The sequence below is a fragment of the Drosophila pseudoobscura genome, chromosome X, assembly GCF_009870125.1.
Source record: "Drosophila pseudoobscura strain MV-25-SWS-2005 chromosome X, UCI_Dpse_MV25, whole genome shotgun sequence".
Lineage (NCBI taxonomy): Eukaryota > Metazoa > Arthropoda > Insecta > Diptera > Drosophilidae > Drosophila > Drosophila pseudoobscura.
The window spans coordinates 24,508,139-25,084,854 of record NC_046683.1 but is presented as its reverse complement, the minus strand read 5'-3'; the positions used below and the strand labels follow the sequence as shown (position 1 = coordinate 25,084,854).

At 44.1% G+C, this 576,716-nt stretch overlaps 2 protein-coding genes and 9 long non-coding RNA genes across 17 annotated transcripts; 4 read left to right on the top strand and 7 right to left on the bottom strand.

Moving 5' to 3' along the window:
• The first annotated feature begins 168,231 nt into the window (after positions 1 to 168,231).
• Positions 168,232 to 169,391, top strand: LOC117184700 (uncharacterized). 2 transcript variants are annotated; one of them, XR_004470125.1, is made up of 3 exons: positions 168,232 to 168,808; positions 168,885 to 168,933; positions 168,995 to 169,391. It is a non-coding gene; the product is annotated as an uncharacterized lncRNA (long non-coding RNA). The 2 variants fall into 2 exon arrangements; XR_004470124.1 differs by lacking the exon at positions 168,232 to 168,808 and having other exon boundaries at positions 168,815 to 168,933.
• Positions 169,392 to 171,846: 2,455 nt separating this feature from the next.
• On the top strand, positions 171,847 to 428,440 carry Graf (GTPase regulator associated with FAK). Of its 5 annotated transcripts, none has more exons than XM_033383660.1 (13): positions 171,847 to 172,597; positions 181,171 to 181,508; positions 224,952 to 225,109; positions 225,167 to 225,340; positions 242,454 to 242,669; positions 263,803 to 263,874; positions 263,932 to 263,983; positions 330,852 to 331,165; positions 331,228 to 331,558; positions 331,617 to 331,722; positions 373,892 to 375,190; positions 427,444 to 427,523; positions 427,579 to 427,679. In XM_033383660.1, exons 2-13 carry the CDS (start codon positions 181,331 to 181,333, stop codon positions 427,677 to 427,679), a joined length of 3,081 nt encoding a protein of 1,026 aa, XP_033239551.1. In that variant the 5' UTR covers positions 171,847 to 172,597; positions 181,171 to 181,330. The 5 variants fall into 5 exon arrangements, with proteins under 5 accessions (XP_033239551.1, XP_033239552.1, XP_033239553.1 ...); XM_033383661.1 differs by having other exon boundaries at positions 171,848 to 172,597; positions 330,879 to 331,165; positions 427,579 to 428,440; XM_033383662.1 differs by lacking the exon at positions 181,171 to 181,508 and having other exon boundaries at positions 171,848 to 172,597; positions 427,579 to 428,440.
• LOC117184783 (uncharacterized) lies at positions 174,352 to 179,628 on the bottom strand. Its single transcript, XR_004470233.1, has 2 exons — positions 179,319 to 179,628; positions 174,352 to 174,592 (listed from the first exon to the last, which is right to left on the bottom strand). It is a non-coding gene; the product is annotated as an uncharacterized lncRNA (long non-coding RNA).
• Positions 242,781 to 243,809, bottom strand: LOC117184784 (uncharacterized). Its single transcript, XR_004470234.1, has 2 exons — positions 243,596 to 243,809; positions 242,781 to 243,528 (listed from the first exon to the last, which is right to left on the bottom strand). It is a non-coding gene; the product is annotated as an uncharacterized lncRNA (long non-coding RNA).
• Positions 246,156 to 247,010, bottom strand: LOC117184782 (uncharacterized). The gene is made up of 2 exons (XR_004470232.1): positions 246,845 to 247,010; positions 246,156 to 246,635 (listed from the first exon to the last, which is right to left on the bottom strand). It is a non-coding gene; the product is annotated as an uncharacterized lncRNA (long non-coding RNA).
• On the top strand, positions 249,208 to 250,128 carry LOC117184785 (uncharacterized). Its single transcript, XR_004470235.1, has 2 exons — positions 249,208 to 249,754; positions 249,808 to 250,128. It is a non-coding gene; the product is annotated as an uncharacterized lncRNA (long non-coding RNA).
• On the bottom strand, positions 381,366 to 381,968 carry LOC26532173 (uncharacterized). The gene is made up of 2 exons (XR_001453477.2): positions 381,859 to 381,968; positions 381,366 to 381,798 (listed from the first exon to the last, which is right to left on the bottom strand). It is a non-coding gene; the product is annotated as an uncharacterized lncRNA (long non-coding RNA).
• On the bottom strand, positions 413,931 to 416,919 carry LOC117184781 (uncharacterized). Its single transcript, XR_004470231.1, has 2 exons — positions 416,801 to 416,919; positions 413,931 to 416,413 (listed from the first exon to the last, which is right to left on the bottom strand). It is a non-coding gene; the product is annotated as an uncharacterized lncRNA (long non-coding RNA).
• Positions 428,441 to 436,054: 7,614 nt separating the features above from the next.
• Positions 436,055 to 436,891, bottom strand: LOC26533978 (uncharacterized). Of its 2 annotated transcripts, none has more exons than XR_004470229.1 (2): positions 436,678 to 436,891; positions 436,055 to 436,479 (listed from the first exon to the last, which is right to left on the bottom strand). It is a non-coding gene; the product is annotated as an uncharacterized lncRNA (long non-coding RNA). The 2 variants fall into 2 exon arrangements; XR_004470230.1 differs by having other exon boundaries at positions 436,055 to 436,173.
• A 4,559-nt stretch (positions 436,892 to 441,450) lies between these two features.
• LOC6901918 (uncharacterized) lies at positions 441,451 to 442,377 on the bottom strand. The gene is made up of 3 exons (XM_002133416.3): positions 441,886 to 442,377; positions 441,663 to 441,819; positions 441,451 to 441,597 (listed from the first exon to the last, which is right to left on the bottom strand). The coding sequence occupies exons 1-3, from the start codon at positions 441,937 to 441,939 to the stop codon at positions 441,467 to 441,469; spliced, it is 342 nt and encodes a 113-aa protein (XP_002133452.3). The 5' UTR covers positions 441,940 to 442,377; the 3' UTR covers positions 441,451 to 441,466.
• Positions 442,378 to 449,546: 7,169 nt separating this feature from the next.
• LOC117184658 (uncharacterized) lies at positions 449,547 to 450,308 on the top strand. Its single transcript, XR_004470070.1, has 2 exons — positions 449,547 to 449,682; positions 449,738 to 450,308. It is a non-coding gene; the product is annotated as an uncharacterized lncRNA (long non-coding RNA).
• Positions 450,309 to 576,716: the final 126,408 nt, after the last annotated feature.

The following is a 576,716-nucleotide window of genomic DNA, read 5'->3' as shown; positions in this document are numbered from 1 at the left end:
CTGAAGGGGCAGAACCGCTATTTTTCCAACGGCCCTCCTGAAGATGCTTGCTTGGGCGCAGCTGGCGGCTACGCTGGGATGATCGTCGAATGCAGCAATCGGCGCTTCTTAGAAAGGCGCCTTGTATCATTACATCTTGATCATCGGGAACCTCTGTAATTGCATACAATGGTAGGAAATTTGGCAGTGTAGAAATTGTTGAAAGTTGAATTTCATTTAGCGTGGATATGTAGGTTTTTAATATACCGAAAAGTTCGCGCTGCAGTTCCTGATTCTCCGATCGCAGTTTTTCCACTTGCACCTGGCACTCGAGCAGCTGCTTCCTGCATTGCTGCTCTAAGTTTTGGTACTCCAGCGTTGTGGGCCGAAACCCGTCATTAGAGATGCAAGAGGAATTTTCAAAAGCGGCTAAAACTGCACGCTTATTCTCCGAGCTATCAATGCTTCCTGACACTATCCAACCAAGTTTTGTCTCCTGAAATGTTGGCAATTGGTCTGATAGTCGAATCTGTCCGACGCACATTAAATCGAAGAACAAACCACAACCTATCAACAGATCGATACGTTGGGGCTTGGAGAAATTAGTATCAGCTAGTTTTAGATTATTCGGCATGGGCCAATCCTTTGCGTCTAAGCCGAAGTTATGCTGCATTTCCGTAATTGAGTTGGTGACAATTACAGCGAAGGAAGCTCGATAGCTTGCGTCCTGGGATTGTAAAACTATATGTACAGACTTGCTCGAAGGTAGAATGGAATCTCCGATACCGGAGATGTTAACATAAGACGAGCGGTGATCCAACTGCAACTGATTAGCAAGTCTAGATGTTACAAAGTTTGCCTGTGATGCAGAATCCAAAATGGCACGACATGGGATAAGTGCTCCATAACGATCTGTTACATGGACGAGGGCAGCAGGTAGCAACGTTCTGGCTAGGCTGAGATTTCTGACTCGAGGGGGGAGGGCTAGTATATTTGCTCGCTACTAGGGCACTCGCAGGATCATGCAGGGTCGATTCGGTGCTCGGCGACGGCAACTCAGCGCCAGCGCCCGACTGTATGTGGAGCAGTGTGTGATGTTTGGCTTGGCAATGCCTGCAAAGTCCTGATCTGCACCTCTACAATTCATGGCCTTTGTTGAGGCAGCTCAAACATAAGCGGCTCTTCTTTGCTTTTTTGTATCTTTCAAACGCAGAGAGATTCAGGAATGCCCGACATCTAGATATGTAATGCTCGGAGGAATTGCAATGGTTACATGTGGGGTTAGGATGGTTGTTACTGGAGGTGATAAGGGCGACAGGTTTGTCTTCTCCCACCTGTTGACTAGGACTTATTTCCATGGCTGATCCCAAATTCTCCAGCATCCGACATCTTGCTTCCAAGAATGAGGCCATGCTTGACCACCGAGGCAATCCTGATGTCGGCAAGTTCTCTTCCCATTTCTCCTTGGTCTTGTGGTCCAATTTCGTGCCTATGATGAAGATCAGCAACCCATCGGAAATCTCCTGCGGGGTCGCCAAGGTCTGAAGTGCACGCAAGTGCGAATTGATTTTGTCGCTGAGCGCGCGCAAGCCGATAGCCGAGCCCTTCTCCACCTCTTGCAGCCCGAAAATAGCCTTGACGTGTGCCTGAAAATGTAACAGTTTATTATCGAATCGCAACATTAGTAAATTCAACGCCTTGTCGTAATTCTCCTCAGAAAGCTCCAAGGAACGAATCGTATCCAGCGCAGCACCATCTAGACATCCACGAAGATATTGGAATTTTTCGATGATTGGTATACGATGGTCTTTGTGCACCATTGTCGAGAACATCGAGTGGAATTCTGGCCAATCCATGTAGTTCCCACCGAACCGCGGAAGCTGCAACTCGGGCATTTGAGAACGGCCTATACTATTATAGGCGAACAACGACGAATTCCCCTCGAGAGTATGCCGAGCCGTTGAATTGGCAACATTTACCGTGCGAGCAGCCATCAACTCCCGCGACAGCCTGGACCTAACCTTGACATAAACATTCGAATAGTCCCGTCGGGCATCATGGGCTAACTGCAGGAAATCCAGCCTTTCAAGGCTCGTTTGAGCGGCATCGAAATCCGCATTCATTCGCTCGATTTGCTCTAAGCGAGCTTGAAGTTCTGCCTCATCTAACTCGGCAAGCTCTTCCTTGGTGAGAAAGCGATCCATGGCCTTTAGGTGGAGCGCGATGGACTCGGCCTTGTGCTTGTAGAAATCTACATCACTCGGCATTGCTGCGTTCGCGACATTGGTAGGCTCAGGTGCTGCCATGTTGAGGTTTTAAAAGAGTCTAAACGTGGGAACCGAAAGCAAAGGGATTACAGCTAATGCCTTTAGCTGTGCGGCTGTGCGAGCTGTCCGACTCCGCTTTGTACTCCGATTGTGTGTATTAGTGAGTTCGCTGCACTGCACTGACCGAATTGTCGCGACAGAGAAATTAATAGCCAGCAATGCGTGTATGTAGGTGTATGTAAGTATGTTTTAGCACCGAATTGTGCTTAAACGCCGAAAATTTGCTAAGGCTAACGAATGTCGATCGCGAACGTTTATTAATTGACACTGCAACTCAGAGATCACGTCGGGGTCACCAAATTTTATGTGGAGATAATGTTTTTTATCCCCAATCGGCCGACTAATTATTTACAATTAAATAAAACTCGGTGCAGAAATAAAATTACGATATGTTCTTTAATGCGTGACATCCAAATTGCAAGTGTGGCTTGCCTGTCCTTTACATTGCCGCTCCGATCGCTGAGCGCAGCTTCGCTCGGCCGACGTCGGTAGGCAGACGCAAAGCGGAGATAGCGAAGAGCGAGCTGGCAGGGAGAGCTTAGCTGGGCAAGCACGCGCAAAGCTTTAACAAACAAATGAGTGACATAGACATAACAAACAAAATAAGCAGCTGAGGGCCAAAAATTAGGTGCTATTTGGCAAGCAACTAATCGGCTGGGTTCTGCTCATGTATGCAAAAAAGTGATCTCTAAAAAAAATCACATAAAGTATATAAGTAATGACAGTTCGGGGTAAACAAAGATCTGTAGCCTATTAAAAGATACCACAACAAAACACAAGTGGGGAAAACACTTAACCAATGCATTCTTAAAATAACACTAATGTAAGCATGCACTCAAATAGATACCCGCAGTAAAATGCATCCTTTGCGTAGGTCTAACGATAATTATAGACTACAAAATTGTACCTCCTCATTGACAAATCATATATAAGGCTCTGATTTTAAGAATAAAATTTATTTTGAATTTACTACTCAACTCGCAAATGTTTAGACTTTTCTTTTAAGGTCTTAACACTTATGTCATCTGCATAGGCTGTTATCTTTGGGGCCTTCCTTTCAATCTCTTGATGAGGTCATCGACCACCATATTCCACAGTAGTGGCGACAGGACTCCACCCTGAGGTGTGCCTCTGTGTGCCCTCTTAACCATGGAAGCGGTGCCCCACTCAGATTGCACCCGTCTACAACTTAGGAGGTTTTTGATCTAAACGTTGATTGTTGGGTGTATGTTATTCGCTTCTAGGCGACTTGTTATTGCGGTTGTGGCCACGTTGTTGAATGCTCCGGAGATGTCAACAAATGCAATCCCATTGCATACTTTTTACTGTGAAGGGCGCTCTCGATGGTGGAAACTAGCGAGTGTAGTGCCGTCTGGCAACACGTGTAGGCGTGTTGGTTTATTGACATCAGTCCCCCTACCTCATTCCCGATGTGTAAATCCAACAGCTTTTCTAGTGTTTTTAGTATAAAGGAGGTAAGGCTTATCGGTCTGTAATCCTTGGGACTCACGTGGCTGCACTTTCCTGCCTTTGGGAGGAAGACAACTCTCGAGGTTCTCCATTGGACAGGGATATAACCCGTACTTAGGCATGCTGAGTATTACCCAGTTTGTGATTCGGGGGTTTCTATAGACTGTTATCTTCGAAGAGTGTTCGAATTCGCACTTGAACTGAATGTACTTATTGTCTGAGAAGGATGGTCTTTCTCAGGACTCTCTAGTCAGATACCAAAGTCCGCTTTCCCGTGACAAGAGTTAGGTTTAACACGTTTGACGAGGTGGGACCTACGAAGGTGTATTCCTCCCCCACGTTTGCTGCGTCTAAGTTATTGGATAAGATAAAGTCTAGGAGTGACTAACCTCTATCATTGATGTTGGGGCTTCCCCACACATTGTGACGGACGTCGGCGTCTGCGCCAATGAGGAGTTGGACATTTTTGGAGCCGGCTTCCGTCACCAGACTCCTAAGTTCTTTCGGTGGAGCGGGCCTGTCGTGTGCCATGTAGCAGTAAGCTGCCATAAAGTGCTTTTCCCCGCTCTCCAGCATCACTACCGTCAGGTCGTCCGTGCTGTAATGAGACATAAGATGAGCATGGATTCCCTTCCGTACGAGTACGGCGGTTCTGTTCCTGCTTACCGATGATGAGTGGAGAAGGTTGTAATTTAAGGACTTTAGCCCGGCCACAGAGTTGTCTGACGCAATCCACGGCTCCTGGAATAAAGCTATGTCGGCGGGCCCTTGCTCCATGGTAATGAGGAGCTCCGCAGACGCTATTGTGCTCTTATGGAGGTTGAGTTGCAGAACCTTTAGCGTCATGGGTGGCTAACTCAACCTCACACGACGGGTTGACTATGATCGTCAGGTCACCGTCCTCCTCTCTCTCCGAGTCGTCCAGCGCAAGCCCCTGGGCGGCCTCCACTATGGTCTCGAGATCTAGGTCTTTTTCGACCTCGCCTGCCTGGAGGGTGTGCGCATCTTTGTCCTCGGGGTGGCGCTTTTTGAACCGTAGGTATACGCTACCTACTCCCCACGCCATCATCCCGAACTTGGGATACAAGATATCCTCTTCCTCCTTGCTGATCTGGAGGATAACATGCTGGCCCCCTCGTTGGGTAGTGGGCTAATCGCATACCACACCTTCCAGTCGGCCGTTGGCACGTCCGTTTTTTGCCTCTGCAGCAGCTTCAGTGCTCGCTCCCCCTGGACAGAAATGGGGAGGAGCACCTTCGCCTTTGGTGTGGACGGGATCAGATCCCTGTCTACCAGCTCCAGCTTGTCCCCTTCCCACAGAACTTCCAGTAGGGGCACCTTCTGCACCAGCGACTGCCGCGTTGGGTCGTCGTTACATTTGAGGATCTTGACCCCGTTCAGCCATCCCGCTCCATCGAACGTGGGCATGGGAGCGCTGCGGTCCTCCTCCACTCGCGTGAACAATGATTCAACGAGCTGCGCGTGGACTAACTTCCACTGCGCCGCCATCATCTTCGCATTCTCGTCGCTGCGGTCGATCAAGGCCACAATGAGATGTCTCTTGGACACTTGGACACGGCCTTCTGTGTCGGCTTCCTTGCCTTCGGCTGGGGGGTGGCCACCTTGGTCACGCATCTCCGCTTAATCGCCGGAGTGTCTTTGACAGCGCTCTAAATCGAGGGTTGCCTCTTAGTGGCCAACATCTCCTCCACCTTGTTAGCGAATCCACCAGTCGCTGCCTGCATCTTGTGCAGCTCCGCGTAGTGTTTGCGGCCCTCCTGTACCAGTTGCTCAGTGCATGCTAGATTGGAATTCTTTTGGGAGATATCCGCCTTGCCCTGGAGCCGGCTCAGTAACTTGAGGGCCGCCTTATACTGAGCTTTGGCCGTCAGCCATCGGGTGCTATAGGGGGATAAACGGATGTCGGGTCGGCTCGTCACAACTGTAGACTCGGAAAGGGGCACGGGCGCCTCGGGTTCATGGCTTGCCCTGGATCCAAGGTGACTGTGCTCCGCGTCATAGGATACAGGTGGGCATGAGCGAACCGGCACCCGCCGTAACTGTACACACCGGCGGAAGTGCGACTATACTCTCCCCGTGAGGGCGGCTGGAAACAGGTCCTGGTACGGTCATGTCTCTGCCAGGATGCTGGCTAATTGTAGTCGGGCGGAGAGAAGAAAACTCTCAGTGAAATAACCCCAATCCAAGGTGACACTGTCATATGCCGAGGGATGCATGGCCGAGGGGGTGCTCGGTCGCTTATATGCGGACTCTGGATACCTGCCGACCTCCAGTTTTAATAAGGCTTCCCGGGGCACGCGGGCTATGCCTCGGGCGACTAACCCCTTCCCGTCTACTCGTGGGACCAAATATGCCAAATTTAAACATAAACACAAAAAACACCGCAAAGGAGCACGGCACTCCTCCTAAAGTGCCGGAGGGAAAAGACCATCCCTCTACAAACGCATCTGGGAAACCAGTGCCCAAAAAGACGGGGAAGGAGACTAAGTCGGTCCACCGTCTCGAGGCAGCAGGCGCTGTGAGGAGAGGACCGAAAAGCCAATCGGGCCAATCCACGTCGGGGGCCCCAAGGGCGACCCGGTTACCGGGGGGGCGACCATGCAGAGCGATATCGCGGCTGGCGGAACCCTTGGGACCGGGAACCCCTTGACAACCCCGGCAGGCGGCGCCTCTGCCTCGAAAGATAGGCCCAAGTTTCAGGACAAAAGACGTGCGGCCTTCATCCTGGGCAACGACGACCCGGTGTTCCTGGCGTCTGCCCAGGGAATCGAATCGCGGCGATGGGCCAAGACAGTCCCGACTACCAGCCAGCCAAAGCTGGCAAGGCCACAGCCAAGGCCCCAAGCAAGCGGCAACGCTCGGCGGAGGACACCGCCACACAAGTCCAACAGGCCAAGAGGACGAAGACACTGAGCAACCGCTCGTTTTCCGTGGTGGCGAGGGGAAAAACCCTGATTGGAGTCCTAGACAGGGGCCCAGCTGGAGGTCGTGAAGTGGGAGGACACCCCCAGCAAGCCGAGGGCCAGAGCGTGGGTCTTGGCGAAGCCTGCAGAGCCGGATAAGATTCTGCAGGTCTGCAACCCCCACCTTCCCACAGCCGATTGGAAGGTGGCCAAGGTAGAGGAGAGCAACGGCCAGAGGCGCCAAGTCATTCTCGTCCTGAACGAGGAGTCGGTCAGACTTCTCCACGACACGGAGGGCGCTGTGGACTACGGCTACAAGAAAGTAGTCGTAGTACCGTACAAGTCCGACTCCAAAGGCATGCAGCCGACGGTCGAGCCAGACCTGGAGCCCCCGGAGATCCCTAGTATGGAGATCAAGCCTGCGGTGTCAGACGTGGCATCAGTGGTGTCGGATGACATCTTAGATGGTTACGTCTCAGACGTGAGCGATCTCACTAGGGATCTCAAACACATCCGGGTCGCGGAGGAGTTGGACTCTTCGGAGAGCGACCACGACAGGACAATGGTGGAGGCGGACCTCAGGAATGTCACTGATACTCCTGCAGATAAACCTCCACCATTGTAAGGCAGCATGCGCTGCTCTCCTGCTCCACCTAGCCAAGGGTGGAGCCGACATAGTCCTCATTCAGGAGCCCTGGATCCTCGGAAACAGGGTCTCCGGTCTGAGGACTCCTGACTATAAGCTATACGTAGCTGACTCCGCAGGTAAAACTCGCACCTGCATCCTTGCAAAAAGAGATTTGCACTTATTTTTGCTCCCAAATTTCAGTAATGAAGACCAAACAGCAGTGAGCCTCGAAGGCCAGGGGTGCTCACTGAGAATCTGCTCTACGTACATGGGTCACGACCAACCAGACCCCCCTCCACAGGCGCTCAGGGCGCTAATCACAGACTGCGAGGCCAAGGACACCGGCCTAATCGTAGGGTGCGACGCCAATGCACACCACTGCCAGTGGGGAAGCACTGACACCAACGAAAGGGGTGAGTACCTTTTCAACTATTTACTGACCACTCAGATGGTCCTTTTAAATAGGGGGAGTGATCCCACCTTCATTATTAAAAACCGCAAGGAGGTCCTGGACCTCACACTTGCCTCTCATGAGCTACACGGGAACATCGTATCCTGGAGGGTCCTGGAAGAGCACTCCTTCTCGGACCACAGGTACGTGGAAACCGTATTCTCTTTTTCACTACCGAGACCAGCTCAATTTCGGAACCTTAGGCGGACAAACTGGGCTCGGTACTCAGACCATCTCTGTCGTGTTCTCCCTGAGACTCCACCTGAGGAGGAGATCTCCAGGGAAGCCACGACTCATCTTGTTAAACTATTTACCGACGCCTGCAATGAGGCACTCGATAAATCCTGCCCCTCTAGCAAGAGCAGAGGCCGGAAGAAACCTGAATGGTGGAATCCGAAACTGAGGGAACTCCGGAAAGCCTCCCGAAGACTCTTCAATAAAGCTAAGGCCGAAAACGCTGAGCAGAACTGGGCCGATTACAAGGCCAGTCTGTCAGTTTACAATAAAGAACTGAGGAAAGCCAAACTCGCCTCATGGCGTAAGTTCTGTAGCGATATTGAGAATAACTCGGAAGCCTCGCGCTTGCGCAAAGTTCTCTCGAAGACTACACCCACTCTGGGCTACCTGAAGAACGCCGACCAATCATGGACAACGTCCAGTAATGAGTCGCTAAATCTTCACCTTAACACCCACTTTCCCGGCTGCGATGAAAACAGACCACACTACATCGCGGCTCCCTCCGTTGCCTCAAGTGGTATCAGGAACCTGCTAAGCCAGGAGAACATTTCCTGGGCAATAAAAAGCTTCAAACCATACAAATCCGCGGGACCAGATGGCATCATCCCTGCCCAACTGATTCACGCTGGACAAAAAGGCACTAATTGGCTCAAAAGGATATATGAGGGAATCTTCTCCCATGGATATATCCCGGAAACCTGGCTTCATACCAAAGTCGTCTTCATCCCCAAGGCAGGCAAGCCCTCGCACACTACCCCCAAAGATTTCAGACCCATAAGTCTATCGTCCTTCCTTCTGAAGACGATGGAACGGCTTTTGGGGATGCATCTCACGGTAAATATTCCGCCTAGTCTATTCTCAGACTCCCAGCATGCCTATCGGAAAGGAAGATCCACCGAAACGGCCCTACACACGATCACATCGATCATAGAAGCGTCCCTCAACTGTAAGGAATACACCTTGGTAGCCTTCCTGGACATAGAAGGCGCCTAAAAGGGGTGTTAGGCGTCAACCCGTCTGAAACGGAACTGGTGCTCTTCACTAGGAAGTACAAAGTCCCGGCACTGATTCCCCCAAGACTATGTGGGGAAGCGCTAATCTTCAGCAACAACGCCAAGTATCTTGGTCTAATCCTCGATAGAAAGCTCGATTGGAAATTGAGCATAGAGGATAGAGTAAAGAAGGCCACAGTAGCCCTCTATACTTGCAGGAAAGCAACCGGACTAAAATGGGGAATGAACCCCTATATAGTCCGGTGGCTCTACCCCGCCGTCATAGGACCGATCATGCTCTATGGAGTCGTGGTATGGTGGCCAGCCTTAGACAGAAGGACATGCCTCAATAAACTCAGCAACTCACGCATGGCAGAGCTATGCATCACTGGCGGGCTACGCACTACTCCAGGGGAAGCCCTGGATACTGTGCTGGACCTCCTTCCTGTAGATCTCATGGGAAAGAAGGTGGCAACACTTTCCGCCCTCAGAATGAGAGAGGCCAGACTGTGGAAAGCGTCCGCGGTCGGGCACTCGGGAATCCTGACGAGACTCCCGCAATTACCAGAGAGGACAGATTATTGTGTCCCTAGTGATCACCTTTGGACGCCTTTCCAGGTATCAATCCCACTTAGGGAGGACTGGGAGATGGGCGAACCAGGACCCGCAAATGCGGTTCACTTCTACACTGATGGCTCAAAGTTAGACGGCCGCGTGGGAGGCGGAGTCTACTGCAGCGAGCTGAACATCAGTCATTGCTTCAGGCTCCCGGACCACTGCAGTGTGTTCCAAGCGGAGGTTGAAGCCATCAAGGAGGCCATTTCCATCGTCTCCAAACTATTTCTAGACACGCACTTAGTGTGCGTTTTCTCGGACAGCCAAGCAGCTATTAAAGCTCTAGGCTCAATATCGTCGAACTCAGCGACTGTAAATGACTGCCGCAGGTCTCTGCACGAGATCGCAGATCAGTTAGACCTCTTTCTTATATGGGTCCCAGGCCATAGGGACATCGAGGGGAACGACGCCGCCGACGAGCTAGCAAGGCAGGGTACTACAATTCCTCTCCTTATGGAGAGGGAGCAGGTAGCGATGCCTCTGGCTACGTGCAGGCTCCTCACGCACGAATTGTTTGAGCAAAATGCCAATAGGAGATCGCAGCAAACAGCTTCCTGTAAAATCTCAAGATTGATATGGCCATATCGATCGAAGAAGCGCTCAGCCGAGCTGTATAGGCTCAGCAGAGCACAGTGCTCTGCAGTTACTCGAGCCATTACAGGACACTGGCAGATTGGCACTCATGCCTCTAGACTGTCAATCCCTCATAACGACTTCTGCAGGAGTTGTCGCGACGAGGAAGAAGAGGAATCGGTCCCCCACTTCTTCTGCCACTTCCCAGCCCTTGGAAATCGTCGTCTTCGTTTTCTCGGGGCTGCTTTCCTAACAGACATTTCGGACCTGTCCGAAATCAAACCTGGGACCTTGTCCAGATTCATCCAAGCCTCCGGATGGGACTGCCCTTAATTTGCAACAGCCTGTTTCTCCACGGTTTCTAGGCACTGGGAAGGGGCACACGCCCATGCGGCACCACAACGGACCTTCTATAGGTCCAAGTGAGCTTGGGAGGGTTTCATCACTCTCCCAGGCTACCGCCTGAACCTAACCTAACCTATACTGAGCTTTTGCCTTCATCCCCTTCCTGGAACGCTTCGGCCCTTCCCTACGCAGGGAGCTGGTACCTGGTTCCGGCGAGCGGAGAAGGCTTTCTTCTTCTGTCTTGCTAATGGATAGAAGCTCTCCGGGTCAATCTGCAACGCGTCGTTTTTGTGGCAGTAGTATTACAGCAGATATGGCCTGCTCTCGCCATGCTCGAGGTGTGACCGCTGGCGACACTCAGAGAGGATTGATCTTCCCCGTTCCCGCCGGTGGTAGCACTCACGCTTTCCACCGACGTTTAAGCTGACATCCCAACCCGTGTTTGCTCCTTTCCAGCCTCCATATTTGGCCAGAAGGTCCATACTGGTTAATATTTTTCGGGGGGACCACCCTGTAGCGTTTTATGCCGCCAGGCACCCATAGCCATGGCCCTGGTTCAGTTTCCCCAACTTTAGATCGGGAAGACGATGGACCATTGCCTTAGCTAGACACTGCATTATACCGGACAGGGCAAGCGACAGTGCATTACCGTGCATTTGCGGGTAGTAATTGCGTTTTCAATTTTATTTTGAATGAATGCTTAGTACTTTTAGTAAGTTTAGTTATAATTTTCCTCGAATATTATTCTAACAGCTAGTTTTCCTGCATATTCCTGTTTGGTTCGGTTAACGCGTCGCACGTCATGCAGCAATGTTCGGTTGGGCGGAAGGAGAGCTGCGTTTTTGCCTGACACGCGCGCGTTACAACCTTCTGCTGTGTCAGGAAAACATCAATGTCTGCTGTGTACTCCCAAACATCGATGTTTCTCCACCTCTAAAATGAAGACAAACTTAATAGTTAGCGCAGAAACAGTTTCATCAAGTGAAATAGAAAAAGTTGAGGGCCGCGAAATAGCAATAAGGTGAGCTTAAGTGAAGATGTGTGGTTTTTTAAGTATAGGCTAACGCGAGCGTGTTCTGCAGACCTAGTTCGGGTATTAAAAACCAATAATTTGGACGCGATGGACTCGAACTCGATGGAGTTCAAGGAAAATCGAAAATTTGCAAACTATATAAGACAATATTTTACGCTGAGTTTATCAACAGTATAGAATCTTGTTAATTTAACGATAAAGAGAATTTTACTTGTTAAAGAAAGCATTGAAAGGTAGATCGAAGGAAGCAGTCGCTTCTGTTTTTGACACAAAGTGTAAATTATGTATTATAGATAGAGATTACTATGTATTATGTCTAGAGATTTTAAGAGAGCGATTTGGCGTGGAAAATCATATTGTACGACAGTTAATTGATAAAATAAGAAATATTTTTGCGTTAAAAGATGACAAATTTGAAAGACTTATAAACTTAAATCATTATGTATTGCATTCTTATGTAAGAATCAAAATAGCGCAAAAATATTTATAACGTCAATAATTATACGTACGTCCATAATACATCATTACATAAAGACAATACATAAAACTTGGCAGGTAAAAACCTAATTTCACCAGAAAGTCAAAATCAAACGAGGGGGAACGTATTTGAGTTGCTGCGGAGGCCTCAACTCTACATTTATACCCGATACTTAGTCAGTATGGCTACATTAAACGACAAAGAGTGCGTGCGAGAGGGACAGAAAATCAGTCAGAACGTGTCGACGGGCGGTGCGTAGCCACTGCAAATTGATTTGTTACTTTTGGCTATAATAATAATCCGATCTGATTCGGATGCGGCAAGATTCGGCAATCTGGTAGATATGGCCATTCTCTATGATTGTGCGTTTTTATTTTTCTCCTATCTTTAAAATTGTTGCTGCAACAGATTTTCGTCTTTTGTGTGGGCGGAAGGGGGTGTGGCAAAATTTTGAAACAAACTCGTCAAGGATCGATATCTTAGGAGTGTGGATACCAAATTTGGTTGCTCTAGCTTGTATAGTCTCTGAGATCTAGGCGCTAATGTTTTACTCTAAGCAAAGCCGGCTATGCTACGTCTGTGTTAGAGAGAGACAGGGCGAGAAAAAATTAAATTGTTTTCTTGATGCTGGCTATAATAATAATACGATCCAGTTCAGATTCTGCAGTCTAGATATGGTCATTCTCTACGATTCTGCGTTTTTGGTTTTCTCGTATCGTCGAAATTGTGGATGACACAGATTTTCGCCCTTTATGGGGGCGGAAGTGGGCGGGGCAAAGTTTTGAAATTTACTTGTAACAGTGACATATCACAGAAGCCCGGATATAAAACGTCGTTGCTCTAGCTCTTATAATCTTTGAGCTCTAGGCGCTGATAGGGACGGACAGACAGATAGGGCGCAATCGACTCGGCTATTGATGCTGATCAAGAATATATATGGCTTAAGGGGTCGGAAACGATTCCTTTGGGACGTTACGCACATCCATTTTCACCACAAATCTAATTTTGAGTATCGGGTATAAAAATTGATACTCAAAGAAATTGTAATAATTCATTTAAATCTGAGTAACGCTTGCTTCAGATAATTTCTGTTAGACTCATGGGTCCCAAAAAACGATTTAGAATATATGAACTCTTGACGAAACCTCGACAGTTACTTTGATTGATCAGCAGTTAGCCAACGATTTAGAATTAGAAAACCCACATTCCCCTTTAAAATGCAATGGACTAATAATGAGACTTGTGAGGAGGAAGATTCTCGAATTGTAAGTATGCGCATAAAAGGAAAGGGCAATAATTCCAAAACATTTACTTTACATAAAGTCAAAACTATATGTAACTATAATTTTCCAATGCAAACTGTATACTGATAGACGACATAAAAGGAAAACACAAGTTTCCCTATCGAAACTAACACAAGTATCTAATGTTGACCAGTAGGCAAATCAATGAGAGAACAAAAATTAATTAAATTGGAACAAAATTTAACTTAATCACTATATAGTGACATATCCATAATTCCCCACATCCCATACACATTATGTTTATGTACAATTCATCCACCCCATCCACACAAGTAACAGGACCCCACTCAAGAATCAATAACTGTTTCTTCCCATACTCCAAGCTAGGGCCCCCCATAATATAAACAATGGACCACATTGTTTCAGCAACATTAGAATCACGCCACTCTCGAGAAATCGATTCTTTAGAATCACGCCACTCATGAGGACCAATCAAAGCTAGACATAAAACCAAGGAGTATCACATTCCTAGCTCCGTCATGTAATGCAACACCGATCGCCAGCAGTGGATGCCTTTCATCAAAGCCGACGCATCCCCAAATATCGATCCAGGCACGTACGCCACCGACACGAAGATGCAGCCGAGGAAAGCAACGCCCGAAGCCAGAGTCGGGAGTTCCAAGAGAAGGGCTCATGGAAACTAGCCAGCAGCAGAGAGATCAGTTCCGTTTGAGACAAGCAGACCCAAAGTCAAGTCGGGGAATTCATTTAAATCTTGTGACATAAAGATATTTAAGTTTGTAAAATAAAAGTATTTTTTAAAAAACTTAAAATCGAGTTGCTGATATTTAACTGGCGCAGCCGGTAGGATTTCGTTTAAAATTAACACCTATATTTCGGTAATGGTCAGCTTGTGTAATTTATAATTACTGTGATCACGTAATCCCGGAATTGTTAATAAAATTGTGAAATCCGCCAAAGAACCTATGTGCTGCAAGCACATACGATTTGCAAAACTAATTTAAGTGAACTGAAGTAAGCGGAGATAGTGAATCACCAAGGACAGTGAAACACTTAATACAAAATCAAAAAAACTTACAAGTGAACCAAAATAAAGTTAAAAACTACAACAAAACAAAACCCAATCAACACCAACAACATGGCGTTACCACCATTATCATTGAGCGAAATCCACTTGAACCAGGCACTGCTGTCGATCCGACAAATACCTGCCTATGACGGTTCATCTGGACAGCTAAGCTCATTTATCAAACGAATCGAATATGTATGCGGATTATATCCAACTGAAGATCTTCGCCAACAAAGGATCCTATTTGGAGCGACCGAGATCCAACTGTCAGGAGAGGCACAACGCATATCGCAAATGACACAACCCAACACGTGGCTCGAACTGAAGACGGCGCTGATCAACGAGTTCAAAAATCACACACCATATGAAGAACTCTTACGACAACTATACACCACCAGATTCAACGGCAGTCTTCGTAAGTTTATAGAAGAATTAGAGATAAAAGCATTATTAATAAACAATAAGCTAAACTTAGAAAACATACCAGAAAATAATGTCATTTATAAAAACGCTTTGAACAACACAATTAAAGATGTCATTACTCGAAAACTTCCTGACAGAATGTTCATGACCTTAGCAAGAAAAGATATTACCACATTGTCTAATCTTAAGAAGGCAGCACAAGAAGAAGGATTGTACGAATCTAGTACAACAGATGCAGGTACAAATAAAGATCAATCGAAATCGTCTCAATCAAATCGAAAGAATGTTGGAAACTATTATCCAAATTATAATACTACTAACTATCACAATCAAACTCAGAGTTCATCTGGAACAGGTCAGACGAATCGAACAAATCAAAATCAAAATTCCCAAAATCCTGGATTATACAATGAGTTCAAAAATTCCTTGAATCAAGGTAGGGCTCAGAATCCATTCAATCAGCAAATATTTCAAAACCAAGCTAGTGGGAGTGGACCCAACCAACCTACTAAAAGAGGGAGGGAGAGCCAGAGTGGCCAAACGAAGATGGACGTAAATTTTCATCAAGCCGCCTCGGAAGAAACCGAGGAGGACCCTATATAAACATTACCATTAATAAAAGAATATTAAGGTGTATCGCTGACTCGGGATCATCGATCAACATCATGAAAGAAAATTACACAGATTCCGAGATAAAAGACGATAACCTTACGGTCCATACCATCAATGGACCTGTCCGTTTAACTAAGAGTATAATGAGGAATGCGAACAAAACATGTCCGTCCGAACAAAAGTTCTACATACATAACTTTTCCGAAAATTATGATATTTTATTAGGAAGAGAATACTTGATGGCAAGTAAAGCCGTCATCGATTACAGAAATGACACTGTAACACTAGGAGCTAGGTCGTACCCAATCATTCAGAGTGGAGAAGCTATTGAAGCCGGCAAGACCGCACAGAAGTGCACTGATCCCTCTACAAAAGAAGAGAAGATCGCACCTAAGTGCCTTGACCCATCTCCAGAGGGAGATCAATACTTCGCTTCCGCTCTAGACAGTGAATTAAGGGAATGTAATCAATTAAGATTGGAACACTTAAACGACGAAGAGAGGGAAGAGTTAAAGAAGGTCTTATATGAGTTTAAGGATGTGCAGTACAGAGAAGGTGACAATTTGACTTTCACAAGTACAATCAAGCACGAGATCAAAACTCAACATGAAGACCCGGTCTACAGACGACCATACAAATATGCCCAGATACATGATCAGGAGGTAAACCAGCAAATCAAAGATATGATCAGGCAGGGAATAATTCGAAAGTCGAATTCTCCTTACTGCTCGCCCATATCTATGATTCCGAAGAAGATAGATGCTTCAGGAAAGCAAAAATATCGAATGGTAGTAGACTATAGAAGTCTAAATGAAATAACAGTTAAGGACAAATTCCCAACTCCAAGAATGGATGAAATCCTAGACAAACTAGGTAAATGTCAGTATTTTACGACAATCGATTTAGCAAAAGGTTTCCATCAAATACCCATGGAACCTAGCTCAATCCCCAAAACTGCGTTCTCCACTAAGCATGGACATTACGAGTTCACTCGTATGCCCTTCGGGCTAACCACTGCCCCAGCTACCTTCCAAAGATGTATGAACAATCTGCTAGAAGAGTTAATCTTCAAAGATTGCTTTGTATACTTAGATGACATCATTATATTTTCCACTTCATTGGAAGAACACTTGTTGTCACTAAGGAGAGTATTTGGAAAGTTGAGAGACGCCAACTTGAAGCTACAAATGGATAAATGTGAATTCATGAAAAAGGAAACTGAATTCCTAGGTCATGTAGTCACTACTGAAGGAATAGTACCAAATCCAGGCAAAATCTCTGCCATTGTCAAATTTCCAATACCAGAAACGACTAAACAAATAAAGTCATTCTTAGGTCTGTGCGGGTTCTACAGGAAATTCATTCCTAATTTTGCAAACATAGCAAAACCCATGACACTCAAACTAAAGAAAGGAGCTGTCATAGACCCCAAGGAAGAAAAGTACGTCGAGGCATTTGAGAGACTAAAAGTACTCATCACCTCAGACCCTATCCTTGCGTTCCCAGACTTTGACAAAATGTTCACGGTAACAACCGACGCTAGTAACATAGCATTGGGAGCGGTTTTGTCACAAGAACACAAACCGATCTGCTACGCTAGCAGAACCCTAAATGAACATGAAATAAACTATTCAGCCATCGAAAAGGAATTATTAGCGATCGTATGGGCAACCAAGTATTTCCGTTCATACCTGTTCGGTAGAACATTCGAGATACAAAGCGATCATAAACCCTTGATTTGGTTGAACAACCTCAAGGAGCCAAATATGAAATTACAAAGGTGGAAAATAAAACTGAATGAGTTTGATTTTAAAATGAAATATCTACCAGGCAAAGAAAATCATGTAGCTGATGCCTTATCAAGGGTAAGGATTAATGAAAATCTCCTGGGAGAAGCTTCCAATAGCGTTGGTGCAACTGTACATAGCGCACAGGAAGACAATCTAAATCACATTGCTATCACGGAAAGACCAATTAACTATTACAATCGGCAAATTGAGCTAATAAAAGGCAATGAAGATAAGGTAGAAACAATTCGTTATTTTCACAAGCTAATCATCAAGATCACGTATAAGGAAATGACTAACACCTTAGCGAAGGATATAATAAAGGAATATCTATGCACCAAAAAGAGCGCATTATATTTCCATAACGAAACAGATTTTCCTCCATTCCAAAAAGCCTATTTAGAAATCATTAATTCTAACAATATAACCAAAGCTATTAAATCAAGCACGAAACTCCTAGATATTCAGAATTACGCTGAATTTAAAGAAACCATATTAAAGAATCATAAAGGCTTACTCCATCCAGGGATAGAGAAAACCGTCAATTGGTTTAGGGGAAAATACTATTACCCGGATTATCAAAAACTAATCCAAAACATCATAAACGAATGTCCTACTTGTAATATTGCCAAAACAGAGCATAGAAATACGAAGTTGGCATTCGAAACTACACCGGAAATACTGAACATCAGAGAGAAATACGTCATGGATTTCTATATGGTTGGTAACCAACAGTTCCTATCATGTATTGACGTATACTCGAAGTTTGCAACTCTTGTAGAAGTAAAAAGTCGTGACTGGTTAGAAGCAAAAAGAGCCATCATGAAAGTTTTTAACGAGATGGGCAAACCAATTGAAATCAAAGCCGATAAAGATTCAGCTTTTATGTGCACAGCATTGCAAGCATGGCTGAATGCGGAAAACGTCAAAATAGAGATCACTTCCAGCAAAAATGGAATATCTGACGTAGAAAGATTTCATAAAACAGTAAATGAAAAATTAAGAATAATATCTAGCGAGGATAACACAGAAGATAGATTCACGAAGTTTGAATTAATTCTTTATACTTATAATCATAAAACCAAACATAATACCACAAATAGGACACCAGCTGATATATTCATTTATGCAGGCTCACCTGATTATGACACACAACTAAATAAAGTGAATAAAATCACTCAATTAAATAAAAACCGCATAGAGTATGAAGTAGATACCCGCTATAAACTATCACCTCTAGTTAAGTCTAAGGTAACAAATCCTTTCAAAAGGACGGGTGAAATTAGACAGGTAGATGAAAAACATTATGAAGAAAAGAATAGGGGTAGGAAAATAACTCATTATAAATCAAAATTCAAGAAAAAGAAGAAATCTAATAGAAGCAAATATAATAATTCCAGAGAAACCGAGGAAGTTAATGGAATCAGCAAATAGAAATTTTGATATTCAATCTACAACATTTCACAGAATATATCGAAGATATAGAACTAGGTATGCAATTAACTAGGCTCGGTATATTTAATCCAAAATTATTAAAACAAGACTACCTGGAACAAATAAATTCTGAGAAAATACTAAATATAAAAACCTCCACATGGCTAAAATCCGATACCAACGAAATTCTAATAATTTCCAACATTCCCAAAGACATTACAAAAGTACCAATCTATAAAATCGTTCCGTATCCAGACGAATTAAATAACATGTTAACAGATATGACATACGACAAGTACTACATAAAAAATGAAGAAGTATTTGTTAAAGAAACTAGATTGAAAACCAATGACAATTGTATAAAAGGAATTTTAATGCAAACTCCCACTAAATGTCCATATTCCAAAACATTTCAAAACTTTCAAATAAACTTTATTGAACCCAATATACTAATCACGTGGAATCTTCCAAAAACAACGCTAAATCAGAATTGTGTAAACCAAGAAATCATAGCGGAAGGAAATACCATTATAAAAATCTACAACTGTTCAATCCAATTAAATGAATTTACAATATCAAACACAATGTTAGATTTTGCCCAGAATGTTTATGTCAACAACAACATAACTAAAATAAAACCACTGTCGTATGTCCAAACTAATGAAATAATTATGCAATACACCACATATAGTAACCTATTACAAATAAGTCTACTAATTTCATTTGTCATAATTATATTAGTACTACTAAGTTATGTAGCTGTTAAATTTACGAAAACTTCTAAAAGAGTCACGGTTAAATGTATAAACCCTATAATAGAAGCAGAAGAGGAACCAACCTCAGCCACCGCACTTGACACCCCGTCACTATACCCGAGGGTAATCGCCTAGGGACAGGCTAATAACAAACGTTGGGGGAGTGACATATCCATAATTCCCCACATCCCATACACATTATGTTTATGTACAATTCATCCACCCCATCCACACAAGTAACAGGACCCCACTCAAGAATCAATAACTGTTTCTTCCCATACTCCAAGCTAGGGCCCCCCATAATATAAACAATGGACCACATTGTTTCAGCAACATTAGAATCACGCCACTCTCGAGAAATCGATTCTTTAGAATCACGCCACTCATGAGGACCAATCAAAGCTAGACATAAAACCAAGGAGTATCACATTCCTAGCTCCGTCATGTAATGCAACACCGATCGCCAGCAGTGGATGCCTTTCATCAAAGCCGACGCATCCCCAAATATCGATCCAGGCACGTACGCCACCGACACGAAGATGCAGCCGAGGAAAGCAACGCCCGAAGCCAGAGTCGGGAGTTCCAAGAGAAGGGCTCATGGAAACTAGCCAGCAGCAGAGAGATCAGTTCCGTTTGAGACAAGCAGACCCAAAGTCAAGTCGGGGAATTCATTTAAATCTTGTGACATAAAGATATTTAAGTTTGTAAAATAAAAGTATTTTTTAAAAAACTTAAAATCGAGTTGCTGATATTTAACTATATGAATATGATATAAGATATAAGAAATAAGGAAATTAATACATAAATGAATTAATTACACAAACACAACGCGTTGGTGAATTAAGTTCTTTATTGATTACGTTAGTTACAATCCCTTAGATGCGTTAGCTAGCTAAGAATATTGGTTATAATTGATTGGGTTCTAATTGATATCAAATTTGGAATCGGTAGCTGGCCGATATGATGAATGAGAATTATTTATCTACTGCGAGCGATATGCTGCGCTTTTATTAGATTCAAACTTAACAAACTTTACTTCAAACTGCCGCGGCGCTGCCGTCGCCGCACAACCGTCGCCGCCGTTCCAGGAACTCCACCGTCGCTGGGAACTGCTGACTTGCACCTTGTGGGTGGTGTCGGATTGCTGTAGCGGGTGCCAACATTGTTGCGACACATCCGCCGCGCCTGTGACTCTGATCGTGGACCTCTCTTATATGATAGGTCTGCTCACGTCCAGTGTCGGTGGTTAACTACTCCCCCTTTCAAGATCGACCGCCCTCGGTCGCGTCATAGTTCTGGATTATTTCGGTGACTTGTAGAGCGTTGCGAAGTAGTATATTCCCGAGCAGAGGGCGCATACCATTATTACTATGCTGAGTGCTACTCCCTCTAACTTCATTGATGAAGTTTAGATTCTCTTCGCTCAGCCGGTGGATATAGGATAGGCTACGTGTCGTGGCCGCTGATGTTTAGGCCCGATTCCGAATGCTGTTTCGGTTAAGGAATCGAGCGTTGTCGGCAGTGGCATATGAACGGAACGTGATGAGGGTTGTTCCATGGACCCTTATTGCGGCGCAGTCGTCATAGCTGATGATACCGCTACGATCGTTTACGTTGACAGGGTCGAGGTTGCTTGGTTGCGTCTGGCAGTGAGCGATGTCCCCTGAATGAATACCTTTCTCACAGGTAACGTTCTCTGACCCTTTGCAAAATGTGGCTGTCGCTGTTTGGGTACAATTTTTCGCGGCCATGATCTTCCCGTTGCATTCGGCTACCAGGCTGTGCTGTAGCTGGAGTACCAGCAAGTTGTACGTGACTGGTTAGATGGTGATCTTCCTCCATAGCTTGCTTACAATGGGGGATTGGATTATAAAATTGCTGATGTTTTCCTTACGATCTATCTTAATATTGCACACTTTCATTAAATCTGTAATGTAAGTGACTGTGACTTGATCAGTGATTCGATATCTGAGTGGTCTATGATTTCTGGATTAATTACGTTAGCTTTTTCAAGGGTCAAGGTGAGCATGAGAGCTCCCAATTCGGTTATTAGCATTCTATTACGTGTAATGAGGGTCTCGAACAGGTGACCCGTGTCCACCTGCTGGTCCTTTGTGGTTTTCCGAATTTTATTGCCTGTGTCCGTGAGTTGATTGATTTTTTCTTGCGTTCTGGTGTTAATGTCGATTTGTCTATTGTTTGCAATGACTAGCTGCGTCTGTACTCGTTCTATTTTCTTAAGGTCGTTTGAGTCTGGCATACCCGCTACAGCCTTAAGAGCTGGCCCCAGGAAGTCAAGGCTTCTTACCTTTCTGTGGTGAATGTCGAGGGCAGTCCGCATAACTCGTACGCGTCCCGTGTCTATCTTCAACAACTTCCTCATGTGGGATTGTGGAAACAAGTCTGTCAACTTCATTGTCTCGTCGGTCATAGTTCTGTAGTCGGTGAGGTTGGTTGAGTGTCGTACTGGTCCCAAAGCAGTATGTCGCCGTCCATGATAGGACGATGTTTACGTCATAATTGTTCAAAAGAAGAGACCTTATGGTCTCGGACTCAAAACTTAAGAGCAGGTTCATTATCGTAATAAACTTGCTTTGCCTTGGTAAAGACCTTCATCAGTATCAGTAGAAGGGGTCGTAGGTCCTCTATTGTCCTGGATGCAATGGGTTGCACCATTGCCAACTTGGATAGTTTGTCTACGCAGATGAGCAAGAATCGGCGTATGGCCGAGCTCTTGATTTTTTGGTCGGCTCGCACAACTGTGAGCTCGGAACTGAGGCGCGGCCGCTCCGGTTAGTAATACCCGGTGTGGCCTGTGTCCCACACCCCCTAGGACACAGAGGGCTGCCAGCGAATCGTCACCCGCCGTAACTGTACACACCGTAAGGGAGGCTGGAAACAAGTCCTGGGACGATCATGTCTCTGCCAGGATTCTGGCGAATGGTAGTCTGGCGGAGAGAAGAAAACTCTCAGTGAAATTACCCCAATCCAAGGTGATACTGTTATATGCCGAGTGATGCATGGCCGGGGGGTGCCCGGTCACTAACATGCGGACTCTGGATACCTGCCGACCTCCAGTTTAAATGAGGCTTCCCGGGGCAAGCGGGCTATGCCTCGGGTGACCAACCCCTTCCCGCCTACTCGTCGGAACAAAAATGCCAAATAAATCAAATATAAAAAAAACAAAAACACCGCAAAGGAGCTTGGTACTCCTCTTAAAGTACCGGAGGGACAAGCCAATCCCTCTGTACCAGCGCCTGGGAAACCAGGCCGAAAGAAGACGGGGAAGGAGACTGAGTCGGTCCACCGTCTTCAGGCAACAGCCGCAGCGAGGGGGGGGCCGAAAAGCCAATCGGGTCATTCCAAGTCGGGTGTCTCCAAGGGCGAATCGGATACCGGGGTGGCTGCCAAGCCCCGACAGCGATCTAGAAGGAACAATGGTGGAGGTGAGCCTCAGAAATGTCACTGACGATCCTGCAGGTAAACCTCCACCATTGTAAGGCAGCATGCGCTGCTCTACTGCTCCACCTGGCCAAGTGTGGAGCCGACATAGTCCTCATTCAGGAGCCCTGGATCCTCGGAAACAGGGCCTCCGGTCTGAGGACTTCTGACTACAAGCTATACGTAGCTGAAACCGCAGGTATTCGTACCTGCATTCTTGGACAAAGAGAGTTGCACTTATTTTTGCACCCAAATTTCAGCAATGAAGACCACACCGCAATGAGCCTCGAAGGCCAGGATCGCTCACTGAGGATCTGCTCCGCATACATGGGGCATGCCCCTCTGGCAAGATCAGAGGGAGGAGGAAACCTGAATGGTGGATTCCGAATCTGGGTGAACTCCGGAAAGCCTCCCGGAGACTCTTCAATAAAGCTAAGGCTGAGAACGTTGAGCAAAACTGGGTCGAATACAAGGCCAGTCTGTCAACCTACAACAAAGAACTTAGAAAAGCCAAACGCGCCTCCTGGCGTAAGTTCTGCAGCGAAATCGAGAGTAACTCAGAAGCCTCGCGCTTGTGCAGAGTTCTCTCGAAGACAACAGCCACCCTGGGCTACTTGAATAACGCTAACCAGTCGTGGACTACGTCCAGCGATGAATCGCTAAACCTTCTCCTAAATACTCACTTCTCTGGCTGCGATGAAAACAGACCCAACTACTTCGCGCCTCCTTCTGTCGTCTCAAATGCCATCCTGAGCCTGCTAAGCCAGGAGAACATTTCCTGGGCGATCAGAAGTTTTAAACCTTACAAGTCAGCGGGGCCAGACGGCATTTTCCCTGCCCAACTGATTCACGCGGGACTTAAAGCCATTAACTGGCTCAAAATAATTTACGAGAGACTTTTCGCCCACGGATGCATTCCTGACACCTGGCTTCAGACCAAAGTCGTATTCATACCCAAGGCAGGCAAGCGCTCGCACACTGCCCCAAAAGATTTCAGGCCCATTAGTCATCGTCTTTTCTTCTAAAGGCGATGGAACGGCTCCTGGGGCTGCATCTCATGGCGAGCATTCCGCCCAGTCTGATCTCACACTCCCAGCATGCCTATTGGAAGGGAAGATCCACCGAAACGGCCCTAAACTCGATCACATCCATCATCGAAGCTTCCCTAAACTTTAAGGAGTACACTCTGGTTGCCTTTCTCAACAAAGAAGGCGCCTTTAATAGCATGCTTCCGACCGCCATCACGGGCGCACTGACGGATCTGGGGGTTGACTCCAGGACGGTGAGCCTGATCGATCAGATGCTGCAATGCAGGACGGTTGAGGCATCACTGGGGACGTCCACATGCACCAGATTCGTCTGCAGAGGCACACCGCAGGGCGGAGTCCTCACGCCCCTCCTATGGAACGTGGCAGTGAGATAGACGGGGGTGGCTGCCGTGTGGTGGCGTGTGCGGACGTATAGCACTCTCGGGAAAATTTCCGCAGACGTTGTGTGAGTGCATGACAAGTACTGTCACGAAAATGTCGAAATGGGCAGACAAATGCGGGTTAGGCGTCAACCCGTCTAAAACGGAACTGGTGCTTTTCACTAGGAAGTACAAAGTTCTGGTACTGATTCCCCCTAGACTATGTGGGGAAGCGCTAGTTTTCAGCAACAACGCCAAGTATCTTGGCCTAATCCTCGATAGAAAGCTCAACTGGAAATTGAGCATAGAGGATAGAGTAAAGAAAGTCACAGTGGCCCTCTATACTTGCAGGAAAGCAACCGGACTAAAATGGGGAATGAACCCCTATATAGTCCGGTGGCTCTACCCCGCCGTCATAGGACCGATCATGCTCTATGGAGTCGTGGTATGGTGGCCAGCCTTAGACAGAAGGACATGCCTCAATAAACTCAGCAGAGTTCAACGCATGGCAGAGCTATGCATCACTGGCGGGCTACGCACTACTCCAGGGGAAGCCCTGGATACTGTGCTGGACCTCCTTCCTGTAGATCTCATGGGAAAGAAGGTGGCAACACTTTCCGCCCTCAGAATGAGAGAAGCCAGACTGTGGAAGGCGTCCGCGGTTGGGCACTCGGGAATCCTGATGAGACTCCCGCAATTACCAGAGAGGATAGATTACTGTATTCCAAGTGATCACCTCTCGACGCCCTTCCAGGTATCAATCCCACCTAGGGAGGACTGGGAGATGGGCGAACCAGGACCTGCAAATGCGGTTCACTTCTACACTGATGGCTCAAAGTTAGACGGCCGCGTGGGAGGCGGAGTCTACTGAAGCGAGCTGAACATCAGTCATTGCTTCAGTCCCTCGGATCACTGAAGTGTGTTCCAAGCGGAGATTGAAGCCATCAAGGAGGCCATTTCGATCGTCTTCAAAATACGTCTAGACACGCACTTAGTGTGCGTCTTCTCGGACAGCCAAGCAGCTATTAAAGCTCTATGCTCAATATCGTCGAACTCAGCGACTGTAAATGACTGCCGCAGGTCTCTGCACGAGATCGCAGAGCAGTTAGATCTCTTCCTAATATGGGTCCCCGGCCACAGGGACATCGAGGGGAACGACGCCGCCGACGAGCTAGCCAGGCAGGGTACTACGATCCCTCTTCTATCGGAGAGGGAGCAGGTAGCGATGCCCTTGGCTACGTGCAGGCTCCTAACGCACGAATTGTTCGAATTGCCAATAGGAGATGGCAGCAAACCGTCTCCTGTAAAGTCTCAAGATTGATATGGCCATATCGATTGAAGAAGCGCTCAGCCGAGCTGTATAGACTCAGCAGAGCACAGTGCTTTGCAGTTACTCGAGCCATTACGGGACACTGGCAGATCGGCACTCATGCCTCTAGACTGTCAATCCCTCATAACGACTTCTGCAGGAGCTGTCGCGGCGAGGAGGTGGAGGAATTGGTCCCCCACTTCTTCTGCCACTGCCCAGCCCTTGGAAATCGTGGTCTTCGTATTCTCGGGGCCACTTTCCACACGGACATTTCGGACCTGTCCGAAATCAAACCAGGGACCTTGTCCAAATACATCCAAGCCACCGGATGGGACTGCCTTTAATCCTGCAGTAGTCTGCTCGCACGGTTCAGTCAACGAGAAGGGGCACATGCCCATGCGGCAACACAACGGTCCTTTTATAGGTCCAAGTGAGCTCGGGGCTCACATCCCCCCCTCCCGGCTACCGCCTTAACCTAACATAACCTATCGTAATTTTCCCCTGCGCAAACTTTACAATTTAGGACTACCTCGTTGGCTAATTTAGACATTTTGGGGAAATAATATTCTGTTATTATTTGTTTGGCATTTTCCTGCGCGGTCCTGTGGGCTCGGTTATGCTCTTTGGTGATTATTTCTCTTCTGTCACTAACGATGAACACGTCAGCCACGAAATTCTTTCAGTGCCAGAGTTTTGTGGCTGGGAAGGCTTTTATCACCTCCTGTTGGATTTTGGCCAGTGTTGGCAGGCTGCAGTGAATCGCATTCACTACGCCTCGGTTGATGACAGATTTGACTATCTCCATTAAGGTTTCTTAGTCGGTGAAGTTATCAAGTTGCGAGTTTTTCCGCCGAATAAGATAAAGTTATTTTTTAGCGGATACCGGGCCTCTTCCAACACTATTTGGTTACGGAAGCAATTCAAGGGTTTGTTAGTCATTGGTTGTTTATATTTTGAGGATGAGCGGTCTACGTCCATAGGTTCTGGGGCTTTTTCGCCACCGGCCTGATATTTATTGGCGTTATGGTAGCCGTTTTGCTTTTTATAATGGGGATTCTTTCTCTGGGGGTTTTGGTTGGACTGATTCGTTGCTTGGGATTGCTAATGCTGATGCCCTTGTTGCCGTTGGTCAGAGAGCCCCTTTTTCTCCACAGCCCTAGCATAGCTAGTTGCGAAAGCTTACCTTTCGTGGTTTGCTTCCTCCTCCTGTGCCAAAACTAGAGCTGTTGGAAAATCGGCAGGGGTGAGCGGAGAACAGTACGTCCGTCAAGCTACGCTTGAGATTAATATACGAAGTGCGCCGCCTCTGAACTTTCCGCACATGCCGTTTGCCAAGCTACTGTCATTTTTCTTTTTATTTTCTACGTCATCATAATACTGCAGAATTGACATTCCGCCCATTTCTGGTTCAATGGCATGTATGGGTCTATTATCGCTGTATGTGAAGTCTAGCCTTGCGATGATGGCCTCGAAGTTCAAAGGTTGAATGATGCCAAGACCGCATCTGCTGGGCCCCTAATCTTACTCCGGATTATGAGTATGGCCTGGTAATGACGAGAGCTTCCGTCATACCTTTTGAAAATTTTGTATTCGGCATGGGCCGCCTGTCTCCATGCTACGTATGTCTCCTGAGTTCCGTGGGACTCTGGGACGCACTTCACTGCGTCGAGAGGCTCATCGGAAAAGACCCCGTCGGTTATTTCTACATCCTCATAGACTTTCACCTCGGGTACCGCGAGAGGTGAGTTTTGTATTTTAGAGTTTACTAATGCTATCTGTTGCTGAAACTCCTGTTTGAGGGCGTCCTCCCTCCTAGTGTTCTCTCGCGCCTGCACTGTGAGTGCGCTTTGCACGGCCGTGTCAATTAAAGCTCTGATATGTTCAGCGTCCATGTGTTTTTTTGGCTTGGCTGCACGCAGCGGGTTGGTCATCTTGGTCAGGTACTTGTAGGTCAATGAGCCCCCCAAGCAAACTTGCTAACGTTCTGGCATCAAGTTCGTGTCGTTTCTGTTTTTTGTTTAGTCTATTTCTGTCCATTCGGTGTTAAACAGATTTATTGTAAGACTACGGCATGAATGGTCACCGAAATGAAAATTCTCTAACTCACTCGTTTTAGTTTTATTTTTATTTTATTTGAAATTTACTTTATTATTGGAATTCTCACTTTTCAAATCACTAACACGTTTTCTAACTTAGATATATCCAGCGCAGCAGACGTGTTTATATTCGAGCGTGTAGTTATCCTTCGCAGCGGTCGTCGCGTTGGAGGTGCATGGGACAGTGGAGAGTATATTTGTCTCTCGCCGCAGTCTTTGTGGTTTTTTTTTATGCAAGATTCTCTTTCTTTCGTCTCCTTTTTTATTGTGTTCTTTGTTGTTTTACACACACACACAAAAAGAAAAATTATTATTTCTTGTTTTCTCATTTTCTGTTTGAGTTTTCAGAAAAAAAATTGTACACCTTGTTTGGTTCTTTTTACGTTGGGCGCCAATTATTAAATTACACCAGAACACAACGCGTATAGTGTTATTAGGTATTTTTATTGGTTATGTTAAGTTAACAATTCCTCAGAAGCGTTAGCTAGCAGAGTGATATCAAACGTTAGAGTTATGATAGTTATTGAACTCGGTGGCGGTAGCTGACCGAATATTATGAATGAGAATTAATTAATCAAGGCGAGCGATACGCTGCGCTTTATTTGAATTCAAACTTAAGACTAATTATTAATGAATTAAATTAAATTAAAAGCTATGATTGCAGCCGGCTTCGCGGACAGTGCTGCCGCGGCGCTGCCGAACCGCCGCCGTCGTCCCAAGAACTTCAACGTCGCTGGCAGCTGTTCGGCACCAGTGGGAACTGCTGACTTTCGCCTTGTGGGTGGTGTTGAATTACTGCAGCTGCATCCGCCAAACCTGTGACTCTGGTCGTGGACCTCGCTGATATGCTAGGTCAGAACACTTGTAGAGCTCAAGGCGAATACCACTATCACTAGGCCGAGTGATATCGTTGAGGTGGTATTGATGGCAACGCTGCCCCTGATTTCATTGATAAAGTTCAGATTCTCTGCGCTCAGCCGGTGAATGTAGGGCAGGCTAAGCGTTGTGTCGTGGCCGCTAATGTTTAGGCGAGCGGGCGCCGCTCCGGCATGGGCTCGATTCCGAATGCTGTTTAGGAATCGAGCGTTGTCGACGGTGGCATATGAACGGAACGTGATGAGGGTTGTTCCATGGACCCTTATTGCGGCGCAGTCGTCATAGCTGATGATACCGCTACGATCGTTTACGTTGACAGGGTCGAGGTTGCTTGGTTGCGTCTGGCAGTGAGCGATGTCCCCTGAATGAATACCTTTCTCACAGGTAACGTTCTCTGACCCTTTGCAAAATGTGGCTGTCGCTGTTTGGGTAAAATTTTTCGCGGCCATGATCTTCCCGTTGCATTCGGCTACCAGGCTGTGCTGTAGCTGGAGTACCAGCAAGTTGTACGTGACTGGTTAGATGGTGATCTTCCTCCATAGCTTGCTTACAATGGGGGATTGGATTATAAAATTGCTGATGTTTTCCTTACGATCTATCTTAATATTGCACACTTTCATTAAATCTGTAATGTAAGTGACTGTGACTTGATCAGTGATTCGATATCTGAGTGGTCTATGATTTCTGGATTAATTACGTTAGCTTTTTCAAGGGTCAAGGTGAGCATGAGAGCTCCCAATTCGGTTATTAGCATTCTATTACGTGTAATGAGGGTCTCGAACAGGTGACCCGTGTCCACCTGCTGGTCCTTTGTGGTTTTCCGAATTTTATTGCCTGTGTCCGTGAGTTGATTGATTTTTTCTTGCGTTCTGGTGTTAATGTCGATTTGTCTATTGTTTGCAATGACTAGCTGCGTCTGTACTCGTTCTATTTTCTTAAGGTCGTTTGAGTCTGGCATACCCGCTACAGCCTTAAGAGCTGGCCCCAGGAAGTCAAGGCTTCTTACCTTTCTGTGGTGAATGTCGAGGGCAGTCCGCATAACTCGTACGCGTCCCGTGTCTATCTTCAACAACTTCCTCATGTGGGATTGTGGAAACAAGTCTGTCAACTTCATTGTCTCGTCGGTCATAGTTCTGTAGTCGGTGAGGTTGGTTGAGTGTCGTACTGGTCCCAAAGCTGTATGTCCCCGTCCATGATAGGACGATGTTTACGTCATAATTGTTCAAAAGAAGAGACCTTATGGTCTCGGACTCAAAACTTAAGAGCAGGTTCATTATCGTAATAAACTTGCTTTGCCTTGGTAAAGACCTTCATCAGTATCAGTAGAAGGGGTCGTAGGTCCTCTATTGTCCTGGATGCAATGGGTTGCACCATTGCCAACTTGGATAGTTTGTCTACGCAGATGAGCAAGAATCGGCGTATGGCCGAGCTCTTGATTTTTTGGTCGGCTCGCACAACTGTGAGCTCGGAACTGAGGCGCGGCCGCTCCGGTTAGTAATACCCGGTGTGGCCTGTGTCCCACACCCCCTAGGACACAGAGGGCTGCCAGCGAATCGTCACCCGCCGTAACTGTACACACCGTAAGGGAGGCTGGAAACAAGTCCTGGGACGGTCATGTCTCTGCCAGGATGCTGGCGAATGGTAGTCTGGCGGAGAGAAGAAAACTCTCAGTGAAATTACCCCAATCCAAGGTGATACTGTTATATGCCGAGTGATGCATGGCCGGGGGGTGCCCGGTCACTAACATGCGGACTCTGGATACCTGCCGACCTCTGGTTAGTCGAGTGTCGTAAGTATCCGTATTGGTCCCAAAGTCAACTGCCGTCCATGATGGGAATATAGTTCGCGTGCATGTAGTCCGTTACCCGTGCAGTCGTAGTGGTCAAGATTGAAAGTGTCAGTATTATGAGCCTAAAATGGAAACTGGAAATAGAACGAATTAAAACTATAAATTACCGACGGAGGTTGTCCTTGTGGACCACCCTCCCCTTGATGAGGACCGTTGTCCCCAAGTCCGCTTCAACCGTTCTTTCATCGCAGAGGGACGAAAGTTTGTTTCCTAGCCTGTGGTTGGTTTTTACTAGGACTCCTTCGCATACTTCGAAGACCCTGTTTTGTCGGTTTTTATTTAGTCTAGCATTCTGCATTCTAGCAGTGCCAGAATTTTGTGGCTGGGAAGGCCTTTATCACTTCGTGTTGGATTTTGGCCAGTGTTGGCAGGCTGCAGTGAATCGCGTTCACTACGCCTCGGTTGATGACAGACTTGACTGTCTCCACTAAGGTCTCCCTGTCGGTGAAGTTTATTAAGTGGCGAGTTTTTTCGCCGAATAAGATAAACTTCTTTTTTAGCGGATACCGCCCGGTATCTTCCAACACTATTTGGTTGCGGAAGCAATTCAACGGTTTGTTAGTCATGTCGATTGTATAAGTCAGGGACAACTCACTGTGGTTCGTGGCCTCATCGGACTCCGGCTCCTCGTGGTTGTTTTGTAGGGCGTTAACGTTTTGGCGCGATAGAGCATCGGCCACGTGGTTTACTTTGCCTGGTTTGTAAAAGAGCTCGGCCCCTGTTTCGTCTATACGCGCTTTCCAGCGTTTTATTTTGGCATTTGGGTTGCTCTCGGATACCGAGAACGTGAGTGGCTGATGGTCGGTAAATATAAGCCGAGGCGTCTGTGGTCAGATCGAATGGCTTTTGGTAGTCAGGGTACATGAGGGTAACATCCTCCGAGGCTAGAATGTTTCTTAACTTTTCAAACGCGTTGCGTTGGGCCCCATTAAACTGTGCCTGGATCTTTTTTGACCTGTAATTGCTGACGGATCCGTTTTCTCCTTTCAGAACGTCGGAGATTGGTTTCGCGATTGCTGCGAAATCCGTAATGAAAAAACGGTAATAGCTGGCTAGACCCATGAATGATCTGACGCTAAATACAGTTTTGGGCTCAACGTAGTGCTCTCATGGCTCTCACCTTTTCAGGGTCCGTTTTTGCGCCGTGTTTGCGCACGATAAAGCTGAGGTACTCGACGCTCTCTTTAAAAAATTGTGACTTTTCGCGGGCCACCCTCATGTTTGCACTATGAAGGTTCTTTAATACCCATCCAACGTGTTTGACGTGATCCGCCTCGTTTTCAGAGAAGACGATGACATCGTCAACGTACACGTAGCACGAATTACCGATTTGTTCCCGTAGAACATCATCGATCGTGCGCTAAAAAATACCTCCGGCATTTTTTAAGCCAAAGGGGAGTCGACCAAATTCGTACTTCCCCCCGTTAACTGAGAATGCCGTTGGTATCCTGATTTGAGATCGAGAGTGGTGAAGTACTTTGCTTTACCTAAGTTTGCCAGTATCATGGTGATGCTCGGCATGGGGTATGTGTCGGAGATGGTTTTTAGATTCAGTTTCCTGAAATCGATTACAAGGCCTTTCTTCCTATTGCCCTTCTCGTCCGTCCCTTTTTTGTCCACTACCCATACCGGATTGTTGAATGGGGATCTGGACTTCCTAATGATGCCATTTCGTAAGAGATCGTTGACCTCTGAAGTTACGAAGTCTTCGACACCTTTGGGATATGGGTACAGCTTTGAGTAGACCGCGTTTTCGTCGGTCGTACGGATTGTAGCCACTACGGCTGTGTTATAAGGCAGCGACTCGTTAGAGTCTGCGAAAGCCTTTTGGTAGTGGTCAAGCATTTTTAGGAAATCCGCTTTTACCGCAGGTGGTGCTTGTATATCTTCGTTTTTAGTGTGGTTGACGTTAGTACATTTGAGGTACTGCAGCGCCTCCGAAGTTGCACCTATTTTTATTGTGCCTTCATCAAGACATAATACTGCCCCTACTTGTTTTAGTAAGTCAAGTCCTATGATCCCATCGAATGTAGTCATGGAATCTAATAGGAAGAAGAAGGTGTCGTGTCCAAACATGGGTACCTTGCATTTCTGCGTGATGTTGTTTGAGCCATGAATGGAGTGAACGGCGAAAGGGGATTCGAAAGGGGGGTTACGTTCTTTAACCGTTCGTTTTGTCTGATATAATTTTTGGCCGAACCCGTGTCGATTAGAAAAGACATGTCTATCCCTGCTATTCTGCGCCGAATGAACGGCAGCAGGGACCTTCCCCTAAAAAATTGGCGTTGTCGCTATCTATGTCAGAGTCGTTGCCGTCGTCTATTTAAGCTACCGCTTCCTGTGCTACTTGTGCGTAGTTCGCCTCTTGTTCAGCAACTAACTTTAGGAGGTTTATCTTTTGCCGCCTTTGGCCAGTTGCACGATCGGAACCGGCGGGACGAGTGCTACCTTGGCCTTGACCCTGTAACGGACCTACTTTTTGGGCCGCTTGAGTTTGCTGGGCTCGCTCAGCGGTCGGCAGATTCGTTGCAACGTATTTTTATTGTTGCCCCCAACGACAAATAATAAAACCTTGCTCTTCTTTACTCTAATTTCGCTTTATTCGTATTTATATTAGGACATAGGGCTAGATATGAAAATTTTACTTAGCTACGGATCTCCACCACGCGCGGGCTCTCGTCGGGTGTGGCAGCGTTGAGGCCAATGATTGGGCAATTTGACCTCAGCTATTGCTTTGGCCCGCCACTCAAATCCGCACTCCACGTCTCGCACTCCCCTCTTAGCTTCCGCCGGTAAATGTGGATCACCTCTTAACTTAGACTCACTCTGGGGGCAGGCGGGGCCTGTCTTCCTGTTGCTGTATTCACTTCACTGCACTTCTTCGAATCGTACCGGGTATCACTCTTACGTTTCGACCGGGTTTCAATGTGCGCGCGATCACTCATCTACGAAAGATCTCTCTTCGTCGCCGCAGCCTCCTTTTATCACCCCGCCTTAACGGGACCCCGGCTCGGCGTCGGTAACTTTCCATCACCGTCTCCTGGTTTCCACGGCCTTCGTAACGAGACCTAGCCGGTGGCGTGATCCCATGCCCTTATTTGGTCATGCGTCGGACCACTGCCGGCCCTATCCCGCCGTCTCCTCTGCCTCTCGCGTGTCTTTCTCTCCGAGAGCGGGACACTTCTCCTCTCGGGGGCCCTTGGCCTCTTCGCCGCATCCGAATATCCGCGGGTATCCGGACTGACCTTCCTTATCCGGCTGTGCTTTGGTCGAATTCGGCCTGTGGGAACCGCAGTTCCTCACACCCCCCTCTTTCTTCCCGCAGCGGAGTACTACCCTTTTCCGCGACCTTGCGACGGAGTGTGCCTTCCCAATTCAATCGGCCCTATTTCAGCCCAATCAGCCCTTGCAGTTTTCTGGCTCGGGCTGACTCCCTGCCTATCGATAAGGTCTAGGGACGTTTATGCGATCCACTCGATATTCCCCCAAGTAAGTATTCCGCTTCTTTTCTTTTTCGCCCTTCTCTTTATTCATTTTCTTTCCTTCAAGTTTTCTGTGTGTTTTTATACCCGATACTCAAAATGAGTATTTTGGTATATTAGATTTGTGGTGAAAATGGATGTGTGTAACGTCCAGAAGAAATCGTTTCCGACCCCATAAAGTATATATATTCTTGATCAGCATCAATAGCCGAGTCGATTGAGCCATGTCTGTCTGTCCGTCTGTCCGTCCGTCCGTCTGTCCGTCTGTCCGTCCCCTTCAGCGCCTAATGCTCAAAGACTAAAAGAGCTAGAGCAACGATGTTTTGGATCCAGACTTCTGTGATATGTCACTGCTACAAAAATATTTCAAAACTTTGCCCCGCCCACTTCCGCTCCCACAAAGGGCGAAAATCTGTGGCATCCACAATTTTAAAGATACGAGAAAACCAAAAACGCAGAATCGTAGAAAATGACGATATCTTTTTGACTGCGGAATCTGAATTGGATCGTATTATTATTATAGCCAGCATCAAGAAAACAATTTCATTTTTTCTCGCCCTGTCTCTCTCTAACACACACGTAGCATAGGCGGCTTTGCTTAGAGTAAAACATTTTTTTTGGACGTTGACATGCAATGACTGCATCTAACAAGAGGCGATGCAATTACTGCACCGTCAAGTGGCCCGTGTGACACCAGCAGAAGGCTGTTACGCGCGGATCCCAGGCAAAACGCAGCCCTCCTCCCGCCCAACCGACCGAGGGGCGCTGCCGCATGACGCGCGGTGCGTAGCCGAACCAAACGCGAGCATGCAAGAAAGATAGATATTAGACTAACCTTCGAGGAAAATTAGCACTAAACTTATTAAGAAATTAAGCATTAAAATACAAAATACAAATACCACTACAATTACTAATTACTAGAAAGATGTGTAAGGATTAGTAATTTAATAAGAGGAAGAGTATTAGTGGAGGATATAATATGGTAGAGGGAATTATAATCCGAGCATAAGACCCTAAACGGTTCATGCAAGGAATAATTCGATCTACAAAGTGGAAGGAACAACGGTATAAAGTTTCTAGTCAGTCTAATAGGAATCGTGAAGTTTATGCGGCTCAACAGATCAGGGCTGTCTATGTCACCCCTGATCAAGTTGTGCATAAAAGTGCATAGCGCCTAGATCTCAGAGACTATAAAAGCTAGAGCAACCAAATTTGGTATCCACACTCCTAATATATCGGACCGAGACGAGTTTGTTTCAAAATTTCGCCACACCCCCTTCCGCCCCCGCAAAGGATGCAAATCTGGGGATATTCACAAATCTCAGATACTATTAAAGCTAGAGTAACCAAATTTAGTATCCGCACTCCTGTTAGATCTCACTATAAAACGTATATCTCAAAATTTCGCCCCACCCCCATCCGCCCCCACAAAGGACGAAAATCTGTTGCATCCACAATATTGCAGATTTGAGAAAACTAAAAACGCAGAATCATAGATAATGACCATATCTATCAGATTGCTGAATCTGGATCAGATCAGATCATTTTCATAGCCAAAAGGAACAAATCAATTTGCAGTGGCTACGCAGCGCCCGACGTCACGCTCAAACTGATTTTCTGTCTCTCTCGCACACACTGTTTGTCGTGTCGTTTAATATTAGCGGCCTCTGCCGGAGGAGAGCCATAGTGATTTAGTATCGGGTATAACCGTAGAGTTGCGGTGTCCGCAGCAACTCACAACGTTCCACCTCGTTTTTTGTTGTTTCTTCTGTTTTTTTTGTTTCCTCTTGCACAAGCTCACGGAACACCTCCGTGCGCATGGCCGTCATTGCGATTCGGTACCGGGTGCCTCGCTCGCTCACTAGCTTCTTTACCTTCCTCCCCACGAGACGGATTTGGGTCTATGCGCGGATCACCGCCGCTGGCCATTCCTCCCGCGGGATCGCTATCCAGTGGACAGTGGCTGCCGGTGACGAGCTCTGCCGCTGCAGGGCCGGCCGCTTCGGTCCTGCACGGGGCTCTGGGCACGAGGCCTGCCGCTTCAGAGCCGGGCGCTCGGCCGCCGTTGACCTCTCCGGTGCAGGCCACACCCACGGTCCGCGCTCCCACGCCTCGATTTCCGCGGGTTCCACCGCCGTTGTCGCTGTGGTCGCCGTCGCCGCTGCTTCGGCCGTCGCCGTCTTCGTTGCCGCTGTCTGGGCCGCCGTCGCCGTTTCTGCGGTCCGCGTCTCTGCCACCGCCGTACCGCTGGGGTCTGCCGTCTCCGCCTCCGCCGCTGTTTCGACCGCCATCTCCGCCTCCGCGGCCCGCGTCTTGGTCGCTGCCGTCCTGCTGAACTCTGCCGTCACCGCTTCTGCCGCTGCGGTCGTGGGGGCGGGTCCGGGGTCCCTCCTCCGCGGGTCCCTGCTGTTGCTGCCGCGTGCAGTCTCCTCCCACACCCGGGCGCCTGCCTCTGGCTGGGCTTCGCCCGGGGCGGGCCCCGAGGCCCACGTGATGTGCAGGGTCTGGTGGTGCCACACCATCCCCTGGCGCACGGCGGTCCGCACCTCCTGAGACACATACGGGCCCATCACTGCCGCCTAGGGTCCCCTCCACTGTTGTTGCTGCTGCCACTGCCCCTGCTGCTGATGTTGCTGCCACTGCCCCTGCTGCTGATTATACTGCTGCTGGTGCTGGTGCTGCTCTGGTGCCCTCCGCTGCCAGTGCTCTTCTTCTTCGGCCTGCTGTTGCCGCCGCTCTGGGCCCTCGTCGTCCTCGGCCGGTGGCGTAGGCTGCCAAAAAAGTTCGTCTTCCTCCTCCTCGGCCTGCTGCAGCCGCCGCTGCCACTCGGCCTCGGGGTCTGTGCGGTCTGTGGCCTGGGACTGCGCCCCCTCGGTCTCCGCCTCGTCGGTCCGGGGCTGCATCGGCGGCAGCACCACCCGGAATGGTGGGGGTGGCGGCGCCTCGTCGCTCTCTTCGCCGGGCTCCTTCGTACTGGAGGCTCTTTCCGCCTGTCGCCGCCGCGCCTCCAACCGCTCATCCCTCCGACGCCTGATCGCCAGCGCCGCCCCCAGCACCCGGTGGATCCGGCGCTTTTCATCCGGCGTCGCCACCCGGAACTTCCGCTTCACCGCCTCGACTCTGTCATGCAGGGTCAGCGGCTTTTTATTCCTTGTTCCCGGCTCCGCCCTTTGCTGCCGCCTCCACCTGGCCTTTTCTTCAGCGGTTGGCACGCGCGGGCCGTCGGTAATTTTGACTTCGTCGTCGCTATCCTCGGCGCTCTCATCCGACGACACCGTCGGCGACACCGAATCGTGTCCCGATGGTGCCGGTGACACCAACGGCGATATGATAGAATATGTTAATAGTTTTCTTAAAAATTTATATTTTTACACTTAAACTTAATACTAAGAGGGGGATGAATGTTGAAGTTTTTCAAAGTACAACGAATTTATTATTAATCTTCTTCTACATCTATTTCTATTGAAAATTAATTTTCATTATCGGAATCCGATTCGTCACTTTCACACATTCCAGAATAAGTATCAGTTTCTAGGGAAGCATTATTGTTATAAAAAATATTTTCAAAACATGGTGTTTCTAAAAGTTCAATAACAGCTTTCGGCAATGAATCCTTTTTATTTCCACCCAATCTTTTTGCCAGATAGATGCTCGATACAAGAGAATCAGAGGAATCCATTGCTCTTTGGAAAACACCTGTCATATTGTTGCGTCGTGAATCCTTTCGAGCATGTAATCGTCTGTCACTCTAATCTTTCTTGGACGTTGACATGCAATGACTGCATCTTTCAAGGGGCGATGCAGTTACTGCACCGTCAAGTGGCCCGTGTGACACCAGCAGAAGGCTGTTACGTGCGGATCCCAGGCAAAACGCAGCCCTCCTCCCGCCCAACCGACCGAGGGGCGCTGCCGCATGACGCGCGGTGCGTAGCCGAACCAAACGCGAACATGCAAGAAAGACAGATATTAGACTAACATTCGAGGAAAATTAGCACTAAACTCACTAAGAAACTAAGCATGCAATCAAAATACAAATACCACTACAGTTACTAATTAATAGAAAGGTGTGTAAGGATTAATAATTTAATAAGAGGAAGAGAATTAGTATTGGATAAAATATGGTAGAGGGAATTATAATCCGAGCATAAGACCCTAAACGGTTCATGCAAGGAATAATTCGATCTACAAAGTGGAAGGAACAACGGTATAAAATTTCTAGTCAGTCTAATAGGAATCGTGAAGTTTATGCGGCTCAACAGATCAGGGCTGTCTATGTCACCCCTGATCAAGTTGTGCATAAATATCACACCAAGCATTTTTCTACGGTTAACTAAGGATGGGAGGTTTACTAATAATAGTCTACTAGAGTAAGATGGGAGTCTTACACCCGCATCCCAGTTAAGGCCCCGCAGAGCAAAGAATAAAAAGTTTTTCTGTACTGATTCTATACGGTCCTGGTGTACTTTGTACTGAGGGCACCATACACAGGAGCCGTATTCTAAGATCGGACGAACAAGCGAGGTATAGAGAGTCTTTGTTATATAGGGGTCGTCAAATTCCTCTGACCACCTCTTTATAAACCCAAGCACGCCCATGGCCTTATTTACCATGGTAGAAATGTGTTCGGAAAACTTTAACTTGGGGTCTAACATAACACCCAGATCATCCACCAGGGTAATTCTCTCAAGAGAACCCCCAAATAGGGTGTATGGAGCCAACAAAGGGCTAGAACGATGAAATGTCATAACTTTGCATTTCGAGGCATTAAGGTGTAACAAGTTTGCACAACACCATGACTGAAAGCTATTGAGATCGGATTGCAAGCGAGAATGAAATGAAATGTCCTTGTACTGGACACAGAGTTTAACATCATCCGCATACATAAGTACTCGAGAGTATGTTAATACTGAAGGCAAGTCATTAATAAACAGTGTGAAGAGTAAGGGGCCTAGATGGCTGCCCTGTGGTACTCCCGAAGAAACCTTTACTGGTAAAGAGAGGGAGTTTTTGAAGAGGACTCTTTGAGATCTAGAACAAAGATAGCTCGAAATCCATCTCAGGAGGTTGGGCGGAAACCCTAAAAGGTCAAGTTTATGTGCTAAATGGGAATGGTTTACAGAGTCGAATGCTTTACTAAAGTCGGTGTAAATAACATCCGTCTGTAAGTTACCTTGAAAGCCTTTAATAATGAAAGAGGTTAACTCTAACAAGTTCGTGGTGGTTGATCGCCGCCTTATAAATCCATGCTGAGTTGGAGATATAAGTGACTTGCAGAGATGTTGCAAGTGCGGAGTTAAAACCTTCTCAAACAATTTGGGAATAGCGGATAACTTTGCTATACCTCTATAATTTTTTGCATCAGACTTGCTACCTTTTTTATGGAGAGGAATTATAAACGATTCCTTCCAGATTGGGGGGAAGCAAGAGGAATCAATGGACAGCGTGAATACTTTAAGCAAAGGTCCACACAGGGCCTCGGCGCAGTACCTGAGTACACAACCTGGAACCCCGTCTGGACCCGGTGAAAACACCGGCTTAACTAGTCGAAGATCATGAAGTAGGGAATATTCATTTAACAAGGGACTGAAAATGCCGTTCGACCTCGGTAATCCGTATGGGTACGGTTGACCAGAGTAGCGTTCCTCAGAATAGGTGGCTTGGAAAAACTGGGCAAAAAGATCGGCAATTGCCTGATCATTATTTGCCGACGTATTACAAAATGATAGCGAGGATGGGTGTGCGGACGTTCTACGCTTACTGTTTACGAAGCAGTAAAACTGTTTAGGGTCCTGAGAAAAACGTATCCTGCAACGAGATAGGTAGTTCTTATAGCATTGAGCATTAAGAACTGAAAAGTTTGACCGAGCTATTACATAACGAGAGTGAGAAGTAGGAGAACCCACTTCTTGAAATTTTTTATAAAGTCTTGATTTTAAGTTTTTTAGACTGGATAACTCTTTGGTAAACCAAGGGGGTTTTCCAGATCTAATCGGACAAGAAAGCGGGACACAAGAATCAAAAAAAGGGCCAAGAGCATTGTAAAAAATGTTTGTGCCTTTTGTGACATCAGTGCACAAGTACAAAGCGGACCAATCAAAATCCCTAATGAGGTTATTAAGCTTCGCAAACTCGGCTTTACGAAAGCAACGGACACGTTCAGGTAGTCTACTCGACCGATCCAATACAGTTGGTCCTATGTCTAGCGACACCTCGAAAGTGGGGTGGTAGGCGTCTTCAGGTATAGTGAGCGGAAGGGCTCGGGTTAACAACACTATGGTCGGATCCGATACAAAGCATAGATCAAGCAAACGACCCAAGGAATTTTTCACATGGTTGACTTGAGACAAGGACAGGTCAAGCAAGCCGTCAACAAAGTCATGTCGTGACATGGGCACTAGGATACTAGACTCGTTTACCGAAGACCAAACAGTTCCTGGCAAGTTGAAGTCACGAAGAGATATCATACGATCTTTATCAGATAGCGAGGAAGAAACAGTGGTTAAAGCGGACAAGTGCTGCTCATAAATTGAAATATCCGAAGAAGGTGGGATATACGAGCAAGTAATGAATATAGCGAAAGCGGGAAGAATCAGTTTTACACACAGGAATTCCAGTTCCTGTTGATCTTGGACTGTGAAGTGTTCTGACGTGAAGTAGGAGTCCACTGCAATTAGAACCCCTCCTGCACGTCGAGACGTACGGTCCTTTCTAAAAGTTGTGTACCGACCTGCCAAAACCTCGGAACTAAGAATGTCCGGCTTTAACCAGGTTTCAGTAAACACAATAACGTGGGAAGCAAATGCAACACTATCCCGGAAAAGAATGCTGAGCTTACTACGCAAGCCTCTTACATTCTGATAGGTTACTAAAAGAGAAGTTAGTTTTTTTGGAAAGGTGGAAGCAAGACGGGAAGTTGAGGAAGAGGAAGTTGAGGTTGAGGGTGGCACACTGAAAAGATTTGGAAGGGATATGGGGGGCCTATTCTTCTTCTTAGCCTTAAACTCCTTCACCACCAATTGCTCCTGCCAAAATTTGGCGGAGCAAGTGGTGTCAAATTGAGTTGGGGAGATGCTTATCTTAAACGAGGCTATCTCCCTGGCATAAGAGAAGTTAAATTTCTCCACCTTTAAACTCACGGCTTTTATTTTGCTTTGAATAAAAGCAATTACATCATTAGATGTGAGGTCAGGGGCCAGCCGTGAAACAAAAACTTGTCGTTTTGGTGGGACTCCCACCAGTGGCTTAGTCACCACAGGCCTAGTACCTGTGGTGGCAATATCCGGAGGTCCGGAAGGTCTATTTACTGGTGGGATCGGGATAGACGGGACAACTAGCGAACTTGCGGACTCCACGGACACGGACGCTATAGACGTGCTTGGCTGGACATTCTCCGAGGCGATGAATTCGGCTACCGAATCTGCATCGCCAGCAGCTGTCGTTGCACTTGGAGTGGCAAACGAGATCAACTGCTGCACACTTGGAGTGGTCGGAGTCAATTTTTCGGCGGCGCACGGCTGAGACGGGTGGCACTTGCAGATCCCGCGGAGTGACCTTTTTGCGCCTCGGAGACTCATTCAGCAGTTTTAAACAGCTAAACTGAGTGTTCGGAGCAGAACCCAGCCGATTAGCTGCTTGCCAAATAGTACCTAATTCTTGGCCCTCAGCCGCTTATTTTGTTTGTTACTTATGTCTATGTCACTCATTTGTTTGTTAAAGCTTTGCGCTTGCTTGCCCTGCTAAACGCTCTCTGCCAGCTCGCTCTTCGCTATCTCCGCTTTGCGTCTGCCTACCGACGTCGGCCGAGCGAAGCTGCGCTTAGCGATCGGAGCAGCAATGTAAAGGGCAGGCAAGCCACACTTGCAATTTGGATGTCACGCATTAAAGAACATATCGCAATTTTATTTCTGCGCCGAGTTTTATTTAATTGAAATAATTAGTGGGCCGATTGGGGATAAAAAACATTATCTCCACATAAAATTTGGTGACCCCGACGTGATCTCTGAGTTGCAGTGTCAATTAATTATCATTCGCGATCGACATTCGTTAGCCTTAACAAATTTTCGGCGGTTAAGCACAATTCGGTGCTAAAACATAATAACATACACCTACATACACGCATTGCTGGCTATTAATTTCTCTGTCGCGACAATTCGGTCAGTGCAGTGCAGCGAACTCACTAATACACACAAGCTGAGTACAAAGCGGAATCGGACAGCTCGCACAGCCGCACAGCTAAAGGCATTAGCTGTAATCCCTTTGCTTTCGGTTCGCACGTTTATACGTATACAGGGTGTTTTTTTCGGTCGTGCTGAGTGACTCTTTTAAAACCTCAACATGGCAGCACCTGAGCCTACCAATGTCGCGAACGCAGCAATGCCGAGTGATGTAGATTTCTACAAGCACATGGCCGAGTCCATCGCGCTCCACCTAAAGGCCATGGATCGCTTTCTCACCAAGGAAGAGCTTGCCGAGTTAGATGAGGCAGAACTTCAAGCTCGCTTAGAGCAAATCGAGCGAATGAATGCCGATTTCGATGCCGCTCAAACGAGCCTTGAAAGGCTGGATTTCCTGCAGTTAGCCCATGATGCCCGACGGGACTATTCGAATGTTTATGTCAAGGTTAGGTCCAGGCTGTCGCGGGAGTTGATGGCTGCTCGCACGGTAAATGTTGCCAATTCAACGGCTCGGCATACTCTCGAGGGGAATTCGTCGTTGTTCGCCTATAATAGTATAGGCCGTTCTCGAATGCCCGAGTTGCAGCTTCCGCGGTTCGGTGGGAACTCCATGGATTGGCCAGAACTCCACTCGATGTTCTCGACAATGGTGCACAAAGACCATCGTATACCAATCATCGAAAAATTCCAATATCTTCGTGGATGTCTAGATGGTGCTGCGCTGGATACGATTCGTTCCTTGGAACTTTCTGAGGAGAATTACGACAAGGCGTTGAATTTACTAATGTTGCGATTCGATAATAAACTGCTACATTTTCAGGCACACGTCAAGGCTATTTTCGGGCTGCAAGGGGTGGAGAAGGGCTCAGCTATCGGCTTGCGCGCGCTCAGCGACAAAATCAATTCGCACTTGCGTGCACTTCAGACCTTGGCGACCCCGCAGGAGATTTCGGATGGGTTGCTGATCTTCATCATAGGCACGAAACTGGACCACAAAACAAAGGAGAAATGGGAAGAGAACTTGCCGACGTCAGGATTGCCTCGGTGGTCAAGCATGGCCTCATTTTTGGAAGCGAGATGTCGGATGCTGGAGAATTTGGGATCAGCCATGGCAACAAGTCCTAGTCAACAGGTGGGAGAAGACAAACCTGTCACCCTTATCACCTCCAGTAACGACCATCCTAACCCCATATGTAACCATTGCAATTCCTCCGAGCATTACATATCTAGATGTCAGGCATTCCTGAATCTCTCTGCGTTTGAAAGATACAAAAAAGCAAAGAAGAGCCGCTTATGTTTGAGCTGCCTCAACAAAGGCCATGAATTGTAGAGGTGCAGATCAGGACTTTGCAGGCATTGCCAAGCCAAACATCACACACTGCTCCACATACAGTCGGGCGCTGGCGCTGAGTTGCCGTCGCCGAGCACCGAATCGACCCTGCATGATCCTGCGAGTGCCCTAGTAGCGAGCAAATATACTAGCCCTCCCCCCTCGAGTCAGAAATCTCAGCCTAGCCAGAACGTTGCTACCTGCTGCCCTCGTCCATGTAACAGATCGTTATGGAGCACTTATCCCATGTCGTGCCATTTTGGATTCTGCATCACAGGCAAACTTTGTAACATCTAGACTTGCTAATCAGTTGCAGTTGGATCACCGCTCGTCTTATGTTAACATCTCCGGTATCGGAGATTCCATTCTACCTTCGAGCAAGTCTGTACATATAGTTGTACAATCCCAGGACGCAAGCTATCGAGCTTCCTTCGCTGTAATTGTCACCAACTCAATTACGGAAATGCAGCATAACTTCGCTGATAACTAACTAGCTGATCCTAATTTCTCCAAGCCCCAACGTATCGATCTGTTGAGAGGTTGTGGTTTGTTCTTCGATTTAATGAGCGTCGGACAGATTCGACTATCAGACCAATTGCCAACATTTCAGGAGACAAAACTTGGTTGGATAGTGTCAGGAAGCATTGATAGCTCGGAGAATAAGCGTGCAGTTTTAGCCGCTTTTGAAAATTCCTCTTGCATCTCTAATGACGGGTTTCGGCCCACAACGCTGAAGTACCAAAACTTAAAGCAGCAATGCAGGAAGCAGCTGCTCGAGTGCCAGGTGCAAGTGGAAAAACTGCGATCGGAGAATCAGGAACTGCAGCGCGAACTTTTCGGTATATTAAAAACCTACATATCCACGCTAAATGAAATTCAACTTTCAACAATTTCTACACTGCCAAATTTCCTACCATTGTATGCCATTACAGAGGTTCCCGATGATCAAGATGTAATTAGACAAGGCGCCTTTCTAAGAAGCGCCGATTGCTGCATTCGACGATCATCCCAGCGTAGCCGCCAGCTGCGCCCAAGCAAGCATCTTCAAGAGGGCCGTTGGAAAAATAGCGGTTCTGGCCCTTCAGGATGGATCTGTTTTAAAGCCTTTGCCTTCCAACGGGGGGTGAATGTTCGGAGCAGAACCCAGCCGATTAGCTGCTTGCCAAATATCACCTAATTCTTGGCCCTCAGCCGCTTATTTTGTTTGTTACTTATGTCTATGTCACTCATTTGTTTGTTAAAGCTTTGCGCTTGCTTGCCCTGCTAAACGCTCTCTGCCAGCTCGCTCTTCGCTATCTCCGCTTTGCGTCTGCCTACCGACGTCGGCCGAGCGAAGCTGCGCTTAGCGATCGGAGCAGCAATGTAAAGGGCAGGCAAGCCACACTTGCAATTTGGATGTCACGCATTAAAGAACATATCGCAATTTTATTTCTGCGCCGATTTTTATTTAATTGAAATAATTAGTCGGCCGATTGGGGATAAAAAACATTATCTCCACACTGAGCTTCCATGGCTAGGAGCCGATCGTATTGGTTTTTAAAACCAACGGTCAGCTCCTTAAAGCCACTCCGCGTCTGCCTCATAAAAGCTACCATGTCTACCAAATTGGTATCAGACCAATGTGCCAGACAACGCTCAAAGCGGAATTGGTAAAAAAAAGAGAGCAGAGTGGAGAGCGGTTATAACGAGAGCTACTACCGACGCCGAAAAATAAAAAGTCAAATAATGTTTTAACACAAATCAAAAGGCATGCACTCGCGTAATAGAATAGGTTTCCAGATTGTTGTCTGGTTAGGAAGTATAATTAGAATTTAGTTAGGAAAACACCGGCTGTTTATTCAAAACAAAAGGAAAAAATGCGGAGCGCAAAACAAAAACACGTCTGATCACTACGAAAGAGAACGATATATAGATCATCCGCATACATTAGTACTCGAGAGTATGTTAATACTGAAGGCAAGTCATTAATAAAGAGTGTGAAGAGTAAGGGGCCTAGATGGCTGCCCTGTGGTACTCCCGAAGAAACCTTTACTGGTAAAGAGAGGGAGTTTTTGAAGAGGACTCTTTGAGACCTAGAACAAAGATAGCTCGAAATCCATCTCAGGAGGTTGGGCGGAAACCCTAAAAGGTCAAGTGTATGTGCTAAAAGGGAATGGTTTACAGAGTCGAATGCTTTACTAAAGTCGGTGTAAATAACATCCGTCTGTAAGTTACCTTGAAAGCCTTTAATAATGAAAGAGGTAAACTCTAACAAGTTCGTGGTGGTTGATCGCCACCTTATAAATCCATGCTGAGTTGGAGATATAAGTGACTTGCAGAGATGTTGCAAGTGCGGAGTTAAAACCTTCTCAAACAATTTGGGAATAGCGGATAACTTTCCTATACCTCTATAATTTTTTGCATCAGACTTGCTACCTTTTTTATGGAGAGGAATTATAAACGATTCCTTCCAGATTGGGGGGAAGCAAGAGGAATCAATGGACAGGGGGAATAGTTTAAGCAATGGTCCACACAGAGCCTCGGCGCAGTACCTGAGTACACAACCTGGAACCCCGTCTGGACCCGGTGAAAACACCGGCTTAACTAGTCGAAGATCTTGAAGTAGGGAATATTCATTTAACAAGGGACTGAAAATGCCGTTCGACCTCGGTAATCCGTATGGGTACGGTTGACCAGAGTAGCGTTCCTCAGAATAGGTGGCTTGGAAAAACTGGGCAAAAAGATCGGCAATTGCCTGATCATTATTTGCCGACGTATTACAAAATGATAGCGAGGATGGGTGTGCGGACGTTCTACGCTTACTGTTTACGAAGCAGTAAAACTGTTTAGGGTCCTGAGAAAAACGTATCCTGCAACGAGATAGGTAGTTCTTATAGCATTGAGCATTAAGAACTGAAAAGTTTGACCGAGCTATTACATAACGAGAGTGAGAAGTAGGAGAACCCACTTCTTGAAATTTTTTATAAAGTCTTGATTTTAAGTTTTTTTGACTGGATAACTCTTTGGTAAACCAAGGGGGTTTTCCAGATCTAATCGGACAAGAAAGCGGGACACAAGAATCAAAAAATGTGCCTAGAGCATTGTAAAAAATGTTTGTGCCTTTTGTGACATCAGTGCACAAGTACAAAGCGGACCATTCAAAATCCCTAATTAGGTTATTAAGCTTCGCAAACTCGGCTTTACGAAAGCAACGGACACGTTCAGGTAGTCTACTCGACCGATCCAATACAGTTGGTCCTATGTCTGGCGACACCTCGAAAGTGGGGTGGTAGGCGTCTTCAGGTATAGTGAGCGGAAGGGCTCGGGTTAACAACACTATGGTCGGATCCGATACAAAGCATAGATCAAGCAATCGACCCAAGGAATTTTTCACATGATTGACTTGAGACTGGGACAGGTCAAGCAAGCCGTCAACAAAGTCATGTCGTGACATGGGCACTAGGATACTAGACTCGTTTACCGAAGACCAAACAGTTCCTGGCAAGTTGAAGTCACCAAGAACTAGCATACGATCTTTATCAGATAGCGAGGAAGCAACAGCGGCTAAAGCGGACAAGTGCTGCTCATAAATTGAAATATCCGAAGAAGGTGGGATATACGAGCAAGTAATGAATATAGCGAAAGCGGGAAGAATCAGTTTTACACACAGGAATAGTAATATTGCGTATAGTATTTATTGCGTGCTTCCGAAGCGTTTTCTCCAAGAACACCTACTGGCAGTACTGATGCTCTATAATTGGTAACCGTGAATTAAAACTTTAGGAACTGTTGCCGACATTGGAAACCATGAGTACAAGGACATATATAGTGTAACTATTTCTTGACAATATTTTTTAAATAGTTTTTCATCAATTGACAGCTGGCAGGAAATCGCAATTAAAATATTTTGAAAATATGTGATGAGATACTCATCAAGACCTAAGATTTGAGCGAATAGCTTAGGTTTTGAAAAGGCTTTTCTTGCTGTGTTGCCGTCGTTGGTGTTTCCACTTCCATTTTGTTTAGGCTTGTCGACATGTAGAGCCATATTCCTCCACATCTTCTCCTGTATGAGCTTTTTCTTTTTCGTCATTTCTTTTTTTCCATTTTCATCTCTAACTTGCCATTTTTCGAGTCCAGTTCTATAAGCAATTTTAAGAACAAACTCAAAAAATCGAATCCATGCGTGAAGTGGACTCATGCCATATTGTAATGTTCCACGTCTAGGCTTAAATTTCGGTGAATCTATATTTCCACTTTCTATGAAATCTTTTGGACTTGCTCCACAGATGGGACATAATTGGCAAGATTTAGTTTCAGTCAAAATGTTATATTGGCTTTTAGTTAATGAATTTTCAAGCAGATATGCTAAAGCCTCATCCGCCGTTAGTGATACCGACTCATTTTTTACGGTAAAAAGATTTTTCTTTACCGTATTGGGGTTTCTCGGAGTAAGAAATGTGTCTTTCAACAATTGAGCGGTGTCTTTTTCGTTGGATTTTTAAGCCGAAAGAGCAGCAGCATGCACAAGAAGAGATGTGTTGTGACCTTGATCGCCAGCTAAATCTTATGCTAATTTTATCTTCAAACGGGGTCCCGCATTTATATATTCAATTGGTGGGCGTCCAACTGATCTTGATGTTGAAATCATGGAATTCGATGACGACGTTCTTTTAACTTTGATAACCATCTTGGACAAAAGCCATGAGTTATGCTTTTTCTTAAATTTAGACATGCTTCTCCCGCATTTTGCCAAATACTTTTGGACGTGTAGATAAAAGCTCCTTACTTTATTATTTATTTCATTCTTTTTCTCCGTGCTTATTTTGTATGCCTTCAGTTCTTCGAAAATCCAACTCGAAAAAGCTGCGGTGCTTCGATTATTCTCAATGTAAATACTGAGCATCTTTTCATAAGTGAACTCCACCTTACCTACAAATAAATTAAAATGCGCACACCGGCGCAAAATGGCGCAAAAACGAGTTTTAGGATTATTTTATACACAGTTTGCACTACAATATTACATAATTCATTTCTCGCACAATTGCGCACAAAATTAGTTATTGACCATAAGAGACGGGCACATTGGTTAAGTATTCTCTACCTTTGGACGACACAAATTAATACACACAAAAACATATTCAAAAACATGAGCACAAATCTGTTTAATATAATAACTCTACATACCCTGGCCTTTCTTTTCCATTACTTTGATTTGGTAAGCTATCAAAGTAAACAAACAGTTTCCCGCGTTTTTATACCCGATACTCAAAATGAGTATTGGGGTATATTAGATTTGTGGTAAAAGTGGATGTGTGTAACGTCCAGAAGGAATCGTTTCCGACTCTATGAAGTATATATATTCTTGATCAGCATCAATAGCCGAGTCGATTGAGCCCTGTCTGTCTGTCCGTCCGTCCGTCCGTCTGTCCGTCTGTCCGTCCCCTTCAGCGCGTAATGCTCAAAGACTATAAGAGCTAGAGCAACGATGTTTTGGATCCAGACTTCTGTGATATGTCACTGCTACAAAAATATTTCAAAACTTTGCCCCGCCCACTTCCTCCCCCACAAAGGGCGAAAATCTGTGGCATCCACAATTTTGAAGATACGAGAAAACAAAAAACGCAGAATCGTAGAGAATGACCATATCTTTTAGACTGCGGAATCTGAATTGGATCGTATTATTATTATAGCCAGCATCAAGAAAACAATTAAATTTTTTCTCGCCCTGTCTCTCTCTAACACACAGGTAGCATAGGCGGCTTTGCTTAGAGTAAAACATTAGCGCCTAGATCTCAGAGACTATAAAAGCTAGAGCAACCAAATTTGGTATTCACACTCCTAATATATCGGACCGAGACGAGTTTGTTTCAAAATTTCGCCACACCCCCTTCCCCCCGGAAAGAATGCAAATCTGGGGATATTCACAAATCTCAGAGACTATTAAGGCTAGAGAAACCAAATTTAGTATCCGCACTTCTGTTTGATCTCACTATAAAACGTATATCTCAAAATTTCGCCCCACCCCCTTTCGCCCACACAAAGGACGAAAATCTGTTGCATCCACAATATTGCAGATTCGAGAAAATTAAAAACGCAGAATCATAGATAAAGATCATATCTATCAGATTGCTGAATCTGGATCAGATCAGATCATTTTTATAGCCAAAGGAAACAAATCAATTTGCAGTGGCTAATGAGCGTGACGTCACGCTCAGACTGATTTTCTGTCTCTCTCGCACGCACTCTTTGTCGTGTCGTTTAATATTAGCGGCGTCTGCCGGAGGAGAGCCATACTGACTTAGTATCGGGTATAACTGTAGAGTTGCGGTGTCCGCAGCAACTCACAACGTTCTCCCTCGTTCTTTTTTTTTTTTTTTGGTTTGGATCTTTTCATAATTTTATTTTTATTTTTCCTTATATATAAGTTAGCTACCGACACTGGACGTGTGCTGACCTATAATATTAGCGAGGTCCACGACCAGAGTCACAGACGCGGCGGATGTGTCGCAACAATGTTGACAGCCGCTGCAGCAATCCAACACGGCAGCACCGGTCGCAAAGCCGGCTGTAATCAAAACTTTTCATTTCATTTATGATTCGTGTTAAGATTTAATCTAATAAAAGCGCAGCGTATCGCTCGCAGTAGATAACTAATTCTCATTCTTCATATATCCCATATACCATATACCGCTACCGAATTTGATATCAATTACAACTCAATCAATTATATCCACTGTTCTTAGCTAGCTAACGCATCTAAGGGATTGTAACTAACGCAATCAATAAATAACTTAATTCACCAACGCGTTTTGTTTATGTAATAAATTCATTGGCGCCCAACATAAAAAGAACCCAAACAAAAATGCACAACATTTTTTTTGTGAAAACTTAAACAAAAAGTGAAAAAATACTGCGGCGAGAGACAATTATACTCTCCACTATCCACTGTCCAACGCGACGACCGCGGCGAGGGATAACTACACGCTCGAATATAACACGACTGCTGCGCTGGATATATCTAAGTTAGAAAACATGTTAGTGATTTGAAAAGTGAGAATTCCAATAATAAAGTAAATTTCAAATAAAATAAAAATAAAACTAAAACGAGTGAGTTAGAGAATTTTCATTTCGGTGACCATTCATGCCGTAGTCTTACAATAAATCTGTTTAACACCGAATGGACAGAAATAGACTAAACAAAAAACAGAAACGACACGAACTTGATGCCAGAACGTTAGCAAGTTTGCTTGGGGGGCTCATTGACCTACAAGTACCTGACCAAGATGACCAACCCGCTGCGTGCAGCCAAGCCAAAAAAACACATGGACGCTGAACATATCAGAGCTTTAATTGACACGGCCGTGCAAAGCGCACTCACAGTGCAGGCGCGAGAGAACACTAGGAGGGAGGACGCCCTCAAACAGGAGTTTCAGCAACAGATAGCATTAGTAAACTCTAAAATACAAAACTCACCTCTCGCGGTACCCGAGGTGAAAGTCTATGAGGATGTAGAAATAACCGACGGGGTCTTTTCCGATGAGCCTCTCGACGCAGTGAAGTGCGTCCCAGAGTCCCACGGAACTCAGGAGACATACGTAGCATGGAGACAGGCGGCCCATGCCGAATACAAAATTTTCAAAAGGTATGACGGAAGCTCCCGTCATTACCAGGCCATACTCATAATCCGGAGTAAGATTAGGGGCCCAGCAGATGCGGTCTTGGCATCATTCAACATACCGCTGAACTTCGAGGACGTCATCGCAAGATTAGACCTCACATACAGCGATAAGAGACCCATACATGTCATTGAAAAGAAATGGGCACGCTGAGGCAAGGCAGAATGTCGATTCTGCAGTACTATGATGAGGTAGAAAAGAAACATACCTTGTTGACCAACAAGGTCCACATGACCTACGACATTAGCTTGGCAAAGGGCATGTGCGAAAAGTTCAGAGGCGACGCACTCCGTGTATTCATCTCTGGGCTGAAGCGTAGATTGACGGACGTACTGTTCTCCGCTCACCCCCCCGATTTGCCAACGGCCCTCGCATTGGCACAGGAGGTGGAAGCAAACCACGAAAGATACGCTTTCGCAACAAGCTATGCTAGGGGTGTGGAAGAAAAGGGACGCTCTGACCAACGGCAACAAGGCCGTCAGAATCAGCAATCCCAAGCCACGAATCAGTCCAACCAGAACCACCAGGGTAAAAATCCCCATTATAAAAAGCAAAAAGCAAAAAACGGCAACTATAACGCCGATAGAGCTCAGGCCGGTGGCGAAAAAGCCCCAGAACCTATGGACGTAGAACCCTCGTCCTTGAAATACAGGCAACCAACGAACTGGCAGAAAGTTCAAAATCAGGGTTGTGAGGAACCGCGGTTCCCACAGTCCGGATTCGACCGAAGCACAGCCGGATAAGGCTGTGGAACGGCCGGATAAAGGCTAATGGCTGATGGCTGGCCGTATAAGGTGAAGGTCAGTCCGGATACCCGCGGATATCCGGATGCGGCGAAGAGGCCAAGGGCCCCCGAGAGGAGAAGTGTCCCGCTCTCGGAGAGAAAGACACGCGAGAGGCAGAGGAGACGGCGGGATCGGGCCGGCAGTGGTCCGACGCATGACCAAATAAGGGCATGGGATCACGCCACCGGCTAGGTCTCGTTACGAAGGCCGTGGAAACCAGGAGACGGTGATGGAAAGTTACCGACGCCGAGCCGGGGTCCCGTTAAGGCGGGGTGATAAAAGGAGGCTGCGGCGACGAAGAGAGATCTTTCGTAGATGAGTGATCGCGCGCGCACATTGAAACCCGGTCGAAACGTAAGAGTGATACCCGGTACGATTCGAAGAAGTGCAGTGAAGTGAATACAGCAACAGGAAGACAGGCCCCGCCTGCCCCCAGAGTGAGTCTAAGTTAAGAGGTGATCCACATTTACCGGCGGAAGCTAAGAGGGGAGTGCGAGACGTGGAGTGCGGATTTGAGTGGCGGGCCAAAGCAATAGCGGAGGTCAAATTGCCCAATCAGTAGCCTCTACGCTGCCACACCCGACGAGAGCCCACGCGTGGTGGAGACCCGTAGATAAGTGAAATTGTAACACCTAGCCCTAAGTCATAATAGAATTGCGAATAAAGCGGAATTCAAGTAAAGAAAAGGAAGGTCTTATCATTTGTCGTTGGGGGCAACAATAAAAATACGTTGCAGCGAATCTGCCGACCGCTGAGCGAGCCCAGCAAACTCAAGCGGCCCAAAAAGTAAGTCCGTTACAACTTGCGCCCAACGTGGGGCCTACAACGACGAATAGTAGGACAAAGAGAGGAGAGATATAGACGAGAGAATGGGGAAGGGACAATGGATCCACCGGTTGAGAAAGGAGGAGCTTGTCCAATGCGGCCACGCCTTCGGCGTGCGGCTGGAGGGCACAGTGGACGAGTTGAGAAGAACATTCAAGGAGTGGATGAGGGAACACGAGGATGAGTCAGAGTGGGCTGACCTGATTGAGGTATCGGAGTGTCGGGCGGACAGGTCCTCGCCGACACCCCGGGCGGACGACAAACAGGCCGCGTACGAGCACCTGGCACCCCCACCCGGCGCAGCCGCGGCGGCGCTGTGGAGTTCCCCTGTCGAAATACAACGAGAATTGATCGCGAGTCTCTAGCAGGTCCCGCCACCAAGGAAGGGATCGAAGCCGAGAGGCTGAAATGTGGAGAACCGAACCAGCCACCATACGGCCGGCACACCTGGACTACGCTAGAGTGGCAAAACAGGTGAGAGAGTGGTCGTTCCGTTGCGACGGGACGTCGAAGCCTCTCGAGTTCTTGGAGCAGGTCTAATCCCAAGGGCGATGCCAGAGCTGCTAAAGGGGCAGGCGCTGATGTGGTTCGTGGCGAACAACCGACAGTGGAAAACGTGGAAAGAGTTCTCGTCCAGCTTCCAGGCTTACTTTCTGCCGCGGGGATATTTTGAGAAGTTGCTGCAGGAAGTGAGGATCCGGAAACAGAAATGGGGCGAGCCATTCAAAGAGTATATGGTAGAGATGCAGACACTTATGCGACCCCTGAAATGTCCCCAAGAGGAGTAAACGGAGCTGATTTGTGAGAATAGCATGCCCGATCTGAGAGCGTATATGAGGCCACACCAGTGCAGGGATTTCGACACCATGATGGAATTGGCAGACGAGTTCGAGGCGTTGGAGAGGGACCGCCTAGAGTTCCAACGGGAGAATCCAACCGTGAAAGCCCGGGCAGCGAATCCCTTCAACAAGCCGGCCGAGACGACGGCATGTCGACGGTGCAAAGACGGCCCGCTGGAAGGAGCAGCACGGGAGGAAAGGGGAGCGCGTGTCCTTATGCCGACACCGACCAACGGCAATATCGAGAATGGATATATCCAGAATCCGGCCCAGGCGTGGGCAAAAGTGGGCATCTCGGCATGGCAGTGCTGCAGGAAGACGGGAAACGCCCCGCGACCCACGCCGCGGAGGGCCGTGCCAGGGTCGCAAGAAACGGTCCCTCAAGCCTAGTCGACAGGCTGACCAGCGAGGAGGAGCAGTTATCCGCAGTAGTGGAGGTCGCGGGCTGCAAGCCACGGTGGATACAGGAGCTACCAGCAGTTTCATGAGCCGCGAGCTGGCGGACCGACTAAAGGGTGAAGGCCGGGAGGCGGCGGCAAGGAAAAGGGTGAGGTTGGCGGATGGCCATAGCCAGGAGGTCACGTGACAGATTGAAACGAAGGTATGCCTTGGGAACAAGGAGATCCCAATGGTGTTACTCGTATTGCTGGGTGTGATTGATGAGTTGGTTTTGGGATTGGATTTTCTCCGTGCGATCGGGGCAGTGGTGACCTGTGCAGGGCACAGGGTGGTGATCCCTGCCCAAGATCGGGAACGAGGAGACCAGGAAGAAAGACTGTCCGTGGCGAAGGCCGAAGCGGGGGACACGGCTCCGGAGTCCGACAACAAAACGGACACGACCCTAAGAGTGGCCGCCAGAGAGGTGTCCGCGGGCATGAGGCAGAATGAGGGGGGGAGGAAAGAGCCAGTGGAGGAATTCTTAGACCGAGAGTTGGAGGCGCTTTCCAAAATCGAGGGGGTGTCTAATGTGGCGGTGCACACAATCACCATGAGTGACCCGCAACCGACTAAGCAAAGATATTACCCAAATAAACTCCAAAATGCAGGCCGAGATTAACCAGAAAGTGGACGAACTACGAGAAATGGGATGCATAGAACCGTTAAAGAGCCCCTACAGTTCGCCTATAGTGATGGTAAAGAAGAAAAATGGCAAGTGGAGATTGTGCGGGAACTTTCGTCAAGTAAACGCGAGATCAATAAAGGTCGAGTACCCAATGCCCAGGATCGACTACATACTCGATCAACAGCGGGATGCGAGATTCATCAGTAGCCTGGATCTGAAGGATGGATATTGGCAGATCCCCCTGGCAGAGAGCAGCCGGCCGATCACGGCGTTCACGGTGCCCGGAAAGGGGTTTTACCAATGGAAGGTAATGCCGTTTGGGTTACACTCCGCGTCGGCCACCTTTCAACGGGCGTTGGACCAAGTGATTGGGCCAGAAATGATGCCGCACGCCTTCGCGTACCAGGATGACATAGTGGTCATCGGGCGAACGGAGGAAGAACACAGAAGAAACCTGAAAGAGGTGTTTCGACGGCTGCGCATGGCTAACCTGCGGCTGAACGCAGACAAGTGCGAGTTCTTTAGAAAAGAGCTGCGGTATCTGGGCCACTAGGAGACCGGCGAGGGGATATGTACAGACCCCGAGAAAACCGACCATGAAACCTGTGTGTTAGAGAGAGACAGAGCGTTTTGAAATATTCTTGTAGCAGTGACATATCACAGAAGTCTGGATCCAAAACATCGTTGCTCTAGCTCTTATAGTCTTTGAGCATTAGGCGCTGAAGAGGACGGACAGACGGACGGACGGACAGACGGACAGACAGACATACAGGGCTCAATCGACTCGGCTATTGATGCTGATCAAGAATATGTACTTTACGGGGTCGGAAACGATTCTTTCTGGACGTTACACACATCTAATATACCCCAATACTCATTTTGAACAGGAAGACCGTGGTTGGAGAAATCTGGAAAATTATTCAGAATAAAAATAAAAGGAGAAAAAGAAAAGCACAGCCAACCTGAACAGGAAACTCGTCACCCAAACCTGGGAAGCGGATCCTAGGTCGGGGAGGGTAATCTCAGTCAGCGGATGACCAAGAAAAACCAGGGGCCAGGCTCACGCCGCAACGCGGACTCACAGGGCAACTACGAGCGTCGGGCCGGAACGACGGTTGCCGCTTATGCGTGGACTACCGGGCGAGGAGTCGGATGATCCTCGGTTCCGAGCCACTGTGTGAGGGAGACACCTGTCAAATAAGTCCGGCCGATGGCGCATAGGAGTTGCCCTGGGATGTGAGCCAAAGATTCCAGCCCGGGCGGAGGGTCGGCGGACCCATTGTTCACGACCGGAATCGCGGCAAACGGCCCGCATTGAGGGCAGAGGGCGAGCTGGAATGGGAAGAAGGTTTGAATAAAGTCATCCGGGGCTGGAGAACTCACCCAGGCCAAGGAGGGTCCAATCAGCACGGGACGACGAAGACGGGTCAACGTTAGCAGGTGTGAAGTAAATACCAATTAAAATAAACAGAAATAAAGGGTTAAATGAAAATTAGAATAAGCAAAAATAAAGGGTTCGAATAAAAATCAAAATAATCATAAACGGAAAGGGGGTGGTTCCATTAAAGATGGAAAAGTGTTATCCAATAACCAACAAAGAAACGCGGCGAGAACACAACAATATCAAAAAAACAAAAACGAGGAAGGGATAAGACCGGCCAGACGCTCCAACGGACGGTAGAGGACGGCGAAATCGGATAGGGAGCGGAGATCGCGAAGGCACTCACACAGCAAGGGGAAGGATACCGTTAGAGATCGCGGCCGGCAGAGAGACGAGGCTGAGGGTCACGAGTATAAACGCAACAAATGTATAACCAGGCAAGACAGACCGAGACACGAAGCACTGGCACTGTTAGAGGCAACGATTGGCAATGCAACGCGTGTATATAGGCGGGTGGAAAACGAACCAAAGAACACTTGAAGGTAATTATCACCAGCGTACTGTGGGCCAGCGACCCCAAATTTCGACGTTAATTCGAAAAAATGCATGTCAATGAAACTTAATTTTAATTTAACATTTAATTAGTACATATATACATTAATTAAAAAAAGATCAAAAATCTTTTTTGTTTTAATGCATCCCTGGCCTTTTTGCAACGTTGTCAGCTGTTTGATAAGCTGCAATCGATAGTAAACGAGGGGGAACGTTGTGAGTTGCTGCGTACAACGCAACTCTACATTTATACCCGATACTAAGTCAGTATGGCTCTCCTCCGGCAGACGCCGCTAATATTAAGCGACACGACAAAGAGTGCGTGCGAGAGAGACAGAAAATCAGTCTGAGCGTGACGTCGGGCGCTGCTTAGCCAGTGCAAATTGATTTGTTCCTTTTGGCTATAAAAATGATCTGATCTGATCCAGATTCAGTAATCTGATAGTTATGGTCATTATCTATGATTCTGCGTTTTTAGTTTTCTCAAATCTGCAATATTGTGGATGCAACAGATTTTCGTCTTTTGTGGGGGCGGAAGGGGGTGGGGCGAAATTTTGAGATATACGTTTTATAGTGAGATCTAACAGGAGTGCGGATACTAAATTTGGTTACTCTAGCTTTAATAGTCTCTGAGATTTGTGAATATCCCCAGATTTGCATCCTTTGCGGGGGCGGAAGGGGGTGTGGCGAAATTTTGAAACAAACTCGTCTCGGTCCGATATATTAGGAGTGTGGATACCAAATTTGGTTGCACTAGCTTTTATAGTCTCTGAGATCTAGGCGCTAATGTTTTACTCTAAGCAAAGCCGTTTTCTTGATGCTGGCTATAATAATAATACGATCCAATTCAGATTCCGCAGTCTAAAAGATATGGTCATTCTCTACGATTCTGCGTTTTTTGTTTTCTCGTATCTTCAAAATTGTGGATGCCACAGATTTTCGCCCTTTGTGGGGGAGGAAGTGGGCGGGGCAAAGTTTTGAAATATTTTTGTAGCAGTGACATATCACAGAAGTCTGGATCCAAAACATCGTTGCTCTAGCTCTTATAGTCTTTGAGCATTAGGCGCTGAAGGGGACGGACAGACGGACAGACGGACGGACGGACGGACGGACGGACAGACAGACAGGGCTCAATCGACTCGGCTATTGATGCTGATCAAGAATATATATACTTCATAGAGTCGGAAACGATTCCTTCTGGACGTTACACACATCCACTTTTACCACAAATCTAATATACCCCAATACTCATTTTGAGTATCGGGTATAAAAACGCGGGAAACTGTTTGTTTACTTTGATAGCTTACCAAATCAAAGTAATGGAAAAGAAAGGCCAGGGTATGTAGAGTTATTATATTAAACAGATTTGTGCTCATGTTTTTGAATATGTTTTTGTGTGTATTAATTTGTGTCGTCCAAAGGTAGAGAATACTTAACCAATGTGCCCGTCTCTTATGGTCAATAACTAATTTTGTGCGCAATTGTGCGAGAAATGAATTATGTAATATTGTAGTGCAAACTGTGTATAAAATAATCCTAAAACTCGTTTTTGCGCCATTTTGCGCCGGTGTGCGCATTTTAATTTATTTGTAGGTAAGGTGGAGTTCACTTATGAAAAGATGCTCAGTATTTACATTGAGAATAATCGAAGCACCGCAGCTTTTTCGAGTTGGATTTTCGAAGAACTGAAGGCATACAAAATAAGCACGGAGAAAAAGAATGAAATAAATAATAAAGTAAGGAGCTTTTATCTACACGTCCAAAAGTATTTGGCAAAATGCGGGAGAAGCATGTCTAAATTTAAGAAAAAGCATAACTCATGGCTTTTGTCCAAGATGGTTATCAAAGTTAAAAGAACGTCGTCATCGAATTCCATGATTTCAACATCAAGATCAGTTGGACGCCCACCAATTGAATATATAAATGCGGGACCCCGTTTGAAGATAAAATTAGCATAAGATTTAGCTGGCGATCAAGGTCACAACACATCTCTTCTTGTGCATGCTGCTGCTCTTTCGGCTTAAAAATCCAACGAAAAAGACACCGCTCAATTGTTGAAAGACACATTTCTTACTCCGAGAAACCCCAATACGGTAAAGAAAAATCTTTTTACCGTAAAAAATGAGTCGGTATCACTAACGGCGGATGAGGCTTTAGCATATCTGCTTGAAAATTCATTAACTAAAAGCCAATATAACATTTTGACTGAAACTAAATCTTGCCAATTATGTCCCATCTGTGGAGCAAGTCCAAAAGATTTCATAGAAAGTGGAAATATAGATTCACCGAAATTTAAGCCTAGACGTGGAACATTACAATATGGCATGAGTCCACTTCACGCATGGATTCGATTTTTTGAGTTTGTTCTTAAAATTGCTTATAGAACTGGACTCGAAAAATGGCAAGTTAGAGATGAAAATGGAAAAAAAGAAATGACGAAAAAGAAAAAGCTCATACAGGAGAAGATGTGGAGGAATATGGCTCTACATGTCGACAAGCCTAAACAAAATGGAAGTGGAAACACCAACGACGGCAACACAGCAAGAAAAGCCTTTTCAAAACCTAAGCTATTCGCTCAAATCTTAGGTCTTGATGAGTCTCTCATCACATATTTTCAAAATATTTTAATTGCGATTTCCTGCCAGCTGTCAATTGATGAAAAACTATTTAAAAAATATTGTCAAGAAATAGTTACACTATATATGTCCTTGTACTCATGGTTTCCAATGTCGGCAACAGTTCCTAAAGTTTTAATTCACGGTTACCAATTATAGAGCATCAGTACTGCCAGTAGGTGTTCTTGGAGAAAACGCTTCGGAAGCACGCAATAAATACTATACGCAATATTACTATTCCTGTGTGTAAATCTGATTCTTCCCGCTTTCGCTATATTCATTACTTGCTCGTATATCCCACCTTCTTCGGATATTTCAATTTATGAGCAGCACTTGTCCGCTTTAGCCGCTGTTGCTTCCTCGCTATCTGATAAAGATCGTATGCTAGTTCTTGGTGACTTCAACTTGCCAGGAACTGTTTGGTCTTCGGTAAACGAGTCTAGTATCCTAGTGCCCATGTCACGACATGACTTTGTTGACGGCTTGCTTGACCTGTCCCAGCCTCAAGTCAATCATGTGAAAAATTCCTTGGGTCGATTGCTTGATCTATGCTTTGTATCGGATCCGACCATAGTGTTGTTAACCCGAGCCCTTCCGCTCACTATACCTGAAGACGCCTACCACCCCACTTTCGAGGTGTCGCTAGACATAGGACCAACTGTATTGGATCGGTCGAGTAGACTACCTGAACGTGTCCGTTGCTTTCGTAAAGCCGAGTTTGCGAAGCTTAATAACCTAATTAGGGATTTTGATTGGTCCGCTTTGTACTTGTGCACTGATGTCACAAAAGGCACAAACATTTTTTACAATGCTCTAGGCACATTTTTTGATTCTTGTGTCCCGCTTTCTTGTCCGATTAGATCTGGAAAACCCCCTTGGTTTACCAAAGAATTATCCAGTCTTAAAAGCTTAAAATCAAGACTTTGTACAAAACTTCAAGAAGTTGGTTCTCCTACTTCTCACTCTCTCTATGTGATAGCTCGGTTAAACATTTCAGTTCTTAATGCTCAATGCTATAAGAACTACCTATCTCGTTGCAGGATACGTTTTTCTCAGGACCCTAAACAGTTTTACTGCTTCGTAAACAGTAAGCGTAGAACGTCCGCACACCCATCCTCGCTATCATTTTGTAATACGTCGGCAAATAATGATCAGGCAATTGCCGATCTTTTTGCCCAGTTTTTCCAAGCCACCTATTCTGAGGAACGCTACTCTGGTCAACCGTACCCATACGGATTACCGAGGTCGAACGGCATTTTCAGTCCCCTGTTAAATGAATATTCCCTACTTCAAGATCTTCGACTAGTTAAGCCGGTGATTTCACCGGGTCCAGACGGGGTTCCAGGTTGTGTACTCAGGTACTGCGCCGAGGCTCTGTGTGGACCATTGCTTAAACTATTCACCCTGTCCATTGATTCCTCTTGCTTCCCCCCAATCTGGAAGGAATCGTTTATAATTCCTCTCCATAAAAAAGGTAGCAAGTCTGATGCAAAAAATTATAGAGGTATAGCAAAGTTATCCGCTATTCCCAAATTGTTTGAGAAGGTTTTAACTCCGCGATTGCAACATCTCTGCAAGTCACTTATATCTCCAACTCAGCATGGATTTATAAGGCGGCGATCAACCACCACGAACTTGTTAGAGTTTACCACTTTCATTATTAAAGGCTTTCAAGGTAACTTACAGACGGATGTTATTTACACCGACTTTAGTAAAGCATTCGACTCTGTAAACCATTCCCTTTTAGCACATAAACTTGACCTTTTAGGGTTTCCGCCCAACCTCCTGAGATGGATTTCTAGCTATCTTTGTTCTAGGTCTCAAAGAGTCCTCTTCAAAAACTCCCTCTCTTTACCAGTAAAGGTTTCTTCGGGAGTACCACAGGGCAGCCATCTAGGCCCCTTACTCTTCACACTCTTTATTAATGACTTGCCTTCAGTAATAACATACTCTCGAGTACTTATGTATGCGGATGATGTTAAACTCTGTGTCCAGTACAAGGACATTTCATTTCATTCTCGCTTGCAATCCGATCTCAATAGCTTTCAGTCATGGTGTTGTGCAAACTTGTTACACCTTAATGCCTCGAAATGCAAAGTTATGACATTTCATCGCTCTAACCCTTTGTTGGCTCCCTACACCCTATTTGGGGTGGTCAAAGGAATTTGACGACCCCTATATAACAAAGACTCTCTATACCTCGCTTGTTCGTCCGATCTTAGAATACGGCTCCTGTGTATGGTGCCCTCAGTACAAAGTACACCAGGACCGTATAGAATCAGTACAGAAAAACTTTTTACTCTTTGCTCTGCGGGGCCTTAACTGGGATGCGGGTGTAAGACTCCCATCTTACTCTAGTAGACTATTATTAGTAAACCTCCCATCCTTAGTTAACCGTAGAAAAATGCTTGGTGTGATATTTATGCACAAATTGATCAGGGGTGACATAGACAGCCCTGATCTGTTGAGCCGCATAAACTTCACGATTCCTATTAGACGACTAGAAACTTTATACCGTTGTTCCTTCCACTTTGTAGATCGAATTATTCCTTGCATGAACCGTTTAGGGTCTTATGCTCGGATTATAATTCCCTCTACCATATTATATCCTCCACTAATTCTCTTCCTCTTATTAAATTACTAATCCTTACACACCTTTCTAGTAATTAGTTATTGTAGTGGTATTTGTATTTTGTATTTTATTGCATGCTTAATTTCTTAATAAGTTTAGTGCTAATTTTCCTCGAAGGTTAGTCTAATATCTATCTTTCTTGCATTCTCGCGTTTGGTTCGGCTACGCACCGCGCGTCATGCGGCAGCGCCCCTCGGTCGGTTGGGCGGGAGGAGGGCTGCGTTTTGCCTGGGATCCGCGCGTAACAGCCTTCTGCTGGTTGCACACGGGCCACTTGACGGTGAAGTAACTGCATCGCCTCTTGAAAGATGCAGTCAGTGCATGTCAACGTCCAAATTAACCGCCTTAATATTTTTCTTTAGTTTCCTTTACGGTAGGCATGGGCCTGACGATTTGAACGGGTTGAAACTGTTTATTGCCCTGCTTATGTTCCGTTTTGTGAGGATGTGATCCATTGATGTTACCGGTCCCTCTCTTGTGAGGTGTGACGACTCGATGGTTGTGAACCGCCTGAAATGCGTGAAAAAGTCGGCTGATATATTTTCCCCAGTTGGCTTTCCTGGGATTAATGTAGTCATTAGGTCATGTAGAATAGTCATCTAGGACTTGTCAACTTTTCACTATATCTAACAGTTTGTGAGATACTAAGGTGAGGTCAATAACCTCCTTTCGATTTTTAATTATACAAATAAATAGACTAGAGTTAAGGATGAAGCTGAAAAGTGACTCACCCCTTACATTTGTGTCAGTGCTCCCCCATTGGGTGTGGTGAGCGTTGGCATCGCAATCTATTAGCAGGTCTCTGTCCGACCTTTCGCTGTCACTGTCTAGTTTGCGAACAAGGTCGTTGGGAGGATCGTTTTCCTCATGGGCCATAATGGCTGGATATTTGGGCTTCCAGGCTGCTTTTCCAGCAGCTCGAAGCAGCGGTCGGCCAGTGCCGCTTCCACCCACTTCCACTGCTTCCTTGGAATTCGCGAGTCCGCGCTGCCTTTGTCCAGGACGCCAATCAGCGTCCTTTCTCTAGCACTCTACGCGAACGAAGTATTTAGCAGTACTCTGGAGCGCTTCAGTGCTGGTCCAAGAGTCTCCTGCGAACTCTGCCTTGTTGGCTGACGGGCTTCCTTCTTCGGGGCTTTTTTGCCAGAGTTCGGCAGCACCTTCGAGGCCCACTCAGCCTTCTTTAGCCATTTGTCCGTTGGGTTGGACATCTGGCTTGTGTTCTTCCGACGGTGTATGTGGCCAGCACTCCTTCTGTCGGCATATGTGTATGTTTTGGCTTGGACGCTTGTAAATGGTAGCTCGTCTCCCACCACTTCACCAACAGGCAGAGCAGCCGTCACTCTGCCAAGGTATCGGTTTTGGGAGCCGATTCACCACCAATCCCGTATCCGGGATGGGACCCCTTTGGGTTCATCCCTAACGTTTTCCGCCGCGCAGCTCTTCTCTGCTATGTTGCGGGTTGGGCCAGGCCTTTGGGCCGCTGCCTTTCCCACTTTGCGATTCATTTTTGTTTTTATTTTGATTTTATTCTTCCATTCTTTCTTACGAGCCTGTAGAGAAGTGGTATCCGGAAGTATCCGGATAAGACATACTTATACCAAGGGTCTGCCAAGTCCCTGAGCTCTCCGTTAACGACTGGGCTAGTTCTATATACCGGGTCCCCAGCCAGGCTGACTCTCGGCACAAGTCGAATAACACATTTGGTCCGGCCCGGTGTGAGGTGAGTGTGGGGGTTGGGATGTGGGTAGGTAGTAGGGATAGAGGTGTGTGAGCTACTTAAGAATTTAAGGCACTTCATACCCTCTAAATGATCCCCTGCCGATGGACCCGACAGAGAGCGGTGGTCCGCAGGAGCAGCGTAGGAGCCCGACAGACCTGGTCCGGTTTCTGCCCGGTGTTGTACTGCTGGCGATCTTCCTTTTCATGCATTGTGGGACTTTGTGTTAACAGATATCGCAGCCGGATGCTCATAGAAATTGCTATACAAATCTTTGTGGGGCACAGTGTAGACATCTTTGAAATGTCAGTTAGGAAGAGCGTGCCCAAATATTGAAGCATTCTTCTACTGAGAGCTCGACAGGAGTCGAACAGGTGTTCCACCGTCTTTTCCTCTTCCTTTTGATCTCTGCAGCTCCGGCAAAAGTCACATGAGGCTCCCAATCTCTTTGTTAGGGTGCCTATTAGTTAATGTCCTGTGAGGAAACATTTGAATGCGGTGCACCTCTTTTTGCCAAGTTTGCAGAACTAAGAGGTGCGCTTTTTGTCTATGATCGGCCATGTTTGCGAGTTATACGACAACGTGGCGCTGATCACCACCTATCGTATATTATTCGCTTGTATTGTTATTTTCTTACTTACTTACAGGTGGCCTCTTTAACTTGGAGAAGGGGGATTGTAGTGCCAGATCTGGCCAGCTCGTCCACTATATCAGATTAATAGCAAATTGCTGAGCCATCTCGTGAAGAGATTCGCGGCATTTAGTGATTTGATCGCAGCCTGGCTGTCGCTATAAATGTTTAGCTGGGTTGAGGTAACGGCAATCGCTTGAAGGCAGCTCATAGCCTCCCTGATTGCTATGACTTCCGCTTGGAAGACACGACAGTGATCTGGAATGCCCTATGTTTAGCTGCTTAGAGTAGATTCCTGCTCCGAATCTGTCGTCCAGCTTCGATCCGCCTATAAAGATGTTTATGGCCCCCTCTGGGCCTGGGGGCCCCTCGAGCCAATTGTCTCTGTGAGGGATGATTGTATTGAAGGGAGTATCTGTGTACTCTTTTGGAACTTGATAGTCCGTTTTTGCTGTTTTTTAGTATGGATGAGTGACCCATACTGTGCCATATTTGCCCGCTCTTTTCCTGAAAGGTCACGGCTTTGTAGGCATAAAATGGCATTAAGCGAATTATTTTGAGTGGTGCGAGAAGCTCCACTGATGCATAGGACAGCAGTTCGTTGAACTTTGCCCAGTATGTGTCTGACTATTGCTTTTACCCCTTGGTTTGCTTGGGGCATGCTGCCGTGAACGCTTTTTGCATGCTTCCATGAACCTGTTCCGTCTTGTTCTTGTCTGGGCATATTGTGGCTGTAGAGGGGAGTAGTTTCTCCAGAACTTTACTACATTTTTTTCCAGTTGGCTTTCCTGAGGTTGATAGGCAGTTAGTTTTGGGCTCTCGATTGATAGTATTGTCTCGATGCACCTGTTGTCAGAGAACTACGACTTCTAGGACCTTAAAACTCACATTGTTAGACACAATGGTGAGCTCAATTGTGTGTGTGCGAGTGGTGGGCATTGGCGGTTCAGCCTATTACTACCTTACTTGAAGGATTTCTTTCCCCGTGAGGACGACATTAGGTTAGGTTAACCCGGACGGCCCTTAGCGGGGCCACGCATAGGCCAATCTGGCCCTTAGTTATCCGGATAGGGGGGGGGTGTATGAACCCTCGCGGGAGTGTTTATCTGGTTTTAAAGTCCCCGAGAATCGAGGTGTTTTTAGCATTGGCCAGTAGTTGCTGTGGCGTCCTCTTGGAGGCATCTTCCAGTGATGCCAGCACTGGGGCGCCCAGGTATCTCCTCCTTGCCCTTGAGAGAGCCGGACAGTAGCAGATGAGATGTTTCAGGGTTTCGATAGCCCCAGGTTCATCACATTTCCTACAACTGTCTCTGTTGGTGATGCCTAGCTTAGCTGCATGTGCAGCAGCCAGACAGCGACCTGTAAGTATTCCCACTAGCAATCTACAGTCCTTCCGTGGTAGGTGCAGCAGGAAGTGGCTGAGTTTGTCATTGCGGTCCTTGCACATGATTTTTGAGGTTCTGCAGGCGGTGGTATTCCTCCACCTACTTTCGGTTTGTGACCCGGCCTGCTTTTCTAGATCGCTTTGCAGCGTTCAGAGGGAGACAGGCACGTTCTCGGTTCTCGTATTCGCCAGCCCGACGCCTTCCTTAGCTAGTACGTCCGCCGTCTCGTTTCCTTCGATGCCCTGGTGACTGGGAATCGAGTAGATCCGCACTGACTTTGTCGTGCTTAGGGTATCTAGTGCCTCCCCGCTCGCCAAGACACTTCTGGAACTGACTGCGGACGACTGCATGGATCTTATCGCCGCTTTTCTGTCTACGAATAGGTTGACCGCATCGTGTGCTCTTTCAGTGAAAAGAGCGACCTCTGCTGCTTTCCTGATGGCAAAAACCTCTGCCTGGAATATGCTGCAATAGTCCGGTAGCTTATATGACAGCCTTATCTCAGGGTCTGTACAGTATAGGCCCGCTCCTACTCCTCCGTCCATCTTGGAGCCGTCCGTATATATATTGAGGTGCTCCGTTTGGTCGCTTCCGATTTTCCAGTCTTCAGGTCCCAAAGATGCAGTTTTTTTTACGTCGAGGCATGTTTGGGGGGTCATGTAATCAGTTGATCTGTTCATTTCCCTTCCAATTGAACTATGCCCGTATTCTTGTGGCGACATATTTCCTGAAGCGATGAGGCGTTGTGCTGCCTTTCCTGCAGTCAGACGGGCGTGGATGTCTAGGGGTTCGATTCCAAGTAGGGTTTCGAGTGCTTTTCTTGGGGTTGACCTCAGCGCCCCTGTAATACAGAGCAAAGCTTGTCGCTGAGTCCTTTCCATAAGCTTATGATACGTTTTCTTTCCAGTAGCTTGCCACCACACTAAGACTCCATACAGCAGAGTTGGTCGCACCACCGAGATGTAAATCCAATGCATCAGAGCCGGAGACAGGCCCCATGTGCTGCTGAGCATCTTCTTGGATGCATAAAGCGCAATGGTGGCCTTCTTAACCCTTTCCAATACATTGGGTTTCCATGCCAGTTTACTATCCAGTACTGTGCCCAGGTATTTGACTTGTGTTTTTGGGGTTAGCCTAGCTTATTTATCTTCGGGGGGGTCGATATCGGTACCTTGTACCTCTTGGTAAACAGGATGAGGTCCGTCTTGTCCGCGTTGATACTGAGTCATACTCTTTCCGCCCACTCCCGTATCTCCCTGAGTATTCGTTCCATTAGTGAGCTGAGGGTCGATGGGCAAATACATGTAATAAGTATGCTTATGTCGTCCGCATAAGTTGTTATCATCTTGGACGTTATCATGCAATGAGTGCATCTTTCAAGAGGCCATGCAATTACTGCACCGTCAAGTGGCCCGTGTGACACCAGCAGAAGGCTGTTACGCGCGGATCCCAGGCAAAACGCAGCCCTCCTCCCGCCCAACCGACCGAGGGGCGCTGCCGCATGACGCGGTGCGTAGCCGAACCAAACGCGAACATGCAAGAAAGATAGATATTAGACTAACATTCGAAGAAAATTAGCACTAAACTTTACTAAGAAACTAAGCATGCAATCAAAATACAAATACCACTACAGTTACTAATTAATAGAAAGATGTGTAAGGATTCATAATTTAATAAGAGGAAGAGAATTAGTGTTGGATATAATATGGTAGAGGGAATTATAATCCGAGCACAAGACCCTAAACGGTTCATGCAAGGAATAATTCGATCTACAAAGTGGAAGGAACAACGGTATAAAATTTCTAGTCAGTCTAATAGGAATCGTGAAGTTTATGCGGCTCAACAGATCAGGGCTGTCTATGTCACCCCTGATCAATTTGTGCATAAATATCACACCAAGCATTTTTCTACGGTTAACTAAGGATGGGAGGTTTACTAATAATAGTCTACTAGAGTAAGATGGGACTCTTACACCCGCATCCCAGTTAAGGCCCCGCAGAGCATAGAGTAAAAAGTTTTTCTGTATTGATTCTATACGGTCCTGGTGTACTTTGTACTGAGGGCACCATACACAGGAGCCGTATTCTAAGATCGGACGAACAAGCGAGGTATAGAGAGTCTTTGTTATATAGGGCTCGTCAAATTCCTTTGAACACCTCTTTATAAACCCAAGCACGCCCATGGCCTTATTTACCATGGTAGAAATGTGTTCGGAAAACTTTAACTTGGGGTCTAACATAACACCCAGATCATCCACCCGGGTAATTCTCTCAAGAGAACCCCCAAATAGGGTGTAAGGAGCCAACAAAGGGCTAGAACGATGAAATGTCATAACTTTGCATTTCGAGGCATTAAGGTGTAACAAGTTTGCACAACACCATGACTGAAAGCTATTGAGATCGGATTGCAAGCGAGAATGAAATGAAATGTCCTTGTACTGGACACAGAGTTTAACATCATCCGCATACATAAGTACTCGAGAGTATGTTAATACTGAAGGCAAGTCATTAATAAAGAGTGTGAAGAGTAAGGGGCCTAGATGGCTGCCCTGTGGTACTCCCGAAGAAACCTTTACTGGTAAAGAGAGGGAGTTTTTGAAGAGGACTCTTTGAGACCTGGAACAAAGATAGCTAGAAATCCATCTCAGGAGGTTGGGCGGAAACCCTAAAAGGTCAAGTTTATATGCTAGAAGGGAATAGTTTACAGAGTCGAATGCTTTACTGAAGTCGGTGTAAATTACATCCGTCTGTAAGTTACCTAGAAATCCTTTAACAATGAAAGAGGTAAACTCTAACAAGTTCGTGGTGGTTGATCGCCGCCTTATAAATCCATGCTGAGTTGGAGATATAAGTGACTTGCAGAGATGTTGCAAGTGCGGAGTTAAAACCTTCTCGAACATTTTAGGAATAGCGGATAACTTTGCTATACCTCTATAATTTTTTGCATCAGACTTGCTACCTTTTTTATGGAGAGGAATTATAAAATATATAATAAAATAAAAATAAATATTTATATAAAATATATATAATAAAAATTATAAAATTCCTTCCAGATCGGCGGGAAGCAAGAGGAATCAATGGACAGGGTGAATAGTTTAGGCAAGGGTCCACACAGTGCCTCGGCGCAGTACCTGAGTACACAACCTGGAGCCCCGTCTGGACCCAATGAAAACACCGGCTTAACTAGTCGAAGATCATGAAGTAAAGAATATTCATTTAACAAGGGACTGAAAATGCCGTTCGACCCAGGTCAACCGTATGGGTACGGATGACCAGAGTAGCTTTCCTCAGTAAAGGTGGTTTTGAAAAATTGAGCAAAAAGATCGGCGATTGCCTCATCAATCTTTGCCGGCGTATTACGAAATAATAGCGAGGATGGGTGTGCGGATGTTCTACGCTTACTGTTTACGAAGCAGTAAAATGTTTAGGGTCCTGAGAAAAACGTATCCTGAATCGAGATAGGTAATTCTTATAGCATTGAGCATTAAGAACTGAAATGTTTAACCGAGCTATCACATAGAGAGAGTGAGAAGTAGGAGAACCAACTTCTTGAAGTTTTGTACAAAGTCTTGATTTTAAGCTTTTAAGACTGGATAATTCTTTGGTAAACCAAGGGGGTTTTCCAGATCTAATCGGACATGAAAGTGGGACACAAGAATCAAAAAATGTGCTAAGAGCATTGTAAGAAATGTTTGTGCCTTTTATGACATCAGAGCACAAGTAAAAAGCGGACCGATCAAAATCCCTAATGAGGTTATTTAGTTTGACATCAAAAATCCTACCGTTCCCCGGGATGTGCTCAGTGTGCAGAGCCTATTACCCTGAACACTATCTAAAAACTCCGTCGAAGGGTACTCACAAGTGCTCGTAGGCCGTCATGAAAAGTGGATTGGTGCATATGACGATTATAGCTCCGAACAAAATGCTAACGCTTAGTCACAAGCAAAGGAAACTTGGCGTCGTAAGATATAGAAGCTTTAACAATGAAAAGTTATACCAGGTACCTGTGTCTTCATGAATGAAAAGCCATTCGGATTCAACCACTGAAGACTAGGACATCTTGCCACTCGTGATGTTGTATAATCTGAACAATTTTATGAAATAATATATATTATATATTCGGTCGGGGAGACAGTTTTTTCCAACGTTGTACTTGGGTCTTTGAATTTTCTTAGAAAGCGGAACATATAGAGCGTGAGTTGTGACGAAAATCCCTCGGTGACATCTACCAAATCCGATCTTCGCACAACAGCAGTCAGCCCGACCGCAGTCTTTCTCTTTTCCAGCTGAAGATATTCAGAAAACTCTAAATTCTTCATCCTTCCGAAATAATAGTCCTTCGAACCAGATTGACTAGGCGATTTCGACATCACAACCTCTTGGGACAATATCTGGGTTCTGTTTCGTAGGTACACGCCGCGACGCAGCTTCATCCGACCACTCTTGAATCTCAGTCACTCTATTCGAAACGATATCTTTAAACCTTCTATAGCTCCGCTGGTGACATCCGATCGGAATACACAAGCCGATGTATGGAAATATCTTCCTATTGAGACAGTGTATTTTTTAACATATTCTAAACATGTTTCTAAATACAGCGGGATCGACTCATCCCAATCTAATTTGTTAATCCAAAGTTCCTGTAATATTATAATGCCTTTTATGACGATAGGACATAACAAACCTAGGGGGTCACACAATTTAGATGTTACCGGCTTTGCTCTCAGATGCGGCGACTCAAACTCTGGGGTCTGCAGAACCTGAGACACTTTGGACTTATTTGCCCTTAGCTCCTTTACGCATGCAGCACCAGTCAAACATATTATCGACGTAAAAGACGGAGACAATAATATCAGCAGCGTTGGGGAAAGAGAGCTTGACAGACTCACTCAGACTTTACAAAGCCAAAGCCGCAAAGCCAAAAATGGGGCTGCTCCAGTCCGATAAGTTACTGCGTTAAGCTTGTATCATCTCAGGGATTCTAAAGGGTCTTTTCTCCACACTAGGAGTTGAAACTGCCTATCTTCATTCGCCATCACTTGGAGACGAAAGCGGAGCAGTGTCAAGCATTGGACGAAGCATAATATTGTCAGTAGAAGACATATTACCTAAGTAGTGTGTGGGAGCGTACGCTCCACTCATATTTTTTTTACCCATCATTCTCTTTCGTTTTCTTTCCTACTGCAGGGACCCCGACCTTTCGTATTTCCTAGATTTAAGCGTTGACCTTTCGGCTTTAGGTTAAGAGGAGATTGGGAAGAGCCACGAAGACCCAACTTCTTTAATTTCCGTATTATACGGCCTAAGGGGCCTCTAAGCACCCACGTAGTCTTTTATCTTTCTAAATGGGGGAAAGCCATGATCACGGCAGACGCCACTGGATTTTCGTGGCTGGTTATCCCAGCAAAAGCAGCCAGCCCCGCAACAACAACGAAGCAGCGACAATTGAAAAAGAGGAAGCTGAAGCCCCGCAACAACAACGAAGCAGTGACAATCGAAAGAGAGGAAGACGAAGTCCAGCCACAGCGAAGCATCGAGCACCGTAAGTGATAAGCCAAGCCAACAGCAACGACGTGCCAGCAGCAGAAAAGAGAGACGAAAGCTACCGGCGAGGCAGCAGACGCCGAAAGAGCGTAAGATCGAGAGCGCCAGGCCTCTGCCGCAGCAACAACAACGACGCTAGCTGCCCGTGCTTACCCTGGATCAACAGAGCCAGCAGAATGACGGTTTTGAGCTGGGGACAAAACAGAGAACGAAAAACTGGAAGTCGGACAGCAATTAGCGCGGGAATTCAGGGGTAAGCGCGTCTCCCGTCGTGTTTAAACGGGCTTCTGCGCGGTGCGATAGGCAGGGAAATTATGAAATAAACAAGAAAAGAATATAATGAACATATAAACTCGTCACCAACGGTCCGTATCCATTCACTTGGGGTGTCAGGGAACTCCTCTTCTCTCCCCACCCTTGCGACGCTATACTTTTTGCCCCGTCCCCGTGGTGATCCGTATTCCTTATAGATGCCTGTCGGCGCTCTCGTATGATTCCGCCCCGTAGTTCGTAGTCCAACAGGATCCCAAGGCTGCTATCCGGCGATTGCCTAAGCGCTATCGGTGATGCCTGTCAGCGCTCTCGTAGTAATTCATAGTCCGATAGGATTCCGAAAGTGCTATCCGGCGATTGCCTAGGCAATCTCGGTGATACTTGAAGCAAAGACCTCCATAGAAATTCATAGACCGATAGGATCCCGAAAGTGCTATCCGGCGATTGCCTAAGCACTCTCGGTGATGCCTGTCGGTATCCCTGCGTAACAACCCGTAGCCCATAGTCCGAAAGGATCCCGGAAGTGCAATCCGGTGATTGCGTAAGTACTCTCGGCGATACCTATCGGTTTCCAATGTGGCAGCGACCCCCGTAGTAACCTATAGTCTGATAGGACCCCGAAAGCGAGGTCTGGCGATTGCATCGGTGCCTTCGGGTGCGTCTGTCGACCTTCCCGTCCGGATTCCCTTCCTTTGATGAAGCTGGCGAACGAGCAGATTCCCCCAGGAGGGCCGTCCGGCGATTGCCTAAGTGCCCTCGGCGAGAATCGTCTGCACGCTCCGTGCGGTTCCCTCCAGGCCTTGAAATTGGCGACCCCACTCTCGAAAGGGCCACCTGGTTGTCTCCTTCAGCCTAATCAGGGCGCCCTTCGGGACCTTCCACACGCGTTACAACGTCGTTGTGCTTTTACTTGCTTAAACATTTTGTTAGTAGATTTGCAACATTGCCGGTTGTAGCTATGTTTTCTAGTATAATTTCGTTGCATTCTACTTTTTCGCGTACAAAATGATACTATCAATGAGATTCTTGCGTTTGTGATGTATCGGATTTTGGGCAATATCAATTTGTTGCATATCAGATATATTATGTATATAGTTTACTAAATATGAGTCTGTTTGTTTTTTCCAAATTAGTCTTATAGCTCCTAGACCGTCACAAAAAATTACAGCTTTGATAGCGCCATTTGGCATCTAATCATTTTATTATTATTGTTGTTAGTTTATCGAATCTTATGAAGTCTAGTGTAAGTTAGGCTAGGGCAAAGCGGAAGCGCAATAAAAGCTCGCTCTTGGTGAATTCGCCCCGCTTTGCCACCGTGGGTAAGCTAGGCTTAGAAGAAATTGTTTGAATACTTTATATATTTTGGAGCCGAGTTGGAGTGGAGTTTCGTCGTTAAAATAGAATTATTTAAAGCCACCCAAGGTCTTTGGTATTTCTATTTAAAAAAACTATTTAAAAAACTCTATTTCTAAAAACTATGCATTCTAAAATTTCAGATGCATTTGTTTTTTAGACAGATTTCACAAGCCTTTTTGATTCCTACCGGATCAGTCCCTACAGAGCCGAGCCGTATCTATTCAGCCACTAGTCAGCTTTACTAATCCCATGCCACCTTTTTCTGAAATGATTGAAGCGTTTGTGGAAATTATGTTTCACTCTTCAGTCAAGTATTTATCCAAAATTTCAAAATATTTAGCTCTGATTTCTTCGTCTGACTCATTATTACTATTACTAATCAATTTTCATTTCCATTTTGTTGTCTTACACTTTTAAAGTTACCACAGCGGCGCGTATTACACTAGGCAACAAAATTGAACTTTTTGTTTAGGCTCGAACCAAACCAACTTTTTGGAGCTTTAAAAATGTTAAATGAATTTTACTAATTTTTTTGTATGATGTGGTTTCTTTTTAAAAAGTTACTAAAAACAGTTATTGTTAATGTTTTTTTCAGAGGATGTGCTTATTTTTTTCATAACTTTAGTATCTTACATCTGGTTGTATTAAACTTTGCAGTCTGAAAAATATTAAGATTTCAAACTCAAAATTGATAATTTCTTGCGATGTTTTTTCATTTTATTTTCTAAATTTGTACTTTGAAAACTTAGAAAAATAAGAAATGATATCTTGTGCTTTTTTTTCATTAACAGGTACATTAATTAGGCGTCGTTTAAGGTATCGTTAATAAAAACGTCCAAGGTGCAGCCGTTTGACCAAATCTTCCAATGTCTCATTCTACCGTTAAATTCCGTTACTAGAAATACGACCGTTTTGTAGCTGATTTTAATTAAATTTTAACGGAATTTAACGGTAAAATGAGACACTAGAAGATTTGTATTTACATATTAATTCAAATATTCAAATTGTCAACCTTTATAAAGTAAATTAATCCTATATTTTATTAGACAGCACAAGGGCGTACCCGAAAGTATTAGGGGCTTTCCATGATTTCCAGTTGTGTGAAGGTTTTGGAAATCTCTATAATTCTCACCCTAACCTACGTCACCATGTCACCACTAGGAAATTATAAGCCTATTCCATATTCATTGCTAACGTAACTTCAATATATATTTTCCGGTACTTAAAACTAGGCATTCTACCACGTAATCAGGAAAAAACTAGCAAACACAAGTTCTTTCTACCAAATATAAAAAAAGTATTTAATTTCGACCAGTAGGCAAATCAATGAGAGGAAACAAAATGAATCAATAAAGGATAGAGATAAAAATAAGAGATAAATTTCTATACAAACGATAGGGTATTTGAATGGGATATAGGATATGAGAAATAATGAAATGTTTATGTTGATCAGTGTACTTGTCGATTAAGCTCCAATGCATTAGCGAAATGCATGGAATTCGAGCAATGCAAGCTTAGAGCGGAATTGGTATGAACGCAATTGTTGCGCTCTATTAGCAGAAGCGGCCGGCCGTTGCGCATGCCATTTAGAACTATGCGAATACCGGCGCAAAGGAGAAAATGGAAATTGGGTCTCTTACAGCTTCATTACAGTGGTCCCTCGCTGAACGGCGCCTTTCGTTGTGAAGCTGTGGAATCAATATTAGTGTGTGCCCATGTCTAAGAGGGATTGGTCAAAAAGGGGGGGGGGGCAGTTTTAATTTAATTTTTTTTTTCTTTTGTCTACCGACAAAATTAATTAAGTTTTGGGAACTTTCACTTGTAGCGGTGCTATCGAGGCAGGACTGTGATGCGGAGATTAATGAAATTTACATCTGAATAGCAGGGTTCGGATGGAACCAAAAAGAACTGAAAATTAACGCTACACTATGCTAAAAAATCTTAGTCCGGATCCGTAAGATCTTCTTCTAGGCCGTCGCAGAGAGTAAGTTAGCGGACCGCACGGGGGGTGATCCATATAACTTGTATTTACCGAAACTACAAACTTCATAGGTTATGGATAGCGCATGGGTTATGGCCGGAAGGGGTTATGTAACCGGGCAGGTGCATTTTTCCATCGAGTTCCCAAAGGAGAAAAACTCGGCCTCACATCAAGGTCCCACTCCCGTCAAGGGTGGGAGTGGGAGTGTGGGAGTTCTGCAACTTTGGAGGAGCTGGGTGGGCTGCCGATCGTGGCCAGGGCCCAATGGGCGAAACAGAAACAAAACCACGAGGGCTAGAAAAGAACGAATTTTTTCCTACAGTGCACTTGAACATACCGTTTTTCCGACTTTTCCACGGGGACACGAGTTTCGTTCTTTTCTGGCAGAGATGTGGGACGCACGGTTTTGCAAAAGATTTGGTGAAAAAATACACACAGTGGTGAAGTCGCGAATAAATCAATTTCAGGTTATCACCCTAACCAGTCAGTGTGTGGAGATAATGGTTTTTATCCCCAATCGGACGACTAATTATTTCAATTAAATAAAACTCGGCGCAGAAATAAAATTGCGATATGTTCTTTAATGCGTGACATCCAAATTGCAAGTGTGGCTTGCCTGCCCTTTACATTGCCGCTCCGATCGCTAAGCGCAGCTTCGCTCGGCCGACGTCGGTAGGCAGACGCAAAGCGGAGATAGCGAAGAGCGAGCTGGCAGAGAGCGTTTATCAGGGCAAGCAAGCGCAAAGCTTTAACAAACAAATGAGTGACATAGACATAAGTAACAAACAAAATAAGCGGCTGAGGGCCAAGAATTAGGTGCTATTTGGTAAGCAGCTAATCGGCTGGGTTCTGCTCCGAACATTCACCCCCCGTTGGAAGGCAAAGGCTTTCAACAGATCCATCCTGAAGGGGCAGAACCGCTATTTTTCCAACGGCCCTCTTGAAGATGCTTGCTTGGGCGCAGCTGGCGGCTACGCTGGGATGCTCGTCGAACGCAGCAATCGGCGCTTCTTTACGAAGGCGGCTTGTCGTGATTACGTCTTGATCATCGGGAACCTCTGTAATTGCATAGAATGGCAGGAAATTTGGCAATGTAGAAATTGTTGAAAGTTGAATTTCATTTAGCGTGGATATGTAGGTTTTTAATATATTGAAAAGTTCGCGCTGCAGTTCCTGATTCTCCGATCGCAGTTTTTCCACTTGCACCTGGCACTCGAGCAGCTGCTTCCTGCATTGCTGCTCTAAGTTTTGGTACTCCAGCGTTGTGGCCCGAAAATCGTCATTAGAGATGGAGGAGGAATTTTCAAAAGCGGCTAAAACTGCACGCTTATTCTCCGAGCTATCAATGCTTCCTGACACTATCCAACCAAGTTTTGTCTCCTGCAATGTTGGCAATTGGTCTGATAGTCGAATCTGTCCGACGCACATTAAATCGAAGAACAAACCACCACCTATCAACAGATCGATACGTTGGGGCTTGGAGAAATTAGGATCAGCTAGTTTTAGATTATTCGGCATGGGCCAATCCTTTGCGTCTAGGCCGAAGTTAGGCTGCATTTCCGTAATTGAGTTGGTGACAATTGCAGCGAAGGAAGCTCGATAGCTTGCGTCCTGGGATTGTACAACTATATGTACAGACTTGCTCGAAGGTAGAATGGAATCTCCGATTCCAGAGATGTGAACATAAGACGAGCGATGATCCAACTGCAACTGATCAGCAAGTCTAGATGTTACGAAGTTTGCCTGTGATGCAGAATCCAAAATGGCACGACATGGGATAAGTGCTCCATAACGATCTGTTACATGGACGAGGGCAGTAGGTAGCAACACGTTCTGGCTAGGCTGAGATTTCTGGCTCGAGGGTGGAGGGCTGGTATATTTGCTTGCAAATAGGGCACTTGCAGGATCATGCTGGGTCGGTTCCGTGCTCGGCGACGGCAACTCAGCGTCAGCGCCCGACTGCATGTGGAGCAGAGTGTGATGCTTGGCTTGGCAATTTCTACATGCCCCTGACTTGCAGCGTTGCAATGAATGGCCTTTGTTGAGGCAGTTTAGACACAAATGGCGCTTCTTCACCTCCTTGTATCGAGAAAAGACAGGAAGATCTAGAAATGCCTGGCATCGGGATATGTAGTGATCAGAAGATTTGCAATACTTGCATGTTGAGCTAGTATGATCGTTAATGGAGGTGATTAGGGTGCTAGGTTTACTTTCTCCCACCTGCTGGCTAGGAATTGTTACCATAGCCGATCCCAAATTTTCCAGCATCCGACATCTTGCTTCCAAGAATGAGGCCATGCTTGACCACCTGGGCAATCCTGACGTCGGCAAGCTCTCCTCCCATTTCTCCTTGGTCTTGTGGTCCAATTTCGTGCCTATGATGAAGATCAGCAACCCATCGGAAATCTCCTGCGGGGTCGCCAAGGTCTGCAGTGCACGCAAGTGCGAATTGATTTTATCGCTGAGCGCGCGCAAGCCGATAGCCGAGCCCTTCTCCACCCCTTGCAGCCCGAAAATAGCCTTGACGTGTGCCTGAAAATGCAACAGTTTATTATCGAATCGCAATATTAGTAAATTCAACGCCTTGTCGTAATTCTCCTCAGAAAGTTCCAAGGAACGAATCGTATCCAGCGCAGCACCATCTAGACATCCACGCAGATATTGGAATTTTTCGATGATTGGGATACGATGGTCTTTGTGCACCATTGTCGAGAACATTGAGTGGAATTCTGGCCAATCCATGTAGCTCCCACCGAATCGCGGAAGCTGCAACTCGGGCATTCGAGAACGGCCTATACTACTATAGCCGAACAACGACGAATTCCCCTCGAGAGTATGCCGAGCTGTTGAATTGGCAACATTTACCGTGCGCGCAGCCATCAACTCCCGCGAAAGCCTGGACCTAACCTTGACGTAAACATTCGAAAAGTCCAGCCGGGCATCATGGGCTAACTGCAGGAAATCCAACCTTTCAAGGCTCGTTTGAGCGGCATCGAAATCCGCATTCATTCGCTCAATTTGCTCTAAGCGAGCTTGAAGTTCTGCCTCATCTAACTCGGCAAGCTCTTCCTTGGTGAGAAAGCGATCCATGGCCTTTAGTTGGCGCGCGACGGACTCGGCCTTGTGCTTGTAGAAATCAACATCACTCGGCATTGCTGCGTTCGCGACATTGGTAGGATCAGGTGCTGCCATGTTGAGGTTTTAAAAGAGTCACTCAGCACGACCGAAAAAAAACACCCTGTATACGTATAAACGTGCGAACCGAAAGCAAAGGGATTACAGCTAATGCCTTTAGCTGTGCGGCTGTGCGAGCTGTCCGATTCCGCTTTGTACTCCGCTTGTGTGTATTAGTGAGTTCGCTGCACTGCACTGACCGAATTGTCGCGACAGAGAAATTAATAGCCAGCAATGCGTGTATGTAGGTGTATGTAAGTATGTTTTAGCACCGAATTGTGCTTAACCGCCGAAAATTTGTTAATGCTAACGAATGTCGATCGCGAATGATAATTAATTGACACTGCAACTCAGAGATCACGTCGGGGTCACCAAATTTTATGTGGAGATAATGGTTTTTATCCCCAATCGGCCGACTAATTATTTCAATTAAATAAAACTCGGCGCAGAAATAAAATTGCGATATGTTCTTTAATGCGTGACATCCAAATTGCAAGTGTGGCTTGCCTGCCCTTTACATTGCCGCTCCGATCGCTAAGCGCAGCTTCGCTCGGCCGACGTCGGTAGGCAGACGCAAAGCGGAGATAGCGAAGAGCGAGCTGGCAGAGAGCGTTTAGCAGGGCAAGCAAGCGCAAAGCTTTAACAAACAAATGAGTGACATAGACATAAGTAACAAACAAAATAAGCGGCTGAGGGCCCAGAATTAGGTGCTATTTGGTAAGCAGCTAATCGGCTGGGTTCTGCTCCGAACACAGTGAATGGGACTGACTGGCGCATCCCAGAGAACCTACCACTGGCAGACCCTTATTTCTACAAGCCACAAAGAATATATATGCTAATTGGAGCAGAATCGTTCTTTGAATTATGAACTGATGGTCAAATTAAACAAGGTCCTAACTTTCCAACTCTTCAGAAAACCCTTCTTGGTTGGGTTGTGTCGAGAAAATATGTTTCCAGGAGTTCTGCTCCTCAAATTACAAACAGTTTGAGTTGCAGTGAAGAGTTGCTAGTATCCATCGATAGGACCTTGAAAAAGTTTCGGTCGCTGGAAGAAATGCTATCTACCAAGAAAATTGCCACACCTGAGCCAAAGCTATGTGAAGAACACTATCGTAAGACGACTCAGGTACTTTCATCAGATGGGTTCGAAGTAAGGCTCCCGTTTAAATCAGATCCAAATTGTTTAGGCAACTCCTTTGAGGTTGCTAAACGGCGGTTTTTGTCGCTTGAAAGACGATTGCATCGTGACCCTGATTTGAAGAAAATGTACTTGGAACTTATGGCAGAGTACCTCTCCTTAGGTTATGTCTCCTACTGACAATACGATTCCTTCTACTCCACACTACGTAATCCCTCATCAGTGTGTTCTGAGGACCCAAAGTACGTCTATCAAGCTACCATGCTTCATCCAAGACGTCCTCAAAGGTGGCCTTGAATGATATTCTGATGGTGGGACCTACCATTCAGGAGGAATTATACTCGACACTGCTCCGTTTCCGTCTGCACAGGTTTGCCCTGAATGCCGATGTTAAATAAATGTATCGCCAAGTGATGGTGAACGAAGCGGATCGGCAGTTTCAGCTCATAGTGTGAAGAAGAGACCCTACTGAATCCTTAAGATTATACAAGCTCAACACTGTAACCTTTTGGACTGCACCAGCCCCATTCTTAGCTATCCGTGTTTGAAAAGGTTGAGTAAGTCTGCGAAGCTCTCATTTCCTAGAGCTGCTAACGTTATTGGGTCCGATTTTTACGTCGATGACTTGTTGACTGGTGCTGCATGCGTAGAGGAGCTAAGGGCAATTAAGTCCGAAGTATCTCAGGTTCTTCAGACCGCAGGGTTTAAGTTGACTAAGTGGTTTTCAAACTCACCTGAGATCACCGCATCTGAGAGCACAGCAAAACCTATAACAATTTCGGATTCAGAGTCGACAAAGGCGTTAGGAACCTCATGGTTACATACTGACGATGCCTTTAAGTTCAAAATTGACAATTCAGTTATAGGTCTCCGAGCGACAAAACGGAACATACTATCGGTGACATCAAAGTTGTTTGACCCCCTTGGTTTATTAAGTCCTATCGTTATAACGTACAAGAACCTATTGCAGGAGCTTTGGCTTAACAAACTAGATTGGGATGAGTCGATCCCACTGCATTTAGAAACAGCGTGGAATAAGTTGAAAAATACACTATCTTAATTGAAACACATATCCATATCTCGGTTAGTCCGGTACCGATGTCACCGGTTCAAATATATGCCTTTGCTGACGCCTCCATGAGAGCCTATGGAGCGTGCGTCTATATCCGTAGCAGAACTGCAGAAGGTTCAAAAATATCATTGTTGACTTCGAAATCGAAAGTAGCGCCGCTTAAGACCAAAACGTGCCCAAGGCTTGAGTTATGTGCCGCTCACCTTCTCGCAGATCTCTGTCACAGAATCAAGCCCCTATTAAACGTGCCCATTGAACGAGTTGTTTATTGGTCGGATTCAGAGGTAACTCTTCATTGGATCCGGTCTCATCCATCGTCGTTGTCGACTGCGGAAGACTGCGGTCGGGCTCACCGCTGCTGTGTGAAGTTCGGAGCTGTTAGATGTCATCGAGGGATTCTCGTGACACCTCAAATAAGAAAATGTAAAGACCCACGCCTAAATTTCGAAAAAACTATCTCAACGACCGAATACAATGAAGCCTTTTATAAAATTGTCGAAATCGTCCAGCATCACGAGTATCAAGGAGAAATCGAAAAGGTTGGGAAAGGATCTACAATTGGTCCTAGTCTTCGGTGGTTGAACCCATTCTTTAATGAAGACACAGGGACTTGGTGTAACTTTTCGTTGTTGCGAGTGGGGGGCGACTAGCCAAAGCTCCAATATCATAGGATGCCAAGTTTCCTCTGCTTTTGACTAAGCGCTCGCAATTCGTGCGAAGTTATATTCGTCATCTGCACCATTCGAATTTTCATGTCGGCCCACGAGCACTTCTGAGCATCCTTCGACAGAGCGTCGACGCTCAGGAGGTCTGCCGTCAGACAGTTCGATCGTGTATGCGCTGTTTTAAATGCAAGCTTCGATTGCTGACGCAACTCATGGGGAATTTACCCGCAGAACGATTCCGCCCGACATTGAAAATTCGCGGAAGGCCCCCATACAAATCATAAATTGCGCTTTTTGTTTGTTTTGCGTCCAAGGCGGTTCACCTAGAAATAGTTTCCGATCTAACCACTGACTGTTTTTTGTTGGCTTTCCAAAGGTTCGTCGGGCGCCGAGGATATCCCCAAGTTGCTCATTGCGACAACGGGACGAACTTCGTCGGAGCGAGCCACCATCTCAGCGCTCTGCGCATCAGGCTCAAGGAACAGGGAGACGCAATGCGCGACTTTGCGTCAAAAAACGGATGCGAATTTGCGTTCATACCGCCGCGAGCTCCTCACATGGGAGGGCTATGAGAGGCAGGTGTAAAAACTGCCAAGAGCCTACTCCTACGGGCGGTAGGCAGCGCGCTCGTAACCGCCGAAGAGCTCGCCATAGTCCTCGTCGGCATCGAGGCCATAATGAACTCGAGGCCGCTGCGAGCCATCAGCCAAGATCCAAGCGACGGCGAGGCCCTAACACACGGGCACCTGCTGACAGGCGCGTCGCTCATAGCACCCCCAGCACTGCCGACTCCGGACCAGGAGAGTCTCAGTTGCTTGCGGGGAATATGTCCTAGGGGTGCAAATTCGGGACAAATGGCACCACCGGCAACCGAACCTCGAGGAAGGAGACCTCATCATCGTGGCCGAGGACAATCTGCCGCCTCAGGAGTGGCTAGTGGGGAGGGTCATCCCCACGCACGCAGGAGAGGACGGCATGGTCAGGGTCGTCGAAATAAGGACTAGCACTGGAGCGGTTTTTCGGCGGGCCATACACAAATTGGCGCCGCTCCCAATATGTTGAAGCCGATGCAGGCGTTCAACGGGGCCGGTGTTGCGTGACCTTCCATCATGGCGGCGATTATTAGTTATTGATTTAAATTATGAAGTCTAGTACAAGTTAGGCTAGGGCAAAGCGGGAGCACAATAAAAGCTCGCTCTCTCGCTCTTGGCGAATTCGCCGCGCTTTGCCACCGTAGGTTAGCTAGAGTAAGAGATTTGAATCGAGCGTATCCATTTTCGCCCCGCCGAATAAATAACTAAATTACAGCCACCCAAAGTTTTCGGTTAATTTCAGATAGAAAAACTCTTATAATTTTTCACAAAGGCCATTAACAGAAACTGCTGACAATACTCAAGCTTGCCTGAATAAGCGGACCATATTATTACTTATTACTTACGATCAAATAGGACATTTATAAGTACAAACTGGCTTTATGTAGGCAAGTCATTTGGCGTCAACTTTCTGATAGTACGCTTATTGATTGTTTCAATTTAAAAGCTCGCAAAAATATTCAGTTAAGTTTTAACGATTTTTTTAAAAACTAATTTTTAATGTATGCTAATCTTAATCAATAAATTCATAACCAATAAGCAATTAACGACTTCTTCACAGTGTAGGGTACGATATACGATACTTACTACCTTTGTTTTTTTCACATACAATTTGCAATTATTTCCATGTAACGGGTAAAAGCTTTTTGCCGCAGGTCACAGGGAAATATATAACAAAGTACATCAGTATATCTAGAAGTGGTATTTTGGTTAAACTCCTGCAGAAGTGTTTGCAACTCCTATTTACGACCCATAGGATTGCAATTCGAATAATAATTTAAGATATGTCTAGGTCCTGATTAATTTATATTAGTGTTTATAGGCTCTGCACACTGAGTACATCCCGGGGCAACGGTGTGATTTATTGACAGATGTGAAACCTCGATTCCAACAAAAACAGCTGATGCCAAAAACAAGTTTATTATACATTTATCTCAATATGAATGATGAAGATTTGGCAATTATTTTGGCTGTGGTTCAAAAGCAAAGTATTTTCTTGCCGAGCTGCAATTCCTGTGGAAAAGCGCATCGCCATTGCGCTATGCAATTTGTGCTCGTCATCTTAGTACTCAACAGTTGGCAGGCTTTTCGATGTGGCTCCAAACAGTGTGTCGAATATCGTGCACGAGTTTTGCAGAGAACTTGTCCACGAAGTTTTGGAGGAGTACATGTCGCCCAATTACCTAATTTCTGACCAAATTGATGAATTCGTAAAGGGATTCGATTCAATTGTGTTTCCTCAGTGCCTATATCCAGTTGATAAGAAATCAATAAGAACTTCCGTAATATATTTACATAAAAATTGGGTTTTAAACATCCCTTTTTATATTCTAGATGGATGCCAAATCGAAATAAAACCACCAGCAGCTGAGGCAGTAGACCACCATAACTACCTTAGTAAAATGGCTATATGTGCACTGCTTTGAATGACGTTTTTTTAACACGTATTTTCTTGATTTATTTTATATATTTTTATTTGGGTAGCTGTTAATGGGTACAAAACAAAAAAGCATAAAGAAATTCAATGTCAATTTTTTTAATAACAAAAAAAATAATTGTAAATTTTTCACATAGAAAATGGGTATTACAGCAAAAAATATTTTGTATGAAAAAAATGTCCAAGGAACAAGTTTAATCTTTTAATTAAAGTTTAATTAATGGAGTTAAACTTATTCTCCTAAAGCTTTTACAGCCTACTGGGCATTGAATTTGCAAAGTTTTGTAGTGTTGTTATTTCTATCCTGTTCCATTCTGCAACTATCGCTTGTTTTAATTGCTTCAATGTATGTATGGGCATTTCCGCGGTCACTCACACGACTTTCGGAAGCAAAATAAAACTTTAAATGTTAAATAAATCAAACTGGTTATGAACTAGTGGACTGTATAATCTTTTAATATATTGAGCTTATTTATTTACATATATATGAAGTATTTAAGATTGGCGGTTATGTTACAACGTGTATATAAAACGTGTCTGGCCATGCGTGTGAGAACATTACAGCTATGTTCTGGACCCGCGCAATAACAACACAGCTATGCGCGTAAAACTAGCTACTTAAGCGGTGCAATACACTCATTAGCGTGTGAATATGTCAATCGCAATATACATGAACATTGAACCAAAAACTACGAGGCTCATTTCTCAACATACCGGCCCCCCTAAACGACTGTTCAGAACAAGGGAAGCACAGCAAGTTTGGTAATAGGTCTCTTATAAACTCCTCGGGCTGTTTTGATGAACTTCGGTGATTCGCCCAAGCAGTCACTTGCTGGGTGGTAGATTCGGCTCCTTCAGTACCAGAAGAGTGTCCACGGTTATGTCGTTGGACTCCTGCTGCCATTTCGTGCGAGGTTGCAGGGAAGTAAGGTATTCCAGACTCCAGCGTTTCCAGAATCCTTGAAACTTGGCTTGCAACGCTGCAGTCTGTTAATGTTGAAGTCTAACAAGGACGGTTCCGGCACCGACATGTGAGGTTGACCTGTAAGAAAATGAGGGGGGGTGAGGTGATCCAAGCTGTGATCGCTGGGCGCGCACAGTGGGCGAGAGTTGAGTAACCCTTCAATCTGAGTTAAAATTGTTGAATATTCCTCGAAAGTCAACGCACTGCTACCAACTACTCGGCGAAGGTGGAGTTTGATAGATCGTACGCCTGTTTCCCAAAGACCTCCAAAGTGCGGGGCAGATGGCGGAATGAAGTGCCAGTTGATGTCCTGACTCGTCAGAAAATTAGCAATTTCCTCGTCTTGACTTTGAGATACAGCTATCCGTTGCATCTCCGTTAGTTCCTTTCTGGCTCCATGGAATGTTGTACCATTGTCTGAGTACAAGTCGGATATGGGGCCACGTCGAAACCAAAACCGTTTGAAAGCGGCGATAAATGCAGGAGTCGTCAAATCACTGACGAGCTCGATATGAATTGCTTTGGTGGACAGACAAACAAAGATGGAAAACCAAGCTTTGCCAAACTTCGGTGGCCGACCTGCTGATGTCTTGATGGTAACTGGTCCAGCGTAGTCCAATCCAGAATGTAGAAAGCAGCGGGTGGGCTGAACGCGAAAGGCGGGAAGAACCTAACCTAACCTGTGTGCCCGTTCCTTTGTGCAGAAGGAAACATATCTTGCAGTTGAATACAATTTTGCGGACTATGTTACGGGCTCCAAGGATCCAGTACTTCTGGTTCCACGTGAGGAACATAAAATCGACTCCAGCGTGTAACGATGTGATGTGCTGGTGTCTAGCTAATAAAACAGCGACTGGTGATTCCTTTGGAAGAAGTATGGGATGTTTTGCATCATAGGTTTCCATCGAATCAACAACAAATGGAGTGTAGTGAATCAACTTGTATTTTTGAGAAAGGGCTTGTCCAGTGCTCAGCTGCTTGTGCTCCACTTGGAAGAACTACATCTGGACATGTTTGATTACCCTAGAGCGGGCATATTCAAGCTCCCATGACGATAAAAACGATGACAGGCGGTCCTTGCAACGAAGTCGATGCACAAAACGAAAGCAATAGCTAATTGTTCGCAAGAGATGTGACCAGGAGGAAGCCTTGTTGATCATACAATTGAGATCATTTCCTTCATCGGAAATGTGTAGATTAACTTGGGCCTTGACCTTTACTTCCATCCGTTTAGCGTCCTCAGTCGACAGTGCGAACTTTGTCTTAGCAGGTGGCCATGTGCGATGTGATTGGGAAAGCCACGGTGGTCCATTCCACCACAGTTGATGTTCTACACGATCCTTTGGTAGAAATCCGCGTGATGCGCAGTCCGCGGGATCGTCCTCAATGCGAATGTGTTGCCAGCAGCTACGTGGGCAAGCTTCCAGGATCTCAGCAGTGCGATTACAAACATAAGTGTTCCAAGTCCGTGGGGGTGATGAGAGCCAATGTAGTACAATTTCTGAGTCAGTCCAACACGAAATACTGGAAATAGCAAGAGTTAGAGCTTGCGGCAATGTGGACCCCATCGGCGGAGCAGAATCCTTGCTCTGATGTTGGACGATGTACACGCCATCGTTTCTGCGGGTGTGTGTAAGAACGAAGTGTTTCTCAGCATCACTACTGAGATGGTAGCTGCCTGCAATGACCCAACCAAAATTAGTATGAAGTGCAATAAGATATTCTAAGCCAAACACTTTGAGTTCTCCAGTGCAAATGTTCCAAAGCTGATCAGCTCCTAAAATCACGTCGATTTCACCTGGTTTACCAAATGTAGGGTCCGCTACGGGTAGATCACGAATCTCTTCCCACATCGGAGTGTTCGACTCGATCCGCTGGGCTGGAATCGAGGAGGTAAAAGTGTTCATATTCAGACCTGTGACCACCACTGAGGCTGAGCTTGTGCGGGACAGCAACGTGAATGTGGTGCGACCTCTAGTAACCCCAGCAGGGTTTGCGCCTAGACCAACCACTGGTATATGAGCATGCGTGCACGGCAATTCGATTCGCTGAATATTCGCTGATTCGGCGACCATCGTTATAGTTGAACCAGTATCCAGCAATATCCTGCAGGTTGTCTCGTTGCCCCAGGAGTCGACTATAGTGACCAAAATCATTGGCAATATAGCGTAACCATTGCCACCAAATTCCCTCTCCAATGTATGGTGGCTGACCACGGCAGGATCAGCATCCGCAGCGAACTTGGACGAGCGGGAGGTTGAGTCAGCGGATGTATTGACAGCAGCGGAAACCGGGACAGAGCGTATATCCTCTGGATGGACAAGAGTATGGTGCCTCAGCTTACACAGACGGCACGTGTTTGTGGAATTAAACTCCTTGACTTGATGAGATCGGCTTAGACAATTGAAGCACAAATTACCATCCCTTGCGAACTTACGGCGGTCCACAACATCCAGAGCATTGAATTGAGTGCACGCCTAAAGACTGTGTTGCTCGTGACAATATACACAATCACGAGCAGACGTATTTGGCACGTCCACATGATGAGAAATTGCACGACGTTTATTCAGCACCGTGTGTGTATTCTGGATTAGCTTTGGATCTTGACAAGACTCAAGTGCATCGCAACGGGCGAAGACAAAGCCGAACAGGTCATTTATGGTCACATTTTCCTTGCACGATTCACTGGAGGTGGCCCAAGCTTCCTTGCATTCCGGGTCTAGCTTTGAGAGCAAGATATGGATCAGCCAGACATCGCTGCTGTCGCAGCTCAGCGCATGTAGACCACGTATACTTTCGTCGGCGGTGTCGACTATTTTACGCAACTCGGCGATGTTTGAACCCTTTGCGGTTGGCAACGAAAGCAAGTTTTGAATGAACGAACGAGCAATCAGTGACTTCTTGTTATAGCGATTTTCGAGCCTCTCCCATGCGTCCTGGTAATCCGATACGGAAATATGTTTTATCAGAGACAACGCTTCACCATCCAGATAGGATTTCAAATAATGAGACTTTTGGCACTTTGACCGACTACTCTTCTTGTCGACTGAGCCTAAGAACAAGTCACTAAACTGACACCAATCCTCGTATCTGCCCGAAAACGTCGGAATGCGTATTTTCTCGAACTGCAGCTCTGTGGTTCCCAATGAGTCCCGAATCCTCTCTAGAAGTTGAGTTTGTCCCTCAAATAAGCGTTCCACAGTGTTCGATAGCAGTAGATTTGAGTTGTCGTGCTCATCGTCGTGACTGCTCCGGTCACGTATGGCTTCAGTGAAAATACTGTGCGCACTAAAAACCTTTTCTCATATTCGGGGATATCCAAATCTGGATCCACGTATTCATCTTCATCATTATATTGGACCAGCTCTTCAGAGAGCTCCATAAAGCGGTTGAAAGTTGCAACCAGTCGGTCCAACTTGTGCTCTAATGTTTGCACAGAAGTACATGACTGTACAAACTCTTGAGCCTCCGCAGCCACGCGAGTTAGTTGGGATTTGCAGGCCCCACGTTGCTGAATTAGACGATGCACTAGGGCCTTCATGGCAAACAGCGGTTAACGATATCACTCAATATGTATATAAATAAACTCAAACGCGGTGATCCGGCTCGAAGGACCAAAATTTGCTATGGTTATGAATTAGTGGGCTGTATAATCTTTTAATATATTGAGCTTATTTATTTACATATATTAAGTATTTAAGATTGGCGGCTATGTTACAACGTGTATATTAATAGCGGGGGTTGCCTATGATGCGGCGGTACAAATTATGCTTGCGGTTGGTTTCATCTAGAGATTTCGACTAACTCAACTCCGCGAAAAGAAGTCGAGCAAAAGGGAATTGGAAGATCACGCGATACGACTCGACGCGACGGTCTCAATGCAAAAACGGAACGCATCGCTGTGTGCGTGTGCAGCTGCGGGTCTGGCCATGCGTGTGAGAACATTACAGCTATGTGCTGGACCCGCGCAATAACAACACAGCTATGCGCGTAAAACTAGCTACTTAAGCGGTGCAATACACTCATGAGCGTGTGAATATGTCAATCGCAATATACATGAACATTGAACCAAAAACTACGAGGCTCATTTCTAAACACAAAAAAAATTTAATTTTTTACAGTTCACCAATAATCATTTTTTGTAGTATTTTGAGAGTACTATCCATGTTAAAAAGAATTGAGAAGCTCCGGTTCTTATCTTTTGAGGTAAAAGCCCCAAAAGAGCGGTCACTCACGCGACTTCATAAAGACATGGCTTTAGACATCAATGCTAATAATCGGAAAACTCTGCGAATTGTGTACAAATTTGGAACTTGAATTATTTTGGACATAAATAAGAAATATGAAGCTTTATTAGTATACTTATGATTTTTCAAAATTTGGCCTGTCCTTTTTTTGCGAAGGATTCTACTGGGTCACTCACGCGACGTCACTATCTCGACATTTTTTCCAATGCAGTTTTGTGCGCAATTATATTTCTAATAATAATCATTACATTAATATTTAAGCTAAGAAGAAGAAGAAAAAATAAAAAAGCGATATCCATGAGCTGAAAACGATTAAAAAATACTCGATGTTACAGAAGAAAAGAAATTAATTTATTTTAAATTCGTTTTTGCTTAACATATGTATACATAATTAATTAATATAACATTTTTGAGAACAAGCGGTCCACGCTATTTATACCCGATACTCAAAATAAGTATTGGGGTATATTAGATTTGTGGTGAAAGTGGATGTGTGTAACGTCCAGAAGGAATCGTTTCCGACCCCATAAAGTATATATATTCTTGATCAGCATTAATAGCCGAGTCGATTGAGCCATGTCTGTCTGTCCGTCTGTCCGTCCCCTTCAGCGCCTAGTGCTCAAAGACTATAAGAGCTAGAGCAACGATGTTTTGGATCCAGACTTCTGTGATATGTCACTGCTACAAAAATATTTCAAAACTTCTCCCCGCCCACTTCCGCCCCCACAAAGGACGAGCCAGCCGCTGAGGAATAACCGTAACTTTAACATTATTATTGTATGAGCAGAGAGAGCCGCCTATGTTGTAAGACGTTGACGTTCTGCAGAGCTGCTGCGCTCTCCCGCTAAAGGGGCTATCTGCCGCCGCCACTTCGGCAATTACTTTGATCTGCTGCCGCCACTTCGGCAGTCACTTTGATCTAACGCCGTCGTCTATAGTTTAGTTCTATGCTAACCCCTCTGCGCATTGGTTGCATATCGATCTCGCATAAAGTTTATCTGGCAATGGCAAGCAATCGGCGTCCGCTAAGCCACCAAGATTAAATACGAATTATAAAAACAAAAAAACTTCGTTCTCTTTCGTAGTGATCAGACGTGTTTTTGTTTTGCGCTCCGCATTTTTCCTTTTGTTTCGAATAAACAGCCGGAGTTTTCCTAATTAAATTCTAAATATACTTTCTAACCAGACAACAATCTGGAAACCTATTCTTTTACGCGAGTGCATGCCTTTTGATTTGTGTTAAAATATTATTTAACTTTTTATTTTTCGGCGTCGGCTTGTGTTGTGTTGTTGCAGTGAGTGAGTATTGCATTGCAGTCCGCTCTCGTCTGGTAGCTTTTGTTGTCTTATCACTCTCTCGCTATCACCTCAACCTCAATAACTGTTCTTTCTCTCTCGCTCTTTCAACTTTCTGAGCAATAGCGCTCTCTATCTAGTAGCTCTCGCTATAACCGCTCTCCACTCTGCTCTCTTTTTTTCTTACCAATTCCGCTTTGAGCGTTGTCTGGCACATTGGTCTGATACCAATTTGTTTTGGAAATTTTTAATTTTTTTGATTTTAATAAAATATTTGAATAATAAAAAAAAAATGGAATTCGCTGTGGTCTGCGCTAAAAAAACCTGCCAGAAGCAGATCACTCACGATCAGCCAAATGTCCCCTGCTGGCTCTGCGACAGCGTAGTCCACGCAAAATGCGCGGGATTTTCTGGCCTCGTGAGCGATGCCATAGCCAAACGTAATGGCTTGCATTACAGTTGCGAGGCATGCCGTGCGGTGGAGAAAGACATGGTGGCTTTCATGAGGCAGACGCGGAGTGGCTTTAAGGAGCTGACCGTTGGTTTTAAAAACCAGTACGATCGGCTCCTAGCCATGGAGGCTCAGTTTAGCGGTTTAAAGCTGCTGAATGAGTCTCCGAGGCGCAAAAAGGTCACTCCGCGGGACCTGCAAGTGCCAACCGTCACTCAGCCGTCCGCCGCCGAAAAATTGACTCCGACCACTCCAAGTGTACAGCAGTTGATCTCGTTTGCCACTCCAAAGGCAACGAAAGCTGCTGGCGATGCAGATTCGGTAGCCGAATTCATCGCCTCGGAGAATGTGCAGCCAAGTACGTCTGCTGCGTCCGTGTCCGTGGTGTCCGCAAGTTCACTAGTTGTCCCGTCTATCCCGATCCCACCAGTAAATAGACGTTCCGGACCTCCGGATATTGCCACCACAGGTACTAGACCTGCGGTGACTAAACCACTGGTGGGAGTCCCACCAAAACGACAAGTTTTTGTTTCACGGCTGGCCCCTGACCTCACATCTAATGATGTAACTGCTTTCATTCAAAGCAAAATAAAAGCCGTGGGTTTAAAGGTGGAGAAATTTAACTTCTCTTATGCCAGGGAGATAGCGTCGTTTAAGATAAGCATCTCCCCAACTCAATTTGACACCATTTGCTCCACCAAATTTTGGCCGGAGCATTTGGTGGTGAAGGAGTTTAAGGCTAAGAAGAAGAATAGGCCCCCCATATCGCTTCCAAATCTTTCCAGCGTGCCACCCTCAACCTCAACTTCCTCTTCCTCAACTTCCCGTCTTGCTCCAACCTTTGCAAAAAACTAACTTCTCTTTTAGTAACCTATCAGAATGTAAGAGGCTTGCGTAGTAAGCTCAGCATTCTTTTCCGGGATAGTGTTGCATTTGCTTCCCACGTTATTGTGTTTACTGAAACCTGGTTAAAGCCGGACATTCTTAGTTCCGAGGTTTTGGCAGGTCGGTACACAACTTTTAGAAAGGACCGTTCGTCTCGACGTGCAGGAGGGGTTCTAATTGCAGTGGACTCTTACTTCACGTCAGAACACTTCACAGTCCAAGTTCAACAGGAACTGGAATTCCTGTGTGTAAAACTGATTCTTCCCGCTTTCGCTATATTCATTACTTGCTCGTATATCCCACCTTCTTCGGATATTTCAATTTATGAGCAGCACTTGTCCGCTTTAACCGCTGTTGCTTCCTCGCTATCTGATAAAGATCGTATGATAGTTCTTGGTGACTTCAACTTGCCAGGAACTGTTTGGTCTTCGGTAAACGAGTCTAGTATCCTAGTGCCCATGTCACGACATGACTTTGTTGACGGCTTGCTTGACCTGTCCTTGTCTCAAGTCAATCATGTGAAAAATTCCTTGGGTCGATTGCTTGATCTATGCTTTGTATCGGATCCGACCATAGTGTTGTTAACCCGAGCCCTTCCGCTCACTATACCTGAAGACGCCTACCACCCTACTTTCGAGGTGTCGCTAGACATAGGACCAACTGTATTGGATCGGTCGAGTAGACTACCTGAACGTGTCCGCTGCTTTCGTAAAGCCGAGTTTGCGAAGCTTAATAACCTAATTAGGGATTTTGATTGGTCCGCTTTGTACTTGTGCACTGATGTCACAAAAGCCACAAACATTTTTTACAATGCTCTTGGCACATTTTTTGATTCTTGTGTCCCGCTTTCTTGTCCGATTAGATCTGGAAAACCCCCTTGGTTTACCAAAGAGTTATCCAGTCTAAAAAACTTAAAATCAAGACTTTATAAAAAATTTCAAGAAGTGGGTTCTCCTACTTCTCACTCTCGTTATGTAATAGCTCGGTCAAACTTTTCAGTTCTTAATGCTCAATGCTATAAGAACTACCTATCTCGTTGCAGGATACGTTTTTCTCAGGACCCTACACAGTTTTACTGCTTCGTAAACAGTAAGCGTAGAACGTCCGCACACCCATCCTCGCTATCATTTTGTAATACGTCGGCAAATAATGATCAGGCAATTGCCGATCTTTTTGCCCAGTTTTTCCAAACTACCTATTCTGAGGAACGCTACTCTGGTCAACCGTACCCATACGGATTACCGAGGTCGAACGGTATTTTCAGTCCCTTGTTAAATGAGTATTCCCTACTTCAAGATCTTCGACTAGTTAAGCCGGTGTTTTCACCGGGTCCAGACGGGGTTCCAGGTTGTGTACTCAGGTACTGCGCCGAGGCTCTGTGTGGACCATTGCTTAAACTATTCACCATGTCCATTGATTCATCTTGCTTCCCCCCAATCTGGAAGGAATCGTTTATAATTCCTCTCCATAAAAAAGGTAGTAAGTCTGATGTAAAAAATTATAGAGGTATAGCAAAGTTATCCGCTATTCCCAAATTGTTTGAGAAGGTTTTAACTCCGCACTTGCAACATCTCTGCAAGTCACTTATATCTCCAACTCAGCATGGATTTATAAGGCGGCGATCAACCACCACGAACTTGTTAGAGTTTACCTCTTTCATTATTAAAGGCTTTCAAGGTAACTTACAGACGGATGTTATTTACACCGACTTTAGTAAAGCATTCGACTCTGTAAACCATTCCCTTTTAGCACATAAACTTGACCTTTTAGGGTTTCCGCCCAACCTCCTGAGATGGATTTCTAGCTATCTTTGTTCTAGGTCTCAAAGAGTCCTCTTCAAAAACTCCCTCTCATTACCAGTAAAGGTTTCTTCGGGAGTACCACAGGGCAGCCATCTAGGCCCCTTACTCTTCACACTCTTTATTAATGACTTGCCTTCAGTAATAACATACTCTCGAGTACTTATGTATGCGGATGATGTTAAACTCTGTGTCCAGTACAAGGACATTTCATTTCATTCTCGCTTGCAATCCGATCTCAATAGCTTTCAGTCATGATGTTGTGCAAACTTGTTACACCATAATGCCTCGAAATTTAAAGTAATGACATTTCAGCGTTTTAGCCATCGTTGGCTCCCTATACCCTATGTTATGTTAGGCCATCGGCGTGCTTGGGTTTATAAAGAGGTGGTCAAAGGAATTTGACGACTCCTATATAACAAAGGCTCTCTATACCTCGGTTGTTCGTCCGATCTTAGAATGCGACTCCTGTGTATGGTGCCCTAAGTACAAAGTACACCAGGACCGTATAGAATCAGTATAGAAAAAATTTGTACTCTCTGCTCTGCGGTGCCTTATCTGGGATGAGAGCTTGAGACTCCCATCTTACTCCAGTAGACTGCTACTACTACTAATAAGCGTGCCATCCTTAGTTTACCGTAGAAAAAAGCTTGGTGTGATTTTTAAGCACAACTTGATCAGGGTGACATAGATATCCCTGATCTGTTGAGCCGCATAAACTTCAGGATTCCTATTCGACTGACTAGAAACTTTATACCGTTGTTCCTTCCACTTTGTAGATCGAATTATTCCTTGCATGAACCGTTTAGGGTCTTATGCTCGGACTATAATTCCCTCTACCATATTATATCCTCCACTAATTCTCTTCCTCTTATTAAATTACTAATCCTTACACACCTTTCTAGTAATTAGTAATTGTAGTGGTATTTGTATTTTGTATTTTATTGCATGCTTAATTTCTTAATAAGTTTAGTGCTAATTTTCCTCGAAGGTTAGTCTAATATCTATCTTTCTTGCATGCTCGCGTTTGGTTCGGCTACGCACCGCGCGTCATGCGGCAGCGCCCCTCGGTCGGTTGGGCGGGAGGAGGGCTGCGTTTTGCCTGGGATCCGCGCGTAACAGCCTTCTGCTGGTGTCACACGGGCCACTTGACGGTGCAGTAATTGCATCGCCTCTTGTTAGATGCAGTCATTGCATGTCAACGTCCAATATAAGGTTTAACCCAAAATTGCTTTTTATTTTGAAATACATAGGTGCCAAAAAAGCTTGGCATCTCAAACATTGGTGACCCCCGACGTGATATAAAACCATTTCTTAATCGCGTTCCGTTAAAACGCTTATTAATTATACAATATTGTGTTGTTGGGTAGTTTAACTACCAACAAATACATTTGTGTGCACATTAAAAACAGTTTAAAGTGCAAATTCAGTGAGAGTGCGGCTGGAATATTTATAGACAAATTCCGGTACTTTAAGCGTCGAATCTCTCATTCTCTGCGCAGCTGCAGCCGCGGTTCTTGACTTTTCGTGTCTTGCATTCTCGCTCTCGCGTCTATACATCGTCGCTTAAGCGGTATTTCATTTTCCGTTGTTGTGTCGATTGCACAACGGTTGACATGGACAACGATCCAAATACAGGCGCGGGCGGAAATATTGTGGTGGCTGATTCCAGACTGAGTCTGTATAAGCGTAAAAGTCAGTCATTATATGATCGATTGCACAGGCTTGGCGAATCCTTCGCGGGGAATAAAATCGACAAGCTGACCGCCGCGGAAGTCGAGGTGCGCCTTGATATGTTGGCAGAAATTCGAGCGGAATTTAATAAGGCCCATAATGAGTTGGAGGCTCTCGATCAAAACGAGATTGGGAGTGAGCTGCGCGAAATCTTCGATACTCTTTTCATATCGTTGAAAGCTGAGTTGCTGGCTGCTGTTGAAGTAAGCCAGTCACACGCCGCTGCCCATTCTACGACTCTGCCAAGCCATTCCGGACATAGTACCATCATCATGGCTCACAAGCAGCGACTTCCTGAGCTGAAGGTGCCGAAGTTTTCTGGTGGATACGTCGAGCTCTCGGATTTTATGGCAATGTTCAAATCGGTGATTGAAGCGGATGCGGATCTCAGTGACATCGAGAAATTCCAGCACCTTCGCTCTTGCCTCGCTGATGCGGCTTTGGATTCGGTTCGATCGTTGGAGCTCTCCAGTGCCAATTATCGTGCGGCTCTGGATATACTTAATAAACGCTTTAATAACAAAAGACTTGTTTTCCAGGCACACATCAAGAAGATTCTTGGGCTAAAGAGGGTAGACTCGCCTTCTGCTAAAAGGCTTCGGGAGTTTTCGGATGCAGTCAATTTACACATGCGAGCGTTGCAGACATTGGGAACTGCTGAGGAGATTTCAGGATTCATGGTCATCAACATGCTGCTGCAGAAGTTGGATTCGAAGACGCAAACCAAATGGGAGGAGCACACATCGTCGGATGCTATACCTACCGCAGAGGAATTCTTCGAATTCTTCGACCCGTCTGTATGCGTCTTTTGCCACTCAGCGGGCCATGGAATATACTCGTGCAAGATATTCGGAAATCTCTCACCGTTGCTGCGCCACAAAGAAGTGAAGAAACTTTCCCTATGCTTCAATTGCCTAAAACCGGGGCACCGGACCCGCGCATGCAATAGTGGAAAATGTCGAGTATGCGGCGATAGGCATCATAGTTTGTTGCACTTCGATAGTATACAGCCCACAACACAAAGCTGCCCAGGTATTACTCCTCCCGATCTGGCCGTTCAACCGGACACTCTTTCCGTTGCTCGAAATTCTGCTAGCAGCTCGTCTCTACCTTCGTCTACGTCTCTTGCTGCCCAAGGTCTTCACTCTGATGTCGTGCTTCTGGCTACAGCCGTGGTTCTCGTGAAGAATCGGTCTGGCGTTTTAGTTCCTTGTCGTGCCATCTTAGATTCAGGATCGCAGCTGCATCTCGTCACATCCAGGTTCGCCCAGCAGCTTCAGCTTAGGAGAACTCAATCGTCTGCACTTGTGTCTGGGCTGGGCGATACCAGCGTTTCTACTGAGGGATCCACCATAAGCATTTGTATGCATTCTCGCACCTCTGCTTACACAACTACACTTACTGCTCTCATCGCCCCCACGATTACCGATTCTCAACCAAGTATGACAGTAAATGTATCCGATTGGCGTATTCCATCTAACATTCAGCTCGCTGATCCTGCATTTTTCAATCCTCAACGGGTTGATCTTCTCATTGGTGCGAGCGTTTTTTATGATCTCCTCTGCGTAGGGCAAATCAAACTCACCGATGGACTGCCTCTTCTGCAGAAGACCCGGCTTGGGTGGATCGTATCTGGCGGTGGACAGAAGGTATCAAGCTCGGCGCTTTTGGCCACGCACAATTTTCCAGATTCGATAGCTGAGATGGAAGCAAGGTTGGATAAAACTCTTCGTATGTTTTGGGAAGTCGAGAATTGTGTGGAGGCTGGGTTGAATACCAAAGAAGAAGACGATTGTGAAGCACATTTCGTAATCCACCTTTCACGGTTGCAATCCGGTTAGTATGCAGTTCGTCTGCCGCTAAATAAAAATACTGATCGTGTAGGAGAATCTTATGCTCAGGCTTATCGACGGTTCATCAGTCTGGAGCGAAAACTGGAGCGTAATCCTACACTCAAGGAGCGGTATTCCGCTTTTATGAGGGAGTACATTGATTTGTATCATATGCACCAAGTCAACCCTGATTCCCGTAGCCTCTGCAAATATTTCTTGCCTCATCACTGTGTCCTAAAGGAGGACAGTACGACGACAAAACTCCGTGTCGTTTTCGATGGATCCGCAGCTTCATCAACTGGATATTCTCTAAATGATGTGATGATGACAGGCCCTGTTATTCAGCCTGCATTGTTTAACATATTGATTCGCTTTCGAACATATCCAGTCGCTCTCACTGGGGACATTTGTAAAATGTACCGCTGCGTACGAGTGTCTCCACCCGACAATTTGTATCAATGCATCCTATGGCGAGATTCCATCGAGTCCGAGGTTCAAGTCTACACATTAGACACCGTCACATACGGGACGAGGGCTGCATCATTTTTAGCGGTCCGCGCAATGCACCAGCTGGCCATCGACGAGGGTGAATCCTACCCTCTTGGCTCAGCTGCTCTGCGGCAGGAGTTTTACGTGGATGACCTTATTTCGGGCGGTAATTCGGTCGCACAGGTCATGGAAAAGATGCACCAAACATCAGCTTTACTGTCCCGTGGTAACTTTAGACTTAGGAAATGGTGCTCCAGTCACCAAGAAGTACTTGAGGGAACCCCTGAAGATGACATAGAGAAGTTCCTAAAGTTTAATGATGGAAGCGACATAGCCAAAACTCTTGGCTTAGCGTGAGACCCTGTTTCGGATCAGCTGCTTTTTGCCTTGTCCGCACTGGACACAAACTCAAAGCCATCAAAGCGGTCGGTTTTATCTACGATTGCGCGGTTCTACGACCCTCTTGGATTGATAAATCCAGTCATTGTCAGGTGCAAAATCTTCCTTCAGCAGCTTTGGAGAGAAAATTTGGATTGGGATGAAAGCCTACCCTCAGCGTTGCATTCAACTTGGATGGACTTGAGAAATAGTTTGGCAAGCATTTCTCGGATCTCATTTCCTCGCTTGGTTCTTCGTTCTAGTGTGGCTACAGAAGTTCACGGATTCTGTGATGCCAGCTTAGAAGCATATGGCGCTTGCGTGTATGTCGTGTCCAGGGAAGCCCAGTCTTCGAGCCACGTTTTGTGCTCAAAGTCGCGAGTGGCGCCTCTAAAGACTATATCGATTCCTAAGCTGGAATTAAGTGGAGCCCATTTGCTTGCGAAAATCATGCAGAATGTAAAGGACATGGGAATCTTTACAGGTCGTTTCTATTGCTGGTCGGATTCGTCAACAGCATTATCTTGGATTAGGGACGAGCCAGCTAAATTTCAAGTTTTCGTGGCAAATCGAGTGGCATCAATTCAGGAGTTGACGGCAGCCATGGATTGGTGCTATGTTCCCACATCTTTAAATCCTGCTGATATTCTCTCAAGAGGCTCGCTTACCAACCATCTTATCCAGTCAGAGCTATGGTTTCACGACCCATCCTTTTTGCTAGGCTCCAAGGATAAGTGGCCTGTATCTCCATCTAACAACACAGCAACTTTGGAGCTTCGCAAGAGAAGATTGCTAATCACGTCTCCACATGCCGATCTCACGTCCGGATGCAAATTTGCGAACTCATTCTTTCGCATGCAGCGCACATTCGCCTACATGCATAAATTTATACATCGTCTTAGGCATCCAGGACTCACCGTTTCTGATATTCGGCAAGGAACGCATCTTCTAATTCGACACATTCAGCTGGCAAATTTGTGGATGGACATAAAGGAGATTCGGCGCAATGGTCAAGTCATGAAATCCAGTTCTATTAGTTCGCTCAACCCGTTCATCGATCATTCTGGACTACTTAGAGTTGGAGGTCGTCTTGGCAACTCATCACTAGGATTTGACGCTCAGCCCCCGCTCATTCTGCCAAAGGGACATTCCATTACCTTTGCGCTGATAAGATATTACCATGAAAGAAACCTCCATGCCGGACCTCGCGCCTTGCTATCCAAAATTCGGCTGGAATATTGGCCCATTGGAGGTGTTAAGGCAGTGTCAAGGGTCGTCAGCAGATGTGTGAGATGCTTCAGGACTAGGCCGCGCATGGTCGAACACATCATGGGAGACCTACCTAAGGAACGTTTGGAAGGATCTCGAGCTTTTGAAGTCACTGGAGTAGATTACTGTGGACCTTTTTTCTACCGATCAGAAATCCGCACAAGGCCTCCGATCAAGTGCTACATTAGCGTATTCATCTGCTTCACTTCCAAGACTATACACATGGAGCTCGTAAAGGATTTGACCACTGCATCGTTTCTAGGCGCACTAAAGCGTTTTACTTCCACTCGAGGAAGGCCAAGTCAAATTTGGTCGGACAATGCGACAAACTTCGTTGGGGCCAAGAACGAGCTTCTGGGGCTAAAGAAGCTCTGTCTGAGCGAACCGCATATGAAGAAGGTCCACGAATCCTGCTTGGCTGACTCGATCGACTGGCGTTTCATTCCACCTCGCTCTCCGCATTTTGGCGGGTTGTGGGAAGCGGCCGTGAAGACCGCAAAATATCACCTGTACCGCTCAGTTGGACCATCTGTGCTTAGCTTCGACGAGCTGCGCACTCTGATCTGTCAGATCACTGCAATTGTTAACTCTCTCCCTTTGCTCTCGCTTTCAGAAAATCCTGATGATTTAGACGTTTTGACTCCTGCTCATCTGCTTTTAGGCGGCCCCCATGAGCAAATCCTCGAGCCTGACCTAACGAAGCTGAACTACAATCGTCTGGATGGCTGGCAGCGGGTCACCCAACTACAACAAATATTTTGGAGCCGTTGGCGCGAAGAGTATCTCACTCTTTTGCAAGAGCGCGCGAAGTGGCGCACCCCCGCGCAAAAAATCTGCAAGAACGACCTCGTTCTGGTGAAGAACGAAAATCTTCCTCCAATGCGTTGGCCACTGGCTAGAGTGGTCGATGTCGTTTTGGGCAATGACGGAGTGTGTCGCGTCGCTGACCTGAAGACATCCTCAGGAAACATCAGGAGGGCCGTCACTCGGCTATGTTTGCTGCCCCTTAAGGAATCTGTTGAGAGACTAGCTCCCAACGGGGGGAGTATGTTCGGGACAGCCGCTGAATAATAACCGTAACTTTAACATTATTATTATATGAGCAGATAGAGCCGCCTATGTTGTAAGACGTTGACGTTCTGCAGAGCTGCTGCGCTCTCCCGCTAAAGGGGCTCTCTGCCGCCGCCACTTCGGCAATTACTTTGATCTGCTGCCGCCACTTCGGCAGTCACTTTGATCTAACGCCGTCGTCTATAGTTTAGTTCTATGCTAACCCCTCTGCGCATTGGTTGCATATCGATCTCGCATAAAGTTTATCTGGCAATGGCAAGCAATCGGCTTCCGCTAAGCCACCAAGATTAAATACGAATTATAAGGTTTAACCCAAAATCTCTTTTTATTTTGAAATACATAGGTGCAAAAAAAGCTTGGCATCTCAAACACTGTGGCATCCACATTTTTAAAGATACGATAAAACCAAAAACGCAGAATCGTAGAGAATGCCCATATCTTTTAGACTGAAGAATCTGAATTGGATCGTTTTATAATTATAGCCAGCATCAAGAAAACAATTTCATTTTTTCTCGCCCTGTCTCTCTCTAACACACACGTAGCATAGGCGGCTTTGCTTTGAGTAAAACCAAAGACTATACAATACCAAGATGTTGCATGAGCGACCAAAGAGCTGTTCTATGGCGGGTCCTAACATTAGAACCCAAAAGGCACGAGGGAGCGCGCGGGGTTTCAATTCCCTTTTCGCCTGTACTTCGTCTCTACCGGGACCCCGCTGCCCATCGGTTTCGTCTGTTCGGCAATTCTGGACTTTCGAGCCTCAGCACCGTCGAAGCGGTGGTCGCGGATCGCCGATGTCTTTGGAGCGGCACAGTGGGACCTTTGGACGTCTCAGCTTGCTAAATTAGTTAGTGAATATGAGTTCAATAAATATTTGGACACTGAAAAAATGTTAAACTTTGAGTGCTTATATCTCCTAAACTAAAACTATCTTGAAAATTCGATTGGAAAATTCTCTATTAGATGCGTACATTAAATTTATCTAAAGCACTCATACAATTTTTTTAGCGACCACGCTGCCCTACGATTTCGGCAAGCAGACGATTCATATTTTGTTTTTGTATTCTTTCTCTCGAGACCGACACCGACTCGACGCTGACCGAGCCATTGACGAAGCCGAGTAGCGTTTCGGAGACGAAGCTAGCGTAAAAGAGAATTGAAGTAATAGCCCCGCGCGCCCGTACCATGAAGCGTCAAACGAAAATTGAAAAAGAATTTGTTCCTCATGCAACATCTTGGCCGTCAGCCGTCGGGTGCTACAGGGGGATAAACGGATGTCGGGTCGGCTCGTCACAACTGTAGACTCGGAACGGGGCACAGGCGCCTCGGGTTCATGGCTTGCCCTGGATCCAAGGTGACTGTGCTCCGCGTCATAGGATACAGGTGGGCATGAGCGAACCGGCACCCGCCGTAACTGTACACACCGGCGGAAGTGCGACTATACTCTCCCCGTGAGGGCGGCTGGAAACAGGTCCTGGTACGGTCATGTCTCTGCCAGGATTCTGGCTAATTGTAGTCGGGCGGAGAGAAGAAAACTCTCAGTGAAATAACCCCAATCCAAGGTGACACTGTCATATGCCGAGGGATGCATGGCCGAGGGGATGCTCGGTCGCTTATATGCGGACTCTGGATACCTGCCGACCTCCAGTTTTAATAAGGCTTCCCGGGGCACGCGGGCTATGTCCCGGGCGACTAACCCCTTCCCGCCTACTCGTGGGATCAAATATGCCAAATTTAAATATTTCAACAATAAACACCGCAAAGGAGCACGGCACTCCTCCCAAAGTGCCGGAGGGAAAAGACCATCCCTCTACAAACGCATCTGGGAAACCAGTGCCCAAAAAGACGGGGAAGGAGACTAAGTCGGTCCACCGTCTCGAGGCAGCAGGCGCTGTGAGGAGAGGACCGAAAAGCCAATCGGGCCAATCCACGTCGGGGGGCCCCAAGGGCGACCCGGTTACCGGGGGGGCGACCATGCAGAGCGATATCGCGGCTGGCGGACCCCTTGGGACCGGGAACCCCTTGACAACCCCGGCAGGCGGCGCCTCTGCCTCGAAAGATAGGCCCAAGTTCCAGGACAAAAGACGTGCGGCCTTCATCCTGGGCAACGACGACCCGGTGTTCCTGGCGTCTGCCCAGGGAATCGAATCGCGGCGATGGGCCAAGACAGTCCCGACTACCAGCCAGCCAAAGCTGGCAAGGCCACAGCCAAGGCCCCAAGCAAGCGGCAACGCTCGGCGGAGGACACCGCCACACAAGTCCAACAGGCCAAGAGGACGAAGACACTGAGCAACCGCTCGTTTTCCGTGGTGGCGAGGGGAAAAACCCTGATTGGAGTCCTAGACAGGGGCCCAGCTGGAGGTCGTGAAGTGGGAGGACATCCCCAGCAAGCCGAGGGCCAGAGCGTGGGTCTTGGCGAAGCCTGCAGAGCCGGATAAGATTCTGCAGGTCTGCAACCCCCACCTTCCCACAGCCGATTGGAAGGTGGCCAAGGTAGAGGAGAGCAACGGCTAGAGGCGCCAAGTCATTCTCGTCCTGAACGAGGAGTCGGTCAGACTTCTCCACGACACGGAGGGCGCTGTGGACTACGGCTACAAGAAGGTAGTCGTAGTACCGTACAAGTCCGACTCCAAAGGCATGCAACCGACGGTCGAGCCAGACCTGGAGCCCCCGGAGATCCCTAGTATGAAGATCAAGCCTGCGATGTCAGACGTGGCATCAGTGGTGTCGGATGACATCCGAGATGGTTACGTGTCAGACGTGAGCGATCTCACTAGGGATCTCAAGCACATCGGGGTCGCGGAGGAGTTGGACTCCTCGAAGAGCGACCACGACAGGACAATGGTGGAGGTTCCTGAGGAACCTCAGGAATGTCACTGATACTCCTGCAGATAAACCTCCACCATTGTAAGGCAGCATGCGCTGCCCTCCTGCTCCACCTAGCCAATTGTGGAGACGACATAGTCCTCATTCAGGAGCCCTGGATCCTCGGAAACAGGGTCTCTGGTCTGAGGACTCCTGATTATAAGCTATACGTAGCTGACTCCGCAGGTAAAAGTCGCACCTGCATCCTTGCAAAAAGAGATGTGCACTTATTTTTGCTCCCAAATTTCAGCAATGAAGACCAAACAGCAGTGAGCCTCGAAAGCCAGGGGTGCTCACTGAGAATCTGCTCCACGTACATGGGTCACGACCAACCAGACCCCCCTCCACAGGCGCTCAGGGCGCTAATCACAGACTGCGAGGCCAAGGACACCGGCCTAATCGTAGGGTGCGACGCCAATGCACACCACTGCCAGTGGGCAAGCACTGACACCAACGAAATGGGTGAGTACCTTTTCAACTATTTACTGACCACTCAGATGGTCCTTTTAAATAGGAGGACTGATCCCACCTTTATTATTAAAAACCGCAAGGAGGTCCTGGACCTCACACTTGCCTCTCATGAGTTACACGGGAACATCGTATCCTGGAGGGTCCTGGAAGAGCACTCCTTCTCGGACCACAGGTACGTGGAAACCGTATTCTCTTTTTCACTACCAAGACCAGCTCAATTTCGGAACCTTAGGCGGACAAACTGGGCTCGGTACTCAGACCACCTCTGTCGTGTTCTCCCTGAGACTCCACCTGAGGAAGAGATCTCCAGGGAAGCCACGACTCATCTTGTTAAACTATTTACCGACGCCTGCAATGAGGCGCTCGATAAATCATGCCCCTCTAGCAAGAGCAGAGGCCGGAAGAAACCTGAATGATGGAATCCGAAACTGAGGGAACTCCGGAAAGCCTCCCGAAGACTCTTCAATAAAGCTAAGGCTGAAAACGCTGAGCAGAACTGGGCCGATTACAAGGCCAGTCTGTCAGTTTACAAAAAAGAAGAACTGAGGAAAGCCAAACGCGCCTCATGGCGTAAGTTCTGTAGCGACATTGAGAATAACTCGGAAGCCTCGCGCTTGCGCAAAGTTCTCTCGAAGACTACACCCACTCTGGGCTACCTGAAGAACGCCGACCAATCATGGACAACGTCCAGCAATGAGTCACTAAATCTTCTCCTTAACACCCACTTCCCGGCTGCGTTGAAAACAGACCACACTACATCGCGGCTCCCTCCGTTGCCTCAAGTGTTATCATGAACCTGCTAAGCCAGGAGAACATTTCCTGGGCAATAAAAAGCTTCAAACCATACAAATCCGCGGGACCAGATGGCATTTTCCCTGCCCAACTGATTCACGCTGGACAAAAAGCCACTAATTGGCTCAAAAGGATATACGAGGGAATCTTCTCCCATGGATATATCCCGGAAACCTGGCTTCATACCAAAGCCGTCTTCATCCCCAAGGCAGGCAAGCCCTCGCACACTGCCCCCAAAGATTTCAGACCCATAAGTCTATCGTCCTTCCTTCTGAAGACGATGGAACGGCTTTTGGGGATGCATCTCACGGTAAATATTCCGCCTAGTCTATTCTCAGACTCCCAGCATGCCTATCGGAAAGGAAGATCCACCGAAACGGCCCTACACACGATCACATCGATCATAGAAGCGTCCCTCAACTGTAAGGAGTACACCCTGGTAGCCTTCCTCGACATAGAAGGCGCCTTTAATAACATCCTCCCGACCGCCATCACGGGTGCACTGACGGACCTGGGGGTTGACTCCCGAACGGTGAGCCTGATCGATCAGATGCTACAATGCAGGACGGTTGAGGCATCACTGGGGACGTCAACGTCCACCAGATTTGTCAGTAGAGGCACCCCGCAGGGCGGAGTCCTCTCGCCCCTCCTATGGAACGTGGCAGTGAACGAACTGCTGCGGGAGATAGAGGGGGGTGGCTGCCGCGTGGTGGCGTATGCGGACGACGTTGCCATAGCATTCTCGGGTAAATTCCCGCAGACGCTGTGTGAGTGCCTGACAAGCACTCTCATGAAGATGTCAAAATAGGCAGACAAATGCGGTCTAGGCGTCAACCCGTCTAAAACGGAACTGGTGCTCTTCACTAGGAAGTACAAAGTCTTCCGGAACTGATTCCCCCAAGACTATGTGGGGAAACGCTAGTCTTCAGCAACAACGCCAAGTATCTTGGCCTAATCCTCGATAGAAAACTCGATTGGAAATTGAGCATAGAGGATAGAGTAAAGAAGGCCACAGTGGCCCTCTATACTTGCAGGAAAGCCATCGGACTAAAATGGGGAATGACCCCCTATATAGTTCGGTGGCTCTACACCGCCATCATAAGACCAATCATGCTCTATGGAGTGGTGGTATGGTGGCCAGCCTTGGACAAAAGGACAGGCCTCAATAAACTCAGCAGAGTTCAACGCATGGCAGAGCTATGCATAACTGGCGGGCTACGCACTACTCCAGGGGAAGCCCTGGATACTGTGCTGGACCTCCTCCCTGTTGATCTCATGGGAAAGAAGGTGGCAACACTTTCCGCCCTCCGAATGAGAGGGACAGATTACCAGAGAGGACAGATTACTGTATCCCCAGTGATCACCTCTCGACGCCCTTCCAGGTATCAATCCCATCTAGGGAGGACTGGGAGATGGGCGAACCAGGATCTGCAAATGCGGTCCACTTCTACACTGATGGCTCAAAGCTAGACGGCCGCGTGGGAGGCGGAGTCTACTGCAGCGAGCTGAACATCAGTCATTGCTTCAGGCTCGCGGATCACTGTAGTGTGTTCCAAGCGGAGGTTGAAGCCATCAAGGAGGCCATTTCGATCGTCTCCAAACTACTCCTAGATACGCACTTAGTGTGCGTTTTCTCGGACAGCCAAGCAGCTATTAAAGCTCTAGGCTCAATATCGTCGAACTCAGCGACTGTAAATGACTGCCGCAGGTCTCTGCACGAGATTGCAGATCAGTTAGACCTCTTCCTTATATGGGTCCCAGGCCACAGGGACATCGAGGGGAACGACGCCGCCGACGAGCTAGCAAGGCAGGGTACTACAATTCCTCTCCTTATGGAGAGGGAGCAGGTAGCGATGCCTCTAGCTACGTGCAGGCTCCTCACGCACGAATTGTTCGAGCAAAATGCCAATAGGAGATGGCAGCAAACAGTTTCCTGTAAAATCTCAAGATTGATATATATGGCCATATCGATCGAAGAAGCGCTCAGCCGAGCTGTATAGGCTCAGCAGAGCACAGTGCTCTGCAGTTACTCGAGCCATTACGGGACACTGGCAGATTGGCACTCATGCCTCTAGACTGTCAATCCCTCATAACGACTTCTGCAGGAGTTGTCGCGACGAGGAGGAGGAGGAATCGGTCCCCCACTTCTTCTGCCACTCCCCGGCCCTTGGAAATCGTCGTCTTCGTTTTCTCGGGGCTGCTTTCCTCACAGACATTTCGGACCTGGCCGAAATCAAACCGGGGACCTTGTCCAGATTCATCCAAGCCTCCGGATGGGACTGCCCTTAATTTGCAACAGCCTGTTTCTCCACGGTTTTTAGGCACTTGGAACGCACTCATGCGGCACCACAACGGACCTTCTACAGGTCCAAGTGAGCTTGGGAGGGTTTCATCACTCCCCCAAGCTACCGCCTGAACCTAACCTAACCTAACATCTTGGTATTGTATAGTCTTTGGTAAAACATTAGCGCCTAGATCTCAGAGACTATAAAAGCTAGATCAACCAAATTTGGTATCCACACTCCTAATATATCGGACCGAGACGAGTTTTTTTCAAAATTGCGCCACACCCCCTTCCGCCCCCGCAAAAGATGCAAATCTGGGGATATTCACAAATCTCAGAGACTATTAAGGCTAGAGAAACCAAATTTAGTATCCGCATTCCTGTTAGATCTCACTATAAAACGTATATCTCAAAATTTCGAGAGATACGAGAAAACTAAAAACGCAGAATCATAGATAATGATCACATCTATCAGATTGCTGAATCTGGATCAGATCGGATCATTTTTATAACCAAAAGGAACAAATCTATTTGCAGTGGCTAAGCAGCGCCCGACGTCACGCTCAGACTGATTTTCTGTCTCTCTCGCACGCACTCTTTGTCGTGTCGTTCAATATTAGCGGCGTCTGCCGGAGGAGAGCCATACTGACTATGTATCGGGTATAACTGTAGAGTTGCGGTGTCCGCAGCAACTCACAACGTTCCCCATCGTTTTATTTTCATTTCAGTATTGCATGAAGTGAAATGCTTTCATTTAATTCCACTGATATTTTTGGCTATTTCCCATTTTGCGTTCATTTTTCCAGAGACTTCTGCTATGTCATCTGTTGAAATGCAACATAGGCTAACGCCACTAATATTGTGTCGTGCACATTCATAAAACGAGAAGGCATTTTGGAGAGCATCCTTTTTAGTTTTTTGAATTTGCCACACTTTCCTTTTTACAACTGCACCTACTTCATCAACTGCACCCTTGCCACGAGAGGTTGCGAAATAATTCCATTCTAATTCTTCGCATCCAAAATTCACCTGAAAGACTGGTAGGCTCCACGTTATAAACCTGTTTTTAAATTAACTGCCACTGCCATCAGAAAATATATAAACTTTTTAAAAAGCTCGTATTCCATTTTCATTATGTCCGTCATTTTGGAGATAAAAGTGAAGACCGAATTTTTGTCGTGATTTAAATTGTCGCTTATTACAGAATATGACTTCGTACTACCGTGCAACTAAAATGGGCACTTTGAATTTCATTTTGGCATTGCAGGCGGTAGTTTTCCGCGAAATCTATTTGCAATACAATTTCACCTGGTTTTAATTTGGCTTTGACGTATTCAAAATATTTCTGCTGGCAACGTTTAACAAATAAGTGTTCTTTAAAGATATGTAACTTTGCCTGCAGTTCAGTTATAAGAATATGTAGGGGAGCTAAAGCCTTGGTTTAGACCATTTGTCCGTTAACCTTACGCCAATTCTGCCAATTTACACATTCTTCCAAGTATTTCCAATATATTAAGGGAACAAATTAATGTTTAATGTCATGAACACAATTTTGACAATTGCCTGTCACTGTTCTTAGAAAGCTTTCAAAATTGCTTTAAAAACATTTAAAAACAGTAGCGCAACTTTCTAGCAGAAAAGCAAAATTAGCATGATACATGCATACGCACATATTATAAGGCATCTTACTTGAGAGCTCGATATGGCTTGGAAGCTGTTGGTAGATTAGGGTTTTGCGTATGGCACTTGTATATATAATTCAATTTTATATAATTCAAAAGCTTCTGCTATTGTCATAAGCATGTATCGTTTGGAAACTAATTGGCCATCGACAATAATTGTTTTTTTCCTCTCAGCAGCTTGGCAATATCCAATTGCTTTTGATTGCATCTTGTCTCTTGTGCAGCAATGTTATTTTTGTCTTCGTTGCATTTTTTATTTAATACATCAAAAACATTTTTTCGCTTTTCTGCATTTTTTGGCAGTGCCCTTTCTGCCTTCTTTACGGCCTTTCCAAGAGATTGCTTGCTCCAATACCATTCACTTTTCTTGTTCTCCACTTGCAGATTAATCCGAATCATTTTAACTCTCGATCTATCATATTCTCTTTCTTTTTAACTTGCTCTCAACTTCTATTGGATTGTCTCGCAATTTTAATCTGTACTTTCGGGACAATTCTCTTTGTTTTTCTCTATAATCCATCAGTTATTTTTTATTTTGTCCATGTACCGCATTTGCTTTTCATTTTTTTTATTAATATATTGTTGGTCCATCTAAATTTTAATTGAAAGAAGCTAACAATAACTAGGCAAAAATATATTTTTTTTAAGGGATTGCACTTAAGGTCACTCACACGACAAACGTTCTCAATGAATAAAAAAAACCACTATTGGAAAAAAACATTATTTAATTTTATTTTACTGACTGTTGAACCAATCTCACGTAAACTACAAATTTGCGTCCACCCTTATCAATAAATGCAAAAGTTTTGACAACTTATGCTGTTTTTCGGTCACTCATGCGACAAAAGAAGATCAGATTAAAGATTAGCACAAATACGGTTACTTCGTGCTCTGTTGTCTCTCTTTGTTATTTTTACCGTAACTTCACTTATCTAAGTACAATTCAAGAAGAGAAGCTCTACGGTAAAAGAACTCTAAATGTAGTAAATATTTTAACGAAATAAGCCTATAAAACGTACCCATTGCAAGATACATACAAACTCAACTTCGCTTACAATTATTTCTTACATATGAGCTTTTATTCAGTATTTTAACCCAAAAATATGAGATTTCAATACTTCTAAATAATATAGGATCAAAAATAGCAAGATCTTCGGTACTTTTTTTTACTCTTTTTTTCTTGGACGTTGACATGCAATGACTGCATCTTTCAAGAGGCGATGCAGCTACTGCACCGTCAAGTGGCCCGTGTGAAACCAGCAGAAGGCTGTTACGCGCGGATCCCAGGCAAAACGCAGCCCCCCTCCCGCCCAACCGACCGAGGGGTGCTGCCGCATGACGCACGGTGCCCAGCCGAACATTCGAGAAAAATTAGCGCTAAACTTACTAAGAAACTAAGCATGCAATCAAAATACAAATACCACAACAATTACTAATTACTAGAAAGGTGTGTAAGGATTAGTTATTTAATAAGAGAGTAGAGGGAATTATAATCCGAGCATAAGACCCTAAACGTTTCATGCAAGGAATAATTCGATCTACAAAATGGAATGACAACGGTATAAAATTTCTAGTAAGTTTAATAGGAATCGTGAAGTTTATGCGGCTCAACAGATCAGGGCTGTCTATGTCCCCCCTGATCAAGTTGTGCATAAAAATCACACCAAGCATTTTTCTACGGTTAACTAAGGATGGGAGGTGTACTAATAGTAGTCTACTAGAGTAAGATGGGAGTCTTACACCCGCATCCCAGTTAAGGCCCCGCAGAGCAAAGAGTAAAAAGTTTTTCTGTACTGATTCTATACGGTTCTGGTGTACTTTGTACTGAGGGCACCATACACAGGAGCCGTATTCTAAGATCAGACGAACAAGCGAGGTATAGAGAATCTTTGTTATATAGGGGTCGTCAAATTCCTTTGACCACATCTTTATAAACCCAAGCACGCCCATGGCCTTATTTACCATGGTAGAAATGTGTTAGAAAAACTTTAACTTGGGGTCTAACATAACACCCAGATCATCCACCCGGGTAATTCTCTCAAGAGAACCACCAAATAGGGTATAGGGAGCCAAGAAAAAATCTTGGTTGACCTTTTCGCGGAAATGCCCATGTGCCTGAGCATTCATCCGGCCGGATAAGAAACACATTGGCGACTTCCCTTTAGCACTAAAGGCAGCCGATATCATAACCGATCCATCACCATGGTTTGGCTTGTTGCAAGTTGCCCGTGGATGACGCGGGTCTCTGCGATATTTATGATGACATCTGAACCGTCTAAATTAAAATTTTTTCTTCATCACTAAAAATTACATTTTCTAATTCGTGGTCCCAGAACTTGTGTTTTTCAAAAAGGACATGCGCGCATCATTATTTGGCTCACACGAGATTGTTAGCCCGAGTTCTGCTTTGAATTTGTTGCAGCTCATTAAGTCTTCAGTTGCAAACTGCCCCAAGTGCCATTTTGTCAATTTTATTATGGTTGATACTGAGCCAAGTCGACGATTTATGCGGTAACCGTCTGGATCTATAAAAAATTTTGAAGTAGTATTTCGACGTCGATCAATTAGCGAGGCTATTCGACCAGTTTTTATGCCGGCTAATTTCATTCTCTTGATCCTTCCCTGTTCTTTCTCAGAAAATGATTTACCATGTGGCATTTTTAACTAAAATGCAATATTTTTTTAATTTGTATTGCTTTGAAGCAATAATGAGTGCTTACGTACAGAAGCAATCAGCTTGTCACTTTTACTGAAAACATCCTAACACTGCGACTCTCAAAACATAAATAGACATGATTGCACGTATATGTATATATTTTCTACGTAGAGCGCGAGCTTGATCTCTTATCTAAGCTAATGGTACCACAAATGGAGTTCAAAGAAGACGAAAATTTGTCATAACTGAGCACAACAATAAGAGATAAGAGCTGCATAGTCAAACCAAACAAGCATCTATTACTTTTTAAGAAAAATTGAAAATAAATTTTGCACATATAGCCATTTTACTAGGCCGTCAGCCATCAGCCATCGGGTGCTACAGGGGGACTAACGGATGACGGGTCGGCTCGCACAACTGTGAACTCGGAACTGAGGCGCAGCCGCTCCGGTTAGTAATACCCGGTGCGGTCTGCGTCTCACACCCCCCCTAGGACACAGAGGGTTGCGAGCGAGCCGTCACCCGCCGTAACTGTGCACACCGGTGGAAGTGCGACTATACTCTCCCCGTGAGGGCGGCTGGAAACAGGTCCTAGCACGGTCATGTCTCTGCTAGGATGCTGGCAAATGGTAGTCGGGCGGAGAGAAGAAAACTCTCAGTGAAATTACCCCAATCCAAGGTGACACTGTTATATGCCGAGGGATGCATGGCCGGGGGGGTGCCCGGTCGCTAATATGCGGACTCTGGATACCTGCCGACCTCCAGCTTAAATCAGGCTTCCCGGGGCAAGCGGGCTATGCCTCGGGTGACCAACCCCTTCCCGCCTACTCGTGGGAACAAAAATGCCAAACAAATCATATATAACAAATAAAAACACCGCAAAGGAGCTCGGTACTCCTCTTAAAGTACCGGAGGGACAAGCCAATCCCTCTGCACCAGCGCCTGGGAAACCGGGTCCAAAGAAGACGGGGAAGGAGACTGAGTCGGTCCACCGTCTTCAGGCAGCAGCCGCAGCGAGGGGGGGCCCGAAAAGCCAATCGGGTCCTTCCAAGTCGGGTGGCTCCAAGGGCGAAGCGGATACCGGTGTGGCTGCCAAGCAGAGCGTAATCGCGGCTGGTAAGCGCACCGGGACCGAAGAACCCTTGGAAGCCCCGGCGGGCAGCGTCTCTGCACCACGGGGAGGAAAGCCGTCGTACCAGGACAGGAGACGAGCGGCTTTCATCCTGTCCAACGAAGACCCGAATTTCAAGGCGTCAGCCGAAGGAAAGGAGCAGAGGCTGTGGGCCTGCTCAATCCTTCCTCTGTTCCAGCCAGCCAAAGTCGGAAAGGGCCCCCAACAAGCGGCAACGCTCAGCGGAGAACCCCGCAAATCAGCCAGGCCAAGCCCAGCAAGCCAAGCGGGTGAAGACCCACCTCACGAACCGGTCGTTCGCTGAGGTGGCGAGGGGCAAGACCCTGATCGGTGTCCTGGACAGGGGCGCCGAGGACGGCCATGTCCCTCGCGATAAGTGGCACCTGGTGGAGAACGAGCTCCAAGACCGGTTCCTACTGGAACTGGAGGAGAACGGCGGACCACCGCCAAAGTGTGAGGACGCAGGGTGGCATCAAGGCAAGGTGAAAGCCATCGCCTGCCAAGACGCTCGCTCTGCGGCCCTCTACATGAAGGCGGTGGCGGCCCTAAAAGAGGTCTATCCAGGGGCGAAACTGGAGGCCGTGAAGTGGGAAGATGTGCCTAGTCGCCCGAGAGCCAGAGCGTGGGTCTCGGCTAAGCGTGCAGAGCCTGAGAAGATCCTCAGGTTATTGCAGGTTTGCAACCCCCACCTTCCTACAGCCGATTGGAAGGTGGCAAAGGTGGAGGATATCCAAGGGCAGAGGCGCCAGATTATCCTCGTCCTAAATGAGGAATCCATAGATCTCCTCGCAAAGTCGGACGGTGTAGTGGATTATGGCTATAAGAAGGTCACCATATCCACTTACAAGTCCGATCGCAAGGGCAGGCAAGCGGAGGTCGAGCCAGACCCGGAGCTGCCGGAGATCCCGAAAGAGGGGGCCTCGTGCGAGACGTGCGATGTCGGACGACATCTTGGACGACTACGCGTTCGACGAGAGCGACCTAGCCAGAGGTCTCAGCCATATCGTTGTCGGGGAGGAGCCGGAGTCCCCTGACAGCGATCTAGAAGTAACAATGGTGGAGGCGAGCCTCAGGAATGTCGTTGACGCTCCTGCAGATAAACCTCCACCATTGTAAGGCAGCATGCGCTGCTCTACTGCTCCACCTGGCCAAGGGTGGAGCCGACATAGTACTCATTCAGGAGCCCTGGATCCTCGGAAACAGGGTCTCCGGTCTGAGGACTTCTGACTACAAGCTATATGTAGCTGAAACCGCAGGTAAAATTCGTACCTGCATTCTTGCAAAAAGAGAGTTGCACTTATTTTTGCTCCCAAATTTCAGCAATGAAGACCACACCGCAGTGAGCCTCGAAGGCCAGGAGCGCTCACTGAGGATCTGCTCCGCATACATGGGGCATGAACAACCAGACCCCCCTCCACACGCGCCTCTCCGGGCTCTAATCGCAGACTGCTCGGCCAAGGACATCGGTCTAATTGTGGGGTGTGATGCCAATGCACATCACTGTCAGTGGGGAAGCACTGACACAAACGAAAGGGGTGAGTACCTTTTCAGTTACTTACTGACCACTCAGATGGTCTTATTAAACCGGGGTAGTGATCCCACCTTTATCATTAAAAACCGCAAGGAGGTCCTGGACCTCACGCTTGCCTCTCATGAGATACAGCGTAACATTGTATCCTGGAGGGTCCTGGAAGAGCACTCCTTCTCGGACCACAGGTACGTGGAAACTGTCTTCTCCTTCTCAGTGCCGAAGCCAGTCCGATTCCGGAACATCAGGCGGACAAACTGGACTCGGTATTCTGATTACCTCTGTTGTGTTCTCCCTGAGCCCCCATCTGAGGAGGAGTTCTCCACGGAGGCCACGATTCGTCTTCTTAAGATCTTTACCGACGCATGCAATAAGGCGCTCGACAAAGCATGCCCCTCTGGCAAGAACAGAGGCCGGAAGAAACCTGAATGGTGGAATCCGAAACTGGGTGAACTCCGGAAAGCCTCCCGGAGACTCTTCAATAAAGCTAAGGCTGAAAACGTTGAGCAAAACTGGGCCGAGTACAAAGCCAGTCTGTCAACCTACAACAAAGAACTTAGAAAAGCCAAACGCGCCTCCTGGCGTAAGTTCTGCAGCGAAATCGAGAGTAACTCAGAAGCCTCACGCTTGCGCAGAGTTCTCTCGAAGACAACACCCACCCTGGGCTACTTGAAGAACACCGACCAGTCGTGGACTACGTCCAGCGAGGAGTCGCTAAATCTTCTCCTAAATACCCACTTCCCTGGCTGCGATGAAAACAGACCCAACTACCTCGCGCCTCCTTCTGTCGCCTCAAATGCCATCCTGAGACTGCTAAGCCAGGAGAACATTTCCTGGGCGATCAGAAGTTTTAAACCCTACAAGTCCGCGGGGCCAGACGGCATTTTCCCTGCCCAACTGATTCACGCGGGACATAAAGCCATTAACTGGCTCAAAATAATTTACGAGGGAATCTTCTCCCACGGGTGCATTCCTGACACCTGGCTTTAGACCAAAGTCGTATTCATACCCAAGGCACGCAAGCCCTCGCACACTGCCCCCAAAGATTTCAGACCCATAAGTCTATCGTCCTTCCTTCTGAAGACGATTGAACGGCTTTTGGGGATGCATCTCACGGTAAATATTCCGCCTAGTCTATTCTCAGACTCCCAGCATGCCTATCGGAAAGGAAGATCCACCGAAACGGCCCTACACACGATCACATCGATCATCGAAGCGTCCCTTAATTTTAAGGAGTACACCCTAGTAGCCTTCCTCGACATAGAAGGCGCCTTTAACAACATCCTTCCGACCGCCATCACGGGCGCACTGACGGATCTGGGCGTTGACTCCAGGACGGTGAGCCTGATCGATCAGATGCTACAATGCAGGACGGTTGAGGCATCACTGGGGACGTCAACGTGTACCAGATTTGTCAGCAGAGGCACACCGCAGGGCGGAGTCCTCTCGCCCCTCCTATGGAACGTGGCAGTGAACACACTGCTACGGGAGATAGAGGGGGGTGGCTGCCGTGTGGTGGCGTACGCGGACGACGTTGCCATAGCATTCTCCGGAAAATTTCCGCAGACGTTGTGTGAGTGCATGACAAGTACTCTCACGAAAATGTCGAAATGGGCAGACAAATGCGGGTTAGGCGTCAACCCGTCTAAAACGGAACTGGTGCTTTTCACTAGGAAGTACAAAGTTCCGGCACTGATTCCCCTAAGACTATGTGGGGAAACGCTAGTCTTCAGCAACAACGCCAAGTATCTTGGCCTAATCCTCGATAGAAAGCTCGATTGGAAATTGAGCATAGAGGATAGAGTAAAGAAGGCCACAGTGGCCCTCTATACTTGCAGGAAAGCCATCGGACTAAAATGGGGAATGACCCCCTATATAGTTCGGTGGCTCTACACCGCCATCATACGACCAATCATGCTCTATGGAGTGGTGGTATGGTGGCCAGCCTTGGACAAAAGGACAGGCCTCAATAAACTCAGCAGAGTTCAACGCATGGCAGAGGGGAAGCCCTGGATACTGTGCTGGACCTCCTCCCTGTTGATCTCATGGGAAAGAAGGTGGCAACACTTTCCGCCCTCCGAATGAGAGAAGCCAGACTGTGGAAAGCATCCGCGGTTGGGCACTCGGGAATCCTGATGAGACTCCCGCAATTACCAGAGAGGACAGATTACTGTATCCCCAGTGATCACCTCTCGACGCCCTTCCAGGTATCAATCCCATCTAGGGAGGACTGGGAGATGGGCGAACCAGGATCTGCAAATGCGGTCCACTTCTACACTGATGGCTCAAAGCTAGACGGCCGCGTGGGAGGCGGAGTCTACTGCAGCGAGCTGAACATCAGTCATTGCTTCAGGCTCGCGGATCACTGTAGTGTGTTTCAAGCGGAGGTTGAAGCCATCAAGGAGGCCATTTCGATCGTCTCCAAACTACTCCTAGATACGCACTTAGTGTGCGTCTTCTCGGACAGCCAAGCAGCTATCAAAGCTCTAGGCTCAATATCGTCGAACTCAGCGACTGTAAATGACTGCCGCAGGTCTCTGCACGAGATCGCAGAACAGTTAGATCTCTTCCTTATATGGGTCCCCGGCAACAGGGACATCGAGGGGAATGACGCCGCGGACGAGCTAGCCAGGCAGGGTACTACGATTCCTCTCCTATCGGAGAGGGAGCAAGTAGCGATGCCCTTGGCTACGTGCAGGCTCCTAACGCACGAATTGTTCGAGAAAAATGCCAATAGGAGATGGCAGCAAACCGTTTCCTGTAAAGTCTCAAGATTGATATGGCCATATCGATCGAAGAAGCGCTCAGCAGAGCTGTATAAACTCAGCAGAGCACAGTGCTCTGCAGTTACTAGAGCCATTACGGGACACTGGCAGATCGGCACTCACGCCTCTAGACTGTCAATCCCTCATAACGACTTCTGCAGGAGTTGTCGCGACGAGGAGGAGGAGGAATCGGTCCTCCACTTCTTCTGCCACTGCCCAGCCCTTGGAAATCGTCTTCTTCGTATTCTCGGGGCCGCTTTCCTCACGGACATTTCGGACCTGTCCGTAATCAAACCAGGGACCTTGTCCAAATACATCCAAGCCACCGGATGGGACTGCCCTTAACCTGCAGTAGTATGCTCTCACGGTTCGGGCAACGCGAAGGGGCACAAACCCATGCGGCAACACAACGGACCTGTTTATAGGTCCAAGTGAGCTAGGGGGCGGGAGGCTCTTATCCCCCCCCCTCCCGGCTACCGCCTTAACCTAACCAAACCTAGCCATTTTACTAATGCTTAGAGGCTGGTATTCCACTGTCTTGTTTGCCCTAGTAGATTATAGGAAAGATATTTGCACGAAAATATGTATTTATTTCCTGTCAAATGTCTATTAGCAGGTTCTCCAGCTCGGCAGTACAGGACAGGAAAAAATTGAAAATTTGCGTGGAGCACGAAAAAACTCACATGTGTACATGGAGATGGAGATATTGACATATGTGTGTATGTACATAAATCTATATCTAACGAGAATCGAAATTAAATAATGCAAGAATACCTTAAACCACTTGATACATATTTTCGTGCAAATATCTTTCCTATAATCCACTAAATATTAATATTATAATATATTATTATATTATAATATTAATATTATTTTTATAATTAAAATATATCTATTAAACTTACCACTGGCATTTTCTGCTTCTTCTTCTTCTTTTATTTTAAAACTTTCAGCTTTTTTGAACTTTTTTGTGCTGTGATTCCTACCTACTTCATCAACTGCACCCTTGCCACGAGAGGTTGCGAAATAATTCCATTCTAATTCTTCGCATCCAAAATTCACCTAAAAGACTGGTAGGCTCCACGTTATAAACCTGTTTTTAAATTAACTGCCACTGCCATCAGAAAATATATAAACTTTTTAAAAAGCTCGTATTCCATTTTCATTATGTCCGTCATTTTGGAGATAAAAGTGAAGACCGAATTTTTGTCGTGATTTAAATTGTCGCTTATTACAGAATATGACTTCGTACTACCGTGCAACTAAAATGGGCACTTTGAATTTCATTTTGGCATTGCAGGCGGTAGTTTTCCGCGAAATCTATTTGCAATTTGCAAAGATAGGTAACTTTGCCTGCAGTTCATTTATAAGAATATGTAGGGGAGCTAAAGCCTTGGTTAAGACCATTTGTCCGTTAACCTTACGCCAATTCTGCCAATTTACACATTCTTCCAAGTATTTCCAATATATTAAGGGAACAAATTCATGTTTAATGTCATGAACACAGTTTTGACAATTGCCTGTCACTGTTCTTAGAAAGCTTTCAAAATTGCTTTAAAAACATTTAAAAACAGTAGCGCAACTTTCTAGCAGAAAAGCAAAATTAGCATGATACATGCATACGCACATATTATAAGGCATCTTACTTGAGAGCTCGATATGGCTTGGAAGCTGTTGGTAGATTAGGGTTTTGCCTATGGCACTTGTATATATAATTCAATTTTATATAATTCAAAAGCTTCTGCTATTGTCATAAGCATGTATCGTTTGGAAACTAATTGGCCATCGACAATAATTGTTTTTTTCCTCTCAGCAGCTTGGCAATATCCAATTGCTTTTGATTGCATCTTGTCTCTTGTGCAGCAATGTTATTTTTGTCTTCGTTGCATTTTTTATTTAATACATCAAGAAAATTTTTTCGCTTTTCTGCATTTTTTGGCAGTGCCCTTTCTGCCTTCTTTACGGCCTTTCCAAGAGATTGCTTGCTCCAATACCATTCACTTTTCTTGTTCTCCACTTGCAGATTAATCCGAATCATTTTAACTCTCGATCTATCATATTCTCTTTCTTTTTAACTTGCTCTCAACTTCTATTGGATTGTCTTGCAATTTTAATCTGTACTTTCGGGACAATTCTCTTTGTTTTTCTCTATAATCCATCAGTTATTTTTTATTTTGTCCATGTACCGCATTTGCTTTTCATTTTTTTTATTAATATTTTGTTGGTCCATCTAAATTTTAATTGAAAGAAGCTAACAATAACTAGGCAAAAATATATATTTTTTAAGGGATTGCACTTAAGGTCACTCACACGACAAACGTTCTCAATGAATAAAAAAAACCACTATTGGAAAAAAAACATTATTTAATTTTATTTTACTGACTGTTGAACCAATCTCACGTAAACTACAAATTTGCGTCCACCCTTATCAATAAATGCAAAAGTTTGCATGTAGTAAATGTTTTAACGAAATAAGCCTATAAAACGTACCCATTGCAAGATACATACAAACTCAACTTCGCTTACAATTATTTCTTACATATGAGCTTTTATTCAGTATTTTAACCCAAAAATATGAGATTTCAATACTTCTAAATAATATAGGATCAAAAATAGCAAGATCTTCGGTACTTTTTTTTACTCTTTTTTTCTTGGACGTTGACATGCAATGACTGCATCTTTCAAGAGGCGATGCAGCTACTGCACCGTCAAGTGGCCCGTGTGAAACCAGCAGAAGGCTGTTACGCGCGGATCCCAGGCAAAACGCAGCCCCCCTCCCGCCCAACCGACCGAGGGGCGCTGCCGCATGACGCACGGTGCCCAGCCGAACATTCGAGGAAAATTAGCGCTAAACTTACTAAGAAACTAAGCATGCAATCAAAATACAAATACCACAACAATTACTAATTACTAGAAAGGTGTGTAAGGATTAGTTATTTAATAAGAGAGTAGAGGGAATTATAATCCGAGCATAAGACCCTAAACGTTTCATGCAAGGAATAATTCGATCTACAAAATGGAATGACAACGGTATAAAATTTCTAGTAAGTTTAATAGGAATCGTGAAGTTTATGCGGCTCAACAGATCAGGGCTGTCTATGTCCCCCCTGATCAAGTTGTGCATAAAAATCACACCAAGCATTTTTCTACGGTTAACTAAGGATGGGAGGTGTACTAATAGTAGTCTACTAGAGTAAGATGGGAGTCTTACACCCGCATCCCAGTTAAGGCCCCGCAGAGCAAAGAGTAAAAAGTTTTTCTGTACTGATTCTATACGGTTCTGGTGTACTTTGTACTGAGGGCACCATACACAGGAGCCGTATTCTAAGATCAGACGAACAAGCGAGGTATAGAGAATCTTTGTTATATAGGGGTCGTCAAATTCCTTTGACCACCTCTTTATAAACCCAAGCACGCCCATGGCCTTATTTACCATGGTAGAAATGTGTTAGAAAAACTTTAACTTGGGGTCTAACATAACACCCAGATCATCCACCCGGGTAATTCTCTCAAGAGAACCACCAAATAGGGTATAGGGAGCCAAGAAAAAATCTTGGTTGACCTTTTCGCGGAAATGCCCATGTGCCTGAGCATTCATCCGGACGGATAAGAAACACATTGGCGACTTCCCTTTAGCACTAAAGGCAGCCGATATCATAACCGATCCATCACCATGGTTTGGCTTGTTGCAAGTTGCCCGTGGATGACGCGGGTCTCTGCGATATTTATGATGACATCTGAACCGTCTAAATTAAAATTTTTTCTTCATCACTGGTTATGAATTAGTGGACTGTATAATCGTTTATATCTTGAGCTTATTTATTATTTATTGATTATTTAATATTGATGGTTATAGTACAGTTATATTACAAGAATAGCGGGGGGTTCGATTCTGCGGCGGTACAAACTATGCGTGCGGGCGGCTTCGTCTCGAAGTTTCTACTGCCTCAACTCCGCGAAAAGAAGTCGAGCAAAAGGGAATTGAAAGATCACGCGATAAGACTCGACGCGACGGTTTCAATGCAAAACAACGGAACGCATCGCTGTGTGCGTGTGCAGCTGCGGGTCTGGCCATGCGTGTGAGAACATTACAGCTATGTTCTGGACCCGAGTAAACAACAACACAGCTATGCGCGTAAAAATAGTTACTTAGGCGGTGTACTACAATCATGAGCGTGTAAATAGGTCAATCGCAATATACATGTAAAAACTACGAGGCTCATTTCTCACCAATCACTAAAAATTACATTTTCTAATTCGTGGTCCCAGAACTTGTGTTTTTCAAAAAGGACATGCGCGCATCATTATTTGGCTCACACGAGATTGTTAGCCCGAGTTCTGCTTTGAATTTGTTGCAGCTCATTAAGTCTTCAGTTGCAAACTGCCCCAAGTGCCATTTTGTCAATTTTATTATGGTTGATACTGAGCCAAGTCGACGATTTATGCGGTAACCGTCTGGATCTATAAAAAATTTTGAAGTAGTATTTCGACGTCGATCAATTAGCGAGGCTATTCGACCAGTTTTTATGCCGGCTAATTGCATTCTCTTGATCCTTCCCTGTTCTTTCTCAGAAAATGATTTACCATGTGGCATTTTTAACTAAAATGCAATATTTTTTTAATTTGTATTGCTTTGAAGCAATAATGAGTGCTTACGTACAGAAGCAATCAGCTTGTCACTTTTACTGAAAACATCCTAACACTGCGACTCTCAAAACATAAATAGACATGATTGCACGTATATGTATATATTTTCTACGTAGAGCGCGAGCTTGATCTCTTATCTAAGCTAATGGTACCACAAATGGAGTTCAAAGAAGACGAAAATTTGTCATAACTGAGCACAACAATAAGAGATAAGAGCTGCATAGTCAAACCAAACAAGCATCTACTACTTTTTAAGAAAAATTGAAAATAAATTTTGCACATATAGCCATTTTACTAGGCCGTCAGCCATCAGCCATCGGGTGCTACAGGGGGACTAACGGATGACGGGTCGGCTCGCACAACTGTGAACTCGGAACTGAGGCGCAGCCGCTCCGGTTAGTAATACCCGGTGCGGTCTGCGTCTCACACCCCCCCTAGGACACAGAGGGTTGCGAGCGAGCCGTCACCCGCCGTAACTGTGCACACCGGTGGAAGTGCGACTATACTCTCCCCGTGAGAGCGGCTGGAAACAGGTCCTAGCACGGTCATGTCTCTGCTAGGATGCTGGCAAATGGTAGTCGGGCGGAGAGAAGAAAACTCTCAGTGAAATACCCCAATCCAAGGTGACACTGTTATATGCCGAGGGATGCATGGCCGGGGGGGTGCCCGGTCGCTAATATGCGGACTCTGGATACCTGCCGACCTCCAGTTTAAATCAGGCTTCCCGGGGCAAGCGGGCTATGCCTCGGGTGACCAACCCCTTCCCGCCTACTCGTGGGAACAAAAATGCCAAACAAATCATATATAACAAATAAAAACACCGCAAAGGAGCTCGGTACTCCTCTTAAAGTACCGGAGGGACAAGCCAATCCCTCTGCACCAGCGCCTGGGAAACCGGGTCCAAAGAAGACGGGGAAGGAGACTGAGTCGGTCCACCGTCTTCAGGCAGCAGCCGCAGCGAGGGGGGCCCGAAAAGCCAATCGGGTCCTTCCAAGTCGGGTGGCTCCAAGGGCGAAGCGGATACCGGTGTGGCTGCCAAGCAGAGCGTAATCGCGGCTGGTAAGCGCACCGGGACCGAAGAACCCTTGGAAGCCCCGGCGGGCAGCGTCTCTGCACCACGGGGAGGAAAGCCGTCGTACCAGAGGAAGGAAAGTCGGAAAGGGCCCCCAACAAGCGGCAACGCTCAGCGGAGAACCCCGCAAATCAGCCAGGCCAAGCCCAGCAAGCCAAGCGGGTGAAGACCCACCTCACGAACCGGTCGTTCGCTGAGGTGGCGAGGGGCAAGACCCTGATCGGTGTCCTGGACAGGGGCGCCGAGGACGGCCATGTCCCTCGCGATAAGTGGCACCTGGTGGAGAACGAGCTCCAAGACCGGTTCCTACTGGAACTGGAGGAGAACGGCGGACCACCGCCAAAGTGTGAGGACGCAGGGTGGCATCAAGGCAAGGTGAAAGCCATCGCCTGCCAAGACGCTCGCTCTGCGGCCCTCTACATGAAGGCGGTGGCGGCCCTAAAAGAGGTCTATCCAGGGGCGAAACTGGAGGCCGTGAAGTGGGAAGATGTCCCTAGTCGCCCGAGAGCCAGAGCGTGGGTCTCGGCTAAGCGTGCAGAGCCTGAGAAGATCCTCAGGTTATTGCAGGTTTGCAACCCCCACCTTCCTACAGCCGATTGGAAGGTGGCAAAGGTGGAGGATATCCAAGGGCAGAGGCGCCAGATTATCCTCGTCCTAAATGAGGAATCCATAGATCTCCTCGCAAAGTCGGACGGTGTAGTGGATTATGGCTATAAGAAGGTCACCATATCCACTTACAAGTCCGATCGCAAAGGCAGGCAAGCGGAGGTCGAGCCAGACCCGGAGCTGCCGGAGATCCCGAAAGAGGGGGCCTCGTGCGAGACGTGCGATGTCGGACGACATCTTGGACGACTACGCGTTCGACGAGAGCGACCTAGCCAGAGGTCTCAGCCATATCGTTGTCGGGGAGGAGCCGGAGTCCCCAGACAGCGATCTAGAAGTAACAATGGTGGAGGCGAGCCTCAGGAATGTCGTTGACGCTCCTGCAGATAAACCTCCACCATTGTAAGGCAGCATGCGCTGCTCTACTGCTCCACCTGGCCAAGGGTGGAGCCGACATAGTACTCATTCAGGAGCCCTGGATCCTCGGAAACAGGGTCTCCGGTCTGAGGACTTCTGACTACAAGCTATATGTAGCTGAAACCGCAGGTAAAATTCGTACCTGCATTCTTGCAAAAAGAGAGTTGCACTTATTTTTGCTCCCAAATTTCAGCAATGAAGACCACACCGCAGTGAGCCTCGAAGGCCAGGAGCGCTCACTGAGGATCTGCTCCGCATACATGGGGCATGAACAACCAGACCCCCCTCCACACGCGCCTCTCCGGGCTCTAATCGCAGACTGCTCGGCCAAGGACATCGGCCTAATTGTGGGGTGTGATGCCAATGCACATCACTGTCAGTGGGGAAGCACTGACACAAACGAAAGGGGTGAGTACCTTTTCAGTTACTTACTGACCACTCAGATGGTCTTATTAAACCGGGGTAGTGATCCCACCTTTATCATTAAAAACCGCAAGGAGGTCCTGGACCTCACGCTTGCCTCTCATGAGATACAGCGTAACATTGTATCCTGGAGGGTCCTGGAAGAGCACTCCTTCTCGGACCACAGGTACGTGGAAACTGTCTTCTCCTTCTCAGTGCCGAAGCCAGTCCGATTCCGGAACATCAGGCGGACAAACTGGACTCGGTATTCTGATTACCTCTGTCGTGTTCTCCCTGAGCCCCCATCTGAGGAGGAGTTCTCCACGGAGGCCACGATTCGTCTTCTTAAGATCTTTACCGACGCATGCAATAAGGCGCTCGACAAAGCATGTCCCTCTGGCAAGAACAGAGGCCGGAAGAAACCTGAATGGTGGAATCCGAAACTGGGTGAACTCCGGAAAGCCTCCCGGAGACTCTTCAATAAAGCTAAGGCTGAAAACGTTGAGCAAAACTGGGCCGAGTACAAAGCCAGTCTGTCAACCTACAACAAAGAACTTAGAAAAGCCAAACGCGCCTCCTGGCGTAAGTTCTGCAGCGAAATCGAGAGTAACTCAGAAGCCTCACGCTTGCGCAGAGTTCTCTCGAAGACAACACCCACCCTGGGCTACTTGAAGAACACCGACCAGTCGTGGACTACGTCCAGCGAGGAGTCGCTAAATCTTCTCCTAAATACCCACTTCCCTGGCTGCGATGAAAACAGACCCAACTACCTCGCGCCTCCTTCTGTCGCCTCAAATGCCATCCTGAGACTGCTAAGCCAGGAGAACATTTCCTGGGCGATCAGAAGTTTTAAACCCTACAAGTCCGCGGGGCCAGACGGCATTTTCCCTGCCCAACTGATTCACGCGGGACATAAAGCCATTAACTGGCTCAAAATAATTTACGAGGGAATCTTCTCCCACGGGTGCATTCCTGACACCTGGCTTTAGACCAAAGTCGTATTCATACCCAAGGCACGCAAACCCTCGCACACTGCCCCCAAAGATTTCAGACCCATAAGTCTATCGTCCTTCCTTCTGAAGACGATTGAACGGCTTTTGGGGATGCATCTCACGGTAAATATTCCGCCTAGTCTATTCTCAGACTCCCAGCATGCCTATCGGAAAGGAAGATCCACCGAAACGGCCCTACACACGATCACATCGATCATCGAAGCGTCCCTTAATTTTAAGGAGTACACCCTAGTAGCCTTCCTCGACATAGAAGGCGCTTTTAACAACATCCTTCCGACCGCCATCACGGGCGCACTGACGGATCTGGGCGTTGACTCCAGGACGGTGAGCCTGATCGATCAGATGCTACAATGCAGGACGGTTGAGGCATCACTGGGGACGTCAACGTGTACCAGATTTGTCAGCAGAGGCACACCGCAGGGCGGAGTCCTCTCGCCCCTCCTATGGAACGTGGCAGTGAACACACTGCTACGGGAGATAGAGGGGGGTGGCTGCCGTGTGGTGGCGTACGCGGACGACGTTGCCATAGCATTCTCCGGAAAATTTCCGCAGACGTTGTGTGAGTGCATGACAAGTACTCTCACGAAAATGTCGAAATGGGCAGACAAATGCGGGTTAGGCGTCAACCCGTCTAAAACGGAACTGGTGCTTTTCACTAGGAAGTACAAAGTTCCGGCACTGATTCCCCTAAGACTATGTGGGGAAACGCTAGTCTTCAGCAACAACGCCAAGTATCTTGGCCTAATCCTCGATAGAAAGCTCGATTGGAAATTGAGCATAGAGGATAGAGTAAAGAAGGCCACAGTGGCCCTCTATACTTGCAGGAAAGCCATCGGACTAAAATGGGGAATGACCCCCTATATAGTTCGGTGGCTCTACACCGCCATCATACGACCAATCATGCTCTATGGAGTGGTGGTATGGTGGCCAGCCTTGGACAAAAGGACAGGCCTCAATAAACTCAGCAGAGTTCAACGCATGGCAGAGGGGAAGCCCTGGATACTGTGCTGGACCTCCTCCCTGTTGATCTCATGGGAAAGAAGGTGGCAACACTTTCCGCCCTCCGAATGAGAGAAGCCAGACTGTGGAAAGCATCCGCGGTTGGGCACTCGGGAATCCTGATGAGACTCCCGCAATTACCAGAGAGGACAGATTACTGTATCCCCAGTGATCACCTCTCGACGCCCTTCCAGGTATCAATCCCATCTAGGGAGGACTGGGAGATGGGCGAACCAGGATCTGCAAATGCGGTCCACTTCTACACTGATGGCTCAAAGCTAGACGGCCGCGTGGGAGGCGGAGTCTACTGCAGCGAGCTGAACATCAGTCATTGCTTCAGGCTCGCGGATCACTGTAGTGTGTTCCAAGCGGAGGTTGAAGCCATCAAGGAGGCCATTTCGATCGTCTCCAAACTACTCCTAAATACGCACTTAGTGTGCGTCTTCTCGGACAGCCAAGCAGCTATCAAAGCTCTAGGCTCAATATCGTCGAACTCAGCGACTGTAAATGACTGCCGCAGGTCTCTGCACAAGATCGCAGAACAGTTAGATCTCTTCCTTATATGGGTCCCCGGCAACAGGGACATCGAGGGGAATGACGCCGCCGACGAGCTAGCCAGGCAGGGTACTACGATTCCTCTCCTATCGGAGAGGGAGCAAGTAGCGATGCCCTTGGCTACGTGCAGGCTCCTAACGCACGAATTGTTCGAGAAAAATGCCAATAGGAGATGGCAGCAAACCGTTTCCTGTAAAGTCTCAAGATTGATATGGCCATATCGATCGAAGAAGCGCTCAGCAGAGCTGTATAAACTCAGCAGAGCACAGTGCTCTGCAGTTACTAGAGCCATTACGGGACACTGGCAGATCGGCACTCACGCCTCTAGACTGTCAATCCCTCATAACGACTTCTGCAGGAGTTGTCGCGACGAGGAGGAGGAGGAATCGGTCCTCCACTTCTTCTGCCACTGCCCAGCCCTTGGAAATCGTCGTCTTCGTATTCTCGGGGCCGCTTTCCTCACGGACATTTCGGACCTGTCCGTAATCAAACCAGGGACCTTGTCCAAATACATCCAAGCCACCGGATGGGACTGCCCTTAACCTGCAGTAGTATGCTCTCACGGTTCGGGCAACGCGAAGGGGCACAAACCCATGCGGCAACACAACGGACCTGTTTATAGGTCCAAGTGAGCTAGGGGGCGGGAGGCTCTTATCCCCCCCCCTCCCGGCTACCGCCTTAACCTAACCAAACCTAGCCATTTTACTAATGCTTAGAGGCTGGTATTCCACTGTCTTGTTTGCCCTAGTAGATTATAGGAAAGATATTTGCACGAAAATATGTATTTATTTCCTGTCAAATGTCTATTAGCAGGTTCTCCAGCTCGGCAGTACAGGACAGGAAAAAATTGAAAATTTGCGTGGAGCACGAAAAAACTCACATGTGTACATGGAGATGGAGATATTGACATATGTGTGTATGTACATAAATCTATATCTAACGAGAATCGAAATTAAATAATGCAAGAATACCTTAAACCACTTGATACATATTTTCGTGCAAATATCTTTCCTATAATCCACTAAATATTAATATTATAATATATTATTATATTATAATATTAATATTATTTTTATAATTAAAATATATCTATTAAACTTACCACTGGCATTTTCTGCTTCTTCTTCTTCTTTTATTTTAAAACTTTCAGCTTTTTTGAACTGTTTTGTGCTGTGATTCCTACCTACTTCATCAACTGCACCCTTGCCACGAGAGGTTGCGAAATAATTCCATTCTAATTCTTCGCATCCAAAATTCACCTAAAAGACTGGTAGGCTCCACGTTATAAACCTGTTTTTAAATTAACTGCCACTGCCATCAGAAAATATATAAACTTTTTAAAAAGCTCGTATTCCATTTTCATTATGTCCGTCATTTTGGAGATAAAAGTGAAGACCGAATTTTTGTCGTGATTTAAATTGTCGCTTATTACAGAATATGACTTCGTACTACCGTGCAACTAAAATGGGCACTTTGAATTTCATTTTGGCATTGCAGGCGGTAGTTTTCCGCGAAATCTATTTGCAATTTGCAAAGATAGGTAACTTTGCCTGCAGTTCATTTATAAGAATATGTAGGGGAGCTAAAGCCTTGGTTAAGACCATTTGTCCGTTAACCTTACGCCAATTCTGCCAATTTACACATTCTTCCAAGTATTTCCAATATATTAAGAGAAAAAATTCATGTTTAATGTCATGAACACAGTTTTGACAATTGCCTGTCACTGTTCTTAGAAAGCTTTCAAAATTGCTTTAAAAACATTTAAAAACAGTAGCGCAACTTTCTAGCAGAAAAGCAAAATTAGCATGATACATGCATACGCACATATTATAAGGCATCTTACTTGAGAGCTCGATATGGCTTGGAAGCTGTTGGTAGATTAGGGTTTTGCCTATGGCACTTGTATATATAATTCAATTTTATATAATTCAAAAGCTTCTGCTATTGTCATAAGCATGTATCGTTTGGAAACTAATTGGCCATCGACAATAATTGTTTTTTTCCTCTCAGCAGCTTGGCAATATCCAATTGCTTTTGATTGCATCTTGTCTCTTGTGCAGCAATGTTATTTTTGTCTTCGTTGCATTTTTTATTTAATACATCAAGAAAATTTTTTCGCTTTTCTGCATTTTTTGGCAGTGCCCTTTCTGCCTTCTTTACGGCCTTTCCAAGAGATTGCTTGCTCCAATACCATTCACTTTTCTTGTTCTCCACTTGCAGATTAATCCGAATCATTTTAACTCTCGATCTATCATATTCTCTTTCTTTTTAACTTGCTCTCAACTTCTATTGGATTGTCTCGCAATTTTAATCTGTACTTTCGGGACAATTCTCTTTGTTTTTCTCTATAATCCATCAGTTATTTTTTATTTTGTCCATGTACCGCATTTGCTTTTCATTTTTTTTATTAATATTTTGTTGGTCCATCTAAATTTTAATTGAAAGAAGCTAACAATAACTAGGCAAAAATATATTTTTTTTAAGGGATTGCACTTAAGGTCACTCACACGACAAACGTTCTCAATGAATAAAAAAAACCACTATTGGAAAAAAACATTATTTAATTTTATTTTACTGACTGTTGAACCAATCTCACGTAAACTACAAATTTGCGTCCACCCTTATCAATAAATGCAAAAGTTTTGACAACTTATGCTGTTTTTCGGTCACTCATGCGACAAAAGATCAGATTAAAGATTAGCACAAATACGGTTACTTCGTGCTCTGTTGTCTCTCTTTGTTATTTTTACCGTAACTTCACTTATCTAAGTACAATTCAAGAAGAGAAGTTCTACGGTAAAAGAACTCTAAATGTAGTAAATATTTTAACGAAATAAGCCTATAAAACGTACCCATTGCAAGATACATACAAACTCAACTTCGCTTACAATTATTTCTTACATATGAGCTTTTATTAAGTATTTTAACCCAAAAATATGAGATTTCAATACTTCTAAATAATATAGGATCAAAAATAGCAAGATCTTCGGTACTTTTTTTTACTCTTTTTTTCTTGGACGTTGACATGCAATGACTGCATCTTTCAAGAGGCGATGCAGCTACTGCACCGTCAAGTGGCCCGTGTGAAACCAGCAGAAGGCTGTTACGCGCGGATCCCAGGCAAAACGCAGCCCCCCTCCCGCCCAACCGACCGAGGGGCGCTGCCGCATGACGCACGGTGCCCAGCCGAACATTCGAGGAAAATTAGCGCTAAACTTACTAAGAAACTAAGCATGCAATCAAAATACAAATACCACAACAATTACTAATTACTAGAAAGGTGTGTAAGGATTAGTTATTTAATAAGAGAGTAGAGGGAATTATAATCCGAGCATAAGACCCTAAACGTTTCATGCAAGGAATAATTCGATCTACAAAATGGAATGACAACGGTATAAAATTTCTAGTAAGTCTAATAGGAATCGTGAAGTTTATGCGGCTCAACAGATCAGGGCTGTCTATGTCACCCCTGATCAAGTTGTGCATAAAAATCACACCAAGCATTTTTCTACGGTTAACTAAGGATGGGAGGTGTACTAATAGTAGTCTACTAGAGTAAGATGGGAGTCTTACACCCGCATCCCAGTTAAGGCCCCGCAGAGCAAAGAGTAAAAAGTTTTTCTGTACTGATTCTATACGGTTCTGGTGTACTTTGTACTGAGGGCACCATACACAGGAGCCGTATTCTAAGATCAGACGAACAAGCGAGGTATAGAGAATCTTTGTTATATAGGGGTCGTCAAATTCCTTTGACCACCTCTTTATAAACCCAAGCACGCCCATGGCTTTATTTACCATGGTAGAAATGTGTTAGAAAAACTTTAACTTGGGGTCTAACATAACACCCAGATCATCCACCCGGGTAATTCTCTCAAGAGAACCACCATAGGGGTATAGGGTATAGGGAGCCAAGAAAAAATCTTGGTTGACCTTTTCGCGGAAATGCCCATGTGCCTGAGCATTTATCCGGACGGATAAGAAACACATTGGCGACTTCCCTTTAGCACTAAAGGCAGCCGATATCATAACCGATCCATCACCATGGTTTGGCTTGTTGCAAGTTGCCCGTGGATGACGCGGGTCTCTGCAATATTTATGATGACATCTGAACCGTCTAAATTAAAATTTTTTCTTCATCACTAAAACTTACATTTTCTAATTCGTGGTCCCAGAACTTGTGTTTTTCAAAAAGGACATGCGCGCATCATTATGACGTTTAGTTAAGCGGAGTTTGCCAACTTTCTTTTGATATGTGAGGTTCAAATTTTCGTTCAATATTTGGCTCACACGAGATTGTTAGCCCGAGTTCTGCTTTGAATTTGTTGCAGCTCATTAAGTCTTCAGTTGCAAACTGCCCCAAGTGCCATTTTGTCAATTTTATTATGGTTGATACTGAGCCAAGTCGACGATTTATGCGGTAACCGTCTGGATCTATACAAAATTTTGAAATAGTATTTCGACGTCGACCAATTAGCGAAGCTATTCGACCAGTTTTTATGCCGGCTAATTTCATTCTCTTGATCCTTCCCTGTTCTTTCTCAGAAAATGATTTACCATGTGGCATTTTTAACTAAAATGCAATATTTTTTTTAATTTGTATTGCTTTGAAGCAATAATGAGTGCTTACGTACAGAAGCAATCAGCTTGTCACTTTTACTGAAAAGATCCTAACACTGCGACTCTCAAAACATAAATAGACATGATTGCACGTATATGTATATATTTTCTACGTAGAGCGCGAGCTTGATCTCTTATCTAAGCTAATGGTACCACAAATGGAGTTCAAAGAAGACGAAAATGTGTCATAACTGAGCACAACAATAAGAGATAAGAGCTGCATAGTCAAACCAAACAAGCATCTATTACTTTTTAAGAAAAATTGAAAATAAATTTTGCACATATAGCCATTTTACTAATGTATAGAGGCTGGTATTCCACTGTCTTGTTTGCCCTAGTAGATTATAGGAAAGATATTTCCACGAAAATATGTATTTATCAAGTGGTTTAAGGTATTCTTGCATTATTTAATTTCTATTCTCTTTAGATACAGATTTACATACACACATATGTCAATATGTCCATCTCCATGTACACATGTGAGTTTTTTCCTGTCAAATGTCTATTAGCAGGTTCTCCAGCTCGGCAGTACAGGACAGGAAAAAATTGAAAATTTGCGTGGAGCACGAAAAAACTCACATGTGTACATGGAGATGGAGATATTGACATATGTGTGTATGTACATAAATCTATATCTAACGAGAATCGAAATTAAATAATGCAAGAAAACCTTAAACCACTTGATACATATTTTCGTGCAAATATCTTTCCTATAATCCACTAGGGCAAACAAGATAAATATTAATATTATAATATATTATTATATTAAAATATTAATATTATTTTTATAATTAAAATATATCTATTAAACTTACCACTGGCATTTTCTGCTTCTTCTTCTTCTTTTATTTTAAAACTTTCAGCTTTTTTGAACTGTTTTGTGCTGTGATTCCTACCTACTTCATCAACTACACCCTTGCCACGAGAGGCTGCGAAATAATTCCATTCTAATTCTTCGCATCCAAAATTCACCTAAAAGACTGGTAGGCTCCACGTTATAAACCTGTTTTTAAATTAACTGCCACTGCCATCAGAAAATATATAAACTTTTTAAAAAGCTCGTATTCCATTTTCATTATGTCCGTCATTTTGGAGATAAAAGTGAAGACCGAATTTTTGTCGTGATTTAAATTGTCGCTTATTACAGAATATGACTTCGTACTACCGTGCAACTAAAATGGGCACTTTGAATTTCATTTTGGCATTGCAGGCGGTAGTTTTCCGCGAAATCTATTTGCAGTACAATTTCACCTGGTTTTAATTTGGCTTTGACGTCTTCAAAATATTTCTGCTTGCAACGTTTAACAAAAAAGTGTTCTTTAAAGATAGGTAACTTTGCCTGCAGTTCATTTATAAGAATATGTAGGGGAGCTAAAGCCTTGGTTAAGACCATTTGTCCGTTAACCTTACGCCAATTCTGCCAATTTACACATTCTTCCAAGTATTTCCAATATATTAAGGGAACAAATTTATGTTTAATGTCATGAACACAGTTTTGACAATGGCCTGTCACTGTTCTTAGAAAGCTTTCAAAATTGCTTTAAAAACATTTAAAAACAGTAGCGCAACTTTCTAGCAGAAAAGCAAAATTAGCATGATACATGCATACGCACATATTATAAGGCATCTTACTTGAGAGCTCGATATGGCTTGGAAGCTGTTGGTAGATTAGGGTTTTGCCTATGGCACTTGTATATATAATTCAATTTTATATAATTCAAAAGCTTCTGCTATTGTCATAAGCATGTATCGTTTGGAAACTAATTGGCCATCGACAATAATTGTTTTTTTCCTCTCAGCAGCTTGTACGGATATTTCATTTTTTAAATACAACTTTTTGGCAATATCCAATTGCTTTTGATTGCATCTTGTCTCTTGTGCAGCAATGTTATTTTTGTCTTCGTTGCATTTTTTATTTAATACATCAAGAACATTTTTTCGCTTTTCTGCATTTTTTGGCAGTGCCCTTTCTGCCTTCTTTACGGCCTTTCCAAGAGATTGCTTGCTCCAATACCATTCACTTTTCTTGTTCTCCACTTGCCGATTAATCCGAATCATTTTAACTCTCGATCTATCATATTCTCTTTCTTTTTAACTTGCTCTCAACTTCTATTGGATTGTCTCGCAATTTTAATCTGTACTTTCGGGACAATTCTCTTTGTTTTTCTCTATAATCCATCAGTTATTTTTTATTTTGTCCATGTACCGCATTTGCTTTTCATTTTTTTTATTAATATATTGTTGGTCCATCTAAATTTTAATTGAAAGAAGCTAACAATAACTAGGCAAAAATATATTTTTTTTAAGGGATTGCACTTAAGGTCACTCACACGACAAACGTTCTCAATGAATAAAAAAAACCACTATTGGAAAAAAAAACATTATTTAATTTTATTTTACTGACTGTTGAACCAATCTCACGTAAACTACAAATTTGCGTCCACCCTTATCAATAAATGCAAAAGTTTTGACAACTTATGCTGTTTTTCGGTCACTCATGCGACAAAAGAAGATCAGATTAAAGATTAGCACAAATACGGTTACTTCGTGCTCTGTTGTCTCTCTTTGTTATTTTTACCGTAACTTCACTTATCTAAGTACAATTCAAGAAGAGAAGCTCTACGGTAAAAGAACTCTAAATGTAGTAAATATTTAAACGAAATAAGCCTATAAAACGTACCCATTGCAAGATACATACAAACTCAACTTCGCTTACAATTATTTCTTACATATGAGCTTTTATTCAGTATTTTAACCCAAAAATATGAGATTTCAATACTTCTAAATAATATAGGATCAAAAATAGCAAGATCTTCGGTACTTTTTTTTACTCTTTTTTTCTTGGACGTTGACATGCAATGACTGCATCTTTCAAGAGGCGATGCAGCTACTGCACCGTCAAGTGGCCCGTGTGAAACCAGCAGAAGGCTGTTACGCGCGGATCCCAGGCAAAACGCAGCCCCCCTCCCGCCCAACCGACCGAGGGGCGCTGCCGCATGACGCACGGTGCCCAGCCGAACATTCGAGGAAAATTAGCGCTAAACTTACTAAGAAACTAAGCATGCAATCAAAATACAAATACCACAACAATTACTAATTACTAGAAAGGTGTGTAAGGATTAGTTATTTAATAAGAGAGTAGAGGGAATTATAATCCGAGCATAAGACCCTAAACGTTTCATGCAAGGAATAATTCGATCTACAAAATGGAATGACAACGGTATAAAATTTCTAGTAAGTTTAATAGGAATCGTGAAGTTTATGCGGCTCAACAGATCAGGGCTGTCTATGTCCCCCCTGATCAAGTTGTGCATAAAAATCACACCAAGCATTTTTCTACGGTTAACTAAGGATGGGAGGTGTACTAATAGTAGTCTACTAGAGTAAGATGGGAGTCTTACACCCGCATCCCAGTTAAGGCCCCGCAGAGCAAAGAGTAAAAAGTTTTTCTGTACTGATTCTATACGGTCCTGGTGTACTTTGTACTGAGGGCACCATACACAGGAGCCGTATTCTAAGATCAGACGAACAAGCGAGGTATAGAGAATCTTTGTTATATAGGGGTCGTCAAATTCCTTTGACCACCTCTTTATAAACCCAAGCACGCCCATGGCCTTATTTACCATGGTAGAAATGTGTTAGAAAAACTTTAACTTGGGGTCTAACATAACACCCAGATCATCCACCCGGGTAATTCTCTCAAGAGAACCACCAAATAGGGTATAGGGAGCCAAGAAAAAATCTTGGTTGACCTTTTCGCGGAAATGCCCATGTGCCTGAGCATTCATCCGGACGGATAAGAAACACATTGGCGACTTCCCTTTAGCACTAAAGGCAGCCGATATCATAACCGATCCATCACCATGGTTTGGCTTGTTGCAAGTTGCCCGTGGATGACGCGGGTCTCTGCGATATTTATGATGACATCTGAACCGTCTAAATTAAAATTTTTTCTTCATCACTGGTTATGAATTAGTGGACTGTATAATCGTTTATATCTTGAGCTTATTTATTATTTATTGATTATTTAATATTGATGGTTATAGTACAGTTATATTACAAGAATAGCGGGGGGTTCGATTCTGCGGCGGTACAAACTATGCGTGCGGGCGGCTTCGTCTCGAAGTTTCTACTGCCTCAACTCCGCGAAAAGAAGTCGAGCAAAAGGGAATTGAAAGATCACGCGATAAGACTCGACGCGACGGTTTCAATGCAAAACAACGGAACGCATCGCTGTGTGCGTGTGCAGCTGCGGGTCTGGCCATGCGTGTGAGAACATTACAGCTATGTTCTGGACCCGAGTAAACAACAACACAGCTATGCGCGTAAAAATAGTTACTTAGGCGGTGTACTACAATCATGAGCGTGTAAATAGGTCAATCGCAATATACATGTAAAAACTACGAGGCTCATTTCTCACCAATCACTAAAAATTACATTTTCTAATTCGTGGTCCCAGAACTTGTGTTTTTCAAAAAGGACATGCGCGCATCATTATTTGGCTCACACGAGATTGTTAGCCCGAGTTCTGCTTTGAATTTGTTGCAGCTCATTAAGTCTTCAGTTGCAAACTGCCCCAAGTGCCATTTTGTCAATTTTATTATGGTTGATACTGAGCCAAGTCGACGATTTATGCGGTAACCGTCTGGATCTATAAAAAATTTTGAAGTAGTATTTCGACGTCGATCAATTAGCGAGGCTATTCGACCAGTTTTTATGCCGGCTAATTGCATTCTCTTGATCCTTCCCTGTTCTTTCTCAGAAAATGATTTATCATGTGGCATTTTTAACTAAAATGCAATATTTTTTTTAATTTGTATTGCTTTGAAGCAATAATGAGTGCTTACGTACAGAAGCAATCAGCTTGTCACTTTTACTGAAAAGATCCTAACACTGCGACTCTCAAAACATAAATAGACATGATTGCACGTATATGTATATATTTTCTACGTAGAGCGCGAGCTTGATCTCTTATCTAAGCTAATGGTACCACAAATGGAGTTCAAAGAAGACGAAAATGTGTCATAACTGAGCACAACAATAAGAGATAAGAGCTGCATAGTCAAACCAAACAATCATCTATTACTTTTTAAGAAAAATTGAAAATAAATTTTGCACATATAGCCATTTTACTAATGTATAGAGGCTGGTATTCCACTGTCTTGTTTGCCCTAGTAGATTATAGGAAAGATATTTCCACGAAAATATGTATTTATCAAGTGGTTTAAGGTATTCTTGCATTATTTAATTTCTATTCTCTTTAGATACAAATTTACATACACACATATGTCAATATCTCCATCTCCATGTACATGTGAGTTTTTTCCTGTCAAATGTCTATTAGCAGGTTCTCCAGCTCGGCAGTACAGGACAGGAAAAAATTGAAAATTTGCGTGGAGCACGAAAAAACTCACATGTATACATGGAGATGGAGATATTGACATATGTGTGTATGTACATAAATCTATATCTAACGAGAATCGAAATTAAATAATGCAAGAAAACCTTAAACCACTTGATACATATTTTCGTGCAAATATCTTTCCTATAATCCACTAGGGCAAACAAGATAAATATTAATATTATAATATATTAATATTAAAATATTAATATTATTTTTATAATTAAAATATATCTATTAAACTTACCACTGGCATTTTCTGCTTCTTCTTCTTCTTTTATTTTAAAACTTTCAGCTTTTTTGAACTGTTTTGTGCTGTGATTCCTACCTACTTCATCAACTACACCCTTGCCACGAGAGGCTGCGAAATAATTCCATTCTAATTCTTCGCATCCAAAATTCACCTAAAAGACTGGTAGGCTCCACGTTATAAACCTGTTTTTAAATTAACTGCCACTGCCATCAGAAAATATATAAACTTTTTAAAAAGCTCGTATTCCATTTTCATTATGTCCGTCATTTTGGAGATAAAAGTGAAGACCGAATTTTTGTCGTGATTTAAATTGTCGCTTATTACAGAATATGACTTCGTACTACCGTGCAACTAAAATGGGCACTTTGAATTTCATTTTGGCATTGCAGGCGGTAGTTTTCCGCGAAATCTATTTGCAGTACAATTTCACCTGGTTTTAATTTGGCTTTGACGTCTTCAAAATATTTCTGCTTGCAACGTTTAACAAAAAAGTGTTCTTTAAAGATAGGTAACTTTGCCTGCAGTTCATTTATAAGAATATGTAGGGGAGCTAAAGCCTTGGTTAAGACCATTTGTCCGTTAACCTTACGCCAATTCTGCCAATTTACACATTCTTCCAAGTATTTCCAATATATTAAGGGAACAAATTTATGTTTAATGTCATGAACACAGTTTTGACAATGGCCTGTCACTGTTCTTAGAAAGCTTTCAAAATTGCTTTAAAAACATTTAAAAACAGTAGCGCAACTTTCTAGCAGAAAAGCAAAATTAGCATGATACATGCATACGCACATATTATAAGGCATCTTACTTGAGAGCTCGATATGGCTTGGAAGCTGTTGGTAGATTAGGGTTTTGCCTATGGCACTTGTATATATAATTCAATTTTATATAATTCAAAAGCTTCTGCTATTGTCATAAGCATGTATCGTTTGGAAACTAATTGGCCATCGACAATAATTGTTTTTTTCCTCTCAGCAGCTTGTACGGATATTTCATTTTTTAAATACAACTTTTTGGCAATATCCAATTGCTTTTGATTGCATCTTGTCTCTTGTGCAGCAATGTTATTTTTGTCTTCGTTGCATTTTTTATTTAATACATCAAGAACATTTTTTCGCTTTTCTGCATTTTTTGGCAGTGCCCTTTCTGCCTTCTTTACGGCCTTTCCAAGAGATTGCTTGCTCCAATACCATTCACTTTTCTTGTTCTCCACTTGCAGATTAATCCGAATCATTTTAACTCTCGATCTATCATATTCTCTTTCTTTTTAACTTGCTCTCAACTTCTATTGGATTGTCTCGCAATTTTAATCTGTACTTTCGGGACAATTCTCTTTGTTTTTCTCTATAATCCATCAGTTATTTTTTATTTTGTCCATGTACCGCATTTGCTTTTCATTTTTTTTATTAATATTTTGTTGGTCCATCTAAATTTTAATTGAAAGAAGCTAACAATAACTAGGCAAAAATATATTTTTTTTAAGGGATTGCACTTAAGGTCACTCACACGACAAACGTTCTCAATGAATAAAAAAAACCACTATTGGAAAAAAACATTATTTAATTTTATTTTACTGACTGTTGAACCAATCTCACGTAAACTACAAATTTGCGTCCACCCTTATCAATAAATGCAAAAGTTTGCATGTAGTAAATGTTTTAACGAAATAAGCCTATAAAACGTACCCATTGCAAGATACATACAAACTCAACTTCGCTTACAATTATTTCTTACATATGAGCTTTTATTCAGTATTTTAACCCAAAAATATGAGATTTCAATACTTCTAAATAATATAGGATCAAAAATAGCAAGATCTTCGGTACTTTTTTTTACTCTTTTTTTCTTGGACGTTGACATGCAATGACTGCATCTTTCAAGAGGCGATGCAGCTACTGCACCGTCAAGTGGCCCGTGTGAAACCAGCAGAAGGCTGTTACGCGCGGATCCCAGGCAAAACGCAGCCCCCCTCCCGCCCAACCGACCGAGGGGCGCTGCCGCATGACGCACGGTGCCCAGCCGAACATTCGAGGAAAATTAGCGCTAAACTTACTAAGAAACTAAGCATGCAATCAAAATACAAATACCACAACAATTACTAATTACTAGAAAGGTGTGTAAGGATTAGTTATTTAATAAGAGAGTAGAGGGAATTATAATCCGAGCATAAGACCCTAAACGTTTCATGCAAGGAATAATTCGATCTACAAAATGGAATGACAACGGTATAAAATTTCTAGTAAGTTTAATAGGAATCGTGAAGTTTATGCGGCTCAACAGATCAGGGCTGTCTATGTCCCCCCTGATCAAGTTGTGCATAAAAATCACACCAAGCATTTTTCTACGGTTAACTAAGGATGGGAGGTGTACTAATAGTAGTCTACTAGAGTAAGATGGGAGTCTTACACCCGCATCCCAGTTAAGGCCCCGCAGAGCAAAGAGTAAAAAGTTTTTCTGTACTGATTCTATACGGTTCTGGTGTACTTTGTACTGAGGGCACCATACACAGGAGCCGTATTCTAAGATCAGACGAACAAGCGAGGTATAGAGAATCTTTGTTATATAGGGGTCGTCAAATTCCTTTGACCACCTCTTTATAAACCCAAGCACGCCCATGGCCTTATTTACCATGGTAGAAATGTGTTAGAAAAACTTTAACTTGGGGTCTAACATAACACCCAGATCATCCACCCGGGTAATTCTCTCAAGAGAACCACCAAATAGGGTATAGGGAGCCAAGAAAAAATCTTGGTTGACCTTTTCGCGGAAATGCCCATGTGCCTGAGCATTCATTGGGACGGATAAGAAACACATTGGCGACTTCCCTTTAGCACTAAAGGCAGCCGATATCATAACCGATCCATCACCATGGTTTGGCTTGTTGCAAGTTGCCCGTGGATGACGCGGGTCTCTGCGATATTTATGATGACATCTGAACCGTCTAAATTAAAATTTTTTCTTCATCACTGGTTATGAATTAGTGGACTGTATAATCGTTTATATCTTGAGCTTATTTATTATTTATTGATTATTTAATATTGATGGTTATAGTACAGTTATATTACAAGAATAGCGGGGGGTTCGATTCTGCGGCGGTACAAACTATGCGTGCGGGCGGCTTCGTCTCGAAGTTTCTACTGCCTCAACTCCGCGAAAAGAAGTCGAGCAAAAGGGAATTGAAAGATCACGCGATAAGACTCGACGCGACGGTTTCAATGCAAAACAACGGAACGCATCGCTGTGTGCGTGTGCAGCTGCGGGTCTGGCCATGCGTGTGAGAACATTACAGCTATGTTCTGGACCCGAGTAAACAACAACACAGCTATGCGCGTAAAAATAGTTACTTAGGCGGTGTACTACAATCATGAGCGTGTAAATAGGTCAATCGCAATATACATGTAAAAACTACGAGGCTCATTTCTCACCAATCACTAAAAATTACATTTTCTAATTCGTGGTCCCAGAACTTGTGTTTTTCAAAAAGGACATGCGCGCATCATTATTTGGCTCACACGAGATTGTTAGCCCGAGTTCTGCTTTGAATTTGTTGCAGCTCATTAAGTCTTCAGTTGCAAACTGCCCCAAGTGCCATTTTGTCAATTTTATTATGGTTGATACTGAGCCAAGTCGACGATTTATGCGGTAACCGTCTGGATCTATACAAAATTTTGAAATAGTATTTCGACGTCGACCAATTAGCGAAGCTATTCGACCAGTTTTTATGCCGGCTAATTTCATTCTCTTGATCCTTCCCTGTTCTTTCTCAGAAAATGATTTACCATGTGGCATTTTTAACTAAAATGCAATATTTTTTTTAATTTGTATTGCTTTGAAGCAATAATGAGTGCTTACGTACAGAAGCAATCAGCTTGTCACTTTTACTGAAAAGATCCTAACACTGCGACTCTCAAAACATAAATAGACATGATTGCACGTATATGTATATATTTTCTACGTAGAGCGCGAGCTTGATCTCTTATCTAAGCTAATGGTACCACAAATGGAGTTCAAAGAAGACGAAAATGTGTCATAACTGAGCACAACAATAAGAGATAAGAGCTGCATAGTCAAACCAAACAAGCATCTATTACTTTTTAAGAAAAATTGAAAATAAATTTTGCACATATAGCCATTTTACTAATGTATAGAGGCTGGTATTCCACTGTCTTGTTTGCCCTAGTAGATTATAGGAAAGATATTTCCACGAAAATATGTATTTATCAAGTGGTTTAAGGTATTCTTGCATTATTTAATTTCTATTCTCTTTAGATACAGATTTACATACACACATATGTCAATATGTCCATCTCCATGTACACATGTGAGTTTTTTCCTGTCAAATGTCTATTAGCAGGTTCTCCAGCTCGGCAGTACAGGACAGGAAAAAATTGAAAATTTGCGTGGAGCACGAAAAAACTCACATGTGTACATGGAGATGGAGATATTGACATATGTGTGTATGTACATAAATCTATATCTAACGAGAATCGAAATTAAATAATGCAAGAAAACCTTAAACCACTTGATACATATTTTCGTGCAAATATCTTTCCTATAATCCACTAGGGCAAACAAGATAAATATTAATATTATAATATATTATTATATTAAAATATTAATATTATTTTTATAATTAAAATATATCTATTAAACTTACCACTGGCATTTTCTGCTTCTTCTTCTTCTTTTATTTTAAAACTTTCAGCTTTTTTGAACTGTTTTGTGCTGTGATTCCTACCTACTTCATCAACTACACCCTTGCCACGAGAGGCTGCGAAATAATTCCATTCTAATTCTTCGCATCCAAAATTCACCTAAAAGACTGGTAGGCTCCACGTTATAAACCTGTTTTTAAATTAACTGCCACTGCCATCAGAAAATATATAAACTTTTTAAAAAGCTCGTATTCCATTTTCATTATGTCCGTCATTTTGGAGATAAAAGTGAAGACCGAATTTTTGTCGTGATTTAAATTGTCGCTTATTACAGAATATGACTTCGTACTACCGTGCAACTAAAATGGGCACTTTGAATTTCATTTTGGCATTGCAGGCGGTAGTTTTCCGCGAAATCTATTTGCAGTACAATTTCACCTGGTTTTAATTTGGCTTTGACGTCTTCAAAATATTTCTGCTTGCAACGTTTAACAAAAAAGTGTTCTTTAAAGATAGGTAACTTTGCCTGCAGTTCATTTATAAGAATATGTAGGGGAGCTAAAGCCTTGGTTAAGACCATTTGTCCGTTAACCTTACGCCAATTCTGCCAATTTACACATTCTTCCAAGTATTTCCAATATATTAAGGGAACAAATTTATGTTTAATGTCATGAACACAGTTTTGACAATGGCCTGTCACTGTTCTTAGAAAGCTTTCAAAATTGCTTTAAAAACATTTAAAAACAGTAGCGCAACTTTCTAGCAGAAAAGCAAAATTAGCATGATACATGCATACGCACATATTATAAGGCATCTTACTTGAGAGCTCGATATGGCTTGGAAGCTGTTGGTAGATTAGGGTTTTGCCTATGGCACTTGTATATATAATTCAATTTTATATAATTCAAAAGCTTCTGCTGTTGTCATAAGCATGTATCGTTTGGAAACTAATTGGCCATCGACAATAATTGTTTTTTTCCTCTCAGCAGCTTGTACGGATATTTCATTTTTTAAATACAACTTTTTGGCAATATCCAATTGCTTTTGATTGCATCTTGTCTCTTGTGCAGCAATGTTATTTTTGTCTTCGTTGCATTTTTTATTTAATACATCAAGAACATTTTTTCGCTTTTCTGCATTTTTTGGCAGTGCCCTTTCTGCCTTCTTTACGGCCTTTCCAAGAGATTGCTTGCTCCAATACCATTCACTTTTCTTGTTCTCCACTTGCAGATTAATCCGAATCATTTTAACTCTCGATCTATCATATTCTCTTTCTTTTTAACTTGCTCTCAACTTCTATTGGATTGTCTCGCAATTTTAATCTGTACTTTCGGGACAATTCTCTTTGTTTTTCTCTATAATCCATCAGTTATTTTTTATTTTGTCCATGTACCGCATTTGCTTTTCATTTTTTTTATTAATATTTTGTTGGTCCATCTAAATTTTAATTGAAAGAAGCTAACAATAACTAGGCAAAAATATATTTTTTTTAAGGGATTGCACTTAAGGTCACTCACACGACAAACGTTCTCAATGAATAAAAAAAACCACTATTGGAAAAAAAACATTATTTAATTTTATTTTACTGACTGTTGAACCAATCTCACGTAAACTACAAATTTGCGTCCACCCTTATCAATAAATGCAAAAGTTTGCATGTAGTAAATGTTTTAACGAAATAAGCCTATAAAACGTACCCATTGCAAGATACATACAAACTCAACTTCGCTTACAATTATTTCTTACATATGAGCTTTTATTCAGTATTTTAACCCAAAAATATGAGATTTCAATACTTCTAAATAATATAGGATCAAAAATAGCAAGATCTTCGGTACTTTTTTTTACTCTTTTTTTCTTGGACGTTGACATGCAATGACTGCATCTTTCAAGAGGCGATGCAGCTACTGCACCGTCAAGTGGCCCGTGTGAAACCAGCAGAAGGCTGTTACGCGCGGATCCCAGGCAAAACGCAGCCCCCCTCCCGCCCAACCGACCGAGGGGCGCTGCCGCATGACGCACGGTGCCCAGCCGAACATTCGAGGAAAATTAGCGCTAAACTTACTAAGAAACTAAGCATGCAATCAAAATACAAATACCACAACAATTACTAATTACTAGAAAGGTGTGTAAGGATTAGTTATTTAATAAGAGAGTAGAGGGAATTATAATCCGAGCATAAGACCCTAAACGTTTCATGCAAGGAATAATTCGATCTACAAAATGGAATGACAACGGTATAAAATTTCTAGTAAGTTTAATAGGAATCGTGAAGTTTATGCGGCTCAACAGATCAGGGCTGTCTATGTCCCCCCTGATCAAGTTGTGCATAAAAATCACACCAAGCATTTTTCTACGGTTAACTAAGGATGGGAGGTGTACTAATAGTAGTCTACTAGAGTAAGATGGGAGTCTTACACCCGCATCCCAGTTAAGGCCCCGCAGAGCAAAGAGTAAAAAGTTTTTCTGTACTGATTCTATACGGTTCTGGTGTACTTTGTACTGAGGGCACCATACACAGGAGCCGTATTCTAAGATCAGACGAACAAGCGAGGTATAGAGAATCTTTGTTATATAGGGGTCGTCAAATTCCTTTGACCACCTCTTTATAAACCCAAGCACGCCCATGGCCTTATTTACCATGGTAGAAATGTGTTAGAAAAACTTTAACTTGGGGTCTAACATAACACCCAGATCATCCACCCGGGTAATTCTCTCAAGAGAACCACCAAATAGGGTATAGGGAGCCAAGAAAAAATCTTGGTTGACCTTTTCGCGGAAATGTCCATGTGCCTGAGCATTCATCCGGACGGATAAGAAACACATTGGCGACTTCCCTTTAGCACTAAAGGCAGCCGATATCATAACCGATCCATCACCATGGTTTGGCTTGTTGCAAGTTGCCCGTGGATGACGCGGGTCTCTGCGATATTTATGATGACATCTGAACCGTCTAAATTAAAATTTTTTCTTCATCACTGGTTATGAATTAGTGGACTGTATAATCGTTTATATCTTGAGCTTATTTATTATTTATTGATTATTTAATATTGATGGTTATAGTACAGTTATATTACAAGAATAGCGGGGGGTTCGATTCTGCGGCGGTACAAACTATGCGTGCGGGCGGCTTCGTCTCGAAGTTTCTACTGCCTCAACTCCGCGAAAAGAAGTCGAGCAAAAGGGAATTGAAAGATCACGCGATAAGACTCGACGCGACGGTTTCAATGCAAAACAACGGAACGCATCGCTGTGTGCGTGTGCAGCTGCGGGTCTGGCCATGCGTGTGAGAACATTACAGCTATGTTCTGGACCCGAGTAAACAACAACACAGCTATGCGCGTAAAAATAGTTACTTAGGCGGTGTACTACAATCATGAGCGTGTAAATAGGTCAATCGCAATATACATGTAAAAACTACGAGGCTCATTTCTCACCAATCACTAAAAATTACATTTTCTAATTCGTGGTCCCAGAACTTGTGTTTTTCAAAAAGGACATGCGCGCATCATTATTTGGCTCACACGAGATTGTTAGCCCGAGTTCTGCTTTGAATTTGTTGCAGCTCATTAAGTCTTCAGTTGCAAACTGCCCCAAGTGCCATTTTGTCAATTTTATTATGGTTGATACTGAGCCAAGTCGACGATTTATGCGGTAACCGTCTGGATCTATAAAAAATTTTGAAGTAGTATTTCGACGTCGATCAATTAGCGAGGCTATTCGACCAGTTTTTATGCCGGCTAATTGCATTCTCTTGATCCTTCCCTGTTCTTTCTCAGAAAATGATTTACCATGTGGCATTTTTAACTAAAATGCAATATTTTTTTAATTTGTATTGCTTTGAAGCAATAATGAGTGCTTACGTACAGAAGCAATCAGCTTGTCACTTTTACTGAAAACATCCTAACACTGCGACTCTCAAAACATAAATAGACATGATTGCACGTATATGTATATATTTTCTACGTAGAGCGCGAGCTTGATCTCTTATCTAAGCTAATGGTACCACAAATGGAGTTCAAAGAAGACGAAAATTTGTCATAACTGAGCACAACAATAAGAGATAAGAGCTGCATAGTCAAACCAAACAAGCATCTATTACTTTTTAAGAAAAATTGAAAATAAATTTTGCACATATAGCCATTTTACTAGGCCGTCAGCCATCAGCCATCGGGTGCTACAGGGGGACTAACGGATGACGGGTCGGCTCGCACAACTGTGAACTCGGAACTGAGGCGCAGCCGCTCCGGTTAGTAATACCCGGTGCGGTCTGCGTCTCACACCCCCCCTAGGACACAGAGGGTTGCGAGCGAGCCGTCACCCGCCGTAACTGTGCACACCGGTGGAAGTGCGACTATACTCTCCCCGTGAGGGCGGCTGGAAACAGGTCCTAGCACGGTCATGTCTCTGCTAGGATGCTGGCAAATGGTAGTCGGGCGGAGAGAAGAAAACTCTCAGTGAAATTACCCCAATCCAAGGTGACACTGTTATATGCCGAGGGATGCATGGCCGGGGGGGTGCCCGGTCGCTAATATGCGGACTCTGGATACCTGCCGACCTCCAGTTTAAATCAGGCTTCCCGGGGCAAGCGGGCTATGCCTCGGGTGACCAACCCCTTCCCGCCTACTCGTGGGAACAAAAATGCCAAACAAATCATATATAACAAATAAAAACACCGCAAAGGAGCTCGGTACTCCTCTTAAAGTACCGGAGGGACAAGCCAATCCCTCTGCACCAGCGCCTGGGAAACCGGGTCCAAAGAAGACGGGGAAGGAGACTGAGTCGGTCCACCGTCTTCAGGCAGCAGCCGCAGCGAGGGGGGGCCCGAAAAGCCAATCGGGTCCTTCCAAGTCGGGTGGCTCCAAGGGCGAAGCGGATACCGGTGTGGCTGCCAAGCAGAGCGTAATCGCGGCTGGTAAGCGCACCGGGACCGAAGAACCCTTGGAAGCCCCGGCGGGCAGCGTCTCTGCACCACGGGGAGGAAAGCCGTCGTACCAGAGGAAGGAAAGTCGGAAAGGGCCCCCAACAAGCGGCAACGCTCAGCGGAGAACCCCGCAAATCAGCCAGGCCAAGCCCAGCAAGCCAAGCGGGTGAAGACCCACCTCACGAACCGGTCGTTCGCTGAGGTGGCGAGGGGCAAGACCCTGATCGGTGTCCTGGACAGGGGCGCCGAGGACGGCCATGTCCCTCGCGATAAGTGGCACCTGGTGGAGAACGAGCTCCAAGACCGGTTCCTACTGGAACTGGAGGAGAACGGCGGACCACCGCCAAAGTGTGAGGACGCAGGGTGGCATCAAGGCAAGGTGAAAGCCATCGCCTGCCAAGACGCTCGCTCTGCGGCCCTCTACATGAAGGCGGTGGCGGCCCTAAAAGAGGTCTATCCAGGGGCGAAACTGGAGGCCGTGAAGTGGGAAGATGTCCCTAGTCGCCCGAGAGCCAGAGCGTGGGTCTCGGCTAAGCGTGCAGAGCCTGAGAAGATCCTCAGGTTATTGCAGGTTTGCAACCCCCACCTTCCTACAGCCGATTGGAAGGTGGCAAAGGTGGAGGATATCCAAGGGCAGAGGCGCCAGATTATCCTCGTCCTAAATGAGGAATCCATAGATCTCCTCGCAAAGTCGGACGGTGTAGTGGATTATGGCTATAAGAAGGTCACCATATCCACTTACAAGTCCGATCGCAAGGGCAGGCAAGCGGAGGTCGAGCCAGACCCGGAGCTGCCGGAGATCCCGAAAGAGGGGGCCTCGTGCGAGACGTGCGATGTCGGACGACATCTTGGACGACTACGCGTTCGACGAGAGCGACCTAGCCAGAGGTCTCAGCCATATCGTTGTCGGGGAGGAGCCGGAGTCCCCTGACAGCGATCTAGAAGTAACAATGGTGGAGGCGAGCCTCAGGAATGTCGTTGACGCTCCTGCAGATAAACCTCCACCATTGTAAGGCAGCATGCGCTGCTCTACTGCTCCACCTGGCCAAGGGTGGAGCCGACATAGTACTCATTCAGGAGCCCTGGATCCTCGGAAACAGGGTCTCCGGTCTGAGGACTTCTGACTACAAGCTATATGTAGCTGAAACCGCAGGTAAAATTCGTACCTGCATTCTTGCAAAAAGAGAGTTGCACTTATTTTTGCTCCCAAATTTCAGCAATGAAGACCACACCGCAGTGAGCCTCGAAGGCCAGGAGCGCTCACTGAGGATCTGCTCCGCATACATGGGGCATGAACAACCAGACCCCCCTCCACACGCGCCTCTCCGGGCTCTAATCGCAGACTGCTCGGCCAAGGACATCGGCCTAATTGTGGGGTGTGATGCCAATGCACATCACTGTCAGTGGGGAAGCACTGACACAAACGAAAGGGGTGAGTACCTTTTCAGTTACTTACTGACCACTCAGATGGTCTTATTAAACCGGGGTAGTGATCCCACCTTTATCATTAAAAACCGCAAGGAGGTCCTGGACCTCACGCTTGCCTCTCATGAGATACAGCGTAACATTGTATCCTGGAGGGTCCTGGAAGAGCACTCCTTCTCGGACCACAGGTACGTGGAAACTGTCTTCTCCTTCTCAGTGCCGAAGCCAGTCCGATTCCGGAACATCAGGCGGACAAACTGGACTCGGTATTCTGATTACCTCTGTTGTGTTCTCCCTGAGCCCCCATCTGAGGAGGAGTTCTCCACGGAGGCCACGATTCGTCTTCTTAAGATCTTTACCGACGCATGCAATAAGGCGCTCGACAAAGCATGTCCCTCTGGCAAGAACAGAGGCCGGAAGAAACCTGAATGGTGGAATCCGAAACTGGGTGAACTCCGGAAAGCCTCCCGGAGACTCTTCAATAAAGCTAAGGCTGAAAACGTTGAGCAAAACTGGGCCGAGTACAAAGCCAGTCTGTCAACCTACAACAAAGAACTTAGAAAAGCCAAACGCGCCTCCTGGCGTAAGTTCTGCAGCGAAATCGAGAGTAACTCAGAAGCCTCACGCTTGCGCAGAGTTCTCTCGAAGACAACACCCACCCTGGGCTACTTGAAGAACACCGACCAGTCGTGGACTACGTCCAGCGAGGAGTCGCTAAATCTTCTCCTAAATACCCACTTCCCTGGCTGCGATGAAAACAGACCCAACTACCTCGCGCCTCCTTCTGTCGCCTCAAATGCCATCCTGAGACTGCTAAGCCAGGAGAACATTTCCTGGGCGATCAGAAGTTTTAAACCCTACAAGTCCGCGGGGCCAGACGGCATTTTCCCTGCCCAACTGATTCACGCGGGACATAAAGCCATTAACTGGCTCAAAATAATTTACGAGGGAATCTTCTCCCACGGGTGCATTCCTGACACCTGGCTTTAGACCAAAGTCGTATTCATACCCAAGGCACGCAAGCCCTCGCACACTGCCCCCAAAGATTTCAGACCCATAAGTCTATCGTCCTTCCTTCTGAAGACGATTGAACGGCTTTTGGGGATGCATCTCACGGTAAATATTCCGCCTAGTCTATTCTCAGACTCCCAGCATGCCTATCGGAAAGGAAGATCCACCGAAACGGCCCTACACACGATCACATCGATCATCGAAGCGTCCCTTAATTTTAAGGAGTACACCCTAGTAGCCTTCCTCGACATAGAAGGCGCCTTTAACAACATCCTTCCGACCGCCATCACGGGCGCACTGACGGATCTGGGCGTTGACTCCAGGACGGTGAGCCTGATCGATCAGATGCTACAATGCAGGACGGTTGAGGCATCACTGGGGACGTCAACGTGTACCAGATTTGTCAGCAGAGGCACACCGCAGGGCGGAGTCCTCTCGCCCCTCCTATGGAACGTGGCAGTGAACACACTGCTACGGGAGATAGAGGGGGGTGGCTGCCGTGTGGTGGCGTACGCGGACGACGTTGCCATAGCATTCTCCGGAAAATTTCCGCAGACGTTGTGTGAGTGCATGACAAGTACTCTCACGAAAATGTCGAAATGGGCAGACAAATGCGGGTTAGGCGTCAACCCGTCTAAAACGGAACTGGTGCTTTTCACTAGGAAGTACAAAGTTCCGGCACTGATTCCCCTAAGACTATGTGGGGAAACGCTAGTCTTCAGCAACAACGCCAAGTATCTTGGCCTAATCCTCGATAGAAAGCTCGATTGGAAATTGAGCATAGAGGATAGAGTAAAGAAGGCCACAGTGGCCCTCTATACTTGCAGGAAAGCCATCGGACTAAAATGGGGAATGACCCCCTATATAGTTCGGTGGCTCTACACCGCCATCATACGACCAATCATGCTCTATGGAGTGGTGGTATGGTGGCCAGCCTTGGACAAAAGGACAGGCCTCAATAAACTCAGCAGAGTTCAACGCATGGCAGAGGGGAAGCCCTGGATACTGTGCTGGACCTCCTCCCTGTTGATCTCATGGGAAAGAAGGTGGCAACACTTTCCGCCCTCCGAATGAGAGAAGCCAGACTGTGGAAAGCATCCGCGGTTGGGCACTCGGGAATCCTGATGAGACTCCCGCAATTACCAGAGAGGACAGATTACTGTATCCCCAGTGATCACCTCTCGACGCCCTTCCAGGTATCAATCCCATCTAGGGAGGACTGGGAGATGGGCGAACCAGGATCTGCAAATGCGGTCCACTTCTACACTGATGGCTCAAAGCTAGACGGCCGCGTGGGAGGCGGAGTCTACTGCAGCGAGCTGAACATCAGTCATTGCTTCAGGCTCGCGGATCACTGTAGTGTGTTCCAAGCGGAGGTTGAAGCCATCAAGGAGGCCATTTCGATCGTCTCCAAACTACTCCTAGATACGCACTTAGTGTGCGTCTTCTCGGACAGCCAAGCAGCTATCAAAGCTCTAGGCTCAATATCGTCGAACTCAGCGACTGTAAATGACTGCCGCAGGTCTCTGCACGAGATCGCAGAACAGTTAGATCTCTTCCTTATATGGGTCCCCGGCAACAGGGACATCGAGGGGAATGACGCCGCCGACGAGCTAGCCAGGCAGGGTACTACGATTCCTCTCCTATCGGAGAGGGAGCAAGTAGCGATGCCCTTGGCTACGTGCAGGCTCCTAACGCACGAATTGTTCGAGAAAAATGCCAATAGGAGATGGCAGCAAACCGTTTCCTGTAAAGTCTCAAGATTGATATGGCCATATCGATCGAAGAAGCGCTCAGCAGAGCTGTATAAACTCAGCAGAGCACAGTGCTCTGCAGTTACTAGAGCCATTACGGGACACTGGCAGATCGGCACTCACGCCTCTAGACTGTCAATCCCTCATAACGACTTCTGCAGGAGTTGTCGCGACGAGGAGGAGGAGGAATCGGTCCTCCACTTCTTCTGCCACTGCCCAGCCCTTGGAAATCGTCGTCTTCGTATTCTCGGGGCCGCTTTCCTCACGGACATTTCGGACCTGTCCGTAATCAAACCAGGGACCTTGTCCAAATACATCCAAGCCACCGGATGGGACTGCCCTTAACCTGCAGTAGTATGCTCTCACGGTTCGGGCAACGCGAAGGGGCACAAACCCATGCGGCAACACAACGGACCTGTTTATAGGTCCAAGTGAGCTAGGGGGCGGGAGGCTCTTATCCCCCCCCCTCCCGGCTACCGCCTTAACCTAACCAAACCTAGCCATTTTACTAATGCTTAGAGGCTGGTATTCCACTGTCTTGTTTGCCCTAGTAGATTATAGGAAAGATATTTGCACGAAAATATGTATTTATTTCCTGTCAAATGTCTATTAGCAGGTTCTCCAGCTCGGCAGAACAGGACAGGAAAAAATTGAAAATTTGCGTGGAGCACGAAAAAACTCACATGTGTACATGGAGATGGAGATATTGACATATGTGTGTATGTACATAAATCTATATCTAACGAGAATCGAAATTAAATAATGCAAGAATACCTTAAACCACTTGATACATATTTTCGTGCAAATATCTTTCCTATAATCCACTAAATATTAATATTATAATATATTATTATATTATAATATTAATATTATTTTTATAATTAAAATATATCTATTAAACTTACCACTGGCATTTTCTGCTTCTTCTTCTTCTTTTATTTTAAAACTTTCAGCTTTTTTGAACTGTTTTGTGCTGTGATTCCTACCTACTTCATCAACTGCACCCTTGCCACGAGAGGTTGCGAAATAATTCCATTCTAATTCTTCGCATCCAAAATTCACCTAAAAGACTGGTAGGCTCCACGTTATAAACCTGTTTTTAAATTAACTGCCACTGCCATCAGAAAATATATAAACTTTTTAAAAAGCTCGTATTCCATTTTCATTATGTCCGTCATTTTGGAGATAAAAGTGAAGACCGAATTTTTGTCGTGATTTAAATTGTCGCTTATTACAGAATATGACTTCGTACTACCGTGCAACTAAAATGGGCACTTTGAATTTCATTTTGGCATTGCAGGCGGTAGTTTTCCGCGAAATCTATTTGCAATTTGCAAAGATAGGTAACTTTGCCTGCAGTTCATTTATAAGAATATGTAGGGGAGCTAAAGCCTTGGTTAAGACCATTTGTCCGTTAACCTTACGCCAATTCTGCCAATTTACACATTCTTCCAAGTATTTCCAATATATTAAGGGAACAAATTCATGTTTAATGTCATGAACACAGTTTTGACAATTGCCTGTCACTGTTCTTAGAAAGCTTTCAAAATTGCTTTAAAAACATTTAAAAACAGTAGCGCAACTTTCTAGCAGAAAAGCAAAATTAGCATGATACATGCATACGCACATATTATAAGGCATCTTACTTGAGAGCTCGATATGGCTTGGAAGCTGTTGGTAGATTAGGGTTTTGCCTATGGCACTTGTATATATAATTCAATTTTATATAATTCAAAAGCTTCTGCTATTGTCATAAGCATGTATCGTTTGGAAACTAATTGGCCATCGACAATAATTGTTTTTTTCCTCTCAGCAGCTTGGCAATATCCAATTGCTTTTGATTGCATCTTGTCTCTTGTGCAGCAATGTTATTTTTGTCTTCGTTGCATTTTTTATTTAATACATCAAGAACATTTTTTCGCTTTTCTGCATTTTTTGGCAGTGCCCTTTCTGCCTTCTTTACGGCCTTTCCAAGAGATTGCTTGCTCCAATACCATTCACTTTTCTTGTTCTCCACTTGCAGATTAATCCGAATCATTTTAACTCTCGATCTATCATATTCTCTTTCTTTTTAACTTGCTCTCAACTTCTATTGGATTGTCTCGCAATTTTAATCTGTACTTTCGGGACAATTCTCTTTGTTTTTCTCTATAATCCATCAGTTATTTTTTATTTTGTCCATGTACCGCATTTGCTTTTCATTTTTTTTATTAATATTTTGTTGGTCCATCTAAATTTTAATTGAAAGAAGCTAACAATAACTAGGCAAAAATATATTTTTTTTAAGGGATTGCACTTAAGGTCACTCACACGACAAACGTTCTCAATGAATAAAAAAAACCACTATTGGAAAAAAAACATTATTTAATTTTATTTTACTGACTGTTGAACCAATCTCACGTAAACTACAAATTTGCGTCCACCCTTATCAATAAATGCAAAAGTTTTGACAACTTATGCTGTTTTTCGGTCACTCATGCGACAAAAGAAGATCAGATTAAAGATTAGCACAAATACGGTTACTTCGTGCTCTGTTGTCTCTCTTTGTTATTTTTACCGTAACTTCACTTATCTAAGTACAATTCAAGAAGAGAAGCTCTACGGTAAAAGAACTCTAAATGTAGTAAATATTTTAACGAAATAAGCCTATAAAACGTACCCATTGCAAGATACATACAAACTCAACTTCGCTTACAATTATTTCTTACATATGAGCTTTTATTCAGTATTTTAACCCAAAAATATGAGATTTCAATACTTCTAAATAATATAGGATCAAAAATAGCAAGATCTTCTTTTTTACTCTTTTTTTTTGGACGTTGACATGCAATGACTGCATCTTTCAAGAGGCGATGCAGCTACTGCACCGTCAAGTGGCCCGTGTGAAACCAGCAGAAGGCTGTTACGCGCGGATCCCAGGCAAAACGCAGCCCCCCTCCCGCCCAACCGACCGAGGGGCGCTGCCGCATGACGCACGGTGCCCAGCCGAACATTCGAGGAAAATTAGCGCTAAACTTACTAAGAAACTAAGCATGCAATCAAAATACAAATACCACAACAATTACTAATTACTAGAAAGGTGTGTAAGGATTAGTTATTTAATAAGAGAGTAGAGGGAATTATAATCCGAGCATAAGACCCTAAACGTTTCATGCAAGGAATAATTCGATCTACAAAATGGAATGACAACGGTATAAAATTTCTAGTAAGTCTAATAGGAATCGTGAAGTTTATGCGGCTCAACAGATCAGGGCTGTCTATGTCACCCCTGATCAAGTTGTGCATAAAAATCACACCAAGCATTTTTCTACGGTTAACTAAGGATGGGAGGTGTACTAATAGTAGTCTACTAGAGTAAGATGGGAGTCTTACACCCGCATCCCAGTTAAGGCCCCGCAGAGCAAAGAGTAAAAAGTTTTTCTGTACTGATTCTATACGGTTCTGGTGTACTTTGTACTGAGGGCACCATACACAGGAGCCGTATTCTAAGATCAGACGAACAAGCGAGGTATAGAGAATCTTTATTATATAGGGGTCGTCAAATTCCTTTGACCACCTCTTTATAAACCCAAGCACGCCCATGGCCTTATTTACCATGGTAGAAATGTGTTAGAAAAACTTTAACTTGGGGTCTAACATAACACCCAGATCATCCACCCGGGTAATTCTCTCAAGAGAACCACCAAATAGGGTATAGGGAGCCAAGAAAAAATCTTGGTTGACCTTTTCGCGGAAATGCCCATGTGCCTGAGCATTTATCCGGACGGATAAGAAACACATTGGCGACTTCCCTTTAGCACTAAAGGCAGCCGATATCATAACCGATCCATCACCATGGTTTGGCTTGTTGCAAGTTGCCCGTGGATGACGCGGGTCTCTGCAATATTTATGATGACATCTGAACCGTCTAAATTAAAATTTGTTCTTCATCACTAAAACTTACATTTTCTAATTCGTGGTCCCAGAACTTGTGTTTTTCAAAAAGGACATGCGCGCATCATTATGACGTTTAGTTAAGCGGAGTTTGCCAACTTTCTTTTGATATGTGAGGTTCAAATTTTCGTTCAATATTTGGCTCACACGAGATTGTTAGCCCGAGTTCTGCTTTGAATTTGTTGCAGCTCATTAAGTCTTCAGTTGCAAACTGCCCCAAGTGCCATTTTGTCAATTTTATTATGGTTGATAATGAGCCAAGTCGACGATTTATGCGGTAACCATCTGGATCTATACAAAATTTTGAAATAGTATTTCGACGTCGACCAATTAGCGAAGCTATTCGACCAGTTTTTATGCCGGCTAATTTCATTCTCTTGATCCTTCCCTGTTCTTTCTCAGAAAATGATTTACCATGGGGCATTTTTAACTAAAATGCAATATTTTTTTTAATTTGTATTGCTTTGAAGCAATAATGAGTCACTTTTACTGAAAAGATCCTAACACTGCGACTCTCAAAACATAAATAGACATGATTGCACGTATATGTATATATTTTCTACGTAGAGCGCGAGCTTGATCTCTTATCTAAGCTAATGGTACCACAAATGGAGTTCAAAGAAGACGAAAATGTGTCATAACTGAGCACAACAATAAGAGATAAGAGCTGCATAGTCAAACCAAACAAGCATCTATTACTTTTTAAGAAAAATTGAAAATAAATTTTGCACATATAGCCATTTTACTAATGTATAGAGGCTGGTATTCCACTGTCTTGTTTGCCCTAGTAGATTATAGGAAAGATATTTGCACGAAAATATGTATTTATCAAGTGGTTTAAGGTATTCTTGCATTATTTAATTTCTATTCTCTTTAGATACAGATTTACATACACACATATGTCAATATCTCCATCTCCATGTACACATGTGAGTTTTTTCCTGTCAAATGTCTATTAGCAGGTTCTCCAGCTCGGCAGTACAGGACAGGAAAAAATTGAAAATTTGCGTGGAGCACGAAAAAACTCACATGTATACATGGAGATGGAGATATTGACATATGTGTGTATGTACATAAATCTATATCTAACGAGAATCGAAATTAAATAATGCAAGAAAACCTTAAACCACTTGATACATATTTTCGTGCAAATATCTTTCCTATAATCCACTAGGGCAAACAAGATAAATATTAATATTATAATATATTATTATATTAAAATATTAATATTATTTTTATAATTAAAATATATCTATTAAACTTACCACTGGCATTTTCTGCTTCTTCTTCTTCTTTTATTTTAAAACTTTCAGCTTTTTTGAACTGTTTTGTGCTGTGATTCCTACCTACTTCATCAACTACACCCTTGCCACGAGAGGCTGCGAAATAATTCCATTCTAATTCTTCGCATCCAAAATTCACCTAAAAGACTGGTAGGCTCCACGTTATAAACCTGTTTTTAAATTAACTGCCACTGCCATCAGAAAATATATAATCTTTTTAAAAAGCTCGTATTCCATTTTCATTATGTCCGTCATTTTGGAGATAAAAGTGAAGACCGAATTTTTGTCGTGATTTAAATTGTCGCTTATTACAGAATATGACTTCGTACTACCGTGCAACTAAAATGGGCACTTTGAATTTCATTTTGGCATTGCAGGCGGTAGTTTTCCGCGAAATCTATTTGCAGTACAATTTCACCTGGTTTTAATTTGGCTTTGACGTCTTCAAAATATTTCTGCTTGCAACGTTTAACAAAAAAGTGTTCTTTAAAGATAGGTAACTTTGCCTGCAGTTCATTTATAAGAATATGTAGGGGAGCTAAAGCCTTGGTTAAGACCATTTGTCCGTTAACCTTACGCCAATTCTGCCAATTTACACATTCTTCCAAGTATTTCCAATATATTAAGGGAACAAATTTATGTTTAATGTCATGAACACAGTTTTGACAATGGCCTGTCACTGTTCTTAGAAAGCTTTCAAAATTGCTTTAAAAACATTTAAAAACAGTAGCGCAACTTTCTAGCAGAAAAGCAAAATTAGCATGATACATGCATACGCACATATTATAAGGCATCTTACTTGAGAGCTCGATATGGCTTGGAAGCTGTTGGTAGATTAGGGTTTTGCCTATGGCACTTGTATATATAATTCAATTTTATATAATTCAAAAGCTTCTGCTATTGTCATAAGCATGTATCGTTTGGAAACTAATTGGCCATCGACAATAATTGTTTTTTTCCTCTCAGCAGCTTGTACGGATATTTCATTTTTTAAATACAACTTTTTGGCAATATCCAATTGCTTTTGATTGCATCTTGTCTCTTGTGCAGCAATGTTATTTTTGTCTTCGTTGCATTTTTTATTTAATACATCAAGAACATTTTTTCGCTTTTCTGCATTTTTTGGCAGTGCCCTTTCTGCCTTCTTTACGGCCTTTCCAAGAGATTGCTTGCTCCAATACCATTCACTTTTCTTGTTCTCCACTTGCCGATTAATCCGAATCATTTTAACTCTCGATCTATCATATTCTCTTTCTTTTTAACTTGCTCTCAACTTCTATTGGATTGTCTCGCAATTTTAATCTGTACTTTCGGGACAATTCTCTTTGTTTTTCTCTATAATCCATCAGTTATTTTTTATTTTGTCCATGTACCGCATTTGCTTTTCATTTTTTGTATTAATATATTGTTGGTCCATCTAAATTTTAATTGAAAGAAGCTAACAATAACTAGGCAGAAATATATTTTTTTTAAGGGATTGCACTTAAGGTCACTCACACGACAAACGTTCTCAATGAATAAAAAAAACCACTATTGGAAAAAAACATTATTTAATTTTATTTTACTGACTGTTGAACCAATCTCACGTAAACTACAAATTTGCGTCCACCCTTATCAATAAATGCAAAAGTTTGCATGTAGTAAATGTTTTAACGAAATAAGCCTATAAAACGTACCCATTGCAAGATACATACAAACTCAACTTCGCTTACAATTATTTCTTACATATGAGCTTTTATTCAGTATTTTAACCCAAAAATATGAGATTTCAATACTTCTAAATAATATAGGATCAAAAATAGCAAGATCTTCGGTACTTTTTTTTACTCTTTTTTTCTTGGACGTTGACATGCAATGACTGCATCTTTCAAGAGGCGATGCAGCTACTGCACCGTCAAGTGGCCCGTGTGAAACCAGCAGAAGGCTGTTACGCGCGGATCCCAGGCAAAACGCAGCCCCCCTCCCGCCCAACCGACCGAGGGGCGCTGCCGCATGACGCACGGTGCCCAGCCGAACATTCGAGGAAAATTAGCGCTAAACTTACTAAGAAACTAAGCATGCAATCAAAATACAAATACCACAACAATTACTAATTACTAGAAAGGTGTGTAAGGATTAGTTATTTAATAAGAGAGTAGAGGGAATTATAATCCGAGCATAAGACCCTAAACGTTTCATGCAAGGAATAATTCGATCTACAAAATGGAATGACAACGGTATAAAATTTCTAGTAAGTTTAATAGGAATCGTGAAGTTTATGCGGCTCAACAGATCAGGGCTGTCTATGTCCCCCCTGATCAAGTTGTGCATAAAAATCACACCAAGCATTTTTCTACGGTTAACTAAGGATGGGAGGTGTACTAATAGTAGTCTACTAGAGTAAGATGGGAGTCTTACACCCGCATCCCAGTTAAGGCCCCGCAGAGCAAAGAGTAAAAAGTTTTTCTGTACTGATTCTATACGGTTCTGGTGTACTTTGTACTGAGGGCACCATACACAGGAGCCGTATTCTAAGATCAGACGAACAAGCGAGGTATAGAGAATCTTTGTTATATAGGGGTCGTCAAATTCCTTTGACCACCTCTTTATAAACCCAAGCACGCCCATGGCCTTATTTACCATGGTAGAAATGTGTTAGAAAAACTTTAACTTGGGGTCTAACATAACACCCAGATCATCCACCCGGGTAATTCTCTCAAGAGAACCACCAAATAGGGTATAGGGAGCCAAGAAAAAATCTTGGTTGACCTTTTCGCGGAAATGCCCATGTGCCTGAGCATTCATCCGGACGGATAAGAAACACATTGGCGACTTCCCTTTAGCACTAAAGGCAGCCGATATCATAACCGATCCATCACCATGGTTTGGCTTGTTGCAAGTTGCCCGTGGATGACGCGGGTCTCTGCGATATTTATGATGACATCTGAACCGTCTAAATTAAAATTTTTTCTTCATCACTGGTTATGAATTAGTGGACTGTATAATCGTTTATATCTTGAGCTTATTTATTATTTATTGATTATTTAATATTGATGGTTATAGTACAGTTATATTACAAGAATAGCGGGGGGTTCGATTCTGCGGCGGTACAAACTATGCGTGCGGGCGGCTTCGTCTCGAAGTTTCTACTGCCTCAACTCCGCGAAAAGAAGTCGAGCAAAAGGGAATTGAAAGATCACGCGATAAGACTCGACGCGACGGTTTCAATGCAAAACAACGGAACGCATCGCTGTGTGCGTGTGCAGCTGCGGGTCTGGCCATGCGTGTGAGAACATTACAGCTATGTTCTGGACCCGAGTAAACAACAACACAGCTATGCGCGTAAAAATAGTTACTTAGGCGGTGTACTACAATCATGAGCGTGTAAATAGGTCAATCGCAATATACATGTAAAAACTACGAGGCTCATTTCTCACCAATCACTAAAAATTACATTTTCTAATTCGTGGTCCCAGAACTTGTGTTTTTCAAAAAGGACATGCGCGCATCATTATTTGGCTCACACGAGATTGTTAGCCCGAGTTCTGCTTTGAATTTGTTGCAGCTCATTAAGTCTTCAGTTGCAAACTGCCCCAAGTGCCATTTTGTCAATTTTATTATGGTTGATACTGAGCCAAGTCGACGATTTATGCGGTAACCGTCTGGATCTATAAAAAATTTTGAAGTAGTATTTCGACGTCGATCAATTAGCGAGGCTATTCGACCAGTTTTTATGCCGGCTAATTGCATTCTCTTGATCCTTCCCTGTTCTTTCTCAGAAAATGATTTACCATGTGGCATTTTTAACTAAAATGCAATATTTTTTTAATTTGTATTGCTTTGAAGCAATAATGAGTGCTTACGTACAGAAGCAATCAGCTTGTCACTTTTACTGAAAAGATCCTAACACTGCGACTCTCAAAACATAAATAGACATGATTGCACGTATATGTATATATTTTCTACGTAGAGCGCGAGCTTGATCTCTTATCTAAGCTAATGGTACCACAAATGGAGTTCAAAGAAGACGAAAATGTGTCATAACTGAGCACAACAATAAGAGATAAGAGCTGCATAGTCAAACCAAACAAGCATCTATTACTTTTTAAGAAAAATTGAAAATAAATTTTGCACATATAGCCATTTTACTAATGTATAGAGGCTGGTATTCCACTGTCTTGTTTGCCCTAGTAGATTATAGGAAAGATATTTGCACGAAAATATGTATTTATCAAGTGGTTTAAGGTATTCTTGCATTATTTAATTTCTATTCTCTTTAGATACAGATTTACATACACACATATGTCAATATCTCCATCTCCATGTACACATGTGAGTTTTTTCCTGTCAAATGTCTATTAGCAGGTTCTCCAGCTCGGCAGTACAGGACAGGAAAAAATTGAAAATTTGCGTGGAGCACGAAAAAACTCACATGTATACATGGAGATGGAGATATTGACATATGTGTGTATGTACATAAATCTATATCTAACGAGAATCGAAATTAAATAATGCAAGAAAACCTTAAACCACTTGATACATATTTTCGTGCAAATATCTTTCCTATAATCCACTAGGGCAAACAAGATAAATATTAATATTATAATATATTATTATATTAAAATATTAATATTATTTTTATAATTAAAATATATCTATTAAACTTACCACTGGCATTTTCTGCTTCTTCTTCTTCTTTTATTTTAAAACTTTCAGCTTTTTTGAACTGTTTTGTGCTGTGATTCCTACCTACTTCATCAACTACACCCTTGCCACAAGAGGCTGCGAAATAATTCCATTCTAATTCTTCGCATCCAAAATTCACCTAAAAGACTGGTAGGCTCCACGTTATAAACCTGTTTTTAAATTAACTGCCACTGCCATCAGAAAATATATAATCTTTTTAAAAAGCTCGTATTCCATTTTCATTATGTCCGTCATTTTGGAGATAAAAGTGAAGACCGAATTTTTGTCGTGATTTAAATTGTCGCTTATTACAGAATATGACTTCGTACTACCGTGCAACTAAAATGGGCACTTTGAATTTCATTTTGGCATTGCAGGCGGTAGTTTTCCGCGAAATCTATTTGCAGTACAATTTCACCTGGTTTTAATTTGGCTTTGACGTCTTCAAAATATTTCTGCTTGCAACGTTTAACAAAAAAGTGTTCTTTAAAGATAGGTAACTTTGCCTGCAGTTCATTTATAAGAATATGTAGGGGAGCTAAAGCCTTGGTTAAGACCATTTGTCCGTTAACCTTACGCCAATTCTGCCAATTTACACATTCTTCCAAGTATTTCCAATATATTAAGGGAACAAATTTATGTTTAATGTCATGAACACAGTTTTGACAATGGCCTGTCACTGTTCTTAGAAAGCTTTCAAAATTGCTTTAAAAACATTTAAAAACAGTAGCGCAACTTTCTAGCAGAAAAGCAAAATTAGCATGATACATGCATACGCACATATTATAAGGCATCTTACTTGAGAGCTCGATATGGCTTGGAAGCTGTTGGTAGATTAGGGTTTTGCCTATGGCACTTGTATATATAATTCAATTTTATATAATTCAAAAGCTTCTGCTATTGTCATAAGCATGTATCGTTTGGAAACTAATTGGCCATCGACAATAATTGTTTTTTTCCTCTCAGCAGCTTGTACGGATATTTCATTTTTTAAATACAACTTTTTGGCAATATCCAATTGCTTTTGATTGCATCTTGTCTCTTGTGCAGCAATGTTATTTTTGTCTTCGTTGCATTTTTTATTTAATACATCAAGAACATTTTTTCGCTTTTCTGCATTTTTTGGCAGTGCCCTTTCTGCCTTCTTTACGGCCTTTCCAAGAGATTGCTTGCTCCAATACCATTCACTTTTCTTGTTCTCCACTTGCCGATTAATCCGAATCATTTTAACTCTCGATCTATCATATTCTCTTTCTTTTTAACTTGCTCTCAACTTCTATTGGATTGTCTCGCAATTTTAATCTGTACTTTCGGGACAATTCTCTTTGTTTTTCTCTATAATCCATCAGTTATTTTTTATTTTGTCCATGTACCGCATTTGCTTTTCATTTTTTTTATTAATATATTGTTGGTCCATCTAAATTTTAATTGAAAGAAGCTAACAATAACTAGGCAAAAATATATTTTTTTTAAGGGATTGCACTTAAGGTCACTCACACGACAAACGTTCTCAATGAATAAAAAAAACCACTATTGGAAAAAAAAACATTATTTAATTTTATTTTACTGACTGTTGAACCAATCTCACGTAAACTACAAATTTGCGTCCACCCTTATCAATAAATGCAAAAGTTTTGACAACTTATGCTGTTTTTCGGTCACTCATGCGACAAAAGAAGATCAGATTAAAGATTAGCACAAATACGGTTACTTCGTGCTCTGTTGTCTCTCTTTGTTATTTTTACCGTAACTTCACTTATCTAAGTACAATTCAAGAAGAGAAGCTCTACGGTAAAAGAACTCTAAATGTAGTAAATATTTTAACGAAATAAGCCTATAAAACGTACCCATTGCAAGATACATACAAACTCAACTTCGCTTACAATTATTTCTTACATATGAGCTTTTATTCAGTATTTTAACCCAAAAATATGAGATTTCAATACTTCTAAATAATATAGGATCAAAAATAGCAAGATCTTCGGTACTTTTTTTTACTCTTTTTTTCTTGGACGTTGACATGCAATGACTGCATCTTTCAAGAGGCGATGCAGCTACTGCACCGTCAAGTGGCCCGTGTGAAACCAGCAGAAGGCTGTTACGCGCGGATCCCAGGCAAAACGCAGCCCCCCTCCCGCCCAACCGACCGAGGGGCGCTGCCGCATGACGCACGGTGCCCAGCCGAACATTCGAGGAAAATTAGCGCTAAACTTACTAAGAAACTAAGCATGCAATCAAAATACAAATACCACAACAATTACTAATTACTAGAAAGGTGTGTAAGGATTAGTTATTTAATAAGAGAGTAGAGGGAATTATAATCCGAGCATAAGACCCTAAACGTTTCATGCAAGGAATAATTCGATCTACAAAATGGAATGACAACGGTATAAAATTTCTAGTAAGTTTAATAGGAATCGTGAAGTTTATGCGGCTCAACAGATCAGGGCTGTCTATGTCCCCCCTGATCAAGTTGTGCATAAAAATCACACCAAGCATTTTTCTACGGTTAACTAAGGATGGGAGGTGTACTAATAGTAGTCTACTAGAGTAAGATGGGAGTCTTACACCCGCATCCCAGTTAAGGCCCCGCAGAGCAAAGAGTAAAAAGTTTTTCTGTACTGATTCTATACGGTTCTGGTGTACTTTGTACTGAGGGCACCATACACAGGAGCCGTATTCTAAGATCAGACGAACAAGCGAGGTATAGAGAATCTTTGTTATATAGGGGTCGTCAAATTCCTTTGACCACCTCTTTATAAACCCAAGCACGCCCATGGCCTTATTTACCATGGTAAAAATGTGTTAGAAAAACTTTAACTTGGGGTCTAACATAACACCCAGATCATCCACCCGGGTAATTCTCTCAAGAGAACCACCAAATAGGGTATAGGGAGCCAAGAAAAAATCTTGGTTGACCTTTTCGCGGAAATGCCCATGTGCCTGAGCATTCATCCGGACGGATAAGAAACACATTGGCGACTTCCCTTTAGCACTAAAGGCAGCCGATATCATAACCGATCCATCACCATGGTTTGGCTTGTTGCAAGTTGCCCGTGGATGACGCGGGTCTCTGCGATATTTATGATGACATCTGAACCGTCTAAATTAAATTTTTTCTTCATCACTAAAAATTAAATTTTCTAATTCGTGGTCCCAGAACTTGTGTTTTTCAAAAAGGACATGCGCGCATCATTATTTGGCTCACACGAGATTGTTAGCCCGAGTTCTGCTTTGAATTTGTTGCAGCTCATTAAGTCTTCAGTTGCAAACTGCCCCAAGTACCATTTTGTCAATTTTATTATGGTTGATACTGAGCCAAGTCGACGATTTATGCGGTAACCGTCTGGATCTATAAAAAATTTTGAAATAGTATTTCGACGTCGATCAATTAGCGAAGCTATTCGACCAGTTTTTATGCCGGCTAATTTCATTCTCTTGATCCTTCCCTGTTCTTTCTCAGAAAATGATTTACCATGTGGCATTTTTAACTAAAATGCAATATTTTTTTAATTTGTATTGCTTTGAAGCAATAATGAGTGCTTACGTACAGAAGCAATCAGCTTGTCACTTTTACTGAAAACATCCTAACACTGCGACTCTCAAAACATAAATAGACATGATTGCACGTATATGTATATATTTTCTACGTAGAGCGCGAGCTTGATCTCTTATCTAAGCTAATGGTACCACAAATGGAGTTCAAAGAAGACGAAAATTTGTCATAACTGAGCACAACAATAAGAGATAAGAGCTGCATAGTCAAACCAAACAAGCATCTATTACTTTTTAAGAAAAATTGAAAATAAATTTTGCACATATAGCCATTTTACTAATGTATAGAGGCTGGTATTCCACTGTCTTGTTTGCCCTAGTAGATTATAGGAAAGATATTTTGTTGCATGCGAAGATATCGATAGGCGAGACCCTAGAAGTGCTGAGAGGAAGGTATTTTTTTGAACAGAGTGGCAGGGCCAAAATTTAAGGGGAAAGGTTAGCGAAGAGTGGCCACCTGGTCCTGGAGAGTTAGAGTTCCGCGCGCTCTCCGGAGCCGTTGTGAGAGGATTTCCGATCTCATCCCATAACGGAGTCCCGAAGCAACTCACCCACACTCAAAAGAAAAGAGAGCCGCCAGCAGCCCGAATCAGGCCATGCCCTTGAACCTAGTTCAAGGGCGATAGAAGAGAGAGCGATGGGGATCGGCAGCCGGGAGCATTAAACAGAACATCCAAGAGGGGGTTCAGAAAGAAAAATTCCCGCAACGGAGGAGCATGCGCGCCGGGCACAGTGACTTAGCGATTTTTTTTTGTTCTGAAAGAAAAAGTGAGTGGGATGAGGATGGAGTAGTGGCCATCACCCTGCAAAAAAATGAATAAAAGATAAATAAATGTGATTCCAGGGGATCCAGATCAGGGAAAGACCAGGAACCAGGACCAGGAAGCATAAGAGTGAGTCCGCTCCAAAGGGGGAGTAAAGAAACCCCAAATTTATTTTTTTTGTTGGCCGTAGGGAATAGGTCACAGCTCCGCCACCCTGGCTTGTTTTTCCTGCTGGTCTCGAAGGATCAGACCTGGCCACGTAGTGCGGGACCCTCGCCCACTTAGGGAGAAGAAAAAAAGCACATCAACTTATTTACTCCCATTAATTATTTTTGTTAGACGTCTCTAGTTATAAGTATATGTAATTTAAGTCCGTCCCTATTTATTATATATATGTAACCTATTTATTTATATTTATTATATTATTTATTCCTATTAATCTAATTATTTATTAACCGCCAGTAGTACTAAGATGAGGGGGGGATGAATAGGCAGGCCTAGTTTAGAAATGATATCGTGTGAAAATAGGAAATGAAGTGAAGATTATAACGAAGAAATGAATTGTTAAGCGTTTCGTATGGGGGGAAGAGGAGCCACAACAACGAGAGGGTAAGGCTTTTGCCAATGGCAGGGAGATCCGGAAAGTGTGATTCAGATCTCAGGTAGGGTGGGTGCGCCGGGGGTAAAACATCGACACCTCGTCCTGGTCCAAGTCTGTGTTGAGGGAAGACTGTAATGGTGTTTGTCGAGTAGAGTCCGTTTTTTTTCAGTTTTTTTTTCTTGTCGGTTATTTTTGGTGTTACATTTTGTTCGAGATGTCCAATCAGTTGGTTGTTGTGCGACCTGAGGGCTTGGGAAGTATCCAGCCCTGGGATGACTGGCTAGCCGGCCTTGCCCCAAAGAAAAACAAAGGTTCGTAACAATAATGGCGCCCAATCTGAGACAGGGAAGTGGACTCGCAGTCCTGGCTCGACCATCAAAGAGGGAGAGTACGGATGCGAATCATACGGACGTCGAAGAAAGTATAAATATCCAGCAGAGAAGATAGATCTCCAGTGGTATTCTGCAATCTGGGGTCCATCGGTGTTCCGGTGGCCTGTGAGGGACTCGACGAGTTGGCTCACAGAAGCACGGCGCGGAGGGACCTGAGGATGCAAGAAAAAAATCCACAAAGTAAATAGTTTTTTTTGATGTTTGATGTTTCGGCACTTATCTGACAACGGGGAGCAGGCAATCTCAAGAGGGGATTTGGTTTGGCACTGGCAGAGGAGAGTCCAAAAGCCAGTTAGCAACCGGCCCGGTGCCTGGTGTGCAAAAGGAGAACCTGAAGAAAAAGAAATACCCGAAGTTAGGAATGGTCAGAAAGATTTCTGTTTTTCGCTTCCCCTGCTTACCGCTGGATGGAGTCGGGAGAGTAGATTCTCAAGGAGATTTTTTGTTCTGAGTGGCCCGTGGGGACAGATGTCGGCCACGCGTTGCACTCGGAGCAGCTACAACATCCCGCAACGAACATTCAGTAGGGAAGTAGGCGGAAACAGCGACTGTAGGGAAGTGAGCGCCCTTGACTCTTAATCTTTCAAGGAAGATAAGATCAGTCAACAGCGCTCGCCAAATTCTAGACGTTGGACAGGAAAAGACGTAGAACACCATGTGCAGAGTTGGCCCTAGTAGTAGTTGTGGTTCCTATCCCCCTTATTAGTGTTTTTGCCGTATTAAACGTTTTGTGCTGAAGATCAGTGAGTTGGCGTTATAGGTAGTGTTCATGCGATTGTTCTGAAAGAAGAGTAGATAATTAATTGTATTGAATAAAAAGATAAGTAGGATAGTTCGAGGTAGGGAAATACAGGGCTAGGTTGATGAGCGCGTACAACTTGCGGTCTAAGCAGAAAATGACTCGCAGGACTCCTCCACCAGGTAACCTCCAAGGACAGATGCAAGCCGGGGACACACAGGGCGCTGAGGGGCGTGAAGACGACAGCTGGAATTTGCCAGGCCAATCGAACGCACTGCCCTCCGAGATTCTCTCAGGAGTAAATGTCGCCATAGCGCAAGCACAGGAGACGTGGAGAGGCAGCATGGCAGATACTCTGAGTAGGACGTTGCAGGAGGAGATCCGTCGCGGCTTTATGGAGCTGATGGGGGCCATAACAGAGGTGATGGCGCCTCTGCGCCAGAACGTGGAATTGATCCAAGATCTGAGATTGGAAAGAGACCAGGGTGAAAACAACGATAATAATAATGGCGATCAGCAGCCTCTAGCTCACCTCAGGCAGAAGCCGAACACAGGGACCATGCCCAAAAGACCCAAGGACGATGACGCATGGAATTCACAGTCGCCTCCAAGGAAGCCGGCGAGGTTGAGCCAGAACTGGCGCCGAGGAATAGCCGATGCGGACCTGGATCCAGGTGCTGGAAGGCAGAGACGGGAGACATCAGGAGACGGCGGAGGTCCAACAGATCTGCCACCATATGAAAGGAGAGATGATTGGAGAGGAGCGAGATGGGGGCGCGTCGACAAATGGGAAATCCACTTCGACGGAGATGGAGATCCAAATAAGATGACGGTGCAGGACTTCGTGTTCAGGGTCGAGTTCCTCCGTAGGCAGAACCGACGGTCGTGGGACGAGGTCCTTGACAACTTTCACCATCTCGTCAAAGGACAAGCGGCGGAGTGGTATTGGCAATTTGTCCGAGAACGGCCTCCGGAAGGATGGGAGGATTTGAAGGACGAGTTGGTGTCCCGGTTCCGAGCAGTGGGTGGCGAGTTCGAGCGGCTACGCACCTTGCATGAGCGAAGACAACAATCTGGCGAATCTGTGGAAGAGTATTTTAGAGCGATGCGCAGACTGGCAGCTAGACTCACCACACCTTTGGTTGAGTCCGAAATGGTGCGAGTCTTGAAGAAGGGGCTCGATGATGAGATCGCCCGCTACGTTTACGCGATCCGAGTCCGGAACGTGGAGCAGCTGAGGGAAGAGTGCCTGGAAGTGGAGTACCACTTTCGCGGACGCGAGCAGAAGTCGACGTTCCGTCCTGTGCCGAAATTCCAATCAGCCGGGAAGCGAGTGGAGGAGCTAGAGCCGGAAACGGAGTTTCTGGATGAAGACGAAGCAAGGATGGTGGAAGAAACGCACCTGGCGAACAAACCCAGGCTGTGTTGCTGGAATTGCGGCCAGTTCGACCACGGATTCCGAGACTGCGTGGCGAAGGAACGCAAAATATTCTGTTACCGCTGCGGGAAACCAGAAATGTTTACTCCAACGTGTCCCAATTGCTCGGGAAACGCACGAGCGGGCATGATGAAAGCGGGAGATCAGCGCTCGGGACAGAAGCCCGCGAAGAAATGAACGATGGTCCACTACTTGATATAGAATTTAAGAATAATAGCACGAATAAATTAAATAAAAATAGTTTGAAGTTTATACCGGCCGAAGAAAGGATGAGGAGATACATACAAATTCGAAACCAGATCTTTGATGACAGGCAGCTGGAGGGGATGCGCGGTGTCAGTCGTAGACTCCAAAAGGCCCGTTCCAGATTTAAGGAAAGGCGACAGACTCGCAAAGAGGTGGCCGAGGCAGTCAGACGAGGAGCAGGACGCGATCCCAGAGTGTTTGCCGAAGTGCAGATAAGAGGACATCGGATTGCTGGACTCCTAGATACTGGGGCATCCGTTAGTGTCTTAGGAAAGGGCAGCCGTGAACTCCTTGCCGACCTTGAGGTGGAAATGGACAATTATGTCTCGATCATCAAGACAGCCTCTGGAGAAGACAGGTCCATAATCGGCAAAACCAAACTCTGCGTAAGATATAACGGAATGAACAAAGAGATCGTGTTTTACGTATGCCCGTACCTAGAGCAAGCCATGTACTTGGGCATTGATTTCTGGAGATCCTTCGCGCTGGCTCCCACAGTCCTCGGAGAAGGGTCCAGTAGATCCAGCGAGGTCCAAGTAGGCGAGATCCAAATGTCACAAATCAGCCAGTACGCCGAACATCGCCCGGAGGACGTGGAAGTGGAAGCTTGGGCCCTGGAAGACACGGAAACCGAGGAGCTGGAGAAGGTAAAGAAGGAGTTTCTGACCTATGAGGATGCCGGAATGGGAACTGCTATAAGCTGGCGAGGAAGCTGCAGTCTTTGACGGAACACGAAGTGCACGCGTTAGATCCCGCGGATAAGCGACACCTCATTCGCGAGCAAATTAAACACAGCCTACACCAAGCGTATGAGCGGAGCAGCCAGCGTTATAACAAACGGGCCCGAGTCTTTTTCGCCAGACCTGGCCAAGAAGTCTACAGGCGCAACTTCACCCTCAGCGACTTTGGCAAAAGCTACAACGCCAAGTTCGCCCGGAAATTTCTAAAATGCAGAGTCGTACGTCCAGTAGGGAATAACGCCTACGAGCTGGAGGATCTGTCGGGGAGGCCGGTGGGGATTTTTCACGCCAAAGACCTAAAATTGTAGCGAAAATTGCAGACTGGGGACTTCAGAGTTAAAAACACTCACTTAAGAATTATCAGATACGTGGGTGTAAGCCTACGTTGGGCGCTGCAAGATCCTCCTAGGCACTGTAATGTCCGAGAATGCCAGCATTTTTGGTGAAGCTCTTCGATGTTTGCGAATAATTCTCCGCGGCCATGGTCGCTCGAATTTTCGCTAGGTGTTGCATGCGAAGATATCGATAGGCGAGACCCTAGAAGCGCTGAGAGGAAGGTATTTTTTTGAACAGAGTGGCAGGGCCAAAATTTAAGGGGAAAGGTTAGCGAAGAGTGGCCACCTGGTCCTGGAGAGTTAGAGTTCCGCGCGCTCTCCGGAGCCGTTGTGAGAGGATTTCCGATCTCATCCCATAACGGAGTCCCGAAGCAACTCACCCACACCCAAAAGAAAAGAGAGCCGCCAGCAGCCCGAATCAGGCCATGCCCTTGAACCTAGTTCAAGGGCGATAGAAGAGAGAGCGATGGGGATCGGCAGCCGGGAGCATTAAACAGAACATCCAAGAGGGGGTTCAGAAAGAAAAATTCCCGCAACGGAGGAGCATGCGCGCCGGGCACAGTGACTTAGCGATTTTTTTTTGTTCTGAAAGAAAAAGTGAGTGGGATGAGGATGGAGTAGTGGCCATCACCCTGCAAAAAAATGAATAAAAGATAAATAAATGTGATTCCAGGGGATCCAGATCAGGGAAAGACCAGGAACCAGGACCAGGAAGCATAAGAGTGAGTCCGCTCCAAAGGGGGAGTAAAGAAACCCCAAATTTATTTTTTTTGTTGGCCGTAGGGAATAGGTCACAGCTCCGCCACCCTGGCTTGTTTTTCCTGCTGGTCTCGAAGGATCAGACCTGGCCACGTAGTGCGGGACCCTCGCCCACTTAGGGAGAAGAAAAAAAGCACATCAACTTATTTACTCCCATTAATTATTTTTGTTAGACGTCTCTAGTTATAAGTATATGTAATTTAAGTCCGTCCCTATTTATTATATATATGTAACCTATTTATTTATATTTATTATATTATTTATTCCTATTAATCTAATTATTTATTAACCGCCAGTAGTACTAAGATGAGGGGGGGATGAATAGGCAGGCCTAGTTTAGAAATGATATCGTGTGAAAATAGGAAATGAAGTGAAGATTATAACGAAGAAATGAATTGTTAAGCGTTTCGTATGGGGGGAAGAGGAGCCACAACAACGAGAGGGTAAGGCTTTTGCCAATGGCAGGGAGATCCGGAAAGTGTGATTCAGATCTCAGGTAGGGTGGGTGCGCCGGGGGTAAAACATCGACACCTCGTCCTGGTCCAAGTCTGTGTTGAGGGAAGACTGTAATGGTGTTTGTCGAGTAGAGTCCGTTTTTTTTCAGTTTTTTTTTCTTGTCGGTTATTTTTGGTGTTACATTTTGTTCGAGATGTCCAATCAGTTGGTTGTTGTGCGACCTGAGGGCTTGGGAAGTATCCAGCCCTGGGATGACTGGCTAGCCGGCCTTGCCCCAAAGAAAAACAAAGGTTCGTAACAATTTCCACGAAAATATGTATTTATCAAGTGGTTTATTTAATTTCTATTCTCTTTAGATATAGATTTACATACACACATATGTCAATATCTCCATCTCCATGTATACATGTGAGTTTTTTCGTGCTCCACGCAAATTTTCAATTTTTCCTGTCAAATGTCTATTAGCAGGTTCTCCAGCTCGGCAGTACAGGACAGAACCAAAATGGATGGTGACATAACTGGGAAATTTTCGGAACGGCAAATCTAAGAATTATCCCCGAAATGGATGGTGGATGGTCGTCAGTGTGAATAGCCTATAAACTATATGGTGGATCGTTTTCCGTTGGACTGTTACACTTCAGGAATTCTTTTGTCGAAAAAAAATTTGTACTGTCAAACCATTAATATGAATGCAGATATTTACAACAAGAAGGGTATACATTTTTTATATTTATTTGCATATCGATACAACATAACGAATTTTAGTTGCAGAAGGAAACATATACATAGATGACTTAATTTTTTGTCATAAGGCCTGCGGGCATTATGACACTTTTAAAAGTGTTTATGTCACTTTTTGTGGACATTAGAACACCATAAGACCCTAAACAATTTATTTTTTTCGGATAAGCAACTGCATGTGCAGTTTCTGCTTGTCTTTTAATATTTTATTTTTTTTTTTACATTGGACATTTACATTATTAATTAATTATAGTTTTGTTGTATTAATTTTGGGGAGAAGTATTGTGGTTGCACTCGTGACTCATTTGAGTGCTCACGCTAGTACTGGACAGGGCCACGGATACGCTACAGTCTTTTATCACTAACCATACATTATATAAATGTGCCAGTTCATCCAACGAACATGACCCGGATCAGAACCGAAGCCCATGGGACGCAATATTCTGTGTTGCGACATGTTCAGTGTATGAACTGGCACATCTATATACTGTATGGTTAGTGCTTTTATGTAGCAAATATAACGCGAACTATTGGTTAACGCCTTCTTAATCTTCAACAATTGTTGCTGGGTTGTTAGTAGTAACTACTTCGAATTTTTTCGAGATCTACCAACAATCTTATATTCAGAGCAAGCTTCTATTTCGAGCGCACGTTGTTTGAAGATCGATAAAAAACTAATTAGAAGATCATTGTGACTAAAACATGTAAAATGCGATACTAAAGGTACTTTTATTGATTATTGATGCACTTTGGAAGTTTTTAGAAATTTAGAACCTTATGACGCTTTTAAATTATGTCGTAGCGCCCGAGGGCGTTATGACATGTACCCAAAATTGACACCAAGGCAATTCAGCTAGTGCATTCTTTATGAAAAATATTTTCTTAGCCAAACTTCAAATTTGGTTCGAAAATAATGGTTCAGGGCAACGAAACTTTTCGCTTTCGAGCAAACAGCTGACGCAGCCCAATTTGCAACAAATTAACTTTTTTTTACCGTTAAAAATTTCTTTTCGATTTGCATGCTGTTAAACAGTTTGTAAACATGTTCAATGCAGAGATTTTGCATCTAAAATATTTTGATCTTCTTAATTCGCGCACTTTCTACCTTCGTTTTGATTCAAAACAAGCAATAGAAAATGTAAAGGCATTTTTATCTTGCTGCTTATTTACGAAGCAATCAGGTCATATGATATTGTTTGCTAGAATTGGTGAGAATATGAAACATATAGATAACCAAAAGTTGCGAAAACTGGAACACCTTTAACGTAAACGGAATGCTTGTGATGAAAGCGTAAAACGAAAAAGTAAGTGCAAACGAAGGCATGCAGTTACAGATATATATTAATTGTAGATATAGTCCGACGTGGTACGATTTTCATATCAGCAATTACAAATTTGATTACATTTATTACAAATTTCAACGCAGACTAAGCTACCACCGCGTGTTTATCTATTGCAAATGAATGCACATTTTTTGTTATAAAATAAATGGATTGAATTTGAATATCATTGTGGCGCCAATCACCTATTCTGCGCATAACAGCACAGTCTTGCTTGTTTCCTCTATCTTTCGATTTCACTTTTTTTTTGGGCGGTTAAATTATTGATATAACCGATAGACATTGCTCCTCGGATTAATATTGTGGTAATAAAGCTGCCTGCGATAAACACTAAAATCTATTCCACAGCTGACGAAACTCACCACGTGGTGAAAGCGCCCGGTAGATCCAGAGCAGTGCAGTGGTTATATTCTTTGTTGTGTGCGTATAGAAAACAACATACTCTTTTTTTATTTTGAACCGTATTATCGCGCTTAAAATAATAATAATAATCGCGCATAATAAAACTGGAAAAAGCATCTGCCTTATTCGGTGAAATTTATCCATAGTGTGTTTATTTGATGAAAAATACCTTGTGTATACAAAATAAAAATAAAGAATATAAATGCACACATCCATGTGTTCCGTGTGTGTGTAGCCCTTTGTGAATAATAGCTTATGAGATACCATATTCAGTAAATTCAAATAAAACCAAATACATTTGTACGTATGCACATGTAGCGTAGCAGCTTGTTTTCTGCCGAACGTCTACATATACAAGCCGAACACAGTTTTGTATAGTTTTAGTACCGCGCAACCAGTTTTTAGCTTAATATGCTTGTATACCTCGCTTGTACATACATACATACATACATACATATGTACATATTCAACAAGTTTCTGCTAAAACTGCAGGGGGCATAAAGGACTTAAAAAAAAAATACGTACATACATATGTACATATGTTTAAGTGCAGTGCGTTTTATTTTAAGTGGTCCAAATTTTTATTTGTGACAGATTGCCTTGTGTAAGAAAACTATACACAAATGTACAAGAAGCGAAAGCAAACCATACATGTTGATTGTGTTAATAAATTGATGGTACACTAAAGGTAATTAAAAGCAAAACATTCTACCAGTGCACATATAAATATACCTGTACATATATCAACAATATTAATATGCACACAAATGTATGCATGGAAGGTATGAGTGAGCGATCACGCCAGGCGGAATTGCTTGCACCTTTTTACGTAAAACTGTACAGCCTTCAACTTATCTTAGTTGAATGTATCGTGTTTGCATTTTGTTTATGTGGCTATGCCACTTCTAAGTACAGCCATGAATGTTTGTACAACAAAATGCATATATTTTTAATATATTTAGCTATGTTAATGGCTGCGAGGTGCTGTTAAGCGCAACAAAGCAAAAAATTCAACTATTCCGATCTTTACTCTTTCACTTACATACATATGTATGTATGTAGGTTAATATGTGCTTACCGACATTTATGAGTTCGATTTTCTAAAGTCTATATAGTCTTTTGAAAAAAAATTAAAATTAATTGAATTTCTTACTGTTGAAAATTTTGGTTTTTTGAACAATACAGTATAGAACATGAGTAAAAAACGTATTATATGAGCTGATTTGTGTCGCTTCGTTGCAGAATTAACAATTGATCGTTTAAGTATAAGTATGAAAGCGAAATCTTTGTAAGGTTAATTATGGGTCTCCCATTTTTACAATACTTTTGGAAACTGGAATTTCTTTTGTAATAAGAATTGGGTGCAGTGACAGGTCTACTTTGGCTCCTATTCAGGAAATCCACTTAACACATTTTCTATTAGTGGTACATATGTTGTAGAGGTCTGCAGGAATAGCAAAAAACCGGCATTCGAATTAACCATGCGCAAAATGCTACGCCTTCAGAGTTTGGGTAAATGATTTCGATGACGTATAACTCATCCCACACATTCAAACGTCTTGGCACGACTTTTGCCTCTACATTTGGGCAGCAGTCAGTGTGGTCAACTTTTAAGAAGAAAAATAGCTGTTTTTGTGATAAAATAATATAATAATATGTTGTTTTATGGTGCAGGTTTTGCAGTTTCAGAAAAAAAATATACATTGCAAAACATATGTAACTAAATATTTTAGATGTTGAGATTTCCGGCTAATATCAATTTTTAAATTTGTATAGAAATGGAATATACAAAATAGCTAAAACTAGCTATATGCACAATAGCTGATTTGGTAACAGTGTTAGGAATAGCCTTCCAAGCAACGAACGCATGGAAAAATTCGAATATTTGAGTCTATTTTGTCACATTTATTTCGTTTTGCGCACCCATTTGTTTTAACTTAAACAACTTAATGCTGGTAACGCGACCGGACAATAATGAGCCAACACAGACTCGCATTCAACTCAATTTTAATTCATTCTACTGGTCTTATGTAGAGCTCTGAATAGACAGGCAAGCGATTCGATTTGGTGGGATTCGGTTCGTTTGATCACTTGAGATCAGCGTCTCAAAACGACTCAAACACGGACTGAACGAATATCGGTATCGTCATATTTAGATCCGAAAGTGTCGGTTTTATTCTCGCTCACTCTGCATTTGATTTTCTGGTAAATAGAGCGAGAAAACAATAAAATAATTCTCTGGTTACCCTGAATTTCGCTCCAGTTTAGGGGTGCCGGGGTATTTCATTGCAGTATCAGTCCCCCATGAAATATAGAATGAATCGTCGACGACAGTCTTGGCTGGGGCAGACTTTTCGCATGAAATGCTATATAAACCGCTACGGAATATAGTTAATCCTACTGAATCCTTGGTAACTAGTCCTGTATGAATTCATGGGTGATTTTTTTTGGGTTCATCATTTATCAGTTTATTTAAAATTGATTAGTATTATTTTACTTGTGTACATATACACATGCACATTTAAGTATAACAAAATTTGTATCCATATTAATTGCAACAATTACCATGACCAGCTCCAGCGGGTAACTCCACAGTAAAAAGCAGCTCAGTACGAGCGGACTTCAAGCAAACAGGCAGCGTTAGCTTGCTGATACGTGGCTTTGGTGGCATCCTCATAAAAATCTAGAAGATGAAATGAAGATTAGAATTTTTTTTTTTTAACTTGATGTCCTACCGTGAAGAAGATGTCGAGAAATTTCTCTAGCAAGTATAGATAGTACTGGTATAGGAAGTGAACCTGGTTGATGTTGTCCTACAGACAGAGAGCGTCAAATACTAATGCGACCATGGTTGTCATATAATAATCAGAATTAGACATAAACAATATTTACAAAGGTCGCCAAATTTATTAAAAAAATCGCAAAAATGATTTCATGGCTTATACAGTAGCGAACAGTGAAATGTGGACACTCATGTTGTCTAACTTTAAACCGATGGCGCGTATTCAAAAACTCAAAAGTCAGTCGGGAAACATTCTTATTGTGTAGATTCATTTATTAGCTGTTAATTAACGTCTCTTTTGTATAAAAAAAGATAGAAGTTAAAACAAAATAAATATAAATGTAAAAAATGCCAAAAATTACTGAAGCCGATAGGGCATATAGCTGCCCTATGGAATTATTATTAGCTAGAATTGGGGTAAGAAAACATTAGTTTTGGCCCTATTTTCCCAAAACTTGGGATGAGCAAGTCTTTTTTAAACAAATTTAAAAGTAGGAGGAGAACCACCCCAAAGGACTATCAAGGTTGGATCGTATTCTTAAACATTGCAGCATCTAAAATCGGTCCGAAATGGCATAAGATATTAGAAGGCAGATTGTTCAGTCAAAAATACGACTTTTGACACTAACAATGCTCCAGAAAACGCGCCAATGGTCCAAACTCAACAAAACTTTGACTGTAAACTATTGGAAAAACTTTGTTTATAATTGATCTAAAATAACCAAGGTTTATTGGGAAAGTAGGGCGAATGATCGTCGCAGAACGCTATAAAAGTTAATGCCTGAAACGAACGGTAATGCAAGGAGACAGCAGGATTTTCTGGGGATGCTTTTTTAATATGAAACCAGAGACCCAAACTGTATCTAAATTGAAAAGAAAACGAGGGGGAACGTTGTGAGTTGCTGCGGACACCGCAACTCTACAGTTATACCCGATACTAAGTCAGTATGGCTCTCCTCCGGCAGACGCCGCTAATATTAAACGACACGACAAAGAGTGCGTGCGAGAGAGACAGAAAATCAGTCTGAGCGTGACGTCGGGCGCTGCGTAGCCACTGCAAATTGATTTGTTCCTTTTGGCTATAAAAATGATCCGATCTTATCCAGATTCAGCAACCAGATAGATATGGTCATTATCTATGATTCTGCGTTTTTAGTTTTCTCGAATCTGCAATATTGTGGATGCAACAGATTCTCGTCCTTTGTGTGGGCGGAAGGGGGTGGGGCGAAATTTTGAGATATAAGTTTTATAGTGAGATCTAACAGAAGTGCGGACACCAAATTTGGTTACTCTAGCCTTAATAGTCTCTGAGATTTATGAATATCCTCAGATCTGCATCCTTTGCGGGGGCGGAAGGGGGTGTGGCGAAATTTTGAAACAAACTCGTCTCGGTCTGATATATTAGGAGTGTGGATACCAAATTTGGTTGCTCTAGCTTTTATAGTCTCTGAGATCTAGGCGCTAATGTTTTACTCTAAGGAAAGCCGCCTATGCTACGTGTGTGTTAGAGAGAGACAGGGCGAGAAAAAATGAAATTGTTTTCTTGATGCTGGCTATAATAATAATACGATCCAATTCAGAATCTGCAGTCTAAAAAAAAATGGTCATTCTCTACGATTCTGCGTTTTTGGTTTTATCGTATCTTGAAAATTGTGGATGCCACAGATTTTCGCCCTTTGTGGGGGCAAAGTTTTGAAATATTTTTGTAGCAGTGACATATCACAGAAGTCTGGATCCAAAACATCGTTGCTCTAGCTCTTATAGTCTTTGAGCATTAGGCGCTGAAGGGGACGGACAGACGGACGGACGGACAGACGGACAGACAGACATGGCTCAATCGACTCGGCTATTGATGCTGATCAAGAATATATATACTTTATGGGGTCGGAAACGATTCCTTCTGGACGTTACACACATCCACTTTTACCACAAATCTAATATACCCCAATACTCATTTTGAGTATCGGGTATAAAAATATTTAACAAATTCATGACATACTCTTGCATATTCATAGAATTAAACGTAATAGCAGAACAATTTTATTTCCGGACTAAAAACATAGAATGCATTTTTTTTGTACAATTATAAAAGTGGTATTCACTAGTGAATGGTATTCAAGTGTATTCTTTTTGATTTAAGGATTCTTTTGAAAGCAAGGACGTTTGGACTCAAACTTTTAATGAGTATGTGTAAAAATTTAATGTAATATGCATATGAGTATGCATATAGTAGATGTGTGGGAGCAACATTCGCGAGAAAAAACAATCTTACAAAACTGGTACAGGGAACGATTTAAAAGAAAGAAAGTTTGTCTTTATTCAATTGGAAATTTATTTTTGTATAACACACATTCAATTGTACTGTACCCTACTATTTCCTGATGACCGACTAAATTATGTTCGACATCATTAGGTTTTCATGGGATGCGCTTAATTCAGGAATCTTTCGTTTTCTTTTGGTGGTCCGATCTCTGTCTTTGTCATCACAATGCTGCTCAATAACGCGATTGTGAACAAATTGATGATGAAAAAGATGATGACTGATAGCGAAGATGAATCCGTATCCAACAAACCCCGAGCATACCTGATAGCAAAAACTATACAATTATTGTATAAGAAACAAATACCACCTAAATTTTCGATCGACGCTTCGCGGTGCGGTCGTGCGGGGTACTGGTACTTAAATTCCCTTTCACGCTATCCTTCGCCCCTGACCGCTACTCGGTTGTCTATTCGGGTTCGTCAATGCCTTGGGCAGCTTTATCGTCTCAGAATTTTTATGTACCTATCCATATCCTAAATCTAAAAAGTTAAGGTAATACAATATCTTATAATACCAGAATTCAAAAATGTTTAAAAAAAGTGTTTTCTGGGATTCACTTAAAAAAGGACCAAAGACATGCCGAAGAAAGAGAGCAACGTTGGGGCAGTTTTACAACCCTCTTGTTCGAAAAACCTTTCACTCATGGGAATATCTAAAAATCTAAAAAATCTTATCTATCTAACGTATCCAATCTGTCACTAAGCGCTAACCAAATTGTGGTGGTATTTTGTTTATTTTTGTTGTGCTGATTATTTGATCATGTATTTGATCAACCGTATTATTTTTAATGTACAAGTACATTTTAAAATGCCCTGAACCCAATGGTCCCATGGCCAAATTGGGGGGGTTCGTTTGACCGAGTCTCGACTCCTACTACAAAACTTAAAAAATAGAATCCCGTGACTCTACAGGGAGCTAACTCCGAAAACCACAATGTGCATATTCCGAGCATACACGAAAAATAAACAGCACAAGGGCGTACCCGAAAGTATTAGGGGCTTTCGTCTGTCTGTTCCAAAAAGATCGCCAACGTGAGGTCTTGAGATGGTAGTCGCCCCACAAAATTCTTTACCCACCCTTCCATGATTTCCAGTTGTGTGAAGGTTCTGGAAATCTCTATAATTCTCACCCTAACCTACGTCACCATGTCACTAGGAAATTATAAGCCTATTCCATATTCATTGCTAACGTAACTTCAATATATTTTCCGGTACTTAAAACTATGCATTCTACCACGTAATCAGGAAAAAACTAGCAAACACAAGTTCTTTCCACCAAATATAAAAAATTATTTAATTTCGACCAGTAGGCAAATCAATGAGAGGAAACAAAATGAATCAATAAAGGATAGAGATAAAAATAAGAGATAAATTTCTATACAAACGATAGGGTATTTGAATGGGATATAGGATATGAGAAATAATGAAATGTTTATGTTGATCAGTGTACTTGTCGATTAAGCTCCAATGCATTAGCGAAATGCATGGAATTCGAGCAATGCAAGCTTAGAGCGGAATTGGTATGAACGCAATTGTTGCGCTCTATTAGCAGAAGCGGCCGGCCGTTGCGCATGCCATTTAGAACTATGCGAATACCGGCGCAAAGGAGAAAATGGAAATTGGGTCTCTTACAGCTTCATTACAGTGGTCCCTAGCTGAAAGGCGCCTTTCGTTGTGAAGCTGTGGAATCAATATTAGTGTGCGCCCATGTTGGAGAGGGATTGGTCAAAAAGGGGGGGCAGTTTTCATTTATTTTTTTTCCTTTTGTCTACCGACAAAATTAATTAAGTTTTGGGAACCTTCACTTGTAGCGGTTCTATCGAGGCAGGACGGTGATGCGGAGATTAATGAAATTTACATCCGAATAGCAGGGTTCGGAAGGAACCAAAAAGAACTGAAAATTAACGCTACACCATGCTAAAAAATCTTAGTCCGGATCCGTAAGATCTTCTTCTAGGCCGTCGCAGAGAGTGAGTTAGCGGACCACACGGGGGGGTGATCTATATAACCTGTATTCACCGAAACTACAAACTTCATAGGTTATGGATAGCGCATGGGTTATGGCCGGTAGGGGTTATGTAACCGGGCAGGTGAATTTTTCCATCGAGTTCCCAAAGGAGAAAAACTCGGCCTCACATCAAGGTCCCACTCCCGTCAAGGGTGGGAGTGGGAGTGTGGGAGTTCTGCAACTTTGGAGGAGCTGGGTGGGCTGCCGATCGTGGCCAGGGCCCAATGGGCGAAACAGAAACAAAACCACGAGGGCTAGAAAAGAACGAATTTTTTCCTACAGTGCACTTGAACATACCGTTTTTCCGACTTTTCCACGGGGACACGAGTTTCGTTATTTTCTGGCAGAGATGTGGGACGCACGGTTTTGCAAAATAATTGGTGACGAGGCATGGCAAATAGGCACTTCAAGCCAGGGTAGTTGCCTTTCCAGTTTTCTCGGCGCACGGCTATTAAGTTCACACGATTTTCGAGAAACACACACAGCATTGGATTTTCGAAGTTTTTTAAAATTTTGCTGTTTAAAAATATATATTTGTTACCGTAGCGGAGACAATCACCGGCTGAAGCGATTCGAATTTTCAAAAGAGAACGAACTTGTGCTTTTGGACTGCTTAAATAAGAGCTAAAAGATGTAAACGTAACGCTTCGAAAGCTTCTCTGCGATGCGCTGCACAGCACTTGGGAAAAGCTTAGCTCAGCTATTTCCTAAGTCGAGCTTGCATACACCCACCCCAACTATGCTGCGGCCTGCATCTCTAATTGGCCCAAGGTTATTGCATGCGATATGCCCGAGCACCATAGCAATAACCTTCCACGGATCTTGACTATCCAATCGCAACCGTTACAACTACACTATGGTCCAGAAGTAGTTTTTTTGTTGGCATAAAGTGTAGCAGTAGTTTCCATTACTGTTAAACCCACGGGCCGGCACTGTAATTCAGCTTATATTACTTGATTGGATATACATATGTATGTACCTATGCCGCTGTGATGACTTTTATACTAGTTTTATATACTGCTGTTTATTAAGTGCATTTTCCAAGAGGTAAGCTAAGGCTTCAAAACGTGTAAGTGAAGTGGAATTTTGTATTTGAAGTTGCTTTCTCGTTTCAGTTGGGTATTTCAGGTGTTGTTATCGTTTTCAATGGACAAAGGCCATTAACAGAAACTGCTGACAATACTCAAGCTTGCCTGAATAAACGGACCATAGTTATTACTTACGATCAAATAGGACATTTATAAGTACAAACTGGCTTTATGTAGGCAAGTCATTTGGCGTCAACTTTCTGATAGTACGCTTATTAATTGTTTCAATTTAAAAGCTGGCCAAAAATATTCAGTTAAGTTTTAACGATTTTTTTAAAAATTAATTAAATTAAATTATTTCCATGTATTTTGGTTAAACTCCTGCAGAAGTGTTTGCAAAGCACATTTACGACCCACACGTTATATATTTATTCTTAATCGGCAAAAAGTTCTCTTTTTTTTGGTTTTCTTGGTCAAAATCAATCTTATAGCTACCATAGTAACACAGTAAACATACGTTTGTATATGTTCTTGCTTTGTGACGTGGGGAGGGGCATGTTTGGAGCCTAACAAAAAGACAGAATGAAATTCGAAATAATATAAAAATAAAAAATTTTGGGGAAACAAACTATTTGTATTGATTCTTGACTTTTTGAACATTTTACAATATATACACCTAATTCTGTTTTTACACGGTAGATTGGTTCCTAAAAAAACCGTGTAAAAAAGACATTGATCGTATTCAGAAATAGGTGACTGGTTCCTTATCTCTAAAACTTATTCAAATTACGAAACGTTGGAAAAACAAATTTGCATAAAAAAAATGTCTTTAATTTGTATTGATAGTTAAAATACTAACACATTTGTATTGCAAAAATGTAATCCCCTTAAAAAGGGAATTCTCCTACATTTTTGCTATCTAAAATTGCTCTGACCAGTAAATTTGCTTGTATGTATATACATATGTATGTATACACAAAAAAACACTTTCTTGTTTTTATTTGGTTTCTATATGTGTTTTGTTATTTTAAACCATTCTAAATGGAATAAAATTGTGTAAAAATTTAAAATTTAAAATTTTTGATTTTCAAACCGTGTTATTTCAAAACCGTGTAAAAAAGGACCGTGTAAAATAACAATTAGGTGTATACAAAAATGTACATAAACGAAAAGAGCAGCAAATCATTCAACGGTATAAAAAAATATTAAATAAAGAAAAGAAAAATATTAAAAAGCATCTAAACCAGAGAAAACAGATACAAAATACGAAAACCACTGAAAATGGGTGGAGGAAAGGATATACGTCGCGGCTTGGAGCCTTTGGAATTTGAAGAATGCATTGTCGATAGTCCAGAGTTTCGTGACAATTTAAATAAACATGAAAAGGAGCTGGATCATACTAGTCACCAGATAAAGCGAATCATCAAAGAGGTCAAAGATCTTATGAGTGCGGCAAAAGGTGAGTAAAAGGCAACTCATATATACATTTTTACCAATTATTGCATACATACAAGTTAAGATTCTCAGCTACACTAATGTATGACATTAAAATCTGTCCCTCTCAAATTGGCACTCGTAAACCCTCCTTCAACTCGATCTTACTGAGTTAAAGATGTGGTATATACAGTGGGCTGCAAAAGTGAGTACATACTCATAATCACTGACTTTCGCCTCCCATAACAGGCAAACGAATAAAGCCAAACAAACCAAATTTGTTCCCCATATAAATACTTGTATTCTTAACAAATAAGCAATAATTACAAGAACGAGTAAAAATTTGTCATAGAATGAAAAGTAAAAAACCAAAAGAACTCGCATGTACTCGGTTTTGCACTTTTTCATAAAAATTAAAGTAAATCATAATAAACGTGCTACCATGTAAAGCAACTTCAGACCATAGTAATAAGGAATAATATGAAATATTGAAATATTATGGTCTGAAGTTGCTTTACATGGTAGCACGTTGGACCTCTACAAAAAATTTATGTTATTCAGTTCAGAAAGGAATATTTACAACTTCTACAAGCCTAGCTTCTTAATTTTCCGGAGAAATATATTTATCCCGAATTTAACTAACTTTTTTACAAGAGAGGAATCCGAAGCAAATTGCGAAAATTTTTCGAGAATGACTGGTTAATCAAAATTTTAAATTGCTGGAGTGGTTATCTCAAAGAACCGAACTTAATCCGATGGAAAACCTACGGTCAATCGTGAAACGACGGCTTGCGCACTACGAATCAGCGCCATCTAACCAAGGCGATCTCTGGGGATGTATAGATGCGAAATGCAATCGTATTCCAAAAGATATTTTTGGGAATTTGATAGAGAACATTCCAAACCGTATTAAAAAAGTAATATCTAATATGGGTCTATGCACGACGACAAGTTCGGGCACGTTTTCTCTCTCACCCGCACGCACTATTTGTCGCTCAATGTAGCCATACTGAGTTGCGGTCGCAGCGGCAATTCTCAATTTTCCCCCTCGTTTACCATTTATAACCATGTATACCTATCACTTTTTACCGCCGTTCTCCATACTTTTTTCATAATCACTAGGTAATCACGTCCTTCAAGGAGTTTCGACATTATATAACCAGGAGTGTTTTAACGTTTATCAATCGTTGGTCTGAAGAATTTGATTGCCCATATATTACTAAAACACTCAAAATCTCATAAGTATGTCTGACACCCTAATTACACTGACATGAGCTACCTATCGATAGTTGAGTTAACTCAATAACTCAGGATGGGTGTTTACACCTGCATGAAATTGAGTTATTGAGTATAGAGTCTGACTACTGACACGTGTGTTACCAACAATATTTTATAAATCAACCAAACTACGGAAATTGAAATTAAACTGGACGCAAAAGACTTGACTATGTTTTCTGTGGAAAAACAATATGGAAAAGAGAAGAGAATAGCAATAGCCTTATATTCCATATGATCCTCGTCGGAATATCGCACGATACGGAGTCTCTTCGTTGTGTCCAAATCCATTTTTGTGCGCTATTGCTCAGTTTTTGACAAACGGCATCGCGAAACAGGGATCATAAAGAATCAAGAACATCCCGTGCAGGAACTTGGGATGGGGAACAGGGAAATATTCGGAAAAAAGAGCAAACGGCACTAAAACGCTAGCATAACTCAACTTTTAAACACCTCTAAGCCTCTATAATTATAACTATAATAAGATCAAAACTCTAGCTCTATTATTCTTGTCTGTGGAGCCCATAATACAAAGAACGAAAAGGTATTATTGAATCTATGCAAAAACAATTTGCAATTTTTGCCTTTCGCAATCTGAACTAAGACTCTTGGAGACTCTTGCTACCATACCGATCCAAGTAAAAATATACTGAGCTTCTTTCACTATCGCAGAATAGTCAGTTCCTTCTTGGACAGATTTATTTTTCTGTTCGCTTGTACATATTTCTGTTTTATGTCTTATGTAAATTTTTAATAACTTTTTTTTTTATGGCAATGAATATTTTTTCAGAGGTGAAATTGTTTTTTTTTTATATAAGTCACAACTAGTTTTGAACAACTTTTGAAATTAAGAAAAGACGATGAATGCAGCCATCAATCGGTCTAAAAAACTTTTCAGCTTAAGCTTACTGTCTGGACAATATTAGACATTCAAATAAGAGTGTAATTATTTTTTGCATCCTTTTTTTTTAATCAAAATTTGTAATTAAAAAACTGTTTTTATATTGGCACGTTAATATGGCGTCGTTATATTTTTTAATATAATTGATATATACCACACGGTATGTAACGGAATGTGTTGAAACGGCCATACATTTCAATAAACAAAACCTTCAGCAAAGCTCACAAATAAAAAAAAAAATTCATTAAATTTTGGAACTTCAAATTTATCAGAAAAAGTAGGTCTGATGTTGATGAAGAGTGATATCAAAAATTAATGGATAAATATACAACATGATGAAGTCGTTACATCAAAATCTTCTCTGTAAACAGCTCGTATAAACTTACTTATAAGCTACAAATTGAAGGAATGATTTATATGTATACTATTATACACTAGTCGGCATAATTATTTTGACGAATTAAAAATCGGGTATTTTTTGGCATAGCTTTTTTGTGACTTTATTAAGAATTTTTGATTTATTTTTCTTTAAAATATATAACTTATAGAAGCTTAAAAATAAGGAAACAAATATATTTGTATTCAAACTTAAATAGATTTTAATTAATAAGTAGTTTCACAGTATGGAATAAGTATTTTGACAAGATTGTTTAATTTAAATAACAAAGTTTAAACTTTACAAAAGGGAATGAATTCAGCAAAATTTTATAAAATATATATCCTCCTTTATCTTCAATAACTTTTTATAGTCGCCGTGTTACCGAATCCACTAAATTTTGAAGGATCTCCGGAGATACCGCTTGCCAAAGGGAAGTGAGCTCAGAAATTGTCTTTTCTCTCTTTCTTTCTTTCTCTCGTATTGTTGAACGAAACTGTTCTTTTGCGTTTTAAAACAAACCAGACGTTTTCAATAATATTCAAATCTGGACTTTGAGGAGGCCAGTTCAAGGTGGTAACACCAACATCCCTCAAAAATGTGGTAATCATACGGGCTTTGTGGCCTGGGGCATTATCCTGTTGCAGGATTAAACACTCTCCAATCAGCCTATTACCGGAGGGGAATGCGTGTTCATGTAGGGTAAATAAATAATTGTCCTGGTTCATTGAGCCCGTGATAGGAATAAAGTCTCCTAGCCCACTGTATGCAACACATCCCCAAAACATGACAGAGCCTCCGCCACGGCTCACTTTTTTAAAAACCGTTTACTTTTTCTTTGCTTTGTTGGCATTCTTATAAAAAATTTAGTTTTTTATGAGTTATACTCAAATGAGATTTTATCAGTCCACAAAACGCTTCTCCAAAACTTCTTTGGCTTATGCGCATACTCCTTTGCAAAGGCCAGTCTTTTTAGTTTGTTTGCCTTTGTCATAAACAGCACGTCCTTGGACTTAGAGGTATTAAAATTTCATTTCTTTAAACGTCGTCAGGCTGCATCAACTGATTGGGTTCTCTGCGGTCAAGTTGAAGAAGTCTGCAGCAATTTAAGGCTTCAGAAACACATTTTTTGTAAATGCTCGTAGGACTCGGACTTCAGTTGGAGTTGTTTTACGCTTGGCGCATGATCTGGTTAAATTTCTGAAACCATTATTTTTTTAAACTTATTACATTTATAGTGAACAGTTTCGTTCAACAAGACGAGAGAAAAGATAATTTCTGAGCTCACTTCCCTTTGGCAAGCGGTATCTCCGGAGATCCTTCAAAATTTAGTGGATTCGGTAACACGGCGAGTATAAAAAGTTATTGAAGATAAAGGAGGATATATATTTTATTAAATTTTGCTGAATTCATTCACTTTTGTAAAGTTTAAACTTTGTTATTTAAATTAAACAATCTTGTCAAAATACTTATGCCATACTGTGAAACTACTTATTAATTAAAATCTATTTAAGTTTGAATGCAAATATATTTGTTTCCTTATTTTTAAGTTTCTATTAGTTATATATTTTAAAGAAAAATAAATCAAAAATTCTTAATAAAGTCACAAAAAAGTTATGCTAAAAAATACCCGATTTTTACTTCGTCAAAATAATTATGCCGACTAGTGTATGTGTAATTCGATATAATTTTATTTTAATTTCGCTTTTATCTGAACTTTGCTTGCTTTTATCAAAAGGAACATTATCCTAAGCAGAAATAAGAAAATATTCCGAAATTCTTAAAAGGTATTATTGCTTTGTGCAGATAGCTATAACGCTGATAATGACACTGATAACGCTGATATCCCATAAAGTATACAAATCCGCTACATACATACATACAAAACTGAAATCCTTCTGTCTGTTTCTATACAAACTAGTCGCTTAGCTTGAAAGCTATCTACCTATAACTAAGCTAAAACACATGCTTTTTGATGTACGCACCCTAAAAGTTATCAAGTCAATACGTAATATTTCTACTATAGGAACAAAGGAGCGGGAACGTTAAAAGCCTGGTCCGACCCGCGGCTCTACTTTTATACCTGGTACTTAGTCAGTGTACGTATACAGGGGTGGTCAAAAGTATTTACACAGCGAGTTTTTTTTTTGCATGTTCAAGTTTAGGAGTTGTTTTTGTTGTTGTTGAAATCAAAATACAAAAAAAAAATTTACGGGCAAAAAGCTTGATCTACTAGGAATTGGTTGAAAGAAGAACTGGAAAAGTAACTGTTAATAGACTAAAAATAGAAGCATGTGAACTGTTGTCAAAAGTATTTACACAAATTTGCATTGCTTCAGAAGTATTTACACAATGCAAATTAGAGCTTATTCTTAGACTTGGTTTGACTTAGTGCAGTCGTTTTTTCGTTTATTGCAGTTTCAATAAGTAAATTTAATTTAAAATTAACTTAGTAAAATGGTGAAGACAATGGAGTTGTCTGTTGAAACTCGATCCGAGATCGTTACAAAATTTAAAAGCGAGATTTCAGCGTCGGAACTGGCCGAAACTTACAAAATTTGTAGAAAAACCGTTTATAATCTGGAAAAGAAAAAGGACAGGAATGGAAATTTACAGAATTTAAAAAGAAGTGGAAGGAAACAAGCGATGGATGAACAGGAATGTAGACGTTTAATTGGCATAGTCGATAAAAATCCGTCCATAAGCCCAGTTAAATTGTCTGCAGATTCGCAACAATTGATTGGCAAAAAAGTCTGTGACGCTTCAATACGTCGGGGATTGAAGGAGATCGACATACGAACGTATACAGTGCGAAAAATAATAATAATAATAATAATTTCCGAGGCAAATAAAGCAAAACGCCTCTCATTCGCATTGGAATACGTTAAAAAACCAACCAACAGTTATCTTTTCCAATTCTGCTCTCATTTAATTGCTAGTAGATCAATCTTTTTGGCCAAAAAGTTTTTTTATACCCGATACTCAAAATGAGTATTGGGGCATATTAGATTTGTGGTAAAAGTGGATGTGTGTAACGTCCAGAAGGAATCGTTTCCGACCCCATAAAGTATATACATTCTTGATCAGCATCAATAGCCGAGTCGATTGAGCCATGTCTGACTGTCCGTCCCCTTCAGCACCTAGTGCTCAAAGACTATAAGAGCTAGAACAATGATGTTTTGGATCCAGACTTCTGTGATATGTCACTGCTACAAGAATATTTCAAAACTTTGCCCCGCCCACTACCGCCCCCACAAAGGGCGAAAATCTGTGGCATCCACAATTTGGACCATACGAGAAAACTAAAAATGCAGAATCGTAGAAGATGACTGTATCTTCTAGAGTGCAAAATCTGAACCAGATCGTATAATTATTATAGCCAGAATCAAGAAAACAATTTCATTCTTTCTTGCTCTGTCTCTCTCTAACACACAGGTTTTATGGTCGGTTTTGCCAATTGCAAAATATGAGTTCAAGGATCTCAGAACCTATAAGAGCCAGAGCAACCAAATTTGGTATCCACACTCCTGTGATATCGGACCTTAACCATTTTGTGTCAAAATTTCGCCACACCACCTTCCGCCGCCGCAAAGGACGAAAAACTGTTGCATCCACAATATTGAGGATACGAGAAAACTAAAAACGCAGAATCATAGATAATGATCATATCTATCAGATTGCTGAATCTGGATCAGATCAGATCATTTTTATAGCCAAAGGGAACAAATCAATTTGCAGTGGCTACGCAGCACCCGACGTCACGCTCAGACTGATTTTCTGTCTCTCTCGCACGCACTCTTTGTCGTTTCGTTTAATATTAGCGGCGTCTGCCGGAGGAGAGCCATACTGACTTAGTATCGCGTATAACTGTAGAGTTGCGTTGTCCGCAGCAACTCACAACGTTCCCCCTCGTTTTATTTAGCTTTCAACAACCACAGGAAAAGCTCCTGAAATTGAACATGCAGAAAAAAACTCGTTGTGTAAATACTTTTGACCACCCCTGTATGTGAGCTAATGATGCATGTAACTTTTAGCCTGTTTACACTGGGGTTGCGTTATACGTTATAGCGTGTTGCCGGAGACGCAGTTGTTCTTACATACGATAAGCATTGGATGCAGTGGTGTCACAAAATTGTGTCCTTTTTGAACGCAGGAGTGTCTATTCGGAATATACAAATATTTTTGCCCTTAACAGAACATTTTTGTGCTATCACCACTAAGAACAAAAAAAAGATAGCAGAATTCATCAGCTAAGTCAGATATTTCAAATTTTTTTTAAGTTTAATTAAGTAAATAACTAAAGTAGGTTAGGTAGAGGTTAGGTAGAGGTTAGGTAGAGGTTAGGTAGAGGTTAGGTAGAGGTTAGGTAGAGGTTAGGTAGAGGCGGCTGCCAGGCTCGCTCGGAGCCCGTCACACTTAGGCCGGTTTCGGCCCGTTGTGATACCGCTTGGGATCATTCCCTCCCTGCAGTGAGATTTCCTGTCAACAGTTGTCCCATCCAGATGCTCTTATAAAGTTTGGGATCTTTCTGGGACACAGCGTGGACATCTCCGAGATGTCGTTCAGAAAGGCGGAGCCCAAGTGATGCAGCCTCCTTCTGCTGAGAGCTGGACAGGAACAGAACAGGTGTTCCACTGTCTCCTCCTCGTCCTCATCTCTGCAGCTGCGGCAGAAAAGGCATACAAATATCCTCCTTATCTTGGAGAAGGGGGGTCGTAGTACCAGATCTCGCCATCTGGTCCGCTATGCAGTTGCCCTCGATGTCCCGTTGGCCCGGGACCCATATAAGGCTGATAGCAAGTTGCTGAGCCATCTCGTGAAGAGATTTGGGGCACTTCGCCACACACTTCGTCTCTATGAGGGATAATTGTGCTGAATGGAGTCTCCGTGTGCTCCCTTGGAACTTGATAGTCCATTCTTGCTGGGACCATGGTGTTTTTATTTAGTATAGATGAGTGACCTATGTGTTGAGGTACCCATTGTTCAGAGTCCCTAAGACGTATTGCTGCCATTTCTGCCCGCTCCTTTCCTGCAAGGTAAAGGCTCTGGAGGCATAACATGGCGTTTAGCTTGTATTTTTTTTTTGTAAAAACACGAGATCCGTTTTCGAGGGATTTAGTCCCAATCCGCGCGATTCTGTCCATCCGGACAATCGAGCAAGCTTTGCGATTATTAGGTCGCATAGTGTTTGGGGATATTTCCCCGCAAAGATAATTTCAACGTCATCCGCGTATGCCACTACTTTACACCCCCTCTTCCAGGTCGAGGAGACAGAACTCCCCCTTGCGGGGTTCCTCTGTTGACATACCTTGACTGGGTGGACGATCCCATCGATGATGTCATCGTCCTGCGTATGAGCAATTGATCAATGAGCATCACCAAGTGACGGTCCACCCCCAGGTCAGTCAGGGCTTCTGTAATGGCTCCCGCACATCATGAAGTGCCGTTTCCGTGGATTTTCCTTTCCGGTAGGCATGCTGCGCACTTGAGTACAGCTGGGGACTTATGGTAGTCCGTAATTGTAACCCGATAAGTCTCTCAAAGGTTTTGAGTAGGAAAGACGATAAACTGATTGGTCTAAAGTCTTTCGGGGTTGAGTGTGAGGCTTTGCCTGCTTTAGGGATGAAAACTATCCTAGCCTTAAGGCATGCTTGCGGTATTGTGCATTGTAGCCAGTTGACGGCCGTATCCCCGGCCTTCTGAAGTTAGGCCGGGATTACCTGGTCCGGGGCTGGCGATTTATACGGGTTGAAGCTTTACTGCCCAACTTATGTTCCGTTTTGTAAGGATATGGTCCATCGATTCTACCGATCCCTCTCCTTGGAGGTGTGTCGGCTCGGTGGTTGTGCATCCGGGGAAATGCGTGTCGAGCAGAATGTGTAGGGACTCCTCACTAGAGTTGGTCCACGTGCCATCATTCTTTTTGAGGTAACCTACCGAGGGGGTAGTTTTTGAGAGAACTTTCCGGAGTCTTGCGGCCTCCGAAGTTTCCTCGATTTTTGCCAGGAGGCTCTTTTTGCCTTCCTCGCTTCCTTTTTGTATAGTGCTAGACTGGTTTTAGCTTAGCTCTTGTGGCTCTATTGAATAGAGTCCTACAAGTTCTACGAAGGGTGTCTAGTTGCTTAAATCACCAGGGCGGTTTCTTTTTCCCCCCTTGGTCTGGTAGAAGGGCATGCTGCCTTGTAGGCTTTGTTGCACGCATCCGTAAACCTGTTCACAAGAAGGTTTAGGCTGTCTTCCGTGTTCGGGCAATTAGGGGCGTTAGGAGGGAGTAGTTTCTCCAGGGTTGTGCTATATTTTTTTCCCAGTTGGCTACTCTGGGGTTGATATAGTCGGTGGGTTTGGGGATCTTGAAGGATAATATCGATATACCTGTGGTCTGGGAAGGATTGGTCTCCTAGGACTTTCCAACTTTTGATTGTGTCTAGCGGTTTGTTTGACACTAGCGTGAGGTCAATGACCCCCTGCCGATTTTTAATTATAAACGTGGGGTCGTTGCCCCAATTGCAAATGAATAAATTTGAGTTTAGGATGAAGCTGAACAGTGACTCACCCCTTACATTCGTGTCCTTGCTCGCCCATTGGGTGTGTTGGGCGTTGGCATCACAATCTATAAGTAGGTCTTTGCCCGTCCTTTCGATGTCGCTGGCTATTTTGCGAACAAGGTCGTTGGTGGATCATCCTCCTCGTGGGCCATATAGGACGCCACCAGCCTGAGATGATTCCCGTTTAGCTCTAGGCTTGCCGCCGTGTTATCGCCATCGCTATAATTATGGAGCAGAAAGATATTTAAATGCTTTCTCGCAAGTATGCAGGTACGGATTTTACCTTCATTGTGGGATACAATGATCTTGTATTCCTTCGTCTCCAATCCACAGACCTTGCTTCCTACCACCCAAGGCTCCTGGATCAGGACTACGTCGGCTCCACTTGCGTCTAAGCAGGGTATGAGAGAGAGAGACTCTCCACCACCGTAATGTCTGCGTCCGAGTCGTCTGAGATTCTCTCTCGGCACATTGACTCAAAGTCGAGAATCAGCTTCGTCTCCGAAGAGAAGCCTTCCTGGTCTGGCTCCAGCTCGTCGTCAGGCGCTTCGAGCTCCGCAGCGACATCATGCACGTCTGCGTTGACGACAGCAAGCGGTGATGGTGACCGAGCTGAAGCCGAAGTTAAGCTCTCCTTTTGCTGCCTCTATCAGGGCCAGCGACTCTTTATTGAGAACGAGCACTGCCTGGTTAGTCGGCCTTTGTGTCGTCCCAACCTTGGCTACCTTCCAATCCGAGGTCGGTAGTCCTGGGTTGCATCCTTGCAACATCTTGAGGATGCGTTCTGGCTCCTTGAAGGTAGCCGGCACCCAAAATTCTGGCCCTCGGTCTGCTGGGCACCTCGCTCCAGTCGACTGCGACGAGTTTCGCCCCAGACCTCGCCGACCTGCGCTACCGCCGCTTTATTAAGCTATACAGAGCGCTCGTCTTCGCAGGCAATTATCTTGACGTTGCCCTGGAACCACCCCATGACCTTGCAAACTGGCGGTGGTCCTGGGTCTTCGTCGAGGAGGTCGAAGCAGTGGTCGGCCAGTGCCACTTCCACCCACTTCCACTGACTCCTTGTGATTCTTCCCTCTGCGCTGCCTTTGTCGAGGACGCCGATTAGCGTCCTCTCCTTGGCAATCTGCGCAAAAGAGACATTTGGCAGCACTCTGGAGCGCTTTGCTGCCGGTCCCAGTGTCTCCTGTGAGCGCTGCCTCTTGGCTTGGCGATCCACCTTTTTCTGTTCCGAGGTGAACTCCGGGAGCACGGCCGATGCCCATTCCACCTTCTTCAGCCAGTCGGCTGATGGGCTGGCTTCACTGCTGGCGTGTTGCTGACGGAGTATGTGCCCGCTTTACCAGAAGGTCGGGCAGCCGCAATATTGCTTAGCTTTCCTTCCAAGGTGTCAGCTTCGGGAGTTACCTTGCCACCCACTCCGGATTCGGGATGGGACCCCCTCGGGTTCGCACAGGCACCTTCCACCTTACAGGTAATCCCTGATGTAGAGCCGGTTGGGCCAGGCCTTTGTGCCGCTGCCTTTCCGTGCTTGGGATTGCTCCCGGTTGACATTTGGGGAGCGCCGCACTCATTTGTTTTTTTTGGTGTTTTTTGGTTTTTATTTTTGTTGCTATACATCTTGTTCCCACGAGATGCAGAGAAATGGAAAGGTCAGCCCGGCAGAGATCCACGTTGCCCGGGTAAGGCATCATTAGAACAGGGGGCTGCCAAGTCCCTGAGCCCTCCGTTAGCGACTGGGCTAGTTTTTATACCGGCCCCCAGCCAGGCTGACTCTCGGCACGGGTCGAGAAACACACTTAGTCCGGCCCGGTGGGTGTGGGGGTTTGGGATGTGGGTAGGTATCGTGTATGGATGGGAGTGTGTGAGCTACTTATTGAGGCGGCACCACAATAATAATAATAAGAATAGGTCGGTTACTCATTTCCCTGTCGCGACAATTCTATCAGTGCAGTGCAGTAGGCAGTGTAATGAACTATATAATACACACAAGCGGAATCGGACAGCTGACACAGCTAAACGCATTATCTGTTATCCCTTTGCTCGCGGTTCCCACCTTTATACATATACAGGGTGTCGTGCTGTGTGACTCTTTAAAAACTTCAATATGGCAGAACCTGAGCCTACTAATGTCGCGAACGGAGAAATGCCGATTGATGTAGATTTTTACAAGGCAGAGTCCAGAGCAATTAAATGCCATAGATCGATTTTTCATCAAGGAAGAGCTGACCGAGTGAGATGAGGCAGAACTTCAAGCTCGCTTAGAGCAAATCGAGCGAATGAATGCCGATTTCGATGCCGCTCAAACGAGCCTTGAAAGGCTGGATTTCCTGCAGTTAGCCCATGATGCCCAGCTGGACTTTTCGAATGTTTATGTGAAGGTTATGTCCAGGCTGTCGCGGGAGTTGATGGCTGCTCGCACGGTAAATGTTGCCAATTCAACAGCTCGGCATACTCTCGAGGGGAATTCGTGGTTGTTCGCCTATAATAGTATAGGCCGTTCTTGAATGCGCGAGTTGCAGCTTCCGCGATTCGGTGTGAACTACATGGATTGGCCAGAATTCCACTCGATGTTCTCGACAATGGTGCACAAAGACCATCGTATCCCAATCATCGAAAAATTCCAATATCTTCGTGGATGTCTAGATGGTGCTGCGCTGGATACGATTCGTTCCTTGGAACTTTCTGAAGAGAATTACGACAAGGCGTTGAATTTGCTAATGTTGCGATTCGATAATAAACTGTTACATTTTCAGGCACACGTCAAGGCTATTTTCAGGCTGCAAGGGGTGGAGAAGGGCTCGGCAATCGGCTTGCGCGGTCAGACCCAAGATCAATGCGCACTTGCGTGCTCTTCAGACCTTGGCAATCCATTAGGAGATTTCGGATGGGCTGCTGATCTACATCGTAGGCAAGAAATTGGCCCACAAGACCAAGGAGGAATGGGAGGAGAACCTGCCGACCTCAAGATTGCAGGTGGGAGAAGACAAACCTATCACCCTTATCACCTCCAGTAACGACCATCCTAACCCCCATTGTAACCATTACAATTCCTCCGAGCATTCCATATCAAGATATCAGGCATTCCTAAATGTCTCTGCGTTTGAACAATATAATGAAGTAAAGAAGAGCCGCTTATGTTTGAACTGCCTCAACAAAGGCCATGAATTGCAGAGGTGCAGGTCTGGATTTTCAGGCATTGCCAGGCCAAACATCACACGCTGTTCTTCATTTCATCGGGAACTGGAGCTTCATCTTCCCCTTCACCGACCGAGGAATCGAACCTGCAATGGCCGCGACTGTGCTTCTAGCGAGCGAATGTTTTAGCCCTCCCCCTTCGTTCCAGACAGCTCAGCATATCCAAAACATGCAAAAGTCGATACATGAAGTTTTTTTGTTCTTTCTCACTAAAGTGAAGAATCTATGAAATAAAAATCACAGGAATTTATGCAGTTTTAAAGATTTTACAGGCGTTTAAACTGAAGAGTGATGTACATGTATTTGTACAATACCAGGATGCAAGCTATCACGATTCTTTCGCTGTAATTGTCACCAACTCAATTACGGAAATGCACCCCAACTTTCACCGGGATGCAAAGAATTGGCCAATTCTGAAAAGAGTGGAGTTAGCTAACCCCGAATTCTTCAGGCCCCAACGAGTTGATCTGCTGATAGGAGCTGGCTTATTCTTCGATCCATTGATCTATAGATGCGGCTTTCGGCACAGCCGCCAATTTACAAGAGACAAAACATGTTTGGATAGTGTCAGGAAGCATTAATAACTCGGAAAAGAGGCGTGCATCGTTAGCAGCTTTTAAAAATTCCTCCCGCACCTCTAATGACAATTTTCGACCCTCAACGCTGCACGAGTGCCAGGAGAAAGGGGAAAAACTGCTATCAGAGAATCAGGACGTGCAGAGCAAACTGTCCGATACAACAAAAACCTACATATCCTTGCTAAATTTCCTGCCATTCTATGCAATTACAGAGTTTGGCGACAATCAAGATGTACTCACGACAAGACACCTTCGTGAAGACGCGCCGATTGCTGCATTCGACGATCATCCCAGTGTAGCCGTCATCCGCGCCCAAACAAGCATCTTCAAGAGGGCCGCCGGGGAAATAGTGGTTCTGCTCCTTCAGGATGGATCTGTTGAAAACCTTTGCCTTCCAACGGCGGGTGAATGATCGGAGCAGAACACCGCAGACTAGCTGCTTGCTTATTGGCCTTCAGCCGCTTATTCTGTTTGCCACTACTTTGTCTGTCACTCGAATTTTGTTAAATCTGTGCGCTTGCTTGCCCTGCTAAGCGTTTTCTCGAATCTCGCTGTTATCGCTCGTAATCTCCGCTTTGTGTCTGCAAACCACATCTGACGAGCGAAGCTGCGCTAAGCTATCGGATCGGCAATGTAAAGAGCAGGCAAGCTACATTTGCAATTTGGATGTCGCGCAATAAAGAACATTTCAATGTTTGTATCTGTGCTGGGTTTTATTTAATCAAAGCAATTAGTCGGCCGATCGGGGATAAAAACCATTATGTCTACAGACATAGATAGTAAACGGGCAATGATAAAAAAAAAGATGAGGATTTTCTGATCTTCCGAAAATAACAGTACCCAAATTCTCTGGCGAAGAAAAAAAGTGGGACGGGCTTTCACAAATATTCTGTGAATTAGTCTGAGTACATCTCTAAAATTTAATTATTTGAAAATTGCTATAAAGCGTGAAGCACAGAGTGTGGTAACTCACCTATTAAATGGGCCGCTGGAGAATTATAATGCCGCTTAGGAATTGTTGACCAAGCGGTATGGAAATAAATTAAACATTTTCTCGGATCAGCTGAATGGTTTACTAGACTTACCAATGCTAGATCACAATTCAGCGAAACATATGAAATGGTTTTCTGATTCTATAAATGAGTCAATAAATTTAAACAAATCAAAGTCACAATTAACCATAGCTCGCAAACAACGGTCAACACTTTTTCCATTTGCTGTCTCGTCACTGACGAAACAGAAAAAGACCACGCAGACACGGTCTCACAATAACAATTTAGAGAGACACTTTGGTCAAGCTCTCACAGAAAAAGTGTCTTTAGATGAGCAGAACCAAAAAAGTGTCTGAGTAAACTGTTTTTAGTTTTTTTCGTGTTTATGTTTATTTTTGCATCTTTTGGGCTATTGTGTTTTAATATGTATATTTAGCCGCAAAATTGGCAAACGAACATTTTTGCTCTTCACGATTCATTTTAAGCTCCAATAGTCAAACCGCATACAATTCACAAAGGCAACAAAGGATCGTTGCCATATTCACCACACGTACAAGCACGCATACACTTTTTTCGTTCGCTCGCGACAAGATGCTCAGTTAAAAAGATGAACAGAAGAGAAGTGAAAAAATCGGTCTTTGCTTGAGCGAAGAGCGAGTTGAGCAAAAACAGACTTGCTCGGGTCAATGTAATTGGCCTTGGAGCAATGCCAGTGATAATGCTTGCGAGATAGCTAATTTCAAACCAAGAGGTAATTTAAATTGCGTTTATAAGAAGATAGCAGAGACAACGTCATTTTGGGTCAAATAAGAAAGGCAGTTTAGTTGGCTCTTCAAACTTCCTGTAAAAAGACAGAATTCAATGTAGTAACTCCAATGTTTACAATTTTAGTAATAATACATGGTTGTACTGTGCGAACCGATGATAAAATACTCATCACAATATTCAAACAGAAAGCTACGAACCAATTTCATCCATTTATATGAGTAATATAGGAAAAATATTAAAAATTGTTTGGTATCTGAAATTTTAGAATAGTTTTTCTAAATATGAAATACCGAAAACTTTGGGTGGCTGCAAATTTATGTATTTTACGACGAAAAAAAAATAAGAGCGTGCGTTCGTTTTCAATAGATTTTGTCGACTCCTATATTCAAACAATTTCTTTTAAGCCTATCGTGTACATACGGTGGCAAAGCGGGGCGCTCCCGCTTTGCCCTAGCCTAACTTACTAGACTTCATCAAATTCGATCCTAATCTTATTCTAATACAAATTATAAACCAAATGGCGCTACCCGGCCCCGTTGAAGGCCTGGATGGCTTCAAGCCAGTGGCAGAAGCGCCAACAACCTCCTGAACATTTGCCTGGCTAACGAGACAAGCCACCATCGCTTTAAGCAGCTCAGACCCTCCTGGTCCGTGGTCCTGGGTGCTGGGGGTGCGATGAGCGGCCCGCCTGTCAGCAGGTGCCCGGGAGTCAGCGCGTCTCCGTCGCTTGGGTCTGGGCTTAGGGGTCCTAGCGGGCGCGAGTTGAGTACCGCCTCGATCCCGACCAGCATGGTCTCCAGCTCCTCTGCGGTGAGAAGAGCGCTTCCGACTGCCCGTAGGAGTAGGCCTTTGGCAGACTTCACACCGGCTTCCCAAAGTCCGCCCATATGCGGTGCTCGGGGCGGTATTAAGGCAAACTCGCACCCGCTTCTTGACGCGAATTCGCGTATCGTGTCCGCTTCCGCCTCTATCTTCCTCCGCAGATCGCTGAAGTGGCGACTTGCTCCGACGAAATTTGTCGCGTTGTCGCAGTTCACGCGTTGCGGACATCCTCGACGACCGACGAACCTTTGGAATGCCAACAAGAAGGAATTAGTCGTCAAATCGGAGACAATTTCTAAATGAACCGACTTGGACGTAAAACAGACAAATAACGCGAATGTTGACAACGACAAAGGGTGGGATCGGATCCAATGAATAGTAACTTCCGTATTTGACCAGAATATTATTTTTTGAATTGGAATTTTGAAAAGCGATTTGATTCGGTGACAAAGGTCTGCGAGAACGTGAGCGGCACATAACTCAAGCTTTGGGAGCGTTTTCGTCTTGAGCAGCGCTACTTTCGACTTTGCAGTCAACAAGCAGACCTCGAAACCTTCTGCAGTGTTTCTACGGATATAGACGCAGGCTCCATAAGCTCTCATGGATGCGTCGGCAAAGGCATGTGCTTAAATCTGTGACATGGGATCAGTAATAAGTTCCAAGCTGTTTCGAAGTTCATTGGAGTTGACTCATCCCAATCTAGCTTGTTAAGCCAAAGCTCCTGCAGTAGGATCTTTCCCTTAATTACTAAAGGACTTAACAAGCCAAGGGGGTCAAACAACTTTGATGTCACCAATAATATGTTGCGTTTTGTCGCTCGGAGACCCATAACTGACGTGTCAACTTGGAACTTAAAGACATCTTCGTGTGGTAGCCACGATATTCCTAACGCCTTAGCTGACTCTGAGTCTGAGATCGTTATCGGTTTAATTGTGCTCTCGGATGCGGTGACCTCAGGTGAGCTCGAAAACCATTTAGTCAATTTAAACCCAGCAGTTAGAAGAACCTGAGCCACATCAGACTTAATTGTCTTTAGCTCCTCTACGCAACCAGCACCAGTCAAAATGCCATCGACATAGAAGTCGGAGTCAATAACTTCAGCAGCTTTAGGGAATGAGAGTTTTGCAGACTCACTCAACCTCTTCAAACAACGAATAGCCAAAAAAGGGGCTGGTCCAGTCCCATATGTCACGGTGTTGAGCAGGTATATTCTCAAGGACTCAGATGGGTCTCTTCTCCACACTATGAGCTGGAATTGTCTATCCGCATCAGCGACCCAGACTTGGCGATACATCTTCTTGAAATCAGCTGTCAAGGCGTACCTGTGTAGTCTGAATCGGAGCAATGTCATCCTGTATCTTAAGACCGACCATCAAGATGTCGGTTAAGGCCACCTGAGAGGACGTTTTACAAGACGCATCGAAAACGACACGGAGCTTGGGGCCTCAACACACACTGATGTGGAATGAAATAATATGGAGTTTTAGGGATTGTCTGTGGTAGACGTGTGACCCAAGGAGAGGTACTCTTCCATGAACTCCAAGTACATTTTCTTTAGCTCGGGGTCACGAGACAATCTTTTTTCAAGCGATAAAAACCGCCGTTTAGCCACTTCAAAGGAGTTGCCTAAGATACTGGGATCTGATTTGAACGGCAGTTTTACTTCAAACCGACCTGAAGGCACGACCTGATTAGTCCTTATATAATGCTCTTCACATAACTTTTGTTCAGGGGATAAAGACTTTTTAGAAGACGGCAATTCTTCCAGTGACCAAAACTTTTGTAATGTGTTGTCGATGTGTATCACTGACTCTTCTCGACAACTCAAACAATTCCTCGCTTCTTGGGTGGCAGTCACCTTTAGAGTGTATCTGCCCGACACAATCCAGCCGAGAAGCGTTTTCTGTAGGGTTGGATAGTCAGGACCTTGTCTAATTTGACCAACAGGTAAAAGTTCGAAAAAAGTTTCTGCACCTATCAACATATCTATCTTCTGTGGCTTGAAGAAATATGGGTCTGCAAGTGGTAAGTTCTTTGGGATTTTCCAGTCACTCACGTTAAGTGTCTGATCAGGGTGATACCCCGAAATGGACCTTAGAATCCAGAAATCAACCGAAAACTCACTACCAGTAATTCGCGACTTCACCACCGTGTGTATCTTTTTCTTGACTTGTGAATTGGATTCACCAATACCAAGCAAGTTGATACACGACTCCTCCCTACGGATCTGTAAGCGCTGTGCTAAGTCCTCAGTTATAAAATTGGTTTGAGACCCCGAGTCAAGCAGAGCTCGGGCCAAAACATGTTCACCATTATTTGTTCGGACGCTTACGATCGACGTAGCCAGAATAACTCTATCCATAGCTGTCGCATGGAGAGAATTCTCTGGGGGTGATGGTAACGCTAGACTTTTATTCGCCACTGTGTACCTATGCAATAAGGTATGGTGTGAGCAGCCACACACTCGACACTTCTTAGCTTTGCATCGTACTACAGAGTGGCCTGGCTGCAGACAATTGATGCACAAGGATGCAGTTTTTGCGAATTCGAACCTTTGCATTACTGCTAGCCGACCAAATGGACTGCACTCTGTCAACAAATGGCCTTTCGCATTGCAGTAGCTGCATTGTTGATTTTTAGTATTCGCGGTGGAACACGCGATTATGCTGCTTGCTTGGCGCAGCTTTCTGCTCCTGCTTTGGTTTGTCCGAATTTTCGGCCGAAAGATGCTGATGTCTGCGATTAAGCAACTTTTCACAGTCCGTCCAAAGTGGCAGTTTGTCATAATCGAGCTGTTCTTCCCATTTCTCTTTGGTCACCGGATCGACTCTGCTCAAGACGAGATGAATAATCATCACATTCGAGATCTTTTTATCATCGCCTATCGACAACAGCGAACCATATATGGATGAGGCGGTATCGATAAGGTTCCTTAAGGACGATGCTGATTGCTGGGTCATTTTGGGAAGATTAAATAGGTCATCAATGTGATTTTTAAAGATCAGACAATCATTATCGTAGACCCGTTTTAAGCTAGCCATTGCTTTCTCGTAGTTGGTCTCGGTTACTTGGAAAGCCCTAACTGTTCCCAACGCTTCACCGGAGAGACACGAAAGCAAATGGTTGAACTTTTCGATAATTGGAATGCTTTGGTCATTATGAACTAGAGTCTCAAATAAACCTATGAAGTTTTTAAAGTCCGAAAAGTTGCCGCTGAACTGCGGCAGAGCTAACTTCGGAAGGCGAGCACGAGTTGGGCCACCATAAGCTGGTACTGCCGGTATTGTCTCATCAGCTGTCTTTAATGCGCAAATGAGAGACATTAATTTTGCCTTTGTGACAATTGAGAGTTCTTCCAACTCGACTCCAAATTCATTGTCAATGTCTATATCTTCAATCTTCTCTTGAAGTTCGCGTCCCGTGTCAATGCTACGCATTAGCGTTTCGAGTCTGCACTCGAGCTCCGTCAATACCAACGGAATATCCCCCGCTTCTAAACGGTCCGCTAATAAACGAATGCCTTTGACACGGCAACTGCGCTTTTTCTTCAGCTCTTCAAGGACGATATTGTTGGCTTTTGAGGTCAATGCAAGCAACTGAAGGCGAAAGATCGTTTCTAATAATCGTATTTAATGCCGAGGCACTCAATGAAATAATGGGTAATTGTACCCAAACGAGGTGAAAAACCAATATACCCGACAAATTTAGGGTAGAGCGTCGCTTGGCTGGCGCGTACACGAAAACCACACAAGAATACCAACGAACTGCACTGGTGACAAGCGAAAACGAAAAATTTCACCGCTGCAGTTCTGAAGAATTAATGTTGTGTATACGTATGCACCGACAACGATCGACGCTAAATTGATTTGCGAAGCACGACTTTGTCTTAATTGATAGTTGGATCCTACTGACACCAAACGAATATACCCGACGAAAACATGGTAGCGCGTCACTTGGTGTTTGGTTTGGATCAAGCGCGCCAAACAAAAGAACAACGATAAGCAACGGTGAAGAGCGAAAGCGAGACGAAAAAATTCACCGCTGCAGCTGCGTATTGGTATGCGTGCTTGGCCAACGACCCAACTATACATATATTTGACACAACGAAAACGAGAAAGGGGCGACAGCGATTGCAGTTAAAATGAGTTATGAATATGTGTTGCGTCCAAGATGGTTAGGTGTATGTATACGAGTATGTATTAATATATTTATATGTATGCTCAACTCTAACTACAGCATGGAAATCTAGCTCTACTATGTCTTACGTAAGTGCCAAGAATTGAAAGCGAGGTGCAATTGTTTCAGCACAAGACAATAATTGCGAGTTTTTTAATCTTTGCGTCTTCACTCGAGCTTTCAATTTTTGCACAGATACCTCTTTATCAGATCGGAAAATCCAGGTGCTGTACTCTCCTCTTCTGGTGCTGGATGCTCCCACTTGGCTCTCCTTTGGTATATGTATTTATGTAGCTGCAGACAGGGTATTGCACGACCGACACGGTTATTTTGAGTTTGTTTGCTGTTTTCTTGCACACACGTCGCGGTTAATTTGGCAATTTAGATTTGGGCATATGTACATATGTACATACATAATTCCTAGTGAAAAGCACAAGTTCCGTCTTAGACGCATTTGTTTGCCTATTTTAACGTCTGATGAAATTTGACAGTGAATGGTAAGCAACATCGTCCGCATACGCCACCACGCGGCAACCACCCCCTCTATCTCCCGCAGCAGTTCGTTCAATGCCGCATTTCATAGGAGGGGCGAGAGAACTCCGTCTGAGATTAGATTGAGCGGAGTACTCGCCATGAGATGCAGATCTAGAAGCCTTTCCATCGTCGTTCCATCGAAATCTTTGGGGCAGTGAGGAAGGGCGTGCCTGCCTTGGGAATGAAAACGACTTTGGTCTGAAGCCAGGTGTTAGGGATGAGCCAATTAATGGCTTTTTGTCCGGCGTGGATCAGTTGAGCAGGGAAGACGCCATCTGGTCCCGCAGACTTCTAGGGTCTTAGACATTTGATCGCCCAGGAAATTTTGTACTGGATTAGCAGGTTCAGGATAGCACTTAAGGCAACAGAAGGAGGCACGAAGTAGTTAGGTCTCTTTTCATCGCAGCCAGGGAAGTAGGTGTTCAGGAGAAGATGTAGCGAGTCATTGCTGGATGTTGTCCAAGACTGGTCGGCGTTCTTCAGGTAGCCCTGGGTGGGTGTTGTCTTCGAGAGAACTCTGCGCAAGCGCAAAGCTTCTGAGTTAATCTCGATTTCTCTGCAGAACTTACGGCAGGAAGCGCGTTTGGATTTTCTGAGTTTTTTTTTGGCCCTATATTCGGCCCTGTTCTGCTCAACATTCACAGCCATTGTGGAAGAGTCTCCGGGAGACTTTCCGGAGTTCCCATAGTTTTGGAATACACCATTCTGGTTTCTTCCGGCCCTTGGTTTTGACAGAGGGGCAGGATTTATCGATCGCCTCACTGCAGGCGTCGGTAAATATTTTAACGAGGCGGGTCGTGGCCTCTCTGGAAATCTCCTCCTTAGGTGGAGACTCCGGGAGAACATGGCAAAGGTGATCAGAAAACCGAGTTCAGCTTGTCCGCATGAGGTTCCAGAGTTGAATTGGTTCCGGTAGTTAAAAAGAAGTAAAGTTTCCCCGTACCTGTGGTCCGATAAGGAGTGTTCATCCAGGACCCTCAAGGATACAATTTTCCTCTGTATCTCATGAGAGTCAAGATTGAGGCTCAGGACCTCCTTATGACTTGTAATAATAAAGTTGGGATAATTTCCCTGGCTAAAAATTACCATCTGAGTTGTTAGAAGATAACTAAAAAGGTACTTACCTTTTCGTGTGTGTCAGTACTTTCCAAATGACAAATGAAATCGCAACGCACTATAAGTCCGACTTCCTTTGACACGCAGTCTGCGATGACGCCGCTGCCTTGTTACATCCTCCACCCTAGCCACCTTCCGATCGGCTGTAGGAAGGTGGGGATTGCATACCTGCAGTAGCCTCCTGATCTCCGGCTATGCAGGCTTCGCCGAGATCCACTCTCTGGCCCTCGGTCTGATGGGACATCTTCCCATTTTACGGCTCCCAGCTTGGCCCCTGGAAACTTCATCTCAGAACATTTCACACTCCAGTTTCAAGAAGAACTAGAATTCCTAAAAAATCAGCCAGGCTCCGTTTTTCACATTCCGTTTTCCGATTTACTTTTGAATACACATAAATTGGGGCTTCCGTTTTCACATTCCGCAAGATTTATTCGTTTTCAAAACGAAAACATTTTCGTTGACGAAATGAAAACTGAACGGCATTTTATACAACGAAACGAAAAAAGTAAAAAAATAGATGAGTTATTGATGCATTAACATAAACTTGACACCTATATCAGGGTAATTAACTTTTGCTTTATTTATAAATAATTTTATTTTAACCCACCCTCAAAATTTGGCTCGGAAATTGGCTAGTGCAAACGGCAAAATATGTGAAAACTGGAGAGCCTTAAAACGAAAACGAAATGTTTTGGCTGAAACCGTAATACGCAAAAGTAAATGAAAAACGGAGCATGCCTAAATAATTTATTAATTTTTTTTTTATAAAAAAATTACTTATAATGGGCCTAGAAAAACATTTTGTACACCAAACTTAACTTATCTCGTATGTACATATGGGGATGCTTGGGCGAACGATTGATGCGAGGATGTTAATCTAATAGCTGCGACGATTAGCTCAAGACTGACTATGCAAGGGCTGACGGGCCAAATTGCCGGGCCCTATGCAGCAAGCTTAGAAGCGGGCGAGAGAGTACGAGAGATTGCGATATAAAGAGACAAAAGAATTCCACTGCATGTGCATATGCGGTAGCAAATGGGCTTTACAGTGGGGGCATTGGAAATGACAACAACAAAATGCATTTCCTTTGGGCCGCACCACTGGCAATAATTTACAATATTTAAGCTGCTTGACCCAATATACTCCCCCCCGTTGGAAGCCGGACTTTTAACAGCATCTTTAAGGGTCAGCAGGCACAGCTTGTTGACCGCACGCTTGGTGATTCCAGATGACGTCTTCAGCACAGCAACTTGGGAAACGCCATCTCGTCCAGGCAAAAGCTCGTCCACTCTCGCCAGTGGCCACTTCATGGGAGGAAGATTCTCATCCTTGACAAGAACCAAATCTGCGACTGCTAAACTGAGATTCGCAGTGCGCCACTTTGAGCGCTACTGCAGTGACGTGATGTACTCCTCCTTCCACCGGGACCAAAAGAGCTGCTGCAGGTATGAAACGCGCTGCCAGCCGTCAAGGCGATCGAAGTATAGCTGAGTGACGTCAGGCTCAGCGAACGAAGCAGGAGAGCCACCATTCAAGAAATGCGCTGGAGTTAGAACATCTAGATCGGCAGGGCTCTCTGAAATTGAAACTAAATGTCTTGAATTAATCACTGCCGTGATATGGCACAACAGCGTCCGCAGCTCGTCAAATTCAAGAACCGAGTTGCCTATCGCACGGTAGAAGTGGTACTTGGTGGTACTTCACTGCAGCCTCACATAGACCACCAAAATGAGGGGAGCGCGGAGGAATGAAATGCCAGTCCATAGCCTCGACCAAGCAAAAATCCAGCAGCTCCTTCTGATGGTCATCGCTGAGGACCAGGCGCTTTAACTCCATCAGGTCATTCTTGGCGCCGACAAAATTGGTTGCGTTGTCTGACCAAATTTGCCGCGGCTTTCGTCTGGTACATATGAAGCGCTTTAGTCCTTGAAGAAAAGCAACTGTGGATAAGTCTTTTATAAGCTCCAGATGAACAGCCTTGGTAGCGAAACAAATGATGACGCAGACGTAGCACTTAATTGTAGCCTTGTTGCGTGCCTCCGGTTTGTAGAAAAACGGCCCACAAAAGTCCACGCCTGTGATCTCAAAGGCATGAGAACCATCAAGCCGCTCCTTTGAAAGATCCGCCATAATATGCTGCAATACCCTGGGCTTCAGTCGATAGCATCTTACGCACTTGTTTACTGCCTTGTTTACCGTTTTCCTCCCCCCAATAGGCCAATATTGGAATCGAATTTCCAAGCAACGCTCGAGGACCAGCGTGCAGATTTCGCTCATGAAAATGGGAGATTATTGCAAGAGTCAGTCGATGGCTGCTGGGCAAGATGATTGGATGACGGCCATCAAAATCCAACGAAGAGTTCTTCAGTCGATCCATGAATGGCGATAACGATGCGATTGAGCTCGATGAGGAGACTGCTCCCTTTGCCCGCAGTGACTTCATGTCCTCCCATAGCTGAGTACGCTGGACTAGTCGTAGCAATACCTGGGTTCCATGTTCAATGTCTGAGACAGTGAGTCCGGGGCGCCGAATTCGGTTGCAAAACTTGTGAATGTATCCGAAAACACGTTGCAAAGAAGCAAATGAATTCGCATACTTGGAATCAGCAATAATGTCCATGTAGGGCGATTTGACCAGAAGAGCCTTCCGACGAAGTTTAAGGGCTGGCTTATCAGTTAGCACAGTTAGTGGCCAGTCATCTGAGGAGCCGCAAAGAAATGGAGGACCATGAGCCCAAAGAGGTGACTCATTCAGCTCAGTCGGATGAGCCCCTCGAGACAGAATGTCGGCTGGGTTTAAAGCTAAGGGAACATAGCGCCTTTCCATTTTTTCGGTCATTTCCTGAATCGTTGTCACTCTGCAACAAAAATATTAAATCTTGACGGCTCGTCCCGAATCCAAGAGAGCGCAACGGCAGAATCACACCAACAGTAACACCTTCCCTTGAATACATTCATTCCAGCTATCTCAGATATGAGCCTAGCCAGAAACTCCGCTCCACAAAGCTCCAACTTTGGTACTGTAAGTGTCTTCAAAGGAGCCACACGAGATTTGGCACAAAGTAAGTGACTGCTGGGATGCTGACCCTTGGACACGACATAAATGCATGCACCACTCGCTAAGCCTCGATGCCGGCATCGCAAAAGGAGCACAAGCCGAGGAAATTCAAGTCGACGAATCTGACCAAAACTGGCAGAAACCGGATACCAAGCAAGTCCTAAAGTTTTAGTCACATGGCTGCCATCGTCGAACTTCAAAAATGTTTCCTCGTCCTCTTCCGGAACTCCATCCAGCACAGCAGGAACGTTCGAACACCATTTCCTCAATCTGAACTGACCTCTAGACAAAATTCCAGTAGTTTGCTCCCGAATTCGGATAGCCTCTTCCTAAGAGCTGGCTCCAGATATCAAGTCATCCACGTAGAAGTCACGGCGAAGGATTTCAGCTCCAACTGAACACGCCATCTGCTCGTCCATTGCCAACTGATGCATCGCTCGCACAGATAAATAGGAGGCAGACTTCGTCCCATAAGTACCGGTGTCCAATTGAAACACACGCAAGTCTTCTTCCCTGGAGTTTCTCCACAGAATACACTGCAAGTTGCTATCCTCGGTCGAGACTCTTACACAACGATACATCTTACAGACATCTCCCGTAATCGCAACGGAGTATGACCGAAATCGAGCAAGAATATGAAACAGTTTGGGATGGATTACGGGACCAGCCATTAAAACGTCGTTCAGGGAATATCCAGATGAGGTTGAAGCGGATCCATCAAAAACGACGCGAAGCTTGGTCGTAGAACTATCTTCCTTCATGACACAATGATGAGGCAAAAAATATCGTCAGTTGGTGATTGACTGGGCAGGAACCTCAGACATATGGCCCAAATCAAGGTACTCCTTTATAAATGCTGCATACTGAGATTTAACATCAGGGCGACGATCTAACTTTCTCTCAAGGGTCAGGAATCTGCGAAGCGCTTGATTGTAAGATTCTCCAAGGAGATCCAAATTATATTTTGCTGGCAGCCGAACACAATAATCGCCTTTATGTAGTCGACGGAAATGCTGCACAAAGTGTGCTTCACAATCTAGCTCTTCTTTGGTAGACTTTACTATTGGTTCGATGCAATTTTCTACATCCCAAAACCTCCGAAGAAGCACCTCAAGCCGGTCCTCTGGACTATTATCCTTAGCAGCTACGACCCGAGCGCAAGAGACCATTAACGAGGAACCTTTTAAACGCGAACAACCTCCAGACACGACCCATCCCAAGCGCGTTTTCTGAATTAAAGGCAATCCTGGCAGTAGCTTGACCTGACCAACACACAGGATTTCGAAAAACAGACTTGCGCCAATTAGCAAATCGACGCGCTGCGGCTTATAAAACTCCGGATCAGCTAGTGGTATGTTCCATTGAATGTTCCAGTTTTGAGTGTCAATTCCAAAGCTTGGCTGTCGATCGGTTATGCTAGAGGCTACAATGGCAGCGATGAGAGTTGAGTAATCCAATGAGCGAGAGTGCAGGCTAACGTTGACCGAAAATCCATCCGTGACGAAGCTAGAGTCGCCTATTCCCGAGACTGCAGTCGATGATTTCATTTTTCGAAGCTGAAGCTGATTCGCGAAACGAGAAGTTATTAGATGCAACTGGGAGCCGGAATCCAGCAACGCTCGGCAGGGAACTAAAACTTCGAACGATACATATGAACTTTTATTCAGTATTTTAACCCAAAAATATGAGATTTCAATACTTCTAAATAATATAGGATCAAAAATAGCAAGATCTTCGGTACTTTTTTTTTTACTCTTTTTTTCTTGGACTCCCGCCCAACCGACCGAGGGGCGCTGCCGCATGACGCACGGTGCCCAGCCGAACATTCGAGGAAAATTAGCGCTAAACTTACTAAGAAACTAAGCATGCAATCAAAATACAAATACCACAATTACTAATTACTAGAAGGGTGTGTAAGGATTAGTAATTTAATAAGAGGAAGAGAATTAGTGGTGGATATAATATGGTAGAGGGAATTATAATCCGACCATAAGACCCTACACGGTTCATGCAAGGAATAATTCGATCTACAAAGTGGAAGGAACAACTGTATAAAATATCTAGTAAGTCTAATAGGAATCATGAAGTTTATGCGGCTCAACAGATCAGGACTGTCTATGTCACCCCCGATCAAGTTGTGCATAAAAATCACACCAAGCATTTTTCTACGGTTAACTAAGGATGGGAGGTTTACTGAAAACAGTCTACTAGAGTAAAATGGAAGTCTCACATCCGCATCCCAGTTGAGGCTCCGCAGAGCAAAGAGTAACAAGTTTTTCTGTACTGATTCTATACGGTCCTGTTGTACTTTTTATTGAGGGCACCATACACAGGAGCCGTATTCTAAAATCGGACGAACTAGCGATGTATACAGAGTCTTTTTTGTATAGGGGTCGTCAAATTCCTTTGACCACCTCTTTATATACCCAAGCACGCCCGTGGCCTTATTTACCATGGTCGAAATTTGTTTAGAAAACTTCAGCTTGGCGTCTAGTATAACAGCAAGATCATCCAGGTAACTTATCTCAAGAGAACCATCACATAGGGTATATGGGCTAGAACGATGAAATGTCATAACTTTACATTTCGAGGCATTAAGGTGTAACAACTTTGCACAGCACCATGACTGAAAGTTATTGAGATCGTATTGCAAGCGAAAATGAAATGTCCTTATACTGGATACAGAGCTTAACATCATCCGCATACATAAGTACTCGAGAGTATGGTAATACCGAAGGAAAGTCATTAATAAAGAGTACGAAGAGTAAGGGGACTAGGTGACTGCCCTGTGGTACTCCCGAAGAAACCTTTACTGGTGAGGAGAGGGAGTCAACGGTCAAGTTTATGTTCTAAAAGGGAATGGTTTACAGAGTCCAATGCTTTGAAAGCCTTTAATAATGAAAGAGGTAAACTCCGCCTTATAAATCCATGCTGAGTTCGAGATATAAGTGACTTGCAGAGATGTGGCAAGTGAGGTGTTAAAACCTTCCATCCAGATCGTGGGGTAGCAAGAAGAATCAATGGACAGGGTGAATAGTTTAAGCAAGGTTCCTCGGCTCCTCCACAGTGCCTCGGCGCAGTACCTGAGTACACAACCTGGAGCCCCGTCTGGACCCGATGAAAACACCGGCTTAACTAGTCGAAGATCATGAAGTAAAGAATATTCATTTAACAAGGGACTGAAAATGCCGTTCGACCCAGGTCAACCGTATGGGTACGGATGACCAGAGTAGCTTTCCTCAGTAAAGGTGGTTTGGAAAAATTGAGCAAAAAGATCGGCGATTGCCTCATCAATCTTTCCCGACGTATTACGAAATAATAGCGAGGATGGGTGTGCGGACGCTCTACGCTTACTGTTTACGAAGCAGTAAAACTGTTTAGGGTCCTGAGAAAAACGTATCCTGAATCGAGATAGGTAATTCTTATAGCATTGAGACTTAAGAACTGAAAAGTTTAACCGAGCTATTACATAGAGAGAGTGAGAAGTAGGAGAACCAACTTCTTGAAATTTTGTACAAAGTCTTGATTTTAAGTTTTTTAGACTGGATAATTTTTTGGTAATGGGATAATCGGGGATAATCGGACAAGAAAGCGGGACAAAAGAATCAAAAAAAAGGGCCAAGAGCATTGTAAAAAATGTTTGTGCCTTTTATGACATCAGTGCACAAGTACAAAGCGAACCAATCAAAATCCCTAATGAGGTTATTAAGCGTCGCAAACTCGGCTTTACGAAAGCAACGGACACGTTCAGGTAGCCTACTCTGTTTATTTTATTTGTGAATGACCTTCCTCAAGTTATAACATACTCTACTACACTAATGTATGCTGATGATGTCAAAATCTGTCTTTCTTACTCTGATTGGTATTTGCACACACGCCTTCAACTTGATCTAAGTGAACTACTATTGTGGTGTTCAACTAATCTTCTTTTTCTGAACCTTTCCAAATGCAAACTTATGACATTTTACCGTTGCGCTCCTCATTTTGTCCCATATGTTCTAGGAAATCATGTCCTTGAGCGAATTTCGAGTTCAAATGACCTCGGAGTCCTTTTTGATCATAAGATGTGTTTTAACACCCATATAGCTGCAACTGTAAATAAAGCGAAGGGTGTTTTAGCGTTCATCAAGCGTTGGTCCAAGGAGTTTGACGACCCGTACGTTACGAAACAACTGTACATCTCGTTAGTACGTCCTATATTGGAGTATTGTTCTTGTGTGTGGAGCCCGCAGTATAAAGAACAGCAGGCTGTTATTTAATCCGTGCAAAAGCAATTTTTAATTTTTGCCCTTCGGAACTTTAACTGGGACTCAGGTAGAATCTTGCCACCCTACCGGTCTAGGCTAAATCTTATTGACCTGCCGTCGTTGCACCAAAAACTTCGAACGATACATATGAACTTTTATTCAGTATTTTAACCCAAAAATATGAGATTTCAATACTTCTAAATAATATAGGATCAAAAATAGCAAGATCTTCGGTACTTTTTTTTTTACTCTTTTTTTCTTGGACTCCCGCCCAACCGACCGAGGGGCGCTGCCGCATGACGCACGGTGCCCAGCCGAACATTCGAGGAAAATTAGCGCTAAACTTACTAAGAAACTAAGCATGCAATCAAAATACAAATACCACAATTACTAATTACTAGAAGGGTGTGTAAGGATTAGTAATTTAATAAGAGGAAGAGAATTAGTGGTGGATATAATATGGTAGAGGGAATTATAATCCGACCATAAGACCCTACACGGTTCATGCAAGGAATAATTCGATCTACAAAGTGGAAGGAACAACTGTATAAAATATCTAGTAAGTCTAATAGGAATCATGAAGTTTATGCGGCTCAACAGATCAGGACTGTCTATGTCACCCCCGATCAAGTTGTGCATAAAAATCACACCAAGCATTTTTCTACGGTTAACTAAGGATGGGAGGTTTACTAAAAACAGTCTACTAGAGTAAAATGGAAGTCTCACATCCGCATCCCAGTTGAGGCTCCGCAGAGCAAAGAGTAACAAGTTTTTCTGTACTGATTCTATACGGTCCTGTTGTACTTTTTATTGAGGGCACCATACACAGGAGCCGTATTCTAAAATCGGACGAACTAGCGATGTATACAGAGTCTTTTTTGTATAGGGGTCGTCAAATTCCTTTGACCACCTCTTTATATACCCAAGCACGCCCGTGGCCTTATTTACCATGGTCGAAATTTGTTTAGAAAACTTCAGCTTGGCGTCTAGTATAACAGCAAGATCATCCAGGTAACTTATCTCAAGAGAACCATCACATAGGGTATATGGGCTAGAACGATGAAATGTCATAACTTTACATTTCGAGGCATTAAGGTGTAACAACTTTGCACAGCACCATGACTGAAAGTTATTGAGATCGTATTGCAAGCGAAAATGAAATGTCCTTATACTGGATACAGAGCTTAACATCATCCGCATACATAAGTACTCGAGAGTATGGTAATACCGAAGGAAAGTCATTAATAAAGAGTACGAAGAGTAAGGGGACTAGGTGACTGCCCTGTGGTACTCCCGAAGAAACCTTTACTGGTGAGGAGAGGGAGTCAACGGTCAAGTTTATGTTCTAAAAGGGAATGGTTTACAGAGTCCAATGCTTTGAAAGCCTTTAATAATGAAAGAGGTAAACTCCGCCTTATAAATCCATGCTGAGTTCGAGATATAAGTGACTTGCAGAGATGTGGCAAGTGAGGTGTTAAAACCTTCCATCCAGATCGTGGGGTAGCAAGAAGAATCAATGGACAGGGTGAATAGTTTAAGCAAGGTTCCTCGGCTCCTCCACAGTGCCTCGGCGCAGTACCTGAGTACACAACCTGGAGCCCCGTCTGGACCCGATGAAAACACCGGCTTAACTAGTCGAAGATCATGAAGTAAAGAATATTCATTTAACAAGGGACTGAAAATGCCGTTCGACCCAGGTCAACCGTATGGGTACGGATGACCAGAGTAGCTTTCCTCAGTAAAGGTGGTTTGGAAAAATTGAGCAAAAAGATCGGCGATTGCCTCATCAATCTTTCCCGACGTATTACGAAATAATAGCGAGGATGGGTGTGCGGACGCTCTACGCTTACTGTTTACGAAGCAGTAAAACTGTTTAGGGTCCTGAGAAAAACGTATCCTGAATCGAGATAGGTAATTCTTATAGCATTGAGACTTAAGAACTGAAAAGTTTAACCGAGCTATTACATAGAGAGAGTGAGAAGTAGGAGAACCAACTTCTTGAAATTTTGTACAAAGTCTTGATTTTAAGTTTTTTAGACTGGATAATTTTTTGGTAATGGGATAATCGGGGATAATCGGACAAGAAAGCGGGACAAAAGAATCAAAAAAAAGGGCCAAGAGCATTGTAAAAAATGTTTGTGCCTTTTATGACATCAGTGCACAAGTACAAAGCGAACCAATCAAAATCCCTAATGAGGTTATTAAGCGTCGCAAACTCGGCTTTACGAAAGCAACGGACACGTTCAGGTAGCCTACTCTGTTTATTTTATTTGTGAATGACCTTCCTCAAGTTATAACATACTCTACTACACTAATGTATGCTGATGATGTCAAAATCTGTCTTTCTTACTCTGATTGGTATTTGCACACACGCCTTCAACTTGATCTAAGTGAACTACTATTGTGGTGTTCAACTAATCTTCTTTTTCTGAACCTTTCCAAATGCAAACTTATGACATTTTACCGTTGCGCTCCTCATTTTGTCCCATATGTTCTAGGAAATCATGTCCTTGAGCGAATTTCGAGTTCAAATGACCTCGGAGTCCTTTTTGATCATAAGATTTGTTTTAACACCCATATAGCTGCAACTGTAAATAAAGCGAAGGGTGTTTTAGCGTTCATCAAGCGTTGGTCCAAGGAGTTTGACGACCCGTACGTTACGAAACAACTGTACATCTCGTTAGTACGTCCTATATTGGAGTATTGTTCTTGTGTGTGGAGCCCGCAGTATAAAGAACAGCAGGCTGTTATTTAATCCGTGCAAAAGCAATTTTTAATTTTTGCCCTTCGGAACTTTTACTGGGACTCAGGTAGAATCTTGCCACCCTACCGGTCTAGGCTAAATCTTATTGACCTGCCGTCGTTGCACCATCGCAGAATATGCAATGGCGTAATGTTCGTGCACAAGCTCCTTCTTGGGACTGTTGACTCCCAAACTCTCTTGGGTCGGATTGACTTGGCCGTTCCATCTAGACCTACCCGTACTTTTAGGCCTATCCGTCTACCCATATGTAGGTCTAATTATGCTGATCATGAACCTTTTAGGGTTTTATGCCATAATTATAACTCCCTCTGTCAAACCCTATCCCCTGAACTGTCTCTTAAACTAATTGCATGCAATATTTATAATCATTTAAATTTAGCTAACTTTTAACTTATCTTTTTCCGCCTTTAGTAACTAAGTACCATTATTAACAGATACTTGACAGATGAACAGACTTGAGACAGGGACAGGTCAAGCAAGCCGTCAACAAAGTCATGTCGTGACATGGGCACTAGGTTACTAGTCTACTCTTTTACCGAAGACCAGACAGTTCCTGGCAAGTTGAAGTCACCAAGAACTATCATATGATCTTTATCTGATATCGAGGAAGATACAGCGGTTAATGCGGACAAGTGTTGCGCATAAATCGAAGTTTCCGAAGAAGGTGGAATATACGAGCAAGTAATGAATATATCAAAAGCGAGAATAATCACGTTTACACACAGGATTTTCCAGTTCCTGTTGAACTTGGACTGTGGACTCTTGGACCTGGCATAAGAGAAGTTGAATTTCTCCACCTTTAACCCCACGGCGTTTATTTTTCTTTGAATAAAAGCAATTACATCATTAGATGTGAGGTCAGGGGCCAGCCGTGAAACAAAAACTTGTCTTTTTGGTGGAACTCCCACCAGTGGTTCAGTCACCACAGGCCTAGTACCTGTGGTGGCAATATCCGGAGGTCCGGAACGTCTATTTAGTGGTGGGATCGGGATAGACGAGACAACTAGCGAACTTGTGGACACCACGGACACGGACGCTGCAGACGTACTTGGCTGCATATTCTCCGAGGCGATGAATTCGGCTACCAAATCTCCATCGCCAGCAGCTGTCGTTGCCCTTGGAGTGGCAAATGAGATCAACTGCTGCACACTTGGAGTGGTCGGAGTCAGTTTTTCGGCGGCGCACGGCTGAGTGACGGTTGGCACTTGCAGATCCCGCGGAGTGACCTTTTTACGCCTCGGAGACTCATTCAGCAGTTGCAGACTGCCAAATTGAGACTCCATGGCTAGGAGCCGATCGTATTGCTTTTTAAAGCCAACGGTCTGCTCCTTAAAGCCCTTCCGCGTCTGCCTCATAAAAGCCACCAAGTCATTCTCCACCGCACGGCATGCCTCGCAACTGTAATGCAACCTATTACGTTTGGCTATATTACGTGAGCATCACTCACGAGGCCAGAAAATCCAGCGGAATTTTCGTACACTACGCTGTCGCAGAGCCAGCAGGGGACATTCGGCTGATCGTGGGTGATCTGCTACCCATTCTACATTAGAATGAGTAATATTAAATGAGTCGGACTTTTTTCCAAAATTTTAAATGAACACTTAGCGCATCTTCATTGGTTGGGTTGGTTTCGTCACTCAATATCGTCTCTCGAAGTGAAACGGCTTTGTTGTATATTGAGAGTGCCTTTCGTTTGTAAAAAGATACCCTGTTTTCCGTCAAGTCATTGGACTCATCCATTTTCGCCAGGCAGCAGCGAGCAAAGCACAAAAAAGAATAGAAGAACCAACCGTTTGATTTGTTGGTATGCAAGCGCAAGTGCAGCGAACCCGAAGCCGCTAATGCACGTAGCTGTATTAGTGCTTGTGAGCAAGCGCGCGACGAAATGGAAAATAACCGCTTCGCTTTGGAACAGTTATGTTTAGTGAATAATTTTCACAGATCATAATTGTTTTTTGGAATTTTTGGAAACGTTATAATTTTTATTTGTTGGTAATTGGTAATTTGAGGGTGGCCGAAGATGGCAGAGTCCTTTACAAAAGTAGAGATGATACACACTCGGATGAGGTAAGCGAGCCGATTTCGAGCCAAATTAATAACTTGAAGACAAAAAAGGTCTGTTCTCCAACAATATCAAGTGGTAACTGCCAGAGCAGGCGCAGCTGCTGACGGCTTAGCGACGGCATAGGAAAGAAAAGATAAAGAAGATAAAGAATAGATGATAAAATGAGAGCATGATGCGGAAATAGGAAATAGAAAGACGAATAAAGTATTTACACTCGGGCTTCGCCCGAACACATCTATTACTTTTTAAGAAAAATTGAAAATATTTTTTGCACATATAGCCATTTTACATTTAAATTTGACAGTTGTCAAGTGTGTATTATCACTACTCATTGTTTTTGTGTCAAGTGTGCATTATCACTACTGCTTGTTTCTTCGAAAAAATATTTGTTTCATATGTGTAAATTGACGGTAAATTTCTGTGGCTCATTTTTAGAAGTACTTTAAATAGAAAAGGTAAGTGCTATGCATATTTAGACAGTAAATTTGTTATATTTTTTGGTTAAATACCGACAGCCATCTCAATGTATGTAACCTCCATATTTTCGTAAAGTTTTAAAATCACTTCCAAATTTGGATGTGGGCACTCAATTTGGTTCGGCTAGCTGCCAGCGAGAATCAGGTCGAAGAGCGATGCCGCATGGTCCTATTGCCTGAAAAAAAAGCTCTGGAGAAGTCACGGCCATCTACTTCTTCAGTTTCCTTCAGTCCCTTACAAAGGGGCACCCCAAAAAAAACCATCTACTCGCGGACGTAAGCGCTTTCAGAGCGCACGTGCTGACTGAGGCTACGAAAAAAGAATACAAGGCGGCAATACCAGCCAAGTCATCGACTAGTCCCGCAAAAGCAACTTCTTCAGCCGAACTGCCGGCTAAGCTATCCAAGATCCAACTACAGTGAAAACTCTCGTAAGGCTCGCTCGTCTCGGACGGAGACGAATACAAATAAAAACGAATGAATAATGTTTATAAATAAATTAATTTTAATTTTGAATCTCGTTTTTTCCCATTTTTAGAATATTTTTCAAGGGTAACCACACCCGAACAAAAATTTTTTGTTGGCTTTAAATAGCCACTTTACCTAATACTTAATAACATTTTTATAGTTGACCGAATCAATTTAGTTTTTTCGCCAGTTGTTAGCTAAGGTCTGTAGCTTAACATAGCTTAACATAATATGTTCGTATAATATCAAATTGGTCACAAGCTATGAGTACAAAAACAAAGCGGTGGCCTCACCCGAACCACACAGTTTTAAAAGAATTTATATATTTTTAATGCGCTTCATGGGGTTCTACGCATACGAGCTTTTTCAGAATTAAGCAGTATCGAGTACAACAAGAGAGCGAGAAAGCGATTCTTCATTTATGCCCGCATCTTTCACTACTTTTTTTTAAGGTAGGTATTTTAACATCATTAAAATTCAAGTTAATCCATTATTACTAAAGTTACAGATATAGCGAAGTGAAGACACATCCAGACTTCAAGTCAGTTTATAGCATAGCTCGCAGATAACTGTTTACCGATTCGTGCGGTTGCAAAAGAAGTGCTCTTCACTCATACTTTGAGAAAAAAGTCCGAGAGCACCCGATTGAATTGTCCGTATAAAAGTGTTGCTCACGCTCAGACGATGAGCAGTTTTTTCCGTTATTTTTTGCTTAGCTCATTTTCGGACCGTTTGCTCGTGAACGACGATTCAAAAAGTCTTCTGCGCATGTATGTATGTGTGTATATGATGTTACGTGCGTTCTAAGCGTCACTTGGCTGTGTGAATTTCGCTTGTAAAAATTGATCTAATTTATTTGCAAAATGGGCCGTGAAAGTAATAATGGTTATGAATTAGTGGACTGTATAATCGTTTATATCTTGAGCTTATTTATTATTTATTGATTATTTAATATTGGTGGTTATAGTACAATTATATTACAAGAATAGCGGGGGGTTCGATTCTGCGGCGGTACAAACTATGCGTGCGGGCGGCTTCGTCTCGAAGTTTCTACTGCATCAACTCCGCGAAAAGAAGCCGAGCAAAAGGGAATTGAAAGATCACGCGATAAGACTCGACGCGACGGTTTCAATGCAAAACAACGGAACGCGCCATGCGTGTGAGAACATTACAGCTATGTTCTGGACCCGAGTAAACAACAACACAGCTATGCGCGTAAAAATAGTTACTTAGGCGGTGTACTACAATCATGAGCGTGTAAATAGGTTAATCGCAATATACATGTAAAAACTACGAGGCTCATTTCTCACCATACCGGCCCCCCTGAACGACTGTTCAGAACAAGGGAAGCACAGCAAGTTTGGTAATAGGCCTCTTGTACACTCCTCGGGCGGTTTTGACGGTGACCACTCGAACTCTCTCGTCTTGGCCAGGATGAACTTCGGTGATTCGCCCAAGCAGCCACTTGCTAGGCGGTTGATTTGGAGTGTCCACGGTTATGTCGTTGGACTCCTGCTGCCATTTCGTGCGAGGTTGCAAGGAAGTAAGGTATTCCAGATTCCAACGTTTCCAGAATCCTTGAACCTTGGCTTGCAGTTGTCTCCAACGCTGCAGTCTGTTAATGTTGACGTCTAACAAGGACGGCTCCGGCACCGACATGTGAGGTTGACCTGTAAGAAAATGAGCGGGGGTAAGGGGATCCAAGCTGTGATCGCTGGGCGCGCACAGTGGGCGAGAGTTGAGTAACCCTTCAATCTGAGTTAAAATTGTTGAATATTCCTCGAAGGTTAACGCACTGCTACCAATTACTCGGCGAAGGTGGAGTTTGATAGATCGTACGCCTGTTTCCCAAAGACCTCCAAAGTGCCGGGCAGATGGCGGAATGAAGTGCCAGTTGATGTCCTGACTCGTCAGAAAATTAGCAATTTCCTCGTCTTGACTTTGAGATGCAGCTATCCGTTGAATCTACGTTAGCTCCTTTCTGGCTCCATGGAATGTTGTGCCATTGTCCGAGTACAAGTCGGATATAGGGCCACGTCGAGACCAAAAACGTTTGAAAGCGGCGATAAATGCAGGAGTCGTCAAATCACTGACGAGCTCGATATGAATTGCTTTGGTGGACAGATAAACAAAGATGGCAAACCAAGCTTTGCCAAACTTCGGTGTCCGACCTGCTGATGTCTTGATGGTAGCTGGTCCAGCGTAATCCAATCCAGAATGTAGAAAGCAGCGGGTGGGCTGAACGCGAACGGCGGGAAGATCAGCCATGAGCTGTGTACTCGTTCCTTTGCGCTGGAGGAAGCATATCTTGCAGTTGAATACAATTTTGCGGACTATGTTACGGGCTCCCAGGATCCAATACTTCTGTCTCAACGTGTGAAACATAAACTCGACTCCAGCGTGTAACGATGTGACGTGCTGGTGTCTAGCTATTAAAACAGCGACTGGTGATTCCTTTGGAAGAAGTATGGGATGTTTTGCGTCATAGGTTGTCATCGAGTTTCCAATGCGTCCTCCTACGCGCAGAATTCCTTGGTCGTCAACAAATGGAGTGTAGTGAATCAACTTGGATTTTTGAGAAAGGGCTTGTCCAGTGCTCAGCTGTCTGTACTCCACTTGGAAGAACTCCATCTGGACATGTTTGATTACCCTAGAGCGGACATATTGAAGCTCCCATGACGATAAAAATGATGACAAGCGGTCCTTGCAACGAAGACGATGTACGAACCGAAAGCAATAGCTAAGTGTCCGCAAGAGATGTGACCAGGAGGAAGCTTTGTTGATCATACAGTTAAGATCATTTCCTTCATTGGAAATGTGTAGATTAACTTGGGGCTTGACCGTTACTTCCATCCGCTCAGCGTCCTCAGTCGACAGTGCGAACTTGGCCTTAGCAGGTGGCCAATTGCGATGTGATTGGGAAAGCCACGGTGGTCCATTCCACCACAGTTGATGTTCCACCAGATCCTTTGGTAGAAGTCCGCGTGATGCACAGTCCGCGGGATTGTCCTCAGTGCGAATGTGGGCAGCTACGTGGCAGCAGCTACGTGGGCAAGCTTCTAGAATCTCAGCCGTGCGATTACAAACATAAGTGTTCCAAGTCCGTGGGGGTGATGAGAGCCAATGTAGTACAATTTCGGAGTCTGACCAACACGAAGTATCGAGCCGTGGGATGGAGATAGGTTTGATGGGTGCCACCCGGGTTTTTGCGGCGATCAGTGTTACAGCGTAATCATTATTGACTCTCACGCGACTGTAGATAACAGCGGCGTATGCATGAGATGACGCATCGGCGAATCCATGCAGCTCCGTTGCTTGAAGTGGCGAGGATAGGTAGCGGGGTATGCGACAGCTTTCCAGTAAATGAACTTCGGCTGCAAACTGTTGCCACCGTGCGCATAGCTGCGCGAGTAGTGGTTCGTTCCAGTCGACCGAGCTCAGCCAACTATAAATGTCCTGTGGCAGTGTGGACCCCATCGGAGGGGCAGATTCCTTGAACGGGTATTGGACGATGTACACGCCATCGTTTCTGCGGGCGTGCGTATGAACGAAGTGTTGCTCAGCGGGATCACTAGCATCAATGGTAGCGTCACTTGGGTGAACTCGTTCCATGTCCATGAACGATCGAACCAAAGTGTCCAGATCCTCGTGCGCGTGATGTGCTAGTGCGTGGTTGTGAGCATCACTACTGAGATGGTAGCTGCCTGTAATGACCCAACCAAAATTAGTATGAAGTGCAATAGGATATTCAGAACCAAACTCTTTGCGTTGTCCAGTGTACAAGTTCCAAAGCTGATCAGCTCCTAAGATCACGTCGATTTCGCCTGGTTTACCAAATGTAGGGTCCGCTAAGGGTAGATCACGAATCCTTTTCCACATCGGTGTGTTAGACTCGATCCTCTGGGCTGGAATCGAGGAGGTTAAAGTGTTCATAATCAGACCTGTTACCACCACTGAGGCCGAGCTTGTGCGGGAGAGCAGCGTGAATGTGGCGCGACCTCTAGTAACCCCAGCAGGATTTGCGCCTAGACCAACCACTGGTATACGAGCGTGGGTGTGCGGCAAACCAATTCGTTGAATAAATGATTCGGCGACCATCGTTATAGTCGAACCAGTATCCAACAGTATCCTGCAGGTGGTCTCGTTGCCCCAGGAGTCGACTATAGTGGCCAAAATCGTTGGCAATATGGCCTGACTCTTGGCCACGAATTTCCTCTCTAATGTATGATGGCTGACCACGGCAGGATCAGCGTCAGCAGGGAAACTGGACGAGCGGAAGGGTGAGTCAGCGGAGTTGTTGACATCAGCGGAAGCCGTGACAGAGCGTATGTCCTCTGGATGAACAAGAGTGTGGTGCCTCAGCTTACACAGACGGCACGTGTTTGTGGAATTACACTTCTTGACTTGATGAGATCGGCTTAGACAATTGAAGCACAAATGACCATCCCTTGCGAACTTGCGGCGGTCCACAACATCCAGAGCCTTGAATTGAGTGCACGCATAAAGACTGTGTTGCTCGTGACAATATACACAATCACGAGCAGACGTATTTGGCACGTCCACATGATGAGAAATTGCACGACGTTTATTCAGCACCGTGTGTGTATCCTGGATTAGCTTTGGATCTTGACAAGACTCAAGTGCATCGCAACGGGCGAAGACAAAGCCGAACAGGTCATTTATGGTCACATTTTCCTTGCACGATTCACTGGAGGTGGCCCACGCTTCCTTGCATTCCGGGTCTAACTTTGAGAGCAAGATATGGATTAGCCACACATCGCGGCTGTCGCAGCTCAGCGCATGTAGACCACGTATACTTTCGTCAGCGGTGTCGACTATCTTACGCAACTCGGCGATGTTTGAACCCTTTGCGGTTGGCAACGAAAGAAAGTTTTGAATGAACGAACGAGCAATCAGTGACTTCTTGTTGTAGCGATTTTCGAGCCTCTCCCATGCGTCCTGGTAATTGGCATCCGATACGGGAATATGTTTTATCAGAGACAACGCTTCACCATCCAGATAGGATTTCAAATAATGAAACTTTTGGCACTTGGACAGACTACTCTTCTTGTCGACTGAGCCTAAGAACAAGTCACTAAACTGACACCAATCCTCGTATCTGCCCGAAAACGTCGGAATGCGTATTTTCTCGAACTGCAGCTCTGTGGTTCCCGATGAGTCCCGAATCCTCTCCAGAAGTTGAGTTTGTCCCTCAAATAAGCGTTCCACAGTGGTCGATAGCAGTAGATTTGAGTTGTCGTGCTCATTCTCGTGACTGCTCCGGTCACGTATGGCTTCAGTGAAGATACTATGCGCACTAAAGAACCTTTTCTCATATTCGGGGATGTCCAAATCCGGATCCACGTATTCCTCTTCATCATTATATTGGACCAGCTCTTCAGACAGCTCCATAAAGCGGTTGAAAGTTGCAACAAGTCGGTCCAACTTGTGCTGTAATGTTTGCACAGAAGTACATGACTGTACAAACTCTTGAGCCTCCGCAGCCACGCGAGTTAATTGGGATTTGCAGGCCCCACGTTGCTGAATTAGACGATGCACTAGGGCCTTCATGGCAAACAGCGGGTAACGGTATCACTCAATATGTATACATATGTATAAATAAACTCAAACGCGGAGATCCGGCTCGAAGGACCAAAATTTGTTATGGTTATGAATTAGTGGACTGTATAATCGTTTATATCTTGAGCTTATTTATTATTTATTGATTATTTAATATTGGTGGTTATAGTACAATTATATTACAAGAATAGCGGGGGGTTCGATTCTGCGGCGGTACAAACTATGCGTGCGGGCGGCTTCGTCTCGAAGTTTCTACTGCATCAACTCCGCGAAAAGAAGTCGAGCAAAAGGGAATTGAAAGATCACGCGATAAGACTCGACGCGACGGTTTCAATGCAAAACAACGGAACGCGCCATGCGTGTGAGAACATTACAGCTATGTTCTGGACCCGAGTAAACAACAACACAGCTATGCGCGTAAAAATAGTTACTTAGGCGGTGTACTACAATCATGAGCGTGTAAATAGGTTAATCGCAATATACATGTAAAAACTACGAGGCTCATTTCTCACCAAATAAAAAAGTGAATACATTTTTTACATTTAATTCATTTGACAATAGATCAGTGTGTAAAGTATGCGGGTAAAAATTAGCAGGCAATCATTATACAAATTTGAAACACAATTTGACAAATGAACATGGTGAAATATTTAGAGTGCGACTTAAATTTACAAAACTTAAATTCTTTTTTAGTTTAAAGCTTAATTTAAAATAAATTATATAAAAAGAAAACTGCACCTAATTCGGTTTTTACACGGTATTTTTTACACGGTTTTTAAATAACACGGTTTGAAAATACAAATTTTTAATTGTTTTACACGGTTTTATTCCATTTAACACGGTTCGAAATAACACAACACAAATATATAAAAACACACAGCTCAGAAACAGCTGGAAACCAAACGAAAAAAAGAAGGAGCATAATGAGAATATGTACATATTTGTTTCTCTTTCGTTTTGTTGCGTATACATACAGTCAGCACAACATTTATTCGGACACTCGTCTATATCAACTTTCTTTATAAATAACTTGAAAAGTATTTAACTTTGACTTAGTTTTGCTCGTGGTTTTGCTTAGCGTGGACAAAATGGGTCGGGGCGAAGATTTGTCAGTAGATTTGCGCAAAACCATATTAAAATTGTATTTAGAAAATCGCAGTGTTCGTGAAATCGGAAGACTTATTGGCAAAGTGCATTCTACCGTACACAGCGTAACTAAAAATTACATAAACGCAGGAGATTTGGCTCCAAAGCACAAGTTCGCTGGAAATTTTAACACCTCGGGAAGAGCGAGAAGTCGTGTCGATAGTTCTAAAAAATCTACGAATTTCGTCAACAGCACTTTGCCAATCCATTGAAGAAAGCAACAAAAAAAAGTTTCTGCTCAACTTGTTCGTAACTGCCTACATAGGGCTGGATTACATGGCAGAGTTGCTCGCCGAAAACCATTCATGTCAGATGTGAACAAAAAAAAAAATATTGGAGTTCGCCAAACTTCACTTATATAAACCAGATTCTTTTTGGGAGAATGTTATATTTAGTGATGAGTCTAAATATAATATATTCGGATATAATGGACCATCCAAAGTATGGAGAAAGGAGAATCAAGCCATGAAAGAGAAAAACCTCATCCCAACAGTGAAACATGGCGGTGGAAATGTAGTGGTTTGGGGGTGTATACCAGCAGCTGGACCTGGGCATATGGTGTTTATTGAGACCAAGATGGACAAACACATCTATAAGACAATTTTGAGTGACAATTTAATGCCGAGTGTCGAAAAATTGGGTCTTGAAGCGAAGAATTTCTTGTTTCAACAAGACAATGACCCCAAACATACCTCGTATTTGTTTCAAGAATGGCTGTTGTATCAGTGCAAGCAGTTAAAAACGCCTCCGCAGTCACCAGATCTGAACCCCATAGAGCATGTTTGGGATTTGCTGGAAAAAAAAATATGGAAACATAAAATTTCCTCCAAGGAAACCCTTGGGATGTGAGAAAATGAATCCAAATGAAACCAATCATTTGGTAGTGGGAGTTAGCTGCTTTACAGGAAATTTTTCCAGTAACAGCTCTGCAGTCTTCGAGGCATATTTACCTTCCGGGTATTTGTTGTTTTTTTCTTTGCAGTTTGAAATATTCAAAATGACACCCAATCTTTTGATAATCTTTTGATAATTTCAATATCCACCTCAGTTATTTCTGCAGTTCTTTCGTTGTTCTCAAAGAATGTCCGTGATAAGCTTCCATCGTTTGTGTTTCGAAATCCTTGTTTGAGGCAGTCCACTGTTAGTGATAGTTTGTCTAAGAATTGTTTTTAAATAATTTTTTTCTTAGTCTTTTGTATCTTCTTAGCTGGCGTGCTGTTGTCAAAAGATTCTCCCTCTCGCGGAATGGTATATGCAAGTTTTAAAATGTACTCCATAAATCTAATTCTTGCAGGCACAACCCGGTCAAAAAGACAGGTAAAGGTAGAAATACTAGCCTTCATTAGTACCTAACTTTTGAGCAGTTTTTCAACTTTGACTGGACCTTACAAAAAAATATTCCTTCATTTTATTTATTACCTAAGTCTAAAAGCAGTTTCTGCTCTTCGGAGCCGTTTAGCTTCAATACCGATTTACCTGCCACAACCTCACACGAAAAACGGTCAAAATATGATTTTGTATGGGATTTAAGAGCTGTGAGAGCCTTTTTTGGCCGTTTTTGTGCATAAGCCGATTGTTTCTTTGGAAAATACTCTATTGGATGCGTGTACTTATTGTATCCAAAGCGTTTAAAGAAAATCTTTGACTTTTGCCACATCTTTTTGTCTAAATTGCCACTATGCGTCGTCTGGGCCCCAAGCGTGCCAGCAAGATCCATAAGCTGTACAACTTGAGCAAGGGGAATGATGTGCGTCGTTTCGTTGCGCACCGTCCGCTGCCCGCCAAGGACAACAAGAAAGCCACTTTCAGGGCCCCCAATTTCAAGAATAATAACCTTAGTTCATTACAAATTTTTAAAGCCTATCAGAAAAGATTATCTAATGCCAGAGATTTTGTTTAGTCAATCACTGGCGTAATGGGATTAATATGGTGGTAACATTCGTTTTTCCATACAATTTGAATATGCAACACGGTGTAGCAGGAACTTTTCAGTTCTAAAAAACTAATGAATGTGCTATCAATTGGCTTAAATTCGAAGCTTAACCTTACTGTCTGGGAAATATAAAACTTTCAAATACAGAATTGATCACTTGTGTTTTTTTGTTAAAAAAAAAAACCGGTGGTATTCCGAGGAAAGTACACTTGGTAGAGGTACAACGGTATGCAACGGTTTCCTATTAAATACAAAAAAAAAAATACATAATTTACTAAAAAATTGTAGTGATCTTTTGTTCTGGGTCTGGGTCTTTTATTACTAAACTTGGGATCTTCATCTTCAGATTAGCTTTGTATATGTCTATGGCGCGCCGTACTTACTTCTTTTTTTAAAATTATAAATAAACCTGTAGTTAAAGCTTTACTTGATGTCATATATACTTTCAGTACTTTCTACACGAATGAAACAATTAGCAATTTTACTTAACGACTTTAACTTTGAGTGCATTGGCACCGCACAGACGGATGATGAGAATGTAATTTGCGAAAGCCTTAAACGTTTTGGTGCAATTATTGGTAATATTGAAGATGAGCGCGAGAAAATGGTAAGCCTACAGAACGTGTGGAAATCATAAACTTTAGATTCACATTATCTTACACAGCTTACTTTAGCCGATAAGCATATTATCGAGTCGCTGGAGGACTTCCGAAAAAAACAAATCGGTGGCGTCAAAGAGAACAAGAAGAAGTTCGACAAGAAAACAGAGAAGTTTTGTCAATCACAGGAACGTTTTCTTAACATGTCAACCAAAAAGCCCGAAAACACAATACAGGAGGTAAGTAATATTACATATTCCAATCAAGCCTAGTACTCACTCGAGTTGAGAAGAGACCACTAAAACCCGGTAGGAGTCATATAATCTAAATATGGGCCTTTCCATTCTAACGTACGGACGAAAAAAAAAAACGGGGGGGAACGTTGTGAGTTGCTGCGGACACCGCAACTTTACAGTTATACCCGATACTAAGTCAGTATGGCTCTCCTCCGGCAGACGCCGCTAATATTAAACGACACGACAAAGAGTGCGAGAGACAGAAAATCAGTCTGAGAGTGACGTCGGGCTTTCTTGCTTTTGATTTCTTGCTTTTGGATCCGATCTGATCCAGATTCAGCAATCTGATAGATATGGTTGTTATCTATGATTCTGCGTTTTTAGTTTTCTCGAATCTTCAATATTGTGGATGCAACAGTTTTTCGTCCTTTGTGGGGGCGGAAGGGGGTGGGGCGAAATTTTGAGATAAACGTTTTATAGTGAGATCTAACAGAAGTGCGGATACCAAATTTGGTTATTCTAGCCTTAATAGTCTCTGAGATTTATGAATATCCCCAGATTTTCATCCTTTGCGGGGGCGGAAAGGGGTGTGGCGAAATTTTGAAACAAACTCGTCTCGGTCCGATATATTAGGATTGTGGATACCAAATTTGGTTGCTCTAACTTTTATAGTCTGAGATCTAGGCGATAATGTTTTCCTCTAAGCAAAGCCGCCTATGCTACGTGTGTGTTAGAGAGAGACAGGGCGAGAAAAAATTAAATTGTTTTCTTGATGCTGGCTATAATAATTATACGATCTGGTTGAGATTTCACACTTTAGGACATATAGTCATCTCCCACGATTCTGCGTTTTTGGTTTTATCGTATCTTTAAAAATGTGGATGCCACAGATTTTTGTCCTTTGTGGGGGCGGAAAAGGGGCGGGGCGAAGTTTTGAAATATTTTTGTAGCAGTGGCATATCACAGAAGTCTGGATCCAAAACATCGTTGCTCTAGCTCTTATAGTCTTTGAGCATTAGGCGCTGAAGGGGACGGACAGACGGACAGACAGACATGGCTCAATCGACTCGGCTATTGATGCTGATCAAGAATATATATACTTTATGTGGTCGGAAACGATTCCTTCTGGACGTTACACACATCCACTTTTACCACAAATCTAATATACCCCAATACTCATTTTGAGTGTCGGGTATAAAAAGTACACGTCAAATTTTTTTAAAGTTATATTCCTATTCCTTATTAAATAAGTATTCGTTTTAATGATGGCAATGGAGGATAAATCCCCCCTCAAACTCACTTGATTTCGGACAGTTCCGAAATTACCGTGAGGAAAGAGGCTCCGAGAAACCGGAGACGACGATTTTCAAGGGCCGGGCAATGACAAAGGAGTGGGAGACTGATTCTTCCTCGACGCGACAACTCCTGCAGAAGTCATTGCGAGGGATGGCAGTCTAGAGGCGTGAGTGCCGATCTGCCACTATCCCGTGATGGATCGAGTAACTGCAGAGCCATATCGATCTTGCCATCTCCTGTTTGCACTTTGCTCGAATATTTCGTGCGTGAGAAGCCTGCACGTAGCCAAAGGCATCGCTTCTTGCTCACTCTCTGATAAGAGAGGAACTGTAGTGCCCTGCCTGGCTAACTCGTCGGCGGCGTCGTTCCCCTCAATGTCCCTGTGGCCGGGAACCCATATAAGGAAGATATCTAACTTCTCTGCGATCTCGTGCAGACCCATGCGTCAGTCGTTTACAGTCGCTGAGTGTGACGATATTCAGCCCAAAGCTTTAATAGCTGCTTGGCTTTCCGAAAAGGCAAACACTAAGTACCTGTCTAGGGGTAGTTTGGAGACAACGGAAATTGCCTCTTTAATTGCTTCAACCTTCGTTTGGAACAAACTACAGTGATCCGAGAGCCTGAAGCAGTATGTGATGTTCAGCTCGGTACAGTAGACTCCTCCTACAGTGTAGAAGTGGACCGCATCACTGAGGACTTAGCACAGCGCTTACAGATTCGTAGGGAGGAGTCGTGTATCACCTTTTTTGGTATTGATGAGACCAATTCACAATACAAGAAAAATATAAATTCTGGTCCGGTAATTACTGGTCCATTTGGGGGTATCCCCCTGATTAAACACTTAACGTGAGTGACTGGAAAATCCCGAAGGATTTACCACTGGCAGACCCATATTTCTTCAAGCCACAGAAGATAAAATATTTTGATAGGTGCAGAAACATTTTTCGAACTTTTATCTGGTGGTTAAACTAGACGAGGTCCTGACCATCCAACTCTGCAGAAAACGCTTCTCGACTGGATTGTATCGGGCAGATACACTCCAAAGGTGACTGTGGCCCAAGAAGCGAGGAATTGTTTGAGTTGTCCAGAAGAGTCAGTAATATATATGGAGAACACACTACAAAAGTTTTGGTCACTGGCAGAATTGCCGTCTTCTAAAAAGTCTTCATCTCCTGAAAACAAGTTATGTGAAGAGCATTATCGAAAGACCACTCAGGTCGTGCCTTCAGGTCAGTTTGAAGTAAAACGTAAAGTAAAAAAGTTCAAATCAGATCCCAATATCTTGGGCAACTCCTTTGAAGTGGCTAAACGGCGGTTTTTTTTATTGCAAAAGGATTGTCTCGTGACAGTTGCAGAAAATGTACTTGGAGTTCATGAGTACCGCTCCTTAGATCATATGTATCCCACAGACAACACAATCCATAAAACTCCACATTATTTTATTCCACATAAGTGTTTGTTTGGTGTGTCGATGCGTCTTGTAAAACGTCCTCTCAGGTGGCCTTGAACGACATATTGATGGTCGATCCCACGATACAGGATGAGCTATACTCGACATTAAACGGATTCAGACTACACAAGTACGCCTGATGCTTGGCCAAGTCTTGGTCGCTGATGCGGAAATTTCAGCTCATAGTGGGGAGAATGGGCCAAGGAAAATGGGCATTGGCAACACGTTCAAGTTGAATCAGGACAACGACCCGAAGCATTAGACCTATAAGTAAGGTCTTGGCTGCTATATAACTGCCCAATATTAGTGGAAGCGAAACCCCAATCGCCTGATCTCAGCGCTATTGAAAATTTAGCAGTACCGCCGTATACGCAAAAGGCCAATATCGGTCATATCCGCGTTAAAGAAACGGCTTCAGGAAGAGTTGGTCAAAATCGGCCATGAATATACAAAAAATACAAACGCCTGAGCGACACATTAACAAATAATGGGTATCATAATAAAATATAAAATTACGTTTTTTTTTCGAGATTAAGAAGGGTTTTTTAGTCATATAAGAAAATATCGAATATTAAAGTAACGCAAATTTTGAGTTTTTTTGTTTAATTATATTTTCTCTATTCATTTAAAATAAAATCATTATTATATATACCTCTCTGAAAAGGTAAAACTTCAAGCTTTATTCCCTCATTAAACTTTTTTTATAGTTTTATGCATTTTATTCGCGTTTGAAGTTGAACTGTATGTCCAATTTTAAAGCAAGAGCACCCAAATTTTGCACAAAAATGAGAAATATTAATATAGAATTTTTTTTTTTTTTTTATTTTTCAATCAAACTACACTTTCAAAACCTCCTCCCACACACATGTATTAATTCAAAATTGTATTAACAGATATGTTTATTGTTCTTCATCGTCTAACTCAAATTCTAGATTTCCATCAGAATCGTCAGCGGAGTTCGAATCTTCATTTTCTGTATCTAAAGTGATTGTTTCATTGTTCCGGGGAGGTGGGCATTTTAAAAGATTTATTATGTCTGCCGGCAAGTGTTTTTTCTTTAATTGATGTTGCCTTTCATTTAAACATATTTTGGATATAAGTGGATCAGCTGTCGTTGCCCTTGTAGTGGCAAACAAAATCAGCTGCTGCACACGTGGAGTGGTCGGAGTCAGTTTTTCGGCAACGAGCGGCTGGTGACTGCATTTACAGATCGCGCGGAGTGACCCTTTTGCGCCACGGAGGCTTCAGCAGTTTAAAACAAACAAGATCCTATTGACCTCACCTTAGTATCGCACAAACTGTCAGACAAAGTCAAGAGTTTAAAAATCCTAGAGGACCACTCCTCTGACCACAGGTATATCGAGACGATACTATCCCTCGAGAGCTTACAACCTACTGACTAAATTAACCCCAGAAAATACTACTGGTACATCCATACAAGCACAGGGCAGACTACAAGACCAGTCTCCATTCGAATATTTCCCCCACTGTGCCATGCCCACACATACTTGCTCGTAGAAGAAAAAAGCCCGCTGAAGCTAGCTAATTTATCACTGGCATTCTTCATGCCACAGATACATACATATGTATATGAATTTCCCTATACACTCCCCGCCCCATGCTCCCCATTCCCGTGACAGTGCGAGTGACATTATTACTGTCACACTGTGACGCCCGATATGTTGCTCCTCTGCCTTTTATAATGCATTTATGCTGCAATTTGTTTGAATTAGCGGCTCGTGGAGGCTCTCCGGCCATAGATCGTGGAACGGAGAGGGGCATGGTGCATGTTGCATAGAGCATGCCGCGATAGAGATGGAGGTGCAGCGAATGTACGCACTTGAATGGGAATGGGGAAATCTTAAGATTAAATATTGAAAAACCCTCTAAATTACACAGATCCCCAGCTGTATCTACCGCCCGCACCCTGTCGTACATTCGTTTCTCTGTGTTTTATCTAAGCAAATATGATATTGTTACAACGATTTACAATGATGCTTTACAACGCTAGCGGTCGAGTAGAAGCAGCCACTACAATCGGCTGGGACTCCCTTCGCATTCCACATTGAGTGATAGAGAGAGAAAGAGATGGGAAATATACAGGGAAAATATAGCGAATTCTGCAATCTATAGATGCTCTCTGGAACTATCATCATCCTCGTCGCTGGACCTTTGGAATGCACATGCCACACGCTTGTCATTGCATAGTGGATTTCCCGAATGGCAGTGGTGATTCTCCTACAAGTAATTCCTCGGTTCATTGACTTATAGGGGCTTATAGAATATGAAACTTACGGGCCTTCCTCCGCCGTTAACAACAGAGAGAGAGAGAAAGAGATATTAATTCTCATTTCGTTTGGGGCTCACTTTGGGTCCGGACCCGGGGCACGCCTCTCGTTAGTGGCCCAATGGCCCTGTTGAGAAATGAGCCTCGTAGTTTTTATACCAGATACTCAAAATGAGTATTGGGGTATATTAGATTTGTGGTAAAAGTAGATGTGTGTAACGTTTAGAAGGAATCGTTTCCGACCCCATAAAGTATATATATTCTGGATCAGCATCAATAGCCGAGTCGATTGAGCCCTGTCTGTCTGTCCGTCTGTCCGTCCGTCCGTCTGTCCGTCCGTCCGTCCGTCTGTCCATCCGTCTGTCCGTCCGTCCGTCTGTCCGTCCGTCCGTCCGCCCAAACTTCTGTGATATGTCACTGCTACAAAAATATATCAAAACTTCGCCCCGCTCACTTCCGCCCCCACAAAGAACGAAAATCTGTGGCATCCACAATTTCGACGATACGAGAAAACTAAAAACGCAGAATCGTAGAAGATGGCCATATCTTCTAGAGTGCAAAATCTGAACCAGATCGTATAATTATTATAGCCAGAATCAAGAAAACAATTTCATTCTTTCTCGCTCTGTCTCTCTACAACACACAGGTTTCATGGTCGGATTTGCCAATTGAAAAATATGAGTTGAAGGATCTCAGAACCTATAAGAGCCAGAGCAACCAAATTTGGTATCCACACTCCTGTGATATCGGACCTTGACCGTTTTGTGTCAAAATTTCGCCATTACCCCCCCGCAAAGTACGAAAATCTGGGGCATCCACAAATCTCAGAGACTATTAAGGTAGTGTAACCAAATTTAGTATCCGCACTCATGTTAGATCTCACTATAAAACGTATATCTCAAAATTTCACCCCACCCCCTTCCACCCCCACAAAAGACGAAAATCTGTGGCATCCACAATTTTGAAGATTCGAGAAAACTAAAAACGCAGAATCATAGATAATGACCATATCTATCAGATTGCTGAATCTGGATCAGATCGGATCATTTTTGTAGTCAAAAGCAAGAAATCAATTTGCACTGGCTACGCAGTGCCCGACGTCACGCTCAGACTGATTTTCTATCTCTCTCGCACACACTCTTTGTCGTGTCGTTTAATATTAGCGGCGTCTGCCGGAGGAGAGCCATACTGACTATGTATCGGGTATAAATGTAGAGTTGCGGTGTCCGCAGCAACTCACAACTTTTGGCTATAAAAATTGTCTGATGTGATCCAGACTCAGCAATCTTATAGATATGGTCGTTATCTATGATTCTGCGTTTTTAGTTTTCTCGAATCTGCAATATTGTGGATGCAACAGATTTTCGTCCTTTGTGGGGGCGGAAGTGGGCGGAGCGAAGTTTTGAAATATTTGTGTAGCAGTGACATATCACAGAAGTCTGGATCCAAAACATCGTTGCTCTTATAGTTTTTGAGCACTAGGCGCTGAAGGGGACGGACAGACGGACCGACGGACGGACAGACGGACAGACAGACAGAGCTCAATCGACTCGGCTATTGATGCTGATCAAGAATATATATACATTGTGGGGTCGGAAACGATTCCTTCTGGACCTTACACACATCCACTTTATCACAAATCTAATATACCCCAATACTCATTTTGAGTATCTGGTATAACCAGTCTGGATTCAGACGAAATAGAAGTTATACAACCGACTTAATAAAAATTGTAGAGGATATCCGCGAAAGAATGGACGACGGATCTAAGCTGCTCTTGACTACTCTAAATCTTTTGACTCAGTTGACCATGGTAGGTTAGGTTAGGTTAGGTTGAGGCGGCTGCCAGGCTCGCTCGGAGCCCGTCACACTTAGGCCGGTTTCGGCCCGTTGTGATACCGCATAGGATCATTTCCTTCCTGCGTTGTGAGACTTCCTGTCAGCAATTATCCCATCCAGATGCTCTCACAAAGTTCGCTATCCTTCTGGGACATAGTTTGGACATCTCTGAGATGTCGTGTAGAAAGGCTGAGCCCAGGTGTTGTAGCCTTCTTCTGCTGAGAGCCGGGCAGGAGCAGAACAGATGTTCCACTGTCTCCTCCTCTTCCTCGTCTCTACAGCTGCGACAAAAATCGTTATGTGGGGCCCCCAGCCTGTTAGCGTGGGTGCCTATTAGCCAGTGTCCCGTGAGGGAACGAGTGACTACGCTGCACCTTTTCCTGCTTAACTTGAGGAGCTCGGAGGTGCGCTTCATGTCCATGGTCGGCCATGTTTGCCGAGTTGTGCGACATCGTGGCACTGTTTGCCACATATCGTTTTTTAGTCGCTTGTATTGCTCCCTTATGATGAGCTTACAGGTGGCCATTGGCATACAGATATCCTCCTTGTCTTGGAGAAGGGGGATTGTAGTGCCAGATCTGGCCAGCTCGTCCGCTATACAGTTGCCCTCGATGTCCCGGTGGCCCGGGACCCAAATTAGGCTAATAGCAAATTGCTGAGCCATCTCGTGTAGAGATTTGCGGCAGTCTGCCACGGTGGCCGAGTTCGAGGAAATCGCGCTTAGCGATTTGATCGCAGCTTGGCTGTCGCTATAAATGTTTAGCTTGGTTGCCGTGACGGCAGCCGCTTGTAGGCAGTCTAGTGCCTCCCTGATTGCTATGACTTCCGCTTGAAAGACACTGCAATGATCTGGGAGTCTGAAGGAATGCCTTATGTTTAGCTGTTCAGAGTAGATTCCCCCTCCGACTCTGTCGTCCAGCTTTGATCCATCTGTGAAGATGCTTATGGCCCCTTCAGGGCCTGGGAGTCCCTCGAGCCATTCGTCTCTATGAGGGATGATTGTGTCGAAGGGAGTGTCTGTATACTCTCTTGGAACTTGGTAGTCTGTTTTTGAGGGGACAGTACTGCTATTTAATATGGCTGAGTGACCTATGCACTGTGTCACCCATTGATCTGAGTCTCTTAGACGTATTGCTGCTGCTTCTGCCCGTTCCTTTCCTGCGAGTTCAAGGCTCTGTAGGCATAGGATGGCATTTAGCGCATCATTTGGGGTGGTGCGGAGAGCTCCGCTGATGCATAGGGCGGCAGTCCGCTGGACTTTGCCCAGTTGCTTGGTGATCGCCCTTTTTGATAGGGCTGGCCACCACACCGTAACTCCGTAGAGTAGTATTGGTCTAACTATAGCTTGATATATCCATTGGACTATGCTTGGGATCATACCCCATCTTAGCCCAATAGCTTTTTTGCATGTATAGAGTGCAGTCATTGCCTTTTTCACTCTGTCTTTGACATTCAGGTTCCAGTTAAGCTTCTTGTCAATTACCAACCCTAAGTAACTGGCACTGTCGCTAAAGGAGAGCCTGCATCCTTGTAGTATTGGAGGGTTGAGGGGCGGGACCTTGTATTTATTTGTGAATAACACGAGTTCCGTTTTTGAGGGATTTACTCCCAGACCGCGCGATTTCGTCCAGTCCGACAGTTGCGCTAGCTTTGTGGACATTAAGTCGCACAGTGTTTGGGGGTATTTCCCCGAGAAAATAATCGCAACGTCATCCGCATAGGCCACGACTTTGCAGCCCCCCCCCTCCAGGTCCCATAGAATCTTGTTGACTGCTATGTTCCACAGAAGAGGAGACAGGACACCACCTTGCGGGGTGCCTCTGTTGACATACCTTGACTGGGCGGACGATCCCATCGATGATGTCACCGTCCTGCATGTGAGCAATTGATCAATGAGCATCACCAAGTGACGGTCCACCCCCAGGTCAGTCAGGGCTTCTGTAATGGCACCCGGTACAACGTTGTTGAAAGCTCCCTCAATGTCGAGAAATGCTATGAGTGAGTACTCTTTGTGATGCAGAGATTTCTCTACCGCAGAGATCACTTCATGAAGAGCCGTTTCCGTGGATTTTCCTTTCCGGTAGGCATGCTGTGCGTCTGACAGCAACTGAGGGTGTATAGTTGTCCTCAGTTGCAGCCCGACGAGTCTCTCAAAGGTTTTGAGGAGGAAGGACGATAGGCTGATTGGTCTAAAGTCTTTTGCAGCTGAGTGCGAGGCTTTCCCAGCTTTGGGAATGAAGACTATCTTTGCCTTAAGCCATGTTCGCGGCATTGTACCCACAGCCAGTATCTTCCTGAAGATACCTTGTAGCCAGTTTATGGCCGTATCCCCGGCCTTCTGAAGTTGGGCCGGGATTACCTGGTCTGGGCCTGGCGATTTGAACGGGTTGAAGCTGTTTATTGCCCAGCTTATGTTACGTTTAGTGAGGATGTGATCCATCGAGGTTACCGGTCCCTCTCCTGGAAGATGTGCCGTCTCGATGGTTGTGCACCCTGGAATATGTGTGTCTAGTAGAATGTGCAGGGACTCCTCACTGGAGTTAGTCCACGTGCCGTCATTCCTTTTAAGATACCCCACCGAGGGGTTAGTTTTTGAGAGAATCTTGCGAAGCCTTGCGGCCTCTGATGTTTCCTCAATTTCCGAGCAAAATTTTTGCCAAGAGGCCCTTTTTGCTTTCCTTGTTTCCTTTTTATATAGTGACAGACTGATTTTATAGTCTGCCCAGTGGCTCTCCTCGTTCGCGCTTTTGGCCCTGTTGAAAAGGGTCCTGCAGCTTTTACGTAGGATGTCTATTTGCTTTGACCACCAGGGGGTTTCTTTTTCCCCCTAGGTTTGCTAGAGGGGCATGCTGCCGCGAAGGCTTTGTTGCATGCCTCTGTGAACCTGTTCACTAGGCGATCTAGGTCGTCTTTTGTGTCAGGGCATGATGGTGCTTTGGAGGGGAGTAAGTCCTCCAGGGCTGAGGTATATTTTTCCCAGTTGGCTTTCCTGGGATTAATATAGTCCTTAGGTTTCGGACACTCGAGGGATAGTGTGGTCTCGATGTATCTGTGGTCAGAGAAGGAGTGGTCATCAAGGACTTGCCAACTCTTGACTATGTCTAACAGGTTGGAAGACACTAGGGTGATGTCAATAACCTCCTGTCGATTTTTAATTATAAAAGTGGGGTCGTTGCCCCGATTACAAATAAATAGATTTGAGTTAAGGATGAAGCTGAAAAGTGACTCACCCCTTGCATTTGTGTTCGAGCTACCCCATTGAGTGTGGTGAGCGTTGGCATCGCAACCTATTAATAGGTCTATGTTCGACCTCTCGCTGTCGCTGGCTAGTTTGCGAACAAGGTCGTTGGGGGGATCGTTTCCCTCATGGGCCATGTAGGACGACATCAGCCTTAGATGTGTCCCTTCCAGCTCTAGGCTTACCGCCGTGTTGTCGCTATCGCTATAATTATGGAGCAGAAAGATATTAAGGTGCTTTCTGGCGAGAATGCAGGTGCGAGTTTTACCTTCATGTTGAGCTACAATTATCTTGTACTCCTTCGACCCTAATCCACAAACCTTGTCTCCCACTATCCAAGGTTCCTGGATCAGGGCTACGTCTGCTCCGCTCTCTTCGAGGCGGAGTATAAGAGCAGCGGATGCTGCTTTACAGTGGTGGAGATTGATCTGAAGGAGCCTCAGGGACATCCCTAGTGTTCTCCACCACTGTAATGTCGGCATCTGGATCGTCCTCGACTTCCTCGTGGCAACACATCGCCTCGAAGTCGCATCTCAGCGTGCCATCTGTGGAGTAGCCCTCTGGGTCTATCTCTGTGTGATCGTCGGGTGCTTCGATCTCCGAGGCAGCGTCCTGCTCGACTGGCTTGTCGACAGGACGTGCCTCGGCCGCCGCATCCGACTTGTAGACCTTTATGGTCACAGAGCTGAACCCAAAATTGAGCTCGCCTTTGGCAGCCTCAATCGGGGCCAGCGACTCTTTGTTGAGGACGACCACCGCCTGGTTTGTGGGGCCCTGTGTCGCCTCAACTTTGACCACCTTCCAATCCGCTGTTGGGAGGTGGGGGTTGCATCTTTGCAGCATTTTTAGGATGCGCTCCGGCTCCTTCATGGAGGCGGGCACCCAGACTCTCGCCCTTGGTCTACTGGGCACTTCGCTCCAGTCTACAGCGACGAGCTTCGCCCCTGGGTAGACTTCCCCGACTTGCGCTACCGCTGCTTTGTACAGCTGTACGGAGCGCTCATCTTCACAGGCTACGATTTTTATGCAGCCCTGGTACCAGCCCATGTCTCTGCAGACGGGGGGGGGTCCAGGCTGCTTTTCCAGCAGCTCGAAGCAGCGGTCGGCCAGTGCCGCTTCCACCCACTTCCACTGGTTCCGAGGGGTCCGGGAGTCCACGCTGCCTTTGTCCAGGACGCCAATCAGCGTCCTTGCTCTGGCAATCTGCGCGAACGATGCGTTAGGCAGCACTCTGGAGCGCTTCGGTGTCGGCCCCGGAGTCTCCTGCGAGCGCTGCCTTTTTTGCTGAGGGGCTTCCTTCTTCGGTGCTTCCTTGCCAAAGTTCGGCAGCACCTTCGAGGCCCACTCGACCTTCTTAATCCATTTGTCCGTCGGGCTGGACATCTGGCTTGCGTTCTGCCGACGGAGTATGTTGCCAGCACTCCTTCTGTCGGCATATGTAAAGGATTTGGCTTTGACACTAGTAGATGGTGACTCATCCCCCTCCACTTTACCAGCAGGCAGAGCAGCCGCAGGATTGCATAGCCACTCTGCCAAGGTATCGGTTTTGGGAGCCAATTCACCACCCACCCCGACACCGGGATGGGACCCCTTTGGGCTCTCCCTAGCATCTTCCGCCGCGCAGGTTTTCCCTGCTGATTTGCGGGTCGGGCCAGGCCTTTGGGCCGCTGCCTTCCCCTGTTTGGGATTGCTCCCTGTTGGCATTTGGGGAGTGCCAGACTCATTTTGTTTGTTTTTCAATTCTTCCATTCTTATTCCCACGAGCTGCAGAGAAGGGGTACGGTCCGTCCGGGCAGAGATCCACGTTGCCCGGATAAGGCATACTTAGAACAGGGGGCTGCCAAGTCCCTGAGCTCTCCGTTAACGACTGGGCTAGTTTTATATACCGGGCCCCCAGCCAGGCTGACTCTCGGCACGGGTCGAATAACACTCTTAGTCCGGCCCGGTGTGAGCTGAATGTGGGGGGTTGGGATGTGGGTAGGTAGTGTGTAGGGATAGGGGAGTGTGTGAGCTACTTATAAGAGGCGGCACCACAAGCGCATCGTCAGTGTTGCTACTTCGCGAACACCCGCTGGCTGTCCGGGGCTGCTTATTTTCGGTACTCTCCCTAGGGATGTCCGATTATTCGCAGCTGACCTACCTATATGACCTGTATATAGGTAGGTCGTTCGCTATCCGCAACCTGCGACCCGTCCGGTGGCCTCAGCTAGGCCCCCTTTGAGCCACCTCACGAGCTCATCAGACCAGATTGACCATGGTATCCTCACTGCAAAGTTTTGTAAATCCTAAATGGTCTGTTATTGCTCTCCATTTATATAAATTACCTGATAATAGTATTGTCCGACTGTGATGTGCACATGTACAACGATGACCTCCAATTATATCTTAATCGACCGTTAAGTAGAATAGATGAGTGTATCAATGTTAGCAATATAGAACTAGAGAAGATTAGTGCATGTGCAACCCACAACCAAGTCAAAATGTTTGATTATCTGCAAAAATAAGAGAAAGATAAACTCAACACTATTAAGTCGCGTAGAAATTACATAACTTTGGCTTTAATTTAAAAAATACGCTCTCATGGGATAATCACGTGAGCAAAGCCGTATGAAAATCCTATGGGATCTTAAGATCACTGATATTACCAAACGACTTATACCGCTAAACATTCGGATGCAAATAGCAAAACCTTGTACCTGTACTCACCTATGGGATAGAGATTAACTGTGGTTACGCAGACGTAAAACTTTAAATTCCGAGAGGCATTTCTTCGTCAATGTCATTCGCATTTGGAAACAGCTTCCGCATCACATGAAAAAGATAAATAACTATTCGCAGTACAAAATACAGTTAACAGCCCACCTTATAGTATATTAAGAATCTGAACATCTAAAACCTAATAGAAATAAAATAAAATAATAGCCAACATTACCTTTAATGAATAATAACGAATGTGACATACATATGTAACCCTTGTGAGGATCCACTAGGAGCCTCACATTATAATTAGGATAAATTTATTTTAAGATAAGTCAAACGGAGCGAATTATAGCCCTTGTGTTAGCAAATCAGCTAGTTTATTTTTGGCATAGCCGAACCCGCCAGACGGCCAGCTCACATGAAAGAGAAGGAAGAGAGATTGAGAGAACCGCGATTCGCCGGCCACAAAACAGCTCTTTCGGAAAAGTCCCGTTGGTCGGAAAACGAGCGCCGGGCGTGGGCAGAGCGCCAGACCGTCAGTGCCGCGGAAAAAGTGTCAAACCGGCGCGCGTCGAAGAAATCGAAGAATCGGGACACACGGAACTGCACCGCAGAGGATGAGATCTGGCAGACGGAGGAATGGAGGATCTCTTGGAATATCGGCGCCAAATCCGCGGGTGAGCTGGCCGATGGCCGGGATGGAGGATTAAGTAGGTGGGAGTGCGGGAGAAGCCAGGGATAATAAACTTCGATTGTACAACTGAAAATTCTCTCCCCTCATTTTCACCCTGGTCGGACCCCCGACTGTAATCATATCCTCTTCAGGGGTTTTACCCTGCCGGAATTGGAAGCGGTGCGCGTTTCGGCGGGCAACAAGGGGTTTGCCCTGCTGGAGTCGGGTCGTGCGGCGTCTCTGGTGAGTTTTGCGGTGCTCCGTCTCAATGTCCACGTCTGCGTTAAATTACCCGAGTATGCTGCCCCCTTCAATCACCCGCAGCAAAAGTCGTCTTCTATGTCGTGGAAGGCTATCAGGGTATACTCCTTACAGTAAAGGGACGCTTCGATGATCAATGTGATTGTGTAAGCCCTTCCCTTCCGATAGGCATGTCGGGCAGGGATAATGTCGTCTGGCCCCGCATACTTGTATAGTTTAAAGCTTTTTATCGCCCAGGTAATGTTCTCCTGGCTTAGCAGGTGCAGGATAGCATTTGGGGCGACGGAAGGAGGCGCGAGGTAGTTGGATCTGTTTGCATCGCAGCCAGGGAAGTGTGTATTAAGGAGAAAATTTAGCGACTCAACACTGGACGTAGTCCAAGCCTGGTCGGTGTTCTTCAGGTAGCCCAGAGTGGATGTTGTCTTCGAGAGAACTCTGCGCAAGCGCCAAGCTTCTGAGCTATTCTCGATTTCGCTGCAGAACTTACGCCATGAGGCGCATTTGGCTTTGTATTTGGCCCAGTTCTGCTCAAAGTTTTCAGCCTTAGCTTTGTAGAAGAGTCTCCGGAAGGCTTTCCGTAGTTACCCTAGTTTCGGATTCCACCATTCAGGTTTCTTCCGGCCTCTGTTCTTGCCCGAGGGGCAGGATTAATCGAGCGCCTTTTTGCAGTCGTCGGTGAAGATCTTAACAAGACAAGTCGTGGCCTCCCTGGAAAACTCCTCCTCAGGTGGACACAGGGAGAACACGACAGAGGTAGTCAGAGTACCAAGTCCAGTCTATCCGCCTGATGTTCCGGAATTGAACTGGTTTCGGTAATAAAAGGAGAATACAGTTTCCTGTACCTGTGGTCCGAAAAGGAGTGTTCTTACAGAACGCTCCTGGCTTTCGACGCTCACTGATGTGTGGTCTTCATTGCTGAAATTTGGGAGCAAAAACAAGTAGCAGGGCTCCTGAATGTGGACTATGTCCGCTCCACCCTTGGCTAGGTGAGGCTGCTATGGCAGACACAGCCTTTATGTAGATTGCCGCAAATCGAGCGTCTTGGCAGGCGATGGCCTTACCTTGATGCCACCCTGCGTTCACATTTGGGTTGTGGGCCACTATTTTCCTCCAGCTCCTGCAGAAATCTTTCCTGGGGTCCATTTTCCATCAGGTGCTATTTGTTCCGAGGGACAAACCGTCTTAGGCGCAACAGTACAGGACGCCGATTAAGATCTGCGTGAGGTGAGTTTTCTTTGACCCGCTTGATGGGCTTGGCCTGAGTGGGAAGCGCGATCCTCCGCTGAGCATTGCCGCTTGTTAGGGGCCTTGCCTTTGGCTGGCTGGAAGTCCGGCAAGATTGAGGTGGCCCATAGCCTCTGCTCAATATTTTCGGCTGACGACTTGTTGTTGGGGTCCTCTTTGACCAGGATCAAAGCCGCTCGTCACCTGTCCTGGTACGACGATTTTCCGGTTTCCGGACCTATCCTCGCAGCGTCTGCTGCCTGAGAACGGTCGACCGTCTCCTTCCCTGTCTTCTTCTAAAGGGTTGGTCACTGGGGTTGCTCCCCGGAGGTCGCTAGGTATCCAGAGTCCACATTTATTTAGCGACCGAGCACCCCCTCGGCAGCACCCGCAGCATCCACTTCCACCGGTGTGTTTAGTTACGGCGGGTGATGGTTCGCTCTTAAACCCGTGTATCCTAGGGCATGAATCATAGCCGACTCGGGATCAGGGCAAGCACTAACTCCAATCACCCTATTGCGAGTTTACAGCTGTGGCGAGCCGACCCGTCATCCCGATGGGTTTATCCCCCTGTAGCATCCAATGGCTAACAGCTTGGGAAGTCTTTACTAGTGGCAGAATTTTGTCCACCGCAATTAACACACTGTATGCGAGATCAGGGGGTTGGGTCGCACATCGCAGCCCATCGAACACTCAAATTGTAGAAGTAAAATAAAGAAAAATGTTCAATCTGAAATGTTTTGATGACAAGGACGTTTCTTCGCTGTATCGGGTCCTGTGGTCACCGCCGAGGCCATGTCCGGCTCTGCTATGTACCAGTCGGCTAAGACGAGGTGGTGGGCGAGATCATCCATCTGTAGGGCGACAGACATCTGGCGTAACTGTCGCGATCACGTCCTGCGCACAAGCAAGCCCCTGGCTATACCGCGCGACCCCCCAACCAAATACACACACATAATTATATATATACCACAAAACACAACTGTTTTCATTTCTTATGACGGCTACTCGGAGGTTCACTGGATCATCAATTGCGTTGTGGGAGAGTTGAGCTTCGATCCGCCCCACTACCAACAAATACAATTACTAATTACGATAGAGTTATGTGAGTATTAATAATGTAATATGGGGAAGAGAATTAGTGGTGGACATAATATGGTATAGGGAATTATAGTCCGAGCATAAGATCCTAAACGGTTAATGTTAAGAATAATTCGATCTACAAAAGGCACAACGGAATAAAATTTCTAGTGGATCTAATCGGCTCAACAAACCAGGGCAATCTACGTTCTACTTGATCAATTTGGGCACAAAAATCAAATCACGCATTTTTGTACGATTAACTAAGGATGGAAGGTTTATTAATAGCAATTCCCTTATAGTAAGATGAGTGTAGTAAGATGGGTACCATACACGAGAGACGTATTATAAAATCGGACGAACTAGCGAGTTATAGAGACTCTTTGTTATAAAATGGTCGTCAAATTCCTTTCCTGCCGAAAGCTGGCCATTAATAAAGAGTGTAAAAAGTAAGGGGCTTAGATGGCTGCCCTGTGGTACTCCAGAAGTAACCTTAACTGGTGAAGAGAGGGAGTTTTTGAAGAAGACTTTTAAGACCTGGAATAAAGGCAGCTATAAAGTAAGTGAGTGGTTTACAGAGTTGAATGCTTTACTGAAGTCGATGTACATAACATCCATCTGAAAGTTACCATGAAAGCTTTTAATTACTAAACTTTAACAAATTCGTGGTGGCGTTGAAAATCCTTGCTGAATTGGAGAAAAGTGACTTGCAGAGATGTTGCAGGTGCTGAGTTAAAATTGTCTCGAACATTTTAGGAATAACGGATGTATGTACGGATTAGATGTACCTCTACACTTCTTTACATAAGACTTTCGATCTCGGTAAATCGTATGGGTACGGATGACCAGAGTAGCTTTCCTGAGAATATGTTGTTTGGAAAAATTGGGCAAAGAGATCGGCCATTGTTGATCGCTAGGCTAACATACTATTTAACGAAAGCTGACGAAATACACCCAATTTAAAAGAAGCTTTTTACAATAAATTTACTATTTTTAACGACTCTTCTTACCTATTTGTTTAAATTTAAGCGTATATGTATATTCCATTAAATTATTTTTCATTCATAGGCCGATGCCAGTTTGGGCATGCATGAGCGCGAATATATCCAGGAGTCCTTAAGCTATGTTCTGCGTATACAAGAAGTGCAGGAAAGAATTAAATTTGAATTCGTTGAAATATTGCTTGCCTTTATTTCCGGCTGGTTGGTTTTTTATCACACAGCTCACGAGCAGGCTGAAGATCACCGCGATTACCTGCAGGATTTAAGGCACAAAGTGCAGAAGGTAAGAGACCATACATATATGTAGTTAAATTAAGACAGAAAAGTTCTTAATTAATGCTTCTAATAATTTACTGTTTCCAATGTCAGACAAAGCAGTTTGAAACGGAGGGTATTCTTAGCCAGATCCATTATATTTTTCGATCGCCTAATTGCTAATTAATTCCTACAATTATTTTAGCATCAGTAACTTTGTACCAGACTTCAATTCATTTTTAATTTTATAATACTGTTACCATGCTCTAGGGCACGCTTAACAGCCTCTTAACTCAAGTTATTTGCGTCGGGATTCGATTGTAGCACCTCAGCAGCAAAACCGTTCAAGGACATCACAAAAAGCGGCCGCGCTTCCGTTCAATTATTCCTCGACGCTGACGTTTCGAATTGTGGCGTAAAAACGCTAAATGTTGGTGTGCCATAAAATCTAGTTGTAGCAAATTTCCGTTTGGCTGTTGTTATGTTGCTGACAGGAAAACCCAATTCCAAATGACGGAATGGGTTTTTGAGCCGATCTTCGAGACGATTATCCACTTGCCAAATTCCCCCATCAAGACGTATGTGATCTCCTGTTTGATCTCTTCATCCAAAAGCTGAACTGATTCTGAGTTATCCTGTAGTTTCTTGTCGACGTTGGCCTTTTTCTCTTTTCTCTTCTCCATGGCATCTGTTTTGCCATAGCTTATAATCTTTGTAACTGGGTTTCCCTTGATCTTCAATCAGTTCACCTTGCTTCACCTTGCAACATCTTTTGCTGTTGATCACCTTAATCCTTCATCTGCAGCACCATCTGTTGTTTTTTGTCACCTTGACCCTTAATCTGCAGCATCATATTCTGACACCAGTTGTTACGTTTATACAGAATTCTATAAATAATCGGTATATATAATGTAAAAACCGAGAGTATTTTTACTATAGCCAGACTTTATTGACCTGGGGATTTTACGAACAACTCCGAGCCCAGACTGGATATGTCTAATATAATACGGGATGACAACACTAGTCAGTCTACTTAATACCCATTCGTTACAATACGATTTATGATGTGTTCAAACTCTTGTGCGGTCTGTAACTAATTCTCGAACTAGCACAAGATCCCATGTTTCTATTAATTATATTATTCTATTAATTCCCTTAATTCTATTCTAATGATATGTATGTACATATGTATATATATTTGGACGTTGATATGTAATCAAGTGGAAATTCAATTACTGCACCATCCAGTGGCCCGTGTGACACCATCAGAAGGATGTTACGCGCGGATCCTAGGCAAAACCCAGTCCTCCTTCCGCACAACCGACCGAGGGGCGCTTCCGCATGACGCGCAGCGCGTTAACCGAACCGATCACGAACATGCAGGAAAGATAGTTGTTAGACTAATATTCGAGGAAAATTAAAGCCAAACTTACTTAAAAAAAACTAAGCTTGCGTTCAAAATACAAATATAATTACTAATTAGTTACTACAAGTTGTGCATAAAAATAACACCAAGCATTTTTCTACGGTTAACTAAGGATGAGAGGTTTACTAATAGCAATCTACTAGAGTAAGATAGCATTCTCACACATCTATCCCAGTTAAGGCCCGCGGAGCGAAGAGTAAAAAGTTTTTCTGGACTGATTATATACGGTCCTGGTGTACGGCACCGTACACAGGACCCGTATTCTAAAATCGGACGAACTAGCGAGGTATAGAGACTTTGTTATATGGGTGTCGTCAAATTCCTTTGATCTCCTCTTGATAAACTCAAGAACACCTTAAGACCTATTTACCATGGTAGAAATGTGTTCAGAAAGCTTCAGCTTGGCGACTAATATTACACCAAGATCATCCACCAAGTTAATTTTCTCCAGAGAACCACCGCATAGGGTATAGAGGGCCAACAAGGGGTTAGAACGATGAGATGTCATTACTTTTCATTTCGAGGCATTAAGTTGTTACAAGTTTTCACAACACCATGACTGAAAGTTATTGAGATCGGATTGCAGCCGAAAATGAAATGAAATGTCCTTATACTGGACACAGAGTTTAACATCATCCGCGTACATAAGTACTCGAGAGTATGTTAATACCGACGGCAAGTCATTAATAAAGAGTGTGATGAGTAAGGGGTCTAGATGGCTGCCCTGTGGTACTCCCGAAGAAACCTTTACTGGTAAAGAGGGAGTTTTTGAAGAGGACCTGGAAAAAATATAGCTAGAAAAGATAGCTAACTAGAAATCAGAGGATGTAGGGCGGCTAAAAGTGGTAATATCGATTGATGATTCGATTCTTATTTTTGGAAGGGAAATCGCGAAGCCAAATGGCCCGAAAGTGGCTACCACGGAGGACAACGTACCACAAATCCACGACCTCGTATTGGCAGATCGCCGACTAAAAGTGCATCACATAGCTGAATCAGTAGGTATCAGAGAAAGCTGTCGGCGCGATGTGTGCCGCATTTGTTCAATCGGGACAACAAGCGTACCCGTGAGACCATTGCAGAGCAGTGTTTGATACTGTTTAAGCGCAATCCGAAGGAGTTTCTGCGTCGTTTCGTGACCTTCGACGAGACCAAGAAGAGACCAAGGACCGGCGAACGTGCTTTGAAGAAGGCGAAGACTGTCTTATTTTCGTTTTTCATTTTTAGGCTTAGTACTTCTCAGACCGCCCTTGTATTAAATACACAGCTGCTGCAATTGAGAAAACACGCTGTATATTGACAAAACAACCAGGTCAGCTATTTTGTTCGCAATTTTTTTAATTGTGTAAGTAATTTGTATTCTTTGTAATTCTTTAATTCAAAAATGCCGTGACGAAGGCGTACATAATCAAGCTTTACTATTGATCGAAGACATGTGATCGAAGACGCATTTAATCGAGAATTTGAACGGGAACGTGAATATGATCACAAGAAATTGAATATAGATGTTCAAGCAAATCTACCCCTGTTGAATCCCCAACAAAGAAAGTTTATGATACGTTTATATGGTTTATATGGTGGTTTATATTTATATTATATTTGGTTGCCCCTGGTGGAACTGGACTAAGACATTCCTCATGTCAATGGTTTTAGCCACTGTCAGTGCGAGATTCAATGTTGCGGTTGCAGATGCTTCTTCTGGAATAGCTGCCACATTGCTGCCATTAAATCAATATTGAAGAACCTATATGTAATATTGCAAAATGGTCAAAATTTTTACAGAATCGAAAATCATCATCTGGGATGAATGAAAAATGGCGCAAAAACGTGCATTAAAAGCAATTAACCGAACATTGAAAGATCTATGCAATGACTCGAGATATTTTTAAGGCGCTATGATTCTACTGTCTGGTGATTTCCTCCAAACACTGCCAGTAATTTCAAGATCAACACCTACTGACGAAATAAACGCTTGCCTAAAATCATCGAATCTATGGCACTAAGTGAAGAAACTTCAGCTGGAAACAAACATGAGAGTTGCATTGCAAAATACATCGGCTGAAGATTTCCCAGAGCAATGGCTATCGGTAATGGTCGAGTACCTGTCGACGAATCGAGCAGATTGATTTAATTTCCTCAGAATTACTGTAAATTTGTCAGACCAAAAAACGAGCTCATCAACAAAGTATTCCCAAACATAATTTCCAACTAAATGTTTTTTTAACTCCTTGGATGTCCCACGCTTACCACCGCAAAATTTACGTCTAAAGGTTGGCTCCGTAGTAATCATGCTTCGAAACATAAACCAACCAAAACTGTGCAACGGTACTCGTTCGGTGGTAAGAAAATTGATGAACAACTTGATTTACGCGATGATACTCAAAAGAAAATCCAAGGTGAGGAAATTCTCCTTCCCAGGATTCCGATGATTTCGATGGCGTTTGAGTTTAAAAGACTTCATATTGCATTCGCCATGTTTTATAATAAATCACAAGGCCAATCCTTGAAAGTATGTGGTCTGAATTCTGAATGGTCCAATTATTTGTGGCATGTTTCCAAGCAAAAAACCTATTAAAGAATTGGTAGAATATCGATTATTTATTGCCTCTAAGGCAGAAAAAAGTTCACTGGGTCATGTAAAAATTGTTCGCTAAAAATTAGCCACAGTTAATAGGGAATATTTTTTTGTTGCGTGGCAGAACAACGTCTGCCGGATCAGCTACGGTTAAAAACTTGAAAAGTTCTATCGATTCAGCTGAAATTTCACACATACATACTCCGTTTTACACATTCACAAAAGTTTTCTGATTTACTTTTGAAATCGCATAAATTTGGGCTCCCTTTTTCACATTCTGCAAGATTACTTCGTTTTCAAAACAAACACATTTTCGTTGACGTTGGAAAGTAAACGGCTTTTTATACAACTACAAAGTAGATGACTTATTGATGCATTTACATCAATTTGACACCTATATCAGGGTAATTTAACTTTTGCTTTCATTAAAAATAATTTTATTTTAACCCAACCTCAAATTTGGCTCGAAAAAAATTGGCCAGGACGACAACAACAAAAATATGTAAAAACTGGAGAACCTTAAAACGAAACGTTTTGGCTGAAAACGTAATCCGAAAAAGTAAATGAAAAACGAAGCCTGCCTGACTATTTCTCTTTTACCTATCAATTCATTTGCTGTACCATTTTCGTCATTGCACTAAGTTAGCGTCACGTAAGCGTACCTTTGCCTTTGCTCGCTCAGCACCATGCTCTCATTTCATCATCTATTCTTTATCTATGCTCGTTCTTGTTATCTTTTCTTTCCTATGCCTGCTCCTGCTCCTGCTCTAGTTAGTTACCGCTTGATATAGTTGGAGAACAGACCTTTTGCTCGAGATCGGCTCGGTTGCCTCATCCTCAACCTTAACACACAATAAAATTTATAATGTTTCTGACATCCGATCGAAAAGGATGCGGAGCTCAAACATATTTTCTGCTTTTGTATTTTAGAAACACAAACGCGGCGCGATTCGTGCGATTTCTCGTTCTTCTTTACTATATTGATTCACAATCTTCGTATGCCTGACTGAATTTTATGTATCGCTTTTTCTCGTCGTTCGTCACTAACGAGAGCTGCAAAGGAGGCTCATCTACATAGCAGAAAACACTTTAAAAAAATTAAAGCGACGTCCTTCCGTGTTCGCACGGAAGACCCCTCGGACCCTTTCGATGGTGCTGGGTGGCTCAATGGCGTCAAAATCCTGAAATGCAACGATGACCCAACCCTTAGGGCCGAGCTGGAGGTCGTGGACAGGGAGATGACTGTGGCGTGGGTAGTGTCTACCTGCGCCAGGTGCTCCTGAGCCAGCCATCCATAAAGCTGAGTGTGCTGCAGCTCGATTTGCATTAAAGCAAGATATCGTCGGCGGAGCTCCTCAATGCAATGGAGCAAGAGCCAACTGACATAGTTCTAGCCCTAGATTACGTCAGGTGATTCAGTGGCCAGACTAAAATCATCTAATTACAACGTAGTCTACTCAACATATATATTTAATGGAACAAGATACGACTGCGCCACCCGACGAACTAACGAGGGGGAACGTTGTGAGTTGCTGCGGACACCGCAACTCTACAGTTATACCCGATACTAAGTCAGTATGGCTCTCCTCCGGCAGACGTCGCTAATATTAAGCGACACGACAAAGAGTGCGTGCGAGAGAGACAGAAAATCAGTCTAAGCGTGACGTCGTGCGCTGCGTAGCCAGTGCAAATTGATTTTTTCCTTTTGGCTATAAAAATTATCTGATCTGATCCAGATTCAGCAAACGGATAGATATGGTCGTTATTTCTCGAATCTGCAATATTGTGGATGCAACAGATTTTCTTCCTTTGTAGGTGCGGAAGGGGGTGGGCGAAATTCTGAGATATACGTTTTATAGTGAGATCTAACAGAAGTGCAGATACTAAATTTGGTTACTCTAGCGTTAATAGTCTCTGAGATTTCTGGATGCCCCAGATTTTCGTCCTTTGCGGGGGCGGAAGGGGGTATGGCGAAATTTTGACACAAAACGGTCAAGGTCCGATATCACAGGAGTGTGGATTGTGGAGTGTGGATTGCCAAATTTGGTTGCTCTAGCTCTTATGGGTTCTGAGATCCTTGAACTCATATTTTGCAATTGGCAAAACCGACCATGAAACCTGTGTGTTAGAGAGAGACAGAGCGAGAAAGAATGAAATTGTTTTCTTGATTCTGGCTATAATAAATATACGACCTGGTTGAGATTTTGCAATCTAGAAGATATTGTCACATTGTCTTCTACGATTCTGCGTTTTTAGTTTTCTCGTATCGTCAAAATTGTGGATGCCACAGATTTTCGCCCTTTGTGGGGGCAAAGTTTTGAAATATTTTTGTAGCAGTGGCATATCACAGACGTCTGGATCCAAAACATCGTTGCTCTAGCTCTTGCTCTTATAGTCTTTGAGCACTAGGCGCTGAAGGGGACGGACGGACAGACAGACATGGCTTAATCGACTCGGCTATTGATGCTGATCAAGAATATATGTACTTTATGGGGTCGGAAACGATTCCTTCTGGACGTTGCACACATCCACTTTTACCACAAATCTAATATACCCCAATACTCATTTTGAGTATCGGGTATAAAAAGTCTGGTCACAGATGCCGGCTCTAAAAACCACCAATTCTCATTGGTGCAGGTTCCATTTCTTTCCACAATGAGCATCAACTTACTTAGACATATCAGTGGAGAAACACACCTTTGTAGGTATTCAGCTCGTCAAACATGCTGGACAGATCCTTCCATCCGTCTCAGCTTAAAAGTGCGATTCTCGCGTGCTCGCGTTCCCGGTGTTATGCGTAGCCTTTGCTTTAAAAGTGTTTTCTAATTTTTTTTTTTCTATTCTTAAGTTGTTCTTTTAAAATTTGTAAAATCTGTTACTTTTTTTGGTGTTGTTTTCAGAGATAGTGCTTTCTTTATCACATACCTTAAGTATCTACCATATCAGAAAAAATATCAAGTATTTAAAAATTTAAAAAACAAAAACTAAAACTTGAAAAAAAAGTCGATTCAAGTGCTTGTTTTGAAGCAAAACGAAGGCAGAAATTACGTGATCTAAGAAGATCCAAACATCTTAGATGCAACACTTGTGTATTAAACATGTCTGATAAACTGTAAGTAACAGTATGCAAATTGAAAATTAAATTGATAATGGTCAAGATTTCAGATTTGTAAAGTCATTTCGGATCGACAAACTTTCAAAATGATTTTGGAGAAAGATTATTTATTCTTTCCCCTGGATATAAAGAACTAGCGGTAGTTTTAAAATAAAATAAAACAGCTGTGCTCACCCAGATGTTATGTTAAGCGCTTGTTGCAAGCACAGTCTGAGCTGTTACATTCACATTTGGGCTGTTATGCGCAAACATTTATTTCTTGCCAACTTTCCGATAACCAAATCGGACTGCGTCAGCTGTTTGCACCAAAACAAAAATTGTTGTTGTCTTGAGGTTGGGTTAAAATAAAATTATTTATAAAGAAGGCAAAAGTTAAATTACCCTGATATAGGTGTCAGATTTATGTTAATGCATCAATAAGCCATCTATTTTGTTTCCTTTTTCAATTAAGGTTCGTTTCGATGTATAAATTGCCGTTTACTTTCCAACGTCAACGAAATTGTTTTCGTTTTGAAAACGTGAGCCCCAATTTATGTGCATTCAAAAGTAAATCGGAAAACTTTTGTGAATGTGGAACGGAGCCTGGCTGAGTATAAAATGTACACTCGGGCTTAGGGCTCGCGCACACTGTAGCTGAAAGCGGAGCTGAAAACGGAGCTGATAGCTTATTTTTCAGCTCTGAAAAAACAAACACACTGCACCGGTGCAAGTGCGCACATTGCAGACTGAGCTGAGCTGAAAGCTGAAAAAGCTCGCTGAAATCAGCTCAGCTTAGTTTGATCGATCAAGCATGTTTGTTTTTTCAGCAAGCTGATTGCTGATTTTGTTCAAGTGTATTGGTTCATAAGTGATCGAAAATGGGCTGCAAAACATTTTTAAGCGAAATTACGGTTAACCCAGCGCTGGGGAATAAGCGGGACTATTAAAAATATTTGAATAATAGTTTTATTTCTATAATTTCTATGAAGGCGATAAATTGGGCAAAAAAGTTTTATTATTTACCATTACCAATGTAATGTAAAAATGTAATAATTCGTAAAATAAAAGTAATACGAATACAAACTCAGCGGAAATGTGGTTAAAATACAAAAGAAAGAAGAAAACTTCCGTCTGGCTTTTATACGTGCTGTGAAGTAATAATTCATTAACAATATAATAATAATAATTATAATGATATCTATTGATGCCACTTAAGGAGATAGACAAAGGGAGGCAGTGGTTTTCAGCTTTCAGCAATCAGATCAGCCGACAATGCACGCACCTGCAAGCTGATTCTGCCTGAGAAAAGCTCTCAGATCAGCTGAGCTTTCAGCTTTGATTTCAGCTCCGCTTTCAGCTACAGTGTGCGCGAGCCCTTAGAGGCCCAATTAATATATCCATACAAATAAAATATAAAACCGACTTTTCCTTAGTTTCAAAACTCCAAATTTTTTAAAAATTGAACATAATATTATCATTTGTAATTTGAAAGATTAATATATCCCAGACAGTAAACTACAGTAAGCTATTTGCATTTATCAGCTTTTCAGAATTGCAAAGTTCAAAGTTCAGCGGTCTGGATTCTAGATCAGTTTATGTGACCTGCGACCTTTTTTTCCGTTTTTCGTGCGAGGTTTCATCCCATATAAAATCATATTTTTTTGTGTGAGGTTGCTACACTTAAATCGATTGGCTAAATTGGTGTTTGCGGAAAATATGAAGTACATAGTTGACATTTATGTATCTATAGCTACAGAGGCACCTGAGATGGCTTCCCACAAATTAATTTGTTGTAGTATTTCTAAAAATTTCATTTTGACACTACATATTTACATTTTTATACCCGATACTCAAAATGAGTATATATTAGATATATTAGATATGTGTAGTATATTAGATTTGTGGTAAAGATGTGTGTAACGTCCAGAAGGAAGCGTTTCCAACCCCATATGGTATATATATTCTTGATCAGCATCAATAGCCGAGCTAATAGAGCCATGCTTGTCTGTCCGTCCCTATGAGCGCCTGGTGCTTGGAGACTATATTTAATAAACCAGCCTTAGCTGTACATAAGTCGAGGGATCAAAGATTGATGCTGGCTATTCGCCGGGGCTGTTTTGGGCTGCTAATCCCTTTTGGCGCGCCCCTTCTCTGCTGCCGTTCCTGTTTCGTGGTTCCATGTACTGTTTACTGCTTCTCCTGCTTTTTTTTCTTCACTTTTCACCTTTTACTTTTTCCCTACATTCACAAACTCTCCCCTCGTGGTCCCTGCTCGTGCGCCATCTGGAATAAAGTTCTCAGGCCGAGGTACAGCTTCTCAGTCTGTCCAGGGCCCGGTCCTTCCGCAGCTTCTCTGCCGCTTTGCAGCTTTCGGTTGCCGGCCTCTGCTCGCGGGTGTATGCGCGTAGGACCGTCGGCTCTCTTGCTTTGGTGGCGTGGGTGTGAGAGCGATCGGCGGATCTCTGTTTCTCTCTCTTCCGAGCCGTTTCTCTGGCTGCTCTGGCTTCGGATGCGTGGGTGTGAGAGTGGGTGCAATCGTTGGCTCTTTCTCCGTTTCCCTTTTTGTGCTTTTTCTCTTGTTGTTCGTAGTGCGCTGCTGCTGTGTTGCGATAGGTCCACCACTGGTGATGTTCTGGTTGGTTCTTGGTACTGGTTCCGGTTTCGTGTTCTTTTTACCCTATATTAAGTAACAGGCTTCGTCGTTTTGGGTTTCCTTAATATATTTCTTATTCTAATTGGGGAAGTATCTACAGAGGGGAGGGTAAATCAAAATTCATAGCTTTGTCTGTTGGTGGCTCAAAAATTATAATTAATATTTGTAAGAAAATCATAAGTTGTCCCTCCAGGGGATGGTGTCGCTGCCCTTTTGCGAAGGTCGTGCCTTCACAGTGTTTCTTAAATGATGTTGACTTAGAATCCGAGGAAATGAAGGGAAAACTTTGCTGATTACATCAGATCTAGGCAAATAATACCAAGGATATTAAAAAAAAAAATTATACTTTCTCATACGCGTATTGTCGAAATCCATTTATATTTACATTATAACCGCAATACTCAGTCTGTATGGGTCCTCTCCGCCAGAGCGCGCACACATTGCACGACGAAGATTGTGAGAGAGAGCGAGAGAAAATGAATAGGCGCTTGGATGGTTTTGCGTAGCCACCGCAAATTGATTTGTTCGTGTTACCAAAGTGATTTGGTGGGACTCTGGGCGTGAACATCTCTGGTGTGAAAAGCAATTCTTTTTCTCCATTTACAAATAAAATATGACTGATAACCTGATCAATTACAAAATGAGGGGGAACATTGTGAGTTGAGGCGGACACCGCAACTCTACAGCTATATCCGATACTTAGTTAGTATGGCTCTCCTCCGGCACACGCCACGAATATCAAACGACACGACAAAGAGTGCGTGCGAGAGAGACAGAAAATCAGTCGGAGCGTGACGTCGGGCGCTGCGTAGCCAGTGAAAATTGATTTGTTCCTTTTGGCTATAAAAATGATCTGATCTGATCCAGATTCAGCAATCTGATAGATATGGTTGTTATCTATGATTCTGCGTTTTTAGTTTTCTCGAATCTGCAATATTGTGGATGCAACATATTTTCGTCCTTTGTGTGGGCGGAAGGGGGTGGGGCGAAATTTTGAGATATACGTTTTATAGTGAGATCTGAAAGGAGTGCGGATACTAAATTTTGTTACTCTAGCCTTAATAGTCTCTGAGATTTGTGAATATCCCCAGATTTGCATTCTTTGCGGGTGCGGAAGGGGGTGTGGCGAAATTTTGAAACAAACTCATCTCGGTCCGATATATTAGGAGTGTGGATACCAAATTTGGTTGCTCTAGCTTTTATAGTCTCTGAGATCTAGGCGCTAATGTTTTACTCTAAGCAAAACCGGCTATGATACGTGTGTGTTAGAGAGAGACAGGGCAAGAAAAAATTAAATTGTTTTCTTGATGCTGGCTATAATAATAGTACGATCCAATTCAGATTCTGCAGTCTAAAAGATATAGCTATTTCTACGATTCTGCGTTTTTGGTTTTCTCGTACCTTTATAATTGTGGATTCCATAGATTTTCGTCCTTTGTGGGGGCGGAAGTGGGCGGGGCGAAATTATGAAATATTTTTGTAGCAGTGACATATCACAGACGTCTGGATCCAAAACATCGTTGCTCTAGCTCTTATTGTCTTTGAGCACTAGGCGCTGAAGGGGACGGACAGACGGACTATGTCCGGACTAGCCCAACTATGCACCCTGGGCACCCTTGCCCGATCGAGAGGTACCCCGTTCCGGCATGGGAAGGCGTACCGCCAGGACACGCTGAGGGCCCAAGCCTTCGCAAGCGCCCTTGAGAGCTACTCTGCAAACGATGCGGCGGACGCACTTGAAGGCGCCTGCGACCAGAGCATGCTACCGAGAGGGACGTTCCGGAAGCACAAGGATCCAGTTTTCTGGTGGAGCGAAGCGATTGCGGTTTTCCGTAGAACCTGCCACCGGGCCAGAAGGCTGCTCCAGCGAGCCAGAGGCACACCGCGTTTGGCCCGATGCAGCGAGACCTACAAAGCGGCGAGGAAGGATCTGAAGACCGCCATAAGGAACAGCAGGAGGGAATGCTTCCTTAAAGTGTGTGATGCCGCCGAAGAGGACCCCTGGGGAGGCGCGTTCAGGATGGTGGTGAAGAGGCTGAACGCGGGCAGCAAAGCTCCAACAGATCCAGAGGCACTGGAGGGTATAGTCAGGGTACTGTTTCCTCGAGGACGGCAGATCCCTAGCTCCCTGCGGTTCGAGCATAGCCCGAGCGACATCTTCGAGGTTACGGAAGCCGAGGTGTTGCAGGCAGGCAGAAACCTGATACCTAGGAAGGCTCCGGGTCCGGATGCGATCCCCAACAGCGCGTTGAAGCTGGCACTTCTTCTAATCCCGAGGGAAGTTGCGGGCCTTTTCAACAAATGCCTCCAGGAGGGGACGTTCCCCGAGAGGTGGAAAAGGCAACGGCTGCTACCATTAACCAAGCCGGGCAAGCCGCCAGGGGTGGCCTCTTCCTACAGGCCCATCTGCCTTCTGGACTCCATGGGAAAAGTCTTCGAAAGAGTGATCGGTGCGAGGCTGAGCGCAGCCATCGAAGCAGCAGGCGGTCTCTCCCAGAACCAATACGGGTTCAGGAAAGGGAGGTCGACGCTGGACGCCATCTTCAGGGCGTAAAAACGGCGGAGGAAGCCATTGCTGGGACTAGGTGGAGAGGCGGAACCAAGTCCTATTGTCTGGTGGTGACACTGGACATAAGGAACGCCTTCAACTCGGCCGACTGGACCCGGACGCTGGAGGCACTGAGGTCCTTCAACATCCCGGGCTACATACTGAATATAGCGCGCAGCTATTTCAGCAATAGGGTGCTGACAATGGACACATGTCAGGGCTCTAGGGCATACGAAGTCTCAGCCGGAGTCCCGCAGGGCTCCGTTTTGGGACCTCTGCTCTGGAACGCCATGTACGACGGGGTCCTACGGCTCCCGATGCCAGCCAACACTAACCTGGTGGGTTTCGCTGACGACGTCGCAATAGTGGCGGTAGCGAAGGAACTTGCGGCAGTGGAGGAGCTTGCCAACGTCGCCATACAAGCCGTCGAGGCGTGGCTAGCCGCCGCGGGGCTGGAGCTGGCGGCCCAAAAAACGGAGGCGGTCCTGATATCCAGCCGTAAAGTGGTCGAGACAGCCAGAGTGCAGGTTGGTGGGACCGCGATCGAATCGCAGAGGTCCATCAAGTACCTTGGAGTCCTCATCGACACGCGCCTGTCAACGAGGCAGGCAACGAGGAAACTGCTGACGAGCGTCGTGACGTCGCAGATGCTCTACGCCGCACCGGTGTGGGCAGAAGCCGCGAAGGTGAGGAGTGGAGGCAACGTACAGACTGTGCGTCATTAGGATCGCGTGCTCGTTCCGGACCATCTCAGACGAAGCCGCGTTAGTCATTGCCGGGCAAGTTCCGCTCAGGGAGCTGCTAAGGGAGAGGAAGAAGATCCATGATGCCATGACGGACAGTGCAGCCGAGGTACGCTCCAAAGCAGAAATTAAGGACGCCGCCAGAAGGACCAGCATAGACAGATGGCAGACTCGATGGGACCACTCACCCAAAGGCCGATGGACCCACACCCTCATCCCAAGCATAGCATGCTGGGTTGAAAGGAAGCCAGGTGGATTTCTACCTTACCCAGGCACTGAGCGGACATGGCTGCTTCCGCGGCTACCACGTCCTCTTCGACTGCCACAGGTTTGACCTCGAGCGTCAGACATTGGAGACAGTAGCAGGGTCTAGAGTCAGCACCGAGACTCTGGTGCCGCTGATGCTGGCAGACCCGAAGGTGTGGGAAGCGGCCGCGGAGTTCGCCTCTAGCGTGATGCGAACGCTTAGGTCCTTGGAGAGAAGGCGGAAGGAGCAGACGGAGTAGGAGTCCACGCCACTGCGAAGCAATGCTTTGCGGCAGTACCGCAGTCCGCGGGGCCCCTAGTCCCAACATACTCTTGTCCGTTAAATATAAATTGTATAGTATATATTATAGAGCAAATAAATAAGTATATGAATATCATATATATATATGATATATATGAAATATATGAAAAAAAAAACCACAAATCTAATATACCCCAATACTCATTTTGAGTATCGGGTATAAAAAACTTTTTTTAAGTGCCATCTCCAAATGAATTACAGTTGCGAGGCATGCCGTGCGGTTGAGAAAGATATGGTAACTTTTTCGAAGCAGTCGCGGAGTGGCTTTTAAGAGCTGACCGTTGGTTTCGAGAACCAATTAGATAGGCTCTTAGCCATGGAGTCCTACTTTACTTTACTTTAAGTACTACTACTTTTACTTACTTCAGCAACTGCTGAATGGAGTCGCCTAGGCAAAAAAAGTAACACTAACTCCGACCACTTAAAGTGTAGCAGCTGATTTCGTTTGCCAATCCAAGGGCAACGACAGCGATATAGATTTGGAAACCGAATTCATCGCCTCGGAGAACATGCAGCCGGAAACGTCGATAGCGTCTATTTCGATCTCACCAGTAAACAGACGTTCCGGACCTCCGGAACTGATGATGGTCCCACCAAAACGACAAGTTTGTGTCTCACGGCTGGCCCCTGTCCTCACATCTAATGATGTAACTGCTTTTATTTACAGCTAAATAAATAGTGTCGGGTTAGAGGTGGAGAAATACTATTAATCTTATGCCAGCGAGATGGCGTCTGTTATGTTAAGCGTCTCCCCAACTCATTTTGACACCATTTTTTCTGACAAAACCATAAAACTAACCTTCCTCCTATTAAATTACCAAACTTTTAGAGACTTACGCAGTAAGCTTAACACCCTTTTACCGAGACCTATCTAAAACCGGACGTTCTTAGTTCCGAAGTGTTGTCAGGTCGGTACACAATTTTTAGAAATGATCGTTCGTCTCACGTCCAAACACTTCACAGTGCAGGTTTAACAAGAACTGGAACAATAAAAGGCACAAACATTTTTTACAATGCTCTTGGCACATTTTTGGATTCTTGTGTCCGGTTTTCTTGTCCGATTAGATCTGAGAAGCCTCCTTTCAAATTTAGAAATAGCCCCATTATATTTATTTTTTGACCAGACCAAAAATGCATTTTTAGCTAAATTTAATAATTTCATACATTTGAGCACGATACATACATATGTACTTATTATTTTGGCCAGTAGGGTATGTTCTTTGAATCATTTATTACTAAAGTCTAAAAGCAGATTCTATGCCTTGGAGCATATGGCATAACTGATACTGGGACCCAAATCGTATAAAAACATATTGACAGACATTATGCAACCAAATGCTGAGGAAAACATGCTCTTGAAATGGGTCTTTCCACTAGACAATGACCCAAAGCACACCTGAAAACTGGTCAAGGCTTGATTTAAGGGGAACAAGGTAAACGTCAATCTCATGACATAAACTCAATTTAAAATCTATGGGGATAAATACGACAGCCAACAAATTTGGGAAGTTTGTACAAAAAAAACATGGTATGAAATGTCAGTGGAGGCTTGCAGCAAATTCATTGCTAGTATGCCAAAAAGAATCAACTAAATCACAAAAGATAAGGATGGCTATACCGTTTACTAGCGTACGATTACTAATAGTAAGAAAATAATTTTAAAATGTTGGTACACTTTGAGTTTTTGGCCTTGAAGAATTTCTGTTCTTATTATTTTGACCACCCCTTGTTTATGTTTTTTATATTTATAATCTGCTGTCAGTGAGAAAACTAAATGTGAATTGCATTTTTTCTCTACATTTATTAAAAAAGTATTACGTGACATGAAGAAAGCTCATGAGCGTGTACTTATTTTTTTGTCCAGTAGTAGTGTATATAAACAAATTCTCGGGAAAATGTAGAGATATATTTTTGTAAAGTCCAATCAAAGTTAAAACAGCCAAAATTGTCGTTAGTTTGCAAAACTAGTTTTTCGATAGAACTGCCTATGCAACTGATCATATTTTTGAAAAGTTTTCCTAAGAAGGAATACACCTTATAAAAAATACCATAAACAGAATTATACGTTACATAGTTTACTTTTTTCCACCTGAAACATGCAGTATGCGAATGAAATTTTAGCACAGTTTTAAATAATTTAAAACTTAGAGTGCTCATATCTTCTAAATTAATAGTCCGTTGAAAATTCGATTGAAGGGATTGAACGTAGAAATGACCAAGATTTTGGAACTCGATGATACTTCACAGTAAACCCGAAGTCGCCCGTGTCTGCCTGCCAACACATATCGAGAATCTTCTGTTCATACTAATTCCATCCGACGCTCACAGCGCGTCCTGGTGGGCCCAATGCCGACTCCAGAATAGGTGAGTTGAAAACTGAAATCCACCATATGTATCTCCTTCACTCGGGTATATACACTGATGGCTTCGCTCTTGGTAGCAAAGCTGTGCTTTCACATAAGTCATCCACATAATGAATGTCCATGATGGCCGTGACTGCTCTTAAATCCGAATGTGAAAACTTCAGAATTCGTAGTCTTTACGCTTGGCGAGCAAGCTCTGTCAGATGTCTGTCATCGCCATTTCTCCACAGAACGTTGGGAGTATCTGTCTTCGGGTCGGGTCAGAACATGATGGAACATCTCCTTGATGCCACCACAGACTCCAACGGCACCTTGTCTAAAATGAAAGAGCACAGCTGGCAAGAGTTTATAATGTTGAGGTCCCTTGGTTAGCACCGAATCTAGCAATTTTCCTCCAACTCTGGCTGCAGAGTTAAAAACCAGCCGTATCTTACTCGGCTTGTTCGGGTTTTCGACTCCAAAGTGTGGCAAGTACCATAGCCTGTCGCTTTCCACTGGAACCTCGTTGATATTCGGACGTTGACATGCATCTTACAAGAGGCGATGCAATTACTGCACCGTCAAGTGGCCCGTGCGACATCAGCAGAAGGCTGTTAAGCGCGCGGATCCCAGGCAAAACCCAGCCCTCCCCCGCCCAACCGACCGAGGGGCGCTGCCGCATGACGCGCGGTGCGTAGCCGAACCAAACGCGTACATACAAGAAAGACTAATATTCGAGGAAAATTTGCACTACACTTACTAAGAAACTAAACATGCATTTAAAATACATTTACGAATACCACTACACATACCACTGTGAGGATTAGTAATTTAATAAGAGGAAGAGAATTAGTGGTGGATATAATATGGTAGAGGGAATTATAATCCGACCATAAGACCCTAAACGGTTCATGCAAGGAATAATTCGATCTACAAAGTGGAAGGAACAACGGTATAAAATTTCTAGTAAGTCCAATAGGAATCGTGAAGTTTATGCGGCTCAACAGATCAGGGCTGTCTATGTCACCCCCGATCAAGTTGTGCATAAATATCACACCAAGCATTTTTCTACGGTTAACTAAGGATGGGAGGTTTACTAATAGTAGTCTACTAGAGTAAGATGGGAGTCTTACACCCGCATATCAGTTAAGGCCCCGCAGAGCAAAGAGTAAAAAGTTTTTCTGTACTGATTCTATACGGTCGTGTTGTACTTTTTATTGAGGGCACCATACACAGGAGCCGTATTCTAAAATCGGACGAACTAGCGATGTATACAGAGTCTTTCTTGTATAGGGGTCGTCAAATTCCTTTGACCACCTCTTTATAAACCCAAGCACGCCCGTGGCCTTATTTACCATGGTCGAAATGTGTTTAGAAAACTTCAGCTTGGCGTCTAGTATAACAGCAAGATCATCCAGGGTACTTCTCTCAAGAGAACCATCACATAGGGTATATGGGCTAGAACGATGAAATGTCACAACTTTACATTTTGAGGCATTAAGGTGTAACAACTTTGCACAGCTACATGACTGAAAGTTATTGAGATCGTATTGCAAGCGAAAATGAAATGAAATGTCCTTATACTGGATACAGAGCTTAACATCATCCGCATACATAAGTACTCGAGAGTATGTTAATACCGAAGAAAAGTCATTAATAAAGAGTACGAAGAGTAAGGGGACTAGGTGACTGCCCTATGGTACTCCCGAAGAAACCTTTACTGGTGAGGAGAGGGAGTCAAAGGTCAAGTTTATGTTCTAAAAGGGAATGGTTTACAGAGTCCAATGCTTTGAAAGCCTTTAATAATGAAAGAGGTAAACTCTAACAAGTTTGTGGTGGTTGATCGCCGCCTTATAAATCCATGCTAAGTTGGAGATATAAGTGACTTGCAGAGATGGGGCAAGTGAGGTGTTAAAACCTTCTCAAACATTTTAGGAATAGCTGATTTTATGGAAAGGAATTATAAACGATTCCTTCCAGATCGTGGGGAAGCAAGAAGAATCAATGGACAGGCTGAATAGTTTAAGCAAGGTTCCACACAGTGCCTCGGCGCAGTACCTGAGTACACAACCTGGAGCCCCGTCTGGACCCGATGAAAACACCGGCTTAACTAGTCGAAGATCATGAAGTAAAGAATATTCATTTAACAAGGGACTGAAAATGCCGTTCGGCCTCGGTCAACCGTATGGGTACGGATGACCAGAGTAGCTTTCCTCAGTGAAGGTGGTTTGGAAAAATTGAGCCAAAAGATCGGCGATTGCCTCATCATTATTTGCCGACGTATTACGAAATAATAGCGAGGATGGGTGTGCTGCCGTTCTACGCTTACTGTTTACGAAGCAGTAAAACTGTTTAGGGTCCTGAGAAAAACGTATCCTGAATCGAGATAGGTAGTTCTTATAGCAGTGAGCATTAAAAACTGAAAAGTTTGACCGAGCTATTACATAACGAGAGTGAGAAGTAGGAGAGCCCACTTCTTGAAATTTTTTATAAAGTCTTGATTTTAAGTTTTTTAGACTGGATAACTCTTTGGTAAACCAAGGGGGCTTTCCAGATCTAATCGGACAAGAAAGCGGGACACAAGAATCAAAAAAAGTGCCAAGAGCATTGTAAAAAATGTTTCTGCCTTTTATGACATCAGTGCACAAGTACAAAGCGGACCAATCAAAATCCCTAATGAGGTTATTAAGTTTCGCAAACTCGGCATTACGAAAGCAACGGACACGTTCAGGTAGCCTACTCGACCGATCCAATATAGCTGGTCCTATATCTAGCGACACTTCGAAAGTAGGATGGTAGGCGTCTTCAGGTATGGTGAGTGGAAGGGCTCGGGTTAACAACACTATGGTCGGATCCGATACAAAGCACAAATCAAGCAATCGACCCAAGGAATTTTTCACATGGTTGACTTGAGACAGGGACAGGTCAAGCAAGCCGTCAACAAAGTCATGTCGTGACATGGGCACTAGGTTACTAGACTCTTTTACCGAAGACCAAACAGTTCCTGGCAAGTTGAAGTCACCAAGAAATATCATATGGTCTTTATCAGATAGCGAGGAAGATACAGCGGTTAATGCGGACAAGTGTTGCGCATAAATTGAAGTTTCCGAAGAAGGTGGAATATACGAGCAAGTAATGAATATATCAAAAGCGAGAATAATCACGTTTACACACAGGAATTCCAGTTCCTGTTGAACTTGGACTGTGAATTTTTCCGTCGGGAAGTTAGAGTCCACTGCAATCAGAACCCCTCCTGCACGTCGAGACGAACGGTCTTGCCTAAAAGTTGTGTACCGGCTTGTTAAAACCTCGGAACTAAGCATATCCGGCTTTAACCAGGTTTCGGTAAGCACAACACTATCCCGGAAAAGAATGCTGAGCTTACTACGCAAGACTCTAACATTCTGATACGTTACTAAAAGAGAAGTTAGTTTGGGGGGCCTATTGTTCTTCTTAGCCTTAAACTCCTTCACCACCAAATGCTCCGGCCAAAATTTGGCGGAGCAAATGGTGTCAAATTGAGTTGGGGAGATGCTTATCTTAAACGAGACTATTTCCCTGGCATAAGAGAAGTTGAATTTCTCCACCTTTAACCCCACGGCTTTTATTTTGCTTTGAATGAAAGCAATTACATCATTAGATGTAAGGTCAGGGGTGGAACTCCCACCAGTGGTTCAGTCACCACAGGCCTAGTACCTGTGGTGGCAATATCCGGAGGTCCGGAAAGTGGTGGGATCGGGATAGACGAGACAACTAGCGAACTTGTGGACACCACGGACACGGACGCTGCAGACGTACTTGGCTGCACATTCTCCGAGGCGATGAATTCGGTTACCAAATCTCCATCGCCAGCAGCTGTCGTTGCCCTTGGAGTGGCAAACGAGATCAACTGCTGCACACTTGGAGTGGTCGGAGTCAGTTTTTCGGCGGCGCACGGCTGAGTGACGGTTGGCACTTGCAGATCCCGCGGAGTGACCTTTTTACGCCTCGGAGACTCATTCAGAAGTTGCAGACTGCCAAATTGAGACTTCATGGCTAGGAGCCGATGGTATTGCTTTTTAAAGCCAACGGTCTGCTCCTTAAAGCCCTTCCGCGTCTGCCTCATAAAAGCCACCATATCATTCTCCACCGCACGGCATGCCTCGCAACTGTAATTCAACCTATTACTTTGGAGATGGCATCACCCACGAGCTACCGCAGAGCCAGCAGGCTGATCATGAGTGATCTCTTTGCGACAAGTTTTTTTTAGCACATAAAACAGAAAACTCCTTAATAAAAATAATAAAATAAAATCGAATAATATTTCAAAAAAAATTAACTATCAGACCAGTGTACCAAACCAGGCAAACGCTAATAGGAGGAGAGCAGTTGCAGCAGCAGCTAATGAGAGAAAGTGAGAGCTACTGAACAGAAAGTTACGAGAGCGAGAGAGAAAGAACAGTATTTCAAGTTTAGGTGATAGGGAGAGAGCGATACTACAACAAAAGCTACAAGACGAGAGCGGGCTGTAATGCAATATAGTGTGTACTCACGGCAGCAGCACAAACACGACAAGCCGACGCCGAAAAATAAATAGTTTAATAATATTTTAAAACAAAACAAAAGGCATGCACTCGCGGAGTAGAATAGAATTCCAGATTGTAGGCTGGTTAGGAAAAATGTGGAGCGCAAAACAAAAACGCGTCTGATCACTACGAAAGAGAACGACGAATTCCAGACGTCGAGCGTATCCCTTAGACACGTAATCCTTGATGATCATAGTGTATTCCTGTCCGAATGGCCCGTCGCGCTTCATCTTCTCGACATTTACCAACCGTTTTTACGCCATATCATAGCTTCATGGCAGCAAAATGTGGCCATCCTTCACTAGTAGTCCTGTCTGGTAACGTTGGCTAGGAGCCAATTCCGCGGTGAAGGCATGTTTGATTTCCCGCTTACCGGCCCAACGACACCCAGCTCTTTTTCTGATAGATTCAAGGCTTTACAATATTTGAATGAGATATATTTTTTTATGGTGTGGCTATTTTTTAATTTTTAAAAACTGGTATTTTTTAAGGTTTGTTTAGAGTTGGGCCTTTTTTTCCTTCTAACTTAAGAATCTTACATCTACATAGTTGTATTGAACTTTGCAATTCTAAAAAGCTGATAAATGCATTTCTTAATCGGACCAAGTAATCCGAAATAATTTATTATGTTTATTTTTGGCTTTCAGACCCGCGAAAATTTTGAAGAAGCTCGTGAAAAAGTAACAGAACTAAAAACCAAGTACATGGAAAAGCGCACGGTAATTAAATAAGATAAACTGATAGTATCATATAAAAAAATCTCTTCTCATTTACAGAAGCCTGAGGAGTTATTTACCAAACGTGGTTATCTATTTTTAATGGAAAAAAGTGAGTAAATAGAGTAAAATGTAAATTACAATACCCTCAATCTAGAGGTTGGGATGATACAATGGATCTAGTGGAAACAGACAAATGTATAGAAATGCGGTTAATGCGGCCTAACTTCATCAACCATAAAATGCTCATCTGTTGTTTTACGACATATGGTACAACTTTGAGTGAAAACAAATTCTAACCCAGTAGAGCCGGCATGATATTCCAGTTCTCGGCGTGCTTGATTTGCCAAATTCGTTAAACTCGGCATATGTTGTGTTCATTAGGAACAAGTCCCGAACAGCCTCCATGCTAAGTCGCCAGTATCTCGAGGTTAATAACTTTTAATTTCAATCTTTTGTATGCGATACACCAAAATTGATACGTTTAATGAATATGCCTGTTTTTTCGGAGATAATACCTTCTTTCACTGTGGGAAGGATCACCAAATCGATATCGAGAATTCCTTTGGGTTTCGCTTTTAGTTAATATCTAATAAAATCAGCCAAACTCTTAACTCGGTTTCAAAATTGTGCAACTTCGGTCCCTAACCGGTGCTTCTGAGCTTTATTTTCCCATTTTCCTGTGTCTTCTCGTCGGTGGTCATTTTGTCAAATTTTTTTGTTCTAGTGAACGACTATGATTTATTACTTACTATTACACCGTTTTAAAAGTTTTATTTTTATTTGATTTGTATTCTGGCTTCGACTACGTCCAAATACAATGAACGCGGCTATAGTCTGCATGCATAATCATAACACCGACGTCATAGACTTACAACCAATCTATGCAGTTGTAATCCTATACGTTGTCCTGCTGTGTCAATCCGCTTGAAGACTTCCGGTAGTTTTTAGCTAAAATCGTTTTCCTTAAAAATAATGTGCTTAAGAATTTAATAATTTGATTTACCTGCATTTTTGTCTGCAGCCCTTCGCTGACGCTTTAAATTGAGTCATACAAATTGTGGACCTATTTCAGGCTGAGGTAAGCTCAGTCACGTCCAGGAGTCAATCCATAAAAAATTTGTAGAAATGGATGGAACCTTAAGGGCGGCGTCGGGGGGCGGCCTATCGTAGAGAGGTGGATCGGGGCTGGAGTGAACGTCGCTCGTCGTGCATACGAAACGGCGTGCGTGGACTCGGGGTGTTTTAGTGTCGGTGCCTCGGCTAGTTGGAGTGAACTTACGCAATCGGGTGTTTACTTGAATAATTTGGCACTTTATTATAATTCTTAGCACTTTAAATAAACTTAGTTTAATTGGTCGCCGGTGTCTCTTGTAAGTTCCGGGTACAACGTCTGTACTCCGAACCAGGTTTTTCTGCGTAAGTTCTGGTACAACGCCCGTACTCTGAGCCGGCTTTCTGCGTAAGTTTCGGTACAACGTCCGTACCGTGAGCCGGATTTCTGCGTAAGTTGTTCTTTAGTTCTCGTCGCCGTCTTTTTATAGGCCCGTATTGCTGGGTCTGCGGGTTTGAAAATGCACTTCCGCGTCGGAGTGCACTTTGCCGTTCTTGGTGATCGTCGCAGATTTTCGCGGCGTCAACTTTCCGCAGTCGATGAACCCGGAAGACCGCACTTGGCCGATGGCTTGGCCTGGAGTGGGGAAAGTCCGCCTGACCTGATGTCTTTGGTCAGCGTTATGGAGTTGGCGCGTGTGGTCGGTGGTTGCGTGCGGAGAGGAGGCGTTGGTTGTGGGGTTAGGTGCGATGCGCTCATTATAAGTCGGGGGACGGATTGTATCGAAACCTTTTAGGTTCGTTACAAAATGCTAAATTTTGTTGTGCCCTCATAGCTAGGAGCAGCAGGTGCAGATGTTGCGATTACAAGAGCGCCCACTTCCAATTGACGCTAACGATTTTCTAGGAGCTCACGGATTTTAACATCGATTGTTACGCCCTCCAATGAAACTTTGGAAAACTTTCCAAGATAGCTGCATTTCAGATTTCCATCCATCAATCCCTCAACCCACAGCCCCAATCCCAGGATTAAGTAATGGATATTTTATCTAATATATAATTCTGAGCGATCGTTGTATAGGGGAATATCCGCCAAAAGGTCCACCAAGCCAAAAAAGTTAACTAGTTTACCCGATTGACTGACATATAACGTGAGGTTGGCTGTTTATGTCTCAATTTTTGTTTTTGATAAGTAAGAGAGAAGTCACAGTGTTGATTGGTAAACTTTATCAGTTAATTAAGTACATAAATACATTATGTATTATATCTCGATCTTGCATATTTGCATATTTTTGAAGAGTTTAGATACAAAAAATTCTAATGAAACCAAGGTTCGTTTCATGAAAAGTAGAGTTAAAAACGATATGCATATTTGCATGAAATGCATATGTATAATATATTAATCAAATAAAAAAATAATATAAAAGCGATTTAGAAGGTGGTATACGTATTAAAATTGTATTAACTATTGTCTGTTATTAAACTAGAGCAAATGATACTTAATACATACGATATTTTATAGGTTTAAAAGTTATTCAAAATAATTTGTATTGTAATAAATAATTATAATGCTCTCTAAATTATTAAATAAGAGTCTCTGACGCTTCTCTCCAAAAGTCATTTTGTACGCGGAAAAGCTTCTTTCAACGTCCCAGGAAGTAATTGGAGCAAAATTATATTTAATTATATTTCCATTTGGGACTGGTTTAATTGCAGAAAAATCTTCAGCATTAAGTAATAATATAATATTTATTTTTGGAATGATCTTTAAATCTGTTTTTTTTTAATTGCTTCAAATTTCTGTTTAAAATCCATTCCAAAACAGTTCTAATGGTAGCCCTTCGCTTAAAGGGATATTATTATTTCGGCAACTCTTTTGAAATTCGATTTTATATACATATTTAAAATTCCGATATAGGTGGGGATTTTCTACCAGCTTTTTTCCAGCTTGATAGATTCAGCATCTTCTGAGTTCACTTCACTTCAGACGACTGTAGAAAATTAAAACGAACGCGCAAATCAATCGCTCAGAATAACACCAGCGATCAAGCAGATAAAACTTTACAGTGACAAACATGTTACAGAGAGGCTTCGCATAACGAAGTTGCACTTTTTTTTGGCTACACTTTGTGCCTAGCACATAAAGCTTTGCTTTGGTTTGCGATAACAATAAAGCACTATATGGTTGAGTGTTGTATAAGGGAAAGTAGTACATGCTTCTCGTTGCTGATTATTTCAAACCAAGAAAAATATTCTTCTGTATTGCTCGCACTTTAACGGGTGGATCGGTGGATACAAATGCTTCCAAAATGTGGGAAAGATGGCGAAATAAAAGGCCAGCTGATTTCTAGACTCTACAGGAAACTCCAAATGATTTTGCAATACAGCTGTCCGTTGCTTTTCCGTTAATTGTAGTAATTATTGTCTGATTAAAAATCGTATATAGGGCCACGTGAATACCAAAATCGTTTGAAAGCGGCGATAAATGCGGGAGTCGTCAAATCGCTGATGACCCCGATATGCTTTGCTTTGGTGGTGAGACATACAAAAATAGCTAACCAAGCTTTGCCAATCTTTGGTGTCCGACCTGCTGATGTATTAATGGTAACTAGTTCAGCTTAATCCAATTCGTCAAGAAAGGGCGTGTAGCGAATCAGCTTGGATTTTTGCGAGAGTGGTCCGTGCTCAGCTGTTTGTATATATAGATCTTGCATGTTGAAGCTCCCATGACGATAAAAACGATGACAGGCGGCTCTTACAAAGATGATATACTAAGCGAAAGTAGTATCAACGTGTCCGCAAGAGATGTTACCAAGAGGAAGCCTTGTTATTCATACATGAAAGATTTCCTTCATCGGAAATTGATACTTGACCCTTACTTTCATGCGCGCAGCTTCTTCAGTGGACAGTGCCAACTATGCCTTGGCAAGTGGCCAAGTTGAACGTGATTTGGAAGCCATTTCATGACAATTGATGATCTACGATGTCTCTCGGCAGTAGTCCTCGGGATTCGCAGTCGCCGGGATAGTCACCGGTGTCAAAATGTTGCGAACAGGTACGTGGGCAAGCTTCCAGAATCTTTGCAGTGCGGTTCCAAACATAAGTGTTCCAAGTCCGAGGGGGCTGATGACAGCCAGTGCAGCACAATTTCGCAATCAAATCAACAGGAAATAACTGCTTGACCAGAGACATCAATTTGGAAACGTAGATGGGTTGCATTCAATTCGAGTCGCGGTATGGGCTAAATAATTATGATTGCCCGTGACAATAAAAAAGGCGTCTATTCGGCACAGTGGGTGCATCCTGAATTGTTGACAAGACTCAAGGGCATCACAACGTGAAAAAAGAAAGACGAAAAGGTACTTTTTGGGTTCATTTCTTCAAGGTCTAGTTTTAAGAGCAGGATATGGATCAGTCACAAATCGCGACTGTCGCATTTAAGCGCGTTTAGAGCCGGTATACTCTCTTTGGCGATGTCGACTATCTTACGTAATTCAGCGATGTTGGAACCTTTTGAAGTTGGTACAGAGAAAAAATTAAGGTGGAACGTTCAATCAAATGCAATTTTAAGTTAAAACGCTTTTCTATCCTCTCCCATGCGCTCTGGTAGTTGTCCTCAGGTTTGGAAATATTTTTAATCAGAAGCTTGCATCTCCTAGATATGACTTCTAATAATCAAACTTTTGCCAGAAAGACTACTCTTCTTGCTGACTGAACCAGAGAACGTAGGAATGCGTAATTTGTCAAAACGGAACTCTGCGGGACCGCAGAATCCCGAATCTTCTCCAGAAGTTGGGCTTGTCCGTCAAATAAACGTTCCACAGTGTTCGATAGAGGTAGATTTGGGTTGTCGCAAAAGGGCGGTACGAAACTAGAATTTTCGACTAACTCAACTCCACGAAAAGAAGTCGAGTAAAAGGCAATTAGAATACGTGGGCTGACTTGTATGTCTATATGTATATTTTTTGGCCAGCTCATGCTTATAAATCTTTCTTTTACGATCGCGTTATCTTATCTGCGTTATTCGTCGCATTATCCAATATCTCCAATATTTGACTCGATCAGCTTAGTTCAACTTTTGCCACTGTGAAGGACTGGTAAAACGAATTCAGTAATGTACGTAGTAATGAATTTGCTGTAGAACGAATCTAGTAAAGGTCGCCCAAATATGGTTGCTTTACGAAAAAATTTATGCTGTGTTGGATTGGTTATTGCAATATCGTCATATGATATACCATGTCAGTGAGATAGAGTCACTGTTTCGCAATAGAGGAAGAGATACATTTAACATTGTATTTCTGTTTATACAATGTTAAATGTATCTCTTTCACGAAGAATTTTTTTCATAATATACAGCATAATTCGACACTCACACAAAAAAAACTCTTGTCAATAAATGCGAAGAAATTTTTTTTATCACGGTATTTTAATTATTGAATCTTCTCTTTTGCAGACTAACGTCAAGTAAGCAAATCCAAATCTAATAAATTGATTTTATTAATTACAAATAATTATTTAGAGTACGCCCTTAAATATAATTGCTGGATGGGGAGGTCTCTTCACCGGAGTCGTGTATGGCTAATGTGCCAAGTTAAAGATTATGCAAGCATATTAGGATGGGCCATAAATTTGAAATTTCTACATTTAACTCTATGAATATTTTCATTCCGTATAAACCATGGGGCCCTAGCGAGTGTTCTCAGTATCTTCGATTGAGTTCTTGCTTTATTTCTAGATTACTAATGCAAGCGTTTGCCCGTAGTTCGGAGCCATATGTCCAAATTGGTTTGATAGCTGCATTGTACTAAAGTTCTTTTGTATTCCAGTTTAATCTTTTATTAGTTTTAAATTTCAGTAGATTTCTCTTCGCTTCGATGTGTTTAAGCCAAGTGAGCCGTCTATCCAAATGGACACCAAGGTACATATGATACTTCGGTGGTTTGTGGAATGTTGATGTTGTTCAGAGACACTGTTGGGCAAGATTTTCCAAGGAAACGAGATGAGATGATAAGTGTTCCGTTGCTCTTGAAGAGCACTTGGAGCGACTGAGGATGTCAGTATCATCAGCGAATGTCGAAGTTGTTGTAAGTCTGTTTGTCCATATATCTGCTTATAAATAATATACAATTGTCCGAGCACACTATCCTGGTTTACACCAACTTCAATTGGTTGATATTCAGAGAGAAAATCTGTGCATCTTAATGTGAAACTTGTGAATGTGATACTTCTTCGCTGTAGGTATGACTCCAATATTTTATTGGTGTTCTGTGGAAGTAATATTCTGATTTTTTTAATAAAGCCATCCAGCTAAATGCGGTCGAAAGCTTGGCCGACATCTAAGAAGACAGTGGAGCAATATTCTCGTCTGTCAAATGCATTTCGTATCTCAGAGGTTCCATGTTTTTGCGGAATCCAAATTGTGCATTTGGATTTCACTGTTGATGTGTAGGTGTTGCTTGATGTGATTCAGGCGCAGATTTTTAAATACTTTTGATAGGCACGTTAGGAAACTGATAGGTCTATATGATGATGACTGGGACTTGTCCCATCCGGCTTTATTGATCATTGTTAGACAGATTTTCTCCATTGTTAAGGATCGTAGCCCCATTTCATCATTCTGTTGGACAATATGGTGAGAAAATATATTGCACAGCTTGGCAATTTTATGATAATTTTAGGGGAGATGAAGTCGTGGGCCTGCTTTGAGGTTTGGTCCTTAATGACTCTTGTCATTTCTCCTTAAGATTTTTGGTTGGTAGGCGCATAAAGCTATTTGTTGCTGAATGTGGTTTGAAGGCGTTTTCTACGTGTCCGCTGCTTTCGTAAAGCCGAGTTTGCGAAGCTTAATAACCTAATTAGGGATTTTCAGTTCTTAATGCTCAATGCTATAAGAACTACATATCTCGTTGCAGGATACGTTTTTCTCAGGACCCTAAACAGTTTTACTGCTTCGTAAACAGTAAGCGTGGAACGTCCGCACACCCATCCTCGCTATCATTTTGTAATACGTCGGCAAATAATGATCAGGCAATTGCCGATCTTTTTGCCCAGTTTTTCCAAACCACCTATTCTGAGGAAAGCTACTCTGGTCAACCGTACCCATACGGATTACCGAGGTCGAACGGCATTTTCAGTCCCTTGTTAAATGAATATTCCCTACTTCATGATCTTCGACTAGTTAAGCCGGTGTTTTCATCGGGTCCAGACGGGGTTCCAGGTTGTGTACTCAGGTACTGCGCCGAGGCTCTGTGTGGACCATTGCTTAAACTATTCACCCTGTCCATTGATTCCTCTTGCTTCCCCCCATTCTGGAAGGAATCGTTTATAATTCCTCTCCATAAAGTCTGATGCAAAAAATTATAGAGGTATAGCAAAGTTGTCCGCTATTTCCAAATTTTTTGAGAAGGTTTTAACTCCGAACTTGTAACATCTCTGCAAGTCACTTATATCTCCAACTCAGCATGGATTTATAAGGCGGCGATCAACCACCACGAACTTGTTAGAGTTTACCTCTTTCATTATTAAAGGCTTTCAAGGTAACTTACAGACGGATGTTATTTACACCGACTTTAGTAAAGCATTCGACTCTGTAAACCATTCCCTCTTAGCACATAAACTGGACCTTTTAGGGTTTCCGCCCAACCTCCTGGGATGGATTTCTAGCTATCTTTGTTCCAGGTCTCAAAGAGTTATCTTCAAAAACTCTCTCTCTTCACCAGTAAAGGTTTCTTCGGGAGTACCACAGGGCAGCCATGTAGGCCCCTTACTCTTCACACTCTTTATTAATGACTTGCCTTCAGTATTAACATACTCTCGAGTACTTATGTATGCGGATGATGTTAAACTACAAGGACATTTCATTTCATTCTCGCTTGCAATCCGATCTCAATAGCTTTCAGTCATGGTGTTGTGCAAACTTGTTACACCTTAATGCCTCGAAATGCAAAGTTATGACATTTCATCGTTCTAGCCCTTTGTTGGCTCCCTACACCCTATTTGCTGGTTCTCTTGAAAGATTTACCCTGGTGGATGATCTGGGTGTTATGTTGGACCCCAAGTTAAAGTTTTCCGAACACATTTCTACCATGGTAAATAAGGCCATGGGCGTGCTTGGGTTTATAAAGAGGTGGTCAAAGGAATTTGACGACCCCTATATAACAAAGACTCTCTATACCTCGCTTGTTCGTCCGATCTTAGAATACGGCTCCTGTGTATGGTGCCCTCAGTACAAAGTACACCAGGACCGTATAGCATCAGTACAGAAAAACTTTTTACTCTTTGCTCTGCGGGGCCTTAACTGGGATGCGGGTGTAAGACTCCCATCTTACTCTAGTAGACTACTATTAGTAAACCTCCCATCCTTAGTTAACCGTAGAAAAATGCTTGGTGTGATATTTATACTAGAAATTTTATACCGTTGTTCCTTCCACTTTGTAGATCGAATTATTCCTTGCATGAACCGTTTAGGGTCTTATGCTCGGATTATAATTCCCTCTACCATATTATATCCAACACTAATTCTCTTCCTCTTATAAAATTATTAATCCTTACACACCTTTCTATTAATTAGTAACTGTAGTGGTATTTGTATTTTGATTGCATGCTTAGTTTCTTAGTAAGTTTAGTGCTAATTTTCCTCGAATGTTAGTCTAATAGCTATCTTTCTTGCATGTTCGCGTTTGGTTCGGCTACGCACCGCGCGTCATGCGGCAGCGCCCCTCGGTCGGTTGGGCGGGAGGAGGGCTGCGTTTTGCCTGGGATCCGCGCGTAACAGCCTTCTGCTGGTTTCACACGGGCCACTTGACGGTGCAGTAACTGCATCGCCTCTTGAAAGATGCAGTCATTGCATGTCAACGTCCAAATAAACGGACACACGCCTGATTTAGCTTTCCACAGGGGGGAATCGTTTGCTATTAGGAGAGGATTGCTCCATAGTTTATTTGAGTAGTGGTTGGCTATTTTAACCGGTCCTTCGAGGTAGGTAATCTATGGTCTTGCCTTTCTCGCAGAAGGCTTATCTTATCTTACAGCAGCTCTTCAATATGCCTAGGAACACGACTGCTGTTGTGAATTTTAATACCTGTTATTATTGGAGTGGAGTGTTTTGCAGCCAGTGACATTACAGCCAATAATGCTTCAACTCAGCTTTTTATGTCATCTTTACAGTCATCAATATGGGAACTTCTATATTTCTTGTAAATGAGCTAATCTGATTTGCTAGAAGTAAGAAAGTGTGGGCGTTTTGAGAACTGTGGTTGGTCATAAACGTGAAATTGGCGAGTGATCCAATGATAGATCTGTGCAGTGTTCTAAACGAATCTGAGCCTGCGTCACTCTTCTTGTAATAGTAAAATTAAAACTAAGAAGTGCGGTGGGCACTACACTGCGGCTAGGCTTAAGTAACCGCTTTGAGTTTCGATATGAATTGATGTTGCCTGTAGATAAGTTACAGATCATGCCTGATGGGAAGCTTGATCAGAAGTCCAGTATCTCCATAAGCCTTAAAATCGGGATGGTTTGTCGGATAGAAGTTGTAGCGTAAATGTCGTGTTGATCGAGGAACTGCAAGAGCTCGCATTTCTGCTGTGAAATGCCATTCACATTCTAGAAAGATATATTTAGAGAAACTGTTTAAGCAGATTTCTGTTTGATTAAGAGCTACCAGAGGTGATTTTGATTGCGCATAAGTTAATGCATCGTTTGTTGTATTGCTACCGTTGTATTTGCTATAGTTACCAGCATTGATTCATATAGTTAATTTCTGTAGTGTTTTGTTGAAGTTTTGGCTTAGAGACTGAGGCGTACGACTCGTTGGTGTAACTTAACTCCTCAGCAAAATAAACTCCTGGGGTCGTAGTTGATAGTATATACAAGTTTTTTCGGATGACTGGGCGTTTGCGTTTGTGTGATTCCCCAACGGATATTGGCATTGCGTGAACTTTTTTTTTACCTATAAGCATAATATCCGGAGTCAGTTCTACCTTGAACATTGGTTGGCGAATTTTATTATTTTATACCCGATACTCAAAATGAGTTGGGGTATATTAGATTTGTGGTGAAAATGCATGTGTGTAACGTCCAGAAGGAATCGTTTCCGACTCCATAAACTATATATATTCTTGATCAGCATCAATAGCCGAGTCGATTGAGCCCTGTCTGTCTGTCCGTCCATATCAGCGCCTAATGCTCAAAGACGCAACTAGTGCAATGCTCTAGTGCAACGACATTTTATATCCGGACTTCTGTGATATGTCTCTGTTACGAGAATATTTCAAACTTTGCCCCGCCCACTTTCGCCTCCACAAAGGGCGAAAATCGGTGGCATCCACCATTTCAAAGATACAAGGAAACTGAAAAAGGCAGGATCGGATGATTATATGTTCTAGAGTGTAAAATCTGATCCAGATCGTATCATTTTTAGAGCCAAAAGGAACAAATCTATTTGCAGTGGCTACGCAGCGTCACGCTCAGACTGATTTTCTGTCTCTCTTGCACGCACTCTTTGTCGTGTTCGTCATTGAGCGAATCTATTGCTCGTTAGCGCTTTATTTAGCACAGGGTTTCCAGATTTTTTGGTTATTTTGGGTGCACTATTTTTCTTAGTTTCTTGAGGGCTCAATTTTCTTTTTATTTGCAAATAGCGATCGATCCCAGTCTGTTTTGTTGGGAGAGTGGGAAATTGTCGCAAGTTGAGTCTCAACGCTCGAGAAACTGCCGTTATTTTTGTTGTTGTCGCTGCTTAAGAAGAAAGCGGAGAAAGAGCGTTTGCTTTTGCACGTTGCGATATAAAAACACGTATAATGTTGTTGACGATCGATGTAAAAATCGGCCTGACGATCGGTGTAAAACCGAGCTGACGATCGATGTAAAAATCGACCTGACGATCGGTCCAAAAACCGAGCTGACAATCTGTGTGAAAACCGACCCGGCGATCGGTGTAAAAACCGAGCTTCTGAACAAATACAGTCATGGTTACTCCAGCTACATTTTTAACATCGTAAAAAGTAACGAATCATATGAACACATCATATATCAGTATATATGATTAATGATCATATATATGAACTTAAGCCCGACCAAAAAAATCTATTGACGTTAGGAGTGTTTTAAAGCAAAACGAATACCGAAAAAATTTTCGTAAGAAACCTATTTTAAAACAAATGGTCGCCTTTTTTTATATTTTTATTTACGCTTATTTATTTGAAAAGCTGATAAGTGCAGTTGTAAATCGGACCCAAATATTTTATAACTTCAACTTACCGTCTGAAAAACATTAAATCTTCAATTTCAAATGTGATAACATCACATTAATACCATATTTTTGAGAGATATGTATTTCCTTCTGAGTGCCAAAAAAACTACAAAAATAGGTTAAACCATTTCAAGATCGGTTTTTATCTTACTGCGGTAAATTTTTAAAAATTTTTTTATATTTAAATTTAAATTTAAATTATTAAATTTAAAAAATTTGCAATCTTATTTTGTTGATCTTTAGGCTATCTTTGATCTTGTAGGCTACGAATAAATGCCGCGCTTGTATCACGCGAAGCGGCGGTCCAGTGCTATGTATTATACGTAGAGAACAGATATACAATTATAGGGATAGTAAGAATTTAATGAATACAAGCGATGCAAATATTTAGATAAGTTTGGCGTCAAATCCGTAAATTATAGCCGGTGGTTCAGTCTAACGTAAGCCTTTTTAGATATACGTTTTTTAGTGAGGTCTAAAAGGAGTGAGGATACCAAATTTGTTTACTCTAGCCTTAATGGTCTCTGAGATTTGTGGATGCGCCAGATTTTCGCCCTTTGCGGGGGCGGAAGGGGGTGTGGCGAAATTTTGACACGAAACGGTCAAAGTCCGATATCACAGGATACCAAATGTGGATACCAAATTTGGTTGGATACCAAATTTGTGGATACCAAATTTGGTTGCTCTAGCTCTTATGGGTTCTGAGATCCTTGAACTCATATTTTGCAATTGGCAAAACCGACCATGAAACCTCTGTGTTAGAGAGAGACAGAGCGAGAAAGAATGAAATTGTTTTCTTGATTCTGGCTATAATAATTTTACGATCTGGCTCAGATTTTACACTCTAGAAGATAAAGTCATCCTCTACGATTCTACATTTCTATTTCCTCGTATCTTTGAAATTGTGGATGACACAGATTTTCGCCTGTCGTGGGGGCGGAAGTGGACGGGGAAAGTTTCGAAACATACTTGTAGCAGTGACATATCACAGAAGTCCGGATATAAAACGTCGTTGCTCTAGCTCTTAGTCTTTGAGAACTAGGCGCTGATAGGGACGGACAGACGGACGGACGGACAGACAGACAGACTGCTGATCAAGAATATATATACACTTTATGGGGTCGGAAACGATTCCTTCTGGACACACATCCTCTTTTACCACAAATCTAATATACCCCAATACTGGCTCTCCTCCGGCAGACGCCGCTAATATTGAACAACACTACAAAGAGTGCGTGCGAGAGAGACAGAAAATCAGTATGAGCGTGACGTCGGGCGCTGCGTAGCCAGTGCAAATTGCGTTGTTCCTTTTGGCTATAAAATTATCTGATCTGATCCAGATTCAGCAATCTGATAGATATGATCATTATCTTTGATTCTGCGTTTTTAGTTTTCTCGTATCCTCAATATTGTGGATGCAACAGTTTTTCGTCCTTTGCGGGGGCGGAACAGGAGTGCGGTTATCAAATTTGGTTACTCTAGCCTTAATAGTCTCTGAGATTTGTGGATGCCCTAGATTTTCGTCCTTTGCGGGGCGGAAGGGGGTGAGGCGAAATATTGACACGAAATGGCTATTAAAATAGTTCAATGCAATATGAATCAATGTATCCAAGTGACGCATTTACCGCATAACTCCAAGAATATAATCTACCCAAAATCGTACAAGGGATACTTTAAAAACCACGAAAACATAACTACAGCAAAGCCACATTCCGCATAATCAAATCACTATTAACTCCTTTATCCTCTGCAACGCATTGCAGCTAGATTTAAATCCAAAGATCTCAATCAAGTCAAGTGTTATATTCCTCCTAGTCAGAGCTTCGCGGAAGGCGAACTTCTAGTCCTCTCAACCAAAATGTCGATGCCTCTTATCCTCTCTGGAGACCTAAACTCTTGGGCCCCACTATTGGGGTTCGGCTGCAGCGAATTCCCGTGGGAAACAAATTTAAAGCTTTCTCTCTAAGCAAACTTTACCATCCTAAATTACGCAGTATGAGCCAGATGAAATGAAATCAACCCCCAAATACAAAACTGACAAAGCTGACTGGGACAAATTCTACCACCTACTCACGCCATTCAAGTCATTACAAAACATCCTTAACATTAACAAAGAAGTTTCTATAATGACCAAAGCTATAAGGAATGCAGCTAACATGCCTATTCCTCAAACTAAGCGTATTGTGCACAAAGCCAATATAGTTTGGTGGAACGCCACTCTCACTAAACTACGCGAGCACAAGCAAACACTATGGTCAGAGTTCAAGTTTAGCGAAACGACCCAAAATCTTGTGGCATATAAGAAAACTAAAGCTTTATTCAAAAGAGAAGATAAAGCCTCCAAGCCACCTCCTTAACCACCTCACAAGCCACTCCCCATATCTTCTACCAAAAAAAATCTGGGCCTACGTCAAAACTCTAACTGGCAAACGTAGAATTCTAAAGAATTCAGCTAAACATGTTAAGCACATCTATAACTGCATTTTAAACAACGGGATCTACCCCCACACTTGGTCAGTAGCATTTTTTTGTTGCTTTGCTCAATCAAACTCTTTGAAAAAATTGTAGCACGCAGACTAATGTGGTATTTGGACAGGAACAATCTTCTATCCCCAGCCAAGTTGCATTTCAAAGCAAGCACAGCACTGTTGACTCTCTTCTGAAAATCAAACATTTCGTGTCAGACTCCCTTTCCTCTAAAAACCACGTTTCTTTGCTAGGTAGGGATTTCGAAAGGGCTTTCGATCGCGTAGGCGTTCACGTCGTCCTTGATCAGCTTGAACTTTGGGGATTGGGTCCTAAGGCCTTTAATGCAGTGAAGGGCTTTATGACTCGTCGCTCCTTCAGAGTTCGAGTCAACAATACTCTCTCTCTCCCAATTTCACTTCACAGTGGCATCCCACAAGGTCCCCTGTTTCCGTCTTATTGTTTATAATTGCGTTCGACAAACTTAGTAAAATAATTATTAGGTATAAAAACATTAGTTTAACAGTTTATGCAGACGACGCAATCATCTACACTAAGATAAAAAACACAAACTCTGTACATATTTGTTTTAAAAAAATACTTAAAGATATTCAGGAGTGGGGAAACTTGTCGGGTGCCACACTATCCACCAACAAATGTAAAATACTGCATATTTGCAGAAAACATCAGTGCTCGTCGAGAAACAATGATCTTAGTTTTAAGAATACGACAATTCAATCTGTAGAGAACTTGAAAATTCTTGGAAATGTTTTCGATAATAAATTTAACTTTAAAGAACACTGTCTACAATTAAGATTACAATTAGAATCTAGACTTAACATCGTTCGATTTCTAAGCTCAAAATTTTTAGATGTCCATGCTAATACGTTAATATATATCATAAGAGCTCTTATCCTTGCAAAAATCGTCTACGGACTTCCGATATTCGGATGGAGCGCAGTTGCAAATTTAAAAAAAAATCCAAACACCGTACCAATGCTGCGGCTAACACTCTCGTCATCAGCCAACGGGCTACTCAACAAATATTTCATGCCATTTCAGTGCCATAAATGCCAAACATAAACACAAAGTACCCTTAACCATACGACGCTGCGTCATGCTCTGGAAACAACACAAAATACAACCCCCAGGAAAACCAGGCAGCTACGCAGTACGTCTTTCAATCTCCAACTTCACCAACTCAAAAAAGGAAATACTATGAGCGGAGTTTTCCGAAAGCTCTTCTTAGAAGAGTTTTCGAAAAGGAGTAAGTCTTACGGGCTATTTACCGATGTATCAAAAAACATCTCTGCCGTGGTTAACAGCGATTACTTACGGTTACTTCCTGATTATTGAAGCTGTAAAAAATGTAAACTGCCACAATAAAATAATTGCCGAGATTCGAAACCTGTACATTCAATATCCAAAAAAGCCCAGTCATCAGGGTATCCAAGGTAATGAGTATGCGGACTTAGCTGCAAATCACGTCTCAAAGGCCCCAACTTTACTACATACTCCCACTGAGAAAAATGATATAAAAAGGCTCATCACCCAGGTCTCAACCCAAAGACACTCTGAAGATTGGAACCAAATCCCCCACCGATACAAGATGTTCCACCCGAGTGGTTCACCCACGATCTATCCACCAAAATGTATAAAATCCAAATGGACCAAATGGACTCATGAACAGCTGTTAACCGGCAAAACCGCACAACGTTGTCCCTGTGGGGACACTCTCAGTGGATCACCTTTTAGATGTTTATAATGGAACAATTAAAGGCATTGGTAAAAGCCCGGGGCAGACTCAAGGCCATTATCACACGCGCATTGGCCTGGGCTGAACGGGAGGAACCAGCTACAACGGCGGAGGTCACCTCACGGATGGAACTGCTCCAATCGGCTTGGAAAGAGTTCTCACAACTTGGAGATTCCATAGCCCTTCTATGTATCTAAAGTATCTATTGGCACATGCAATGATTTTGGAGAAAAAGGGGTTAGTACAACCAACTACAACTGCAACGATCAACGAGATGGCAGCAGAGAGCTTCATCTAAACAACGACACAGCACTCCGCCTGCTACAACAACAACAACAGCTATTTGAACAGTTAGCTGCAAACCAGAACACGACGAACATGTCTATGCGTGCTGCGAGAGGGTCGAGTTTAGAGGCGCGGTGAATTCGAATTCTGCAAGTCTGCAGTCTGAAGGGAAAATAGTAACTCACGGGGACAAATCAACGAGGGGGAACGTTGTGAGTTGCTGCGGACACCGCAACTCTAAAGTTATACCCGATACTAAGTCAGTATGGCTCTCCTCCGGCAGACGCCGCTAATATTAAACGACACGACAAAGAGTGCGTGCGAGAGAAACAGAAAATCGGTCTGAGCGTGACGTCGGACGCTGCGTAGCCAGTGCAAATTGAGTTGTTCCTTTTGGCTATAAAAATGATCTGATCTGATCCAGTTTCAGCAATCTAATAGATATGATCATTATCTATGATTCTGCGTTTTTAGTTTTCTCGTATCCTCATTATTGTGGATGCAACAACTTTTCGTCCTTTGCGGCGGCGGAAGGTGGTGTGGCGAAATTTTGACACGAAACGGTCAAGGTCCGATATCACAGGAGTGTGGATACCAAATTTGGTTGCTCTGGCTCTTATAGGTTCTGAGATCCTTGAACTCATATTTTGCAATTGGCAAAACCGACCATGAAACCTGTGTGTTAGAGAGAGACAGAGCGAGAAAGAATGAAATTGTTTTCTTGATTCTGGCTATAATAATTATACGATCTGGTTCAGATTTTGCACTCTAGAAGATACAGTCATCTTCTACGATTCTGCGTTTTTAGTTTTCTCGTATGGTCGAAATTGTGGATGCCACAGATTTTCGCCCTTTGTGGGGGCGGAAGTGGGCGGGGCAAAGTTTTGAAATATTCTTGTAGCAGTGACATATCACAGAAGTCTGGATCCAAAACATCGTTGTTCTAGCTCTTATAGTCTTTGAGCACTAGGCGCTGAAGGGGACGGACAGACAGACGGCCGGACAGACAGACATGGCTCAATCGACTCGGCTATTGATGCTTTATGGGGCGGAAACGATTCCTTCTGGATGTTACACACATCCACTTTTACCACAAATCTAATATACCCCAATACTCATTTTGAGTATCGGGTATAAAAAAGTTCACACACTCGATGGTGGCAGTCGAAGGCAGCAACTGCACCAAATGCCATTCGACAGAACATATTCTGTATGGCTGTCCGCAATTTTTGGATAAGACATGTTTGCAAAGGCGATCTTTTGTAAAAGATAAAAATCTATGCTATAGTTTGAAGCCTGGTCATTTGAGCAACAAGTGTAAATAAAAATACACATGTAAACAATGCAAAGGTCATCACCATTCACTACTCCATTTACCAGATATTACATCGGGTATTATCGGGACCTTTGCGCAAAGAAAAGGGGAGAATCAGAGCAATTCAAACGCGCATTATAACACTTCAGTGACTTCAAGTCACATTGCCCAAGCAGAGGGCACACCATCGATTGTATGTGCACAAGGCACTGCACAATCTACTCAAGCAAACGTTTTGGGAGTTGGAGAACGTCGACAGCACGACCAAACTTGAACCCGAAGATGAACAGGTCGAGAAACACTTTCTCACCACACACACTCGCGATGAAAATGGGAAGTATATCGTGGAGCTTCCATTCCACACCACACACCCTGAATTTGGAGATACTCTACAAGGCGCTCTCAAGCGTTTCAAAACGGTTGAACGTCGCTTGCAACAGAATGAGCAGCTACGAATACAATACATACATTTCATGCGAGAATATCAGACTTTGGGACACATGCGATAACTGCCAACGGAAAAAATCACCTCTGGGCAACATTTCTACATGCCACACCAACCTGTGTTGGGTCGAAAACTACTCGGAGTACTCTGAGTAGTTTTCGACGGGTCATTCCGCGACGCCAATGGTAAGACTTTGAATGACACTCTCTTTACAGGGCCGAGCATTCAACGCGATCTGTTTGCTGTGTTTTTGCGCTTCAGAATGTACAAATTCGTATTCTCAGCGGATATTGTGAAAATGTTCCGCCAAATATGGGTCTGCAATAAGCATCGAGATTTTCAGAGAATCGTTTGGAGGGATGATCCAACCGATCCAATCAAGCACTTTCAACTATGTACCGTCACCTAAGGAACTCCATGTGCGCCATTCCTAGCGATTCGGGTGTTGCAACAACTGGCTTCGGATCATCATCATGAATTTCCGAATGCTGCGAAATTCCTACTGGAAGATTTCTACGTTGACGATGTTCTTACTGGATCAAACAGTGAGGATGAGCTACTGCGGAACCGGAATGAACTTATACAACTAATGTCCTGCGCCAAGATAGAGCTCGGGAAATGGGTATCCAATAATTGGCGGACAATTGGCTGAAGTGGCGAGCTGACCTCGACACATTGCAGAAGTTTCAACTACCACGTTTGGTTGTCAACGACGCAGACAACATCGAGTTGCACGGATTCTCCGATGCTTCTATCAAGGCATACGCTGCTGTAGTTTGAAGCAGAGTAATACACGACGACGGCTCTGTGTCCGTATCTTTAGTGGCTGCAAAGACAAGGGTGGCTCTACTCAAGCAGCAATCCTTGCCACGCCTGAAGCTTTGCGGAGCACTTCTTCTGAGCCAACTCATACGATCAATTAAGGCTGGATTACGACACAGAGATACAACTGTATTTGCATGGTACGACTCTACAAGTGTTTTATCGTGGCTATCATATGAACCAGCCCAGCTGAAGACGTTTGTTGGGAATCGAAGCTCGGAAATTCTGGATTCCATTTCATGCCATGCTTGGCGTCATGTGAACTCAAAAACAAACCCAGCTGACTGTGCGTCCAGAGGGCTCATGGCTGCCAACCATATCGGCTGTGGTGGACTGGTCCTTCATGGCTACGTGACAACGATCAATTCTTGGTAAGGTTGAACAACTCAAAGTTTTACGTTACTCTTTCAGAAACTGGCATACAAAACGAAATCAAAACCAATTGTTTTTCTACATTGGCCGAATCAAAATTGGATAATCCACTGGAAGAACTAATAGCCCGAGTCTCCTCCTGGCGGAAGCTTTTGCACACTATTGGCTATGTCCTTCGCTTCATCCAACGCACAAAACATGCATCTCCCAATGAGGAGCTCCCACGACAGGAGCTCCCAATCTCTAACATTGCATGAGATCAGGACTGCACGGATTCTGTGTTTGCGTTACGCGCAAACCTGCTTTCAAGATGACTACCAATTGCTACTTGTCAAGAAGCCATTACGGAGCCGATCGCAGCTTGTGAAACTGTCACCAATCAGTGACAAAGAAAATCTACTCAGGGTCGGACGATTGCATCACTCTCAATTGCCAAAAGAGGCGAAACATCCAGTTTTGCTGTCAAAGACTCATCGCATCACGAAACTGATCTTGGAACAAGAGCACCGGGTCAACCTCCACCCTGGTGTTTCTGCACTCTTCGAAATTGTTCGGCAAAGGTTCTGGATATTTGGCGCACGTAACCTCGTACGCAAAATCACGCACGAATGTTTGGCTTGCTTTCAACAAAGACAGCATACATCACAGCAACGAATGGCTGAGCATTCGTATCACACAAGCACTGTCATTTGTCAACACCGGTTGCGACTATGCTGGGCCAATCCTTCTCAAGGATGGCGAGGTTCGCAAACCACGTACAAGCAAGGGCTATATATGCCTATTCGTTTGCCTGGTCACATCGGCAATACATTTGGAGCTTGTCACGGATTTCACCACTGAAACGTTCCTGGCTGCACTGCGGCGCTTCATATCTCTACGTGGCAAGTGTGCCAAAATCTACAGTGACAACGGCACAAATTTCAGCGGCGCGAAACGCTCACTCGATGAAATGCAAACCCTACTGGCGTCACAGCAACACACCGACCTGGTTTCTCATACCCAGGCGGATGACGGCATACAATGGGTATTCATTCCGCCTGGTTCATCTCATTGGGGTGGAAAATTGGAATCGGCAGTTCGATCGGTTAAACTGCACCTTTGACGAGTCGTCGGAACCTCAATGCTTACATTTGAGCAGATGCGTACCCTACTTGCGCAATTCAGCGCAGTGGTCAACTGACGTCCTCTATGCTACACACCGGGTACTGAGGTCAACTATTTATCGCCGGCTCACTTCTTAATTGGACGTCCATTCACCGCCATACAACGCCATATACACACATATTCTTATCGCCGCTGCGACGGCATTATTCAGTACCAAATAGACATCGAACTAGACAAGAACAAAATAAATACAGTCCACTAAAATCAAATCCGTCGAGCATATTATTCGCGAACACATACTAAACCTAAAAACATTAATTTAATTAACCAATTTTAGAAAAATTTAAATTAAACGAATATATCTAACAGGAGCCATTAAACAGCAGAGCTGAAGGCCCTAGTAGCTAGTTGTCGAATAGTTTTTAAGTTAATATTTTATATTAGCCTTAAATTTAATAAATAAAAAAATTAAAAATTTTCAGTTAAACTTCAACAGCTATTAAAAAAGCTTAGTAGCTTACGGCTACGGAAAGATTAATGATCAGATTAGATAGATTGAAGAAAGAGAACTTCATGGCAGATCCTATGGGCTTTAAGAGAATGAATGCTGACCAGACGCAGCCTACTTTTATAAGAAAATAAATGTCTAGAAGGGTCCCAATTGAGTCCAGTGAGGAGACAAAGAACAATATTCCAAGATAGGCCGGACAAGAGAAACATAAAGTAGTTTTTTGTAAAGGTCAGTGAATTCCATCTTTTGATTAAATCCAGGACTCCTTTAGCTTTCGTCGAAATGGTGGATATATGTAAATTAACGCATAAATGCCAAGGTTATTAACTTTAAACATATAACATATATCCAAAACTAAGAAGGTAAAAAACATGTGAATATTAAAGATCCATTCTACTTTAGAAGTTGGACCAGCAATATTTTGAATATATATATGTAACTGTAAAATCAAATAGAGGACTGTTGAAGGAGGATTGTTTAAGGGGCTTTACCTTAGCCTTATATTTAAAAAACGATACCTTAATCGATGCACAGTAAGCCTTATATTTAAAAAACGATACCTTCATCGATGCACAGTAAGGCTTTTCAGCATCGGGCATTTCAGCATCTTCAGTTTTATTTGAGTGCTTGTGGAGTGGAATATATATTAAAGTTACCATTTTTAAACAGTCACTAGTTTCCAAATCCAAATACATGTTTTGGCCACCTGATGTAGTCCCACCTGCGTCGTCATCTTGGCTAAGATAACTCGTATCAAAAGGACATACATATATCCCTAGTAGAGTGGAATAACACTTTCAGCATGAAAGTATACAAATCAACCTAGTTTGACATCCAATAAAAGTCATCCTGTCATTATGGTCCGGTTCACATTTTTAACATTGTTAAAAGAGTTTATATTTAAGATATAATCTACAGAGTACTGTTTTAAAAACTATACAGAGAATTTCCTTTGTCAACCAACCGTCATTTTTGAATGATTTGAAATTTTTTACTTTACGTTTTACTTCAAACTGACCTGAAGGCACGACCTGAGTGGTCTTTCGATAATGCTCTTCACATAACTTGTTTTCAGGAGATAAAGACTTTTCAGAAGACGGCAATTCTGCCAGTGACCAAAACTTTTGTAGTGTGTTCTCGATATATATTACTGACTCTTCTGGACAACTCAAACAATTCCTCGCTTCTTGGGCCACAGTCACCTTTGGAGTGTATCTGCCCGATACAATCCAGTCGAGAAGCGTTTTCTGCAGAGTTGGATGGTCAGGACCTTGTCTAGTTTAACCACCAGATAAAAGTTCGAAAAATGTTTCTGCACCTATCAAAATATTTTATCTTCTGTGGCTTGAAGAAATATGTGTCTGCTGGTGGTAAGTCCTTCGGGATTTTCCAGTCACTCACGTTAAGTGTTTGTTCAGGGGGATACCCCCAAATAGACCAGTAATTACCAGGACCAGAATTTATATTTTTCTTGTCTTGTGAATTGGTCTCATCAATACCAAAAAAGGTGATACACGACTCCTCCCTACGAATCTGTAAGCGCTGTGCTAAGTCCTCAGTGATGCGGTCCACTTCTACACTGTAGGCGGAGTCTACTGTACCGAGCTGAACATTACTTACTGCTTCAGGCTCTCGGATCACTGTAGTTTGTTCCAAACGAAGGTTGAAGCAATTAAAGAGGCCATTTCCGTTGTCTCCAAACTACCCCTACCCCTATCGTCACACTCAGCGACTGTAAACGACTGACGCATGGGTCTGCACGAGATCGCAGAGAAGTTAGATATCTTCCTTATATGGGTTCCCGCCCACAGGGACATTGAGGGGAACGACGCCGCCGACGAGTTAGCCAGGCAGGGCACTACAGTTCCTCTCTTATCAGAGAGTGAGCAAGAAGCGATGCCTTTGGCTACGTGCAGGCTTCTCACGCACGAAATATTCGAGCAAAGTGCAAACAGGAGCTGGCAAGATCGATATGGCAATATCGATCGAAAAAGTGCTCGGCAGACCTGTATAGACCTAGAACACAGTGCTCTGCAGTTACACGAGCCATCACGGGATACTGGCAGATCGACACTCACGCCTCTAGACTGTCAATCTAGGACGCTTACCATCGACGTAGGCAGAATAACTCTATCCATAGATTTCGCATGGAGAGCATGCGAAGTGGAAGGTTAACTCTGATTAGGAGGAGGAGAAGAATTATCTGGGGGTGATGGAAACGCCAGACTTTTATTCGCCACTGTGTACCTATGAACGGTACGGTGTGAGCAGCCACACACTCGACACTTCTTAGCTTTGCATCGTACTACAGAGTGGCCTTGTTGTAGACAATTTATGCATAGGGATGCAGTTTTTACGAGTTCGAACATTTGCATTACTGCCAGCCGACCAAATGTCTTCTTATAATCGAGCTGTTCTTGCCATTTCTGTTCGGTTATTGGACCGACTCTGCTCAAGACGAGATGAATGATCGACGCATTCGAAATATTTTTATCATCGCCATCGACGACAAAGAACCATATATGGATAAAGCGGTATCTATTAGTGTTCAAACATGAACATATTATAGTCAATACAATGCCACTTTCGGCCCCTTGCAGAATGTTTAAACATAAATAGATTATTGTACACATTCACTCATGTAACAACACCGATCTCTAAAGAAATCACATAAAGTAGACAAGTTATGACTGCACTGGTGTAAACAGAGATCTGTAACCCATTAATAGGACAACAAAACACAAGTGGAGAAAACACTTAACAAATGCGGTCCTAAAATAAAACTAATGTAAGCATGTACTCAAATAGACACCCTCAGTAAAGTGTATCCTCTTCGTAGGTCTAACGATAATTATAGGCGACCAAATTGTACCTTCTATCTCATTGTCAAATCACATATAAGGCTCTGATTTTAAGAATAAAATTTAGTTTGAATTTCCAACTCAACTCGCAATTGTCTAGACTTTTCTTTTAAGGTCTTAACAATTAGGTTCCTTAAGGACGATGCTGATTGCTGAGTCATTTTGGGAGACTAAATATTGCATCCATGTGATTTTTGAAGATCAGAAAACCTTTTTTAAGCTAGCCATGGTTACTTGGAACGCCCTTACAGTTCCCAACGCGTCACCAGAGAGACACGAAAGCAAATGGTTGAACTTTTCGATGATTATAATGCTTTCGTCATTGTGAACCAAATAAACCTATGAAGTTTTTAAAGACCAAAAAGTTTCCGCTGAACTGCGGAAGTGCTAACTTCGGAAGTCAAGCACGAGTTCGGCCACCATAAGCTGATAGTGCAGGTTTTGTCTCATCAACTGTGACATACATTTTTCCTTTTTTGTAAATTGAGAGTTCTTCCATCTCGGCTCCAAATTCATCGTCAGACTCATTGTCTATATCTTCAATCTCCTCTTGAAGTTTGCGTGCCGTGTCTGCACTCGAGCTCCGTCAATACCAGCGGAATATCCCCCGCTTCTAAACGGTCCGCTAATAGACGAATGCTTTTAACACGGCAGCTGCGCTTTTCCTTTAGCTCTTCAAGGAGGATATTTTTGTTGGCTTTTGAGGTCATATTGATTTTCAATATAATCAACTGAAGGCGAAAGGTCGTTTCTAATAATCGTATTCAATGCCGAGGCACTTAATGAAAGAATGGGTCGTTGTACCCAAACGAGGTCAACAATCAATATACCTGTCAACTGTAGAGTATAGCGTCGCGTGGCTCAAGCGTTTATGTACATAGTTCGTTTGTTCATATCCAAACGAGGTCAAAAGGAATTTAGGGCATAGCGTCGCTTGGCTCAAACTCGTAAACGAAAACCACACAAGAACAGCAATGGTGACAAGCTTTTGGTATATGTAGCTGCAGATAGGGTATTGCACGACCGACCCGGTGATTTTCAGTTTGTTTACAGTGTTCTTTGCACACACGACGTGGTCAATTTTGAAATTAATGTATGTTAGAATTTAATATATTTGTTATATATTTTTCACTCGTGTCATTATCACTATTGCCTTCCACTATGTTAATTCTTTTATTTTGCAAGTCCATTCGGGGGCTCCGTGAAATTTTAGAATATTTTTTCTAAATATGAAATCCCAAAGACTTGGATGGCTGCAAATATTTAATACTAAACTTAAATATTAATATAATATTAATATTAATATTAATTAAAATAGGTTTTTTCGACATCCAGCAAAGTATTCAGAACATTTCTTATTTTATTTCGCTTCCGCTTTGGCCTAGCGTAAGATTAACTGTGGTTACGCAGACGTAAAAGTTTAAATTCCGAGAGGCATTTCTTCGTCAATATCATTCGCATTTGGAAACAGCTTCCGCATCACATGAAAAAGATAAATAACTTTTCGCAGTTAAAAATGCTGTTAACAGCCCACCTTATAGTAGATTAAGAAACTGAACATCTAAAACCTAATTGAAATTAAATAAAATAATAGAGAACATTACCTATAATTAATAATAACGAATATAACATACATATGTAACCCGAAACTCGAAAAATTATGTAATCATAAAATTATATATTCAGTAATGAAAGGAGAATACAGTTTGCTGTACCTGTGGTCCGAGAAAGAGTGTTCTTCCAGGACCCTCCAGGATAAAATTTTCACCAGTATCTCGTAAGAGGCAAGTGTAAGGTCCAGGATCTCTTTACCTCTTTATAATAAAGTTGGGTTCACTCCCCTGGTTTAATAAGATCATCTGAGTGGTCAGTAAGTAACTAAAGAGGTACTCATCCTTATCGTTTGTGTCAATGCTTCCCCACCAGCAGTGACGGAGAGGCTCGTGTGGTGTCCTGTTTTTCCATTACTGAAACTCGAATTCTTTCTACTAGAAATTTGAGCAGTTACTCCTCATATAAGGTCGTATTCGTGTCATCCAATTTAATTTACAACTTTTTTAAGGACTTCCGTTCATAATTTATTCTGTTTTAATTGAGGAAGCAGAAGCAGCACCGTATTTGCAGCATCTCTGTGATTGTCAGCGAGATCGTCATCTAGAATTTCCAAGCATTCTCTTAATTTTCTTAACGTTTTATTTACTTCGATGGATACGCTCCGAATTGCAAGCAACTTTTTTCAAGATCAATTGATCTACTGGATGGAGGGAGTTTGTAATGGCGCTACGGCCGGAGTATGATCCAAGAGTAAGGCGTGGATCAAGCGGTACAAAAATAGGGTTGGTCTATTGTTCTTAATTGTACAGAGTTTAGGATGGGATTATATCTCCTTTTCCTTCGGGGTCTTCCTTCTGGGGCGTCTATGAGGTTTGCCGCACGTGGCTGATTGCTGCGTGCTGGTCAGTTTTTGTCGTCCTCTTGGGTCTGCGTCGCGAAGGTTCAAGTACGCTCCGAGGAAATGATTCGTGGCGGAGGCTTAGGTACGCTCCGAGGAGAAGTTGGGATGCGAAGGTTTAAGTACGCTCCGAGAGAGATTTGGAGGCGGAGGATAAAATATACTTCGGCTGTAGCGGTTGGCTGTAGCCTCCGATGCTTGTCCCTTGACTAGCCGGGCCGAACTGTGATGATGATCGCTCTGGCGGAGACCCTTTTATTCCCGAAAAGCAGCTGTTCCGCACTTCCGTGTTCTAATCGCGTTTTGCGTGGATCAGCTGGTAATGTGCCCGTTTGTGCTTTGCTGTGGGTGTGACCGTTGGTGGTTGTGCTTTGGGCACATTTGTAATGATCAGCTGCGGGTGGTTTTATGTTTTGTTTTTATTTTAATTTGAATTGAATTGAAGATCTTCTGGTATTTTGTCTCTTATGTACTGTGTGGTTATGATTACTTATAATTATCCTAATTATAATTATTAGCTGAGTGTTTATTTATGTTTATACCCGATACTCCAAATGAGTATTGGGGTATATTAGATTTGTGGTTCAAATGGATGTGTGTATCGTCCAGAAGGAATCGTTTCCGACCCCATAAAGCATCAATAGCCGAGTCGATTGAGCCATGTCTGTCTGTCCGTCCGTCTGTCCGGCCGTCTGTCTGTCCGTCCCCTTCAGCGCCTAGTGCTCAAAGACTATAAGAGCTATAGCAACGATGTTTTGGATCCAAAATTCTGTGATATGCTACAAAAATATCTCAAAACTTCGCATCGCCCACTTCCGCCCCCACAAAGGACGAAAATCTGTGGCATCCACATTTTTAAAAATACGATAAAACAAAAAACGCAGAATCGTAGAGGACTATATGTTCTAGAGAGTAAAATCTCAACCAGATCGTATAATTATTATAGCCAGAATCAAGAAAACAATTTCATTCTTTCTCGCTCTGTCTCTTTCTAACACACAGGTTTGATGGTCGGTTTTGCCAATTGCAAAATATGAGTTCAAGGATCTCAGAACCCATAAGAGCTCCTGTGATATCGGACCTTGACCGTTTTGTGTCAAAATTTCGCCACACCCCCTTCCGCCCCAGCAAAGGACGAAAATCTGGGGCATCCACAAATCTCAGAGACTATTAACGCTAGAGTAACCAAATTCACTTCTGTTAGAAGTTCTGTTCTGCACTTCTGTTAGATCTCACTTCCACCCACACAAAGGACGAAAATCTGTTGCATCCACAACATTGCACATTCGAGAAAACTAAAAACGCAGAATCATAGATAATGACCATATCTATCAGTTTGCTGAATCTGGATCGGATCGGATCATTTTTGTAGCCAAAAGCAAGAAATCAATTTGCAGTGGCTACGCAGCGCCCGACGTCACGCTCAGACTGATTTTCTGTCTCTCTCGCACGCACTCTTTGTCGTTTCGTTTAATATTAGCGGCGTCTGCCGGAGGAGAGCCATACTGACTAAGTATCGGGTATAAAAGTAGAGTTGCGGTGTCCGCAGCAACTCACAACGTTCCCCCTCCTTATGTTCTAATTGAGTGGTTGAATTGGTTTTTGTGGCGCCGGCGCTAGACTTCAGAAGTTGTGGTGGTTCCCAATTGGTGGAACGAGCGTATTGAAAATAATGTTGATCGCTTAGTTGGTAATCTGACTTATTTAGATGCCTAGCTGTTGGCTGATAATCTGAAAATGTCAGACATCCCGTAGATGCCACTTATAGGTAAGATATGTAGGCCTGATACCAACTTGTGTTGATCATTGCGTCTTCCACGTTTTTTGTCGTCCTATTGACCTCTGTAGGCTGTTGTCTGGATCGAGTTCTTCTTCGGGTGTTATAATGTTAATGTTTATAAGTATAGCAAGCTGGGTTGCATACGATACATAAACCTTTTACAGCTTCGTCGTCGCAACTAGCACTTGAACCATTTTCAGTCGCCATCGTCACCGAACACGCCTCGAATTCCGCGTCCATCTTTGCTCACAGGCTTCGGAGTTGTTCTCGATGGACTTGGGAGAGCGAGCGGGTTGGTGTGCTATCATCTGGAGCGTTGAGCTTCTGGTCGAAGCGGGTCAGTCTGATTGGCGATCCGCCGATGCTAGCTGGGGTGAGCTTCTCCTTATGGGGAAGGCGAAGATGCGGCTCAATGGACCAATGTTTGTAGTGGGGCGGATCGCTGCTCAATTCTTCAATGACGAACTTGATGATCCAGTGAAACCTCCTAGCGGCTCCTAGCGGCGATGTGTGTCGTGGTATATATATGTAGGTGTGTTTATTGTTTGGGGGAGTCGCGCAGTAGATCGGCCGTTTGAAGCGGGGTAAAAACGTAACTAAGCTAAGCCTTATTATCTATGTTCTATGCTGGCTTGAGCGCCGGGTGGATTGTAAATCTCACGAGAGTCCCTCCGAGCGCACGAGAGCCAGTTGGGACCGGAGCGCACGGAGTTGGCACAGTGCTCGGCAATTATTTGCTGCTGGCCTGAACATTCTCCTTAAATCACCGAAAAAAATAATTGTTAGGCGGAGCAAAGTAAAGACGCCACCATCAGCAACGATAGATATCGATGTATATGATAATATTTTCCATCTTCTTTGTACTCTACCATATGTCCTAAGTTTTTATATTCATGGATAACTTTACGTAATTTTCTTTTAATTTTTTATTATTCTGAGCTTTTATTCTAAACTGTAAAATCGCGCCATAGCTTGTGGTTTTAAAATCTCCTAGATCCTTTTCTCTTTTAAGTGGTATTTCAACCACATACCTACCATTCTCATCTCTTCTTGTTGTTTCCAAGAAATGCTTCTCGCAAACATCTTCTTCTAAGTAATTCTTTTCAATTTTCAATTCCCAGGGTCGCTCTAAGTCCCCAACTTCTATTGTTGTCGCCTTAATCAATTTATCACCTTTTGATTTGGTGCAACCGGATATAATCCATCCGAATTCTGTATTTTGACCAAGAAGATCGTCTATTTTTACTAATCCGTCTTTTAAAATATGGGTATAAAAATCTATCCCAATTATTACATCTACCCTACTTGGTTTCTTAAAGTTATGGTCTGCCAACACATAATCTTGCCACTTAGTTTTGCCAATACTGAAAGAATTTAATGGTAAAGCTTTTATTAGTTTCGAAAGAATATTTACTTCAATATTTAGAGGACCTTCATTATAACCACGAGTTTTTACCGATAAAGTAACTTTGTACTTTGAAGTGTTCGTCCTTTTTCGTCCTAAGTTTAATATTTGCGCAGCTTCCTCTGAAATTATGGTAGACTGCGACCCACAATCAATTAGAGCTCTAAGGTTTTGATAGCCACAATTCCTTGCCCTTAGTTTTATGTGTGCTGTGATGAGGTTTTTTACAAATCCCACATACAATTTCAGACAAGAATTTCTTATACATATCATGCCTACAGCATTTTGTGCCAAGGAGCTGTTTTTTAATAAACTGGCCTCTATCTATCGGATTCATTCCCTTAAACTTATATCAGAGAATTATGGTATGTCCTGCCATTTTAAATAGCGGACAATTTTCTTTTATTTTGCCATATTATCCTGCGAAGTGTAAAGAGAAGTGTACCGTTGTTCTAAAAATTCCATTACATCTGGCAATGCTTGGATCTCTTTTGTCCTTTTTATATGACTTTCATATAATTGTAAGGCATCTTTGTTGAACTTTTTCAACACTATGTGCGCGAAAATCACATCAACTTAATTTTTTAATTGTCACTTTATTTTGATTAAATGTATTGACTTACTTATAGAATCAGAAAACCATTTAATATGTTTCGCTGAATCGTGATCTAGCATTGGTAAATCTAGTAGACGATTCAGCTGATACGAGAAAATGTTTCGTTTATTTTCATACCGCTTGGTCAGCAATTCCAAAGCGGCATTTTAAATCATTTCAGTATGCCATCCTCAACCTCATCTTCCTCTTCCTCATCTTCCCGTCCTGCTTCCAACCTTCCAAAAGACTAACCTCTCTTTTAGTAATTATCAGAATGTTAGAGGCTTACGTAGTAAGCTCGGCATTCTTTTCCGGGATAGTATTGCATTTGCTTCCAATGTTATTATGTTTCCTGAAACCTGGTTAAAGCCGGAAATTCTCAGTTCCGAGGTTTTGGCAGGTCGGTACACAACTTTTAGGAAAGACCGTTCGTCTCGACGTGCAGGAGGGGTTCTGATTTCAGTGGACTCTAACTCCACGTCGGAACACTTCACATGCCAGGTTCAACCGGAACTGGAATTCCTGTGTGTATAACTGATTCTTCCCGCTTTCGCTATATTCATTACTTGCTCGTATATTTCACCTTCTTCGGATATTTCAATTTGTGAGCAGCACTTGTCCGCTTTAACCGCTGTTTCTTCCTCGCTATCTGATAAAGATCGTATGATAGTTCTTCGTGACTTCAACTTGCCAGGAACTGTTTGGTCTTCGGTAAACAAGTCTAGTATCCTAGTGCCCATGTCACGACATGATTTTTTTGACGGCTTGCTTGACTTGTCCCTGTCTCAAGTCAACCTGAACGTTTGGCTGAGCTTCAGACGAACTTGTATTTTGTACGCTTGGTACTCGTAGATGTAGCTCGGTCCACGCTGAAGAATTTAGTGCCGTTGTGGAAATCACCTCGCTGAAGTTTGCTGGATTGCTCCACAAGTGATACAATTGTGGGCGCTTTGGCATGCTCGTATCTGGTGGCCCCTTGCAAAGCAGTTCAAACAAAGCTGCTTTTTCTTAATGTAGTCGAAGCGAGCGTCAGCGGACATTGGAAGAAAGTGAGGGCCAAAAACAGATTGGATGATACTCTTTGAAACAGAGATCACACGTGCTCCTCGTTTGATTCACTGTGGTCTCAAACGGTTGGACACTCCTAGGATAAGGATTTCCTTGAGTCCGAAACGGATTGCTTCTGGAATTGTCTGAAGTGGGTATGCTCGCCCTGGAGTGGGCCTGAGTCTCCATGCCTGACTGGCCGTCATCGGTCACCTCGAGAGACAGGTACCGCTCCGCCAGGAACTTGTCCATGGCGTTCCAGGTCACGGATTGCTCCTAAAGCTCTAAGGTCGTCTTTGGCAGCTTAGCGGAAATGAGGTACACTAACACTCCGTCAGCGAAAACGCTGTCTATGGAGACCTCGGAGTGGGTGAGTGTCGTGAGGCACTTGTGGACGGCCCTCTGAAGCTCTTTTAGTGCTGCTTCTGACTCGGTACGGATTTGGGGCAGACTGAAAAGGATCTTCCGCTGGACCTTGAGTATCAGCCTCTTGTTTTGGAAACGCTCACGGAGGGCGTTCCATGCGGACGCGAAACCCTCGTTCGTAAGTGGAGCCTGTGCCACTATGTCGTGGGCTTCACCGCTGGTCTTTTTGTTGAGGTGGAACAGTTTTTCCACTGTAGCCAACCTTGGGTTTTCTATGTAGATGGCGATGGTGAACAGGTCTCGTAACGTGGGCCACTGCTAGTAGTCCCCACTGAAAACTTCAATGTCACATGGAGGGAGGCGGCAACCGCCGGAAGTCAGCACTTGAACGGCCAGTTGCGTCGTGTGAGGGACAGTCGGGGGCTCGAGCTGATCGTTCAGTTCGGCCAGGCATTGCGCGAAGACCGCATAGCAGTCATCGTACATCTCGTGTACATCAGCTACACCCTCTGGATCTGGTTCTTCACCCTCTGGATCCTCTTTCGCCATCGTCACCAAACAAACCTCGAACTCCGCGTCCACCTTTGCCCACAGGCTTCGGAGTTGTTCTCGATGGACTTGGGAGAGCGAGCGGGTTGGTGTGCTATCATCTGGAGCGTTGAGCTTCTGGTCGAAGCGTGTTAGTCTGCTTGCAGCCAAGACCCAGACAAACATAGACCGTGCGGAACTGGCGGCCAATTGGGCCATAGTGCTAGGAACCGTGCGAAGACATGTGGTGGGTGAGCCCTGGACGTGGTCGGACCTCGCTCAGCTGGGGCCAGACGGGAAGATGCGGGCGTCGTGACTGATCCGTTTGATCTGGGTGGATGGGTCAAACTCAGCGAACTCACCCGCTTAAACTTCTTGCGAGATTTCTTTTCACCAGTGGGCATGGTTGGCTGATGGATTTGCGATAACGCGTATCAGAGTCGCAATGTAGGTGAGCGGAAATGGAGAAGTGGAAGTTCTGAACGACGAATCGTTGATATGTGGTCTTAGTGGAATTTATTGCGAGTACTTATATTATAGAAATCGTACACCGTGGCCGGAATATGTGACACTACGATCAACAAACAACCAAGAACGAAAATTGAGGATGAACGATAATATTGAGGGTTAACGAACCCCCCTTTTGGCGAGATTTAGAACAACGGCTAAAGACGGTGTATAACCGTTTTACATACAATACAATACAATATATACAGATGTGCAAGAATATGCTAGTTGAAAATGCGTACGCATATGTAAGATCGTGTATATGTGCCGTATGTATGGAATCGTGTTTTATTTTTATTGGCAATATAATTAGTTAAATAAGGAGACGTGATTTGTTATTCGATATCTTTAAATGCATGTGCATTTGTCAGCAACGAACGCTCAGCTGGTACCTGGGAGCGGTAGGAATATTACTTACAGACAGCTATATATTAATGTGGGCACTGGATCGGAGGAGGAACGCAGGAGCTAGCTCGGATCAAATTAAACCTTTGGAGAAATAGGAGGCCACAACCGTTGGCAGAACAAAGTATGGTTTAATTTGGAGCTAGAGCGAGAAATGAATATGCATATGAATATGAATACGTATGTACATACGTACATATGCCGCGGGAACTCGAACTGGGATGGAAAACTCGCACAAAATCACTGCACTGGTGTTGGGCAAAATCGAAGGGTTTTACTTATCTTGCACTTGGAGCGATCCGCCGATGCTGGCTGGGGTGAGCTTCTCCGTATGGGGAAGGCGAAGATCTGGCTCGAAGGACCAATGTTTGTAGTGGGGCGGATCAAAGATCAATTCTCCAAACGTCAAAATCGTTGATCCAGTGAACCTCTTAGAAGCCGTCGATCGAGTTGATCGAGTTGGGACCGGAGCGCCCGGCGTTGGCACAGTGCGCGGCAATCATCTCCTGCTGGCCTGAACACCTATGCAATGGATAGTCTTATTCTATGGGAAGTAGCACACAGGAACGTCCTTAAGAGTTTGTCATTTTCGATAGGCTACACTTATTCCTATACAGGATCATAGTTTGGTGCGTGTAAGTCTTGAACTTTAATAAATTAGACAGTTTATTGCTTGATCCTTTTTTTGATAGTTCGAGTTCACAAGTACTTCTCTAAATTTTTAGTTGCTAATTCATTAAAAATGTTTCAAATATTTAACAACACCCTTTAAAGAAGCTTGTAATATCAATATCGGCACAAATCGTTGTCATTAGCAACGACTTGGTTTAGAATTCCTCACAAGTTCACTATACGGTTCAGATTGGGACTCTGCGGTGGCCATGGCAAAATATTTATTCCCCTTTGGTTAAGCCACGACTTGACTATCCTGCCGCCATGTATCGGATCGTTGTCCTGTTGAAATATCCAGGAAAGTGGCAAATTATCGGCATATTCTCCAGATAAATTGTTACTCACAATGTCTTTCTACATTTCGGCGTTCATAAAGCCTTGAATCTTCACCAGAGGACCTAAGCCCGATGCGGTGAAACAGCCCCAGACCATGATCGATGCACCACCATGTTTAACGGTCTTCTTTGTGCATTTTGGATTTAATTGTTTGTTGGGAGGACGGCGTACATATAGTTTGCCATCACTTCTAAAGATTTTTCGATCCAAACAATCATATTTCAAAAATTGGGACCTCTGTGAATATGCTCTGTGGCGAAGTGAAGGCGCTTTTTAACATTCTTGATGGACAGAAATGGGCTTAGGTCCCCTGGTGAAGATTCAAGGTGTTGTTCTTGTGGCTTAAGTGAATGAGCGCCACTGTGCGTTGTTTTCGTGACTCCCAACTGACTGTTGCGTTGGAAAACATAAATTCATACTCTGTGATCTTCGATCGTCGATCTTATTATTTTACACATCGCACATCTCAAGCAAGCAAGTCCTGTACCAAATACAGAAAAACAAAATCGTGAAAAAATTCGTGTGATACACTATTGTTTTTTAAACAGAGTGTTTTATTCACATCATAAACTGTGTCCGAATTGAATAATTGACGGTGGAAATAATTGAAGTTAACATTTCAATGCCAATTTTACTAAAATACAGTGGAAAAATATTTGTTATTGGTGGTGTTGGGGAAGAATGGTATTTGTTATTGTTCTGAACCCACTCTCAGTAAACCAGCATTTTATCTTTTTCGGAGTTACTGAGAGAATAACGTAGTCATACCCAATAAAAGGTTGCAAGCAGTGCAGACAGCAAAGCGATTGGCAACGTAGTAAAAGGAGTCGGCAAGGCAGTAGATTAATCCGTCAATAAAGCAGTATTTCAAAGTAAGCAACGCAGTGTGAACGGCTGTCAAGCAGTACCTTAAAGGAAAAATGTTTGAACATGGCTCCAGTATCAAAACGTCCGAGAGAACAATCTAGAACTGATCTCAATGGTTCGAAGAGTTCTGAAGAAACACCGGATAATATACAGAAATCCCTGGAAAAAATGTTTGCTAAGCAGGCTGAATTAATCACGGCAAATACGCTAAAGTCTGAGCGGTTATTGCTGTCGATTGAGGAAAAGTTTACAACTATGACCAATCAATTTCTTGGTATGGCAGAAGATGTTAAGAAACTCACTAAACGTATTCTGCAGGTTCTGCAAATCATCCAACTCAAAAATAAGGTACGCGGTATGCAAGAAATACGTGCGCAAGTTAGAGATCCAAGCCCTCAATGTGTTGAGCGCGCCAAAGCGGATCTCGTGTGCGTGTGATCTCATTGTATTCATAGAATACCCTTTCAAAAAGTGCTTTGCCCTTAGCCTACCACCACCGGATGTTTTTACTCGACAGGCGATCGTGCATGTTAAGAAGCTGGAGAAATTTTTAGAGTGCAGAGCATGCAGGACCTGCAAACACTGCGGGATACCTCCGAGGATGAGTTTGCAGCAGGTGATCCTGATGCAGTTGATGCTTTTAGTTTCTCATTCTCAAAAAAAACTAAAAGTTACATATATAATAAAAGAATCATAAACTAAAAGTGACAGTTAATAACATTTCCCGTTACATATATCATCAGAGAATCAGAAACTAAAAGAGGCATTTAAAAACATTGTTCGTTAAATATATAATAAGACACGAACGATCATATCTCAGTCTTAGCAAATATTCAAAATGGATTTAAAGACATGGATAGGCTACAAAAGAAATGTTTTTCTAAATAAAATCATTTAAATTATAAATGATAAATTAACCTTTGCTACTTTACGATTTTATTAAAGTACAAAATCGAATGATTAGACGTATGGCTAGCCATAAACGGGAAAAATTTCCCAGCTACCTAAATAAACATATGATAATAATGACCTAAATAAATACTTATGTAATCTGCACCGATGACTTAAATAAAAATGCATCAGACAGCTGGATGCATTTGTAGATACATGACTTGAGATGGCTGATTGACCTGCACTTGGCGACCGTCATAAAATATCTTTGACCTAGCCCTTGAAATAATCTACTTTTAGATTCAATATTATACCTAGAAACAAATGAACAGCCTACAGCAATAAACAATTATAACCCATAGAAACTGTATATAAACCCCACATAATTTATAAGTAAATCAGTAGGAAAGAAAACTCTGACGTAATCACTTCACATGAAACGGTGGCATACCCATTTATATTTCAGCATATGATTGTCATATTGACGATCAACAATACCAAGTGAATTTACATCATTTGATTTATTCAGCGGCATCAAATAGAACGTTTAATCTAGTAACCATAAGGTACAAACTTTCCTATTCAGAAAAACAATTTCTAATAAAAGCTTTTCGGTTATGGAACGAGTTACCTTTTAGTATTAAAAATATTAGTAAAGCAACGCAATTTAGGGAGATATTAGAAATACACTTGATAAAATCTTAAAAAAAAAAAAACAAAATATAAAAATAATAATTATAAGACTAAAATAAAAAATATAATTACATACAATAAAAATACTAAAATAAGGAAATCTATCTATAGACATAGGTGAATTAAATATAAAGTTTATGATAAGCAGGGTACCTGAAGTAGCATATAATCATTATGTTGTCAATATACCAAATAGTTCATTTGATAAAACCTTTAACTTCATGTGTGCCAGTCAGTGTAATGTCCTTGAATCTGTGCTTAAAAACCTCATTCTCTTTCCACCAGACCAGACGTGTTTTTGTTTTGCGCTGCGTGTTACAGCTGGTGTTTTTCAAAATAAACCTTGATACAAATCCCCATTTAACCTACAGTAAAAAATCTGTTCTTTAACGCGAGTGCATGCCTATTGTTTTCATAACAACTTAATTTTTGATATAAATTCTGTGCGTAGGTTAATCGTTTGTTTTTGTGTTGTTTTCTGTAAGTACGCTCGTGCTGAGTTTAGCCCGCTCTTGTCCTGTAGCCTTTGCTGTAGCTATCACTCTTTCCCTATTATCCAAACTTAATCAACTGTTCTTTCTCTCTCGATCTTTAAACTTCCTAAGCAATAGCGCTCTCTGTTTCGTAGCTCTCGCTATAACCGCTCTCCAACCTGCTCTCTTTTTTACTAATTCCGCTTTGAGCGTTGTCTGGCACATTGGCCTGATACCAATTTGTTTTGCAAATAATTGTAAATAAATAATAATAAAATGGAACACGCTGTGGTCTGTGCCAAAAAAACCTGTAAGAAGCAGATCACCCACGATCAGCCGAATGTCCCCTGCTGGCTCTGCGACAGCGTAGTGCACGCAAAATGCGCTGGATTTTCTGGCCTCGTGAGTGATGCTATAGCCAAACGTAATGGCTTGCATTACAGTTGCGAGGCATGCCGTGCGGTGGAGAAAGACATGGTATCTTTCATGAGGCAGACGGAGCTGACCGTTGGTTTAAAAAACCAATACGATCGGCTCCTAGCCATGGAGGCTCAGTTTAGCGGTTTAAAACTGCTGAATGAGTCTCCGAGGCGCAAAAAGGTCACTCCGCGGGATCTGCAAGTGCCAACCGTCACACAGCCGTGCGACGCCGAAAAACTGACTCCGACCACTCCAAGTGTGCAGCAGTTGATCTCGTTTGCCACTCCAAAGGCAACGACAGCTGCTGGCGATGCAGATTCGGTAGCCGAATTCATCGCCTCGGAGAATGTGCAGCCAAGTACGTCTGCAGCGTCCGTGTCCGTGGTGTCCGCAAGTTCGCTAGTTGTCCCGTTTATCCCGATTCCACCAGTAAATAGACGTTCCGGACCTCCGGATATTGCCACCACAGGTACTGTGGTACTGGTGGGAGTCCCACCAAAACGACAAGTTTTTGTCTCACGGCTGGCCCCTGACCTCACATCTAATGATGTAATTGCTTTTATTCAAAGCAAAATAAAAGCCCACGGCTAAAGGTGGAGAAATTCAACTTCTCTTATGCCAGGGAAATAGCCTCGTTTAAGATAAGCATCTCCCCAACTCAATTTGACACCATTTGCTCCGCCAAATTTTAGCCGGAGCATTTGGTGGTGAAATAGTTTAAGGCTAAGAAGAAGAATAGGCCCCCCATATCCCTTCCAAATCTTTCCAGTGTGCCACACTCAACCTCAACTTCCTCTTCCTCAACTTCCCGTCCTGCTTCCACCTTTCCAAAAAACTAACTTCTTTTTTAGTAACCTATCAGAATGTAAGAGGCTTACGTAGTAAGCTCAGCATTCTTTTCCGGGATAGTGTTGCATTTGCTTCCCACGTTATTGTGCTTACTGAAACCTGGTTAAAGCCGGACATTCTTAGTTCCGAGGATTGGGCAGGTCGGTACACAACTTTAGAAAGGACCGTTCGTCTCGACGTGCAGGAGGGGTTCTGATTTCAGTGGACTCTAACTCCACGTCGGAACACTTCACATGCCAGGTTCAACCGGAACTGGAATTCCTGTGTGTATAACTGATTCTTCCCGCTTTCGCTATATTCATTACTTGCTCGTATATTTCACCTTCTTCGGATATTTCAATTTGTGAGCAGCACTTGTCCGCTTTAACCGCTGTTTCTTCCTCGCTATCTGATAAAGATCGTATGATAGTTCTTCGTGACTTCAACTTGCCAGGAACTGTTTGGTCTTCGGTAAACGAGTCTAGTATCCTAGTGCCCATGTCACGACATGACTTTGTTTACGGCTTGTTTTAGTAGATAGACGAGATTGCTGAGTAAGGCAAAAAAACAGTTCGGTTCTCAAACGCAAGTCCTCCACAGTTATTCCAGACTTTCGTCGATTAATGAATTTGCATACATACGCAAAAATTTGTTGCATTTTGGGGAAGGAACTCACAAACTTTGATTCTTCTACCAAATATATTGACGCGTAGTTTGTAATTAGTATGGTTTTTCTTTCCTCCAAAACCGGCTCTGGAAGAGCAGGCGTACTTGGCCATTGATACTTACTGGCTGTCAAGTATATAGGTCCATACTTCCAAAGATGAGAATTGATGAGCTCAGCTGGAAAGGATCCTTGAGAAAGCATATCGGCACGGTTTAGATCATTTGGTATGTGCAGCCAAGGCATTCCAGATGTGAGTTCCTGAAAAACAGAAAGTCTATTAGCGACAAATACATTGAAGTTGAATGGCTGATTCTTGATCCAAGCCAAAACGACTATGGAGTCACACCAGCATTAATAAGAGCAATTAAAGTTCATTAAAGACACTTCATACATAAGCTGAGCGAGTAGCGCTGCACCACATAATTCCAACTTGAGTATTGTTATAGTCTGCAGTGGCCATTGTCGCCTTGCGAAACAACGTAGATGCAAGCTCCATAAGCACTCCTGCTGGCATCAAAAAAATCAATGCATTTCAAGGTTGCTACTTCGAAGGAACGAGAGGCGCGGGAAAGAAATTTGTTGCATAGAGTCAAACTGCTGAATAAAGTCGATCCAAGTTGTGCGTCAGGAGACTGACAGACTTTCATCCCAATGAAGCTTTTCTTTCCACAGCTGCTGTATAAATATTTTTGCTTTGGTAATTAGTGGCCCTATAAGTTCGAGTGCATCATAAAATCGTGCAATAGTTGACAATACAACTCGCTTAGTTGGTTTCGAAGGGACTTGATTGGGACAGAATGAAAATAATAGCTCATCCAAAGTGGGATTCCATGCTAAACCTAGCGTCTTAGTTACTTCGCAGCCATCAGTAAATTTAACAAATGTTTCCCTATCTTCACTGGGTGTTTGATCGAGTACAGATGTATCGTTGAAACACCATTTCCTGATTTTGAAATTTCCTTTGGCTAAGAGTCCTGACACCTGGCGAATTATATTGTTGGTGCATAGAACGGACGGCCAGAAATGCTGCTGGTTTCGTTCCATAGGTCACGGTATCCAGCTTGAATGTTCTTAGCTCCTCGAGGGGTGAGTCACGCCAAAGTATGCACTGCAGAAAACTATCTTGGGGCGAGACACGGACGCATCTATACATTTAACAAATTTCACCAGTCAATGCTATACGAACGGTACGAAATCGAAGAAGAGTCGTAACTAACTTTGGCTGAATTGTTGGGCCTGACATCAATATATCGTTTAGGGAATATCCTGTAGATGTACAAGCGGATCCGTCGAAAACTACTCGGAGTCTTGTGGTGGTTTTATCTTCTCTTAAGACGCAGTGATGAAGAAGAAAAAATTTGCATTGTTTAAGTGCGTCACCTTTGACAGGGGACATGTGATTCAAATCGACGTATTCCTTTATAAATGCGGCATATTGGGCCTTGATAAGAGGCTTTTGAACCAGCTTGCGCTCTAGATTGAGTACTCAGTCACTCAGCTTTAAAGGCAATTGAACGCAGTACTCGCCGCTTGGAAGCCGACCGCAATGTTTTTTAAAATGTTCCTCGCAAGCAAATTCCTCCTTTGTTGCTTGTGTAGCAGAACCGTGACAGTTTTCCACTTCCGAGAACCTTCGCACTAGCTCATCCAAACCAACGGTAGGCGTTTGACTCAATTCCGTCGAACTAGAGCTACGTCTGAGCTAAGATTCTGAGCAGGAGGCGAGCATGGTGATGAAGCGACACCAAGAGAACTTGGAAGATTGGGGCCTGAGCAGGAGTTTGTCTAAATAGGAGACGTAGTAGCGTTCGTTGGTTCCGAGATAAATGACGTAGGCAGCGGATTGTTTATATGTAAAAGGGTATGATGCTCCTCTTCAAAAAAACCGAAAAATGGTCCCAGGTTGGTATAACATTAGGGGGCGACAGCTCCTCCCATTTGATCCTGGTATCAGAGTCGAGATACTTGTATGTGGAGTGAACGATGATGCATCCCACTATTTCCTCCATGGTGAGAATGAAGCTTGTCCGATAAAGCATGTAGCTGTGTAGTTGACCCATTTTCAACCGTCTCATGCCTCAGAATCTCAGCGACGGGTGCCTAAAAGACTAAACGTTTATTATTCAAACGATTGTTTAAAATTTCCAATGCAATATCATAATTGCTCTCCGATACTTCCAAAGAGCGAACAGCCTCCAGGGCACCCTCCATCCAAACATGAGCGCAGGTGCTGGAACTTCTCAATCTTTGATAGAAAGGTCTCCTGATCTATTACTGTGCTAAACATCGACTGAAAGTCTGCCCGATCAGTATAGCCTTCACGGAAAGTGAAAATTTTAATGTCAGGTATATGATATCGTGACCATACATTTCCGGAGGCAGTAACGTTGAGTTTGGGTCGTATCGTTGAGTGATGCGCCATATTCTGCGAATACGAACCTCGATTTCCATAGCCAAATCCTCAAAATTGTTTCTTATGTCGCTGCCAATTTCGTTCACATCAAGCTTTTCTACATTAGAATGAGTAACATGAAATGAGTCGGACATTTTTTCCACGAATTTGAAACGAACACTTAGCGCATCTTCATTGATTGGGTTGGTTTCGTCACTCAATATCGTCTCCCGAAGTGAAACGGCTTTGTTGTATATTTCCGTCAAGTCATTGTACTCAACAATTTTCGACAGGCAACAGCGAGCACAAAGAAGAATAGAAGAACCAACCATTTGATTTTTTGGTATGCAAGCGCAAGTGCAGCGAACCCGAAGCCGCTAATGCACGTAGCTGTATTAGTGCTCATGAGCAAGCGCGCGAACAGTTATTTTTAGTGGATAATTTTCACAGCTTATACTTTTTTATTTCCAAATTGTTATTAACGATCACGTCGGGGTCACCAAATGTTCAGACAACGAGCTTTTTCGCTGACTATAATTGTTCGAATAATTTCACAAAATTAAATGATTTTTGGAAACGTTATAATTTTTATTTGTTGGTAAATGGTAATTTAAGGGTGACCAAAGATGGCAGAGCACTTTACAAAAGTAGTGATGAATTACACATTTGGATGAGGCCAAATTAATAGCTTGAAGACAAAAAAGGTCTGTTCTTCAACTATATCAAGTGGTAACTGCCAGAACAGGTGCAGCTGCTGACGGCTTAGCGACGGCATAGGAAAGAAAAGATAACATGAGCGAGCATAGATAAAGAATAGATGATGAAATGAGAGCATGATGCTGAGCGAGCATAGATAAAGCTACGCTTACGTTACGTTTACTTAGTATAATGACCAAAATGGTACAGAAAAGGAATAGGATAGGAAATAGAAGGTCGAGTAAAGAATTTACACTCGGGCTTCGCCCGAATATATGTATATGAAAAACCAACTCCATTTATATTTATGCATATTTATTTTAGTATATATGTATACATATGTTTTTTCTAATATCGTATCTTTGGATACATAATTATTTTAGTTATAATAAACGAAAAAGTTTGGGTTAAAATAAAATTATTTATAAAGAAAGCACAAGCTAAATTACCCTGATATAGGTATCAAGTTTATGTTAATGCATCAATAAGTCATCTATTTTTTTTCTTTTGCAATTAAGGTTCGTTTTGTTGTATAAAAAGCCGTTTACTTTTCATTTCGTCAACGAAAATGTTTTCGTTTTGAAAACGAAGAAATCTTGCGGAATGGGAAAAAGAGCGCCCCAATTTATGTGATTTCAAAAGTAAATCGGAAAACTTTTGTGAGAGTGAAAAACGGAGCCTGGCTGATTATTACAGAATATACAGTGCAATCTCAGACACAAATACTCATAAATGCAATTGTCCATGTCAATTCATGTGAATGAATATGACGACACGAAAAGTACATTAGCAACTAAGAATAGACAATATCACTTGTAAACTCGAACCCACCAAAAGGGATCAAGCAATAAACTATCTACTTTATAGCTGCCAAGTACCTAAGTAAATTCACTGAAATTTAACCCCGCACATAGTAAGTGCACCTTATCTAAAAATACACTCACAAGGAACCTGTGCGATCTTTCCCATATAATAAGAGTACCACTGCTAGCTATATAAGGAGATGCATTTGTTCACTGCCTGTCACTCATTTTGCCATCGCAAACATCAGAGGCTGTCGACGTGTCTTCAGATAGTTGCGACGACCAAACTGTAGACGGTTTATGTACCGTATACAACCCAGCTTCCCACACACACATACACATTAACATTTTGTGACCCCCGACCTTGGCCATCCTTTCAAACTGTCAGACGAGATACAGTGAAAGGATTCGATCTGGACATCAGATTGAAGAAGTCAACAGGACATCTTCAATAAAATTTGGTACCAGGCCATACAATTACGGTAGAATTTCCTACCAATAAGTATCAATGTGGCAGATCTGACATATTCAGGTTTTCAGCCAACAGAAAAACAGCTACAGAATTCGATTACCATCGAGGAAATCAATTTTTGTTGTTCGTGCGTTCCATAGATTGGAAACAGCACAAATCCCTCCATCCAATACATCACCTGTACTATTACTTTCTGACCGACAACGATTGCGATTCGGAGCGTATCCAGCTGCAAAGCAAATAAAACACTCCCAACGGGTCAAAAAGTAATAAATACAAACAGATAGAATGGATATACAAAAGGAGGAAGAAGCTGCCTCTACAATGGCAATGGATGTGCAGCAAGATATTGGCGAGGAAATATCGAGGTGCATTCGGAACTTTAAAAGAGATCCCCAAGAAAGGAAGCAAAAGGCCTCTTACTTTCAAGCCAAAATATCGGCAATCAAAAATGCGAGGAATCGTTTCAACAAAAATGACTGCAAACACTACATCATGTAAGAAATACGTTACGATTTTTTCCGAATGAATGGTACAGAAAAGGAATCGGATAGGAAATAGAAGGTCGAGTAAAGAATTTACACTCGGGCTTCGCCCGAATATATGTATATGAAAAACCAACTTCATTTATATTTATGCATATTTATTTTAGTATATATGTATACATATGTTTTTTCTAATATCGTATATTTGGATACATAATTATTATAGATATAATAAACGAAAAAGTCAAGAACCGACGGCGTTTACAAAATTTTTATAATTTATAATCAACCTGTTTGAAAATAACGAAATAAATGTGTAATTATATTATTGTATTATTTTTTATTTTTTAATACAAATCAAACAAATAACAGTTTTTTTTTTATTTTCCTCGCCCTAGTGTACCATAGTGTACCCTTTTCCCATGCTTCATTTATTTTGTGGTGGTCGGTCAGCTCATCAAAAGACCCAAAACAAGAACCAAACTTAAATTTCAGTTCTAGCGGCCAGCAATACTAGAACACACACACGCAAAGTACGTGAGAATGCGTGTGCACCAGTACATTCAGATATGCTGGAGGCACAACAAAAAACAGAAATTAGCATCAGCATCAGATCTCTGAAAACGAAAAAAGGCAAAGCCAAAGTCTCTGGGGTATTCAAACTGGTAACCCATCGAGTGACGCTTTCGTAATATGAACTGGCACATCTATATACTGTATGGTTAGTGGTAAGGGCTAATGTGTTTTCTTACAGCTCGGCCATCCTGACAATAGATCGCCTTCGCTTCTTGCAGTTAGTTACTTTAGTTATTTGTTATTAAAATAATAAAATACAGATTAGTAGGAGATACTTCTACACTGATCATATCAATTTACACATTTCCGAGGTCAACAGGCTTCTATTACACCGTCATACGGAATTTAAGATACTTGACAATTATCAATGTCAGTTATAGCATACCGATAATAACGCGACAGTATTTCTACTTTATGCTAATGCGCGAGTCACATGGAGTCAATATAGTTGTGTGCTTTCAATAGAATGATTTTCTTATTCTAACATATTTAGTATGACTATGTTTTTTATTATTATGACTTTCCGAATTGCTATTAAGTCACTGTTTGGTTTTGAATTAGTTTTGTCTTCTAGAATTTCCGTTAAAGCGTCAATATCACAGCCTCTTTGCTAAACACCGAAGTTTACCACCAATGGTATTACCCCAGTAACCGAATGTTTTGAATTATTTAATTCATATTCCGCTGTTGTGAGTAGTTTACATCAATCTGAATGTAGCAATGGTTCTGTTATTTTTTCTAACATACTTTTCATTGTTCAATTTACTCTCTCCACTTGCCCATTTGCCTGTGTTGAGGCATTGCTGCTCTAACATGTTCAATGTTGTTACTTAGCATAAACTCACTGAATTCCAACGGTGTGAAACATGAGCCCCTATCACTGACAATTCTCCTAGGTCTACTATAATTGTCAAAATATATCGTTAAGAATGCGCAAATTTTCTTAGTACTAGTTTTGTTGTGAACCCATCAATGACTACCAATATGTGTTTCTTTTTACTAATGACTGAGGGGTGGGGTCCGAAATGGTCATTGTCCAGTTCAGGCTCCGTTTTTCATTTACTTTTGCGGATTACGTTTTCAGCCAAAACGTTTCGTTTTAAGGTGCTCCAGTTTTCACATATTTTTTTTATCGATATGTTTCATATGTTATGTTTTTTCATCGTTTCTGGCAAACAAAAACAGCTGACCTGGCTGCTTTGTAAAAATACAGCGTGATTAAAATGCCTTTTATTTTTTCAATTGTTTGTTTTGAAGCAAAACGATTGCAGAAAAGTCCGAATAAAATTGGGCGGGAAACAGCTGTGCTCACCCAGATGTTCTGTTAAGCGCATGTTACAAGCACAGTCTGAGCTGTTACATGCACATTTGTGCTGTTATACGCAAAAATGTATTTCTTGCCAACGTTCCGATAACCAAATCGGAATGCGTCAGCTGCTTACACCAAAACGAAATTTGTTGTTGCTGTGGCCAATTTTGTCCGAACCAAATTTGAGGTTGGGTTAAAATAAAATTATTTATAAAGAAAGCACAAGCTAAATTACCCTAATATAGGTATCAAGTTTATGTTAATGCATCAATAAGTCATCTATTTTTTTCCTTTTGCAATTAAGGTTCGTTTTGTTGTATAAAAAGCCGTTTACTTTTCATTTCGTCAACGAAAATGTTTTCGTTTTGAAAACGAAGAAATCTTGCGGAATGGGAAAAAGAGCGCCCCAATTTATGTGATTTCAAAAGTAAATCGGAAAGCTTTTGTGAAAGTGAAAAACGGAGCCTGGCTGATTATTACAGAATATACAGTGCAATCTCAGACATTGTCCATGTCAATTCATGTGAATGAATATGACGACACGAAAATTACATTAGCAACTAAGAATAGACAATATCACTTGTAAACTCGAACCCACCAAAAGGGATCAAGCAATAAACTATCTACTTTATAGCTGCCAAGTACCTAAGTAAATTCACTGAAATGTAACCCCGCACATAGTAAGTGCACCTTATCTAAAAATACACTCACAAGGAACCTGTGCGATCTTTCCCATATAATAAGAGTACCACTGCTAGCTATATAAGGAGATGCATTTGTTCACTGCCTGTCATTCATTTTCCCATCGCAAACATCAGAGGCTGTCGACGTGTCTTCAGATAGTTGCGACGACCAAACTGTAGACGGTTTATGTACCGTATACAACCCAGCTTCCTACACACACATACACATTAACATTTTGTGACCTCCGACCTTGGCCATCCTTTCAAACTGTCAGACGAGATACAGTGAAAGGATTCGATCTGGACATCAGATTGAAGAAGTCAACAGGACATCTTCAATAAAATTTGGTACCAGGCCATACAATTACGGTAGAATTTCCTACCAATAAGTATCAATGTGGCAGATCTGACATATTCAGGTTTTCAGCCAACAGAAAAACAGCTACAGAATTCGATTACCATCGAGGAAATCAATTTTTGTTGTTCGTGCGTTCCATAGATTGGAAACAGCACAAATCCCTCCATCCAATACATCACCTGTACTATTACTTTCTGACCGACAACGATTGCGATTCGGAGCGTATCCAGCTGCAAAGCAAATAAAACACTCCCAACGGGTCAAAAAGTAATAAATACAAACAGATAGAATGGATATACAAAAGGAGGAAGAAGCTGCCTCTACAATGGCAATGGATGTGCAGCAAGATATTGGCGAGGAAATATCGAGGTGCATTCGGAACTTTAAAAGAGATCCCCAAGAAAGGAAGCAAAAGGCCTCTTACTTTCAAGCCAAAATATCGGCAATCAAAAATGCGAGGAATCGTTACGATTTTTACCGAATGAATTGACAAGCTATCAAACTGTCCCTAAAGAAGATTATGAGGAACCTCCAGTAGGTCCTAAAGAAAGCGATCTGATCCATAAGTACCCGAAGGCTTACAGCAAATTGCTTTCACTATGTCGCCGACAACAGGCCATAGTAGAGTCCGTAGAACGCAATCTAAAATAACTTACAGAGGCGGAAGGACGCACATCAAGTGATTTGATAAAATCACTATGGACTCAAGCACAAGAAGTCCATTTCACCATTCATGAGGAATACGAGGATCCAGTGGAAGGAGGATATGACATGAAAGCCTACCTAACACTGGAAAGTAAGGTACAAAGATCATTGGCAAAATCAGCCACACCAAACACGGACAACGTTCATCTTCCACGCATCAGCATCCCAAAGTTTGATGGGGATCTATTAAAATGGACCCAGTTCTTCGATCTGTTCTCATGAACGGTTCATGAAACCAACATGCCCACGGTGAAAAAGATGTGGTATCTTAAAACCACCGTTACCGGCGAGGCAGAAAGATTGATCCGACATATCGATCTAAAGGAAGAAAATTATGAAGCCGCTTGGGAAATATTGGTTGACGCATACAACAAACCGAGAGATGTTTCATATACGGTACTGAACCGCTTCCTCAATCATCAAACAATTAATGACGATCCAAAGTCATTGAAAGAGGTGTACATAACAACCATAGAATCCCTTGCATCACTAAAGGGATTTGGCATCAATATATCTACATGTGATCCAATATTGATTGTCATTATTAGAAACAAACGGGATGTTACAAATAAGGCCTTGTATGAGCAATCATTGGGAAGCTCAAAGGACATTCAGGCGCTGGACATGATTCTTCAGTTCTTAGAGCAAAGAATTCGAGTTCTAGGAACCAGTAAGAAGCCACCAGCATCAAGGAGAGAGCCAAAAGGCACGACATGTGCATCAGCAAACACAGGGAGAGCGCGAGAACCTTTATGCACATTCTGCAAGAAGGCAAGCCATTGGCTCTACGGATGCGAAGAATTTCACTCCAAGTCTCCATCGGAACGACTAAATTGGGTACAAAAACAAAAAATGTGCGTTAATTGTTTTAGAACGAATCAGAAAACATACGCAAGCCCAGGTCGAAACTGCTTCAAGTGCGACAAGAAGCACAACACGATGCTAAATCTGAAAATAGCATCGGGCGCAGCTACCGAATCAAGAGCACCGACGGTTGGTGCAGCAAGTAACAATAGTTACAATCTACTGGCCACAGCAAAGGTGGCTGTAGAAGCCAACAACGGGCAGGTTGCTAATTTCAGAGCACTGCTAGATTCAGGATCACAGATAAACTTGATGTCTGAACGAATGGCATCAATGTTGTCACTCAAACTAAAAGACACAACATAACGGATCGAAGGAATTGGAGGTCAATCAAAGACCAGCAGGGCACGAAAAAATGTGCTCATGAAATCCCTTCACAATGGTTTTACGCGAAGAATTGAAGCTTTGGAGTACTAAGCAAGCTCTCACAGGCAGATCCAAACTTCCATAAGCCAGGCAAAATCGACATGCTAATCGGAGCCGAGCATTACTATTCGTTGCTGCTCCCAGATCAACAGCAGCTAAGGATAGGAGGCCCGTTGCTACAAAATACAAAACTGGGATGGATTGTGGCAGGAAAAGTAAAGTCTGCCCACAGTTCCTCATCCATTTGTGCAATCAACGAGTCAACGAGCTCATGGAAAGATTCTTGACTCTGGAAAATCTAGAGACGGAAGAAAAACCACGCACTCCAGTAGAAGCACAGTGCGAAGCTCATTTCATAGAAAACCTTCAGACAGCTTCGGATGGCCGGTTTATTGTAAAACTCCCATTTTCCGAACACCCTTCAGCCCTGGGGGTGTCTTTGGAAACTGCAGCTAAAAGATTCCTAGAGTTGGAGCGCCGCATCTCAACAAAAACTTGGAAGAGTTATGTGAACTTCATGGAAGAGTATAAAGGTCTAGAACATATGAAGATTGTACCAGCATGAAAGGAGCATCTTAAAAAACACTACTTCATTCCACATCACTGTGTACTGGAGCTGGTAAGTGCACCTGGAGCTGGTAAGCGACCTGACCACAGATGCATTCTTGGCAGCCCTGCGTCGATTCTTAAGCAGACGTGGGAAATGCCAAACTATTAATTGCGACAATGCAACGAACTTTGTGGGTGCAAACAACCAGCTCAAAGAATTAGACGAATCTATATTCAGCTCAAAGGCAAGTGCTCTGATCACGAATCATTGCATCAAAAAACAAGTGGAATTTAAATTCATTCCTTCCAGGGCTCCCTCGTTAGGCGGCCTCTGAGAAGCGGCGGTAAAATCATCAAAAAAGCTGCTGATAACAACCACCAACACATCTGCTGTGACATTTGAAGGATCGAACACAGTGATAATCGAAATTGTAGCGATTCTCAATTCTCGACCCATTACTCCAATGTCAAATGACCCCACTGATACAACAGCACTCACCGCAGGACACTTCTTGACTGGTGAACCATTGACAACGCCACCTGACGTCAATGTTGATCATCAAGGGAAAAACATTGGTAATGCGCTGGAAATTAGTATCGTGCCTAAAGCATTAATTCTGGAAACAATGGTCTACGGAATACCTCCAAGAATTCATACAATAAAAGTACCACTGCTAGCTATATAAGAAGATGCATTTGTTGAATAAAACTCAGTATCAGAAACAGTACCACAACTGCCTGTCACTCATCGCATCATCAGAGGCTGTCGCCGTGTCTTCAGATCCTTATTTTGCGCACCGTAGGATACCCACTCCGCAGTCCAACTGGTTAAAGTTCTAGTTCCGACGACCAAACTCTAGACGGTTTATGTACCGTATACAACCCAGCTTCCTACACACATACTCATTAAAAGTCAATATGCAATGTGTCGAATTGATTTGGTCTTTTCCGTATACTATGCAATGAGCGATTGTTGGAATGGGACGGAAGGCTAAATATATGCAATTTTTTATTAAACTATCAACTTTTGCAGTCATATTCGGAAACCATTCATGTTTCTTAATCTCGGTTACACATTTTTCAACTCCCAAATGCCATAATTTTTCGTGAACAGTTCTTATTAAATTATTTCCCATTTCTGACGGAACATAAAGCAATTCGAAATTAGCATCTATTTTATAAACAATACTTGGACGTTGACATGCAATAACTGCATCTTTCAAGAGGCGATGCAGTTACTACACCGTCAAGTGGCCCGTCTGACACCAGCAGAAGGCTGTTACGCGTGGATCCCAGGCAAAACGCAGCCCTTCCCCGCCCAACCGACCGAGGGGTGCTGCCGCATGACGCACGGTGCGATGCCGAACCGAACGCGAACATGCAAGAAAGATAGCTATTAGACTAACATTCGAGGAAAATTAGCACTAAACTTACTAAGAAACTAAGCATGCAATCAAAATAAAAATACCACTAAAATTACTAATTACTAGAAAGGTGTGTAAGGATTAATAATTTAATAAGAGGAAGAGAATTAGTGTTGGATATAATATGGTAGAGGGAATTAAAATCCGAGCATAAGACCCTAAACGGTTCATGCAAGGAATAATTCGATCTACAAAGTGGAAGGAACAACGGTATAAAATTTCTAGTAAGTCCAATAGGAATCGTGAAGTTTATGCGGCTCAACAGATCAGGGCTGTCTATGTCACCCCCGATCAAGTTGTGCATAAAAATCACACCAAGCATTTTTCTACGGTTAACTAAGTATGGGAGGTTTACTAATAGCAGTCTACTAGAGTAAGGTGGGAGTCTTACACCCGAATCCCAGTTAAGGCCCTCCAGAGCAAAGAGTAAAAAGTTTTTCTGTACTGATTCTATACGGTCCTGGTGTACTTTGTACTGAGGGCACCATACACAGGAGCCGTATTCTAAGATCGGACGAACAAGCGAGGTATAGAGAGTCTTTGTTACATAGGGGTCGTCAAATTCCTCTGACCACCTCTTTATAAACCCAAGCACGCCCATGGCCTTATTTACCATGGTAGAAATGTGTTCGGAAAACTTTAACTTGGGGTCTAAGATAACACCCAGATCATCCACCAGGGTAATTCTCTCAAGAGAACCGTCAAATAGGGTATAGGGAGCCAACAAAGGGCTAGAACGATGAAATGTCATAACTTTGCATTTCGAGGCATTAAGGTGTAACAAGTTTGCACAACACCATGACTGAAAGTTATTTAGATCGGATTGCAAGCGAGAATGAAATGAAATGTCCTTGTACTGGACACAGAGCTTAACATCATCCGCATACATAAGTACTCGAGAGTATGTTAATACCGAAGAAAAGTCATTAATAAAGAGTATGAACAGAAAGGGGCATCGGTGACTGCCCTGTGGTACTTCCGAAGAAACTGGTGAGGAGAGGGAGTCAGAGGTGAAGTTTATGTTCTAAAAGGAAATGGTTTACAGAGTCCAATGCTTTACTAAAGTCGGTGTAAATGACATCCGTCTGTAAGTTACCTTGAAAGCCTTTCATAATGAAAGAGGTAAACTCTAAAAAATATCTGAGTACACAACCAGGAACCCCGTCTGGACCCGATGAAAACACCGGCTAACTAGTCGAAGATCATGAAGTAAAGAACATACATTTAACAAGGGACTAAAAATGCCGTTCGACGGTTGACCAGAGTAGCTTTCCTCAGTAAAGGTGGTTTGGAAAAATTGAGCAAAAAGATCGGCGATTGCCTCATCAATCTTTGCCGACGTATTACGAAATAATAGCGAGGATGGGTGTGCGGTCGTATTGCTTTTTAAAGTCAACGGTCAGCTCCTTAAAGCCCTTCCGCGTCTGCCTCATAAAAGCCACCATGTCATTCTCCACTGCACGGCATGCCTCGCAACTGTAATGCAACCCATTACGTTTGGCTAAAGCATCACTCACGTGGCCAGAAAATCCAGTGCATTTTGCGCGGACTACGCTGTCGCAGAGCCAGAAGGGGACATTCGGCTGATCGTGGGTGATCTGCTTCTTACAGATTTTTTTTGGCGCAGACCACAGCGTATTCCATTTTTATTATTTATTTATTTACTAAAGAAAATTTGCGAAAAAAGAAAGAAAATTTCCAAAACAAATTGGTACCAGACCAATGTGCCAGACAAAGCTCAAAGCGGAATTGGTAAAAAAGAGAGCAGACTGGAGAGCGGTTATAGCGAGAGCTACTAAACAGAGAGCGCTATTGCTTAGGAAGTTTAAAGAGCGAGAGAGAAAGAACAGTTATTGAAGTTGAGGTGATAGCGAGAGAGTGATAAAACAACAAAAGCTACCAGACGAGAGCGGACTGCAATGCAATGTAATGCGTACTCACTCACTGCAACAACACAAACACAAGTACAAGCCGACGCCGAAAAAAAAAGTTAAATAATGTTTTAACACAAATCAAAAGGCATGCACTCGCGTAATAGAATTGGTTTCCAGATTGTTGTCTGGTTAGGAAGTATAATTAGAATTTAGTTAGGAAAACACCGGTTGTTTATTCAAAACAAAAGGAAAAAATGCGGAGCGCAAAACAAAAACACGTCTGATCACTACGAAAGAGCACGAGATATTTATAAACAAATATATATCAAATATATCATCCAATACAACATTTTTAACTGGTTCTCTTTCTATCTTATTCTTCAACTAAACTATAGTGCTATCTCTATTTTGCGTAACCTGAAGCTGAAAGTTAATTCATCTATATCTATAACTGAAACTGTTTTCTTGTTGTTTTTGTTTTGTTTTTGGTTCGTAACTGAACTCTGGACTTATTGGGGCATCTTCTTAAGCCATCTACATAAGGCATGTATTTACCACTTCGATGATTCACTGTGTAGTCACAATTTTCAAGTTCAATTTCCCATCTAGCAATTTTTGAATTTAAAGTTTTCTTACATAAGGTTAAAGTAAGGGCACCCACAATCGGTTGTTATTCGGAACGGTAATCTTTCAAAGTATATCTTAAATTTATTCAATGAGTAGATTATGGCTAGAGTTTCTAATTCATAACTATGATACCTGTTTTCTGCTTGCGTTGTTGCTTGAGAAAAATATGAGTTCGGATGAAATTTGTGATCATCCTGTTTTTGTAATAAAATTCCTCTAAACCATTCGGCACTATATAGCGCTAGAACTGGCACTGAGGCCAGTCTCTCACAGAGATAATTAAATATTGTCACACATTTGTAATCTAGCTACAATTTCCCTATAGTTTTTGTCAGAGTTTGCAATGGTTAGCAACTTTCGAGTAACCCGGAATGAATCTCTTGAAGTAAGAAAAGAATCCTAAGCATTTTTGCATATCTGCGGAATTAGTTGGTTTTGGGAGTTGCTTTATTGTTGTGGTGTGGTCATTATTTGGCTTAATTCCATCCTTGCTTAATGTGAATTAAAAAAATTCTATACTAGTGTAAAAAACAGACACTTGCTTAACTTGATTTCTAGTCTATATTCTTCTAGGAGGCGTAATACTTTACTTAAGACAACAAAGTGTTCTTCTATAGATTTAGTTCCGATTGCAATGTCATCCATGTATACAACAACATTTCCTTGTTTTATTAATGTGCCGAATATATTTTTTACAAATCGCTGAAAGACAGCTGATGCATTTCGCAAACCGAATGGCATGCTAAGATATTCGTATTATCCAGTACAGTACAATTTCGGTGGCATAAGGGGAATCACTCGGTCTAATGTGGCCTTTAGCCAGCAATTCTTCAATAAGTTTGTCAACTAATCTTTTGTCATGATATGAGAGCTTTCTTGGTGTTGAATATTGTTTGTTTGTAATCAATATTGTAATCCTCAATGTCAATTTCGTCTATATTGTAAATATTCTGACTATCGGAAGTTTTCTCAATTGTATCTAGAAGCGCATTACTTACCCAATAGCAAGTCTTCTGACATGTATTCATCTGGCATAATATAAAACAAAATCATATTTTCAATGCCATTATAGGTTATGCGTAAGCACATTTTTTTTAATAAGTGAAAAGATGTGAGGCGCTGACACTACGGACAGAATATATTTTTTGATGTTTTGGAATGGTAATGTTGAAGCTCTTACAATATTAACGGCACTGCCCGTGTCGAACATAACGGAAAGAATATTTTTATAAGTCTTGCGTTTTGGATCAGTGTAAAAATATACTCTTACCTGGTCAAATATTTGAACAAATGGGTATTCGTCGCTGTCTTCATCTCTGGGAGTTTTTGGTTCCATTTGGTGTACTTTTGCTGTACCTCCAGGCACGTCTTTATAGTGTGGCTGAGAGAACCGCAACGGAAGCAGGACCCCTTCACACATTCGGAAGCCTTACAATCTGAAGCGTAGTGTCCAAACAACGAACAATTGTAGCATCGCGTCTCACCATTCGATGTTAATGAAGATTGTGTCGAAGCTGAAGAGATAGTCGATGAGTTCAATTGTGTTTTGTTTTTTGCTCGTAAGTCCGCATATCGATGAGAATTGCTTAATTTCTTAAGCTCGTTGATAGTCTTCGCTCCATACAACAAGGCAATGGCTGGCGACGTGTCACGGAAACCATCGATGATAAAGTGGACTGCTTCAATCTCACATACACTTGCACGCAACGCCAACTCTAGCATCTGCAAAATGTACCCCATAACGGATTTGCCGGAATGTAGAAGTTGCCTGAATGTCTGAAGTTGCATCATAAAATCGGTTGTCGAACATGCTTTATGAAATGTTTTCAGAAAGTTGGTTTTAATTTGGTCATAGTTTTCTGAAGTGCTGAGCCGCATGAATGTGTCTGCCTCTGAATTTGGTGGAATTAAAAAGCGTGCGTATCTTATCTTGTAGGCGTCAATTTCATCAACAGCAGAACAAGCACGCTCTAATTTTGTAATCCACAAATCAGCGTCTTGGTCCCTCGGATTCGAGAATCAGACCATTGCACGGATCACTTCTTTGACGCTGCTACTCTCCGCCATTAGTTTGTATAACGTCATGTGTATAACGTCCAGAAGGAAGCGTTTCCGTATATATGTTCTTGATCAGCATCAACAGCCGAGTCGACTGAGCCCTGTCTGTCTGTCAGTCCCTAAGAGCGCTTAGTGCTCAAAGACTATAAGAGCTAGAGCAACGACATTTTGTATTCGGATTTCTGTGATATGTCACTGTTACAAGTATATTTCAAAACTACGCCCCACTCACTCCCGCCCCCACAAAGGACGAAAATCTGTGTCATCCACAACTGCAAGAATACGAGAAAACAAAAAACGCAGAATCGTAGAAAATGATTATATCTTCTAAATTACAGACTCTATACCAGATCGTTTTATTATTATAGCCGGAATGAAACCACTGTTACGAGAATATTTCAAACTTTGCCCCGCCCACTTTCGTCTCCACAAAGAGCGAAAATCTGTGGCATCCACAATTTCAAAGATACAAGAAAACTGAAAACGCAAAATCGTAGAGGATGACTATATGTTGTAGAGTGTAAAATCTTAACCAGGTCGTATAATTATTATAGCCAGAATCAAGAAAACAATTTCATTCTTTCTCGCCCTGTCTCTCTCTAACACACAGGTTTCATGGTCGGTTTTGCCAATTGCAAAATATGAGTTCAAGGATCTCAGAACCCATAAGAGCTAGAGCAACCAAATTTGGTGTCCACACTCCTGTGATATCGGACCGTTTTGTCCTTGACCGTTTTGTCTCAGAATTTCGCCACACCCCCTTCCGCCCCCGCAAAGGACGAAAATCTGGGGCATCCACAAATCTCAGAGACTATTAACGCTAGAGTAACCAAATTTAGTTTCCGCACTCCTGTTAGATCTCACTATAAAACGTATATTTAAAAATTTCGACCCAACCCCTTCCGCTCCCACAAAAGACGAAAATATGTTGCATCCACAATATTGCAGATTCGAGAAAACTTAAAAACGCAGAATCATAGAGAATGAAAATATATATTCGGTTACTGAATCTGGATGAGATCGGATAATTTTTATAGCCAAAAGGAACAAATCAATTTTCAGTGGCTACGCAGCGACGTCACGCTCAAACTGATTTTCTGTCTCTTTAATAAGCGACAGGCGTTTAATATTCGCGGCGTCTGCCGGAGGAGAGCCATACTGACTAAGTATCGGGTATACATGTAGAGTTGCGGTGTCCGCAGCACCTCACAAAGTTCGCCCTTGTTTTAAGTTGGGCTTGCGATAAGATCAACACAACAATAAAGCGTTAAGCGTTGAGTGAAAGGGAAAGTGGTATTGCTTTAATTTTTCGAGGAAATTCGTTTGATATATGCACATATTTTTCATATTTAGGATATTTTTTGCAAATGCTGTATATATTTTGCATATTTTTGGCATATTTTTATTGCATACTTTTGGATATGTTGTGCATATTTTCGATATGCATTCAAATTCGTTATATTCGAACGATTAAACGTCTAAATAAAAATTTTGGTAGCAATCTGACGAAAATATGCAAATATGCAAAATCCGAGGTCTACTTATGAGGCTGAAACTTTATAAGAGTTTTTATAAGAAATTAACATTTAGCTGTAATATTCAATTTAATAGGCGGGGCGAAAATAATTATGCGTCCGCTCGATAATACTCAATATCCACGAATAATTATATTTTCACAATTTGATCTCTAAGCCTAGGCTAACCCACGGTGGCAAAGCCAAGCGAATTCGACCTAGCCTAACTTACGCTACACGTCATTCAAATACAATTCCAAATTATCAAAATAAAAATAAAAAAAATACGAAACGCCTAACAGAGGTGAATTTTTTTTTTATTGGACTAAAATCCCATTGATATTCTGTAAATAGCTCTAGTATCGATTGTAAATTCTTATACCTTTGATTTAGCTGATTGATTAATGCAGCAACAAAATTAGTGCAGATCATGCGGGCATTATTTTAGTGATATTCAGGCAATCTTCGGTTTTTACTTACTTTTACGTTTTCAGTCAAATCGTTTCGTTTTCGTTTTTAGGGGCTACCGTTTTTAAAAAATTTGATCGATTTTCTTCATTTTATCATCGTTTCTGGCAAACAAAAACAGCTTACCTGGCTTCTTTGTCAGTAAATATAGTGATAAAAATGTTTTTTGTTTTTTTTCAATTGCTTGTTTTGAAGCAAAACGACGGCAGAAGGTGCGCAATTTAAGAAGATCAAGACATCTTAGATGCAAACCTTTCGTATTCAACATGTCTGACGAGCTGTGAGAAACGGCATGTAACAGAAAATTATATTGCTAATGAAATCCCATTTCAATGTTTCCAGTTAGGAACATCGCGCTAAGCATTATCTTAGAGCAAAATCACTATTCTTGTCTTTTTAAACCCGATACTCAAAAAGAGTATAGGGGTATATAAGATTTGTGATGACGGTGAATGTGTGTAACACCCAGAAGGAAGCGTCCTTGCTTCCTGAAGACGTGGCAGCCCGGCTACAAACTTGGTTTGGCCAATGCAGAGAAGCTCGATGAACAAATGTATGTTGGAGGGCATGCTTCATGCGATTTATGCCGACGGTATAGTTGGATTAATTGCTCGTAGTGGTGCGAGCAATTAATGCCGAAATGCTCGCGGCATAGCTTGACCCGTGTGATTCAAGTTGGATATTCACGCAACATCCTTCGGACATGGCACACGAATCGCCCAGACCAGGAACTGAAACTTCCGATTCTTTCTTCTATAGCTGCAACTGTTGAGCTAGACTAGAAGTGATAAGGTGCACCTGAAGCCCAGAATCAAGCAGGGCACAGCAAGGAATCCATGTCCCAGAGCTTTTCCTAACGCTGATAACGGCAGTGGCCAGCAACACAACGTCCCGTTTGTGACTCAGGGCCAAGAGCGACGATGCTGCAGTACGTTCAACGTCAGACGGTATTGCGGGCAATCGTGGAGTCGATGTTGAATTTGAGAGTTGAGGCAGAATAAATTGAGAAACGTTGGATGGACACTCGAAATCAAGTAGCGTGTGCTGTTTAGCGCCACATATTCGACAGGATCGAGAACGAAATGCACTTTGATAATGGCCTGCTCGGAGGCAGTTGTTACACACTAATAGCTTTTTAGCTTCCTGATGCCGAAGTCGAGGAGTAGATTGCAGAATTGCGGACACCCATAAATGGGATGTTGTTGATCTCCGGCGACGACGTTTCCTCCTACTTGGCTTGTGTTGCACTGTCTACCCTCTACAGCAGACTGTGTATCACAGTGCAGTCAGCAACCTGCCCCTTTGTCCTAAAAGTCTTTAGGGCTCGCAGATTGGCAATTGCGGCATCTGGCAAAGAGCGTAGTTGGGATACAGATGATTCCTTAATACGTTGCGCACCCAGACAGTGACATATGCCTGAAATATTAAACTCTTGTTATTGAATCATTTGTTAAGCAAATCTAGCGCGATGGGATAGATGGCATGGCTAAATTCTATTGACGAGTTCGCGTCTAAACTGGTCCTTTTAGGCAGGATCGCAGGAGGTCAATTATGGAGGAAAACATGCTCCAAAAGGCGGAATACTGCGCGTAGCCCTCGCTGAATTCTGGAAGCTTCAACTCCGGCAGGCGATGCTGACTCTGCATTATAGCTGTAGCTTGGGCTTCTCCAATACGATCCGTTCTCATTGTTTAGCAAGGGAGCATTGTGGACTACCGCTTGTTCAATTCCGTCTTCATAGTTATTTCCAGTATGACCACGCACTCTTCAAGGGACTCCCAATTACATCGAGATCGATCCTTTCCAGGGATTTTGTTGAACGAAGCAATCAGATTCGTTAGGTACTTTAAACTCGCGTCCAACTCATCCTCACTGAGCTCACCAATCTTCTCCTTGCCGGTGGCCCTTCCAATCCTCTGTGCTGCCTCTAGCATGGATTGAACCTTGCGCTTGTAACACTCTGAACTTCAACTTCTGAATCGAGGGACAATGGCGAGGGCCTTTGCCGTTTAAAGGCCAGCAGCGAAATTCGAAACAACAACAATTACATACGCTGAAAACGCCGAAAACCGAATCGAAACAACATCAAACAGAAGGTAAAGCAGATGACGCGAGAACCGTTACTGTTGCTTGTGCACAACCGCTGAGCCGAACAACTGTGGTTCTACGCGAATTAGCCACTAAACTCTTCAGAGGGGTAACTCGATTAATCACAGCAATAGAAAGATTTCGATAAAGTATTTTGTTTGTTATACCCGATACTCAAAATGAGTATTGGGGTATATTAGATTTGTGGTAAAAGTGTATGTGTGTAACGTCCAGAAGGAATCGTTTCCGACCTCATAAAGTATATATATTCTTGATCAGCATCAATAGCCGAGTCGATTGAGCCATGTCTGTCTGTCCGTCTGTCCGTCCGTCCGTCTGTCCGTCCCCTTCAGCGCCTAATGCTCAAAGACTATAAGAGCTAGAGCAACGATGTTTTGGATCCAAAATTCTGTGATATGTCACTGCTCAAAAAATATTTCAAAACTTCGCCCCGCCCACTTCCGCCCCCACAAAAGACGAAAATCTGTGGCATCCACATTTTTAAAAATACGATAAAACCAAAAACGCAGAATCGTAGAGGATGACTATATGTTTTAGAGTGTAAAATCTCAACCAGATCGTATAATTATTATAGGCAGAATCAAGAAAAGAATTTCATTCTTTCTCGCTCTGTCTCTCTCTAACACACAGGTTTCATGGTCGGTTTTGCCAATTGCAAAAGTTCAGAGTTCAAGGATCTCAGAACCTATAAGAGCCAGATCAACCAAATTTGGTATCCACACTCCTGTGATATCGGACCTTGACCGTGTAGGCCGTCTAACCCGGGAATTGTAGTGACCAATATCGGTGCGTGAGTGAACTGTATAGGTATAAAAACACAAGCCCGGTGATTTAATGTAACTCTTTTTTATTAGCTGCGCGTCCGTCTCTCACAATCGCCATTTACAAAGTCCACTTACTCTCTTATCGATGTTTCTTATCCGATATCTCACTATTGGTATTTCCCACCGAGTGTATCGATGGTGCGGTAAATACCAATGCGCGCTGTATGCTATTTTAAATACTAGTTGAATGCCTCACTAATTATTACCTTGCTACAACCGTTTCGTGTCCAAATTTCGCCACACCCCCTTCCGCCCCCGCAAAGGACGAAAATCTGGGGCATCCACAAATCTCAGAGACTGTTAAGGCTAGAGTAACCAAATTTGGTATCCGCACCTCTGTTAGATCTCATTATAAAACGTATGTCTCAGAATTTTGCCCCACCTCCTTCCGCCCCCACAAAAGACGAAAATCTGTTGCATCCACAATATTGCACATTCAAGAAAACTAAAAACGCAGAATCATAGATCATGACCATATCCATCTGATTGCTGAATCTGGATCAGATCGGATCATATTTGTAGCCAAAAGCAAGAAATCAATTTGCAGTGGCTACGCAGCGCCCGACGTCACGCTCAGACTGATTTTCTGTCTCTCTCGCACGCACTCTTTGTCGTTTCGTTTAATATTAGCGGCGTATGCCGGAGGAGAGCCATACTGACTAAGTATTGGGTATAAATGTAGAGTTGCGGTCTCCGCAGCAACTCACAACGTTCCCCCTCGTTTTTTTTTCGATTTATAATTTTATGGTGCCAGGCCCACTGGCCAGACGACGGAACTTGTGCTTGCGATGACGATCGCTGCAGATGTGATTTCTGCTATGCAGACCAGTCTCCGTCGCAGCTCTCGTCGGTGATGAAACATGAGAAAAGAGGGATACAGCGATGAAGAGCGTAGGGAGAAGAACCCAAGCAAAACAAATAACAACAAGCTGCGCTATGTTCAGAGATCTGGTCTTTATAACACTTTTTGTGCTGCAATGGGCAGGCCGAGCAGCCAGAATGAACAAATAAGTTTTCAGTGGCTACGCAACGTTTTCCACGGGGCTTACTCATTTCCTCTCTTTCACACACTCTTCTTTGTGCAGTGTCCACCCTCTGGCGGTAGGAAGCCATACTGAATATCGGGTATAAATGTAGAGCTGCCATTCACAACGTTCCTGCTCGTTTCGTTTTTAAACGATGAGAAATGCTTTGTTCAATCACTCTCAAAGTTCTTGCCACTTCTTGCTGATGCTGACATTCATATTCATCCATAGTGCAAATATTAATAGACGAGAGATGTTGTAGCATCTACACCATGATGGAATTATTCAAGGTGGTCTGGTCGGAAAAAAACTGTGCCTTAACTTATGCTAGCAATAAGTGCGAGTGAAAGGCACATAGTATAGTGAATGTGAGTGAGACGGCATATGTTGATGTTGATTAACCCTTAACAGGCCCGTGGGGTTTAAATTTAAAATAAAATGATTTTACTGATTTATTAAAATTTAAGTTTTATGCAGCCATTAATAATTTTTCTTCAACATTTTTATACCCGATACTCAAAATGAGTATAGGGGTATATTAGATTTGTGGTGAAAATGGATATGTGTAACGTCCAGAAAGAATCGTTTCCGACCCCTTAAAATAATATATATTCTTGATCAGCATCAATAGCCGAGTCTATTGAGCCCTGTCTTTCTGTCCGTCCTTATAAGCGCCTAGTGCTCAAAAACTATAAGAGCTAGAGCAACGACATTTTATATTCGGACTTCTGGGATATGTCACTGTTACAAGTATATTTCAAAACTTCGCCCCGCCCACTTCCGCCCCCACAAAGGGCAAAAATCTGTATATTTCCGCTAACGGGCAACTTTTCTCCGCTGGAGGACATCTTATATCCGCTGGTGGAAAACTTATCTGCGCTGGCGCACAACATATCTCCGCTGGCGGACAACGTATCTCCGCTGGCTGACTGCTTATCTCCGCTGACGGACAACTTTTCTCCGTTGGGGGACATTTTATACACGCTGGTGGAAAACATATCTCTGCTGGCGGAAATTTTGTATCCGCTGGCGAACAGTTCTTCTCCGTTGGCGGACATCTTATATCTAGTGGCAGAAAACTTAGTGGAAAATTAGCACTACACTACTAAGAAACTAAACATGCATTCATAATACATTTACGAATACCACTACAATTACTAATTACTAGAAAGGTGAGTGAGGATTAGTAATTTAATAAGAGGAAGAGAATTAGTGGTGGATATAATATGGTAGAGGGAATTACAATCCGAGAATAATACCCTAGACGGTTCATGCAAGGAATAAAATTTCTAGTGAGTCTAATAGGAATCGTGGAGTTTATGCGGCTCAACAGATCAGGGCTGTCTATGTCACCCCTGATCAAGTTGTGCATAAAAATCACACCAAGCATTTTCCTACGGTTAACTAAGGATGGGAGGTTTACTAATAGCAGTCTACTAGAGTACAAGCACGCCCATGGCCTTATTTATCATGGTAGAAATGTGTTCAGAACTTTAGCTTGGCGTCTATTATAACAGCAAGATCATCCACCAGGGTAATTCTCCCAAGAGAACTACCAAATAGGGTATAGGGAGCCAACAAGGGGCTAGAACGATGAAATGTCATAACTTGAATTTCGAGGCATTGAGCTGTAACAAGTTTGCACAACACCATGACTGAAAGTTATTGAGATCGGACTACAAGCGAGAGTGAAATGAAATGTCCTTATACTGGACACAAAGTTTAACATCATCCGCATACATAAGTACACGAGAATATGTTAATACCGAAGGCAAGTCATTAATAAAGAGTGTGAAGAGTAAGGGGCCTAGATGGCTGCCCTGTGGTACTCCCGAAGAAACCTTTACTGGTGAAGAGAGGGAGTTTTTGAAGAGGACTCTTTGAGACCTAGAACAAAGATAGCTAGAAATCCATCTCAGGAGGTTGGGCGGAAACCCTAAAAGGTCAAGTTTATGTGCTAAAAGGGAATGGTTTACAGAGTCGAATGCTTTACTAAGGTCGGTGTAAAAACCATCCGTCTGTAAGTTACCTTGAAAGCCTTTAATAATGAAAGTTCTAACAAGTTATAAATCCATGCTAAGTTGGAGATATAAGTGACTTGCAGAGATGTTGCAAGTGCGTTGTTAAAACCTCAAAAATTTTTGGAATAGCGGATAACTTTGCTAATCCTCTATCATTTTTGGCGTCAGACTTGCTATCTTTTTTATGGAGAGGAATTATAAATGATTCCTTGCAGATCGGGGGGGGGGAAGCAAGAAGAATCAATGGACAGGGTGAATAGTTTAAGCAAGAGTCCACTCAGTGCCTCGGCGCAGTACCTGAGTACACAACCTGGAACCCCGTCTGGACCCGGTGAAAACACCGGCTTAACTAGTCGAAGATCATGAAGTAAGGAACATTCATTTAACAAGGGACTGAAAATGCCGTTCCACCTCGTTCAACCGTATGGGTACGGATGACCAGAGTAGCTATCCTCAAAATAGGTGGTTTGGAAAAATTGGACAAAAATATCGGCAATTGCCTGATCATTATTTGCCGACGTATTACAAAATGATAGCGAGGATGGGTGTGCGCACATTCCACGCTTACTATTTACGAAGCAGTAAAACTGTTTAGGGTCCTGAGAAAAACGTATCCTGCATCGAGATATGTAGTTCTTATAGCATTGAGTACTAAGAACGGAAAAGTTTGATCGCTATTACATAGCGAGAGAGAGAGAGTAGGTGAACCAACTTCTTGAAATTTTGTATAGTCCTGTTTTTAAGCTGTTTAGACTGGACTTTTTGGTGAACCAAGAACGTTTCCCAGCGGGACACAAGAATTAAAAAATGTGCCAAGAGCATTGTACAAAACGTTTGTGCCTTTTATGACATCAGTGCACAAGTACAAAGCGGACCAATCCCTAATTAGATTATTAAGCTTCGTAAACTCGGCTTTACGAAAGCAACGGACACGTCCAGGTGGCCTTCTCGACCGATCCAATACAGTTGGTCCCATATCTAGCGACACTTCGAACGTAGGGTGGTAGGCGTCTTCAGGTATAGTGAGCGGAACGGCTCGGGTTAGCAACACTAAGATCGGATCCGATACAAAGCACAGATCAAGCAATCGACCCAAGGAATTTTTCAAATGGTTGACTTGAGACAGGGACAGGTCAAGCAAGCCGTCAACAAAGTCATGTCGGACATGGGGACTAGGTTACTAGACTCGTTTACCGAAGACCAAACAGTTCCTGGCAAGTTGAAGTCACCAAGAACTATCATACGATCTTTAGAAGATAGCGAGGAAGAAACAGCGGTTAAAGCGGACAAGTGATGCTCATAAATTAAAATATCCGAAGAAGGTGGAATATACGAGCAAGTAATGAATATAGCGAAAGCGGGAAGAATCAGTCTTACACACAGGAAATCCAGTTCCTGTTGAACTTGGACTGTGAAGTGTTCCGACGTGAAGTTAGAGTCCACTGCAATCAGAACCCCTCCTGCACATCGAGATAAACGGTGCTTTCTAAAGTTGTGTACCGACCTGCCCAATCCTCGGAACTAAGAATGTCCGGCTTTAACCAGGTTTCAGTAAGCACAATAACGTGGGAAGCAAATGCAACACTATCCCGGAAAAGAATGCTGAGCTTACTACGTAAGCCTTTTACATTCTGATAGGTTACTAAAAAAGAAGTTAGTTTTTTGGAAAGGTGGAAGCAAGACGGGAAGTTGAGGAAGAGGAAGTTGAGGTTGAGTGTGGCACACTGGAAAGATTTGGAAGGGATATGGGGGGCCTATTCTTCTTCTTAGCCTTAAACTATTTCACCACCAAATGCTCCGGCTAAAATTTGGCGGAGCAAATGGTGTCAAATTGAGTTGGGGAGATGCTTATCTTAAACGAGGCTATTTCCCTGGCATAAGAGAAGTTGAATTTCTCCACCTTTAGCCGTGGGCTTTTATGACCGAGGCCGAACGGCATTTTCAGTCCCTTGTTAAATGAATATTCTTTACTTCATGATCTTCGACTAGTTAAGCCGGTGTTTTCATCGGGTCCAGACGGGGCTCCAGGTTGTGTACTCAGGTACTGCGCCGAGGCACTGTGTGGAACCTTGCTTAAACTATTCAGCATGTCCATTGATTCTTCTTGCTTCCCCACGATCTGGAAGGAATCGTTTATAATTCCATTCCATAAAATCAGCTATTTCTAAAATGTTTGAGAAGGTTTTAACACCTCACTTGCCCCATCTCTGCAAGTCACTTATAGCTCCAACTTAGCATGGATTTATAAGGCGGCGATCAACCACCACAAACTTGTTAGAGTTTACCTCTTTCATTATTAAAGGCTTTCAAAGCATTGGACTCTGTAAACCATTCCCTTTTAGAACATAAACTTGACCTTTGACTCCCTCTCCTCACCAGTAAAGGTTTCTTCGGGAGTACCATAGGGCAGTCACCTAGTCCCCTTACTCTTCGTACTCTTTATTAATGACTTTTCTTCGGTATTAACATACTCTCGAGTACTTATGTATGCGGATGATGTTAAGCTCTGTATCCAGTATAAGGACATTTCATTTCATTTTCGCTTGCAATACGATCTCAATAACTTTCAGTCATGGTGCTGTGCAAAGTTGTTACACCTTAATGCCTCGAAATGTAAAGTTATGACATTTCATCGTTCTAGCCCATATACCCTATGTGATGGTTCTCTTGAGATAAGTAACCTGGATGATCTTGCTGTTATACTAGACGCCAAGCTGAAGTTTTCTAAACAAATTTAGACCATGGTAAATAAGGCCACGGGCGTGCTTGGGTATATAAAGAGGTGGTCAAAGGAATTTGACGATCCCTATACAAAAAAGACTCTGTATACATCGCTAGTTCGTCCGATTTTAGAATACGGCTCCTGTGTATGGTGCCCTCAATAAAAAGTACAACAGGACCGTATAGAATCAGTACAGAAAAACTTTTTACTCTTTGCTCTGCGGGGCCTTAACTGAGATGCGGGTGTAAGACTCCCATCTTACTCTAGTAGACTACTATTAGTAAACCTCCCATCCTTAGTTAACCGTAGAAAAATGCTTGGTGTGGACTTACTTATTACTTACTTATTGGACTTACTAGAAATTTTATACCGTTGTTCCTTCCACTTTGTAGATCGAATTATTCCTTGCATGAACCGTTTAGGGTCTTATGGTCGGATTATAATTCCCTCTACCATATTATATCCACCACTAATTCTCTTCCTCTTATTAAATTACTAATCCTCACAGTGGTATGTGTAGTGGTATTCGTAAATGTATTTTAAATGCATGTTTAGTTTCTTAGTAAGTGTAGTGCAAATTTTCCTCGAATATTAGTCTTTCTTGCATGTTCGCATTCGGTTCGGCATCGCACCGTGCGTCATGCGGCAGCACCCCTCGGTCGGTTGGGCAGGGGAGGGCTGCGTTTTGCCTGGGATCCGCGTCTAACAGCCTTCTGCTGGTTTCGCACGGGCCACTTGACGGAGCAGTATGTCAACTACATGTCAACGTCCAAGAAAAAAAAAGTTGAGGTTCAGGGTGGCATACTGTAATGATTTGTATGAATTATGGGGGACCTATTCTTCTTCTTAGCCTTAAACTCCCACACCACCAAATGCTCCGGCCAAAATTTGGCAGAGCAAATGGTGTCAAATTGAGTTGGGGAAATGCTTATCTTAAACGACGCTCCCTGGCATAAGAGAAGTTAAAAATCCTGCATCTATAAACTTTTCACCTGTCCATAAGTTTTTCGCTAATAGCAGCCACACCATATGTTGAATTTTTCGAATTAAAAGAAAAATGCTTACTTGGCTCAATAGTTGGCATTTTTACTGACAACAAAATATTTTACGCCTCTCCAATCGTCCACATATATGTATGTATAATGATCAGAAATTGCCCACAGATGCCTTACCATAAATTTTATTCTTCTGATCTGACATTTTTTATCAGAATTTATAGCTAGCGCAATCTAATGCAAATCGTCGGTTTTCAATTTATACACCCGATGAGTTTGAACAAATTTAGAATATTATATCGCGACAAAATTGTATAAAAATGTATTTTTATTGAATTTATTGCTCTGAAAACCTATTAAAATAGGAAAATGTTACATTTTTCGTAATTTTTTGCTATGTTTATGTTTTTCTTAAAAAATGATGCTTTATAAAAGATTTTTGCAAAGACTGTGTAACATATTAAAATAACTAAAAATCGCTGAAAATTATATAATTTTGGACTTTTTCATTATTTTTTTTACATATGTTTCCGTACTCATATAAAAAAATGAAAGTTCCGAAAGATACCAATAACATTTCAGATGAATATTGGTCGCATTAATCATATGTGATTTGCAAGATCAAAAAGTATATTTTATAAACTGTGAAAGAGAATGAAATTATTGTGGATTTCCCGCAGATATGGGCTTATCTAGTAGATAGCTATAGCTTTTTTCACTAATTTTACATTTTTTTTTCTTTCATTAACGCTTTGAATATTATTAATTCGTAAACAAAAAACATCTGATTCTGCTAGCAAAATACTTGGAGTTCTGAATACTAGGCTTCACACCGAAAAATAAATCGCATACCAAAAACTGATTATTTAATTGCAAACGAATCTTAGGTTCCCTTCTGAAAATCTCAATTTTAGAGCCTTTTAAAGCAACATGGACAAAATACTATTGCACATTTAAAAAGCAAAAGCGCGAGTTTACCATGTTGCAGTTTAATCAGATGAATCACAACTTTACAAAACCTGAGGTACGAGAAGATGAGAAGCTGACGTTGTTCTCTTGCCAGCGAAGAGCCTCCGAATTCGAGAAGCGCTTTTGTTTTGATTTGACGTTTAAGGAGAAACCAGGAATCGTGTACACATTTCAAGCTTTGAGCGAGAAAGACTACCGCTCCTGGCTAAGTGCAATGGATGGGACGGAGCCGGTAAGTTTAAACTTATAACGATTCATGTAACTAATAAAACCATATGTATTTACCCTGTAAAGGCATTTCTGGCACCCGGTAAGATAAAGGGTAACGAAGCATATCAACTAGACGAAACCGGCTTCATATTTGTTCGCCGATGCATTAACGTACTAGAAAGTCGTGGCCTTGAAGACGAAGGTATTTATCGTAAGAGTGGCGTGGGTACCAAAATTACCAAGCTTTTAGCACTGGGTATGAACCGAAAGGATACAGAAGATGTTTTTATCGAAGAAAAATATCGGGAACTTATGGAAAGCAATACAATTGCTAGCGCTCTCAAAATGTATCTTCGGAATCTGAGTGAGCCGCTGATGACTTATCACTATCATACTCATTTCATTGAAGCCGCCAGTAAGCACTGAATTGCCTAAACCCCTTTGTGCATGGTAATATCTTTTCCGATCTTTAGAACAAGAAGGCCTCAATCAGCGAATAAATGAAGTCCATAAACTAGTCTACAAGTTACCACAGCCTAATTTTGAGATGCTTGACATGGTTATTAAGCATTTAACCGAGTGAGTATCTAATAATTAAAGTATCTAATGAAACCAATTAGTTCAACTCTAGCAGTGATGCATTTATATATTAATACCCGATACTAAGTCAGTATGGCTCTCCTCCGGCAGACGCCGCTAGTATTAAACGACACGACAAAGAGTGCGTGCGAGAGAGACAGAAAATCAGTCTGAGCGTGACGTCGGGCGCTGCGTAGCCAGTGAAAATTGATTTGTTCCTTTTGGCTATAAAAATGATCTGATCTGATCCAGATTCAGCAATCTGATAGATATGGTTGTTATCTATGATTCTGCGTTTTTAGTTTTCTCGAATCTGCAATATTGTGGATGCAACAGTTTTTCGTCCTTTGTGTGGGCGGAAGGGGGTGGGGCGAAATTTTGAGATATACTACGTATAATAGTGAGATCTAACAGGAGTGCGGACACTAAATTTGGTTATTCTAACGTTAATAGTCTCTGAGACTTGTGGATGCCCCAGATTTTCGTCCTTTGCTGGAGCGGAAGTGGGTGTGGCGAAATTTGGACACAAAACGGTCAAGGTCCGATATCACAGGAGTGTGGATACCAAATTTGGTTGCTCTGGCTCTTATAGGTTCTGAGATCCTTGAACTCTGAACTTTTGCAATTGGCAAAACCGACCATGAAACCTGTGTGTTAGAGAGAGACAGAGCGAGAAAGAATGAAATTGTTTTCTTGATTCTGGCTATAATAACTATACGATCTGGTTCAGATTTTGCACTATAGAATTTATACTCATCTTCTACGATTCTGCGCTTTTAATTTTCTCGTATCGTCGAAATTGTGGATGGCACAGATTTTCGTTTTCACAAAAGTCTGGATCCAAAACATCGTTGTTCTAGCACTTATAGTCTTTGAGCACTAGGCGCTGATAGTGACGGACAGACAGACAGGGCTCAATCGACTCGGCTATTGATGCTGATCAAGAATATATATACTTTATGGGGTCGGAAACGATTCCTTCTGGACGTTATACACATCCATTTTCACCACAAATCTAATATAGGTTAGGTTAGGTTAACCCGGACGGCCCTCAGCGGGGCCGCGCATAGGCCAATATGGCCCTTAGTTATCCGGATGGGGGGGTGTATGAACCGTCGTGGGAGTGTTAATGTGGTTTTAAAAAAGTCCCCGAGAATCGAGGTGTTTTTAGCATAGGCCAGCAGTTCCTGAGGCGTCCTTTTGGAGGCATCTTCCAGTGATGCCAACACTGGGGCGCCCAGGTATCTCCTCCTTGCCCTTGAGAGAGCCGGACAGTTGCAGATGAGATGTTCCAGGGTTTCGATAGCCCCAGGTTCCTCACATTTCCTGCAACTGTCTCTGTTGGTGATGCCTAGCTTTGCTGCATGTGCAGCAGCCAGACAGTGACCTGTTAGTATTCCCACCATCAGTCTGCAGTCCTTTCGTGGTAGGTGCAGTAGGTAGTGGCTAAGTTTCTCGTTGCGCTCCTTGCACATTATCTTCGCGGTTCTGCAGGTGGTGGTACTCCTCCACCTGCTATCAGTCTGCTTCTCTAGATCGCCTTGCAGCGTTCTGAGGGAGACAGGCACGTTCTCGGTTCTCCTATTCTCCAGCCCGACGCCTTCCTTAGCTAGTACGTCCGCCGCTTCGTTTCCTTCGATGCCCTGGTGGCTGGGAACCCAATAGATCCGCACTGTCTTTGTCGTGCTTAGGATGTCTAATGCCTCCCTGCTCGCCAAGACACTTCTGGAACTGACCACGGACGACTGCATGGATTTTATCGCCGCTTGGCTGTCGACGAATAGGTTGACCGCATCGTGTGTTCGTTCTGTGCGGAGAGCGACCTCCGCTGCTTTCCCGATGGCAAAAACTTCTGCCTGGAATATGCTGCATGGGTCGGGTAGCTTATACGACAGCCTTATCACGGGGTCTGTGCAGTATAGGCCCGCTCCTACTCCTCCGTCCATCTTGGAGCCGTCTGTGTATATATTGAGGTGCTCAGTTTGGTCCCTTCCAATCTTCCAGTCTTCAGGTCCCAGAGATGTGGTTGTTTTTACGTCAAGGCAAGTTTGGGGGGTCATGTAGTCAGTTGATCTGGTCATTTCCCTGCCGATTGAACTATGCCCGTATCCTTGTGGCGATAGATTTCCTGATGCTATGAGGCGTTGTGCTGCCTTTCCCGCAATCAGGCGAGCTTGAATGTCCAGGGGGTCGATTCCGAGTATGGTTTCGAGTGCTTTTGTTGGGGTTGACCTCAGCGCCCCTGTAATACAGAGCAGAGCCTGTCGCTGAGTCTTCTCCATAAGCTTATGGTATGTCTTCTTTTCAGTAGCCTGCCACCACACTAAGGCTCCATACAGCAGAGTTGGTCGCACCACCGAGATGTAGATCCAGTGCATTAGAGCAGGTGACAGGCCCCATGTGCTGCTGAGCATCTTCTTGGATGCATAAAGCGCAATGGTAGCCTTCTTCACCCTTTCCACTACATTGGGCCTCCATGCCAGCTTGCTGTCCAGTACTGTGCCTAGGTATTTCACCTGTGATTTTGGGGTCAGCCTAGTTTGGTCAATTTTCGGGGGGGTCCATATCGGTACCTTGTACCTCTTGGTAAAGAGGATGAGGTCCGTCTTGTCCGCGTTGATACTGAGTCCTACCTCTTCCGCCCACTCACGTATCTCCCTGAGTGTACGTTCCATTAAGGAGCTGAGGGTCGATGGACATACACCCGTAATAAGTATGCTTATGTCATCTGCATAAGCCGTTATCTTTGGGGCCTTCCTTTCAAATCTCTTGATGAGGTCGTCGACCACCAGATTCCACAGTAGTGGCGACAGGACTCCACCCTGAGGTGTGCCTCTGTGTGCCCCCTTTACCATGGAAGCAGTGCCCCACTCCGATTGCACCCGTCTGCAACTTAGGAGGTTTTTGATCCAGACGTTGATTGCAGGGCGTATGTTATTCGCTTCTAGGCGACTTGTTATTGCGGTTGTGGCCACGTTGTTGAATGCTCCTGAGATGTCCACAAATGCTCCCAAAGCATACTTTTTGTTGTGAAGGGCGCTCTCGATGGTGGCTACTAGCGAGTGTAGTGCCGTCTCCACTGATTTCCCTTTAGTGTAGGCGTGTTGGTTTGTTGACATCAGTCCCTCTACCTCATTCCTGATGTGCAAATCCAACAGCTTTTCTAGTGTTTTTAGTATAAAGGAGGTAAGGCTTATCGGTCTGTAGTCCTTGGGACTCACGTGGCTGCACTTTCCTGCCTTAGGGAGGAAGACAACTCTCGAGGTTCTCCATTGGATGGGGATATAGCCCGTACTTAGGCATGCTGAGTATATTGCGAGGAGCCATGGGGTGATAACCTCTTTGGTCAACTGCATCATGGCTGGGAATATCCCGTCCAGTCCTGGTGCTTTTATGCCCGCGAAGGAGTCTATGGCCCAGTGTATTCTCTTAGTGGTTAACAGACCTATTGGAGGGTGTTGTTCCTCGGTTGCTAGGTCCTGATGCTCCTTGGCGTCAGTGACCTCGGTGCATCCAGGGAAGTGCGCCTCCATTAGTGCTGTTAGGGCTTCTTTGCTGCCCTCTGTCCACTGTCCGTTGTCTAGTTTTAGTTGGCTCTGTACTGTGGGCTGCTTTGAAAGCAGCTTCCGAAGCCTGGCGGTTTCGGGCACATTCTCGATGTTGGAGCAGAAGTTTCTCCACGAGTTTCTTTGTGCCTTACGTATTTCCTTCTTGTAGCTCCTAAGTAGGATTTTATATTCCTCATTGACAATCTCCTCGTTCGCTTGTTTGGCGATCTTGAAGAATTCCTTGAGGTTGTTCCTTTGGAGAGAGAGATCTCGGTTCCACCAGAGTGGCTTGGACCTCCTCTTCGTTCTCGAGGGTTTGCACGATGCATGGTAGGCGTTCAGTAGCTCGTTGGATAGGGTCTTTGGGGACTTCTCTATATCCTCCGCGGATTTCACTGAGCCCGGATTCGCGAGCTTCGAAGTAACTGTCTTTTTAAACTTTGCCCAGTTTGTGTTCCGGGGGTTTCTATAGACTGTTGTCTTCGAAAGGTGTTTGAATTCGCACTTGAACTGAATGTACTTATGGTCTGAGAAGGATGGTCTATCGAGGACCCTCCAGCTAGATACCGTAGTACTGTTTCCCATTGCAAGTGTTAGGTCTAGCACGTTGGATGAGGTCGGACCTACGAAGGTGTGCTCCTCCCCAACGTTTGCTATATATAGATTAGTTGCTAGTATAAAGTCTAAGAGTGACTCACCTCTGTCATTGATGTCGGTGCTTCCCCACACATTATGGTGGGCGTTGGCGTCCGTTCCGATGACGAGTTGATAGTTTTTGGTGCCGGCTTCTGTCACCAGGCTCCTGAGTTCGTCGGGTGGTGCGGGTCTGTCGTGAGCCATGTAGCAGGAAGCCACCAGAAGGCGCTTTTCCTCACTTTCCAGCATCACAACCGTCAGGTCATCCGTGCTGTAATGAGACATAAGGTAAGCATGGATTCCCTTTCGTACGAGTACGACGGTTCTGCTCCTGCTTACCGATGTTGAGTAGAACAGGTTATGATTTGAGGACTTTAGTCCGGCCACTGAATTGCCTGTCGCAATCCAGGGCTCCTGGACTAGAGCTATGTCAGCGAGCCCTTGCTCCATGGCGATGAGGAGCTCCGCCGACGCTACCTTGCTTTTATGCAAGTTGAGCTGCAGCACACTCAGCATGGGTGGCTGGCTCGCTTGCACCTGACGGGTTGACTACCAGCGTCAGGTCACCGTCTTCCTCTTCTTCATCTTCAAGCGCAAGACCCTGGGCGGCCTCCACGATGGACTCGAGACCTAGGTCCTTTTCCACCTCGCCTGCCTGCAGGGTATGCGCGTCCTTGTCCTCAGGGTGGCGCTTTTTGAGGCGCAGGTAGACGCTACCCATGCCCCACGCCATCTTCCCGAACTTGGGGTATAGCAGATCCTCTGCTTCCTTGTTTATTTGGAGGATCACACACTGGCCCCCCTCGTTGGGTAGTGGGCTACCAATGTGTAGGATCCTCCAGTCGGCCGTTGGCACGTCCGCGTTTTGCCGCTGAAGGAGCTTCAGCGCTCGTGATGGGGAAGAGTACCTTCGCCTTAGGCTTGGACGGGATAAGCTCCCGGTCCACAACCTCCAGCTTGGCCCCCTCCCACATCGCCTCCAGTTGGCAGACCGTACGCGTCAGCCACCTTAGGGTTGGGTCATCATTGCACTTCAGGATCTTAACCCCATTTAGCCACCCAGCACCATCGAACGTGGGCATTGGGGCCGCGGGGTCTTCCTCCATCTGTGCAAAGAGTGCGTCGACAAGACGCGCGTGCACCAGCTTCCACTGTGCCGCTGACATCTTGCCGTTTTCTTCGCTGCGGTCAATGAGTGCCACGATCAGGTGTCGTTTGGTCACCTCGCTGACCTTCGCTTTCGGCTTCTTGGCCGCTTTCGGTGGAGGGGCTGCACTCCTGGGCCCGCGTTGCCGCTTGCTCGCTGGAGTGTCCTTAATGGCACTCTCAGTCGAGCGTTGCCTCTTGGTGGCCATCATCTCCTCCACCTTATTGGCATATTCGCCATTCGACGCCCTCATCTGTGGCATCTGGGCATAGTGTAGCCGACCCTCCTCTACTCTCTGCTCGGCCCAGGCTAGCTTGGCCTTCTCCTCCTGGGAGATGTCTGCTTTGCCTTGCAGCCGGCTTTTTATGTTGAGGGCCGCTTTGTATTGCGCCTTGGCCTTCATCCCCTCCTTGGAACGCTTCGGCCCTTCCCTACGCAGGGAGCTGGTGCCTGGTTCCGGCGAGCGGAGAAGGCTCTCTTCGTCCGTCCTGCTTAGAGAGAGCACGCTCTCCAGATCCGTGTCTGTATCGACTACGGCATCTGTGCGGCTCAACTTGCAGGGCACGGAGTGAGTTGTTTTTGTTGTTGTTGTTGTGGCAGTAGCTTTACAACTGACCTGGCCTGCTCCCGCCAAGTCTGAGGTGTGACCGCTGGCGACACGCAGAGAGGACTGCTCCTCCCCGTGCCCGCCGGTGGTAGCAGTCACGCTTTCCACCGACGTTTGGGTTGACATCCCAACCCGTGCTTCATCCTTCTTCGCCTCCATATTTGGCCTGAGGGTCCATACTGGTTAATATTTTTCGGGGGGACCACCCCCTAGCGTTTTAGGCCTGACCGCCAGGCACCTCTAGCCATGGCCCTGGTTCGGTTCCCCCGACTTTGAATCGGGAAGACGCCGGACCATAGCCTTAGCTAGACACTGCATTACCCCGGACAGAGCAAGCGACAGTGCATTACCCTTGTCCGGGGTAATGCAGTGTCCATTGCCCAGCCGGCACCCTCGTGGAGGGTTCAGCTAGAGGATTTTCGCCAGCCAAATCTAATATACCCCAATACTCATTTTGAGTATCGGGTATAAAAATAAAGTATATGAAACATTTTTAATCTGTCAAAAAAAGTCGGTTTGTTTCACAGCGAAACAAAAAGGTAAATTTTGTTTTAATTAGTACCAATTGGGTTGCCATTGAGATGACGGGAGCGGGAACGGCATATTGCGTGTTATCGTGTCGGCGCACCAAAAAATATTGTATACTCACAAGTATTGAGCACGTATTGAATTTGTTTTATATGAAAGATTTGGTTTGTTTTGTTCCTCATTTCTTACCCGTGTAAACACAATGTGGAAATAACTCGTTTTACTATTTTAACACTTGCTTTTTATCGATTGCATAATCAATTTTGAGTCACGTGTTTTTGATCCGACTCGCAGAATGGTTTGGTCTTTATGTTGTTTTCCCAATATTTGACTCGCTTTTTATGAAATCATTCAAGACACACCTGGTGTTAAGACCTTAAAAGAAAAGTCTAGGCATGAGTTGTAAATTCAAACTAAGTGCTGCATTGGTGAAGTGTTTTCTCCACTTGTGTTTTGTTATATTATTTTGTAACTGGTTACAGATCTGTGTTTATACCCGAACAGTCATAATCACTTTATGTGATTTCTTTAAAGATCAGTTTTTTGGATACATGAATGAATGTGTACAATAATATATTTATGTTTATACATTCTGCAAGGGGGCCGAAAGTGGTATTTTGGTTGGTTTTGTATTTTGATTCTTGTGAATCTTTCTGTGTACATTTTCTGTATAGCTATAATTACAAGTACGGATAATCATTAAAAGTCAATTACAGTGGGTAGGAAGTGTTATCATTTGCAGTCTTCGAGCTACTTTAATTATACCCGATACTCAAAATGAGTATTGGGGTATATTAGATTTGTGGTGAAAATGGATGTGTGTAACGTCCAGAAGGAATCGTTTCCGACCCCATAAAGTGTATACATTCTTGATCAGCATCAATAGCCGAGTCAATTGAGCCCTGTCTGTCCGTCCGTCTGTCCGTCCGTCCGTCTGTCCGTCCCTATTAGCGACTAGTGCTCAAAGACTATAAGAGCTACAGCAACGAAATTTTGTTTCCTGAATTCTGAGATAAAACACTGAATCAAGTTAGTTTTAAAATTTTACTCTTCTGCCCCCAGAAAGTACGAAAATCTGTGGCATCCACAATTTTTAAGAGACGAGAAAACCAAAAACGCAGAATCGTAGAGAATGCCTATATCTTTTAGACTGCAGAATCTAAATTGGATCGTATCATTATTAGAGCCAGCATCAAGAAAATAATTTAATTTTTTCTCGCCCTGTCTCTCTCTAACACACGTAGCACATCCGGCTTTGCTTAGAGTAAAACATTAGCGCATAGATTTCAGAGACTATAAAAGCTAGAGCAACCAAATTTGGTATCCACACTCCTAATATATCGGACCGAGACGAGTTTGTTTCAAAATTTCGCAAGGCTTCCTTCCGCCCCCGCAAAGGACGAAAATCTGGGGCATCCACAAATCTCAGAGACTATTAAGGCTAGAGTAACCAAATTTGATAACCGCACTCCTGTTCCGCCCCCGCAAAGGACGGTTGCATCCACAATATTGAGGATACGAGAAAACTAATCACGCAGAACAATAGAGAATGACCAAATCTATCAGATTGCTGAATCTGGATGAGATCGGATCATTTTTATAGCCAAAAGGAACAAATCAATTTGCAGTGGCTATTTTCTGTCTCTCTCGAACGCACTCTTTGTCGTGTCGTTTAATATTCGCGGCGTCAACTCACAACTTTCCCCCTTGTTTTTATAATTATTCCGATAATGAAAGCCGCATGTCCAGACACATGATGGAACTTAAGTCCTTTTAACTCATGATGACCTTCTTTTAACAATTTTAATTCATTTCTGAACTTATACATTTCTTCTGTATGGCTAATTAACTGTACTGTTAATAGATTCCAAACAATTTTTGGTATTTTACTTATATTACCTATATAAAAGGATGAAATTGGCTCATAGTTCTCCGTTTGAATACTGTGATGGCTCGCACAGTAAAACCATGTATTATTGTTGAAATTCCTTGTTGCGAAATGATTTGAGTTACTATATTGAATTCTATCATTAGTGTATACTGGAACTTTAAAGAGCCAACTACCTTGCCTTTCTAATTGGACCCAAAAAGACCTTATCTCTGCTATCTTCCTACAAACGCAATTTGAAATACCTTTTGGATTCTTTTGGAGTCATTTCTGAGTCTTGCTCTCCTGATTAAATTCCAGCTAGTGGACTCATTTTAGTTATAGGTCTCGTTTTATCAACACGTCTTAATGTTTTAAGGTTACTACTCTGACCATATTATCCCTACCTTTATGTATTTCTTCTATTTTTCGTAAGGGCCATCTAGCTGGGTGACAGGTTTCATCTTTTATTAATACAATCTGTCCTTTTTTAATATTCTGCATTCCTAATGTAAATTTATTTCTTTGTCGCAGAGTGTGTAAATAATCTTCATTCCCGTTTTGTTCCTCTGAAATTGTCTCAATCGGGCCAAACATTTGCCTTCCAATAATAAAATGACCTGGTGTTAATACATCCAGATCGTCCATATCATTTGTAGATGTATACAAAGGGCGTGAATTTAGTACCGCTTCAATTTGAGATAATAGAGTTTCCATTTCCTCATAGATTAAATTATGTTCCACAATTACTCTTTTAAGTGATATTTCACTGATTTTACCCCAGCTTGGCAAATACCTTTGAAGTGAGCTCCTGCCGGGGGAAGGAAGTGCCACTCGATCTTTCTCTTTCTAATATTGGCACCTCTTTTATGTTTTCCTTAAGGGCTCTTTGGCATTCCTCGTCTAATTTGCGCGAAGCTCCCACAAATTTAGTTCCATTATCGGAAAAAATTTTTGCACATTTTCCTCTTCTTGAGAAAAATCTTCTAAGTGCAGCTAAAAATGCTTGTGAAGTAAGATCGCTGACTACTTCCAAATGAATAGCTTTTGTCGCCATGCATACGAATACTTCAATATATCCCTTATATTTCTGCCCCCGGTTTTTAGAGCATCGGATATGGTAAGGCCCGGCGAAGTCTACACCTGTATTTGTAAACGGGCAGATTCCCCATATTTTGTTCTGCAGTATTCTGTCGATACATAGCACAGGTGACACACTCTTTAAGTTTTTTCTTTAAGCAATTTCTTAGCCCAAATATCCAAAACTTTCGCTGGATATAGCTTCGCATCAGATTAATTCCACCGTGCAATGTTTCTTTATGTGCATTCTTGATAATTAAAGACGTCAAGTGATACTTATCTAAAATCAAGGGATGTTTAACCTCAAATTCCGCGTTGGAGTTTTGCAATCTACCTCCAACTCGTAACAATCCGTCTTTATCTAAGAACGGATTTAAGCTTAATAGTTTATTTTTTGTTTCTATTTCCTTGTCATTAATTAGGCTAGCTATTTCGGAACCGAATTGGATAGCTTGTTGTTGTTTTACTAATAATACTTTGGCGCTCTTAATCTCCTTCACTGTCAAAAATGAAGGAAATTCTTTCTTTTTGGTTTTGATTTGAATAAACCTCAATACATATGCAATGACTCTTTCTAGTTTATGCATACACAAATATTTTTGTAATAATTCACAAAAAATGTTATTTTTTGCTATTACCATTGTTGTGCCAACAACTAATTTTTCTTCTATTTCCTCTTTTGGCCAATGTTCCTTAGATTTCGCCAACCATTGAGGCCCTTTCCACCAAATCTTAAAATCTATTAGCTTATCTGCACTAATCCCCCTTGATGCTACATCTGCTGGATTGTCTTCAGTTCTAACGTGTCCCCATTTAATTTCCTTAATCTTTCTTACTTCGTCAGTTAGACGCCTGATAAACTTGTCTTTATTGTCTCCATTCTTTATCCAGGCTAGAGTAATAGTAGAATCACTCCAGGCACAACACTCTACATTACTTCCAACCGCTACTTTCCGTTGAATTAATTTTGCCAGAAGATGCTGCACAAAGTTATAATGTTGGAATATGTTTCTGATTCTTCTTTCGATTAACTTTGCTTTCGCTGGCTATTATAATTGTTGAACTATCTACCTTGGCATACACTACAGCAGCATAAGCCCTTTCGGATGCATCGGCAAACCCATGAATTTGCATCCACTTATTGTGCGGAGAATTTAGCCATCTTGGTATCCGAATGCTCTGCAATTCTGTTAAACTATCTTTAAACGAATTCCATTCCCGAGTATTATGTCGTGATAATTCTTCATCCCAATTTTTTTTTTCTACCCAAAGTTTTTGAACAAACAATTTTCGGACATGTGTCACTGGAGACAGCCGGCCTAAGGCGTCATACATCTTGGCTAAGGTAGATAATTCTATTCTGTTGTTATTGTTCCTAATTGGTTCATAATGCAAGTTGAACCTAAACTTGTCTTCAACCGGTTCCCATTGTAGTCCTAAGGTTTTGACTGATTCATTCTCCTCAATGGTTAATACTTTATTTTCTTGGTCATCTCTAATGCCTTCTATAATTTCGAGGATATTTGTTATCCACTTTCTTAAGTTAAACATAACCTTATTAAACTCCCGGGTAACTTCCTTTACATGCTTTTTAGCATGTAGTATAGTGTCGGCACCTGTCATCAGGTCGTCCATATAAAAATTATTTTTTATGATTTCCCTAATTGCTTGATTTTTGCAATTGTCTGCTATTGCAACTAGCACCCTAGTTGATAAGTAGGGAGCTGAAGCGAAACCGTACGTAACCGTTGTGAGTTTATACTCTTTTAACCTTTCGTTTGGATTATCTCTCAAAATTATATGCAAATATTGTTGATCTTCTTTATCAACATTAATTTTCCGGGACATCTTTTCAATGTCCGCAGATATTACAAATGGCCATTTACGCCATTTCACCACATGATATAATTTAAACTTGTATTATTATTATTATCCTTTATTTAAACTATCAAAATAAAAAAGATAGAAAAATGTATTGTAGTCTCGGTTCATGGTCAGAGTAGTTCGAAGGACAGAGAGGAAGATTCAGGGGAAAGTAATACCTAGTCGGGCGGTATGGGACAGCAACACTGATAGCGCTAATGAGGGCCGAGGATTCAACCTCGCCTAGGAGAAGTTTGTGGAGAAAGAGAATTCCATGACAAGTCCTACGGCTTTCAAGAGAGTGCAAGTTAATGAGACGCAGCCGACTCTCATAAGAAGGAAGATGACGAGAGGGGTCCCAATAAAGTCCGCGCAGGGCGAAGATAAGGAATTGTTTTTGAACGGACTCGAGCATATCTTTATATTTTAATGGGGTAATGGGGAGAGCAGATACAGGAACCATATTCCAAGATAGGCCGTACAAGAGAAACATAGAGTACTTTAGTGAAATAGGGGTCAGAAAATTCCTTCGAACTTATTTTGATAAAGCCAAGGACTCCTTTGGCTTTATTCCAAAAATCGGATATATGAGAATTAAAACATAAGTTAGGTACGAAGATAATGCCTAAGTCATTAACTTTGTACAGGCGTTCCAAAGAAATATAATGACGTTACATTTGGAAATTTTAAGAGGAAGAGCGTTAATAATACACCAATTGTTGAGATCGTCGAGATCTGATTGAAGAAATAACGGGGACACAGGATCGCTAGATTTAGAAAGAGAAGATTGGAAGCAGACACGCTGACAACGATTGCAAAGGTACGCATTAGTCCAAAGAAGAATTTTAGTCGGAAATCCTAGTAGAGATAGTTGGTGGATGAGGAGATTGTGATTAACTGAATCGAAAGCTTTACTAAAATCAGTATAAACTACGTCAGTTTGACATTGCTTTCCAAATCCGGCAGTTACGAAGGAGGAAAATTCAAGGAGGTTAGACGAAACGGAGCGACGTTTTGCAAATCCGTGCTGTGATTCTGATAACATGGAACTACAAAAGTGCTGGAGCTGAGAAGTAATCATTTTTTCGAAGAGCTTAGGAATGGCAGATAAATTGAAGATACAACGGTAGTTTGAGACGTTTTATTTAGACCCCTTTTTATGAAAAGCAACTATGTAAGATTCTTTCCAGACGGTAGGAAAGTCACCAAGCTCGACAAAGTTGAAAAAATTAAGCAAATAGGTTAGCAATATCGGACTTGTTATCTGCATAAGTTCCATTTAAATCTAAAGAAGAGGGATTTTTTTTATATTTTGAGGGATCTCGGATGCATTAAGTTGGGCTGCGTGAAGCATGTAGGCTGAAAATTCAGAGGACGGTGGGATGTAAGAGCACGATATATGTAGATTTATCAATCAGAGTCAAAGTTTATCTACTATTATTTTAATATTGTTGTGTGCTTCGATAGAAAAGAGTTGAGAAGTTATGTTAGAGCGGACAGCAATCAGGACACCGCCATCAGGTGATGGACGATCCGATTTATATATACAAATTTTGTCCAAAAGAATCTCGGAGTCGTTAGGTGACGTGAGAATAGAGGCCATGTTATTAGAAGAAGCAGAGTAGCAATGTTGAAAAAATGAAGCAAATAGATTAGCAATATCGGAATTGTTATCTGCATAAGTACCATTTAAGTGTAAAGAAGAGGGATATTGTGAAGAATTACGTTTAGAGTTAAAAAACTTAAAGAATTGTTTAGGTACTCGTTTAAAGTTGAGCTTGCATTTAACCATAGGGTATTACAAATTGAAAATTTAGATTTTGCAATTGAATACTTAGAAAAATCTGACTGCGAGCCAGACAGTTTACGCTTTTTATATAAACGAGATTTTATATTCCTTGGGTTTATTAGATTTCCAAGAGAGAAAACTAATGGAAAAAAGGTAGGAAAGATGAAAAAAAAAAACTGTGCTGTAGAATGCGTTAGTGATGGGTTCGATCTCATGAAAGTCGTCGAGAAAAGACCAATCTATCAGAGAAAGTGCGCTATTCAAAGAGATAAAATCAGCACTCTTGAAGTAAAATATAGCCGAAGGCTTTATGCAGGATTTGGTGGGACCAGGAGAAGGCAGATGAACATCAATTTTCAGGGTGGTATGGTAAAGGTCTTCGAGAAAAGGTAGAATGGAATCTCTGTGGTCTAGAGTGTTCGTTGAGTCGGTAGTAAAGACAAGTTCTAAAGTCCTACCTATGCTATTGCATATGCCGTTTACCGGACCCAATGATTAGTCGGACAGAGAATCAACGAAATCGTGCTGCATGAATGGGAACATCTGGTTGGAGTCTTCGGATGGAGATCAGGAAATATTTGGAAGATTGAAATCTCCGAGGACGATTAGACAATCGGACTCATTAAGTTGGGACGAAAAAGTTTGAAAATGGGCTGCGTGAAGCATGTAGGTTGAAAATGCAGAGGACGGTGGGATGTAAAAACACGATATAAATAGATTTATTGAGGAGAGTCGAAGTTTAACTACTATAATTTCAATATTGTTATGAGCTTCGACAGAAAAAGTTGGTATGTTATGTCAGAACGGACAGCAATCAGGACACCACCATCACGAGATGGACGATCCCATCTATAAATGTTAAGTTTGTCAAGAAGGATCTCGGAATTAGAGATTGAGGAGTTAAGCCAGGTTTCGGAAAAAGCGATAATATCGGCCTCTAAAGGGTCATTATCAATATGTAACTTGTTGAGCTTGCTGCCCAAACCACGAACGTTCTGATAGGCAATCTTTAACGTACTAGGAGAAGCTAGTTTTTATCTACAGAAGATGTAGGAGATGGAGTTGGAAGAATACCAATTCGATGTTCAGAAATTAGGGAACGATTTGTAAAGAGGTGACAAATCGTATGCACTGGCCAGAAAGAGGGGTCAAGCAAACTATTTATATGCTTATCCGGGGCGAGAATTTCAAAAGAGGAGATGTTTCGCTTGACTTTGAAGCTAAATTTGGTAACTAAAAGACCCGCAGAACTATTTATGTTGAGCTTAGACAATATTGTTGAGACGGGAACAGTGGACGTAGAGGAGTTAGTAGGAAAACCAGTAGTTATAGGAGTTGAGGTTGAGGGAGCCTCAACATCCCTCCGGACGGCAGCGTTAGCGGCTTCAAGTGGGACCACAGAAGCTCTTGCGACGGTTTCCACGTTGACTATCGGGCTGGCATCCTGGTCAGACACAGGCGTTGGAGGGGCGGCAAGTGCGACTGCAGGAGACACTGCAGATGAAGCCGCCGTCGTAGTCGGTGCACTGGAACCGTTAGAACAAAGGTCCATGTCATCAAAATGTATAAGTGACGGTGATCGAGATTGGGTGCAGGTGATCCCGGGACTGGAAAAGAAACGACCGGGTTAGAGTTTGGCAAATAATTGTTAACCTTCTTTCGCTTTTGCGACTCAGACAAAATTTTAAGGTTTTTGAAATGAGACTCCATCGCTAGAAACTTAACCTGTAGCATTTTGAATCGGAAGTTGAGGGCAGCGAATTCAGTATGGGTCAGTCTCATAATTCAGTCTGTCTCAATAGCTCTGCAGTCCCAACAGGTCCAGTTGGAGCGCAGCGAGTCTTTATGAGGTCGACTACGCGTCCTCCAATTTGGCCAAAGTCGGCGTAAACAGTGTGTGCCATGCTATCACACAGCCAACAGAAGGTGAATGTTTGCCGTGTGGCAGCCTGTCGCTCAAAACTCTGCGTTTAGCACCACAAATCCTCATTATGAAAAGATGAGGAAAAAGAAATATGAAAAATGTGAGATTAATTGAGGAAAATGCTTAAACGATGACTTTAAGTCGAAACTAATACTAATCAAGTGGCACAAACAATAACGCAGATCAATATAATAACATCAACAAACAAACGGCCGTCGCAAATCTCTTACAAACACGCGAGACCTTCGTTCGTGAGTGGATCCTGTGCTACTATGTCGTGGGCCTCACCGCTTGTTTTTTTGTTGAGGTGGAACAGTGTTTCTACTGGAGCCAACCTCGGGTTCTCTATATATATGGCGGTGAACAGGTCTCGGAACGTGGGCCACTGCTGGTAGTCCCCACTGAAAACTTCAGTGTCACATGGAGGGAGGCGGCAACCGCCGGAGCTGATCCTTCAGCTCGGCCAGGCATTGCGCGTAGACCGCGTAGCAGTCATCGTACATCTCTTGGACATCAGCTACACCCTCTGTAGCCTCGAACTCCGCGTCCACCTTTGCCCACAGACTTCGGAGTTGTTCTCAATGGACTTAGAAGAGCGAGCGGGGTGGTGTGCTAGCATCTGGGGCGTTGAGCTTCTGGTCTAAGCGTGTCAGTCTGCTTGCAGCCAAGGCAAACAAAACCGTGCGGAACTGGCGGCCGATTGGGCCATAGTGCTAGGAACCGTGCGAGGGACTACCGAAGGGAGCAACAAGGCCTCGAAGGTGAGCGAAAATGGGGAAGTGGAAGTTCTGAACGACGAACCTTGGATGTGTGTTCTTGGTGGAATTTATTGCTAGTACTTATATTATAGAAATCGTACACCGTGGCCGGAATATATAGATATAAATACTACGATCAACAAACAAATGTCCAACCAAGAACGAAAATTGAGGATGAACAATAATAATGAGACACGAGGTACCAATATATAAATTATGAAATTACACCAGAACACAACGCGTATACTGTTATTAGGCATTTTTATTGGTTATGTTAAGTTAACAATTCCTCAGAAGCGTTAGATAGCTGAGTGATATTAAACGTTAGGGTTATGATAGTTATTGAACTCGGTGGCGGTAGCTGACCGAATATTATGAATGAAAATTCATATTATGAATGAATTATGAATATTATGAATGAATTCAAACTTAAGACTAATTATTAATGAAATTAAAAGCTATGATTGCAGACTTTCGCCTTGTGGGTGGAGTTGAATTACTGCAGCTGCATCCGCCAAACCTGTGACTCTGGTCGTGGACCTCGCTGATATGCTAGGTCAGCACACGTCCAGTGTCGGTGGTTAACTTATAGAGTCGGTTGCAAACGGCCGCTCAAAAACAATATACCCCCGAAATGCAGGGTAGTGCGTCACTTTTCGTTCCGTTACGGTCAAGCGCGGCACCGAAAAATATTCCCCCAACATCTACAACGCAAGCAAACGGTGGAGAAGCGAAAGCGAAAAGAAAAACGAAAAGAATGCACCGCTGCTGCTGCTTGTATGAGTGTATGTATGGCTGTAAGTGCTAGGTACCGCGGCTTGAGTTGACGAACCACCCTTTTGGCGAGATGTAAAACAACGGTTATCCACCGGTATATAGATGTGCAAGAATATGCTAATTTAAAATGCGTACGTATGTATATGTAAGATAAATACATTTGTATGTGCCGTATGTATGGATCGTGTGTTATTTTTGTTGGCAATATTTAGTTAAATAAGGAGACGCAATGATTTGTTATTTTATTTCTTTATAAAACCGAAAAACTATGGAACGTTGAGCATGCACGGAATAAACAACAAAGTAATTGCAAGAATATGCCTTTATATTTGTTGCCAGCCGCTTGGATTGCGTTGCGATTTGTACATATGTTTTATGCATGTGCATATGTCAGCAAAGAAAGCTCAGCTGGTAACTGGGAGATGTAGGAATATTATTTACACTGGATCGGAGGCTGATCGCAGGTGCTAGCTCGGATCAAATTAAACCTTTGAAGAAGTAGGAGGCCACAACCGTTGGCAGAACGAAGTATGGTTTAATTTGGAGCTAGAGCGAGAAATGAATACATATGTATGTATGTATATACAGTATGTCAAGAAACTCTTTACACACTGAAAACAAATTAAATTTTTTGACTTTGGATAAGAAAATAATTGCCTTTGATTCAAATTTATCAAATTTTTTAATTCATAACCATTTAGGGATTAATTATAAAGTAGTAGTTAAGTAGTTAAGTACATGAGGAAGGCGAAGATCGGGCTCGAAGGACCAATGTTCAATTCGCTGCTCAATTATCCAACGACGAAGTTGATGATCCAGTGAACCTCCTAGTAGCAGTCGCAAGAAATGTAAAAGATCGTTGTGTTTCGTGGTTGATATATGTATGTCGTTGTGTATTTCGTTCGGTGGTCGCGCGGTATATCGGCCGTTTGAAGCGGGGGTGAAAACGTAACTAAGCTAAGCCTTATGATCTATGTTCTATGCTGGCTTGAGCTCTCGAACGCGCGAGAGCGAGTTGGGACCGGAGCGCACGTAGTTGTCACAGCGCTCGGCAATTATTTGCTGCTGGCCTGAACACTCCTTAAATCACCGAAAAAAATAATTGTTAGGCTGAGCAAAGTAAAGACGCCACCATCAGCAACGATAGATATCGATATATATGACAATATATCCCATCATTGTACTCTACCATATGTCCTAAGTTTTTATATTCATGGATAAACTTTTTTTAATTTTATTTTTTACTTTTTATTATTGCTGAGCTTTCTTTCTAAATTGTAAAATCGCGCCATAGCTTGTGGTTTTCAATCACTTAGATCATTTTCTTTTTGAAATGGTATTTTAACCACATACCTGCCATTCTCATCGCTTCTTGTTTTTTCCAAGAAATGCTTCTCGAAGCTTCTTCTACGTCATTCTTATCACGTTCCAATTCCCAGAACCTCTCTAAGTCACCAACTTCAATTGCTGTCGCCACAATTTATTTATCACCTTTTGATTTGGTTGAACTGGATATAATCCATCCGAATTCTGTATTTTGACCAGTAGTCCGTCTATTTTTACTACTCCGTCTTTTAAAATATGGGTATAAAAATGTATCCCAATTATTACATCTACCCTACTTCGTTTGTTAATGTTATGTTAATGTTAATGTCTACCAACACATAATCTTGTAACTTTGTTTTGTCAATATTGAAAGATTTGAGAGGTAAAGCTTTTATCAGTTTCAATATTGAAAGATTTGAGAGGTAAAGCTTTCATCAGTTTCGGAAGTATAATTGCCTTAATGTTTAGAGGACCTTTATTCATAATCACGACTTTTTACCAATAAAGTAACTTTGTACTTTGAAGAGCCAGAGTCTGTTGATGACACTCCACTTACCTCGGTGCTGGCTCTTTTACGTACTAATTTCCTTCCTCTGGAATTATGGTACATTGTGAAACACAATCAATTAGAGCTCTAAGGTTTTGATAGCCACCATTCCCCGCCCTTTTTTTATAAGTGCTGTGGCTAAGAACGCTTGTTCTTTTGTTAAGCAAGTGTTATCATTTTCCCTTTTTTTTCATCGTAGGATGAGGTTTTTTACAAATCCCACATGAAAATTCAGATAAGCATTTCTAAATACATATCATGCCTACAGCATTTTGTGCAAAGGCGCTGTTTTTTAATAAACTGGCCTCTATCTATCGGACTCATTCCCTTAAACTTATAGCAGTGAAATATGGTATGTCCTGCCATTTTACATAGCGGCAAATTTTCTTTTATTTTACCATATTGCACTACTTTTTTCAACGGTTTCCACCCTTTATCCTGCTACGTGTAAAGAGAAGAGTACCGTTGTTCTAAAAATTTAATAACATCTGGTAATGCTTGGATCTCTTTTGTCCTGTTTATATGACTTTTATACAATTGTAAGGCATCTTTATTGAATTTTTTCAAAACTATGCGTGAAAATCACATCAACTTCTTCTGTTAATTGTGACTTTAATTTGTTTAAATGTATTGACTCATTTATAGCATCAGAAAACCATTTCATATGTTTCGCTGAATCGTGATCTAACATTGGTAAGTCTAGTAAACGATTTAGCTTATCCGAAAAAATGTTTCGTTTATTTCCATACCGCTTGGTCAGCAATTCCCAAGCGGCATTATAATTCTCCAGCGACCCAGTTAATAGTTGAGTTACCATAATCCGTGCCTTAGATCAGGCAAATCGATATCTTATTTTTTATCGTTGCACCTTTACTATCCTTACTGTTTCCCTCAACTACAGTTTGTATCCTAACGTCTACGTGGTTTAACATGCTTTGAATATCAAGTTCCAACTTGTCGATCTGGTCGTCAAAGCTGTCGCTTGTTGCATAGCTTCTAAATTTTTTAGCTTAGTTTTTTACGCAGGAACTCAATTTTCCCCTTTCTTATTCTATACTCTCCTAGTTAGTTTAGCCTGATCTAACCTCTGCATGATTTGCTCTAAATACGTCTTCAGGTTTTCCACTATTTTATCGATTCCTTCAGATACTTTTTCCAAGCTATGCTCAATTTTTGGTTCTATGTCTTCCTTTAAAGTTCAGTCTCCACTGGTTGTAAGCAAAGGCTGTTTCTACCTTCCTTTTAATTAGGGTTTCCTTATTTTTTAACTAATTTTTTCGTACTGCTGTCTCACATAGTATTCATGATCGATTACTTCATATTCTACCAGTGTAGAAATTTTGCCTGTAACTTTTTTCTTAAGGTCTCCTAACTTTTAGATTACATCGGTGGTCAGATGACCAGCTTCAATCTTCTTAATTTTCGATAATTTTTCCGATAAATTTTATTCTTAAAATCGGAGCCTTATATGAGATTTTACAATGAGGCAGGAGGTACAATTTTTTATTCTATAATTATCGTTAGACCTACGCAAAGGACACATTTTACTGCGGGTGTCTATTTTAATGCATACTTAGATTAGTGTTCTTTTTTGTAGTATTTTGTAATGTGGTCTGCCCCAAAAAAACCTGTAAGAAGCAGATCACCCACGATCAGCCGAATGTCCCCTGCTGGCTCTGCGACAGCGAAGATCACGCAAAATGCGCAAAATGGGTTGCATTACAGTTGCGAGGCATGCCGTGCGGTGGAGAGTGACATGGTGGCTTTTATGAGGCAGACGCGGAAGGGCTTTAAGGAGCTGACCGTTGGCTTTAAAAAGCAATACGGTCGTCTCCAAGCCATGGAGTCTCAATTTGGCAGTCTGCAACTGCTGATCTGCAAAAACTGACTCCGACCACTCCAAGTGTGCAGCAGTTGATCTCATTTGCCACTCCAAGGGCAACGACAGCTGCTGGCGATGCAGATTCGGTAGCCGAACTCATCGCCTCGGAGAATGTGCAGCCAAGTACGTCCGTGGTGTCCGCAAGTTCGCTAGTTGTCCCGTCTATCCCGACCCCACCACTAAATAGACTTTCCGGACCTCCGGATATTGCCACAAGTACTAGGCCTGTGGTGCCCAAACCACTGGTGGGAGTCCCACCAAAACGACAAGTTTTTCTTTCACGGCTGGCCCCTGACCTCACATCTAATGATGTAATTGTTTTTATTCAAAGCAAAATAAAAGCCGTGGGATTAAAGGTTATGCCAGGGAGATAGCCTCGTTTAAGATAAGCATCTCCCCAACTCAATTTGGTGGTGAAGGAGTTTAGGGCTAAGAAGAAGAATAGGCCCCCCATATCCCTTACAAATCTTTCCAGTGTGCCACCCTTAACCTCAACTTCCTCTTCCTCAACTTCCCGTCTTGCTTCCGCCTTTCCAAAAAAATAAATTCTCTTTTAGTATCGTATCAGAATTTTAGAGACTTACGTAGTAAGCTCAGCATTCTTTTCCGGGATAGTGTTGCATTTTCTTCCCACGTTGTTGTGTTTGGTTACAGCCGGACATTCTTAGTTCCGAGGTTTTGGCAGGTCGGTACACAACTTTTAGAAAGGACCGTTCGTCTCGACGTCAAGAAGTTGTTCTGATTGCTTTCGTTATATTCATTACTTGCTCGTATATTCCACCTTCTTCGGATATCTCTATTTATGAGCAGCATTTGTCCGCTTTAACTACTGTTTCTTCCTCGCTATCAGATAAAGATCATATGATAGTTCTTGGTGACTTCAACTTTCCAGGAACTGTTTGGTCTTCGGTAAACGAGTCTAGTAACCTAGTGCCCATGTCACGACATGAATTTGTTGACGGCTTGCTTGACCTGTCCCTGTCGATTGGTTGATCTGTTCTTTGTATCGACCATAGTGTTGTTAACCCGAGCCCTTCCGCTCACTATACCTGAAGACGCCTACCACCCTACTTTCGAGGTGTCGCTAGATATAGGACCAGCTGAATTGGATCGGTCGAGTAGACTACCTGAACGTGTCCGCTGCTTTCGTAATGCCGAGTTTGTGAAACTTAATAACCTCATTAGGGATTCTGATTGGTCCGCTTTGTACTTGTGCACTGATGTCATAAAAGGCACAAGCATTTTGTACAATGCTCTTGGCACATTTTTTGATTCTTGTGTCCCGCTTTCTTTTCCGATTAGATCTGGAAAACCCCCTTGGTTTACCAAAGAGTTATCCAGTCTAAAAAACTTAAAATCAAGACTTTATAAACAACTTCAAGAAGTGGATTCTCCTACTTCTCACTTTCGCTATGTAATAGCTCGGTCAAACTTTTCAGTTCTTAATGCTCAATGCTATAAGAACTACCTATCTCGATGCATGATACGTTTTTCTCAGGACCCTAAACAGTTTTACTGCTTCGTAAACAGTAAGCGTAGAACGTCCGCACACCCATCATCGCAATCATTTCGTAATACGTCGGCAAATGATGATTAGACAATTGCCGATCTTTTCGCCCAATTTTTCCAAACCACCTATTCTGAGGAAAGCTACTCTGGTCATCCGTACTCATACGGTTTACCAAGGTCGAACGGCATTTTTAGTCCCTTGTTAAATGTATGTTCTTTACTTCATGATCTTCGACTAGTTAGCCGGTGTTTTCATCGGGTCCAGACGGGGTTCCTGGTTGTGTACTCAGATATTTTTTAGAGTTTACCTCTTTCATTATGAAAGGCTTTCAAGGTAACTTACAGACGGATGTCAATTACACCGACTTTAGTAAAGCATTGGACTCTGTAAACCATTTCCTTTTAGAACATAAACTTCACCTCTGACTCCCTCTCCTCACCAGTTTCTTCGGAAGTACCACAGGGCAGTCACCGATGCCCCTTTCTGTTCATACTCTTTATTAATGACTTTTCTTCGGTATTAACATACTCTCGAGTACTTATGTATGCGGATGATGTTAAGCTCTGTGTCCAGTATAAGGGCATTTCATTTCATTCTCGCTTGCAATCCGATATCAATAACTTTTAGTCATGGTGTTGTGCAAACTTGTTACACCTTAATGCCTCGAAATGCAAAGTTATTACATTTCACTTTGGCTTTGTTGGCTCCCTATACCCTATTTGGTGGTTCTCTGGAGAATTACCCTGTTCGATGATCTGGATGTTATGTTAGACCCCATGTTAAAGTTTTCCGAACACATTTCTACGATGGTAAATAAGGCCATGGGCGTGCTTGGGTTTATAAAGAGGTGGTCAAAGGAATTTAACCCTTATATAACAAAGACTCTCTATACCTCGCTTGTTCGTTCGATCTTAGAATACGGCTCCTGTGTATGGTGCCCTCAGTACAAAGTACACCAGGACCGTATAGAATCAGTACAGAAAAACTTGTTACTCTTTGCTCTGCGGAGCCTCAACTGGGATGCGGATGTGAGACTTCCATTTTACTCTAGTAGACTGTTTTAAGTGAACCTCCCATCCTTAGTTAACCGTAGAAAAATGCTTGGTGTGATTTTTATGCACAACTTGATCGGGGGTGACATAGACAGCCCTGATCTGTTGAGCCGCATAAACTTCACAATTCCTATTAGACTGACTAGAAATTGTGTACTGTTGTTCCTTCCACTTTGTAGATCGAATTATTCCTTGCATGATCAGTTTAGGGTCTTATGCTCGGATTATAATTCCCTCTACCATATTATATCCACCACTAATTCTCTTCCTCTTATTAAATTACTAATCATTTCACACCTTTCTAGTAATCAGTAATTATAGTGGTATTTTTATGTTTATGTTGAATGTTTGTCTAGTTCTCTTAGAAACTTTCGTGCTAATCTGCCTCGAATATTAGTCTAACATATATCTTTCCTGCATGCTCGCTTAACAGCCTTCTGCTGGTGTCACACGGTCCACTTGACGGTGCAGTAATTGCATCGCCTCTTGAAAGATGCAGTCATTGCATGTCAACGTCACAAAAATGGGTTACAGATCTCTGTTTACACCCGAACAATCATAACTTGTCTACTTTATGTGATTTCTTTAAAGATCAGTTTTTTGGATACATCAGTGAATGTGTACAATAATATGTTTATGTTTCAACATTCTGCAAGGGAGCCGAAAGTGGCATGATTTTGACGATAATTTGTTCATGTTCGAACATAAAGTCTCCCTGTTTAAGTATAAACTAACTCTCTGTCTCCGTTGTCAATCCGGAATATGAACTGTAACAATGCGTAAAAGTATTACGTTTATAGTCCAAAGTATAGTCATATACTTATCAGGTAGACCTTATCACGAAGATAAGGTCATGTTTAGAGAATGGTGGTACTGGTACCTGGTCATATAGTAGTCTTGCTATGGTCATTAGTGAAGAAAATGTCAAGAAGTGTATCACAGGTATCGCTGCAATGTGTAGGCAAGGTTACATTAACTGCATGCAGACTCAGGATTATCCAATAGATGACTCTCTTTCAAGTGATTTCTATTGAGATCACCTGAAAGAATAATGTGAATGAAACAGAAATGGCCGAGATAATGTTCACGAATGGCTCATAACCGATTGTACGATTGGGTCGATAAATACAGCCTTATACAATTTTCATTGATAAAGTTAGAATTAAAAAATCAAATGTACTTTTTTTTTTAACCTACAGTAGACTATAAAAATATTTATCATAAGCATTTTTCATTTCAAATATATATTTTATGATCGATATTAAACCTTAAAAACATAAACAAGGGTTGGCAAAACTAATAAGTACAGCAATTCTACAACATCTATCAACATTTTTCCACTTTTTTCTTATTATTTATAATCTTATACTAGTATCCTGTATAGCTACACTTATTTTGGATGACTTTGGCGATTCTTCTTGGCGTACTAGCAATAAGTTTGCGGCAAGTCTCCACTGGAATCTCATACTACGTTTTTTGTACAAATTCTCCACAATTCTTTGGCTTTTCGAAAAGTATTTTTACCAATTCGACGTTTCAAATCACCCCAAAGGGGTGGGTTTAGGTCTGGAGACTGACTCTTCCAAGTTATTACGTTTACATTTTTTTTCCGTAAAACAAGCCTTGACCAGCTTTGAGGTGTGCTTTGGGTAGTTTTCCTGTAGAAAGAAACATCTCAAGGGCATGTTTTCCTCAGCATGGGTTAGGTTAGGTTGACTCGGACGACCCTCAGCGGAGCCCCCTGTGGAGATAATGTTTTTTATCCCCAATCGGCCGACTAATTATTTCAATTAAAAAATCAATAAAATTGCGATATGTTCTTTAATGCGTGACATCCAAATTGCAAGTGTGGCTTGCCTGCCCTTTACATTGCCGCTCCGATCGCTAAGCGCAGCTTCGCTCGGCCGACGTCGGTAGGCAGACGCAAAGCGGAGATAGCGAAGAGCGAGCTGGCAGAGAGCGTTTAGCAGGGCAAGCAAGCGCAAAGCTTTAACAAAAAATGAGTGACATAGACATAAGTAACAAACAAAATAAGCGGCTGAGGGCCAAGAATTAGGTGCTATTTGGCAAGCAGCTAATCGGCTGGGTTCTGCTCCGAATACCCCCCATAGGCCAATATGGCCCTTAGTTGTCCGGATAGGGGGGTCTCGGTTGCCCCAGGTTCATCACATTTCCTACAACTGTCTCTGTTGGTGATGCCTAGCTTTGTTGCATGCGCCGCAGCCAGACAATGGCCTGTTAATATTCCCACTAACAATCTGCAGTTCTTCCGTGGTAGGCGCAGTAGCTAGTGGCTGAGTTTCTCATTACGGTCTTTGCACATGATTTTCGAGGTTTTGCAGGTGGTGGTACTCTTCCATCTACTTTCGGTCTGTGATCTGGCCTGCTTTTCTAGATCGCTTTGCAGCGTTCTAAGGGGGACGGGCACGTTCTCGGCTCTCGTATTCGCCAGACCGACGCTTTCCTTAGCTAGTACGTCCGCCGTCTCGTTTCCTTCGATGCCCTGGTGACTGGGAACCCAGTAGATCCGCACTGACTTTGTCGTGCTTAGGGTATCTAGTGCCTCCCTGCTCGCCAAGACACTTCTGGAACTGACGCGGACGACTGCATGGATCTTATCGCCGCTTGGCTGTCGACAAATATGTTGACCGCATCGTGCTCTTTCAGTGAGAACAGCGACCTCTGCTGCTTGCTGATGGCAAAAACCTCTGGCTAGAATATGCTGCAATGATCCGGTACCTTATATGACAGGCTTATCTCAGGGTCTGTTCAGTATAGGCCCGCTCCTACTCCTCCATCAATCTTGGAGCCGTCCGTATATATATTGAGGTGCTCAGTTTGGTCCCTTCCAATTTTCCAGTCTTCAGGTCCCAAAGATGAGGTGGTTTTGACGTCGAGGCAAGTTTGGGGGGTCATGTAATCAGTTGATCTGATCATTTCCCGGCCGATTGAACTATGCCCATATCCTTGTGGCGACAGATTTCCTGATGCGATGAGGCATTGTGCCGCTTTTCCTGCAGTCAGACGAGCTTGGATGTCTAGGGGTTCGATTCCAAGTAGGTTTTCGAGTTGTTTTGTTGGGGTTGACCTTAGCACCCCCGTAATACAGAGCAGAGCCTGTCGCTGAGTCTTTTCCATAAGCTTATGATACGTCTTCTTTCCGGTAGCTTGCTACCACACTAAGACCATGCCAGTACTTTGCCCAGGTATTTGACTTGTGTTTTTGAGGTTAGCCTAGTTTGATTGATCTTCGGGGGGGTCCATATATACTGATACTGAGTCCTACCTCTTCCGCCCACTCACGTATCTTCCTGAGTGTACGTTCCATTAAGGAGCTGAGGATCGATGGACATACACCTGTAATAAGTATGCTTATGTCGTCCGTATAAGCTGTCGTAGACCACCAGACGGGTGGTATATTGTTGTTTGTTTATTTGGAGGATCACACATTGGCCCCCGCTCGTTGGATAGTGGGGTACCATTGTGTAGGATCCTCCAATCTGCAATTGGCACGTCCGCGTTTTGCTGCTGAAGGAGCTTCAGCGCTCGGTCCCCCTGGATTGTGATGGGCAAGACTACCTTCGCCTTAGATTTGGACGGGATAGGTTCCCGGTCGACGACCTCAAGCTTGGCCCCCTCCCACATCGCCACCAGTTGGCAGACCGTGCGCGTCAGCCACCTTAGGGTTGTGTCGCTGTTGCACTTTAGGATTTTCACCCTATTGAGCCACCCAGCATTATCGAAAGTGGGCATTGGGACCGCGGGGTCTTCCTCCATTTGAGCAAACAGTGCGTCGATAAGACGTGCATGCACCAGCTTCCACTGTGCCGCTGTCAACTTGCAATTCTCCTCGCTGCGGTCGATGAGTGCCACGATCAGATGTCGTTTGGTCACGTCACTGACCTTCGCTTTGGGCTTTGTTGGCTTCTTGACCGCTTTCGGTGGAGGAGCTGCACTCTTGGGTCCGCGTTGCCGCTTGCTCGCGGGAGTGTCTTTGATGGCACTCTCAGTCGAGCGTTCCTCTTGGTGGCCATCATCTCCTCCACCTTATTGGCAATTCGGCGTTCGACGCCCTCATCTGTGGCATCTTTGCGTAGTGTAGCCGGCCCTCCTCTACTCGCTGCTCGGCCCAGGCTAGCTTGACTTTCTCCTCCTGGGAGATGTCAGCCTTTCGTTGCAGCTGGCTTTAGATGTTGAGGGCCGCTTTGTATTGCGCTTTGGCCTTCATCTCCTCTTTGGAACGCTTCGGCCCTTCCCTACGCAGGGAGCTGGTGCCTCAGCTTGCAGGCTCCGGGGTGAGTTCTTGTTGTTGTTGTTGTTGTGGCAGTAGCTTTACAACTGGCCTGCTCCCCCCAAATCCGAGGTGTGACCGCTGGCGACACGCAGAGAGGATTGCTCCTCCCCGTGCCCGCCGGTGGTAGCACTCACGCAGTCAACCCAACGACGTTTGGGTTAACATCCCAACGACGTTTGGGTTAACATCCCAACCCGTGCTTAGTCGTTCCTCGCCCTTCCTCCACCCCCAAGCGTTTTAAGCCTGACCGCCAGGCACCTCTAGCCATGGCCCTGGTTCGGTTCCCCCGACTTTTTATCGGGAAGACGCCGGACCATTGCCTTAGCTAGACACTGCATTACCCCGCACAGAGCAAGCGACATGGCATTACCCTTGACGGGGGTAATACAGTGTCCATTGCACAGCCGGAACCCTGGTGGAGGGTTCAGCTAGAGGATTTTCGCCAGCCTTTCCTCAGCATAAGGTTGCATAATATCTTCCAATATGTTTTTATACCCGAATTGGATTTTCGTCCTTTGTGGGGGCGGATGGGGGCGTGGCGAAGTTTTGAAATATACTTGTAACAGTGACAGATCACAAAAGTCCGGATAAAAAATGTCGTTGCTCTAGCTCTTATAGTCTTTGAGCTCTATCGACTCGGCTATTGACGCTGATCAAGAATATATATACTTTATGCGGTCGGAAACGTTACCTTCTGGACGTTACACACATCCACTTTTACCGCAAATCTAATATACCTCTATACTCATTTTGAGTATCGCGTATAAATAGAGTAATATTAGTAAAAAAAAAAAAAACAATTTTAGAAAATTTTTAAATTTAACTTAACCTAGAAAAATAAAAAATTAATGAAAAAAATAATTTGTAAGCCCCAAATCTAGTTTCTATCAAATCACAGTGTCAAAAAATGTTTAATTTTTTTGAGTAGAGTAATTTGACGAATGTTATGTAGGAAATTACTATAAAAAGTGTCAGCACTAGGATGCGAGAGAACAGAAGCCCAGTTGAGATTTCATATATCATTCCGAATAGCATTCCAACTTAAATCAGAAAAAAAAAGATTTTGCTCCGCCCAGACAAAATAACAATGGATTTTACAGAAAATATGTATGGAATACATATAAAATTCTGCCAACATGTAACACAGCAATCGCCATCCGAACTGACAAAAACTAAGTCTAGAATCTTACTTTATTTAACCCATTAAAAAAGTACTTGCTTGGGTTAAGCCCATACTAAAACAATCGGCTAGAAAAAGGATTTCGTGCGGTAAATGTAAATTGCTCGGCATCATAACAGTGGACTGCGGATCGGCGACCCATCCCAAACTAAGGTCACCAACAACGTAGAGATGCTGACGATCTCGAAGATTATCGTATATGTTGGCAATATATTGTGTGTCCGCCTTGTAGATTCCATAACATTCGGTGGAATCTACGTTGCGCTGAAAAATAGTATCTTCGACTGGTCGGACACCGACTCAATTTCGAAACCTGCTTTACTTCAATCCGCTTTTGGTTCCTCTTTCAGCTATAATGTACGCGATCCCTGAATATTCATATTTCTTAAACTCCGATTTTTTTATAGTTTGGATTTGAATGTTCATATTATGCAACGCATTTTCACTTAACTTTTATTATTTTTTTGCTGGTACAACTATAACGCAATTCATTAGAACACTTCTTAACGATGAATATTAATGACAGTCAACTAAATGAAAAAGTACTTTAAAAAATTTTGATGTTCAGCAAAGCGCTTTTCCTTGCCAGCACGAAAGTCGTAGACTATAGTTATGTAAATAGTTTTTTATAGGCTTCTGCAAGCTACTTTAAGTTATTTTAATGTCGTCGCTGAATGTAGACGGCTTATTCCGGCTATCAATATCTATCATAGATCTAGAACATTCGGATTTACATCTCGTATGTATGATCTTATTGCATTGTTGTAGCTAAATCGGCCACCAACAATAAATAAACTAGTATTATCTTATCAAACTAGCTACGTACCAATAACTATATCGAATCTTATCTAATAGTCGGAAAGTCGACTTTAGCGCGCTGTCTATTTTTTAAGAAAGATCTATGCTTTTTATACCCGTTACTCAAAAAAAAGGATATATAGGGGTATATTAAATTTGTGGGAAAATGAATGTGTGTAACACCCAAAAAGCAAGCTTTTCCCATAGTAACGCACAGGCTCCTTGTGAGTGTATTTTTACATTGGGTGCACTTACTCTGTGCGGGGGTTACATTTCAGTGCATTTACTTAGGTACTTGGCAGCAATAAAGTAGATAGTTTATTGCTTGATCTCTTTTGGTGGGTTCGAGTTTACAAGTGCTATTGTCTATTCTTAAATGCTAATGTAATTTTCGTGTCGTCATATTCATTCACATGAATTGACATGGACAATTTTATTTATGAGTTTTTGTGTATGAGATTGCACTGTATATTCTGTAATATTAATTGAATACATGTCTGTGACTGAACATTCTCCCGGCCGTTCAAGTTGGCCATCGTCCCGGCCATCGGACAAGTTGTCGGCAAATCGTCGTGTACGGGGAATAGGGGGTCACGTCTGGATCGTGATTTGACGTCCTTGGTTTCCATAATTGATACTTCTTTTGGAAAATGTAGGCAGTAATCAGTAGATTCAATAATCAATAGATGCCTTGATTGCTTATGTTACCAAACCGAGTGTAGGTGGATTTTACTTCGCTGATTGTGGTGCTGAAGGTGCTGATGCTTAATTCGGTATTGCGAGCAGTGCATCCAGGAGACAGCGAGAGTAGGCCAGTTCCTTCCAGTGTTATAGTTGACGGATGCCACACCATGACAGCCTTTGTTTGTGTTACCTGACATAGTGTTGCTGTTTTATTGTTAAACAGTTGAAACTCGCAGCGATTGTCCACATTGAAGATCGTCTGATGGTCAAAACAGATGAACTAGGCGCGATACCAATTTCCAGCGCTTTACCAATGTTTTTCCTTGATGATCAACATTGACGTCAGGTGGCGTTGTCAATGGTTCACCTGTCAAGAAGTGTCCTGGGGTGAGTGCTGTTGTATCAGTGGGGTCCTTTGACATTGGAGTAATGGGTCGACAATTGAGAATCGCTTCAATTTCGATTATCACTGTGTTCGATCCTTTAAATGTCAAAGAGGCTGTGTTGGTGGTTGTTATCAGCAGCTTTTTTGCTGATTTTACGGTCGCTTCCGAGAGGCCGCCTAACGAGGGAGCCCTGGGAGGAATGAATTTAAATTCCACTTGTTTTTTGTTGCAATGATTCACGATCAGAGCACTTTGAGTTGAATATAGATTCCTCTAATTCTTTGAGCTGGTTGTTTGCACCTACAAACTTCGTTGCATTGTCGAAATGAATAGTTTGGCACTTCCCATGTCTGCTTAAGAATCGACGCAGGGCTGCCAAGAATGCATCTGTGGTCAGGTCGCTTACCAGCTCCAGGTGCACTGCCTTTGTGGAAAAGCAGCAGAGCACGTTGGACGTTGACATGCAATGACTGCATCTTTCAAGAGGCGATGCAGTTACTGCACCGTCAAGTTGCCCGTGTTGCCCGGAAGGCTTTTACGCGCGGATCCCAGGCAAAACGCAGCCCTCCTCCCGCCCAACCGACCGAGGGGCGCTGCCGCATAACGCGCGGCGCTTAGCCGAACCAAACACGAGCATGAGGAAAGATAGCTATTAGACTAACATTCGAAGAAAATTAGCACTAAAATTACTAAGAAACTAAGCATGCAATCAAAATACAAATACCACTAGAATTACTAATTACTAGAAAGGTGTGTAATGATTAGTAATTTAATAAGAGGAAGAGAATTATTGGTGGATATAATATGGTAGAGGGAATTATAATCCGAGCATAAGACCCTAAACGGTTCATGCAAGGAATAATTCGATCTACAAAGTGGAAGGAACAACAGTATAAAATTTCAAGTAAGTCTAATAGGAATCGTGAAGTTTATGCGGCTCAACGGATCAGGGCTGTCTATGTCACCCCCGATCAAGTTGTGCATAAATATCACACCAAGCATATTTCTACGGTTAACTAAGGATGTGAGGTTTATTAATAGTCTACTAGCGTAAGATGGGAGTCTTACACCCGCATCCCAGTTAAGGCCCCGCAGAGCAAAGAGTAAAAAGTTTTTCTGTACTGATTCTATACGGTCCTGGTGTACTTTGTACTGAGGGCACCATACACAGGAGCCGTATTCTAAGATCGGACGAACAAGCGAGGTATAGAGAGTCTTTGTTATATAGGGGTCGTCAAATTCCTCTGACCTTCTCTTTATAAACCCAAGCACGCCCATGGCCTTATTTACCATGGTAGAAATGTGTTCGGAAAACTTTAACTTGGGGTCTAACATAACACCCAGATCATCCACCAGGGTAATTCTCTCAAGAGAACCATCAAATAGGGTATAACTTTGCATTTCGAGGCATTAAGGTGTAACAACTTTGCACAGCACCATGACTGAAAGTTATTGAGATCGTATTGCAAGCGAAAATGAAATGAAATGTCCTTATACTGGACACAGAGCTTAACATCATCCGCATACATAAGTACTCTAGAATATGTTAATACCGAAGGCAAGGCGTTAATAAAGAGTGTAAAGAATAAGGGGCCTAGATGGCTGCCCTGTGGTACTCCCGAAGAAACCTTTACTGGTAAAGAGAGGGAGTTTTTGAAGAGGACTCTTTGAGACCTAGAACAAAGATAGCTAGAAATCCCTCTCAGGAGGTTTGGCGGTTTACAGAGTCGAATGCTTTACTAAAGTCGGTGTAAATAACATCCGTCTGTAAGTTACCTTGAAAGCCTTTAATAATGAAAGAAGTACACTCTAACAAGTTCGTGGTAGTTGATCGCCGCCTTATAAATCCATGCTGAGATATAAGTGACTTGCAGAGATGTTGCAAGTGCGGAGTTAAAACCTTCTCGAACATTTTAGGAATAGCGGATAACTTTGCTATGCTGCTATAATTTTTTGCATCAGACTTGCTACATTTTTTATGGAGAGGAATTATAAACGATTCCTTCCAGATCGGGGGGAGCAAGAAGAATCAATGGACAGGGTGAATAGTTTAAGCAAGGGTCCACACAGTGCCTCGGCGCAGTACCTGAGTACACAACCTGGAACCCCGTCTGGACCCGGTGAAAACACCGGCTTAACTAGTCGAAGATCATGAAGTAGGGAATATTCATTTAACAAGGGACTGAAACTGCCGACCTCGGTAATCCGTATGGGTACGGTTGACCAGAGTAGCTTTCCTCAGAATAGGTGGTTTGGAAAAACTGGGCAAAAAGATCGGCAATTGCCTGATCATTATTTGCCAACGTAATACAAAATGATAGCGAGGATGGGTGTGCGGACGTTCTACGCTTACTGTTTACGATGCAGTAAAACTGTTTAGGGTCCTGAGAAAAACGTATCATGCATCGAGATAGGTAGTTCTTATAGCATTGAGCATTAAGAACTGAAAAGTTTGACCGAGCTATTACATAGCGAAAGTGAGAAGTAGGAGAATCCACTTCTTGAAATTGTTTATAAAGTCTTGATTTTAAGTTTTTTAGACTGGATAACTCTTTGGTAAACCAAGGGGGTTTTCCAGATCTAATCGGAAAAGAAAGCGGGACACAAGAATTAAAAAATGTGCCCAGAGCATTGCACAAAATGCTTGTGCCTTTTATGACATCAGTGCACAAGTACAAAGCGTACCAATCAAAATCCCTAATGAGGTTATTAAGCTTCGCAAAGTCGGCATTACGAAAGCAGCGGACACGTTCAGGTAGTCTACTCGACCGATCCAATACAGTTGGTCCAATATCTAGCGACACTTCGAAAGTAGGGTGGTAGGCGTCTTCAGGTATAGTAAGCGGAAAGGCCCGGGTTAACAACACTATGGTCGGATCCGATACAAAGCATAGATCAAGCAATCGACCCAAGGAATTTTTCACATGATTGACTTGAAACAGGGACAGGTCAAGAAAGCCGTCAACAAAGTCATGTCGTGACATGGGCACTAGAATACTAGACTCGTTTACCGAAGACCTAACAGTTCCTGGAAAGTTGAAGTCACCAAGAACTATCATATGATCTTTATCAGATAGCGAGGAAGAAACAGCGGTTAAAGCGGACAAATGCTGCTCATAAATAGAGATATCCGAAGAAGGTTGAATATACGAGAAGTAATGAATATAGCGAAAGCGGGAAGAATCAGTTTTACACACAGGAATTCCAGTTCCTGTTGAACCTGGACTGTGAAGTGTTCCGACGTGAAGATAGAGTCCACTGCAATCAGAACCCCTCCTGCATGTCGAGACGAACGGTCTTTCCTAAAAGTTGTGTACTGGCCTGTTAAAACCTCGGAACTAAGAATGTCCGGCTTTAACCAGGTTTCAGTAAACACAGTAACGTGGAAAGCAAATGCAACACGCGGTCGGAGTCAGTTTTTCGGCGGCGCACGGCTGAGTGACGGTTGGCACTTGCAGATCCCGCGGAGTGACCTTTTTGCGCCTCGGAGACTCATTCAGCAGTTTTAAACCGCTAAACTGAGCCTCCATGGCTAGGAGCCGATCGTATTGGTTTTTGAAACCAACGGTCAGCTCCTTAAAGCCAGTCTGCGTCTGCCTCATGAAAGATACCATGTCATTCTCCACCGCACGGCATGCCTCGCAACTGTAATGCAAGCCATTACGTTTGGCTATAGCATCACTCACGAGGCCAGAAAATCCAGCGCATTTTGCGTGCACTACGCTGTCGCAGAGCCAGCAGGGGACATTCGGCTGATCGTGGGTGATCTGCTTCTTACAGGTTTTTTTGGCACAGACCACAGCGTATTCCATTTTATTGTTATTTTTTTATTTACTCAAGAAAATTTACGAAAAAAAAAATGTCCAAAACAAACTGGTATCAGACCAATCAAGACAACGCTCAAAGCGGAATTGTTAAAAGATAAAAGCAGAGTGGAGAGCGGTTTAAGCGAGCGGTACTGAGTAGAGAGCGCTATTGCTCAGAAAGTTTAAAGAGAGAAAGAAAGAAAAGTTATTGAGGTTGAGGTGATAGCGGCAGAGTGATAAAACAACAAAAGCTACAAGACGAGAGACGAGAGCTGTAATGCAATGTAATTTACTCACGTCAACAACACAAACAGAACCACCCGACGCCGAACAATTTTAAGTTCAATAAATAATAATAATAAATAATAATTAAACACAAATCAAAGGGCATGCACTCGCGGAATAGAATAGGTTTCCAGATAGTAGGTGGATTAGGAAGGTATTTAATGTTTATTTAAGAAAACACCGGTTGTTTATGTAAAACAAAGGGAAAATATGCGGAGCGCAAAACAAAAACGCGTCTGATCTACGAAAGAGAACGAACGAATTATCTGGTATGTATGCCTTATCTGGTCTTTTGCCTCGGATCTTATGGTGGATCGAAACTGATCCACAGTAGCCAACGCCTGCATTAAGAAATGGGCGTGCTTGTGTGACTCTTTGTGCTGGAAGATTGCCCATGATCTGGTGCATCAGCTTTGGTCTAGCCTTGGTGCATCTAACACAGCTGTGAATGATGCTTCTAGTCATTGTCTTGTCATTGATGATCCAATATTGTTGTCTTGCAAAGGCCCTTAATGCCTGAGCACCACAATGCATGTTCTCCTCATGGAGTTCACGCAAGATCATTTTGACGATTGAACTGGGTGTTTTGCGTTGTATGGAAGTAGAGCTGTTCTTGTTTACCACCAACTCGGATGAGCTCATCGTCTACTAGGAAGGGGGATAGCGATATGATCGAGCTCTTTCTCACAGTCTTATAGCGTTGTAACTGTTTTAACTCTGCTGTAAATTTGACTTGTTGGATGGTTCGCAGGATTATAGTGCGGGCATGATTCAGTCCTCCTGCGGAGAGTGTCGTTGTAAGCGTAACATATATGCTACAATGCGTTGCAGTCTATAAAACGAGTTGCTATGTCTGCACGTATATAATTCGTCCCCAAGCGCGTTAGGTGCGATTGGCAAGCTTACATGTTTCGCCTTTCTCTCAAGATTGCTGCGTTCTATGATGGGTGCCTTCATCCATTTGTCTCGAGATCCATGCAGAAATAATGGTCGATATAACCACAAAGTGTGATCTACCAATCTGCTTGCTGCGATCCCCCGCGACAAGATATCGGCTGCGTTGTTGGCCGATGACACATGACGCCATTGTGACTGGTTTCTTATCGCCTGGATTTTCGATTTGCCACAAAGGTATGGTATATTGAGGATGATGCGTTTATCCAGGATAGGTGGAGTCACTCCAAAAGCATCCTGTCGGACTCGGTTTGTGAGTTCGGAACTAAGGACTGCAGCACACAGTTCTAACTGTGGTAGTGATTGTTTGGCTGTCGGCGCCACACGTAATTTGGAACAGAGAAGTCTTACTAACACTTGGTAATTTTTGTATGTATCGCGTGCGTATACTGCTGCTCCATATGCTCGTTCTGATGCATCTGCAAACGTGTGGAGTTCTTTGGTAACTGGAACTTTACCATCATAAATATGCCGGGGAATTTGCATCTTGTTCAATGTTTGTAGGTCTTCCCTGTATTCCTTCCATTCGTTTTGGAGTTGTAAAGGCAATTTGTCATCCCAATCCAGTTTGAGCTCCCAAAGATGTTGCATGAAAATTTTTGCTTTTACTACCACCGGTGCAAAGAGTCCTAGTGGGTCAAATATTTGGGCCAGTTCGGAACATACCACCCGTTTGGTGATACCAAAGACTATACAATACCAAGATGTTGCATGAGGAACAAATTCTTTTTCAATTTTCGTTTGACGCTTCATGGTACGGGCGCGATTCTCTTTTACGCTACCTTCGCCTCCGAAATGCTACTCGGCTTCGTCAATGCCTCGGTCAGCGTCGAGTCGGTGTGTCTCGAGAGAAAGAATACAAAAACAAAATATGAATCGTCTGCGTGCCGAAACCGTAGGGCAACGTGGTCGCTGATGTCTTTGGCGCGGCACAGTGGGGACTCAGCCGAAATAGTCAAAAAATTGTATGAGTGCTTTCGATAAATTTAATGTACGCATCTAATAGAGAATTTTCCAATCAAATTTTCAAGATAGTTTTAGTTTAGGAGATAGAAGCACTCAAAGTTTATATGTATATATGTAAGTACTCAATGCAAATATTTATTGAACTCATATTCACTAACTAATTTAGCAAGCTGAGACGGCCAAAGGTCCCACTGTGCCGCTCCAAAGACATCGGCGATCCGCGACCACCGCTTCGACGGTGCTGAGGCTCGAGAGCCCAGAATTGCCGAACAGACGAAACCAATGGGCAGCGGGGTCGCGGTAGAGACGAAGTACAGGCGAAAAGGGAATTGAAACCCCGCGCGCTCCCTCGTGCCTTTTGGGTTCTAATGTTAGGACCCGCCATAGAACAGCTCTTTGGTCGCTCATGCATACATCTTGGTATTGTATAGTCTTTGGTGATACGTGTAGCCTGGCCTTTTTGTGTCCGTCCACACAATTTGTCCTTCTTCGGCATCCAAATGAGACCCAGAGTCTTCACGCTGTAGTGCTTTAGTGTCTCTCCTAGCTTGACATCGCTTACGATATCCTCGTTGGGGATTCCTTGAAGAACTTGCTCATTGTTAGAGCACCACTTGCACAATTTGAATCCGTATGGTAGCAATATCTTATTTAGTTCTTGTCGAACTTGAATTACTTCTGGAATAGTGTTTGCTCCAGTTAGACAGTCGTTCACGTAGAAATCAGTTTTTAATGTTGTTGATCCTACTGGTAGTCTGTCGTTATATTTTGTTGCCAAGTGATCTAGACATTTCGTTGCTAGGAACGGAGCAGCTGTTGTCCCATATTTGACTGTTTTCAGTCGATAGTACCTGATATCTTCGGAAGGGTTGTTTCTCCAGTCTATTATCTGATGGAATTGATCCTCCGGGTTCATCCATACTTGTCGGTACATCTTTTCTTTGTCCGCTGTACCAACGTACTTATGAGTTCGAAATAGTAGCAGAATGGACATAAGTTCGCTCTGAACTGTGGGTCCAGCATGCAGAATGTCGTTCAAAAATTTCCCGCTTGCTGACTTACATGAGGCATCGAATACTACCCTAAGCTTTGTTGTGGTGCTCCCAGGTTTGAGTACACAGTGATGTGGAATGAAGTAGTGTTTTTAGGATGCTCCTTTGATGCTGGTACAATCTTCATATGTTCTAGACCTTTATACTCTTCCATGAAGTTTACATAACTCTTCCAAGTTTTTGTTGAGATGCGGCGCTCCAACTCTAGGAATCTTTTAGCTGCAGTTTCCAAAGACACCCCCAGGGCTGAAGGGTGTTCGGAAAATGGGAGTTTTACAATAAACCGGCCATCCGAAGCTGTCTGAAGGTTTTCTATAAAATGAGCTTCGCACTGTGCTTCTACTGGAGTGCGTGGTTTTTCTTCCGTCTCTAGATTTTCCAGAGTCAAGAATATTTCCATGAGCTCGTTGACTCGTTGATTGCACAAATGGATGAGGAACTGTGGGCAGACTTGACTTTTCCTGCCACAATCCATCCCAGTTTTGTATTTTGTAGCAACGGGCCTCCTATCCTTAGCTGCTGTTGATCTGGGAGCAGCAACGAATAGTAATGCTCGGCTCCGATTAGCATGTCGATTTTGCCTGGCTTATGGAAGTTTGGATCCGCCAGTACTTCAAAGCTTCAATTCTTTACGTAAAACCATTGTGAACGGATTTCATGAGCACATTTTTTCGTGCCCTGCTGGTCTTTGATTGACCTCCAATTCCTTCGATCCGTAATGTTGTGTCTTTTAGTTTGAGTGACAACATTGATGCCATTCGTTCAGAGATCAAGTTTATCTGTGATCCTGAATCTAGCAGTGCTCTGAAATTAGCAACCTGCCCGTTGTTGGCTTCTACAGCCACCTTTGCTGTGGCCAGTAGATTGTAACTATTGTTACTTGCTGCACCAACCGTCGGTGCTCTTGATTCGGTAGCTGCGCCCGATGCTGTTTTCAGATTTAGCATCGTGTTGTGCTTCTTGTCGCACTTGAAGCAGTTTCGACATGGGCATGCGTATGTTTTGTGATTCGTTCTAAAACAATTAACGCACATTTTTTGTTTTTGTACCCAATTTAGTCGTTCCGATGGAGACTTGGAGTGAAATTCTTCGCATCCGTAGAGCCAATGGCTTGCCTTCTTGCAGAATGTGCATAAAGGTTCTCGTGCTCTCCCTGTGTTTGCTGATGCACATGTCGTGCCTTTTGGCTCTCTCCTTGATGCTGGTGGCTTCTTACTGGTTCCTAGAACTCGAATTCTTTGCTCTAAGAACTGAAGAATCATGTCCAGCGCCTGAATGTCCTTTGAGCTTCTCAATGATTGCTCATACAAGGCCTTATTTGTAACATCCCGTTTGTTTCTAATAATGACAATCAATATTGGATCCCATGTAGATACATTGATGCCAAATGCCTTTAGTGATGCAAGGGATTCTATGGTTGTTATGTACACCTCTTTCAATGACTTTGGATCGTCATTAATTGTTTGATGATTGAGGAAGCGGTTCAGTACCGTATTTGAAACATCTCTCGGTTTGTTGTATGCGTCAACCAATATTTCCCAAGCGGCTTCATAATTTTCTTCCTTTAGATCGATATGTCGGATCAATCTTTCTGCCTCGCCGGTAACGGTGGTTTTAAGATACCACATCTTTTTCACCGTGTGCATGTTGGTTTCATGAACCGTTTATGAGAACAGATCGAAGAACTGGGTCCATTTTAATATATCCCCATCAAACTTTGGGATGCTGATGCGTGGAAGATGAACGTTGTCCGTGTTTGGTGTGGCTGATTTTGCCAATGATCTTTGTACCTTACTTTCCAGTGTTAGGTAGGCTTCCATGTCATATCCTCCTTCCACTGGATCCTCGTATTCCTCATGAATGGTGAAAGGGACTTCTTGTGCTTGAGTCCATAGTGATTTTATCAAATCACTTGATGTGCGTCCTTCCGCCTCTGTAAGTTATTTTAGATTGCGTTCTACGGACTCTACTATGGCCTGTTGTCGGCGACATAGTGAAAGCAATTTGCTGTAAGCCTTCGGGTACTTCTGGATCAGATCGCTTTCTTTAGGAACTACTGGAGGTTCCTCATAATCTTCTTTAGGGACAGTTTGACGTTCCCCACAAACGCTAGTTGTCTGTGATAGCTTGTCAATTCATTCGGTAAAAATCGTAACGTATTTCTTACATGATGTAGTGTTTGGAGTCATTTTTGTTGAAACGATTCCTCGCATTTTTGATTGCCGATATTTTGGCTTGAAAGTAAGAGGCCTTTTGCTTCCTTTCTTGGGGATCTCTTTTAAAGTTCCTAATGCACCTCGATATTTCCTCGCCAATATCTTGTTGCACATCCATTGCCATTATAGAGGGCGCCTCTTTGTCCTTTGTATATCCATTCTATCTGTTTGTATTTATTACTTTTTGACCCGTTAGGAGTGTTTTATTTGCTTTGCAGCTGGATACGCTCCGAATCGCAATCGTTGTCGGTCAGAAAGTAATAGTACAGGTGATGTATTGGATGGAGGGATTTGTGCTGTTTCCAATCTATGGAACGCACGAACAACAAAAATTATTTCCTCGATGGTAATCGAATTCTGTAGCTGTTTTTCTGTTGGCTGAAAACCTGAATATGTCAGATCTACCACAATGATACTTATTGGTAGGAAATGCTACCGTAAGTGTATGGCCTGGTGCAATTTTTATTGAAGATGTCCTGCTGACTTCTTCAATCTGATGTCCAGATCGAATCCTTTCACTGTATCTCGTCTGTCAGTTTGAAAGGATGGCCAAGGCCGGGGGTCACAAAATGTTAATGTGTATGTGTGTGTAGGAAGCTGGGTTGTATACGGTACATAAACCGTCCACAGTTTGGTCGTCGGAACTAGAACTTGAACCAGTTGGACTGCGGAGTGGGTATCCTACGGTGCGCAAAATAAAAATCTGAAGACACGGCGACAGCCTCTGATGTTTGCGATGGGAAAATGAGTGACAGGCAGTTGTGGTACTGTTTCTGATACTGAGTTTTATTGAACAAATGCATCTCCTTATATAGCTAGCAGTGGTACTCTTTTTCTTTGGGAAGGAACGCACAGGCTCCTTGTGAGTGTATTTTTAGATTGGGTCCACTTACTCTGTGCGGGGGTTACATTTCAGTGCATTTACTTAGGTACTTGGTGGGTTCGAGTTTACAAGTGCTATTGTCTTTTCTTTGTTGCTAATGTAATTTTCGTGTCGTCATATTCATTCTAAATATATGTCTGTGACTAAACAAATATTACTAAATAATTTTTTTTTTTCAAATTAGGAATTAGTTAATAATTTGTGGTAGCACGCACATTTATTACATATTTGACGCTATTGGGCATCCAATCGTATGAAACCTTCAGATATTCATCTGTTATATCCTTAAACCAAACACCTTATATAAATTCCCATAGCTCAACCATAGTTTGGTTCCGCTTTCTTATTTTGGCGGCCAAAAGGGCCTAAACATTCTCTATCGGATTGCGGTCGGTACTGTTAGATGGTCAATCTAAGGACTTACTGTCCACTTCCGTCTTAAACATGTTTATCTATCGTTGAAAAATAGTCAAAACAATTTGAATGCATTTTAAAAATAATATAGCGTCAAATAATCACTTACAGAGCGCGATCTATGATAAAATTCAGGATCGTCCTGAAAGATGGGATCTTCTCTCTCAGTAACTGATTACATACTGGACACAACTCCACTGCGAATAATTTCTTCATTGAATGCAAAACAATTCAGCATACCCTTAATCATAATTACCCTTAAACATACCCTTAATTCAGTTTTATATTTAGATGCGTATCCCCCATATTATAATATATGGCGAATGCTTTACGGTGGCAGAGATCCGAGAGTATGATTCGTGTCCACTCAGATTCACTCCAATTTGAATTTTCGTTAGACCAATTTAAGCGAGCTTTCTTCTTTCAACTATGCAGAAGTTGATTTTTGCCAGGTGTCCTTGTTATTAAATACGCCTCTTTTGGCCGACGAATAGATCGAGCCGAAATATCATCTGCAAAACGTTGCTTCAGTTCTGATGCTATCTTAACATTATATTTAAACCGATCCTGAAGCTCGTTTAATAATACAACGAACTTTCTATACCCCATTGCTAAGATTGGTTTCACAAAATATTAATTCATTTTACAATGAGTTTACGTTTAAGTTTACAAAAAACAAATTAACTTGCAGGAAAAAATTTAGTTTTGGTTGTAAAAAGTTGTTTTTCTATTTTAAAAACAAATTAGTGTACACTTTTGTTTAAAATTGATAAAGCGAAAACAAAAAATAATAATTAAAGAAATCGGATATTTGGGAAAACCTCATGCTGGTGAAGTCAAATATGCATGAAATTTCAGAGTGCGGCTTTTTTTTGTCGCTGGGTGTTTATTCTTGATAATCTGTCTGTCCGTCTGGCCCACATAGACTATAATATCTAGAGCAAGCAAATATTGTATTCAGACTCCTGTGAGATCCCACTAAATCAATTTTTTTTTCCAAATGCCCCGTCTCTTCCGCCCCACAATGGACGAAAATAGCCCAATTTGAAAATACGAGAAAACTAAAAATGCAGAATCGTAGAGGAGGACCATATCTAGCAGATTGCCGAATCTGTATCAGATCGGATGAATATTATAACGAGAAGAAAATAAATGAAATTGTGGTGACTACGCAACGCCTTCCTCGCGATTTCTCATTCGCTCTCTTTCACAAACTCTTCCTTGTACAGTGTGCGCCCTCTGGCGGAGGTGAGCAATGAATGAGTATCGGGTATAAATTTACAGTCGCGGCCCTAGCTGCAGCTCACAATGTTCTCCCCGTTAAAAATATATCCATCTATTTATAATAAGTTAAAACATATGAGTTATTTATATGATAATATAAATAAAAACTATAATACTTTTTTTTAGGGTTTCGCGAAAGTACGACAAGAACAAAATGTCTGTATTTAACCTTGGTGTAGTATTTGGACCAACATTGTTACGTCCGCTTGAAGAGACTGTTGCTGCCATACTGGACATTAAGTTCAACAATATTGTTATTAACATTCTTATCGATAACTACGAGCGGATCTTCAGGAATGACCCAAGCAGTGATGTGATGGTGCCTGATGCACCAAGTAAAATACACCACAGTAGCAGCAGTCCACCAATGCGTATGCCCCGAGCTTCTCAAACAGGCAAGGCAATTTCTACTGGTGGTGTGGGAGGCACTACCGGACGGAGCCCTATATACTCCCCACAGCAAAAGATATATAATTTGGCCAGCAAATCAAATTGCGGAGAACCAATCAACTCATCCAGTGTACAAAATATTCCAAACAATATGAGCTTTGCCACCAATAGCAATAGTGCCAATAGCAGTACACCTCCAGGGGGATCGATCGGAATTGGTGGGACCGACGGTAGCGGCTGCTCTGTTGCCCCTATGCATGTTTCAAATGGTGTTCGGGCAACCACAACAGGCAGCATCAAAAACCTTCACACATTAACACTAAGCGATATAAGTTCACGCCGGCCGACTGGCAGCTCCGGATGTACCACTAGCGAATGTGTGACTTTGCAGGCTCATCATACGGCACTCACAAACAGTATCAGTAATTTACGACATCCAGATTACGTATTGGCAACGGTCACTCCGGTATCGCAATCATTATCTAATAGCCACATTTATACGAACATTTCCAGTGTTAGTGCCAATTCTAGCAACCTTTTGAGTATGAACAATGTATCTCCGCCTACCGCAACTCGGAAGGAACGTTTAATGGGTAGCGGTGGAGGCAATGCTGCCAATGGACCACAACAGCATCCCCCTGTTCAGCTCAGCCATTTTGCTTACGGTCATAGTAAACACTATTCTCCATTGATGGCCGCTTCCACGTCGAGCTCCAATGAGAGCATGTGTGACTCGCTTTCTTCAAATAATGGAATGGGTGCCGCGATCGTATCAAACACCAGTAGCATAAACATAGGACATCATTTGAATACGAAGAACTTAAATGAATATACGCCATTTACGTCGCAGACGTCATTAATGTCTACACAACTCGGAGTGGCGACCGCGGCTCCATCCATTATAGGGGGCAACTTAATGGGAGTTAATATGAGCGGTGGTGGATCAACCAATGAAAGCTTTGACTATCCGCCAACTAAAATGCATCGTAATCGCGACATTAACCAAATAAAACGGGACCTGTCCACAGGAACGGCGTAAGTTTTTATAAATCTATATAGTAAACCTCATCCTCAAAACTAAACTTATTTTATCTGCAAAAAAAACATTTACATCTTTTTAAACTCTGGCACTCATAGTTTATCTAAATAGAATTTCAGTAAATATACAGTGTCAGACTAAAGTGTTCGCGCAATACATTTTCAGTTGACTGCTGTTTAAAAAGCATCCAACCAACTCCAATCGCAAGCTAAGTTTGAGAAAATATAAAAAGGGGTACAACTACTATAAGTGTAAGTTCTGAAGTAAATTCAAAAATATTCTGTTGAGATTTGGGCAAGGAGTGCTAAATGTACAAAATACCAATATTTTTAAACTTATTTTAGACCTTTCTACGTTTAAAAAGATGAAGAGAATAATGCAATAATCACCCAGACTCCGGTTTTCACTTTCACAAAAGTTATCGGAACGTTGCACAGTGGGCGAATTGCCTGATCTAGCGTGACGAAATACAAATTTTATATTTTTAAAATCCGCCAAATTTTTAATTCTTAGCGATATCAAAATTTTTATTTAGCAAATCGATAACATCAAAATTTATAAAGTCGACATCGTTGAACAGATGTCATTTATTCACATTTATTTTCGAACTTTTTTTCTGATTTGACAAGCTGAAGGTATGTATTAAAAGCATATGTCGCAAACGACGGTCAACAGTTTTTCCCTTTGCTGTCTCGTCACTGACAAAACCGAAAAAGATCACACACACACGGTCTCTCACTGAGCAGAACCCTTTTTGTCTCTTCGCTTGTGTTATGTGTCTCGGGCTATCGGTTGAGCCCGACACACGATCGTGTCTCACAATAACAACTTAGAGAGACACTTTGGTCAAGCGCTCACAGCAAAAGTGTCTTTAGATGAGCAGAACCAAAAAAGTGTCTGAGTAAAGTGTTTTTAGTTTTTTTCGTGCAAATGTTTAATTATTCATATTTTCCGCATCTTTTGTGCTATTGTATTGTAATATGTATATTTCTTTGCAAAATTGGCAAACGAACATTTTCGTTTTGCTTTTAACGATTCATTTTAAGCTCCAATAGTCAAACCGAAAAGAATTCACAAAAATTGATATGTAGTTGCCATAAGCTTCACACGTACAAGCACCCATACATACGCAAAAGACACTTTGTTCGTTTGCTCGCGACAAGATGCTCAGTAAAGAACAGGAACAAAAGAGAAGTGAAAAAATCGGTCTTTGCTTGAGCGAAGAGCGAGTTGAGAAAAAATAGATTTGATCGGGTCTTTTCAGTCCATTTTCTCAATGTGTCCGGCACTGAGAGGTTTTTATCAGACACGCCGAGCTATGTTATATACACATGTCTTATTCTTATAACTATAATTTCATTATTATTGCTATTCTACATTCTTATATAGGAGTTGTATGGAACAACGTAAAGTCCTCAGAAAGTAAAGTCTCTCTGTATAGTAAAAATATTTTATATTTTTATATTCTCAACTCGGGAAACACGAAGTGTATAAACGTAACAGCTGGTGTCAGAAGAGCGATTTTTGAGAATGGTTAAATACAGAGAGTTAAAAGTTGAGCAGTTGAAGAGGTAATTGGCTGAGCGGGGCTCACCGACGAGCGGTTTGAAAGCCTAACTGCAGCTGAGGTTGGAAACTACAATGGAGAGAGCGGGCCTCAATGTTAAGCATTATGTATTTTTGGATGAGCAAGGCTTGAGGTAGACAGTGGAGGAGAAGCAGCCGACGGCGGACAATGGTCAATTTATGGAGATGATGCTGCAGATTACGGATCAAGGCGAGGTGGTAAAGGGTCAAGGGGACCAACAGCAACAGGCGATGCTGAAAATGAAGACATAAGCAAGAAACAGATGATGCAAGGTGAGCTAATTAAGGATCATGGGAAAGCCCAGTCACAGAAATTAGAAGCTATGGTATAACAGATCCAAGAGAAATGGGCGAACATCGACAAAAAAACTCCAGAATAACTCAGAAGCAGTTCAGCATTTAGATAAAAAGATCAAATAAGAGATCACACGTCTTGACGAAGAAATTCGGCAAGTGAAAAATCGTCTCGAAGATCTGCTCGAGGACCGATTCCATCAATTGAAATTAGGTTTTCCTGTCAACAACATAACAGCCAAACCGAAATTCGCTACACCTAGTTTGGATGGCACAACAACATTTGGGTTTTTATGACACAATTCGACATGTCAGCGTCGAGGAATAGTTGGACGAAAGCTGACCGCACGGCCGCTTTGGTGCTTTTCTAGAAGGGTCTTCCTGCTGAGGTGCTACAATCGATTACCGAAGCAGATGCATAGATTGAAATACGAGGCTGTTAAGCGTGGCCTGGAGCGTCGATATGGAGGTGACCACATGCGGAAAGTTCATCGCTTGGAGCTGAACGGCAGATTACAACGTTACGGAGAATCTTTTTAAGAGTTCGGGACAGACATAGAGCGACTCTCACAACTGGCATACAATAATGAAGCAACCGACTTTCTGGAGAGATACAAGCCAATGGTTTTATGGACGGAATGAGGGATACAGACACACGCCGCGCAATGAGAGATGAAGAGAAGAGCGTTCGTCCATCACTGAAAGTGCATATTTCATGGACTGAGGTGAAATATGGTAAACGACTGATAAGAAACCAGGGACATACAGAATTCAACGAAATTCATCTGCAACAAAACAGGACATAGTATGGCGAGACTGTGTAGTGATCGACAAAACACGGTGCTAGATTCCGGGAGCTGAAAGCATCTCCAGAGTTTGGAAATCTCACAGGCGTAACGGAAGAAAACTAATGTTTATTGGGAAAAATTACAAAGAACCTTGGAATAGCGAATCTAAATAATAAACAATTTCTTTGTAGCTGATATCATGGACGACATCATAATATGAGTAGATTTTATGACCCATTATGGTTTTACACTGCACTTGAAGAGTTTTGAGATATGGGAATGAACAATTACCTATATGCGAAAACGGCGAAAACGGGTACGTGAGAAGGATCTACAAAGGATCGCAAAAGGAGATGACAAAGAAATAGATCGATATTGCGGGCTGTTCAGCTGCCTCGTGCATTCAGGAAGAAAAGTGCCCGCCAGGTGAAGAAGGCAGAAGAATCCTCTTTCACGCAGAATACTAGTGATACGGGGGACGGCAGCACATCAAACGTAAACAGTTCAAAATAAAAAGAAGCTAAGCATTTATCAACGACGTTAAATCTTCGGAGATCCAGTTAGAGCTTGAGGGCCAAAAGAAACGGAGTCGACTACGAGAAACGTTTGTTCACCACTCTCACCGGCAGCCAGAGGATGCAAATCCTCTCGTCAACCCGCCTAAACGGTCGACGCACGAAGACAACTGGAGGAGGTTTATTTTCCGGATCGGACCACCATCGAAGAGACTTGAAAATTGTTCGGAACGAACAAGATTACGCGGAGGGCAGCGTAACACATGGGAGATTAAGTATGCTGACTTTTGTTGTCATGCCGGATTATACTTGAAATATGCAGTCTTAGCTCGGAGTTTTTTGGAACTCTTTGTACAGTAAAAATACTCTGTTTTTATATTCTCAACCCGGAAAATACGAACTGTATAAACGTTACAGTATTCAGGCAGGCTCCGTTTTTCAATTACTTTTGCGGATTAAGTTTACAGCCAAAACGTTTCGTTTTAAGGTTCTTCAGTTTTTAAATGTTTTTGCTGTTTGAACCAAAACGAAAATTGTTGTTGCCCTAGCCAATTTTTTCCGAGCCAAATTTAAGGTTGGGTTGATATAAAATTATTTATAAAGAAAGCAAATGTGAAAAACGGAGCTTGGCTAATTATATTACATTATAGAAATACTAAATAAAAACCATAGACCAGGTGGTTCCAGGTGCGCTATAGTGTCGTGCTTGCAAGGGTACGTCTCTTCAAGTTTTCCAGAAACAAAATCTTCGGTTTATGTGTTTTGTAATGTAATCTAAGTCTATTTGCGTATTTGCAATCTACACTTTGAAAATATTTTGGCAATACAAATTAAAATCAATTTCAATTATACAATTCCCTAGACCACCGACTATAATGCGTTTAATTTACGGATGATGAAGACGAAATATAATTTTTTTACTGCTTTTAAAAAAGAATCTTTAGCAGTAAAAAATAATTTGTAATTTGACGTAGACTTAGAAAGCATCCGTCGCCGTCGAGCCCGTTGTTGATATTCGTATATATTCGTTCTGATGTGCCTACGCAGAATATTGAATTTTGTCCGTACTACTTAAAAGAGACGCAAAATGAATTACTTTACAAAAATATGTAAAAAAGAAGGAAAAATTCAACTTTATAGAAAGAAGTTACACTTGTTGCAAACTTCATTAAGGGGTGAAAAATATAGGAAGCTAATATATTCCAAAGAGTCCAAAAATCGAGGTAACATATTTCAAATGAAAGATAAGAATTACAAGATATCGAAAAATTTAAACGCGGTATCCAAAATGATTGTTAAAAATTCTTCCTTCCTGGTAGGATGTTGAAAAAATAATTGCTCACAGCACACATTTTTATTCTTCCAAAGCCTATGATTTTAGGCGAAATGAATTGATGCTAAATTTTCCGTCTAAATCATCTTTGGGTAGGTGGACGCTTATGGAACACTTTGTTTACAATATTTTCAAAAATGTATGTTTTAATTTTTGATGAAATCTCAACAAGAAAGGTCCTGCATTAAAATTCACACCGAGATGAATTAGAAGGGTTTGTCGATGATGGTATTGAAAAACCCGTCTACTGTGCAAGCAAATTTCTGTATTCATGGTTAGGGGCATCTATGTGAATTAGAAGTATGTTTCAAGCTATTTTTCAAAATCCTCTGGTGTGACTTCTTTGAAATTAAAAGAAACAATCGAAAGCAATATTAAAGCCGCTCATAAATTGGGGCTTAATATTAGAGCAATTGAAGGCAACTAATGCTCAAATAACCGGTGAGCCTTTAAAAATTATGCGTCGAGCGTGACAACTCCATAAGGTCATACAATTTCTCTCATCTATGATGTAACACATATGATAAAATCTTCACGAAATATCTTAATATAAAATTGTATAAAAAACATATAAACCCAAATTCTTTTGAATAGATCAAAGTGAAATATGTTACAGAAGTATTTAGCCACACGATGTCCCCTGCAATCAAATTTTCAAAAAATTAATTGAAAGTAACAATATTGATGATTGCAATGAAGTTGCATATTTAACTGCTATTTTCTTCGAAAGTGTAACAAAAATGTTTGATTGCTTAAACAGCAATAATCCAGGAGGTAGAAACCCAATGACGTCAGCTTTACAATAAAATAAAAATGTGGAGAAATACATTATCGAAACTAAAGTATTTTGAGAAGTGTAGTTATCCCAGCAATGTATTTTATATTGATGGACTTAGAATTTCAATACTATTGCTTGCACACGACATATAAAGTGAAAATTCAAATTATTACTTTTGGATTTTGTCGGAATCAAGATGCATTGAAGAACCGTTTTTATCTAATAACTCTTCGAATTCAACGCAATAATTTCAAAAATGTTGTCAGCTCAAAAAATAAAACTGGGAATTGTAAGCCGGATGATGACCACATGTTTATCAATGTGATTAATGAGCCAAAGCGAGAAATGGAAGCCGAAAGAGTTTGCATTACAAAATTAATAATAATAATTTATAATAATATCCGAGGTTTGGGTTTCCCCAAATGTTATTCGTCTAGTTGTTTTTATACCTGATACTCAAAATGAGTATAGAGATAGATAAAGCCATGTCTGTCTGCCCGTCCGTCTGTCCGTCCCTATGAGCGCCTAGTGCTCAAAGACTATAAGAGCTAGAGCAAGGACATTTTGTATCCAGACTTCTGTGAATTGTCAATCTTATAAGTGAATCTCAAAACTCTGCCCGCCCCACATAGGACGAAAATCTGTGGCATCCTGGCTCTGTCTCTCTCTAACACACACGTTACATGGTCGGCTTTGCCTATCGCTAAAAGGGAGCGCCTAGATCTCACAGACTATAAGAGCTCTTTCTCTAGAGCTCTTTCTCTTTCTCTTGCTAGAGTAACCGAATTTGGTACAAACACACCTGTGATATCAAACCTGTAAAAGTGTATTTCGAAACTCCTACCCACCCTCTTGCGCACACACAAAGAGCGAAAATCAGTGGCATCCACAATTTGGAAGATACGGCAAAATTAAAAACGCACAATCATAGAAAATTACCAAATGTAACAAATTGCCTAATTTTGATCAGATCGGATTATTATTATAGCCAAAAGTAACAAATCAATTTTCGGTCGCTACGAAGCACCCGACGACACGTTTGAACTGATTTTCTGTCTCTTTCGCACATACTTTTTTCGCTCAATGTACCGTCTGCCGGGGGAGAGGCATACTGACTATGTATCGGGTATAACTGTGGAGTTGCGGTGGCAGCAGCAACTCACAACGTTCCCCGTTGTTTTTGGTTGCTTTCTTAATGGATTGGCAAAGTGTTTTTGATGAAATTCGTCGTCAAATCTACTGACAAATCTTGGCCCCGACCCATTTTGTCCACGCTAAACCAAATCCAGGAGCAAAACGAACATCAAAACTAAGAAAAAAACAAATCACATAGTAAGAGAAGCAGTACACAAAAAGAAACACCGATTACCGTTGGATTTTTTGCATTTTCCGAAAATGTGTCCGAATAATTGTGATATGTCTGTGGACTTCTGTGATATGTCACTGTTACAAGTATATTTCAAAACTTCGCCCCGCCTACTTTCGCCCCCGCAAAGGGCGAAAATCTGTATATCTTCGCTGACGGGCAACTTTTCTCCGCTGGAGGACATCTTATATCCGCTGGTGGAAAACTTATCTGCGCTGGCGCACAACGTATCTCCGCTGGCTGACTGCTTATCTCCGCTGACGGACAACTTTTCTCCGCTGGAGGAGAAACATAAACATTTTATACACGCTGGCGGAAAACATATCTCTGCTGGCGGAAATTTTGTATCCACTGGCGAACAGTTCTTCTCAGTTGGCGGACATCTTATATCTAGTGGCAGAAAACTTAGTGGAAAATTAGCACTACACTACTAAGAAAGTAAACATGCATTCATAATACATTTACGAATACCACTACAATTACTAATTACTAGAAAGGTGAGTGAGGATTAGTAATTTAATAAGAGGAAGAGAATTAGTGGTGGATATAATATGGTAGAGGGAATTATAATCCGAGAATAATACCCTAAACGGTTCATGCAAGGAATAAAATTTCTAGTAAGTCCAATAGGAATCGTGAAGTTTATGCGGCTCAACAGATCAGGGCTGTCTATGTCACCCCCGATCAAGTTGTGCATAAATATCACACCAAGCATTTTTCTACGGTTAACTAAGGATGGGAGGTTTACTAATAGTAGTCTACTAGAGTAAGGTGGAAGTCTCACACCCGCATCCCAGCTAAGGCCCCGCAGAGCAAAAAGTAAAAAGTTGTTCTGTACTGATTATATACGGTCCTGGTGTACTTTGTACTGAGGGCACCATACACAGGAGCCGTATTCTGAAATTGGACCAACTAGCGAGGTAAATAGAGGGGTCGTGTTATATAGGGGTCGTCAAATTCATTTGACCACCTCTTTATAAACCCAAGCACGCCCATGGCCTTATTTACCATGGTAGAAATGTGTTCGGAAAACTTTAACTTGGGGTCTAACATAACACCCAGATCATCCACCAGTGTAATTCTCTCAAGAGAACCACCAACTAGGGTGTAGGGAGCCAACAAGGGGCTAGAACGATGAAATGTCATAACTTTGCATTTCGAGGCATTAAGGTGTAACAAGTTTGCACAACACCATGACTGAAAGCTATTGAGATCGGATTGCAAGCGAGAATAAAATGAAATGTCCTTGTACTGGACACAGAGTTTAACATCATCCGCATACATAAGTACTCGAGAATATGATAATACCGAAGGCAAGTCATTAATAAAGAGTGTAAAGAGTAAGGGGCCTAGATGGCTGCCCTGTGGTACTCCCGAAGAAACCTTTACTGGTAAAGAGAGGGAGTTTTTGAAGAGGACTCTTTGAGACCTAGAACAAAGATAGCTAGAAATCCCTCTCAGGAGGTTTGGCGGAAACCCTAAAAGGTCAAGTTTATGTGCTAAAAGGGAATGGTTTACAGAGTCGAATGCTTTACTAAAGTCGGTGTAAATAACATCCGTCTGTAAGTTACCTTGAAAGCCTTTAATAATGAAAGAGGTAAACTCTAACAAGTTCGTGGTGGTTGACCGCCGCCTTATAAATCCATGCTGAGTTGGAGATATAAGTGACTTGCAGAGATGTTGCAAGTTCGGAGTTAAAACCTTCTCAAACAATTTGGGAATAGCGGATAACTTTGCTATACCTCTATCATTTTTTGCATCAGACTTGCTATCTTTTTTATGGAGAGGAATTATAAATGATTCCTTGCAGATCGGGGGGAAGCAAGAAGAATCAATGGACAGGGTGAATAGTTTAAGCAAGAGTCCACTCAGTGCCTCGGCGCAGTACCTGAGTGCACAACCTGGAACCCCGTCTGGACCCGGTGAAAACACCGGCTTAACTAGTCGAAGATCATGAAGTAAAGAGCATTCATTTGAACTGAAAATTCGGACTGAAAATGCCGTTTGCCTTCGGTAAACCGTATGGGTACGGATGACCAGAGTAGCTTTCCTCAGAATAGGTGGTTTGTAAAAATTGGGCAAAAAGATCGGCAATTGCCTGATCATTATTTGCCGACGTATTACAAAATGATAGTGAGGATGGGTGTGCGGACATTCTGCGCTTACTGTTTACGAAGCAGTAAAACTGCATCGAGATAGGTAGTTCTTATAGCATTGTGCATTAAGAACTGAAAAGTTTGACCGAGCTATTACATAGCGAGAGCGAGAAGTAGAAGAACCAACTTCTTGAAATTTTTTATAAAGTCTTGATTTTAAGTTTTTTAGGCTGGATACCTCTTTGGTAAACGAAGGCGGTATTCCAGATCTAATCGGACAAGAAAGCGGGACACAAGAATCAAAAAAAGGGCCAAGAGCATTGTAAAAAATGTGTGTGTCTTTTATGACATCAGTGCACAAGTACAAAGCGAACCAATCAAAATCCCTAATGAGGTTATTAAGCGTCGCAAACTCGGCTTTACGAAAGGAACGGACACGTTCAGGTAGCCTACTCGACCGATCCAATAGAGCTGGTGCTATATCTAGCGACACTTCGAAAGTAGGATGGTAGGCGTCTTCAGGTATAGTGAGTGGAAGGGCTCGGGTTAACAACACTATGGTCGGATCCGATACAAAGCACAAATCAAGCAATCGACCCAAGGAATTTTTCACATGGTTGACTTGAGAACCCCTCCTGCACGTCGAGACGAACGGTCTTTCCTAAAAGTTGTGTACCGGCCTGTTAAAACCTCGGAACTAAGAATGTCCGGCTTTAACCAGGTTTCGGTAAGCACAACACTATCCCGGAAAAGAATGCTGAGCTTACTACGCAAGCCTCTAACATTCTGATACGTTACTAAAAGAGAAGTTAGTTTGGGGGGCCTATTGTTCTTCTTAGCCTTAAACTCCTTCACCACCAAATGCTCCGGCCAAAATTTGGCGGAGCAAATGGTGTCAAATTGAGTTGGGGAGATGCTTATCTTAAACGAGGCTATTTCCCTGGCATAAGAGAAGTTGAATTTCTCCACCTTTAGCCGTGGGCTTTAATTTTGCTTTGAATAAAAGCAATTACATCATTAGATGTGAGGTCAGGGGCCAGCCGTGAGACAAAAACTTGTCGTTTTGGTGGGACTCCCACCAGTGGTTTGGGCACCACAGGCCTAGTACCTGTGGTGACAATATCCCGAGGTCCGGAAAGTCTATTTACTGGTGGGATCGGGATAGACCGGACAACTAGCGAACTTGCGGACACCACGGATTAGGAGCCGATCGTATTGCTTTTTAAAGCCAACGGTCAGCTCCTTAAAGCCCTTCCGCGTCTGCCTCATAAAAGCCACCATGTCATTCTCCACTGCACGGCATGCCTCGCAACTGTAATGCAACCCATTACGTTTGGCTATAGCATCACTCACGTGGCCAGAAAATCCAGTGCATTTTGCGCGGACTACGCTGTCGCAGAGCCAGAAGGGACATTCGGCTGATCGTGGGTGATCAGCTTCTTACAGATTTTTTTTGGCGCAGACCACAGCGTATTCCATTTTTATTATTTATTTATTTACTAAAGAAAATTTGCGAAAAAAGAAAGAAAATTTCCAAAACAAATTGGTACCAGACCAATGTGCTAGACAACGCTCAAAGCGGAATTGGTAAAAAAAAATAGAGTAGAGTGGAGAGCGGTTATATCGAGAGGTACTAAGCAGAGAGCGCTATTGTTCAGAAAGTTTAAAGAGTGAGAGAGAAAGAACAGTAATTGAAGTTGAGGTGATAGCGAGAGTGTGATAAAATAACAAAAGCTGCAAGACGAGAGACGAGAGCTGTAATGCAATGTAATGTACTCACGGCAACAACACAAACACAACAAGCCGACGCCGAAAAATTTTAAGTTCAATAAATAATAATTAAACACAAATCAAAAGGCATGCACTCGCGGAATAGAATAGGTTTCCAGATAGTAGGTTGGATAGGGAAGGTATTTATTGTTTATTTATGAAAACACCGGTTGTTTATGTAAAACATAGGGAAAATATGCGGAGCGGAAAAAAACGCGTTTGATCTACGAAAGAGAACGAACGAGTATAATTTTTATATAATTTTGATACATTTAAGTTTTTTTTTTTTAATGTTTAAAATTAGTAGTAGTAATATGGATCCTCATAATGAAATAAAAATTGTTTGTTAAGGTTAACTATTTTTCAAGTTATTTTTAAAGAAAGTTGGTGTGGAAATAGGGTGTCCGAATAAATGTTGTACTGACTGTATACTTTATGGTCGGTATAAAGATAAAATATTTACGTTTCGACTGTTACATCAGTAAGAACGCACATACTAAACTAACTAAAGTGTGTTAAAATACGTGTGCACTCACCAAACGAGAATTCACAGCCGGAGCAATTTTAACCCAGAGACAAAGCGATTGGAACCATGAGCCAGATCCAGGTCCAGGTCGCTGGGTCCCAATTGTCCACAAATTGTATTCAGGTAGTTTTTACTCGATTTGACGCCTCTATGTGTTCTTTGCTTAGTGTTTACACCTAATCCTACATATGTACATATGGATAAATATATACCACCTAAATATATACACACGATTTTGAAATAACACGGTCTGAAAATCAAAAATTTTATTACACGGTTTTACTCCATTTAACACGGTTTAAAATAACACAACACAAATAAAAAAAAACAAACACAGCGCACAAACAGCTAGAAACCAAACGAAAACAAGAAAGAAAGAACAAGTACATATTGGTTTTTGATACTTTGATACTTTGGAGTCATTGATGCCTGGAAAAAGTGTTCTATTAAAGATTGCATAACACATACTGCTTTAGCAATATCAGATTTAAGACTATCTACCTTAAACGCATGTTGGAGACAAATTTGGCCAGAATGTGTTAAAAGTAAAAATCATGTGGATCCAAACACAAACGAATATCCCAATTACATTGGCACACCAAGTTGGTGGAAGGGTTTTGATGACTTGGTATTCGATGAAATTGATGAAATGCTGGTTGATAAAACTTTTAGCGAAGACGAAAGATTGCATTTTGCCTCAGAGATTGCTGCTTCTATAGAAAGAAGTGATAGTGAAGAACGTGTTAAACTTACTGCAAATTTATTTCAATGTCGAAAGAGCTGCACAATTTCACCGTGAGCTTAATTCTTGTATGGATCGTTACAAAGAATTATACAAAGAGGTAGAAAAAAATGGCCAACAACGGCACATAGCAGAGTTCACTTTTAAATATTTAGATGCCAAACGAGTAAGAAAAACTCCAGTTCAAAATTATTCCAGCGATGAAGCCAGCGAGTTCGAATAACTGATGATGCAATTAAGCAATTAAATTTATGTTCCTGAATTTATGATTAACATTTAAATTTTGATTAAATTTATTTTTACCTTAAAAATTGAATAACCTACTCTTTTTGTTAATAACAAAGCTGTTTTACATACATACATTATTGTTTTTAGTTACTGAACTTGTCATACCTAATGTACATTCCATATTTTTAAGCTCCGAGTGCACATCTTTTCTTGCTTTAATAACGACGCTTGTGTAAATACATATTATATATGTGATTTAATAAAGTAAACATAAATACTTGTTCTTAAAAAATCCATAAGGAACCAATCACCTATTTTTCCATATGATCAATGTATTTTTTACGCTTTTTTTTACACGGGTTTTCCAGGAACCAATCTACCGTGTAAAAACAGAATTAGGTGTATTTTGTGAACTATCAATGCAATCCGACGTGTTTGCTAAAAACATTTTTTATACTCAAATTTATTTTACCAACGTTTCCTAATTTTTTCCCTAATTTTAGGTTCCTAAGTTGGTTATGAATTAGTGGACTGTATAATCGTTTATATCTTGAGCTTATTTATTATTTATTGATTATTTAATATTGGTGGTTATAGTACAATTATATTACAAGAATAGCGGGGGGTTCGATTCTGCGGCGGTACAAACTATGCGTGCGGGCGGCTTCGTCTAGAAGTTTCTACTGCATCAACTCCGCGAAAAGAAGTCGAGCAAAAGGGAATTGAAAGATCACGCGATAAGACTCGACGCGACGGTCTCAATGCAAAACAACGGAACGCATCGCTGTGTGCGTGTGCAGCTGCGGGTCTGGCCATGCGTGTGAGAACATTACAGCTATGTTCTGGACCCGAGAAAACAACAACACAGCTATGCGCGTAAAAATAGTTACTTAGGCGGTGTACTACAATCATGAGCGTGTAAATAGGTCAATCGCAATATACATGAACATTGAATTAAAAAACTACAAGGCTCATTTCTCACCATACCGGCCCCCCTGAACGACTGTTCAGAACAAGGGAAGCACAGCAAGTTTGGTAATAGGCCTCTTGTACACTCCTCGGGCGGTTTTGACGGTGACCACTCGAACCCTCTCGTCTTGGCCAGGATGAACTTCGGTGATTCGCCCAAGCAGCCACTTGCTAGGCGGTTGATTTGGCTCCTTCAGTACCACAAGAGTGTCCACGGTTATGTCGTTGGACTCCTGCTGCCATTTCGTGCGAGGTTGCAAGGAAGTAAGGTATTCCAGATTCCAACGTTTCCAGAATTTTTGAACCTTGGCTTGCAGTTGTCTCCAACGCTGCAGTCTGTTAATGTTGACGTCTAACAAGGACGGCTCCGGCACCGACATGTGAGGTTGACCTGTAAGAAAATGAGCGGGGGTAAGGGGATGCAAGCTGTGATCGCTTGGCGCGCACAGTGGGCGAGAGTTGAGTAACCCTTCAATCTGAGTTAAAATTGTTGAATATTCCTCGAAGGTTAACGCACTGCTACCAATTACTCGGCGAAGGTGGAGTTTGATAGATCGTACGCCTGTTTCCCAAAGACCTCCAAAGTGCGGGGCAGATGGCGGAATGAAGTGCCAGTTGATGTCCTGACTCGTCAGAAAATTAGCAATTTCCTCGTCTTGACTTTGAGATTCTGCTATCCGTTGCATCTCCGTTAGTTCCTTTCTGGCTCCATGGAATGTTGTGCCATTGTCCGAGTACAAGTCGGATATAGGACCACGTCGAGACCAAAAGCGTTTGAAAGCGGCGATAAATGCAGGAGTCGTCAAATCACTGACGAGCTCGATATGAATTGCTTTGGTGGACAGACAAACAAAGATGGCAAACCAAGCTTTGCCAAACTTCGGTGTCCGACCTGCTGATGTCTTGATGGTAACTGGTCCAGCGTAATCCAATCCAGAATGTAGAAAGCAGCGGGTGGGCTGAACGCGAAAGGCGGGAAGATCAGCCATGAGTTGTGTACTCGTTCCTTTGCGCTGGAGGAAGCATATCTTGCAGTTGAATACAATTTTGCGGACTATGTTACGGGCTCCCAGGATCCAATACTTCTGTCTCAACGTGTGAAATATAAATTCGACTCCAGCGTGTAACGATGTGACGTGCTGGTGTCTAGCTATTAAAACAGCGACTGGTGATTCCTTTGGAAGAAGGATGGGATGTTTTGCGTCATAGGTTGTCATCGAATTTCCAATGCGTCCTCCCACGTGCAGAATTCCTTGGTCGTCAACAAATGGAGTGTAGTGAATCAACTTGGATTTTTGAGAAAGGGCTTGTCCAGTGCTCAGCTGTCTGTACTCCACTTGGAAGAACTCCATCTGGACATGTTTGATTACCCTAGAGCGGGCATATTGAAGCTCCCATGACGATAAAAATTATGACAGGCGGTCCTTGCAACGAAGGCGATGTACGAACCGAAAGCAATAGCTAAGTGTCCGCAAGAGATGTGACCAGGAGGAAGCTTTGTTGATCATACAGTTAAGATCATCTCCTTCATTGGAAATGTGTAGATTAACTTGGGGCTTGACCTTTACTTCCATCCGCTCAGCGTCCTCAGTCGACAGTGCGAACTTGGCCTTAGCAGGTAGCCAAGTGCGATGTGATTGGGAAAGCCACGGTGGTCCATTCCACCACAGTTGATGTTCTACCAGATCCTTTGGTAGAAGTCCGCGTGATGCACAGTCCGCGGGATTGTCCTCAGTGCGAATGTGGGCAGCTACGTGGCAGCAGCTACGTGGGCAAGCTTCTAGAATCTCAGCCGTGCGATTACAAACATAAGTGTTCCAAGTCCGTGGGGGTGATGAGAGCCAATGTAGTACAATTTCGGAGTCTGACCAACACGAAGTATCGAGCCGTGGGATGGAGATAGGTTTGATGGGTGCCACCCGGGTTTTTGCGGCGATCAGTGTTACAGCGTAGTAATTATTGACTCTCACGCGACTGTAGATGACAGCGGCGTATGCATGAGATGACGCATCGGCGAATCCATGCAGCTCCGTTGCTTGAAGTGGCGAGGATAGGTAGCGGGGTATGCGACAGCTTTCCAGTAAATGAACTTCGGCTACAAACTGTTGCCACCGTGCGCATAGCTGCGCGAGTAGTGGATCGTTCCAGTCGACCGAGCTCAGCCAACTATAAATGTCCTGTGGCAGTGTGGACCCCATCGGAGGGGCAGATTCCTTGAACGGGTATTGGACGATGTACACGCCATCGTTTCTGCGGGCGTGCGTATGAACGAAGTGTTGCTCAGCGGGATCACTAGCATCAATGGTAGCGTCACTTGGTTGAACTCGTTCCATGTCCATGAACGATCGAACCAAAGTGTCCAGATCCTCGTGCGCGTGATGTGCTAGTGCGTGGTTGTGAGCATCACTACTGAGATGGTAGCTGCCTGTAATGACCCAACCAAAATTAGTGTGAAATGCAATAGGATATTCAGAACCAAACTCTTTGCGTTGTCCAGTGTAAAGGTTCCAAAGCTGATCAGCTCCTAAGATCACGTCGATTTCGCCTGGTTTACCAAATGTAGGGTCCGCTAAGTGTAGATCACGAATTCTTTTCCACATCGGTGTGTTAGACTCGATCCTCTGGGCTGGAATCGAGGAGGTTAAAGTGTTCATAATCAGACTTGTTACCACCACTGAGGCCGAGCATGTGCGGGAGAGCAGCGTGAATGTGGCGCGACCTCTAGTAACCCCAGCTGGATTTGCGCCTAGACCAACCACTGGTATACGAGCGTGGGTGCGCGGCAAACCAATTCGTTGAATAAATGATTCGGCGACCATCGTTATAGTCGAACCAGTATCCAACAGTATCCTGCAGGTGGTCTCGTTGCCCCAGGAGTCGACTATAGTGGCCAAAATCGTTGGCAATATGGCCTGACTCTTGGCCACGAATTTCCACTCCAATGTATGATGGCTGACCACGGCAGGATCAGCGTCAGCAGGGAAACTGGACGAGCGGACGGGTGAGTCAGCGGAGTTATTGACATCAGCGGAAGCCGTGACAGAGCGTATGTCCTCTGCATGAACAAGAGTGTGGTGCTTCAGCTTACACAGACGGCACGTGTTTGTGGAATTACACTTCTTGACTTGATGAGATCGGCTTAGACAATTGAAGCACAAATTACCATCCCTTGCGAACTTGCGGCGGTCCACAACATCCAGAGCCTTGAATTGAGTGCACGCATAAAGACTGTGTTGCTCGTGACAATATACACAATCACGAGCAGACGTATTTGGCACGTCCACATGATGAGAAATTGCACGACGTTTATTCAGCACCGTGTGTGTATCCTGGATTAGCTTTGGATCTTGACAAGACTCAAGTGCATCGCAACGGGCGAAGACAAAGCCGAACAGGTCATTTATGGTCACATTTTCCTTGCACGATTCACTGGAGGTGGCCCACGCTTCCTTGCATTCCGGGTCTAACTTTGAGAGCAAGATATGGATTAGACACACATCGCGGCTGTCGCAGCTCAGCGCATGTAGACCACGTATACTTTCGTCAGCGGTGTCGACTATCTTACGCAACTCGGCGATGTTTGAACCCTTTGCGGTTGGCAACGAAAGAATGTTTTGAATGAACGAACGAGCAATCAGTGACTTCTTGTTGTAGCGATTTTCGAGCCTCTCCCATGCGTCCTGGTAATTGGCATCCGATACGGGAATATGTTTTATCAGAGACAACGCTTCACCATCCAGATAGGATTTCAAATAATGAAACTTTTGGCACTTGGACAGACTACTCTTCTTGTCGACTGAGCCTAAGAACAAGTCACTAAACTGACACCAATCCTCGTATCTGCCCGAAAACGTCGGAATGCGTATTTTCTCGAACTGCAGCTCTGTGGTTCCCGATGAGTCCCGAATCCTCTCCAGAAGTTGAGTTTGTCCGTCAAATAAGCGTTCCACAGTGGTCGATAGCAGTAGATTTGAGTTGTCGTGCTCATTCTCGTGACTGCTCCGGTCACGTATGGCTTCAGTGAAGATACTATGCGCACTATTCGGGGATGTCCAAATCCGGATCCACGTATTCATCTTCATCATTATATTGGACCAGCTCTTCAGACAGCTCCATAAAGCGGTTGAAAGTTGCAACCAGTCGGTCCAACTTGTGCTCTAATGTTTGCACAGAAGTACATGACTGTACAAACTCTTGAGCCTCCGTAGCCACGCGAGTTAGTTGGGATTTGCAGGCACCACGTTGCTGAATTAGACGATGCACTAGGGCCTTTATGGCGAATAGCGGTCAACGATATCACTCAATATGTATATAAATAAACTCAAACGCGGTGATCCGGCTCGAAGGACCAAAATTTGCTATGGTTATTAATTAGTGGACTGTATAATCTTTTAATATATTGAGCTTATTTATTTACATATATTGAGTATTTAAGATTGGCGGTTATGTTACAACGTGTATATGAATAGCGGGGGTTGTCTATGATGCGGCGGTATGAACTATGCGTGCGGTTGGTTTTATCTAGAGATTTCGACTAACTCAACTCCGCGAAAAGAAGTCGAGCAAAAAGGAGTTGGAAGATCACGCGATACGACTCGACGCGACGGTCTCAATGCAAAAACGGAACGCATCGCTGTGTGCGTGTGCAGCTGCGGGTCTGGCCATGCGTGTGAGAACATTACAGCTATGTTTTGGATCCGCGCAATAACAACACAGCTAAGCGCGTAAAACTAGCCACTGAAGCGGTGCAATACATATGAAAATTGAACCAAAATTACGAGGCTCATTTCTCAACACTCATTATTGTTAATTGTTATTTTGATCTAGGGTTTATCATTAAAACCAAGTATGTTAATTTTCTATGGTCTGTTTTAATTGTAAAGTGTGTACCATATATACACACATACAAAGAACGTTACTCTTTGGACTCCCTTAAAAATTGAAGCAACTCTGCTTGGAAGCTCGCTTTGCCTTGGCTGCTCGCAGTTTGCTGGAGTATCTCTCGCTTTATTTCCTTGTACTCGTCATGTAATTTCTGCTGCTCCTTCTGGAACAATCTCCAGAAGATTTTTCAGTTTAATCCGCTTTGGTGCGGCGCCTTAGTTGCAGAAATAACACTAGACCCACAGCTGGATCTGTCCCGGGCAACATTAACGGAATTACTTCGGGGCCCCTGCAAATCAGCAGCATTATCATGACAAATGTTTATAGCGAGATTTTCTATCTATGCAGTCCATTTCGATTTGCGTGTATTTTTTGTTTATTTAATGGCTGCAAAATACTAATCATAAAAAAAAGGAAGCAAATTCATAAATATGTAAGTTAACCACCGACACTGGACGTGTGCTGACCTAGCATATCAGCGAGTTCCACGACCAGAGTCACAGGTTTGGCGGATGCAGCTGCAGTAATTCATCACCACCCACAAGGCGAAAGTCAGCAGTTCCCACGGGTGCCGAACAGCTGCCAGCGACGTTGAAGTTCTTGGAGCGACGGCGACGGTTCTGCAGTGACGCCGCGGCAGCACTGTCCGCGAAGCCGGCTGCAATCATAGCTTTTAATTTCATTAATAATTAGTCTTAAGTTTGAATCCAAATAAAGCGCAGCGTATCGCTCGCCTTGATCAATCAATTCTCATTCATAATATTCGGTCAGCTGTCTAACGTTTGATATCACTCAGCTAGCTAAAGCTTCTGAGGAATTGTTAACTTAACATAATCAATAAAAATACCTAATAACAGTATACGCGTTGTGTTCTGGTGTAACTTAATAATTGGCGCCCAACGTAAAAAGAACCAAACAAGGTGTACAATTTTTTTTGTGAAAACTCAAACAGAAAGTGAGAAAACAAAAAATAATAATTTTTCTTTTTGTGTGTGTGTGTAAAACAACAAAGAACACAATAAAAAGGAGACGAGAGAAAGAGAATCTTGCATAAAAAAAAAACACAAATATACTCTCCACTGTCCCCTGCACATCCAACGCGACGACCGCGGCGAGGGATAACTACACGCTCGAATATAAACACGACTGCTGCGCTGGATATATCTAAGTTAGAAAACATGTTAGTGATTTGAAAAGTGAGAATTCCAATAATAAAGTAAATTTCAAATAAAATAAAAATAAAACTAAAACGAGTGAGTTAGAGAATTTTCATTTCGGTGACCATTCATGCCGAAGTCTTACAATAAATCTATTTTAAACCGAATGGACAGAAATAGAAAACGAGGGGGAACGTTGTGAGTTGCTGCGGACACCGCAACTCTACAGTTATACCCGATACTAAGTCAGTATGGCTCTCCTCCGGCAGACGCCGCTAATATTAAACGACACGACAAAGAGTGCGTGCGAGAGAGACAGAAAATCAGTCTGAGCGTGACATCGGGCGCTGCATAGCCAATGCAAATTGATTTGTTCCTTTTGGCTACAAAAATTATCTGATCTGATCCAAATTCAGCAACCGGATAGATATAGTCATTCTCTATGATTCTTTTAGTTTTCTCAAATCTGCAATATTGTGGATGCAACAGATTTTCGTCCTTTGTGGGGGCGGATGGGGGTGGGGCGAAATTCTGAGATATACGTTTTATAGTGACATCTTAAAGGAGTGTGTGTACCAAATTTGGTTACTCTAGCGTGTCTCTGAGATTTGTGGTTGCCTCAGATTTTCGTCCTTTGCGGGGGCGGAAGGGGGAGTGGCGAAATTTTGACACAAAACGGTCAAGGTCCGATATCACAGGAGTGTGGATACCAAATTTGGTTGCTCTGGCTTTTATAGGTTCTGAGATCCTTGAACTCATATTTTGCAATTGGCAAAACCGACCATGAAACCTGTGTGTTAGAGAGAGACAGAGCGAGAAAGAGTGAAATTGTTTTCGTGATTCTGGCTGTAATAATTATACGATCTGGTTCAGATTTTGCACTCTAGAAGATATAGGCATCTTCTACGATTCTGAGTTTTCTCGTATCGTCGAAATTGTGGATGCCACAGATTTTCGCCCTTTGTGGGGGCGGAAGTGGGCGGGCCAAAGTTTTGAAATATTTTTTGAGCAGTGACATATCACAGAAGTCTGGATCCAAAACATCGTTGCTCTAGCTCTTATAGTCTTTGAGCATTAGGCGCTGAAGGGGACGGACAGACGGACGGACGGACAGACGGACAGACAGACATGGCTCAATCGACTCGGCTATTGATGCTGATCAAGAATATATATACTTTATGAGGTCGGAAACGATTCCTTCTGGACGTTACACACATACACTTTTACCACAAATCTAATATACCCCAATACTCATTTTGAGTATCGGGTATGAAAACAGAAACGACACGAACTTGGTGCCAGAACACTAGCATGTTTGCTTGGGGGGTTCATTGACCTACACGTACCTGACCAAGTTGACCAACCCGCTGCGTGCAGCCAAACCGAAAAAGCAGATATGGACGTACATATCGTGTATTGAACCGCGTATGAAGTCGGAAGCAACCGAAATAAATATAAAAACCTCTCAGAGCTATAATTGACACAGCCGTGCAAAGCGCACTCACAGTGCAGGCGCGAGAGAACACTAGGAGGGAGGACGCCCTCAAACAGGAGTTTCAGCAACAGATAGCATTAGTAAACTCTAAAATACAAAACTCACATCTCGCGGTACCCGAGGTGAAAGTCTATGAGGATGTAGAAATAACCGACGGGCTCCCTTGCGATGAGCCTCTCGACGCAGTGAAGTGCGTCCCTGAGTCCCACGGAACTCAGGAGACGTACGTAGCATGGAGACCGGCGGCACATGCCGAATAAAAAATTTTCAAAAGGTATGACGGAAGCTCCCGTCATTACCAGGCCATACTCATAATCCGGAGTAAGATTAGGGGCCCAGCAGATGCGGTCTTGGCATCATTCAACACACCGTTGAACTTCGAGGCCGTCATCGCACGACTAGACTTCACATACAGCGATAAGAGACCCATACATGTCATTAAACAAGAAATGGGCACGCTGAGGCAAGGCGGAATGTCGATTCTGCAGTGCTATGATGAGGTAGAAAAGAAACTTACCTTGTTGACCAACAAGGTCCACATGACCTACGACATTAGCTTGGCAAAGGTCATGTGCGAAAAGTTCAGAGGCGACGCACTCCGTGTATTCATCTCTGAGCTGAAGCGTAGCTTGACGGACGTACTGTTCTCCGCTCACCCCCCACTCCGCTCAACCCCCCAACACGAGGTGATAAAGGCCTTCCCAGCCAGAAAATTCTGGCACTGCAAGAATTTCGTGGCTAACGTGTTCAACGTTAGTGACAGGAGAGAAATAATCACTTAAGAGCATAACCGAGCCCACAGGGCAGCGCAGGAAAATGTCAAGCAAATAATGACAGAGTATTATTTCCGTAAAATGTCCAAACTAGCCAACGAGGTGGTCCTAAATTGTAAGGTTTGCGCAAGGGCAAAGTACGATAGGCACCTAAAAAACCAAGAGCTCGGCTAAACGCCGATTCCCTCACAGGCTGGAGAGATGTTACACGTTGACTTCTTCTCCACAGACAAAAAATTCTTCCTAACCTGCGTAGACAAACTATCCAAGTTCGCAATGATGCAATAGAGAACTTACGACCCCCTCTACTGATACTAATGAACGTCATTCCCAGGGCAAAGCAAGTTGCGATATTGCGATAATGAGCCCGCTCTTAAGTCCGAGACTATAAGGTCTCTTTTTCTGAACAATTACGATGTAAACATCGTAAACGCACCGCCACTCCACAACGTATCGAACGGCCAGGTGGAACGGTTCCACAGCACCCTGTTAAAAATAGCTAGGTGCCAGAAAATCCAAAGAGGAATCGTAGACACGGTTGACCTCATCTTGCAGGCTACTGTCGAATATAACAGTTCCATTCATTCGGTAACCGAGCAAAGGCCCAAGGATGTCGTAACCACCGCTTCGCCGGAATGCATCCAGGGCATTGTAAAAAAAATAGAGGAAGCACAGATTGAGCAGAATGCTAGACTAAATAAAAACCGACAAAACAGAGTCTTCGAAGTAGGCGAAGGAGTCCTAGTAAAAACCAACCGCAGGCTAGGAAACAAACTTTCGCCCCTCAGCGATGAAAGAATGGTTGAAGCGGACTTGGGGACAATGGTCCTCATCAAGGGGAGGGTGGTCCACAAGGACAACATCCGTCGGTAATTTATAGTTTCAATCCCTTTCATTTCCATTTTATGCTTATAATACTGACACTTTCACTCGTGACCACTACGACTGCACGGGTAACAGACTACACGCACGCGAACTATATTCCCATCATAGACGGCGACATACTGCTTTGGGACCAGTACGGATACTTACGACACTTGACTAACCTCACAGACTACAGATCCATGACCGACGAGACAATGAAGTTAACAGACTTGTTTCGACAATCTCACATGAGGAAGTTGTTGGAGATAGACACAGGACACGTACAAGACATGCTAACTGCACCATTCACCATTCGACATTCACCATAGAAGGGTAAGAAGCCTTGACTTCCTGGGGACAGCTCTTAAGGCTGTAGCGGGTACGACAGACTCAAACGACCTTAGGAATATAGAACGAATACAGACGCAGCTAGTCACTGCAAATAATAGAAAAATCGACATTAACACCAGGACGCAAGAACAAATTAATCAACTCACAGACACAGTCAATAAAATTCTGAAGACCGCAAAAGACCAACAGGTGAACACGGGTCACCTGTTCGAAACCCTCACTACGCGCAATAGAATGCTAATAACCGAATTGGGGGCTCTCATGATCACCTTAACTCTTGAAAAAGTTAACGTAATTAATTCAGAGATTATAGACCACTCGGATATCGAATCAATTCTCACCAAACAAGTAACAGGGCCCTCAATTACAGACTTAAAAATATAATAATGATAAAATAAAGAGAACACGAGGTGGAACGTTGTGAGTTGCTGCGGACCCCGCAACTCTCCAGTTATACAAAGAGTGCGTGCGAGAGAGGCAGAAAATCAGTCTGAGCGTGACGTCGGGCGCTGCGTAGCCAGTGAAAATTGATTTGTTCCTTTTGGCTATAAAAATGATCTGATCTGATCCAGATTCAGCAATCTGATAGATATGGTTGTTATCTATGATTCTGCGTTTTTAGTTTTCTCGAATCTGCAATATTGTGGATGCAACAGTTTTTCGTCCTTTGTGTGGGCGGAAGGGGGTGGGGCGAAATTTTGAGATATACGTATAATAGTGAGATCTAACAGGAGTGCGGACACTAAATTTGGTTATTCTAACGTTAATAGTCTCTGAGACTTGTGGATGCCCCAGATTTTCATCCTTTGCTGGAGCGGAAGGGGGTGTGGCGAAATTTGGACACAAAACGGTCAAGGTCCGATATCACAGGAGTGTGGATACCAAATTTGGTTGCTCTGGCTTTTATAGGTTCTGAGATCCTTGAACTCATATTTTGCAATTGGCAAAACCGACCATGAAACCTGTGTGTTAGAGAGAGACAGAGCGAGAAAGAATGAAACTGTTTTCTTGATTCTGGCTATAATAATTATACGATCTGGTTCAGATTTTGCAGAAGATATAGCCATCTTCTAAGATTCTGCTTTTTTAGTTTTCTCGTATCGTCGAAATTGTGGATGCCACGGGGCAAAGTTTTGAAATATTCTTGTAGCAGTGACATATCACAGAAGTCTGGATCCAAAACATCGTTGCTCTAGCTCTTATAGTCTTTGAGCATTAGGCGCTGAAGGGGACGGACAGACGGACAGACAGACATGGCTCAATCGACTCGGCTATTGATGCTGGTCAAGAATATATGTACTTTATGAGGTCGGAAACGATTCCTTCTGGACTTTACACACATCCACTTTTACCACAAATCTAATATACCCCAATACTCATTTTGAGTATCGGGTATAATGAAAGTGTCTAATATTAAGATAGATCGTAAAGAAAACATCATAAATTTTGTAATCCAATTCCCCATTGTAAGCAAGCTATGCAGGAAAATCACCATCTACCCAGTCGCGCACAGCGGGCTGGTACTGCAGCTACAAGACAACCTGGTAGCCGAATGCAACGGGAAGGTCATGGCCGCGACAAATTGCACCCAAACAGCGACAGTCACATTTTGCAAGGAGTCAGAGAACGTTACCTGTGCGCAAGGTCTCCATTCTATGGACATCGCTCACTGTCAGACGCAACCAAGCCACCTCGACCCTGTCACTGTGGTTGACGACGGCATCATCATCATAAACGATCGTAGCGCCACCATCAGCTACGACTGCGCTGCAATAAGGGTCCATGGAACAAACCTCCTCACGTTCCGTTCATATGCCACCGTCGACAACGCTCGATTCCTAAACCGAAACAGCATTCGGAATCGAGCCCCTGCCGTAGCGGCGCCCGCTCGCCTAAACATTAGCGGCCACGACACAACGCTTAACCTGCCCTACATTCACCGGCTGAGCGCAGAGAATCTGAACTTTATCAATGAAGTCAGGGGCAGCGTTGCCATCTATTCCACCTCAACGATATCACTCGGCCTAGTGATAGTGGTATTCGCCTTGAGCTCTACAAGTCTCCGAAATAGTCCAGAACAATGACGCGACCGAGGGTGGTCGATCTTGAGAGGGGGAGTAGTTAATCACCGACACTGGGCGTGTGCTGACCTAGCATATCAGCGAGGTCTACGACCAGAGTGACAGGTTTGGCGGATGCAGCTGCAGCTGCAGTAATTCAACACCACACACAAGGCGAAAGTCAGCAGTTCCCACGGGTGCCGAACAGCTGCCAGCGACGTTGAAGTTCTTGGAACGGCGGCGACGTTCTGCAGTGACTGTCCGCGAAGCCGGCTGCAATCATAGTGTTAAGGCAAATCAGTTGCCTGCATATATATATATATAGCTATAATTATACCTAAGAGACATGTATGAAATCACGCTCTTAAATTGTAATGTCATGCGCTCTTATACCATGTTGCGAACGGAGCCTATGCAAGCAGCATCCGCTCATGAAGAGGGCGCCGCTTTAGAATAAACTCACTTATAATTGAAAGTCGATTGAGTGCACAAGTTGATCTGTCGGTCTGTCTGATTCCAGTGTCTAATTAAACCTACAGAAATCGTGCCTAACGGCAGGCTAATTTGCACAACTACATAGCTTTTAATTTCATTAATAATTAGTCTTAAGTTTGAATCCAAATAAAGCGCAGCGTATCGCTCGCCTTGATCAATTAATTCTCATTCATAATATTCGGTCAGCTACCGCTACCGAGTTCAATAACTATCATAACTCCAACGTTTGATATCACTCAGCTAGCTAACGCTTCTAAGGAACTGTTAACTTAACATAACCAATAAAAATACCTAATAACAGTACACTCGTTGTGTTCTGGTGTAATCTAATAATTGGCGCCCAACGTAAAAAGAACCAAACAAGGTGTACCATTTTTTTGAATCCAAATAAAGCGCAGCGTATCGCTCGCCTTGATCAATTAATTCTCATTCATAATATTCGGTCAGCTACTTCGGTCAGTTCAATAACTATCATAACTCTAACGTTTGATATCACTCAGCTAGCCAACGCTTCTGAGGAATTGTTAACTTAACATAATCAATAAAAATACCTAATAACAGTATACGCGTTGTGTTCTGGTGTAATTTAATAATTTGTACAATATGTACATACATACATATGTGTACTTGTATTTTTTCTCTGTTCTGTTTGTTGTATTTTTTCATGTTTCATGTCTTCAACGATTTGAAATATCGCGAACTATTTTTTATTGCCATTCATTGCTTTTTAGGGTGGCATTTGAAAATCATCGGCTAACTATCGCATAGAAACGTGCGGTTTGAGAACATCCAAAATGGATGGTGGACTAACTGGGAAATTTTCGGCACGCAAAACCTTATGGACCATTCCCGAAATGGATGGTGGATGACCATCAGTGCGAATAGCCTATTACGGACCATGCCCGAAATGGATGGTCGTCAGTGTGAATAGTATATAAGATATACAAGGTTTTAGCAACTGCTTTTGATAGTGTTTCATTCCAATATATTTATTAAATTAATTACAACAAATTATTTTGTGTACGGCCATAACTATTATTGCTGGATGGAAAGGTCTCTTCGGCGGTCTCGTGTATGGCTGGTTTGCCAAGTTGAAGACTACGCAAGTCTAGGCCAGAACTTTGACCTGATACGTTTCTTTCACTTTGGATATTTCATCTTTATCAGATTCTACATTTCTTTATGAATATATTCATGCCGTATGTACCGTGGGCCTAAGTGATAGTTCTCAGTATCATCGATTGAGCCCTTTGCATTCTTTCTAGATTACTAATGCAAGCGTTTACCCGTAGTTCGGAGCCATATGTCCAAATTGGTTTGAAAACTGCATTGTACTAAAGTTCTTTTGTATTCCAGTTTAATCGATTATTAGTTTTAAATTTCAGTAGATTTCTCTTCGCTTCACTGTGTTTACGCCAAGTGTTTATGATACTTCGGTGGCTTGTGGAATGTTGATGTTGTTCAGAGACACTGTTGGGCAAGATTTTCCAAGGAAACGAGATGAGATGATAAGTGTTCCGTTGCTCTTGAAGAGCACTTGGAGCGACTGAGGATGTCAGTATCATCAGTGAATGTCGAAGTTGTTGTAAGTCTGTTTGTCCATATTTTTTTTTTTTAATATGGACGTTGACATGCAATGACTGCATCTATCAAGAGGCGATGCAATTACTGCACCGTCAAGTGGCCCGTGTGACACCAGCAGAAGGCTGTTACGCGCGGATCCCAGGCAAAACGCAGCCCTCCTCCCGCCCAACCGACCGAGGGGCGCTGCCGCATGACGCGCGGTGCGTAGCCGAACCAAACGCGAGCATGCAGAAAGATAGATATTAGACTAAAATTCGAGGAAAATTAGCACTAAACTTATTAAGAAATTAAGCATGCAATAAAATACAAAATACAAATACCACTACAATTACTAATTACTAGAAAGGTGTGTAAGGATTAGTAATTTAATAAGAGGAAGAGAATTAGTGGAGGATATAATATGGTAGAAGGAATTATAATCCGAGCATAAGACCCTAAACGGTTCATGCAAGGAATAATTCGATCTACAAAGTGGAAGGAACAACGGTATAAAGTTTCTAGTCAGTCTAATAGGAATCGTGAAGTTTTAGCGGAGATGAAGTCGTGGGCCTGCTTTGAGGCTTGGTCCTTAATGAATCTTGTCATTTCTCCTTAAGATTTTTAGTTAGTAGGCGCATAAAGCTATTTGTTGCTGAATGTGGTTTGAAGGCGTTTTCTAAACGGACACACGCCTGATTTAGCTTTCCACAGGGGGAATCGTTTTTACAGCCAATAATGCTTCAACTCAGCTTTCTAAGTCATCTTTACAGTCATCAATATGGGAACTTCTATATTTCTTGTAAATGAGCTAATCTGCTTTGCTAGAAGTAAGAAAGTGTGGGCGTTTTGAGAACTGGGGCTGGTCATAAACGTGAAGTAAAATTGGCGAGTGATCCGATGATAGATCTGTGCAATGTTCTAAACGAATCTGAGCCTGCGTCACTCTTCTTGTAATAGTAAAATTAATAAAGTCGGATTGCTTCTTTGGGGCTGTGGGCCAATATTTAGGCCTACCCGGAGAAATAAAGTCAAACTTGTTTCGTGGTGTGACTAAGCATAATATAATTTGAGTTTCGATATGAATTGATGTTGCCTGTAGATAAGTTGTAGAAAGTGATGGTTACAGATCATGCCTGATGGGAAGCTTGATCAGAATAAGCCTTAAAATCGGTTTGGTTTGTCGGATAGAAGTTGTAGCGTCAATGTCGTGTTGATCGAGGAACTGCAAGAGCTCGCATTTGTGCTGTGAAATGCCATTCGCATTCTAGAAAGATATATTTAGAGAAACCAATAAAGCAGATTTCTGTTTGATTACGAGCTACAAGAGGTGATTTTGATTGCGCATAAGTTAATGCATAGTTTGTTGTATTGCTACCGTTGTATTTGCTCTAGTTACCAGTATTGATTCAATTCCATTTGTAGAGGCACGTTGGCCAGTAATTTCTGTAGTGTTTTGTTGAAGTTTTGGCTTAGAGACTGAGGCGTACGACTCGTACGACGCGTACGACTTAACGCCTCAGCAAAAGAAACTCAACGCAAGTTTTGTCGGATGACTGGGCGTTTGCGTTTGTGTGATTCCTCAACGTATATTGGAGTTGGGTGAACTTTATTTTTACCTATGGGCATACTATCAGGGGTCAGTTCTACCTTGAACATTGGTTGGAGAATTTTTTTTAATTTTATTATGTTTATGTTCATTTTGATTTCAAAGCCTTTATCTTTAAGTCCAGCTATCATCTCATTGACTGGAACTGTTTATTCGATTCCTTTAATAACAGCTTATAATCCTTTGAAACTTTTAAGTTGTTAGGTACAGTAATTCATGGCCACTGATCGATAGATATGTTCGTCATTGACTTGTATTTTTGTTTATTTTATGGTACCCCTGTTTAGGACGTGACATACAATTTTTTGTAATTTTTGCAACCAATTCAGTTCAATTTGCCTGACGCACAAAAATAGGTGGAGGCGTTACTTGCTTGGCCTTAGATATTTGAGCGTTATCATCATCTTCTTTTGGGTCACTAAGAATCGCAAAACTATTGTTCGTTAGCGCTTTTAGCGCTTTTGAATTTAATGTGGCGTGAAAGAGCTGGCCTTACCCAGATATTCTTTTACGCGCATATTACGAGCACAGTCTCTGCTGTTACAAGCACATTTATTTCTTGCTTACGAAATTTAATACTCAAATAAATAAGGAAAATGTAACAAAGTAGATCATTTTTTTGGAATGTGAACGCTTGAAGGAAAAACATTCATAAAATTGTTTTTATTTAAAATACAATTTTTTGTGAAAATTTAATTTAGTTTGTCACTTACATGACACTTTTGAGAACACTTTTCGGGTAATCCGAAAGGAGATTTTGGTCTTACTTGTCAAATAAAAGGGGTTAAAAGCAGTTTTTACTGACCTTTTGTATAAAATTGCTATTACTGGATCTGAAAAAACCATAAACCGCAAACGACGGTCAACACTTTTTCCCTTTGCTGTCTCGTCACTGACAAAACCGAAAAAGACCACACACACACAGTCTCTCACTGAGCAGAACAATTTTTGTCTCTTCGCTTGTGTTATGTGTTTCGGGTTTTCGGTTGAGCCTGACACACGATCGCGTCTCACAATAACAACTTAGAGAGACACTTTGGTCAAGCTCTCACAGCAAAAGTGTCTTTAAATGAGCAGAACCAAAAAAGTGTCTGAGTAAAGTGTTTTTAGTTTTTTTTCATGTGTATTCATGTTTTCCGCAACTTTTGGGCTATTGTAAGCATGACACGTACTAGCACGCATACCGCATAACTGTTGACACTTTGGGCATGTGTGATAAAAACCTCTCATTGACGGACACATTGAGAAAAGCGACTGAAAAGACCTGATCAAATCTGTTTTTCGCAACTCGATCTTCGCTCAAGCAAAGACCGATTTTTTCACTTGTCTTTTGTTCCTGTTTTCATCTTGTCGCGAGCGAACGAACAAAGTGTCTTTTGCGTATGTATGCGTGCTTGTACGTGTGAAGCTTATGGCAACTACATATCAATTTTTGTGAATTCTATACGGTTTGACTATTGGAGCATAAAATGAATCGTGAAAAGCAAAACGAAAATGTTCGTTTGCCAATTTTGCAAAGAAATATACATATTACAATACAATAGCACAAAAGATGCCGAAAATATGAATAATTAAACATTTGCACGAAAAAAACTAAAAACACTTTACTCAGACACTTTTTTGGTTCTGCTCATCTAAAGACACTTTTGCTGTGAGCGCTTGACCAAAGTGTATCTCTAAGTTGTTATTGTGAGACACGATCGTGTGTCGGGCTCAACCGAAAATCCGAGACACATAACAGAAGCGAAGAGACAAAAAGTGTTCTGCTCAGTGAGAGACCGTGTGTGTGTGATCTTTTTCGGTTTTGTCAGTGACGAGACAGCAAAGGGAAAAAGTGTTGACCGTCGTTTGCGAGCTATGGTATATAATAATATAATAGAATAGTAAGAATAGGTTAGGTTGAGGCAGCTGCCGGGATTGCTCGTTGTTAGACTTCCTGTCAGCAATTATCCCATCCAGATGCTCTCACAAAGTTTGCGATCCTGGGACATAGATTAGACATCTCCGAAATGTCATTTAGAAAGGCCTAGCCCAAGTGTTGTAGCCTTCTTCTGCTGAGAGCTGGGCAGGAGTAGAACAGGTGTTCCACTGTCTCCTCCTCATCCTCGTCTCTACAGCTGCTGTAAAAATCCGTATGTGGAGCCCCCAGCCTGTTATCGTGGCTGTCTATTAGCCAGTGTCCTGTGAGGGAACGCTGCTGACTGCGTTGCACTTGTTCCTGCCTAGCTTGCAGAGCTCGGCCATGTTAGCCGAGTTATGCGACATCGTTGCACTACTTTCCACATATCGTATGTTAGTCGCTTGTAGTGCTCTTTTACATTAAGCATACAGGTTGCCATTGGCATACATATTTCCCTCTTATCTTGGCATATCAGGATAATAGCAAATGGCTGAGCCATCTCGTGGCTGTCTGCGTAGCCTTGCGGCCTCAAACGAGGCCTCTATTTCTGAGCAACATTTTTTCCAAGAGGCCCTTTTTGCATTCTTTGTTTCCTTTTTGTACAGTGCCAGACTGATTTTGTGATCAGACTACATTCTACTACAGACTGATTTTCCTCGTTCGCGCTTTTGGCTCTATCTAAAAGGGTCCTGCAGCTTTTACGTAGGACTTCTATTTGTTTTAACCACCAGGGGGTTTCCTTTCCTCTGCCGTGAAGGCCTTGTTGCATGCTCCTGTGAACCTGTGCCTTTGTCGTCCTTTGTGTCCGGGCATGTTGGTGATTTGGAAGGGAGTAAGCCCTCCAGGGCTGAGCTATATTTTTCCAAGTTGGCTTTCCTGGGATTAATATAGTCATTAGGTTTCGGACACTCGAGGGGTAGTGTGGTCTCGATGTACCTGTGGTCAGAGAATGAGTGGTCATCAAGGACTTGCCAACTCTTGACTATGTCTAACAGCTTGTGAGATTTTTAATTATAAAAGTGGGGTTGATTACAAATAAATAGATTTGAGTTAAGGATGAAGCTCACCCCTTACATTTGTGTTCGAGCTCGTGAGCGTTGGCGTCGCAACCTATTAGTAGGTCTATGTCCGACCTCTCACTGTCGCTGACTAGTTTGCGAACAAGGTCCTTGTGAGGATCGTTTTCCACATGGGCCATGTAGGATGACATCAGCCTTAGATGTGTACCTTTCAGCTCTAGGCTTGCCGCCGTGTTGTCGCTTTGCTATAATTATGGAGAAGAAAGATATTTAGGTGCTTTCTGGCAAGAATGCTTTTTACCTTCATTAGGAGCTACAATCATCTTGTACTCCCTCGACCCTAGTCCACAAACCTTGTCTTCCACTATCCAAGGTTCCTGGACTAGGGCTATGTCCGCTCCGTTCTCTTTGAGGCGGAGTATAAGAGCAGCAGATGCTGCTTTACAGTGGTGGAGTGGTTTATCTGAAAAAGCCTTAAGAATATCCTTAGAGTTCTCCATCACTGTGACATCGGCGTCTAGGTCGCCTTCGACTTCCTCGTCACGACACATCGCATTGAATTCACATCTCAGCGTATTTTCTGTGAAGTAACCTTCTAGGGGTGTCTCTGTGTCATCGTTGGGTGCTTCGATTTATGAGGCAACTTCCTGCTCGTCTGGTTAGTCGACAGGACGCGCTCCGGTCGCTGCATTCGACTTATAGTTTTTCCAGCAGCGATCGGCCAGTGCCGCTTCCACCCACTTCCACTGGTTCCTGGGAATTCGCGACTCCATGCGCCTTTGTCCAGGACGCCAATCAGAGTCCTTTCTGTGGCAATCTGCTCGAAGGAGATGTTTGGCAGGACTCTGGAGCGCTTGGGTGCTGGTCCAGGAGTCTTCTGCGAGCGGTGCCGCTTTGGCTGAGGGGATCCCTTCTTCGGTGCTTCTTTGTCAAAGTTTGGCAGCACCTTCGGGGCCCACTTAACCTTCTTTAGCGATTTGTCAGTTGGGCTGGACATTTGTCTTGCGTTCTGCCGACGGAGTATGTTGGCTTGGATGCTTGTAGATGGTAACTCGTCCCCCTCTATCAGCTTCTTAAAATCCGGCTCCTCCATGTTCCGGAGAGCATGATCACCTTTGGAAATCATTCGCACTAGCTGTTTGTCTAATTGCTCACTTTTACGCGCTGTCGGTGTCTTCGCCTTGCTCTTTTCATTGCCCTCTGGTATCGGCGTCTTCTGCTTGTCTCTCTTCGCTGATCCGCAATATCCAGTGACCACTGGTTTTCGCTGCTCCCATCCCATACTCTTTGCTTTCGCTGTTTATCTTAAAAATTAGTAACATTAGACACACAGGGTGTCCATTTCTTCCGTGCTCCAAGCTGTACGCCTCAGAGCTGGGATCCGTCTGGTAGTGGCTTCATCTATGCAGCACGTAATAGGCGGGTGGTCACTGTGAGGGGAACGGCCGCCTGCACTTTGGGCTCTCCATAGCGTTTTCCGCCGCGCCGGTTTTCTCTTCTGTTTTGTGGGATGGGTCAGGCCTTTGGGAAGCTGCCTTTCCCTGTTTGGGATTGCTCCCTGTTGGCTTTTAGGGAGTGCCAGACTCATTTTGGTCTTCTTTTCCCGTATTTTTCCCACGAGCTTGAGAGAAGGGGTACGGTCCGTCCGCGCGGTGATCTACGTTGCCCAGATAAGACATACTTAGAACAGGGGGCTGCCGAGTCCCTGAGCTCACCGTTAACGACTGCGCCAGTTTTATATACCGAGCCCACAGCCAGGCTGACTCTCGGCACGAGTCGAATATCACATTTAGTCCGGCCCGGTGTGAGGTGAGGGTGGGGGTTGGGATGTGGGTAGGAAATGTGTAGGGATAGAAGAGTGTGTGAGCTACTTATACGAGGTGGCACCACAAGCGCACCGTCAGTGTTGCTACTTCGCGAACACCCGCTGGCTGTCCGGGCTGCTTATTTTCGGAACTTTCCCTAGGGATGCCTGCTTATTCGCAGCTGACCTACCTATGTAGGTAGGTCATTCGCTATCCGCAACCTGCGACCCGTCCGGTGGCCTTGGCTAGGCCTCCTTTGAGCCACCTCACTAGCTCATCAGACCAGATGGTTGTTGTGTAATAAGGGATGAATTATGGATACACTGTAGTATATTATTTCAAATATTATATTTTAATTTTCGCTCTTATAACATACAACCGTCAACATAAAAAAAATTATACAAACGTATTGAAATGCATACAATTTGTATTCATATGCTCATCACTTCCTATATAAGAACTGCAAGTTACTAAGATAAGTTAGTTCATTTTTTTATACCCGATACTCAAAATAAGTATTGGGGTATATTAGATTTGTGGTAAAAGTGGATGTGTGTAACGTCCAGAAGGAATCGTTTCCGACCACATAAAGTATATATATTCTTGATCAGCATCAATAGCCGAGTCGATTGAGCCATGTCTGTCTGTCCGTCTGTCCGTCCGTCCGTCTGTCCGTCCCCTTCAGCGCCTAATGCTCAAAGACTATAAGAGCTAGAGCAACGATGTTTTGGATCCAGACTTCTGTGATATGTCACTGCTACAAAAATATTTCAAAACTTTGCCCCGCCCACTTCCGCCCCCACAAAGGGCGAAAATCTGTGGCATCCACAATTTTAAAGATACGAGAAAACTAAAAACGCAGAATCGTAGAGAATGACCATATCTTTTAGACTGCAGAATCTGAACTGGATCGTATTATTATTATAGCCAGCATCAAGAAAACAATTTCATTTTTTCTCGCCCTGTCTCTCTCTAACACACACGTAGCATAGGCGGCTTTGCTTAGAGTAAAACATTAGCGCCTAGATCTCAGAGACTATAAAAGCTAGAGCAACCAAATTTGGTATCCACACTCCTAATATATCGGACCGAGACGAGTTTGTTTCAAAATTTCGCCACACCCCCTTCCGCCCCCGCAAAGGATGCAAATCTGGGGATATTCACAAATCTCAGAGACTATTAAAGCTAGAGTAACCAAATTTGGTATCCGCACTTCTGTTAGATCTCACTATAAAACATTTATCTCCAAATTTCGCCCCACCCCCTTCCGCCCACACAAAGGACGAAAATCTATTGCATCCACAATATTGCAGATTTGAGAAAACTAAAAACGCAGAATCATAGATAACGACCATATCTATCAGATTGCTGAACCTGGATCAGATCAGATAATTTTTGTAGCCAAAAGGAACAAATCAATTTGCAGTGGCTACGCAGCGCCCGTCTCTCTCGCACGCTCTCTTTGTCGTGTCGTTTAATATTAGCGACGTCTGCCGGAGGAGAGCCATACTGACTTAGTATCGGGTATAACCGTAGAGTTGCGGTGTCCGCAGCAACTCACAACGTTCCACCTCGTTTTATTTCGGAGTGAGGACATTTCATTTGCGAGTTGTGTTATGTAAGAACATATTTTAATTCCCGCCATGAACTGAAAAAACACACCTTAAAAATCCACAGCTTTAGTTATCCAAAATCAAAATCATCATTATATCGATGTTACTTACATATGTCCCTAATAGGAGTGTGGATAACAAATTTGGTTGCTCTAGCAATAGTCTCAGAGATCTGTGTATGCCACAGATTTTTGTCCTTTGCGTGGTCGGGTGGGGGTGGGGCTGAATTTTGAAATACACTTGTGCAGCTGCAAGTGTATCACAGGAGTGTTGATACCAAAATTGTTTGCTCTAGCTCTTATAATCGAGCCGCTCGTCTTAAGCGATAGCCAAGCTGACCATGAAACGTATTTGATAGAGAAAGACAGAGCTCTTATAGTCTGTGAGATCTAGCCGCTCTCTTTTAGCGATATGCAAAGCTGACCATGAAACGTGTGTTAGGGCTCGCGCACACTGTAGCTGAAAGCGGAGCTGAAATCAAAGCTGAAAGCTCAGCTGATCTGAGAGCTTTTCTCAGGCAGAATCAGCTTGCAGGTGCGTACATTGTCGGCTGATCTGATTGCTGAAAGCTGAAAACCACTGCCTCCCTTTGTCTATCTCCTTAAGTGGCATCAATAGATATCATTATAATTATTATTGTTATTTTGTAAATGAATTATTACTTCACAGCACGTACAGTAGCCAGACGTACAGTAGCCAGACGGAAGTTTTCGTATTACTTTTTTTTTTACGAATTATTACATTTGTACATTACATTGGTAATGGTAAATATTAAAACTTTTTTGCCCAATTTATCGCCTTCATAGAAATTATAGAAATAAAACTATTATTCAAATATTTTTAATAGTCCCGCTTATTCCCCAGCGCTGGGTTAACCGCAATTTCGCTTAAAAATGTTTTGCAGCCCATTTTCGATCACTTATGAACCAATACACTTGAACAAAATCAGCAATCAGCTTGCTGAAAAAACAAACATGCTTGATCGATCAAACTAAGCTGAGCTGATTTGAGCGAGCTTTTTCAGCTTTCAGCTCAGCTCAGTCTGCAATGTGCGCACTTGCACCGGTGCAGTGTGTTTGTTTTTTCAGAGCTGAAAAATAAGCTTTCAGCTCCGCTTTCAGCAACAGTGTGCGCGAGCCCTTAGAGAGAGAAAAGAGAGAGCGAGAGAAAATGAAATTGTTTTGATCATTCTGGCTGTAATAATAAAACGATCTGGTTTAGATTCTGTATTCTAGAAGATATAATCATGCTCTACGACTGGGGGTTTTTGGTTTTCTCGTATCTTCAAAATTGTGGATGCCACTGATGCCATTTTCGTCCCTTGAAATTCAATTATAAGAGTGACATATCAAAAAAGTCTAGATACAAAATGTCGTTGCTCTAGCTGCTATATTCTCTAAGCACTAGGCGCACATAGGAACGGACAGACGGACGGGCGGACAGACAAACATATCTCTATCGACTCGGCTATTAATGATGATCTAGATCATAAATACTTTATGGAGTCGAAAACGCTGGGGTAGCGACATCTCTCCGCCGTTCCATAAACGTCCGCTCGGAGATATGTCATTTAAAAACTACTTAAGTCCGCCAGAATATAATTAACAAATTTCGCATGTAAAATACACTTACATTTTTTGGACAGCATTTCTTTTTTTAACATGATTTTATTGAAATTAAAAAATGTGCCATAGTCCAAATACACAGAAATCGTAATAACAGTTTTCTTAAATTTTATCGTTATTTATTTCCCTTGGTTATTTCAAAACGGATCATAATATTTTCGTCTTGAAAAGCTTCCAGAACATTCTCTGCAAAAGATGAAGACTTTGGCAAGAAAAGCTGTCTTTTTCTTTGCAAAGTGCGTTTGACAGAGTCATAATTTATGTATTTCAATCGCCACTTCACCTTTTGTTTTCCTAATTAATTTAATAGAAAAATAATACATCAGTCTGTGTGCATTTCTTGTCTGCTCGCATGCTCATAAATATGTACATATGTATGTATGTATGTAAGAATAAACATACATATATGCATAAATATTTTTGCATACGTATATATTTACATATACATAGTCATAACGTGGACTGCGGTACACGTACATACATAAATATCATCAGGGGACGGCACAGCCAATGCTCGCAGACGGACTTTGAAACGAGCATTTACCGGTCAAAAACCGAGCGACGACCGCAAACGAACTTAAAAACGGGTATGATTCGCAAGTTACACCGGATCACGTAATAGAACATGAACGAGAATGTCAAACTGAGACCCGGCACAACGCGTTTGTAACAGTGATCGGCAGCAACACATTGTGTTGTGTTGAACACAATAATACTTTTTGTTTTAGTTTGACTTCTGTCAACCCACACAAACGCAATGTAATGTGTGCGTGCCGACCGCGGAAGTATGTACATACATATTGTGCCTCACAGCTTAAATGAACCAGAGCACTTTTTAAACTTCAAAGCCCTGTAAAAATCGATTGAGCAGTCCCATAAAAAAATACAATTCGGTTAAGATTTTACTTCCGGGTTCATCGACTGCGGAAAGTTGACGGCGCGAAAATCTGCGACGATCACCAAGAACGGCAAAGTGCACTCCGACGCGGAAGTGCATTTTCAAACCCGCAGACCCAGCAATACGGGCCTATAAAAAGACGGCGACGAGAACTAAAGAACAACTTACGCAGAAATCCGGCCCACGGTACGGACGTTGTACCGAAACTTACGCAGAAAGCCGGCTCAGAGTACGGGCGTTGTACCAGAACTTACGCAGAAAAACCTGGTGTACAGACGTTTTACCCGGAATTTACAAGAGACACCGGCGACCACTTAAACTAAGTTCATTTAAAGTGCTAAGAATTATAATAAAGTGCCAAATTATCCAAGTAAACACCCGATTGCGTAAGTTCACTCCAACTAGCGGAGGCACCGACACTACCCCACCCCGAGTCCACGCACGCCGTTTCGTATGCACGACGAGCGACGTTCACTCCAGCCCCGATCCACCTCTCTACGATAGGCCGCCCCCCGACTCCGCCCTTAATATTCCATCCATTTCTACAAATTTCTTGTGGATTGACTCCTGGACGGGACTGAGCTTACCTCAGCCTGAAATAGGTACATCACAATGCGCACTAGAAAACACCACCCACAGCCTATTTGGTTCAAATTCACTTTTTATTATTTATTATTTAAAACGTCTTAGAAAATTGTTAAAAAATATAAGAAGCTCTTTTTGGTTAAGTTTAAATATCAGTCTATCAGTGGTCATTTGATATTCATTGGTAAGTTTGATGGTTTAGAAGTTATAAATGTTATAAAATAAACTTTTAAATGTGTAACGTGAGCCACTTTGCATATGTATGTACATATGTAGCAAGGCAGTATGTATGTACTATTAAAATTGCAATTAATATATTAACTTACTCAGCAAGAACATCATTGAATACTTTTTTGGTGTCGAAATTGCTATTATATTCGCACTTCAGTTTTATTTCACTGAGAGCACTGATTTTTTCCATTTCATCACTCTGAGGGCCATGGCTATGCACAACATACTCAGGATTTGAGTAAATTCTAGATTTGTGTGCACTTAAATAAACTCTGGCTTTACAGAATTTAACCCGGCACACATATGCGGTTTCACCTAGTTTCAATTGTTTGTTTTTTTACATAAATTTGTTGCTCACATAATGAAAACAAGCCCTATCGGCTTTCTTCTCCAAATTCAAATTTAATATTTTCGTAGTCCATGTTCTTACTGTCTGAACAACCGAATCGGAATGAATGCAGCAGAATAATGCGATATATTTTTGGCGCGCGCCTCCCAAGTTTGCCTATTGCACCGAATAAAAGAATCTATATCATTATATTCTATACACACGTTTAACAACAATAAATTATCTACATATTTACATATTAAATAATACGTGTATATTACTTTAAGCACGGCATCCTTTAACAATTTTTTTAAAATTAAATTAACTTCCTAATAAAAACGGTATTCATAAATTATGCAATAGCCATATTTCCTCAATTAAGAAAATGTTTTTTACGTTGTATTTACAGTTAAGTAACCAGCTGAACATGTCGTCGGAGACTGCGTAGCCACTGCAAATTTATTTGTTCCTTTTGTCTTCTTTTTTTTGTTCTGTATTTTTCGTTGGTGTATCGGCATAATTTGGTCAAAATCGCTGCGCGGAAATATGTCGCTTCTAAGCATCATAGCTCCGCGCGGAGATATGTCGTTTGTGACACGGGGGAAATATGTCGTCGGAGATATGACGCTATGCCAAAACGCTTCCTTCTGGACGTTACACACATCCATTTTCAGCAAAAATCTAATATACTACTATACTAATTTTTAGTATCGATTATAAAAACTTTATAATATTATATGTACATACTTGTACTTGTAAATATATGTAATTATATAAACCCGAGTTTTTCTGATAGATTTGAGGCTTTAATGTTTACTGAAGTTCATTTTACGTCTGGTTATAATGCTTTGCAATTCTGTAAAGCTGATAAATGCAGCTATGTATGTATAAAAATTCACTTTGTAGCTAATGCTTACCCTCTGGACAATACTAGACTTTAAAATTCATAATTGATCATTTTTTGCATTCTATTTTTTCTAAATATTGACTTTGAAAGCTCGGTTTAAGGTGTAGCCATTTGACCAATCCTCTGAATGCCGCATTTTGCCGCTAAACTCCCTTACTCGAAATACCTTTTTTTACAGGAAATATGTACCACAATTTTCGATTTTTAACTGTTTATAACGGTAAACTGGCATTTTGGAAGGATCGTAACGGAATTTAATGGCAAAATACGGCATTCAGAAGTTGGGTCAAACGGTTTATCCATCAATTTTTACAAACGATTCCTTAAACGACGCCCGCTTAATGTACCTTACAACAAAAGTACAACAACGCAAGAAATGGATTTATTGGAAAGGTTAATATTTCCAAGACGGCAAGCTGAAGCTACAAAGTATTTCAATACAACCAGATGTAAGATACTTAATTTAACAGTAAACAGAACAAAAATGTACTGATTCTAAGAATTTAAAATAAAATTAAATCATAGAAAAACTATTACACAAATTTAAAGCCCCAAATCGATTAAATAAATCGGTTCGGTTCACAGCGTAAAAAAAGTTTAATATTGTGGCATAGTTTCCTCCTTGCTTATGTTGGTCTCCTGGTATTGAGTAGGATTCGGGAGAGTGCTTGGCACGTCTGGGATGCCTTTGTATCGGCGTACTGCATGTGCTTCCTGAATGAATGTCTGGTGCCCAGCATAACCACTAGGTATTTCAGCGCGTTTTGTGATGTAATGTCGTGTTCACCGACCGACATTTGAGCTGTCTCCACCTTCTTCCTGATGCTGATCAAAACAGCCTCCGTCTTGTATTCCGTCACCTGTAGTCCCGCTATGCTGCTGCCTCCGCCGCTGCTAGGTCCTTGGCTTCAACTACGATGGCCACGTCGTCGGCGAAGCCTACGGTCGTTGTGTCCTCGGGCAGGTTTAGTCGGAGAACTTCATTATACATCGTGTTCCACAATTGCGGCCCCAGCACTGACACCTGCGGAACTCCAGCTGTTCCTCTCTAGGATCTTGGCCCCCGCTCGTCTCGTACAGCAGCACCCTCTCGCTGAGGACGCTGTCCAGGAAGATCTCAGGAAGTATTTCGGGATCATAAGAATCCGCAGAGCATCAATCATTCCTTCCCAGTCTACCGTGTTGAACGTATTTTTGTCGAGGATAACCAGCAGGCAGTTCTGCTTCTTGGTTGTGATCTCGTCGATCTCCCTTTCCGGAAACCCTTCTAGTTAGGCGACAGGCCGCCGGCATCTTCTATGGCACGATTAATCCTATGTGCAATGAGATTTTCGCACACCTTCCCCGCGTTGTCTAGGAGACAAATTGCTCTGTACGAGGAAAACTGGTGATTTCTCAGGGCTCCTCCATGCGACGCTAGCTGGTTAGGCTTCTGGCGAGAGCGCTCGCGTTTAGCGTGTACTCAATGAAGTCCTTGCTCAGACTGTTTTTCCTACTGGGTCTGGAACGCTCGCGAATGGTGCACATTATGGCTCCGTAATGGCTTCCGGTGTATACTTCTCCTATTTTCCGAGTTACTTTGCGCAGTAGCGAAGAGCTCCTAACATGAGGTCACTGATCGAACCAGCAGCTCCCCTGCAGAAGGTTTGCTGGGCGCCCTCGTTCAGCAGGGCTAAGTCCAGCTAAGTCCTGCCGCGGTCCGTTATATGTCTCTGTACTCCATAATAGTTCTTTCCGACTTTACCGGAAGGCGATTCCTTCCTCTTTGTTTGGGTTTTTATTCATTTTGATGTGTAGGGGTCTCCCTCAGGACCGTTTTTGCCGTTGAGATAAGCCGTGACAACATCCATTTGATGTAGGGGGTGGCCATGTTCGACTGAAAGGGACGACGAGGGACTCGTACTCGTCCTTCATTGATGCTTTCCATAGCCCACCTTCAGTTTAATGTTCAGCTTTTGCGTGGTTCTGGGGAACTTGTATGTCTGCTGCCACTATCGCATTGAGCATATGATACTCCTTCCTCGCTCATCCTGGTTTCCACGTCCGTAGAATGATGGGCGTCCGGGGTCTGGAATTGTATGAATGTCATTACTAGACCTAATCTCCTTCTGTTTTTCTGGTTTATTTTCGGATCTGTAGACTTCTCGCTATTTATATAGTATACTGAGTTCTGGTTTTGTTGAACTTTAATCTCAGTTTTTTAGATGTGTTTATCATTTTTCCTTTTTCGAACACATATTTTTTGTCATTGTTTAATGCTTTTTGACCGATATAAAATTGTGCCGCAAATCAGGTACCAAGATAACATTTTCTAGTGTAACCGCTCTGTTGAGTCCAGGAACGTGAGAATACGGATAAAACACAATCGCTTTATTTAATCGGTACTGAGGCGTTGGTTGGTTGCTTTTATTTCCCATGAGCAATAAGAGGTTAATACATTGTATTCTTATATTACCTAATATTTACGCACGCTTCGTTTTTCTCCACGCTCTTTAATTGACTGCCCAAAACTAAAGTGACCTTCTTGTCTTTCATAGTGGGACCTTTTTTTCTCTCTCTTGTTCTATATCTGGGGTATTTGCGCCATTGTTTAAAACTAAATATATATGCTAATTTTCTCCACAACACGCTCTATCGCGGAACTTTACTTTAACAGTTCCATGCCCTTCAGCAACAAGTGATTTACCGCCGGCTCTAAAATACTTTTCATACTATCTTCTATGAACGACACAAAGCTTTCCTTGTCAGAACATAGATGCGCTGTTACGCCACTGTTTATGTACCGTTCCCCGGCACCGGCTAAAAAATACTTTTTATATTATCTTCCGTGAACGACACAACGCGTTCCTTGTCAGAACATAGATGTTCCGTTACGCTACTGTCTATGCACCATTAATTTACCCATTCATTTCGGTTAACTATATTTAAAACTGGTGTATATTTTTCAGGTTTTTTGTGTCTTTGGTTGCAAAATGTTATGTACCTAATTTTGTCCCGCTTTTACTACGTGTGCCCTTGTTGTTTGCTTCCTCTTTCTTCCTTTTGACATGACATTCGGATTTAAAATGACCTTCTCTTCTTCTTTTTTACGCTAAAAGACTTTCTTAAATTTTGTTTTGTCATAACTAAAATTTAGTTTCGAACTACTTGCAATTTTTTTGCTAACGCTTTCTTCCTGCTTATTCCCTTATTCAAAACTTTATATTTGTAGCATGCTTAAGCTCATCCCGCGTCGCAATCATAACAACAAAACTTTCAAAAGATTTTAGATGACCACCGCCAAAGCTTCGTGTACTACTTCAAATTTGGGAAAATTATTCTGTGTACTCATGTCTTCCGAAATTTTCAACGACAACAATTGTTTAAATAACACCATTGCCTTTGCTGGTCTGCTTTGCTTTAAAATTGTCTTTAACTTTTGCCATGCCTGCGACGACGATACATAATTTTAATATTGTATATTTGGAACGATTTAGGTTAGGTTAGCTTAGGATAGGTAGAGGCGGCTGTCAGGCTCGCTAGGAGCCCGTCGCATTTGGGCCGGTTTCGGACCGTTATGGCTATTAGACTAATATGCGAGGAAAATTATAACTAAATTTACGAAGAGATCTAAGCATGCATTCCAAAAACAAACACGATTACTTATTACGAAAAAGGTATCTGAGTATTAGTTACTTAATAAGAGGAAGGGAATTAGAGGTGGATATAATCTGGTAGAGGGAATTATAATCCGAGCTTAAGACCCTAAACGGTTCATGCAAGGAATAACTCGATCTACACAGTGGAAGGGACACCGGTATATACATAGTTTCTAGTGAATCTAACAGGAATCGTGCAGTTTATGCGGCTCAAAAAATCAGGGCTATCTATGTCACCCTTGATCAAGTTGTGCATAAAAATCACACCAAGCCTTTTTCTACGGTAAACTTAGGATAGGAGGACCTTCTGATCACTTGTGGGATCGGTATAGACGGGTCAGCTAGCGAGCTTGCGGACACCACGGACACGGACGGTCCGAGGCGATGAATTCGGTTACCGAATCTGCATTGCCAGCAGCTGTCGTTGCCCTTAGAGTGGCAAACTAGATCAATTGCTGCACACTTTAAATGGTCGGAGTCACTTTTTCTGCAACGAGCGGGCGAGTGACGGTTGGCACTTGCAGATCCCGCGGAGTGACCCTTTTGCGCCTCGAAGACTCATTAAGCAGTTGCAGACTGCTAGATTCAAATATCTGTTCTCTGTAATGCTTTTTGTCCTGCAATGGACAGGCGCTTAGCCGAACATACTCTCCCCTGTTGAAAAGCACGGATCTTTAACACCCTTCTTTGGCAGCACTGTTGCTATCTTGTTGCTCCAGGGGACGCCTTCAGCGCAGCTACTCCGGACACTATGAGAGATCAGAAAATGAAACTTCCGTTTCTTTCTTCTCTAGCTCAGACTGTTGCGCCAGACTAGAAGTAATAAGATGCACTTGCCATCCAGAACCGAGCAGGGAAGAAAGAATCGAGCAAGGAATCAATGTAGAAGGCGGATCGAGACGTAATTATCCGAAGAAGAGGACGGTATTGTAGAATAACTCAAACTCCGTCGAAATAAGATTTGCAGGTGGTCTCCAATGTAGTGAAACATCCGAAACTCAAAGTTAAGTTTTTTATTTTCTATGGCTCAACTTGGACCGACTTGACCGCGGGTCTGCTTGACATAACCGGAACTTATCTTTCCGCTGCTGGCTAGATTTCATCAGCCCTTTTTTCGGTGCTCACGATTCTCGCTTCGGGTGTCGCTTTCCTCGGTTGCATCTTCGTTTCGATGGCGTACGTGCCTGGATCACTATTTGCACAAAAGCACAAAATGAATTACCCTAATATAGGTGTCAAGTTAATCTATTCATCTATTTTTTCCTTTTGCAATTTAGGTTCGTTTTGTTGTATAAAAAGCCGTTTACTTTTCATTTCGTCAACGAAAATGTTCTCGTTTTGAAAACAAAGAAATCTTGCAGAATGTGAAAACGGGAGCCCCAATTTATGTGATTTCAAAAGTAAATCGGTAGCCTGTGGGAGCGATGAATTGGAATGTGCTGGTTCCTGGACGTGTTCCGACGTGAAGTTTGAGTCCACTACAATCAGAACTCCCACTGCACGTCGTGACGAACGATCCTTTCTAAAAGTTGTGTACCCGCCTGACAACACATCGGAACTAAGAATGTCCGGTGTTAGCCAGGTCCCGGTAAGCACAACAACATGGGATGCAAATGCAGCACAATCTCAAAAAAGAATGTCGAGCTTACTGCGTAAGCCTCTAACATTTTGGTATGTTAATAGCAGGAAAGTAAGTTTTTTGATTGAGTGGAAGTAGGATGGAAAGATTTGGATGGCACGTTGGGCTGATTTGGGAGGTTTATGGAGGGCCTATTCTTCTTCTTAACCTTAACCTCTTTAATTTAAAGACGCTTATCTTAAATGAGGCTATCTCCCTGGCATTGGAGAAATTAAACTTCTGCTACTGCAATGCAGACCATTACGTTTAGCGATAGCATCACCCACGAGGCCTTTTTCAGCAGGGGACACTTGGACGAGCGTTCTTAAAGAAAGCACAAGCCGACGCACGAAAAAATAATTCAATTACGTTTTTACACATTGTAAAAGGAATGCAATCGCGGTAAGAAAAGAGAACGAACGATAACGATATTTAGCCGATGGTTTTCAAATGCAACCCTAAAAAACAATAAATGGCAATACAAAATATTTCGGGCTTAGACATATTTCTAATCCTATTTAAATTTAAAAATTTTCAAGGCCAAAAAAAGCCAAAAATACACCTGAAACAATACAAAATGGAGCCAGTGGATACTGGTGGTTGTGAGTTTAATAAATATATTATGTTATTTATTATTTGTTATATTGTAGTATTGTTATTTTAGTATTTTCTAGCCATATAAAAAAAAATACACGCATGTTGAAGTGGAGTGCGGGGATGGAACATTTTGGCATGAAAGATTAGGTAGAGGCGGATCAAAGCTCGCTCGGAGCCCGTCACACTTAGGCCGGTTTCGGCCCGTTGCATAAAGACGAATAAAGCAGATATCGAGCTGAAACTTAATATATTTGATAAATCATTTGACCACGCCTACCACAATAGCCCACAAGAAGCGTATACGTGATCATAAAGAAAAGTTGTTAGAGATATAAATGTATGATATACATTTTTGTATGATTTCTATGTAATAGTGGTAAATATAAAACAGATTTTTGCATAAAGAATTATTATTTTGATTAAATTCTTCCCTAATGACAGGTATAATTTTATTTTTTGTTTTCTACTATTTAAGTATTTCTAACAATTTATTGTTAATGGTCTGTGAGAAAACGCATGACTGTGCTGCACCTCTTTCTGCCAAGTTTGCAGAGCTCAGAAGTGCGCTTCCTATCTATTGTCGCCCATGTTTGCGAGTTATGTGACAACATGACGCTGATCGCCACCTATCGTATATTATTCGCTTGTATTGTTATTTTATGATTAGCTTACAGGTTGCCATTGGCATACGAATATCCTCCTTATGTTGGAGAGGGGGTACCAGATCTGGCCAACTCGTCTGCTATACACTTGCTCTCAATGAGCTGGTGGCCCGATTCATATAACGCTGATAGCAAATTGCTGAGCCATTTTGTAATGAAATCTGCGGCAGTCTGCCACGGTGGCCGAGTTCGAGGGAATCGCTTTTAGCTTTAGTCGCACTTAGCTTGGCTGTCACCATAAGTGTTTTTTCGAGTTGCCGTAACGGCAGCTGCATGAAGGCAGTTCAGAGCTTCCTTGATTGATATGACCTCTGCTTGGAAGAAACTACAGTGGTCAGGGAGCCTGAAGGAGTACCGTATGTCTAGCTGTTCGGAGTAGAGTCCTCCTCCGACTTTATTGTCCAGCCTCGATCCGTCTATAAATATGTTTAGGGCCCCCTCTGGGCCTGGAAGTCCCTCGAGCCAATCGTCTCTATGAAGGATGATTGTATTGATGGGAGAATCTGTGTACTCTATTGGAACTTGATAGTCCGTTTTTGCTGGGACAATGTTGCTGTTATTTAGTGTGGATGAGTGACCTATGTGCATGGTACCCATATCTGCCCGCTCTTTTCCTGCAAGTTCAAGGCTTTGTAGGCATAAAATGGTATTAAGCGCACTATTTGGAGTACTGCGAAAAGCTCCAGTTCACTGAACTTTACCCATTGGACTATGCTTGGGTTCATGCCCCATTTTAAGCCAATCCCTTTTCTGCATGTGTAGAGCGCTGTCGTTGCCTTCATCACTCTATCTTTGACACTAAATGTTTTGTCAATTAACAACCCTAAGTAATGGGCACTGTCGCTGAAGGAGAATAAGACTAGTTTCGTTTTCGAGGGATTTACTTGCAGTCCGCGGGAATCAGTCCATTCTGACAGTCTAGCAAGCTTTGCTGTTATTAAGTCGCAGAGTGTTTGCGGGTATTTCCCCGCAGAATAGATAATTGCAACGTCGTCCGCGTATGCCGCTACTTTGTAGCACCTCGTCCGGACCTGGCGATTTAAACGGTTAGAATCTGTTTTACTGCCCAGTTGTTCTGTTTTTGACGGATGTATTCCATCGAAGCTACCGATCCTTCTTTAGGATGGTTGTATACCCGGGGAAATGAGTATATAAAAGAATGTGTGGGGACTCCTCACTGGAGTTGGTCCACGTACCATCAAGAGGCCCTTTTTTTATTTTCTTTTTTGTATATTTCTGATTTTATAGTCTACCCATTGTTTCTCCACAGTATCGCTTTTAGCTCTGTAGGAGAAAGTCCTGCAGATTTTACGAAGGATGCCTATTGATTTTGACCACCAGGGGGCCATCTTTTTACCCCTTGGTTTGCTTGGGGGAATGGTGCCGTGAAGGCTTTGTTGCATGCTTCCGTGAACCTTTTCACAAGACGATTTAGGTCGTTCATCTTGTCTGGGCATATAGGCGGAAGGGGGTCTTCCGGCCCCACAAAGGACAATCTGTGGCATTCACAGCTTAGAAGATACGGGAAAAAACGCACAATCATAGAAAATTACCATATCTACCAGGATGACGAATCTTGATCAGATCGGATTATTATTTTAGTCAAAAGTGACAAATCAATTTTCGGTCGATACGCAGAGCCCGACGACACGTTCGGACTGATTTTCTGTCGCTCTCGCATGCACTCTTTTTCAATGCTAGCGCCGTCTGCCGGAGGAGAGCGTTACTGACTAAGTCCCGGGTATAAATGTAAAGTTGCGGTCGCAGCAGCAACTCACAACGTTCCCTCTCGTTATATATTAGATTTGATCTATTTTCTTTTTTTGTTACATTTCTTATTTTTTACATCTCAGCCAATTAAAACTAAAATGGTAAACATTAGATAGAAATATTATCGATATAAAGCTTCGGCACTCTGAAGTAATCTTACTTATTCTTAGAATATTATTTTATCAATTCGCTTCAAGCTCTTGCTTAAGCCGGTCGTGTTTTTCTTGCTCCTGAATTCTCTGCCTCTTGTTTAAATATCATACAACATTGTTGTAATTTTGTTTTGGTATATTTGGACGTTGACATGCAATGACTGCATCTTTCAAGAGGCGTCGCAGTTACTGCACCGTCAAGTGGCCCGTGTGAAACCAGCAGAAGGCTCCTACGCGCGGATCCCAGGCAAAACGCAGCCCTCCTCCCGCCCAACCGACCGAGGGGCGCTGCCGCATGACGCGCGGTGCCTAGCCGAACCAAACGCCAACATGCAAGAAATATAGCTATTAGACTAACATTCGAGGAAAAGTAGCACTAAACTTACTAAGAAACTAAACATGCAATCAAAATTAAAATACCACTACAGTTACTAATTAATAGAAAGGTGTGCAAGGATTAATAATTTAATAAGAGGAAGAGAATTAGTGTTGGATATAATATGGTAGAGGGAATTATAATCGGAGCATATGACCTTAAACGGTTCATGCAAGGAATAATTCGATCTACAAAGTGGAAGGAACAACGGTATAACATTTTTAGTCAGTCTAATAGGAAATATATCATCGAATCTCTTTTATATTGATTATAATTTATGTTAATCACCAGTGTTTCGTTTGTAAACAAGTGTTTAATAAAAATATAATATCGCAGCGTAATAACCATGGACCGTAAATAATATATTTTTTTTTTTAATAAAAAAATCTCTTGCTTTTAATGGACCTAGAAAAACACTATTTACACCAAAATCTTTATTTTTGTACAATCTCTGTATTGCCGCCATGATTTGTAAACTTTTGATTTTTTACGATTTTCTTCACAGATAATCATTATATTTGACAACTAATTAAACGTATTTCCGACAACAAAACCAAAAATAACAAAACATTTTAATGTATTTTCAAAAAGAAAATTTTAGCACAGGGTGTAGCTTTGTGGTCCTTTGACAAGGATATGCGATAATATTGGCGAACATTCTAGCACAGAAGCTGTAAATTCCTGTTGAGTTTTATTTTAAGCGAAAAAAATAAAAATCATAGATAATCATTATTTTTGAGTTTTTTTTTTATCAAGAATAATGATTAATTAATCTAGGTTAGGTTAGGTTAAGGCGGTAGCCGGGAGGGGGGATGTAAGCCTCCCGCCCCCGAGCTCACTTGGACCTATAGAAGGTCCGTTGTGTTGCCGCGTGGGCATGTGCCCCATCTCGTTGCCTGAACCGTGAGAGCAGACTACTGCAGGATTAAGGGCAGTCCCATCCGGTGGCTTGGATGTACACCGAATCTTCTAGATTGGATTCTGTCCAGTCTCTCTAACCGTAATCAACGTGTTTTTTTTTGTAATGTGTTGTCAAATATTGTTAATGTTACTTCAGGAGTGACACAGGGAAGTCATCTGGGCCCGCTTGTGTTTATTTTATTTGTGAATGACTTTACTCAAGTTACAACATACTCTACTACACTAATGTATGCGCTGATGATGTTAAAATCTGTCTGCCTTACTCTGATTGGTACTTGCACACACGCCTTCAACTGGATCTAGGTGAACTACTCTTGTGGAGCATGTTAAACTAATCTTCGTTTTCTGAACCTTTCTAAATTCAAACTTATTACATTTTACCGTCATGCTCCACATTTTGTCTCATATGTTTTAGGAAATCACGTCCGTGAGCGAATTTCGAGTTCAAATGACCTCGGAGTCCTTTTTATACCCGATACTCAAAATGAGTATTGGGGTATATTAGATTTGTGGTAAAAGTGGATGTGTGTAACGTCCAGAAGGAATCGTTTCCGACCCCATAAAGTATATATATTCTTGATCAGCATCAATAGCCGAGTCGATTGAGCCATGTCTGTCTGTCCGTCTGTCCGTCTGTCCGTCCGTCCGTCTGTCCGTCTGTCCGTCCCCTTCAGCGCCTAATGCTCAAAGACTATAAGAGCTAGAGCAACGATGTTTTGGATCCAGACTTCTGTGATATGTCACTGCTACAAAAATATTTCAAAACTTTGCCCCGCCCACCTCCGCCCCCACAAAGTGCGAAAATCTGTGGCATCCACAATTTTAAAGATACAAGAAAACCAAAAACGCAGAATCGTAGAGAATGACCATATCTTTTAGACTGCAGAATCTGAATTGGATCGTATTACTATTATAGCCAGCATCAAGAAAACAATTTCATTTTTTCTCGCCCTGTCTCTCTCTAACACACACGTAGCATAGGCGGCTTTGCTTAGAGTAAAACATTAGCGCCTAGATCTCAGAGACTATAAAAGCTAGAGCAACCAAATTTGGTATCCACACTCCTAATATATCGGACCGAGACGAGTTTGTTTCAAAATTTCGCCACACCCCCTTCCGCCCCCGCAAAGGATGCAAATCTGGGGATATTCACAAATCTCAGAGACTATTAAAGCTAGAGTAACCAAATTTGGTATCCGCACTTCTGTTAGATCTCACTATAAAACGTATATCTCAAAATTTCGCCACACCCCCTTCCGCCCCCACAAAGGACGAAAATCTGTTGCATCCACAATATTGCAGATTCGAGAAAACTAAAAACGCAGAATCATAGATAGCGACCATATCTATCAGATTGCTGAATCTGGATCAGATCAGATCATTTTTATAGCGAAAGGAAACAAATCAATTTGCAGTGGCTACGCAGCGCGTTACGTCACGCTCAGACTGATTTTCTGTCTCTCTCGCACGCACTCTTTGTCGTGTCGTTTAATATTAGCGGCGTCTGCCGGAGGAGAGCCATACTGATTTAGTATCGGGTATAACTGTAGAGTTGCGGTGTCCGCAGCAACTCACAACGTTCCCCCTCGTTGATCATAGGATGTGCTTACAAGCTGCAGCAGTAAAGCTAAGGGTGTTTTAGCGTTCATTAAGCCTTGGTCCAAGGAGTTTGACGACCCGTACGTTACGAAACAACTGTATATATCATTAGTACGTCCGATATTGGAGTATTGTTTCTGTGTGTGCAGCCCGCAGTATAAAGAGCAGCAGGTTGTTATTGAATCTGCGCAAAAGCAATTTTTATACCCGATACTCAAAATGAGTATTGGGGTATATTAGATTTGTGGTAAAAGTGGATGTGTGTAACGTCCAGAAGGAATCGTTTCCGACCCTATAAAGTATATATATTCTTGATCAGCATCAATAGCCGAGTCGATTGAGCCCTGTCTGTCTGTCCGTCCGTCCGTCTGTCCGTCAGTCCGTCCCCTTCAGCGCCTAATGCTCAAAGACTATAAGAGCTAGAGCAACGATGTTTTGGATCCAGACTTCTGTGATATGTCACTGCTACAAAAATATTTCAAAACTTTGCCCCGCCCACTTCCGCCCCCACAAAGGGCGAAAATCTGTGGCATCCACAATTTTGAAGATACGAGAAAACTAAAAACGCAGAATCGTAGAGAATTACGATATCTTTTAGACTGCAGAATCTGAATTCGATCGTATTATTATTATAGCCAGCATCAAGAAAACAATTTCATCTTTTCTAGCCCTGTCTCTCTCTAACACACACGTAGCATAGGCGGCTTTGCTTAGAGTAAAACATTAGCGCCTAGATCTCAGAGACTATAAAAGCTAGAGCAGCCAAATTTGGTATCCACACTCCTAATATATCGGACCGAGACGAGTTTGTTTCAAAATTTCGCCACACCCCCTTCCGCCCCCGCAAAGGATGCAAATCTGGGGATATTCACAAATCTCAGAGACTATTAAAGCTAGAGTAACCAAATTTGGTATCCGCATTTCTGTTAGATCTCACTATAAAACCTTTATCTCAAAATTTCGCCCCGCCCCCTTCCACCCCCACAAAGGACGAAAATCTGTTGCATCCACAATATTGCAGATTTGAGAAAACTAAAAACGCAGAATCATAGATAACGACCATATCTATCAGATTGCTGAATCTGGATCAGATCAGATCATTTTTATAGCCAAAGGAAACAAATCAATTTGCAGTGGCTACGCAGCGCGTGACGTCACGCTCAGACTGATTTTCTGTCTCTCTCGCACGTACTCTTTGTCGTGTCGTTTAATATTAGCGGCGTCTGCCGGCGGAGAGCCATACTGACTTAGTATCGGGTATAACTGTAGAGTTTCGGTGTCCGCAGCAACTCACAACGTTCCCCCTCGTTAATTTTTGCCCCTCGTAACTTTAACTGGGACTCGGGTAGAATCTTGCCACCCTACCGGGGTAGACTAAATCTAATTGACCTGTCGTCGTTGCACCATCGCAGAATATGTTATGGGGTAATGTTCGTGCACAAGCTCATTCTTGGGATTGTTGACTCCAAAAGAGTCAGATTGACTTGGCCGTTCCATCTAGACCTACCCGTACTTTTGGCTAATCCGCTTACCGATATGTAGGTCTAATTATGCCCAACATTATCCCTTTAGGGTTATATGCCATAACTATAACTCCCTCTGTCATACCTCATCCCCTGAACAATCCCTTAAGCTAATAGCATGCAATATTTATAATCACCCAAAATTTAACAAACTTTTAACTTCTCTTCTTTCCTCCTTTTGTAATTAAGTACCATTATTAGCAGATAATTGTTAGCTAACTAAATAAATCAAATATTTTTAGACGCGTGCGGACACTATATGCTTGCATGGGAGAAAGCGAAGGGGAACTATCCTTTGAGCCGAATCAAATAATAACTAATGGTAAGCGGCAGTATTGTCGCAAAAAACCTATTTTGACTTCTTTTTTGATTTTCAGTGCGCTTTTCACATGAGCCTGGATGGTTGCAGGGTACACTGAACGGTAAGACAGGACTCATTCCGGAGAACTATGTGGAACATTTGAAGCCATACAATTAAATCATGTGATTATAGCGATTCTTCTGCTTTTAACGTATGTCTGTAAGAAGCGCTATGATTATATTGATTTCCGCATCTGCCGATGATAAAGTAGAAGTAGGATGAAATTCAACAACAAAAATATATTGCTTGTACACAAATTTTTTGTATCTATACGTTTTTAACTATCAGCAAAGATTTACTGAATTACTGCTTTACGCTTCCATTTGTTGCTTAATTGTAATAAAATAATTGTAACAAATTTACAAAAAATGTATGTCTATAAATATTACAGCATTTTACGGCTTATAAAATATTAAAACTACGAGAATAAAAAAGGCGCTAAAAAGGGTAAAATGTTCGACCATGTTATGTAAACCACAGAACTATTTATTAAATCCAGACGTATCCGAAATTTGTAAAAATAGTATAAGATTCACTGTGGAATGAATTTATCAGCATATCAAATATACCAAAAAATATAAAGCCAATACGCATTTTTACCTTGCATGACTCTTGTACTATACCCACCAGAATATACAAAAAATATAAGGTTAAAACAAGGAACACATTAAAGGACGCGGATTAGCATTCCATACACACAATTTAAAATAATGATATGCTGAATCAAAATATATACATTACACACCATAAAAACTTATAATATACTGAATCAAAATATGTTTGTTAACATGTTGCCAAAAATAAGTGTGTTTATATCAAAATTATATATGATTTACCTATGAATCTAGAATAAATGACAACTAAGCTTCTTTTGTAAATGAGCCTTTGTACTTTCAGTTATTAGCATGTCTGAAATTAAAAAAAAATAAAGCCTAATATACAGAATCTTTTACGTGCAACAGTGATATTTATTGGGCCACTGTGCCAGACGACGGATGCTGTCGATGACGATCGGTGTAGACGATCTGCTATGCAGACGAGCCTCCCTCGCGGCTCTTGGGATGCAGCGATTAAGAGCGTAGGGAGAAGCAAACAATCAATAACAGTAACAACAAGCTGCGCTAGGTTCAAAGATCTGTTCTCTGTAATGCTTTTTGTCCTGTAATGGACAGGCGCTTAGCCGAACATACTCACCCCTGTTGAAAAGCACGGATCTTTAACACCCTTCTTTGGCAGCAGTGTGGCTATCTTGTTGTCCAGGGGACGCCTTCAGCGCAGCTACTCCGGACACTATGAGAGATCAAAAACTGAAACTTCCGTTTCTTTCTTCTCTAGCTCAGACTGTTGCGCTAGACTAAAAGTAATAAGATGCACTTGCGATCCAGAACCGAGCAGGGAAGAAAGAATCGAGCAAGGAATCAATGTAGAAGGCGGATCGAGACGTAATTATCCGAAGAAGAGGACGGTATTGTAGAATAACTCAAACTCCGTCGAAATAAGATTTGCAGGTGGTCTCCAATGTAGTGAAACATCCGAAACTCAAAGTTAAGTTTTTTATTTTCTATGGCTCAATTTGGATCGACTTGACCTCGGGTCTGCTTGACTTAACCGGAACTTATCTTTCCGCTGCTGGCTAGATTTCATCAGTCCTTTTTTCGGTGCTCACGATTCTCGCTTCGGGTGTCGCTTTCCTCGGTTGCATCTTCGTTTCGATGGCGTACGTGCCTGGACCACTATTTGGGGATGCGTCGGCTTTGATGAAAGGCGACTGCTGCTGGTGATCGGTGTTGCATTACATGAGGGAGTTAGGAGTGCGAGCGCGGATTAGTCCTCAAGTGTAGCGTTATTCTAGGAAATCGATCTTTTGACAGTTGCGTGATTTTGGAGTGGATGATTCAATGGGGTCTATTGTTTATAATTGGTGACACTAGCTTGGAGTGTGGGAAGAATCATTTGTTTATTCTTGGCGGTGTCCTGTTACTTGCGATTAGGGTGGGTGAATAGGACTTAAACATAATGTGCATGTGTGTGTTAATAGTCTGTCCCTAGGCGTTTACCTTCGGGTACAGTGACGGGGTGTTAAGTATAATAGTTGAGGTTGGTCCTTCTTCCTCTTCTATTGTTGGGTTCATGCATTTGACAGTGAATTTCTTAGCAGTTTTCTTAAATTCGATGGCTACATAGCTTAGTAGTCCTATTATAATTATACCAGCTGATATTAGTAAACTTATTTGTAATAGATTACTATCAGTCAGGCTCCGTTTTTCACTTACTTTTGCGGATTTCGTTTTCTGCCAAAACGTTTAGTTTTCGATTTAAGGTGCTCCAGTTATCACATATTTTTGCTATGTTCAATTTTTAATCGTTTCTGGCACACAAAAACAGCTGACCTGGCTGCTTTGTAATAGGCTCTGCACACTGAGCCCATCCTGGGGGAATCGTGGGATTTTTTGACAGATTTGCAACTTCGATTCACACTGGCACCATCCGTCAAAAACAGCTGATGCTAATAACAAGTACATTTGCGCGGAAGAATTATACATTTTTTTTTTCTTATAATGGATGATGAAGATGTAGCAATAATTTCGGCCGTGTTTCAACAGCAAGATATGTGTTTGTAGTGGGGCGGACGAAGCTCAATTCTTCCAGACGCATGGTTTCGTGGTATATATGTATGTATTTATTCGGGTGGTCGCGTAGTAGCTCGGCTGTTCGAATCGGGGGTGAAAACGTAACTAACTTCGAAGGCTTATGATCTATGCTCTATGCTGGCTTGAGCGCCGTGTGGATCGTGACCTGTGGATCGTAGACCTCCCGAGCGCCCCTCCGAGCGTGCGAGCGCAAGTTGGGACCGGAGCGCCCGGCGTGTGCACAGTGCGCGGCAATCATCTCCTGCTGGCCTGAACATCCTCCCCCCCCCTTGCAGAATTGCAAAGTATAATGTGGTGGCCTATGGCTGGGTGCACGCCCCCGACACGATCCATCCAAAAACGGTGCTCTGGGCCACCGACAGGCAGTCCTCACGCGCAAGAAACCCGGGCTGGATCACGTTCGGGTAGACATCTGCTCCCAAGATGAGCGAGATTGTGGCCGGTCGATGGAACTGTTCATTGGCAAGACTCAGGTCACCGAAACGCGTCCGGACGGAATCGCTCAGTTGTCGGATAGGCGTGTGGATGCGCAAACGGGGCTCGACCTTGAGCATCGTCTCCACCTGGAAGTCGCCTATTTTGGCGCGGATCACCGCCGTACACACTTTCTCTACGCCCACACAAGTGGTGGGCAACTTGAAGGCGCTGGCCAAGGAGTCGTCAATGCAGGTCACCGGCGTGCATGGGTCGACGAGCGCCGCCGTCTCGAAGTTTTTGGAACCGGTATCCAGGACCACCAGCGCCGTCAGCAGGATGATGAGGTTTCGATTTTGTAGAAGTGAGTCGACGGATGGTGCTGGGGTCCCTGCCACGGGGCGGCTCACGGGGAGACGAGGGCGGCGTTCGGCGTGGGCCGACGTGGATGGCGACGAACTCCTGAGGCCGGGCGGACTGGACGACGAGACGAGGGTATGTGGAGGAGAGTGTGGTGGTTTTGCTACACACCCGGCACAGCCCGCCACTGCGACAATCCTGGCCGGAGTGTTGGTGGGCCAGGCAGTTCCCGCAATATTTATTAATGAGGACAGCTCAGAGTCTCTTCCCAGGGCTCAGGCGAAGAAAATGGTGACAGGTCCGTAGCGGATGAACTCCTCGGCAGATCCGGCGGTCTGTTGGTACGAGTTGATACCTCGATCACGACGGCTCTTCGTGGTGCGGCTGGCGCGGATCCGTGGGGCCATGTCTGGATTAGGATGGAACTAGGATGGAATAGAGAAGTCGAAGAAGTATTAGTACGGATCTAGAAAGCTCTTCAAACGAATACCTCCGAGTGAACGTGGCCTTGTAGAAGAAAGTTTTTAAACTCTTCCCTCCGGCTTCCCATAGACCTCCCATATGTGGAGCTCCTGGTGGGATGAAACGCCACGAAAGTCCTTAAACGCGTCAAGGAAGTCACTGGGAATCAGGGTTGCTGCACCAACGATAGTTTTTCCATTATCTGAATGGATACGCTGTGGACATCCGCGCCTTGCGACGAACCGAGCGAAGGCGGCGAGAAATTTTTCGGTGGTGAGATCGAACGTGGGTTCTAAATGTATCGCCTTTGTGGAAAAGCCACGAATACGCACACATACCCCTTCGTGATCAGACATGCTCTCCCTGTATAGTTCCGTATAGACCCGCATAATCAATCCCTGTATGCGTAAACGGTCTGAAAAAAGACGACCTCTCAGTTGGAAGATCTTCCATCATTTGGGTTATTCCTTTTGTGAATAACGCAGACCTTGCAGGAGTTCACAACCCCCTTCATAAGCCTTTGAACCTTTGGAATCCAATACTTTGATCGAATGAGGCGCACCATCAATTGGTTGCCGCCATGAAGAGTTATCCGGTGTATAAATTGCTCAAGAAGGCGAGACAATTGACAATTATATGGAAGAATGATTGGATGTCGTTCGTCATATTTTAGCACTTTAGAGCCTGCGACACGGCCGCATGCTCTGATCAACCCATGACGGTCTAGGAAAGGGTTCATGTTCAGGATAGAACTTGACCTTGGCGTTGGACGCTTACCGCGTAGGCAGCGATACTCCTCGGGGTATTCCCTCCGCTGCGTCTCTACGATAAGAGTTTTTTCAGCTTCGGTAATTTCGCCGCTCGTAAGATGGCCCTTTTGTGCGGTGGCTAACTTCCGGCAGCGCTTGGTGAAGCGCAGGATATATGCACGGACTCGTAGAGCCCAGATTGGAAAATCGTTCGAGGAAGTCTTCGGCTGAGTTGAGTGCGAAATGGACCTTTACAGTTCGTTGCGCTAAGGTCATAACGGGGGAGTTACTAACTGGTGCCGGCCATTGATCTCGGTCCCTCTGCAGCCAAGCTTGTCCGTGCCACCAGAGTTGGCTCTCCACCAACTCCTGTAACGGCACGCTTCTGCTGACTAAGTCCGCGGGGTTCTGTTTGGATGGAACGTGGCACCACTTCTTAATATCGGTCGCTTGAGATATCCTAGTCACTTGGTTGGCCACGAAGGTGGTCCAGTGAGTAGCAGCTTGTACTTGCTGTTGGCATATTCGGGAGGGACCGGGGGACCGACACGGATTCCACCGGTGCGACTCGCGTTTTCGCTGTGAGAAGCTGCACCTCGACCAAACGGTCAACCTCAATGCGCACGTAGATGGCAGCACCGTAAGCCTTCTCGGATGCATCGCAGAACCCATGATGTTCGACTTTTACCGCTGGCCGGGAGCCGACCCATCTTGGAATATGGATTTTGTCGAGAGCGGTGTAGCTCCGCAGGAAACTTTGCCAGCGCTGGCACATCTCGCTTGGAAGCTCATCGTCCCATCCCAGGTCCTGCAACCAGATTTCTTTCATGAAGATCGTGGACCAGACAGTGAATGGGGCCAACCACCCCGCGGGGTCGAACAGCCTTGCGATCTGGGACAGAACTGCTTGCTTGGTGTATGACTCAAGCGCTAACTCGGGAGGGACAAAAACGAACTCGTCTGAAGTCGCTTTCCAGCGAATCCCGAGAGTCTTAGCCGTGCTCTCTTCATTCATCTCCAGAAAATCGGTGTGGAGAAGATGAGCGCTCGGAGTTCCTGCCAGAATAGCTTTGTGGTTTGAAGTCCATTTCCGCAACGGAAAACCTGCAGAGCTAAAACAATTGACACCCAAGGTTACGGTCTTAAGTTTATAGTCGCGGATGTGTCCCTGCTTGTTTCGAAATAATATTCGCTGGAAAGGGGTGTGTTTCCGGTCAACCCAAATTTGGCGATACATTTTGGAGATGTCCGCGTTTAAAAAAGGAACCGGAAATGACGCCACTTTAGGATTTATATTAGTAGGAATGTTCTCCACCTCCCAAAACTTTGTGAGGAGTTTGTCTAACGGAGTCTCTAGCTCTGTGGAAACTTGCGTGAGAAGGATGCGACCCTGCCTTGTACCGTGTTTGGCACGGTGCCTGTAAGAACCCACCTGAAAATGGTTCCCTGTCCGAGGAGAGATCCACAGATGTTCGTCTGTGAGCCGCTCAAGAGGATGGATGGAAGGATGTCGGCACCAATCAGGGCATCTATTTGTGAGCTTTGGCTTTGGCAACCCGTTGCAGGTTCGACAAGTCTCGCAACGATTGTTGCGGGATCGGATGGGAAGGAAGGCTGTCTGATAGTTCCAGCAGGACATAGGCTGTGGCGTCCAAGTGTAAGCCCGGCTTAGTCGGGGAGCGGATGGAGAAATGGCAGAGCTTCTTGGACTGAGCGGATATCGTCTGATTGAGGCCCGAGACCTGTGCCTGGGCGAGTCGGAATGGCAACTTAATGATCTGGAAGAGACGTTCCGTAATGAACGTCACCTCGGAGCCCAGGTCGATTAGAGCGCGGGCGCGAAAATTTGTCCCCAAGTGGCAAATATTAATAATAGCCGTGCCCAGGAGTACCGCCCTCTTGCTGGAGGCGAAATAGTTCTGAACGCTAGGCTGAGCTTCGGCAGGAGTCGGAAGTGGTACGGAATTGGACACGGATTGGCTGGAAACTGGAGTGCCAAGGTGCAGCAGCGTATGATGCCGATCTCCACACGTGTGCAGTTGTGGGCGCTTTGGCATTCACGAATCTGGTGGCCTTTTGCGAAACAGTTTAAGCAAAGCATTTTTTGCTTAATATAGCTGGAGCGAGCATCAGGTCTCATCTTAAGGAATTGAGGGCATACCGGATCGTATGGTTCTCTTTGGAGCAAAGACCACACGTTCTCCGCTTCGGATCCACAGTTGTTCCGAGCGAGTGAACCCGCCTTGTAAAGGGCTCCCTTGGGAACGGAATGGGTTGGGATTGCCCTTTGAACTCTCTGACATGGGTAGACTCGCCCTGTAGTGGGCCCGAGTCTACTGAGGAACTTGTCCATAGCGTGCCAGGTGGGAATTTCGGACTTGTGTGTCACGGATTGCTCCCAAAGCTCCAAGGTCGCTTTCGGCGACTATGGATATGAGGTACACAAACACTCCGTCAGCGAAAATGCTGCCTGTGGAGACCTCGGAGTGGTTGAGTGTCGTAAGGCACTTGTGGACGGCCCTCTGAAGCTCTTTTAGCGCTGCAGCTGACTCGGTGCGGATTTGGGGCAGACTGAAAAGGATCTTCAGCTGGGCTTTGAGTATCAGCCTCTTGTTCAGGAAGCGCTCACGGAGGGCGCTCCATGTGAACGCGAAACCCTCGTTCGTGAGTGGAGCCTGTGCCACTATGACGTGGGCCTGACTGCTGGTCTTTTTGTTGAGGTGGAACAGTTTTTCCACTGGAGCCAACCTTGGGTTTTCTATGTAGATGGGGATGGCAAGTCATTGTGCGAAGCAAAAAAACGGTGGAGAAGCGAAAGCGAAAGGAAAGACGAAAAGAATGCACCGCTGCTGTTGCTTGTATGTGTGTGTGTGTATGGATGCAAGTGCTAGGTATCGAGGCTTGGATTAACGAGCCCGCCTTTTGATGAGATTGAAACAACGGGTAAAAAAAACGGAGTAACCGATTTATACCGTAAGCACTGGATCGGAGGCGGAATGCAGGAGCTGTCTCGGATCAAACTAAACCTTTGGAAAAGTAGGAGGCCACAAGCATTGGCAGAACGAAGTATGGTTTAATTTTTTGAGCTAAAGCGGTGAGTACATACATATGTACATGTACATATTCCGATGTGTATGTGTATACGGGGGTTGGCGTATTAGTCGGCGGATAAAATTAGGCTTGCTGCGGGTGAATTATTTTAAAATCACTGCGGTAGAATTGGTTGAACCGACAACGGAACTATAAGCACGACCGTTTTTATTCGGAATGTGGATGTTTAGGAGCACTCGAAGAAGCGCTGAACGTCCGGAATTGCCGATAATATGGCGCCGTCGGTAGAACGGTGGAAGAAAAGAAGTGGCACTTATGTATATATGAATATGTCCAGCCGACTGGGACCAGGAGGAGAGGAGCCACTGGAGATGGGCAGATGGGGGATCCGTACTTATCTTGGAAATTGGGAACTATCCGCAGGTGCTTGCTGGGGTAGACTTCTCCTTTTGTTCAGGCGAAGATCCGGCTCGAAGGACCAATGTTTGTAGTGGGGCGGACGAAGCTCAATTCTTCCAGACGATAATGATTGTCCAGTGAAACCTCCTAGTAGCCGTTCGGGGGGTCGCGCGGTAGCTCGGCTGTTCGAATCGGGGGTGAAAACGTAAACGAAAACGTAGCGCGCCTCCGAGCCCGCGAGCGCTAGTTGGGACCGGAGCGCCCGGCGTTGGTACAGTGCGCGGCAATCATCTCCTGCTGGCCTGAACAATACGCGAACAGCCCGATAGCAGCAATAGTTCTGATGATTTTAATCAGTCAGTAGAACAGATACGTTCTGCAATCCCAAATTTTGTTTAGATTATAATGCAAATTATAAACTTATTTATTTATATTTCTCAGCACTTCTAATAAATCATTCTGGAATTTTTTTTGCGTGTGGATGAGGCTATCTTTTCCTGGCTCATATCATGTTCTTCCTTCTTCCTGCGAAGTAGTGTTGGGTAAACATTGCTCGTTTTGGTGAACATGTTCACTTGTTCTTTTTTAGTATGTGAGTCAACTCACTCAAATTGATCACTTGCGCTCTTAGATTGCTCAGTTGCTCACTTGCTCAGTTGCTGACTTGCTCACTCAGTTGTTCACTATTCATGCACAGATCATTCCAAATTTCACTATACATTCGAATTAGCGACATACTGAATTTTTGAAAGAGTAAACAGCTTTGCCGGTAATACAAAAAGTGTGAAGTAAACGCAAATATGAGCAACAGCTGCCAGATCGCAAAATATCCTTTGAGGAGCAAAATTGCGCAAAAAGTAGAGAACAAGTGAACAAAAATGAACAAGTGAGCAACAAAGAACAAGTGAGCAAAAAAGAACAAGTGAACAACAAAGAACAAGTGAACCACAAAGAACAAGTGAACAAAAAAGAAGAAAGAAACATGTTCAGTGGCTCACTTAAGTGAACAAATCTTTTTTGTTCACTCACTCATGAGCAACACAACTCTACTGTGAAGGTCCTTCTGCTCTTCGAATCGCTCTCTGTCGATCTCTGCCATCCAAGTGTCTACTTTTTTGGTTCGCTTTGGCGGGGGCCTTTGTTGCCAGAAAAGGTGCTGGAGCTACATGATCCGTCCAGACTACATCCATCCAACTCGAAAAAAAACTCATTATTAAAGAATAAATTATGCATAACATAAAGCATTTACAGAGCATACAAATATTTGTTCTATGTTGGCAGTCGTCCGCCATTTATTCGCCACACACTTGCAACTTCAGGCTGGCAGACTCGGCCATGCCGCATTCAATCTCATCGCCAGCCTTGAATGCATCCGAGCCATTGGGCATGATTGTTGTTGTTTTTTTTGTCACAATCATTGTTTACGTTTTCGCAGTGCATACCATTTTTTCGTTGTGAATGAAAATTATTCAGAGTTGCATTTGGATACCATCGGCTAACTATCGCATAGAAACTTGCGGTTTAGGAACATCCAAAATTGATGGTGGACTAGCTGGGATATTTTCGGAAAGGCAAATCCTTACGGACCATCCCCGAAATGGATGGTGAATGGTCGTCAGTGTGAATAGCCTATAAGAATACTTGTTTTGAAGCAAAACGACGGCAGAAATTACGTGATCCAAGAAGATCCAGACATCTTAGATGCAACAATTGTGTATTTAACATGTCTGACGAACTGTGAGTAACAGCATGCAAATTGAAAATTAAATTGCCAATATGCTTTCTCCTGGATATAAAGATAAACTGTAATTTTGAAATAAAAAATTAATTTGCTGCACTTATATTTTAAAGTCCAAATTAAATGGGGTGGGAAACAGATGTTCTTGCCCAGATGTTCTGTTAACCGCATTTTACGCACAGTCTGAGCTGTTACATCCGCATTTGTGATGTTATGCGCCAAAATTTATTTCTTTCCAACGTTTCGATAACCAAATCGGACTGCCTCAGCTGTTTGCACCAAAACGAAAATTGTTGTTGACCTGGCCAATTTTTTCCGAGGCAAATTTGAGGTTGGTTAAAATAAAATTATTTATAAAGAAAGCACAAAATGAATTAACCTGATATAGTCGTCAGGTTTATCTATTCATCTATTTTTTTCCTTTTGCAATTTTGGTTCGTTTTGTTGTATAAAAAGCCGTTTACTTTTCATTTCGTCAACGAAAATGTTCTCGTTTTGAAAACAAAGAAATCTTGCAGAATGTGAAAACGGGAGCCCCAATTTATGTGATTTCAAAAGTAAATCGGTAGCCTGTGGGAGCGATGAATTGGAATGTGCTGGTTCCTGGACGTGTTCCGACGTGAAGTTTGAGTCCACTTTCTAAAAGTTGTGTACCCGCCTGACAACACTTCGGAACTAAGAATGTCCGGTGTTAGCCAGGTCCCGGTAAGCACAACAACATGGGATGCAAATGCAACACTATCTCAAAAAAGAATGTCGAGCTTACTGCGTAAGCCTCTAACATTTTGGTATGTTAATAGCAGGAAAGTTAGTTTTTTGATTGAGTGGAAGTAGGATGGAAAGATTTGGATGGCATGTTGGGCTGATTTGGGAGGTTTATGGAGGGCCTATTCTTCTTCTTAACCTTAAACTCTTTAAATGGCGTCGAATTAAGTTGTGGAGACGCTTATCTTGAATGAGGATATCTCCCTGGCATTGGAGAAGTTAAACTTCTCCATGTTTAAGCCGACCGCTTTTATTTTTCTTTGTAGAAAAGGAATTACATCATTAGATGTGAGGTCAGAGGCCAGCCGTGAAACAAAAACTTGTCGTTTTTGTGGGATCCCTACCAGTGTTTAGGTACCGCAGGCCTAGTACCTGTGGTGGCAATTCATGGAGGTCCGGAACATCTATTCACTGGTGGGTTTGGAATGGATGGGGCAGCTAGTGAGCTTGCGGACGCCAGGAACACGGACGCTACAGAAGATTCTGGCTACTGCTTTTTCAAGCCAACGGTCAGCTCCTTCCGCGTCTGCCTCATAAATATTACCATGTTTTTCTCAAACGCAAGGCTGCCTTGCTACTGTAATGCAGACCATTACGTTTAGTGATAGCATCACCCACGAGGCCTTTTTTTTAGTAGGGGACACTCGGATGAGCGTTCTTAAAGAAAGCACAAGCCGACGCAAGAAAAAAATAATTAAATTACGTTTTTACACAGATAAAAAGGCATGCAATCGCGGTAAGAAAAGTGTTGCGTGACCTTCCCTCTATGAGGCGATTATTGTTTATTTGGTCGTAATTATGAAGTCTAGTGTAATTTAGGCTAGGGCAAAGCGGGAGCGCAATAAAAACTCGCTCTCTCGCTATTGGCGAATTCACCCTGCTTTGCCACCGTAGGTTTGCTAGAATAAGAGATTTTAACTGTGAAGTAAATATAGTTGTTCGCTAACATTGAAGGAGATCGAGCGTATCCATTTTCGCCCCGCCAAATAAATAATTAAATTACAGCCACCCAAAGTTTTCGGTTAATTTCAGTTAGAAAAACTCTTCTAATTTTTCATGGCGCCCCCGGGTGGACTGGAAAGTTAATTATAGGCAAAAACAAAAAGTGACAGTATACTACGCAGCGCCCGACGTCACGCTCAGACTGATTTTCTGTCTCTCTCGCACGTACTCTTTGTCCTGTCGTTTAATATTAGCGCCGTCTGCCGGAGGAGAGCCATACTGACTTAGTATCGGGTATAACTGTAGAGTTGCGGTGTCCGCAGCAACTCACAACGTTCCCCCTCGTTTTTTTTAAACACGTGTATAACCTTTTCTTTTCTTTTATCTTACCGTTCCACCAAACTTCCCTTTCACAATTCAGTTCTATGGATCGAATGATCCAACGCTTGAGCTTTGATTTTGTCTCTTGATCCCATTCTAACCGCACGCTCTAAAGCACAAGGCCTAGATAACCCACCACGATAACTCAAAGCTCGCTCTCCCGTCAAAAGCTTTCTCTTTATTCCCATTTATTCCAATGCTTGCAGATAAGCTACAGCAATGTGCACAAAAATACATAAGTCAATCCAAATATTTGCCATCACATCACAGGTTATTTTGAAGCTGTTCTACTTGCTCAAAATAAGCTGAAAAACGTTCATCCTTTAAGTTACGCATTTCTGTAGGTCTTTGGCATGGAACTTTCCTATCAGTTGACCATCTTCTTCTAATTCATAACAGTGGTTACCAAACTTTCGAACTACAGTTGCCTTAAAGAATTTAGGAGCTAGTTTTGGATTAAATACATTGATCTTATTACTTTGGGCAAAGATTCGCCTAAAGACGTTTTCGAACGTAACATACATTGTGCGCAAATCATTGTAAGAGACTATACTCTTATTGGTGTGATATGCCTTACTGACGTTTTCCATGATTTTATTCCTAACAATTTGCAATTTTTCTATAGTCAAAATATTCTCGCCCTCTTTAAGCATTTCTATTCTCCTCAGCAATTCATAGTTGTCTGTGTGCGTTATCATATTGTAACGGTTGCGGCTGGACAGTACAGATCCAGGTTAGGTTATTGCTATGGTGCTCGGGCATATCGCATGCAATAACCTTGTGCCAATTATCGATGCATGTCATAGCATAGCATGTCATAAAATATCTTATGTACATAAATATTAAAGATTATTACATTCGTATATTGCATGAGGGTAAAACTACTGTTGTCTTAATGTTGTCTTTATAATTGAATTAGAAAATGTATGGGTATTGTCCATGAGAGTATTCAAGGTGCGACTGGCATCTAAATTTTTTCTTTGCAGATTCCTGTCGGAAAGCGCGCAATTGACAATTGATTTGAAATATATGTAAAACCAATTCCATTTATATTTATGCATATTTATTTAAGTATATATCTATATTTTCTTATTTTGTATATTTAGATACATCATTGTTTTAGTTATAATAAACAAAAAAGTCGAGAACCGACTGCGTTTTCATAATTTTTATAATTTATAATAAACCTGCTTAAGATAAGGAAACAAATGTGCAATTATATTTTGCATAATTTGCATAATTGCATCATTTTTATAATTTATAATAATCCTGTTTGAAATAAGGAAATAAATGTGTAATTATATTATTATAATACTGTTGTGGTATAAATCAAACAAATAACAGCTTTTATTTTATTTCCCGCGCCCTAGTGTACCACACCCCAACCCAACCCCAACCCCAAGCCCATTCTTTATTTATTTTGTGGCGGTAGGTCAGACCATCAAAAGACCCAAAACAAGAATCAAACTCAAATTTCAGTTCTAGCGGCCAGCAATAGTAAACACACACACGCAAAATACGTGAGAATGCATGTGCACCCATACACTAAAACATGCTGGTCATTAATGACTCAGCTGCTGACACGTCGATGACAGCGTCACTACCCCCGATGACATAGTTGATGACCGGCCATACGCTGAGCTGATGACATTAACATGGAGATGTCCTAGGGCATAATCGATGACATTGTCATCGAGCATTGCCGAAAAATCATGCACTTAATAAGCGATGATTTTTCGGGAAAAATCATGCACTTAATAAGTGATGATTTTTTGGCTTAAATCATCGCTTATTAAATGCATGATTTTTGCCTAAATATCATGCACATAATAAGCGATGATTTTTACCTAAAAATCATGCATTTTATAAGTGATGATTTTTCGGGAAAAATCATGCACTTAATAAGTGATGATTTTTCACGAAAAACCATGCATTTAATATAAAAAGTAATACATTGTAATTGTTTATTTTTCCAATTATTTTTATTTATGATTATTCGTTATTGTCTAGTTTGAATTTTTTTTCCCTTGATGTCTTCTGAAAATGACTATTCTTGATGTTGTGAATAGCCTTCCGAATTATTTTGTCTGCTGGCTCGTCGGGTATTTTCATCTTCACCGCCGCTGAAATAATATGAATAAATTAATTAATTAGTTATTATGTTTTTTTAGGTTATTTTTAAACCTACATTCCAGGACATAGTAAAATTCTTTAACATTTTTCAAAGAGCTCTTCCCCGACGTTCCGTCCACATTGTAATCCAATATCAGCTTTTCATCCAGCACGTGTTTCAAACTGGATGCCATCGATGAGCTCGTCCCCAATAAGCTCCTTATTTTGTTAATCTAATAAAAGAAAATAATGAAAAAAAATAACAACTAGCTGTGATAGAAGGATAGGCTACCACTCACATAAAAATCGGTCAGCTCTGGAGTTATAATAGAGTTTAAATGCTCCAACTCCATCGTCGACTGTATGGGAAATTTCACGAAATTGTCTACGTCAGGCTCTTTTTTGATCTGAAGCTTCAGCAGAGCCACCACCTCCGCCAATGTTTCAGACAGAACACCAACTTTCTTCTCCAGACCAGAAATCGAATCATCAACTTTCTTCTCGAAATCGCAGCCATTAGTCGGTGCTCTGCCAAGCCATCCTGCACTATTCCAATATCTTCCTGCACTACTTCATTATTTTCTTGTATATCTAGCTCTGCGCTATCCAATTCTCTCTGATTTTCCCTTTCTACTCCTTGGCGTTGGACAAGTTCTAATTTTCTAGCTATCTCATCCCTTTCTTTCTTAACTAATCTTCGCAAATGACGACTACCAACCATTTTGCTATCTTTACGTATTTTAATTTGGTTTTTATTTAATTTTTAATTACTCTTTATTTGCAATTATTAAATCAGGAAAACAAACTTTGAAAATTGAAATTATCGCAATCTGTAAATAAATAAATTTAATAAACGAGATAGTATAAGCTAAAAATAAGTTTTAATAATATACTATAGTGGACAACTAAATTTGGCTCTATTCATACAAATTTGTGATATAATATTTCTCAAACAAGTGAATTATATTGGACTATAGAGAAACTGAACTTTTAGCACATAATGAAATCATAATGAAATGCAGAAAAGCAAAAATCTAAAACTGAATAAAATTATCCGAAAACTGCGGCAAAAACGATACTCAAAAAACCAAAAGGAACAAATCAATTTGCAGTGGCTACGCTGCGCCCGACGACAAGTTCAGACATATTTTCTGTCTCTCTCGCACGCATTATTTTTCGTTCAATGACAACGCAAAAATTATTTGTGAGAAATACGACTTTTTAAAGCAACGAAATCATCTTTTTTTTCACTGTCCACATTTAGTTGTACGCTACTGTATATACGTATGTACAATTACTATTAATTTGGTTCAATTGTATAAAAAGAATTTGTTCGATTTTAAAACGGTTTCAACAAAGCTGTTCATTTCCTCCAACAACTAAAACAAAACACGCGCAAATAAAATGTACATGCTCGAGCCAAGCCGCACAAATAAGGGTTACTTTTTGTTGTTTGTTTTGCTGCTGGACTGCTCAAAAATTGCAATTTCATGCCCACCGCAGATTATAACAATTTAATTCGCTAATACCGATTTATATTCTATTTCTTTATTCTTCTTTTATTCCCGAGCATAAGAGAAGAATAAAGAAATATAATGTGAATGCAGCGAAACATTAATATAATTTGAACACCGTTTTTTCATAAATTTAACTTTTTATACAATTGAGATTTTTTTTTATTTAACACGCGCACAACACATATTATTAATTAATTCAAAACTGCACTTACCTGATAATAATAATAATCACAGATTAATAATCACTTATTAAAACTCCAGATTAATAATCACTTTTTAGAACTCCGTCTGACAATTGCAATTAGCAAAGAACAAAGCAAGAGTTCTGCCGACGCAGGCGCAAAGAAGACGAAAATATAAAACGAAGTTCTCTGCTACTGCGCACGGTCGGCAGAACCGAATTACGTTCGGCACGCGCGGAAAATAGGAAATGCAAAGCGAAAAAAGAAAAAAGTTCTGTCGACGCAGGCGCAAAGAAAACGAAAATATAAAACGAAGTTCTCTGCTACTGCGCACGGTCGGCAGAACCGAATTACGTTCGGCACGCGCGGAAAATAGGAAATGCAAAGCGAAAAAAGAAAAAAAGTTCTGTCGACGCAGGCGCAAAGAAAACGAAAATATAAAACGAAGTTCTCTGCTACTGCGCACGGTCGGCAGAACCGAATTACGTTCGGCCCGCGCGGAAAAGAAAGAAACAAAAGAAAAAACAAAGGGTTCGATTTGGCTGGCGTCAACGCCTCGATGACATTGTAGATGACATTCGTCATCGCTCAATGCTGGTACTGCAGGGATATTGCGTGTGTACTAACACATGCAAAGATGTTCTCTCTGCGCTCTCTCTCTCATGATGACGTCACTCTGGGGTACGCAACGCGCTAGCCAGTGTGTGACGCTTTCGTTGTATGAACTGCTACATCTATATACTGTTTGGCAGTGATATAACTAAACACACATAATTACATGCATATCGACACAACAGTTATATGTACATACATCTATCGTTTACTGCAATCACTGTCGCACTGTCCCTGTAATCATTTGATTTCGTGCCTCTCTGATGAAGCATTAGGAACAATAAAGGCGTTCCAAGTCACCGAGGCAAATTATGAAAAGACGATGGCTGGCCCAAAACGAGTGTATGACAACGAATTTTTGATTTTTACGAATAATATTTCCACATTGTTCAATCTGCCGAGAATATCGCATCAATCTGCATCATTTCTAAGACATCTAATAGATACTGTTTATCGTTACTGTCGATCGGAGATGACAGAAAAATTTCGAATGCAATGCTCATTCATCTTTTTTTAAACAGAGTCGACCCAGTGACGAAACAAAAGTGGGGTGAACAGCTACTTATGAGAAGTTGCCGCTTTGGTCCTACTTTGAGAAAGTCTTGAATCGTCGATACCAGCATCTGTCTGCTGAGGAATCGACCAAGCCAAGGCAAGACAAAGTCATGCCAAGCAAGCAACATAATCGCAGTTCATTTGCTTGTTCTTCCACTTCCATCAACAGTAGAACTCAACAATCTTGTAGCTACTGCAATTCAGAAGACCATGTAGTGGCGAATTGCCCTCCATTTTCGCGTCTCTCGGTGATGCAAAGGTTTGAGTTTGCCAAGTCGGCATCCTTATGCATTAATTGTCTGCGAAAAGGCCACGCTGTTGTAAAATGCAAAGCCAATAAATGTCGAGTGTGCAGCCGCTCACATCATACATTATTGTATCGATACACAGTGTCGGCTAATAGTCTCGCATCGCCATCACCCCAAGAGAGTCCTTCTCCTCCATCAAATCAGAATCAACCTTCCACGTCACATGTTCTGCATGCGACAGCGATGGACAGGGTAATTCTGGCTACGTCGATCGTAAGCGGCCGAACTAAGAGCGGTGAACACATTCTGGCCAGAGCTCTGCTCGACTCTGGATCACAAACAAATTTCATTACCGAGAACCTCGCTAATCGCTTACAGATCCGTAGAGAGGAGTCCTGTATTAACTTGCTTGGAATGGGTGAATCTAATTCTCAAGTAAAGAATAAAATAAAAGTGAGTTCTCCCTTGATTTTTGGATCCTGAAATCAATTTCAAGTTATCACCCTGACCAGTCAGTGAATGTGATCCGGTCTCATCCATCGTCGTTGTCGACTCTCGTGTATGTGTTCCGCTTTATAAGAAAATGTAAAGACCCACGCCTAAATTTCGAAAAAACTATCTCAACGACCGAATACAATGAAGCCTTTTATAAAATTGGCGAAATCGTCCAACATCACGAGTATCAAGGAGAAATCGAAAAGGTTAGGAAAGGATCTCCAATTGGTCCTAGTCTTCAGCGGTTGAACCCATTCATCCATGAAGACACAGGGACTTGGTGTACCTTTTCGTTGATGCGAGTGGGGGGGCAACTAGCCAAAGCTCCAATATCATACGATGCCAAGTTTCCTCTGCTTTTGACTAAACGCTCACAATTCGTGCGAAGCTATATTTGTCATATACACCATTCGAATTTTCATGTCGGACCACGAGCACTTATGAGCATCCTTCGACAGAGCGTTTGGATAGTGAACGCCCAGGAGGTCTGCCGTCAGACAGTTCGATCGTGTATGCGCTGTTGCAAGCCCCGATTGCTGACGCAACTCATGGGGAATTTACCCGCAGATCGACTACGTGCTCTCCGCTCATTTTCAATTTGCGGCGTTGATTTTTGTGGACAAGTGCACACTACATTGAAAATTCGCGGAAGGCCCCCATACAAATCATACAGTGAGCTTTTTGTTTGTTTTGCGTCCAAGGCGGTTCACCTAGAAATAGTTTTCGATCTAACCACTGACTGTTTTTTGTTGGCTTTCCAAAGGTTCGTCGGGCGCCGAGGATATCCCCATTGTCCATTGCGACAACGGGACGAACTTCGTCGGAGCAAGTAGCCATCTCAGCGCTCTAGGGATCAGGCTCAAGGAGCCAACAACAACGATGGTTTTCAAATGCAACCCTAAAAAACAATGAATGGCAATACAAAATATTTCGGGCTTAGACATATTTCTAATCCTATTTAAAATTTAAAATTTTTCAAGACCAAAAAAAGGCAAAAATACACCTGAAAGGCCGGTTTCGGCCCGTTGCATAAAGTCGAATAAAGCAGATATCGAGCTGAAACTTAATATATTTGATAAATCATTTGACCACAACTACCGCAATAGCCCATATATAACAACAAAGCGTATACGTGATCATAAAGGAAAGTTGTTAGAGATATAAATAAAGTACTTCAATTTTAAGAGAATGGATAATTTTTTGTCTGATTTCTATGTAATAGTGGTAAATATAAAACAGATTTTTGCATAAAGAATTATTATTTTGATTAAATTCTTCCCTAATGACAGGTATAATTTTATTTTTTTTTCTACTATTAAAGATTTCTAACAATTTATTGTTAATGTTCTGTGAGAAAACGCATGACTGCGCTACACCTCTTTCTGCCAAGTTTGCCGAGCTCAGAGGTGCGCTTCCTATCTATTGTCGGCCATGTTTACGAGTTAAGCGACAACATGGCGCTAATCGCCACCTATCGTATATTATTCGCTTGTATTGTTCTTTTATGATTAGCTTACAGGTGGCCATTGGCATACGAATATCCTCCTTATGTTGGAGAAGGGGGATTTTAGTAACAGATCTGGCCAACTCGTCTGCTATACCATAAATGTTTTTTCGAGTTGCCGTAACGGCAGCTGCATGAAGGGAGTTCAGAGCTTCCTTGATTGATATGACCTCTGCTTGGAAGAAACTACAGTGGTCAGGGAGCCTGAAGGAGTACCGTATGTCTAGCTGTTAGGAGTAGAGTCCTCCTCCTCCTAATATCATTTATATACATATAACATAACATATTAAAAATTAATATTTCAGACTAGTGCAATAGCACAGCCTTGCTCAAGCAGCTCAAGCGCGACAATTATTAAACGTATTTCCGACAACAAAACCAAAAATAAGAAAAAATTTTAATGTATTTTCAAAAAGAAAATTTTAGCACAGGGTGTAGCTTTGTGGTCCTTTGACAAGGGTATGCAATAATTTTGGCGAACATTCTAACACAGAAACTGTAAATTCCTGTTGAGTTTTATTTAAAGCGAAAAAAATAAAAATCATAGATAATCATTATTTTTGAGTTTTTTTTTTTATCAAGAATAATGATTAATTAATCTAGGTTAGGTTAGGTTAAGGCGGTAGCCGGGAGGGGGGATGTAAGCCTCCCGCCCCCGAGCTCACTTGGACCTATAGAAGGTCCGTTGTGTTGCCGCGTGGGCATGTGCCCCATCTCGTTGCCTGAACCGTGAGAGCAGACTACTGCAGGATTAAGGGCAGTCCCATCCGGTGGCTTGGATGTACACCGAATCTTCTAGATTGGATTCTGTCCAGTCTCTCTAACCGTAATCAACGTGTTTTTTTTTTGTAATGTGTTGTCAAATATTGTTAATGTTACTTCAGGAGTGACACAGGGAAGTCATCTGGGCCCGCTTGTGTTTATTTTATTTGTGAATGACTTTACTCAAGTTACAACATACTCTACTACACTAATGTATGCTGATGATGTTAAAATCTGTCTGCCTTACTCTGATTGGTACTTGCACACACGCCTTCAACTGGATCTAGGTGAACTACTCTTGTGGAGCATGTTAAACTAATCTTCGTTTTCTGAACCTTTCTAAATTCAAACTTATTACATTTTACCGTCATGCTCCACATTTTGTCTCATATGTTTTAGGAAATCACGTCCGTGAGCGAATTTCGAGTTCAAATGACCTCGGAGTCCTTTTTGATCATAGGATGTGCTTACAAGCTGCAACAGTAAAGCTAAGGGTGTTTTAGCGTTCATTAAGCCTTGGTCCAAGGAGTTTGACGACCCGTACGTTACGAAACAACTGTATATATCATTAGTACGTCCGATATTGGAGTATTGTTTCTGTGTGTGCAGCCCGCAGTATAAAGAGCAGCAGGTTGTTATTGAATCTGCGCAAAAGCAATTTTTATACCCGATACTCAAAATGAGTATATATATTCTTGATCAGCATCAATAGCCGAGTCGATTGAGCCCTGTCTGTCTGTCCGTCCGTCCGTCTGTCCGTCAGTCCGTCCCCTTCAGCGCCTAATGCTCAAAGACTATAAGAGCTAGAGCAACGATGTTTTGGATCCAGACTTCTGTGATATGTCACTGCTACAAAAATATTTCAAAACTTTGCCCCGCCCACTTCCGCCCCCACAAAGGGCGAAAATCTGTGGCATCCACAATTTTAAAGATACGAGAAAACTAAAAACGCAGAATCGTAGAGAATTACGATATCTTTTAGACTGCAGAATCTGAATTCGATCGTATTATTATTATAGCCAGCATCAAGAAAACAATTTCATCTTTTCTAGCCCTGTCTCTCTCTAACACACACGTAGCATAGGCGGCTTTGCTTAGAGTAAAACATTAGCGCCTAGATCTCAGAGACTATAAAAGCTAGAGCAGCCAAATTTGGTATCCACACTCCTAATATATCGGACCGAGACGAGTTTGTTTCAAAATTTCGCCACACCCCCTTCCGCCCCCGCAAAGGATGCAAATCTGGGGATATTCCAGAGACTATTAAAGCTAGAGTAACCAAATTTGGTATCCGCATTTCTGTTAGATCTCACTATAAAACGTTTATCTCAAAATTTCGCCCCGCCCCCTTCCACCCCCACAAAGGACGAAAATCTGTTGCATCCACAATATTGCAGATTTGAGAAAACTAAAAACGCAGAATCATAGATAACGACCATATCTATCAGATTGCTGAATCTGGATCAGATCAGATCATTTTTATAGCCAAAGGAAACAAATCAATTTGCAGTGGCTACGCAGCGCGTGACGTCACGCTCAGACTGATTTTCTGTCTCTCTCGCACGTACTCTTTGTCGTGTCGTTTAATATTAGCGGCGTCTGCCGGAGGAGAGCCATACTGACTTAGTATCGGGTATAACTGTAGAGTTGCGGTGTCCGCAGCAACTCACAACGTTCCCCCTCGTTAATTTTTGCCCCTCGTAACTTTAACTGGGACTCGGGTAGAATCTTGCCACCCTACCGGGGTAGACTAAATCTAATTGACCTGTCGTCGTTGCACCATCGCAGAATATGTTATGGGGTAATGTTCGTGCACAAGCTCATTCTTGGGATTGTTGACTCCAAAAGAGTCAGATTGACTTGGCCGTTCCATCTAGACCTACCCGTACTTTTGGCTAATCCGCTTACCGATATGTAGGTCTAATTATGCCCAACATTATCCCTTTAGGGTTATAGGCCATAACTATAACTCCCTCTGTCATACCTCATCCCCTGAACAATCCCTTAAGCTAATAGCATGCAATATTTATAATCACCCAAAATTTAACAAACTTTTAACTTCTCTTCTTTCCTCCTTTTGTAATTAAGTATCATTATTAGCAGATAATTGTTAGCTAACTAAATAAATCAAATATTTTTAGACGCGTGCGGACACTATATGCTTGCATGGGAGAAAGCGAAGGGGAACTATCCTTTGAGCCGAATCAAATAATAACTAATGGTAAGCGGCAGTATTGTCGCAAAAAACCTATTTTGACTTCTTTTTTGATTTTCAGTGCGCTTTTCACATGAGCCTGGATGGTTGCAGGGTACACTGAACGGTAAGACAGGACTCATTCCGGAGAACTATGTGGAACATTTGAAGCCATACAATTAAATCATGTGATTATAGCGATTCTTCTGCTTTTAACGTATGTCTGTAAGAAGCGCTATGATTATATTGATTTCCGCATCTGCCGATGATAAAGTAGAAGTAGGATGAAATTCAACAACAAAAATATATTGCTTGTACACAAATTTTTTGTATCTATACGTTTTTAACTATCAGCAAAGATTTACTGAATTACTGCTTTACGCTTCCATTTGTTGCTTAATTGTAATAAAATAATTGTAACAAATTTACAAAAAATGTATGTCTATAAATATTACAGCATTTTACGGCTTATAAAATATTAAAACTACGAGAATAAAAAAGGCGCTAAAAAGGGTAAAATGTTCGACCATGTTATGTAAACCATAGAACTATTTATTAAATCCAGACGTATCCGAAATTTGTAAAAATAGTATAAGATTCACTGTGGAATGAATTTATCAGCATATCAAATATACCAAAAAATATAAAGCCAATACGCATTTTTACCTTGCATGACTCTTGTACTATACCCACCAGAATATACAAAAAATATAAGGTTAAAACAAGGAACACATTAAAGGACGCGGATTAGCATTCCATACACACAATGAAAAATAATGATATGCTGAATAAAAATATTTACATTATACACCATGAAAACTAATAATATACTAAACCAAAATATGTTTGTTAACATGTTGCCAAAAATAAGTGAGTTTATATCAAAATTATATAAAACTTACCTATGAATCTAGAATAAATGACAACTAAGCTTCTTTTGTAAATGAGTCTTTGTAGTTTCAGTTATTAGCATGTCTGAAATTAATAAAATAAAGCCTAATATACAGAATCTTTTATGTGCAACAGTTATATTCATTTAATTAATGCAACCAAAGGCGTAACTCGATTGATTCAAATAATCCCAGCAACGAAAATATTTCGATTAATTACTTTTCTTGTTTTGTTTTCGATTTGTAATTCTATGGGGACATTCTATGTCGATGACGATCGGTGTAGGTGTGATTTCTTCTATGCAGACGAGCCTCCCTCGCGGCTCTTGGAATGCAGCGATTAAGAGCGTAGGGAGAAGCAAACAATCTGTTCGGTCAAACTCCTTTAAGGAACAAGTATTCAAATGACCCTCGTAAAATAGAGAGCCTACGCTCACTTTTTGTATTTACTCTCACCATAATTGTACTAAATTCACCACTGTATTCTCTCTCTTATGCCCAGTACTCAAGCACTAAGATTTGTAATAAATAGTTATTCCCTAATACTCAACTGGATCGATCGACTTTTCTCTTTCTTTTATAGACTTTGATTCGTTTGCAGAAAAAACTAACACACCCCCATCCGTGAATTAACATTAATGCGGAAAACGCTCCGTGTACAAACACAATCAATAACAATAACAACGAGCATATGGCGCAGCAGTATATGTACGCGCTATATACAAAAACAATCAAGTGTCAGAAAAACTGCTCTGTTCCAAATCACGTGTGGCGCCGACAGCCAAACTATCACTACCACAGCTAGAACTGAGTGCTGCAATCCTTGTTTTCGAACTCCGACAGGATCTGCACATGGACGTTAACACGGTTTCAGGATGCTTTTGGAGTGATTCCACCGTTGTGCTATCCTGGGTAAACGCATCATCATCAACATACCATACCTTTGTGGCAAATCGAATAGCCAAAGTCCCGTCAAGAGGGATCGCAGCAAGCAGATCTGCAGATCCCCATCGGTGGTTATATGGACCATTATTTATGCACGGATCTCGAGACAAATGGATGAAGGCGTCCATCATAAAAGCCAGCAATCTTGAGAGAAAGGCTAAACATGTAAGCTTGCCAATCGCACCTGGGAAGAAAACATATAAATGTTCTATAAGCTGCAACGCATTGTAGCATATATTTTACGCTTCTTCTACAAAACCAACAGAGTGCTGTAATCGAAGGGTATTTTAATAATCTTTTCGTTGGAGCGTCCGCTGCGACTGCATAGTCGCTTGGATACAAATATGAACTTAAGTAACATAATGTTATTTTTTCTATATACTGTATGTATGTGCCTGCAGAAGGCATGGATGTGCGATATACACTCAGCGTACCCACTGGCGAGCGGGCTGCAAAGTGCATGTTCAGCGGTTCCCACGCGCCGCTATCGATCTGCACATACACTTGCTCGCATATCTCTGCGTACACTTAGAAAATGAATACATTTTCATGTTTAGTTGCGGATAACTTCTAATATAAGGCACTTTGGGCAACGATTTTTTTTTTATAATATTCTTTGCTTATTTCTAAACCTATCTACATTTTTTTTTTATTCAATAAAACAAACTTAATAGGAAAAAAAAATCATTAAAAAAAACATAAGACAAATTTGACACCTCAAAAGTCTGCGTACACTCCAACAATTCTGCGTACACGACTAAAATTCTAAGTTGTTAATATTTTTTGGGATCTTCCTATCGTTTTAAAACATCTGCCAGACGTCTAGGCATTGAGTCAACCAAATTCCTGGTGTCCTCGGCAGCTATTTTGCCCCATTCCTCCAGGATAACTTCCTTCAACATGTTTTTAGAGCTTATGGTGTGCTTACGAATCCTGCGATCGAGTAAATCCCATAGATGTTCTATGGGATACAGGTCTGGGGACTAAGGAGGCGATCGAAGCTCATTTTGTACATTGTAAAGCAAACAGAGCTTAACATTGTGGGCAGTATGCGTCGGATCATTGTCCTGTTGGCAGCAAAAGTCGTCTTCAAGCTGTAATTTTTGGACACTCTGCTGAAGGATTTCTTTCAGAATTTGAATATAGGCTTTGTGGTCCATTGTGGATTCTATAAAAATGAGATTTCCAACACCATTGGCCTCCATACAACCCCACACCATTACACCACCACTTCCATGTTTTACAGTCGGTAGTAAATGTTCTTTGTCCATGGCTGTTCCGCTTTTCCTCCAAAAAATTTTCTTGTCTTTTATGCCCTTGCTCTCATCTGAAAAAATAACCCTTTTCCAGAAGCTGGGAACCTTGAAATGTGCTCATTGGCGAAATCCATACGCTTTTTCCTATTGACCCCAAATACATACGGCTTCCTACGAGCATCTCGGCCATGATACCCCACCTTTTTCCAAGTGCGTCGGACAGTTTCTTCAGATATAACTTTGGAGAAGCCTATATTCAAATTATGAAAGAAATCCTTCAGCAGAGTGTCCAAAAATTACAGCTTGAAGACGACTTTTGCTGCCAACAGGACAATGATCCGACGCATACTGCCCACAATGTTAAGCTCTGTTTGCTTTACAATGTACAAAATGAGCTTCGATCGCCTCCTTAGTCCCCAGACCTGTATCCCATAGAACATCTATGGGATTTACTCGATCGCAGGATTCGTAAGCACACCATAAGCTCTAAAAACATGTTGAAGGAAGTTATCCTGGAGGAATGGGGCAAAATAGCTGCCGAGGACACCAGGAATTTGGTTGACTCAATGCCTAGACGTCTGGCAGATGTTTTAAAACGATAGGAAGATCCCAAAAAATATTAACAACTTAGAATTTTAGTCGTGTACGCAGAATTGTTGGAGTGTACGCAGACTTTTGAGGTGTCAAATTTGTCTTATGTTTTTTTTAATGATTTTTTTTTCCTATTAAGTTTGTTTTATTGAATAAAAAAAAAATGTAGATAGGTTTAGAAATAAGCAAAGAATATTATAAAAAAAAAATCGTTGCCCAAAGTGCCTTATATTAGAAGTTATCCGCAACTAAACATGAAAATGTATTCATTTTCTAAGTGTACGCAGAGATATGCGAGCAAGTGTATGTAAGTGGCTGATCGAGTTTCACGTGCGGCTGAGCGTTTGGATGTTTAAGTGTTGTCGCTTTATGTATTTGCATTGTGATAAAGTGTCACAAAATATTTAATGTATGGATACCCTACAATATACTGGGCAGGCATATTACACCTCCCCAAAAAACGTATTCCTATGGAGTTATTTAAAAGTGTAGTGTATTCTTACTATATATATATAAATGTTTACATTTTATATTTCGTGTCGTTGTGTTCATATTTAAAAGTTTTTCTTATTGATCATTATTTGTGTGTATATTTTGTATATTTGTAATACGTCTAATAATATTTGTATACAAATTTTGTATACATAGGTTGATCATATCTTTTCATTAAAGCTCTCAATTAATATATTTCTTTAACCTATCCTTATGTAGGGTTGGCAGCCCTTTAATGAGTATCGATCTATCGCTAGGGATAGTCAAGGGTATGAGAGGAAGATATATCGATAGCTAAGTAAGAGTTCGACTGCGGGAGCGAGTAGTCGTGCAGAGAAGAACGTGTAACCATTATTGTAACCATTATTAAAATAAAGACAATACAACGACGTGTGGCTTATATTTGATGGAGTTTCTGGAGCGGATTCTTACTCACTTGTAGGGAGCTCACCAAGGATCCCTACAATTTGGGGGCCCGTCCGGAATAGAACCACAAGTGAATGTGTATTCGTGTACAAGTTGCCAATACCATCAAGTTTTGCGCAAAATTGTGAAATTACGACCAACGAAGCAACGAAGACGAAAGGTGATGCCGAGAAGCGGCAGTGAGAAACGAGAATAAAGAGGAAAGAGGATGCAAAACGACACTATTCGTTTTCGTCAAAGTGCAGAGAGCAGAGGTAGCTAACGACGAAGAGCTACAGAGCTACAAAACGACGAGGCTACAAAACGACTGTAGTGGTTGCTTGTCGGGCGTATAGAAGAGCCTATCACTTTTCTTCGCCTGAAAGTAGGCCGATGATATTTGTAAAATTTATATATTTATATTTATATATTTATATATATTATATTATTTATATAATTAGATATCACACCTCACCGAGATACTTATTAATTATTAAGTTTATTTCCGATAGTTAGTGTATAGTTAGGTTGGTTTAATTTCTTTTTGTGGTGTTACATGTTGAATGTTCCTTGTCATGTGGGGCTAGCGCCACCTAGGGGTGACATTAAGAATATGCGTAAAAACGAAAAAAAATCCCCACCATTTCCATAACCGTTCAAGGTGAATGGCGAAGGATCGTGCAAAGGCAGATCCGGAGAACCAAATTTTTGTTGGTCGGTAGATCCGCCCAAATCTTTCTTTCTTCTCGTGGCCGTACAAGAATTCAGTTGCGCGGTGAGAAAAAAATAATAAAAATAAAATTAAACCACCGGGTGTGAAACAAAAGTGCACTAGATCGAAAAAAAAGAACCCAAGAAAGCAGATTGGGTTCTAAACGAAAACGTGAGTACCGGCCTTCGACAGTGCTAGGAGCCTCGAAGTTAGATTTTCCGAATTATTCTGTATTTTCCGCTTGGAGGTCAGCAGCCCCAACACAAAAACACCTGGAGAAAGAGGGAATTAGCACCTCAACCCCATCCCCCTATTTTCGCAGTGCCAGTTCCAACAGGGTAAATATGTGCATTAAGAACTGTTAGAAAAAGTAGCCTGATCAGTATTTTAAAATTCCACATTAGAATCGGCACTTAGTTTGGGAAGTATTCAAAAGCTGCAGCCCGAGCTTTAAGCCCCCGCACTACGAACCAGCTGATCCACCAAGTCGCGGGCAGTGAACTTTGGCTGCGCGAGGCGAAGACAGCCGTCTGACCGGGCTTAGTGCGGCGAATTGGCGTAACCGTTTCGCGTTCAAAACCGGGCCAAGAAGCGCGTTAACCCGGAACTTGCAGTCAGCGTAGGACCGAAGCAGCGGAAATTTTCCTACCGGGCTGGAAAAAAATAGTGCACCACGTGTGTACATAACCTCCCGGCGACCCTGAGTGGTATCGCCTCTCTTGTTCTTCTCGTGATTCGGGCCTAGCTGTTCAACGTGTAGTTAAAGTGCAGTTGAGGCCAGTGTTTTTCATAGGTGCTCGTTAGTGTCATTATGTAGGCTGAATGTACCCGAAAACAAAAAAGTAAAGAGATGTGCTCACATACATATGTACACACAGCCCATTGAAAGCCACTGAGGCCAGTAAGATCCCCCCCCGTGACTCGCATTCCCTTGACCCTCGCAGTCCGGTGATATGTCCGTTTTTGTGTAGTTGGATATACTTAGTGATAATTGTAGACAGAAAAGAAAAACAGAAAAAAAAACCAACAAAACCTGAAAAGTTTGAAAATGCATTTTGTACAAGTTTAAAAGTTTGAGCTTAAAAGCGTCCGCTCGGCCGGGTCACATCAGCGAGCTTATGCCATGCAGCACGTGCTGTACGATTTGTTTTTGGTTTGCAGGTAAAAGCTTAATGCACCCACACACAGCGACACGCCCAGCTACGAAAGATCTTTCGCCGCGGGAACACAAACAACAACTGAGTGAGCTTTATACTATACCAACAACACTACACTTCTTTGCCTCCCAAAATTCCGCGAGCGTGGCAAAAGCTTCGTTTTTTTGCTAGAGCTGTTTGTCGGTCGTTGACCTCACACTTTTAAACTAGTCACAGCTGATTGGCCTTCTGCCTTTACAGTACGATTGGTAAAACGAATAGTATGTCCAACTACTCCCTGAAGCTGATGTGCTGGAACATGTGTACCTATATGGCGCTGAATTATTATCTTTCTATTTAAGGAAAAATCATTAGTTTATATCGCAATATAAAATATCGTATATGCACTTATAACTATTTATACTTATCGTATTTATTAATCTAAATATTCCCTAGAATTAATAGCTATATATCTTGTGACGCTTTTCGTTCCTACCTTTGTCCATTTAGCCTTGTCTTGGAGTTCTCTGTTAGTGTTTTTTTTGTAACATGAGGGTATTTGAATATAGTTTCTAATAAAATGATTGTTAAGATGAATATGTGCTAGACGTTACCGTATTTGGGGGAACCATGCCGCTCGGGAGCGAAATAGGATGACCAATACCGGACACTCCAGGGATCCTGATATTATTATTGGGCTTTTCAGGATCATGGTAGGGTGGGCGTGGCACGACTCCGTGCCAGCAAAACAGAGATGTCCGCCGCGGTGGTAGATCCCTATTCCTTCTCTATACTATCTTTGCCCAAATATACTTACCGAACCCCTAACGATCCTTTCCTTGTTTGTCCCCCTCCCATTCCCAAAAACAGTACGCGAATGTTAATAAAATAATACCAGCAGGAACGAAGCAACCTAACTGGAGGGTTACCCCAAAGAACCCATCCCCATTTCCGACCAGAGACCAGCCGTGGAAGCGAGCGCGTACTCCTTCTCAGTTAGCCGACCACCAGCTTCATTGTGCGAAGATTCTCTTCATGACTCGTTACAGTAATAATTATTTTATTTGGCGCCCAACGTGGGGCCGAAAGGCCCGAAGGTCAGGGTTGACGTAATTGTAAACCTTACAAAGCGAAGTTACATTAACATATATGGTTGTGTGTGACCCCAGCCAACCTTGACTCCGAAGCAGAAAAATTTTTGAGAAAGTCCATAACACCTGCGAGCAGTGCATAGTCATGCACTGGCCTAAGACTTTTGTTCCCCGTTTCCCACCCCCTTCCTTAAATCCCTTCCTTTTGTCCTGGGATTGGATACTGTGATGGTGGATGCTGATTAGTTTCCGATAACGTTTACCCCGCATCGCAATAGGATCCATAACCCCTGTGCGATGGTAAGCTGTTCTGGAATCGATAATAGCTTCAACATAGCTTTATTGCCGAGCAGTATATGCCATAGCAGTGAAATCTAAATGGATTCACTGGTATGTGGAAGTTGGCTGGACACAGGGTTATTCGTGGAGTAAATCTACGACCTGCCGCTATACAGAAGCGTATTAGTGAACACATTCTCCCGTATCCCTTGGAAATTGACAGGTACCTTGGGTAGCTTTGTTTCAGTTTTCGCCGGAGTCAGCTAGAAGAATTAACATATTTTTTTTTGGTTGCCGCTCAACTCGAATCGGGGTTCTAAGGGTGCCTCCGTCTTTTGGTTTCTCTCTCTACTTTCTAGTGATTGGTCTATTCGTGCGCCGATTTATACAGCAGGTTATCGCCGGCCGAACGTGATACCCCTGTTGCTGGTGCGTTTCTTCGTGCTACGCTTCCGGCCCGGACCGATAATGGCTGCGGAAAAGGTATAGGTCGTAGCATGCATAAACTAATACAAACTCCCCGTAACCGCTTCGGTAATGTTTCTTCGATTGGCGGCTGACGAGCACCGTCGTGATCCTGGTATGGGCACGCGGGCAAGAAAGTCGTCCGTCCCTATGTTTAGGCATTCGCCGCAGACAGGATGTGGCCTAGAGCTGCTACTTGGGTCACGATTGCCAAAGATACCTTTTATTTATTTCTCCCTTTATCACTCTACCACGCATAGTTATTGGCAACCTTCTCGGAGGGAAAGGGTTGCATGGGTTCCCCAAATCTCTTTATGAAATATCGTTTTTTTTGAGTTGTCGTTATTATCGTTTGTCGTTAATATTTGTCTGAACTAGATTTATAGGAAAGTGCTTAAAGCTAGTTAATATATAGGATAACTTTACGATGCCGGTAGACCGAAGCCCGGATTATAGGATTCAGCCAAAAGAGAGCGAAACCGTTTGCTGTGTATGCACGCAAGAAGTCGAATACCCAGGCCATCTATTAGCTACCAGCTGTAACCACTATTTCCATCACACCTGCTTTAGTGCACGTTCAGGAAATAAAAAAGTCTGTCCAGTGTGCAGAACTGCGCTGAGCAAATCGACCCTTAATTTGGCAGAAGAACTAGAAGCAGCTCAAGCCTCAGGCCACCAACCAAGAGCAGTGTCAGTGACCAGATCTCGATCGAAAACACTAAAATCACAGCAAAACCAATTATCCGCTGCCAATATGCAGAGTGGGGGCCGAAGTATAAGCCAACCCGAAGGGCCTAGTGTTTCCGGTCCAATGGCCGCTCCAGATCGTCCTAGAGGCCAACCGCCAAACCCTGCGGCAGCAGTGGTGTCAGCTTCAGCAGCTCGAACTGGTCTGCCAGCCACGGATGGTAGCTTGCAACAGACCATTGCGGACGCAGTGGCAGCCGCACTAGCACAGCACACTCAAATGCTAGCTAACGCGATTGAAGCGGGGTTTCAAAGATTGTCGCTCCAGAATGCAGCTCCAGTTCCAACGGAAAGGGTACACCCAGCACATAGGCAGTCATCTCCCGTTAGGTCAAATCAATCCTTTGAGCAACTCTTTAGATTATCCGCCAGGGAAAACGCAGCCTTACCAAACTCAGCGTCCGAGCGACCGACTAACTTGTCAGCTCCACCCGAGTCGCAGCAATCACATCAGTTGCGCGCGGATCGGATTAGCCAGATAATCGCGAACTGGAAGTTGAGATTCTCAGGGCGCTCCACTATGTCAATAGATGATTTTTTGTATCGCGTCGAAGCTCTGACCAGCCAGACATTAGATAGCAATTTTGAATTGCAACCTGTTCGAAGGAAGCGCGGGTGAATGGTACTGGAGGTATCATAAAAGCGTACCAAGAGTGCGCTGGATTGATCTCTGTATAGCTCTGAGATCGCAGTTTTCGGACGGCAGAACAGATTTAGAAATCAGAACCGCGATCACTCAGAGGAAGCAGAAACTCAACGAACCGTTTGACAGTTTTTATGAGGCCATAGTTGCGCTTGCAGACAAGCTTGTGCAGCCCATGACCGAGCAGTCCTTGTTAGAGGTGTTACGAGCAAATCTGCTCAATGACATACAACATGAGATTTTATATGTGCATACATACAGAACATTGTGCAGTTGCGACAAGTGGTACGCAAGCGTGAAAGGTTCATCGAAAACACTGCTAAGCCAATCCAGGCTACTCGACGATTTGTTCCTCGCAATCAGGTAAACGAAATGTCCATCCAGACAGAAGGTCCTGCAGAATCCGATTCGGAAGAAGCTGACGCTTTTGATATCGACGCGATGACGCTTTCTTGCTGGAATTGCAATAAAAAAGGCCACCGATATCAAGAGTGCGAAGCAGAGCGTAAGGTGTTCTGTTATGGATGTGGTAAGCGGGACACATATAAACCATCGTGCCGAAAATGTAGCTCGTCAAAAAACGAGTTGGCTCGTGCACCGCTATCGAGTGCACGCAAATTAGTGTCGAAGGCGACGAATACGGAGGAACCAGGGCAACGTCAAGCTCACTCCCACTACCCCCTGACATGATAACGACCACTATGACACCATTACAGGACGACGATCAGGAAACGACCCCTGCGCCTAGCAAAACTCGAGACCGTAAGCGTAGAAAGCTGTTCCGCACGCAGAGTAAAAATACACGCAGAGCAATATTATCCTCTGTTATTAGTAATATAACTGATCTACGACCCTACGCCAATGTCACGCTGTTTGGCAAGACGATAAGTGGATTGATGGACACAGGCGCCTCAATCAGCTGCCTTGGGGGTAAATTTGCAGAAGAGTTAGCTCGAACAAACCCTGAGGTCAAGCCGATGAAGTCAGCCGTGCGAACCGCAGATGGGAAAAAGCAAGTTATTCTAGGTAGGATCTTCACACTCATTTGCTTTCGTGGAAATTCAAAACGAATATGTCTTTATCTTGTACCATCGTTATCGCAGGAGTTATATCTAGGAATAGACTTTTGGAGAAGCTTTAATCTATTGCCGTTCTTTTTAATGAGCAAAGCGAATAATAACAGTTTGGCGGCTATAAATTTTGACAACCCGATGCAAATACCTTTGTCGGAATTACAGCAGAAGGAACTAGTAGCGATCGTACAGATGTTCCCTTCGTTTGCCGAAAAAGGATTAGGAAAGACAAACTGGCTTACACATGACATAGAAATTTCAGAGACTCGGCCCATAAAACAAGGTCACTACGCAGTCTCGCCTGCAGTCGAAAAATGTATATGCGAAGAATTGGACCGAATGTTAGGCCTTGGTGTGATTGAAGAGTCAGATAGCCCGTGGTCTTCCCCTGTCGTGATTGTGCGTAAGCCAGGTAAGGTTCGCCTTTGCCTTGATAGCCGGAAAGTTAACGGAGTAACAGTCAAAAATGCTTACCCTATGCCCCTCATTGATGGCATTTTAAGTAAACTTCCAAAAGCGCAGTTCATTTCAAGCATCGATCTTAAAGGTGATTACTGGCAGATTCCGCTTACCCCAAGGGCTCGGGAGAAGACGGCTTTTGCTGTGCCTGGGAGGCCATTATATCAATTCACGGTGATGCCGTTTGGCTTATGCAATGCCCCACAGACCATGTCCAAACTGATGGATAAAGTTATCCCACCATCTTTGCGAAATGAGATTTTCATTTATCTCGACGACTTATTGGTGATTTCGGAGTCATTCGAGAAGCACATGTCCGTGTTGAAAGCGCTGGCCGACCGGCTGTCTCAAGCTGGTCTGACGATAAACGTAGAGAAGAGCAAATTCTGTCTGAAGGAAGTGAAATACCTGGGCCACGTTATAGGGTATGGGATGATACAAACGGATCCCGAAAAAGTTGCTGCCATTCGGGAGTTTCCAGTGTCTCGATCGGCCTCAAGCCAGATACGCTAAAGAAGCGTCGTTCGTTTGTATGGACCAACGAAGCGCAAAGGGCGTTTGAAAGTTTAAAAGACCAAATGTGTGGGGCGCCAGTCCAACATAGCCCCGACTTTACCATTCCATTTGCCATTCATTGCGATGCCAGCCACACCGGAGTTGGTGGCGTGTTAATGCAAACTGATAGCGATGGTAATGACATCCCAATCGCATTCATGTCTCGTAAGCTGAATCAGTGTCAGCGAAACTATTCAGTCACGGAGAAAGAGTGTTTGGCAGCCATAATGTGTGTGAAGAAGTTTCGAGCTTATGTGGAAGGGCACGAGTTCTCCATCCATACCGACCATGCATCATTGAAGTGGCTAATGTCACAATCGGACCTAAGTTCTAGGTTGGCAAGATGGGCTCTCAAATTGCAGGGGTTCAACTTCAAAATTTTCCACCGCAAAGGTAGCCAAAATGTTGTCCCAGATGCTCTGTCGCGAGTGCACACCGAAGATCTATCTGCATTCAGCTGCGAGGGATTGGTAGACCTGCAGTCGGATTGCTTCAAGTCAGCAGAATATTTGGAACTGATACGAAAAATTGAATGCAATCAGACACAGATGCCAGACATTAAAGTGATCGATAATCATATATATCGGCGAGCAGAACACGCGGCTGCTGATCAGATCGCTGACGACCTGTGTTGGAAGCTATGGGTTCCAAAGGAGCTGGTGTCAGATGTACTAAAACAGAGTCACGAACAGTCGTTAGCAGCTCATAGCGGCATTAATAAAACGTTGGAGAGAGTTCGACGATATTATTATTGGCCAAGTTTAGTAACCGATGTGAGAGCGTTCATAAACAGCTGTTCGGTTTGCAAGTGCACCAAGTACCCGAATCGTTCGTTACGACCCCCATTAGCTCCAGTGAAGGAAACTCAACGAGTGTTTCAGAAGTTGTTTGTGGATTTCCTGGGTCCGTATCCACGAAGCAAATCCGGAAACATCGGTATCTTCGTTGTTTTGGACCATCTTTCAAAATATCCGTTTTTAAAACCCGTAAAGAAATTTACAGCGGAGGCGATAACTCGATTTATGGAAGAGGACCTATTCCATTGCTTCGGGGTACCCGAAGTGGTTGTGTCCGACAATGGAGTACAATTTAAGTCCCATCACTTCAATTCTCTGTTGAAAAAGTACAATGTGCAGCATTTTTATACGGCTGTGTACGCACCTCAAGCCAATGCATCGGAACGCGTTAACCGTTCCGTTATTGCAGCCATTAAAGCTTACATCAAGCCAGATCAAACTAATTGGGATGAGCAGCTTAGTTCTATTAGTTGTGCCTTACGATCTAGTCTGCATTCAGCCCTAAACGACAGCCCCTATCGGGTTGCATTTGGACAGCACATAATCACCAATGGAGACACCTATCAGCTCTTACGAAATTTGCAGGTTTTAGAAGATCGTACAGTGAGTTTTGGTCGGGAAGATTCGTTTGATGTGATTCGAAAAACAGCCCAACGAACAATACAAAAACAACACCAACGAAACGAACAGCAGTACAATCTTCGAAGTCGTGACGTAGCGTTCAAGGTTGGCCAGGAGGTCTACAGACGCAACTTTCCGCAGAGAGATTTCATTAAAGGTTTCAGCGCAAAACTAGCTCCTACGTTTGTAAAAGCTAGAATAAAACGCAGGCTTGGTCACAGTTATTACAAGTTAGAAGATCCCCAAGGTAGACTTATCGGAAAATACCACGCTAAAGACATAAAGCAGTGACCATCCTAATACAGGTTAACGGTTTTCCGCCAAGCGTCTATCACCCTTTGATGTGATTAACACCGAAGTGTGATCTTGGCCGGGGGGATTTGTAGTGGTTGCTTGTCGGGCGTATAGGAAAGCCTATCACTTTTCTTCGCCTGAAAGTAGGCCGATGTTATTTGTACAATTTATATATTTATATTTATATATTTATATATATTATATTATTTATATAATTAGATATCACACCTCACCGAGATACTTATTAATTATTAAGTTTATTTCCGATAGTTAGTGTATAGTTAGGTTGGTTTAATTTCTTTTTGTGGTGTTACATGTTGAATGTTCCTTGTCATGTGGGGCTAGCGCCACCTAGGGGTGACATTAAGAATATGCGTAAAAACGAAAAAAAATCTCCCCACCATTTCCATAACCGTTCAAGGTGAATGGCGAAGGATCGTGCAAAGGCAGATCCGGAGAACCAAATTTTTGTTGGTCGGTAGATCCGCCCAAATCTTTCTTTCTTCTCGTGGCCGTACAAGAATTCAGTTGCGCGGTGAGAAAAAAATAATAAAAATAAAATTAAACCACCGGGTGTGAAACAAAAGTGCACTAGATCGAAAAAAAAGAACCCAAGAAAGCAGATTGGGTTCTAAACGAAAACGTGAGTACCGGCCTTCGACAGTGCTAGGAGCCTCTAAGTTAGATTTTCCGAATTATTCTGTATTTTCCGCTTGGAGGTCAGCAGCCCCAACACAAAAACACCTGGAGAAAGAGGGAATTAGCACCTCAACCCCATCCCCCTATTTTCGCAGTGCCAGTTCCAACAGGGTAAATATGTGCATTAAGAACTGTTAGAAAAAGTAGCCTGATCAGTATTTTAAAATTCCACATTAGAATCGGCACTTAGTTTGGGAAGTATTCAAAAGCTGCAGCCCGAGCTTTAAGCCCCCGCACTACGAACCAGCTGATCCACCAAGTCGCGGGCAGTGAACTTTGGCTGCGCGAGGCGAAGACAGCCGTCTGACCGGGCTTAGTGCGGCGAATTGGCGTAACCGTTTCGCGTTCAAAACCGGGCCAAGAAGCGCGTTAACCCGGAACTTGCAGTCAGCGTAGGACCGAAGCAGCGGAAATTTTCCTACCGGGCTGGAAAAAAATAGTGCACCACGTGTGTACATAACCTCCCGGCGACCCTGAGTGGTATCGCCTCTCTTGTTCTTCTCGTGATTCGGGCCTAGCTGTTCAACGTGTAGTTAAAGTGCAGTTGAGGCCAGTGTTTATCATAGGTGCTCGTTAGTGTCATTATGTAGGCTGAATGTACCCGAAAACAAAAAAGTAAAGAGATGTGCTCACATACATATGTACACACAGCCCATTGAAAGCCACTGAGGCCAGTAAGATCCCCCCCCGTGACTCGCATTCCCTTGACCCTCGCAGTCCGGTGATATGTCCGTTTTTGTGTAGTTGGATATACTTAGTGATAATTGTAGACAGAAAAGAAAAACAGAAAAAAAAACCAACAAAACCTGAAAAGTTTGAAAATGCATTTTGTACAAGTTTAAAAGTTTGAGCTTAAAAGCGTCCGCTCGGCCGGGTCACATCAGCGAGCTTATGCCATGCAGCACGTGCTGTACGATTTGTTTTTGGTTTGCAGGTAAAAGCTTAATGCACCCACACACAGCGACACGCCCAGCTACGAAAGATCTTTCGCCGCGGGAACACAAACAACAACTGAGTGAGCTTTATACTATACCAACAACACTACACTTCTTTGCCTCCCAAAATTCCGCGAGCGTGGCAAAAGCTTCGTTTTTTTGCTAGAGCTGTTTGTCGGTCGTTGACCTCACACTTTTAAACTAGTCACAGCTGATTGGCCTTCTGCCTTTACAGTACGATTGGTAAAACGAATAGTATGTCCAACTACTCCCTGAAGCTGATGTGCTGGAACATGTGTACCTATATGGCGCTGAATTATTATCTTTCTATTTAAGGAAAAATCATTAGTTTATATCGCAATATAAAATATCGTATATGCACTTATAACTATTTATACTTATCGTATTTATTAATCTAAATATTCCCTAGAATTAATAGCTATATATCTTGTGACGCTTTTCGTTCCTACCTTTGTCCATTTAGCCTTGTCTTGGAGTTCTCTGTTAGTGTTTTTTTTGTAACATGAGGGTATTTGAATATAGTTTCTAATAAAATGATTGTTAAGATGCCGCTCGGGAGCGAAATAGGATGACCAATACCGGACACTCCAGGGATCCTGATATTATTAATGGGCTTTTCAGGATCATGGTAGGGTGGGCGTGGCACGACTCCGTGCCAGCAAAACAGAGATGTCCGCCGCGGTGGTAGATCCCTATTCCTTCTCTATACTATCTTTGCCCAAATATACTTACCGAACCCGTAACGATCCTTTCCTTGTTTGTCCCCCTCCCATTCCCAAAAACAGTACGCGAATGTTAATAAAATAATACCAGCAGGAACGAAGCAACCTAACTGGAGGGTTACCCCAAAGAACCCATCCCCATTTCCGACCAGAGACCAGCCGTGGAAGCGAGCGCGTACTCCTTCTCAGTTAGCCGACCACCAGCTTCATTGTGCGAAGATTCTCTTCGTGACTCGTTACACGACGCAGACCCGAAAACGACGAGGGAAGAGGACGCAAAACGACACTATTCGTTTTCGTCAAAGTGCAGAGAGCAGAGGTAGCTAAGGACGAAGAGCTACAAAACGACGAGGCTACAAAATAAACGCGGACCCGAAAATAAAGCGGAAAGAGGACGCAAAACGGCATTATTCGTTTTCGTCAAAAGAGCAAGGCAAACGGGAAAGAGTGAAAAGCCAACGACGAAAGTACAGAGCAAAGAGGACTGAAGAGACGTTCAGATTGCGAACGTGCAGACAAGAGGAAATCAGCAAACGACGAAGCAACAACAGTGGCACTTCGCACGGCCACGTTCGGCTTGTATACCCTGCGAACGAAGACGACGCAAAGAAGAAATCTACAAAGCAAGGGAGACTTTTTTTTTTTTTTTTTTTTTTTTTTTTTTTTTTTTCTTCGTATTGGACGTTGACATGCAATGACTGCATCTAACAAGAGGCGATGCAATTACTGCACCGTCAAGTGGCCCGTGTGACACCAGCAGAAGGCTGTTACGCGCGGATCCCAGGCAAAACGCAGCCCTCCTCCCGCCCAACCGACCGAGGGGCGCTGCCGCATGACGCGCGGTGCGTAGCCGAACCAAACGCGAGCATGCAAGAAAGATAGATATTAGACTAACCTTCGAGGAAAATTAGCACTAAACTTATTAAGAAATTAAGCATGCAATAAAATACAAAATACAAATACCACTACAATTACTAATTTGAACGACATTATTCGTTTTCGTCCACATTGCGAACGTAGAAGAAAGCAGCAAATGACGAAAACAACAACAGTGGTACTTCGCACGGCCACGTGCGGCTTGTATACTCTGCGAACGACAACGACGTGAAGAAGACAAAGAAGAAGAACGCATCGTTTGTCTGCGTGTATTGGAAAAGACGATTCTCACACCTGATATCTGTATACGCAAGTATTGAATATACGGAACATATTTAAGGTGTTACAAATTTTAGGAAGCGGATTCAAAGTAACTATATTTTAGCTAATAGTGTAATATGCAACGCGAAGAACTTTTAGACCTAACCGTAGCAGAGTTGAGAGAAAAATTGAAAGAGCTACATCTGCAGCATTCAGGTGTTAAATCAGTTTTACGGGAGAGACTATATTCGTTTTTTAGACTAGATCAAGACGAAAACGAAGAATCTACATATATACGAAGAAACGATCAATAAAACTGGGGACGAACAGACAGAAGACGCGCCAATTTTAAATTCGGTAAGCGAAGCAGCAGTTGGTAGTTCAGTAAACATGGCGTTCACATTAAGAGACATCGAAGATTACCTTTCAGCATTTACGGGCAATGGTTCTCCGGATGTTGATGACTGGCTACGTGATTTTGAACTTAATGCCTTAACAGTGAATTGGAATGATTTGCAAAAGTTTATTTATGGCAGGACATTAGTGAAAGGTGCAGCGAAATTATTTTTGAGCAGTCAATCTGGCATTAATGATTGGAATTCTCTGAAGGAAGCACTAAAAAGTGAATTTAGTGAGAAGTTAACGGCAAAGCAAGTTCATAAGCTATTAGAAAATAGAAAGAAGACCCATAAGGAGACTTTAATTGAATATTTTTATAGCATGTGTACCTTGGCAAGTCAATCCCAGCTAGATGAAGAAAGTATTATTGAATATATTATTGAGGGCATTCCAGACTCCAAGCAAAACAAAAGCTGTCTGTACCAAGCAAACAATTTTAAAGAATTTCGTGAGCAAATTAAGATTTATGAAAAGATCAGTGCGAATCAAGGAAGTACGCTAAGGGCAAAACCAAAGTTTGAGAATAGTTCGGTAAAAATCAAGGATGAAAGGCGTTGTTTCAAATGTGGAGGTAGTAATCATATTGCAAAGTATTGCAAGGAACGTGCCGTCAAATGTTTTAATTGCAATCAACTAGGTCACAAGGCAAATCAATGCGAGGCAAAAGGTTAACGAATGGCAACAGAGAAGAAAATTTCAAATGTCCAGAAATTTTCTTAGACCAGTTTTAATCGGGCTTTTAAGAATGTCGAAGTTGGTAATGAAGATATCACTGCATTGTTTGATTCTGGCAGCGATATTTGTACCATGAGCGAGAAAGTCTACAGAAAGATTTTCCCAGTTGCGTTGAAAAACGATATAAAAGAATTGATAGGAATAGGAGGCAAGAAAATCTATACGTTGGGTTAATTTAACGTTGTTACTAAGTTGGATGACGTTCCTTTGGAAATGTGTTTTCATGTAGTCCGTGACGATGATACCCTGTACGAAGGTGTAATTGGAAGTGATGTTCTTGATTTTGTTAGTGCAAGCATAGGGAAGAAAGGAGTTTTCTTTCATTCAATAAATGACATCCGTCAAGGGGAGGTTGAAGTTCCACCCGAAAAGGAGTATGTTAGCAGTAGTTTCACTAAAGGAAGCCGAAATCTAGAGTTCATTCAACATAGTGATACTCAAGTGAGCAGGCCTCCGGATTCAGGGAGCGCAATTGATAAATTGGAAAAGACGTTTCATCAGATACTGTCGAGCAATATTATTGAAGAGTTTTCACGAGAAATAGACCTGTCGCGTTTGAACTGTGAGGTGAGGTCAATAATAGCGGGGTTGGTAGAAAATTATAAGCCCGTAAAACCAGAAAACAGCCCTGTTGAAATGAAGATAATATTGTCAGATAAAGTACCGGTCCGTCAAAGACCTAGACGCCTACCTTACGTGGACAATGAAAAAGTCGATAAGCAGGTCAGGGATTGGTTAAAGGAAGGAATAATTCGCCATAGTGTTTCTGAATACTCGTCCCCTGTTGTGCTTGTCGCCAAGAAGGATGGCTCAAAAAGACTTTGTTGTGATTATAAAAAACTTAATGAAAAGATAATTCGTGACAATTTTCCAATGGCGTTAATCGACGATGTTTTACTCAAGCTTCAGGAAGGACGTGTTTTCACTACGCTGGATTTGTCTAATGGGTTTTTTCACGTGCCAGTACATGAGGATTCTCGTAAATATACCTCTTTTATCACACAGAGTGGACAGTATGAATTTAATTATGTACCATTTGGGATGACTAACTCCCCTCTAGTATTTATGAGGTACATATATGGGGTTTTCAGACCATTGATAGATGACGGTATTTTGATTTTGTATATGGACGATATTATTATTCCATCAAAGGATGTGCAAGAAGGACTTGAAAAATTACAGAAGGTGTGGAGTATCGCAGAGATTTCAGGATTACGCATTAAATGGGAAAATCGCAAGTGTTACAGCGCAAGGTTACTTTTTTGGGTTACATAATAGAGAATTCAATGATACGACCATCTCAAGATAAAACTTCGGCAGTTGAAAATTTTCCTATTCCGAGAGACAGGAAACAAGTTCAACGCTATTTGGGCCTAACTTCCTATGTCCGTAGATTTGTTAAGGATTTTGCTGTCGTGGCCTGACCACTGACAAACTTGATGGAAAAGGATGTTTCTTTCAAAATGGGTGAAGAAGGGTTGGCATCATTCAATCAGTTGAAAGTTTATTTATCCAGTTCTCCTGTATTAAAGTTGTTAAATCAGAAGGGCAAAACTAAAGTTCACTGCGACGCAAGTATGTATGGGTATGGAGCCATACTTTTGCAAATGGACTCAGAGGATCAATGTTTCCACCGGGTAGGAAATATGAGTCGCAAGACAACCCCAGATGAAGAAAAGTATCCTTCATACGAGCTTGAAGTACTCGCTATAGTGCAGGCTCTAAAGAAGTGGAGAGTGTATTTGCTTGGGAGAAAGATAAAGATTATTACTGACTGTAATGCTTTTGCGTTAACGATGAGGAAACTAGATGTTCCAGTTAAGGTATCTCGTTGGGCCATATTTCTTCAGGACTTCGATTATGAAATTGAGCATCGTTCTGGGACCAATATGAAACACGTCGATGCATTGAGTAGAGTGCATTGTTTGTTGTTGGAAGATTCACTGAGACATCGAATAGAGCAGCTCAACGTCAGGATATTTGGATATCAGCAATTTGTAAGGTGCTAGAGTCGGGTTCTTATGACGACTTTTATTTGAAATATGACATTTTGCACAAGGATCCAGTTAAACAGTTGATCGTAATACCATCTGAGATGGAAAGCGAAATCATAATGATTGCTCATCGTCAGGGTCATTTTGGTGTCAAAAGAACTATCGATTTAGTCCAGCGCGAATACTTTATTCCAGATTTGTTAGGGAAAGTGGATAGGATTGTTAAGTCGTGTGTGGAGTGCATTGTGAGCGACGCAAAAGAAGAAGAAGGGTATTTGAATGTAATTCACAAATCTGATGAGCCCTTGCAAACGTATTATATTGACCATATTGGACCGATGGAGTTGACTAAGAAACAGTATAACTACGTCCTAGTAGTTGTCGACGCTCTTTCTAAATTTGTCTGGCTTTATCCAACAAAGAGTACAGGCGCTGATGATGTGGTTGATAGGTTGCAGAAACAGGGCGAAGTTTTTGGAAACCCGAAGCGTGTGATCACAGATAGAGGCACTGAATTTACTGCTAATGTTTTCGAGGAATATTGTAAGGAACAGGATATCCAACATTTGCTGATAGCGACAGGAGTGCCGCGTGGTAATGGACAGGTAGAACGAATTAATAAGGTCGTTACTACTATGTTAAAAAAGCTTTGCGCAGAAGATCCGAAAGCCTGGTACAAGCATGTTTGTAGGGTACAATTGTTTATAAACTCCACTCCTCCGAGAAGTACCAAGATATCCCCACTTAAGATTTTGACAGGCATAAAAATGAGGACAAAGTTTGTTAAGCTATTAAGCGTTTTTAATAACTGTTGCAATTTGAAGTTAATGAAAGTCGAGAGGCTGTTTATAATTCACAATTTATTTGCATATGTAAACCAACTTATCGCGTATGTACATATGGCAATGATTGGGCGAACGATTGATGCGAGGATGTTAATCTAATAGCTGCGACGATTAGCTCAAGACTGCCCATGCAAGGGCTGACGGACCAAATTGCCGGGCCCTATGCAGCAAGCTTAGACGCGAGCGAGAGCGTATGATAGCCCGAGAGCGTTAGAGCTGCTCGGGGACGCTGTTAAGCCGAGTCCGAGAGATTGCGACATAAGGAGACGAAAGAATTCCGCTGCATGCGCATATGCGGTAGCAAATGATCTTTGCAGTGGGGGCATTGGAAACGACAACACCAAAATGCATTTCCTTTGGGCCGCACCACTGGCAATAATTTAAAATATTTAAGCTGCTTGACCCGACATACTCCCCCCGTTGGAAGCCTGACTTTCAACAGCATCTGAAACAGCAGCAGGCACAGCTTGTTGACGGCGCGCTTGGTGATTCCAGATGACGTCTTCAGCACAGCAACTCGGGAAACGCCATCTCGTCCAGGCAAAATCTCGACCACTCTCGCCAGGGGCCACTTCATGGGAGGAAGATTCTCATCCTTGACAAGAACCAAATCTGCGACTGCTAAACTAGGCTTCGCAGTGCGCCACTTTGAGCGCTGCTGCAGTGACGTTATGTACTCCTCCTTCCACCGGGACCAGAAGAGCTGCTGCAGGTACGAAACCGGCTGGCAGCCGGTTGCAGCTAAAGCCGATCCAACTGATCGAAGTTTAGCTGCGTGACGTCAGGCTCAGCGAACGAAGCAGGAGGGCCACCATTCAAGAAATGCGCTGGAGTTAGAACATCTAGATCGGCAGGGCTCTCTGAAATTGAAACTAAAGGTCTTGAATTAATCACTGCCGTGATGTGGCACAACAGCGTCCACAGCTCGTCAAATTCAAGAACCGAGTTGCCCATCGCACGGTCTTCACTGCAGCCTCCCATAGACCACCAAAATAAGGGGAGCGCGGAGGAATGAAATGCCAGTCTATAGCCTCGACCAAGCAAAAATCCAGCAGCGCCTTCTGATGGTCATCCTGAGGTCCAGGCGCTTTAATTCCATCAGCTCATTCTTAGCGCCGACAAAATTGGTTGCGTTGTCTGACCAAATTTGCCGCGGCTTTCGTCTGGTACATATGAAGCGCTTTAGTCCATGTAGAAAAGCAACTGTGGATAAGTCCTTTATAAGCTCCAGATGAACAGCCTTGGTAGCGAAATAAATGAAGACGCAGACGTAGTACTTGATTGGAGCCTTGTTGCGTGCCTCCGGTTTGTAGAAAAACGGCCCACAGAAGTCCGCGCCTGTGATCTCAAAGGCATGAGAACCATCGAGCCGCTCCTTTGGAAGATCCGCCATAATATGCTCCAATACCCTAGGCTTCAGTCGAAAGCATCTTACGCACTTGTTTACTGCCTTGTTAACCGTCTTCCTCCCCCCAATAGGCCAATATTGGGATCGAATTAGTCCAAGCAAAGCTCGAGGGCCAGCGTGCAGATTCCGCTCATGAAAATGGGAGATTATTGCAAGAGTCAGTGGATGGCTGCTGGGCAAGATGATGGGATGACGGCTATCAAAATCCAACGAAGAGTTTTTCAGTCGACCATCTACTCTGAGAAGTCCAAACTGATCCATGAATGGCGATAACGATGCGATTGAGCTCGATGAGGAGACTGCTCCCCTTGCCCGCAGTGACTTCATGTCCTCCCATAGCTGAGTACGCTGGACTAGTCGTAGCAATACCTGGGTTCCATGTTCAATGTCTGAGACAGTGAGTACGGGGCGCCGAATTCGGTTGCAAAACTTGGGAATGTATCCGAAAACGCGTTGCAAAGAAGCAAATGAATTCGAATACTTGGAATCAGCAATAATGTCCATGTAGGGCGATTTGACCAGAAGAGCCTTCCGACGAAATTCAAGGGCTGGCTTATCAGTTAGCACAGTGAGTGGCCAGTCATCTGAGGAGCCGCAAAGAAATGGAGGACCATGAGCCCAAAGAGGTGACTCATTCAGCTCAGTCGGATGAGCCCCTCGAGACAGAATGTCGGCTGGGTTTAAAGCTAAGGGAACATAGCTCCATTCCATTTTTTCGGTCATTTCCTGAATCGTTGACACTCTATTTGCAGCAAAAATATTAAATCTTGACGGCTCGTCCCGAATCCAAGAGAGCGCAACGGCAGAATCACACCAACAGTAACACCTTCCCTTGAATACATTCATTCCAGCTATCTCAGATATGAGCCTAGCCAGCAACTCCGCTCCACAAAGCTCCAACTTTGGTACTGTAAGTGTCTTCAAAGGAGCCACACGAGATTTGGCACAAAGTAAGTGACTGCTGAGATGCTGACCCTTGGACACGACATAAATGCATGCACCACTCGCTAAGCCTCGATGCCGGCATCGCAAAATCCGTGAATTTCCAGCGTAGAGTCTGGAAGGAGCACAAGCCGAGGAAATTCAAGTCGACGAATCTGACCAAAACTGGCACAAACGCTGGAGAAAGATTTTGGATTTAGTAATTACGGGACCAGCTAGTCCGAGAGGATCGTAGAATCGCGCTATGGATGACAAAACACAGCGCCTGCAGGAATTCAAAGAAGATTGAAGGGCCGAGAACGAAAATAATAGTAGATCAGAAACCGGATGCCACGCAAGTCCTAAAGTTTTAGTCACATGGCTGCCATCGTCGAACTTCAAAAATGTTTCCTTGTCCTCTTCCGGAACTCCATCCAGCACAGCAGGGACGTTCGAACACCATTTCCTCAATCTGAACTGACCTCTAGACAAAATTCCAGTAGTTTGCTCCCGAATCCGGATAGCCTCCTCCTGCGAGCTGGCTCCAGATATCCAGTCATCCACGTAGAGGTCACGGCGAAGGATTTCAGCTCTAACTGGAAACGCCATCTGCTCGTCTATTGCCAACTGATGCATCGCTCGCACAGATAGATAGGAGGCAGGCTTCGTCCCATAAGTAACGGTGTCCAATTGAAACACACGCAAGTCTTCTTCCCTGGAGTTTCTCCACAGAATACACTGCAAGTTGCTATCCTCGGTCGAGACTCTTACACAACGATACATCTTACAGATATCTCCCGTAATCGCAACGGCGTATGACCGAAATCGAGCAAGAATATGAAACAGTTTGGGATGGATTACGGGACCAGCCATTAAAACGTCGTTCAGGGAATATCCAGATGAGGTTGAAGCGGATCCATCAAAAACGACGCGAAGCATGGAAGAACTATCTTCCTTCATGACGCAATGGTGAGGCAAAAAATATCGGCAGTTGCTGATTGACTGGGTAGGAACCTGAGACATATGGCCTAAATCAAGGTACTCCATTATAAATGCTGCATACTGAGATTTAACATCAGGGCGACGATCTAACTTTCTCTCAAGGGTCAGGAATCTACGAAGCGCTTGATTGTAAGATTCTCCAAGGAGATCCAAATTATATTTTGCTGGCAGCCGAACACAATAATCGCCTTTATGTAGTCGACGGAAATGCTGCACACAGTATGCTCCACAATCTAGTTCTTCTTTTGTAGACTTTACTATTGGTTCGATGCAATTTTCTACATCCCAAAACCTCTGAAGAAGCACCTCAAGCCGATCCTCTGGACTATTATCCTTAGCAGCTACGGCCCGAGCGCGAGAGATCATCAACGAAGAACCTTTTGAACGCGAACAACTTCCAGACACGACCCATCCCAAGCGCGTTTTCTGAATTGTAGGCAATCCTGGCAGTAGCTTGACTTGCGCCAATTAGCAGATCGACGCGCTGCGGCTTATAAAACTCCGGATCAGTTAGTGGTATGTTAGATGGAATGTTCCAGTTTTGAGTGTCAATTCCAAAGCTTGGCTGTCGATCGGTTATGCTAGAGGCTACAATGGCAGTGATGAGAGTTGTGTAATCCAATGAGCGAGAGTGCAGGCTAACGTTGACCGAAAATCCATCCGTGACGAAGCTAGAGTCGCCTATTCCCGAGACTGCAGTCGATGATTTCATTTTTCGAAGCTAAAGCTGATTCGCGAAACGAGAAGTTATTAGATGCAACTGGGCGCCGAAATCCAGCAACGCTCGGCAGGGAACTAAAATTTCGGAACGATTTTTGACTAAGACCGTGGCCGTGGCAAGTAGAACAACACCATTCCTGAGATCTTGGGCAATAAGGGCAGACGAGGTAGACGCTGAAGTAGAGTGCTCAGTGGTATGCTCAGACGGCGTAGACTCAGACAGCGCAGACTGAGATGGAGTATACGGGGTCGTTGAATCGCTCTTCTCACTTCTCTTGGCTCGCTGGATCCAGTTTTCAGAGAAGCTCCTGCACGACGATCCAATTCCTCAAGCTCGCCGTGAAACATCTCAAATTTGTCGATCAACTTCCCGACTTGCTCTTTCTTTACAACGAGCATGTAGTAGTCACAGTCCGACGACTCATTCTGCCAAGCGGTAGCTAACCTTTTCATTTTCTCGCATAATTCCGTTGACGTAAGCTTCAAAAAAGAAACCCTGTTTTGCTCACTGGTCATTAGAATTTCGTTATCAGTATTAATTTCCATGGTAGCGGCAGCGTTAGCAGAAAGACCAACGTCTCTAGCGGGAAGATGATCGCAAAGAGTAAAACGAGCAATAGACGACAAGAACCGAGCCCAGCAAGCGAACAGCTATGTACGAACTGTATATACAAAGGCGACCGGTGTAAGAAACGTTTCTTGCGGGAAGATGACCGAAAAGAGAAGCGCAAGCCAACAGCTATGTACGTGCACTACCGAATATGCAGGGGAGGCCCGTTTATATATGTGTGGATAACTTATGTGGTCGATGACACTGGTTGAGATGGCAATTAGTTTAGATCTTTGAATGCCGGGGCCGATAGTGTCCCGTGAGTGCTATCCGGCGATTGCCTATGATACAGACTTTCGCAGTAATGTTTAGCCCGATAGTGTCTAGTGCTAGTGAGTAGTGCTATCCGGCGATTGCCTAAGCGCTCTCGGCGATACGCGTCGGTATTCTCGTACTTTTAGTAATTCTTAGTTCGGCGGTGTTCCGTAAGTGCTATCCGGCGATTGCCTAGGCACTCTCGGCGATGCTTGCCGGTATCCCCGACCCTCGTAGTAATTCTTAGTTCGACAGTGTCCCGTTAGTGCTATCCGGCGATTGCCTAGGCACTCTCGGTGATGCTCGTCGATATCCCTGATCCTCGTAGTAATTCTTAGGCCGACAGGGTCCCGTAAGTACCGTACGGTGATAGCCTAGGTACTCTCGGCGATACTTGCCGGTATTTCCGCATAGCAAAGTCCCCCTTCCGCGTCGTAGTAATTCTTAGGCCGACCGGGTCCCGTAAGTACTGTCCGGCGGTAGCCTAGGTACTCTCGGCGACACCTGTCGGTATTATCGCATAGTAAAGACCTCCGTATTGATCCTGAGTTCGGTGGGGTTCTGAAGGCGCTATTCGGCGATAACCGGAGTGCTCTCGGTGGAACCAACTGCCACGTCCCACGATACGATCGCTCCCGTCCGCGGGACTGCGGCCCCGTCCCCCATCGTCTGTCCGAAATACGGAGTCCCGGCAAATTATAAATATTACTGTAATTTCGACCCTGGAGTAGACTGAGATATGTACCCCAGCCCCGGATCGCTTCCTTACAAGCTATTAAGCGTTTTTAATAACTGTTGCAATTTGATGTTAATGAAAGTCGAGAGGCTGTTTATAGTTCACAATTTATTTGCATATGTAAACCAACTTATCGCGTATGTACATATGGCAATGATTGGGCGAACGATTCATGCGAGGATGTTAATCTAATAGCTGCGACGATTAGCTTAAGACTAAAATGCAAGTGCTGACGGGACAAATGGCCGGGCCCTATGCAGCTAGCTTAGATGCGAGCGAGAGCGTATGATAGCCCGAGAGCGTTAGAGCTGCTCGGGGACGCTGTTAAGCCGAGTCCGAGAGATTGCGACATAGGGAGACGAAAGAATTCCGCTGCATGCGCATATGCGGTAGCAAATGATCTTTGCAGTGGGGGCATTGGGCCGCACCACTGGCAATAATTTAAAATATTTAAGCTGCTTGACCCGACAAAGTATGACAGTGACTTAGAAAAGCTGGTAGAGGAAGAGTATTGTAACGAACCTCCTTTTTGGGCTCGCTTGAGTTTACTGGGCTCGCTCAGCGGTCGGCAGATTCGCCGCAACGTATGAAAATGATACAATTATTGTTGCCCCCAACGACAAATGATAAGAACTTCCTTTTCTTTACTTGAATGTTACAATTTCACTTATCTACGGGTCTATACCACGCGTGGGCTCTCGTCGGGTGTGGCAGCGTTGAGGCTACTGATTGGGGCAATTTGACCTCCGCTATTGCTTTGGCTCGCCACTCAAATCCGCACTCCACGTCTCGCACTCCCCTCTTAGCTTCCGCCGGCGAACGGGGATCTCCTCTTAATTTAGACTTACTCTGGGGGCAGGCGGGGCCTGTCTCCCTGTTGCTACACTTCACTGCACTTCTTTGAACCGTACCGGGTATCACTCTTACGTTTCGACCGGGTTTCAACGTGCGCGCGCAATCACTTATCCACGGGAAAGAGAGTCGCTTCGACGCCGCAGCCTTTTTTTATAGCCCCTTGCCAGGCCCCGGCTCGGCGTCGGTATTTTTCCATCGCCGTCTCCTGGTTTCCACGGCCTTCGTAACGGGGCCTGGCCCTTATTTGGTCATGCGTCAGATCACTGACGGCCCGATCCCGCCGTCTCCTTTGCCTCTCGCGTGTCTCTGTCTCCGAGAGCAGGGCACTTCTCCTCTCGGGGCCCTTGGTTTCTTCGCCGCATCCGGATAACCGTGGGTATCTGGACTGACCTTCGCCTTATCCGGCCAGCCATCAGCCTTTATCCGACCGTCCCACCGCCTTTATCCGGATGTGCTTTGGTCGCACTCGACCTGTGGGAACCGTGGTTCCTCACACCCCCCTCTTTCTTCCCGCAGCGGTATACACCCGTTTTCCGCGATCTCGCGACGGGGTGTGCTTTCCTCATTCAAACGGCCCGATTTTACGCGCGCCCTTTGTTGCACCTGGGATCACAGGCGCCCTGGCGCCCTCTGGCGCCTTTGCTCGGGCGGCGCTGCCAGCCCTTGCAATTTTCTGACTGGAGCCGAATTCCGCATATCGATAAGATGTAGGGGCGCTTCTGCGATCCACTCGATATTTCCTCATTCATCATTCCCATTCATTATTCCGTTTCTTTCTTTTCCGTCTTCTCTTTATTCGCGTTCTTCCCGCGTGTGTTGCCTTTTTTTTTCTTTTTTTTTTTTTGCCCCCCCTTTTTTTCCTCTTTTTTTTCCCTTTACTTTTGCTCCCGGAACACCTCCGTGCGCGTGGCCGACATTGCGATGCGGTACCGCATACCCCGCTCGCTCACCAGTTTCTTCACCCTACCCACGAGGCGAATCTGGGTCTGCGCGCGGATCACCGCCGCCGGCCACTCCTCCCGCGGGATCGCCGTCCAGTGGACCGTGGCTGCCGGTGCCGAGCTCTGCCGTTGCAGGGTCGGCCGCTTCGGTCCTGCATGGGGCTCCGGGCAGGAGGCCTGCCGCTTCAGAGCTGGGCGCTCGACCGCCGTCGACCTCTCCGGCGCGGGCCACACACACGGCCCGCGCTCCCACGCCTCGACCTCCGCGTGTTCCACCGCTGCCTCGTCCGTCGCCGGGTCTGCCGCTGCCTCGTCCGTTGCCGGGTCAGCCGCTGCCTCGGCCGTCGCCGGGTCTGCCGCTGCCTCGTCCGTCGCTGCCTCCGTCGTCGCCCTTCCTGCCGCTGTGGTCGTGGGGGCTGGTCCGGGGTTTCTCCTCCGCGGGTCCCAGTCGTTACTGCCGAGTGGGCTCTCTTCCCACACCCGGGCGCCGGTCTCTGGCTGGGCCTCGCACGGGGCGGGCTCCGAGGCCCACGTGATGTGCAGGGTCTGGTGGTGCCAAACCATCCCCTGGCGCACGGCGGTCCGCACCTCCTGCGACACATATGGTCCCATTACAGCCGCCTCCGGTCCCCTCCATTGTGGCTGCTGGTGCTGCTGGTGCTGGTGCCGCGGCTGCGGGTGCTGCTGGTGCTGCTGCTCCTCCTCGGCCTGCGGTTGCCGCCTCTCGGGGCCCTCGTCGTCCTCGGCCGGTGGCGTAGGCTGCCACAACTCGCCTTCCTCCTCCTCGGCCTGCTGCAGCCGCCGCTGCCGTTCGACCTCGGGGTTCGTGGCCCGCTCGCCCATAGCCTGGGGCTGCACCCCCTCGGTCTCCGCCTCGTCGGTCCGGGGCTGCATCGGCGGCAGCACCACTCGGAATGGTGGGCGTGGCGGCGCCTCGTCGCTCTCTTGGCCGGGCTCCTCCTTACTGGCGGCTCTTCCCGCCTGTCGCCGCCGCGCCTCCAGCCGCTCGTCCCTCCGCCGTCTGATCGTTCGCGCCGCCTCCAGCACCCGGTGGATCCGGCGCTTCTCCTCCGGCGTCGCCGCCTGAAACCTCCGCTTCACCGCTTCGATCTTGTCGCACAGGGTCAGCGGCCTTCTGGTCCTCGTCTCCGGCTTCGCCCTTTGTTGCCGTCTCCATCTGGCCTTCTCTTGAGCGGTTGGGGCGCGCGGGCCGTCGGTGCATAGGACCTCGTCCTCGCTCTCCCCGGCGCCCTCATCCGATGACACTGTCGGCGACACGGAGTCGTGCCCCGACGGAGCCGGCGACACCAACGGCGAGGCCAGCAGCTGGAGGAACTGGGAGCCATCGCACCAATCCTCCTCATTCCCGATCTTGGGCAGGGATCACCACCCTGTGTCCTGCACAGGTCTCCACTGCCCCGACCGCGCGGAGGAAATCCCATCCCAACACCAACTCATCAATCACACCCGGCAATATGAGTAGCACCATTGGGATCTCCTTGTTCCCAAAGCCTACCTTCGTTTCAATCTGGCACGTGACCTCCTGGCTATGGCCATCCGCCAACCTCACCCTTTTCCTTGCCGCCGCCTCCCGGCCTTCACGATTTAGTCGGTCCGCAAGCTCGCGGCTCATGAAACTGCTGGTAGCTCCTGTATCCACCGTGGCTGGCAGCCCGCGACCTCCACTTCTGCGGATAACTGCTCCTCCTCGCTGGTCAGCCTGTCGACTAGGCTTGAGGGACCGTTTCTTGCGACCCTGGCACGGCCCTCCGCGGCGTGGGTCGCGGGGCGTTTCCCGTCTTCCTGCAGCACTGCCATGCCGAGATGCCCACTTTTCTGCATCTCCAGCAGTAGGTGAGCGGTCGGCCGTTGCACTCCCGGCTCCAATGATCCGCGCTCCCACACCTTCGGCACGCCTGGGCCGGATTCTTGACATATCCATTCTCGATATTGCCGTTGGTCGGTGTCGGCAAGCGGCCACGCGCCCCCCTTTCCTCCCGTGCTGCATCCTCCAGCGGGCCGTCTTTGCATCGCCGACATGCCGTCGTCTCGGCCGGCTTGTGGAAGGGATTCGCTGCCCGGGCTTTCACGGTTGGATTCTCCCGTTGGAACTCTAGGCGGTCCCTTTCCAGCGCCTCGAACTCGTCTGCCAGTTCCATCATGGTGTCGAGATCCTTGGTGTGGTCTCATATACGCTCTCAGATCGGGCATGCTATTCTCATGAATCAACTCCGTTTACTCTTTTTGGGGACATTTCAGGGGTCGCATAAGTGTCTGCATCTCTACCATATACTCTTTGAATGGCTCGCCCCACTTCTGTTTCCGCATCCTCACTTCCTGCAGCAACTTCTCAAAATATCCCCGAGGCAGAAAGTAAGCCTGGAAGCTGAAAGAGAACTCTTTCCACGTTTCCCACTGCCGATTGTTCACCACGAACCACATCAGCGCCCGCCCTTTTAGCAACTCCGGCATCGCCCTTGGGATCAGATCCGGATCCAGACCGTAGGTCTCGGCGGGCCACTCGACCTGCTCCAAGAACTCGAGAGGCTTCGTCGTACCGTCGAACCGGAACGACCACTCTCTCACCTGTTTCGCCACTCTAGCGTAGTCCAGGTGTGCTGGCCGTATGGTGGCTGGTTCGGTTCTCCCCCTTTCGGTTTCTCGGCTTCGATCCCTTCCTGGGTGGCGGGACCTGCTAGGCGTCCCTGTGTGTGAACGTTCCGGTATTGGCACTGAGAGACTCGCGATCAATTCTCTTTGTATGTTGACTGGGGACCTCCACAGCGCCGCCGCGGCTGCGCCGGGTGGGGGTGCCAGGTGCTCGTACGCGGCCTGTTTGTCGTCCGCCCGGGGTGTCGGCGAGGACCTGTCCGCCCGACACTCCCATACCTCAATCAGATCGGCCCACTCGGCCCACCCTCATCCATTCCTTAAATGTTCTTCATTTCGTCCACTGTGCCCTCCAGCCGCACGCCGATGGCGTGGCCGCATTGGACAAGCTCCTCCTTTCTCAACCGGTGGATCCATTGTCCCTCCCCATTCTCTCGTCTATATTTTTCCTCCCTTTGTCCTACTATTTGTCGTTGTAGGCCCCACGTTGAGCGCCAGTTGTAACGAACCTGCTTTTTGTGCTCGCTTGAGTTTGCTGGGCTTGCTCAGCGGTCGGCAGATTCGCCGCAACGTATGAAAATGATACAATGCCCCCAACGACAAATGATAAGACCTTCCTTTTCTTTACTTGAATTCCGCTTTATTCGCAATTCTATTATGACTTAAGGCTAGGTGTTACAATTTCACTTATCTACGGGTCTACACCACGCGTGGGCTCTCGTCGGGTGTGGCAGCATAGAGGCTACTGATTGGGGCAATTTGACCTCCGCTATTGCTTTGGCCCGCCACTCAAATCCGCACTCCACGTCTCGCACTCCCCTCTTAGCTTCCGCCGGCGAACGGGGATCTCCTCTTAATTTAGACTTACTCTGGGGGCAGGCGGGGCCTGTCTCCCTGTTGCTACACTTCACTGCACTTCTTTGAACCGTACCGGGTATCACTCTTACGTTTCGACCGGGTTTCAACGTGCGCGCGCAATCACTTATCCACGGGAAAGAGAGTCGCTTCGACGCCGCAGCCTTTTTTTATAGCCCCTTGCCAGGCCCCGGCTCGGCGTCGGTATTTTTCCATCGCCGTCTCCTGGTTTCCACGGCCTTCGTAACGGGGCCTGGCCGGTGGCGTGATCCCATGCCCTTATTTGGTCATGCGTCAGATCACTGACGGCCCGATCCCGCCGTCTCCTTTGCCTCTCGCGTGTCTCTGTCTCCGAGAGCAGGGCACTTCTCCTCTCGGGGCCCTTGGTTTCTTCGCCGCATCCGGATAACCGTGGGTATCTGGACTGACCTTCGCCTTATCCGGCCAGCCATCAGCCTTTATCCGACCGTCCCACCGCCTTTATCCGGATGTGCTTTGGTCGCACTCGGCCTGTGGGAACCGTGGTTCCTCACAGTATATTTTAGAGCTGCAGCAGGAGAAAGAAGAAATTCGCCAGATAGCCAAAGATAACATAGTGCAGATACAAAATGAAAATTGCAAGTCGTTCAACAAGTCCCGGAAACCAGAAAAAAGTACCAAGTTAATGATATGGTAGCTATTAAACGTACCCAATTTGGAGCCGGATTGAAACTAAAGGGAAGATTTTTGGGTCATTATATTGTGACGCGTAAACTAAGACATGGACGGTACATTGTTGAGAAAGTGGGTGATGGTGAAGGGCCTTTGAAGACCAATACGGTGGCAGAGTATATGAAGATGTGGTCTCAATCATTCGGGTCGAATGATGAGTCAGGACGGCCGAATGTAGGGTTGGCAGCCCTTTAATGAGTATCGATCTATCGCTAGGGATAGTCAAGGGTATGAGAGGAAGATATATCGATAGCTAAGTAAGAGTTCGACTGCGGGAGCGAGTAGACGTGCAGAGAAGAACGTGTTAAGAAAAAAGAAACTTATTGTAACCATTATTAAAATAAAGACAATACAACGACGTGTGGTTTGATGATGGAGTTTCTGGAGCGGATTCTTACTCACTTGTAGGGAGCTCACCAAGGATCCCTACACTTATGTACTTTATTTTCCTTTTTATTATATTGTTATTAGTTTATATTCCTATGACCTCAAATTGTCTTATATAAACTGGTTCTAACTTATGGCCAGTTTCGTTTTTTTACAAAACTTGGTCCCCTATTTCTAGCGTAAAATCCAAAACTTTATTATCATACAATTTCTTTTGCTGGATTTATTTTTTTCTTTTTAAAGCATTCTCGTTTCGATCGTTTACAAGCGGTTTCTTATCTAAATTTAACCTCTCTAGCTTAATCATCTGTGTTATAAAGTGGTTCTATTCTATCTAAGCTATTAAATTGAGTCGGTAAGTTATGTTGTTTACAAGTTCGTATGGATAATAATTATGGGTTGCTGATGGAGTTCTGTTAAAACGGTAAACGAAATACTGTAACCATATGAACCAATCAGTTTTATCTACTGATATGTACGAACGTATGTACTCATGAAATGTTCTGTGACATTCAATGGTACCTACCGTCTGGTGGTGGTGTGCAGTAGATGTTATATTGTCTACTTGTAGGTATTTGCACAAGTCATTAATAATTAAATTTTTATATTCTGTTCCCATGTCCGTAATGAACGTCTTCATTGGACCGTACTTTAGAATAAAAGATTTGAATATAGCTTTTGCGACTGTTTTTGCGCTTCTATTTGCAATTGGATCGTCATGGTATGTAAACATGTGCATATACATCGCTTTTTAATCATTTTTATTAATAATCTGGGTCACCGGCTTGAGTAGCGCTACACTGAATGATTTTAATATTTTATTGCCCATTTTTATAAAAGTATCTATTTAAACTGATTAAAAGATATTTTCGCTCGCTGATTTCATGTCTACCGGCTTGCCTTTCAAGGCTTTGGAAGAACTGACCTAAGTCGAGAATTCTATTGGTGCACAAATCGCTATCGTTAATTCTTGCTATAACTTTATTTCCTCGCTTTAATAAACATTGAGATTCAGTTATTCTCAATGTCACCACTTTTCGTACTTCGTCATTTCTGATGACTTCATGTACGTTGGTCTTAGAAGCGTTTACTACAGTTTGCCTAGGCAAATTTGCTTGTTCTTGACTAATGACTTTTAATATAATTAATATGGTTTTAAAATCAGTTATTGCATTGCGTGATAATGCATCGGCCATGAAATTATATTATGAGATATTCTACAGTAAAATCATAATTTTCTAAGTCTAATCTCATTGATTATGAATTAGTGGACTGTATAATCTTTTAATATATTGAGCTTATTTATTTACATATATTGAGCATTTAAGATTGGCGGTTATGTTACAACGTGTATATGAATAGCGGGGGTTGTCTATGATGCGGCGGTATGAACTATGCGTGCGGTTGGTTTTATCTAGAGATTTCGACTAACTCAACTTCGCGAAAAGAAGTCGAGCAAAAGGGAATTGGAAGATCACGCGATAAGACTCGACGCGACGGTCTCAATGCAAAACAACGGAACGCATCGCTGTGTGCGTGTGCAGCTGCGGGTCTGGCCATGCGTGTGAGAACATTACAGCTATGTTCTGGACCCGCGCAATAACAACACAGCTATGCGCGTAAAACTAGCCACGTAAGCGGTGCAATACACTCATGAGCGTATGAATATGTCAATCGCAATATACATGAACATTGAACCAAAACTATAAGTCTCATTTCTCAACATACCGGCCACCTGAACGACTGTTCGGAACAAGGGAAGCACAGCAAGTTTGGTAATAGGTATCTTGTATACTTCTCGGGCTGTTTTGACGGCGACCACTCGAACCCTCTCGTCTTGGCCAGGATGAACTTCGGTGATTCGCCCAAGCAGCCACTTGCTAGGTGGTTGATTCGGCTCCTTCAGTACCACAAGAGTGTCCACGGTTATGTCGTTGGACTCCTGCTGCCATTTCGTGCGAGGTTGCAAGGAAGTAAGGTATTCCAGACTCCAACGTTTCCAGAATCCTTGAACATTGGCTTGCAGTTGTCTCCAACGCTGCAGTCTGTTAATGTTGACGTCTAACAAGGACGACTCCGGTACCGACATGTGAGGTTGACCTGTAAGAAAATGAGCGGGGGTAAGGGGATCCAAGCTGTGATCGCTGGGCGCGCACAGTGGGCGAGAGTTGAGTAACCCTTCAATCTGAGTTAAAATTGTTGAATATTCCTCGAAGGTCAACGCACTGCTACCAATTGCTCGGCGAAGGTGGAGTTTGATAGATCGTACGTCTGTTTCCCAAAGACCTCCAAAATAAGGGGCAGACGGCGGAATGAAGTGCCAGTTGATGTCCTGACTCGTCAGAAAATTAGCAATTTCCTCGTCTTGACTTTGAGATACGGCTATCCATTGCATCTCCGTTAGTTCCTTTCTGGCTCCATGGAATGTCGTGCCATTTTCTGAGTACAAGTCAGATATGGGGCCACGTCGAAACCAAAACCGTTTGAAAGCGGCGATAAATGCAGGAGTCTTCAAATCACTGACGAGCTCGATATGAATTGCTTTGGTGGACAGACAAACAAAGATGGCAAACCACGCTTTGCCAAACTTCGGTGGCCGACCTGCTGATGTCTTGATGGTAACTAGTCCAGCGTAGTCCAATCCAGAATGTAGAAAACAGCGGGTGGGCTGAACGCGAACGGCGGGAAGATCAGCCATGAGTTGTGTGCTCGTTCCTTTGCGCAGGAGGAAACATATCTTGCAGTTGAATACAATTTTGCGGACTATATTACGGGCTAAAAGGATCCAGTACTTTTGGGTCAACGTGTGGAACATAAATTCGACTCCAGCGTGTAACGATGTTACGTGCTGGTGTCTAGCTAATAAAACAGCGACTGGTGATTCCTTTGGAAGAACTATGGGATGTTTTGCCTCATAGGTCCCCATCGAATTTCCAATGCGTCCTCCTACGCGCAGAATTCCTTGGTCGTCAACAAATGGAGTGTAGTGAATCAACTTGGATTTTTGAGAAAGGGCTTGTCCAGTGCTCAGCTGTCTGTACTCCACTTGGAAGAACTCCATCTGGACATGTTTGATTACCCTAGAGCGGGCATATTGAAGCTCCCATGACGATAAAAATGATGACAGGTGGTCCTTGCAACGAAGTCGATGTACAAAACGAAAGCAATAGCTAAGTGTCCGCAAGAGATGTGACCAGGAGGAAGCTTTGTTGATCATACAATTAAGATCATTTCCTTCATCGGAAATGTGTAGATTAACTTGGGCCTTGACCATCCGCTCAGCGTCCTCAGACGACAGTGCGAACTTGGCCTTAGCAGGTGGCCAAGTGCGATGTGATTGGGAAAGCCACGGTGGTCCATTCACCACAGTTGATGTTCTACACGATCCTTTGGTAGAAATCCGCGTGATGCGCAGTCCGCGGGATTGTCCTCAATGCGAATGTGTTGCCAGCAGCTACGTGGGCAAGCTTCCAGGTTCTCAGCAGTGCGATTACAAACATAAGTGTTCCAAGTCCGTGGGGGTGATGAGAGCCAATGTAGTACAATTTCTGAGTCGGTCCAACACGAAATACTGGAAATAGCAAGAGTTAGAGCTTGCGGCAATGTGGACCCCATCGGCGGAGCCGAATCCTTGCTCTGATGTTGGATGATGTACACGCCATCGTTTCTGCGGGTGTGCGTATGAACGAAGTGTTTCTCAGGGTGCTCACTAGCATCGGTGGTAACGTTACGTGGTTTAACTTGTTCCTTATCCATGATCGATCGAACTAAAGAGTCCAGATCCTCGTGAGCGTCATGTGCTAGTGCGTGGGTGTAAGCATCACTACTGAGATGGTAGCTGCCTGCAATGACCCAACCAAAATTAGTATGGAGAGCAATAGGATATTCTAAGCCAAACTCTTTGCGTTGTCCAGTGCAAATGTTCCAAAGCTGATCAGATCCTAAAATCACGTCGATTTCGCCTGGTTTACCAAATGTAGGGTCCGCTAAGGGTAGATCACGAATCTCTTCCCACATCGGAGTGTTCGATTCGATCCGCTGGGCTGGAATCGAGGAGGTAAAAGTGTTCATAATCAGACCTGTGACCACCACTGAGGCTGAGCTTGTGCGGGACAGCAACGTGAATGTGGCGCGACCTCTAGTAACCCAAGCAGGGTTTGCGCCTAGACCAACCACTGGTATATGAGCATGCGTGCGCGGCAATCCGATTCGCTGAATAAATGATTCGGCGACCATCGTTATAGTTGAACCAGTATCCAGCAATAACCTGCAGGTTGTCTCGTTGCCTCAGGAGTCGACTATAGTGGCCAAAATCGTTGGCAATATAGCATGACCATTGGCACCGTATTCCCTCTCCAATGTATGGTGGCTGACCACGGCAGGATCAGAATCCGCAGCGAACTTGGACGAGCGGGAGGGTGAGTCAGCTGATGTATTGACAGCAGCGGAAACCGGGACAGAACGTATATACTCTGGATGGACAAGAGTGTGGTGCCTCAACTTACACAGACGGCACATTTTTATGGAATTACACATATTTACTTGATGAGATCCGCTTAGACAATTGAAACACAAATTATTATCCATTGCGAACGAGCGGCGGTCCACAACATCAAGAGCCTTGAATTGAGTACACGCAAAAATAATGAGTTGCCCGTGACAATATACACAATCGCGAACATGCGTCTTTGGCACGTCCACATGATGAGAAACTTCATGACGTCTATCCAGCACCGTGTGTGTATTCTGGAGTAGCTTTGGATCTTGACAAGATTCAAGTGCATCGCAACGGGCGAAGACAAAGCCGAACAGGTCATTTATGGTCACATTTTCCTTGCACGATTCACTGGAGGTGGCCCAAGCTTCCTTGCATTCAGGGTCTAGCTTTGAGAGCAAGATATGGATCAGCCACACATCGCGGCTGTCGCAGCTCAGTGCATGTAGACCACGTATACTTTCGTCGGCGGTGTCGACTATTTTACGCAACTCGGCGATGTTTGAACCTTTTGCGGTTGGCAACGAAAGAATGTTTTGAATGAACAAACGAGCAATCAGTGACTTTTTGTTATAGCGATTTTCGAGCCTCTCCCATGCGTCCTGGTAATTGGCATCCGATACGGGAATATGTTTTATCAGAGACATCGCTTCACCATCCAGATAGGATTTCAAATAACGAAACTTTTGGCACTTGGACAGACTTCTCTTCTTGTCGACTGAGCCTAAGAACAAGTCACTAAACTGACACCAATCCTCGTATCTGCCCGAAAACGTCGGAATGCGTATGTCGGGTCAAGCAGCTTAAATATTTTAAATTATTGCCAGTGGTGCGGCCCAAAGGAAATGCATTTTGGTGTTGTCGTTTCCAATGCCCCCACTGCAAAGATCATTTGCTACCGCATATGCGCATGCAGCGGAATTCTTTCGTCTCCTTATGTCGCAATCTCTCGGACTCGGCTTAACAGCGTCCCCGAGCAGCTCTAACGCTCTCGGGCTATCATACGCTCTCGCTCGCGTCTAAGCTTGCTGCATAGGGCCCGGCAATTTGGTCCGTCAGCCCTTGCATGGGCAGTCTTGAGCTAATCGTCGCAGCTATTAGATTAACATCCTCGCATCAATCGTTCGCCCAATCATTGCCATATGTACATACGCGATAAGTTGGTTTACATATGCAAATAAATTGTGAATTATAAACAGCCTCTCGACTTTCATTAACTTCAAATTGCAACAGTTATTAAAAACGCTTAATAGCTTAACAGCGTATTTTCTCGAACTGCAGCTCAGTGGTTCCCGATGAGTCCCGAATCCTCTCCAGAAGTTGAGTTTGTCCCTCAAATAAGCGTTCTTCAGTGTTCGATAGCAGTAGATTTGAGTTGTCGTGCTCATTATCGTGACTGCTCCGGTCACGTATGGCTTCAGTAAAAATACTGTGCGCACTAAAGAACCTTTTCTCATATTCGGGGATATCCAAATCCGGATCCACGTACTCATCTTCATCATTATATTGGACCAGCTCTTCAGAGAGCTCCACAAAGCGGTTGAAAGTTGCAACCAGTCGGTCCAACTTGTGCTCTCATGTTTACACAGAAGTACATGACTGTACAAACTCTTGAGCCTCCGTAGCCACGTGCAGGCACCACGTTGCTTAATTAGACGATGCACTAGGGCCTTATGGCGAATAGCGGTCAACGATATCACTCAATATGCATATAAATAAACTCAAACGCGGTGATCCGGCTCGAAGGAGCAAAATTTGTTATGGTTATTAATTAGTGGGCTGTATAATCTTTTAATATATTGAGCTTATTTATTTACATATATTGAGCATTTAAGATTGGCGGTTATGTTACAACGTGTATATGAATAGCGGGGGTTGTCTATGATGCGGCGGTATGAACTATGCGTGCGGTTGGTTTTATCTAGAGATTTCGACTAACTCAACTTCGCGAAAAGAAGTCGAGCAAAAGGGAATTGAAAGATCACGCGATAAGACTCGACGCGACGGTCTCAATGCAAAACAACGGAACGCATCGCTGTGTGCGTGTGCAGCTGCGGGTCTGGCCATGCGTGTGAGAACATTACAGCTATGTTCTGGACCCGCGCAATAACAACACAGCTATGCGCGTAAAACTAGCCACTTAAGCGGTGCAATACACTCATGAGCGTATGAATATGTCAATCGCAATATACATGAACATTGAACCAAAATTACGAGGCTCATTTCTCAACACTCATTATTGTTAATTTTTATTTTGAGCTAGGGTTTATCATTAAAACCAAGTATGTTAATGGTCTGTGGTCTGTTTTAATTGTAAAGTGTGTACCATATATACGAAAATGTGCCAATGGCTGAGCGGGAAGCATATGCTACGGGCTATTGTTTATCTCTATATTTTTGAGTTAAAAGTGCACCGCAGGCTTGTTTACTGGCATTTGTTATGATGCAAAATTCTTTATTAAAATCTTGGTATTTTAATAAAGTAAGCTTTAGAGAATTAGACATTAGAGAATTAGACCAATTTTTAAATAGTCGAATGCTTTTTGACATTCGCTTGTCCATTATGAATAATGATGTGAATAATCAGCGAGATTTTTAATGAATCGTCTATAATAATTGCAAAATGAAACAAATCTTCTAGCGCTATCGGCGTCTGTAGGGACTGGATATTTTTTGATTACATCGTATTTCTTGTTATCTGGTAAAATAGGAAATAGGAAAGTCACTTCTTGCTTGAGGAAAGAGCATTAAAACCGGACATTAAATCTAAACATGAAAATTATTTTGATCTGCATAATTGGTCAAGAATGTCGTCAATGCGTGGCAGTGGGAATTTATCGAAAAGTAATTTTTTATTTATTTGGCGATAGTCGGTAATCCTTTCTTTGGGACAAGGAGTATTGGTCTATTGTATTCTGATACGGAAGGTTTCACTATTTTATCCGAGATGAGTTTTTCGACTTGTTTGTTTACTTTCTCTTTATGAGTATGAGGTATTTTTTAATTATACCCGGTACTCGAAGAGTATAGGGGTATATTAGATTTGTGGTGAAAATGGATGTGTGTAACGTCCAGAAGGAATAGTTTCCGACCCCATAAAGTATATATATATTCTTGATCTTCTGTCCGTCTGTCCGTCCGTCCGTTCGTCTGTCCGTCCCCTTCAGCGCCTAGTGCTCAAAGGCTATAAGAGCTAGAGCAACGAAATTTTATATCCGAACTTTGGTGATATGTCATTGTTACGAGAATGTTTCAAAACTTTGCCCCACCCACTTCCGCCCCCACAAAGGGCGAAAATCTGTGGCATCCACAATTCAATGATACGAGAAAACTGAGAACGCAGAATCGTAGAGGATGACTATATCTTCTAGAGTGAAAAATCGTATATTTATTATAGCCAGAATCAAGAAAACAATTTCATTCTTTCTCGCTCATGGTCGGTTTTGCCAATTGCAAAATATGAGTTCAAGGATCTCAGAACCTATAAGAGCTAGAGCAACCAAATTTGGTATCCACACTCCTGTGATATCGGACCTTGACCGTTTCGTGTCAAAATTTCGCCACACCCCCTTCCGCCCCCGCAAAGGACGAAAATCTGGGGCGTCCACAAATATCAGAGACTATTAAGGCTAGAGCAACCAAATTTGGTATTCAACCTCTTGTTAGATCTCACTATAAAACGTATATCTCGAAATTTCGACCAACCCCCTTCCGCCCCCACAAAAGGCGAAAATCTGTGGCATCCACAATTTTGAATATACGAGAAAACTAAAAGAGCACAATCATAGAGAATGACCGTATCTATGAGATTGCTGAATCTGGATCAGATCGGATTATTATTATAGCCAAAATGAGCAAAACAATTGGCAGGGGCTACGCAGCTATGCGTTCGCCCTCTCTATCTCCCTCTCTCTCTATCTGTCTGCCCTGAAAAAAATAAAAACAACCCCCGGCAATGCAAGCCCTACACTAACTGCTGGCAGGCGATGTCTTTTTATACCCGATACTCAAAATGAGTATTGGGGTATATTAGATTTGTGGTAAAAGTGGATGTGTGTAACGTCCAGAAGGAATCGTTTCCGACCTCATAAAGTATATATATTCTTAATCAGCATCAATAGCCGAGTCGATTGAGCCCTGTTTGTCTGTCCGTTTGTCCGTCCCCTTCAGAGCCTAGTGCTCAAAGACGATAAGAGCTAGAGCATCGATGTTTTGGATCCAGACTTCTGTGATATGTCACTGCTACAAAAATATTTCAAAACTTTGCCCCGCCCACTTCCGCCCCCACAAAGGACGAAAATCTGTGCCTTCCACATTTTTAAAAATACGATAAAACCAAAAATGTAGAATCGTAGAGGATGACTATATGTTCTAGAGAGTAAAATCTCAAAAATTTCATTCTTTCTCGCTCTGTCTCTCTCTAACACACAGGTTTCATGGTCGGTTTTGCCAATTGCAAAATATGTGTTCAAGGATCTCAGAACCTATAAGAGCCAGAGCAACCAAATTTGGTATCCACACTTCTGTGATATCGGACCTTGACCGTTTTGTGTCCAAATTTCGACACACCCCCTTCCGCCCCCGCAAAGGACGAAAATCTGGGCCATCCACAAATCTCAGAGACTATTAAGGCTAGAGTAACCAAATTTGGTATCCGCACATCTGCGGATAACGACCATATCTATTAGATTGCTGAATCTGGATCAGATCAGATCATTTTTATAGCCAAAAGGAACAAGTCAATTTGCACTGGCTACGCAGCGCCCGACGTCACGCTCAGACTGATTTTCTGTCTCTCTCGCACGCACTCTTTGTCGTGTCGTTTAATATTAGCGGCGTCTGCCGGAGAAGAGCCATACTAACTTAGTATCGGGTATAACTGTAGAGTTGCGGTCTCCGCAGCAACTCACAACGTTCCCTCTCATTTTTAATGTACACTGGTTCAGTATCTTTCAATCTTAGCTCTTGTTTGTAAAAATAATTTGTTGTTTTTTTCGGTTTTAAATCCGAATACGTCTCTGTATTTGGTGCAGAGATCTTTCAATTGTGTTTTAAATAGTGTTGGAAAGTTCTTGCTTAGTTTTTTCATCACCATCGCTTTGCGTTCTTTTCTTGATTCGGTAATTATGTCATAGTCACTCAGTTTTTATATTTTGATATCATTATTTATTTATTTAATGAACAATTATCTACTAATAATGGTACATAATTACAAAAGGAGGAATTAAGGTTTAATATTTTTATTGTTTCCAATAAAAATTCCTTTATCAATTTTTATACCCGATACTCAAAATGAGTATTGGGGTATATTAGATTTGTGGTAAAAGTGGATGTGTGTAACGTCCAGAAGGAATCGTTTCCGACCCCATAAAGTATATATATTCTTGATCAGCATCAATAGCCGAGTCGATTGAGCCATGTCTGTCTGTCCGTCTGTCCGTCCGTCCGTCTGTCCGTCTGTCCGTCCCCTTCAGCGCCTAATGCTCAAAGACTATAAGAGCTAGAGCATCGATGTTTTGGATCCAGACTTCTGTGATATGTCACTGCTACAAAAATATTTCAAAACTTTGCCCCGCCCACTTCCGCCCCCACAAAGGGCGAAAATCTGTGGCATCCACAATTTTAAAGATACGAGAAAACGCAGAATCGTAGAGAATGACCATATCTTTTAGACTGCGGAATCTGAATTGGATCAGATCATTTTTATAGCCAAAAGGAACAAATCAATTTGCAGTGGCTACGCAGCGCCCGACGTCACGCTCAGACTGATTTTTTTGTCTCTCTCGCACGCACTCTTTGTCGTGTCGTTTAATATTAGCGGCGTCTGCCGGAGGAGAGCCATACTGACTAAGTATCGGGTATAACTGTAGAATTGCGGAAAGAACTGCGACACCGATGGATCCAACCATGGCGAGTTCCCCGGCACGAATCCCGACACCAACAGAACAACGTAACACAACAGGGTATTTGGCAGAGACTGTCACGGCTCCACTGGATCAATCCAGGGCCAGCTCGTCGAACCAGGAGTCCCCAACAGGACACAGCAGGAAGCAAGGAACTTTGGCAGAGACAGCTACGGCTCCACTGGATCAATCCAGGGCCAGCTCGTCGAACCAGGAGTCACCAACAGGACACAGCAGGAAGCAAGGGACTTTGGCAGAGACAGCTACGGCTCCACTGGATCAATCCAGGGCCAGCTCGTCGAACCAGGAGTCACCAACAGGACACAGCAGGAAGAAAGGGACTTTGGCAGAGACAGCTACGGCTCCACTGGATCAATCCAGGGCCAGCTCGTCGAACCAGGAGTCACCAACAGGACACAGCAGGAAGCAAGGGACTTTGGCAGAGACAGCTACGGCTCCACTGGATCAATCCAGGGCCAGCTCGTCGAACCAGGAGTCACCAACAGGACACAGCAGGAAGCAAGGGACTTTGGCAGAGACAGCTACGGCTCCACTGGATCAATCCAGGGCCAGCTCGTCGAACCAGGAGTCACCAACAGGACACAGCAGGAAGCAAGGGACTTTGGCAGAGACAGCTACGGCTCCACTGGATCAATCCAGGGCCAGCTCGTCGAACCAGGAGTCACCAACAGGACACAGCAGGAAGCAAGGGACTTTGGCAGAGACAGCTACGGCTCCACTGGATCAATCCAGGGCCAGCTCGTCGAACCGGGAGTCACCAACAGGACCCAGGAATCACCAGGATACTCCAGCAAAGATAGCTGCGGCCCCGCGGGATCAATCCAGGGCCAGCTCATCACACCGGGAGTCACCACGTAGTCACCCAACACGACAGACATCACGCAAGCCACGAACCCCGATACCACAGGACGAGATCACAGAAACCCCGACGACGGACTACCAACTGGAGCCATTAGCCGACGCCGAGATAGCTCGGGAACGCAACCCGTTTCGCCCAGCCGACTCGGATGACTACGAGAACGCAATCTTGGCCACCATTACCGCCCTGGAACTGGAGGACCCATCGCCGTGTCAGCAAGACCCAGACCCTGAACCACCCCCCACGCCGTGGGCAGGCAAGTTTCTAAAAGAAGAATTGGCGAAATTCTACGGACTAACTGGAGTCTCCCCCATCGCCGAACACACGATAACAATGCGAGACAACAGGCCCGTGAAGCAGCGCTACTTCCCGAAGAACCCGCCCATGCAGAACATCATCAACACACAGGTGGACGAGCTGCTCCGGGACGGAATGATCGAACCATCCCGAAGTCCCCACAGTGCCCCAATCGTTTTGGTAGGAAAGATAACTGGAGAAATGCGAATGTGCGTGGATTATCGCCAGCTAAATGCCCGCTCGGTGCCTGACGCGTATCCGCTGCCACGGATTAACCACATTCTCGAGAGACTACGCCACGCTCGCTACATCTCCTCGCTGGACCTCAAAACGGATACTGGCAGATCCCGGTGGCCAAGATCAGCAGAGAGGCAACAGCATTTACCGTCCCCGGCAGAGGACTCTTCCAGTGGAAGGTCATGCCTTTCGGCCTGCACTCAGCCCCAGCGACGTTCCAGCGAGTCCAGCGACAGCGTCATAGGACCCACCATGGAGCTGTACGCGTTCGCGTATCTCGACGACATCATCGTCATCGGAGCCACACTAGAAGAACACATCGACCACCTTCGCGAGGTCTTCAGGAGGCTGCGAGAGGCGAACCTCCGACTAAACCGAAACAAGTGTAGTTTCTTTAGGAAGAGTGGAGTCTACCTCGGCAATGTCGTCAGCAAACAATGCATCCACACGGACCCAGACAAGGTCAGCGCAGTCCAGAAACTAGAACCGCCCACCACACTGAAAGAACTGCGACGCTGCATCGGGATGGCATCCTGGTACCGACGTTTCGTCCCCAACTTCGCCACGGTGGTCCAGCCCATGACCAACCTACTCAAAAAGGATTAAAAGTGGGAGTGGACAGATGAACAACATCAGGCATTCGAGACTCTCAAGGAAAGACTCACGCAAGCACCAGTCCTGGCATGCCCCGACTTCGCCGAGCGATTCGTACTCCAAACGGACGCCAGTTCGTATGGCCTCGGAGCAGTATTGACACAACAGATCGACGGAGCAGAAAGAGTCATCGCCTACGCAAGCCGTCGACTACTCAAGGCAGAGGAAAACTACTCGGCCACCGAGAAAGAGTGCCTTGCCATAGTCTGGGCAATCCGGAAGCTCCGATACTTTCTGGAAGGATACCACTTCGATGTAATCACGGATCACCTCGCCTTGAAGTGGTTGAACTCCATCGATAATCCAACGGGACGCGTCGCCCGCTGGGCCTTGGAGCTCCAGCAATATCGGTTTGACATCCACTACCGCCGAGGAAGCCAGAACGCTGTGGCTGACGCCCTCTCACGACAACCAGTAGAAACCCTGCAGCGAGCGGACGAAGACCGGTACCCTTGCCCCCCTGGCTGCAGAGGCTCCGCAAGCGGATCTAGGAACAGCCGGAAGGACATCCAGAGTTCATCATCGAGAGCGACCAAATATACAAACGAGCCAGCAAGTTAACCAGCGAAGAAGACCCTATCAAATGAAAACTATGTGTCAACAAGGACCACCGCCGACGCGTGCTAGAAGAGTGCCACGACCATCCGACAGCAGGACACCTCGGAATCAGGAAGACAGCGACACGAATAGCCCAGAGGTACTACTGGCCCGGACTGCGCCGAGATATCGCCCGATATATCCAGCAGTGCACCAAGTGCCAGCAGTACAAGGTGAGTCAAACCAAACCAGGAGGGAAGATGCACACCCGCCAAGCCCAAGAACCACTGGACATCGTCTGCGCCGACTTAATCGGACCATTGCCCCGATCCAAACACGGCAATACTATGTTGCTGGTGTTCTTCGACGCCTTCAGCAAGTGGGTGGAGTTGGTCCCACGACGCAAGGCCACCACCGCACTACTGAAGACCGCTTTCCGGGAACGGATCCTGCTCCGCTTCGGAGCCCCACGGAAATTCGTATGTGACAACGGGACCCAATTCACAAGTCGCTCTTTCCGAAAGTTTTGCAAACTCGCAGGCATGGAATTGGAGTATACGACGCCCTATACCCCACAACAAAACCCCACGGAACGAGCCAACAGGACGAACAAAACCATGATCGCCCAGTACATCGATGGAGACCAGCGGACATGGAACGAGCTGCTGCCCGAACTCAGCCTAGCCATCAACAGCAGCACATCGGACACCACAGGCTTCAGCCCAGCATTCATCGTACTCGGCCGGGAACCTCGGTTGCCTGGAGCCTTGTACGAAGAGGCGACCCCAGGACTAGGCGAAGTGGCAGAGATCCCAACCGACAAGGCCAAGCGACTCAAGGAAATCTTCGCCATCGTACAGGAAAATACCCAGCAGGCATCACAGACGCAGAGCAGGAACTACAACCTACGTCGACGCGAATGGAGACCCACGATCGGGACGCTCGTGATGCTACCCCAACATCACCTGTCCAAAGCGGCGGACAACTTCGCTGCCAAACTGGCTCCAAATATGAGGGGCCTTACAAAGTAGTAAAATTTATTTCCCCCACCATAGCATGACTCCAGAAGCATCCGGGAAGACAACGACGAACGGCCGGACTAGCCGACCGCAAGGCCTACCTTGACCACGAGCACACCCTCACCACGCGGGCCAGGCTCGGGAGTGATCTCCAAGGGCTGAACCAGAACGGTTGGAAAAAAATAAACAGTGCCCCGACCCCGCGAGAAGTGAAAAAAATATATAAGTCGTGACCACCGTGACGAGGACCGGCCGCCGGACCCAAGGAAGGGAAAGCAAGGGTGAGCCACCTCACGTATGTGAGCTCTGGGGGGGATAGATCGGTGCAGTAGGCAGGGTATAAGCTCAGGAGTAGAAGTTTCTCAAAAAGTGTTAAATGTGTATCGAAATCCACATGGTAGCTATTAAATTTTTGTCGTTTATTCCCCCACAATAAAGACACCCACCTCAACCCACCGGTTTCAGCTCCTCAGCCCCTCTCTTCCCTATTCCCTGGGCCAAACCCCCTCCTCCCGCCACGCATGACCCCCAACGCACGTCTCTGCAGCTCCCCAAGCACGGGTTCACCCACGCCACGGGTGCGCTTTCGCTGCGAACGGCTCTCCCCTTAGGTCCTCACACAGCAAATTTTGCTGTGGGGAAGGACCGGGCCCTGGACAGACTGAGAAGCTGTACCTCGGCCTGAGAACCCGGCCCAACTTCCTGCAGATGGCGCCGGAGCAGGGACCCACGAGGGGAGAGTCGGTGAGCATAGGGCAGAAGTGAAAAGCAGTGAAAAGGGAACTAAGCAGCAGCAGAAAACTTCAAATCAGGGATTAGCAGCCTAAAATCAGAGCCCCGGCGAATAGCCAGCACCAATCTTTGATCCCTCGACTTGTGTACAGTTGAGGCTGGTTTACCTAATACCCCCCCAAGCAACAGCCGCCGGCACGTGTCCCAGACGCGCCGGCGAAAACCACGTGGAAAACCACGCAGCCAGCCACCTACGCAGTAGAAAGAGACGGGGAGAGACGCCGAAGACACCGCGTGCCGGGAGAAAATGGCCGCGGACGGCGCCTAGAACTTTGGCACGCGACGGCGACAAAGCGGCACCAGCGACAGAGCAGCAAAGCAGCAGCGACGGAACAGCGAGAGAGCGGCAGAGCGGAGAAGAGCAGCAAAGCAGCAGCGACAGAGCAGCGAGCCAGCGGCAGAGCGGCGACAGGAATGGCTCGGCACAAAGGAATGGCTACGGCCAATATAAGGCGGAGCAGGAACACGACTGAGGGAGTTACCACCGGACAGTCAGACAGTTAATACCGAGCAGTCAGAGAGAGTTATTACCGAGCAGCAAAGCAGCAGCGACGGAACAGCGAGACAGCGGCAGAGCGGAGAAGAGCAACAAAGCAGCAGCGACAGAGCAGCGAGCCAGCGGCAGAGCGGAGAAGAGCAGCAAAGCAGCAGCGACAGAGCAGGGAGCCAGCGGCAGAGCGGAGAAGAGCAGCAAAGCAGCAGCGACAGAGCAGCGAGACAGCGGCGGAGCGGAGAAGTGCAGGAAAGCAGCGGCAGCGGCGCAGCGACAGAGCAGCAAAGCAGCAGCGGCGTCCCAGCGACAGAGCAGCGAGGCAGCGGCAGAGCGGAGAAGGCGCCGCGACAGAGCCACGCAGCAAAGCAGCGGTAGAACAACGGAGCAGCGGGGGACAGAGGGCGAAGGCAGAGGAACAGCTAGATGGCAGCGGAGCCCTCGGCACAAAGGAATGGCTGCGGCCAATATAAGGCGGAGCAGGAACACGACTGAGGGAGCTACCACCGGACAGTCAGACAGTTAATACCGAGCAGTCAGAGAGAGTTATTACCGAGCTTCCACAGGGAACCGTTCCCTGTACCGTGCCACGTATCCTTCGACAGGATCATCCAACCCAGTGCTGTGTATCCTAGTACAGGATCATCAATCGAGTACCGTACCGCGTGTCCTTCGAACAGGACCCCCCACCTCAGTGCCGTGTATCCTAGTATAGGATCACCGATCCAGTACCTTGCCACGTATCCTTCGACAGGACCCCCCACCTCAGTGCCGTGTATCCTAGTATAGGATCACCGATCCAGTACCTTGCCACGTATCCTTCGACAGGACCCCCCACCCAGTGCTGTGTATCCTAGTACAGGAGCCCTGACCCAGTACCGTATTGATAACGACTCACACCGGTGCCCCGATTAGTGGAACAGGATCAGGATGAACATCCGCTGGATAGCGTCCCGCAGGAAGGACGAGCTGCAGAGCCTGGCTAAGGAGTTTCGACTAGGAGAAACCGGGACGGTGGAGGATCTACGGAGCCGGATCACCGCATTCATCGCACGCCCTGGGCACCCCGAAGCCGTGCAGGCAAGGCTAGATGAATTGGCTTCGCACTTTGGGAACATACCGAGCCCCAGGGACCACCGGAGCCCAGCCACGTCACCCGGGCCAGGGAGCCGGACGAAGATGGAAGACAGCAAGGAGGGACCAAAACTGCGATTGATTATACCCGAGCTGCCCAGCACGAGCCAAGGATCCACCCACGGATACCGCGAGACAGCAACCGAGACACCGGCAGGGCACCACCCAGGACGAGCAACCACAACGAGCTGCCCAAGGACCACTCCAAGGAACCAGACCAGAGGCGTCCAGCAAGCACCACGAGCCAGGACCCACTACCACTGGACCCCTGGCCACGCCTAGCCACCAGACAACCACGGAAGGAGAACAGCCACGTTTTCCTCAGGGACATCGGGTCTCACGCCCCGGAGGGGGTGAGATCTCGTACTCGTTACTGGCGGACAAACTCCGGAAATGGGGATTTACTTTCGACGGCCACGCGGACCCACTAGCGTTCATCGAAAGGCTCGAGGAGCGAGTGGAATCATACGGCGGGAGCCCCGAGCAGTTGCCGCGAGCCATCTCCGGTCTCTTTATAGGTAAGGCCGAAGGATGGTTCCGAACTTTTCAGGTGCAGGGACAGAATTGGACAGACTTTTGGAAAGAATTCCTAGAATTCTTCCTGCCCCCCAGATACTTCCAGCGGCTGGAAGACACCATACGAAGTCTGGAACAGAAGCCCAAGGAATCCTTCTGGGATTACCTTATCGAATTACGTCTGATGATGCAGCGAGCCCAGTACACTCGGGAACAGGAACTCAAGCGGATCTACGAAAATCTCCGCCCGGAGTATCAAATATACACGCGCAGACAGGATTTCCGATCCCTCACAGAATTGACCCAGCTCGTCTCTGCCTACGAAACCGCGCGGGACCGAGAAGCACTCCGCAGCATCGGGACTGCACAGAACCATCGACCCCGTGCCGCCTTTACCGGCAATGGAACCAACCCCCAACGGGGCAACACACACGAGACATCCGGGAAAACCGAGATCGCCAACCGAGGAATCGGCCAGGAGGAAGAGCAAGCGATCGATGTACAACGAGCCTGCCGGAACTGCGGAAAAACGGCCATTTCAGTGGTGCGTGCACAAACCGACAGAAGCTGTTCTGTTGGGAATGTGGCCACCGAGGGGTCCGGACCATCAACTGCTGCCGGAAACCCGCGTCGGGAAACGGATCGGGTCTCCGCCCAACTGGGACATGGACGGAGGCGCGCACCCAGGAACAGGAGAAACCCACCCATTAAGCATGACCGGAGGAAGGATCGCTGCCCTGGTGGACATCAATGGGAGAGCATTTGCTGCCACCCTCGACACTGGAGCCACACGATACTTCATCAGTGAGCGGCTGGCGAAGGAGATAGGGACGACCAAGAACAGGCGAGAGGTGAGGACCAGGATCCGCCTGGCAGATGGAACCAGGAAGGAGATCAACCAAGCCACCAGCCACCAACCAGTCACCGTGCGCCTGGATCAACAAGAAACACAGGTGTCTCTTCTTATACTCCCCACGGTATTAGACGACTTCATCTTGAGACTCGACTTCCTCTGTGGCATCCGCGCAAGAATCCACTGTGTACGGGCATATCTACAGCTGAAGTTACAGCAGAAACCCGCCGGGACGATACCATCATGCACCGCCCAGCCACGCCCTCGGGTCGTCACGTTTGCGGACTCCACTGCCATCCGAGACCAGCCCCAGACCAACACCCCACAGCCAACCACGAACCATCCAACGGCCGCGACAACAAGACCTTACCCGACAAGATCAAGCAACAACCCCAGGACTACGCCACAACAACAGGACACGAAGAAAGCTAAGACGGAAAGAACTGCGACACCGATGGATCCAACCATGGCGAGTTCCCCGGCACGAATCCCGACACCAACAGAACAACGTAACACAACAGGGTATTTGGCAGAGACTGCTACGGCTCCACTGGATCAATCCAGGGCCAGCTCGTCGAACCAGGAGTCACCAACAGGACACAGCAGGAAGCAAGGGACTTTGGCAGAGACAGCTACGGCTCCACTGGATCAATCCAGGGCCAGCTCGTCGAACCAGGAGTCACCAACAGGACACAGCAGGAAGCAAGGGACTTTGGCAGAGACAGCTACGGCTCCACTGGATCAATCCAGGGCCAGCTCGTCGAACCGGGAGTCACCAACAGGACCCAGGAATCACCAGGATACTCCAGCAAAGATAGCTGCGGCCCCGCGGGATCAATCCAGGGCCAGCTCATCAAACCGGGAGTCACCACGTAGTCACCCAACACGACAGACATCACGCAAGCCACGAACCCCGATACCACAGGACGAGATCACAGAAACCCCGACGACGGACTACCAACTGGAGCCATTAGCCGACGCCGAGATAGCTCGGGAACGCAACCCGTTTCGCCCAGCCGACTCGGATGACTACGAGAACGCGATCTTGGCCACCATTACCGCCCTGGAACTGGAGGACCCATCGCCGTGTCAGCAAGACCCAGACCCTGAACCACCCCCCACGCCGTGGGCAGGCAAGTTTCTAAAAGAAGAATTGGCGAAATTCTACGGACTAACTGGAGTCTCCCCCATCGCCGAACACACGATAACAATGCGAGACAACAGGCCCGTGAAGCAGCGCTACTTCCCGAAGAACCCGGCCATGCAGAACATCATCAACACACAGGTGGACGAGCTGCTCCGGGACGGAATGATCGAACCATCCCGAAGTCCCCACAGTGCCCCAATCGTTTTGGTAGGAAAGATAACTGGAGAAATGCGAATGTGCGTGGATTATCGCCAGCTAAATGCCCGCTCGGTGCCTGACGCGAAGGAGGGAAGATGCACACCCGCCAAGCCCAAGAACCATTGGACATCGTCTGCGCCGACTTAATCGGACCATTGCCCCGATCCAAACACGGCAATACTATGTTGCTGGTGTTCTTCGACGCTTTCAGCAAGTGGGTGGAGTTGGTTCCCCTCCGCAAGGCCACCACCGCACTGGAGACCGCTTTCCGGGAACGGATCCTGAGCCGCTTCGGAACCCCACGGAAATTCATATGTGACAACGGGACCCAATTCACAAGTCGCTCTTTCCAAAAGTTTTGCAAACTCGCAGGCATGGAATTGGAGTATACGGCGCCCTATACCCCACAACAAAACCCCACGGAACGAGCCAACAGGACGATCAAAAACATGATCGCCCAGTACATCGATGGATACCAGCGGACATGGGACGAGCTGCTGCCCGAACTCAGCCTAGCCATCAACAGCAGCACATCGGACACCACAGGCTTCAGCCCAGCATTCATCGTACTCGGCCGGGAACTTCGGTTGCCTGGAGCCTTGTACGAAGAGGCGACCCCAGGACTAGGCGAAGTGACAGAGATCCCAACCGACAAGGCCAAGCGACTCAAGGAAATCTTCGCCATCGTACAGGAAAATACCCAGCAGGCATCACAAACGCAGAGCAGGAACTACAACCTACGTCGACGCGAATGGAGACCCACGATCGGGACGCTCGTGATGCTACGCCAACATCACCTGTCCAAAGCGGCGGACAACTTCGCTGCCAAACTGGCTCCCAAATATGAGGGGTCTAACAAAGTAGTAAAATTTATTTTCCCCACCATAGCACGACTCCAGAAGCATCCGGGAAGACAACGACGAACGGCCGGACTAGCCGACCGCAAGGCCTACCTCGACCACGAGCACACCCTCACCAGCGATGACGACGAGCACACCCTCACCAGCGAAAACGAAGAAGACAACAAAGACAGCGATGAGGACGACCCCAGCATGGTAGTAGTAGACGGTAGTGCGCTGCCGTAATGTCCTCGCCCCACAAGGGGCAACCGCGTGCACACGCAGTAAGATAGCTTAACTCCCCTTAAGGGATTAGAGTAAGAAATAGCCAGAAACTAGAAAACGCACCGATCAGGGAAACCCGGACTGCTAAGCTGGGCCCCCTCTCCCCTACCCTTCCGACCCCTGACCCAAACCCCCTCCTCCCGCCACGCATGACCCCCAACGCACGTCTCTGCAGCTCCCCAAGCACGGGTTCACCCACGCCACGGGTGCGCTTTCGCTGCGAACGGCTCTCCCCTTAGGTCCTCACACAACAAATTTTGCTGTGGGGAAGGACCGGGCCCTGGACAGACTGAGAAGCTGTACCTCGGCCTGAGAACTTCCTTACAGTGTCTAACAGCAAAGAAAAAGTTTTACCTGTTTTTCATTATTTAATTAAATGAAGATCCTGAGATCCAAATTTACCGAGTGTACATTAATCTTGTTCGCTTTTGAATATCTTAAGGAGAGTTCTTGTTTTCCGAGGTACTTTGGGTAACTTAAACATGGCTGTTGTTATTATTATTGTGGCTGTTGAAGTCTTGGTTGCAATTGTTTCTTCCTCTGTTATAGCCACGGAAACTTCCTCTGAAATTTTTTCTATTATTGCAGTGTAGTTGGAGTAATTTTGGTAGTGATAATTACCTCGACCGCTAAGTCAACCCCTTTGGAAACAGCGGAAATTATCACCTCTACTATTTCTACCTCTATGATATAATGCAGTACTTGCACTTCCTAACATTTCAGTACTACAATGTATGTATTTGCTAATAGCTTCATTCATTTTTTAAAATGTGCTTGATTCAAGAATTGTTCTTAGTCTACCATGTTCACATTTTTTGACCATGAGGAGAACATGTATTGTGGTGCTCAAGCATTGACGGCGATTGTAAGATAGCAATATTGGATCATCAATGACAAGACAATGGCTAGAAGCATCATTTACAGCTGTGTTAGATGCACCAAGGCTAGACCAAAGCTGATGCACCAGATCATGGGCAACCTTCCAGCACAAAGAGTCACACACGCACGCCCATTTCTTAATGCAGGCATTGACTACTGTGCACCAAATTCAATCCACCATAAGATCCGAGTAAAAAGACAAGAAAAGTCATATTTCGACGTGTTCCGCTGCTATCCACAAAGGCAGTGCACTTGGAGCTGTCGACAGATGCATTCTTGGCAGATGTGGGAGGTGCCAAACTATTCATTTTGCGACAAATCAATGAACTATGTGGGTTCAAATATCCAGCTTAAAGAGCTAGAAAAAACTATATTCAGGCAAGTGCACTGATCACGAATCATTGCAACAAAAAACGAGGAGGAACGTTGTGAGTTGCTGCGGACACCGCAACTCTACATTTATACCCGATACTTAGTCAGTAGGGCTCTCCTCTGGCAGACGCCGCTAATATTGAACGACACTACAAAGAGTGCGTGCGAGAGAGACAGAAAATCAGTCTGAGCGTGACGTCGGGCGCTGCGTAGCCTCTGCAAATTGATTTGCTGCTTTTGGCTACAAAAATGATCCGAACTGAATCAGATTCAGCAACCGGATAGATATGGTCATTCTCTATGATTGTGCGTTAGTTTTCTCGAATCTGCAATATTGTGAATGCAACAGATTTTCGTTCTTTGTAGGGGCGGAAGGGGGTGGGGCGAAATTGAGAGATATACGTTTTATAGTGAGATCTAAAAGGAGTGTGGATACCTAATTTGGTTACTCTAGCCTTAATAGTCTCTGAGATTTGTGGATGCCCCAGATTTTCGTCCTTTGCAGGGGTGGAAGGGGGTGTGGCGAAATTGTGACACAAAATGGTCAAGGTCCGATATCACAGGAGTGTGGATACCAAATTTGGTTGCTCTGGCTCTTATAGGTCCTGAGATCCTTGAACTCATATTTTGCAATTGGCAAAACCGACCAAGAAACCTGTGTGTTAGACAGAGACAGAGCCAGAAAAAATAAAATTGTTTTCTTGATTTTGGCTATAAAAATTATACGATCTGGTTTAGATTTCGCACTCTAGAAGATATAGTTAACCTATACGATTCTGCGCTTTTAGTTTTCTCGTATCGTCGAAATTGTGGATGCCACAGATTTTCGCCTTTTGTGGGGGCGGAAGTGGGCGGGGCGAAGTTTTGAAATATTTTTGTAGCAGTGACATATCACAGAAGTCCGGATGTAATATGTCGTTGCTCTAGCTCTTATAGTCTTTGAGCACTAGGCGATGATAGGGTCGGACAGACGGACGGACGGACAGACAGACATGGCTCAATCGACTCGGCTATTGATGCTGATCAAGAACATATATACTTTTTGGGTTCGGAAACGATTCCTTCTGGACGTGGTGAACCATTGACAACGCCACCTGACGTCAATACTGATCATCAAGGAAAACCATTGGTAAGGCGCTGGCAAGAAGTGCAAGCTCGGCATATGTGGCAGATCGCTTCACCAATCGTACCTGAAGGATTATTAATTTTGCTGAATATCTTCCAGTAATGAAGTGGCCAATGAGTGGCATCATTAAGACATATCCTGGATAGGACAACCACGTACGATTGGTTGACATTATGATAGCTTCTGTGTAAGTTGTGTGTAAGTTAACAATTTTAAACCAAATTTCAGATCGCTGAGTAGGCAGATTCACTGACCGTGGGAGCGCGCCCGGCGAGACCGCCGGATGCCGTCCTGCATCGGATACCAGATACGAGGCGCAAAGCGTTTCTGCTGATCTGCGACGGGCCTGACGGACGATGAGCGAGGGCTCAAGATCGGGAGTTTGGGTATCAAAGGTTTAGTTTTATATTGATCAGCAGAGTGGCCGCAACATATTTTGGTGTTGGCCTTGTCTTCTATATTAACTCATAATAATGAACAAAGTATTTACCATATTATTCAAAATAACATTAAAATTTATTATTACTGGCACCCAACGTGAATGAACCGCCCCCGACATAATTATAGTGCGAAGACAACACCCGCTATAGTGTAAATCTGCACAAGTATTGAGTGCAGAGACAACACCTGCAAAAAAAGATAGAGAAAATATTCGGTCAACAAATAAGACCGGATAGAAAAGAAGTCAGAACGAAAAATCTGCAACAAATGAGTGCGGAGACAACGCCCGCTCAACCGACCGCAACTCTACATTTATGGTTAGGTTAGGTTAAGGCGGTATCCGGGTGGGGGGGGGGATAAGAGCCTCCCGCCCCCAAGCTCACTTGGACCTATAAACAGGTCCGTTGTGTTGCCGCATGGGCATGTGCCCCTTCGCGTTGCCCGAACCGTGAGAGCATACTACTGCAGGTTAAGGGCAGTCCCATCCGGTGGCTTGGATGTATTTGGACAAGGTCCCTGGTTTGATTAAGGACAGGTCCGAAATGTCCGTGAGGAAAGCGGGAGCAATGGGAGAGCATTTGCTGCCACCCTCGACACTGGAGCCACACGATACTTCATCAGTGAGCGGCTGGCGAAGGAGATAGGGACGACCAAGAACAGGCGAGAGGTGAGGACCAGGATCCGCCTGGCAGATGGAACCAGGAAGGAGATCAACCAAGCCACCAGCCACCAACCAGTCACCGTGCGCCTGGATCAACAAGAAACACAGGTGTCTCTTCTTATACTCCCCACGGTATTAGACGACTTCATCTTGAGACTCGACTTCCTCTGTGGCATCCGCGCAAGAATCCACTGTGTACGGGTATATCTACAGCTGAAGTTACAGCAGAAACCCGCCGGGACGATACCATCATGCACCGCCCAGCCACGCCCTCGGGTCGTCACGTTTGCAGACTCCACTGCCATCCGAGACCAGCCCCAGACCAACACCCCACAGCCAACCACGAACCATCCAACGGCCGCGACAACAAGACCTTACCCGACAAGATCAAGCAACAACCCCAGGACTACGCCACAACAACAGGACACGAAGAAAGCTAAGACGGAAAGAACTGCGACACCGATGGATCCAACCATGGCGAGTTCCCCGGCACGAATCCCGACACCAACAGAACAACGTAACACAACAGGGTATTTGGCAGAGACTGTCACGGCTCCACTGGATCAATCCAGGGCCAGCTCGTCGAACCAGGAGTCCCCAATAGGACACAGCAGGAAGCAAGGAACTTTGGCAGAGACAGCTACGGCTCCACTGGATCAATCCAGGGTCAGCTCGTCGAACCAGGAGTCACCAACAGGACACAGCAGGAAGCAAGGGACTTTGGCAGAGACAGCTACGGCTCCACTGGATCAATCCAGGGCCAGCTCGTCGAACCAGGAGTCACCAACAGGACTCAGCAGGAAGCAAGGGACTTTGGCAGAGACAGCTACGGCTCCACTGGATCAATCCAGGGCCAGCTCGTCGAACCAGGAGTCACCAACAGGACACAGCAGGAAGCAAGGGACTTTGGCAGAGACAGCTACGGCTCCACTGGATCAATCCAGGGCCAGCTCGTCGAACCAGGAGTCACCAACAGGACACAGCAGGAAGCAAGGGACTTTGGCAGAGACAGCTACGGCTCCACTGGATCAATCCAGGGCCAGCTCGTCGAACCAGGAGTCACCAACAGGACACAGCAGGAAGCAAGGGACTTTGGCAGAGACAGCTACGGCTCCACTGGATCAATCCAGGGCCAGCTCGTCGAACCAGGAGTCACCAACAGGACACAGCAGGAAGCAAGAGACTTTGGCAGAGACAGCTACGGCTCCACTGGATCAATCCAGGGCCAGCTCGTCGAACCAGGAGTCACCAACAGGACACAGCAGGAAGCAAGGGACTTTGGCAGAGACAGCTACGGCTCCACTGGATCAATCCAGGGCCAGCTCGTCGAACCAGGAGTCACCAACAGGACACAGCAGGAAGCAAGGGACTTTGGCAGAGACAGCTTCGGCTCCACTGGATCAATCCAGGGCCAGCTCGTCGAACCAGGAGTCACCAACAGGACACAGCAGGAAGCAAGGGACTTTGGCAGAGACAGCTACGGCTCCATTGGATCAATCCAGGGCCAGCTCGTCGAACCAGGAGTCACCAACAGGACACAGCAGGAAGCAAGGGACTTTGGCAGAGACAGCTACGGCTCCACTGGATCAATCCAGGGCCAGCTCGTCGAACCAGGAGTCACCAACAGGACACAGCAGGAAGCAAGGGACTTTGGCAGAGACAGCTACGGCTCCACTGGATCAATCCAGGGCCAGCTCGTCGAACCGGGAGTCACCAACAGGACCCAGGAATCACCAGGATACTCCAGCAAAGATAGCTGCGGCCCCGCGGGATCAATCCAGGGCCAGCTCATCAAACCGGGAGTCACCACGTAGTCACCCAACACGACAGACATCACGCAAGCCACGAACCCCGATACCACAGGACGAGATCACAGAAACCCCGACGACGGACTACCAACTGGAGCCATTAGCCGACGCCGAGATAGCTCGGGAACGCAACCCGTTTCGCCCAGCCGACTCGGATGACTACGAGAACGCGATCTTGGCCACCATTACCGCCCTGGAACTGGAGGACCCATCGCCGTGTCAGCAAGACCCAGACCCTGAACCACCCCCCACGCCGTGGGCAGGCAAGTTTCTAAAAGAAGAATTGGCGAAATTCTACGGACTAACTGGAGTCTCCCCCATCGCCGAACACACGATAACAATGCGAGACAACAGGCCCGTGAAGCAGCGCTACTTCCCGAAGAACCCGGCCATGCAGAACATCATCAACACACAGGTGGACGAGCTGCTCCGGGACGGAATGATCGAACCATCCCGAAGTCCCCACAGTGCCCCAATCGTTTTGGTAGGAAAGATAACTGGAGAAATGCGAATGTGCGTGGATTATCGCCAGCTAAATGCCCGCTCGGTGCCTGACGCGTATCCGCTGCCACGGATTAACCACATTCTCGAGAGACTACGCCACGCTCGCTACATCTCCTCGCTGGACCTCAAAACGGATACTGGCAGATCCCGGTGGCCAAGATCAGCAGAGAGGCAACAGCATTTAACGTCCCCGGCAGAGGAATCTTCCAGTGGAAGGTCATGCCTTTCGGCCTGCACTCAGCCCCAGCGACGTTCCAGCGAGTCCAGCGACAGCGTCATAGGACCCACCATGGAGCCGTACGCGTTCGCGTATCTCGACGACATCATCGTCATCGGAGCCACACTAGAAGAACACATCGACCACCTTCGCGAGGTCTTCAGGAGGCTGCGAGAGGCGAAACTCCGACTAAACCGAAACAAGTGTAGTTTCTTTAGGAAGAGTGGAGTCTACCTCGGCAATGTCATCAGCAAACAAGGCATCCACACGGACCCAGACAAGGTCAGCGCAGTCCAGAAACTAGAACCGCCCACCACACTGAAAGAACTGCGACGCTGCATCGGGATGGCATCCTGGTACCGACGTTTCGTCCCCAACTTCGCCACGGTGGTCCAGCCCATGACCAACCTACTCAAAAAGGATTAAAAGTGGGAGTGGACAGATGAACAACATCAGGCATTCGAGACTCTCAAGGAAAGACTCACGCAAGCACCAGTCCTGGCATGCCCCGACTTCGCCGAGCGATTCGTACTCCAAACGGACGCCAGTTCGTATGGCCTCGGAGCAGTATTGACACAACAGATCGACGGAGCAGAAAGAGTCATCGCCTACGCAAGCCGTCGACTACTCAAGGCAGAGGAAAACTACTCGGCCACCGAGAAAGAGTTCCTTGCCATAGTCTGGGCAATCAGGAAGCTCCGATGCTTCCTGCAAGGATACCACTTCGATGTAATCACGGATCACCTCGCCTTGAAGTGGTTGAACTCCATCGATAATCCAACAGGACGCATCGCCCGCTGGGCCTTGGAGCTCCAGCAATATCGGTTTGACATCCACTACCGTCGAGGAAGCCAGAACGTTGTGACCGGGACCCCTGCCCCTGCGCCTGGCTGCAGAAACTCCGCAAGCGGATCCAGGAACAGCCGGAGAGGCATCCGGAGTTCATCATCGAGAGCGACCAAATATACAAACGAGCCAGCAGCAGGACCAGCGAAAAAGATCCTATCAAATGGAAATTATGTGTCCACGGCGGTGGTCCGCCGACGCGTGCTAGAAGAGTGCCACGACCATCCGACAGATATCCGGCGCCAAGTGCCAGCAGTACAAGGTAAGCCAAACCAAACCAGGAGGGAAGATGCACACCCGCCAAGCCCAAGAACCATTGGACATCGTCTGCGCCGACTTAATCGGACCATTGCCCCGATCCAAACACGGCAATACTATGTTGCTGGTGTTCTTCGACGCTTTCAGCAAGTGGGTGGAGTTGGTTCCCCTCCGCAAGGCCACCACCGCACTGGAGACCGCTTTCCGGGAACGGATCCTGAGCCGCTTCGGAACCCCACGGAAATTCATATGTGACAACGGGACCCAATTCACAAGTCGCTCTTTCCAAAAGTTTTGCAAACTCGCAGGCATTGGAGTATACGGCGCCCTATACCCCACAACAAAACCCCACGGAACGAGCCAACAGGGCGATCAAAAACATGATCGCCCAGTACATCGATGGAGACCAGCGGACATGGGACGAGCTGCTGCCCGAACTCAGCCTAGCCATCAACAGCAGCACATCGGACACCACAGGCTTCAGCCCAGCATTCATCGTACTCGGCCGGGAACTTCGGTTGCCTGGAGCCTTGTACGAAGAGGCGACCCCAGGACTAGGCGAAGTGACAGAGATCCCAACCGACAAGGCCAAGCGACTCAAGGAAATCTTCGCCATCGTACAGGAAAATACCCAGCAGGCATCACAGACGCAGAGCAGGAACTACAACCTACGTCGACGCGAATGGAGACCCACGATCGGGACGCTCGTGATGCTACGCCAACATCACCTGTCCAAAGCGGCGGACAACTTCGCTGCCAAACTGGCTCCCAAATATGAGGGGTCTAACAAAGTAGTAAAATTTATTTTCCCCACCATAGCACGACTCCAGAAGCATCCGGGAAGACAACGACGAGCGGCCGGACTAGCCGACCGCAAGGCCTACCTCGACCACGAGCACACCCTCACCAGCGATGACGACGAGCACACCCTCACCAGCGAAAACGAAGAAGACAACAAAGACAGCGATGAGGACGACCCCAGCACCAGAAAAACCGCGAGTCATGAGGGCCACTTATGGTAGTGCGCTGCCGTAATGTCCTCGCCCCACAAGGGGCAACCGCGTGCACACGCAGTAAGATAGCTTAACTCCCCTTAAGGGATTAGAGTAAGAAATAGCCAGAAACTAGAAAACGCACCGATCAGGGAAACCTGGACCCGACGGGCTGCACGGCCCGAGAGGCCGAACCAGGAAACCCGAGTCACCCAAAGGAGGACAGCGACCTGTCATTGGGCTTGGAAGAGGCAGAGGCGGGCGTACTGCTCACAGCGTTCGAGGAGATGCCCGAGCTGAACGTGTTGCAGGAGGAACAGGCATGGCCAATCGCCCCAGTCGCCTGGCGGGTAAGCACGCCTGACCGCCGCATCCCGCCAAGCCTGCTGGAAGGCGCCAGTGCTCAGGCAAACGCGGCGCGGCACGGGCGCAGCCAGGTCCGCAGCCTAGAATACCACGACGGCCAACGCTTCCGCGTGTGTATCAGCGGAAATTTCGTGCGCATTTCACCGCGCCCCACCCCGAAGTAGGAAGGGAGTGTGAAGGCATAAGCCTCCACAAAAGAGAACCAACACGAAAGAGAGACGCATACTACGCAGCAAAGAGAGCCAGCAGGAAAGAGAGCGAAGCGGCAGAGAAGCCGTCGATCGGTCTTACGCCCACGCAGCCGAGGGAGAGAGCCGACGGCGAACCATGCAAACACCCCCGAGCCGAGGCGGCAGCCGAAAGCTGAGCAGCAGCGAAGCGGCAGAGAAGCTGCAAAAAAGAAAAGCAGAGGCCTGGCACGGGCCAGCGCGGGCCAGGCTCGGGAGTGATCTCCAAGGGCTGAACCAGAACGGTTGGAAAAAAATAAACAGTGCCCCGACACCGCGACAAGTGAAAAAAATATATAAGTCGTGACCACCGTGACGAGGACCGGCCGCCGGACCCAAGGAAGGGAAAGCAAGGGTGAGCCACTTAACGTATGTGAGCTCTGGGGGGGATAGATCGGTGCAGTAGGCAGGGTGTAAGCTCAGGAGTAGAAGTTTCCCAAAATGTTAAATGCGTATCGAAATCCACATGGTAGCTATTAAATTTTTGTCGTTTATTTCCCCACAATAAAGACACCCACCTCAACCCACCGGTTTCAGAACTTTCGCACGTAGGAGTCCCTCAGCCCCTCCCCCTCTCTTCCCTATTCCCCGGGGCCCGGCGAAGTGGATGTGAGTCGTGGATCATGCGGCATCCACCAAGCTGGGCTTCCCTTTCCCATACCTTTCTCCCCTGGGGACCCGGCGATGCTGGATGTGAGTCGTTGATTCACGCGGCATCCGCAAAGTTGGGTTCCCTCTCCTACACCCTCGCCCTGGGGACCCGGCGACGCAGATGTGAGTCGTGGATCATGCGGCATCTGCTAAGCTGGGCCCCCCTCTCCCCTACCCTTCCGACCCCTGACCCAAACCCCCTCCTCCCGCCACGCATGACCCCCAACGCACGTCTCTGCAGCTCCCCAAGCACGGGTTCACCCACGCCACGGGTGCGCTTTCGCTGCGAACGGCTCTCCCCTTAGGTCCTCACACAACAAATTTTGCTGTGGGGAAGGACCGGGCCCTGGACAGACTGAGAAGCTGTACCTCGGCCTGAGAACTTCCTTACAGTGTCTAACAGCAAAGAAAAAGTTTTACCTGTTTTTCATTATTTAATTTAATGAAGATCCTGAGATCCAAATTTACCGAGTGTACATTAATCTTGTTCGCTTTTGAATATCTTAAGGAGAGTTCTTGTTTTCCGAGGTACTTTGGGTAACTCAAACATGGCTGTTGTTATTATTATTGTGGCTGTTGAAGTCTTGGTTGCAATTGTTTCTTCCTCTGTTATAGCCACGGAAACTTCCTCTGAAATTTGTTCTATTATTGCAGTGTAGTTGGAGTAATTTTGGTAGTGATAATTACCTCGACCGCTAAGTCAACCCCTTTGGAAACAGCGGAAATTATCACCTCTACTATTTCTACCTCTATGATATAATGCAGTACTTGCACTTCCTAACATTTCAGTACTACAATGTATGTATTTGCTAATAGCTTCATTCATTTTTTAAAATGTGCTTGATTCAAGAATTGTTCTTAGTCTACCATGTTCACATTTTTTGACCATGAGGAGAACATGTATTGTGGTGCTCAAGCATTGACGGCGATTGTAAGATAGCAATATTGGATCATCAATGACAAGACAATGGCTAGAAGCATCATTTACAGCTGTGTTAGATGCACCAAGGCTAGACCAAAGCTGATGCACCAGATCATGGGCAACCTTCCAGCACAAAGAGTCACACACGCACGCCCATTTCTTAATGCAGGCATTGACTACTGTGCACCAAATTCAATCCACCATAAGATCCGAGTAAAAAGACAAGAAAAGTCATATTTCGACGTGTTCCGCTGCTATCCACAAAGGCAGTGCACTTGGAGCTGTCGACAGATGCATTCTTGGCAGATGTGGGAGGTGCCAAACTATTCATTTTGCGACAAATCAATGAACTATGTGGGTTCAAATATCCAGCTTAAAGAGCTAGAAAAAACTATATTCAGGCAAGTGCACTGATCACGAATCATTGCAACAAAAAACGAGGAGGAACGTTGTGAGTTGCTGCGGACACCGCAACTCTACATTTATACCCGATACTTAGTCAGTAGGGCTCTCCTCTGGCAGACGCCGCTAATATTGAACGACACTACAAAGAGTGCGTGCGAGAGAGACAGAAAATCAGTCTGAGCGTGACGTCGGGCGCTGCGTAGCCTCTGCAAATTGATTTGCTGCTTTTGGCTACAAAAATGATCCGAACTGAATCAGATTCAGCAACCGGATAGATATGGTCATTCTCTATGATTGTGCGTTAGTTTTCTCGAATCTGCAATATTGTGAATGCAACAGATTTTCGTTCTTTGTAGGGGCGGAAGGGGGTGGGGCGAAATTGAGAGATATACGTTTTATAGTGAGATCTAAAAGGAGTGTGGATACCTAATTTGGTTACTCTAGCCTTAATAGTCTCTGAGATTTGTGGATGCCCCAGATTTTCGTCCTTTGCAGGGGTGGAAGGGGGTGTGGCGAAATTGTGACACAAAATGGTCAAGGTCCGATATCACAGGAGTGTGGATACCAAATTTGGTTGCTCTGGCTCTTATAGGTCCTGAGATCCTTGAACTCATATTTTGCAATTGGCAAAACCGACCAAGAAACCTGTGTGTTAGACAGAGACAGAGCCAGAAAAAATAAAATTGTTTTCTTGATTTTGGCTATAAAAATTATACGATCTGGTTTAGATTTCGCACTCTAGAAGATATAGTTAACCTATACGATTCTGCGCTTTTAGTTTTCTCGTATCGTCGAAATTGTGGATGCCACAGATTTTCGCCTTTTGTGGGGGCGGAAGTGGGCGGGGCGAAGTTTTGAAATATTTTTGTAGCAGTGACATATCACAGAAGTCCCGATGTAATATGTCGTTGCTCTAGCTCTTATAGTCTTTGAGCACTAGGCGATGATAGGGTCGGACAGTCGGACAGACGGACGGACGGACAGACAGACATGGCTCAATCGACTCGGCTATTGATGCTGATCAAGAACATATATACTTTTTGGGTTCGGAAACGATTCCTTCTGGACGTTACACACATCCACTTTTACCACAAATTTAATATATTTTTATATATCGGGTATAAAAAGTTGTTGACATTGGAAGAACGAAACCCAAAATCGAAATTGAAGCGATTCTCAATTCTCGACCCATCACTCCAATGTCAATTGTTCCCACTGATACAACAGCGCTCAACCCAGGACACTTCTTGATTGGTGAACCATTGACAACGCCACCTGACGTCAATACTGATCATCAAGGAAAACCATTGGTAAGGCGCTGGCAAGAAGTGCAAGCTCGGCATATGTGGCAGATCGCTTCACCAATCGTACCTGAAGGATTATTAATTTTGCTGAATATCTTCCAGTAATGAAGTGGCCAATGAGTGGCATCATTAAGACATATCCTGGATAGGACAACCACGTACGATTGGTTGACATTATGACAGCTTCTGTGTAAGTTGTGTGTAAGTTAACAATTTTTAACCAAATTTCAGATCGCTGAGTAGGCAGATTCACTGACCGTGGGAGCGCGCCGGCGAGACCGCCGGATGCCGTCCTGCATCGGATACCAGATACGAGGCGCAAAGCGTTTCTGCTGATCTGCGACGGGCCTGACGGACGATGAGCGAGGGCTCAAGATCGGGAGTTTGGGTATCAAAGGTTTAGTTTTATATTGATCAGCAGAGTGGCCGCAACATATTTTGGTGTTGGCCTTGTCTTCTATATTAACTCATAATAATGAACAAAGTATTTACCATATTATTCAAAATAACATTAAAATGTATTATTACTGGCACCCAACGTGAATGAACCGCCCCCGACATAATTATAGTGCGAAGACAACACCCGCTATAGTGTAAATCTGCACAAGTATTGAGTGCAGAGACAACGCCTGAAAAAAAAGATAGAGAAAATATTCGGTCAACAAATAAGACCGGATAGAAAAGAAGTCAGAACGAAAAATTTGCAACAAATGAGTGCGGAGACAACGCCCGCTCAACCGACCGCAACTCTACATTTATGGTTAGGTTAGGTTAAGGCGGTATCCGGGAGGGGGGGGGGGGGATAAGAGCCTCCCGCCCCCTAGCTCACTTGAACCTATAAACAGGTCCGTTGTGTTGCCGCATGGGCATGTGCCCCTTCGCGTTGCCCGAGAGAGAGAGCATACTACTGCAGGTTAAGGGCAGTCCCATCCGGTGGCTTGGATGTATTTGGACAAGGTCCCTGGTTTGATTACGGACAGGTCCGAAATGTCCGTGAGGAAAGCGGCCCCGAGAATACGAAGACGACGATTTCCAAGGGCTGGGCAGTGGCAGAAGAAGTGGGGGACCGATTCCTCCTCCTCCTCGTCGCGACAACTCCTGCAGAAGTCGTTATGAGGGATTGACAGTCTAGAGGCGTGAGTGCCGATCTGCCAGTGTCCCGTAATGGCTCTAGTAACTGCAGAGCACTGTGCTCTGCTGAGTTTATACAGCTCTGCTGAGCGCTTCTTCGATCGATATGGCCATATCAATCTTGAGACTTTACAGGAAACGGTTTGCTGCCATCTCCTATTGGCATTTTGCTCAAACAATTCGTGCGTTAGGAGCCTGCACGTAGCCAAGGGCATCGCTACTTGCTCCCTCTCCGATAGGAGAGGAATCGTAGTACCCTGCCTGGCTAGCTCGTCGGCGGCGTCATTCCCCTCGATGTCCCTGTGGCCGGGGACCCATATAAGGAAGAGATCTAACTGCTCTGCGATCTCGTGCAGAGACCTGCGGCAGTCATTTACAGTCGCTGAGTTCGACGATATTGAGCCTAGAGCTTTAATAGCTGCTTGGCTGTCCGAGAAGACGCACACTAAGTGCGTATCTAGGAGTAGTTTGGAGACGATCGAAATGGCCTCCTTGATGGCTTCAACCTCCGCTTGGAACACACTACAGTGATCCGGGAGCCTGAAGCAATGACTGATGTTCAGCTCGCTGCAGTAGACTCCGCCTCCCACGCGGCCGTCTAGCTTTGAGCCATCAGTGTAGAAGTGGACCGCATTTGCAGGTCCTGGTTCGCCCATCTCCCAGTCCTCCCTAGATGGGATTGATACCTGGAAGGGCGTCGAGAGGTGATCACTGGGGATACAGTAATCTGTCCTCTCTGGTAATTGCGGGAGTCTCATCAGGATTCCCGAGTGCCCAACCGCGGATGCTTTCCACAGTCTGGCTTCTCTCATTCGGAGGGCGGAAAGTGTTGCCACCTTCTTTCCCATGAGATCAACAGGGAGGAGGTCCAGCACAGTATCCAAGGCTTCCCCTGGAGTAGTGCGTAGCCCGCCAGTTATGCATAGCTTTGCCATGCGTTGAACTCTGCTGAGTTTATTGAGGCCTGTCCTTTTGTCCAAGGCTGGCCACCATACCACCACTCCATAGAGCATGATTGGTCGTATGATGGCGGTGTAGAGCCACCGAACTATATAGGGGGTCATTCCCCATTTTAGTCCGATGGCTTTCCTGCAAGTATAGAGGGTCACTGTGGCCTTCTTTACTCTATCCTCTATGCTCAATTTAAAATCGAGCTTTCTATCGAGGATTAGGCCAAGATACTTGGCGTTGTTGCTGAAGACTAGCGTTTCCCCACATAGTCTTGGGGGAATCAGTGCCGGAACTTTGTACTTCCTAGTGAAAAGCACCAGTTCCGTTTTAGACGGGTTGACGCCTAACCCGCATTTGTCTGCCCATTTCGACATTTTCGTGAGAGTACTTGTCATGCACTCACACAACGTCTGCGGAAATTTTCCGGAGAATGCTATGGCAACGTCGTCCGCGTACGCCACCACACGGCAGCCACCCCCCTCTATCTCCCGCAGCAGTGTGTTCACTGCCACGTTCCATAGGAGGGGCGAGAGGACTCCGCCCTGCGGTGTGCCTCTGCTGACAAATCTGGTACACGTTGACGTCCCCAGTGATGCCTCAACCGTCCTGCATTGTAGCATCTGATCGATCAGGCTCACCGTCCTGGAGTCAACGCCCAGATCCGTCAGTGCGCCCGTGATGGAGGTCGGAAGGATGTTGTTAAAGGCGCCTTCTATGTCGAGGAAGGCTACTAGGGTGTACTCCTTAAAATTAAGGGACGCTTCGATGATCGATGTGATCGAGTGTAGGGCCGTTTCGGTGGATCTTCCCTTCCGATAGGCATGCTGGGAGTCTGAGATCAGACTGGACGGAATGCACGCCGTTAGATGCAGCCCCAGGAGCCGCTCCATCGCCTTTAGAAGAAAAGACGATAGACTTATGGGTCTGAAATCTTTTGGGGCAGTTTGCGAGGGCTTGCCTGCCTTGGGTATGAATACGACTTTGGTCTGAAGCCAGGTGTCAGGAATGCACCCGTGGGAGAAGATTCCCTCGTAAATTATTTTGAGCCAGTTAATGGCTTGGTGTCCCGCGTGAATCAGTTGGGCAGGGAAAATGCCGTCTGGCCCCGCGGACTTGTAGGGTTTAAAACTTCTGATCGCCCAGGAAATGTTCTCCTGGCTTAGCAGTCTCAGGATGGCATTTGAGGCGACAGAAGGAGGCGCGAGGTAGTTGGGTCTGTTTTCATCGCAGCCAGGGAAGTGGGTATTTAGGAGAAGATTTAGCGACTCCTCGCTGGACGTAGTCCACGACTGGTCGGTGTTCTTCAAGTAGCCCAGGGTGGGTGTTGTCTTCGAGAGAACTCTGCGCAAGCGTGAGGCTTCTGAGTTACTCTCGATTTCGCTGCAGAACTTACGCCAGGAGGCGCGTTTGGCTTTTCTAAGTTCTTTGTTGTAGGTTGACAGACTGGCTTTGTACTCGGCCCAGTTTTGCTCAACGTTTTTAGCCTTAGCTTTATTGAAGAGTCTCCGGGAGGCTTTCCGGAGTTCACCCAGTTTCGGATTCCACCATTCAGGTTTCTTCCGGCCTCTGTTCTTGCCAGAGGGGCATGCTTTGTCGAGCGCCTTATTGCAGGGGTCGGTAAAGATCTTAAGAAGACGAATCGTGGCCTCCGTGGAGAACTCCTCCTCAGATGGGGGCTCAGGGAGAACACGACAGAGGTAATCAGAATACCGAGTCCAGTTTGTTCGCCTGATGTTCCGGAATCGGACTGGCTTTGGCACTGAGAAGGAGAAGACAGTTTCGACGTACCTGTGGTCCGAGAAGGAGTGCTCTTCCAGGACCCTCCAGGATACAATGTTACGCTGTATCTCATGAGAGGCAAGCGTGAGGTCCAGGACCTCCTTGCGGTTTTTAATGATAAAGGTGGGATCACTACCCCGGTTTAATAAGACCATCTGAGTGGTCAGTAAGTAACTGAAAAGGTACTCACCCCTTTCGTTTGTGTCAGTGCTTCCCCACTGACAGTGATGTGCATTGGCATCACACCCCACAATTAGGCCGATGTCCTTGGCCGAGCAGTCTGCGATTAGAGCCCGGAGAGGCGCGTGTGGAGGGGGGTCTGGTTGTTCATGCCCCATGTATGCGGAGCAGATCCTCAGTGAGCGCTCCTGGCCTTCGAGGCTCACTGCGGTGTGGTCTTCATTGCTGAAGTTTGGGAGCAAAAATAAGTGCAACTCTCTTTTTGCAAGAATGCAGGTACGAATTTTACCTGCGGTTCCAGCTACATATAGCTTGTAGTCAGAAGTCCTCAGACCGGAGACCCTGTTTCCGAGGATCCAGGGCTCCTGAATGAGTACTATGTCGGCTCCACCCTTGGCCAGGTGGAGCAGTAGAGCAGCGCATGCTGCCTTACAATGGTGGAGGTTTATCTGCAGGAGCGTCAACGACATTCCTGAGGCTCGCCTCCACCATTGTTACTTCTAGATCGCTGTCAGGGGACTCCGGCTCCTCCCCGACAACGATATGGCTGAGACCTCTGGCTAGATCGCTCTCGTCGAACGCGTAGTCGTCCAAGATGTCGTCCGACATCATGGACGCCGCATCCGACGCCGGGTTATCTTCCTCGCTCGAGGCCCCCTCTTTCGGGATCTCCGGCAGCTCCGGGTCTGGCTCAACCTCCGCTTGCCTGCCTTTGCGATCGGACTTGTAAGTGGATATGGTGACTTTCTTATAGCCATAATCCCCTACCCCGTCCGACTTTGCGAGGAGATCTATTGATTCCTCATTTAGGACGAGGATAATCTGGCGCCTCTGCCCTTGGATATCCTCCACCTTTGCCACCTTCCAATCGGCTGTAGGAAGGTGGGGGTTGTAGACCTGCAGTAACCTGAGGATCTTCTCAGGCTCTGCAGGCTTAGCCGAGACCCCCGCTCTGGCTCTCGGGCGACTAGGGACATCTTCCCACTTCCCGGCCTCCAGTTTCGCCCCTGGATAGACCTCTTTTAGGGCCGCCACCGCCTTCATGTAGAGGGCCGCAGAGCGAGCGTCTTGGCAGGCGATGGCTTTCACCTTGCCTTGATGACACCCTGCGTCCTCACACTTTGGCGGTGGTCCGCCGTTCTCCTCCAGTTCCATTAGGAACCGGTCCTGAAGCTCGTTCTCCACCAGGTGCCACTTATCGCGAAGGACATGGCCGTCCTCGGCGCCCCTGTCCATGACACCGATCAGGGTCTTGCCCCTCGCCACCTCAGCGAACGACCGGTTCGTGAGGTGGGTCTTCACCCGCTTGGCTTGCTGGGCTTGGCCTGGCTGATTTGCGGGGTCCTCCGCTGAGCGTTGCCGCTTGTTGGGGGCCTTGGCTGCGCCCTTTCCGGCTTTGGCTGGCTGGAACAGAGGAAGGATTGAGCAGGCCCACAGCCTCTGCTCCTTTCCTTCGGCTGACGCCTTGAAATTCGGGTCTTCGTTGGACAGGATGAAAGCCGCTTGTCTCCTGTCCTGGTACGACGGCTTTCCTCCCCGTGGTGCAGAGATGCTGCCCGCCGGGCTCCCAAGGGTTCTTCGGTCCCGGTGCGCTTACCAGCCGCGATTACGCTCTGCTTGGCAGCCACCCCGGTATCCGCTTCGCCCTTGGAGCCACCCGACTTGGAAGGACCCGATTGGCTTTTCGGGCCCCCCCTCGCTGCGGCTGCTGCCTCAAGACGGTGGACCGACTCAGTCTCCTTCCCCGTCTTCTTTGGACCCGGTTTCCCAGGCGCTGGTGCAGAGGGATTGGCTTGTCCCTCCGGTACTTTAAGAGGAGTACCGAGCTCCTTTGCGGCTTTGTTTTTATATGTTTATTATTTGGCATAGTGATTCCCACGAGTAGGCGGGAAGGGGATGGTCACCCGAGGCATAGCCCGCTTGCCCCGGGAAGCCTGATTTAAACTGGAGGTCGGCAGGTATCCAGAGTCCGCATATTAGCGACCAGGCACCCCCCGGCCATGCATCCCTCGGCATATAACAGTGTCACCTTGGATTGGGGTAATTTCACTGAGAGTTTTCTTCTCTCCGCCCGACTACCATTCGCCAGCATCCTAGCAGAGACATGACCGTGCTAGGACCTGTTTCCAGCCGCCCTCACGGGGAGAGTATAGTCGCACTTCCACCGGTTTGCACAGTTACGGCGGGTGACGGTTCGCTCGCAACCCTCTGTGTCGTAAGGGGGGTGTGAGACGCAGACCGCACCGGGTATTACTAACCGGAGTGGCTGCGCCTCAGTTCCGAGTTCACAGTTGTGCGAGCCGACCCGTCATCCGTTTGTCCCCCTGTAGCACCCGATGGCTGACGGCCAACTCTACATTTATAGCCACTGCAAATTTATTTGTTCCTTTTGGCTGTAAAAATTATCCGATTTGATCCAGATTTAGCAATTCGGATATGGTCATTCTCTATGATTGTGCGTTTATAGTTTTCTCGTATCTTTAATATTGTGGAACACGACCTTTGTGGGGCGGAGAGGGGCGACATTTTTAAGAGTCTCTGAGATTTGTGGATGCCCCAGATTTTCGTATTGTCTCTGAGATCTAGGCGCCCATTTTTCGCAATAGGCAAAGCCGACCATGAAACGTGTGTGTTAGAGAGAGGACAGAGCGAGAGAAAAGGAAATTGTTTTCTTCATTCTGGCTGTTCGGGCCAGCCGCTGAAGAATAAGCGTAACTTTAGCATTATTATTGTATGAGCAGAGAGAGCCGCCTATGTTATAAAACGTTGACTTTCTGCAGAGCTGCTGCGCTCTCCCGCTAAAGGGGCTCTCTGCCGCCGCCACTTCGGCAACTACTTTGATCTGCTGCCGCCACTTCGGCAATCACTTTGATCTAACGCCGTCGTCTATAGTTTAGTTCTATGCTAACCCCTCTGCGCATTGGTTGCATATCGATCTCGCATAAATTTTATCTGGCAATAGCAAGCAATCGGCTTCCGCTAAGCCACCAAGATTAAATACGAATTATAAAGTTTAACCCAAAATCTCTTTTTATTTTTGAAACACATAGGTGCCAAAAAAGCTTGGCATCTCAAACATTGGTGACCCCGACGTGATATAAAACCATTGCTTAATCGCGTTCCGTTAAAACACTTATTAATTATACCATATTTTGTTGTTGGGTAGTTTAACTACCAACAAATACATTTGGGTGCACGTTGAAAAACAATTTAAAGTGCAAATTCAGTGAAAGTGCGGCTGGAATATTTATATACAAATTCCGGTACTTTAAGCGTCGAATCTCTCATTCTCTGCGCAGCTGCAGCCGCGGTTCTTGACTTTTCGTGTCTTGCATTCTCGCTCTCGCGTCTATACATCGTCGCTTAAGCGGTATTTCATTTTCCGTTGTTGTGTCGATTGCAGGCGGAAATATTGTGGTGGCTGATTCCAGACTGAGTCTGTATAAGCGTAAAAGTCAGTCATTATATGATCGATTGCACAGGCTTGGCGAATCCTTCGCGGGGAATAAAATCGATAAGTTGACCGCCGCGGAAGTCGAGGTGCGCCTTGATATGTTGGCAGAAATTCGAGCGGAATTTAATAAGGCCCATAATGAGTTGGAGGCTCTCGATCAAAACGAGATTGGGAGTGAGCTGCGCGAAATCTTCGATACTCTTTTCATATCGTTGAAAGCTGAGTTGCTGGCTGCTGTTGAAGTAAGCCAGTCACACGCCGCTGCCCATTCTACGACTCTGCCAAGCCATTCCGGACATAGTACCATCATCATGGCGCACAAGCAGCGACTTCCTGAGCTGAAGGTGCCTAAGTTTTCTGTTGGATACGTCAAGTTCTCGGATTTTATGGCAATGTTCAAATCGGTGATTGAAGAGGATGCGGATCTCAGTGACATCGAGAAATTCCAGCACCTTCGCTCTTGCCTCGCTGATGCGGCTTTGGATTCGGTTCGATCGTTGGAGCTCTCCAGTGCCAATTATCGTGCGGCTCTGGATATACTTAATAAACGCTTTAATAACAAAAGACTTGTTTTCCAGGCACACATCAATTCTTGGGCTAAAAAGGGTAGACTCGCCTTCTGCTAAAAGGATTCGGGAGTTTTCGGATGCAGTCAATTTACACATGCGAGCGTTGCAGACATTGGGAACTGCAGAGGAGATTTCAGGATTCATGGTCATCAACATGCTGCTGCAGAAGTTGGATTCGAAGACTCAAACCAAATGCTATATCTACCGCAGAGGAATTCTTCAAATTCTTGCAGCAACGCTGCCAGAAAATGGAGCGATTGGAATATGCTACAGCGACACACGCTAGTAGCGATCAGGTGGGATAAAACCATTCCTATACGCAGGTTAAGAAAACGATTGTAGCTTCCAACTCTTCCGCCGAGATATTCGGAAATCTCTCACCGTTGCTGCGCCACAAAGAAGTGAAGAAGCTTTCCCTATGCTTGAATTGCCTAAAACCGGGGCACCGGACCCGCGCATGCAATAGTGGAAAATGTCGAGTATGCGGCGGTAGGCATCATAGTTTGCACTTCGATAGTATACAGCCCACAACACAAAGCTGCCCAGGTATTACTCCTCCCGATATGGCCGTCTGGTCTGATGAGCTCGTGAGGTGGCTCAAAGGGGGCCTAGCTGAGGCCACCGGACGGGTCGCAGGTTGCGGATAGCGAACGACCTACCTATATACAGGTCATATAGGTAGGTCAGCTGCGAATAATCGGACATCCCTAGGGAGAGTACCGAAAAGGCAGCGCTCGCAGGAGACTCCGGGGCCGACACCGAAGCGCTCCAGAGTGCTGCCTAACGTATCGTTCGCGCAGATTGCCAGAGAAAGGACGCTGATTGGCGTCCTGGACAAAGGCAGCGTGGACTCCCGGATCCCTAGGAACCAGTGGAAGTGGGTGGAAGCGGCACTGGCCGACCGCTGCTTCGAGCTGCTGGAAAAGCAGCCTGGACCCCCCCCCCCCCCCCCGTCTGCAGAGACATGGGCTGGTACCAGGGCTGCATAAAAATCGTAGCCTGTGAAGATGAGCGCTCCGTACAGCTGTACAAAGCAGCGGTAGCGCAAGTCGGGGAAGTCTACCCAGGGGCGAAGCTCGTCGCTGTAGACTGGAGCGAAGTGCCCAGTAGACCAAGGGCGAGAGTCTGGGTGCCCGCCTCCATGAAGGAGCCGGAGCGCATCCTAAAAATGCTGCAAAGATGCAACCCCCACCTCCCAACAGCGGATTGGAAGGTGGTCAAAGTTGAGACCACACAGGGCCCCACAAACCAGGCGGTGGTCGTCCTCAACAAAGAGTCGCTGGCCCCGATTGAGGCTGCCAAAGGCGAGCTCAATTTTCGGTTCAGCTCTGTGACCGTAAAGGTCTACAAGTCGGATGCGGCGGCCGAGGCACGTCCTGTCGACAAGCCAGTCGAGCAGGACGCTGCCTCGGAGATCGAAGCACCCGACGATCACACAGAGAGGGCTACTCCACCGATGGCACGCTGAGATGCGACTTCGAGGCGATGTGTTGCCACGAGGAAGTCGAGGACGATCCGGATGCCGACATTACAGTGGTGGAGAACACTAAGGATGTCCCTGAGGCTCCTTCAGATCAATCTCCACCACTGTAAAGCAGCATCCGCTGCTCTTATACTCCGCCTCGAAGAGAGCGGAGCAGACGTAGCCCTGGCCCCTCTAGCAAACCTAGGGGGAAAAAGAAACCCCCCTGGTGGTCAAAACAAATAGACATCCTACGTAAAAGCTGCAGGACCCTTTTCAACAGGGCCAAAAGCGCGAACGAGGAGAGCCACTGGGCAGACTATAAAATCAGTCTGTCACTATATAAAAAGGAAACAAGGAAAGCAAAAAGGGCCTCTTGGCAAAAATTTTGCTCGGAAATTGAGGAAACATCAGAGGCCGCAAGGCTTCGCAAGATTCTCTCAAAAACTAGCCCCTCGGTGGGGTATCTTAAAAGGAATGACGGCACGTGGACTAACTCCAGTGAGGAGTCCCTGCACATTCTACTAGACACACATTTTCCAGGGTGCACAACCATCGAGACGGCACATCTTCCAGGAGAGGGACCGGTAACCTCGATGGATCACATCCTCACAAAACGTAACATAAGCTGGGCAATAAACAGCTTCAACCCGTCAAATCGCCAGGCCCAGACCAGGTAATCCCGGCCCAACTTCAGAAGGCCGGGGATACGGCTATAAACTGGCTACAAGGTATCTTCAGGAAGATACTGGCTGTGGGTACAATCCCGCGAACATGGCTTAAGGCAAAGATAGTCTTCATTCCCAAAGCTGGGAAAGCCTCGCACTCAGCTGCAAAAGACTTTAGACCAATCAGCCTATCGTCCTTCCTCCTCAAAACCTTTGAGAGACTCGTCGGGCTGCAACTGAGGACAACTATACACCCTCAGTTGCTGTCAGGCGCACAGCATGCCTACCGGAAAGGAAAATCCACGGAAACGGCTCTTCATGAAGTGATCTCTGCGGTAGAGAAATCTCTGCATCACAAAGAGTACTCACTCATAGCCTTTCTCGATATTGAGGGAGCTTTCAACAACGTTGTACCGGGTGCCATTACAGAAGCCCTGACTGACCTGGGGGTGGACCGTCACTTGGTGATGCTCATTGATCAATTGCTCACATGCAGGACGGTGACATCATCGATGGGATCGTCCGCCCAGTCAAGGTATGTCAACAGAGGCACCCCGCAAGGTGGTGTCCTGTCTCCTCTTCTGTGGAACATAGCAGTCAACAAGATTCTATGGGACCTGGAGGGGGGGGGGGGGGGGGGGGCTGCAAAGTCGTGGCCTATGCGGATGACGTTGCGATTATTTTCTCGGGGAAATACCCCCAAACACTGTGCGACTTAATGTCCACAAAGCTAGCGCAACTGTCGGATTGGACGGAATCGCGCGGTCTGGGAGTAAATCCCTCAAAAACGGAACTCGTATTATTCACAAATAAATACAAGGTCCCGCCCCTCAACCCTCCAATACTACAAGGATGCAGGCTCTCCTTTAGCGACAGTGCCAGTTACTTAGGGTTGGTAATTGACAAGAAGCTTAGCTGGAACCTGAATGTCAAAGACAGAGTGAAGAAGGCAATGACTGCACTCTATACATGCAAAAAAGCTATTGGGCTAAGATGGGGTATGATCCCAAGCATAGTCCAATGGATATATCAAGCTATAGTTAGACCAATACTACTCTACGGAGTTACGGTGTGGTGGCCAGCCCTATCAAAAAGGGCGATCACCAAGCAACTGGGCAAAGTCCAGCGGACTGCCGCCCTATGCATCAGCGGAGCTCTCCGCACCACCCCAAATGATGCGCTAAATGCCATCCTATGCCTACAGAGCCTTGAACTCGCAGGAAAGGCAGCAGCAGCAGCAATACGTCTAAGAGACTCAGATCAATGGGTGACACAGTGCATAGGTCACTCAGCCATATTAAATAGCAGTACCGTCCCCTCAAAAACAGACTACCAAGTTCCAAGAGAGTATACAGACACTCCCTTCGACACAGTCATCCCTCATAGAGACGAATGGCTCGAGGGACTGCCGCAAATCTCTGCACGAGATGGCTCAGCAATTTGCTATTAGCCTAATTTGGGTCACGGGCCACCGGGACATCGAGGGCAACTGTATAGCGGACGAGCTGGCCAGATCTGGCACTACAATCCCCCTTCTCCAAGACAAGGAGGATATCTGTATGCCAATGGCCACCTGTAAGCTCATCATAAGGGAGCAATACAAGCGACTAAAAAACGATGTGTGGCAAACAGTGCCACGATGTCGCACAACTCGGCAAACATGGCCGACCATGGACTTGAAGCGCACCTCCGAGCTCCTCAAGTTAAGCAGGAAAAGGTGCAGCGTAGTCACACGTTCCCTCACGGGACACTGGCTAATAGGCACCCACGCTAACAGGCTGGGGGCCCCACATAACGATTTTTGTCGCAGCTGTAGAGACGAGGAAGAGGAGGAGACAGTGGAACATCTGTTCTGCTCCTGCCCGGCTCTCAGCAGAAGAAGGCTACAGCACCTGGGCTCAGCCTTTCTACACGACATATCAGAGATGTCCAAACTATGTCCCAGAAGGATAGCGAACTTTGTGAGAGCATCTGGATGGGATAATTGCTAACAGGAAGTCTCACAACGCAGGAAGGAAATGATCCTATGCGGTATCACAACGGGCCGAAACCGGCCTAAGTGTGACGGGCTCCGAGCGAGCCCGGCAGCCGCCTCAACCTAACCTAACCTAACCTATGGCCGTTCAACCGCACAATCTTTCCGTTGCTCAAAATTCTGCTAGCAGCTCGTCTCTACCTTCGTCTACCTTTCTTGCTGCCCAAGGTCTTCACTCTGATGTCGTGCTTTTGGCTACAGCCGTGGTTCTCGTGACAAATCGGTCTGGCGTTTTAGTTCCTTGTCGTGCCATCTTAGATTCAGGATCGCAGCTGCATCTCGTCACATCCAGGTTCGCCCAGCAGCTTCAGCTTAGGAGAACTCAATCGTCTGCACTTGTGTCTGGGCTGGGCGATACCAGCGTTTCTACTGAGGGATCCACCATAAGCATTTGTATGCATTCTCGCACCTCTACTTACACAACTACGCTTACTGCTCTCATCACCCCCACGATTACCGATTCTCAACCAAGTATGACAGTAAATGTATCCGATTGGCGTATTCCATCTAACATTCAGCTCGCTGATCCTGCATTTTTCAATCCTCAACGGGTTGATCTCCTCATTGGTGCGAGCGTTTTTTATGATCTCCTCTGCGTAGGGCAAATCAAACTCACCGATGGACTGCCTCTTCTGCAGAAGACCCGGCTTGGGTGGATCGTATCTGTCGGTGGACAGAAGGTATCAAGCTCGGCGCTTTTGGCCACGCACAATTGTCCAGATTCGATAGCTGAGATGGAAGCAAGGTTGGATAAAACTCTTCGTATGTTTTGGGAAGTCGAGAATTATGTGGAGGTTGGGTTGAATACCAAAGAAGAAGACGATTGTGAAGCACATTTCGTAAGCCACCTTTCACGGTTGCCATCCGGGGAGTATGCAGCTCGTCTGCCGCTAAATAACAATACTGATCGTTTTGGAGAATCTTATGCTCAGGCTTATCGACCTGTCATCAGTCTGGAGCTAAAACTGGATCGTAATCCTACACTCAAGGAGCGGTATTCCGCCTTTATGGGGGAGTACATTGATTTGCATCATATGCACCAAGTCAACCCTGATTCCCGTAGCCTCTGCAAATATTTCTTGCCTCATCACTGTGTCCTAAAGGAGGGCAGTACGACGACAAAACTCCGTGTCGTTTTCGATGGATCCGCAGCTACATCAACTGGATATTCTCTAAATGATGTGATGATGACAGGCCCTGTTATTCAGCCTGCTTTGTTTAACATTTTGATTCGCTTTCGAACATATCCAGTCGCTCTCACTGGGGACATTTGTAAAATGTACCGTTGCGTACGAGTGTCTCCACCCGACAATTTGTATCAGTGCATCCTATGGCGAGATTCCATCGAGTCCGAGGTTCAAGTCTACACATTAGACACCGTCACATACGGGACGAGGGCTGCATCATTTTTAGCGGTCCGCGCAATGCACCAGCTGGCCATCGACGAGGGTGAATCCTACCCTCTTGGCTCAGCTGCTCTGCGGCAGGAGTTTTACGTGGATGACCTTATTTCGGGCGGTAATTCGGTCGCACAGGTCATGGAAAAGATGCACCAAACATCAGTTTTACTGTCCCGTGGTAATTTTAGACTTAGAAAATGGTGCTCCAGTCACCAGGAAGTACTTGAGGGAACCCCTGAAGATGACATAGAGAAGTTCCTAAAGTTTAATGATGGAAGCGACATAGCCAAAACTCTCGGCTTAGCGTGGGACCCTGCTTCGGATCAGCTGCTTTTTGCCTTGTCCGCACTAGACACAAACTCAAATCCATCAAAGCGGTCGGTTTTATCTACGATTGCGCGGTTCTACGACCCTCTTAGATTGATAAATCCAGTAATTGTCAGGTGCAAAATCTTCCTTCAGCAGCTTTGGAGAGAAAATTGGGATTGGGATGAAAGCCTACCCTCAGCGTTGCATTCAACTTGGATGGACTTGAGAAATAGTTTGGCAAGCATTTCTCGGATCTCATTTTCTCGCTTGGTTCTTCGTTCTAGTGTGGCTACAGAAGTTCACGGATTCTGTGATGCCAGCTTAGAAGCATATGGCGCTTGCGTGTATGTCGTGTCCAGGGAAGCCCAGTCTTCGAGCCACGTTTTCTGCTCAAAGTCGCGAGTGGCGCCTCTAAAGACTATATCGATTCCTAAGCTGGAATTAAGTGGAGCCCATTTGCTTGCGAAAATCATGCAGAATGTAAAGGACATGGGAATCTTTACAGGTCGTTTCTATTGCTGGTCGGATTCGTCAACAGCATTATCTTGGATTAGGGACGAGCCAGCTAAATTTCAAGTTTTCGTGGCAAATCGAGTGGCATCAATTCAGGAGTTGACGGCAGCCATGGATTGGTGCTATGTTCCCACATCTTTAAATCCTGCTGATATTCTCTCAAGAGGCTCGCTTACCAACCATCTTATCCAGTCAGAGCTATGGTTTCACGACCCATCCTTTTTACTAGGCTCCAAGGATAAGTGGCCTGTATCTCCATCTAACAACACAGCAACTTTGGAGCTTCGCAAGAGAAGATTGCTAATCACGTCTCCACATGCCGATCTCACGTCCGGATGCAAATTTGCGAACTCATTCTTTCGCATGCAGCGCACATTCGCCTACATGCATAAATTTATACATCGTCTTAGGCATCCAGGACTCACCGTTTCTGATATTCGGCAAGGAACGCATCTTCTAATTCGACACATTCAGCTGGCAAATTTGTGGATGGACATAAAGGAGATTCGGCGCAATGGTCAAGTCATGAAATCCAGTTCTATTAGTTCGCTCAACCCGTTCATCGATCATTCTGGACTACTTAGAGTTGGAGGTCGTCTTGGAAACTCATCACTAGGATTTGACGCTCAGCCCCCGCTCATTCTGCCAAAGGGGCATTCCATTACCTTTGCGCTGATAAGATATTACGACTAGGCCGCGCATGGTTGAACACATCATGGGAGACCTACCTAAGGAACGTTTAGAAGGATCTCGAGCTTTTGAAGTCACTGGAGTAGATTACTGTGGACCTTTTTTCTACCGATCAGAAATCCGCACGAGGCCTCCGATCAAGTGCTACATTAGCGTATTCATCTGCTTCACTTCTAAGGCTATACACATGGAGCTCGTAAAGGATTTGACCACCGCATCGTTTCTAGGCGCACTAAAGCGTTTTACTTCCACTCGAGGAAGGCCAAGTCAAATTTGGTCGGACAATGCGACAAACTTCGTTGGGGCCAAGAACAAGCTTCTGGAGCTAAAGAAGCTTTGTCTGAGCGAACCCCATATGAAGGAGGTCCACGAATCCTGCTTGGCTGACTCGATCGACTGGCGTTTCATCCCACCTCGCTCTCCGCATTTTGGCGGGTTGTGGGAAGCGGCCGTGAAGACCGCAAAATATCACCTGTACCGCTCAGTTGGACCATCTGTGCTTAGCTTCGACGAGCTGCGCACTCTGATCTGTCAGATCACTGCAATTGTTAACTCTCGCCCTTTGCTCTCGCTTTCAGAAAATCCTAATGATTTAGCCGTTTTGACTCCTGCTCATCTGCTTTTAGGCGGCCCCCATGAGCAAATCTTCGAGCCTGACCTAACGAAGCTGAACTACAATCGTCTGGATGGCTGGCAGCGGGTCACCCAACTACAACAAATATTTTGGAACCGTTGGCACGAAGAGTATCTCACTCTTTTGCAAGAGCGCGCGAAGTGGCGTACCCCCGCGCAAAACATCTGCAAGAACGACCTCGTTCTGGTGAAGGACGAAAATCTTCCTCCAATGCGTTGGCCACTTGCTAGAGTGTTCGATGTCGTTTTGGGCAAGGACGGAGTGTGTCGCGTCGCTGACCTGAAGACATCCTCAGGAAACATCAGGAGGGCCGTCACTCGGCTATGTTTGCTGCCCCTTAAGGAATCTGTTGAGAGACTAGCTCCCAACGGGGGGAGTATGTTCGGGCCAGCCGCTGAAGAATAACCGTAACTTTAACATTATTATTGTATGAGCAGAGAGAGCCGCCTATGTTGTAAATCGTTGACTTTCTGCAGAGCTGCTGCGCTCTCCGGCTAAAGGGGCTCTCTGCCGCCGCCACTTCGGCAACTACTTTGATCTGCTGCCGCCACTTCGGCAATCACTTTGATCTAACGCCGTCGTCTATAGTTTAATTCTATGCTAACCCCTCTGCGCATTGGTTGCATATCGATCTCGCATAAATTTTATCTGGCAATAGCAAGCAATCGGCTTCCGCTAAGCCACCAAGATTAAATACGAATTATAAAGTTCAACCCAAAATCTATTTTCATTTTTGAAACACATAGGTGCCAAAAAAGCTTGGCATCTCAAACACTGGCTATAATAATAATACGATTAGGTTTAGATTCTGCATTCTAAGAGATATACATAGTTATTTTCTACGATTCTGCGTTTTTGGTTTTCTTGTATATTTAAAATTGTGGGTGCCACAGATTTTCGTCTTTTGTGGGGGCGGAAGTGGGCGGGGCGATGTTCTGAAATATACTTGTAACAGTGACATATCACAGAAAGATCACATTCACCACAAATATAATATGCCCCTATACTCATTTTGAGTATCGCGTATAAGCATCTGAAATCTGAAATAAATGAGAAAGGAGACAACGCCCGCTCAAAAAGAATACAAGGAAGCATTCGGTCAACAAAAAAAACAAAACAAAAAAGTGAAATTTTGAGATATGCGTTTAATAGTGAGATCTAACAGAAGTGCGAATACCAAATTTGGTTACTCTAGCCTTAATAGTCTCTGAGATTTGTGGATGCCACAGATTTTCGTATAGTCTCTGATATCTATGCGCTCATTTTTCGCAATAGGCAAAGCCGACCATGAAACGTGTGTGTTAGAGAGAGAGACAGAGCGAGAGAAAAGGAAACTGTTTTCTTCATTCTGGCTATAATAATAATACGATTTGGTTTAGATTCTGCAGTCTAAGAGATATACATAGTTATTTTCTACGATTCTGCGTTTTTGATTTTCTTGTATCTTTAAAATTGTGGATGCCACAGATTTTCGTCTTTTGTGGGGGCGGAAGTGGGCGGGGCGATGTTCTGAAATATACTTGTAACAGTGACATATCACAGAAAGATCACTTTCACCACAAATATAATATGCCCCTATACTCATTTTGAGTATCGCGTATAAGCATCTGAAATCTGAAACAAATGAGAAAGGAGACAACGCCCGCTCAAAAAGAATACAAGGAAGCATTCGGTCAACAAAAAAACAAAACAAAAAAGCGAAATTTCGAGATATACGTTTTATAGTGAGATCTAACAGAAGTGCGGATACCAAATTTTTTCGGGGGCGGAAGGGGGTGTGGCGAAATTTGGACACGAAACGGTTAAGGTCCGATATCACAGTAGTGTGGATACCAAATTTGGTTGCTCTAGCTTTTATGGGTTCTGAGATCCTTGAACTCATATTTTACAATTGGCAAAACCGACCATGAAACCTGTGTGTTAGAGAGAGACAGAGCGAGAAAAAATGAAATTGTTTTCTTCATTCTGGCTATAATAATTATACGATATAGTTCAGATTTCGCACTCTAGAAGATATAGTTAACTTTTACGATTCTGCGTTTTTAGTTTTCTCGTATCTTCGAAATTGTGGATGCCACAGATTTTCGCTCTTTGTGGGGGCGGAAGTGGGCGGGGCAAAGTTTTGAAACATACTTGTAGCAGTGACATATCACAGAAGTCTGGATCCAAAACATCGTTGCTCTAGCTCTTATAGTTTTTGAGCACTAGGCGCTGAAGGGGACCGACAGACGGGCGGACGGACGGACGGACGGACGGACGGACAGACGGGCGGACGGACGGACGGACGGACGGACAGGGCTCAATCGACTCGGCTATGCATGCTGATCAAGAATATGTAGAATACGTAAGATATGTAAGAATACAATTCCTCTTGCTTCCCCCCAATCTGGAAGGAATCGTTTATAATTCCTCTCCATAAAAAAGGTAGTAAGTCTGATGTAAAAAATTATAGAGGTATAGCAAAGTTATCCGCTATTCCCAAATTGTTTGAGAAGGTTTTAACTCCGCACTTGCAACATCTCTGCAAGTCACTTATATCTCCAACTCAGCATGGATTTATAAGGCGGCGATCAACCACCACGAACTTGTTAGAGTTTACCTCTTTCATTATTAAAGGCTTTCAAGGTAACTTACAGACGGATGTTATTTACACCGACTTTAGTAAAGCATTCGACTCTGTAAACCATTCCCTTTTAGCACATAAACTTGACCTTTTAGGGTTTCCGCCCAACCTCCTGAGATGGATTTCTAGCTATCTTTGTTCTAGGTCTCAAAGAGTCCTCTTCAAAAACTCCCTCTCTTTACCAGTAAAGGTTTCTTCGGGAGTACCACAGGGCAGCCATCTAGGCCCCTTACTCTTCACACTCTTTATTAATGACTTGCCTTCAGTAATAACATACTCTCGAGTACTTATGTATGCGGATGATGTTAAACTCTGTGTCCAGTACAAGGACATTTCATTTCATTCTCGCTTGCAATCCGATCTCAATAGCTTTCAGTCATGGTGTTGTGCAAACTTGTTACACCTTAATGCCTCGAAATGCAAAGTTATGACATTTCATCGTTCTAACCCTTTGTTGGCTCCCTACACCCTATTTGGGGGTTCTCTTGAGAGAATTACCCTGGTGGATGATCTGGGTGTTATGTTAGATCCCAAGTTAAAGTTTTCCGAACACATTTCTACCATGGTAAATAAGGCCATGGGCGTGCTTGGGTTTATAAAGAGGTGGTCAAAGGAATTTGACGACCCCTATATAACAAAGACTCTCTATACCTCGCTTGTTCGTCCGATCTTAGAATACGGCTCCTGTGTATGGTGCCCTCAGTACAAAGTACACCAGGACCGTATAGAATCAGTACAGAAAAACTTTTTACTCTTTGCTCTGCGGGGCCTTAACTGGGATGCGGGTGTAAGACTCCCATCTTACTCTAGTAGACTATTATTAGTAAACCTCCCATCCTTAGTTAACCGTAGAAAAATGCTTGGTGTGATATTTATGCACAACTTGATCAGGGGTGACATGGACAGCCCTGATCTGTTGAGCCGCATAAACTTCACGATTCCTGTTAGACTGTTGTTCCTTCCACTTTGTAGATCGAATTATTCCTTGCATGAACCGTTTAGGGTCTTATGCTCGGATTATAATTCCCTCTACCATATTATATCCTCCACTAATTCTCTTCCTCTTATTAAATTACTAATCCTTACACACCTTTCTAGTAATTAGTAATTGTAGTGGTATTTGTATTTTGTATTTTATTGCATGCTTAATTTCTTAATAAGTTTAGTGCTAATTTTCCTCGAATGTTAGTCTAATATCTATCTTTCTGCATGCTCTCGTTTGGTTCGGCTACGCACCGCGCGTCATGCGGCAGCGTCCCTCGGTCGGTTGGACGGGAGAAGGGCTGCGTTTTGCCTGGGATCCGCGCGTAACAGCCTTCTGCTGGTGTCACACGGGCCACTTGACGGTGCAGTAACTGCATCGCCTCTTGAAAGATGCAGTCATTGCATGTCAACGTCCAAATAAAATATATACTTTATGGGGTTGGAAATGATTCCTTCTGGGCGTTACACACATCCACTTTCACCACAAATCTAATATACCCCAATACTCATTTTGAGTATCGGGTATAAAAAGTTCGCGCAAAAGAAAGCCAAATAGAAGTAAAGGTGGATGTGATTACGAGCGTAAAACGCCGATCACAAAGTGACGATATAAATTGGGCCCTGCAGCAAATCTAATCGTAGCCCTGAGTACAAAAAAGGCAGCAAATAAATTAGAAAACTGTTACACTAAAGCGGACGACTTTGGGCAGCGGCGACGATAGACAGAGCAAAAGACGACATGGCCAGCTGGGGAACAACCAGCGAAAATCAAGACGATTAAATTGGGGAAACACTGAATAGAGGCAGCATATAAAAAAAAAATGTAAGAGGAAATTTTTTACAAGCATCGCCCACAAAGAATTTATGAAAGAACAAAAAATATAAAAAACAAAAACAAAAAAACTAAGCTAGCAAATAAAAAATTGTTGACATCCAAAATGTTTTACCCTACTTTGATGATTTGATTATTCCAGCACAGACAGAACAAGAAGCTATGCAGAATCTAAAGGAAGTCATGGAAACCTGGAAAGATTTTGGTCTAGAATTAAATATGAAAAAACGACCCATTCTGAAGACCCGTATTCAATTCCTAGTTCACAAAATTGAAAACAGTAGGATTTATCCTTCAACAGAAAAATTAGATGCCGCATCAAAGTTTAAAATGCCACAATCACTCAAACAAGTAGAGAATTTATTGGGACTGGCTGGCTATTTTAGAAAGTCTATCCCGAATTATGCAGGCATTGCTAGACCTTTAACTGAGTTGACAAAGAACAAGACAAGATTTAAATTTGATGTATATGAAGAGAATGCCGTTAATGCCTTAAAAAAAAACTGCTGACGGAGAATACAGTATTGAATATATATAATCAGACTTAAGATATAGAAGTACACACAGATGCATCAATTGATGGTTTTGGTGCGGGGGACAACTACACCCGGTCCATTATATGTCCAAAAAGACTACTGATGCACAGCGGAAAAATAGCAGTTACGAATTCGAAATTTTGGCAGTAATAGAAGCGTAAACCAAGTTTAGAGTATATCTCTTAGGCATTCAATTTAAACTGATAACAGACTGCAATGCTTTTACAAAGACTCTGGAGAAATAAAACTTCTGCACTAGTGTGGCGCGATGGATTTTGTTTCTGCAGGAGTACGATTATGCTGTAGAACATCGGTCAGGAACTAGAATGAAGTATATTGATGCTCTCAGCCGCCACCCAATCATGATGATAACTAAAGACAACATCGCTTTGAGATATGCACAGTCGAGAGATGAAAACATTTAGGCTATTAAACAAATTCTGAGCGACGAACAGAAGACTTACGACGATTATTTCCTGAAAACTAGTATGCTATATAGACTTGAACAGAACGAGGAACTTATTTATTTATTTAATTATTATTCGCCAACGGAATCAAAAAAAATCCTTAACTGGCTAGGCTAACTTATTTCTATCTTAACAAACAACAAAAAATTACATTAACTAATTAATTATGGAACAGGAAGAAATCCACAAGCAACCGTCTGACGGCTCCCTTCCCCTGGCAAAAGTCAAAACGCATCCCAGCTGGCAGCGCATTGTGCTGCCGAAGCGTCCTACAAATGTGCTCATCAATCATGAGATCAACTGCAAAGTGTGTATGGGTCCTGAGGCTCCTGGCCGGCGTACTGAAGCTAATCCTACTAAGCAAGTCAGGAATATCGATGTTACCGACTAGAAGGTCATCCTCGAGAGAGGAGAAATGCACGAGGCGACATCTGCACTCATACGACGGCAACGGAATGGAGAAGGGCAGAGGCTGGAGTGCAAATTAAAGACATTTACTTTGCAGTCTTTCGATGCGTGAGATTTTAACGACACCAGTGGGATTCCAGACCATGGAAGCGTACTCAAGGCGCGAGCGCACAAGGAATGCGTACAGACTTAGCCTCGTATATGGGTCCCTGAATTGCGATGAAGTGTGCTTAACAAAGCCGAACATTTCATAGGCTTTTGGCAATATTAAATTCAAATGCCGTGCAAAAAGAAATCTAGGGTCAAATAAGACCCCGAGGTCAAGTATCTCCGTCTGCTTTAAGAGAGGATAAAAGATAAAAGATAAAAAAAGATAAAAGAAAAAAAGTAACATTTAATATTGAGTGGGAGCGAATTAAGTCTGCACCAACGAGCAACTGTATCCAGGTCGCGCTGAAGAAGAATACTGTCGCCTAAGGTTTTGACAGATCGGAAGATTTTAAGATCATCAGCATAAAGCAGATGCTCAGAAGCTTGAATGCTGAGATTTATGTCGTTAATAAAAATTAAGAACAGACGTGCACTTCCCTGTGGAAGGCCGGAAGTAGCCAAGAATGAGTCAAAGGCTTTCCATTTATCAATACGACATACTCTCGCCGCTCAAGATATGAGCTAAACCAACTGAGCAGGCAGGAATGAATCCTTAACCTATGCAGCTTGGCTATTAAAGCACAGTGAGAGACTTTGTCAAAGGCTTAGACAAAGTCAGTATATACAACATCTACTTGAGAGTGCATTTCAAAGACACGAGTGCAGAAATTACTGAAAGCTATGAGATTAGTGGTTGTTGATCTACCCGGCATAAAACCATGCTGATTTGGGCGATTTCATGAGGAAGGTGATTTTTCTGGCAATGATTCGCTCTATAAGTTTTGAAACATTGCTGAGTTTGGCAATTGGTCTATAATTGGAAATGAGATTTTTGGTTCCTCTCTAAAAATTGGCGTAATCGTGGCAGCTTTCCACTTACCAATAAACTGACCCGTCAACAGCGAATTTGTGAATAGAATTTTGAGAGGTTCACAGAACGCTACAACACAGTTGCGAAGCAGCAAGGCAGAAATGCCATCACAGTCGGGTTTATTAGAATTATCGAATTCATCAATTGCCACCAAAATTTCCTCTTCCGATACTTCGAGTGTACCAATATTGACCACCGAGGGTATAGAGTTTAGGACTTCGAAACTGTGCCAATCTGCGTATGGCTCAAAATTTGAGCTAAAGAAAGAAGCAAAAAGGTGTGCTATACCATTATCCGCATTAGCGCTCAAGCTGCCCAGGTTCATAACGGAAGGAAGAGAGCTCGTTGACCTTTTGGACTTTATAAAATGCCAAAATGCTAAAAAGACCTGGGATTGACTTCAAGTTCCCTCTCAACGTCGGCAATATATTGGTTATACAAAAATTTTCCTAAAAAAGCAAACTCCCTCTTATGTTGCACATACCTTGCCCAATCTACAGGGTCGCGGGTCTTACCAAATCGTTTAAAGTACTTATTACGAAGATTCTTATATTTCATAAGACCCTTCGTATACCACGGCAGTCTATAGGAGCCATGCACCCTTTTGGAAGCATTGCTACCAATAATACGACGGACCGTATGCAGGAAAACATTATAGGACGTGTCTACACTAGGATGCGAAGGAAAACAGAAGCCCAATTAACATTTAACATATTATCCCTAATAGCATTCAGGCTTACACTAGAAAAGAAGCATTCATAAAATGGTTCCGCCCAGGGCGAATAAAAATGGAAATTGACTAAGAATTCCAACGGCATATGATGGATGTCGCATTCCACGATGGGGAGTTCGCAACATGTAACTTGGCAATCTATATCCGAACTAACAAAAATTAAGTCTAGAATCTTATTTAGCTTATTAAACACATTATTTACTTGGGATAAGCCCATACTAAAACAGTCGTCTAGGAAAAGAATCTCGTTCGACAAATGTACATTACTAGGTATCATAGCCGACGATTGCGGATCGCCGGACCATACCAACGAACACAAATTGAAGTCGCCAACAACGCAGAGGTGCTGACGGTCTCGCAGATTACTATAAATGTTAGCAAATATTAGTTGTTTAGGAGGCAGCTTAGTGAAGCAAAATTGGACAGACTATAAGAAATTTAAGAAAGTATCTTCAGGAGCTAAGACCGTAGATGGCAAAAGTCATGAGGTCTAGGTTCTGTGCGGATGGACGTACAGTATAATAAAGAAAAGAAACCAATTCTATTTTTCATTATTCCGTCGTTAGACAAGCGAGACATTCTGGACATCGATTTTTGGAAAGCTAATTTGAATTAGCGCCAGGGTTAATAAATGCTCTCGAAGTCACTCCAGACAGGGAAACCCAAGAAGAATTAAATGAGAATAATTATCCGTTTACGGTAGAACAGAAAAAACGGCAAGGCGTAGTCATCAATTGATGTTTCCACATTTTGCACGACAAGGATTAGGAAGAACGCCATGGATAAAACATGAAATAGAGATTGGCACAGCTCGAGCGGTGAACCAACGCTTCTATCCAGTTTCCCCAGCCGTGGAAAAGCTTATGTTCAAAGAAATTGATAGAATGCTTAGATCCTAGGAGTGATAGAGACGTCCACCAGTGCTTGGAGCTCACCGATGCGATTAGTGATCAAGCCGGGTAAGGTACGTTTATGTCTAGATGCCAGGAAAATAAATGAGGTGACCAAAAAAGATGCTTATCCAGTGGCCAGAGGGAATTTTTTCCAGATTACTAAAAGCGAACATAATCACTAAAATCGATCTAAAGGATGCATATTGGCAGATAGCCCTGTCGGAAGAATCTAAGGCGATTACAGCTTTTACAGTACCGCGGCGACCCTTATATATCAGTTTAGAGTCATGCCCTTTGGACGTTGTAACGCTCCTCAGACTATGTGTCGCCTAATGGATGAATTGATCCCTCCAGAGCTGAAATATTGCGATTTTGGTTATCTCGATGATTTGTGTTGTTTCAGAAGATTTCGATTATCACTTATCGGTGCTGATCCAATTAGCTTAGCGCTTTAGGAAGGCGTTGAATATAGCTAAGACCAAGTTTTGTGTCACGGAAGTGCCATATCGTGGATTTGTAATAGGACATAATGGTATTGCCACAGATCCCCGGAAAATGGCATCTATTCGGAACTGGCCAGCTCCAAAAACACGAAAGCAAGCCCGAGGGTTTCTAGGATTAGTTGGTTGGTACAGAGGCTGGCGAAAATCCTCTAGCTGAACCCTCCACGAGGGAGCCTGCTGGGCAATGGACACTGCATTACCCCGGACAAAGGTAATGCACTGTCGCTTGCTCTGTCCGGGGTAATGCAGTGTCTAGCTAAGGCTATGGTCCGGCGTCTTCCCGATTCAAAGTCGGGGGAACCGAACCAGGGCCATGGCTAGAGGTGCCTGGCGGTCAGGCCTAAAACGCTAGAGGGTGGTCCCCCCGAAAAATATTAACCAGTATGGACCCTCGGGCCAACTATGGAGTCGAAGAAGGAGCAAGCACGGGTTGGGAGGTCAACCCAAACGTCAGTGGAAAGCGTGACTGCTACCACCGGCGGGCACGGGGAGGAGCAGTCCTCTCTGCGTGTCGCCAGCGGTCACACCTCAGACTTGGCGGGAGCAGGCCAGGTCAGTTGTAAAGCTACTGCCACAACAACAACAACAAAAACAACTCACTCCGTGGCCTGCAAGTTGAGCCGCACAGATGCCGTAGTCGATACAGACACGGATCTGGAGAGCGTGCTCTCTCTAAGCAGGACGGATGAAGAGAGCCTTCTCCGCTCGCCGGAACCAGGCACCAGCTCCCTGCGTAGGGAAGGGCCGAAGCTTTCCAAGGAGCGGATGAAGGCCATAGCGCAATACAAAGCGGCCCTCAACATAAAAAGCCGGCTGCAAGGTAAAGCAGACATCTCCCAGGAGGAGAAGGTCAAGCTAGCCTGGGCCGAGCAGAGAGTAGAGGAGGGTCGGCTACACTATGCTCAGATGCCACAGATGAGGGCGTCGAATGGCGAATATGCCAATAAGGTGGAGGAGATGATGGCCACCAAGAGGCAACGCTCGACTGAGAGTGCCATTCAGGACACTCCAGCGAGCAAGCGGCAACGCGGGCCCAAGAGTGCAGCCCCTCCACCGAAAGCGGCCAAGAAGCCAACGAAGCCGAAAGCGAAGGTCAGCGATGTGACCAAACGACATTTGATCGTGGCACTCATCGACCGGAGCGAGGAAAACGGCAATATGTCAGCGGCACAGTGGAAGCTTGTGCACGCGCGTCTCGTCGACGCACTGTTTGCACACATGGAAGAAGACCCCGCGGCCCCTATGCCCACGTTCGATGGTGCTGGGTGGCTAAATGGGGTTAAGATCCTGAAGTGTGGGAGGGGGCCAAGCTGGAGGTTGTGGACCGGGAACTTATCCCGTCCAAGCCTAAGGCGAAGGTACTCTTCCCCATCACAATCCAGGGGGACCGAGCGCTGAAGCTCCTTCAGCGGCAAAACGCGGACGTGCCAACGGCCGATTGGAGGATCCTACACATTGGTACCCCACTACCCAACGAGGGGGGCCAGTGTGTGATCCTCCACAAAAACAAGGAAGCAGAGGATCTGCTATACCCCAAGTTCGGGAAGATGGCGTGGGGCATGGGTAGCGTCTACCTGCGCCTCAAAAAGCGCCACCCTGAGAACAAGGACGCGCATACCCTGCAGGCAGGCGAGGTGGAAAAGGACCTAGGTCTCGAGTCCATCGTGGAGGCCGCCCAGGGTCTTGCGCTTGAAGACGAAGAAGAGGAAGACGGTGACCAGACGCTGGTAGTCAACCCGTCAGGTGCAAGTGAGCCAGCCACCCATGCTGAGTGTGCTGCAGCTCAACTTGCATAAAAGCAAGGTAGCGTCGGCGGAGCTCCTCATCGCCATGGAGCAAGGGCTCGCCGACATAGCTCTAGTCCAGGAACCCTGGATTGCGACAGGCAATTCAGTGGCCGGACTAAAGTCCTCAAATCATAACCTGTTCTACTCAACATCGGTAAGCAGGAACAGAACCGTCGTACTCGTACGAAAGGGAATCCATGCTTACCTTATGTCTTATTACAGCACGGATGACCTGATGGTTGTGATGCTGGAAAGTGAGGAAAAGCGCCTTCTGGTGGCTTCCTGCTACATGGCTCACGACAGACCCGCACCACCCGACGAACTCAGGAGACTGGTGACAGAAGCCGGCACCAAAAACTATCAACTCGTCATCGGCACGGACGCCAATGCCCACCACAATGTGTGGGGAAGTACCGAAATCAAAGACAGAGGTGAGTCACTCTTAGACTTTATACTAGCAACTAATCTATATATAGCAAACGTTGGGGAGGAGCACACCTTCGTAGGTCCGGCCTCATCCAACGTGCTAGACCTAACACTTGCAAGAGTCCTCGAAAGACCATCCTTCTCAGACCATAAGTACATTCAGTTCAAGCGCGAATTCAAACACCCTTCGAAGACAACAGTCTATAGAAACCCCCGGAACACAAACTGGGCAAAGTTTAAAAAGACAGTTACTTCGAAGCTCGCGAATCCGGGCTCAGTGAAATCCGCGGAGGATATAGAGAAGTCCCTAAAGACCCTATCCAACGAGTTACTGAACGAGTTGCATCGTGCAAACCCTCGAGAACGAAGAGGTGGTCCAAGCCACTCTGGTGGAACCGAGATCTCTCTCTCCAAAGGAACAACCTCAAGGAACGAAGAGATTGTCAATGAGGAATATAAAATCCTACCTAGGAGCTACAAGAAGGAAATACGTAAGGCACAAAGGAACTCATGGAGAAACTTCTGCTCCAACATCGAGAAAGTGCCTGAAACCGCTAGGTTTCGGAAGGTGCTTTCAAAGCAGCCCACAGTACAGAGCCAACTAAAACTAGACAACGGACAGTGGACAGAGGGCAGTAAAGAAGCCCTAACAGCACTAATGGAGGCGCACTTCCCTGGATGCACCGAGGTCACTGACGCCAAGGAGCATCAGGACCTAGCAACCGAGGAACAGCACCCTCCAATAGGTCTGTTAACCACTAAGAGAATCCACTGGGCCATAGACTCCTTCGCGGGCATAAAAGCACCAGGACTGGACGGGATATTCCCAGCCATGATGCAGTTGACCAAAGAGGTTATTACCCCATGGCTCCTCGCAATATACTCAGCATGCTTAAGTACGGGCTATATCCCCATCCAATGGAGAACCTCGAGAGTTGTCTTCCTCCGTAAGGCAGGAAAGTGCAGCCACGTGAGTCCCAAGGATTACAGACCGATAAGCCTTACCTCCTTTATACTAAAAACACTAGAAAAGCTGTTGGATTTGCACATCAGGAATGAGGTAGAGGGACTGATGTCAACAAACCAAAACGCCTAAACTAAAGGGAAATCAGTGGAGACGGCACTACACTCGCTAGTAGCCACCATCGAGAGCGCCCTTCACAACAAAAAGTATGCTTTGGGAGCATTTGTGGACATCTCAGGAGCATTCAACAACGTGGCCACAACCGCAATAACAAGTCGCCTAGAAGCGAATTACATACACCCTGCAATCAACGTCTGGATCAAAAACCTCATAAGTTGTAGACGGGTGCAATCGGAGTGGGGCACTGCTTCCATGGTAAAGGGGGCACACAGAGGCACACCTCAGGGTGGAGTCCTGCATTAAGAGATTTGAAAGGAAGGCCCAAAGAGGTAGGACTCAGTATCAACGCGGACAAGACGGACCTCATCCTCTTTACCAAGAGGTACAAGGTACCGATATGGACCCCCCCAAAAATTTACCAAACTAGGCTGACTCCAAAATCACAGGTGAAATACCTAGGCACAGTACTGGACAGCAAGCTGGCATGGAGGCCCAATGTAGTGGAAAGGGTGAAGATGGCTACCATTGCGCTTTATGCATCCAAGAAGATGCTTAGCAGCACATGGGGCCTGTCACCTGCTCTAATGCACTGGATCTACATCTCGGTGGTGCGACCAACTCTGCTGTATGGGGCCTTAGTGTGGTGGCAGGCTACTGAAAAGAAGACATACCATAAGCTTATGGAGAAGACTCAGCGACAGGCTCTGCTCTGTATTACAGGGGCGCTGAGGTCAACCCCAACAAAAGCACTCGAAACCATACTCGGAATCGACCCCCTGGACATTCACGCTCGCCTGATTGCGGGAAAGGCAGCACAACACCTCATAGCATCAGGAAATCTATCGCCACAAGGATACGGGCATAGTTCAATCGGCAGGGAAATGACCAGATCAACTGATTACATGACCCCCCAAACTTGCCGTGACGTCAAAACAACCACATCTTTGGGACCTAAAGACTGGAAAATTGGAAGGGACCAAACTGAGGACATCAATATATACACAAACGGCTCCAAGATGGACGAAGGAGTAGGAGCGGGCCTTTACTGTACAGACCCTGAGATAAGGCTGTCGTATAAGCTACCGGACCAATGCAGCATATTCCAGGCAGAAGTTTTTGCCATCGGGAAAGCAGCGGAGGTCGCTCTCCTCACAGAACGAGCACACGATGCGGTCAACCTATTCGTCGACAGCCAAGCGGCGATAAGATCCATGCAGTCGTCCGCGGTCAGTTCCAGAAGTGTCTTGGGGAGCAGGGAGGCATTAGACATCCTAAACACGACAAAGACAGTGCGGATCTATTGGGTTCCCAGCCACCAGGGCATCGAAGGAAACGAAGCGGCGGACGTTCTAGCTAAGCAAGGCGTCGGGCTGGAGAATAGGAAAACCGAGAACGTGCCTGTCTCCCTCAGAACGCTGCAAGGCGATCTAGAGAAGCAGGTTAGAGCACAGACTGATAGCAGGTGGAGGAGTACCACTACTGCAGAACCTCGAAGATAATGTGCAAGGAGCGCAACGAGAAACTTAGCCACTACCTACTGCACCTACCACGAAAGGACTGTAGATTGCTAGTGGGAATACTAACAGGTCACTGTCTGGCTGCTGCACATGCATCAAAGCTAGGCATCACCAACAGAGAGAGTTGTAGGAAATGTGAGGAACCTGGGGCTATCGAAACCCTGGAACATGTCATCTGCAACTGTCCGGCTCTCTCAAGGGCAAAGAGGAGATGCCTCCAAAAGGACGCCACAGGAACTGCTGGCCTATGCTAAAAACACCTCGATTCTCGGGGACTTTTAAAACCACATTAACACTCCCGCGACGGTTCATACACCCCCCCATCCGGATAACTAAAGGCCATATTGGCCTATGCGTGGCCCCGCTGAGGGCCGTCCGGGTTAACCTAGCCTAACCTGGTTTGTACAGAAGATTCATAGAAAACTTCTCTAACGTTACTTTCCCCCTTACCGAACTTCTGTCTACTAAGAAGAAGTTTGAGTGGACGGCGGCTGCGCAAGGCGCGTTTGATAAGCTAAAGCAGTTATTGACCATGGCTCCACTCTTAATAAATCCAGACTTTCAGAAGAAATTTTATGTCCATTGTGATGCTAGTAACTATGGCATTGGAGCTGTGCTAGTGCCGATATCCGACGAAGGAATAAAGAACCCAGTGGCATTTATGTCCAAAAAACTCAATAGCTCGCAACGCAATTATAGCGTTACTGAACGAGAGTGTCTAGCAGCTCTTGAGGTAATCAAACGATTCCGTTGTTACTTAGAGTTGCAGGAATTTGAAGTAGTCACTGACCACGCCAGCTTAGTATGGCTAATGCGACAACCAAATTTGAGTGGTAGACTAGCTCGGTGGGCTATGCGATTACAAGGCTATAAATTTAGCGTGAGTCATAGACGGGGTCAAGAAAATGTCGTGCCACACGCATTATCGCGAATTTATTCAGATATAGCTGCACTTGAACAAATCGGACCCGAGGTCGAGTTAAACTCATCTTGCTTTAAAGACAAAGATTATGAGAAGATACGTTTAAAAATTGAAGACAATCAGGAAAATTACCCTGATGTGAAAGTGGTAGATCAGTTTGTATATATCCGTACAGAACATGACGTGGGTGATGAAGCTAGTAACCAAAATAGCTGGAAACTATGGCTTCCAGTCGGATTGACGCAAGAGGATATTAAGAGATTCCACAATTCGATTGTAACTGCTCACGGTGGTATGTGTAAGACGCTTGAGTTGATTCGGAGAAATTTTTATTGGCCGGGAATTTACTTATTTATTATTCGCCAACGGAATCAAACAAAATCCTTAACTGGCTAGGCTAACTTATTTCTATCTTAACAAATAACAAAAATTAACATTAATAAATTAAATGTGTAACAGGAAGAAATCCACACGCAACCGTCTGACGGCTCCCTTCCCCTGGTAAAAGTCGAAACGTAATCCAGCTGGCAGCGCATTGTGCTGCCGAAGCGCCCTACAAATGGGCTCATGACAGCCATAATTGGTCCGGTGCAGATCAACTGCAAAGGGCGCATGGGTCCTGAGGCTCCTGGCGGGCGTAGTGAAGCTAATCCTTCTAAGTAGGTCAAGGCAATCGATATTACCCACTAAAAGGTCATAAATAAAGATTTGAGCCGCAATGGTCCTACGATCCTCGAGAGAGGAGAGATGCACGAGGCGACATCTGCACTCATAGGACGGCATCGGAAAATGGCAGAAACTTTCAGAAACTTTCTTTGCAGTCTCTCGATGCGCGAAATTTGAACGACCCCGGTGGGTTTTCAGACCGTGGAAGCGTACTCAAGGCGCGAGCGCACAAGGAATGCGTACAGACTTAGCCTCGTATATGGGTCCTTGAATTGGGATGAATTGCGCTTAACAAAGCCGAACATTGCATAGGCTTTTGGCAATATTAAATTCAAATGCCGTGCAAAAAGAAATCTAGGGTCAAATAAGACCCCGAGGTCAAGTATCTCCGTCTGCTTTAAGAGAGGATGGCCATCTTTTAAATATGAGGCCAGCACATTGAAGAACACTTAATAAAATAAAAAAAGTAACATTTAATATTGAGTGGGAGCGAATTAAGTCTGCACCAACGAGCAACTGTATCCAGGTCGCGCTGCAGAAGGATACTGTCGCCTAAGGTTTTGACAGATCGGAAAATTTTAAGATCATTAGCATAAAGCAGATGCTCAGAAGCTTAAATGCTGAGACATATGTCGTTAATAAAAATTAAGAACAGAAGTGGACCAAGTGCACTTCCCTATGGAAGGCCGGAAGTAGCCAAGAATGGGTCTTTCCATTTATCAATACGACATACTCTCGCCGCTCAAGATATGACCTAAACCAACTGAGCAGGCAGGAATGAATCCCTAACCGATGCAGCTTGGCTATTAAGGCACAGTGGGAGACTTTGTTAAAGGCTTTAACAAAGTCAGTATACACAACATCTACTAGAGAGTGCATTTCAAAGACACGAGTGCAGAAATTACTGAAAGCTATGAGATTAGTGGTTGTTGATTTGCCCGGCATAAAACCATGCTGATTTGGGCTAATGTACGACTTCATGAGGAAGGTGATCTTTCTGGCAATGATTCGCTCTAACAGTTTTGAAATATTGCTGAGTTTGGCAATTGGTCTATAATTGGAAATGAGATTTTTGGTTCTTCTCTAAAAATTGGCGTAATCGTGGCAGCTTTCCACTTATCAATAAACTGACCCGTTAAGAGCGAATATGTGAATAGAATTTTGAGAGGTTCACAGAACGCTACAACACAGTTGCGAAACAGGAAGGCAGAAATGCCATCACAGTCGGGTTTATTAGAATTATCGAACTCATCAATTGCCTCCATAATGTCCTCTTCCGATACATAGAGTGTGCCAATATTGACCACCGAGGGAATAGAGTTTTATTTATTTGTTAATTAACAAATTATCTGTTAATAATGGTACTTAGTTACTAAAGGCGGAAAAAGATAAGTTAAAAGTTAGCTAAATTTAAATGATTATTGGTTATGAATTAGTGGACTGTATAATCGTTTATATCTTGAGCTTATTTATTATTTATTGATTATTTAATATTGATGGTTATAGTACAGTTATATTACAAGAATAGCGGGGGGTTCGATTCTGCGGCGGTAAAAACTACGCGTGCGGGCGGCTTCGTCTCGAAGTTTCTACTGCGGTTCAAAGTAAGCGTGCGGGCGGCTTCCTTCGTCTAGTGGTCTCTACTGCGGTTCAAAGTAAGCGTGCGGGCGGCTTCCTTCGTCTAGTGGTCTCTACTGCGGTTCAAAGTAAGCGTGCGGGCGGCTTCGTCTAGAAGTTTCTACTGCATCAACTTCGCGAAAAGAAGTCGAGCAAAAGGGAATTGAAAGATCACGCGATAAGACTCGACGCGACGGTTTCAATGCAAAACAACGGAACGCATCGCTGTGTGCGTGTGCAGCTGCGGGTCTGGCCATGCGTGTGAGAACATTACAGCTATGTTCTGGACCCGAGTAAACAACAACACAGCTATGCGCGTAAGAATAGTTACTTAGGCGGTGTACTACAATCATGAGCGTGTAAATAGGTCAATCGCAATATACATGTAAAAACCCCCCTGAACGACTGTTCAGAACAAGGGAAGCACAGCAAGTTTGGTAATAGGCCTCTTGTACACTCCTCGGGCGGTTTTGACGGTGACCACTCGAACCCTCTCGTCTTGGCCAGGATGAACTTCGGTGATTCGCCCAAGCAGCCACTTGCTAGGCGGTTGATTTGGCTCCTTCAGTACCACAAGAGTGTCCACGGTTATGTCGTTGGACTCCTGCTGCCATTTCGTGCGAGGTTGCAAGGAAGTAAGGTATTCCAGATTCCAACGTTTCCAGAATCCTTGAACCTTGGCTTTCAGTTGTCTCCAACGCTGCAGTCTGTTAATGTTGACGTCTAACAAGGACGGCTCCGGCACCGACATGTGAGGTTGACCTGTAAGAAAATGAGCGGGGGTAAGGGGATCCAAGCTGTGATCGCTGGGCGCGCACAGTGGGCGAGAGTTGAGTAACCCTTCAATCTGAGTTAAAATTGTTGAATATTCCTCGAAGGTTAACGCACTGCTACCAATTACTCGGCGAAGGTGGAGTTTGATAGATCGTACGCCTGTTTCCCAAAGACCTCCAAAGTGCCGGACAGATGGCGGAATGAAGTGCCAGTTGATGTCCTGACTCGTCAGAAAATTAGCAATTTCCTCGTCTGGACTTTGAGATACAGCTATCCGTTGCATCTCCGTTAGCTCCTTTCTGGCTCCATGGAATGTTGTGCCATTGTCCGAGTACAAGTCGGATATAGGGCCACGTCGAGACCAAAAACGTTTGAAAGCGGCGATAAATGCAGGAGTCGTCAAATCACTGACGAGCTCGATATGAATTGCTTTGGTGGACAGACAAACAAAGATGGCAAACCAAGCTTTGCCAAACTTCGGTGTCCGACCTGCTGATGTCTTGATGGTAGCTGGTCCAGCGTAATCCAATCCAGAATGTAGAAAGCAGCGGGTGGGCTGAACGCGAACGGCGGGAAGATCAGCCATGAGCTGTGTACTCGTTCCTTTGCGCTGGAGGAAGCATATCTTGCAGTTGAATACAATTTTGCGGACTATGTTACGGGCTCCCAGGATCCAATACTTCTGTCTCAACGTGTGAAACATAAACTCGACTCCAGCGTGTAACGATGTGACGTGCTGGTGTCTAGCTATTAAAACAGCGACTGGTGATTCCTTGGGAAGAAGTATGGGATGTTTTGCGTCATAGGTTGTCATCGAGTTTCCAATGCGTCCTCCTACGCGCAGAATTCCTTGGTCGTCAACAAATGGAGTGTAGTGAATCAACTTGGATTTTTGAGAAAGGGCTTGTCCAGTGCTCAGCTGTCTGTACTCCACTTGGAAGAACTCCATCTGGACATGTTTGATTACCCTAGAGCGGACATATTGAAGCTCCCATGACGATAAAAATGATGACAGGCGGTCCTTGCAACGAAGACGATGTACGAACCGAAAGCAATAGCTAAGTGTCCGCAAGAGATGTGACCAGGAGGACGCTTTGTTGATCATACAGTTAAGATCATTTCCTTCATTGGAAATGTGTAGATTAACTTGGGGCTTGACCTTTACTTCCATCCGCTCAGCGTCCTCAGTCGACAGTGCGAACTTGGCCTTAGCAGGTGGCCAATTGCGATGTGATTGGGAAAGCCACGGTGGTCCATTCCACCACAGTTGATGTTCCACCAGATCCTTTGGTAGAAGTCCGCGTGATGCACAGTCCGCGGGATTGTCCTCAGTGCGAATGTGGGCAGCTACGTGGCAGCAGCTACGTGGGCAAGCTTCTAGAATCTCAGCCGTGCGATTACAAACATAAGTGTTCCAAGTCCGTGGGGGTGATGAGAGCCAATGTAGTACAATTTCGGAGTCTGACCAACACGAAGTATCGAGCCGTGGGATGGAGATAGGTTTGATAGGTGCCACCCGGGTTTTTGCGGCGATCAGTGTTACAGCGTAGTCATTATTGACTCTCACGCGACTGTAGATGACAGCGGCGTATGCATGAGATGACGCATCGGCGAATCCATGCAGCTCCGTTGCTTGAAGTGGCGAGGATAGGTAGCGGGGTATGCGACAGCTTTCCAGTAAATGAACTTCGGCTACAAACTGTTGCCACCGTGCGCATAGCTGCGCGAGTAGTGGTTCGTTCCAGTCGACCGAGCTCAGCCAACTATAAATGTCCTGTGGCAGTGTGGACCCCATCGGAGGGGCAGATTCCTTGAACGGGTATTGGACGATGTACACGCCATCGTTTCTGCGGGCGTGCGTATGAACGAAGTGTTGCTCAGCGGGATCACTAGCATCAATGGTAGCGTCACTTGGTTGAACTCGTTCCATGTCCATGAACGATCGAACCAAAGTGTCCAGATCCTCGTACGCGTGATGTGCTAGTGCGTGGTTGTGAGCATCACTACTGAGATGGTAGCTGCCTGTAATGACCCAACCAAAATTAGTATGAAGTGCAATAGGATATTCAGAACCAAACTCTTTGCGTTGTCCAGTGTACAAGTTCCAAAGCTGATCAGCTCCTAAGATCACGTCGATTTCGCCTGGTTTACCAAATGTAGGGTCCGCTAAGGGTAGATCACGAATTCTTTTCCACATCGGTGTGTTAGACTCGATCCTCTGGGCTGGAATCGAGGAGGTTAAAGTGTTCATAATCAGACTTGTTACCACCACTGAGGCCGAGCATGTGCGGGAGAGCAGCGTGAATGTGGCGCGACCTCTAGTAACCCCAGCAGGATTTGCGCCTAGACCAACCACTGGTATACGAGCGTGGGTGCGCGGCAAACCAATTCGTTGAATAAATGATTCGGCGACCATCGTTATAGTCGAACCAGTATCCAACAGTATCCTGCAGGTGGTCTCGTTGCCCCAGGAGTCGACTATAGTGGCCAAAATCGTTGGCAATATGGCCTGACTCTTGGCCACGAATTTCCTCTCCAATGTATGATGGCTGACAACGGCAGGATCAGCGTCAGCAGGGAAACTGGACGAGCGGAAGGGTGAGTCAGCGGAGTTGTTGACATCAGCGGAAGCCGTGACAGAGCGTATGTCCTCTGGATGAACAAGAGTGTGGTGCCTCAGCTTACACAGACGGCACGTGTTTGTGGAATTACACTTCTTGACTTGATGAGATCGGCTTAGACAATTGAAGCACAAATGACCATCCCTTGCGAACTTGCGGCGGTCCACAACATCCAGAGCCTTGAATTGAGTGCACGCATAAAGACTGTGTTGCTCGTGACAATATACACAATCACGAGCAGACGTATTTGGCACGTCCACATGATGAGAAATTGCACGACGTTTATTCAGCACCGTGTGTGTATCCTGGATTAGCTTTGGATCTTGACAAGACTCAAGTGCATCGCAACGGGCGAGGACAAAGCCGAACAGGTCATTTATGGTCACATTTTCCTTGCACGATTCACTGGAGGTGGCCCACGCTTCCTTGCATTCCGGGTCTAACTTTGAGAGCAAGATATGGATTAGCCACACATCGCGGCTGTCGCAGCTCAGCGCATGTAGACCACGTATACTTTCGTCAGCGGTGTCGACTATCTTACGCAACTCGGCGATGTTTGAACCCTTTGCGGTTGGCAACGAAAGAAAGTTTTGAATGATCGAACGAGCAATCAGTGACTTCTTGTTGTAGCGATTTTCGAGCCTCTCCCATGCGTCCTGGTAATTGGCATCCGATACGGGAATATGTTTTATCAGAGACAACGCTTCACCATCCAGATAGGATTTCAAATAATGAAACTTTTGGCACTTGGACAGACTACTCTTCTTGTCGACTGAGCCTAAGAACAAGTCACTAAACTGACACCAATCCTCGTATCTGCCCGAAAACGTCGGAATGCGTATTTTCTCGAACTGCAGCTCTGTAGTTCCCGATGAGTCCCGAATCCTCTCCAGAAGTTGAGTTTGTCCCTCAAATAAGCGTTCCACAGTGGTCGATAGCAGTAGATTTGAGTTGTCGTGCTCAGTCTCGTGACTGCTCCGGTCACGTATGGCTTCAGTGAAGATACTATGCGCACTAAAGAACCTTTTCTCATATTCGGGGATGTCCAAATCCGGATCCACGTATACATCTTCAGCATTATATTGGACCAGCTCTTCAGACAGCTCCATAAAGCGGTTGAAAGTTGCAATAAGTCGGTCCAACTTGTGCTCTAATGTTTGCACAGAAGTACATGACTGTACAAACTCTTGAGCCTCCGCAGCCACGCGAGTTAATTGGGATTTGCAGGCCCCACGTTGCTGAATTAGACGATGCACTAGGGCCTTCATGGCAAACAGCGGGTAACGGTATCACTCAATATGTATCTAAATAAACTCAAACGCGGGGATCCGGCTCGAAGGACCAAAATTTGTTATGGTTATGAATTAGTGGACTGTATAATCGTTTATATCTTGAGCTTATTTATTATTTATTGATTATTTAATATTGATGGTTATAGTACAGTTATATTACAAGAATAGCGGGGGGTTCGATTCTGCGGCGGTACAAACTACGCGTGCGGGCGGCTTCGTCTCGAAGTTTCTACTGCGGTTCAAAGTAAGCGTGCGGGCGGCTTCCTTCGTCTAGTGGTCTCTACTGCGGTTCAAAGTAAGCGTGCGGGCGGCTTCCTTCGTCTAGTGGTCTCTACTGCGGTTCAAAGTAAGCGTGCGGGCGGCTTCGTCTAGAAGTTTCTACTGCATCAACTTCGCGAAAAGAAGTCGAGCAAAAGGGAATTGAAAGATCACGCGATAAGACTCGACGCGACGGTTTCAATGCAAAACAACGGAACGCATCGCTGTGTGCGTGTGCAGCTGCGGGTCTGGCCATGCGTGTGAGAACATTACAGCTATGTTCTGGACCCGAGTAAACAACAACACAGCTATGCGCGTAAGAATAGTTACTTAGGCGGTGTACTACAATCATGAGCGTGTAAATAGGTCAATCGCAATATACATGTAAAAACTACGAGGCTCATTTCTCACCAATTATAAATATTGCATGAAATTAGTTTAAGAGATATTTCAGGGGATAGGGTTTGACAGAGGGAGTTATAATTATGGCATAAAACCTTAAAAGGTTCATGATCAGCATAATTAGACCTACATATGGGTAGACGGATAGGCCTAAAAGTACGGGTAGGTCTAGATGGCACGGCAAAGTCACTCTGACCCAAGAGAGTTTGGGAGTCAACAGTCCCAAGAAGGAGCTTGTGCACGAACATTACGCCATTGCATTGAACTCGAAATTCCCTCAAGGACATGATTTCCTAGAACACATGGGACAAAATGAGGAGCGCGACGGAAAAATGTCATAAGTTTGCATTTGGAAAGGTTCAGAAAAAGAAGATTAGTTGAACACCACAATAGTAGTTCACATAGATCAAGTTGAAGGCGTGTGTGAAAATACCAACCAGAGTAAGAAAGACAGATTTTGACATCATCAGCATACATTAGTGTAGTAGAGTATGTTATAACTTGAGGAAGGTCATTCACAAATAAAATAAACAGAAGCGGGCCCAGATGACTTCCCTGTGGCACACCTGAAGTAACATTAACAGTATTTGACAACACGTTAGAAAACAAAACACGTTGAGTTAGGTTAGAGAGATAGGAAAAAATCCAATCTAGAAGATTCGTTGGGAACCCTAATAAAGAGAGCTTGTGAATAAGCAGAGCATGGTTCACAGAATCGAATGCCTTGCTGAAGTCCGTAAAAACTACATCCGCCTGCAAACCAATTTGAAAACCACGGTGGATTAGGTTAGAAAACTCAAGAAGGTTAGTCGATGTTGAACGATGTCTGAAAAAACCGTGTTGCGACGGAGATATCAAGCTGAAACAAAGACCAGGAACTCAAGAAGCTTCGGGATGGCGGAAAGCTTTGCGATACCACGATAGTTTTCAATGTTTGATCTTGAACCTTTTTTGTGAAGCGGAATGTAGGACTCATTCCAAATTACTGGGAGACAAGACTGTTCCAAGGAGAGGTTGAAGAGAAAGGTCAAGGGTTTGCAAAGGGACTGGGCACAGTGTTTTAAGATGCAACTTGGTACCTTATCTGGACCCGCAGAAAACGACATGTCCATAGATGACAAACCTTCCAGAATAAAACCTGAAACCTTCCTCGAAAAAGGGCAGAAAAATGCTGTTAGCTTGAGGTAGCTGGTACGGATACGGAGTGGATGCGTTGTAAATATGAGACGAGTACGTTGTTTGGAAAAAGTTAGCGAATAAATTTGCAATACCAACAGCAGAAGCTTCTGTTTTGTTCTGGTAATGAAGGGACGGAGGAAAAACGTCTGACTTGCGCTTAGAATTAACGAACGAATAGAGTTTTTTAGGATCACTACGAAAGTTACTACTACATTGTGAAAGGTAATGATTATATCGCATCGTTCTCTTTCGTAGTGATCAGACGTGTTTTTGTTTTGCGCTCCGCATTTTTCCTTTTGTTTCGAATAAACAGCCGGAGTTTTCCTAATTAAATTCTAAATATACTTTCTAACCAGACAACAATCTGGAAACCTATTCATTTACGCGAGTGCATGCCTTTTGATTTGTGTTAAAATATTATTTAACTTTTTATTTTTCGGCGTCGGCTTGTGTTGTGTTGTGTTGTTGCAGTGAGTGAGTATTGCATTGCAGTCCGCTCTCGTCTGGTAGCTTTTGTTGTCTTATCACTCTCTCGCTATCACCTCAACCTCAATAACTGTTCTTTCTCTCTCGCTCTTTCAACTTTCTGAGCAATAGCGCTCTCTGTCTAGTAGCTCTCGCTATAACCGCTCTCCACTCTGCTCTCTTTTTTTTCTTACCAATTCCGCTTTGAGCGTTGTCTGGCACATTGGTCTGATACCAATTTGTTTTGGAAATTTTTAATTTTTTTGATTTTAATAAAATATTTGAATAATAAAAATAGAATGGAATTCGCTGTGGTCTGCGCCAAAAAAACCTGCAAGATGCAGATCACTCACGATCAGCCAAATGTCCCCTGCTGGCTCTGCGACAGCGTAGTCCACGCAAAATGCGCGGGATTTTCTGGCCTCGTGAGCGATGCCATAGCCAAACGTAATGGCTTGCATTACAGTTGCGAGGCATGCCGTGCGGTGGAGAAAGACATGGTGGCTTTCATGAGGCAGACGCGGAGTGGCTTTAAGGAGCTGACCGTTGGTTTTAAAAACCAATACGATCGGCTCCTAGCCATGGAGGCTCAGTTTAGCGGTTTAAAACTGCTGAATGAGTCTCCGAGGCGCAAAAAGGTCACTCCGCGGGACCTGCAAGTGCCAACCGTCACTCAGCCGTGCGCCGCCGAAAAATTAACTCCGACCACTCCAAGTGTACAGCAGTTGATCTCGTTTGCCACTCCAAAGGCAACGAAAGCTGCTGGCGATGCAGATTCGGTAGCCGAATTCATCGCCTCGGAGAATGTGCAGCCAAGTACGTCTGCTGCGTCCGTGTCCGTGGTGTCCGCAAGTTCACTAGTTGTCCCGTCTATCCCGATCCCACCAGTAAATAGACGTTCCGGACCTCCGGATATTGCCACCACAGGTACTAGACCTGCGGTGACTAAACCACTGGTGGGAGTCCCACCAAAACGACAAGTTTTTGTTTCACGGCTGGCCCCTGACCTCACATCTAATGATGTAACTGCTTTCATTCAAAGCAAAATAAAAGCCGTGGGTTTAAAGGTGGAGAAATTTAACTTCTCTTATGCCAGGGAGATAGCGTCGTTTAAGATAAGCATCTCCCCAACTCAATTTGACACCATTTGCTCCACCAAATTTTGGCCGGAGCATTTGGTGGTGAAGGAGTTTAAGGCTAAGAAGAAGAATAGGCCCCCCATATCGCTTCCAAATCTTTCCAGCGTGCCACCCTCAACCTCAACTTCCTCTTCCTCAACTTCCCGTCTTGCTCCAACCTTTCCAAAAAACTAACTTCTCTTTTAGTAACCTATCAGAATGTAAGAGGCTTGCGTAGTAAGCTCAGCATTCTTTTCCGGGATAGTGTTGCATTTGCTTCCCACGTTATTGTGTTTACTGAAACCTGGTTAAAGCCGGACATTCTTAGTTCCGAGGTTTTGGCAGGTCGGGACACAACTTTTAGAAAGGACCGTTCGTCTCGACGTGCAGGAGGGGTTCTAATTGCAGTGGACTCTTACTTCACGTCAGAACACTTCACAGTCCAAGTTCAACAGGAACTGGAATTCCTGTGTGTAAAACTGATTCTTCCCGCTTTTGCTATATTCATTACTTGCTCGTATATCCCACCTTCTTCGGATATTTCAATTTATGGGCAGCACTTGTCCGCTTTAGCCGCTGTTGCTTCCTCGCTATCTGATAAAGATCGTATGCTAGTTCTTGGTGACTTCAACTTGCCAGGAACTGTTTGGTCTTCGGTAAACGAGTCTAGTATCCTAGTGCCCATGTCACGACATGACTTTGTTGACGGCTTGCTTGACCTGTCCCTGTCTCAAGTCAATCATGTGAAAAATTCCTTGGGTCGATTGCTTGATCTATGCTTTGTATCGGATCCGACCATAGTGTTGTTAACCCGAGCCCTTCCGCTCACTATACCTGAAGACGCCTACCACCCTACTTTCGAGGTGTCGCTAGACATAGGACCAACTGTATTGGATCGGTCGAGTAGACTACCTGAACGTGTCCGCTGCTTTCGTAAAGCCGAGTTTGCGAAGCTTAATAACCTAATTAGGGATTTTGATTGGTCCGCTTTGTACTTGTGCACTGATGTCACAAAAGCCACAAACATTTTGTACAATGCTCTTGGCACATTTTTTGATTCTTGTGTCCCGCTTTCTTGTCCGATTAGATCTGGAAAACCCCCTTGGTTTACCAAAGAGTTATCCAGTCTAAAAAACTTAAAATCAAGACTTTATAAAAAATTTCAAGAAGTGGGTTCTCCTTCTTCTCACTCTCGTTATGTAATAGCTCGGTCAAACTTTTCAGTTCTTAATGCTCAATGCTATAAGAACTACCTATCTCGTTGCAGGATACGTTTTTCTCAGGACCCTAAACAGTTTTACTGCTTCGTAAACAGTAAGCGTAGAACGTCCGCACACCCATCCTCGCTATCATTTTGTAATACGTCGGCAAATAATGATCAGGCAATTGCCGATCTTTTTGCCCAGTTTTTCCAAACTACCTATTCTGAGGAACGCTACTCTGGTCAACCGTACCCATACGGATTACCGAGGTCGAACGGCATTTTCAGTCCCTTGTTAAATGAGTATTCCCTACTTCAAGATCTTCGACTAGTTAAGCCGGTGTTTTCACCGGGTCCAGACGGGGTTCCAGGTTGTGTACTCAGGTACTGCGCCGAGGCTCTGTGTGGACCATTGCTTAAACTATTCACCATGTCCATTGATTCATCTTGCTTCCCCCCAATCTGGAAGGAATCGTTTATAATTCCTCTCCATAAAAAAGGTAGTAAGTCTGATGTAAAAAATTATAGAGGTATAGCAAAGTTATCCGCTATTCCCAAATTGTTTGAGAAGGTTTTAACTCCGCACTTGCAACATCTCTGCAAGTCACTTATATCTCCAACTCAGCATGGATTTATAAGGCGGCGATCAACCACCACGAACTTGTTAGAGTTTACCTCTTTCATTATTAAAGGCTTTCAAGGTAACTTACAGACGGATGTTATTTACACCGACTTTAGTAAAGCATTCGACTCTGTAAACCATTCCCTTTTAGCACATAAACTTGACCTTTTAGGGTTTCCGCCCAACCTCCTGAGATGGATTTCTAGCTATCTTTGTTCTAGGTCTCAAAGAGTCCTCTTCAAAAACTCCCTCTCTTTACCAGTAAAGGTTTCTTCGGGAGTACCACAGGGCAGCCATCTAGGCCCCTTACTCTTTACACTCTTTATTAATGACTTGCCTTCAGTAATAACATACTCTCGAGTACTTATGTATGCGGATGATGTTAAACTCTGTGTCCAGTACAAGGACATTTCATTTCATTCTCGCTTGCAATCCGATCTCAATAGCTTTCAGTCATGGTGTTGTGCAAACTTGTTACACCTTAATGCCTCGAAATGCAAAGTTATGACATTTCATCGTTCTAACCCTTTGTTGGCTCCCTACACCCTATTTGGGGGTTCTCTTGAGAGAATTACCCTGGTGGATGATCTGGGTGTTATGTTAGATCCCAAGTTAAAGTTTTCCGAACACATTTCTACCATGGTAAATAAGGCCATGGGCGTGCTTGGGTTTATAAAGAGGTGGTCAAAGGAATTTGACGACCCCTATATAACAAAGACTTTTTATACCTCGCTTGTTCGTCCGATCTTAGAATACGGCTCCTGTGTATGGTGCCCTCAGTACAAAGTACACCAGGACCGTATAGAATCAGTACAGAAAAACTTTTTACTCTTTGCTCTGCGGGGCCTTAACTGGGATGCGGGTGTAAGACTCCCATCTTACTCTAGTAGACTATTATTAGTAAACCTCCCATCCTTAGTTAACCGTAGAAAAATGCTTGGTGTGATATTTATGCACAACTTGATCAGGGGTGACATAGACAGCCCTGATCTGTTGAGCCGCATAAACTTCACGATTCCTATTAGACTGACTAGAAACTTTATACCGTTGTTCCTTCCACTTTGTAGATCGAATTATTCCTTGCATGAACCGTTTAGTGTCTTATGCTCGGACTATAATTCCCTCTACCATATTATATCCTCCACTAATTCTCTTCCTCTTATTAAATTACTAATCCTTACACACCTTTCTAGTAATTAGTAATTGTAGTGGTATTTGTATTTTGTATTTTATTGCATGCTTAATTTCTTAATAAGTTTAGTGCTAATTTTCCTCGAAGGTTAGTCTAATATCTATCTTTCTTGCATGCTCGCGTTTGGTTCGGCTACGCACCGCGCGTCATGCGGCAGCGCCCCTCGGTCGGTTGGGCGGGAGGAGGGCTGCGTTTTGCCTGGGATCCGCGCGTAACAGCCTTCTGCTGGTGTCACACGGGCCACTTGACGGTGCAGTAATTGCATCGCCTCTTGTTAGATGCAGTCATTGCATGTCAACGTCCAATAATAACACTGACTATTGACGGCAAGGAACATAGAGCGAGCGGAGGAGTATAGAGCTAAGGCCAACGTAGAGCCCGACTTCTGGTACTTTTTATAGAGCCGGGATTTATTATTTTTTAAGTATGAAAAATACTTGGATAACCAGGGAGGCTTGGACGATACAGGTACAGTGATATCTGGAACAAACGTATTAAGGGCGGAGTAAATAGAACTATAAAACGAGTTAACAGTTGCATCTATGTTCGGTAATGAATAAAGAAACAACCAATCAACACGCGAGAGATGTAGATCTAAATCGATAAAGTTTGTTTTGCGAAAGCACTTTATGTGAGCCATGGAACTGTCAGCACCTCCAGATTGTGTACACTCCAGTGATATCAACAAAGTTGGATGGTAAGGATCTTCAGGGAGAGATATTGGGCTTGCTCTAGATACCGTAGCAAGAGAACCATCGTTAACAAAAACGAGGTCAAGAAGTCTGTCCCTAATGTTTCTAACGGCATTAATTTGGACAAGGCAAATATCCGTTAGCCCATTGATAAAGTCATTGTGGCAATTGGGAAACAACAGGTTAGCGTCATCGCAAGGCAGCCAAGAAAGAAATGGGAGGTTAAAGTCCCCCATGACAATAATTCGATCATTGCACCCTAATGCAGAAAAAACAGTATTAATTGCTGAGAGGTGGTGTAAGTAAAGCTCAGCATCAGACCTGGGAGGAATGTAAGAGCAGGTTAAATAGAAAAATGCGGAGCCAACACGAACTTTGACTGCAAAATATTCAATTCCATGAATGTTATTGAATGGGAATAACTCAGATGAGAAAACAGATTTAACTGCAATCAGAACCCCACCTGCAAAAGATGGGCGGTCCATTCTATAAATAGTGTAACTATCAATGAAAATTTCATGATCATTGACAGAGGAGTTAAGCCAGGTTTCGGTAAACGCGATGGCATCGAAATCAAAGGACGCGCTATTAGTATGAATTTGACGCAATTTTCCCAGCAAGCTGCGAACGTTCTGATAGTGCATGGAAAAATAGTACATCAGTTTTTTGGAGCATGTTCGGTAATTCTTGGATTCGAGTTCGAATCTTTGAGAAGGAACTCATGCACAATTGTATGCTCAGGCCATATTGACGGTTCTAGAGAACTGGATAGTAAAGAATCAGGGAGAAGAATTTTAAAGGATGATATGTTGCGCTTATGTTTAAATGTAAATTTAGTCACAACTATATCAACAGGCGAAGTGTTAAGTTTAGAGGAAAGATGTTGTTTAACATCCGCTGTTGTAGCCTCAGGAATAAGACGAGAAACAAATATTGCTTTCCGAGGGACCACTGCTCTAAGTTGAAGTCCCGAGCGAGATCGAGATGGTGGAGCCACTCCTAAAAGAGATCTCGGTCCAAGGGCAGAGGAATTGGCAGCAATGGCTGTAGCAGGAATTGGAGTAGGAATTGGAGCAGGAATTGGAGCAGGAATTGGCAAGACGTCGTCAGCAACCAGCACACCCGCACTAGGAGCATTCACCGCGTCAGAAGTGACGGCCACAGAAACTGCAGGGATGGGATTGATGCTGTTGGGAAGTTGGGAGCTCGAAGGAAGCACATTGCTCGGTGTAAAGAACTCCGGAGCCACCGTTGGCGGATTTACAGACAACGGCGTGGCATGACTACACGGAAATGCTTCCGATGGATGAAGGTGGGATGCAGGCGTACCAATCGGATTAGGTTGCAAGAGATTGGTATCATTATGCGGAATTTTCCGTCTAGGCGATTCGCTCAAGAGTTTGAGCCCAAGAAACTGTGATTCAAGGGCAAGAAAATTCTCGTTGAGAGCCACAAATTGTTTCCGGACATCCAGAAACCCAGTTCGAGTCTGTCTCATAAATGTGCGCATTTCGGCCTCAATCTCCCGACAAGCCAGACATGACCAAGACAGGCCCATGCGTTTCGAGATCAGATCATTCAGCCGGCCAAAATTTCCACCACCAGCACATTTTATGTGGGAAAAATTGTCGCACAGCCAGCGGCTAAGAAATGAATCACCAATGATAACACCACCGAATTCATATTTCTTTGCACTACAGACGATTGCCATTATTGACAGCAGTAGAATCACTGTGCACGAATAATAAAAGAACGGAGTGAGATCGCAGGTAAAGTAGGAGAGCAGACAACAGAGCGAGCCAGACAATCAGCTGCAGCGGCAATAATTCAAAGCAGATGATCCAACGAAGTGCAGAAAACGAGCAGTAAACTCACCAAAGCAGACACACAAAAGAAAAGTCCACACAGAGGGAGAGTATAGGCAATCCAGAGAGAGTGAGAGCAACAATGCGAGCAGCCCGCTTATGCTCACGAGAGAGTGTGTGCGATGCAAACGCTGATGCGCGAGAACAGTGCACACCGAAGAAGCGATAACGAAAAGCAGACTGGGCAAAAAACAATAACAAATAGCCTGCACGAGTAAACACTTGTTTACAAACAAAACACTGGTGGTTAACACAAAGTAGAATCAAATTAAAGAGATGCGATGCGAGATACCAAATCGTTTAAAGTACTTATAACGAAGATTCTTATATTTCATAAGACCCTTCGTATACCACGGTAGTCTATAGAAGCCATGCACCCTTTTGGAAGCATTGCTACCAATAATACGACGGACCGTATGCAGGAAAACATGATAGGACGTGTCTACACTAGGATGCGAGAGAACAGAAGCCCAATTAACATTTAACAAACTATCGCTAATAGCATTCAGGCTAACACTAGAAAAGAAGCATTCATAATATGGTTCCGCCCAGGGCGAATAAAAATGGAAATTGACTAAGAATTCCAACGGCATATGATGCATGTCACATTCCGCGATGGGGAGTTCGCAGCATGTAAAATGGCAATCTATATCCGAACTAACAAAAATTAACTCTAGAACCTTATTTAGCCTATTAAAAACATTGTTTACTTGGGATAAGCCTATACTAAAACAGTCATCTATCAAAAGAATCTCGTTCGGCAAATGTACATTACTAGGTATCATAGCCGACGATTGCGGATCGCCGGACCATACCAACTAACCCAAATTGACAACAACGCAGAGGGGCTGACGGTCTCGCAGATTACTATAAATGTTAGCAATGTTCTGTGTGTGCGCCTTGTATATTTCATAGCTGCTATGCGGTGGAATGTAATGTTCGGTAATGTAATAAATAGCGTCTCCGACTGGCCAGCCACCGCCACACCAATCTGATCCAGAACAGAGTCTCCATCCAGGAGACAAATCCGATCACAGCGTAGGGTGCGTCTGACGGCCACAATGACCCCACCTCCTCTGCAGCATTTCGTTTTGAAACAATCTCTGTCCTTAAGAAACACCTGGAAAAAGCTAGGATCGAAGTATACGTTGTAGAAAAAGTTTGAATTGAGCCAGGTTTCAACCAAAATGACAATGTCGAAGTCACACGTAGAGGTAGCCACGATGTTCAGACGAGGGTGAGCCATATCCAACTGATTCAGAGGAGCGAGGCCCATGCCTAGAGCCTGCCTAAGCGTTGAAGTCCTAATCAGTAGCACACCATCCTTGTCCAGAAAAGAGGGCAGGGAAGCAGCCGGGAGAGCCAATCTCTGTGACGATGTTGAAGAGAGTGTTCCACAGAAGAGCGCACGACGGGCTGCTGACTCTTCCCAAATGCCGAGAGCAGCGGCGGCGCAAGCATAGTATACGAAGCAATGCATTGGCGTTTGTTGTTGTAATGATGACGTTAGAAGCGCACGTAGCCGGGATAGAGCGCCAGCAAGAGCATCGTCATCTGATCCAGTAGCAGCCGAGCGAATATCGCACAAAGCGCAGATTGTTGTGTCGAAGAGGACTGCCAAAAATGAAACAACGGGCTGTTGCTCAAAGCAAAACGGCGAAAAATCGCAAGAAGAATATGTTGCGGAGAAGCGGCGATCATAAAACCAGAGGCGCCGCTCACTGGCGGTTTTTTGAAATGGATGGAACTGGAGCTTTTTGAGTCGGCGTGGACGTCCGCAATGGTCCAGCTGCACACAGATTAACTGCCGTCAAATCAGCTTCCGGCCTCTGTCTATGCACAAAGCGAGAAACCCTTACCGATACTGGCCAGAATCTATCATCAAAGACCACGGGGAGTCGGGTTCAGGGACCCCAAGTCTAAAATTTACGAACTTCAACGCAGATAAATCAGCATCTCGCTTGACCAATTTCACGCAAGAAATTTCCGCCTCCGGCACATAGAGCTTATCAGCAACAAATTTCACCACCGCCTCTGGACCCGTTGCGGTAGAAAATTTACCAGGTATTTGCTGCTCTGCATCACACTCAGCTGTTCGCAGCTCGGAGCAACACCAACAGGACGATTGGCATGCTTCTTCCGATTCTTCCTCTCCCTCCTTCTGACTGTGACAAAGCCCTCCAAATCGGGTGAGGGAGCAGCAGCTGATCCCAAGTCAATGACCTCAGTCGAGGTCCGGTGGCGGCCACTAACCGTGGAGACATTAAGTCGGTCGCCGGCTTTGGCCTATTAGAATCCTTTCTTGGAGCAATCGTCTTCACACGCTCATGAGAATTGATCGAAAGAGTCTGAAAATCAGACTTCAGAACCCGATAAAGATTTTCAAGCTTCAGAACCTTGTCGTTAAGCTCATCTATTTTCGAATGCGAGTCATTTGCAACCACACAGTTATCACACTGCCATAACAAATTAGGCAGATTTGTTAAAAGTTTAACTGCGTCTGAATGCAAATCGATGCACGTCAAATGAATCGCTCGGCGGCACAAAGAAGAACAGCGGACACCTCAAAGCAACGAAGCTAAGCGGCAGTGACGTCCGAATTACATTCCGAGCAGTAATAAAGCGACATATCAAAAACACGACCGAACGCAGTGAGAGCTGACTTATCACTTATGGTGGTACCCAATGACATGCAGAAACAAATTATTAGCCGTGCACACGATAGAGGTAATTTTGCAGCAAAGAAGACAAAGGATTTGATTTGCACAGAATTCTACATAACAAATGTCGAAGAGAAGATCAAGAAATATATTGAGTGCTGTATGTTTGTATGTATGTACTTTGTATTTTGATGAACCGAAAAAGAGGCAATCAGGAAGGGCTGCTACACGCACTCCAGAAAGAAGAAGTTTCATATTGGAGAAAGAGAATTCCATGACAAGTTCTACGGTTCTCAAGAGAGTGCAAGTTAATGAGGCGCAGCCGACTCTCATAAGAAGGAAGATGACGAGAGGGGTCCCAATTAAGTCCGCGCAGGGCAAAGATAAGGAATTGTTTTTGAACAGACTCAAGTATATCTTGATATTTTTGGTAATGGGGAGACCAGATACTAGAGAAACATAGAGTAGTTTAGTGGTATAGGGGTCAGAAAATTCCTTCGACCATCTTTTGATAAAGCCAAGGACTCCTTTGGCTTTATTCGAAATAGCGAGAATTAAAACTTAAGTTCGGAACGAAGATAATGCCGAAGTCATTAACTTTGTACAGGCGTTCCAAGGAAATGTTATTAATTGTGAAGTCAAAAAGGTAAGGCTTGTTGCGATGGAAGGTTGTAACGGACCTACTTTTTGGACCGCTTGAGTTTGCTGGGCTCGCTCAGCGGTCGGCAGATTCGTTGCAACGTATTTTTATTGTTGCCCCCAACGACAAATAATAAAACCTTGCTCTTCTTTAATCTAATTTCGCTTTATTCGAAGTTATATTAGGACTTAGGGCTAGATATGACAATTTCACTTAGCTACGGATATCCACCCCGCGCGGGCTCTCGTCGAGTGTGGCAGCGTTTAGGCTAATGATTGGGGCAATTTGACCTCCACTATTGCTTTGGCCCGCCACTCAAATCCGCACACCACGTCTCGCACTCCCCTCTTAGCTTCCGCCGGTAAATGTGGATCACCTCTTAACTTAGACTCACTCTGGGGGCAGGCGGGGCCTGTCTTCCTGTTGCTGTATTCACTTCACTGCACTTCTTCGAACCGTACCGGGTATGACTCTTACGTTTCGGCGGGGTTTAAATGTGCGCGCGCGATCACTCATCCACGAAAGATCTCGCTTCGTCGCCGCAGCCTCCTTTTATAACCCCGCCTTAACGGGACCCCGGCTCGGCGTCGGTAACTTTCCATCGCCGTCTCCTGGTTTCCACGGCCTTCGTAACGGGACCGGGCCGGTGGCGTGATCCTATGCCCTCCGCTCTCTATCCGATTTCGCCGTCCTCTGCCGTCCGTTGGAGCGTCTGGCCGGTCTTATCCCTTCCTTTTTTTTTGGATATTGTTGTGTTCTCGCCGCATTTCTTTGTTGGCTATTGGATAACACTTTTCCATCTTTGATGGATACACCCCCTTCCCGTTTATGATTATTTTGATTTTTATTCCCACATTTTATTTTTGCTTATTCTGATTTCCATTTAATACTTTATTTTTGCTTATTCTAATTTTCATTTAACCCTTTATTTCTGTTTATTTTAATTGCTATTTACTTCATACATGCTAACGTTGAACTGTCTTCGTCATCCCGTACTGATTGGACCCTCCTTGGCCTGGGTGAGTTCTCCCGCCCTGGATGACTTTATTCAAACCTTCCTCCCTTTCCAGCTCGCCCTCTGCCCTCAATGCGGGCCGTTTGCTGCGATTCCGATCGTGAACAATGGGACCTCCGACCCTCCGCCCGGGCTGGAATATTTGGCTCACATCCCAGGGCAACTCCTATGCGCCACCGGTCGGACTCTTTTGACAGGTGTCTCCCTCACACAGTGGCTCGGACCCGAGGATCATCCGACTCCTCGCCGGGTAGTCCACGCATGAGCGGCACCCGTCGTTACGTCCCGATGCTCGTAGTTGCCCTGTGAGTCCGCGTTGAGGCGTGAGCATGGCCCCTGGTTATACCCGATACTCAAAATGAGTAGTGGGGTATATTAGATTTCTGGTAAAAGTGTATGTGTGTAACGTCCAGAAGGAATCGTTTCCGACCTCATAAAGTATATATATTCTTGATCAGCATCAATAGCCGAGTCGATTGAGCCATGTCTGTCTGTCCGTCTGTCCGTCCGTCCGTCTGTCCGTCTGTCCGTCCCCTTCAGCGCCTAATGCTCAAAGACTATAAGAGCTAGAGCAACGATGTTTTGGATCCAGACCTCTGTGATATGTGCCTGCGACAAAACTATTTCAAAACTTCGCCCCGCCCACTTCCGCCCTCACAAAGGACGAAAATCTGTGGCATCCACATTTTCGACGATACGAGAAAACTAAAAGCGCAGAATCGTAGAGGTTAACTATATCTTCTAGAGTGCGAAATCTGAACCAGATCGTATAATTTTTATAGCCCAAATCAAGAAAACAATTTTATTTTTTCTCGCTCTGTCACTCTCTAACACACAGGTTTCATGGTCGGTTTTGCCAATTGTAAAATATGAGTTCAAGGATCTCAGAACCCATAAGAGCTAGAGCAACCAAATTTGGTATCCGCACTCCTGTGATATCAGACCTTGACCGTTTTGTGTCAAAATTTCGACACACCCCCTTCCGCCCCCGCAAAGGACGAAAATCTGGGGCAACCATAAATCTCAGAGACTATTAAGGCTAGAGTAACCAAATTTGTTACACACACTTTAAGATTTAACTATTAAGATGCCACTATAAAACGTATATCTCAGAATTTCGCCCCACCCCCATCCGCCCCCACAAAGGACGAAAATCTGTTGCATCCACAATATTGCAGATTCGAGAAAACTGAAAACGCAGAATCATAGATAATGACCATATCTATCAGATTGCTGAATCTGGATCAGATCGGATCATTTTTGTAACCAAAAGCAAGAAATCAATTTGCAGTGGCTACGCAGCGCGTGACGTCACGCTCAGACTGATTTTCTGTCTCTCTCGCACGCACTCTTTGTCGTGTCGTTTAATATTAGCGCCGTCTGCCGGAGGAGAGCCATACTGACTTAGTATCGGGTATAACTGTAGAGTTGCGGTGTCCGCAGCAACTCACAACGTTCCCCCTCGTTTTTTTCTGGTCATCCGTTGTCTGAGATTACCCTCCCCGACCCAGGATTCGCTTCCCTGGTTTGGGTGACGAGCTTACTGTTCAGGTTTGCTGTGCTTTTCGTTTTCTCGTTTTAATTTTATTCTGACTAATTTTCTCCTTTTTTCCAGATTTCTCCAACCACGGTCTTTCTGTTCCTTTTTTGTGTTTAGTCTAAGTGCACAAGTCCGTCACCCTGTGTGCTGACGAGTCTCGTGTGTGTCCTGCGCGGCACTCTTCCCCAGTGTCCTGCGTGGCACTCTACCGTTCCTGGTCCCGCGTGACCCTTTAGGGCGACTCATTCCCCTTCACCCCTGTGTCACTCGCTCCTCGGGTTGGGGTTTCAGATCTCGTATGTGTGCCGTTCTCTTCTTCCTGTCGCCCTCCTTTCTTAGGTGGTAGATAACTGGGGATATAAAGTCCTCTATCCGGTATGGCCCATCGTGCCTTGGTGCCAGCTTCGCGGCAAATCCCTCCGCTGCATTGGAAAGTTTTGGTATTGGTGCTGTTTGGCCGATACGCACTTTGGGTCTCCACGGTCTTCTTCTCAGATTATAATGCCTGATTCATGGCCAGCATTAGCTCCGGCCATTTTTCGTCCCAACACCTTTGATCACCCTCGGTGAACTGGGCTATCATGGTCTTTACCGTTCTGTTCGTTCGCTCTGTCGGATTCTCTTGCGGCGTGTATGGCGCCGTAAGCTGGTGCCGAACTCCTAGCTGCTCCAGGAATCTTTTATATGTCCTGCTTGTAAACTACACCCCATTATCCGTAATGAAGACTTTGGGCGCCCCAAAACAGGCTATTATGCGCTCTCGACAGGCCTTTATTAATGCCTCGGCCGTGGCCTTCCTCAGCGGCACCAACTCGGTACACTTTGAGAATCGATCCACTAGCACCAACACCATCGAGTTCCCATGCTTCGACCTCGGCAGAGGACCCACAAAGTCAGCGCATACCGTTGCCCACGGCTCTTCCGGCACCTGTGTCAACATTTCCCCTGCTGCTTGTAGCTGACTTGGCTTAAAACGAAGACATAGTTCACACTTCCGCACGTAGGCCCTAACGTCCCTGTACATCCCTGGCCAGTAATATCTTGCCGCCACCCGTGCCGCAGTTCTCCTTCCGCCGGCGTGGCCTGCTTCCGGATTATCGTGGCTTTCCTTTAAAACCCTTTCCCGGACATCTTTCGGCACACACAGTTTCCGCGAGGAGACTTCGTCGCTCCCTGCCCGGTGAGGAATGTGCCGATACAAGTTTCCCCCCTTCTCCACATAGTCGGGGTACTTCGGAGATTCCCTTCTGATCTTTTCTACCATGCCCTCTAACCACTTGCAGGGCGGCTCGCTCACTGGTTGTGTTCCCTCCTCATGTCCTATCCGACGGCATCGTTCCTCCAACGGTTGTCGGGAGAGTGTGTCGGCTACCACATTGAGCAGTCCTTTCCTGTACGCGACTTCAAAGTCGTACTGCTGTAGCTCTAATACCCATCTCGCCACTCTCCCCGACGGACTTTCTATGCTATTTAGCCACTTCAGAGCCATGTGGTCCGTGACCACCTTGAAGCGACATCCTTCCAAGTATGGCCTCAACCGGCGGATGGCCCATACAATGGCCAGACATTCTTTCTCGGTCGCCGAATAGTTCCTTTCGGGTCCGTTTAGCGTCCTGCTAGCATATGATATTACCCGTTCGCCCCTTTCCGTCTACAGCGTGAGAATCGCAACCAGCCCGTAATCACTGACGTCTGTCTGCAGGATGAACTTCTTCGAGAAGTCGGGGCACGCCAGTACGGGGTCCGCCACTAGTCGTCTTTTCACCTCCTCGAACGCTTCCTGCCGTTCCTGGGTCCAGACCCATTCCGTCTTCTTCTTGAGGAGCCCGGTGAGTGGCTGCACGAGGGTGGCGAAGTCGGGCACGAACCTCCGATACCATGAGGCCACTCCCAAGTACTGTCTCAGCTCCTTGATATTTGTCGGCGGTTTCAGTTCGGCTATGGCTGCGACTTTCTCGGCCATTTCTGGCCCAATCACTTGGTCTAACGCCCGTTGAAAGGTGGCCGACGCGGAGTGTAACCCAAACGGCATCACTTTCCATTGGTATAACCCCTTTCCGGGCACCGTGAACGCCGTGATCGGCCGGCTGCTCTCGGCCAGGGGGATCTGCCAATATCCATCCTTCAGATCCAGGCTACTGATGAATTTCGCTTCCCGCAGTTGATCGAGTATGTAGTCGATCCTGGCCATTGGGTACGCGTCCTTTATTGACCTCGCGTTTACTTGACGAAAGTCCACGCACAATCTCCACTTGCCATTTTTCTTCTTTAACGTCACTATAGGCGAACTGTAGGGGCTCTTTGACGGCTCTGTGCATCCCATTTCTAGTAGTTCGTCCACTTTCTGGTTAATCTCGGCCTGCATTTTGGGGTTGTTCGGGTAATATCTTTGCTTAATCGGTTGCGGGTCACTCATGGTGATTGTGTGCACCGCCACATTAGACACCCCCTCGATTTTGGAAAACGCCTCCAACTCTCGGGCTAAGAATTCCTCCACTGGCTCTTCCCTCGCCCCCTCATTCCGCCTCATGCCCGCGGACACCTCTCTGGCGGCCACTCTTAGGGTCGTGTCCGTTTTGTTATCGGCCTCCGGAGCCGTGTCCCCCGCTTCGGCCTTCGCCACGGACAGTCTTTCTTCCTGGTCTCCCGTTCCCGAGCTTGGGCAGGGATCACCACCCTGTGCCCTGCACAGGTCACCACTGCCCCGACCGCGCGGAGAAAATCCCATCCTAAAACCAACTCATCAATCACACCCGGCAATACGAGTAACACCATTGGGATCTCCTTGTTCCCAAAGCATACCTTCGTTTCAATCTGGCACGTGACCTCCTGGCTATGGCCATTCGCCAACCTCACCCTTTTCCTTGCCGCCGCCTCCCGGCCTCCACCCTTCAGTCGGTCCGTCAGCTCGCGGCTCACGAAACTGCTGGTGGCTCCTGTATCCACCGTGGCTTGCAGCTCCATGCCCGCGACCTCCACTACTGCGGATAACTGCTCCTCCTCGCTGGTCAGCCTGCCGACTAGGCTTGAGGGACCGTTTCTTGCGACCCTGGCACGGCACTCCGCGGCGTGGGTCGCGGAGCGTTTCCCGTCTTCATGCAGCACTGCCATACCGAGATGCTCTCAGATCGGGCATGCTATTCTCACGAATCAGCTCCGTTTGCTCCTCTTGGTTACATTTTAGGGGTCGCATAAGTGTCTGCATCTCTACCATATACTCTTTGAATGGCTCGCCCCATTTCTGTTTCCGCATCCTCACTTCCTGCAGCAACTTCTCAAAATATCCCCGCGGCAGAAAGTATGCCTGGAAGCTGGACGAGAACTCTTTCCACGTTCTCCACTGTCGGTTGTTCGCCACGAACCACATCAGCGCCCGCCCCTTTAGCAGCTCTGGCATCGCCCTTGGGATAAGATCCGGATCCAGACCGTACGTCTCGGCGGGCCACTCAACCTGCTCCAAGAACTCGAGAGGCTTCGTCGTACCGTCGAACCGGAACGACCACTCTCTCACCTGTTTCGCCACTCTAGCGTAGTCCAGGTGTGCTGGCCGTATGGTGGCTGGTTCGGTTCTCCCCCTTTCGGTTTCTCGGCTTCGATCCCTTCCTGGGTGGCGGGACCTGCTAGGCGTCCCTGTGTGTGAGCGTTCCGGTATTGGCACTGAGAGACTCGCGATCAATTCTCTTTGTATGTCGACTGGGGACCTCCACAGCGCCGCCGTGGCTGCGCCGGGTGGGGGTGCCAGGTGCTCGTACGCGGCCTGTTTGTCGTCCGCCCGGGGTGTGGGCGAGGACCTGTCCGCCCGACACTCCCATACCTCAATCAGATCGGCCCACTCTGACTCATCCTCGTGTTCCCTCATCCACTCCTTGAATGTTCTTCTCATCTCGTCCACTGTGCCCTCCAGCCGCACGCCGTAGGCGTGGCCGCATCGGACAAGCTCCTCCTTTCTCAACCGGTGGATCCATTGTCCCTCCCCATTCTCTCGTCTATATTTTTCCTCCCTTTGTCCTACTATTCGTCGTTGTAGGCCCCACGTTGGGCGCCAGTTGTAACGGACCTACTTTTTGGGCCGGTTGAGTTTGCTGGGCTCGCTCAGCGGTCGGCAGATTCGTTGCAACGTATTTTTATTGTTGCCCCCAACGACAAATAATAAAACCTTCCTCTTCTTTAATCTAATTTCGCTTTATTCGTAGTTATATTAGGACTTAGGGCTAGATATGACAATTTCACTTAGCTACGGATCTCCACCCCGCGCGGGCTCTCGTCGAGTGTGGCAGCGTTGAGGCTAATGATTGGGGCAATTTGACCTCCACTATTGCTTTGGCCCGCCACTCAAATCCGCACTCCACGTCTCGCACTCCCCTCTTAGCTTCCGCCGGTAAATGTGGATCACCTCTTAACTTAGACTGACTCTGGGGGCAGACGGGGCCTGTCTTCCTGTTGCTGTATTCACTTCACTGCACTTCTTCGAACCGTACCGGGTATCACTCTTACGTTTCGGCGGGGCTTAAATGTGCGCGCGCGATCACTCATGCACGAAAGATCTCGCTTCGTCGCCGCAGCCTCCTTTTATAACCCCGCCTTAACGGGACCCCGGCTCGGCGTCGGTAACTTTCCATCGCCGTCTCCTGGTTTCCACGGCCCTCGTAACGGGACCGGGCCGGTGGCGTGATCCCATGCCCTTATTTGGTCATGCGTCGGACCTCTCCTCTGCCTCTCGCGTGTCTTTCTCTCCGAGAGCGGGACATTTCTCCTCTCGGGGGCCCTTGGCCTCTTCGCCGCATCCGGATATCCGCGGGTATCCGGACTGACCTTCGCCTTATCCGGCCAGCCATCAGCCTTTATCCGGCCGTTCCACAGCCTTATCCGGCTGTGCTTCGGTCGAATTCGGCCTGTGGGAACCGCGGTTCCTCACAAGGTCATGACGTTACATTTGGAATTGTTAAGAGGAAGATCGTTAATAGTACACCAATTGTTGAGAGCGTCGAGATCCGATTGGAGAAATAACGGGGACACCGGATCGCTGTAGGAAAAACATAGCTTAACATCGTCAGCATACATTAGGACTCGTGAATTAGTTAAAACTTGAGGAAGATCATTGATAAAGAGGTTAAATAATAAGGGCCCGAATTGGCTACCTTGCGGCACACCTGAAGAGACAAAAACTGGTTTAGAAAGAGAAGATTGGAAGCAGACACGCTAAGAACGATTGCAAAGGTACGCATTAGTCCAGTGAAGAAGTTTAGTTGGAAATCCTAATAGATATAGTTTGAGGATGAGGATATTGTGATTAACTGAATCGAAAGCTTTACTAAAATCAGTATAAACTACGTCTGTTTGACATTGCTTTGCAAATCCGGCAGTTACAAAGGAGGAAAATTCAAGGAGGTTAGACGAAACGGAGCGACGTTTTACAAATCCGTGCTGTGATTCTGATAACAGGGAACTACAAAAGTGTTGGAGCTGAGAAGTAATAATTTTTTCGAATAGTTTAGGAATGGCAGATAAATTGGAGATACAACGGTAGTTTGAGAAGTCTCATTTAGACCCCTTTTTATGAATAGGAATTATGTAGGATTCTTTCCAGACGGTGGGAAAATCACCAAGCTCGAGAGAGATGTTGAACGGTTTCAAGAGGGGCACGCAAAGAGAATCCGCACAGAGTTTGAGCCCGGCACTGGGAACCAAATCTGGACCAGTGGAAAAAGAAAATTTACATGATTTTAAATTAATTAGAAGGCCATCATAGTCAATAAAGGAGGGGTGGATACAACTTGAACTATTAAAAGGGATAGGATATGAGTGCGCGGTAGGATAGTCGTGGGGTGAGGCGAGAATAGAGAGAATGTTATTAGAAGGAGCAGAGTAGCAACGTTGAAAAAAATGAAGCAAATAGGTTAGCGATATCGGAATTGTTACCTGCGTAAGTACCATTAAAGTGTAAAGAAGAGGGATATTGTGAAGAATTACGTTTAGAGTTAACAAACTTAAAGAATTGTTTAGCATCTCGTTTAAAGTTGAGCTTACATTTTGCCAAATAACTATTATAGCATAGGGTATTACAAACACGAAAACAGTGTGTCCCATGTTATCACACAACCAGCAGAAGGTGAATGTTTGCCGTGTGGCAGCTGAGCGGCAGCGTTTAGCACAAGAAATACTCATTATGAAAAGATGAGGAAAATAAATATGAGAAAGGTGAGATTAATCGAGGAAAATGCTTGAGCGATGACTTTAAGTCGAAACTAATAATGATCAAGTAGCACAAACAATTACGCAGATCAATACAGCAACAACAATGAACAAACGGCCGTCGCAAAATCACAAACACAAAACGAACACGAAAAACACAAAGCGTCCGACGCGTAGAGGGAGGCGGCAAACGCAATACGACTGTGTTAGTATTTATACAGAGAAGATTAAAATGTAGATAAAAAGAGAGAGCGGCTCAGATAGAGTGCATCGACAATACATATGTCAACAACAATGCAGCTGTCGGTGACTAAGAATGACGGGGTAGAAAAGAAAGCACAAATTGAATTAAAAATTTTGGAATAACTACACGAAAACACGAGTACTGGTTATGCACATGTAGCAAACGGAATGCTCGATTAATAACAAACACAATAGACGTTTTATAATGTAATTACTCTCCTTAAATCACGGAAAAAAATAATTATTAGGCGGAGCGAAGTAAAGACGCGACCATCAGCAACGATAGATATCGATAGATTTTCCGCCGACGACGCATTCGGGTCGAATGCTTAATCAGAATGGCCGAATGTGTGTTGGTGTACCACACAAAATTCCAAATGAAAATAAGATCCCTATACGAAGAGTAACGATGATCCCATCGCTAAAGAACGCCAAAGAACGACGAATAACGATTAGGCCATCAATAACAAGACGACGAGCAAGGAAGAGGCAAAGTTAGAAAGAAAACGACGACGGCACCGAAAAGATGCAAAAACGACGACGGCCGCAAAAAGAAGAACTAAACGACGACGCAAAATAAAGAATACATTTATCCTAAATTTATCAAACATTAAATACAAATTAATTATTAAACCTAAAGTAAATAAAACTCTCACATTAATAAAATTCGTAATCGAAAGGCCTAGACCCCGCCCATAGCGGGGTATCCGCTATAATCCGAATTCCAGAGAACATTGTAGCTGAATACGACAGAAAGGTCAATGCAGTCACGCCATGCAAAGGTCCCCCAAACCTTGCCTTTTGCAAAGCAGCACCTACAAACAACTGTGCCCAAGAGCTGCATTCCGGAGCAGTAGCCCACTGCTACACACAACCCAACGATTTGCCCCCGATCTTCGAAGGGAATGAGGGCATCGTAATAATCATCGTATGCCATCGTGACCATTGACAATGGCCCGGAATACCGAATAACAGGAACGTACCTAGTGAGGATGGCCACCTCTTCGGTTAGCAAATGCTCACCAAATTGGCCATTGGGGGTGTGATTTCTGCAAGATCGCAGATTCACTGACCGTAACAGCGTGGCCGCCGAGACCGCCGGATGCCGGCCTGCATCGGACATCAGACACGAGCCGCAATCTCAGCGTTTCTGCTGAACTGCGACAGACCTGACGATGACCGAGGGCTCAAGATCGGGAGTTTGGGTATCATAAGCTCAGTTTTATGCTAATCAGCTATATTTACTTTATTCATTATTATGAGTTTTTACCATATTATTCAAAATAACATGAAATTATATTATTACTTGTATAACAAGCTACAGACAGGAAGCGTTTTAATGAAAAACTCTCGAGAACGCACATCACCGTTGGTATCAAGCAGTCTTTTTGGTGTTCTCGATTCAAAATACGCTGAGGAGATGACTCAAGTAATTGAAAAAGTGAAAACCAATGAAGACTTTTTACTAAATCTGCTCCAAAATCAAACATCAATTATCGATGCTATAATAAACGTAGTCAGACAAAGTATCCAAGGATATTCAACCGAGAAAGAGGATCATATCACAACGATCATCTGACTCAAGCGTATTTAGGACTAATAGCACAATTAACACTGCTCACAACAACTCTCCAACGAATTCAGTCCGACACATATGACATATCGGTATTCATCATCGGAGAATATTATCCACGCTGGTGTCTTCTGAGAAACTAAGAGACCAACTAGACCAGATAATGGATCATTGGCCACAAGATGAAATGCCCTTCACAACGAAAGAGGTTGTTCAACTATACAGAATCATGCGAGCCGAAGGAACCCCGGCTGCACCACACGGCATCTTCAATGTGAAGCTACCTCTGGTCTCAACAGCTCAGGTCGAAGTCTTTAGCAGCATCCTAATAGCATTCTGGGATTCAATAATTTGGAGTCTGTTCGAGCTCAGAACCACCATAGGAACTGAACACCCACCGGTCACTACCCAAGAGGAATTCCGACGTTGTCTTAAAATACACAACGAGGAGTTCATCTGTTTTGAGGATCAGACAATCTTCAATGTGGACAATCGCTGCGAGTTTCAACTATTTAACAATAAAACAGCATCAAAACTAAATGGATCTTCGCACCGCATTCTACAACTAAATTTCAGGCAGTGTGCAACGGAGTTCCATCATCCATAACACTGAAAGGAACTTGCCTACTCTTCCTCTCGCCTGAATGAACTGTTCGTAATATTTTTTTTTTTTTAATTGGTTCTATTAAGCGTTAAATTACATATTTCGTACCTTAACAACACAGGTAATTAATATTAAGAAGACCAAACCTATTGCTTAATGCAAGAGGACTTATAGACATATAATATAGTATAATATATAGTAATAATAAAAAAAGTAATATTATAATATTGGGAGCGAAACTTATAGTTGGCCAAAAGTTTTGGCAAAGCCCAATCCCTTCAATCGCCTCAATGGTCTGGAAGGTAGTAAACGTCTCGCGAGTTTACTTCGGTGTCTAATCAGCCTGTCACTGTATCTGCTGGTGTGCCTTCCAATCTGCTCCTCTACTGTATGCAGATTCAAGTCCCGACGTAGGGTGGAGCCTCGCACGTACCAGGGGCAGAATGAATCTGATCTCTCAGCTTTATTTTACGTGGCGGTTCCTCAGGGAGGGATTTCAACCACGGCGTCTAATGTTTACTTGCAGCTTAGCCTCGATTAGTGCGATATATTTACATATATCACGCCATCACGCACCACCGCTACATACGCAGGAACCTGGTACAATGCGCCAGTTAGCGCCCCTAAAAAGAAGCTATAGCTATGTACATAGCGTCTCTTCTGGTACCAATTGAAAGTATCCTGGTCGGGCATACAATCCCCCTTGGTGAGGGGCGAGGTGTATCTAACACGTCTTCCGATCTATGGGTCTCGGCACCCGGTTGAGAGCGCAACTCCACGAGGAGCCTAGCGGCTCTCCCCGCGTAACGTTTGGGTATCAACCACAGCTACCACGATACTCCCACTAGGGGGCCGACCTTAATGTGCAGCCTTGGAACTGCACAACCCGTGGTACCGATCTTAAGGACTCAGCTC

What these genes read in the sequence shown, in the direction of transcription:
- Graf (XM_033383660.1), top strand. Translation starts at nt 181,331, where the DNA reads ATGGGTGGAGGAAAGGATATACGTCGCGGCTTGGAGCCTTTGGAATTT. An exon ending in CCGAAAACACAATACAGGAG is followed by an intron (nt 225,341 to 242,453) that starts GTAAGTAATATT and finishes TTTCATTCATAG; the next exon opens with GCCGATGCCAGTTTGGGCAT. An exon ending in GTTATTAAGCATTTAACCGA is followed by an intron (nt 331,723 to 373,891) that starts GTGAGTATCTAA and finishes ACTTTTTTTTAG; the next exon opens with GGTTTCGCGAAAGTACGACA.
- LOC6901918 (XM_002133416.3), bottom strand. Translation starts at nt 441,939, where the DNA reads ATGGAGTTGGAGCATTTAAACTCTATTATAACTCCAGAGCTGACCGAT. An exon ending in CAGAGCTGACCGATTTTTAT is followed by an intron (nt 441,820 to 441,885) that starts GTGAGTGGTAGC and finishes TTCTTTTATTAG; the next exon opens with ATTAACAAAATAAGGAGCTT. An exon ending in ATTTTACTATGTCCTGGAAT is followed by an intron (nt 441,598 to 441,662) that starts GTAGGTTTAAAA and finishes ATATTATTTCAG; the next exon opens with CGGCGGTGAAGATGAAAATA.